This window comes from Epinephelus lanceolatus, chromosome 20 (genome assembly GCF_041903045.1).
Source record: "Epinephelus lanceolatus isolate andai-2023 chromosome 20, ASM4190304v1, whole genome shotgun sequence".
NCBI lineage: Eukaryota > Metazoa > Chordata > Actinopteri > Perciformes > Serranidae > Epinephelus > Epinephelus lanceolatus.
In genome coordinates, this window is record NC_135753.1 from 28,258,029 (window position 1) to 28,834,744 (window position 576,716).

Genomic DNA, 576,716 nt, shown 5'->3' on the forward strand with positions numbered 1-576,716 from the left:
TGCTTTCATAATTTGGGGAGCATAAAAGTTAAATTAACATTTACCGTCTTTATCCAATATCATGCAAATCAACAATATTTTGTTTTAATAAAATAAATGAGAATGATCAATGTAGCCCTGTTGGACACAGACAATAAATAATTGAATTTACAGGTGAGAGATGTATCCTGTCATTATACACGATCTCTGACAGCAGTGAGACGAGGGGACGTCTCTTTGACGATGTTAGCCGAGTTGTGCCGAAGTGAGCCGCCGCCGGTGGAGCTGCTCGTCTCTATAAACAGGCTTCTCCCAATGCAGCTTTTCACCCGCTCTTTGTCCGCCACCGGCTGTGTGACGACGCGTTTCCCTTTAAGATGATGTCGGACACAATTATGCCTTATTTAATTATTTTGTGTAATGTCGGCAGGCACAAACACGGACTGAACAGTAACGTTAACAGCCAGCGACGGTAGGAGAGGAGTGTAGCATCATCTCATCTCAAAGTGGCGGAGGGCTAGCTGTGCTCAGGACTAACACGAGTCCGGTGTCCTTGCCTGTGTCAAAGGCAGGACTGGTGTTTATCAGAGGCTGCAACACTTCTCCGGGACAGACATGTCTTTTTCTGGAGCAGACAAAGGAGACAGGCATCGAGGCGCAGAGGAGACACGGTGAATGCGGTGAAAGTACTCTGTACTCTGTCCCCCCTCTCACCCCGTCATGTTTTGGATGTTTGGGAGAGACACCAGACTATAGGACTCAGACTTACATTTAACTACATATTAAAAAGGTAAGTAACAGTGTGCATGTGGTTTTGAAGCCATGCAGATGTTGTGATAGCAGCTGTGTGTAGCCAGTGTGCTGGGGCAGGTGTGAGTCCTGTCAGTCCTGTAGGACCCGCCTGGCCCAGCTGCTGCTGCTGCTTCACCCCAACACTGTCATTTTATTCTCCTCACACTGCTCCCTCTTTCATTGTGTCAGTACTTCCACAGAGGCCACTCAGCTCCCGTGTGTAACATTCCCTCCACGTCCTTTCCCCTCTCGTGTAAACGCTCTTATGTAACCCTGTGGGATTCCTTTTTTTTTGTGCAAGACTTCCTGGCCCTGTGTAAGGAAAACACGGCAACACAGGCTGCTAGAGGAGCACCATGTGCACCGACACAGAGAGGAGGCTGCTGAGGAAAGCACAGGCTGTTCACATTCCAGCCCTCAACTGGGAACACACAGAGAGCAGTCTGTAATACAGAGAGGGAAGGGCTCCCTCTTCTCCAAAAACACCCATCATTTCAGGCTCTAATGTTTGGATTTCAACCCACAACCTTTTTTAAACTTTTACTGTTATTTATAACATTTTTCCACCTCCCCATGTGCCCACAAGGCTACTGACCGCTACACATTTGGCAACAAAATATAACCTTTATTTAACCAGAAAAATCTATTTTTGAAGATTGTCCTGGCTGACACAGGCAGCAACATACCGTAAAACTTAATTTAATAGCCCGGGCATTCATTTGCTTAAATCATTGAAATCAACAGGCCTATATTTGGGACAGGCCTTTAATTCCTTTCACACAAAACTTTCGCTCAGCAAAGATCAGGAAATACAATCAAATTGTTTATTTAAACCAGTATGAATATCACTTGTTGCAAAATTAGGCATCAGATAACATATTGATTAGGTTAGCATGGTACGATGGTGCAGTGGTTAGCATTGTTGCCTCACAGCAAGAGGGTTCCTGGTTTGAATCCAGGGTGGGGGAGGCCTCCTGTGCAGAGTTTGCATATTGGCCCTAAGTCAGCGTGGGTTTCCTCTGGGTACTCCGGCTTCCTCCCACAGTCCAAAGACATGCAGGTCAGGTTAGCTGGTGACTCTAAATTGCCCATAGGTGTGAATGGTTGTCTGTCTTCATGTGTCAGTGATAGTCTGGTGACCTGTCCAGGGTGTACCCCGCCTCTCCCCCAGTGTCAGCTGGGTTAGGCTTCAGCCCCCCCGCGACCCCTAACAGGATAAGTGGTCACGGAAAATGAATGAATGACTGAATAAGTCATTTTATCTACCTCTGACGGACAACGCATCAGATAAAGAGAGAGTTATGGCACTTGAGGATTACAGCACCTGGCACAACACCACTTTATCTTGGTAAAACAATACTCACAACTTGGATTAATTCTTATTCAAAACACAGACCAAAGGAATATGAATAACTTACAGAGTAATCAAGGAATGGACACGTAATCTGAGGTAGCCAACCACGCTGATTTATTTATTTTTTATCATTTTATTATTTCAGAACTTCTATCAAAAAAATGAACTCCTTGGCAACCAGACCAGGCATCCAATTGAGACAAGCGATTATTTGTCAAAATGTGTAGCCACACCAGGCTAGTAATAGGGACTAGGCTTTTAATTGAAGTTTTAAGGTACGTTACAGACAGACAGCATAGAACAAAAATACAAAATTAAAAATATAGCTCTGAAACAAGCAATATAAAACACAAAATAAGATTACTACAAAGAAAAGCTAAAAAAGTGTGGTAATATGTTCTAGAAGTGAACCATAAAAATCCTACAACAGTGCTTTGAAACGGTCAAAAGGAACCAGTGACTGAGACTTTAAGTTCTTCTGCAGAAGATTCCACATATAAGGAGCTGCATACATTAATGCTCGCTTGCCAAACTCTGTATGCACCTTCGGTACAAATATTAAAAACATATTCTGTGAACGGAGAGTGTAGCCATTTTCAACTTTTTGTTTATTGTACACACATAAATGTGCTGTGTAAACAAGAGAATACCAATGATAAAGTGAATGAAATCCTCCTTTGACTTGAGTTACTGAGACTCTTTGTCTCAGTGTTGGGGGTCTTTACATGACAAAGCCTCTAATAAAGCATTGTGTTTCGTTCTATAACCAACAGCTTGTGTTTTATAAACAGTGTTATAAACGATCAGTGGGTCTGAATTAGGGCTACAACTAAAAAGAATCTTTATGGATTGCTTGGTCTGTGAAATGATCAGGATATGGTGAAAAATGTCGGTGGTGATGTCATCAAATTTGTCCAGACAACTGTCCAAAACCCAAAGATTCCTTTAACTTCACATAAGGCAAAGAAAAGCAGCACATCCTCACATTTGAAAGGCTATAATCAGGGAATATGAAGGCTATCAAATATTTTAATTAATACTTTAAGCTTTCGTTCTGTTGTCTGAATTAGGTCACTCTTTCTTGTGGATCCATACATGAGTGTAGAGGTATGAGCTTGTATGCCGAGTATGTAAATACTCTCTGGACAGATATTTGCTCAGTATTTAAAATAGTGTAGTCTCACTGTGAAATGTCCCACTGTGTCCCCGCCTACTGTGGAGCTGCTGGACAAAGTGCACCTTTACTGTGAACTTTCACATCAGTGTCAACATGTGGTCCAGCAGGCACCACATAGATGATATGTGTGGTGAACTCACGTGTCTAGTGCTCACAATACCACGACCCTGATACTGAAGCAGCTAAATGGAATTCAGCCTTTGTTAATTTGATTATTTACACCCACTTTTCCTCCAGTGACATGTCAAACTGTTTTCTGTTGTCTTCTTAAAGGTTTAGGCCGCTCACTGTCAGTCCTGTATTGGGTGTTTAAACTGTGGAATAATGCTCTGTACGTCTTCTCTTCCACAGAGCTCTCCCACATCTCTTCCCTTCTTCCCACCATCACGACAGCCTCCTCCCACCTCCACCTCCACCTTTAACCTCCCAATGATGACATCACCAGACTCCCCTCCTCTGGTCTCCCCTTCCCCGTGCCCTGCACCCCCGCCATCCCTTCCCTCCTCCCCGGTTCCCTCCTCCCCAGCCCCGTCTTCCTCCTCCCTCCCCGCCCCGCCGTCGCTGCCTCCCACGGGAGAGGTGATGGTGCTGGCTCTGGGCAGGAAGAAACAGAGGGTGCTGATCGCTCTCTCCATCCTGCCCAACCTCTTCCTGGCCTTCCTACTCTCTTCCGACCCCCTCATCACCCTCTCCCCGCCCCACCACTGCCACCTGCCGGGGCCCTTACCATCGCCCGAGGTGCTGAACGCCTCCCTGCCGTGGGAGAAGGGGGAGAGGGCCGGGGACAACGGGGACTTGTCCCAGTGTAAGCAGTACGCCAACGGCAGCCAGTCAGCAGTGGTGGACTGTGAGGCCGGCTGGGACTACAACGTAACAGAGGGGTTGAGGAACAACATCGTTACTGAGGTAAAGCTCCGGTCCAGGATCCTCCTGAGCTCTCTAATTATGGTCCCTACCTACTTCATTGTTTTGGCTTTCTATGAGAGTGCTACTTTTTTTGTTTATGTATGGATTTAGGGCCTTAAAATGCTGAAACATTTGTTTCTTTTTTCATCCTGTATTCATCCACAGGAGGGTCTTGCTGAGCACGCAGCCTCGCTTTCTGCAATGCCATGCTAAACTATAATACAGCTGCACATATTTATACCTGTGAGGCGGATAAAGAGTGTGTTGGACAGGAGTTGTTGTGAAAACACTTCCTTGTTGGTGCAATCAAGAAATCTCCCAACGTCAGAGATCCTGATACCGTTTTCCTACACAAACCTGTTTGATGTAGATAATGAGCGTGTGTAGTACGTACGTAGAAGGTTGTCACATGAGACTGATGATGAGGTTAATCTCAAGACAGTCTGATGCAGTTGTTCCATACACACCTCTGCTAAACCACAGAGTTACACATGATCCGATAAAACAACAAACAAAGTTCTGTTAAGTGTAAGTTTAGTGTTTTACTCATCCTCACCCACTCACTCTCTATGTCCTCAGGTGTAACAATACATTGATCTAGATAGATAAATCAATTCAATGATCCAATATCATTGACATCAGCATCTTTAACATACACCTGTATTTTGAAATTTCCATGGCACGTCTGTGTCACCATTTCCATCAGAACACCTTTCTAAACGCTCAAACAGTGCTAGCGGCTGAGCAGCAGGCAGATAATGGTAGGCAGTCATGAGAAAGACAATAAGAATATTTACTGATATCGTCTCGAATTGATTGCAGGACCCTGAACTGAATCAAGATTTTATCCTGGCAGGCTCCGTGATATCAGCAAATATCATACCATTGTTCAAAGACTAGCCACTACACTTGCTTCAGGTTTTGACAAGAAGAACATGATATTTTTGATTCTGCTGCATCAGTTTTGCTCCTCTTTTTAAACTGTCCACTGTGACTCTTGCACTACTCCTGTAAGTTGTTCATTAGACTTCCATTCAACCATGACAGGAGGTGAGGCCAGGCTAGATAATGCACGGTGACTCATTCAGAAATATGTGATCTACTAACGTCAGAGTTCAGAGTTTCCTTACATACATCACTCCCTGCTCACAACCAGATTACCACAGACATAAATATCTTTATTTTACAAGACATATTTTTGATATGATTGGCAGCAATTTGTTGTTAATGGGATAAAACATGCACAAACATGAAAATGGTTCCCTCAAATCCTTGCTAATGGGCACCACAGGACAGCAAAGCAGGAATTTGAAATCTTAAATAATCTGTCTCTCTGCTCAGGATTTAAACCTGCTTGCCACAGCTTTGCATCTGTAACCTTTAAACCGTAACACACTTCTTGCCTTGATCACTGTATTTAAACAACAGACAGGCAGGTTGATGATAAGCTACAGTGGAGGAGGGAATATTTTGTCAGTATGATATTAGCTCGCCTTTAAATCACATTATGTCTCCCAAAAACACCAGTAATATTGACAGGTTTGAAAAATAGCCCTGTATCAACAGTTTCAGGTGCTTTCTTTTCCTCTTATGCTCATAACTGCACAATCAATGCTCTTAGAGGATTACACCAAAAGAGAGAAGAACAATCTGTTCAGGTTGCAAGTGGAGCTTGTGTCTGTCAATGAAATTATAGATTTTAGGTCTGTATGAAAGACCTGCTCCTGGCTCTTCCATGCTGCTCATATTTATGAAAGCAACCAGCATCAGTGTTATACATGTTTTAACAGGTGGCCAAAGCAGCAGGTAAATGCTGTGTTGATGCGTTAATGTGTCACTATGTACACTGCTTGTTTGACATGCATGATCAGTGGGGAGGAACATGCATGTCCTCTCAGAGCTGGATATCATCTAGAAAACACTGAGCTGCTCCTGTTAATGTTTTTAACAGAGCCCAGCCAGCTGCTCTCAGCTTTCCACTCAGGCTGGTCACTCTGTGGCGTGTGTGTCTGTTTTCATTTCTGGTGCCTGCTGACTGTGGGAACCACACCCAGCCCTCCAGTCCGTGGCATTAGGGCCGTTCGCTGGTAATCCACCCACACCACTGCAGCGAGCTGAGGATACATAAACGCTGCCAAGGGAAGCATTTAGCAGGAGCATGTGTGCAAATGCATTCTTATAGACATGCACTAAGTAGCATGCTTCAAGTCTCCTCCACCTCCGGCGCTCGTTTTACACACAAAGACGGACGTATTTTGTCCCTTTAGGTCAGGTTTAGCTCAGAGAGTATTTTTTGCTGTCATGATGATCTGTTCCTGCAGGCAGCCTCGCTTTGCTGAGCTGGCAGTCGGGTGAGCAGGAAGCAGGAGGGCCTCTGATCAGCTTCCCCTCTGCCACCAATCAATAAATACTGTGTCACTTCACCAGAGGCAAACTCCACTTAACATCTCTATGCTTGTGGTGGGCTATCTGCGGCCTAATGCACAGACACTTCCTGTTGTTACCAGGGTTGGGCTATATGGTGATAATATGTCATCAGAGTTCATACATTTGTCAACCTCCAGTCATGTTGTTGTAGTATTGATAAAGTAGTAGCTATACTTTTAAAATATCTGAGTGTGTTATTAGGCCAGTGGTTTTCCTGCAGCCCTATCAGATGAACTCAAGTACCTCTTCATCGTTCAGAAAATTACATCACGTTACTCTAATGCAGCCTTTAAAACCAAGAAAAGGCAACACTTGTGCCATGTTATGATATCCAAATTCTAAGATGATTTCATTTTCAAATTAATCTGTTGATTATTTTTCTTTATGATGTCAGGAAATGGTGAAAAATGTAATTTAGAGTTCCCCAAAAACCATGATGACATCCTCAAATATTTTGTGTTTTCCACATTGTTTTCATGCAATTAAACTGTCAATATTAAAGTTAGTTTGCATTTTTATTAGTAGTGGCAGCAGCTTTATGTCTTGTCCTGGGTCTGACTGACAGTAAAACTGAGAAAACCTGAAAAAGCAAAGTCTCAGTTGAGTTCATCACACAACAGCAGTGAGGCTTTGTTCAGTCAGACATGTAAAAGGAGGGAATGTTTGCAACAGGAACATACCTGATTGTTGTCTGAGAGTCATTCCTAAAACCAGTCAGGGGAGTTTAGGAACTCGTTTGTTTGCATTTTACCCTCCTTGTGTTGTCCAAAGCATTCCACCCGTATGAGCACTGTGGGTTGCTATGCTGCCCTTTACTCGACTGGTGTGCGCTGTTGTGGCTCTGTGCCTCAGCAACAGGACAGCTGATATTATGTGACAGGCTTTTATGTTTCTGCGCACCGGCTCCAATTATGTAAGGCTCTTTTTATCACCGGCCCTCTGCTCTCCCTCTCTAGATCATTAAAATCATTTTTGCTTTCAGCGGCCAGCAGACAGCGACGTTAGCAGAGCTCAGCTGTTAATGCAAATCAGTGGGTCGGCTTAATGTGATTAAAACTCAGATCTGAGAGCAGATATCTGTTGTTTTTTAACAGATGTGCTGACTTTCCATGTGGATGCACTGTTATGTACCTTCACACAGTAAATACATGCGACCACGATGTTCACTACTAATAAAAGTAATGCATTGTTATCACCACATACATGGTAGTATTATGAGGTTACATCCTCCTGTGTTTGCACTGTGAGTCTAAATGATCCTGCAGTCGTTGTACTGCACCTGTTTTGTAATCCAGGTGTTCACATTAATAAAAGCACGACTGTTATTACATCCACCGAGGACCAGAAACTGATTCTCTGGCACCATCTCTGTGAAGTAACTGAATAATAATAATAATTTGTTCTGTGAATAAATAAAACCGGGCTGCCTCTTGAATCCAAGCAAGTAATTAATTAATTAAGTAAGCACTTTAATTTGCCAAAGGCATCTTTCTTCATGAGTAAGTCAAACTTGCAATCAATGTGAATGTTCAGTGATGTTATAAATTTTTCTCAGGGCTTTAAGAGATGCAGACGGGAAGGCAACACATTTCAAACTCTCTCTTTGAAGCTCTCTTTGTAAGCAAAGAGCCTTTTGTCTTGTTGTCATCTTCAAAACTAGATACATCTGAAGTCCTGGCAGCCAGGTGTTAGTGAGGTGTGAGCTTTCCACTTTCTTTTGTGTACACTAATTTCATTAATGAGTTTATTTACAGTGAACCAGTTTGTCACATGGTCTGCTCTTCAGTCAGGGTAAAAATAATGTGATTTTTCGAAACACTTTTCATTTAGAGTTTAGAAAACTGTAATATATGTGCCACTTGTGACATATCTTATTACTGATAGTGATAGTCATACTGATCCCAGTTAAAGACTGGGAACTATATAGTACTGAGTTATAGAGACCATATTTCTGTGTCCAGGATTTTTGGGGCGGGGCTAAAAACCTGCTAATGACGCAGTTGAGCAACCCAAAGCATGTGCCCTCTCCCTTCACTATTTAAAGTCTAAATCCATTTAGTTTTTCAGTTGTTTGAAAAACTCAATAAAAATTACCTGCAGATGGAAAAGAATGAGGTTTATTTTTGGGCAGGTCGGTGTCCTCTGGCTCCAAATGTGATTCTGCTTCTGGTGGCTCAAACATGTCTGGCTTTACAAATCCAATAAAGCTGTTAGATGGAGCATCCATTGTAGTGCTACAATTAAAAGTGGGTGCAGCTTTCTCACATGTGGGCGTAGCTTCAGCACATTCAGCAGACATGTTCCCAGTGTCTCACTGACCTATCCTGTAGTTTTTCTCTTTATGTTTTCCTTACCTTTAATTGACAAATCGATGAATTAAAAAGATAATGGCCAGAAGAATTCATAATGTTTTTAAGATGCAGCCCTAATATGTAATTTGGGTAGACACTGGGGTCCAAAAGTTATTGTTTAAGTTTAGGTTGGTTAACATTTTATTATTGAAACACTATCCCAGTGTGTCCACATCTGAATCTGTTTGGTAAGGTGTTCCCTCTGTGCCTTGTATCTGCCAGCCTGTCTATCACTTCCTAACCCTCTCCCGTTGCTTCATATATGTGGCAATGTCTGCCTGATGATTTCCTGTTCTCTAACATTTACGTTATTATACTAACCTGAACAGATAACAACTAACTGGTCTGCCCCCCTCCCCCTTTCTCTTGTGTCTGTGCTGTCCAGTGGGATCTGGTGTGTGGTCAGTACTGGTTGGTCCCAGTGGAGGAGGTGTGTTTCATCCTGGGAGTCCTGACTGGCTGTCTCGGCCTGGGCTATGCTGCTGACAGGTAAAGCATGTACGCATGTGTTTCTTGCAGGCTGAAATGGCTGAGACAGTCATCTGCAGAACAGATGAAACACGCAACCCAAGAAATTCTGTTAAATGGTTACTCTGCCAATATGGAAAGCTTGTTTGAGGTTTTCCTGTCATGGCATGCCACAAATAACTTATGTGTCATGCAGGACACAGACACACGCGTTAGCATCTGCCAGTACAAGTAGTCTACCCAACAGCAGACATCTGTGCTGTTAAATCACTGTGTTCCTCAATCTTCAGTCTTTAATCCTTACATTGCAGTTTCACTACCTCCCACCCTCCCATGCCACACACAGAGACGTAAACACTTAAACACAAAAAATGCAAAGTTGAGTCAGAAAGGAGGAAATATATAACACCAAGCAGCCTAAATGTCATTTCATAGTGCTCTCTATCACAGTAAGACATACAGATCTGCAAGATAAACCAGAGAATGTGTCACAATCTACAGTTTTCCACACATCAACAATGCATGACATCAACGTTAGAGAGTGTAAGCCTTTTTTGTGTGTGCATTTATTCTACTAGATCTCAGGACCTCATGATAAGCAGACTGCATTAGGCACAACCCAAGCATCTCCAGTAATTGGCATAATGGATCCAGCCTGCGTGTGCTCTGTTGTCGGATTGGAAATCACACAGGGGGAGCAGTAGTTTTGGGGGGAATTGTGAGGGAGATGATGCCAGTTTAATCAGCTAACAGCCTTCATTAATTTGCTGACCAATTGAGCATAGCATCTGTTTGTTAAGACTAGTGAATTAGTGCTGCCTCCTGGGAATGTGCAAAAAGAAAAGGGAACAGTGCTAATCTGCAGGTTGGAAACAAAAGTGCTTCATCCGCACACAGCTGAATATTGGCTAATCATCACATGTAGTGATCAGTGATGCTTCAGTCTTGAGCTGCTTCCAGGGTGCATTTATATGTTCTATTTATATTTCTTTCTTTGTGATTAAAACATTTAATTTTTAAGGTTTTGATAATACATTTCAGTTATATAGTTGAACAGTGTCTACATGTCCTTCTTAAAAATGTAAATCAGTGAAATCAGGCCTTAAAATTGTGTCAACTTCGAAGTGATGGGCTCTTATGTTTCATTTAATTTAATTAGTAATTTTGAATTATTTGTAAATTGCATGAAACCAGTGATGTAGGAGCAACATTAGTAGTTCACAGTGCTGTAAAAGTGCAGAGGTCCCACTGTGGTTCTACGTTGTATCTTATCTCTTTAAATTCACAGTGGACCGTTGTCCTATTTTCTGTTCTCGACTCTCATGCTGTTAATATTTAAACATGTGAAGTAGTGGTTTTTTTTTTTGCTCTTGCATTATCAGCACTTACTTTATCATTTATTGCTGTTATACATTGTGGTTTTCTGTTTTTATCTTGATTTGGATTTACATTTAATTTGATGTTTATGTATGATAAAAATGACTAAAGAGAGTTTTGGAATAGTAGCTCAACGATATCCCCAATTTATTTCTCAGTATATTGTAGTAGTTTTATTAAAAGCTGAAAGTGCAAGTGACGTTTTTGGGGGGTGTAATAACACAGGTGTGATGATGTGCCAGTCAGGGGGTTTACAGTACATGTCTCTGTTTCTCTGCAGGCTGGGCAGGTTCAAGACTTTGCTGACCTCTCTGACCCTGTCCGTGGTGTTTGGGGTGCTGGTGTGTGTCTCTCCGTACCCCTCCATCTTCATTGTCATGCGCTTCTGTTTGGCGGCAGCTAGTGCGGGAGTCTACCTCACTCTGTACATCACTCGTGAGTATTTTTATTTTTTATTTTTTTGAAGGATGCGCAAAATCATGACCCAGTTACTCAAGATAATCCACAGACCTTGTTGCCAGCAGTTTCATGTAGGAACTATTTTCTCTCTACCAAACTACACCTGCCAACCATATCACTGCACAGAAGGAGGTGTGCATCTCCTGCTAGCTCACCTAGCACCACTGAGCTAGCTAAGGTCACAGCTCACCCGAAGAGGATTCCATTAATGTTTACATCTCATGAGCCTTTCATCCATGGGTAGATGAACGCTTCCTTCTGGGCAGTGATATGGTTGGCAGATGTAGTTCGGTTGACAGAAAATAGTTCCTACATGATGAAGTAACTGGGTCATGATTTCTGGAAGGAGACATTGCTGTTGGGTTTTTCAAATGTAGTTTTTGGCGCATTGAGCACCATGAGTCAAGTGCCATCTGGTTCCATAATGCTAGAAGGAAGGCAGATGTATCTATGGCCAATGTCCCCAACACTCGGCAACTCGCACCAAAACAGTCTAGACTGATAAAACGCAACACTGGTAAGAGGGAAAACATGAATTTTCAATTTTGGGGTGAACTGTCCCTTAAAGAGTGTAGTTAGGCGCAGCAATACTTTGAACTTCATGCTAACGTCAGCATGCTTCACAATAAAAAGCATTATGTTCACGATGTTCACCCTCTTAATTTAGCGTGTTAGCATGCTGCTAAGTAGCACTAAAAACAAAGTACAGCTAAGGCTGATGAAACCAGATTTGTCAGGATTGATGTTGTGTTTGACTGTCAGGTCTGGAGCTGTGTGAACCGTCTCTGAGGCTGGTGGTGACCATGCTAGCTGGGCTGATGACTGTAGCTGGAGAACTCCTGCTGCTGGCCGTCGCCCTGGGCTGCCAGTCCTGGAGGGGCCTGCTGGGAGCCGGCGCTGCCCCGCTGACACTCTTCCTCAGTTACGGGTATGAGTGTGTGTGTATTTGGTTGCACAGCCACAGTGTGTTTATTTATTCGTATGGTTTTTATTTTTTTAATTTTCAGCTTGATTTCCATGTAAGGACTTCATCATTGGCATTTTCTTTTTGTTTAGATATTCTTCCTGTACGGTCACGAGTATGAACATGTGTTTATTTTTCTGCAGAACTGCAGGGACACGAGAGTGAAGGAACCTGATAGTCTTTTGATAAAGTGTCTTGATGCCAACTGACTTGCTGAAAGCTTTGTTGGATCATATTGATTCCAATCCCCTCGTCACACTGAGCCTTTTAGTTCATGTCAGGATGCATTAGGACCACTTTGTTTAAGGTCCCCAGTCCCTGTAAGACCTCTGTTTCAAGATAAGCTTTCATTGCAGTTTCAAAGCCAAATTAACAGAGATTAAAGTATAATTACCAGCAATGAGTTGCAGGTTTGGAAGAAAAGCTGGATTAAGAAATAAAGAAATGTGCTACCTTGTGACCCACATGGGTTATTTTCCATGCTGAAGGATCAAATATGGGCTTCGTAGTTTTGGTGCTGGGTAAAGGTCAGCAAAGATCAAAGAGTGAGCCGGACTTATGTTTTGTCTGTTCTGCAGCATTCCCGGGGTGTTTCCAGAGTCTCCTCGCTGGCTCCTTCTGTCAGAGAGATCCGCAGACATGAACTCCTTCACCGAGAGAAGAAACTCCAACAGAGACGTGAGGGATGACGAGAGCTTCACAGGTGTGTGCCTACGCGCATGTGTGTGCATAGTGTAGATACTTATTGTCTCCCTCAAGATGAGAGCAGCTCAGGTTTTTCTGCATCACTGCTGCTGGGTTCAGTTCCTGAAGTCTGCATTATTTATGGGTTACTCATAGCAATGCATTTCAAAACAGGAGTACGTATCACTCACCTCTACCAAGAGCAGGTAATAATGCTCAATTATAATTCATGATTTATTAAAGACACACTGAATTATAATAAAGCATAACGACCTGCAGCTACAAAATCATCTGAGCTGGATAAATTGACACTCAACATGTTTCCCAGGTAGAGAGGAGTTTATAAATATCAGGCCTTAAGTCATTAAATGGTCTTCAATTTGAATTTGTGACGTCTTAATTGCCACAAACGTTTTATCTAATTTAATGAATCCATCTGTTAATTCCTTTTTGTCAAAATGAGTCGAGGTATTTCGCATTAAATTGCAAAATGTAGATTAACCTAACTCACTCTAATAACCATATTCCCACATAAAACCTACCTATGCTTGTGACCACAGATAAACTTACCTGCAATGCTTGAGTAAGAATTTGTCCAAAAGTCAGCCTTAAATTTGATTTAAAATCTTGATAAGGTCTTAAAAGTCATTAAATTTAAGTGTCTAATACCTGTAGACACCCTGTGTAGTGATGTCATTGTCACTCTAATAGGGATGCTAATTTAGAATTTTTTTTGGGAGCAATAGCTGACCCTCGTTAACTGATCATTAACAGTTAACTGACAAGTTGAGGGGCCTGGGCTGAACATTACTTTTGTTTGTAACTTTTAAAATGAGTAGAATATTATTTCTCTGTAGAGCTGCGCATAGTGTATTGCTTCACCCCTCTATGCCCTGCTCTGTCTCTCTCCATCTTGACACTACTGCTGTGGGAGTGTAAGCTCTCCACCAGGGATGTTAAGAGTCCTGCACACACTCAGTGACGTTGCTAACTGTTGGCATCATACAGCTTATGTTACCTAATGGGTGTAACAACAGAGTTGAGCCGTATTGTTGTCAGTGCGAAATTGTTGGGGCCCCTTAACAGCTCAGTGTTGAATGTTAGCTGCTGCTGCTTTGTTAGCTCGTGCTAACCCAGCAGACTTTGGACTAACTGCTCTGACATGCTGTAGTCGTCTCCCAAGACAGTAGCAACATCATAGCACTGCCCAGGTGGCTGCGTACGACTCCAGCCATTCTATTTAATAATTATTTTTAACTCTTTAATGGATAGTGTTAATATGTTGAAATTCTTATTCTCAGTTAACAGTTATTTATTAAAATCTCTGTTCTCTACACTTTAAGTTAAGGTTGTTTGCATCGTCTCATTCGTCTCAAATTTGTATATAAACTGTTCTCAGAAGGAAATTTACATGTATTTCGGCATTCATCAATATGTTACTAGCTCTGATATACACTCTGTCATGTTCACAATACACAGATGCCTTTTTAAATCGACTTAATACATGCGTTTCCTACATTTCTTGCATCCCATTCTCACTTAATTGAATCAGGAGAGAGAACTCTACAAATGCATCTTCTGTTTGAGAGGTGAGACTGTGAGACCCACGTTCCTGACCAAACACTGTCAGTGATGGCTGTCAGAATGTACAGTCATTTAACATTTAATATAACACGTACATCACTTAACCTTCTGAGTTTGCTGTTGACTGGTCCAGTTGAGGCATGTCGCTGTCTCCCCTGACAGAAGTCTCTCTGATGATAGAAGCAATGCGCTCATCTGCAGCAGAGAGCTGAGACTGGGAAGGGCCTCCTGTAGCTGTTGTGGTTTTTGTGTGTACCTAAGTGTTTTTATTTTGCATCACGTTTCATATCGAACCATTTTTGTTGACTTCTTTGAATGGTCCTTACAACAGAAGACACAGCATCCGTTACCTCCTTCCAGGCCTTTTATTTACCTGTCCCTGTCACACTACTACTAACTGAAAAAAGTAAAATGTTTTTCTCGACCCCACTTCACCTAAAATAACTTTTGTTTGCTCCATGTTTGCAGGTCAACAGGATGCACCTATCCATAGTAATTATCACCTTCATATATGGTGGTCACTGGTAATTTATTAATTGCTCATGAACTGCTAATAAATGCTAAATTGGAAGGTGAACCAAAAATGTTATCGTAAAATCTATTTTTATTAATCCTGGTAAGGCTACAGTATTATGAGTGCCTGTTAAACGTCTTCTGTTCGACCAATAGGACCTGCAACATCATCGATTTAACTGGAGTCCTCCTGTACATGTCCCTTTTCAGATAAAAAAAAAAATAGTTAGTAAGCTATTGATTAAAGGAGCAACCAGGTCATCACTCTCTGTGCTGTGGAGCTGTGAATTAAAGAGCCTGTTTTGTCCTCTTTGCCTTCTGCAGAGCTGGATTCAGAGCCGGCCCCCTCTTCACGCCCCCACCTGTCCTTCCCCGAGCTCTTCCACAGCAGGAACATCTGGAAGAACATGTGTGTGCTCGGCTTCACCTCGTAAGTCATCCCACACTCTTGGCATTAATTTAGCAACGCTGCAGTTTTGAGTCAGCCCTTTCATTTGCACTTTATTTACAGGAACCGGTCGCTGCTGCAGTCTCATATTTCATCCTCAGAGTGCTCTGACTGATTCTTACTCGTTGTTCTACGCTGAACTACTTCGCTATTTAAAACCGTACTCTTTGTTATTCTGTCCCCCCTCCTTCAGATTCATCTCGCATGGCATTAGTCACTGTTACAGCTCTTTCCGAGGTGATGTCAGAGGCACGGCCCCCAGCTTCTACTGGACGTACCTGCTGTCAGTGTGCGCGGGGGGCGGTGCCTGGCTGTTACTGTGGGCGACCGTGGACAGGTGCGGTCGCCGTGGCATCCTGCTCCTCTCCATGACGATGACGGGGCTGGCCTCTTTGATCCTCCTGGGACTCATGGAGTGTAAGCAGGCTTTACTTGCGGGATATGTTTTTTTCCCTCCGAGTAAATCTAGAGTCAAATCAAGAAAGCTATTAATAGACTTTGCCAACAAGGTGGAAACAGTCTCCCTTCATCTCCCCAGAGGTCACCCCCTGTTGTTGTACAGAACCATTATGTGAGGCTTGTATGAGGATTAAAGGCCTTGCTTCCTCAAATCCCAACTGGAATGGAAGTAAAAGTTAGTTGATGTGATTTGAAGCTCAGTTTTGGTCATATTAGATCATCTATACACCTATGACCTCATTTTTGGCTTGTGCATCATGCAATATGAAACAGATTAAAAGCAGCGGTGTTGATGACAAACCATGTTTCAGGGGTCTTTGTCTCTCCACAGCATGGTGTAGAAACACACAGTTGCCTCAGTCTCAGTCTCCCCCTTGTGGCTGAAATTAAGTATGACACTAGGTTTATGTAGGACACTGCAGTGGCAGCAAAGTCAAAGCTGTGTCAGGTGCTGTGCTTTAATCATGCATCAAAGGCTGAGGGGGCAGTATCACTGGGGGGGGATGGTGTTCCTGCTGACCTCTTAAAGGCACTGCTCTCTGTGTTAACTGTTCATGACACAAGTCTGGAAGTTTCAGAGAAAGGATTATTCAGAAATCTACATTGGAAATCAGTTTATATCAACAGGGCATCATGATATATCATCAGAAAATGTGTTTCTGATGCTTGTCCTTCCTTCCTCTGTCTCTTTAGATCTCAGTGAGACGGCCATCACAGTTTTCTCAGTGCTGGGTCTCTTCTCCTCCCAGGCCACCGCCTCTCTCTGCATCCTCTTCACTGCAGAGATCATGCCCACCATCATCAGGTAACACTAACACAGCAGCACTGATTTAAAAAGTTAAAGAGGTCTTTATTTATTTATCTTTGTGCTAATATATTAAACTGTAAGATGTGTCAATATTTGATGAAATGAATCAGGACATGAAAAATGCAGTGAATCAGGAGGGAAGAGAGAGGACATTTCCATCAATATCTATTAGTAATGAAGAGACGTTTCCTGACATCTGAAAAAAATCCTGAATAACTGGGATCACTCTTAAAATTACATGACAGCTCAGCTTATATTCTTTTGGAGATGAAGGAATAAAAAGCCTCATGTTGATGGAATTTCAAGTTATTTACAGTTCTATGTAACACCTAATGTTTCTCAAACAAATGTTATTAATTTATACTTAAAGGAATTGTTCAACACTTTTGGAAATACACATGAGATCAAGATCATGATCGATGCCACTCATGTCTGCACAATAAATATGCGGACAGTTTGCGTAGCTTAGCATAAAGTCTGTTAACAGAGAAACAGCTAGTCTGGCTTTGATTAAAGGTAAAGAAAGCTTTACACTTGAGATATAACATGTTGAAGGTGTACTGTGGAGGAATGGTTGGTTAGTTTTGTAAACACAGCATTTAAACTTGGCCCCTCCTCTCCACACAGCTTGTATGTACACTGCAGTCTACTGTACTATTGCAGGAATGTTACATTTGTTGTATTGGAAAAGGTGACAATCGAGCAAGCTAACTAAGCTAACCATTGACACCTATTTATCTAACAGAAAACAGGCCATCTGTGTGTGTCTGCTAGTAAAATTGAATCCCGGATTCACTCTTGTTTTGGGCACGTTTTTGTAGTTTCGTTTTAAGTGTGTGCTGCTACCACCTGGTTGCTACCTTTTTAGAAGGTCCCAACATCATCTGCATGTTGTTATTGCCTGGTGGCTACATGCCAAGCAAAAAATAAGAAAGTAGAGGCAGAGGGAGGGGTTTCTGCAGATAAATGCACTGCCACACACTTCTAGTGGGTTATGAGTGATGACTGAGAGGGATTACTGTTGTATGAGTCTCTACATTATTTTTAAGGGAAAATCCTGAGACACAACGCCTTTAATTAGTCAGCTTTGGAGGTGAAGGTAGGCTGTAGGGGGTGGGGGGATCAATACAGCATAGTATCGCAATATATTTTGTGTGGCACTATCGTATTGATACAAGGATTGTGTCAATTTTTTACCACATAAATTGTTAATATAACAAATAGAAATTAAACTTTTGATAGCCTAGTAGAATAATAAAATCAATGGCTTTTTCAGTCCACTTGGTACAATTTGCTGTATAAAAAATGATTCAATTGAGATCAAGATTATTTATTTATTTATTGTCCTACAGAGTGAGACATTTGTCTTGGGCCCTACACCCATACTGCAGCCTTAGAAATACAACATATGACATAGTACATAGACAAATTGACATTAAGCGAGATACACAGACTGAACAGTTTTTGGACACAATTTGCAGTTGCCAATGGTGATAAATTGCAGTGTATCGCAGGATATGTTATAGCAATGCTCAACGTATCATAACACATTTAAAACTGCAATAATATTGTATTAAGACAAAAGCATCGTGATAATAGCGTGTTGTTTGCTTGTTTTTTTTTTTGTTTTGTTTTGTTTTTTAACATTTGGACAAAGCAAGACTAGCTGTTAATACCATTTCCAGTCTTTGTGGAGGACTAAGCTGACAGAGGAAAAAGTGCTAACAATAGCAACAGTGCTGACAGTCTAATGGTGATAGCCTGACGGGAGCCACATTGTGGGTGCTATACTTCCACATCATGGGTCACTACGGTGTTATCAGTGGTGATCACATATGAACAAGGTGCCAATTAATGGGAGTATTGTTTTTGAGAGAGGGGGATTTAAATCGGAAAAGCTGAGTCCCATATATGTGTGAAATCTGAAGTTGTGTTTGTGTGAAATCTGAGGGATTTTTTTGTGTCTTCAGGGGCAGTGGTGTGGGCGCAGTGTTGGCCCTGGGCTGCGTGGGCCGCCTCAGCTCCCCACTCATGGATCTGAGGAACCACTACGGTTACTTCCTCCACCATGTGGTCTACTCCTCTCTGGCCCTGCTGGCTGTGCTGTCCATCCTGCTGCTGCCAGAGAGCAAGAGAAAGCCGCTGCCCCAGACTTTGGCCGACGGGGAGCAGTACAGACGCCCCCCACTGGGCAGGAGGAGGAGGGACAATGTGCCGCTGCTCGCCACGCCCAACCCAGAGACCTAAAAGAGCACTGAAAGCGTTGGATGGACTGTGCTCAAATCACCCTCTTTGCAGCCAGAACATTTACACCCATCATGTTCATGCAGAGGAGGAGAAAGACAGAACAATATAGAGACAAGGGCTGCACGGATAATTGTGGATGGACGATGAAGGGCGGTGATAAATGTGATCGGACACTCTAAGCTTCCTAACATATCATCCTCTAGTCATTCCAAACGCAGGCGGTTTGGTCGAGCTATCATGTTTCTCCACCATCCTCCATTTCCTGCCATTCAGTTGTGTGTAGATCTGACACACAGTGTTCACAGACACGTCTTCATCTCCATTTCCTCCTGACCAGAAGGCAGGTGATCCCCGCCATGTGACACACCAGCATACACTGCTGCACGCCGTCCTCCCGTGCGTCTGTCGTAGAGATGTTAGCTGCTTACTACTGACACTCCAGACCAGACATGGCTCAGAGAGTAGTTGCAAAGTTATTCCTAGCATTTGTCTTAACCTGCATAGAACGTTTTTTGTCGTGTTTGCTGTGTGCGACGACACTAGAAGTGCTCGGAGGTGTGCAAAATCAAAGCAAACTCAGCTTTGTATACTTTTCTGTGACACCTGTGGTAAAACTCTCCCATGTGGCACTCCAAACAGGGACGGACCACAGCTCTTGAACACATATTGTAAGACTCTATGGAGTGTGGGTGCCTTGTAAATAATCTAGACTTAGTTTCTTTAACTTTTTGGGGGCATCTGAGTTTTGCTAAAGCAGACCCTGTGGCTGGAAATTGTACGGTTTAGTTACGCTATGCAGTGGAGAAGCAGATGCAGAGCACTTTTGAAACATTCTTTTGTAAAGACGATGGAGGTTAATTTGACCAAGATCTTAAAAAGTAAGGGACAGTTTTATCTACCATTAATGATAATGGGATCAGAAGCTAAAAAGGAAACAAACAAAAATGTGTTCACGTTCAAACTGTTTAAATCCAGTTACTGACTCTGGCCTGGAGCCAGCAATATTTATGTCTTATTTATGTTGTTATTAAGCATAATCAGAGAATTACTCAGAGGCCTAGCATTTTTTAAGTATGAAGCTAAATATTGTTAAATTGGAGATGACTCTGACTCTTGAATAACTGTCACAACATTCCTATCTGCATGTTTGGAAGCACTGAAGGGCTTGTTTTTTCTGTATTTCCTCAGAAGCTTATAGTTACTTAATACCTCTCTAGAAGACCAGTCTCAGCTGTACGAGAATAGATGGGTACGAACAAACTACAGTAGAATTTTAAATGGTGACTTGCCTAACCAGGCACATATTTTTTTGTCAGCAGTTAAATGTGGAGGTTTTGAAAGAGGTCATTTGTTATTTTGCCTGAATGTTATTATTGATGCTGGAGAAAAGGGCCCGGTGATTATGCTCCATGAGGTTTGTATGGGAGCTGAAGAGGGCCCCAGAGCTCCAAATTAACCCCCAACTTCCTCAACCACGCACCAAGGATATTATTTCTATCCATGGCTTTTTTATTTTGAGTGTGTCATGTTGCATACGGTTAAATCTTGATGGAGAATTACCAAAGCATGTCAGTTTCAGTGCTTAAAAAAACCCAGTGTTTGTTTACATGCTCGGTAATTCTTTTTCTCATGTATTTGTGGGTGCGTGATATTAAGAGGAAGTGGGAGGTGTTTCATTTGGACTCTGACGTTGAGGATTCACTAAAGAAATTATGACACTCAGTTTTGTCAACAGCTACTTCCTCTTCTTTCCTTTCCTCGTTCTTTCCTCAGTATGTTGCACTCAACAAGTCCTAACACTTGTACACTGACAATTATTATCACTATGGTTAACTTGGCTCGAGTAGTATTATGTCTGACAACACTGATGATCTGTTCAATGATGAGTGTGATGCAGTTAACTCTATACCCTGATTTAATGTAAAATAAAACTGGTTAAATTACCAAGACATGAGCAGGTTTTTTTTTAAGTTGTCATGGTATGAATTATTGTGAGGTGCTGACGTGGACTTTGACATGCATGTTTCAGCATAATGAAACATAATTTCAGCTTCATTAGTTGTAATTTATGTGTTTTTTTGTGTATGTGTTTTTTAGGTTTTAAGATGGATTTACTTTTAGATGTGTAGTAAAACTTAACCTCAGAAACAGCAGGTAAGTTTATCTACATGAGACCTGTATTTAATATTAAAGGTTCAGTGTGTCGGCTTTAGGGGGTTATATTGGCAAAAAGGAAATATAATATAACAAGTATGTTTTCTTTAGTGTTTATTCACCTGAAAATAAGAATCATTATCTTAGAATAAGCTTCAAGGAGGTTGCTATGTTGCTACGCCATGTTTCTACAGTAGCCCAGAATAGACAAACCAAATACTGGCTCTAGATAGGGCCGTTCGCATTTTCGTGTCAGCCACCGTAGTAAGAAGCCCCTCCTCGATGAGAACATTGGCAAAGCGCAGACTGCTTTATTTATTTATTTATTTATTCCCCTCCAAGAATTGCCACGTTTACCTGGCGGAGGGGTTTGCGTGTCCCCGGGTCCTGGGAGCTGTGTTGTATGTATGCAACGCCGAATGGACCAAAACTTCTAATTCGACGTCCGTCTTAAGATGTCAAATTTGTACCTCTTAAGGTGACAGAAAATGCCATGTTAAAACGGCAAATTTTAATGTCTTAAGATGTTTGGTCAGTTCCTATTGGTTTGCAACGTACCCACCCCCTTTTGACGTAAGGCTTCCATGCTCCACCTCCTTTTGATGTAGCGGCTGCATTGGGCTGTAGTATGCCTTCATTGTGGTCATGTGGTCTCTTGGTAGAGGGTATGTTTTGCATACGTACCTGTAACGTGTCTTATGATTAGTATTTGGGACAGTCCATTTCTATGAGGGTGTTGTACCGGTAATTTTGAACTCCTCAGCCCTGGTGGCTGAGGAGAGCAAGGGATGGCGTCCAGAAACTTTGTCAACAACTGTGGTCGTTAGGGCTGTCAAAATTGCTCAAAAATGACGTTCGAATATTCCTTCTAAAATAACTCATAGGTTCAAACCATTCGATTTTTTTTTCGCATTATGTCCACAAGAGGGCAAACTAATACAAGGAAACATACTTGTATATGTATTAATACAAGGAAACATAACTACCTGTAGGTATTTTTATTTCAACATAAACGTCTTTGAAAACATTTACATACCTACACATTAAAACACATAAAACAATTATCTATAACGTTACGTTATAAACGACCGCGGACATCTCGCTCGCCCCCCCTCTCTGACCCATGGCCACACCGCCCATGTTAACCGATTGTGTCATCCACACCGGCTGCGCCGCGCCGCGCAGCTCCGTTTCGGCGTCTGGTCTATTTTCTGCGCGAGCCGCGAGCGAATGTGTCAAGCCGGAGACAACAGCTGGGAGCAGAACCTCTTGTTGACCAGCAGCACTTCCACGGGCGGTGTGGCCCTGGCGTTTATGCAGTGCGTTCAGTGCAGTGGTCCAGGCCAACGCACACTCGTAAAGAGGACAGCTGCGGTGGTGTTTTTTTTCTGTCATCTTAAGAGTTACAAATTTCACATCTTCAGATGGATGTCGAATTAGACGTTTTGGTCCATTTGGTGTTCCATATGTATGGGGCTAATAGCCCCTGGTAGCGTCTCCCAAGATAAAGTGTTCCCAGCTGAGGGGCCAGACTAAGAGCAGTTCAAGAAGACCACGATGAAACGGCACATTTGGGGAAAGAGTACCTCGCCCAGCATAGGGGACAATGGGGCCCCCCTGTGGAGCCATACCTGAATGAATGACATGGAGCCGCCACATTGTGGGCCCAGCACCTGCAGGGACTGGCATCAGCATTCACACTACCTGAACGTCTGGATCCTATTTATTGGCTAGTGTCATGTCTGCCACATGCCAAACGGTGTTAGAGAAACACTGATTTGTAACCTGAAACTACTTTATTCAGTGTTTTTACTGGTCTAAATCACTGAGTCACTTTGTTTAGGAGATGAGGGGACCTCTGCGGATAATTCAGCTCCCGCTAAATAAACACTGATAAAATAATAACTGGGAGAAGATTCAACTGGTTGCAATCCTCAACACTAGATGCCACTAAATTCTCCTAAATCTTACACACTATGCCTTTAAATACACTATATGGAGAGGTTAATACTCATGGGAGTATCCCAGCACATAGTGTTCTTTAAACAGTGCACAGCATCCCTCACTGAGCAGAATCAACAGTGTCTATGTATCTACAGCCAAACACTAAACAATACAGTTAAAAAAATAGTTAACAGACACAAGAAGTATCACTGTTTCAGATGATACTTTGAATGTAATGAACACTGACTCTGTAGCCTGACTGGATCTCAGTGTCAACCAGTGTCAGAGCTCTCTAATCGGTTTTGGAAATCCTGCTGGTGCTGTGTGAACATCTGATCTGCCAGCTGGTCTGGAGCTGAAGCTGACCATCAATCTGTGATGGAACAAGATAAAAGACAATTAAGAGCAAATGCATATAACTGAGAAAAATTGTATTTACAGTGTATTTGTTATGATCTGTCCAGTCAAACCCATAAAAATCAGGATCAACCATGTACTATAAATACAAACTCAGTGTTAAACCTTATGCTACATAGTGCTAAGTGTGCTGACCCCTCCTGTGTCTCTACTCATCCTGGCCTGCTTGTGCTTTCTCCTCCCCTTGCAGGTAGTCGGCTGGCAGTGCGCATCATTAGGAAGCTGGCTCACCTGGGCCGACAAGCTTACAAGCCTACAAAGCTGGGTTGATCACTTTGCCTCCCTCGCTTGCAGCTCTCCCAGCTCCCACATGGCTCTTTGGTTTGACTGATTTGTTTTGTCTTTTCTTTCAGCATGCAGGATCTCCCTACACCATTTTCCACTCATGCTGGCAATCGCACACACCACTGATGTTACTGATGGTTCACATCTCACTAACTTGTTCTGTAAAATAACATTATTGAATAAATTGTTTCATCTTTGACCTCCGCCCTTTTGTGTGTTCTCCCTCCTTTTGTCTGAACCTGAGCCAGTTCATGACATAAGGTACAGCACAGCAGTATTTTTTTTATAAGCATTTCCATCTCAAAAGACTCCTCGCGGCTACAAGAGCTCCATCTGGTGGAGTTTTATAATACACACCTCTGAATGTTTGAAGACATGAGGACTAACAAGGTTTCAACCAGTCTTACACAGGACATTTTGAGCATCAAACACTTCATTTCCTGCTCTCTGGTGAATTTTAATACATCATATTTAGTTTTTCCTGCATCAGTTAAGTGTAGAGATGTCTTTACTTTCATCAAAATAAAAGCCCTCTGCTACTGTCATGTTTTTATTGATGGGGACAAATGCACATGTTCTAAATATTAAGGGAGACACAGACATGTCCATGTTAAGGAGTGAAACCTGAAGCAGAACTATCAGTGTACCGTGGGAATGCCAGTGAGAAGATTTCATCATCATAATGAAGATTCAAACAAGTTATTCCCAGTGATCATTGTCGGCAGGGTTTGAACCTGCGCGGGGAGACCCCAATGAATTTCAAGTCCATCGCCTTAACCACTCGGCCACGACAACTCACACATTGCTCTTTCAATGAGAACCCTCCTCGTAGATCTATTTAATAATTGTTTTTAAACTGGAATCATTTTGATGTAATTTTTATTTCTGGGTGTAATATTCCAATGAATCTACTGTTTTTAAAGATGGCGTCTGTGCCATCTCTATACTTTTATTTACATGACATTTAAAATCAAATGCTGGAAAGGTCCAGAATAACGACTCAAAATCTCAGCCAAAAAAACAACCACTGACATTTCTTCCACTGGACATAAAATGTACATGGAAGGTTCTCATTGGATGAAAGATGTGTGAGTTGTCGTGGCCGAGTGGTTAAGGCGATGGACTTGAAATCCATTGGGGTCTCCCCACGCAGGTTCAAACCCTGCCAACAACGATCAATGACTTTGTCTCTTTAAATCATGACATCTTCACACTGGCAGAACACTGACAGTGAGTGCTGTTTCGAGCCACATGGTTCTTCCTCAGACTTCTGATCCACAACAAAGAGTTGCCATCTTAAATACCCATAGTGCTGCCTGAGCCAGTCATGTGACATGCTACACCTGTAGCTCATAGTCATAATAAAGATGTATCTTTGACAGACGCCATCTTTTACATGTTATTGTCAGAGAGGCAGACAGTCAGCCTGAAGTATATTCAAACAGTATTTCATTCATATGTCGCTTGTACCGAGTTTTTAAATCTCACAGAAAAACCTAAAAATTTAGTTTACAAAATGTAAATAATAATTTAATGTCATGTTGTGTCATAAAGTCTTCACATTATTCTTGTTGAATAGTTTTAGATAAGGCTTTCCACAATGGGTCCTGTCTCTATTTTCTTCTGTCTGCCAAGTTTTCACCTGAAGTTACAAAGTGTGATTGATACTCAGCACATGTAGAGAACACTGCCCCCCCCTCCAAATCTAAGCTTGTCACAGACATGTCCATGTTCAGAAGTGGCAGTTAGGGACCTATGAACATATTGTGGGACTGTCAGTGTGAACATATCGTGCTTCAAAGACACAAAGTCATTGATCGTTGTCGGCAGGGTTTGAACCTGCGCGGGGAGACCCCAATGGATTTCAAGTCCATCGCCTTAACCACTCGGCCACGACAACTGGCACATTGTTCTTTCAGTGAGGACCTTCCTTGTACATTTTATGTCTGTTGGAAGAAATGTTAATGATTAATTTCCTGCCTTAAATTTTGATTTATTAATTATTCAATAATTCTGGACTTTTCCAGTGTTTGTGGGTATGGATATTTAAATGGTGAAGGGTATTTAAGATGGCCACTTTCTGTCACGTATCAGAAGTCTGAGGAAGAGCCACATGGCTCGAAATGTTCCTCTGCGTTAAAATCCCTCTAAACAGGAGCTACTTGTTGTGTGGACTTATTTGTTTTTCACTTTGACAGACTCCATCTTTCACATGTTATTGTCAGAGAGGCAGACAGTCAGTCTGAAGTATATTCAAAAAGTAGTATTAAGTAGTAAAAAGTTTTTCATTCATATGTAACTTGTACCGAGTTTTACCGAGAAACTTGAAGGTGATCTATCAGTGTACTGCCAGTGTAAACTTCTTGTGCTTCAAAGACACAAAGTTTTCAATCATTGTCGGCAGGGTTTAAACCTGTGCGGGAGGACCCCAATGGATTTCAAGTCCATCGCCTTAACCACTCGGCCACGACAACTCACACTTCTCTCTTTCAATAATTCTGGACCTTTCCAGCATTTTATTTTAAATGTCATGTCAATAAAAGTATAGAGATGGGATAGACACCATCTTTAAAAACAGTACAAATAACACACATCCCAACATCTAATGGAGTGGACCAAAGAAGGAGAACACTGATTATACACTGAGTTTTGTGAGTGGGACATGTCTCCTACAATCCCTCCCAAATCTAACCCTATGCTTGACACAGACATGTCCATATTAAGGAGTGAAAGTTGAAACTGAACTAACAGTGTTCTGCCAATGGGAAGATGTTATAATTTCAAGACACAAACCTACTGATCGTTGTCGGCAGGGTTTGAACCTGCGTGGGGAGACCCCAATGGATTTCAAGTCCATCGCCTTAACCACTCGGCCACGACAACTGGCACATTGTTCTTTCAATAATTCTGGACCTTTCCAGCATTTTATTTTAAATGTCATGTAACTAAAATTATAGAGATGTCACAGACACCATCTTAAAAAACAGTACAAAAGAGAAACATATCCCAACATCTAATGGAGTGGACCAAAGAAACATCTGGCAAAGTAAAAAACAGGTCTGCACATCAAGTAGCTCCTGTTTAGAAAGATTTTAAAGCAGAGTGAATCTAAACCTATGCTTAACACAGACACGTCCATATTAAGGAGTGAAACTATGAACATATTCTGGGACTGCCAGTGTGAACATATCATGTGCCATGCTTCAAAGTCACAAACTTATTGTTCGTTGTCGGCAGGGTTTGAACCTGCGCGGGGAGACCCCAATGGATTTCAAGTCCATCGCCTTAACCACTCGGCCACGACAACTCACACATTGCTCTTTCAATGAGAACCCTCCTCGTAGATCTATTTAATAATTGTTTTTAAACTGGAATCATTTTGATGTAATTTGTTTTTTATTTCTGGGTGTAATATTCCAATGAATCTACTGTTTTTAAAGATGGCGTCTGTGCCATCTCTATACTTTTATTTACATGACATTTAAAATCAAATGCTGGAAAGGTCCAGAATAACGACTCAAAATCTCAGCCAAAAAAACAACCACTGACATTTCTTCCACTGGACATAAAATGTACATGGAAAGTTCTCATTGGATGAAAAATGTGTGAGTTGTCGTGGCCGAGTGGTTAAGGCGATGGACTTGAAATCCATTGGGGTCTCCCCGCGCAGGTTCAAACCCTGCCGACAACGATCAATGACTTTGTCTCTTTAAATCATGACATCTTCACACTGGCAGAACACTGACAGTGAGTGCCGTTTCGAGCCACACGGTTCTTCCTCAGACTTCTGATCCACAACAAAGAGCCACCATCTTATATACCCATAGTGCTGCCTGAGCCAGTCATGTGACATGCTACACCTGTAGCTCATAGTCATAATAAAGATGTATCTTTGACAGACGCCATCTTTTACATGTTATTGTCAGAGAGGCAGACAGTCAGCCTGAAGTATATTCAAACAGTATTTCATTCATATGTCGCTTGTACCGAGTTTTTAAATCTCACAGAAAAACCTAAAAATTTAGTTTACAAAATGTAAATAATAATTTAATGTCATGTTGTGTCATAAAGTCTTCACATTATTCTTGTTGAATAGTTTTAGATAAGGCTTTCCACAATGGATCCTGTCTCTATTTTCTTCTGTCTGCCAAGTTTTCACCTGAAGTTACAAAGTGTGATTGATACTCAGCACATGTAGAGAACACTGCCCCCCCCTCCAAATCTAAGCTTGTCACAGACATGTCCATGTTCAGAAGTGGCAGTTAGGGACCTATGAACATATTGTGGGACTGCCAGTGTGAACATATCGTGCTTCAAAGACACAAAGTCATTGATCGTTGTCGGCAGGGTTTGAACCTGCGCGGGGAGACCCCAATGGATTTCAAGTCCATCGCCTTAACCACTCGGCCACGACAACTGGCACATTGTTCTTTCAGTGAGGACCTTCCTTGTACATTTTATGTCTGGTGGAAAAAATGTTAGTGATTGATTTCCTGCCTTAAATTTTGATTTATTAATTATTCAATAATCCTGGACTTTTCCAGTGTTTGTGGGTATGGATATTTAAATGGTAAAGGGTATTTAAGATGGCCACTTTCTGTCACGTATCAGAAGTCTGAGGAAGAGCCACATGGCTCGAAATGTTCCTCTGCATTAAAATCCCTGTAACAGGAGCTACTTGGTGTGTGGACTTATTTGTTTTTTACTTAGACAGACTCCATCTTTCACATGTTATTGTCAGAGAGGCAGACAGTCAGTCTGAAGTATATTCAAAAAGTAGTATTAAGTAGTAAAAAGTTTTTCATTTATATGTAACTTGTACCGAATTTTACCGAGAAACTTGAAGGTGATCTATCAGTGTACTGCCAGTGTAAACTTCTTGTGCTTCAAAGACACAAAGTTTTTGATCATTGTCGGCAGGGTTTAAACCTGTGCGGGAGGACCCTAATGGATTTCAAGTCCATCGCCTTAACCACTCGGCCACGACAACTGCTGGAAGAAATGTTAATGATTGTTTTCCTGCCTTAAATTTTGATTTGTTAATTATTCAGTAATTCTGGACTTTTCCAGTGTTTGTGGGTATGGATATTTAAATGGCGAAGGGTATTTAAGATGGCCACTTTCTGTCACATATCAGAAGTCTGAGGAAGAGCCACATGGCTTGAAATGTCCCTCTGCGTTAAAATCCCTCTAAACAGGAGCCTACTTGTTGTGTGGACTTAATTGTTTTTTACTTAGACAGATACCATCTTTCACATGTTATTGTCAGAGAGGCAGACAGTCTGAAGTATATTCAATTAGTATTTCATTCATATGTCACTTGTACCCCCCTCCAAATCTAAACCTATGCTTAACACAGACACGTCCATATTAAGGAGTGAAACTATGAACATATTCTGGGACTGCCAGTGTGAACATATCATGTGCTATACTTCAAAGTCACAAACTTATTGTTCGTTGTCGGCAGGGTTTGAACCTGCGCGGGGAGACCCCAATGGATTTCAAGTCCATCGCCTTAACCACTCGGCCACGACAACTCACACATTGTTCTTTCAATGAGAACCCTCCTCGTAGCTTTATTTAATAATTGTTTTTAAACTGGAATCATTTTGATGTAATTTGTTTTTTATTTCTGGGTGTAATATTCCAATGAATCTACTGTTTTTAAAGATGGCGTCTGTGCCATCTCTATACTTTTATTTACATGACATTTAAAATCAAATGCTGGAAAGGTCCAGAATAACGACTCAAAATCTCAGCCAAAAAAACAACCATTGACATTTCTTCCACTGGACATAAAATGTACATGGAAGGTTCTCATTGGATGAAAGATGTGTGAGTTGTCGTGGCCGAGTGGTTAAGGCGATGGACTTGAAATCCATTGGGGTCTCCCCACGCAGGTTCAAACCCTGCCGACAACGATCAATGACTTTGTCTCTTTAAATCATGACATCTTCACACTGGCAGAACACTGACAGTGAGTGCTGTTTCGAGCCACACGGTTCTTCCTCAGACTTCTGATCCACAACAAAGAGCCACCATCTTATATACCCATAGTGCTGCCTGAGCCAGTCATGTGACATGCTACACCTGTAGCTCATAGTCATAATAAAGATGTATCTTTGACAGATGCCATCTTTTACATGTTATTGTCAGAGAGGCAGACAGTCAGCCTGAAGTATATTCAAACAGTATTTCATTCATATGTCGCTTGTACCGAGTTTTTAAATCTCACAGAAAAACCTAAAAATTTAGTTTACAAAATGTAAATAATAATTTAATGTCATGTTGTGTCATAAAGTCTTCACATTATTCTTGTTGAATAGTTTTAGATAAGGCTTTCCACAATGGATCCTGTCTCTATTTTCTTCTGTCTGCCAAGTTTTCACCTGAAGTTACAAAGTGTGATTGATACTCAGCACATGTAGAGAACACTGCCCCCCCCTCCAAATCTAAGCTTGTCACAGACATGTCCATGTTCAGAAGTGGCAGTTAGGGACCTATGAACATATTGTGGGACTGCCAGTGTGAACATATCGTGCTTCAAAGACACAAAGTCATTGATCGTTGTCGGCAGGGTTTGAACCTGCGCGGGGAGACCCCAATGGATTTCAAGTCCATCGCCTTAACCACTCGGCCACGACAACTGGCACATTGTTCTTTCAGTGAGGACCTTCCTTGTACATTTTATGTCTGGTGGAAAAAATGTTAGTGATTGATTTCCTGCCTTAAATTTTGATTTATTAATTATTCAATAATTCTGGACTTTTCCAGTGTTTGTGGGTATGGATATTTAAATGGTAAAGGGTATTTAAGATGGCCACTTTCTGTCACGTATCAGAAGTCTGAGGAAGAGCCACATGGCTCGAAATGTTCCTCTGCATTAAAATCCCTGTAACAGGAGCTACTTGGTGTGTGGACTTATTTGTTTTTTACTTAGACAGACTCCATCTTTCACATGTTATTGTCAGAGAGGCAGACAGTCAGTCTGAAGTATATTCAAAAAGTAGTATTAAGTAGTAAAAAGTTTTTCATTTATATGTAACTTGTACCGAATTTTACCGAGAAACTTGAAGGTGATCTATCAGTGTACTGCCAGTGTAAACTTCTTGTGCTTCAAAGACACAAAGTTTTTGATCATTGTCGGCAGGGTTTAAACCTGTGCGGGAGGACCCTAATGGATTTCAAGTCCATCGCCTTAACCACTCGGCCACGACAACTGCTGGAAGAAATGTTAATGATTGTTTTCCTGCCTTAAATTTTGATTTGTTAATTATTCAGTAATTCTGGACTTTTCCAGTGTTTGTGGGTATGGATATTTAAATGGCGAAGGGTATTTAAGATGGCCACTTTCTGTCACATATCAGAAGTCTGAGGAAGAGCCACATGGCTTGAAATGTCCCTCTGCGTTAAAATCCCTCTAAACAGGAGCTACTTGTTGTGTGGACTTAATTGTTTTTTACTTAGACAGATACCATCTTTCACATGTTATTGTCAGAGAGGCAGACAGTCTGAAGTATATTCAATTAGTATTTCATTCATATGTCACTTGTACCCCCCTCCAAATCTAAACCTATGCTTAACACAGACACGTCCATATTAAGGAGTGAAACTATGAACATATTCTGGGACTGCCAGTGTGAACATATCATGTGCTATGCTTCAAAGTCACAAACTTATTGTTCGTTGTCGGCAGGGTTTGAACCTGCGCGGGGAGACCCCAATGGATTTCAAGTCCATCGCCTTAACCACTCGGCCACGACAACTCACACATTGTTCTTTCAATGAGAACCCTCCTCGTAGCTTTATTTAATAATTGTTTTTAAACTGGAATCATTTTGATGTAATTTGTTTTTTATTTCTGGGTGTAATATTCCAATGAATCTACTGTTTTTAAAGATGGCGTCTGTGCCATCTCTATACTTTTATTTACATGACATTTAAAATCAAATGCTGGAAAGGTCCAGAATAACGACTCAAAATCTCAGCCAAAAAAACAACCATTGACATTTCTTCCACTGGACATAAAATGTACATGGAAGGTTCTCATTGGATGAAAGATGTGTGAGTTGTCGTGGCCGAGTGGTTAAGGCGATGGACTTGAAATCCATTGGGGTCTCCCCGCGCAGGTTCAAACCCTGCCGACAACGATCAGTGACTTTGTCTCTTTAAATCATGACATCTTCACACTGGCAGAACACTGTTTCGAGTGGCCGAGTGCTGTTTCGAGCCACACAGTTCTTCCTCAGGCTTCTGATCCACGACAAAGAGCCGCCATCTTAAATACCCATAGTGCTGCCTGAGCCAGTCATGTGACATGCTACACCTGTAGCTCATAGTCATAATAAAGATGTATCTTTGACAGACGCCATCTTTTACATGTTATTGTCAGAGAGGCAGACAGTCAGCCTGAAGTATATTCAAACGGTATTTCATTCATATGTCGCTTGTACCGAGTTTTTAAATCTCACAGAAAAACCTAAAAATTTAGTTTACAAAATGTAAATAATAATTTAATGTCATGTTGTGTCATAAAGTCTTCACATTATTCTTGCTGAATAGTTTTAGATAAGGCTTTCCACAATGGGTCCTGTCTCTATTTTCTTCTGTCTGCCAAGTTTTTACCTGAAGTTACAAAGTGTGATTGATACTCAGCACATGTAGAGAACACTAGGCTTGGGACTGCTGCTTGACAAGCTTGGGAATCTAAGCTTGTCACAGACATGTCCATGTTCAGAAGTGGCAGTTAGGGACCTATGAACATATTGTGGGACTGTCAGTGTGAACATATCGTGCTTCAAAGATACAAAGTCATTGATCGTTGTCGGCAGGGTTTGAACCTGCGCGGGGAGACCCCAATGGATTTCAAGTCCATCGCCTTAACCACTCGGCCACGACAACTGGCACATTGTTCTTTCAGTGAGGACCTTCCTTGTACATTTTATGTCTGTTGGAAGAAATGTTAATGATTAATTTCCTGCCTTAAATTTTGATTTATTAATTATTCAATAATTCTGGACTTTTCCAGTGTTTGTGGGTATGGATATTTAAATGGTGAAGGGTATTTAAGATGGCCACTTTCTGTCACGTATCAGAAGTCTGAGGAAGAGCCACATGGCTCGAAATGTTCCTCTGCGTTAAAATCCCTCTAAACAGGAGCTACTTGTTGTGTGGACTTATTTGTTTTTCACTTTGACAGACTCCATCTTTCACATGTTATTGTCAGAGAGGCAGACAGTCAGTCTGAAGTATATTCAAACAGTATTTCATTCATATGTCACTTGTACCGAGTTTTTAAATCTCACAGAAAAACCTAAAAATTTAGTTTACAAAATGTAAATAATAATTTAATGTCATGTTGTGTCATAAAGTCTTCACATTATTCTTGCTGGATAGTTTTAGATAAGGCTTTCCACATTGGGTCCTGTCTCTATTTTCTTCTGTCTGCCAAGTTTTCACCTGAAGTTACAAAGTGTGATTGATACTCAGCACATGTAGAGAACACTGCCCCCCCCTCCAAATCTAAGCTTGTCACAGACATGTCCATGTTCAGAAGTGGCAGTTAGGGACCTATGAACATATTGTGTGACTGCCAGTGTGAACATATCGTGCTTCAAAGACACAAAGTCATTGATCGTTGTCGGCAGGGTTTGAACCTGCGTGGGGAGACCCCAATGGATTTCAAGTCCATCGCCTTAACCACTCGGCCACGACAACTGGCACATATTACTCTTTAAATGAGAGTCTACCTTGTAGATGTATTTAATTTTCTACAATTGTTTTAAAACTGAAAAAAATGGTTTTATTTGATTTATTTATAGGTGTAATATTACGATAAATTTTATGTCTGCTGGAAGAAATGTTCATGATTGTTTTCCTGCCTTAAATTTTGATTTGTTAATTATTCAATAATTCTGGACTTTTCCAGTGTTTGTGTGGGTATGGATATTTAAAAGGCAAAGTCATTGATCGTTGTCGGCAGGGTTTGAACCTGCGTGGGGAGACCCCAATGGATTTCAAATCCATCGCCTTAACCACTCGGCCACGACAACTCACACACCATTCATTCAATAATTTTGCACCTTTCCAGCATTTTATTTCAAATGTCATGTAAATAAAAATATAGAGATGGGATAGACACAATCTTTAAAAACAGTACAAAAGACAAACACATCCCAACATCTAATGGATTAGACCAAAGAAACGTCTGTCAAACTAAAAAACAAATAAGTCTGCACACCAAGTAGCTCCTGTTTAGGATCTTAAATATATTAGTTTTCACCTGAAGTTACAATGTGTGTTTGTATTGATACTCAGCACATGTGGAGAACACTGATTATACACTGAGTTTTGTGAGGGGGACATGTCTCCTACAACTCCAACTCCCCAAATCTAAACCAATGCTTGACACAGACATGTCCATATTAAGTGGTGAAGTTAAAGCTGAACTAGAAGATGTCATGATTTAAAGACACAATCCTACTGATCGTTGTCGGCAGGGTTTGAACCTGCGCGGGGAGACCCCAATGGATTTCAAGTCCATCGCCTTAACCACTCGGCCACGACAACTGGCACATCTGTCTTTCAGTGAGAGTCTTCCTCGTAGAAGTATTTAATTTTTCTAAAATTCTTTCAAAACTGAAACAATGTTGATGATATTTGATTTATTTTCAGGTGTAATATTCCAATAAATGGTACATCTGAGGCTGAGGAGCTGCGCTTCCACACTTCTTTTGCCATTTGTGCCTCCAGGTGTGTTTTTGGTGAGTTCCTCTACATGCTTGGCACAGGGGAGAAGTTTCTGTGCAATCTGCAGTGTCACCACTAGAGATTGCTAAATCCTATACACTGGACCTTTAAGTGACATTCTCAGGGCACCATGCAGAGGCGGAGCGCCCTAGGCAGCTACTTTACATGTTAAGATTCCAGACATCTCCAGATTCCAGAAGTGGCCATTGGTGTCAGCTAGCCCAGTCTGTCTTTGTCTGTGGATATAGACACAGGAAAGAAGTTGTGACGAGCGTAAGACAGCTAAGAATGAGAATCTAAACACAGGTATGTTGTTGGTATGTTCCACCCCGAGGTTAGAGCAGTGCTCTAAATATGAGGTGGAGAGTTGAGGAAGTTGGAGTGCAGGGACAAGATGGTGCATAGGTCATCATACTTTCCACATTATCACCTACAGAGAGAATGCGCAGTTTCCCTGAAGCACTTGAAAACACTCTTGACCTTTATTTGCTTAAGTTATAAATTCAAGACCAACAGCGCTGGGCTTAGCACCTTGATATTTACATCACGACAGCTTGAAATATCTTGTGCGATTGAATGAATGCACTCTTACTTTTACCTACAACATGCGCAAGTGTGGCAAAAAAATGAATAAATAATTGCTGCTATGCTACTAGGGTGACTCTGGGATGTCAGACTGAAATATCTCTAACTATTGGATGGATTACCATATAAGATTTTGTACAGAGAGTCATGAGTTGCAAACAATGAGTCTTATTGATGTTGTTGATGTCATGATCCTGGGTTTTGGTTTCATATTCTGTTATCTTGTGGACTTTGTCTCTGAGTTTTCTGTTTGTGTTCCTTGTTTCATGAGCTCATGTTCAATCTGCTTCCTGTTTTATTTTGTAGGTTCTCTCATCATGTGTCATGTCTAGTTTTACTTCCTGTCTTTGTGTGTTTTCCCGCCTGTTTTCTGTCACACCTGTCTCGTTAAGTCTTGCCTGTTCTGTATTAGTCTTGTTTGCTCCACCCTTGTTGTCAGCCAATCCCTGTTTCACTCCTCTTGCCCTTGTCTTCCTACTCCAGGGGCCTGTATCACGAAGCAGGATTAATGTCTTAGCGAGGTAACTTCAGGGTTAACCCTGGGTTTTCGGTCTCACGAAGCCGGTTCAGTTCTTACCGGGGTAGATCACCATGGTAACTTACTCTGAACGGCTATCCTGCTCCGGAGCAGGGTAAGTTCAGGGTTGAATCTGATCTTATAAAAAGCACCACCCACTGGCCAATCAGCTGTTCGGAAAAAAATGACTCCGCTGACAGAAATGACGGGAAGTTTAATTCATTTGATTGATTTTGATTTGAAAGTTTATTTTGAACATTAAAAAAGAAAAGAAAGCAACAACAACAGACAATGAAAAGACTGTTCAAAAAGGAGTGGAAAGAAGTCGAAATGTCATAAGAAAGAAACTGATCATTTGCGGACACTTAATAGCACCATTAATTAGTGCCAACATTTTTGTTTTGTTGGAGGAAATGATCCCTGTTAAAGATAATGGGCCTAACTGACAGCTTTGCTGCTGGAAATGTGGAAAGTAGCCTATCATGTCTACACTTCATGGTGTTTGAGGGATTTTCCTTTTTGTTTTTTAAAGAGGGAGACTAGGTATATTTTTGCACAGCTGTTAATTTCTAACACAGCTCAATATCAGGATGATTTTATTCAGACTATCAATTTGATGTTGATATGATTTAATTGTGGCGTCAGCTTTAAGCTTTATTGTAGCATATATAACGTTATGACAAAGAAGACCAATTTATCAGACGCAGTGATGTTAGACGATAATTGTAATACACGCACTTCATCTGCGCAGCATTGATTTCATGGGATTCAAGGGTGTGATCAGTGTCAGATGTACAGGTACAGGTACTGTAGCTACTTGAACCAGTGATGAGTAATTTAACCTACACATCATTTTATTTGCTACCTTGTTTTGTCTTGATTTTTCCCTCTCTCCTCCTCTATTTCTTCTTTCCTTACCTGTTTTTTTTTTCTTCTCTATTATGTGATTTCATTGATGTTTTGACGGGGGAATTTCTTTGATAAGCTTTTAGTGGCTTCTAACCTCTCCAGCACTTTTATTTTTTTAATCTTGTAAATTTTATACTGTCTGTTTTTAACAATATGTGCAAATAAACTAATCTAAACTAAAACTAAACATTATTCATCCCGTTATGCGTTGCCACGCATGTTTCCTCCTCCTGCAGCTGCCACGGTGTTGGCCTTTTCTGTAATTTTACTTTTCTCCTCCTCATATTTTAGTAGAATTAATCTCTGATCCTCACGAGAAATACTTTTTTCCCCCTCACATACGGCGCTCTGTGAGGACAATCTGTGAGGACGCTCAGTGACGCTGCGCTTCTCTCATGATTGTGATTGGTCCGCTGCATGCACGTTCACGGCTCTTGATAAAGCAACCCTGGGTTGAGTTACCGAGTTGATATCCAGCGTTGTGATACCGATTATCCTGATTGCCATTGTTAGGGTTAGTCAACCCAGGACAGGTCTGGGTACCCCAGGAAAGGTTGATCTCGCTTCGTGATACAGGCCCCAGCTGTGTCTTGTCCTTGTGATTAGTCTTCTGTGTATTTATACCTGTGTGTTTCCCTTTGTCAGTCTGTCTGTATACCTTCTGCGTCTGTCTGTGTTCATCATTCCTGCCATAATCATGTATCCATCCCTGGTCTTTGTGTCTTTTCCTGTTTGGTTTTAGTTTGGATTTTTGATCTGCCTGCCTTTATTTGGAAGTCCTTCATCAGCTACATTAAAGCTCACCTTTTGTTGAAAACAAACTGCCTGTTAAATCTGCATTTGGGTGCTCTCCTGAACTGAAACCATAACAGTTGATCATCTGATTTTCCTTTAGAGCCACCATGAGGTTGACATTAGTTTTGTGTGAACCATCCCCACAGCTGTTGAATCGATCACCATGAAATGTGAACTGTTCATCTGCTGTCTCAATCAGATCAAAATGCCAATTAGCAAAGCTTAGCATATTAATTAGCAAAACTAAGAGGATGAACACTGCATACATAAACCTGCTTGACACCTGGGACCGGTTGGCCAAAACACCTTAAAATTTCTCCTTAAGTATGACACCCTAGGCTTAATTTCTCCTCTGCTGAGGGACTTACACAGTTGCACAGAATCCCTTAAGAGGTTTCCTTAGTTAAGGAAAAACTTTGACTCAATTACTGCATTGAAAGAGATTTTACACCAGTACTAGTTTCCATGGAGATTGATTGTTTGCTTTCATCTCATAAAGTTGGCTTATAGTAAGATAGTGGAGGAAATGGCAGAAGAAAAGAAGACGAGAAAACCATACTGGTTACCCTAAACCCAGTCATGGTGCAGTTAAGACGGAGTCAGAGGTACCTTAAGTTTTTTTAATTTCTATTTACCTTGCTTTGGTTGTGAAGGTCTTTTGTGCAACGCTCTAAAAATAAGACCAAGACAAGAAAAAAAACAAATACTTAAGTGAACATTTTCTGGAAACCTAGGGTGTTTTATGCAACTTATTTAATTTGAGGGAAACCTTAACTAAAATTTTAACTTAAGGTGTTTCGTTCAACCAGCCCCTGACAATTCCAGCTTACCTGTTCTGATTTTATATCCGTGCAACCCCCATCCCTATCAACTGCACTGCTTTCTCCAGCCCACCTTTAGACAAACCCGCGGGGGTCAGAGAGGAGCAGTTAAGGGTCCAGCCTGGAGCTCCCAGCTATCCAACATCACCGTCTCTCTCTTCTCTGCCACCCAGTTTCAACGCATCAACATGTACCACTCTATAGACTGTCTGATTAACCAGTCACAAAAGGTGTGGTCCTATTTGCTGAAAGGTTGCTAACATGTGGTAGACATATCAGGCATCCAACATAAAGAATGGCAAGAGGATGTCAGAGGCCAACTCTTCATACGACAGCTGAGAATGGGATTGGGGCGTATTTAGACTGCTCAGGGTTAGGGCCTGAGGTGTGGGGCCTCAAGTGTTGACAGAGTCTTGTTATGCAATGCAGAGGTCTTGGAGGAGTACATGTCATCTCCAGTTATGTTTGAGACATATTTTCACCTTGTAGACAGCTTTACACTCTGCATGGTGCAGACGAGCTGTGTGACGGAAGTCACTTAGGAATTTAAACAACTTCCTCAGTTTCCAAATAATTCCAAATATTAAAAGAAGTTGATTTTTTACGATGTGCTAAACATCCCCTTTCTTCTTTATTGCTGGACAATAAATGCGCAGTGTTTATGTTAAGGGGAGTCTCTGAGTTCAAGAACAAAACAGCAGCAATAACTCAAGACACCTGACCTCAGAGCTGTTGACAGTTTGTTTCCCCTCTGAGGCCAAATGAAGAAGACTGAAAATGCTTCTGTCGATTAGTGCAAAGATCTTGGAGGAGCTCAACACTTTGCAAGGATCCTCCTCCCACATTATCACCTAATAGACAGTACACTTTCCTTGTGTAACTTGAACTCGTATGACACTTGTCGGGATCAATTTGACCTTAGCTCTAAATTCTGTCTTCTGTCTTGCCTCCAGTATTTTAATCATATATCAGAAAATCCACCTTTTTCAGGAATTTGACAGCAAAGACATCCACAATGGTAAAGCCACTCCTGAGAGGGCCAAACAACAACGCTTTCACTTGAGCTCAGTAGAAGAAATCCCCAAACAATTTCACAGGTTTATCTTTGTCTTCAAGGGTAAATGGAAGGAAACGATGCCAGGCCAGCAAGAAGGAGTGTGGAGTTACAGTATGAAGTAGCAGCAGGTGCCAGTATATAGGGTGATGACCTTGCCTTGCTGAACAACAGCTGCAACCATGATGATGTTCATACTCATCTTTCATTGTTGTTTCTCCTCTCAATGGCACAGACAAAAGAAACAAAAAAACACAAGAAAAATATAAGAAATTTCTCAAAATGCCATTTCAGTGATTAAAGCAGGGGTATGCAATTAAAATTCAAAGAGGCCCAGATACTAAAACTTCCTCCAAATGAAGTTGTGAACATCATAATGTCTAATTGCATCCTATGAAATAAAACCATGTAGACCTATTGAACTTGTATGGTCACTTGTATGGAAAATAAATACTGGTAGCTATCTTTAACATAAATAAAATCAATACTAGCACAACGCCTAAATTTTAATAAAAGTAAAAAAGACAGAATATACTACATAAAATGCCTCCTTAAGAGAAAATGCAAAGAGAGCTTTGAGCATCCCCTTATTCATTTATTTATTTATCTATTATCTTCACCAGGGATTGTGTGTTTGGTTCTGCACATGCTTGCCTGTCTACAGCTAATCTTGCATATTACTGGACCAATCAGCCTAATATTTTTGTGCACATTTATGATTGCATGCTCAAGGACCTCTCGTGGTTGCAGTGATACACAGTTTAAAATCCTGTGAAATCCTGACTCCTCACTTTTGGGGCGGTAAGTTTTCCGGAAGTCGGCTCGGCTAAAAACGACAAGCCTTAAATTGTCTGTTGCAACTCAAAAAATGTTTGTAAAACTGCCATCGTACATAGCTGATTTCCCGACCCAGAAACTCTCATGTTGTTCAGGCCAGGTATGTTCAGACTACAGGAACAAAAACATGAGCTGTCAGAGCTGAGTGGCTCTCCTCTCAGGTCTGTCTGGTTCTTAATGCTGGTTACCATAATAGCTAAGTTAACATTAGCGTTTAGCAAATGCCTGGAAGCGTATATCCAATCAAGTGCAGAGAAGGCACGAGTCTTCCTGCAAGGCATACACTGATCCATCCAACAGGAGTGGTGACAATTCACGCAAAACAATTAATACCAACCTCAAGGTAGGCCTAAAGGAAAAGTCAGAGGATCAGCCAAGATGCATGGTCTGCAAATCATGACTCTCTGTATAAAATTTCACAGCAATCCATCCAACAGATGTTGTGTTACATCAGTCTGAGATACAGCCACACTAGTAGCATGGCTATATTTTTTTTTTCAGTTGAGCCTCTAACAAAACTCAGTCTTAATACTGTTCATATTGGAGAAGGGTGACTCACAGCTGTAAGTTGATCCAAACATAGTCAAGATGTGTAGTGCTACTTGGTTAGACCACGGAACATAGACACTGTTTCTGTTGCCAGAAAGTATCAGAATCAGCTGCTTAATGCTCCATGTTGTCCTCTTCTCGTGTCTCTCTTACCTTCAAACACAGTAGACAATCGATTTGACTGGCACAATTAAGTGTCGCCATTGCCCTATTAGGTAGTTTAGCTAGCACAGGTCCACACCATGGTCCGCCATTTGGTGATAACTGATTTAGAGGGTCCATTTTACAAATCATTGGTTCATGGTGCAAGCACACAGGAAGGAGGAAACAGGGTGGGAATAAAGGGGACATTTTCAGCAGCTGACCACCAAACACCTCTTTTCTCTTGGTTGAAGAATTTTCTAATAGACCTCCAAAGCTTCTCACCAAGAGAAAACCATGGAAGACACAGTGCTGTTTTATAATAGCAGTTTCATATTTGGTATTGTCCGGGGTGTGCGAGTGTGAGACAGAGCAAGTAAGTGTGAGGGTGTGAGTCTGAGTTTGATATAATGTGTCACTGTGCCTTTGTAATCTGTCTCAGTGTGCCAGAGACATTTGTAGTGGCTTTGTGGATGTCATGTGTCTGAGCTGAAGGACAAAACCAAGGAAACAATGTGCCATAAACACCTTGTGGTCCCCTTTGGTTTGTTTTGAAGACAATGAGTTGGAGACCTTCAGACTGACTTTGGACTCACCTGAACCTCTAACCACTAACCTACATCTAAAACTCACCAATTAACATGTTATATGTTGTTTGTTTAAGACATACAAGCTGTGTTGCCCTGTTTCCAGTCTTCATGATAAGCTAAATTAATTGGTTGCTTCCTGTATTGGTTCATATGTAGCATATAAACATAAACATGATAGATCTACACCTCGCTCTCAGGAAGAAAGCAGATAAGCCGATATCCCAAAATGTGTGACTAGTCTTTCAAACATGCTTCTTTTAGTATAAACAATAAAAGAAAAAAAAACTACTACTGTTAACCACCTGCTGTATATGTCTAAATCTAAACTTCAACAATAGAGCAGAGCCCCTTCTGCATATAAGAAAGCTCATGAAGCTCCATCAAGTGTTGACAGCAGAAGGACACAGGACAGCTGGGAATGACAGCCTTAGCACCACCCTTAATGTGCTGAGGAATGGTACGCTGGGCGCAAACAACCAACTGTCAAGACTGCGTGAAGGTCTGAAGTGGAAAGTGTGAAGTTGTTAAAGTCAGAAGGGCTCGTGTGCATCTTGAGAAGGTCTTCAGGTGGCCCACTCAGTAAATATGTGATTTAAGCATCTGCTGTGCTAACATGTGAGTTATTACAGGCATTGGCCCGTTGTCATAATTGATGTGTACGTAAGAGAGGCGATAAGTGCTCTGAATGGCCCATATGTATCTTTTTACAGTATGGAGGCTATAACCTTTGAACAGGCAGCTGCCATACTTGATCTTTTATTATAGATGGAGGTGGTCAGCTGATGTCCACTGGGAGGCAAACAAGGACCAGGAGATGGAATCCAACTCAGAAATTCACAAGTTTATCTTTGTCCTCCAGGACAAGAGGCAGACAATACCACAGTCTATAGACAGTGCACATTTCAGTAGTGACAGACCAACAGGTGCAGTGGTCTTTGTTTAAAAAACTAATACAATAAAAATATGATTTTTAATGAATTTAAAATGCTTAATGAAACTCATGTAATTAATATTATCACAAAAAAAAACCTATTTTCCCTTGTGTTAGCAGACAAGAATAGATCCACAAACATTGTTCAATAAATAAAATATAATGAAAATAACATCATACACTTTTATTTATCAGCTTAAATATAATATACTTTTATAATTTACTTGCTTTTCAGTCACTTGAAGGACAAAACAAAAATAGATGCTGGTCTCCTAGTCACCTTAGGAATTTCAGTTCACCGGCCAATGGTTATTGTGGGTTATTGTTGTCCACACCTTTATCTCCAAATACAGATCTCCCTTTTTTTTGATAAGCGTCCTTTGTTTTCCTTCTCTTTCCTAATAGGGTGGTTGGGTGTCGAGGCTCTGCCTCCTGGATGAATATAAAGAGGGGTTCGGAGGACAGGAGTAAGGACGGGAACACAGCACCTGCAGGTAAGTATACACACATTTTACATATGACTTAACCATCACATCACAAATTGAATACAAAATCTTACATTTTTGTTATTTACAATTATTTTTTGTTGTTTTGTTTTTTTCCTAGAGACACAACACACTCAATCTATCAAGGGGAGAGGAAGACAAAACAGGTAAAAAGCTCTATGCTGTTTGCTTTTCAAAACAAAATCCATATAGAAAATGAATAGACTCGGAATAACATTACTTTGCTGGTAGTTTGCAACCCTCTCTGGATCAGTGGTGCCCCCACAGGGGTGGCCAGATGGGGCCACTGACAATCTGTGGGTGGCACACCAAAACCAAAGCCATAACTGAATTTCAGGATTTTGATTATGTTGTTGAAGCATATAGGGTAGTTGAAAATTATCAGTATGAGAGTTAAGGCATCGCATACTGATATAAATAAGCTTCTTATTTTACAGTTTATGTTACTAATTATCTGATGTGCACAGACTAATACCAGTGCAGCTAACATTATGAGTTCTACAACAAGCCTCTTTTAATGTGTTGTGTATTTATACATGTTCTGTGATTCATTGCTCTTCAAATAGGCTAAGACAAATGTACAGCTTTAATTTGAAGTGAGTACATTGATTCTAAGGAACAAAACATTTACTGGGAACAAGCCTTCTCAAGTTTAGGGGAGACTTGTGGGTACCCATTGAGCTAGTTTTCATTCAGAAATCTTGAGGTGAGAGTTCAAGAGACCCCATGCCAGTTGTTCCCTTGCCAAAGACCCCACCCACTACCTCTGCTTAAAACATGAGAGCGCCACAGCCTCTTAAACACAGGTTCTCATAGTTCATAGGTAACTGCAAATGCAATAGTGCCCTGCAGATGATGACTTTTACTTTGTTGGATTTGGCATCCATAGGTAAAAAGCTAGGGAGGCTCAAGATTAGCCAATGCTATCAAGATTCGGCAAAATTCCAAAGAAAAGGTGTCAGGCAGTAGATGTTTTACACACATTTTAGTTGTTGAAATGTTACACCATATTTTTTCATTCAGTGTATAGGCTTCACATTTTTACAGTTGGAGAATGCAATAATTTATTTAGACCTGCAACACTGTTAAAATAAAATTAAAATGTTCTTGGTTCACAGCTTTCAGGATGTCAGGTGACGCCCTCATGGCAGAGTTTGGGTCTGCCGCTTCCTTCCTGAGAAAGTCAGAGAAGGAGCGTCTGGAGGCCCAAACTCGACCCTTCGACATAAAGAGGCAATGTTTTGTGCCCGACCCTGAGGTGGAGTATGTTAAAGCCACAGTCACCACCAGAGATGGCGGCAAAGTCACTGTTGAAACTGAGTTTGGAAAAGTAAATATGTCAGATATTTACAGTGATTAATGAAAGCTGTTGTGACACTGAACATATATCCCTGATTACAGTTTAAACTTAGATATTCCTTGTGGTAAATCTTTTCAGACTGTAACCCATAAGGAGGAAGACATCCACCCTCAGAACCCGCCAAAGTTTGATAAAATTGAGGACATGGCGATGTTCACCTTCCTCCATGAACCTGCCGTGTTGTTTAACCTCAAAGAGCGTTACGCAGCATGGATGATCTACGTGAGTAATGAACACAAATACACAGATCGTTCCACTGTATGAAATCTTCAGTCCAATAAAGACAGACTTGTGTCTTTGTCTGCAGACCTACTCAGGGCTGTTCTGTGTGACTGTCAACCCCTACAAGTGGCTGCCAGTGTACGATCAGGCGGTGGTCAACGCCTACAGAGGAAAGAAGAGGAGTGAAGCTCCTCCTCACATCTACTCCATCTCTGACAACGCCTACCAGTACATGCTGGCAGGTATGTTCAGCTCTTTGTATGTATGTCATCTCTTATCTGATCTCTGACACTATCCATACATTTAAAGATAACTGACCAGTCTTAACTCTTACAGACAGAGAAAACCAGTCCATCCTTATCACGTAAGTGTTTCATAAAAGTCACATCTGATTCCAATTTGAAGAGTTGAGTTTATATTTTGTTTTTTAACATGTTCAGTTCACATGTTGGTTTTCATTGGCAGTGGAGAATCTGGTGCAGGAAAGACTGTGAACACCAAGAGAGTCATCCAATACTTTGCCAGCATTGCAGCTGTTTCTGGCAAGAAGGATGCTGCTCAGGAGAAAAAGGTTGGTTTAATAGTACATATTAGGATAAGCATAATAAATGACATTTTCTGGCCCTAATTTTCCATCTATTACATTTACAGGGCACCCTGGAGGATCAAATCATCCAGGCCAACCCTGCTCTGGAGGCCTTCGGAAATGCCAAGACCATCAGAAATGACAACTCCTCCAGATTTGTGAGTTTTTTTAATTACTTGTTTTATTAAAGATGCACTTCCTGACTTTGATGTTGTGCCCAAAAGCGCCTCAAACCCAAATTTCCTCCTAGGCCACTCTTAATGCTTCAATATCAACACAGCTGACAGTTGAATTTCAGCATACAACGTGATTTTGCCATGTAGGATACGCTACCTATTTAGCAAGCTAACTCACTAAGCCTGCAGTAGCTTACAGGGTTTTTGTTCAGGGTTACTGAGGATTTTGTTTAATTGTACTAAATTCAATTTTGAGAGCTAGCTTACCTTTGAAGAAGCACAAAGGAATTTTGAAAGAAGCACAGGAGCAGCACACTGATGATGTCAGAGCGCTGTGATTGGTTGACTGCAGTGTTGGTCGTGGAGTGCAGTGATGGATGTTGATCCAGGGGCATATCCTACTTGACAAAATCATGTCATGTGAGTTTCAGCAGGGAGTTTAGAGGAAGTAAGAGGATTTTGGTAGCCTGGTTCCAGACCATAGACCCCGCCCACTCAACTGAGTAGGCTTGCATCTCTGGTCTGGCATACTGCAATGAATTTGCAATTTATCTCGTCCAAACGATGGAAGGACCAATGAACGCCGGGGATGGGGGCGGGTCTAGCGATTAGCCAATCAGCGCCACGCTGATGTCAAGCTGTGCGCCGGTGGGTAACTGGTGAGGATAGCAACAATGGTGACCGCTACAGATCCTACAGACCACATTAACGATGCTATCAAGGTATTTTGCCACTACTCACGTTAATGGAGGACAAAATTAAGGAAGCTGCTAAACTGGATTTAACGGCGATGCAGCTGGGCGTGCACGACGACGGAGACATTTTAAACGGGCAATGCTCGCTTGTTTTCGGCACCCCTAATGCATGGATACTAATGACGTCAGATTCTGGGTGAGTCGTTGATCTCTACTGATTGGTTAGGGAAAAATCAAATTCCCTTCCCCTTGTAAATCGCCTTCAATGGAGGCGATGTCAGACTGAAGGGTTTGGGAGCTTCAGTCTGACACTCAGGCTAGGATTTTGGGGCACTTTAACAAAATCTGGGACTTTATCTTTAAGTAACATTTTTAATGGTTTAGTTTAATTGTCATTTTCTTCTTTTCTCCCAGGGTAAATTTATTCGAATCCACTTTGGTGTCAGTGGAAAGTTGGCTTCTGCTGACATTGAGACATGTAAGCAGATTGTGACATAAACATCTCCACTGTGCAGTACACCACCCTGGGAGAATGTGGACTGTAACACATCATCTCATTGTAATTTTTGTCAGATCTGCTGGAGAAATCCCGCGTCACTTATCAGCTCAAGGCTGAAAGAGACTACCACATCTTCTACCAGATCCTGTCCCAGCAGAAACCTGAGCTGTTGGGTGAGTGCTAGTGAAACATAGAATATATCTGACCCTAAAGAAACCCCACATGAATACTGACTGAATTTTTTTTTTTCTTTGACAGAAATGCTGCTAATCACCAACAACCCATATGACTACTCCTACATCTCCCAAGGAGAGACAACCGTAGCCTCCATTAATGATGCAGAGGAGCTGATGGCTACTGATGTAAGTGAAACACAGTACTCGTTAAAATCTCCACACATTAAGTTTCACGCTAACTCAGCTGTCTTCTTTGTTGTTTAAGGAAGCATTTGATGTCCTGGGCTTCACCCAAGAGGAGAAGAATGGCATCTACAAGCTGACTGGTGCCATTATGCATTATGGGAACATGAAGTTCAAACAGAAGCAGAGGGAAGAGCAAGCAGAGCCTGACGGCACAGAGGGTAAAAAACAGTTTATTCTCTTGAAACAAAAGCACCAATTCATGTATTTTTGACACAAGACAATGTAATAAATGCTTCACAAAACTGATTTCAGATACAGACAAAGTTGCGTATCTGATGGGCTTGAACTCTGCTGACCTCATCAAGGGCCTGTGTCACCCCAGAGTGAAAGTAGGCAATGAGTGGGTCACCAAAGGTCAAAATGTGCAGCAAGTAAGTTAAAATTGCCGCCCCTATACCGAAATCCATCAGGAGTTTAAAGAATAATAAACAATAAAGTGAGCTTAAATTCTAATGTCATTGATTTTATGCAAATATCCAGGTGAACTACTCTATCGGTGCACTGGCCAAGTCAGTGTATGAGAAAATGTTCTTGTGGATGGTGGTGAGAATCAACCAGTCTCTGGATACCAAGCAACCTCGCCAGTACTTCATCGGTGTGCTAGATATTGCTGGATTTGAGATCTTTGATGTGAGTGTAAAAGGTTTAATGGACATGTGTGACCACGAAATATACTGTCTCTTACTCCTCTTTTCGATTGCTCCTCCTAGTTCAACACTTTTGAGCAACTGTGCATCAACTATACGAATGAGAAGCTACAGCAGTTCTTCAACCACCACATGTTTGTGCTGGAACAAGAAGAGTACAAGAAAGAGGGCATTGTGTGGGAGTTCATTGACTTTGGTATGGACTTGGCGGCCTGCATTGAACTCATTGAAAAGGTTGGTGCAGATTTAAATTTGAATTCAGGATTCATGTAACAAACAAAAGCTATTCTTTATGAGAGATTTGCATTTAATTAGTTCTAATCGATTCCTTCCTTCAGCCCATGGGCATCATGTCCATCCTCGAAGAGGAGTGCATGTTCCCCAAAGCCAGTGACGCAACATTTAAAGCCAAACTGTATGACAACCATCTGGGTAAAAGTCCCAACTTCCAAAAGCCCAGGGTTGTTAAGGGGAAAGCAGAAGCTCATTTCTCCCTGGTTCACTACGCTGGTACTGTTGATTATAATATCAGTAACTGGCTGGTGAAGAACAAGGACCCACTGAATGAGACTGTGGTTGGACTATATCAGAAGTCCAACCTGAAGTTACTGGCTGTCCTTTTTGCTGGGTATGCTGGTGCAGATTCAGGTAAGAGATCTTTGACCACACTGGTTATTCATCTTTGAAATGTCCAGAATATCAATGGGGAAGAAAATAACAATGACACTTTTATATCTACAACATTCATACGGCCCAAGATGCTGGAGGCAAGGGAAAGGGAGGAAAGAAGAAAGGGTCTTCCTTCCAGACTGTGTCTGCACTGCACAGGGTAAAATATGAATGAGATTTGGTATATGTCCTAAGCTTGGCATATGAAACCTGTTGATTTACATTGTCTTCATTTACAGGAGAACTTGAACAAACTGATGACCAATCTCAGGTCAACTCACCCACACTTTGTACGCTGCATCATCCCCAATGAGACCAAGACTCCTGGGGCAATGGAGAATCCTCTTGTCATGCACCAGCTACGCTGTAACGGTGTGCTGGAAGGCATCAGGATCTGCAGGAAGGGATTCCCCAACAGGGTCCAGTATGGAGACTTCAAGCAGAGGCAAGACAAGCAATGTTTATTTACTCTTGTTTATTTACTCTAGTCTTGCAATGCACTTGGACACACCAGAAGTAATGTAACCTGGGGTTAGCACGGGATGTTTGGGTCTTTCAACATCAAACACTCGTCATCCACCAATCAGGCTGGGATTGATCAGGCCCCAACTTGTTTCCCAGAAGTGTGTGAGATCCATCAGTCTTGATCGAAGCCATCCTGATGCCTTTTCTGTGGCATCAGTGATGTTCCTGATGGCTCTCTTCCTGTGCATCCTGTGTGCCAGAGCTGAGGATGTGTGCCCATCAAGTCTGGCTGCAAAGGCTTCACTGGCCAGTCCCTATGCAGGCTCTTGAAGCTCTTTGGCCAAGGACCGAAGCCTGTCCAATCCTTTGTCCAGTCCTTAGAGGATAGTCAATTACAGCAGAGGAACCTGCCTCGCTGCTTTAGACAGTTGGAACCATGTCTGTCCTGAATGCTGTTATTGGTATCTGGGAACTTCAACACCAACTTTGCCTGCATCAAATTTCGGCTTCCAGTGCATTGGCAAGAAGCCCATGATGATGATCCTGAGTGCTGCCGCATGTTCTCCCCTTACCTTACAGAACTAGTATCATTCCTTGTATGGTAGAGTGATAATCCCTGTGCAACTGTCATCTGCTGTTCCCCTCAGCACCTAGTAAACCAATTAGATCAGGAACTTGATATGGAGTGGCTAAGCTTGTGATATGTTCTTTATTTGCCATTTTAATTTGTTGTGCAAATTCATTCAATACTTATAACAATGTTATGGCTGAATCATTTCAGGTATCGCATCCTGAACCCTAATGCTATCCCTGAGGGACAGTTCATTGACAATAAGAAAGCAGCAGAAAAACTTTTGGGCTCTTTGGACATTGACCATGAACAGTATAAACTGGGACACACAAAGGTTGGTTCTGTTTACAAAGAGTATGGTTCAATGTTGGAGTAAATAATTGTGCCGGAGAGAGGTTACAAAATAACTGTCTATATCAGGTGTTCTTCAAAGCTGGTCTGCTGGGTGTTCTTGAGGAGATGAGAGACGATCGTCTTGCTCTCATCATCACTGGAATTCAAGCGAGGTCTAGAGGACTGCTCGCCAGAGTTGAGTTCCAGAAAATTGTTGAGCGCAGGTTGGTGCTTTACTTTTAACATTTACTGGCAAGGTACAAGGTACAGAAAAAAAAGCTTACTGATGTTGTCTACAGGGATGCCTTACTGGTGATCCAGTGGAATGTGCGTGCCTTCATGGGGGTCAAGAATTGGCCCTGGATGAAGATGTACTTCAAGATCAAACCTTTGCTGAAATCAGCTGAGACTGAGAAGGAGATGGCAAACATGAAGGAGGAGTTTCTGAAGCTTAAAGAGGCTTATGCTAAATCTGAGGCCCGCAGGAAAGAACTGGAGGAAAAAATGGTCAGCATTCTCCAAGAGAAGAATGATCTGCAACTCAACATTCAAACTGTAAGATCAGACATTCAGTTTACATAAAAAACTTACAGCAAAGTACCTCCAAAAATGTAATGAATAACATCATCTGTTAAATCCACTGTCTGCAGGAACAAGACAATCTTGCAGATGCTGAGGAGCGCTGTGAGGGTCTGATCAAGAGTAAGATCCAGCTCGAGGCCAAATCCAAAGAGCTATCAGAGAGACTAGAAGATGAAGAGGAGTTGAACGCAGAGCTGACTGCCAAGAAAAGAAAGCTGGAGGACGAGTGTTCAGAACTCAAGAAGGACATCGATGATCTGGAGCTGAGTCTGGCTAAAGTGGAAAAGGAAAAGCACGCCACTGAGAACAAGGTAACAAAATATTTTAACTAGTTTTGAAAGAATATATTTTGACCAGGTAACTAGTACTAACCTGATGAAAATTTAGGTTAAAAACCTGTCTGAAGAGATGGCAGCTTTGGATGAAATCATTGCTAAGCTGACTAAAGAGAAGAAAGCTCTTCAGGAGTCCCATCAGCAAACACTGGACGACCTGCAGAGTGAGGAGGACAAAGTCAACTCCCTGACAAAGGCCAAAATTAAGCTGGAACAGCAAGTCGATGACGTAAGTACAAATTTGCAACTAAATTTCTAAAAGTTCTGGAGACACAATTTATGGATTAAATGTTTGGACTGTGTTGTCTGTTAGCTTGAAGGATCACTGGAGCAAGAGAAGAAAGTGAGGATGGATCTGGAAAGAGCCAAGAGAAAACTGGAAGGGGACTTAAAGTTAACCCAAGAAAATCTGATGGATCTGGAGAATGACAAGCAGCAGCTGGAAGAAAAACTCAAAAAGTAAAACCAACCTTTACAACCACAAACATGAGACACATTGTGTGACAACAGCTGATTACTAACATGAACAACTGTGTCATTAAATATAGGAAAGATTTTGAAATCAGCCAGCATCTAAGTAAGATTGAGGATGAACAGGCCATGTCTGCTCAACTCCAGAAGAAACTGAAGGAGCTACAGGTAATTGCACAAACAGGTTTTCTTTTGTTATCATCTCTTTATTATTTTCATTTTGTGAATACCTTCTCAAAGTTTTTAATCATCTGATGAATTTCATCAAGGCTCGCATTGAAGAGCTGGAGGAAGAACTGGAAGCGGAGCGAGCTGCTCGAGCCAAAGTGGAGAAACAGAGGGCTGACTTGGCCAGAGAGCTGGAGGAGATCAGCGAGAGGCTGGAGGAGGCCGGAGGAGCCACTGCTGCCCAGATCGAGATGAACAAGAAGAGGGAGGCTGAGTTTCAGAGAATGCGCAGAGACCTTGAAGAGGCCACTCTACAGCATGAAGCCACTGCTGCTGCACTCAGAAAGAAGAATGCAGACAGCGTGGCTGACCTGGGAGAACAGCTTGACAACCTGCAAAGAGTCAAGCAGAAGCTGGAGAAAGAAAAGAGCGAGCTCAGGCTGGAGCTGGATGATGTGGTGTCCAACATGGAGCAGATTACCAAAGCTAAAGTAAGACAAACATATCAAGTCTTCATTGAATGCATTCTAAGTTAATAGTTTGAAATTCTGTGAGATATGCTGTATTTGGAGAGCAAGATAGTATTGTGCTCAAGGACTGTCTCTATCATTTAAATTCTATGACTTGCATATTAATATAAAAATAATTTGTCTTAGACCAACCTGGAGAAAATGTGTCGCTCTCTGGAGGATCAAATGCATGAATACAAGACGAAGTCGGAAGAAGGCCAACGTACCATCAATGACTTCACAATGCAAAAAGCAAAGCTCCAAACTGAAAATGGTAATCACATTAACACACATGCACATTTAAGAGGAGTTTTTACTGTCACTGATGCATACTTTTTAGCAACACTACCCAGAAGATGAGTCCATGCAGATCAAGGTGTTACAGAAACATTGGAGCTGATATGCTGGCTCTTTCTTTTACAGGTGAGCTTTCCAGGCAGCTGGAAGAAAAGGACTCACTGGTCTCTCAGCTGACCAGAGGGAAGCAGTCTTACACTCAGCAGCTTGAAGACCTTAAGAGACAGCTGGAGGAGGAAGTAAAGGTATTTCCTTAAGAACCATCTGCTTTTTAACAACAGAACCCAATGTCTGCTGGCAGAATGATTCAACCTCATTTTTTTTTATCAAAGGCAAAGAATGCACTTGCCCATGCAGTGCAGTCTGCTCGCCATGACTGTGATTTGCTGAGGGAGCAGTATGAGGAGGAACAGGAGGCCAAAGCTGAGCTCCAGCGCAGCATGTCCAAGGCAAACTCTGAGGTGGCTCAGTGGAGAACCAAGTACGAAACTGATGCTATTCAAAGAACAGAGGAGCTGGAAGAAGCAAAGTAAGGATTCAGTAAATCAGTGTTATATAGACTCATTGGAGATAGCTCCTTAATATTACCATGATGTTCTTAATATATATGTAAGGTAGTGATTTGATGCTTTTATTTCTGCTGTTAGGAAAAAGCTTGCTCAACGGTTACAGGATGCAGAAGAAGCTGTTGAAGCTGCCAATGCTAAATGTTCCTCCCTGGAGAAAACCAAACATAGGCTTCAGGGTGAGATTGAAGATCTCATGGTGGATGTGGAAAGATCTAATGCTGCTGCTGCAGCTCTGGACAAGAAACAAAGAAACTTTGACAAGGTAATGACACATGACACTCTTCCAGATAGGTATACTTTGGTACAAAATAAGCTCTGAATGTATGCATTGAGTTTGTGTATAATTTATTAACATCTTGCAATTTAATTAATAATTTGATTAGGTCCTGGCTGAGTGGAAGCAGAAGTATGAGGAGTCTCAGACTGAGCTGGAAGGAACCCAGAAAGAGGCTCGGTCTCTGAGCACTGAGCTCTTCAAACTGAAGAACTCTTATGAAGAGTCTCTGGAGCGTCTGGAGACCATGAAAAGAGAAAACAAGAATCTCCAAGGTCTGGGAAAATTTATACTTGTTTACTGACCCTGGTGTGACATGTACAATTCACACATTATAATGTATATAATGTTCTTTTGATGACAGAGGAAATTTCTGACCTGACTGAGCAACTTGGTGAGGGAGGAAAGAGCATCCACGAGCTGGAGAAGAACCGTAAACAGCTGGAGCAGGAGAAGGCTGAGATACAATCTGCTCTGGAGGAAGCTGAAGTGATCAAATGCTAAATGTTGTCTGATTTGTTGGAATTACCTTTCTGGTGCTTTGTAAGGCATACTGTGATTTGTTGTTTTCTGACAGGGTTCCCTTGAGCACGAGGAGAGTAAGATCCTCCGAGCACAGCTTGAGTTCAACCAGCTGAAGGCTGACATCGAGCGGAAGCTGGCTGAGAAGGACGAGGAGATAGAGCAGGCCAAGCGTAACCATCAGAGAGTGGTGGACACTCTGCAGAGCTCGCTGGAGGCTGAGACTCGCAGCAGAAACGAGGCTCTCAGGGTGAAAAAGAAGATGGAAGGCGATCTCAATGAGATGGAGATCCAGCTGAGCATGGCAAACAGGCAGGCGGCAGAGGCTCAGAAGCAGCTCAAGGGAATCCATGCTCACATGAAGGTACCATAGAGGCTTCTCACTGATGAAAGTTCATTCACAATCACTGAAATAAACGATGTAAAGATTTCAAAAAAACTTTCTGAATAGGATGCACAGCTCCAGCTTGATGATGCTCTCCGTGCCAACGATGATCTGAAGGAGAACATTGCCATTGTGGAGAGACGTAACAACCTGCTGCAGGCTGAACTCGATGAGCTGAGGTCTGTGGTGGAGCAGACTGAGAGAGGTCGTAAACTGGCTGAGCAGGAGCTGCTGGATGTCAGTGAGAGAGTTCAGCTGCTGCACTCTCAGGTATGTCAAATCATTATGTCATGGTATTTCAGTATGTGCATGCTGCATACTGATATCACTGAAAGTATGTGGCATAATACTATGATTCTATGCAGAACACCAGCCTGCTGAACCATAAAAAGAAGCTTGAGAGCGACACAGCTCAGCTTCAGAATGAGGTAGAGGAGGCAGTGCAGGAGTGCAGGAATGCTGAGGAGAAGGCGAAGAAGGCCATTACCGATGCCGCCATGATGGCAGAGGAGCTAAAGAAGGAGCAGGACACCAGCGCTCACCTGGAGCGTATGAAGAAAAACATGGAACAAACCATCAAAGACCTGCAGCACCGTCTGGATGAAGCTGAGCAGATAGCCATGAAAGGTGGCAAGAAGCAGATCCAGAAGCTGGAGGCTAGGGTGAGTGTTTCTAACTTCCACTGTTTCCTCATTGTGAGTGTGCAATACCGGACTCCCTGGCTTTAACAGAGTTCTAAAAGCTGCATCTGTAATTTTTTCATCTTTTCAAGGTGAGAGAGTTGGAAAATGAGGTGGACATAGAGCAAAAGAGAAGCAGCGACTCAGTGAAAGGTATCCGCAAGTACGAGAGGCGCATCAAGGAGCTCACCTACCAGGTCTGCTACAGACACAATGACTCTGTGATAAACATTCAGCAAAACGTTAAAGGTTATGCATTAACAAGCAGTACGTCCTGTGTACTTATTTCACAGACGGAGGAGGACAAAAAGAATCTGAACCGTCTGCAGGACCTGGTGGATAAGCTGCAGCTGAAAGTCAAATCATACAAGAGAACTGCAGAGGAGGCTGTAAGCAAAAATACCACACCTTCATCTACTGACACTTAGTCAATTTTCCTCTTTATGAGTCAGCTCAACTTTCCACTCTTTATAGGAGGAACAGTCCAATACAAATCTGGGCAAGCTGCGCAAGTTACAGCATGAGCTCGAGGAAGCAGAGGAGAGGGCCGACATCGCAGAGTCTCAGGTCAACAAGCTGAGAGCAAAGAGCCGTGACACTGGTGCTAAGGTCAGCAATCACTGACTGCAATGCAACTCTTACATTGTAATTACATTTTGGAAAATGATTACTGAACATTTTTTCTTTGTACAGAAAGCACTTGATGAGTGAAGAGGGAAGCCTTTATGGGATCTTCAAGGATGCTGTTTAACTGTAGTATGTTAGTTTCTTTGTTCTCCATGCAACATGAATGGAATAAAGAAAATGTGAATGCACCACTTTGTTCAGTTCATGTTCACTTTGTTCACAAGAACTGTATCACTACTGTTATGCCTCACCCTTGTGTGGCCCTCTAGGGTGAGCAAAACTCCACCACTGACCCAAAATAACCACAAAGACACCTTTCAAACAAATCTATGACATTTATTGACAAAAAACAAGCAAACAAGACGATAATAATCCCAGACTGAGAGGCAGCAGGACCAGCAGTCCCCACACCAGAGGCCTCCCTCCTTTGCTGCTGGCACAGGAGCTTTTAACGGCCTCTTCCCCGTGCCAGGTGTGGTGCACCTCATTAGGCAATGCAGCACACCTGGGCAGATCTACAATAGAGGGAAAGGGGACAGCAGCTCAGAACACAAACAGCTGTAACATGACACTACAAAGAAAAAAAGGAAAAGTAGAGGCATGCACTGAGAAGTTGTATCTGTATTAAAAGCTCATGTCGCATTTCCCTAGAATATTATCCAAACCACATGAGGGTTGCTGTTCATGTTTCGACATGAGAAGAGCGGAAGAGTTAAAACCTTTGCACTTTGTTTCTCCGAGACAACACCCTGCACTGCTGGGCTGGAGGCTTGAGCACAGCTGAGAATGGGCACCAACAAAGCAGGCTTAAAATCAAAACAGCTGCAAATGGTTGAGACCACTGATGAGACTTAACACAGCATTTACATGCCCCTCGAATGATCCCATTTCCCATGTTGGGAGGGCATTCTTCCCACTGTGCTTCAAATCACAATGTGGAGACAAAATGGATGCAATTTAGAGGATGTGTTGTATTTTATTGCTCAGAGCATTTAAACAACACATTGATAACAGCTTGAAGCTTTGTATTATAGAGTGATTTTGCGCAAGTACATCCCCTAAAACTACAACAATATTGTTTTACCTGAGTAGTGCTATAAATTGCTTTTTTAACTAGTCTAGGTCAATCTACATCCACATGGACAGCAAGTAACCGCTACAGCCTAACACCACATCACAAATTACATGAGTAAAACATTAACATGCAATTTTATTACCATCAATCAAACATTTACTTTTGTCCTCTAGTTTCCTGCTTATGCGACGTCAACTTAGCAACTCATGTACTTAACTTTTCACAGACTTGTGTTCCAACTTATGGGGGGAATTGTCCCAGTTGGGAACTTATTTTTCCAATTATTCCAACACCACATGAATACAGGGTCAATACTGAAGACTAGATAAAGCTTGGAGTCAGAAGAATCAAACTGACTAGAAAAAGTTGCGTATGATGGGTGTTATCATCTTGTCTGAGCATGCCTGCAAAAATAGGTGCTTACAGTATTTCTTTCATCTTTATTTAACAAGGAAATCCCTTAAGATTAAAATCAATTTTTGAGGGAGCCCCGGCCAAGATATGACACATTACAAGGTTACAAAAAAATGATAAAACAGAGCATGTCAGAAACAGACAAGAGACAACAGATACATTATACAAGAGCCAGCGTTGGTATAATGACCCAAACAGTGTGGAGTTAGTCCTCAGTTATTATGTTATTTTTCTTGGTGCAAATATACACTTTATTATTGTACAAAAAAAGTCAATATGTAAGTGACTGATAGTGACTGACCTGGGGCAGTGTAGTCAAATGTATTATAAAGCAGTTGAGGTGAACTACACTTGGCCACCACTAGATGGTCAAAGAGCTCCACTCTCAAGAATTAATTTCTCTATCTCTATCTAGCTATATTCAGTGTGGTGGTTACTGAGCATGAGTGGGTTAAAAACATGATTCAGAGGTACAAAATCACATCTAAAATTGATTTTGTGGTGTGTAACACTGTTAGTATTTGAAGGATTTGGTTCAAGAATGTGACCAAGTACTACAGTGTAGTTATATAGTTGTATAAGGCTGGAGGGAAGTTAACTATAACTAGTAATGTAATACACACTCACCTGCCACTTTATTAGGTACATCTTGCTAATACCAGGTCTCCTGTTCCACCACATCCCAAAGGTGCTCTATTGGATTGAGATCTGGTGACTGTGGAGGCCATTGGAGTACAGTGAACTCATTGTCATGTTCCAGAAACCAGTTTGAGATGATGTGATCTTTGTGACATGGTGCGTTATCCTGCTGGAAGTAGCCATCAGAAGATGGGTACACTGTGGTCATAAAGGGATGGACACGGTCAGCATCAATACTCAGCTAGGCTGTGGTGTTTAAACCATGCTCAGTTGGTACTAAGGGGCCCAAAGTGTGCCAAGAAAATCTCCCCCACACCATTACGCCACCACCAGCAGCCTGAACTGTTGATACAAGGCAGGATGTTGTTGTTTACACCAAAATTCTGACCCTACCATCTGAATGTGGCAGCAGAAATCCAGACTCATCAGACCAGGCAACATTTTTCCAATCTTCTATTGTCCAGTTTTGGTGAGCCTGTGTGAACTGTAACCTCAGTTACCTGTTGTTAGCTGACAGGAGTGGCACCTGGTGTGGTCTTCTGCTGCTGTAGCCCATCTGCTTCAAGGTTGGACGTGTTGTTGGTTCAGAGATGGTCTTCTGCAGACCTTGGTTGTGACCAGTGGTTATTTGACTTCCTGTTGCCTTTCTATTATCTTGAACCAGTCTGGCCATTCTCCTCTGACCTCTTGCATCAACGGACCATCCTCTGTAAACCCTAGAGATGGTTGTGTGTGAAAATCCCAGTAGATTAGCACTTTCTGAAATACTCAGACCAGCCCGTCTGGCACCAACAACCATGCCACATTCAACGTCACTTAAATCACCTGTCTTCCCCATTCTGATGCTCAGTTTGAACTTCAGCAGGTCATCTTCACATGCCTGAATGCATTGAGTTGCTGCCACGTGATTAGCTGATTAGCTATTTGCATTAACAGGCAGCTGAACAGCTGTACCTAATAAAGTGGCCGGTGAGCGTATATTGAAATTACAAAATACACAAAAAATCTGATTAAAAAACAAAGAAGTACCTTGAACAAGTGGATCTGCTATTTGCCCTGCACAGCCCGAGCATACACGTACAGGACGCATGCACGCACAGGACAATCACCTCCCCGCGCTGTTTGATGCCACCATGACCATGCTGCAACTCTCCGTGAGAAAAATGCTGTCGATTGTTATGTGAAAGCTGATACTGCTGTCGTGTGCATTTCGTAGATTATACTGCAGAGCCAGCAGCGTAACAGGTTTATGTAATGAGATGAACAGAGTGAAGGGGCCTCAAATCTAACTTTTTCATTATTAGGTAAAATACAAATAATTGCATCGTTTAATGGAATTTACACAAGAAAAACATGTCTGTGGGCTTTTCATACATTCAGTATACAAGCCATGTACAACCAGCTATATTCCCAAAGACCAAATGGAGAGCCCTTAAATGTTGCTGCTTGCCGTCCCTCTGTCTTTTATCAGCTTAGTGACACCAACAAGTCTTTACTCTGAGAATCCAGGGCTTTGGATGAGTCTGAGTTTCAGCATAACTAGTGCTGCAGTTTTTCTATGATGACATAGGGAAAAACAGACTCAAAATGACTTCTCTGAAGGCTATGACACATGTTGTGAAGCAGCCATGCCTTACCCAGCTGATGTCATGGCTAATAATATGAAGCAGATTGTATTGTATCAGTGTGAACGTCTCCCTGGTAAAAAAACATACAGAGAAGAGAAAGACAAGAACACAAAGTACACCGCCTGCATATGCACATGCACATGCAGTAACAATTTTACAACTGGTCTAATGGTTGTTTTATCTAACTATCACCACAACAGTTCATGGGTTGCCACAGCTAAGAACAAAAAAGGGAACACCCACTTGAATAATGTGAAACTTTTGAGGCCCCACCTATAGCAGACACTATTTAAAGTAGACAGCATCCAGCAGAGCATTGTGATTAATATGGTCATTGAACACCTCCCTGCAGACTGGAATGAGGCCTCAGGCACCAGATCATCTGTTTGTCATGCCAATACTGAGCATGCCTTTTCACTTATGATGACATGTAAATACTGCCATGGGAAACCATACTGGTTAAGGCTGGATGATTGACATCAAGTAGCAGCAAGAGTGTACCCAGCCAGAACATTAAAACATAAATTCCAGAACATGAGTTACTGTTGGAAATGCATTTATTTATAAAATAGATATATTAAACTTTAGATTACCACTGTGCAAATAAGAGCAAGCACTGTATAAAGCACTTTATAATGTTTGACATCAATTGTTAAGTATAACATACAGTATGATTCAGTGTCATCTCATTTTTCAACAAAACTGTTTAACATCTTTAAAGCAACATTAAGAAAATAAATCTGCTTTATGCTTATAACATTTACCACAATTCATTTCAACCTTCAAACATAGAAGAAAACCGATGATGAGAGCACATTTATCAACATTACCTCAGCACTTAATGTTAAGTAGCAGGATGAAATGCAAACCTTTAGATTAGCCTTATGCCATAATTCTAACTTTAACAGTAGTTTGATCATTAAAACAACTACACAGATGTACATCCCGCACTGATGCCATGCAACTGTCCAACTATAAATGTTAAACAATGCAGATTGTAGATCTGCAGTCATATACTGTACATAAATACATTATAATCTTTAAACCTCAGCTGATATATTTAAGTTACTCATTTAATGTCTTTTTGACATGACAGCGACCAAGCAAATCATGCAGGCAAAAAACTGACTGTATCGACCTAATGTCTCCTTTGTGACAATGAAAGAGCAGAGAACAAAAAAAAAAAAAAGGAGACAAGCAAAGGTAACTTTACATAATAGATTTAAGCCCATCTTTCTTCTCTGATAATGAAGTCGACAATCACAGAGACTTGACAGAAGGAAAGATTTAAAGCGACTGCTTTCACAGTTCTGTCTCTTTATCTTCGTTCTCATTTGTTTCTAAGTAATATTCATCATCTGTCGTCGTGTCTGAGCCGCTGTCTGAAGACTCGTCAAAGGTGCTAAGGCTGGATACATAACCTCTGGAGGGCAGATGCCCTCTGGAGGATTGGCTGTCCACTTGCTGTGGTGCACCTGATGAGCTGGGAAAGTTAGGTGAGGAAGGGCTGGGAGGTTTGGACATGCGTCTAGACACTGGTGATAGGGGAGGTGTTGGAGGGGGCGTCGGAGGACCCTCTGTATCCCATGCAAAGTGACAAATGTTCATGTTAGGGCTCCAAAGGCGGGCTGGTTTTGAGGTTGTGGTAGTTACAGTTGGAGAAGTGGAGACTTCTGAGCTCCAGTTTGCCAAGCGCCTGGTCAGTGATCGAGGAAGAGATCTTGATCTCATTTTACCAGGGTCACTGGGAAAATATAACATTTTACTGTCCTTACTGGGCTGGCAATCATATTCCGTGGTCCAATCAGGATTGACAGACCACTGATCCAAGTCCTCGTCAGTGCCTCCACAAATCAAGGCAGATTCAGAGAGGTCACCCACACTCATGAACCTGGATCCAGTGGAGATGCGACCAGGCCCTGAGGGTCGACTGGATAGTACCGAACTCACAGAAAACGACCTCCCAGGCTCAATGCCATACTTTAAGTCTGCATAGGAGGACGCCAAACTTTCATTGTCCTGTCCTGGACCTGCACTTGGAGGGCCAGTGGATGCCCGGCTTCTTCTTGAACCACCCAGGCTGATTCCCTCTACCGGCTCACACGGTAAGGGGGACTCTCTGCGACGCTGTAGCTTTGGGCTGTAGAAGACACTGTCATCTGTAGCATCCGGCGAGGTAAATGGTGAGACAGGGGACAGAGAGGAGAAGGGGGAGAAGGGGCTCCTGGGGCTGGATGTGGACTTCCTAAACTGATTAGGATAAGCAGCTGAGGGGTTATGGCTCCTACTAGGGCTGGGATCTTTACAAGAGAGGAAGTGGTTTGTTGGTTTATAATCTGTCTCATCTTTGTAAAATTCAAAATTCTGCATTGTTGGGCTGTGGATTGTCAAATGAGGCTGGTTTTGACTTTCCATGTGTTTCGCACAAACATTTTGTTCTTCTTGGTCAGTTTCTAGAGTTGATTCGTCTGACCAAATGGGAAGCTTTTCTCCTGCTATTGTGCCCCCTGTAGCTGGGAGTGGTATGAGAGTGTATCTGTTTTGTGTCCACCTATTCGTATCCTCTGTTCTCTTTTCATCGTCCTTCAGCACCATTCCTTTGTCCTGCTCTTGCTTCTCCAGCTTTTTTGTACTCTCAACAGTGATATCACTGACATCGCTTGATCCACTAACAGAAGGTGTTTGGGAGGCTCGCTTCCATTTCCATGGAAACGATACATCATCCTCAGACCGTCTGGTGCTGAATGTTTGTTTCAGTCTGTTAAGAACTTGGTCCATTTTGTTATTAGTCTTGCTGGCCCTGTCTGACTCTGACCTTGACAAACTGGAGCTTGGTGTGCTGACGCTTTTCTTAAGTGCAAACCGGCTTCTCTTTGGGCTTTGTTCACTATTGCTCTCCACTGAAAAAAATCTGCTTTTACCCAGTACACTCTCCTTCAATCTTCTCTTAGAGTTTTCACCAGGGGGCTGACTCCCTGTTGAGCTGCTACCACTGGAGCTCTGATCTGAATGACTACATGGTTCTCTTGTAGCTTCCTTACACTGCCCTCTGTGTGACTTGTGTTGACTTAACTTGGTCTCCACAGAAACGGGTGTGTTTGCAGTATGTTGCAAAGGTTTAGGTGTGGTGTTCTTCGGGGCCGCTGTAGCTGTATCTACTTTAGATTTAATACTGTAAACCAGTGTCTCAGTTACACATGTTGAGGAGGGGCTTTGTGCCTTGTGAAGTCTGTTGTCAACAAGTAATATTTGACCATTCTGGCAATCTTGGATGCCGTTCTTGCTCTGATTATTGTTGACCTGATCAGCTTCTGAAACCCCACACTTTGTACTTCCTTGGGTGGAAGTTTTGTTTTGGAAAGGCAAAGACAGGGGCTGGGGTAGGCTGACAGGTAACAGAGGGGGTTTGGATGTGGGCATGGGCATGGCCATGGCGGCAACTGGGTCAGTACGCATGGACAGATGTGGGGTGTACTGGGACTGTTGGAAGAGCGGTGATCTGGGTAATATTGTCTTGGTTTCTCCCTGTGTTGACCTGGTAGACATTAGAGTGGAGTAAGGTGGGGAGCTATATCGAAGCTTATAACCACTTGAAAAGTCAGGAGGGAGGGAGAGAGGGGCAGAAGAACGGCACTGAACTGTGCCAGACTCAACTGATAGTGTCCTCTCCTGTCTGGGTGTGCTTAAGTCCCGTCTTCCCTGGTCAAACGTCATAGGGTCACTATGTCTTTGCTTAGACCTCTCCTGCTCTCTGGACACTAAATCAGCAGAGTCGGATGATAAGGATCGATACTTCCCCCCTTTCCCCACCTGTATGCTGGAGCTGTTGGGGCTAGCGGAGCAAAGAGGAGATGTGTCTGTGGTTTGACTGCTTGATCTCAGAACGGAAATGATGGATGGAACTTTGACACTTTGCGGCGACCTGGAGAGAGACAGAGGGCTCGCTGAGACTTGAGATGGCTCTGGCTTCTCCACTGTGGGCTCAGAATCCTTCAAATCCACTGAGTCCTCCCATGTTACTCGTCTCACTCTCTTTCCCTCTACATGGGGGCGCCGTTTCTTTGGGTCGCTTTCTGGGCTGCTTGAGAAAGTCCTTCCCTCTTTAGGACTCGAAGTGTCTGAGTAGTTGGGGCTGGTGATGATAGGGGTGGCAGGAGGGGTTAAGAGAGAAGTAGTGGTGATAGTGGTGGGAAAAGATGCAACAGCAGAAGTGACAGGAGGAGTAAGGAGAGATGGGCTGGGGGCAGTTGTGCCTGTAGGATGGCTGCCAGTGGTAAAAGCAGAGCTGGTGGAAGGAGTGGATATGGGACTGTTGTTTGTTCGAGAGGAGGCATTAACTGTGGAAATCAGGCTGGACGCAGTTTTAGAGTGCACAGGCCTGAGAACTGAGGCATAGCTTCTTTCAAAGCCAAGAGGTGTGGCACTGGCTGTCTTGAATTTGGTTGTTTGGGAAGAAGAGCCAGTGTATGATGACGCATGAATACTGGTCTGTGAAGCAACTGGATGAGACTGGAAGGAGGAACTTGTTTTAGTGTTTGGGGTTAGGGGGAGAGCAGAGGTAGTTTTGGAGGAAAGAGCTTGACTACTCAGAGTGTTGGTGGTAGCAAGAGAAAGAGGTGGTTTGGTAAACTTTTGAGAGTCCTTGTTGTGTGAAGATGCGGGGGTGCTGTTAGTTTTGGATGTACAGTGATTATTGTTGTATCTGCTGCTGCTCTCAGTGGGTGTATTTGAGCTCTTGGGATTTAGCAAAGTAGGTGGTAATTCAGTTACATTTGCTGTAAATGAACTATTATTTACATCATCCCTGCTTAGATCTTTCGGGTGACTCAGTGTTGCTTGCTCTGTAGCTCTGCTAATTTTAGAACTAGACAAAACACCGGGCAAACTGTGTGGCTTTTGTGGTTCTCTGTTGTTTAAATTAGAGCCATATTGCTCTCTGACAACCCGTTCTGATTTGTGGTCAGTTCCTCCCTGTATCTTCATAATGAGGTTCATGTTACCTTTGCAAACTGACTCTGTTGTGTTATTGTTGTCTCTGTTATTGGGGATTTGACTACTAAATCTGCTGTTGTCAGTCGGAGAGGCCAGATCCCTATTATTATTGCTGGGTGGAACTAAGGGTGTGTTTGCTTTTTCTTTGATGTCTTTTGTATCACTGAGGGCTAGAGGGGAACTATCTTCCAGGTTAGACTGTTTCCACCATGAAGTGGATGTGAGGGTGGTCCTTCTAGGGAGGGCAGATCGGTCATATGGGGAGTGTCTGGGTGAAGAGGCATTGCTCTCAAAGAATACTGAACTCCTGCAGTTCTCTTGTCCCTCTGATGGTCCTTTACTTAGAAATGCCTGTTTGGAACTTGAAAGACTGGACTGGGTCCGATTCATTGTTTGACGCTGTTGGGAAAAGGGTGTGTCTTCCATGTCTTTGGGTGATGTTGAAAAGAAACGGGTTTCAAATGTGTTCCTTTCTCTTTGGTTGGGCGATGATGGGGAAAGGATAGGCCCACTTTGAGTTGTCCTATAAAAAATGGACGATGGAGAGAGAAGGGGCTTTGACCTCTCTATTCCATTGTTATTGAGAAAGGTTTGAGAAAGGTGTGTTGTGAATAATTTTCCATCTTGATCACTTGGCAAACTGCTCAGAAGCGAAGGATTTGTCTCAGAGAGGCTGGAGCCTGCATTGGAGTTCCTGCCATTTGAATGGACTCTTCTTAAGGACAGAAGCAGACTGCTGGTTGTTGGTTTTGAACTTAAATGTGAGATTCCTCCCTGATGACCTGTTTGTGGATTCATCCTTTGTTCATTTGGGTCAAGGGGGAGGGGTGACGTAGGAGACTGAGTTGTGGGTACATAACTGAAAGTATCTGTATCCATTTTTCTATTGTCCACCCTTCCAGAGTTTACATCCAAAGAAATCGTCTGAATCATTTTCCTCTTAGATTCATAGTTCAAGCTTGCAGGGCCACTCTTTGTTGACCAGCCCACTGTATTCCTCCTGGTACCCAGGAATGGCACCCTTAAGGGTGCTTGCGATCCATCTGTTACTGACCTGCCCACAGTCTCCTGAAAGGGTTCACGTGCACGGTTTGCTGCAGTGTTTGTCACATCTTGTAAACTGCCCTGGGCTTCCGAATCGCCTGTTCCCTCAGGTCTTTTGGTCCGTCGTAGTCGGGTACTCCAGTGTGGGGCAAGAACTGTTACCACAGTGGAAGACAACATGGTTCTAGTCGGGCTGGATATTTCCACAAGATCAATATGCTTTCTATGGTCTCTTATATCTTCTAACTCAACTGATCTGGTGTCAGTCCTTGGTTGGGGTCCACATGGAAGCATGTGCAAGCCATTACACTCATGTGGTCCAAACTTCCCATTTGAGAAACTTGGAGTTACACTCAAGTCTGTGGTGGACCCCAGTTCATTGCAAACATCTGTAATAACCTTTTCTTTCTCCTTGGCTGGAAACTGTGTTGTTTCAGACAGTGGAGAGTCACTGGCTGCTTTTATAGAGGTATCTGGTGACGTTTGTCCATCAACCTGTTAAGAGAAGAAGAATTACTGTACTGCAAGTGACCAGACATTGTATACCAATTTCATTTGCCAAATATCTGGAATCTGCTTTATAAATCAATGTTTTAAAATTAATTTTGATACCAAATCATATGACCACACATATCCTACACTAGATTTTTGTATTTTGTTTCTGCTCAGCTACGTCTGCTGTATCATTAAAAGCCCATCGCTTTTCACAAATCAACTTCACATCATATCAATGCAAATTACTTGCATGCTGAAGTTAAAATGCTTTCTGGTATTTACAGTGAATATGCAACAGTGCCTGCTATCTGAATTGAAAATTGCATGCTGGCAGAGGCGAGAGCTTTGCTACAGCTTCAGTTCCCATGGTGTAGCTATTTAAGAGATTCCGGCCTTGACAAACAGGTTATTTTGTAACACGTGAGATTCCCAAGGACACACACACACACACACACACACACACACACACACACACACACACACACGCATGCCCTGTCTCTTGTAATGCTTAAAATAATAATCAATCTGATGTTTTCAAGAGTACGCAATGTCACTTATTGTGTTGTGATGTTTCAAATATAATTACTTCATAAGGATTTCAAAGAATTTCAGTGGCTTTTAGGTCACTTTTAGCCCTAGATCCAGTAAGTACTGATTACTTGGTGATGTTTTGGATTTACCGGAATAGAAAGGTCCTGCAGTCTGACATTATTTTTGGATGGTATTCTACATTGTTATGATTCCAGCAGGAGCCCTAAAACATTATATAAATGTGCCTGTGTCCAATTCTTACCTGACTGCTGCTCTTCTCAGCCTCAGCCCTCTGTGTTTCAGTTGAACTGGCAGAACAGCAGAGTGAGAGAAGACATGAAAACCATTAGGGCATACTAGTTAGGATTACATCTGTCACTAAACTGTAGATTAGACATAATGGACAGAATGCAAAAAATGTTACGGTTAATCTACATATGAACACTGAGCGGCTGTTGGATTTCCTTATGATTTGCAAAAGCCAAGAGGTAATCAATCTATCACATGATTACATATTTGTTGCACATTGAAGGGTTACACAAATATGTTTTATTATCATTGCTGGATGTGTTACACACATCAAATATTAAAGCAGTAAGGGATATATAGGACAAAGCAGTTAATCATCTAATGACATGTATGTTTTGCTTTGCACTGTTGTACGAGTTTACAGAAAACATAATTTCAGTGATATTTAATCAGAGGTTAAAGTAGGCACTAAATGATTCAATATTGGTAAGACTTGAACTTCTGGGATCAATGACTTGTAAGCAAAACATAGAACACAAACGGCACCTCTTTCTAACCCTAGTAAGGTAAACAATGACCTAACTTTCATCATAACAAGCTGTCCTCTGAGCTGGACAAGAAACACTGCTCTGGTTGTGCAGCTGGCTGTGAGAGGAGTGCATAGTGACCGTCTACAGAATCCGACACGGAAAAGATATATTGTAAAAAATTTCAACGACCTCACACTTAGGAAGAAGAGTGTCGCCAAAATCACCTCACATATTTACGGTCTCCTGTTGGTTATAAAACAATACTGAAAAAAAAGGCTTTAGCCTAATTTGTGGGAATTTTCATTGGAGAAAAACTCAATAAATTCACTCTTACACAGCATAGTGCCACCAAATATTCAATAACCTCAGTCTAAAGGTGTGTTCACACCGGACCTGTTTTTTTTTTTTCACTGTTGCTCGGTTCGCCCCTTTGATATCGCTTCATCACTCAGTTGCAATCGCTCTTCAATGTGGCAGAAATCAACAGACTCGCTTTGATGACGTCATTGAAGTGATCAGGGAATTTCAGGGAGGGGAGGGGGGGTGCTTGACTGTCATGACATGTCAGCTTCATTAAAAGTATAACTGCAAATTAAAAGCAACAATAGATGTAAAAACACACATAGACAATACATCTGTGATCTGTTCCCTAATTTAATTTTAACAATTTTTTCAATCTTCTCCAATTTCTCGTTTTATTTTATGGAAGTGATCAATGTAAGTGCACTTGTCCTAGAGCCGCCACAACGGTTTTTATAATGCAAATAACTCTGTTTAGATAAAACCTACAAGCTTCTCTTCCTATGACTTTTACTAAAAATGTGTCTTGTATGTTTTCTGAAGCCTTTAAGTTACAAAAATGAAACACACTACACTGAGCATTTATACCTCCGACCGCGGCAGAGCGCTGCTGAAAGTTATACATTTTGATACATACAGGTAGGCTATATACATATTGCAAAACTCTGTAAAAGTACACCAAAGCATACATTTTCGTTTCCAAATATTTATTTGAAACAAAACCATTCATACGGTCAATAGAAAAACATTTTGTTAATAATAAAAAACGAATCTCAACAGTGACCACGCCAGCCAGCGGGACTGCGGCTGAACCACTTCCAATGTTTATCCACCATGGACAGCGCCAATGCATCTATCGCTGTAGCGCAGAGGCTCTGATGCCTGAGTCAGAGCATGTGAGCGGAGTTGGAGCTGCCTGGAGCAAGGAGCGGGTGGATTTTGTATGTATGTGCCAAAATAGGTAAAAAAAAAAATATCATAATTTCTTCATCTTTTGTGTAATAAAATATTTGGAAAGGAAAATGTATGCTTTGGTGTACTTTTACAGAGTTTTGCAATAGCCTACCTGTATGTATCAAAATGTATAACTTTCAGCAGCGCTCTGCCGTGGTCGGAGGTATAAATGCTCAGTGTAGTGTGTTTCATTTTTGTAACTTAAAGGCTTCAAAAAACATACAAGACACATTTTTAGTAAAAGTCATAGGAAGAGAAGCTTGTAGGTTTTATCTAAACAGAGTTATTTGTATTATAAAAACCATCATGGCGGCTCTAGGACAAGTGCACTTACATTGATCACTTCCATAAAATAAAACGAGAAATTGGAGAAGATTGAAAAAAATTGTTAAAATTAAATTAGGGGACTGATCACAGATGTATTGTCTCTGTGTATTTTTACATCTATTGTTGCTTTTAATTTGCAGCTATACTTTTAATGAAGCTGACATGTCATGACAGTCAAGCACCCCCCTGGGATTCTGGCAGCCAATCAGCGTTGAGCTGCAAGCGACAGGACCCAGCGAAATACCGCTCCAGATGAGATTTCTCATCTCAAGCGACGAGCGAAAAATCGCTCTGTCGCTGTCGCTCGGAGCCCGAGCGATTTTTCTCCCGGGCGAATATACGCTCAATCACCCGTTTGCATTGACTTTGTATGTAAACTCGTCGCTAGCGAAAAAAAAACCAGGTCCGGTGTGAACACACCTTTAGAAAACTTTTTTTTATGTGCCCAATTTTCTGAATATTTTAAACTGTTCAGCTGTAAATTTAGTTGTAATTCACTTCTAATTTGAAACAAAACAAATTATGATTTTGAAAGTTTTGTCAGCATTCACAAATCATCCTGTGGCACTGACACCATTTAAATAAATCATTTGCTGTATATGATGCCAAGTGTCACTAATGTCTTCCTATACCATGCAGGTGTTAAAAGATTTAATGTGTGTGTTCAGGCATGCATAAAGCTGAGGGCGGGAGGAGAACAATATAAAGCGATGAAAGGTGGCGTAAGAATCTGCTTTCATTCCTCCCCTATGTGATGGACACTTGTTTGCACACTTGTTAGAGACTCATAAAATAAACACGAGGAAAGAATGCCTGCGTTAAATCTTGGCCTTTGATATGGTGCATTGTGCAATGTTTGATATTGTGTGGTCTCAATTTGTTAGGTTTGGTTTTACAGGGCAAGATTTCATTAGCAATAGCACCAACCAGCCAAGAACATTATGAACCTAATATTCAGGGTGTGAAGATAAACGGTTTCATAATTTTATTGCTGATATAATTAAAAGCAAAAGCTGATGAAATGTCTCAGAAAAAAAGAATCAATGGTGTGAGTATAATGTCTGCTTTTAAAATATCACATGTCAACTGGATACACCCTGTCGTCCTGTTCTCTATTGTAATGTTTTTGTGTGAAACACCTGAGGGATTAGATGTCTCACATTTGTCATAGGAATGCTGATCGACAGGACGGGCAGCATTCCTCTCCTCTGTCCCTCTCTTTCTCTCTCTGTTTCCCACTGTGTACCAAAGTCACACCCCATAAGCATTCATCAAAGCATTTACAAGACATTTCAATGTTGGACATGATAGCAAACGGATCACACACGGGCGTAGTGTGCACACTCAGTGCAACATGTCTATACAAGGTCATGTTGGATGGTATGAAAAGACTGCAGGCGACGAGCAGACGCTTAAGGTGGCGCGCTTCTCTTTTGAACCAATAAAGCCAGTTGGATCAATGACCGCCATTGGTAAGGCTGCTGTAATCTCTGGCACACACTGCGTCACACATAGGTGTGCAAATATGCTCAGGGGAAAATGTACAGCACATGCACATACAAACCTTCCACACTAATGCCAAAAGCAATTATGTCATAACAACTTACATCTCAAGAAAAAATGTCTAATCTACCTTGGGTTTAACCTAAAATGAACTCCACTCCTGACTTAAGGAAGTACTGTCACGCCAAACAATCAGCCCACAGGTAGCTGATATGGGATAAGGTAAACAAGGACGGTTAAGTCAGGCTTCCTAATTGGCCAGTAAGAGTGTCTTATCAATCTGATACAGGATATCAGGGCATGTAGTGTGAAGATACAATGCAAACAACTACTTACATACCGTCTCACGGACAGACACATGTAAACACAATCATGTCCGCCCTGCTCTTAGGGGTCACATAACTAGGTGCACTTCCTTGTTTATTCAAGGAGCTGACCGTTGCAGATAGCGTGTCACAATCTTAGGTATGCAGACAGGGTTCAGTGGTTCAGTTACTGTTTGACTAAATGTTAGAGAGGACTTGTGATTTCAGTGACTCTGAGCACAACTATTAACGCCAGACGTGCCTATTCCAGACCAACGCCCTATTGTTGGGAAAGTTCAGGGAAGGGCGAGATGACAAGCAGCTAATTAACACACATCATGTACATTACAAATGGGTACACACTTTTATTTGTCTTGGGTAAATCTAGTCCTTTCCTTGCTTACCTGTGCAGACAGGGGTCTGAACTCTTCTTGAGGCTTCGCTCTGGATTTCTGGAGAGTCTTAAGAGGAGGGAGGAGGTGAATCTGGGTCCAGTGTACTTCTGGGTCTGGACCTTTGATTCACCACAGTGAGCAGCAGCTTCCTTTGTTAGTCTCTCCGCTCTTAATATTAGTGCTGTAAGGTCAGAATGGGGGGGTTATGTTCTCACTGCAGTAAATTCAAAGGCTGAATAGATGAAGGTTACAGACCTCCTCGTTACCTTTGTGCGTTTCTTCCCGTCTGATGGCCAATGGGTGACACTGCTGTCCAGTTGGGGTGTCATCATCTTGATGTTTCTCCCGCTTGAACCTTTCACTGAATGTTTCATCCTGTTGGTCTCTAAAAACACCAGAGATATTAAAGGAATTAATTTATATTTATTGTAACGATCTATTAATCAATTAAGACTCCTGCAAAAATGCAAAGAGATTTGCTAGTTCCAGACCTTACACCGTCGGCCACAGTGCAGCACTACAATGGAGCAGCTGGGGCAGTAAGTGCCTGACTGAAGGGGTGAGATCTAGCTGGATTCATGGTCAACACAAGGAGTTCATTTTGTATTTTCAGCAGCTTCGTGCATATGCTCCATTGACACATAATCACCCTTAAATGCACAGAGCAATCAAACCCAAACCTTATGGTTACGATTTCTTGCCCAGCATCAAATTTGTGGCCTTCCAGTCCCAATTGGTTCTGCAACTATTATTTTTATTATGCTGAATAATCTTAGACTTTCATCATTTTGCCTATAAAATACATAGAAAACAACAAAACAGCAGCCGCACACTCAAAAAATACACAGTTTATAAAATACATACAATAGTGAAAAACAGATTGCTAGAGCCCAGGGTGGCAGAACATTTAAATTAGTGCTAAAGGTTCATCGCAGGGAAACTTTAAAAGCTCTGCTTCCTTCATCTTATCAGTTCCACAGTGCTGGACAGATAAGCGCTGGTTATATAACAATCCCTCTCTGCTCACTCCACACTTTCTCTTACAACCAGAGCTAGCACGCCCACTCACACAGTCACTAAATCATGCACGTCATGCACATTTACTGCTGCAACCCAACGCTGAACCCACACTACTGTGCCAACCACTAAGCACGATGATGACACCAGAACAAAGATGATGTGGTTATCTAAATATGAATATATGTGTCACTGCAACCTTTGTTCGCTTAAAAATAAAATGTAATCACAGCACTAGTCTGTCACAGGGCAATCCAGGATCCATATCTCTCTGTTTAATCTGATTCAGCAGTAAGGGCACCAGGTCTTTATATAACCCGAGGTGCTTCGACTGATCATTAAATTGAGCCTTTTGATTTTACTTTCTTAATCTTAATAGCAAGGACCATCTCTACAGTACCTCTCCCTATCCACCTTGCCTTCAGGGGTGACTCATTGGCCTCATTAGAGCTTAATCTGTGCTCGGCTATTATAAAAACCTGACATGACATGAGAGAGAAGTGGGGAGAGATATCAAGAAAGAGGGAGGGAGATCTTCAATGCCAAGGTCAACACGCCTTCTTAGTGGATGGGACTGTGAGTGTTTAATCCTACCTCTCCCCGAGGCAACAGAAGAAATCATATCCTATCACACCAACATATGTGGGTGACTATGTTTGGATAGTTGAAGCAGGAAGTGCGTGTGATGATGGAGCTTTAGGAGCTGTTGTTTAGATAGCATTCCCAACTGTCCAAACTGAAAACGCATAGTTTACGCTACAATGATCGCAAACAGGCTTTTATTTCAAAAGCTTTCATCAGTACAACTCAAACTCTGAGGTCATGTGTTCACCTCTTGTTTTGTCCACCTGAGTATCTGATGTCTGTGATAAATGGGATGGCTTTAATGGGACTGTTTGACAATACGGCTGCGACTAAATGATTATTTTCAATGTTGCTGAATCTGTGGATTAATCTGCTAATCATTTTTGAGGTAAATGGCTCAGTCTAGTCAGGAAATAGTGAAAAATGAGCATCACAATTCTCTACAGCCCAAGTTGACGTCTTTAATTTGCTTGTTTATCACAACCAACAGTATAAAACCGAAAGATTTTCCATTAGTTACAGTAGAAAACTGAGAAAAGCAGCCATTTTTCTTTTTTCTCAAAATACGAATAAAAATAAAATCATTTAAACGATAAATCCTTCATCAAAATTGATGATGATAATGATGGCATTTAAATGCAGACAAAGCAGGTGGTGGATCTGTAGTTGCAGCTGTTAACACATACAAGACACACTGACCCAAAACAAGCAATGTTTATGTTCATTATTCCCTGACACTGAATAAACCAAAAGATAAATCCAACAATCAGGAAAATAATAAGCAGACTAACTGAAAATATGGACAATTTCTCCACAATTACAGCTAAAAAACTGTAATAAAAATCACAAAAGAAATCAAATCTGCTCATTCTCTGAATAGTTTTAGAAAACACTTGACAAAATGGTTGCTAAATTAGTCTAGTGAAACATCCTTTCTAGGACTGTTTTGGACTGGTTTCTAAATTTGAATGTTTTTGTAATTCATTTTTATGACTGCATAATATTGATGTTTTTATGTTTTTTATTAGGTGTTTTAGTGCAAAATGGGATGTTAGTAGCATATATGTTTCATCCCCTTTTCCAGCCTTCTTCCTAAAATCCACTTCAGGACCACAATGGAAATAAGCCATGTGACTTTATTGCAATATGCTCAAAGTTTTAGTAACTGTATACATATTTGTGTACTGTTTTTTAATCTATCAAATAAAATCAGATCAATCAACGCTTGTTATAAATGACTAAGGTTGGTTGGAAACTGATGCATGTTCTCTGTAGTTGCAATTTCATTTGAGTGATTTTCCTCCACAACATAAATATGAGAATATATTTAAACATTTTTCGGTCTGCATCTAGGGACTGCCCATAACTCGAAATCCCAAAGAGATTTCATTAAGCCTACCGTCACAGAAGACGAAGCAAACAGCAAACATTTTTACATTAGAGAACCAGTGAATTCTGCCATTACTGCTTGAATGATCATTCAGCTGCTCATCAAGCTCTCCAGGTAACTGCTCCTCCTATTAACTGCCTGCAGTACAAGTATTGCCAGTTGGGAATCACCGCATGAGCTGATGGTTAGAAAAACAATCAACAACAACAACTCTGATAATCCATTAATGATTTTTAGTCATTCTGTGTTTCCTGCTACGGATATGAGAGAATTCTCTGTTGTTTCATAACTTTAAATCGACTCGATTTTTTTAAAAATGCCAGCTTGGGATGTGGGAAAGTTTGTTGGCCATTTTTCCAACATTTTTTTAACATCATGATTATTTGGGAAAGAAAAGTAGGTAAATAAACATTGGTTGCAGTCCCACTGCCCTACTTTAAAGGGCTACTTTTTCCAAACGCTACTATTAGTGACCTTTAATCCTGTGTTGACAAATATACTCAAACTGCATCCTCCAGTCAGGCTGCAGCCATGTAACGTGCATGTCACATGGACTGTTTGACCTGTGTCAGTTTGTTTTGATGGTTTGGTAGGATGACTAATTGCTATCTTTGTGAGGCTCTCCGGGCTGCACCATTATACCCGCTGTGTCTCAAACAAGTATGTTGGTGTATTCTTCACTGGAGGTCAACCTTGCTGTGGGTGTGTGCCCATATCTGCCAGCTAACACTTACATAACCACATGGATCCAGCCTCAACCAAAGTGTGGGTGTGCACTCAACACTGAGAATCACATGTAATGTTCCAACTACCGCAAATGATTTACACCCTAAACTTCTTTTTAAGACTCAACCAAAGACATCTCAATGATTAGCAATGACTACGTGAGTGGCAACAAAGGGCCAGGACAAAATGAGACTTGTTCTGTTTGCTGCCACACCTGCGGTGGCTGTCAGACATCCAGGAGAGCTGTTTATCTTTGAGCCTATAGATGGGGTATCATGGTGTAAGGATGGGTATTAGCAGGAGGATGTGCAGAGAGTCAACAGAGGCAGGGTTCTGGACATGCACAGACAGCAGCACTGTGTATCCATGGTAGTAACTCCATTAAACTGCAGGCCTGAATGTGCATGTGTGAGCTCGCCTGCTAAGCTACGGAAACTGACCTAAAATAGCTCATATCAACCAGAATATGCTGGTTTACAGTGTAAGGATTAGTGTTAGGTTAGTGTGTGACATGCACTAATACAAGTGCAGGATCAGATATGCATGTTAGATAGTCATAATGAATACATGCATGATACAAAATAGCTACAGCACTCAGTCCAGAATCTGCTTGGATATTTCTTATATTGAACCTCTGGAAGTTAACTTGTTTCCAGATGCGTCACGTTGCAGGAATTAAAAAAAAAAGACCATCTCACACCAAACCTTGTTCAAAAATCTCTCAACTTGCGTAAATCAAGACCAAAGAAACTCAAGTTTACAACAAATCCTAAGCAGCCACTTTTCTACGGGATACCTATATTAACTCAAAACAACATATAAAACATATTTTAGTCAAAATTCGACTTTCTCCACGCGTCATTCCCGCCTTCTCCTGCTGTCAAATTCAGTATGGTGGGCAGTGTCGAGCGGTGACTCACGTGTATAACGTTAAATTAATGGAAAAGCTTAAAGCCGAATTGACTATAATAAAGTCACGAATCGTATCACGTTTTGGTTTGACTGTAAGAGACGTATATATTCCCAGACACGCGTTTAAACATTAAATATACAAATTTATAAACGCAGTTCGGCGTGGGTTTCTCCCCCTTCAAGAGAAAAGCTCGCACGGCAGCTGAAAAGTCTCCAGCGAGCAATCGGAGATACAAAAAGTGCGCAGCAACATTTTAAGGGTTTATAACAAGCATAATAAATTCAGTATTATAACTAACTCGTTGTTAAAATGTCCTTTAAAGAGGTTTTCACCTACCTTGCGGTTGTAGTCCGTGTAGCTCGTGCAGTCCTGCACAGAGGCGTAGCTGTCTCTCCTCCTACAACGATGAGCTCCAACTCTCCTGCGTCACTTGTTGACATCCTATTTTAACCGGTTCAGTAAGCCTTCATTATTCATGCTGACAAGACAGTGCATCTTAAAAATGTCAGGGGGAATTCGCGGCTGCTGACCTGAGAACAGGCAGTTACCATGAATGTCACCGTGGAGGTGAAAGTTCAACACCTCCTGTCTGACAGGTGAGCGTGAGCGTGACAAGCGCGACAATACAGTAACCACAGGCTGCGTCCCTTTTCACAAATGTTCCCCCCTCGGTCATTTCCTTCTCAGGACACTTCAGCTGCTACAACCTTAGTGTGATTCTGCATTGGCCAGAACAAATGTGTTGTGGTGATCATCTCTCTCTCTCTCCTTTTTTAAAGACAAACTCTCAAAGCTTGTAATCTGCTTAAAATAGCTATTTCCCTCCATATTATAAACAGACATGTATGTACCTGTGTTTGCTGATTTGTTTGTGCAAAACATTCTCTAATAGGTCTGACAAGAAAAACACAACATGTCTGAGGTCATGATGTCATGGCCAGTAGCCTAACGAGGCCCCCCAGCATCCTCTTATATTTATTTTATTTATCTATTTATTTATTTTGAGTTTAAGGGGCACGGTGGTGCAGTGGTTAGCGTTGTCGTCTCACAGCAACACTGTTCTTGGTTTGAACCCGGGGTGGGGGAGCCCTTCTGTGTGGAGTTTGCATGTACTCTCCGTGTCAGCGTGGGTTTTCTCCAGGTACTCCAGCTTCCTCCCACAGTCCAAAGACATGCAGGTTAATTGGTGACTTTAATGCCCGTAGGTGTGAATGTGAGTGTGAATGGTTGTTTGTCTCTATGTGTCAGCTCTGTGATAGTCTGGTGACGTGTCCAGGGTGTACCCCGTCTCTCGCCCAGTGTCAGCTGGGATAGGCTCCAGCACACCCGCTACCCCTAAGAGGATAAGTGGTTATGAAAGAATGAATACTTGTTTTGGTGACGTTGCTTCATTGTGCTGCTTCATTGTGTTGCTTCATTGTGCTGACAGTTATGTTGTCACAATTCATGAGTGAATTACATGGAAAGTCAATGTAAAGACGCGATTACATGAGAATTCCCACTGGGCTGTGTGATGGATGCGATGCATGGCATGAATGAAGCAAATAGAGTAATTTTGCGTCATATGCTTATTCACTCTGAACTTCAGCGACCAATTCGCACCATGATAGCCAATCAGCATTGAGTTCCTCCGGGGACATATGACACTGAGGATGTACCAGCAGATGTTCATTCAGCGATTTAGCAATTTCATGTTTATATGATGTGAGATATTCTCACGTATGAAGCAAGTCAACCAAAAAATTCTAGCGCTCAAACTCGTGTGAGTAATGCAACGTAAAAACTTGCATCACCTTTGGTTTGAACACAGTGTTACACCTAGTGTATGACAATTACAGGTAGCTAGCAGACTGTCCTAACTCAAGGTGTCCAGTGATGTCCAAAATTTGACAATGTGAGCGGCCATCAGGGTCCCTTTTCCAAAAATTCTGATATATGCCTAGCTTGCTTCTCCAGATCCCAGCCAACATTTGTATTTGAGGCCCATGTGGGTTGTATATAGATGGAAAAATGGGCCCTATAGTGGATTGTCATCAGGTTCACCACTGACCCTATGCCAATTGCCCACATGGGTGGGTTTCCAGATAAGGTGCCCATTTTGGGCCCATACCCACTTCGTACCCAGGTAGCCCTACCACAACCGATGTGGGGCCCACTTGATTAAACCAAACCATGTGGGCAAGTGGCATGGAGCCATTATGGAACCCATGGACAATCCCATATAGGACCCATTTTTTTAACCCATCTACCACCCACATGGGCCCCACATACAGATGTTGGCTGGGATGGTGCACCCCTGGTCATGACCTCCCTAATACTCATCAGCTACACTTGGCATCACACACTCATCCTAATCTCAAAACAAATAAAATCAAATATGGCCTCAGGTGCTCTCAGATACTTTCAAACAACTGATTCCAGCAATCCCTTGGACCTCAACCCTTATAATCAGTGGTGCACAAAATGTTTTTCATTGTTTTTGTCCTGTATGCCATCCAAAGAGGGAGTACACCTATATAGGAATATGTTTTCAGCTAACCTGATTATTTACAAGTGTTGAGAGAGGTTTCCCTGTATTTGTTACTGCTTTTATTTGATTGTTGACAAGTGGTGCGTAGTTCCAGGGAGCTCTGTTTGTGCTCCTTTGAGTTGAGATTACGTGACTATAGTTTTATCTTTGCTTTACAAAACATGCTGGAGGATGTTTTATGTCCGTCAGACATCCACACCCTCCATCGCCTGCCAGAAACTCGACAGCTTTGGCTCAGTGTTTGCAGGAAGAACAGTGCCCTCTTCCTGTTCTGACAGACTGTTACTTTCTAGGAACACTTTCCCTCTTCAACTTTTCTGCAAGGACGCTTTGTTGGTGCTAAAAAAATCAAGGTGAAAATACCACATAATCACATAGGTTTTGAGGTCATATAGGTTTTGGACATTAAGTTACTTAACAGGGCTGTGGAGGGGAAACAGAGCTGAGGGAGGAACATTTTGGAGTGGGACCCAGCCTTAAAACAATTTCCTGTGTTGGTACAATGCTGTTGTGTACTATCCAGTAAAAAAGAGTCTCAGTGGCACTGGATGGAAATGTAAGCTGTGTAATAGTTTACAGTACAAATCAACAAGGCCACAGTGCAAAGGAACAATAAATAAAACTGAGAAATCATAATCTAAATAATCCAAAATCCACTTAGTAAACAATATGAAGTTTGGTAGTTGTGACATGTGACATCAGATTCAGAGACTTTTCCACACAGACTATAGAAGAGGTTCACATTTTTTCCAAGTCCATCCAACCCTGTCATGAGTCTTCACCAGTTTTAATCAAATCCAGTGGATATCTTCCAAAGTTTCTGTTTTGTACAAAACTCCCTCTTTGTGTTTCCCTGAACAGTGTGTCCTTGTTGAGCTGTAGAGGAGGGATAGGAACACAAAGAGGGAATTCTGTAGTGAAAAGACCGTCACTGTGGAAGATATCCACTTGATTTGTCCATCTCACACTCCTAAAGCTCTGATAAACTTTGAAATATATATTTTTGTGTAGAATAAGGACCATGGGCTGTGTTCCCCAGCAGTCTCTTCCATTTGAAGCATGTTAGGAGGGGAAATCTTTTTTTTTTTTGGTAGCAACTTTTTTTTATTGTTTTAACATGGGTAACAATCAACAAACACAATAATACACAACGATCACCGCAACCTCCACCTCTGGCAGCAAGCCAGTCCATATTAATTTGGCCTGAGTAGATTAACTAAAGAAGAAAATATCAAGAGAGAAATAAAGTAAAATGAAATAAAATAAAATTAAATTAAATACAATTAAATAAGATAAAATAAAATTGAATAAAATAAAATAAAATAAAATAAAATAAAATAAAATTAAAATGATCAAATTGCCACAATTTATTGTTGTTGTTGTGACTTTCTAAATTGTAACGATTTGCACAGCACATACGTTGGTCAACTTGGATTGTGAAATGCTATATAAATAAACTCAATTTGATTTTAAGACAGTCTTGAAAAACAATGAACCTATCCCTTGACAAATGGACTCACCTGGAATCAAAATACACCTACCCCATGAGGCTATTAATAACCAACATCCTAAATTATTAATTATTAATTACTCTGACTTTCTTATACAGGTCTGAGCCTCTTTCTTTTTAAGCTTCATGCTGCTGCAACTCTTTTAAAATGCTGTATCTTACTTGATTTTACAATTGTATGGTTTTCTGACTTTTTATAATTTATTTCATCTTATGATTTTTAAAAAAATGATTTTATGATTTATGGTTTTGCTTTTCAGTTAATCCTTGTTTAACTGAATTAGCTTGTCTGTTTTATGTTTTATGTCTAGTTTATGTGATGCACTCAGTGATCATAATGCCCTTATATGTGCTGCATTTCTTGTATGAAAGGTGCTATATAATTAAGTTTATTAAACTGTTTGTGTCAAATACAGATATTTTTACATTACTATCAGACTGGTACCAACAAAAGAGAGGACTTAGTAGCAGGACTCAAAAACACAAGGAATTTAATGAAGGTTGGTGAACAGAAAAACAGCCCAAAAAGTTCACAAGGAACAAATGGCTCCAAACTACAGAGACGAACTGGCACAGACAAAGGGCAGCAGGTGGACGAAATACACAAGGGAGGAGGGGTAGTGAGGGACAGGTGAGACCAATTGGGGCGGGCAGGTAATCACACAGGAGGGAAACACACATGCAGGAAGTGAGGTGCCTGAAGCCAATGACCAGAGGGTAAGTGTCAAACTAAAACAGCAAACACTAACAACACTGAAAACAAGGAAACATGACCTTGGCGCTGACTTCAGGGTGTTGCAATCGTTACAAGTTTTCTTTTTTTCATTGGCAAAACATTGGCTTGATAACTTGATCAACCATAATTAAGGTGGATAACGAGACGTCTGCAGCTTCAGATGAAACCCAGAGTTTTTATTCAAATTTGGTTCAGATCATCTGAGCTGTGGCAGTGATGTTGGGCCTCCTGAAGGCTTTAATCAGTTTCTGTGCTGACTCCAGGCAGACTGGGCCTGACTGTTGTCTGGTGCAGTTCAAAAGGAAACCAGAGGAGGTCAGTGTTGCTTCACAGAAAAAACCGCGACCAGCAGCGGTTCAGTGGTGCAGCCTGATGGATTAATTTTGATCCAGATGATCATGGATCATAAACATAATAATCATCATCATCATGTATTATGTTTGATTGCGTTATAATTTACGATGAAATGGTTGGAAGCAAGCAGTGACATGATAACGTCATTAATTTTAGTTGTGCATGTGTTCATAATAGAAACAATAAAATAAGACAGAAAATAATGTTATTTATTTAAACTTTATTTGTATGCTGGTGGATTCCTGTTGGGTCTACTGCATGCACCAGGCGCAGTTTCCCATCTCACATTTAAAGGTCTCCAGTGAGAGGGATTCAGTGTGCGCAGTTACTCAGTGAACATAATCCAGTGTCAGTGCTGTGGAGGAACCCTGTCATCCTCCTCCCCCTCTCCGCCTCCCCCCTCCTCCCACAGAGGATGCAGGGCAGTGTGAGTGGTCCTGAGCTCTGACTCCTGACTGCACAGACAAGTGGCCGCGATCATCAGGAGGACAGTCTGAGATCACTCTCGGCTCTGGGATCACATTTCTTTTGTTTTGCTCTGTTTTTCCCTGGCTCCCCCCCAACACCCCGCAAATCCTCCACTAATTCCCCTCGATTGACGACAAGCATGACGGAGCTCGGACTTGCACATTTGGGATGATTTTCATAATGGTTCGCTTCAAATGTACATTTCCACGGAGCTGCAGCTGAGGTTTCATTCAAAGTCCGACTGGATTCTCACAGCGTGATGGATACAAATGAGTTTGCAGTACTGAAACTTTTTGTTGTTGGGATTTTGGGTGAGTATGATTCATTTTTCCCATTTTTTAAATGTGCATCTCACATGTGAACTCCTGACACCTGCATATCAGCGTGTTGTTACTGGTAGAAATGTCATAGCATCACACAAACCCCTGCTGTGTGAGCAGTTTTTATAGTTTCCCACAGATATCTAATACAGCAGTTAATCATTTAATGCAATAAGTGCTCCAGTGTGTGACTGTGCATTGCCACACTTCTATCATCCTGTCACATTATGTGTCGCTCAGCACTGCCTGAGTGTCAGGCTGCAAAGTGCACATAATAATAATTGCTATGAAGTATCAGCAACATCAATCACAGCACATGCAGTGAATGGGGAATATAGAGAACTGCACCCCGACATCATGCCCCAGTGGACAGACCTGACCTATATCGTGGCCAATGGGAATTTCTGGATCTGGCTCATTAGCTGGTGGTACAAGGATGAAATCATGTATGAAATTCTGTTTCATGTGTGTGACTGAAGAAACGTAGTTGAACTGTTGGCATGATATGGATGTTTGTATCAATGCTGTGGTAGTGTCATGCTTCGTGTCACGCTAGAGAGATACTGGGCATTGATTGAGATGAGTCAAAGCATGAATGTAGATAATCTGCTGCTGTTATTCTGAGCACTGTTACATTCTGTACTGGCAGAGTAGAGGCAGCGCTATGACTCAGTGGGGAAGAGGAACTCAGATATTGAGCTGATTTGCAGAACAGTGACTCTCTCCAGGAGCTGGTTAAGTAGGCTGAGCGCTCTTAGTGAGCAGTTGTCAAGCTGATATTTGATGTTGGCGCCACCTGGTCTGACACTGATTGAAATTACCTGCGTTCCTCTCATGTGGACACATGGGCCAGGCGATACAGGATTTCAATTTCAAGGTCTGTGGTTCAAAAGGACTTCAAACTCACGTGGTTATCTGGAGAAGTGCTGCTGTTTGCCTATGGCGCCTCTGGAGCGGCTAATCTAAAGGTGGATAAATAATGAAAGCATCTGTGCAACAAGCTTAAGGAAGTCTTTTTGCCTTTCTAAAGAGTCATATGTATAGAAGACAGGAGGATTTGGTCCATGTCCTGCCCAGACCTTCAGCCTGGACTCCCCTGGATATCTGCCATGTAACAGCTGTGGCCCTACAGCACTGCACGGCCAAGCAAAAAACTAGCTTAGATTGTCCTTTTGTGAGCATGTGTTATGCTCCGGCTCTCAAAATGCCAGTGTAATGGGAAACAGGGGAAGATCGAACTGACTCATCTATGTTTTAAGAGTCCAAAAATGACACATTACACTGCAGCTGCTGCTATCAAAGCAACGAGAGGTTATATTCCCATGATGTAGAGACATGCAGCGGTGGTTTCCTGGGATAGCTCTTGTCTAGACTAAAAGAGTTTCCCATCAAAATCCCCATTGGAAGAAGAGAGGTGGACACCAGACGCGTTCAAAGAGAGCGAGATCATACAGATTTGTCACTTTCAATTTGGCACCTGTGACTTTGAAATATGTCAGATTGCTGTTGCCTCCTGATCACACAACTGTCTGTCTTGTAATGAAGTGTCTTGAAGTTGTGGTTTGCACGTTACAGGAGTGCTCGATGACGGGGTCACACATTATGAGACATTTCACCATAGGGAGTCCCTGACAACTCTGTCTGATCTTTAGACTATGTTTATGCCCACCATACACTACAAGACTTTAAAAAAATCTTTTGAAAGATGAAAGTGTGACAGCCTCTCACGTCTAAAGGCAATGTGTTTGTAGTCACACACTATCAGATTTTGCAAAGACTGAGGATCTTGTCAGTGTTCCTGTCAATGCAGCATCAATATAATCTGTAAATACAAACTTTACATTTTGGTTTTTGTTGCCTCAACTTGCTTTGCTGTTAAGATGGAGGAGACCATGGGAATCAGAGGCGAACCATTTCAAAAATTAAGATTTTTCATTAAAATAAAGCAACACATTCTCACTACGACCTCGTCACGTATTGATGTTTGGTCATGGACTTTCCACGTCCAGATATGACGTGCAAGGTACCCCGGGTGTGTTGGTTGTTGATGTTCTGGGACGCCGTGTCAAGTTCTGCCTGTTACCATTGTCTTTTTTCAAAATACACTTCCATTTTCACAGGAGATTTAACATTTACATCCAGTCTCTTTCAAAATAAATGCACTACGTCGGTACAACAACTCAGATTAACCTTTTTTTTCCTCCAACAACTAACGCACATGGTTTGGTTTAAGAAAAAATAACAGGGTTTGGCTTTATAACCTTATGGGACACAAACACTGCTATCCCGGGTGAAAGTGTTTGTTGGACCCATCTGTCACCTCTTCCATTCACCCTTCACCATTAAACTATAACAGCAACCGGCTGCGTATCATGCCGATGTTAAAGGGTGGCTTTTTTCGTCAAGGTCTGACGCCGCAAGTCACTGCCCAAGTGCCTGATTTTGACAACTTCAGAGTGAGACTGCGTTGATTGGAGTCCTGGCTGGTGAATCAGATACATTCCAGATAAACATGGACTCTTGCTTACTCCACAACTCCACCAGTTTCTCCTCCTTTTCCACAGTACTAAAGAACAAGACTTGTTCACGCTCTTGTACCTCCATGGAGTTCCCTCCATGTTTACTGTCTACCCGATTTGCTGCTTCCTGTTTGGTGCTGGAGAGAGCAGAGCTATTGGTTATTGACAATGTTCACATCATTGAACCTCAGTATTACAACAATAATAAATATATGATTTGGTTTGAACGTTAAGACAAGATAAAGACTGAGTTTTATGACCGTCTTTCACCAAACTGTGAAGTTAAAAGTTAAGAGTTTTATTCCAACAATGGCAAGTTGTCTGTGAAATCGCTTGAAAGTTGTTTCGTGTAAGGGGGGCATAAGTCAACAAAACACACACGAGTAGTGATACGGGAAAAGATGCAAGTCTGCGTTCAAGACAGGAGTTCTTACAAAAAGGGATCTGTACAAGACACTAACAAATTCTCCCCCCATGGTATTTCCCATGCCTCATATCCAGCTTTCCCACTAAGCTGTCGCTGCTGTCATTGCTGGTCAAAACAAATTTCACACCAGAAGATTTTGACTGGCAGACAGGTCCAGATATTTAATCGTCTAGATATCTCTCAGGCATCTGCAACACATTGGCGCATTTCTCAGATTGCGTGTTTGAAAATTCACTCATAGTAATTACTGTCAACAGGAGTGAGCCCTGATTTGCCTGTGATCTGAGGCTTTGCTCTGTTATCTCCCAAAACTTTCAGAGAGTGGAAATGTTTAGTGTAAACTCATCTTAGGGCCAGTGTGGATGATGTAGCAGGAACTAGAGTATAAGGTCCCCATCTGCACAGCAGAAAAAAAGAGCAATCCCCACTGACTGTGAAGCATCTGCTTACCCCAATAAACAGCGATTCATACAGTCTCACAGCGAGGGGAAATGCCTTGGGGTTCTTCGGTTCCACTGCCATCTGAAAAATAACATTCTTGTGAATTGTTTTAGTAAAATGCTATTCATAGACCTGTAAGATGATTATATGTGTTGAGCTCAGTTCAGTGCACGTGCCTGATGCACATATGCTGAGCTGCTCCTTCACACCTGGAGGTTGTTATACACGGTGGTGTTTATCACCTGCACATTCCGGGGATGAAACGCTTTCAAGTTCAGTAATCAAGGCAAATAGTTTGTTAAATGAAAAAATGTGGGATGATTACTTCAGTCAGACGTCAGGAAAAGGGCAGATTGTGTCTTTACACAAATTCTGGCTTTGTTAAAGTGCAACTTGGATTAATGATGTGGTCGGTAGAGAAGGTTACATTGTCATATTTGCACTTGTTTAATCCAAAGCCTGATATATCTTATTCATCTGTGCCATCGAGCTCCATTGTTGTTCTAACTATTAAAGACAGATCAGTGAGCTGTCGTTTATTTTAGACTCAATGCAACAAACACCATCCTGCAGCCAGAAATAAATCTGCCTCTGAAAATAGTCCACAACAAATGCAGAATTTACTCCTATTTGAGTAACACTTATCAACATAGCATGATTCATGTTAACAATCTATCTATTCTACTGCATGTCTGTCCGTCCTAGAAGAGGGATCCCTCATCTGTTTCTTCGCCTGAGGTCTCGCCAGTTTTACTCTGCTGAAGTTTTTTCTTATCTGAATAAAAGGTCTAAGGACAGAACGTGCCATATGCTGCACAGTTTGTAAAGCCCCTTAAGGCATTTTGGGCTATACACATTAAATTGACTTGCCATTTTATCACTGTCCCTTTAAAACTATTTTCTTGCAAGACATGCATTGTTGGGTTTGTTCTTTTTATAGGATCCACTGACTACATCAGAAATAAAAAATATTGCAAGCCTTATTTTTATTACACAGCTCAGTTCCAGCAACTCCCAGATGTGTGAAAAGCATCAGAAGTTGCATTGAGGAGCGATGTCCAGTCAGAATATAGAAAACCTGCCATCACATCAGGTTATAATTTTAGATTAAAACTACCTTGTACGGTCGCTGGTGTTCACAACTCTTACCAACACACAAAGAAACAGCTAAATACTATAAAAATGGTTTTGAATTTGTGCAGACAGTAGATTGCACTTGTTTTCCTGCCATATGAAGCTTGTTAAGATTTCAAATGTCCACATCCCTGTACCCAAAAGAAAACCACTGCAAACATTGTTTAGTGCAACAAAGCCTCTTACACAGGTAAAATGTGCACCTAATTCACACAGATTTTTACATCTGAGTTTCCTCCATGAAGCTCAACTACAGTGGGAGCATGTTAAGAGCACGGTTAATCATTCAGTTTCCTGTTAAAGATTCATGCAGCTGAGGGGTCTTGAACTTTGTCTCTTTGCTCATCCTGCTCATATCGGAGTGTAATGCTGAGGTCTTGCTGACTCCGAGTCACAGAGTGTGCGTCTGACTAAACACCATATGGTCAGCAGATTGCAGAGGCATTTTTAGTACTTCATAAATGCATCGTTGCTTATCTGCTATGACAATTCCATCTGACCACTACTTGTTTAAAAGTTTCAGTAAAAAAGGTACTAGAAACTGCAGTGATTAAATCTCGTCTGATCTGATGGAAGCACACCGCACATATGTTGTAATGTTGTTACGTTACATGCATACTTTGTACTCGTGTTGATGATTGATCATTCATTGAAGTCATTTTTTAAGCAAATTGCCAAATATTCACAGGTGTCCACTTCTACAATATGAGTATGGGCTGTGTGTGTTCTGTGACAGATAATAATATCTCTGGGGTTTTGGCTGTTGGTCAGACAAAACAAATATTTAAATAAACCCTCCGATCAATCATTTAATTCAATAAGAAACTCCACTTAATGTACAAGAAAAAAGGCTATGCAGTCAAAGCCACTGCATATATTATTTATATGTAAAGCAGCTGGCCTCTCACTCTAACGACTCCATACGTGCTCAAAACTGCTGCAGATAACACACATTTATTTGTATGACAGCTCTGAGGAAGCATGAAGAGGACAAACCAAGCGCTCATTATCTGAACTCATTTGCGGAAGACGTCATACACTGGTACAGGCTCCTCAAAGGAGCAGCGAGAGGACAGAGTTGGAGGATGGTAGTTAGTTGTCTCCTTATATCAGAGTGTATCTCTGACAGAGAGTTGGTTTTCATGCCAAAGGCCAGCCAGATTTTCTATCACAGAATAGAATAGGTGGTAATGAGCACTATTAGGCTAAGCACTGAATTAAATGCGGAACTGATGACTGAAAATAATGATAGATGATAGAGTGAAATTAGCTAACTGTGACAGGAGAGGGCCACACTTAATGATCTGAAGTCATTAATTTACATTTTTTTTGTTGTGTGGCCAAAAAGTAATTTTCCAGTGAAATAAGTTAAAGTGACGACAGCAGATATAATGTGATGAAGCTGTCAGACAAATTGACCGAGGATAATACTCCACATCTCAGTTTACCAGCTTGTTAGTCAGTAATTCACTGCGCCCTGTGTGAATCAATTGTTAGTCGATACGTTACAGCATGCTGAGATTAACCTTTAATTAACACTCGAGCAGCCTTTTACGTTCAGAAACAGATCCAGACTCATGTTGAGGTGTTAAGGGTGCTTTTGTAACTGAGGAGGGCTCTTTGTTAACGTTTCCTCACCACAGAAATAGTCCGCAACAGCTGTAAGGAGTTGTAAAAATATTACAGGGATTAATCATAAAGCTCACTGGCAGGCTTGGTGGTGCAACAGTGGAGCGTTCAGTTTCTTGGAACAGAGCCTGAAGGACCAGTCAGTGTTTAGTGCTAGGCAGCGGCTCATTACTTAGGGACTGTACACAAATTAATAGGGGAGAAGGGGATGTAAAAAAGTTAGAAGATTTTTTTTTTTTTTTGAGTGATGTTGCTCATCAGTATCAGTTTGAGCTGAAGACTAGAAATTTAAAGATTTGAATAAATCTGGAGGTGTGGAGTCAGACTTCTACAGCCTGCTCTTCATCTCTGCTCGAGGCTACATCAGCTGCTACTAACATCAAACACCTGAATCTGTGACTGAGCTTTTGGCAGCAGCGTTGGATCATTGGTAATGTAGGTGCCAGATGTTGACACGGAAGAGGAAAGTGTGGATTAAAAAACATGAGACAGGTCCTGTACATGCTAGCTTGGCACACGTTGTGAATTCTTGCTAACCCTATATTCAGGAATGAGCTGGTTTTGTTCATGTTTAGGGCCACGTCATGTTGTAGTCTTCTTAAAATGCATAGTGCCCCCTCTGAGGTTGGGTAAAGGAAAAGGTTTGGTTCAGGAAAAGGTTTGTTTCAGGAAAAAGGTTTGGTTCAGATTTTGGGAAACATCTACAACTGGGAAACAGTCTCTGACACAACACCTGCATGCCGGGTGTCGTCAATCCCCAGGGTGCTGTAAAACACAGTGCAGGAACATTGTTAACTGTCATGAGAGGAGGGATGCAGTGATAAGAGCTTTACTTAATGTCTCAGAAAATAACACAGTTTCACAGTATCACGGTTTATGGCATTACATCCATCTATCCATCCATATTCATCCGCTTATCTGAAGCTGGGTTGCGGCAAAGCACCCATGTCCCTCTCTCCAGCAACACTTTCCAGCTCCTCCTGGGGTCCCCCAAGGCGTTCCCAGGCCAGATGAGATATGTTATCTCTCTCTTATGTTATCTCTCCAGAGTGTTCTGGGTCTGCCCCGGGGCCTCCTACCAGTGGGACGTGCCCGGAACACCCCCAATGGAAAATCAGGAGATGCATCATAATCAGATGCCCGAATCTCCTCAACTGACCCCTTTTGACGCAAAGGAGCAGTGGCTCCCAAAGTCCCTTCGGATGTCCGAGCTCCTCACCCTATCTCTGAGGCTGAGCCCAGCCACCCCACGGAGGAAACTCATTTCAGCCGCTCATTCTTTCGGTGACTACCCAGAGCTCATGACCATAGGTGAGGGTTGGCACGTAGATGGACCAGTAAATCGAAAGCTTTGCCTTCCTGCTCAGCTCCTTCACCATGCAGCGCCTGCATCACTGCAGACTCACCAAACCCCCGATCCATCTCATGCTCCATTCTACCCTCACTCACGAACAAGACCTCGAGATAATTGAACTCCTTCACTTGAGGCAGTAACTCTCCCAACCCAGAGGCGGCAATCCACTGTTTTCTGGTATTACACAATTATTATCAGCAGTTACAGTGACCTTTAAAAGAATGAAAACAGAAGGTATTGGGGGGTTGAACAAACATTTTATTATAATTAGAATTTGAAAGCTTTCATACCACGGACAAGCACTGTCAATTCTCATGCCAAGGTATACCTTACCACTTATATACCACTGCAACCCTACATGAGAGTTTCAAATGGATACGTTCAATTTACTGAGCACAATGAACGTGCTCTTTTAAGACTGGGTTTATATATCCTGCAGCTTCATTGTGACGATGGCACATCTGGAGAGCTAACACTGGGGAACTATTAAGCTAACATTAAAGCTCATGTTAAATCCAGAGGATGTGATGTGTGTGTGTGTGTGTGTGTGTGTGTGTGTGTGTGTGGAGGAGTTTTTTAAAGGTCTCTTTGACGAAGCTGTGTGTAATGTAACTACTCTTGCTGTCTGCAGTCAGACTGTGTATTTATTCAGGCATAGACATTACTTGGTTATTTCAAGGTGTCCGACCAGTCAGGTTTATATTTTGTTAGTTTTTAATTAATATAGTGGAGAGCAGAGGGAGCACAGACACTTGAACAAAAGGGCTCCTCCAGTGATGCTGCAGTTCTCTCTGGTATTGGACCCGAACAAAGGTGTCAGGGAAGGTTTTAGATTCATTAATGCCCTTATTACACTCCCGTCTGTCCTCACAGTCTCTGACCCAGAGTAGCAATTTGAATTTATGACTCTGTCACAGTGTCTCTGTTTCTGCATACCAAACTTTGTCTCCGTCTGTCTGTCTGTCCCCTCCTTCTGCTGCCTTTTGTCTCTCAGACAGGCGGATTAACAGCTTGTTGGCACTGTGACTGCCTTCAAGGCTGAGGTCTTTGGCACTGCTGGTCAAACAACTGACCAGAAATAAGACCTTTTCTTTGTTTAATTCCTTTTTACGCTTTCTGTTTTTTCAAGGACAATGGTTATAGGGTAATTAGATGTGAACGAATTTTACTATATGAAGAACTCAGTGGTCTCAACTTGCATGTGTCAGTCTATCTGTCACAGCTCTGATGAGATTTTGTCCAGAGTCGGAGTGATAATGCATTCTTCCTCTGTGCTCTGGCTTTTATCACACAGATTGTGCGAAGGGACAGTAATTAATGTGTGGGGGACGGCATCAGTCACAGGGGTAAAGTGTTTACTGCTGTCGTGTTTCAATGAGTTTGGACATTTTAAGGAAGAAAGCATCAATTTCACGTGTTATTTTGGCTAAAGGAGGCAGAGACGTAATCAGATGTTCTGCATTTGTCACTGAGCATGGTCCGAATTTAAACAGCTTATTTATCTGAGGGGGGAAAAAAAGTGACCCATTTCAGTTGAATCTCCAAATGTGCAGCTTTGTCATGCAACCAGCCATGCAACTGTGACCCCTCAGACACATTTGGTGTCTCTCTAAAAGCCGACATAAAGTGGATAATTAATGCCTGCCACAATGTTTGTGGCAGGCAACAAATGTTTGCTTTTTGTTGGAGGCAAGCGTTCCAGTGGAGCTAATTTTTGTGGTTTTCAAAGAGGGGGTGAAACAGAGTGGCTTTTGGCCATTTTTGGCTTTTATATTTCTGAATTATACACTTGTTTGGGGTTGAAGAGAAGTTCATGGGGGATACTGATGAAAGCCTGAGTTGTGTTGCCTCCCTAATGCTATTTTTCCAGTTAATTACATTTGCTGGAACGATTGGGAATTAATGTACGCTTATTCTGCCAATTCACAGTGTTATAATCGCCGCGGTGCTCCTTATCTGTCACCGACAGCCTGCACTGTGCATTTGTGTGAGCACACAACTGTTCACGCTCATGTGAATACATGCTTTCACAAAAATAAATGCTAAAAAATACTTTTAATGAAACCATTTTGTTTAGATGCTCCACCACATACAAAATGTTCACGAGATGCTCGGCGCAACAGCTCCAGCACTCCCACAAACAAGAAGTGATAGCTTGTAGACAGATGGATTCTCTCCACAGGGGCCTATTCCACTGAAGCTTGGCTGTAATTTTCCTCTCCACATGGTAAATGGGCTGCATTTATATAGAGCCGTTATCCCAAAAGCCCTTCACGTAGCCTTATATTCACCCACGAAATGCTGTCGTACCACCAACCCTGCGATCACAAGCTGACCTGCTCCACTATCCACGCCCTGCATGCATACAGAGTGTAACTGGTTAAAAAAATTGTATTTCTCTCAGGAAAGTCCCCCATCATGGATTCTCTCTTCTCCGCCACTGGCATTTTATTTCTGTCTGTCTCCGTCATGGTCATCCAGTACTCCACCTCCTCTCCTCCCCCTCTTCCTGCTTTTGTTTGCCAAGTACCCAGAGTTCCCCTCTGTCTTGCACATCTGTGTCATTCTCTAGTCTCCTCTTCCTCTCCCTCCTCCTTGACCCCTAGATCCCCCGACATGGAAGACTCCACTCTGACAGAAACAACCTGGATGCTTTTACTCAGGCCTGACAGAGGAGAATCATCCTCTTGGGTTTATCTTGTACAAGTACTGCAAGTGAAGAAGTGATACTCTTCTTCACTGTAGTTTAATTTCATCCTTGAAAAGCCAGTTTTTGGGTTTTGGAGGAAATCAGTGGCAACGTGCACTAAACCTTAAGAATGAAATATGTTACCTCAAATGCATATTCACCCTGCTGATTTACCTTTAATACTTTTTCTCCCAGTGTCTCTCTTGTTCAGTCTCCCATACCGTTTCTGAATTAATTAATTCATTCATTTTTGTTTGCCTTACCTGGCCTCAGCTGCTAGCTGAATGATAATCACCCATCAGTCAATCACTTTGGCCTTTTCACACTGTGAATCCCACAGGCTCTCTGTAAATTTGGATTTATTATCCCAGAGGAATATTTTTCAGAGGGATGTTTTCACAGCCAGCACACGGAAACAAACAGATACACACATAGAGACACATAGATATAGACAGTATATACGAAATCTCCTTGAATGTATTCATCATCACAACTCACAACTGTGTCAACAAGGCAGATTGTTCAGGGCTTCTATTGCAGAAGAGACAAAACTCGTGCTGATGTGAGCTCTTCTCCATTTAAGAGTCTGTATCTCCAGATGGAGGAAATGTGAAGTGTTGACTGAGAGGGTGATCAGTGTTATTTGTTTCTGTCAGTGCCAGGCGTGTTACGAGCGATGTGTGAGGACTGAACCTGATCACGTAGTTTCCTCTCTCAGTTTTCTCATGTGTAGGAAGTGATTACTTTTTGTCTGAGAGTGAAATAACTTCCAAACTAAGCCGAGGACATTTTACAAAAAAACCCCAAAAAAAACAAAATCAGGTTGTGTGTCTGGCAGGTCCATCTCTCCTGTGGCCGTGGGCATTTTCAAAAATGTGGCAAACATCTGAAGCGTTTCTTCAATGCTGAGGCTTCAGAGCAGCCGCAGCAGCAGTGGACAGCTGGGTGCCATGGCTGACTGAAGAAAGAATTAAGATTTAAATGTCCTCTTTTAGCAGCAGTCCTATCAGACATCAACAGCTCTCACATCCAGCTTTGATGTTCCTAATCTGTAAACTTGAAGTGTTTGACAAATTATTCAACACATGTTTGCCAGCTCATAACTAGCAAAGCAGAGCTAACAGACAGCTTGCTTTTTCTTACTGTAGTGCTTAAAAACATTTTTGCCAACCGTCCAACCACCCACTAGAAAGTTTTAAATTAATAATTAATCAGTAGATGAAGATTTGAATCCTCACTGCTACAAAGTTGACCCAGAAACTGCAGGAGTAGTAAAAGGGATAAAGAGAGTCAGAGACATACAGGATATAGAGGAAACGATGACTCTGTCATCTACTGAGTTTCTGAGCTGATCCGGTTTGCACCGCTAACCTTTCAGTCACCTGTTGGCTAAAAATAAAACCACTTGGGCTCCATGCCAACTTTGGATAATATAGAGAAAATCCAGAAAAGCCTCAGTGTAGCAGTTTTGCTTATAGAGTAGAGCAGGGGTCTTCGACGTTTTTCAGGCCAAGGGTCCTTAAGCTAAAAGAGAGACCGAGCAGGGACCCCTTGTCTATAAAATTGAGTTGCATATTAAACTGGGCCTACAATAGCATGTTTAATTAAAACTTAACTAAATGTAACTATTCAATTCAAATAAACACAAGAAGTTTGTGCTCTAATAATAATAATAAAAAAAAAAAAAGGGATCAGCGCTCAGTGAATAATCCTCCTAAGCCCTACGATAAGCTATTATGGCAAGGCTTAACTATACAGACCCGTGAGCAGTGATAACTAGCATGTCTTTGGGGTCATCGGGTGGGAACCTCCTTTCACCGGTGTTTCGCCTAGTTAGTCCCACGACACCTCCAGGAGGCTAGACAGTGATCTCTGGCGTCCCAGAGACACTCCCCTAATGCCAGGTCTCACTGCTCCCCACACTAACCGAACAACCTCCTTTACCTTACCTATACTACCACAGAGGAGGTAGACCCAGGGAAGGAAGCCTTGTTAGGCTATCACACTCCCCCGCCGGGTTAGGCTGTACAGTCTACCTCCCCAGGACGAGCCCTCACAACAATGACACCTCCAGGAGGCTGGACAGTGATCTCAGCCCAAACAGCACTGCCAACTTCAACCAAGCCCAGGCTCCGTTTATGCGAGCTCCAGGCAGAAGCAATGCTGATACTACCTTTACTAGCACATTCACCATACTCTATTTCACACGCTACATAGCATAACTACAATGTAAGCTAAAGTTAAAGGAGATAAATGAACTCACAGGATCAGCAAACACACTCACTTTGCAGCATGGTCTCAAACAAAATGGATTCAAATAGGCCACTCCCACACTTAAATAACCTTCCTCTTCCTGGATTTCCTTCTTACTTACACATGGCTTTCTCAGCCCAAACAGCACTGCCATCTTCAACCAAACCCAGGCTCCATACATGCGAGCTCCAGGCAGAAGCAATGCTGATACTAGCTTTCCTGTCACATTCACCATACTCTATTTCACACACTACATAGCATAACTACAATATAAGCTAAAGTTAAAGGAGCTAACTGGACTTACAGGATCAGCAAGCACACTCACCTTGCCGCATGGCCTCAAACAAAATGGATTCCAATAGGCCACTCCCACACTTAAATACTTCCTCTTCCTGGATTTCTCCTGACAGGAAGTGGATCTCTCCACCTGATCTCAAGGAGTTATGTGCCCTGCTTAGTAGTTCCCCCTGCTGGCCCCCAGCTGACATTATTTCTTCTGTAATAGATAAACTGGCTGCATTTAATTGCTTCATCTGACATTTCCCTCACTGTCTTCCTCAAATTCTGTCCCCGCACTCCGAGTTCCCCCAGGAGTGAGACAGTTGATCTTGCTATGAATCCCCTACACCCCACTTCCACTGGACAAATCCTAGTCTTCCATCCTCGCTGCTCAGCTTCTGCTCCTAAGTCTGCATATCTAAGTTTTTTTCTTTCATAGGCTTCTTCCACTGAGTCTTCCCAAGGAACTGTCAGCTCAATGAAATAAACTATCTGTTGACTCACTGACCACAACACTAAGTCAGGCCTCTGCCTGGTACAGACTATTTCCTGAGGAACAACAAGCTTTCCCCCTAAATCTACTTGCATTTCCCAATCACAAGCACCTTCTAGGCGGCCACACCCTTGCCTCCTCACTAACTTATCCCTTCTGTATTTCTCTCCCTCACGGACAAACTGAATTACTAAGCCCCTATCCTTAACACCTTCTGAATTCACCTGTCTTCGTTTCCCTTCGATGCCTGCAGCTAAACATTTCAACACCTGATTATGTCGCCATGTATATCGGCCTTGTGACAAGCCAACTTTACAGCCTGACAAAATATGCTTTAAAGTTGCGGTACGTGAACACAATGGGCATGATGGGTCCTCATTTACCCACAGTTTTAGGTTCTGGGGGGTTGGTAACACATCGTATGTAGCCCCTACCAGGAATCTAATACGATTCTCCTCCATACTCCACAGGTCCCTCCAACTAAGCTTCCTCTTCTCTACACTTTCCCAATTCAACCACTGTCCCTGTTTAGCCTGGGCCACTACCTTTGCACCCCTTACTATCTCTTCCTGTCTGCGTATCTGTTCTACAACCAGCTTTCTTTTATCTTTGAGGCCTGCTGTATTCCATACCGGTTTACCTGAGCCATGCCCCAGGCCTCCCCGGCCAAACTGAACATTACCTACAATCTCTGCATGTCTAAGAGCTGCCTCTGCCTCCTGAACTGCCGATCTTGGGTTCCACTTCCTCCCCTTGGTTGGATTTGGAACCACACTCCTAACTACCACGTCCTTACTCCCAGATAACAAGAGCTCTGTCCTGACCTTGGTACATTTAAATTCCTCTGTTAAACTAGATACTGGCAGCTGAAGTATCCCTTTTCCATACAATGCAACACTACTTAGGCACCTAGGAGCGCCCAACCACTTCCTAATGTAGGAGCTAACCGACCTTTCCATTCTCTCCACAACAGATATTGGAATTTCATAAACTGACAATGGCCACATTAACCTAGGATATAGCCCAAATTGCAAACACCACAACTTCAACTTTCCTGGAAGTTCTGATTTATCTATTCTATCCAATCCTTCAGCCACATCTTTTCTAAATTTCACCACCTGTTCCTTATCATTCAACTCTACATTGTAGCACCTACCTAAGCTCTTTACTGACTTTTCCCTAATTGTTGGGATGTCCTCATCATCTATGACAAACTTCCTATCACTTAACTTCCCTCTACATATCGAGATGCTTCTAGATTTACTAGGCTTGATTTTCATGCTGGCCCACTTGAGGTTCTTATTTACCTTCTCTAGTAGCCTCTTTGTACATGGCATTGTTGTGGTCACCAGTGTCATGTCATCCATGTAAGCCCTAACTGGTGGAAGATGCAACCCATTCTGCCGTCTCTCCCCACCTACCACCCACTTAGAAGCCCTAATGATTACTTCCATTGCCATAGTAAATGCTAATGGAGAAATTGTACACCCTGCCATGATGCCTATTTCTAGCCTCTGCCAACCTGTTGTGAAACCTGCTGTACTTAGACACAACCTAATATCCTGAAAATATGCTTTCACTAAGTTAACAACTACCTGTGGCACTCTGAAGTAGTCAAATGCACTCCAAATGAGGCTGTGCGGTACTGAACCAAACGCATTTGCAAGATCTAAAAATATTACATGTAGGTCCCTTTTGTTAATCTTCGCTGCCTGAATCTGGTGCCAGATCATGCTAGTATGCTCTAAACACCCTGAAAAACCTGGTATTCCTGCCTTCTGCACCATGGTATCTATTAAGCTATTCCTTTCTAAGTAGCTAGCTAGTCTCTGCGCTACTACACTAAAGAAAATCTTCCCCTCCACATTCAAGAGAGAAATCATCCGGAACTGGCTAAGGTCCACAGACTCCTTCTCCTTAGGAATGAGGACACCCCCTGCCCTACGCCATGCTCTTGGTATAATTTGTTTTTCCCAAACTATTCTTAGCTGTTTCCACAAAAATTTAAGGGTATCAGGCGCACTTTTATAAACCCGGTAGGGGACTCCATTAGGCCCTGGGGCCGAAGAAGCCTTTGCACGCCTGACCACCTCCTGAACTTCCTTCCACCTAGGTGGCCTGACATCCATCTCATGCTCTATCCCTCCTAATGGAGGGATATCAGGTGGGAAACCTACTATCCTATTCTTCTCCAAATCTGAATACGTGTTTCTCAAATATTCTTCAACCTCTAACCTTTCTGCTTTAAGCTGCCCTCCCTTTTCCTGGCTGAACAATCCTTTAACAAACTTAAAAGGGTCCCTGAAAAAACCTGTCCTAGCATATTCCTTCTTCCTCCTCTTTTTCCTGAGATGCTCCGCCCTTCTAAGAACTGCTAGCCTGCTCCTCAACTCCTCTTGCAACACCTTAATTCCCTCCCTTTCTTCTTCTGTAGCCTTTTTCCACTGCTTTCTTAACTGTCTCCTTTCCTTGACTAACTTCTCTATTTCTCTCTGCCGCCTAGACTTACCTGACTGTACCCTCTCACTCCTCTTTCTCTCATGCACCCCAAACCTCTCTACACCATATGAATACATTATATCTCCCATCTTTTCTAACCTTTGTATTGCATTTCCTCTAAGCCTACTCAAGATTACTGACAAGTCTCTATTAACTATCTCCCATTCTTTACTGTCATTTGCTCTAGGCCATCTAACTCTAACCTTTTGCTCCATAGTTCTTTCTCTGGCTAGCATACTGGCCTCAGTGTCACCTGCATCCTCTCTTACTACCCCCTCCTCCTCAGTGGCAGCGTTACTGATATCCTGCGAACTGTGGTTTTCTACCTGCCGCTGGACTTCATCCGACTGACTCGACTGACTTCTTAGGAAGTACTGATCAATGCGGCTACTCTGCCCTTTCTTTGCCACACACTTCTTCTTTCCCTGATGAGTTCTGAGGCCTTTCACTGATGTTACTTTCTGCCAGCCGCAAGGACAGACCTGAAGCATCTTGTTCTCAACTATGCTACTTTTGCCCTCTACAGATGCGCTCACCTTGCCCTGAGTGCTGCTAATTCTAGCACTGGTGGATAGGTCCGTGCCCCTATCCTTCACTGAGTCACCGGTCCAAGTCATAGTCGTGTCCTTTCCAATGTCTGTTACCGTGTAATCCACCTGTGAGTCATCTTCCACCCCTGCTCTCGCTGACTCTTGGGGTATTTTCCCTATGTTGGCTGTAGCTAATTTTGGTTGTAATAAGGCTGCTAGGCCTCACCACTGCTACCATGGGTTGCTAACCCATGCCAGCACCGCTGGGGTCTTTTCCCTCCTGTCAGCTGTCTTTCCAAGCGGTCACATGGTCTTTCCCTTGTTGTCAGCTGCCCTATTCACAGCAGTCACTAGCTGGGCTAGTTCTGAATTCAAATAAACACAAGAAGTTTGTGCTCTAATAATAATAATAAAAAAAAAAAAAGGGATCAGCGCTCAGTGAATAATCCTCCTAAGCCCTACGATAAGCTATTATGGCAAGGCTTAACTATACAGACCCGTGAGCAGTGATAACTAGCATGTCTTTGGGGTCATCGGGTGGGAACCTCCTTTCACCGGTGTTTCGCCTAGTTAGTCCCACGACACCTCCAGGAGGCTAGACAGTGATCTCTGGCGTCCCAGAGACACTCCCCTAATGCCAGGTCTCACTGCTCCCCACACTAACCGAACAACCTCCTTTACCTTACCTATACTACCACAGAGGAGGTAGACCCAGGGAAGGAAGCCTTGTTAGGCTATCACACTCCCCCGCCGGGTTAGGCTGTACAGTCTACCTCCCCAGGACGAGCCCTCACAACAATGACACCTCCAGGAGGCTGGACAGTGATCTCAGCCCAAACAGCACTGCCAACTTCAACCAAGCCCAGGCTCCGTTTATGCGAGCTCCAGGCAGAAGCAATGCTGATACTACCTTTACTAGCACATTCACCATACTCTATTTCACACGCTACATAGCATAACTACAATGTAAGCTAAAGTTAAAGGAGATAAATGAACTCACAGGATCAGCAAACACACTCACTTTGCAGCATGGTCTCAAACAAAATGGATTCAAATAGGCCACTCCCACACTTAAATAACCTTCCTCTTCCTGGATTTCCTTCTTACTTACACATGGCTTTCTCAGCCCAAACAGCACTGCCATCTTCAACCAAACCCAGGCTCCATACATGCGAGCTCCAGGCAGAAGCAATGCTGATACTAGCTTTCCTGTCACATTCACCATACTCTATTTCACACACTACATAGCATAACTACAATATAAGCTAAAGTTAAAGGAGCTAACTGGACTTACAGGATCAGCAAGCACACTCACCTTGCCGCATGGCCTCAAACAAAATGGATTCCAATAGGCCACTCCCACACTTAAATACTTCCTCTTCCTGGATTTCTCCTGACAGGAAGTGGATCTCTCCACCTGATCTCAAGGAGTTATGTGCCCTGCTTAGTAGTTCCCCCTGCTGGCCCCCAGCTGACATTATTTCTTCTGTAATAGATAAACTGGCTGCATTTAATTGCTTCATCTGACATTTCCCTCACTGTCTTCCTCAAATTCTGTCCCCGCACTCCGAGTTCCCCCAGGAGTGAGACAGTTGATCTTGCTATGAATCCCCTACACCCCACTTCCACTGGACAAATCCTAGTCTTCCATCCTCGCTGCTCAGCTTCTGCTCCTAAGTCTGCATATCTAAGCTTTTTTCTTTCATAGGCTTCTTCCACTGAGTCTTCCCAAGGAACTGTCAGCTCAATGAAATAAACTATCTGTTGACTCACTGACCACAACACTAAGTCAGGCCTCTGCCTGGTACAGACTATTTCCTGAGGAACAACAAGCTTTCCCCCTAAATCTACTTGCATTTCCCAATCACAAGCACCTTCTAGGCGGCCACACCCTTGCCTCCTCACTAACTTATCCCTTCTGTATTTCTCTCCCTCACGGACAAACTGAATTACTAAGCCCCTATCCTTAACACCTTCTGAATTCACCTGTCTTCGTTTCCCTTCGATGCCTGCAGCTAAACATTTCAACACCTGATTATGTCGCCATGTATATCGGCCTTGTGACAAGCCAACTTTACAGCCTGACAAAATATGCTTTAAAGTTGCGGTACGTGAACACAATGGGCATGATGGGTCCTCATTTACCCACAGTTTTAGGTTCTGGGGGGTTGGTAACACATCGTATGTAGCCCCTACCAGGAATCTAATACGATTCTCCTCCATACTCCACAGGTCCCTCCAACTAAGCTTCCTCTTCTCTACACTTTCCCAATTCAACCACTGTCCCTGTTTAGCCTGGGCCACTACCTTTGCACCCCTTACTATCTCTTCCTGTCTGCGTATCTGTTCTACAACCAGCTTTCTTTTATCTTTGAGGCCTGCTGTATTCCATACCGGTTTACCTGAGCCATGCCCCAGGCCTCCCCGGCCAAACTGAACATTACCTACAATCTCTGCATGTCTAAGAGCTGCCTCTGCCTCCTGAACTGCCGATCTTGGGTTCCACTTCCTCCCCTTGGTTGGATTTGGAACCACACTCCTAACTACCACGTCCTTACTCCCAGATAACAAGAGCTCTGTCCTGACCTTGGTACATTTAAATTCCTCTGTTAAACTAGATACTGGCAGCTGAAGTATCCCTTTTCCATACAATGCAACACTACTTAGGCACCTAGGAGCGCCCAACCACTTCCTAATGTAGGAGCTAACCGACCTTTCCATTCTCTCCACAACAGATATTGGAATTTCATAAACTGACAATGGCCACATTAACCTAGGATATAGCCCAAATTGCAAACACCACAACTTCAACTTTCCTGGAAGTTCTGATTTATCTATTCTATCCAATCCTTCAGCCACATCTTTTCTAAATTTCACCACCTGTTCCTTATCATTCAACTCTACATTGTAGCACCTACCTAAGCTCTTTACTGACTTTTCCCTAATTGTTGGGATGTCCTCATCATCTATGACAAACTTCCTATCACTTAACTTCCCTCTACATATCGAGATGCTTCTAGATTTACTAGGCTTGATTTTCATGCTGGCCCACTTGAGGTTCTTATTTACCTTCTCTAGTAGCCTCTTTGTACATGGCATTGTTGTGGTCACCAGTGTCATGTCATCCATGTAAGCCCTAACTGGTGGAAGATGCAACCCATTCTGCCGTCTCTCCCCACCTACCACCCACTTAGAAGCCCTAATGATTACTTCCATTGCCATAGTAAATGCTAATGGAGAAATTGTACACCCTGCCATGATGCCTATTTCTAGCCTCTGCCAACCTGTTGTGAAACCTGCTGTACTTAGACACAACCTAATATCCTGAAAATATGCTTTCACTAAGTTAACAACTACCTGTGGCACTCTGAAGTAGTCAAATGCACTCCAAATGAGGCTGTGCGGTACTGAACCAAACGCATTTGCAAGATCTAAAAATATTACATGTAGGTCCCTTTTGTTAATCTTCGCTGCCTGAATCTGGTGCCAGATCATGCTAGTATGCTCTAAACACCCTGAAAAACCTGGTATTCCTGCCTTCTGCACCATGGTATCTATTAAGCTATTCCTTTCTAAGTAGCTAGCTAGTCTCTGCGCTACTACACTAAAGAAAATCTTCCCCTCCACATTCAAGAGAGAAATCATCCGGAACTGGCTAAGGTCCACAGACTCCTTCTCCTTAGGAATGAGGACACCCCCTGCCCTACGCCATGCTCTTGGTATAATTTGTTTTTCCCAAACTATTCTTAGCTGTTTCCACAAAAATTTAAGGGTATCAGGCGCACTTTTATAAACCCGGTAGGGGACTCCATTAGGCCCTGGGGCCGAAGAAGCCTTTGCACGCCTGACCACCTCCTGAACTTCCTTCCACCTAGGTGGCCTGACATCCATCTCATGCTCTATCCCTCCTAATGGAGGGATATCAGGTGGGAAACCTACTATCCTATTCTTCTCCAAATCTGAATACGTGTTTCTCAAATATTCTTCAACCTCTAACCTTTCTGCTTTAAGCTGCCCTCCCTTTTCCTGGCTGAACAATCCTTTAACAAACTTAAAAGGGTCCCTGAAAAAACCTGTCCTAGCATATTCCTTCTTCCTCCTCTTTTTCCTGAGATGCTCCGCCCTTCTAAGAACTGCTAGCCTGCTCCTCAACTCCTCTTGCAACACCTTAATTCCCTCCCTTTCTTCTTCTGTAGCCTTTTTCCACTGCTTTCTTAACTGTCTCCTTTCCTTGACTAACTTCTCTATTTCTCTCTGCCGCCTAGACTTACCTGACTGTACCCTCTCACTCCTCTTTCTCTCATGCACCCCAAACCTCTCTACACCATATGAATACATTATATCTCCCATCTTTTCTAACCTTTGTATTGCATTTCCTCTAAGCCTACTCAAGATTACTGACAAGTCTCTATTAACTATCTCCCATTCTTTACTGTCATTTGCTCTAGGCCATCTAACTCTAACCTTTTGCTCCATAGTTCTTTCTCTGGCTAGCATACTGGCCTCAGTGTCACCTGCATCCTCTCTTACTACCCCCTCCTCCTCAGTGGCAGCGTTACTGATATCCTGCGAACTGTGGTTTTCTACCTGCCGCTGGACTTCATCCGACTGACTCGACTGACTTCTTAGGAAGTACTGATCAATGCGGCTACTCTGCCCTTTCTTTGCCACACACTTCTTCTTTCCCTGATGAGTTCTGAGGCCTTTCACTGATGTTACTTTCTGCCAGCCGCAAGGACAGACCTGAAGCATCTTGTTCTCAACTATGCTACTTTTGCCCTCTACAGATGCGCTCACCTTGCCCTGAGTGCTGCTAATTCTAGCACTGGTGGATAGGTCCGTGCCCCTATCCTTCACTGAGTCACCGGTCCAAGTCATAGTCGTGTCCTTTCCAATGTCTGTTACCGTGTAATCCACCTGTGAGTCATCTTCCACCCCTGCTCTCGCTGACTCTTGGGGTATTTTCCCTATGTTGGCTGTAGCTAATTTTGGTTGTAATAAGGCTGCTAGGCCTCACCACTGCTACCATGGGTTGCTAACCCATGCCAGCACCGCTGGGGTCTTTTCCCTCCTGTCAGCTGTCTTTCCAAGCGGTCACATGGTCTTTCCCTTGTTGTCAGCTGCCCTATTCACAGCAGTCACTAGCTGGGCTAGTTCTGAATTCAAATAAACACAAGAAGTTTGTGCTCTAATAATAATAATAAAAAAAAAAAAAGGGATCAGCGCTCAGTGAATAATCCTCCTAAGCCCTACGATAAGCTATTATGGCAAGGCTTAACTATACAGACCCGTGAGCAGTGATAACTAGCATGTCTTTGGGGTCATCGGGTGGGAACCTCCTTTCACCGGTGTTTCGCCTAGTTAGTCCCACGACACCTCCAGGAGGCTAGACAGTGATCTCTGGCGTCCCAGAGACACTCCCCTAATGCCAGGTCTCACTGCTCCCCACACTAACCGAACAACCTCCTTTACCTTACCTATACTACCACAGAGGAGGTAGACCCAGGGAAGGAAGCCTTGTTAGGCTATCACACTCCCCCGCCGGGTTAGGCTGTACAGTCTACCTCCCCAGGACGAGCCCTCACAACAATGACACCTCCAGGAGGCTGGACAGTGATCTCAGCCCAAACAGCACTGCCAACTTCAACCAAGCCCAGGCTCCGTTTATGCGAGCTCCAGGCAGAAGCAATGCTGATACTACCTTTACTAGCACATTCACCATACTCTATTTCACACGCTACATAGCATAACTACAATGTAAGCTAAAGTTAAAGGAGATAAATGAACTCACAGGATCAGCAAACACACTCACTTTGCAGCATGGTCTCAAACAAAATGGATTCAAATAGGCCACTCCCACACTTAAATAACCTTCCTCTTCCTGGATTTCCTTCTTACTTACACATGGCTTTCTCAGCCCAAACAGCACTGCCATCTTCAACCAAACCCAGGCTCCATACATGCGAGCTCCAGGCAGAAGCAATGCTGATACTAGCTTTCCTGTCACATTCACCATACTCTATTTCACACACTACATAGCATAACTACAATATAAGCTAAAGTTAAAGGAGCTAACTGGACTTACAGGATCAGCAAGCACACTCACCTTGCCGCATGGCCTCAAACAAAATGGATTCCAATAGGCCACTCCCACACTTAAATACTTCCTCTTCCTGAAATTACCAAACAGCAATTTGAGGACCCTCTATGGGTTGCAGACCCCCTGTTGAAGACCCAGAGAGTATAAGAATTCAATAAATCATATGACTCATTGTGAGAACTTGCTGCAGTACTTAATATTTTTATATTAACACTTGATCACATGACTAGCTTGTAGTAACAAAGAATTATTACACAACTTTGCTGTTAACATCAGCTCTAAGGGGCATTTTTAGCATTTTTAGGTAATTGTTTTGATTTTTCGGCCTGCAACTTTTCTGTTTTCGTTCACTCTCACTGCTCTGATCAGTGTTATTTACAGCAGTAAAAATAAACCAGATTTCACCAAACAGCAGACAGACAGCATAAATGACTTGCTGGTGAACATAGTGGAGCATTAAGCAGCTAAAAGACAGAAGATATTTTGCTCAGGAGGTGGTGGAGACCAAAAACAAAGCTAAAAGTAGAGTGAATATTCAACCTAAATTTGCCAGCTGGGCAGAAACATGACTCCAAATGAACGCAGATGTTGTTAACCATATCAACTTTATAACATGAGATATTATGCCAGTGTTGAAATGAATGAAATAACCAGATCAAGTTTCTTGTCACATGATTGTCCTAAAAATCTAATTCTGATGTTGATGAGCGCCCTACACCCCAAAAAGAAAAAAAATTAAAGCAGCGTTTCAAATCAAACTCAGACAAAAGTCTTACTTATTCAAAATATTCCACAATCCTCACTGTCTACTGTTTCATATGAAACTATGTGGAAAATGGTGAAAACTATATCTGACATCAGCGAGTTCGAAGAGACTAACTGGACTCTATATAAAGGAGGGTCCTTTGTGAGCACAGCTACAGAACAACAGTTTTAAAAAGAATCTCACTCTCATAAGTCTTTAATAGGCTGTGCCACTGAAGAGTTTTTGTCACCCACAATAGCCTAAACGCTGCCTCCGAGGCTTTATAACCCTGAGAAGAAATGTATTGTGGGGGATAACAATGAGACATAGCAGTTTTGGGATAATAGTTAAAAAAAAATACAAGCTACAGTGAGCAACTCCTGTCAGCAGTTTCAGCCCAAAGCTTTTGGTACTTTTTATGAGTTCAGTATAAACGAGTTTGTGCAGAGACCATAAATACAATATGTCCACTCTGATAACTTATTATTAGCTGACACACTGACCAATTTCTCAGACAGAACTAAACTTTGTGCTCAAGTCAGTGAAAGATTTAGTGTTATTTGCTGTTGTACAGAGGACTACTGTTCATCACATGCTCAGACACTGAAATGTCACAAGCCACTCAACAGTATGTTTTTTCTTTCCTAACCTCGGAACAACAGAGTTCTGCTTTCATACGTTAACAACATCTGTAGTGATGCTCTGTAACCTAAGGTGACCCGTACAGGTCAGTGCTTCTGTCACAACAACATCCTCTTCTTGTTGTTTTGTCAGGTGGGGACAACACGATGGCCTTTTATAGATGTGTCTTCCAGAGGTCAGTCATCCTCCTGTCAGAGCTCAGCAGATAAGGAGTGACTGACAGTCTGTCGCTGTCTGTCTGTCAGAGGCTTATTAATACTGGCGGGTCAAAACACTGAGAAGTGTGTGAAATGAATGCTTCTGCCTTCAGCTTGTTCAATTCCTGTCCATCTTTAGTTTGAAGCTGCTACATGTCTGATTTCAACATTTAGAGCATTAAGAGACAGGTGCCAAAACATTCAGCACATTCTCACTCCGACCTTGTCATATATCAGCGTTTGGTAGTGGACTTTCCACGTCGAGATATGACGTGCAAGGTACCCTGGGAGCATTGGTTGTTGACGCCTGGGATGCTGTGTCAGCTTCAGCCTGTCTTTAAAGATAGACTTCCGTTTTCACAGCAAATGTACAGTTTGCATACAGTCTCTTTCAAAATAAATGCACTGTTAGTACCATACTGCAAATGGGCATTATGTGGTCACATTTAACCAACATGCACGTGGTTGGGTTTAGGACAAAAGAACAGGGTTTGGCTTTACATTAATGCGGGAAGCGAGCACTGACCCATCCACCACCCCTCCCACCTGCCCTACTTGGACTTGTGCCACCTTTACTTTTGTTGTTGTCCCGCCGCCTTTCCCCCTGACGCCGCTGGTCACTGTTAAACAACAATGGTGACTGGCCATGTATCATGTTGATGTGAAAGGAGGGCTTTTTTTGTTGGTGTTTGATGCCGCTAGTCACTGACCAAGCGCCAATTTTTGATGACTTCAGAATGAGACCGGTTGGATGTAGGGGTGTATTCAGTTTAAGAGGAATAATGTGTTTTTTGAACATTAAAATATGTAAACATGTTCTATTAGAAACCCAAAATACAAGTCTGAACCTTAGAAATGAGCATGATATGGGACCTTTAATTAAATATCCACATGTCTGATACATTAGCATAAGAATAAGATAAGAGTAGGGAGGACTGGCAGTCTTTGGGGTAAGATACTGCTTCAGACCACAAAACTGATGGAAAATCCCTGCCTACATATTGGCATCCTTTTTAGCCAAAGAGAAAATAAACTACCTCAAGGAGCAGGAGGGGAGATAAGCAGCAACATCCTCTTTGAAGAATGTGGAAACACTCGTGCGAAAACGTATGTGTGTGTGGTTGGCTACCAGTCATCCGATTTTGTTTGTTCATTATGCTTAATTTGATTAAAGTATGATATGAAGGTTTCACAACTGATTTAACAGCGGCAGTGATGGGTACACGTGTTACTTGAAGCATTTTTCAGATGTAAAATTGTGTTATATCTGCTTGCTCCCTGTGGGCCCACATCACACTCTTCAGCACCTGACATTCACTTTACTCTGCCTCAGCTTGCCGTAGTTAAAAGGCTTTCTATTCATCTGTAGGTGAGTGAAAATATTACTTCAATCTGCTTCACTGACCTCAGTTATAGTTGGAGGAGCCCTGTGGGGAAAGAATAACGAAAGAGAAAGGATTAACATTATCCTTGTAAAAACAGACTTTATTTTTTATTTTTGATCATCTTTCTGAAGTATTAAACAGATACTGAATATTTTTGCTGTGTGACACAGAAGGCATTGTGTTAAGTCCCTGCAGCTGCTTGAAGTTGTTTTATCAAAGTCAGATTTTTGTCTATTTTGGTTATGGTTTCTGCCAGTCAGTGTCTCACAAACCTAATTTTTGACCTTTGTTTTAAACTGTGTTTTAAATGTGTCCATTCTGTTCCTTTGTTTTGCTTCTGGCTTTCTTAGATGTCATCTGAAGTGCAAACAAAACAAACATTTCCCTCGGAGGTTTGTGTTCTCATTGATCTTTGGTTCAGTTCTTGTAGTGCAGATGGTGATCATGGGGGGCGGTGTGGCTTGAAAAGCCAAGAACTCAATGATCTTCAAAGCAGAGCGGGAGGTCAGGGTTGTATTCATGAATGCTGAGTGGTGTTTGCAGATGAAGAGCCTAAAATTAATTCAGAGATGCAGAGTTTGTGATTTATTCAATTCATAAGTCCACAGTTTGCTCAGAAACACCAAAGTGGTCCTCACCGCTGGTGTGAACTGATTTGCCTGCATCTCAGTATGTCCAGTTTGCTGGGTCTTAGGTCCTGTTCTGGCAGCATGGGGTGTCTTTTGTGATGGTTTTATGCTCTATGCACCTGGTGTTTTTGCAAGTACGCCCTGAACGCTCGAGTTGAAAACACCTTCACTTCAGAGTGGAAAAGCACCTGTTGTCATTTAGCGTCAGATAAATTGAGAAGCGAGCCTTTTGTTGTAGGGTTAACAAGGAAATAGTGGAGCACATTACAAGGTTTGTGTTAAGCTAAGTTTAGCTCACTTTTAACGCCACCCTGGGAAAGCTGCAAGACGTATCTGAACAAAATGTAGTCCCAACTAGGGCCAACAATTGACAGCAGATTGTTAAAGTGTCCTTGTATGATTCAAAAATAAGCCTTAAACCAACCATTATCCAGGGAAGCTCCTGGACCAGCTGGTGATACTCAATGTGATTTCTCCTCTACCTGAAGGTCTCATGTATCAACACAGATTCCTTGTGTACGGTCTCTAGGTGCCCTCTGCCAGTCTACAGATCTGTGAGTTTACTTCACAACAAAATTGTTGTTTAGCTAAGGACAGAGGATGCAGTGGTTGTCTAGCAACAGTAAAAAAAAAAAAAAAAAAAGAGAGAGAGATGCAGCAAAAATCCAAAAATCAGAGGTGGGTTTTAACAGTGCAGTGCAGTAAAATTTACGTCACCTTTTGCAACCTGTAAACCATTTTCTATTGACTGGGACCTTATTCTTTTTTCCTCCTTATAGTGAAGGGTGTGCCCCAGGGCTCTATACGAGGACCATAACAGTTATCCATATTACAAATCCTTGTGATTACTTATCATATCATTGTACATTTTTTATGCTGATGATACTGTTATCTATTTTTATTTATCATCAGCTGTACAAACTGGTGATGCTGTCTGCCTTTGACATTCATTTTCCAGTCTTGTTAAACCAAACTTCAGTTGGTTTAAATATTTATGAATCTAAAGTCTATTTTTCAATGGTAAGTTAACAGCTAACCTTTCCAAACTCTCAGCTGCCTAAGGAGATGAAACTGATTATTAAATCACCATCAAATTTAAATCACGTATTGAAAATCTTGTGTCCAGGCTTAAGTAAAAATCATGTTTTTTCTTTACATCAATCAATTATTGATGGACAGTCAATGTAGTCTGATATTCAGGGAGCCGATGTATATTTTTCTCCACAGATCCTCCACTCCTCCACACCTTCTAAATGCATTTTTTTTTATCTGCCTGTAGAAACCTCAGCTGATTTTCAGTGAATTTGGTCAGTCTATCTGTGTAGAAAGACAGAGTAGAAGACAGATGGTGCAGCGGAAAGAGACAAAAGGACACCTGATTTTTTCCCCCTATTTAATTTCTCTGATTTTTCAGAGATCAGATCAGATTTTAAACACAGGACACATTATTGGTTGGACATAGATACAAAGTCAGATAAGATCTTCATATTCCTGGTTGGGATGGATTTTTCAATCTTGAGTGTGGTTAAACGAACAAAATATTTTTGTCAAGAAATCAGGAGTTTAGTTTGCAGAGAAAGTTCAGCAGAATGCCAAAACTTTCCCTCTTAAATCTGACTGTTATTATGATCCCTCCTCCTCTGCACTGTTACCTTCTCTTCCTCATGATCGTGACAAGGCAGACTTGATTTAAAGTAGAGGTTGTTAAATACGCCTTGCCACTTGTGTCTGTGCTTTAAATCTGTTTAGACAGTACTGGCAATTCATCTACTTTCCTTCATCTCCTATTTCCTCTCATCTATATTTATCCTGACAACCTAACAGGCCAGTGGATGACAGCATGACAGGGTGCCAACTGAGCCTTTACCCTACTGGCACGCTGTCAACCAGCGTGTAACACCTTCAAACACCTTGATTTAGTTTTCACCTAGTTTGAAATAGCTCTGCTTGGCCTGCATAATTCACAAGTTTAATGCTGTTTCACTGTAGCCTCAAGGCTGCTTTCCAGTTGACTCAACAGTTCTAACTGAGGGCAAAAGACTGGCTGGTTGAAAGCTCACCATTATCAACAAGTATTTAACGATTATTGCTTAAAGGTGCAAGCATCCTGCTCAAGTGCAAGTTGTTTTTGTGGATTTGATATGGAGGCTTGAAGGAAGCTACTGATTGCAGCCTGCTAGCGTCTTGCTAATTTTATACCCCCACATGCAGGGAATCTAATGAACATCCTGAAGTATGGGTAATTCCTTCCTTTATACAGTACACTGGAACAAAATAAGATTCAATTATCCCCGTTTTAATGCCAGTTTTATTACAACTGTGTCTTTTTAAGAGTCAGTTAGAGCTCTATTGCTTGAGTTTTAGTGTATTTTCAAATTAAAGCCTTCCCTTGACAAGCCAAGAGACGTGCATGATTTTATTCCAAGAAGAGCTCTTTAAATAAGTGATTAATATGTAAATTATCCTATGATGTTTAAAAAACTTTGATGCTGACATGCAAGCAGTTTCCCTTTGCATAATCATAATAGATGTCGTTATAGCCTATCATGAAGAGCTGGCCTTGATCCGTGACCAGTCCATCCACTCTGGTCAGGAAAGGCTTCATTAGCATAACTGTAAGCGCTGCGGGCCTCAGTGAAGAGGAACCTGATAAATGGTATGAAAATAGGTGAGAGCGGCTGGATGAATGAATACATAAACCATCCATCTACATGTGACTGATGAGAGATTTAATGATTCAGTTGTCTGTAGTATCCCTAGATTAAACTGCAGCTCTTAATGAGAGGCAGTGAATTAATTAATGTCAAACTGATTACTTTTTAAATGTTTCATTTACATTTGCTGAGAGGTGAAATTGCCATACGAAGAACACAGACATTGATCATCGTTATCTTTCACAGCTCAGCTCATGCAATTCTGAAATGGCTTTCACAGAGTTGCTGCAAATGGACACTTGCGGTTACATTAAATTGAAAAGACATTGCCTCAATCTACAACTCACAGCCCATAGATGTGTGTGATACAGATAAATTGCACTGCTGTTACTCATCCTCTCTGCAGAGGTGTGTAGAGATGCTGCTGGGAGGCTGGCAATTTGTTGGTGATAGGTCCCACTGTTCTGTTACGCTTAAGGCAAAAGAGCTCTGTGCTTTCCTAGACTATAATCAGATACCAAGCAGATATACATGCTGTACTTAAACTTTAAAACTGCACCAATCAGTATTTGTCTATGAACAATGAGTGAGTTACTATCTGCATTGTGAAAGGAGTCACTTGTACTAATGAACCCAGAGAGAATCATAACCTGACGCTGCAGTTCCCCTCAGCTCTACAGAGCATCTGTTAGCTAATTGTTTTAGTATAAATGTTGCAGTGCATTTTCCTGATAGCAGCCAGGACTGTCTGACTTTCCATCTTCAGTTTGACTTTGCATCCAAGGGGGGTTATATTTCCCCTGACTAATCACTAAGAGACCCATGTAACTACTTGAAACTACTGTCATTTTAATTCACTGATTCAAAGCCATGCCAACATACTATTTTTGATGGTCTTATACAACCTCACAGTCTCACTCCGAAGTTGTTGAAATCTGGTGCTTGGGCAGTGAATGCCAGTTCCTGTTATAGTTTAGGACAAGAACTAAAGTTAAGGCGGTGAAAGTCCTGAGTAGGGCGGATGGGAGGGTGGTGGATGGGTCCAGTAACCACCGACTTTCACCAGGGAGGCCGGTGTTCACTTCCTGTATGACATTACCACATGCATTTGTTTTGGAAGAAAGAAATTGTCAATTCGTGTTCTACGATGTAATGCATTTATTCTGAAAGAGACTGTATGTAAACTGTGTATTTTCAGTGAAAACGGAATTGTTTTATGCAAAAAGAGAATGCATGTAACAGGCAGAACTTGACACGGTGTACCAGAACGTTAACAACCAACGCACCCAGGGTACCTTGCATGTTGTATCTGGATGTGGAAAGTCCATGACCAAACGTTGATCGTAGTGAGAATGCATTGCCTGATCAGAGTGGAGCAGAGTGAAGTAAAAATTAACTACAATGCTGGGCGATATGGAGATCACATGTTGATGTAGAACAGACTCAACAACATTGTCTGTCACCACTTGACAATAGCTTGACAACAAAATTAGTCCCGCCTGTGGTGGGTCTTTGGCTGGGCTGCATTTGTATCGGAAGCTGGGAATACACGCACATAATTATCGTCTTCGGACTTGCAATAGATTGCAGCATAAGGCACAAAACTTTTTGGTTCACTCCCACTAACTTCATCAGCTTCAAAACTGACACCAAACTATAAACAAAGCTAGCAAGTAGTTGCTAAAGTGGAGCACTTACTGTAAATGCAGAAGAGTCAGATATTTTTCTTAGGATGTGGTGGAGACCAAAACAGAGCCAAAATGAGACTGAATGCGGGACTTAAATACATTGATATTTTCTGACATACACCTATTTGCTTTCTTGCTGTAAGTTAAACGTGATGATTGATGCAGCTCTCATATCTGCCCGTTAGATACGAAGCTACAGCCAGCAGCAGGTCAGTTTAGCTTAGTACAAAAATTGGAAACGGGGAAAAGCTGGATCTCTCCAAAAGTGACAAAATCCATAGCACTTCTAAAGTTCACAAATGAATACATTATATTTTGTTTGTTTAATATATAACCAAAGGAAGTAAGTTAGTAAAACAACATGTTATATGCTGGACTATTTCTTGGCTCTGGACTCTTGTTGTTGCCAAATAACCAGTGCAGACTCAATGGTAGTTGGATTTCAGTAGCTGCAGAGAGAGATGGGTTAGCTGTTTCACCCTCTTTCCTATATGTACGCTAAGTTAGGATAATCAGATGCTGGCTATAGCTTCATATGTAACTGAACAATATGAGAGAGGAATCAATATTTTCGTCCAACTAATGGAAAGAATGAGAATATTAGCCTACTCCCCTAAATGTCTTTTGTTTTTTAGATATATCAGGTGACCATATGAATACTAATGTGGCTCTGTCTCTGTTTAGCGTGTATATGGGCAATTGGTGATAATGTCAGTGTTGTGTTTAATTTAAATTTTTTTCATTTTATCTTCTATCTAAATCAAGAGTACTATTGATTTGGCAAACTGTCACACACCAGGATGAGCGATGCACCAAGCTGCTATAATTATTACTCTGGCATGAATCACTCCATAACTCAAACAAATCTCCCACATACACACTCACATGCTGCTGAGGTCAGGTCTGTCCGTGTTCCCTCAGCACATGGAGCTGATAGAGTGGATTTAGTGTCAACTCCCGCTGCTGTGCTGAGCTCACGCTGAAGGGAGTCCTGCTGTGAGATTGGAGTTACAGGCTATTTTCATCAGTTCCTCCATCCTGCTTGTGTGTAATTAATTATATCAATATCCTCTTTGGCAGGTGTGCGTGTCAACAGCATATGAGACTTATATTCTAACAAGAACAAACACAGCATGAAGGTGTGCAAAGATCTGACACACTCAGTTGAAATTGTCCACACTGTATGCTGCCATCAATTACATGCTTTTCATATTTGTTATATAACAGCATTGCAGACAAAATTGAGACAGGATTTCCATGGTCATGTACTTCCTGGAAAAGCTATGAAATGTTTGCAGCTAGTTCGTGGCAGGAATGTCCAATGACCACGTAAAATGCAGTTTGTTTATCTGCAAATACCTGGAAAGTGTGTGTGTGTGTGTGTGTGTGTAATAATGTATGGCTTTCAAACTCAGGAAGGAACTCGAATTATTCCCTAGCCATGCTGGTAAATGTAACACACTTGTGTAGCGCCTTTCTAGTCTTCTGACCACTCAAAGTGCTTTTACACTACATGTCATTCACCCATTCCCACACTGGTGGCCAAGGCTACCATACATGGTGCTCCTGCTACTCAGTAACCACTCACATGCACTCACACACCAATGGAACAGCCATCAGGAGCAATTTGGGCTTCAGTATCTTGCCCAAATGCGAGCTGTAGGAGCCTGGGATTGAGCCACCGATCTTCCAATTGGTGGACAACCCGCTCTTCCTCTGAGCCACAGCCGCCCCTCAGCTGGATACGCTTTGCTCCAAAATTACTGATGTCGGTAAACAATAAGGAAGTGACTCTCGTCAGCCATGCTAAAGGGGAAAAGCACCAAGACAACCAAAAGGCTGCTCAACAGACTGGTAACATCAGCACATATTTCACACCTGACGCTGCCAGGCCAGCGAACGTTGCCACTTTCTGGCTACTGTATGTGCAGACACAAAGGCATTTCATTCCATATTTGATGCTACATTTTTGCTACCATGCCTTTTTAGCACACTAGCATAAGAGCCGCTTTAGTGCACCAGTGATCACTATGTAGACCAAACGTTACCTGCTTAAATAAAGTCATGGAAATGGGGTAAAACATTATGGAGAAGTTTTGACGATTCATTGGTGTCGTGAGGTTGAACTTGTAACAAACACAGACACCAAAACCATGAAAAAAAGAAGTATTTTAATTTGTGAATTTCACAAGTGTTTGGTTATCTGGACATGTCCTTTATAATACAAACATAAATCAATCATGGTCCGTGTACTTCGCAGCCATTCGTTTTTCGTTTCGAAATAACAAATTGAAACACGGAAAACCAACCATTACCTGTTTTTGTTTTGAAATGACCAAACAAAAAAGGAAAACGATCCATCTCCCATTTTTTTATTTGATAATAAAGAAAAGAAAACCGGAAAATGAATCGTTATCCGTTATCCGATTTAATTTGGGAATTTAAAAAAACCCTGTGGGAAACGCCTTTCTCTATTTTTTTGTTTGTTTCTTCTCTGTGACCTGTAAGCTGCATTCATTTGGTCTATGAAATGTACATACAGAGCATGTACATTTCCTATAACTACTAGAATATTGCTTTATCTGACATGTTATGCTAATAAATAACTTTTCTAACTAATAGGTCACTCTACATGGACAGCAACTAACTGCATACCACATTACGCATTACATGTCCGCAAAAAATTATATGCAATGTGTGAATTAATAAAAAGTTTTATTACCATGGACCAAACGTTCATTTTCGTGCGCCAGTTTTCTGTGAAAGTAAGCAACTCCTGTTCCAAAATGATCTCTGAGTTGTTTTTCTGACATGAGCGGGCGTTCATGTGTATTTTCCCAGTCGGAAAGTAATTTTTCCGATTATTCCGACAGCACATGAATGCAACTTACTTGTCACAGAGAAGAAACGAACAAAAAGTAGAGAAAGGAGTTTCCCACAGGTTTTTTTTTTAATTCCCAAATTAAATTGGATAACGGATAATGATTCGTTTTCCGGTTTTCTTTTCATTATTATCAAATAAAAAATGAGAGACGGATTGTTTTTTTCCTTTTTCGTTTGGTCATTTCAAAACAAAAATGGGTAATGGTTGGTTTTCCGTGTTCCAATTTGTTATTTCGAAACGAAAAACGAATGGCTGCGAAGTACACGGACCCAATCGTACTGACATTTTATATTTGAATTATTAAAATCTATGATCATTTTCATCCTTAATCTACAACTACGCTGATTATCTTAATCTGTACTGAGATTTTGAATATACTTTATCATCACTGTGATTATTATTATTATTAGTAGTAGTAATAGTAGTACTAGTAGTAGTAGTGGTGGTGGTAGTGATTTCAATAGAGATGCTGATTTGGAAAAAAATTCACCTTATATAAAAAGTTAGCTGAAAAATTGGAAACTAGGTGACCTTTTGATGATTATTTTCATTTACAGGTTTATGTGTTAGGAGGTATGGACGGCCCGATGGGTTTCTTTCCTTGCTGCCATTGCACTTCCTGCCGAAACAACAGGAAAGCGAATACTTTTGTCAGTCAAATAACAAAAAAACCAAAACAATACAAGACTAAGAAACATATTACTTGTCATTCCACTAACATTATTTATCTTCTTTTATGTCCTTGTGGTCTGCAATATGTAGGTAAAACCAGCCAGCAACTCAGAACCAGAATCAACAAACAGAAGTTCTATTCATAGAGTGGATTTTTAATTTATTATTATTGTTTTTTCTGTGTATAGTTGTGTTTTTTTTTACATTTATTTATGTTCTGCTATCATACATTGATGTTTGAGGATGATTTGTACAATACTCACAGGATAGGTGATTGTGATTTGGTAGTCAGGCCTCTGCTCTTCAGAGTTGATCTCATCTAATTAGTGGCACCAGCTGGTTGATTCATCACACCTGGTAGGAGTCTATCTGTTCTGTGAGGCACTCATGTCAGTAGCTCTGACGAGAGTCAAGAACTGAAATGTTTGCTGCTGTTTTTATTCACTTTTTATTATTTTTTTGCACTTTGAACGCCCTTCTTTTTGTGCAGGGATGTTTTAAATAAATTGACATTTTGTGCATTGATGTCAGCCTGTGAACCTTTTTGTGGCTGTCCAGCCCAGTAATATTGGTGTGCAGGTATCTCCTCTGCTGATGCACACAAGATAAACTTTTTGTTGCCCTAAGTAGGCACAATTTCACAGCAGCCCTAAGACTTTAAAATTTAAATGTTAAGCATGTTCAGTTCTTAAATAAACCAGTAGCATGTTTGCAAGTGTTGCATCCATATGTGCAAACATGTAAAAGGTCTAGACATAATCTCTTTTGTAATGTTGCTGCAGAGCTTTTGCTGTCGTAGGTGGTTTGTTATCAAAGAGTACGTATGGGATATTTGATTTAGCTGATTCCTGCCGCACAGGAGCTTATGTACTCAAGATGTATTTATGTTGGCTGTTATATATGAGATGTTATTTTTGGACTCACCAGCATGGGGCTTATTGTTGGGAGAAATGAAATGCAAGAGGAGACCTGTGGGAACCAGAGGGCTGAAAGCCAAGTTTTGAAGTCAGAGAGGGAGAGCTTTTCAGAGAGCGCAGTTTTAGAGTGCTTTGTAATTTTCTGTAATATTTAATCTGATGTATTGATTATGAGACACAAAGAGCGTACTTTCTTGTGATCTTGAGAAACGATTTTCTGTCTGTGTGTGCCTTGAAGAAAAGGCAAGAAGTGGATTAAATGTCTTGTGATAACAATACAGAAGAAGATGAGCGCATGGATTTTACTTTGTGACCTCTGACAAGCTCAGGGATTCGTAGACAGCGCCCTTTGCTGTCTCTCAATCCCGTCTAATTGAAGCTGAGGGTGACTCGCCTGTCACCTCCAGTGAAGTCCCTGTCATTTTTAAAGTCTTTAATAGAAAAGCTTTTACTGGCTTTTCCTTTTCTTGTTGAAACCCGGTGCTGATGGGAATTCTGGGATTGTATATTCTTGCTCTTATTATGCTTTTGCTCAATCTTCACATGCAGGAAGCTCAGTTCAGTTTTCTGAAGCTTTTCCAAGGATTTTGGAAAGCGCAAGTCACTAAGTGAAGTTAAAGTAGGCTAGGAGAGGCGAGCTGAGGGAAAGTGAGGACACCAAGATGTAAAACACAGCACTGTACAATGAACAGCAGAGACAATATTTAACAAAAGATTTTCCCATCAAAGTATTAAGACAACCCAAATTTTTTTCAGGCCATTATTCTAGGCCTCTGGCATACTGCAGACTCTGGATATTTGAAAAGTAAAATGATTCTTTTGGAGTTTTTTTTCCCCAATTAGAATGATTTTTCTTGCTTTCTTTGAATCTCTTTTGACCTGAATTTTAAACAGCAGGGTGCGTAATTGTTCCCAAAAGGAAGACAAAATATTTCTAAATCAGGTCATCACAGTGCAGCTCATCTTCAACCTGAGAGGTTGGGCTTTGCCATGAAGCAACACATTTGCGCCGCACTCTGAAAGTGTCTTAAGAAAAACACAATGAAAGAATGGATACAGTTGTACCACCAGCACCACACATTTGTACAAGATCTCATTGATGTGGGGTTTTCAATGCCGATATAAGTAGCCTACCATTGAAGTGGAAAAACATTAGCCAATATTGTTTGCTAATTTTGAAGCAGAACAGTTTGATGTTTTGTGAAATGTGTGTGATGACACCACTCTCAGGTCTGTACAATAATTCAGAAGTAACAACTCGCAGCTGGTTAATGCTGGACCGTCATGGTGACGAGAGAGCTGAGCCAGAAGGCAACTTTTCGATTTACTAGTCTATCTGTGTCCCAGCTGTCACCTATGGTCATGAGCTCTGGGTAGTGACCAAAATAAGATCTTGGATACAAGCAGCTGAAATGAGTTTCCTCCGTGGGGTGTCTGGGCTCAGCCTTAGAGATAGAGTGAGGAGCTCAGACATCACGTCGAAAGGAGTCAGTTGAGGTGGTTTGGGGATCTGATCAGGATGCCTCCTGGGGGCCTCCTGTTAGAGGTGTTCCAGGCACATCCCACTGGTAGGAGGCCCTGGGGCAGACCCAGAACATGCTGAAGGGATTACATATCTTGTCTGGCCTGGGAACGCCTCAGGATCCCCCAGGAGGAGCTGGAAAGCATCACTGGAGAGAGGGACGTCTGGGGTGCTTTGCTTGACCTGCTGCCCCCGCGACCCAGCCCCAGATGTCCCAGTGGATGAAATGGATAGATGGATATATGACATAGTTCAGATTACATGTATATGCGCTGAGCTCCTCATCAGGAGGATGAGAAGATGGTGGACGGTGTGACACTTAGGCGAGATGCCAAGCAGCAGACCACTGACCAACAAAAGTGGATGCTTTGTGACGAGAGTTTGGGACATGTACAGCTGTGTTTGTAGCAAACAAAAGCAGGTGTTTTTTAAAGGGTTAATGTGTGATCAGGTTTAGACACAAAAACCACTTGGTTAGGAAAATATGTTTTGGCTTAAAATAACCACTTTGTCACATACTCGTGATTTGAAGAAACATGCCGACATGTATTCTGGAAAATGGGCCGTATATTTCACAAAACAAAGGATCTGCAAATCTAACATTTTTCAGTCTTGTCAGGGTGAAACAACATAAAAACCAAATCAAAGTACAGACAAAACAAAACCAGGCCCGAATTGTCTCAAATACTTGTTCTTTCTATAATATATGAGACAAACACACGAGGTGAAATAATCTCATCCCATCACAAACACCACCTCAAAACATCCTCACATGCTCAAACAGGGAGGCCTCTATATTTAGAATGCTAACTTCGTCTTTATCCTGCTGGGCGTCTTTCAAACAGATTCTCTGCTTTGTAAGTGTGGCACTTCAAAGGGAGATACACCTTCCTGTGCAGCAGCACTTTTAGCTTTGGTCATCCGTAACACTGCTGCGGTAGAAATGAGCTGCTGTGAGTAAGAGTTTGGTTACGACAACAGAGAGGGGAGAAAAGGGGGAAATAAAATTTGTATGATGGATGCACTTTTGTATGGAGGAGTATGATTGGGATATCTCTCATTAGATGTAATTATTTTACTTAAGCTCTCTGTCTGTTTCTCTTTCCTGCCTTTACCTCTGCTGCGTTCACTGAAAATAAGCCAAGAAAATGAGAAACTGAAAACCCAGTGCATATTACTCATAATGGATTTTTGTTAAGTTTCATTCACTCACAACAACGTGCACACAAATGAATCATATACAAATGATTTAGATGATCATAGTTGTCATCTGTCTGCTCCAAACAATGACAGCAACAGTCAGTAGTGTGTGAACATGCTCTTCTTGGTTGCTGACTGCCTGTAGTCCAAATATATCATCACCTTTCATGTGCAAGTACGAGCTCTACCCAAAAGATGCTCTCTTGTACTGCAGTACATTTCACTATGAACATGTGAGAAACTGAGGCACAGTTAAAGCACAGCATAAAGTAAAATCCCCTTATCTCCTCCCAGAATCAGCCGAGGACGCACCTTCAAATGTTAAGACGTTAAGACTAAGAGTCTACAGCTATGCTCGTACAGCTGAGGCCGATCGGATTAGTTTTACTGCGAGCGTGGCTGAAAATCCAACAAATCAATAACAGGGTCGAGAAACCTGCTCGTTTCCAAGCCATGTGTGTTTTCCAGCTGCATGCCATGCTAAAAGGCATTGGTTACCTTGTTACCCTGCTACTCAGCTAACAGCTCACTGTCGCTGTTATCTCATGTGTAATTACTCTGCATTGTTATCTCAGCTAGGTATAAGCCTGGAGGGGATGATGCCTTTGGTTGTGTGTGTGCGTGTGTGTGAGTATCTGTCTGTCCGCAGCTAATCTCACATACAGTAGTACTGGACCAATCAGGACCACCTTTTTAATGTTTACACCCTTACTGCCTGATGATTCCTCGCTCCTCCTAATCAGCCTGTTGGGGCCACAAGTCATGACAGCCATAGAGAAGTTTGGTCTCATTTTGAACCGTAGCATCTGCAGATTAATTGCATACCCAATATGTTCTGATCTACTGAAGTCAGGCACGATACGAAATGAATAACTCAACTGTTCTTATTATCTTTGCTGACATCTTGACTGCAAGAGAGCCAGGAGGGACAATTCCACCCAGTGCAGCTGTGCCGCATTCCAGTTGCTATGGCTGTGACCTTTTTTTTTTTTTAATTTAAACTTGCAAACTTCGTCTTCTTCTTGATTAGCTCATCTTTCCTCGATATTTGTGCTTCTATTCTGTGTAAGTAGGGTATCATAGATTAAATTATGTTTTAGTTATTAAAAATACATTCATCCACATAATTACACCATATGGATATTTTCCAGGTCCAGATTTCTCTGTAGTCATCAGCTCATACAGCATCATACTTGTGTTAATTTTGGGTTAAATTTGAAAATCCCAACTTTCAGCATGAAAATCCATTATTTGACCCTGTAATGCATTTTATCCCATTTATGATAAATGGATGGTATAGCAACAATAACAAATGGCTAAATGACAGGTGGACATTTTTGTCCACTTGAAGGGTCATGGATAGGGTAAAAATGCATTACAGCTTCAAATAATGGATTTTCATGCTTAAAGTTGGGATTTTCAAATTTAAGTTTAAAATCCACTGGGAATTAAGTGCAAAAAAAGGGCTTGTTAGTTACATGACATAATAACAAACAATAGCAGTTGGTACTACCTTTACCTTTTACCAGAACGTGATAGCTGCTGCTGTTTCACAATAAAATGTGAAACAAGAGCAATGGGAAGTTTGAGTTAGCAGTAACTTAAGACAACAGATTTAGACCCTTTGAACCCTACAAATGTTGTAGAAAGTTGATCGATATCAGTCGATCATCTTAGCGAATGGTAAACTGAGAGGACCAAAGCTCACAGAGAAAAGCAGAAATGTCATTTATGTGTCCGAAAATGTAAAATAAGAAAAAATTGTTTTCTAATTGGATTTATTTAACATATACATGTCGTCTAGCCACAAGTTCACTTTAAATGACTTCTTATTTTGTTTCATTGCAGTCAATGCCTGGATGATGAGAGGATTATCAGGTAAGCATGTCCATCCATCCATCCATCCATCCATCCATCCATCCATAATTCTCTGAGGACAACTGACTCATTGCTGCAGGAAAAAAAGAATAGAGCAAGAAAAATAAGACTGTGAGAGTGAGGAATACTGAAACTGACATTTCCACTCTTCCAGGAGCGTATTGGGTGAAAATTAAATTCATGATGAACAGAATGAAAAAGTTTCAGCTTTATGACAGAACATAATGAGAAAAAGAAAAATGTCAAAAAATAAATAAATGCAGTGTACAGCTCATACATAATACAAGAATACAAGTCAAACAACCACGAACATCGATCTTTGTCTTGTTGTCGTGACTATTTATCAGAGGTAACACAGGGAGCGGGGTATGTGACCTATAAACACTCTTCTTCTTTGTGTCCCGTCAGCCACCGACAGTTTCAACATAGAGCCCACTCCCCCCCAGCCGAAGAAAGCCTGCAATGAGTCTCGTCTGCATTGGGAGGTAGAGGTCTGTGGAGAGGACTTCAAGCGGGACATGGGTCACATAGATCAACAGTACTGGTGTAACCTCACACACTTCATCAGGTACGGCTATATGTATATGTATGCATAGATGCAGTCTTACCTAAGTAATTAAATAATGAAGCATGATTTCTCTGTCAACCCAAGCTGCAAACTGAGGAGCTGTGTAAATGGTAATGATCCAGGAAGTGGATCATCATTAACATAAATGGAAGTGGTTGGCACAAATTGGAAAGGCTCTCATGGCAATGTTTAGATGCTCCCTTACTTCTCGTCTTCTGTAGAGTTGCGTAAATTGCAGGCTTCACTATTATATCATGAGGTGAATGTTACACCTTTGCAACCTGTCAACCTTTATAGTGCACTGCACAACAAATCTGGTGAAAAGTTGTGCAGCTAACCCTTCTGAGTACTGATGTTAAAACTATTAACAGTTCAGTGTTTTTGTTTACATTTCAGAGCTGTTGCATCATGGAAAATCATGCTGCTCTGGCTGTGAGCACTTCCTGTGTAGATAGCAACCACATGGTGTACAGTTGGTACTGATAAGAAAAAGTACGAATTTGATGCATGGGGGAATTTTGAGACAATGGGCCCCTGGACACAGATAGGCAAAGAGCCCCACCACCTCTCCTGCACAGGAGTAAGACACACAGACTTTATGGTGATTTTGTGTCTCTTTGAGATCATTTTGAGTCTCCTCCTCGTCAGTACGTGTTAATGTGAGTGACATTTTGCAGGTGAAGGCCAGAGGGCCCCTGACAGCCTGTGATTGTTCAGCCCGTTCAGTATTCCATCCATGATCTGATGATTAAGCTCTGAAGTTTGCCTTCCTTTTGATTTCTAAGAAGATGTGTGGACATTTATCCTCAGAGAGCCAACCTCCACTGTAAAGGCTGAGGGCTGCCTCCGACTAATAATTTTCCTTGGCCACCCATAGTCGTCATTTAGGGCCATTAGTCGACTAGTCGCCCGCATATTTACAATATTAATTTAGTTATTAAATGATATATTTTGATGGTTTGAGTTGAAGGTGTGAGAAAGAATAGTATCAGTAATATTGTTAACACTGTGCTACATTACAGAGAAACACAAAACCGTACTAATGAACCTTCATTAATATAGGCCTATATTTTATCTACAAGTGCACGTCACACACTGAGCGAGCCGCCTGTTAATGACGCTGTGGGCTAATGGGCATGTAGCTACTTCCATGTTTCAGATGATACGTCATGTTTGTAGTCGACCAATGAAGATGAGTTTACATATCACCTTGGGTTCGTCCTTCACCTTCTCAAAATGATCCCACACTTTGGATTTCCTGCCCGACATGTTATTAACTAGCCTGTGGAATAACCGCAGGTACCAGCCCTGGAAAGTAGAGGCCATACACATGCCACATCTTTAAAGGGGTAGTGCACCCAAAAATGAAAATTCAGCCATAATCTACTCACCCTTGTTTTTACAAACAACTTTATATGTCGGGGCTTCAGGACACTTGGATCACTACGGAGGAGCAGTATGGAGATATTTTGTGGTTTCAATTATGTGTTCTTGGACGTTTTAATCTGGGGCGCCTTCAGCCATTAGGTGTGCAGTTGTGCTGCTACCCACTCCCCCCTCGGATCTCCGTAAGTGTTGTGAGGACTTTACCAGAGCGTCCCTCGGCATGAGGGTGAGTAGTTAATGGCTGAATTTTCATTTTTGAGTGCACTATCACTTTAACCACCTGGAAAACACGAGGGTTGGACGTCTGTAGCCCTGCACTAACATGATCAACTTTTCCGTATTTATTAGACTGAATATTTACAGAAGAAGGAAAGATATCTGTCAGCTGCGATTGGTTTGTAACCTGACTCCTATCTGACTGCTGAGCGTGGACACTTCCTGTGTCTGTCCCTTCTAATTAAATTCCCACATGGTCCAATCATTTAGGATTAAATTTTTTTGACAAGGCACAGCTCCTAAGAGTTTCACTAATGACTTTTCTGGTTGACTAACGTTCTGTTGACTATTAGGGGGCAGCCCTACCTCCTGGTCCGTACGTGTTAATGTGAGTGACATTTTGCAGGTGAAGGCCAGAGGGCCCCTGACAGCCTGCATCTGGTCGGCCCGTTCAGTATTCCATCCATGATCTGATGATAAGGCAAGCTCTGAAGTTTGCCGTCTTCCTGACTTCTAAGAAGATGTACGGACATTTGTCCTCAGAGAGCCATCCTCCACTGTAAAGGCTGAGTTAGCAGTGTGTGTATGATGCCTGTGTCTTATGACTTTAAGAGGATGTGGTGACGCTTGTGTCATTTGATTACAAATCAGCGGGACGCAGGTGATGGTGGGTGTTTTTATCTGAAAAATGTTTTCATATTTGTCTTGTGTACCAATACATTTGTCTGCATTGCATGTAGCGGAGGAATTGGTTTAGACACACCTACACAGACAGAATCAGCTCAGTGATAACTGTATTCTGAGGCATTTCTCACTGCCTGATTTTGTTATATTCCCAAAATGGATTATCAGCAGCAACATCCACTCCTTTTCCTGCTTTATGTTCTCAAGGAGATTTAAGCCCAACGGCGTAGAAATAACTGTACCTGTTTGCTTGTTCTTAAAAAATGTGCCGTAGTTCTTTGAATTGAAATGGTTTCCTAATTAATTAGACTCCAAAACTGGCCTGCAACAGAAAAGGCATACTTTCCTCTGAAGAGAGAGCCCATTAATTTCCCCTCTTGGCCAAACATGAAGAGCTGATGTTGAGAATCTCCTCTACACACAGGATGTGACAAAGTGCTGAGTAAAATTAAACTGTCTCCTAGCTTTTTACGAGCTACTAGAGAACTAATTGGTCATTTTGTTTGACAACGAGTAGAAAGTCTGGAAAGATAAAAGACATTTGGACACTTAAAAGTTACCCATATGTTTAAACTCATATCTTCTCACTCTTCTTCTCTCAAGTAGTGTTGTCTTCCTGTCTCGAGTGATCTATATTTGTACTTCAAGATAAGGGGTCGTCAGTCCCACATGGTGGCACTTCCAAAAAAACACTTGTATTGGAAGAAAGACTGTAATCTCATCCTCATGCAGCTGGTTGGATGTTCGTGGGTGGGAGAACAGCTGGAGGCTTGCTTCCCAAAACCAGCGCTGTTTTTTAAGAAGCATCTGAGCCCTGACCACCCATCTGTATCTATCTTTATCCAGCCATTCACCTCATTCCTTCCACTCACCTTTGACCTCTCACATTCAACTTTTTCCCTGTAACTGCAGGGCCAGAAAGGGAGGGATGGCGCCATGAGACTCAAGGTTTCTTGCGCAATTACATACACATGGGAGCTTAAAATCGACGTCAAAATAATCGTCAATAATCAGTCACAGATTTGCTGGAAAAATTTAAAAGATTCTGGGAAGAGCTGTCAGCATTGTCCATCAGTCATGCGCTCTCTCTGTTTTTATTTTTAACCATCATTTCTTTCCAGGAAAATCCTCCAGAGCTTCACACTCTTTCCAGCAACACAGTTGTTTTTTTATATGAATACAGCTTCACACACTCAAACAAAAATTTATTTCAGTGATTATGAATTAAAGGAAAAGCGAAATGTGGGATGAAGTTGAGCTCTAAGAACAAATCAACCACATCAAGAGTAACTGTGTCAACCTAACATGAAGCACATGAAGCCAGGTGGTTGACTTTAGCCATTATGGTCAGGTTTAACATCTGGGAGGCCATTTAGCAGCTAACACTGAGTGCATTTACACGGACAGTTTAATTCCCGTTTCATTCGGAATGAAAGTTCATTCCTATTTAAAGTGATCTTGTAAACACCTAATTCGGAATGAAAATGGCCAATGTGATTGAAAATTCAATCCGACGTAAGGGGCTGGAATATTCCGTTTCTAATTCTGAATGAAAGATTTTCTCGCACTTGTATACACTCATTCCTCTTTAAGTTCATTCCGGTCTTTCTGCGCATGCTCGTTTCCTTGCCCTTCTGGCGTGATGACGTATATAGCGCGCATAGCAACAGGCTGAGATAGAGCAGTCGGACTCGTTGCACTCACCGGTTTCCGTTTGCCACAGCACGGTCCTCTATCTCCCTTCTTCGACCTTCTACCTCCCTTCTCCTCCTCATCAGACAAAGCATTAGCAGAACAAGGTTGTTGTCGTACTGCTGCTTCAAGAATATAAGCAAAACAAGCCCGAAAAAGGCACTAAGAATGGCGGCGTCAAGCATCTTGTTATCCGGAGCGAGGACTACAGTGTTTTCTTCTGGAAAACGTAAACACATAACATCCGCCCCGCCCCCTATCCAATCAGAAACCTTCCCTGTCCCAAACCTTGCGCAGACCCAAATAAAGGCGACTAAAAGGTGATTAAACTGATCTCCCGTGTAAACCCTCATTCAGAATGAATATTTCCCATGTAAACTACCTGGAAAGACTTTAATTCTGAATGATTTTATTCAGATTTATTTCATTCTTAATGAGAAGCCATCATGTAACCGCACCCATTGGCATTTAGACAATGATTGACCGCCATTTACTGGTCTGGCTGTAAGCAGTGGGACCAAGTCTTTGTTTTGGCAAACCACAGTTCAAGTCTTGAAACTGAACACGTAAACACAAAGTGTAACAGCAATTCAATGTATGTCATGAATACTTTGGAAGCTTGGGTTGTGTTATTTTAATTTGCACTTTTATGAATAGCAAATAACAGAACTGTAGTGCAGTGGTAGGAGAAATTAGATGTCAGCAGTTGCCAAGGCAATCCAAAGTTACCAAAGTTAAAGCTGCTCTAGTCAATATTCCTAAATTAGCAATGGATCACAGGCCTACTTGTATGTAAAAGGGGTCGCTCATAGTGACAAACCCACAACTTTGCAGTTTCCCTTTGCTTCATGGTGCGTTTTAGTGTCCTTCAGCTCATTGTTTTGGCTGTCTTGCCTGCACATTTACTGTTTTGGTTCACCCTCACTGATCTCAGAGCGTCATTTCCACATGCAGCAGGCATATGCAAAAAAGCTCTAAATTCCACTGTACATGAAACCTCCCAGCTCCAAACAGCAGACAAATTTAGCAACTAAGTGGTGAACATATTTGGGGTACTGCCCATTGTGCCGAATATCCAAAATTCCACAGCTCTGTTAGTCCGAAAAATGGCCCATAAGACGGAAAGTCCATTTCTCTAACAGCCCATTATCCTAACCACAAAATCCCCATTGCTCCGAAGTCCTGTTTCTCCAAAAACACACACTTAGCAGGTAGAAAACACAATCGCTAGAAAAAAATGTTTGCATTGTACGACTCTGTAAACCACGGCTTTGTTATATTTGTCAACAACACTTTGGTGAATGTGTGGTTAGGTTTAGGCACACAAAACACTTGATTGTGGTTAGGGAAAGATCATGTTTTGGCTTAAAACATCCAAATTTGGTAAAAAACAAGGACAGGTCTGTAAAAAACAACCAGGGTTAGTGGCTCAATCGACACTGGAAAACTGACACTACCCGCGCGGGGCTTGTATTTTCAGAGAAATGGGGCTTTGGAGCAATGGCTGTCTATTTTTGTGCTGTAGGACAAATGTGCTTTTGGTCCAATGGGACATTTTCAGACAAATGGGGCTTTGGAATATGGGCTGCATGGCACCCATTGTGGAACATTCTGCAACTAAAGAGCCAGCTATTTCCACCAGGAGTTGGCGGAGACCAAAAACAAAGCTTAAAAAAGAGTGAATATTAATTTTACATTTGTCAGGTAGATACAGATGCTACTCTAAATGAACGTTTCTGTTTCTCCTTATCTGCTACATGTGTAAATAGGAAACTGTGTTAGCTTACAAAGTAAGAGTTGTCAGTGTTGTGTTCAAAGCTTGTTTCCACACACCCCAAGAGGCCAAAAAAATCAGTTTAATGCAAGTTTACAAAGAAATTCCTCTCTTTTAATCTCAGCTCTCTCTTCTCTCTTACACTGTAGAGGCAGCTAACATACACCATAAATCATTTAAAAGTACTACAAAACAAGAGCTACTGGGTACATCTTAACTGGCCTGAATTTCTGGTCATGATATGGAGCTGGTCCAACTGGGATTTTTCCACTGTGGGCTCATAGAGGAGCATCAAGTATTTGACGTAATAGAGCTCAACTCCACATGGTGTCTCATGGAGTCAATGTACAAGCACGTCTGGTCTGAAGTCATTAAATTCATGACAGAATTCGCGACACATCCTCATGGGACCTGTTAAATTTCCCAATGAAAATTCATGAAGGAAGAGTCATTGAGACTTGCCAAAATAAGGTTCAAGTTGACGACCTGGAGTGACTCTTTAAAGACAGATACACTGAAGATGAGTGAAACAGCTTCAGACAGTTAAAGACATTTTGCTTCTGTGTTTTTGAACAGGGGTACTATTGCTGCTCAGTACTGTCTGACTTTACTTTGAAAAATATAGGTGGTCGTCTTTCTCTCCTCCCTGCTGGTTTCAAAATAAACCCCTTAACACAGAAGTGTCCATCACACCTATGAACAAGTTAAGTGTTTTTGGATCTTTTTAAAGTGCTGTTTTGGTCTACCTGAAGTGCAGGATGGGTGGCTCTGTTCTTCACATTTTCTCCATTCTCTGCTGTATAGTGTTAATGCTTACCCACTCCAAACTGAAGGATATGGAGACTGATTTCAAAGAGGCAGACCCACCTTTAATCAAAATCTGATCCGTTAGAGATGTCTGACTAATCAAATGTGATTGACAGATAAAAGAACATATAAACAAAGGCTGTTTCAAAGCCATAATGTAACGGGAAACACAGCTGCCTTTCCAGGAAATCTGCCTGCACGAGTCCACGTTTGTATGACAGGAATGATTCATTGGGGTGTGTTAGTGTATGATACCTCATTTACATGACTGGAGGATACAGTGACTTTCTCAGCAGCAGTTTTCTTTCCAGCCTGGAAGAAGGTGATAAGAAGGCAACAGGGAAATGGAGAGAAAGAGGGAAAGAGCAAAAGCGTAAAAGGAACCAGAGAGTGGTGAGGAGGATCGGGCTTGCAAGAGCGAGGGGCCCTCGTGTTTAAACAAGCAGCGACCCCTGCAAAGCTTCCTCTCTTTGACAAATGAGTGGTGCCTCTCAGCAGTCATAGCCGCTAGCCAAACACTTAGCCAACATGACTGTTATTGTTTGAAATGAGTCGATAGGAGCTTGTCGGACCACACAATAAAGGGCATAAACGGACTGCTAAGAGGCTGTGTGTGTGTGTGTCTGTACATGCATTTATGTACTTCAATCATTTACCTTTAATAACATATTGATTTTCTGCCCAGAGCAGTTTGCAGCCTTAATGTCGGTCACACAGGAACAGTGCAACAGTCGTGTCCATCTATCTGGACCTCTTGATATTACGGACCAGATGCTGCTCTAAAGTCATGCGAGCTTTTTTCCTGCTGCCTCTAATGACAACTAATTGACCATTTAGATGAGTAAGCCTCATTATAAGTGGGTTATGTGGCCCTCACGACTGGCAGGAGACTGTTACCAGCATTAGCCAACCGGCAGTGGAGGGAGAGGACAGTCAACGATTGAATCCATCACAAAATGATGGACTGCTTTGCGCAGAGATAGAAGTAATAAACATAATACTTGTTTCTCTTTCACACAAATTTAACAACTGGACAGTTTCTGTTTCAATCTGATTAGCAATCAGTCTCAGAGGACAAACAAACTACTGAAAAACACCACAGTGAATCAATAGAAACAGCGTTGCATCTATTAACTACTGTGTGTCTGTTTGTGTGTATGAACGCATCCACAGGCAAACAGTTTATAACAATATTAAAGGAATTCTTGTACCAGTTCTCATCCAGCTTTGTATCATATCAATGCGGGCAGTATGTGTAAATAATCTGTGGTAAACTTCCCTCCCTGCTCATCTCTCACAAGCCCTCAGGAACAGTGCCAGGCTTTGAAGCCAATTTTACAGAGTGGTCTAATGGGGAATTACGATATGGGTCCATCACATGATGCCATGGGGCCCAAAAGACTTTTCCCCATAGCCTTACATTGTGAAAGAGACGTCTGTAAATCAGTGGATACATTTTTGTGAGTGTTACAACCTCTGTGAAATGATCAGGATTTGATCCTTTCAGTTCGATAACATTTAGAGAGTCTAGAAAAGCTGCTCCTTTAAATCACTGAATCCCCATTCAAGTTAGCAGAGGGCTAAACTGGGCTAAACCGTGGATACAAGCGGCCGGAATGAGTTTCCTCAGAAGGGTGGCTGGGCGGGAGGGAGCTCGGAGTAGAGCCACTGCTCCTTTGCGTCAAGAGGGGTCAGTTGAGGTGGTTCGGGCATTTGATCAGGATGCCTCCTGGGCGCCTCCGTTTAGAGGCACGTCCCACTGGTAGGAGGCCCCGGGGAAGACCCAGAACACACTGGAGGGATTACATATCTCATTTGGTCTGGGAACGCCTCGGGGTCCCTCAGGAGGAGCTGGAAAGCGTCGCTGGGGAGAGGGACGTCTGGAATACTTTGCTCGGCCTGCTGCCCCCATGACCCAGCTTTGGATAAGCAGATGAAAAAGTCTGTAGTGCACTACTGGGCAACCTTCACAGAAATGGAGGGTCAAGTTTTTTGATGACGGATTTTTGCTGGCTCTGTGGCTGTTGCTTTAACTACAGATTGTACTTCCACATTTTCGTATGCTCGTGCATATGAAAGTACGCATGGACAGTGTTGATCAAATGTAAACCAAGATTCTGTTACTGTGTTGCCTCTTTAAAAAGTCTTCAGAAACATATTTTCGCGCTTGTCTGCAATAAGAGAATGTATTTCCTGTATTGTTAAAATGGTGGCTGAAAAAACTGAGATCAAACAGCAGTGCTGATTAAACATTAACCAAAATTCAGTAATTGCATTTCCTATTTCTCGCCTAAAATGTTTCCAGAAACAAATTTTAGAAGATCGCTTGTCACCAGCTGGCTGCCTTATTGTTTCCTGTAAAAAACTGAGCAAATTTGTATCATGTCAAAAACCTGCAGGTGTGTTATTCTGCCTGGTGCAGTGCCTTCTGGTAGTTACAGCCTTTTGAGCAAAAGTGAATACCACAGCCCTCTTTCTCTGTTCTCTTTGGTTGTGTAGCATCAATTTCCAAAGCATGTGCATCTCTTTACTGCTTAGGCAGCCCATTTCAATGAAAAGACCATCTTCCCAGCTGTGAAACACTTCTTTAAGAGCTATGGATGTGCAGAGTTTATTGCCATCAAACAGATGTGGTGGGTTATCTTGCCTTCCAGAGCTACAAACCCCTGAGTAGTTTTATTAGTGCAGGTTTCACTGGGAGTGTTAATGTCTCATAGGAGAGTTATGGAATGACATTTCGAGGGAAACATGACTTTTTGGCATTAAAATGCTCAAATGAGATACTAAACATTGGCACAAAAAAATAAGCTCTCAGTAGCTTTAGTGCAGAGGCCTTGATGTTTGTGTATGCGCACTATGCTCGAATATACTATATCTTTGCTAAAATATCCACTGCATTTGCTGTAAAAATGTGTTGGTGGCCATGTTCACATTTAATGTAATACCGTCTGTAACTAAACAGTGAACTTTGGCAGGTTATTTTTTTACAATCTTTATTGTGTGCGTGGATGACACACTGCTGTGTGTTACATCTGGGAGATATGTACGAAAGTCTGTTATTCCCTACAGTCCTGCATGCTGCATTTTGATGTCTTCTCCCTGAAAGCTCTGGTATATACACGCTTTATCTCTCTCTGTCCTTTTATTTTCTTCAGCCCACAAACATTCCCTCAGCTGCCACTTTATCACGTCTTCGGCAGTTTCATAAATCACACTTTTAGAAAAGAGTTAATCCATTCATGTACACTGAAAAATCTTTATTCAACTTACGATTAGTGTGATAGAACACACCATTAACTTCCAGCCATAAGACATTTTCCCTGCGTCTTGCAACATTAATCTAGATAGCACCAAACCTTTTTTTCTGTTTCCACATGAACATATGAGCTCCCGCTGGTTCAATAATATACCGTTGCTGTTTTCAGATTTGACAGGAAGCTTTTCTCAGCAAAACACTTTTCTTATCACTGTGCATGTGGGGCCTCTTTGCCCTGTATGCATCGCACTATATATCTATACACAGTATACACGCAATATGTATATCCCCTACAGACAGCAGGCCTTATTTGATTTGCAGCACTTGAGCAAAGGTCTTCCAAAACAATGGCTACAGCTTGACGTCAGTGCCTGACTTATATGTGCTGTAAAGAGGTCGGCGGCCTGAAACAGTCAACATATGCAATATATTAGATGTCATAACAGTCGAGTGGTGAATAAATGTAGCATTTTACATCATGTTCTTGATGCTGTGTTGTCCGGGTCAGAGACTGATTTACAACAGTAATGTTTATGTCTGTGCATTTTTTTTAGCATTAACCCCAGACAGTGATTTGTGTGCTATTTGCCCTTTGTTTTGCCTCACAGGCTAAATGCAGGCTTCCCTAACCATCTGAATGGTGGAGCTTGTTGGGGCTGTGCAGAGCCTGGCACTGCAGTTTGGTTTTTACCTTTGTTTTACTGGTCTTGCAAAGTCCCCCCATTTTTCGATTTGGCTTAGGGCAGGGACATTCAACCTTAACTGGTGTATTTATTTTAAATACCCCCAGAAATTGTCAAAATGATACACTGGGGGGTGGGTCACCCACTAATCGGTGGTTTGATCCGTGGCTCCCCCAGTCTGCATGTCGAAGTATCCTTGCACAAGATACTGAACCACAAATTGCTCCTGATGGCTGTTCCATCGGTGTGTGAGAGCATGTGAAAAGTTACTGTGTAGCAGGTGGCACCTTGTATGGTAGCTTCGGCCACTAGTGTGTGAATGTGTGTGAATGTGATGTAGTGGTCGGAAGACTAGAAAGGCGTTATACAAGTGCAGTCCTTCAGCAACAAATAATACATTTTATCATAGTCAGAAACTGTGAAAACAGATCGGATATTTAAAAGTTCTGACGGTCCTTGGACACATCATGTGTGACGAATGCTTCCATCAACAAAATAGTGATATTTCATCAAAATCACTTTATACTATGTCTTATTTAAAATGTCACCAAAAGTAAACCTATGCACTAACCCCATCCTGTAAAAACATTGACTTCTGCGCTTCTGCATCCATAAAATAGTGATGCACCTTCAGAATTTAATTTTGACCTTTGACTTTAAATCATGAAATGGTATTTTTTTAATATCTAATCATGGCTGCCGTGCCAAGTTATTGGCACTCAGGCCGCTGCTGCGACTATTGTTTATGTTATGGTTAATTTAGCAAAACGGTCATTATGTGCACATTTTGCTAATGCCATCTGTGTGCATGCTGTGATGTGTGTATGACAGTGGCGGCTGCGGGTCTTTCAAACAGGGGAAGCTTGTAGCGAGGCAGTAACTTATAAAAGGAACATTAATTGAAGCTGTTTTTCAACCACACTCATGCCATAGAACCACAGCAAAACACACCTCAAAGATTTTCAGATGGGTTTAAACACCTGAACTGTACTGTACAAACTGTGAAAATGAGCTATATCGCTTATGGAAATAAGGAACTCCGGACAGCACTCTGTCAGAATACTCAACTCGCAAACTGAGCTCCAAATGTGACGATGCCGATTTCAATTTCCAAAGCGCTGTGGTGTGAATATACAAAAATATGGTTATTTATGTAGGAGGGAGGATCATGCATTTTTCCCCAGGCATTCAGGGAGGCTCAGGGAAAAATATTTGTAGCTCCGGGGAGAGTCAAGATAAAAAGTTACCCCCCTCAGCAACCCCCCCTAAACTGATAAATAAAGTACAGTTCCTTCCTAGAATAATTCTTATATGGTGAAACATGTCAGAAAGTCAGATTCTGGTCCTAACCCAGCTTTGTAGAGCAGAGCAGTGGTATAATTTTACCATCTGTGCCTTTACAGAATATCACAGTCTAAAGCTTTGAGTCCAAATAATGTAAAGACGTTTCATCTCCAGTGTATGAGCCAGTGTGGGCGTACATGGAGACAATATCACTGTTGCTCAATTCACTGTTCTGCTGGCGAGAATACCAATGGCTCCTGGATGTCATGGGAAACAAATCTGGACCTGGAGGATTGAGAAATCAGAATGGAGAAAGAGGGATTAGGGCTGGCTGAATGGATTCATCAAAGCAGAGCTCTAAGCCTGGAAAGCTCCGTGAAGGCTCTGAATGGCCCTGAACGTCTGTTGAAATAGAGGAGAGTCGTGGACCAAAACAGTGAAAAACAGTAGCCTATACCCCCCCAGTGACAATGATGGATTACTGACTGAACTTCCAATGCTTAGATTAAAACTAGCTAAACCACAGTAGGGTTTTATATGATTGTGTGCCCTTCAGAGAACTAATAAAATAATAAGGGAGATGATTTCAAGTCCTAATAGATGGGTAACTGACCACCTCCAATATGATATACATGTAATTTCATCTCTTGAACTGTGCCTATTTATGTTAAGTATTCTAAAAGTAGAAAGCCACTAAGATGTAAAGTCATAAATTCACACATGTGACCTTCAGGAATACCTCTGCTAAACCAGAAGCTAGTGGTGATTATCTTCTAATCCTTCCCCTCTCTTCCATCCATTTTTCTCCACAGTGAGTACCACCTCTTCACCCTCTGCACGGAGACAAAGTCCCACATGGTCAACTGCTACTGGCCCAATCCACTGGTGGAGGGCTACATTATCCGCATACACAAGCTATTTTTCTCCAACTGCACCATGGAGCAGGTGGTATGGGTGGACCCGCCGGACGACACGCTAACCATCCTCATCCTCATCCCTGTTTTCCTCACGTTGGCCATGATCGCACTGGTGGTCTGGTGTAGCAAGAGGAGTGATATCCTGGCTTAGGAGGAGAGGAGGATGGAAGAGGATGGAGAAAACCGGGAGAAGGACGGAGTTCAAGGTCCCCACCTCTTCACTAGAACAATACTGTACAAGGGAGTGCACAGAGGTTTTGGGAAATTGTCTCAGTTGGTCAATTTACCCCATAAGTGGTGCTGCAAACCACCTGAACTTCCTGTGGAAATGAGGGGGAAAGCACCTGGTAATATGAAATAGTATTTTCTTTAATAGTTTGATATATTATTTGTGATTTTTCACAGTTCTGACATTGCTCAACAGATGTCTTAATGCGGAACAGAATTTATAATTTTTGGGAAGTACGCTTATTGTCTTTCTTGCACTGTAAATTAGTAACTGCAGCCAGTTGCTTGTTAGCTTAGCTTAGCATAAAGACTAGAAACATGGTGAACATAATCCCTCTGTAAAATCATGACTTGCTCTTACATTTATTATTTTTTTTATTTTACAGGTAATACAAAGATAAAAAGTGTTTATTAGTGAGCTTCAGATTTTTGTTACATTGGATGAAGCCTTGTGAGCACTTTCCCCTTGTTTCCAGCCTTAAGCTAAGCTAAGCAGCACCTGACTGTAGCGTCATATTTACCACCAGAGTGGTTTCAATCTTCTCATTTAACTGTTGACAAGAGAGCGAATAAGCATATTTCCTTAAATGTGAAACTATTCCTTCAACACACAGAGGAGTCATTTGGCGTCGACATCGCTTGTTGGGTAAACTGACCAGTGGGACAATCGACCAAATCTTGCCGCATTCTTTAAAGCTCATGGAACCGGACCTTTGACGTCGGAGATTCATGTCAGAGCACTGAACCGTTGCTGAAGACCAAAGTATCCACCAAGCATCAGAGGCAGTAACAGAAGTCTAAACCGGTGGGAAATGAGACTCCCAGAGGACACCATTTGTTAAATATTTTAACATGATACTGTATGATGGCTTGGATGAAAAAGAAGCCAAATCTGGACCCAATACTGATTCAATTGACTCAATTGTTTTTATCTTACTGTTGAGTTACTGAATGGACTGTCACCACTGGAAAGGATACACTGGCATGCTACCCAAAGATGAGGCAACACTATGATTCATATATTTTGGGACTTAAATTTCTTGTGTGACTACCTGAGCATCAAAGGACTGTTTAATAGCAGTGTAACTTATCAAATACTGTTGAATGAAATACTGTTAATACTCACAAAGAGAGGTCCTCAATGGAGGCAAAGAACTATGAACTGACATTGAGACCTCGTACTGTACAGTTATGCTCTGTGTCCGTGCTGTCTACTGTATCCGCATTGCCCCTCAAGTCTTACTCAGACCAGTGAGAAACACACACTGATGCTTTGAAGTGAACTCCTCTGGGGAAAGGCTTGATTTAACGTACGCACTTCATTGGTTCTTTGAACCACAGTCCTCAACAGCTACGAGGCAAACTAAACCAAGCACTGCTTCTTTAATTTTCTTCCAAAGCATAAGGCATCGATCTCTGTTTGTCAGCCCTCACCTGCACACTTTTGTCTATGGAAACTGATTAAATCTCTCTTCAAAGTATCTGGGTGGCCTCCTTCTTTAGATGAACAAAGCAAGTACAAAGACAACAAACATTTTCTAACTCAGTTATTGTGACGCAATGCGTCGGAGCTTACATCTGTGAATTGATGTTTATGAGTGTTTCTGCATAGCCAGAGGCATCTTCTCCGTCTTTTTTATGATCCAGCTAAAAAAGTTTATTTCTTAGACTGAAAAAAAAGCCTTGCCTAACACTTATTCCCTCAGATGCCAGTAAAAAACAGACAGTATGTCAGAGAGCTTGAAACCTCTTGAAATGATTTATTCAGGTGTTCTCTGTATCATTTTAAAATCACACAGTGCTGAAGAAGTAAATGGGAACACCACCTAAATTAAACGTTCCAATATGTTTGTTTGCCACGGCCTTGGAAAGTTCAATCAATATTTGTGAATATGAGCTTCTCTCTCTCAAAGCCAGAGACAAGAGAACTGAGTCATCAAGTATAGACAATGGATAGTAGCCTGATTTTGTGGACACACAGAAGAGTTTCTGTTCATTTTTATACCCAGATGAGTTTTAGGGTGCTTTCACACCTGCCTGGTTTGATTAGGTTCAGTCGAACTCAGGTCCGTTTGCCCCCTAAGTGCGGTTCGTTTGGGCAGGTGTGAACACAGCAATCACACATGGGTGCACACCAAAACAACTGGACCAGGACCTTCTTGAAGAGGTCGTCTCACTCCCGTTACAAATGAACTCTGGTGCGGTTCGACCAACTGCAGTCACATGACACATTGTTTGGGTTAAACATGAGCATGTTACAGTCCTGGAGGATTATTAATGTGCACCTCCTCCTGTACTGCCTTAATATGCACATTCAGCACATCCAATGCATCAAAACATTGTTTTCTAGTTGGAGCCGCGCCTCGTTTTCAAACTGTATGGTTTGACCAAAATGAACAATGACAGCAATATAGTCCACGATGAGCAGCGCTAAAATCAACCTGCGTAGTTGTCCCTCCATTGTGACATTAGAAAGTGTCACATTTATCTTGCAAGTGTACTCTTCTTCAACGTTTGCTTTACTTCCTGGATTTTTCCCACATGGAAATTCTGACCAATCAAGAGCAGCTTTCTCACATAAGGCATTTGATCTGGTCCTCTTGTAAATGCTGCCGTGAGAACACGAACCAACTCTAGGCAATTATGCAATTTGTGACAATATTAGTCCCTGATTCAGACCAAAGCAACACAACTCTAGGTCTGAAAGCACCCTTATTCTATTGTAGTGATCTCAGTATATGAAATAGAAAAGCCCAGTTCAAATGAATGATTCACGATGAGACAAAACCGTTGCAGATGTTGCAGAGAAAAGTTGCAGCGATGTGAACTGGCTGTCTGAGCTCAACTCAGCTCTGCTGGTCAAATGGCTGGCGGCTATCTGAAGTCAAAATGACTGCAGACGGCGTGTTCGCTTGTTGCAGCAGTTGCTCTGTCCCCGCTGAGCCCTCTGTTTCCATCCTTATGTGTTGATGTCAGACGGTGTCAAACTGCCTTCCTTTAGTTTTCAACAAAAGACTCCTTTTAGACTTGACTCTCCGGGGAGTTTTATAGTAGCACTGTTTTTGTGTAACCTACTATTAGAAGAGTTTCAGCTCAGCACAGGGGTCACAGGGTGCATCAAGCATGATTCAAAACCCTCTCAAAGCCATCTAATACAAACACTCACATGCTCCACATTCAGTGAGTATCATGATTCATCACAAGGTCTACAGGTGTTTCCTCCATGAAACAAACCCGCCTTGACTTGTCCGCTGCTCCACCCCCCTGTGCAGTCCCTGCATACAAATCAAACCCGCCTGGTTATCTAATTCTTGTTTTTTTTAGTTCATGTCATGTGTCATCTGAGCGTAAACGTGTGTTTGTGTCGGACTCGGACATCCATCGCTGTCAGAAGGAAGTACAATCATTACCAGCTTGCATCAGCATCAGCAGTTTATTTTATCATTTGAATATCTTCCTGCTGAATTATTTACTGTAGATGCCAATTAAGATCACAATTACACTCTAATCCAAGATAGAAGTATGCTCGCTGCCCCAGTTTAGTTTTTGATCTGGAGAAAAGACTGTATGACAGAAAATCTGGCACGAATATTCAAAACTGCTGACACATCCAATCTCTGATCTATCCAGTCTACACTGTGCCGTAGGAGCGTGAAATTAAGCTTTTTCTGAACTTTATAAAGTCTTAAATCAGGCTGTTCAATCACAAATTCAACTGGGCCAGATTTTGACTTGGAAATGTGGATGAGCAAGACATTTTCAGCAGCCTATTCAAAGCCCTTTTTTTTTTTTTTTTTTTAGCTTTTTGTAATGACAAATTTTAAACAAATACAACTGAATGTAATAAAAAAAATAGCAATATTTATCGTTTCACTCTTGAAATAAGTTTAAAAAAGGTCACTTATCTGACCCAGGTGCATCACATAATGCAGAAACAAAAATGAGCTGTCAGCACCTCAACACACAGAACCATAACATGTGGCAATAACAGTAACCAATAACCAGTATTACTTTTCCCAGCAACGAGTAGTGAAACTACTTGCAAATAAAATTTCAGTGATAATATTACAGTTACCCCAAAACTTAACAACTCTTTACAAGGCTACTTTTTCCCACATCACTTCTTACTTGGAATGACTTTCTTTTCATATTTGTTGCACTGCTCAGGCACGTCACAAAGCAGCAAGCTAGTTCTGAAGATGGGTACGCTTACCTTAGCAGCTGGAATCTTCCAATTACTTTGATTCTGTTGAGTGGAAAGATGACAAGGACACTGTTGCTGCAGGTAGTCGAACCAAAACTTTTTCCACTGCAAAAAACACGTCCTCAAACCTCCGGTCTGAAACGCCTTGGCTACTACAACCAACAGCACAACAACGTGAAGCTCCAGGAAATACACTGCACCAAAGGTGAGCCCTCCTCTGCCGCAGAGGTCGGCTGTAGCTCTACACTGGCTAAACAACCTAAACTGGATTTAACTCATGGGCAGCTGTAAGAGGTAATGAAGACTGAGAGTGGATATGTGGTGGATGAAATGTTGCTCCATGAGTGACTCAAGCCTTTGGAAAATTCTGGTCACAAGCAACTAAAGACCCCCAGGTAAAAACTGTTTGCACACTATCTATCCTTAGCTACACTTACTGGCCATTACACTGACATTCACACAGAGGCACACATCTGAGTTTTATTGACAGGGAGTAATAGGTGATGTTATTAGTATTGAAAAGAGGAACAAGTAATGAGTAATATATTACACTTTTAGAGTAATGAGCTCAACACAACTATTTACACTCTTTCCCTCTCCAACCCCCATTACACACACACACACACACACACACACACAAACACACACACACCTCACTTCATGACGTTTTCCACCAAGGTCAAGGGAAAGTGTTCAGGAAAAGCCACAGGACGTAGCTTTTTTTTTATCATTTAATATTAGGCTGTTGGCCAGATATTTTGAAAGCTACTAAGCATGGCTGGAACTCGTCACACTGGAAAACACTGACTTTTAAAAGATATGATTGGTGGTCTCACTATACCAGTCCCTACCTCATGCCCAGATCGGTGCTGTGCGTGTGTAACTTAACACAATGGAGTTATCACATTTGCGAGTTTCCAACTTGTTCATAGAGAATAGAGTCAAAATTTAAACTTCAAGTACAACAGAAAAAGACTCCCCTTTTATTCAGAAGTCTGCTGCCCGTCTGCTCAACCATTCCTACTCCAGCAATCACATCACCCCTGTCCTCCAGAACCCCCACTGGCTCTCCTATCCTCACTCACAAAGCCCTCCATAACTGGGCCCCCTCCTACCTCACTGACCTGCTTTACCGCCACACTCCTTCCCACAGTCTCCGCTCATTTGATGCCAGCCTCTTGACTCCACCACTCAGGTCCAAGCGCTGGACCTGGAGCGACAGTGCATTCTCCCCTCCTGGAACTCTCTCCCCCAACACATTTGAGACTGCACCGACCTCTTCCAGTTCAAATCACTCATCAAAACTCATCTTTTCAAAACGGATTTTAATATGTGAATGATGTGTGTATTTTATTGTTTGTGTTCTATTTTCTGATTGTTTTTAACTCATGTAAAATGTCGATGATGTTCGATCATACAGAAAGTCTCTGAGAATCAAACAAAACATGGATATCGTGCGTCAAATAATTCTGCTAGTGTGGTTATTTGTTAAAGGACATTAGTTTTAATTCTCACATTGCCAACTTTGTAATATAACAGTCTTGTGTTGACTGCCATCAAAGCCTGAACAAGAGGCCTAATAGTGACAAGTGAACACCATATGTAGGCATGTAGGGCCTTTACAGCGTCGATAATGCTGTTTGGTGTCTGTAACCTTTGTAAAATCCATCACTTTAAACTTGTTTCATACTCTGACTGATTCTGTTTCTGTCACTCTAAATGCTGTCTCTTGCTTTTCACCTTTCATAGATGCGGTGGAAAACAGAATATACGACTTCTCTCACTCTCCAGAGAAAAGGTGCTTTTGGAAAATGCATTGACTTTGTTCAGTCACGGCTCCTCAGAAGACTGAGGCCCTGGGAGAGTTTATGTGGGCAGGCGTGTGTGCGTGCGTTCAGACTGAGACATTATTCTTTTACTAAGACAACAGTATTATCTCAACCAAGACAGTTGAATCCATGACTGATTTGCTGTGTGTCTGTATAAACCCCCGAAACAATACAAAGAAAACCCAGCCGTGCAGTTTCAAATCTTATCATTGCATCATGTAAATAAACCCGGAGTCAAACAATGCAGTCATCACTGACAGTGGGTGATGGTCAATGATGTTGACATTGCTGTCGAGTCTGGACCGTGAGGTAAAGAGCCGGAAGGGCAAACTCAATGACCACAAAACAATCACAGTATCATTACAGACTCTGGCTAAACAAACAAACGGCAAGATATCAGGCAATATTTATTCCATCTGTGACTGTCTGGGAAGTGAAACAAGATTTTTTTGTTCCTTCTGTGAGGCTAAACAACAGGGTTTAGACATACAAACAGAGGAGACAATAGTTCACTCTGCGGTGAGGGGACACATCGTAGTGTAGTTGCCCTCAAGGATGGCCGCCTCCATGGCCAGCATCTTGGAGGCAGGAAGGATATTAAAGCTTTTTCCCAGAGTTGACAGAAGAATACAGGGAAGTGGGTTGACCCAGCGGTTTCGACCAAAAGCAGCGCAGGAAGTGCGAGAGTGCCATGCCTCCATGCAGGGCTGCACTGTTGTGATCGGTGAACTGCTGGCAAGGCACAGAGCACTGTGGCTCAACTGCGGCTTTTCATGGTTGATATTAATTTCTTGAATTTTAATATAGATGTTTTCTGCCAGCATTGTAATACTGAAGCTATTCAATTCCTGCTTTAATGTTTTTTCAAACACACACATGTTTAAATGGCAGGAAAATTGAACTAGGTGCCACAAAGGGCCAACAGTCTGCGGGGATTCATTCTGATGACTTCCTCCCCTCCACCTGAAAGAGATCAGTGATATCAGTTGGTGGAGCCTTTGGTCGGAATTAAAAACTGACAGACTGTCGACCTTCAATGGTTTCCCATTCCTGTTACATGAAATCTGATTCAAGTGCTGCATGTAGCATTTAACGTGAAATATCAGCTCTATGTATCACAAAATGATTGTCAGTTTTACCCTCGAATGCACACTGACACACTTCAGCGCACAGATATGCTAACATTTCATGTTTTGCACCTGCATGTCTCATTTTAAATGCATCTGTATACCTGTTTGATGCGTCTCCATAGTGTTGATGTAGAGCAGTGTGACTCCTGGGCCTTAGCCTCTAACAAAAAAATAATGGCCCCCGATGAAAGCATAAGTTGTCATCAACATCTGCCGTCAGATGCAATGCTAAAATAAACTATTTGTTCTTAAATTAACTGAAACACAGAGTTTGTGTCCTGACTACTGTCTGTGTAGGCAACAAAAATACCTTGGTTAATGTGAGGGAGAGGTCGTGCTTTTCATTAAATATGAATTGTAAAAAAAGGTAATAATAAAAAAAACAATGGTGTTACAACGTGGTGATGGTGGTGGACATCTGACGATTAAAGCCACCCTGCCAGCCAGTCTGCATAAGGGCGGAGGCCACTGAGGTTGTGCATACCTATAAATACTTGGGTGTGCTCCTGGACAGCAAGCTGGACTGGTCTGCGGATGCTCTGTACAAGAAGGGGCAGAGCCGCCTCCTCTTCCTCAGGAGGCTCCGATCTTTTGATGTCTGCAGGGATTTGCTGTTCATGTTTTATCAGACTGTGGTGGCGAGTGCCCTTTATGCGGCAGTCTGTTGGGGAAGCAGCACGACAAACAAAAGCAGCAGACGTCTGGACAGGCTGATTAAAAAGGTCAACTCGGTGCTGGGCAGCAGACTGGACTCACTGGGAACTGTGGTGGAGGGGCGCACATCATGGAATAAGCTGCAAGCCATAGTGGATAATGTCAACCAACCTTTCCACAGCATGCTGGCTGGACAGAGGAGCAGCTGCAGTGAGCGACGCAAACTTTGTGCTACTTCCCAGCTACGTTCATTAGCAACATTTCCTTGTTATTTTAATAGTAGACATAATTTGCTTGGCATTTTGTTTCCCTCAAATATGCATTTGCTATTTCGAGGTCGTGGTTTATAAATGTAATTTCTAGAAGCAAGGGCTGCACCGACGTGACTTATGAGGTTAATCAAGTGTTTAATAAGAGCTGTATAATTTACAGCTTCTTGAACTGCTCTGTTAGCCATAGCTTCTGAAGTGCACGTCTTTTGCAAATAAATGTTACCTGACAAAATCCAATCTGAGTGCAGCTTAAACGGGACATTTGAAAAACTTCTCCCCTGCTGTGACAAGTCAAAATGTCTGGTGTGAAAAGGATCAGTGTTAAATAACATAAAGAATTTGAGAATAGAGTCGACTCTAGAGAATCAATATAGATATTCTTTTTATTCATAAACTGTATTTTTTTAAATCAGTGTTTCTTCTGGCATGATGGAGGTTAATAACAGATCACACCTGGACCCTGTCACTTATAATTTGTCATAAATATATTAAAGTGAAACATAAAACACAATGTTCTGTCTCAGTAAGATGTAATGTATGGAGAAAACATGCACTCTTAGATATGTTTAAATGGCCGCTGCTGTTTTTTCCCTGTAGCTCTGTGCTGTTGTCTTGATCCCAGTGTGCACACACAGGCATGATTCAGATGGTTCTATTTTAAATGTACTGAACACACTGTGACTGATTACTACAGGGGTCAAGTGGTATGTTTTCATTTTAGAATTAATGGTAAAAGTCTTGTGTTTGTGTGTGTAGGGGCCCAAGAGTTGGGAAAGGAACTCTTTTACACACACACAAAACACACATACATACGAGGTCCTCTACTTTGTGTGGACATTGTTTTGACATGTATTAATTCGATGGGGCTTAAAGGTGCAGTATGTAGGATTTAGGGGGCTATATTGGCAGAAATGGAAAAAGATCTAATAATGTTTCTACAGTAGCCCAGAATGGACAAACCAAACACAGGCTCTAGATCGGGTCATTCAAGTTTTTGCTGAAGCTACCGTATTAAAAAAAAGACGCATTATTTAATGTGGAACTGCTTTATTCAGTGTTTCATTGGTTTAAATCACCCACTCCATTTTTTTTGGAGAGGAAGGGACCTCTGCGGATAATTTGGCTCCTGGTAAACACAGAGTACAGAGAAAAGGTGAGCACACATTAGCAGGAGCGAGGCTAGCAGTCTGTCTCCAACATGCCAAATAGCTTTGTAGCAACACTGACTTGCAACGTGAAACTGATTTAGTAAATGTTTTACCAGTTTGAATCACCTGGTCCATTTGTTATGGAGAAGAGGAGAACTCTGCAAGGTCAGGGGGAAACGCGGCAGGACATGAACAAAAGTTAAGGAGGTGAAAGTCCAAGTGGGGCGGGTGGCAGGGTTGGTGGATGGGTCTGACAAACATCGACTTTCACCTGGGAGAGAGGTGCACACGTCCTGTAAGATTGTAAAGTCAAACCCTCTTCTTTTTCCTTAAGCCGACCACATACTTTTGTTGCCTAAACCCAACCCGTTAGTTATTGAAGGAAAAATACCGTCAATTCAGGGTTTTGTACTGATGTAGTGCGTTTATTTTGAAAGAGACTGTATGTAAATGTTAAACTTCCTGTGAAAACAGAGGTACATTTTGAAAGAAGACGATGCATGGCAGAACTTGACACGGTGTCCCAGAAGATCAACAACCAACACACCCAGGGTACCTTGCATGTCGTATCTGGATATGGAAAGTCTTGACCAAATGTCGATTTTCTTTCATTCCATCTGCTTTCCTCTGTATCACTTCATATCTGTTAATATGTGCCTTAATTTCTTTCATTTGTCTGGCTGATTGTTGAAGTTGTGTGTGCTTTCATTTTATGTCTGTACTCTATTGCTATGTGCAGGATCCCAGGAAGATGAGAGGCACAACCATGTGCTTCTAATGGGTATCCTTGAATGAACAATAAACAATGCCCAACTCCACCCACAGCCTCAACCATTGACTTAAAATCACGACGCCAATCCAAACTGTCCTTACAAGAACTGTGGGCCCTCAAAAGTCAGTTCTCACAAGTTGCTAAGCCAGACCACACAAACACACACTTTCCCACAGTAAAACTCTCTGAAGCACATGACCCAAACAGGACATCCTCTCAATCTTTCACCCTCTTTAGTTCCCACTCTGCCCCTCCACCCCCATAAACCACTCTTTCCCAGTTTTAAGCTTTTTCTTCTATTACAGTGAATGTTGAATGAGCCCACTCATGCTTTCATAACATCACCTCAGCAGCAATTATCCTGCACGGATTAGCTAATACAGAAGTTCCCCCTCCTTGTGACGTCCTTCCCACTGCCCTTCATGTTCTTTGGGGCTGCGGTGGCTGGCGATTGGTAGAACAGATTTTGCTAGCAGAGAACAAAGTAACTGATTGATGCAATACACCACCATGAAAAATATTACAGAAATAACCCTGTTTTCTTGAGAAGTCTTGAATCTCCTCGAGCTTCGTGAAAATGAGTTTTGAGGGAAATGTCAGCGTGCCGTATCTCCGTCAACCTGCGGTTTACCTCACTGACTGTCTCCTAGGGAAATGACACATAGGCTTTTACGCAACTGCTGCTTGAGTAATGTTCACTGGAAACATTTTCTTTTTTCAATCCAGGAAGTGTGACATTTTTTATGCTGTATAGGAGAGGACAGACATGAACAGGTGGTCAGGGCGAGTGTACGAAGCAGCCAGGATTTGCGTCCTGTGCTCCAGTGTTTTAGGCTGTTACATCCTCCTCCCTCCATCATTATTTCACCATCCCCAGCGCTTGTTCCTTATCGCCTGATGTTGACATTTTCTCTGTCTCTCTCTAATCCTCTTTCCTGCTTTCACCTTTCTCATATTTTTCTCGTCCTCCTCCCCTCTCCTTTTCCCCAGTGACCCCTTTGCTCTCCTCTGTCTGACTCCCCATGTTTCTGGCAAGATCACCACACAGCTGGACTCTGTCACACACACTCACACACACACACATTCTTGAACTTTTGTCATTGTGAGGACCCTCATCAATATATGCATTCCCTGGCCCCTAACCCTAAATGCCTAACCCTAACCCTAACACAAACCTAATTCTAACCTGAACCCTAAAACCAAGTCTTAACCCTCAAACAAGCCTTTGAAAAAGTGAGGACCTGACAAAATGTCCTCACTTTGCAAAAATGTCCTCACTATGTTGCTAAAATACATTTTGTGGTCCTCACTATGTAGCATATACACACACACACACACACACACACACACACACACTTACGCACATTTGGCTGAAACAGAATAACCCAATCCAAAGGGTATTACTAAATTAATTTGTGGCATGTCATAAGCACAGACAAGTTTGCAACAGCATGTTTGTGAGTGTCCACTGGCTGCAGACACTTTTGGAAGTCATTCAAACTGTTGACACATCTTGCATCATTTTTCCAATAACAGCATTTCAGTAACATTGTCTCGGGACTCCTGGCTCTGCTGAAGGTTTTATTTATTTTTGCAACATCTTTCCTTTGAGGCTGTAACATTTTTCTACTGTGCAGAAACTGTGTTTGACAGGTTTTAATGTCAGTTGTTCTGTTGTTGCAAGGTTATTTTTCTATTATTCTCACTGAAAAAATGCTGATGGAGGAATTTGTTTGACACTGTAATACATACCGTCCTTCTCTACTCTGCAATAGCTTATAAAAAGTTTTCTTTTTGAGTGCAGAAGTTTCTTCTTTTTTTAACAATCCAATATCACTGTTGGCTAAACCCACATGTAGTCTTAGAAGCTAAATTCCTGAATCTAAATCTGTAAAACTCCACAAGATGAGATGAGATAAAAGATGAAATTTTAATGATTCCCGTTTGAAAACTGGGTCATTGCTGCAGAGAGAATGGGGTGCGTATACTGTAGAGAGAGTACATTGAAGATGAAGATTCGGGCTAATGCTGACTTCCTGTCAGTTTGACAGAAATCTTATTAAGTTCTCTTTCTGACAGATTTACAGGCTGCCAGATGTTTGCATTTTTCACAAGCATGAAGAAGTGTGCATCTTGCCACTTCTTTGCCATGTTGATGTAACACAGTAATCATTCTGCTGGCAGTATATCTCCTCAGTGGGAGCTTTTATAGATCCTGCTGGGTATGTCTTTAGTAGAGCAAATCCCCCAGTGCATGTGAATGATAGGAAATTAGAGCAAATGTGCACTGGGGTCTCATCACATGACTGTGAATTTACATAGCAGATGCCCCAATATGCATTGTTACCATTCATTATTAAATTTACTGCCTTCTGTCTTTATGCAGGGAGACCAGCTTTCAGAGACGACAATAGGGATTTGTCACTTGGCAGTAAACTTTTTCCAGTATTAGACTTATTCCGTTACATTATTTTATATGTTACAGATGAAACACATACAACACTAGTTTAATGAAAATACAATTAATTGCTCTCCTGCCAAGAGTTATATGAGATGATCAGTACCACTCTCATGTCTGTGCACTAAATGTGAAACCACACCCAGCAGCTGATTATCTTAACTTAGCATAAAGACTGGGATTGAGGAAAAACCTGGCCTAGCTCTTTCTGAAGGTAACATAATCCACCTACCTGCATCTCTAAAGGTCACTCATTAACATGTCTGGTTTGTTTAATCCCTGCAAAAACTCACAGTGATGACAATATTCCAGGAAGTCACTTTGCCAACAAGTAGCTCAGCAGATAACCACAATGTGCTAGCCTGCCAACCAGACAGATTGACAAGCTCTTAATTTCTCTGGCAAAAACATTCGGTCCGTTTCAGCCGAGCTGGCCCGCTTCAGACTAATTGCAACTGTTTATCTAATATGGGGCATGATTAATGCGATGACTGATAACTTGCAGAGCTTTCACACTTGACGCTAAACACGTGATGACGTCATTATGGCTTGAGCACCCTCACACTGGTCAAAAGGAGGATTAGGGCCATGTTAAAGGAAAAACATAGTAGATTTCAAGAATAAAGTTGGAAATCTATGAGAATAAAGTCGAAATATTACAAGATTAAACTCATAATTTTGAGAGAAAAAAGTCACAGATTAAGAACAGAGAGTTGGGTAACATGGTATAAAAAGCGACAGTGTGTGCAAACAGTGTTGGGGGTGATAGTAATATACGTTTAGCAATACTGACGTATCATATTGCATTACCAACAGGATTTCAGGTGATATTATCACATTTACAAAGTCACTTAACACGTTACCACCCAGAAACTGTTTAGTGATATCATTTTCATCCATCCATCCTGATCCACACTGCTCCACTTCTGCCACTGCGCCACCAGAAAAACAAATCCTCTGAGGGTTGTTGTGTCATATACAGAGAACATTATAGAGGGGTGCCGGTGGTGATCGCGCTTCATGGGTCATGCTGCACTGTCCTTTTATTGTGTTCAGTGTGTTTATATTAATGCACCCACAATGTATCCCATTCAGCTTTGCATCCTAAGGCTGCATGAAAGCAGCCGGGACAAAGAGCTGGCCCCCGGGCGTTTTTTGTTCCTCGTCCCAGTGATCAACACATCTGGGTTATGCCATCTGGCCCTAATCCTCTTTCATATGTATGGGACATTACAGCAAGCATAAATTTAAGCTCAAAGAGCAGCACCGTTGAGGCATTTTCCAAAAAAATGGCAGCTGATGTGGAACTCTCTATTAAAGTACTACTTTAATTCACATTCACAGCCATGTTGATACTACACTGTCACAGCTCATCTCTGCACACTGTAGTCTGTTTACTCTCTCTGTCACTACTACATCACGACTGCTACATCACATTTTGTTGCTCTGATTGGTTGAGCATCTATCTAGTTGCATCCAGAGGCATTTTGATCTACGGTTGTTGATACAGTATTGCCAAAATGTTGACTACTTCCTTAAATCTTCCAGGAATTATGCTCTTTGTTCTTAGTTATAAAGCCAAAACAATATCACTGAAAGCACTATCTGCAGAAGTTCATGGATGACATAAAATTTGTCAGTAGGAAGTGTTTTATGTTTTTTATGGAGAGGCATAAGTGCATCTCTGAGGTATCTGTAACCTCAGAAGTCAGTTTCACTTTTCCGGTGACGTGTTTGTGCCTTGTTGTATTCTGGGTGTTGCATCCTGCTGCTGTGAGTACAAAAGTGGATTCAAAGAAACCTTTTTCTAAAAGCAGAGTTCCCTCCAGATCTGTCTTCCTGTTTACACCCATTCTCACACTTAAAAATGTTCACCTACACACACATGCACAAATACACACATATATATTAATCATCAGTTTGAAACCTGTACTTGACGACTTGCATTCATACAATATGCATATCGCTAACAGCCGCATGCTAATACAAACACACCTGGGTAGATTTATTACTCTGTATTTATGCAACTATTTCACGCTGCAAACTATTATTATGGTCACCCTCATGTTTTTGTCTACTGTGTGACCTCCCACAATGCACCAGTAAGCCAGCTGAACTGTCTCTAAACAGGATTTCCCATGACATCATCAGCCCTTGCATCCCATGTTGTATGAAGCCTCTTTTTTTTACATCCAGGCAAAGAATGAAACTTGCTGTGGCATGCAGGGCTGGTTTGATTTATCGGTGTGCCACTAAAAGGGTCATTCATTCACTTCACACACTTACCTTTCCGCAGACACACAGGCTCGTCTGGCTCCGGGACAGACTGGATCAGAAGCGGGAGACAGAAATAGTCTCAGAGGGAGGACAAGGATTTAGATGAGTCACGCTGGACCCAAAAAAAAATAATCCCACCACACCACAAAAGGAAGTTGCTTGAAGCTGTAACGAGTTTTTTTTTTCTTTTCTTTTTGAGGAGGAAAGTCAGCTTTGAGAAGGTGGCTTCGCTCTTTGTTATGCAACGTCACGGTGAAGGATTGGGTTGAAATGGTAACAATAAAAACAGAGACAGGCTGAGACTAAAAACCCTTGAGATTCCTTTTTAACATTTCTGTCGATGCTTTCATTTCCTTTTACAACACAAAGACAGTTTCATCAGATTGTCTTGGCAGGAGAGGAAAGAAAAAAGGCATCGCAAGACAGAAAGAAAAAATATCTTTCCAAAGGGGTTCTGTTGTGTACTACTTTTACTTGCTGTCAGTTTCCTACATAAAATAAAATGTTATACATCATCTTTTTTGCATTTGTTCTGTCATTGTTAAGCTGGGTATAGAGTGTGCAGTTAGAGTCTGCTTTAGAAATCTTATTTATTTAGTATAAGTAATTGTTTGCAATGTTAAGCCAATGCTCACGATTTCCATGCTCACACTGTCGGGTCTGATCCCTAACCCATGACCCGAGTGCTCACACTGTACGTGTAAAATCGACAATGCAGCAGTCCGTCAGCAGACCATCCTGACTGTTGACAATTGCAGACAGAAAGAAGTTTGTGGGGCGTCAGTAGCGTAGTGGATAGTGCTGGTGCCCCATGTATAGAGGTGATGCCTCGCTGCAGCAGTTGCGAGTTCGACTCAGGCTTGCAACCCTTTGCTGCATGTCGTCCCCCCACTGTCTCTTGCTCCCCCATTTTCTCACACTGTCCTGTCCATTAAAAAAAAGGCAAAACGCCCCCCAAAAAAATCTTTACAAAAAAAAAAAAAGTTTGTTTGCTAGCGAAGGTACGAGTCACAATAATGCAGAAACAGAGGTTCCAAAAAGAGCCTTAAAGTGTCTTCTCTCTGCAGCCAGCTCTGCCTGTGTCTGCCAGTCTCTGATCACTGAGTCTGTACATAGTTAGTGTCTTTCTCAGTTTTTAATCTGTCACAGTGGACTGATAGTTTGCTATTGTGTACTGTCTGTTTAGGGTCAAATAGCATTGAAGTTTGTGTTGAGTTTTTGTGGTAGACGTCCAATAGTTGATGTAGTTTTCTTTGCATTTAGCAATAATTTGGTTGGGCTGGATTGTGTGAGGGTTGTTCTGAGGCCTTGTGCTGTTAGAGGGTGTGAGCCTCAGGACCAGCTGGCTGAAAGGACTCCTCTCTGTGTTTTCCTCTTGGCAAAGGAGAGCCTTGTAATGGTAGGGGTTGGGGTCACTTGTTTTTAGGTGTTTATAGAATTTGATTGCTCTTTTTTGTATCTTAATTAGAAGGGGGAATTGTCCAAGTTCAGCTCAGTATCCATTGTTAGGGGTGTTTTCTCTCTCTCTCTCTCTCTCTCTCTCTCTCTCTCTCTCTCTCTCTCTCTCTCTCTTCCTCTCACATACACATGCACACACAAAACACACTGACAAACGTTTGCAAGTTAGCAGCACAAACAAATTACTTGCTACACTACACTGTACAATTGCCTGAGTGAGAGAAAAGGCACTGACCATGAGGAATGTCTTATAGCCAGTCAGGAGCAGTTGATCGGGTCCATGATCAGTTCTAGCTCCCCCCTGTACACTGCACAGTTAACGAAGCCTGAATTCGACTCTTAAATATCTTGTGCGGCTGAAAAGTAGAGTCAGAAACAGGCTCAAATTATACAGTGTATGTCCAGCTTTACAGTGTGTTTTCCTGTTTCATTTCAAAAAAGACACTAGCAGTGCTATGAGGTTGTATTTAGGCACAGCGATGCTTTGAGCCAAATGTCAGCAGGCTAACATGCTCACAATGACAGTGTTAACATGCTACTGCTAACACCATATGACTTTAGCATTTTAGCATGCTAACTTTGCTAATTTATCACAGAACATAAAGTAGAGCTGAGGCTGACGGTCAGCAGGGAAACACAAAAAGTCAGTAGGCCCGATCCTCTGGCAACCATAAATTTTGGTAGGGGAGGGTGAGATTAATGTATAACCATAGAGTGTTGCACAGAGATGCATTTTATTGTGAACAACATACACGCCTGCTACCAACTGTTTTTAGGAATTATTTAAGATAAATGCGTCCGATGTTGTGCATTACTACTTTTGCCTCTCTCTGTTGGGAATCAACCACAAAACAAGTAAGAGGCTACTAGATACTTAGGGCATATAAAGGTCAATACGCTTCAGTTAGTCCTCCAAGATAATGACCATGTTACTATCAAATCAGTTTATCATGTTTAATGTCCCAACTGAGAGAAACAGCTCCAATGAAACTCATCTTTGTCTATAAACACCATTTTTGGTTATGAATAACATTACGTTGGAATAAGATGTTTAAACTGCCACAAATCCTTACCTATCATGTGCAGTCAAATCACTGAATCGAGCTGATATGGCTGCGTACTCAATAGTGGGGTGTACCTCCAATGGAATTCTTGGCAAGCGCCTGACTTTTGTGTTACAAAAGCAAACAACCTGGTCTCACTCCGAAGTCGCCGAAATCCAGCGCTTGGTGAGTGATTTTTGGCATCAGACACCAACTAAAAAAGCCATCCTCTCACGTCGGCATGATACGCAGCCGGTCGCCATTATTGTTCAACAGTTCAACAACGTCCGGGGGAAACAAGACGGTACAAGAACGAAAATTAAGGCAGCAAAAGGCAAACGTCAATTTGCGATGTTCTACCAGCGTAGAGCGTTTATTTTGAGTGAGACGGTATGCAAACGATAGATTTCTTTCTTTCACACAGAAGTGTGTTTTGAAAGAAGACAATGCATGTAACAGGCAGAACTTGACACAGTGTCCCAGAACAGCAACAACCAACGCATCCAGGGTACCTTGCACGTCATATCTGGACATGGAAAGTCCATAACCAAACGACAACGAGGTCAGAGTGAGAATGTGGTGGTTGAAACTGTGTCCCTGATACTTTTGTCCTGCCTCTCCCCTATAAAAATTCATGGCCACTCCATCCAATAGTTTTTGAGATATTTCAGTCTGGACCAAAGTGTTGAATAGAGCCAATCTGCCAGCATGACAATTAGTAGAGAAAATGTCTTTCTTTTTGTTGTCCTTGGATTTTCTTTTGATAAAATTTCCATTCGCTATAGTGTAGGAGTTGTCTCTGCAGTAATGGTGAAACTGTTCATGCGTCTGAAATCATCAAGGACTTGTATTCATTCCAACAAACTGCTGCTGGAAATGTAAAATACATCTGTCTTTTTTAATGGCATGATCCTTCCCTGAAAAGACTCAACCTGACATCGTGCCCTTTAGAACATCTATAAAAGCTTTTATGAAGCGGTGTCAAATTGATTCCTCCTTTTATTAATTGATTTATATACAAAGGCTGTGTTTGACTACTTTCAGACTGAAACCTCAAGGAATAAATGCTCAGAGTTGTGTAAGTGAGAGAGGAAGTGTTTGCATTTAAAAACTGTTTGCTTTAAAAACTTTAAAGTTATTCTGTTTGAGATTCACACGAACCATAACGTGAATCAGTCAGTGAATTAAGGTAAACACCATCATTGTATCTCAGTGGAGTTAAAGGGAAATTTCAGTTTATTTCAACCTGTCTATGATCTTAAATTTGTTTCAAGTGACTAGTGACATAAAAATAATAGTTAGCATGTTAGCTGTTAGCCTAGATACAGCCGGGGCGCATAGTAGCGTCAGACCTGTTAAAACGTAAGTGAACGGGCATACTTCAAGTGCAAAGTTAGTCCACTAAACAAGCTTTTTTCCACAAAGACCGTCTCATATCGTTAGGATAAATGTCAGAGAACATATAGAAAACGACATGTAAACGTGTTGTCTTACCTTACCGGTGTGCTGCCATGTTTGTTTACCATTTAGCTCTGCTTTCCAAAGCGCGGCTGAAATATCGCGAGAACAAGCAGCGATCTCATACAGTGCCTGAAATCTCGCGAGCTCTAGATAAAGCCCAGCTGGATACTACTCCAGGTGGAGGTGTCTCGTCCTCGGTCACATCCAGACCTTGAAAATAAGGCTGCAACCGGTCCCATTCCTTGCAACAGAGGCATTCCTCTTCTGTGGGCACTGGGGCACAGCATTCACAGGTACACCACCAATCTCCAGAGCTACGCAGCCTTGCAGCAGCCGTTCCTCCTCTCTTGTCCTCTACCTGCTGCGCCTCTCTCTCCTCCTCCGTTCTTTAATTTCACGAAGCTCTTCGTCAGTGTGTTCTGGCTCAAATAAATAAGGGCGGCCATCAAACTCTGCAAAATCAAATTCCTCCTCCACAAAGTCGAAGTCTGGCAAAAAGTCAGCCATTATTCTATAAATCTTTAATAAAAAAAATGAATGAACTTTTCAGGCTACTGTCCAGTTCTCCCTTCCAGCTGTTGCTGCTTGTTCTCGCGAGGTTTCAGGCGCGGTATGAGTTCGCAGCTTGTTCTCGCGATATTTCGGCTGCGCTTTGGAAAGCAGAGCTAAATGGTAAACAAACATGGCAGCACATCGGTAAGGTAAGACAACACGTTTACATGTCATTTTCTATATGTTCTCTGACATTTATCCTAACGATATGAGGTGGTCTTTGTGGAAAAAAAGCTTGTTTAGTGGACTAACTTTGCACCTGGAGGTTGCCTGTTCACTTACGTTTTAACAGGTCTGAGCTACTATGCGCCTCGGCTGTATCTAGGCTAATGGCTAACATGCTAACTATTATTTTTATGTCACTAGTCACTTGAAACAAATTTAGAACGATAGGAGACACGTTGGAATAAACCGAAATTTCCCTTTAAAGCAAGGATGCATAGAAGCTGCACATCCAGCCGCCACTTCAGGTGCTGCCTGTGTCATCACCCTACAATAAAAGTCTCATTAAACAGCTGTTACCAAGCAACTAGAGCTGTTATAAAGTGAGCTGGTCAATATATAAGATGTTTGATGCCACTTAGTGTGTATCTATAAGTGCCCTTAAAGCTCCCCAAACACAGTCGCTGAGTTTATTTCGCAAGCAATTGCCCAGTATAGGCTGGTAGAAGTGGCTGCAGCTTCAGGATCTATGGTTTAATGAAGACTCAACATTTTACATCGATTCAAAACAATGTGTTTTGGAGAGTTAAGTAGCATAAATGTAAACTTGAATTCATCCTCCTAATTTGAAGGGAGGTTTTCATCTGCAGCACAGTGGCAAACTGCCCCTGGGTTAGCTTGTTAATATTTAAATCAAAACAAAAACAGTGTTCATGAACTTGAATAAAGCAGAATAACTCCTACTAATATAAGGCTGTGGGATTTGACTGCTCTCAAGCATAATGTGGTGCATTCATTTTACTTTCTGATGTTTATGTTGCCTCTTGAGCTACAGAGCAGTGTTCACATTTTAAAGGCTCAATGCAAGTGTGTGTTTGTGTGTGTGTGCATGTGTTAATGTCCTCATGAGTTATAGTCAACATGTCAGCGGCAGCCTGTGGGTTTTTCATTTAGTATCCTTATAAAGGCCGTGAGGGTTGCTCTGACAGTCAGTCTGCATACAACATGCTCAGAGTAGGTTGTGCTGACCCAACAAGCGCGCACACATAAACAAAATGAGCTTATACGATGACAACAACGTGGTGTGAATCACATGAGAGCAGGTGGGCCATCAGCTGGAGGTATGTGCTTGCGTCCTGCAGACCTTCCTCACCCCTCAGGGAATCTGCCTCTAGAGCTGCCAAGTCTTCGTATCGAGCCGTCAACACCAGTGAGAGGAGAACCAGTCGAGTGTCACAGAGGATGGAGCAGTTGAAGGAGAATCTGCCCCTCGAGGATTTCTCAACCTCAGTGCATTCCTGCAGTGTCTGTATACGTGTTTCACTATGACCAGCTCGTTTTTGCACAGAAAAACACTGGGATGTTGTTTATATGTTACTGCATATGTAAAACTACAGCTGAATTTCATTGGATTTTTTCTTTTTACAGTCGGCGAAGGAGCTTAAATATGTCAGTTCTGTATTTGCATGCACAAGCCAAATGCTTCTGGGGTTGCAGGAATGACTAATTGGGCATTCATGTGTTTGTGTTGTCATGTTTTAGTCAAACAGGATTTACTCTCAAGTGTGTTTGGAGAAGAACTGTGGAAGAACAAACTGTGTGGAGGACGTGTCAACACAATGGGTTATGGAAATAAATTTAAATTTCTCTCTTTCTTTGACAAATGGGAATAGGAGTGATGTTATAGTGCGAGTGGGATTATGTGTTTCTAAATATTTTTGTAAAGATCAGACTATAAATGTAACTTCAACTTGAAATGCACTGCGACTATTTAACACATAAGAACAGATGAGAAAAACACAACTCAATCTTGAATGATTCCACTTTAAAGTCCAATTAAAATATGCTCCATTAAAAATTTCTGTATTATCATTTGAAAAAGTACAATGTTTTGAGCACTTGTACATGATGAAAAGCTAATTTGGCCTCAAAATGTTTTCATATTTCAACTTAATAAAACAGAATTTTTAAGGGGGGATTTAATTTCTTAATATTCCCTTGTGTTTTTCTCATTAAAAATTACCGATAACACATTAAGAAAGAAAAAAATATTCAGTTTAGCAGCCACTGAGTGTTCTAAGTTACCACGGCAACCAGCCAGGATCCCACTGGAGCTTGGTTTGAGTGATGTGCAGGACACATGTCAGTGTGCTGTGTGGTTTTGAATATAAAGACACTGCAGGAACAGAGGAAGAGGATTTAGACCAGATACTGTGAGAGTCTGTCCCGAGGCTTCGATTTCCATGAACCCACAGGAGAGGAGGTGCCATCGTCAAGGAGTGAAGAGACATTTGTGTGTGTGTTCATGTGTGTGGCACTCAGGTACCAGACAGTAGACATATAGGCTCACACTGTACATGCAAAGTAGTCCTGACAATAACATCTCTGGGACTCTATCCTGCAAAGTGACTTGTCATTTTAAAGCTGGGGTAGGCGATTTAATTTTGGCGTCACTGGGCAAAAATCTCATAACAAACATGGAGCATTTCAAGAGGTCTGAGAGAAAACTAAACTTCAGAGAGACGTTCCTACTGGTTCTACAAATGCAGATGCGTGTGCACGTCCTTTGGGTAAAAGCCTGGTTTAATGGTGGAGAATCCTGCAAATACAGTTGATATTCCAGCACATGCAACAACTGTCTTCACTGCAAAGACACCAAAGAATGCAAGGCAAGCTTATAGAAAAGAGTCTAAAAAAGAGTCTGACAATAGATGCAAGAAAACGCGTGTCAGTATTGGCAAATTGCTTCAGAGATGGAGACAAAATGTTGCCCTCTGCTAACCAGAGCCAAAGGCACGTGACTGCAGCTTTAGGTTTAACTTTATGTAGCTAACATTAGCTACAGCCTTGAATCACAGTGTGTCCTCTGCCTCTCTCCCCACTGCTACGAGCCACCACACCAGGAGAAGAGCAGGCTGCAGCTCCAGTGATGGATTCTTAGTCAGTGGATGCTCTGCCTCCTCCCTGGAACTGCAAACTTTCTGTTGCTGCCATTACACAGGTAAGACCATCCTGCTATGACACAGTGCACTGTGGGGTTTTGGCCGGCCAAATTTGAGCCACTACAACCGTCGGCAAAAGTTCTGTCTTCGAGCTGCTGCTCACTCTTCTAACGGCGAAGCAGTCCACAGCGGTGGGGAGCGAGGCGGAGACACTGTGGGATGCCTAGCTGGCTAATATCTCATAAAAAGAGAGAGACAGCAGGGAAAGGAGTGAATGTGCTGCAGGTAACTGACAATGAAATATGATTTAATACACCAGTGTACGGGAAACACTGGGTTACTGTATGAAGCGCTTGCATATGGCCATGGTCCTCTTGTAGGAGGGGCTTAGGTGGGCGTGGGGGGTGAGTGCTGCTGCAGGAGGAGGGAGTATTTTCAAATTCTTCTGCTGTTTTTGTTTTTTGCGTTTTCAGATTTCTGCTTCCTCCAGCTTTAAATCACAGCCGGTTGCTACACAAAGTAAACACTGATAGTGAGGAGCAAATGATCTATGAAGACAAATGGATGATTCCAGTATAAATAATGTTATAGATCATTATGGATGATGGTTGCTGGCAGTAAGCCATGTTCCCATTTCTTTCACAATCCACAGCTCAGACTCCCTCCCTCATGTTCTCTGTCTGGATGCCTCAAGAGAAGCTAACAGTGTCTCTGTTGTCTGCCAAAGAAAAAGACAATCCAGGACAGTGAAAGGGACTCTAATGGTTCTTTATCTTTTTAGGAGATGTACAAAGATTTGTGTTATGGATTTTACCACTGAGCATGACCTGAAAGCAAAATGGCTTTAAAATGTTCGTAACTATTTTCCCCTCTGACAGGCCAGCAATTTGAATTTTTGAACGAACACAGAGTGTAACAAGAGGACAAACAAGGGTTTAAAGGATGGAACCTCTAAATGTGCCACTTGTGACATTCATAATCACCACTGCCAATTTAATTGTTACACTTTGATATTATCACCATGTACCAACCTCTATGATTTGTTTCTCACAAAGACAGGATTGCATTTTCACTGCATCTAAACCTTTCTCCTCCTCAATATGAGCTAACAGGACAGGTTGATGGTTCATGTTGTACACTGAAATCTAAAAATAAAAGCTTCTGATAAATCTTACAAAAACTATAATAATACACACTTGAAGATAAAACCTATAATTTGAAAAACATATCCTGACAAATTACAGTATTTTTTGGTTGTCCTTCAGTCATATTCAGAAAAATACAAGAAGGGAAAATGCCAAATTCAATAAATCAATAATAACAAATCTTTTTTTCTTATTCTTGTATCTCAGGTCTTGCGTAATGACATGCGACGTGTCTTTTGTGGCTGTGACGCTGCAATTTACTTTTGGAATATGAAAACTTCAGAGTCATAATGCAACACAGTTTTCTTGTTCAATAATGAGTCCTGTTTTAGCTGCAGTGTCTGGGAGGTGGTTGAAACGTTGTCGTCTACTGCAAACCAAATCTACTTACGGATGCAACAAAAGTAATCTGAACCTGAAGCCTGAGACAGATTCTAGTGCCTTTTAACATTCTCAGACATAACTTCTGAGCTTCAGAACTCTCATGGCAGCTCTTTCTGATGTCTTCGAGGCTCCTTAAAGGTCCAGTGTGTAGGATTTAGGGGGATAGATTAGCAGAAATGGAATATAAACTGCTTTATTAATAGTTTTTACCAGTTTTAATCACCTGGGGTCTCATTTATAAACATTGCATGAACAAAATGAGGCCTAAAGGAAGTGTACGCCATGTCCCACGCAAAAGTTGTGATCTATAAATACAGACTTGATGGGAGAAACTTTGACCCATGCTTACGAACATTTTGGAACCAGGAAACTGGCAACGCAGATGGCGAGGTGGAAGCCTGATTGTCAGAATTGTTAAATATTTTTTGGCACACACCATTTTCTGCTTTTGTCCGTATGTACATTTTTTGTATGGATCCTACGCATTGTTTTATATATGAGACCCCTGGTCCATTAGTTTTGGAGAGAAAGAGACCTCTGCAGATAATTTGGCTCTTGGTAAAAACCTTTTGAACAATGAACCCTGAAGGAATCCTAACGGAGAGTTCACGCTTGGCACATGGGAGAAGATTCAGCTGCCAAGACGATTACACTAAATCCTACACACTGCTCCCTTAAATCTCATTAAGTTCCCTGCCATGCAGCAGTTTTTAGTCTCTTTTAAAATTCAAATATGAAGCTGTGCATAAACAATGAGCTGTGGCATGCAGTGTGAGAATCTTCACATGAATCGTCACAAGGCTGCACACTCACACAACTCTTATTATAACAGTGTACTCAAATGCTCCTCACACAGATTATTTGATGCTGCAAAGCTGCACTGTGCTGAAATATTTATTTCTGGACCATAACTGTTGCTCACAGCACTGGCTGAATGCGACAGCAGCCTTGAAGTGATTTCAACAATGACAGTAAGATATTGTATTTCTTGCCCTCGCTTTGACTTTCACATCATAAAACGTTTTCATGGACACCGTTTAGCATGAAATCCTCTTTATCTTGTTGTTGGGAACAGGAAATAAGAGTGGAAAATTACAGCTGAGGGCCAACGATATACTGTAGAGGGATAAACAAATCCTCTGTTTGCCAGCATGTTGATTGGCTTTCTCCATCCATGTGAGTAATGATGTCTGAAGGCATGACGCAGATTCTCTGGTCTGAGGGTCAGAGCAGCCACCGACCTCGTGTTGGTGACACAGTCATGTTTATCTTGTAGCCTTGTTTCAATGTTCATTTATCATTTTAAAACTCAACATGCTCAGAGTGAATGGTAAACACTCGGGGTTCACACTGATGGAGGCGCCTTTTCACCACCACTTCAGTGTGGTTTCAAAGAAATGTGATCCAATGACATTCTTACACTTTGTCCTGAATACTATTTAAGACACAAAAATGTTTGATTTAAAAGCTTGGTATTTGATTTGAAACAGCAGTGCTTCTCAGGATGTGAGGTATTTTAATATAAAAATTCGTTCTAAGAGTTACACCTGTAGCTGCTGCGGATCTTGTCATCCTCAAGATGTGTTTCTCTTCTAAATAAAACATGTCTAAAACATATTGTAAGAACAGCTGGTTCATTTGATTTGTATACTTTATTATCCCCCTACACAAAGCATTTTTTGCATGTCACGTCACTTCTAGCAATATCCAAAGAGCTCAGTGGATGATTTAGGAAGGATTTGGATTCAGGATTAGCTCATTCCCATTTAACTGGAACAAAAAAGTTTTATCTCAATAACGAATATCATAAAATATTCAAATCTGTCTGTACAGTGATTAACATTTAGAGAAAAATGATTTTAACAACACATTTGAAACAAATTTTATGATGCATGATGATTTATTTAGACGCTGAGATATTACAGAATTCTGAGAAGACCACTCCTCTTTTTTTTGTCAAGGAGGACGCCTGGTGAAAATTTAACGAGGGAGACTGACCTCCCTCATTAATTTATTCATGTGCTTCTTGATTTAGGTTCTCTACTTGTCCTTTCCTGCTTCACTCCTTGTGAAACTCAAAGGACTCAAAGGACCCTACTAATAATGCATATTTTATTGTGTGACTGATTTTCTCATCTTTTCTCTTTACACTGTCATAAGGCCTGGTCATGTCTGAAAATAGTACAGCAGAATTAAGTAAAGGATAATGCCCAACAAGGTGTTCATTATTAGGGATAATTTATCCGACAGGGAGGTGTGAACCGTCCAACATGTAGCGCAGAAGGGCATTATCCCACTTATATATTGGTCACCTGCTAAAGAAATATTCATGCCTTTTGGTATCAAAATTCAAAGTTTTTCACAAGCCGGTTACCATCCCATAAGGTTTTTATGCAAAAGAAATGTAAAGTAAATCGGACGAACTTTAGATACAATTTGGCATATTGTGATATTCTGTCAAGTTTATATTCATGTGTTTGTGTCCACTTCCTGTTTTATTTTGAAAAGTGTTCTCATTGTGTTTAGTGTTTTTTTTTACTTCCTGAGTCTTCCCGCCTTTGTTGATTACCTCATGCATCACCTGTGTCTTGTTCCACTCACCTGTGTGTAGTTAGTAATCAGCCCTGTATTTAAAGCCCAGTGTTTCCCCCGTTCAGTTGCCAGATTGTCATTGTCACCCTGGTGTGTTCATGCTCTTCAGCCTTTTCCTCATGTTTGATTCCTTGGTTTTTGACTCTGCTTGGATTTACAGAGTCTAAACAGATTTTTCTGCCTTCGCTGACTGCCTTTATGTGTTTGACCCCTGACCTCCTTAGTAAAGATTTGGATTTGATAAACTGTTCTTGGTGTTTTGTGTTTTTCTCTGCAACAAAGTCCCAGTTTTTTTTCTACTGACGCCTCAAGTCACTGCCTAGGCGCCGGATTTCAACGACTTTGAAGTGAGACCGAGCTCTTTTAAAGGGCACAATGCAGCCAATTAGAATGGAGTATTCACCCAGACCGTGGTATAATGATGGTTCATACACCAAGAGAGGAGGTTCAGCTTTCTCTCTTAAGAAATCTCTGGCTTTCCGTTCCCTCAAAGGACAGCTCAGTCATAAAGGATTGCTATTAGTGCTAAAAATTCACAGGTCAAAGTTCACCCCACCCACTAATCCCCAGAGTTCTATTGGGATTATTTGATCTTAAAACGTAGCTCAGTAACTGCTGTGTGAAGGCCTTCATACTCTGGTGTACATGTGGCCCAAGTTAACTGTACACAGTAAAATCTGCATACCCAAATTAACACTGTAAGAGTTGATCTTAACACTTTTAAAGTGTCTATATGGGTCCACACCTCAGAGTCTTAATTTAACACTTTTTTGAGTGTTGGTACCTTTACACTAAGTTAGTGTAATTTTGACTCTTTTCTGGAGTTAAAATTTAACACTTCTTAACACCAACCAGATTTAGTTTTTCTCAACATAACACTTAAAAGGTGTAAATATAGTTCTTATATATTCCTAAAAATTACTTGGAAAATAAAGTTTGCTAAAATAAAAGGTGGTCATATTTGGCATTTTAAAAAACTTTATTTTCAAACTTGCACCACAAATAATATAACATGCAACAGTAAGGCACAACTCTCATTGCTTATCAAATGGTCTAAAATACGTCAGCTGGTCAATGAAAATCACAGTATGTTCATCACTTTGCTTCTCTATACAGTAAGCATGAAAGTGTTCATCAAAGTACAGTGTGAACCAACGAAGACAGCGGAAGGAAGGAAGAAGGAGGAGGAAACAGCAGAGTGTTAGTAGTTCATCGATAGAGAGTAGTGAAAAGTTTTTTTAGTTATAAAGTTTGCGAATGGACCACACTTACCACACAACAGGAGAGAATGAACCCGAACCGTCATCTGCGAGGAAAAGAAGACGCAACTTCACTCCTTGTGATGCACTTTCTGCGGTGCTTTTCCTCCTGATGATATATCTCCCCAACGATGGTAGCAGTAGCACCGAATCCCATTCTGTGCATTCAGCCTCTCTTCTCACCCGCTCAGCATCAAACACATGGAGTTCCTCATCTGTATGCTCCAGCTCAAACAGGTATGGCTCTGGGTCTGTGTCCACTACAAGAAACTCTTCAAAATCGTGTTCAAAGTCGTCCATTGCAGCTGCTATAGTCCGGAGATATTGCTAGGCTAAATAAACAGCTGAGCTCTGTTTACCGGCTACGCTGTCAGTCAGTGTGCGGGCTGGAGATTGGTGGAGCAGAGAGGGGAGGGGGGTCCCCACTCGGAATGGTAAACGAGTATGTGTGTATGAAGTGTGTCTGTTACGCCAGAAGAGTCAGAGTTTGGGACGGAGTCTTTTACACCCTGGAGTGTTACTGGAGTTTTTGGAGTGCTCAAATAAACTGGCCTTTTTCCCGAACGCTCCTCTGGTCTCCTGCTCGTGAGAGATTCATTACAATATCGTAACATGGTTTAGATTTCTAAATAAATATTCACCTCGTCACTAGATAGACCTACTCCTGAAAAACAAGGCTTTTTGTTGCTACGAGGCCACCGTCATTTACCCGACAGGAGGGGTGAGCGAGTGTCACTGTTTTCAACCCATTTTACACACTGGCCCTTTAAATAAAAAATAATAATTTATTAACTGGTGAATGATGAAAAAAATCATGACAACATATCCTTACCTGTTACTGGGTACTGGCGATATCCAACCTTGAAGTTTCGCACCCCTGACTTGATCAGCTCATCAAATGTGTCTTCATCAACCTCAGTATCTGATGTATTAGTCAAGCTGAGCACACCTTCAGTCACAAGTTGAGCCTGCAGACTAAATTTGTCTGTTACTGGGAAAAATAATAATAATGGAGAAATTAACATTACTTACTCACGGTTCGGACGAAGATTTAAAACAGACTTTAAGGGCTGGCTAGCATCAGTCAACCTGTAGCGTTAGCGCCACTTTAGCACGCTAACGTTAGCTAGCAACTCCTAACCATTAGAGCATTGTCTCATAACATTATATATCTATGGTTACAAAGTGTAGGGGAGGGGCGACGTCAACACTTTAAGTGTAAAATTCAGGATCAGAGTTGGGAGTGAGAGTGAGAAGTTCAGAGTTAATATTTAAACATTTACACTTACAGGTTTGATTTAGTGACACTTCCTTTTTACACTCGGTTTTGACAACAACTATTTATCGACTGAGAGTTAATTATAATGGATTTGACTCTATCCAGAGTATAATTAACTCTACTAGTGTATGCCTAGCTTAACACCAAGAATTCAACTCTTCTCAATTTGCTGTGTATGGGTGCATGGCTAGCTAATTAGCACACTACCTCTGTGAGAAACATGTATCACTTGTTGTTTCATGTATAGCATGATTGTACTTCAACAGAGGTAAGAAGGTATCAGAGAAATTACAGAAAACACTGAACAGCACTGATTGCTTCGTAGGGGTGATTGTAGCTGCATCTTACCGGATGTCGTATTCAGTGTTTATCTCTCCTACTACCTTTCTTATCAGCACTTCCTGAACAGTAGGTCAACCTCACGCTCTCTAAGGTCAGTCAGACTGTGCTGAGGCAAAGTCAAAGGTACCCAACAGGAAACAAACATATCTTGTCCCCCTTCTTAACTTTAATAAGTGAGGTGTGAATTCTCCTGTGACCTCAACCTGATGCTTGAGCCAGCATACAACTACTAACAAGGGATGACTGGCTCAGGTGGTGAAGTGGGTCGTCCTTTAATCACAAGGTTGGCAGTTTGGTCCCCAAGTTGCTCCTGATGGGAAAGCCAACGCCATGCATCACAGCTCCACCACCACTACTGTATAAAGGTGTGTGTGTGTGTGAATGGGTGAACAAGATTTATTTATTTAGCCTTGACCAGGTTTGTCCCACTGAGATCAAAGATCTCTCTTATAAGGGAGACCTGGCCAAGAATAGCAGCAACACAGAGTTTCAACAACAACAAAAAATTCACATAAAAGCACATGGATTTGATATATATAAATGCAGTCCACTTAAATTTAACTTGAAATATACAGCCTCACTGAAAGAATGAAGAGCACTATTAATCACACTGTGTGTGGGTGTCATTATCCCAATGATCTACAGCTATGTCCTAAATTGGATCCTAGCATAGATCCTTATTTAACTGCACATCCTCTCTACTACCCCCTCTCTCTTTACAGTATTGCAGTTCTTGGGAAGGATGTTTAGTGTTATCTTATGTTTGGGCTAAAGGTCCTGTGGAGATTTGTTGTGTGTATACACATGGATAATGCAGTTTGGTTTGACCGCTGGCCTGCATCCTGCCTGTCGCTGACTAAACCAGAGGAACACAATAGATCCCCAAGGACCATTCTCTGGGGTCCCATACCGTCTGTCTGGTCCTTCACTGACATGGATTTCTCATGCTGCTGAGTACTTTGTAGATTGTCCCAATTTAATGCTGTTGTTTCAATACGTTCTCACTCCCAACTTGTTGTTTTGAACGATTGTGTATCTTGGTTGTTACATGGATAGTGTCTTTTCAACATAAACTTTAAGGTTCACAGGAAACATAGGATTTGTCACCAAAACTACTTTAGGTTTAGGCAACAAAACTACTCAGTAAGGTTTGGGATTAAAATAATTACATTTGTGTGAATTAACAACTATGCCCACTAATGTATGTGACAAACATCGTGCGACTTATCTGCCATGTTACACATGTGATGTTTACGTAATGTAGCAAAAAAAAAACCTCAACTTTTCACACAAGACATGAGCGGTTACTCTTCTTGTTGAAAGTCCTGTGTTTGTTTGACCCATCCACCACTTCCTCTCAACCTACTTGGACTTTCTCACCAGTTATATATAACATTGCCATGGATGGGTTTATTGGAGTTAGCTGAATGTCCAGTACATCTCATACAAACACTATAGGTTGCCTTGGGCGTCGGAATCATCCATTAAATGGGTGCAGATTATGAATCAAAGTGACTCTCTGATGACACGTTCATCTTAAATCAATCAAGTCCCATTATAGCAAGAACACTTCTCATAACAATGTATCAGTTAGCTTTTATTTCCATGACAGCTGTCGCCTACTTTGTGTTTATTGCTAATTAGATAAGGTTAGCATGCTAACAAGCTAGTCTAAGATGGTGAACATAGTAAAATTTATACCTGCTAAACATTGCGGCCATGTGAGCATGCTGATGTTCATACTTAGCTAACATGGGCACAAGCAGGACAAGTTTAAGGGTAAAATCTTTGTGGTGGGAAGAGCTTTCATTTTTCATTTCAGCTGTCATTTCTGCTTAATCACTACCTGACCTCCAGCAACTACAGCAAATAGATATACCCAACCACTTACACCCATCATTTCCTCCACACACACACTCTGACTTGTTAATCTTTAAACCAGGACTTTCATGTCTCCTCTTTGACTTCTTGAGGAGCTGAATTATGTGGTCTGACCACAAATCCCCAAACTATCTGAGTCCTGTTTTAGATGTGGTAACAAAACCACAATATCTCCGAATGTAGAGCATGTTCACCCTGAGCTGTTCCGTGTTTCTGTGTTTCATTTATTTAACATGCCTCGTGTAGGCTGTAGTGAGCTCTGCATGAAAACACACACACAACGGCTCAGTCTTATCGTTATCAGCCTGTAGTGTTTTAGCCTGAGTTTTAAATTTTTCTTACACTTTTGCCTTCTTCTTCTCACCAATTCAATCTTTTACGTCTAATCCTGTGATTGCCAAATTCTTTCTATTTGCCCCCCATGCGTCTAACAGCCAGTGATCAATGAGACTTTTAACTCTGTTGGAGTAAGGTTTGAATGAAAGCTCAGTGGTGTGTGGTTGTGATTAATGGGACCTGTGTGTGCAGTTCTGCACTTGTATAAACCTCAGAGATGGTTACTAGGGGGAAGATTGGTTTTATGGGAACTTTACAGGGCAATAAGCCACAGTGAACATGAACATTTATTTGGGACTGAGTGGTTGAACAGCGTCCTTATCCTCCTGGCATGGGATTGTATTGCCCCCTGAGTAGGAGGTGTAAGTCCCTACTTGTGTCTGTTATTGTGATGGTTTTATGGATCTTGGCAAACAGTAGGTGAGTTTTCTCACAAGTTCTGACAGACAGAGAGTGGTTTTAAGGCTTAGAGAGATGTGGAAGTTGGAGCTGCTTGTGTTCACACTCATGCCTTTTTTCCACTTCCATATGTGTACAGAGATGAAGCTACCGGAAATCCATTTGTTTCTATGGGAATCTATGTGATATCCGTGTGCCTGCAAAACTCCACCCCTCCATAATATTTGTATGTTCAATAAAAAAATTGAACTTTTTCGGTGGATTTCGGAGAGACCGTATGACCAACTACATTATCAGCGAGTTACTGTTGAAGTGTTGCACAACTGTTTGTCAATGTACATTATCACAGGCATGTATGTGTCTATCAGATCTACTTACCACAAAGCATCCCAACTCAACATCACCTAAAGCTGCATTTGGTCAAAAAAACAAACCAACTATGCTTTTAATCAGTGTTTGAGCCCCAATTTAACATCACATTTTGCCAGCCCAATGCTTCCCCGTGTGCACCACAATGCACATAAAGTTAGCATAGCATCAGCCAACTGAGACACATAACACAGTACCACAGCTAGAAACAAAAACATATGATTGGTTGATGGTTCACCACGTCATTGCAGAGCTGAAAAAAGGTGAGGCCAGCTCAGCTTTTATTTGAAGTGCGTCGCAGCAGCAAGAGTCTGGCATCAGTTTGTAGCTTCATGTCACCGGATCCCTGGGAAAATGACTTGTAGCCTGTTGCTGTGTCCCTCATAGTGTGAACATAGCACAAGACTTTATTTTCATCAGTGCATGGTGGTGATATTGGTGCAAGAGTGATATGAATGGTGAGAGGTGGAAGATGGGTTGCTGAAGGTAATGACATGAAATTTAAAGGGTGAATTTAAAGGGTACCTTACCTTAACAAAGTCGTTATTTTGACCTAAGCCATGACCTTTATCATGCCGTACCCAATTTTGTTTTTGTGCCTAAACCATAACCATATCATCTTTAACATAATAAAACAGTTTTATTTTTGAAACAGGGATGTTGTCCTGGCGATAGTAGCGTCACATCAGAAAAAGCTTACAGCCTGTGTGTCGCTCTGGAGAGCATGCAACAACATATTTCGTCTGTTGCAGGTAGACTTAATACTCCAAACACATTTCATGTAGTAAAACCACAGACTGTATAAAAATAATGGACCTAGCCACTGTGACGTCACCCAGTGGTTTATGGACTCCCATTTTAAAGTCTCGAGTTTGACATTTTTGCTGTTGTCATCAGCCGGAAGTGACAATATGGACTAAAGGGTGGAGCAGACCAATAAGGCTAGCTAAGGTGACGCCTCGCAGACAGCCTGTCACTCAAACTGACCACAGCCTTAATCTGCTTTAGAGATGAAAACTGTTTTTGTACCAGGATGTGTTTATTTCTGCTGTAAAAATGGACATTTTAACATGGGTGTCTACAGGTATTGTCTCACTTCTGGAGCCAGCCTCAAGTGGCCATGAGAGGAACTGCAGTTTCTGGCACTTCTGCGTTGGCTTTATTTTTCAGCTGCTTGGCCAAAACTGATATTTTTTAATGGATGCATAAATCTCTGTAACACAACCACAGTGCTTTAACGATGCTGCAAACATACACATTTCAGTGACATTATACTGTATAGTGCAATATGAAGAGCAGGACATTCAGTTTTTAATAATAACCTTTACCTCAGAAAAAAAAGAGAGTAAATATCAAAGGACTGTTTTTTTCTGTTGTCAGTGAGACGTATTATTGACTTACAATCCCCATGTCTTCTCATTATATTTAAATATATAATACACTAAGCAAAATCTAGAAGATCAATACCTACATGGGATGCAGTCTTGTGTCTGTCTGTTTTAACAGTCATACACTGTATATGTACTTGTGTCTCTTTATGGTTCCCAAAGCTTTTAAAGAAGCTGTCTTGGAAACTGTGCCAGAGACAAGGCACTTACGTGGGGGGAGACAGAGGACTGAAGATACCCATGAGACTCAAACAACCATGCGGCTTATGCAGAGAAGAGATCAAATGTATGCAATAGGATATTCATTTCAGTAGGCGGTGAAAATAAAAACAGAACAAATTTGTGTTTGTGTGCAGGATTGGACTGACACATGTAATTCTGCACAGTATGCTTCACAGTCAAATACACACACAGCAAAGCCCAAAATCCTGGATAGTCTCTCTGTTTTTATGTAAGGCCAAGCACCACTTAACCTGATTCCATTTTCAGTCCAGAACTGCCCCGGGCCTTCTTTATTGTTTGCTGGAGCGTGTGTGTATGCTCCATGTGTGCACTGTACATGACAGCTTCATCTCACCATTCATTCTTTATATCAGCTTATCCCGCGCAGGGTCACGGTAAACTTGAATCAATCCCAGCATGCAGTGGCTGAAAGGGATTTACAGCCTGGACAGGTCAACAATTTATCACAGGGGTCACTTGATGTGTATGTGTGTGTGTGTGTGTGTGTGTGTGTGTGTGTGTGTGTGTGTGTGTGTGTGTGTGTGAGATGTCTGGCAGCAACACTCCTACAGTACAGTACCTTTCTGAGGGTTCCTACAGTATGACTGAAACACAGCTGGTGAAGGCTGTGACATGACAGCAGAGGTCAAAGTACAACGGAGTCCCTCCCAATACTGCAGCTGTGATTGGCTGTTAGTGTCAGTAACAATCAAAGTGAGTTTAATCCATGTGTGGTTGGTTGATGTGAATTATGAGCTGCTGTGAGGTAAATGTCGTCTGCTCATGAGATGGAGACTAACTAGGGGAAAGGTTAGGGTTCAGGGTAGTGGAAGTGGCTCCGGCCATATTTGGCACAGATAGCTGTTGTTCTTTGGTTCGACAAAATATTGTTGTCAAGTGTTCTTGATGTTTCAAGTAAGCATTAGTGATGGGAGGAGACCACTCGATAACCCCAGAAATACACTCTGGCTGTCAGCTGTGTGGCATTTAGATAAGACGGCTGGGGAGCCATGTTTTCTCTCTAATGCTGCTATAGATCTATGACAGCACATGACCTCTGCTGGCGCCAGAGCGCTGCTCATCATTCTGTTGACATTATTGGGATTCTGTAAGAATGCTCATCCTGGATTACAATGACTGTTAGTGTGTTAGTACATACTGTAAAACTGTGCAACAGATTCTTCATTTTTCATAGCATGGCTTGTTTGCATTATTTAGTATTTGGTCCAGAATGTGCACAGTAAGTCTTCGATCATTTTCTCTCCCAGAACAGATTCTTAAACATTCAGAAAACATATATTTGAGCTTTATATGAAGGTATCACAGTCTATTAAGTCTACATTAGCCTATCAGCATGATTATAGGTCTAAATGAGCATTCATTAATATGTTTTACTGCTACTCTGCAGTGGGCTATTTGATTATTCAGTACTTCAGCTTTGCAGCATTGGTGTTAAACACAAACACACCTGTCCACACCCTGTTAAATACTTTATCTTCCTCCAAGGCTTTTCCTTTTTGGATTTGGAATCCATAGCTAGCCTAGCTAGGGAGATTCAAGACTAACTACTGCTACTGCAGTTTGGCAAAATTTAAAAGAAAAGGTGTGAGACCACAGATGTATAATGCACGTTTTAGTTGATGAAATGTTAAAGCATTTTTTAAATTTGGTGTATATACACAGTTTTACAGTTGGAGAATGTAAGAACTTCTCAGGGTGCTAACATCTATCCATCCATCCATTTCATCTGCTTATCCGGGGCCGGGTCACGGGGGCAGCAGGCCAAGCAAAGCACCCCAAGACATCCCTCTCCCCGGCAACATGCTAAATGAAAAATAAAATGTTAAAAAGCAACCAATATTCATTTACTTTTTTTTTTTTTTTTTTTAAAAAAGCCACAGGGAGCCACTGGGGAGGGGTGAAAGAGCAGCATGTGTCTCTGGTGTGTAGGATTTGGCGACATCTAGTGGTGAGGTTGCAGAACTGAAACTTTTCCCATGTGCCAGTCATGTAGGAGAACTATGGTGACTGACGTGAACACGCAAATTGGCAAATGTGCGAATATGAAAATGGCCCTATCTTGAGTCAGTGTTTGGTTTGTCCATTCTGGGCTACTGTAGAACAACATGGTGGACCTGTTGGGAGAGGACTCACTCTCTGTGTAGATATAAACGGCTCATGCTAACCTAACAAAAACATGATTCCTATTTTCAGGTGATTATAAACTAATAAAAACTTAATCATGAATATTCTACATACTGAACCTTTAATTGAGTCAACCTTGGTTTGAGTACAGCTGAGACTTTTTCGTTTTTGTTACTTCATAAATATTTATATTAGTTTTAATATTACTGTGTTACCATGACATAAAGTCAACAATGCAAGAAAACTTACATAAAGAAAGAACAGCAGTCCTCCATCCAGGCTTTCTTGTTGACTGATGGCATGAGTTTTACCTTCAGCTCGCTGTTCTCACTTTGACTTCCATTTGCTGACATGTCAAACACTAACAGTCTTGAGTGTGTGTTTTAATGGAAAACAAACACACACACACCAACACACAAAACGTCCACAAGGTGAGCTAATTTACTCAAGCTTTTAATGCTCCTGCAGTGAGCTGCTGTTTACTCACCGAACTGCTGTCAGCAAACTGCAGCTACTGGATGCTATGTGTGAGAAATAATAACCAGACAGCACAGATTCCCATATGTTTGCCCAATATCAATAAACAACCATGCTGTGTGTGTGTGAGTCAGCCCAGGTTGATTAAACTGGGCCAGACAACTGGAGAGCTAATTATACGACCCTCCTTCTATTAACTCTCAGAAAGTTCTCTGTGTGTTGTTCTCTCACACATAAAAGCGAAACAATAACTGAACAATAACAGTTGTATTCTAATAAGGAGCTTACTCACTTTGCTTTATTGTTCTTTGTTCTGCGGTACATTTGAATCTGTCCCTCAGGCTGGATATTAATTATTTGTGCTATGGTCTAGCCTGCAGAACTCTTATTTAGGAAAACAAAAGAATTTCTCTCACAGGATTTTTCTTGATTGCACCTTATGATATCAATAATGTGTCTGTGACTTTTAATGGTAGGGTATAGCCTCTAGTTCCTAATGTTGGGATGTGAGCCAGATGCATTGTTGAAAGGACCTGGAGTCCCACTGGGTTTGATTCATTGTCAGGACTTTCCTCACACTCCGAAGGAAATAACTGGGTGGGATTGATAGCCACTGAAATGAGATGATAAGGCTTTTCAGACGCTGTGCTGAATGAAGGAAAACAAAAGCAAAATTTTAATCTTTTAACTCAAAAGCAAAACAGACCACAGCTATGTCTGAGAAATGGGGCTGAATATCTGCTTTGGTCTTCACATTATAGATCTTACACTGTGTAGAGTACAATGAGTGATACAGTACAAATACTCTGCTTCCTTGTCCTGAGAGACTAACAGGAGGATCTGACCTTTAACGGGCTCAGCAGCTTCATAAATCTAGGACAAAGACTTTGAACATGTTTAACATTTGAACCTTTAAAAAGAACTCTCTTCCTCTGGATTATATTGTCTATTATAGACAGACGGACGAACAGACAGAGCAGCAGATGTATTCCTGCTCCAAACATCACAGCAGGGTCTCCAGCCCACATGGAGAAAACAAAACAGATTCCAGTGTGTGTTTGTATGAATGTACTCTGTGTGAATGTGAGTACAGGTTTCACCCTGACCTACTAAACGTATCTCTTTCAGTCATTTCCGGAGCTGTTTATTGATTTAAATATCAGACACTAATGTCTGTCAGAGCCCGGTTAATGAACATAAACTGGATTCTGAAGAAGTATTTATTTGTAGATTGAGGAAACATAAAGCCCACACACTCACAGTAAAGTGAATGCACGTAGATGCCCATTTAGCTTTCTCTACAGTATTTCTTTAATTATATTTACAAGTGAGTTTGCATGCGAAATTGTTAGAGCTATATCTACATGGAAACCTAGATGATTAGATAACTGCCTCCTGACTGTGAGAGTTTGTCTTTGACTCCTCTGCCTCCCCTTCCCAGCTCTGAAGCTTACCACTGACTAAGTTGCAGCTGAACCAACTTTGATTTATGGCTGCCTGGGTGCTTCTATTTTTATCCCTTTGCCTGTATTGAAAGGGAAAGCGACAAGCATCATTCACTGTATCCTCCATGTTAAACAGTTCATTATTTATCACCACATTTTGATGCAGCTTTGCAAATGGTGTAGTGTGTAGAGTGCCTCAGGAACGCGTCCTAAAACACATAAATTAGTTAGCATATTTTTAATGGACTCTGCTGGAGCTTCCTGCTCCTCTTAACCCCACCTTCCTGCTGCTTCTGCCAGCTTTTCCCGCCAGTACATCGTCCACACCCACTGGCACTCCCCTTGTGTTGACTGTCAGCCTATCAGTGACCTACCTGCCCAGTCTGCCACACACCTGTTGCTCGTCTGCTCATTTACCTTTCAGTACATATACCAGTCAGTTTGCCGTTGTTGTTTTTAGAATTTGACCCATGCCTGCTGGTTTGAACCTTTGTCTGATGCCTCTGTACCTCTGCCTGTTTTTGTTTTTGACTCCCAGAGTGGTCTGTGCTTTGCCCTGCCTGAAAACTAAAGTAAAGCCTCAGTTTTTGTCTCACTCCATTCCCTTTGCCCTGTTGATTCTGTGGGACCTCTCTGGCTTATGAAATTTTTGCACGACCGGTTTCCCCGTCACAAAGTCAGTGCTTTTTTTAAAAAAAAAAAAAAAAAATGCTTTTTTGTTCTACAACATAAAATACATCACTGAATACCTCATTTGTGAATTTTGAAGGTTTTATGTGTCTTTAAAAAGCAGTTAAGTGGTTAAATGAGACCACAGGAAGTCACAACATCAAGCCGCACCAAACACAGTTTTACAGCTGTCCGTAGGGGTGATGCTGAAGTCACGTACTTATTGTCTAACGTTAGCTTTTTACTTCTGCTGATTGCATTTAGGCTTCAAAAATCATAAAAATGGTGTTGATTTGTAAAGTTTATCATGCTGAACAAAATGTGTAAATATTAGGGCCGTAACGGTACGTGTATTTGTGTCGAACCATTCAGTACGTGACTTTCGGTTCGGCATGACCCTGTACCGAATTATTGGGTGCAGGATATTATTTTATTTTGTTTTATTTTAATTCAGTTTTTGTGAGCCAAACCATTTAAAATATCTAGTTCCCCGACGGACATAATTGAGTGACGGACCAAGTCCGACCGTAAATCTCTGCCTACACTTTGTGCAGCGCATTCTCGCATTTGGACAACATGGCAAGTGAGCCTGACGAACTTGAAGACCCACCCGCAAACCTTAAGTCCTCCGTTTGGGAACACTTTGGTTTCAGGGTAAAATACGAAGATGGAAATAAACAAGTGGAACAAAAAAAGACAAAAGACAAGAGACAAAAGCAGTGTGCCGACACTGCAGAACAGCGGTCGGGTATGTACTTGGAAACATGTCTAACATGCTAACGCATCTAAAGCGACACCACCCGAGTTTGAACATTACCGGCACGACTAGAAAAAGCAATCTGGTGCAAACTACGATATCGTCGTCGTTCAAAAATAAAGAGCGTTTCCCTGACCATCGCGCTAAACAAATAATCAACGCCATTGGAGTTGAGTAAAATTGTTTAAGCTGCACTTTAGATATAAGCATGTTTTGTTTACTTCACTTTAACAAAGTGGGAAAGCTAAGTAAGTTCCTAGTATAACTGAATCTGAGCAGGCTTTGAAGCTGACCAGCTGCACTATACTTTTTATTTTATTTGAGTAAGATTGTTTAAGCACAAGTTTATATTTATATTTTTAAACCAAAAATTGTGTTAAAAACAGCAGGATTTTATTTTTCACTTTTATATTTCTATTTTTCAAAAATGTGTAAAATAAAAAGCAAGATTTTATTTTTTAAATTTTATATATTTCTATTTTCATTCAAACAATGTGAAAAAGCAGGATTTTATATATATTTGTTTCATTCAAAAATTGTGTAAAAACAGTTAACTGCTGTGGTGGTACGTTTTAATAAGGTTACCAATAAAGTACAAGGTATTTAATAGTTGTCTATTTTTTTCATTACTGTACCGAAAAAAAAATGAACCGTGACTTGTGTACCGAGGTACATACCGAACTGTCATTTTTGTGTACCGTTACACCCCTAGAAAATATCAAACTTTTGTTTGCCACAGAGCTTATTTTAATCCAAAATCCAATGAAAAAATCCCTTTGGATTCTATCAAAGGTAACTCTATATTTTACACAGTGACAGAAACAGACATATTGAATAGAAGAATGTGCAATACACTAGCAAATACAAATATCCTGTGCATGTGTAATCATGGTGAAATACGGTCATGGTGACAGCAACTTAAACTACCATAGTTCAAGATGTTTGTCTGTCTATGAAAAGATTTTGTCAACGTGATAGCGTCGCCAAAGTGCAAGATGCAAACGCCAAACCTCACAGTTTTGTAGTTGAGATCGAAATGAAGGTCAACTTTGAGGAACAGTGTGGTCTGAGCAAGGGGGCTGGAAGAAGGGGAGTAGGAAGGAAGGGGTCATTGCCCCTGGTTGATGCTAGAATGGATGGTGTGAAGGCACAAGTCCCACTCTGCTGTTCTGTGAATGGCTAGAGCATGAAACACTGATCGTCCAGTCATAGCAAAATCCCCCCCAAAATAAAGACAAAATCCAGAGTTTCACACCCACTGGAGCAAAGCCGACAGAGGGCTCTTGGCCATGGGCATGGATCGCCCGCTGACCTCCTGCTCTCATTCTGGTGGAGGCTGCTTAGGGGCTGAAGAGGCAGTTTTAGCGAGTGAGAGAAGGGCCAGGGCTGGTTTGATTTAAATCAAAACATATTTTAGAAATTCTTTGTTTTGTTTGTAAAAAACTGGAGTGTTAGGGCTGGAGAGGCAGCCATAGCAACTGAGGACAGCCAGGGCCCATGGAGCATGTTGGAGGCTCCACATCCAGGAGTGCATGAATACTGGAGGACAGCCAGTAGCGAGATCTCGGCCATGGGCACGGACCTCTGGCTTGACTCTCAGCCACCTGGCTCTATCCCACAGCCCCTAGCCAAGCCCCACTGACCCAGGCTGTGCTCTGCTCCTCTGCCAGAGAACCAGAGGTCACCGGGTCAGTGTGGACCCTCTGTCAGCTTACCTCTAGAGCCCGCATACCCCAGGATGTAGAGCAGGAAACTAAACGCATATTTCTGAGGTGCAATGATGGCAGGAGAAGCTTCATGGCTGTGTCACAGTCCCACTCCCCTCCCTTCATCCTGGCATCAACAATTGTCTCTCCAGTGAGAGTGAGTGATCCAGTTTTCTTTGTTACTTCTCTCATTTTGCTTTCCGGATTGTACACCAATATTCAATGATAAATTATTAAGAGGGGTCTCCATGCTAGCAAGCATGCTAACTGGCAGTTAGCCAAGCTGGCTCATTTGCTTTGTCGCCAGTGTGACTATAAGTTCACACAGTTAATTCAACATAGACATAGCCTGTGTGTTTCATGGACGTGTTTGGCTTGTCTTGTTTCTGAAATGTTTACATGCACAAAAACAAAACTTAAAAGACTTGTTCATAACGAAAATATCCCTGTATCTGTAAATTTATTTGCAACTCATACTAAATCATGTCAGTAATGACAGCTGACTGGTTGATATTGTATGTGGCCTTTAATTCAAGACCGTAGAACTGATACTAGTTCATTCTTCTCATCTAACTCTATTGTTATTTAATGCATGGCATATTACCTGACTCTATGCTGTCTGTCTTGTTAGTGCCGATAGTTAAAGACAAAACAGGTAAGATATCTAGCATAGAAAATTACAGACCAATTGCCCTGGCTAGCATACTGTCCAAAGTATTAGAACGGATTCTTTTAGATAGGCTTCAAGCATACTTAATAACTACTGATAACCAATTTGGTTTTAAAAATAAACACAGCACAGATTTGTGTATATACGCTCTGAAGGAGGTTGTTAGTAAGTATAGTAGACATAACACTCCAGTGTTAATGTGTTTTCTGGATGCATCTAAAGCATTCGACGTGTCAATCATTGTAAATTGTTTTTAAAATTGCAAGAGCGGGGTTGAACCACATCTGCATCATTCCCGGTGACCAATGGCGTTCGACAGGGCAAATTACTTTCACCTGTTCTTTTTAATTTATATATGGACGATCTTTCTAAAGAGTTAAAAGCATGTAAGACTGGATGTATGGTAGGAGAGAGTCTCATCAACCATCTGATGTATGCTGATGATATAGTTGTCCTGTCTCCTTGTAGTGCTGGTTTACAACAACTGCTCAGAGTGTGCTCGGGATATGGTGTGCAGTTCGACATTAAGTTTAACTCTAAAAAGAGTGTTGTGATGATTTTTAAAACTAAAAAATACCAGAAGTTGAACTTTCCGTTGTTCCTTCTGTCTGATCAAGTACTAAATATGTGCACTGATGATGTTAAAATAGCCCTCTTCAGATCTTACTGCACACCACTCTATACAGCACGCTTGTGGTGTAGTTACAGTAAAGCAAAAATGAAAAAAGCTTCAGGTGGCATATAACAATGCTTTTAGAATACTGCTTAAGCTTCCAAATAGAGCTTAGATCGGGCCCAAAAAATTCAGCCCAACCCGGCCCAAGCCCGTGCACGTTGTGTCCGGGACTGGCCCAGCCCGTCCAATTAACTGTAATTATGGGCCCGAGCCCGATTTAAACCCGACATTTTTCAATAAGTTGGCTGTTATAATTAACGCTAAGGACACACCAAGCGTGTTAGTGCCGCGGAAGTCCTGCGAGTGTACTAGCAGGCGCTTGACTGTCCACACAGGCAGCGCATTTCTCTTGCGCTCTCCGCACCCGTTAAACATCGACTCCACTCGTCTGTTCCCGTCAGTACTCGTTTTTTCACTTCAACAGGTCATTTTAAACATGGGTAAGTCCATATTTTCATCGTTTTTTTATAACGTAATAAGTTAATGACAATTTGTCATTGCATGTCCATGTATTGAGCGTGTTGGGTAAACACTGAATGAATAGGGCATATTTTTTGGAGGCACGGAAAGCCGCTGTCCCTCCCACTTATCTCTACCACCCCCCACCCCCGGGGTTCCAGCTCGACCCGGCTTGGGCCCACGGGCTGGGTTGGGCCGGGCTCGGGCAGAGAATCTAAGCTCTACTTCCAAGATGTACAAGTGCGAGCCAAATGTTTGTGAGCAGTAATGTCCCCACTTTTTATGCATTGTTGAGGAATTTTATGTTTAAATTTATCTGTCGACTATCTGACTCAGATAACAAAGTTATCCAGGTCCTGGTTGAGCCTGCATGGAGTGACACTAGATATTCTTCCTGTTTCTGGAAGCACTGGAGTAAATGTTTGTATTGTTTGTATGTGTTTTAGCTATTGTAGCTTATGAATTTCTGTACTGTTTTTATTGTCGTGATTGTTTCTCTGTCTGTCTTTTTATTTGTGTCTATATGGACCATACTGGTCTGAAATAAAGTAAAGTATAAAGTGTTGTGTGAAATCCCAGCCAGTGCCACTGCGCGTGTTGAACAGTGTTTGTGGACATCTCCCTTGTAGCAAGTTAGCGCTTGAAAAGTGCGAGTTTATTCAAGCTGCAACACTATTAACTGCACTGACCGCGGCGTAACCCCGAGAAGACAAAAGGAGCAAGGATCAGTACTCATGACCTACAGAACAACACGCGTAATTATAGCATCCCACACAAGAACAGCCTTTGTTCCAGGCTACGCCGAGCCACCGTGGGATGTGAATGGCACAGACAGATGGTTTCATCAGGCTGGTTTGTTGTTGTGTACCTCATAGTGTGCTGATAATAAATCCTTTTGACCCCTCAGGCGAGTGGCCATCAATAAATGAGTATCTGAAAAGTCATTGTTGATGCCATTATCCAAAGGGTCAAATACAGGCTATGTGGACTCTTAGGAAATATTACATAATGTTATCACACTTCAGTAGTAGGAGGTCCTGAATGGCTGATCAACATTCATGAGTAGTTATCTTCCTGTTTGACTTTGGCTTTTCAGTGTCACTGAGAATATAATCACACTCAGCTTTACTTTTAATTAAAGTTGCTAATTCTAAAATGGGAAATGACTCTAACTTGATTGATGAAGCACAACACTGGACAGATAATAGATCATAGATTACTAGGCCTGTAGGGTAGAGTTAGCTGGAAACTCTAAAGTTGTATTACATCCATCAGACTAACAGGAAGGTTCTCTCAAATCAAGTCTCACTACAATATTAAATCATATTATCAGAGGAAGACATGAGATTCTACATTAACTCGTTACTCCATCCATCAGTTCTCTATATATTCTGTTTGATAACACAGGGAGCTGCAGTCTACATTAACTCATTAGTATCCCATCTTAATTAACTCATTATAATTGCATGTCATATAATGAGCAACAGGGATAGCTGGATTTGCATGAGCGAGTAGAGGTAGTCGCTGCCACATCTAACAGGTGTACCATCTGAGTCTTGTCTGAGAATGTTGCCCTTCTCATACATCCTTGTGAAGTCTGACTGAATTGCAAAATTGTGTCCAATTATCTTAAATGACTCTGTGGAAGGAAACTTAACAAGCAAGCTTGACAGTGAAGCTGATTTGCGAGCAACACGAGACCATTCATTAAGGTTCACCATTAGCTTGTGACATTTACAATCCATTTAGTGTCAGCGCCCTCTGTGCTGCTTTGGTGTTGACTAATGGCTCGTTTGAAAAGCAAAGATGCATAAAAGGTCAACACTATGTTGACATGTAAACCATGAAGGATAACACTGTCACTGAAGCTCTGGTCTAAACCGAAGCACAATTGTACCAGTGGTTTATCCGACATTGATATACATCAGAGGAATTGAAATGATACGATAGCATTAATGTACTCCTTTGCTTTGAACTGATTAGCGATGTTGCTGCGCCCACAGATCTCAGAAATTAATGTTGTTTTTAAATTCCTTCCAGATTGAATATGAATGTTGGCTGACAAGACAGAGGCAAAGTTACATGTCCTGGCATGTCCAGGACTGCTGCTGACACTCTCTTTAAGCTTCGCTTGCTGCGCACAATCAAGGAGCACAATATGTGTGAAGCATTGACCCGCTAAACCCATGAACAAACTCTGGTGTGGTTCGTTTGTAAATGAACCGAGACCACCTCTTCAAGAAGGTCTAGGTCCAGTTGTTTTGGTGTGCACCCGAGTGCGATTGCTGTGTTCACACCTGCCCAAACAAACCCCACGTAGGGGGTAAACAAACTTGAGTTTGATTGAACTAAACCAAACAGGGCAGACGTAAGAACACTAACTGCAGTGACATGACACATTGTTTGGGTTAAACATGAGCATGTTACAGTCCTGGAGGATTATTAATGTGCACCTCCTCCTGTACTGCCTTAATATGCACATTCAGCACATCCAATGCATCAAAACATTGTTTTCTAGTTCATTTTAGTTTTCAAACTAAAATGAACAATGACAGCAATATAGTCCACGATGAGCAGCACTAAAATCAACCTGCGTAGTTGTCCCTCCATTGTGACATTAGAAAGTGTCACATTTATCTTGCAAGTGTACTCTTCTTCAACGTTTGGTTTACTTCCTGGATTTTTCCCACATGGATATTCTGATTACTTTCTCGCACAAGGCATTTGATCTGGTCCGCTTGTAAATGCTGCTGTGAGAACACGAACCAACTCTAAGCAATTAAACAACTTTGTGTCAAAATCAGTCCCTGATTCGGACCAAAGCAAGACAACTCTAGGTCTGAAAGCACCCTAAAAAGAAGTGATAAATAAGATTGAAGATTGAAGTAGAAATGCTTGCTCTCTTTTTCAGAAAGCTGGTACACTCTCCACCTGAAAGTTTATGGAACCTGACGTCTTCAGAAGTCAGAACAGTTAATGTATTTCTCAGTGCTTTGTTTTTGTTCTACAACAGTGTGAAGGTCACTTTTATTTTGTCCACCATTGCTTTAGAAAAAGTGAAATGGGATGGCAAAAGAAGAAGAGAAAATACAGAATTATGCAATGCTGTTTGATCTTGAGAAACGTGGTTGGAGCTTTCAGATTGACTGAGTCACACTGATCATTTATTATACCGAGTCTAATGCACTCTCTTCCAGTGAGTCATGCTAATGAACAAAAGTCAAAACACAGAATGCTGACAGTGATGTATGAGTGGTGGGCTCTAAGTCATAGTTGCTGCTGCAGTGAAACAACCTCAGGTCTGTTAATGTTTCTGCGTCATGCTCCTAATGAAGTAAAATTACTCGCAATTATCCTGTGAGATCACAAAGACCGACAGACACTGACTCACATACAGACACTGCAAAGTCTTGCATGTCATTACACTGAAGGGAGTGAAACCTCAAAGGTTAAACTCTGTGCTCATTTACATTCCTCGAGATCACTGAACTCTATCAGACCTAACGTACTGTGTGTTACTACTCTAGATTAACAGACTCCTGGTCAAGGGACTTGTGAGTTATGATTAGAAGTGTGTGTCAAACCTCCTGCTCAGATTATTGAAAGCATTCCTGTTTAATGAGACACGACTTGATGTAGGAAGTTTAGAGTGAAAGGTGGATGAGTTGATTTAAAAGCAGATCAGATTTAAATTTACTGCATCATTAGTAGCTGGTATGCGCCATCGCCTGCAGAGCCACCAACACCCCATGGGGCAGAATTTAAATACTATACATGTTATGAAAAGTTGGTATGAAAAGTAAGATTTTTTGGGACTGAAGTTATTGGAGGACAATAAAATGGTACCACTTTCTATAAAGGATTTTTGAGCAAAATGTGATTATTAATACACCATTCACCAATGCTTTGTACCTTAGTTATTTGTAAGACCAATCAGAAAGTGTCACCAGTGTTGGGAAAGTCACTTTTAAAACGTATTCCACTACAGATTACTGAATACATGCCCGTCATAATAGTGTGCACTGGGGCCCGTCATAACTTCCTTACACCACTGTGCACTTCTGTTACTACACGTAAACAACCACATCTAAATATCAGCTGTACGCTCGACTGGAGATGGACCCACTGAGACCTGAGTGCCACCCCCTAGCACACATTGGACGTGTCACGCTGCAGCTCATTATCAGACGACCACACAAAGATCTGTACTTCCTCCACCTCTACATTAGCTCCTAAGTCCCTAATTAAACTTGACTTCTCAACTTAAGAGCCAATCTCCAGAGCTATGACTCACCAGGCAATATCTTTTTGGCCATTCTCATTATAATGGCGGGATTGTGGGTCGTTTAACTTGGAATATTTCTTGACCCCAACAACGAGTCTCTCCTCATCCATTCTTCATCACACATGAGACAGCAACAGCTGCAGAGTTCGCTTTACATCAATGGGGAGGAGAGGAGTCGAGGAGTGTGCCATAGAAAAAGGTCTGCTATGGGAGCTGGTATGTACAGGCAGAGAGTGAGGGAAAAATGCATTTCATTTCGGGGGTGGGGGGCTGGAAATAGGACAGTGGTATGAAGTGCCATGGGGTGGTGCATCCAGAAGCGCCGACGAGCATCCGGTCGCTACAGCACACAGCAAACCTACTGGACGATATGGCCAAACGCAAGTATGACTCTAAATGTATTAAACTGTGTGGACCTTGAGCTAATGATTAAGGTTAAGGTTCTGGCTTTTCAGCTCTGTCAGTAATTTATACTTTCTCTGAGGTTTAAAGTGCGTTATCACCCAGAAATTATATAACCTGACATCTCTTTGATAAAGGAATGTGATAAAGCTGTGTGTTTGAACCCGTAACTTTCAGCTCTGCAGTTCCTGTGTTTGGAGAACTTTTTGTGCGAGCACCAGCATTTCAAAAACAAAACAGGATGGATTTACAGGGTCCCATTAAATGCAGACGGGATGTTCGTTTCTGCTGATATGCCCCCCCAAATCCTGATTTAAGTTGATAACATGAGTGTATTTTTTAAAAATCCTCTGTAGAGCAGCTTTAAATCACTGCCATTTTATATAAACGCAGCCGGTTCTTCTGTTTATGTTAAATCATTCTGCAGTGGGCTTCATGAGGAGTGAGGAGACTAAAGAAAGATCTTTTGCCTCAGTCTTAAAGGCAGATGGTTATTCCAAACATTCATTATACACTATGTTCTTTAGGCAGATATTTGAAACTGACATCTAGGCTTTAGGGGAATTGTCTAGACCAAATTAGCAATACATGCTAATTAATTTCCCCTTCCTTTCCTATCTGTCCTCCTTCAGTCACTCCCTCCCTCCTCTAACTCTCCTCTCTTCACTTCATTGCCGTCGTCCTGCCTGTCTTCCCTACTTGTGGCCTTCTTGAATAATCTTCTCCGTGGGCGGTTGAACCTACCCCTGACCTTGCTTGCTCTCTGACAAAAGAGCATTGGCCTGTATGATGAAAACACACGTACACAAACACAGAAACATGCCTACACACACACATTTGCACAATATACACACTGACAGTTTTACAGTTTGTTAGCCTGCTCCATCTCCTGGGAAACAGGAAGTTGACTGGAAGCTACGGGCTGAGGTTCCCATGGAGACTTCAGTTGCATGTATGGATAACTGTATGCTACATTTGTAGGTCTGTGTCAGACACAGAGAGTAAGATGTATTAATACAGTACTTACTTGGTACTGATGCAACAAATGTGTAAAAGAAAAAGCCAGGATGTTATGGAATAAAGGAGTTGAAGACTATGAAATAAATTACACTGTATTTTTACTGATAACGATATGGCACTGCAGTATTGCTACTAAGTAAAGAAACAGAGCTGAAGGGCTGACAGCAACGTGCACAGTACATCAGCACTGAAACTGTACTGAATCACACCATATGGACATCTATGACAGTCTAGCATGGTAGCATACCCTGAATGCAACACTCAAAGCAAGATGCCATGTTGGGTTTTAGTTCTCCTTATTTTGGTGATGCATATAATGAAAGTCACTATATCATATTTTATATTAAAGGAGCTATATGTAAGAAATCTAAAGCAAATAGTTGTAAAATCATCCTAATATGTCACAGAGACTAAGGAATAATGTTCATATAACATACTGATCTCACCGACAACAATAGTACAGCCAGAATATTCGCATTTAAAAAACATTTTTTCAGTCTGCAAATCATGTTTATGTTTTGAATTTGTGTTTTGGCCTGTTGCGCCACCCACCACCGTCTACCAGTCACGCAGTCAGTAGAGTCTCAGCATCAGTTACAGTTACGACTGAGCTACAGCAGCACGGCAAGCAGCATTAGCAGTGTCCCAGTACATAGCATTAGCAGCCAGCTCCTCCTCAGCTGTATCCCGGCAGCAGCGTTAGCAACAGAGAAGCCGGACTTGCTCGAACGGTCCGCTGGAAAACCGAAGATCAAGGACGCTGCGACGCGGCCCTGCCACGGCAGCCGCCCGTGGGCAAACAAATAAGTCTCCAGCTTGCTGCTGTAGGGGAGGGGGGGCAGACATGACTCGCGGGAGTATTTTGAATTTGAGTGCAGTAACCGTTTTGGCCACATTCTTACATACAGCGCCTTTAAAATTAGTGACTGTTCCCCGCTACTGACCCTGTATATATATCTAACGTACCCTACCAATGTGTTCTCATACAATAGTTCATATTATATCTAACAAATTAGCGCCCCACAAATGATATGAAGTACTTCATGTAAAATTATGTAGCGTAGGTTTGGGGAAAAAAACATGGTGACAATGTACCTTGACATGACTCAAAGTTTACTTGGTTTCACACCTGTCCGAACACCAGTCTCCTGGAGGAAAGTCTAACACGTTCTCATCCCAAACCGTCACGTATTGCCGCTTTGTCAGTGGCCTTCCACATCTACATATTAGATGTGCTAGATATCCTTCGGCGTCTGCTGTTGATGTTCCATGATGCGTTACCAACAATGGGGCGTCAGAAAAAGCATGTGATTAGGTTTAGAAAAAAACATATTGGTTTGGCATTCAGGAGGCGGGCTCCTGGGTGAAAGTCCAAGGTTTGTTGGACCCATCCACCACTCTAGAGGGACTTTCCAGCTTCTGATATTACATTGTTACTGGCAGAGTTTCAACCTGACGCCGTTGAGCACCTATCAAACCACGGTGACAGGTATGGTCCCAGACTGCCAGCGTATCATAACAACACCACAGGTTAGGTCCAGCCATGTTACATACTGACGCTCCCCGACCCTGTATCATAACCAGTGACATATCATAACAATGCAGACGGTTACGTTCGTCCGCCCGGCCGCCTTTCATACCGCCATGAAAAGTGCTGTCCGGTTGATTGGCAGCATATCATGACAACACGTAAGGTTACGTCTGGCCAGATTACATATTGATATCACCCAGCCTGATGCTGACATCATTGACAAAGCAGCAGTGTTCGATGACTTCAGAATAAGAATGAGCTGGAAAGTCCTGTGCTGGAAAGTGATGTGTTTTGAAACCCATCCACCATCCCAACCTGCCTTGTTACCCAGACTACTTCCTTCCTAATGACCTGATGATGTGGTGTACAAATGTGGTGCATTTCTTTTCGTAGAACAGCCTGACCAGACCATAAAGAAAGTACTTACAGAGTCTTTATTTCTAGGTCCATCCTACATGCACTTTTTTTACCCCTTGAATAGCTGTACTTTTTACTTCTTAGCACCCTGGACATATTTTACATATGGTTCCCCCTATGTACAAAACATTTGCGCTATAATCTAAATTGTTGCAGAAAATCCTACACTGTCTTTATATTGAGAAAAGTCATGTAAGTGGAAACAGTAACTCATAAAGATTGAAAACATCTGCATATTTGTTGGATCTGATGTGAAAACTTTTTTGCTAATTTAATTACCTCCCTCCGGATAAGCTCACAGCTCTCTGCTCTCTGTGGGGAAAAACAAAATAAATGACAGCAATTTACTGCTTGCTGCATCTCGTCGCAGGAATAGGCGTCAAGTCAGCGAGCGCGTCTGTGTTTGTCTACTGAAAAAGTTTTTTGTGACAAGTGATGTGATGCTACGCTGCTCCCTGACAGTCTGAGACGTCCCCTGATTACCTCAACACACTGCAGATGGTGTGTAATGGATGTTTTAGTAGATGTATAGATTGTCGGCTGTAACATTTGTCATCATTGTATCTGCTCTTATGAAAGACATCAATCTCAACAGTGTAAATCTGTGCTTTGTTTACTGCGAGACACAGAGAAGAATAATGGACGCCCAGAGGAAACAGAAAAGCCTTTGAGTTATGAATGCAAATTTGCACATTTACGCAGGCACTCATATTGCTGTACTCCATCATAACAGTCAGTGTGGCAGGCTGAGTTTGTTGAGACTGTATGTCTTTTTGGGCTTTTGATGCCTGGTTGGATTTGGTTGATACCAGGTTTACAGAGTGTTCAGAAAACACACACTGAGATAGAGAAAGAAATCGGAAGAATTTAGATAGCAGCGAGGTGTTGTGCTGATAAAAGCCTTTTTGAAAGTCTGTGTCTGACTCATCACCTTATCTCTCCGATCATCTGAACGCCTCGCCTCGCATGTCAGCTCCGTCTGCGTGGGTCTCCGTTATTCATTCTGCAATTACACACATCCACGAGCTCAACGACATTAGACAGGTTGTGCTCCAAGTGTTTTTTATGAGCAGCTGAACACCTGCGACCTCAGCCCACACAAACTGTGTATGTGTGTGTGTGGTGTGTGTATTTGTGTCTTTGTATCAAATGCCATTATTGCCCAGTGAGCCCACGGAGCAGGTCAGTGAGTCACCTGTCAAATGGCCTTTTCTAGTCTTGTAAAGGTTTTTTTAAAATGTGAAATCATCTCTGATCTGACTCGGTGCTTCTGAAATACCCTTTGAAAGGTTAAAAACAAGACAAACAGACTAACCTTGTATTTTCTAGCTTTGAGGCAGTTTTCACCTCGCTGTAATCTGTGCAGTTTCCCCTCCTCATTCTTCTTCTTTATTATTATTAATAGTGTTTCTTTCAGGCCTCATGTGGCTGTTTCTCATTTCCTCCCCACATGTTACCATCCAACTGTTAATGAATTTCAATTTAGATAGGTAGGTAGATAGATAACTTAAAAGCAATTGATAAGATGTGACTGTATTTAATGATTATATTAGTACATCACAAATGAATTAAAAACAAAATGGAATGGAACACTAAATAATAATCCATGCATGAGCTAAAGCAGTGCAACAGCCTCAGTGAGTGGAATAAGAACACAAGGAAAAAAGGCATTGCTAATGGATTCTCTCTGTAAAAATAACATTATTTTTTGAGAACACTATTAATACATTAAGCACCATTCCAGTCTGACTGTATGCACAACTTTAAGCTTCATTCTTAAATGAAATCTACAGTTCAATCACTCGATTGAAGGACTGAAGCTTTACAAATTTACCTCGGAGGATGTAGGACGAATTGATCTTTTGATTGTGTTGATTAACAGCTTAAATTAACTATGCACTAACTTGCAGGTAGCTTTGAAGTTCTCAGAGAACTTACTTCATTTAGTCCGTGTTGTGTGTTTCCTATTAGTCCTGCTGCAGTTTAATGAGGCCGCGCAGTCAGATTAGACCAGTGACAGGAGCGTTGTCATCTTCAGTATCAACATGAGATGAATTCAGTGGAAAGAAAAACTAAAGGAGAGTAAACATGACTCCAAATCAATGCTAGCGTTGCTCTGTGTCTGCGGGATGTGCAATGAGGCAATTGTTGCTTTCAAAGTAGCAACTTTATAAAGTAATACATGTCAAGATTGTGTTAACAGCCTGCCAAATATAACTTCAATATTACATATTCAAAGCACTTTTCCATTTCATGTATTTGCATTCATTATCCAGCCATTGAAGTTGTTCATATTTCCTACTGGTCTTATAGAGGTGATAAATTACTAACAACCACTTAAAAAGTTTCCTCTTCCTTCATACAGAGGATATGGCTCACACCATTAAAAACGTACAATTAAACAATACATATGACACAATAGTGCAAATACACAGGTAGGAGCAATAAAAGAGAAAACACTAGTGTTCCCTGATACAGTCATTCTGTGTTCATTGCCTGTGTGGCATAGGGAATAAAAGACTTCTTATATATGTTCTGACAGGTTCTTATAAACGTCCAGATGGGAGCGGCTCACACTCAGACTGTAATGATTGTAAGGCATCAGCAAGTATTTGTTTGGCCTTCCTGCCTACAGCATGTAGCTGGCGCTGGTTGCCATGACAACACCGGAAGTCATAAATGGTGCACCCAAAAATGAAAATTCAGCCATTATCTACTCACCCATATGCCGATGGAGGCTCAGGTGACGTTTTTGAGTTCTCACAACACTTGCGGAGATCCAAGGGGAGAGTGGGTAGCAACACAACTGCACCTAATGGAGGCTTACAGCGCCCCAGATTCAAACGTCCAAAAACACATAATTGAAACCACAGAATATCTCCATACTGCTCGTCCGTAGTGATCCAAGTGTCCTGAAGCCCCGACATAAAAAGTTGTTGTGTCATTTGAACTCTGTTTTTAGCCTCACTGTAGCCTGTAGCTCTAACTGCCTCTCTGTGCACCGCGTTCACGTGTGTGCGCTTGTGCGAGACCGTGAGACATGGGCACAGCATTCATGTGTGTTCATGTGCTTTCTAACTTTGGGAATAACCTTCTGCATCTGCTGTTGACGTTCCAGGATGCCACCAATGCCGGGACATCAGCAAACGTTCATGGGTAGGTTAAAAAAAGACATCTTGGTTTGGCATTTGGTTCCTGGGTGAAAGTCCGGGCTTTGTTGGACCCATCCACCACTCCTCCCACCTGCCAAACAGGGACTTTCCAGCGCCTTATATATTATATAATCCCTATATCCATATATCCTTATATCGTCCACAAGCCTTCTGCTTGTGGACGATATAGGGATATATGTGCGATATATGTGCACTAATACACTGATAGATAGCCTGACTGTACACACATGACTCTGCTATGCTTGACTTCATACTGTCTGCTCCTGTTGCCGCACCCTCACTGTCACATCACTGACACATGCGGGCTCTTTCTCTTTTTCTATATCTAGGGGCCCCACTAATGAGGTGCTCAGGACAGCAGTGCTGCACTGTGTAATGCTGTCATGTAATGATCAAGGGGGTTTTTAGCTGACATCGCATAATGTCATGAGTGGCCGTCAGGAGGGCCCCTTTTTCCTGTTTTCTTGTGGGGGCTCCAAACATTACACTGAGGACGGCTATTTACTGAAACGCGTCCGTTTACCTGCTGCTGTGCAGTTTATTAAATTAAAAGTGTTACACTTATAAGTGAGTGCTGTCAGATTTTGTACTTTTCTGTGGCTCCAAATATTTGCCTGGATTAGCCTGATGATGCTGCATCCCCTCTATCATCACAGTCATGGCAACAAATTTTTTTATAAAGACCGGTGACAAACAGCCTAGTTAAGATTCATGTCTTGTGTTTGTGTCACGTGGGTTTGGACGCTGCACTGCCCTTTTAGGAAAATAGCAGCAGCCCTGAGTCTGTTCATTCCACTTCCAAAGTGAACATGAGTAAAGATTATGATCAATTCTTTTGCCCCGTAGTCACTGAAGTAAATATCAGACCCAGTTTTCTTAAGCCACAAATCTTCCAAACATTCTGATGCTAACAAGACATTTCTCAAAATGAAAATTAAACTTTGTACGAGACACGTCTCTGTCTTAGCAACCAACTCTTGCCAGATCTGGCAACACAGAATCTCTTCTATCTGTGGTGCTGAACCGTCGGTCCAGTTTCACTGCAGTGCTGCTGACGTCATTTTCCAATTCAATAAATAGAAATTAAAATAGAGTTATAAATGAAACAATAAAGCAAAGGATAAAAACCAAAATAAAGCTTGTGTTTCTTTGTTTAATAATACTATTATTGTTATTTTGTTGATATCAGATTTTAGATTAGCAGATAAAAACGAGCGGCAAAATAAGGAGCAAAAATTAAATTTTCACTGTTTATTGTTATATTGTTTTGAATTAAGCAATATTACAAGAGAGGCTGTACTTTAACATCATTTGTTGCACAACATAGAAGCGCCTCGGTGTGTACGCATCACTGAAGTTGAAGTTTTGTCACTCTCACTCCTCTCTGTTCATATTTTGAGTGTAATTTATTCACCAAAATAGAGACAAAACACACAGTAAACAACCCACATATAATTAACAACACCACTGTAACCAGTGTGGGAAGAGTTTCAGTTGCTTATGGAACTTGTGTTGGATAATAAAAGGAAAAATAAACCTGAGTATGGGGCTCATGAGCGTATAAAGTTTCCCCTTCGTTTTTCATCATGGAGTAAGTGAGGTGTGCTTTTATAGTACTGGGCCCCAGGTATTCCCAATAACTAACAACCTGACCACACCTGCATCACAGAGCACAGAGACAAAAAAGTCCAGCAGCTAACAGAGGAGGGTCGTCACAGTGACTCCAGTGCATAGAACATTACAAAGGTCCCTACTGGACTAGATCAACTGGAGAATGGGAGGAACCATTTCTGCTTAAATGTACAATGCTCTGTCGCTGATACGTGTCTGGAAAAGCACAAACACAGAGAAAGCTACAGTCCTGACCTGCTTTAAGAGCTTCTTTACACATAGCGTGTTGTCCTGTCACAGTTCCCATGTGCTGGCACAGATGGACGAGGTCAGAATCCGCTGACCTGTGTAGAACTATAAATGGTTTCCTTGCAGTGGTCGCCCTTTCTTATTCATCTCCGGTCAGATGTGTGTTGATGGGAAGGTACAGTAATGAGTCTTAGTTTATGCTGGCAGTGACCGCGACCCTTGTCTCCCGCTGATAAGGCATTGTGTGTATGTGTGTGTGTGCATGTGGAGGGAGGTAAAATAATGAGTCAAAGTTTACCTTTACTTATGAAACCTGCTGGGTTCAGATAACCCTGCAGAGTGCATGACTGAACACACACACACACGTCAGGAAGTGACACGCATGGCTGAATGTGTTGATGAACGTGAACACAAAGAGCAGGGATCAAGTGTGTGAGCTACAATTCATTTAAGGCACATTTATGTATTTATACATTCCTACTGTTAACTTGCTTCACTTAACAGCCTGTGTGCATTTTTCCTCATCACTCTTCAGTTAATTTAATCTTAATAAAACATGTGAAACATATTTTAGTTAAAGCAGGAATGTATTTTGACTTTAATGCAGATAGCATCACGTAAAGCATCAGAGAACATTAAAAACGTGTCTGCATAGTAACAAATCCTGAAAATACTTCCCGTTTCTCATACAAATGTGTTTTCTAATAAATGCTACATTCAGCTCAGACTCCAGAGAATTCGGCCAAGTACAAGTTTTGTTAAATCTCACCATTCAGTGCCAACACAGGAAGTAGTTTGTCTTATGTGGCGAGGCAAAAAGTAGAGGTTTAGAGGTTGAGAGGATGGATGAACAACTGAGACAGCAGAGAAAACCATGTCTATTTTTTTTTTTTTTTAATAAGTAGCAATATTTTAGGGTGTAGTCGACTTTTAAGAAAAAAACATCTAATATTACAAGACAGAGTCATGATTTTATGATGAAAAATAATAAAATTGTGAGAATAAAGTTCATGTAATGGCAAAAAATTGTGTTATTATAACAAAGAAGTCATAATCTTGTATTTTGAGTAAAAATATACTCCTGAATATACCGTATATTTTGGGAATAAGGTCACAATATTTTTAAGAATGTGAAAATATGAGAACAAAATCATACTTTTAAGAATCAAATCAAATCAAATCTAACTTTATTTGTATAGCACCTTTTATAAATTAAAAATGCAGCACAAAGTGCTTCACAGAATAAAAACAAATAAAAATACTACATACAATGTAGTATTTTTGTACAAATCATACAATGATGTATGAATACAACTTTACAGCAATGACTTGTAAAATTTTGAGAATTAGGTCAAAATACTGAGTGTGAAATTCATAATAATTTGGCAAAAAGTGGCCTAATTTCTTTGCAATAATAATAGTTAAGAGCAACCATATTAACATGAGGCATGTGAATGATTTGAAGTTACAGATTTAACCAAAGGCACCACTTTATTTTTAGAATATTGAGACAATTTAGGTCATGAGTAGGACTGTGTATTCACACCAAACCATCACAATACGGGGTCACGGTTCAGTGCACGCAATTGCGTGTGAAAAACATGGTATGTAGACTGATGCATATTATGTGAAAACAAAGTTCACAAGCATGACTTTGACACACATTCGATGGCATCACCCTGATGTGCCAATCTCTGGGATGATAACTGTTTGGGTGCTTTGAGTGTAAATGGCAAATGGACTGCGCCTTTCTATTCTTCCAACCACTCAAAGCGCTTTTTACACTACAAATCAAATTCAGCCATTCACACACTGATGGATGAGGATACCATACATGGTGCCACCATTCACAGGCTCTCACACACCGATTGAACAGCCATCAGGAGAAATTTGGGGTTCAGAAGGACACTTTGACACACGGACTAGAGGAGCTAGGAATCGAACCACCAATCTTCCAATCTACGTCTGAGCCACAGCTGCCCCAAATGTTTAAATATAGCCAGGGTGGACCCAGTTCACAAGTTTTATTCTTCATTATTGTATGTATTTAGGATTTTCAGTTTCATAATATAAGAGATGGTTTTCAGTTTATAGCCTGTTGTGACCTTTTGCCTTTTGGGAAAGTGCTTTGTCAGTGTGTATGAAAAGTTCCTTGTTATTAAAATGAACATTGTTGACATTGTCTAAAATTGCCAAGGGTAAAATGTTTCCTCATTCCCCAGCAAGAGGATTTCACTTGAAGTACTGTCAAAATAATTAAAAAGAAATGTGTCCTAATGTGTATCACTACACCCCCTTTTCTTTCTGTGCACTACATTCATGAGACAGCTAATGTATGATGGATAGAAATGCATCAATTTTGCATTTCTTTCCTATTCAGAAGCTTTTCGATCATCCATCACATTTTGACAGAACTTGGTGAATCGATTTCACAAAGCTGTGCCATTTTCAGAGCTGTGTCATCCACACGGAAAAGCTTGCGATGCAAAGGTCCTGGTTTGTGTCTTGGATGTAGTGCTTGATTTGATAAGAGAGGATGGATGGTAGAGAATTGAGCATGCACTGAAACCCCTTCTTTGCTGACTCGGTGTAAGATGCTCCGGGCTTAACATAGAAAATGACCTGGCATGACTACAGAAGGAATGAAGAAGAAGGTGAGGATGGATAGTGGAGGATGCATGGAGGAGAGAATCATCGAATTAACAAGAGTCTTGAGCCGTGCAAGGATAAATTGGCGGAGGAAAAATGAAAGCAAGTGGGAGAGAAGTGTGAGCGCCAGGAAGCAGTGGCGTGATTACATAAAGTCTTTCATCCAACCTGTGAGTCTCCCCAAGTTTTTCCAATAACCATTCATTCTCCTGGACACCTCCTAACATTTTTCTCAACACAGCTTGAATTATTCAGTCATTATCCCGCAGCAGAGAGCTTATGAATATCACTCTAACAGATGATCCAAGATGTAGCCTAGCCAAAGGTGTAGACCAGATGGATTATGGGATCCTACAGTGGCTTTGGTTTGGGGAAAAAGACAATATCCTAATTTTTAGATCAGAAAAAAAGTAAATTCTGAGATGCCATGCTGCTGGTGAGCTGCCAAATTGAACAACTTTTTAAATAATGCTGTTAAATTGACTTAACATGAATTAAAATAAGCTGATATATCAGTGTCCTTCACAGCCTTTTCATCTTGGTATAAGTTTGTTCTCTTTAACTGGATTGTAACCGTGTTCTGCTTTGATTTAAAAGTCATATCACAAATCCCTTTACCAACACACTCTTAGTGAAGATGAAAATAATCTCTTAGTGGGACAGATTCAGTAGATTTTCTCCATTATCCACGGAGTAAAGTGACGTGTGGAGTTATGACGTGCCAACAATGCTGCCAGCCGTGCAGGGCCCCTCTGTCATCCTTGATTCCTCTTCACTCTGACTCTGTCCTTTTCTTACCATCTATAAATCTTCCAAACCCTCTCTCTGTCTGAAGCTGAGTTACCATCCAAGTATGCCTCACAAATTATTAGTAATGAAAACTGACAAGCTGCAAAGAAACACTGTGAGACTTAACAGCTCCTTCTCAAAATCTCTGAAAGTTTTGGCATATTTTCCTGCAATAAAGATACAGTCCGTCTCGGGGACATACAGATTTACATTTGTGACTGAACAGCTTTTAAAGAGAAACACTGGCCATTCACTGAGCCCTGGCCTTTGAGAAGCTAATTCTGTTCTCGCATTGGCATGTACAGTTTACATTTTTGATAGAAACAATTGATTAGTCGGCCAAAATGGGATCATTTCTTTGTTCTGGGGGGTATTCCTAGGGTTCTATGTTCCCCAGCTCTATATAACGTAATGGAAACCTTGAAAAGATGTTCCTCAGCTCTGTATTTGCTTAACTGGACATGGGTTAGTTTAAGGGACTAAAAGCATAACTGTGGTAGTGATGACACTGTACTGACACAGGTCTCTGTCTACATATAGTCGCTCTTTTTGTTAGCAGAAGAGTTCCAAAAATTAATTGCAGCCTGAGGGACCATACACATGCCGTGTTTTTTGCACCTTCAAATTCATTGTTTTCAATGTAAACAGGAGGCAGGCATGCTGAAACGTCAGAGCGAGGCCACCATGATGTGCATGTGTTCCCGCATTTTTTTCATGGCTGCACCCTGAGATAAACTGAGTTCAACTTTTGGAACGCAGCACTGCATGTTATGTGACGAGGACCAACCAATCACAGCCACAGATATATCATCCTGAGACCCTGTGTTCTCATATGAGGACATTACATTTTGGGTTTACCTGAGCTTATACTTCATTCTACTTCACTTAGACCTGTTGTCCTCGTTCATGGACACTTTTTTGTGCCATCTAGTGGTAGTAAGAGCACAATACACTAATCCATGTAAAAACAAGATGGCTGCCATCTCTGCCAAGTCAGTCTGCAGCTGATCCCGACACAAAAGTGGACAAGGTCCAAAACCTGATCACATGCTATGGTTGAAACTTGTTTATTTATGATTAATAATGTTTGCAGTTTGATATGGCAACAAAGCTGACCAATTTTAGCAGCAGTAACAAGCTGAGACACTGTTAATTAGGAAGTACACATGGGACTTTTTATCTTTTATCTTATCAGATCCTACTGATCCCAAATAGCTGTGAGAAATTAAAAATGCATACCAAACAAAAGTTCAGGTCTCAGGAGGATATCTTTCCCTTCATGTGATAAATACGGAGATGTTGCTCATGTTAGTGCAGGGCTAACCAGAGCTTTACATCTGTCCCACAGACAATAGCCCTACAAACAAACAGCACCTGGAAGACGATCAGCTCTGCACTCAGGATTTCAGGTAAATAGGCTTTAATATGGTGCTTGTTAAGGTTGCTTAGCAACCGCAGATGCAACCAGCCGCCGCACTCTTTAAAACTGGCACAAAAAAGCACAAGAGTAGCACCCAGCGCCCGACCTCTGTTTTCCAAGCAGTTAACAATGCGGCATGTGTACGGCCCCTAGTGAATTCAGAATCCATTATAAGAATGAATAAATCGAGAAAAGACTACCTAACCAAAAGGGGAGGGGGGTTAACTTAGGGTTAGAAAACAGGTTTAGGTCCAGGTTTCATTCCCATTTTCAAACAATTTAAGGTTAGAAAAGAAGTCAACGGTAAGATTAAGGTGAGATATCCAAAACAAGTAACTATTCATGTAGTCTGAGTGGGCGGAAGTTCGCTGCATAGATCAGCCTCTCATTGGGCAGAACGAGCCACCCGCTGAAGTCCCGCCCTACCACCTCCGGTTGTGTAGCAGTTTTCAACCGTTTTCAACACGTCCTTTACTAACTTTTGCGGTGTTTGATCTTGCGGGGATGTAGCCATTTTTCTGCCATGGTTCGCGTCCTGTAGGCAATATTTTTGTGGGCGTGTTACACCAAAACCTGTTTCCCCCCGGCAATATTTTTGCAAGCGCACCGTTGCTGTGGCACCGCCCAGAACGACTGTGATTGGTTGAAAGAAGTGCAAGCAGCCGGAGCTTTTTTTTCTCTGAACTCTGTTTGAAATGTAAATTTCTCTTTGTTTTAATGCATTTATATCAGCTTAGGTAGTTTCTGAAGTATTTGCTGTATAGATAAGTTTCATTAGTGGAAAGTTTTTCTCTTCATGCTTAAGTTTACACTGTGTTTGTTAAAGCTGTGGAGCTAAATTGCCTTTTGTTGGATTATTTATTTATAGAGTTAATTAATTGCATATTCAATGTAACAGAGGTCTCCTATACTGACTGTAAGCCCTCCCAAGTTGATTATCTTGTTGATAATGCTGCGGGCTCACTGCGAACAACACTCAACTCTGTAGCACCTCTTAAAAAGAGGTGCTTCTCACTTACAAAGCTCTAAATGGTCAGGCTCCGTCATATTTTAGAGGGCTCACAGTGCCCTATTATCCCACCAGAACACTGCGCTCTGAGAATGCAGGGTTACTTGATGTTTCTGAAGTCTCCAAAGTACAATGGGAGCCAGAGCCTTCAGCTATCACGCTACTCTTCTGTGGAACCATTGTCCAGTTTCAGTCCAGGAGAGAGACATGCTTTAGGATCATGTAACACACATTTTTTTTTAGATCACTTTATTTAACGTCCATGTAAACAGTTCAGTTGGAATCTCTTATCAGAATTATTTTGGTTAGACCGAAGAAAGATTGTCGATGTGATAACCTCTTTGAAAATATCACAGGAGAGAGGTACTGGGAGCAAAATGTTAATGTGAAGCAGACTCACCACAGCTGATCTTGGCTTTGCCTCGGGGCTTTTAAAGGCCAGTTATTACAGCCTCAACTGAGCTTGATGAAAGCAAATATACTGTTGTGCCTCAGCTCGCTGCTTTGGGAGCTTTCCCTCGCATCTTTCAGTACACACAGGGTTTGCCAGGATAATATATTTGAAACAAACTGCATCTTGGGCTTTATGGAAACGGCCCAAGGAAGCTAATTGTAAAGGCAGGATTGCATAGAAAGCAGTTTAGACTCTATGACACGATAGGAAACACACATAAAATCTAATTTTCCTATAAAAAGCTTTGATTCAGAGCACTTATAGACCCTGTGCACTGTGTGAGACGAATTACAGCAATTACAGTGTTTCATACAACAGGTCTCATTTCATTACATGTGAGTAATTGTTTAGAAAGCAGTGTCGTTGCACACACATTGTGATGTGGCTGTAAATGAAAACACTTCAGCTCATCAGTCGGGGACTTAAACAACAAGAGAGGAGAAATGTATTCTATTATTATTACTAATATTATTAAGGCCCAAACAGCCAGATTTAATAGAATGGGAAGATGCTTGAGTGAGACTGATTTAGATTAAATGTGATACTCTCATGCCTCGACACGTGGATACCAGTGGGAACAGAGATTACAGAGAGAACCAAAAAATCTCATAAAAGGTAGTTTAAGGTTAAACCAATGTGCACTGCTGAAAAAATTGAAGGGAACACGTAATGGTCACAGAATAACACCAAGTCAGTTAAACTTCAGGGATATCAGTCTGTCCATTTAGGAAGCTCAAGTGATTGTGAATCAGTTTCAGCTGCTTTGGTGCAAATCAAAGTGACAGCAGGTGCAATGGAGAGGCAAAAGCAAGACAAGCCCCAAAAAGGGAATGGTTTTACATGTGGTGTCCACAGACAGCTGCTCTCTCCTTATCCTTCCTGACTGATTCTTCTCTAGTGTTGTGTTCTGCTAGTGTCCTTGTTTCTACTGGTAGCATGAGGCCGCCCAGTCAGGTTGCACAGGCAGTCCAGCTCCTCCAGGATGGCACATCCGTACATGCAGTCACAAAAAGGGTTGGTATGTCTCCCAGCACAGTTTCAGCGTAGATGAGATACCAGGAGACCGGCTGTTACATGAGGGGAGCTGGACAGGGCCGTAGAAGGGCATCAACCCAGCAGCAGGACCGGTATCTGCTCCTTAGTGTGAGGAGGAGCAGGAGGAGCACTGCCAGAGCCCTGCAACATGACCTCCAGCAGGCTACTGGTGTGCATGTTTCTGACCACACTGTCAGAAACAGACTCCATGAGGGTGGCTCCATGTCCTCTAGTGGGACCTGTGCTCACAGCCCAGCACCGTGCAGCTCGATTGGCATTCACTAGAGAACACCAGAATCGGCAGATCCACCCTTGGTGCCCCGTTCTCTTCACAGATGAGAACAGATTCACACTGAGCACATGTGGCAGGTGTGAAAGAGTCTGAAGGTTATGCTGCCTGTGACATCATCCAGCATGACCAGTTTGGCGGTGGGTCAGTGATGGTCTGGGGAGGAATATCCTTGGAGGGTCGCACAGACCTCCATGTCATAGCCAACAGTACCCTGACTGCTGTTAGGCACCGGGATGAAATCCTCAGAGCGATTGTCAGACCTTATGCTGGTGCAGCGGGCCCTGGGTTCCTCCTGGTGCAGTGGGCCCTGGGTTCCTCCTGGTGCAGCGGGCCCCGGGTTCCTCCTGGTGCAGGACAATGCCCGGCCTCATGTGGCCAGAGTGTATAGACAGTTCCTGGATGATGAAGGCATTGATGCCATTGACTGGCCCTCTCATTCCCCTGACCTAAATCTAATTGAGCACCTATGGGACGTTATGTATCGGTGCCTCTGACACTGCCAAGTACCACCACAGACTGTCCAGGAGCTCGCCCTAATCCAGGTCTGGGAGGAGATCCCCCAGGATGCCATCTGCCGAGTCATCAGAAGCATGCCCAGATGTTGTCAGAAGGCAGAGGGCATTCACATTATAAGTTGCTGTGATAGAATTAAAGCAAGTTGGATCAGCCTGTGGTTTCAGTCTTTAACTTTGATTTTCATTGTGATTTTGAATCCAGCCCTCAGTGGGTTGATGATTTTGGTTTCCACTGATCATTGTAACATCATTTTGTTCTCAACAAATTACACAATGTACACCAGTAAAGATTTGCAACTTGAATAATTCACTCATCAAGATCTGATGTGTGATTTAAGTGCTCCCTTCATTTATTATTTTATTTTGTACATGCCATTACAATGAACTGTGTGATATTCTCTCACTCATGTACTGTATGTAAATGAGGCGGACAAAAGCTGAACATTACAAAGCTTTCAAAGTCGGACTCTGCAGTGCTGTTGTATAATGAATGACCATGTTGTATAATGCATATGGGTTGCATAAGATGGTCGAGGTGTGTCTAACAGCGTAAATTTGGAAATGGCTTAGGAAATATGTGGTGTGGGAGGATTTTAATCAGCAGTCTGTGAAACCTGTGATGCATCACCCTGCCTTAAGGAGCAGTCCAACTACTTTAATTAATTTTGTTAGTGTGACTATCAAAGGAGTTTTAAACCTCCCATGGGGACTTGCGTCTGCTGTTTCCACCTCACAACAATAACACTCTGGGAATAAAGAGATTAAAACCTGTGGAGAAAAAAAAGGAAGGAAATGTCCAGTTTTCATCAAACTATAAAAGCTTAATTTCACCAGGAACATTAAAAGAGTAAATTGTAAAATTAGAATTAAATTGACATTATGAGATAAAAGCTTGAAAAAAATGACTTACTTGGACTGAATTATTACTAGTCAATATCATGAGTAATAAAGTCTAAATTTTCCATCCATTTCCATCCAAGCAAAGCACCCCTCCTCAGCAACGGTTTCCAGCTCCTCCAGGGGGACCCTGAGGTGTTCCAAGGTCAGATGTGATATGTAATCCCTCCAGCGTGTTCTGGATCTGCCCCCAGGGCCTCCTACCAGTGACCAGCCATAAAACTTAAACTGAAGCCGAGCTCCAACTAAATGCTGAGTCCCTTTTACTATCTAAGAGTGGCTACACATTTTGACAAATAAACGCAGGTTTCAATAGACACTGTATCTAGTTGTTTGGTTGTTTGAATGTATAAAACCTCTTAAAGCCCACCCAGTCATCTGCTACCCACTTGAGCTGATATTAGTTAGCTGCCCAGTACAATTTATTTAACCCATATTGAATGGGTTTACACGGACAGTTTAATTCCCTTTTCATTCGGAATCAAGTTCATTCCTATTAAAAGTGATCTTGTAAACACCTAATTCGGAATGAAAATGGCCAATGCGATTGAAAATTCAATCTGATGTAAGGGGCTGGAATATTCCGTTTCTAATTCCGAATGAAAGATTTTCTCGCACTTGTATACACTCATTCCTCTTTAAATTCATTCTGGTTTTTCTGCGCATGCTCGTTTCCTTGCCCTTCTGGTGTGATGATGTATATAGCGCGCACAGCAATGGGCTGAGATAGAGCAGTTGGACTCGTTGCACTCACCGGTTTCCATTCGCCAAAGCGCAGTCTTCTATCTCCCTTCTTTGACCTTCTACCTCCCTTCTCCTCATCAACAGACGAAGCATTAGCAGAACAAGGCTGTTGTCGTACTGCTGCTTCAAGAATATAAGCAAAACAAAGAATGGTGTCATCAAGCATCTTGTTATCCGGAGCAAGAACTACAGTGTTTTCTTCCGGTAAACATAAAGGCTTTAATTCTGAATGATTTCATTCAGATTTATTTCATTCTGAATGAGAAGCCATCATGTAACTGCACCCAATGAACCAGGTAAGACCTGTTGAGATCAACAATCTCTATAACAAGGGAGAGCTATCCAAGACAGCAAATACAAATATAAATGGTTAAACCTTTGTCAGTGTGGACACTCTACACATCGTTAGGTCGGTTAGATTCTACACAATTCAGTCATTCAGTTTTTTTGTGGAAATCATTCAGATGTAGGGGCCTGGTAAACGAGAGATGAAAAAGTGCTGATACCTACTTTTAAAGCGGCCGTGAATTCTGAACATGTGTGCATTCTTCGATGGGTTAGCATGGCATGTGCCTTAATCCTCAGGTACTGCAAAATGAGTGTCGTAACTCAAACTCAACATGAAGAAGAAGACATATACACACAGACCCAAAATACACACATGAACGAATGGGACCTATACATGCATTAAATGGAGAGATGTCAGAGTGAGGGGGTTCCCCATGAACAGGCAAGTTGTTGGGGGTTTGGTGCCTGTTCATGGGGAACCTTGGGGGCACCTTGGTGGTCCTCTCCAGCTACTAGTCCACACTCCATTTTTAGTCTGGATGGGGACTTGAATGTGTGACACTTCAGTTCCCAAATCAAGTGTCCACGGACTGAGCTACTGCCGCCCCTGTATCATAATTTACAAGCTCTAATTATGAACTCGTAAATCAAACTTATTACTAAGTCAAGATGATGAGTGTATGAAAAATGATGAGACTATTTCCACTGAGAGTCCCTCTTTTCGTGATTTTGCAGGTGTGTCTGTTACAAATGCCTGTATTCCAGAAGTCAGCTGCATCACTCAGGAGGGGGCGAAGCTTGACATCCATCACCTCCACACTGATGAGGTGGATAACAAGCTGGCCACAGGTGCAGGCGGGTGCAGCCAGTAGTGACAGCATGAGATCAGACAAAGCTGCATGCCTCACAGCATCCTGTTTACTGCTGCTGATACAGTCACATCATCGTGTTCGACCGGACGTGATAACGAGCATATGAGGAGAGGTATGGGGCTGTGAGAGTGTTGATTTAGAGCGACGAAAAAGGTCAAAGGTTCATGAGCAGCACGTGTTCCACAACATGTCTCACTGTCAGGGTGCTGTCCTCATGCTAACGTCTCAATTATCATATTCATCACATGTTAATGGTGCTGTAATAGAAATGGGTCAGTGCAGCAGCAAGCAGAAGCAGATGTGTTGTATGCATGATATTTAACACAAAAAACACGATGCTGCATGATAATCAAATTAAAAATGATGCTAAATTTGACACGAATAAAGTTGTGTGTGCTGTTAAGATAGAGAGCCACTGTTAATAGTGCTAATTAAAATGTACACTGTCTGAATTTATTTTATTATGCAGCCTATATTATTGCATTTATTTCTCCTGCGTCTGTGCCTCATGGCTCATAAACCCCAAATGTCATGCTGCAGGAAATTCTCTTTCTTTGTGTGATTCAGACACGACACATTTCAGCCTCTAGAGAACAGTCGCCCGTGGGAGTGCAACATCCACTGGAGCTGGACATAATTATGAGCGACGCCTGGCAATCGAAACCTTGACAAAATCATTCCTCAGCTTTTCAAACCACGCAGCGGCCGGCCTCGCGCTGCCTCCACTTAGAGACACAAAGCAAATATCATGAGATTGATGCATGCAAGCTGCCCAGAGGCATTAACAGTAATGCATATTATAATGAGAGACGTTTTTTATTTCACCCCCCGTGCTGTGTGAAGCTGCAGCACCATTTGTCTTCAGGAAAGCTTCTGTATACACACTGTTCTCTCTAAACACACAGGCCATCAGTGTAACAGTTCATTTCAAGTTATCTCAAATAGCCTTCACTGCTGTCCAACTTCATTTGGGTTATTTTCCACTAATAGATCCTGAGGCTTTTGCAGACCAAGTCTGTGTTTTTTAAAGCTGCCATCTGATAAAAAATGTAATGCATAAAACTTTGCACACTGAGTCAGCCTGCGTCTTGCATTTGGTGCTGCAGCTGAACTGAATTCAAGAAGGATTGCCTCTATATATTTCCACTCTTGTTCTGGCTGGCCTCCTGTCCTGTCCTGCCATGTTCCTCTCTCTTGTTGTGGATGGAGCTAATGGGCCTGTCACCTTTGGCCGCACTGAGTCAAGCCATGCTGTGCCGATTTGCGTTTCCATTATCTATGCCAACAGAGAAGGACCTTCTCCACAGTAGGTCCAAAAGCCGGGCCGCCCGCCCTCAAGCAGGTAGCAGTGACATCTCGCCGACCACAGCCAACACCTGATGACCCCGCTTCTCCTCCTAAAAGAAGCCGTGTGTGTTGCTCACCTCTGCTCGCTTCTGTCTGCAGGAGACCAGGACGAAAGGTGTTTTTAAAACTATGTGTGTGTTCAGCTCTCAGTACATCTGTAGTTTCTACCCGAATCTCTGTGGTTTAGAGTTTAGTTTCTCTCCTGCGTGCTGTTTTTACTTTAGATATCTGCTTTATTTCACTGTTTCATGTTCAATATCTGTCGTGTTAGAAGTTATGTGAAGTTGCTGCCCAAAAACTTCCTTATTTTTCTGCTTCACAATAAAGGTTTTTACATAACAAAATAACGGGGGACTTTTATTGTGAAGAATCTACAGGAAATGAAACGTGTTTATCACTGAATTAGCACAACTTTGTTGGCAGCTTTTCTTCAAAGTGGAGTCTAATAATACGGCAGCGAGGAAGAGTACAAGCAGGAACAACCACAGTGAGATGTTGATGAAGAGCTGCAGACAACAGGCTCTTACTGCACTTCAGCAAACAGCTCACCTCTAACAGGTAAACTTCTTTTACCTGCCCTGCAGTGGAAAAACACAAGCAGCAAAAATAACAGACCTATAGCCGTGGATCAGTCCGCTGCTTTTAAACGTCACTCAAGAGAAGCCGACATCAGTTAAAGACACACCTTCTAGAAGTTGTAATGCCCTTGTTGGTGTAAACATGATTGACACAATGTGAGTTATTTATTTTTAAACCTGCAACAAATTTGGACCAAAATTACAGACTTAATGTGCAAAGGCCTTCAGTCTCAGAGGATATATATGCATTATAAACAGAAGTAATTGGTTTTAAAGAGACTCTTGATGGATCCATTGAAACTGCTGGAAAAAGAAGATGAGGAGACAATGTTGCTCACAGGAGGGAGGGAGGAAATACACAGAACAGAGAGGAGACCTGAAAGCGCAGGAGGAAATGTGAGGTAGGCTGGAAGAAGCAGCACGGGAGATCAGAGGACTGATGTGCCACAAAGCCATGAAAGACAGCAAGGACAGGGAAGGACTGAGCGAGAAAGAAGAAGAGTGGGTGGAAAGGTAATTATAGGAATGAAGGTGACTGTGGAGGAAGGGAGAGAAGTAGAGTGGGTGGGAGGAGGAGGAGGATGCACTCCACACGACTGCTGTGCATCTTCTAAAGTGAACTCGAAGAAATACAAAGAGTTCAAAGACATAGAGAGGTTAGCGTTGTAGGTTTGTCGTCCACTTATGAAATCAAGACATTGTGCAACTTACTTTTTGCAATTTAATAGACTCTCAAGATTGATCTTGGTCTTGCTCCCTATTTTTGAAGGTTTCATTATCATCTCAGACTCAACCACATTTTACTCAGGCATGTCTTGATCTCAGACAAAGAGGACTCAGGATTTTATTTCAAGACTAGTCAAGACCACAACTGTAATGTTATCACTGAAGTGCCTGTGCAAAAAAGGAGCGTTGGATACAATTGGTTAAGCTGATTTCAGCTCCTTCGTGTTTCTATTTCTTTGCTCGTAGGAAACCTAAACTTGCCCTCTGCAATGCCCTCTGATTATTTATCAAGACATTTCTCATGGTACACTCAAACAGACAGACACATGTACAGTATGGCAATAAAAGAGGTGAATCAAGAGGAATCTTCAATTGTTCTGGTCTTGATCTTGGCTCAGTCTCGCCCTGCCTTGGTCTTGGTCTTGACTTGGTATAACTCCTCAAAATCTTGATCATGTCTCGGTATCGATACACTCTGATCTTGATAATGACTTGGTCTCGCTTTATGTGGTCTTGACTACAACATTGCCTTGTTGAGATTTTCTTGAAGAGTCTCTGTCATGGACCAAGCAGCCAAAGCACAAAAACAGGTTTACAGTTCAAAAAAGGTGGGATTATTTTCCCCAAAAAAATAAATTTTACAGAGCAAATGACTGAAGATAACTAAAGAATTTGAATTATAGGGGCCTTAAAAGAGGCTAACAAAACACAACTCTACTGAAAAATAGAATAACAAAACTAGACCTTAACCGATGGAAAAAATGGGACGACATATATACAAGCTGATCAGACCAAATTAAACACAAAGGGAAGAACACAATAACTAAGACTAACACAAAGAAACCCCCTATTCTTCCCCCCCATGATGTCACAGCTCTTAGTTTGGTCCATGGGATGGCCTTCTGCATTTATACCATGCTCCGCCCTCAACCCTATCTCTTGCCCAGCTCCAACCAGGAAGTGACTTCAGGTAAGTCACAGACAGACATAAATTAATCAATAGCTTACAAAAGCAAATAGCAAAATGACAAAACATTTTTTTTTTAAATTTATTTTAAGTGACCAAAATTATGGGTAACTGAACATGTGGTGATGTTGCAGTGACTATAGGAATCATTCAATCTTTCGTGTGGCTGAAGGCACGGCCATCACAGTCTCCAATATGAAAAAAATCCCCAACTGATTTAAGAACTGCATCTGAAGTAGAACTGAATTTCCTGGCAAACATCCTCAGTTAGTTAAACGGTGAGCATTCTCGGAACCCATCAGCTGTATTCGGCATCTGACTTCCAGCAGATAGCGATACAGCCTCTGGGGGCAGACCCCTGATTTTTTGGCATTCCGGTTTGACTTGGGCGGAGGAGGCGAATTTCCGTTTCCGACTTCCGTTTATATATAAGTAAATATGCTGAACCACTGCAATGGATTCAGAGTTTGCAGTGACGCCAGTTATGTTCCGCCTCGTTAGTTCACCGCACGGACCGTTTAACCTGGCAACAACTGCAGCCGGCTCAAATGTGATTGGTCAATATCACGCAGACTACAAACAGCCTACAACCGGAAACCAGGGCTCTTCCGCTCTTCTTCCCGAGCCAAGATCTCCGAGGTTTGCCTACAGACTCTACATTCATACACACTGAATGTAGAGTCTGTATATAGAGACTAAATGGTGAGAAAACTGGTCCAGGAAATGCTCCGCTTGATTTAAGTGTGTGTCAGTCAGAGCTTCAGCAGGTTTAGATCAATTTAAGTCTGCATTATCAACATTTTCAGAGTATAACACATCATAGAAATATCTCTTCTATCTGTCTGTCAAACTTTATCCCCAACACCACATTACACAACGCTGTGCATGAATAACATTTGCTATTATCTTTATCTCCAGCTTCACCTGAGGGCCTTAATATTCCATGGTCTACCCTCGCAAGAATATATTACGACACTCATTTTCATGTAATGCTTTTTCATCCAATATTGAGCACCACACAGTATTTTCACTTTCAGGGTTTTTTGCATTTAAATTCAATTGCAGAGGACAGGATGAGGGATAAAACTGAAGATGGACATTTTTACCACAGCAGCTCCCAGCATGCATCATCCCGGTTTCCCTCTTATTGAAGAGCTGGATCAGCAGTTTGGGGGGGAAATGTATGTAAATTAAAATGTTCAGCTGCCTGTTTAGAGCCAATTTTTCATTCTACAATAGGAAAAATCCAAATGCATGGTAATGCTGACATGCAGATACACTGTGAAGCTCAGAACAAGAATGCATGAAATCATGTTATACTGTCCAAAAGCAGCCATGTGTTATTAATAAAACTTCCTCACTGTGAATAAACCCTGCATATATTTACACCAGGGAGCATTGTTGCGTTATCTTTTTTCTGAAATGTTGAAATGCATAATAAAATGTAATTTCATTCATTTAAAATAGTAACTGACTACATCAGCAGTTTGGAGACAATCCCCAGTTGTACAGCGCACGGGATGAGTGTGTAACATGGCTGAGTGCACACGGTGTCAACCTGCACATGTTGTGACACATAATAAACAGCTGCTGCCGGGCTCAGCAGTGCATGGGTGACAGTGTAAATTAAAACGCCTCACTCTTAGAGTCCAACAACTACAGGGCATGATGATGGCAGAGCAGCCTCCTGAGAGTCAAGCTGAAGAGGATTACTCTGTGCTGAGTTATGACTTTCTTACTGTACATATAGACATCTTGTGTAATATCAGCTGTTTGCATCTATAAGGAGCAGGAAAGTCCTGTCAGTGCTTGTTTTTCATCCCATCCCTCCAGTTGTAGTTATCCTCCATTGACTCCATTGTGGCATTGACTTGTCCTCGTGGTTATGAGTAATGACAGCCATTTCCCTGCTGTCTGGACTGCAGTCATGCAAAAGTGCTCCCCTGTCGTTTCCAATTTTCAAAGATTGAGATTTTTGAAAAACAAATAAAGCATGTTATTTGTTGTCACTCCAATCCAGATCCAGTATGTTCACTCAGAACAAGATGTCACAGCGGGTTCACACTGGAGACAGAGGTGCCGCGAAGCACACCAGTTTGCCCATGGATGGAAAAAGAGACCTAGATACAGTGCTGGATGCAGGGCCTCATTCATTTCTCTGAATGTTGCTCCGTTCCACATGAAGCCAAACAAATCTGACCTCCCAGGTGGAAAATTACCCGTATCTTTCACATCATTGGGCACATTTCTCCAGCCAAGTGGCTAACTTCCACACTGCATTCTCCATGCAGCCCTGCTCACTTCCTCACAGTGCTCATGTTAATCAATTGTATGCCCTGCGGCCTGGAACTCTGTGGCCAGCTCCTGATCTGCAGCGATACTTTCAGCATCTGTGAGGAAAAAATGAACTTCAGGCACTCATGCGTGGAGCAGGAACAAATGCACTTGAATTAAGGTCTTCATCAGGGTGCGAGAGGGTGGACAGAAGTCACGGAAACATTTTATAAACTTGGTAGTGGGTGTCACCCGATCCTGAATCGTAAGTGAATACAGGTGGGTGACAGCAATGGATAACGACAACTTACACATACAGTACAGGCCAAAAGTTTGGACACACCTTCTCATTCAATGCGTTTTCTTTATTTTCATGACTATTTACATTGTAGATTCTCACTGAAGGCATCAAAACTATGAATGAACACGTGGAGTTATGTACTTAACAAAAAAAGGTGAAATAACTGAAAACATGTTTTATATTCTAGTTTCTTCAAAATAGCCACCCTTTGCTCTGATTACTGCTTTGCACACTCTTGGCATTCTCTCCATGAGCTTCAAGAGGTAGTCACCTGAAATGGTTTTCCAACAGTCTTGAAGGAGTTCCCAGAGGTGTTTAGCACTTGTTGGCCCCTTTGCCTTCACTCTGCGGTCCAGCTCACCCCAAACCATCTCGATTGGGTTCATGTCCGGTGACTGTGGAGGCCAGGTCATCTGCCGCAGCACTCCATCACTCTCCTTCTTGGTCAAATAGCCCTTACGCAGCCTGGAGGTGTGTTTGGGGTCATTGTCCTGTTGAAAAATAAATGATCGTCCAACTAAACGCAAACCGGATGGGATGGCATGTCGCTGCAGGATGCTGTGGTAGCCATGCTGGTTCAGTGTGCCTTCAATTTTGAATAAATCCCCAACAGTGTCACCAGCAAAACACCCCCACACCATCACACCTCCTCCTCCATGCTTCACAGTGGGAACCAGGCATGTGGAATCCATCCGTTCACCTTTTCTGCGTCTCACAAAGACACGGCGGTTGGAACCAAAGATCTCAAATTTGGACTCATCAGACCAAAGCACAGATTTCCACTGGTCTAATGTCCATTCCTTGTGTTTCTTGGCCCAAACAAATCTCTTCTGCTTGTTGCCTCTCCTTAGCAGTGGTTTCCTAGCAGCTATTTGACCATGAAGGCCTGATTCGCGCAGTCTCCTCTTAACAGTTGTTCTAGAGATGGGTCTGCTGCTAGAACTCTGTGTGGCATTCATCTGGTCTCTGATCTGAGCTGCTGTTAACTTGCGATTTCTGAGGCTGGTGACTCGGATGAACTTATCCTCAGAAGCAGAGGTGACTCTTGGTCTTCCTTTCCTGGGTCGGTCCTCATGTGTGCCAGTTTCGTTGTAGCGCTTGATGGTTTTTGCGACTCCACTTGGGGACACATTTAAAGTTTTTGCAATTTTCCGGACTGACTGACCTTCATTTCTTAAAGTAATGATGGCCACTCGTTTTTCTTTAGTTAGCTGATTGGTTCTTGCCATAATATGAATTTTAACAGTTGTCCAATAGGGCTGCCGGCTGTGTATTAACCTGACTTCTGCACAACACAACTGATGGTCCCAACCCCATTGATAAAGCAAGAAATTCCACTAATTAACCCTGATAAGGCACACCTGTGAAGTGGAAACCATTTCAGGTGACTACCTCTTGAAGCTCATGGAGAGAATGCCAAGAGTGTGCAAAGCAGTAATCAGAGCAAAGGGTGGCTATTTTGAAGAAACTAGAATATAAAACATGTTTTCAGTTATTTCACCTTTTTTTGTTAAGTACATAACTCCACATGTGTTCATTCATAGTTTTGATGCCTTCAGTGAGAATCTACAATGTAAATAGTCATGAAAATAAAGAAAACGCATTGAATGAGAAGGTGTGTCCAAACTTTTGGCCTGTACTGTACATCCCATACTTATTTATTCAACACATTTGTCAGTTGTGTCTAAACAAAAGTGAGACACACAAGCAGACAGACAGAGCTCAACCTGTGATTAGAAAACTGGACAAGCAGAATGTTTACAGCTTGTTTACTGGTGCAGAGAAATGCACCTCTTAAGTGAACGGCCAGGCTGCTGACATGTCACAGCACTTCGACTTCAAGTGTGAACATGGCATCAAACGGGAGCATCAATACACCTTCACTTATAACCGGGCCTTTGTGACTACAAGCGATATTTTGCCAACAGCAACTAAATGATTCTTGAAGCTCTATAAGCTTACAAATGTTTCATTCTAGTTTCAGCGCTTCTGTTTTGCTCCTCCAGGAAGGTGTCAACTCCAATGTCTCTGGATTTAATTGCACTGGTGATTATTGATCAGCTCTGTGGATAAGTCAATTTCTGCTTCCGCCGTGATAAATAGTCAGTAATTTAAATGATTAGTGAAGCTGACACACTGCGGAGATTGTACACAGTTTGCTAAATGAGTTTTGGGCACAAACAGTCAGATTATAGCCCAAATACACACACACACACACACACACACACACACACACACATGGACAATGATCTGTTACCAACAGTTCCAATATTTGATTTTGAGCTAAATGTGCTGAGGATTCATCTGATTATAACACCTTTTAAATTATTCTGATGGCATACGTTTTACATTTTGGAGACTTTAGACAGCACTGATGGAAATTGGTGCAGTCTGTGTGTTTTCAGCCCATTATCTCAGTTTCCCTGATTACATTGGCTTCTTTGGGTAAATTTATATGCACCTCACAGACATGAACAACAAACAGAGGAAGTAATTAGAACAACATATCTTCAAAAGACTTTGATGCTGTCTTTCGTTCTTATTTGGCAATAATTCTCAGCTCAAAAATACAGACAGAGATCCTGCATGAGGATCAGTAAAGTATCTACAGTGCTCGACATAGTATATATTTTTTCTCTTGGGTGTTTCCAAGCCTTGCCACACACTGGAGACAAGAATGGAGAGAAGAGCTGTGAAGTGAAGTTAAAGACACCCTGGTCAAGTGGATAGATAATGCCCAGTCACGTAATACCCCCCGTGATCACTTTACATTCATGTAATGAATAAGCAAATGTCATTTAGATGATAATCTGCAGGAGAAATACATAAATGAATGGTTATAATAATCATCCTCTTATAGTGATCAATTTGACCCCGACAGATGTGATCAACATAAGAGGGTTTGCCCCACATTTTGCCCTCTAGCCGACAGAAATACATTTATTCTGCTTCACAGTCTGATATCTCTGTCAGTGATGTCTACATCTGCACTGGTGGTTCATGGCAAACCTGTAACCTGTGTTCAAATGTCATACCTCACACAGGTCATGTCATGAAGTCAACAACCCAAACAATGATTTACAAGTAGAGTCACTGACCCACTATTTGACAGCACTTGGTTCTGAGAGAGAAGAATATTCATTGACGTGCACGTAAGTGTGAGAAATGTGAAAAGTCTTTGGAGATTAGACCCCATCGTGATGTCATATATTCCAGGAGGGTGGTGAAGACGCACTAGATAAGGGATCCCCCCCTGTGGAGTCTAGACACTGGTGGTGATGATGAGATGAGATGAAGAGGGAGCGGAGGATCTGGATGTGAAGAGGAGTGGGCTTTTGATGAGCTCATCCTGGGCTCTGGATAAGGTGACTGGAGGTGAATGGGGGTGAATGGGGGTGCGACGATTCTGCCTAAAATGACAGCTGACAGGAGCAGAGAGGAGATTTCTGTGATTCTGAGATTCTGATGTGTCCTGTGATGTTGTCTAATTATTGCATATATATGGTGAAAGTTGTTTATGATGTTCATTTAGAGCTGATGCCTTAACGTTTGCTATCTATCTATAAGTAATTGTTTAATACTTTTGTATTTTAACATTGTTGAATATGGTGAAAAAAAAAACGTGTTATACTTAAACGTGGTATAATACGTAGTGGCTGTTATCATTTGTATGGATGACGTGTGATTGGCCTTACCTCCTGACAATGATTTGGTTTAAAGGTACTGATTTACAGCCTAAAAGTTTCTTTATGCTTCTGCGTACACTCAACACAACATGCACGCAGTTGCGGTGTGCCTATCATAGTTCTGCGTCCTGTTGTTCTATGTCGCCATGCAATTCTCCGCCAAAGCACTTGGGGGCGCTGTGTTCTTTCATATACCTACCTAGACTCTGTGACGTCTATGGTCATTGCTCGTTTATTGTTTGTTTACCTTCCGGCTTTGCTCTCGTCACAGTGAAGATGGCGACCAAGAGAGAAAGACGGTTGCTGGAGCTTGAAATGATCAACGTTGAACAACAAATGCTCTAATTACAAATGTTACGACGACGACGAAGAGAGAGACGACTGCGTCAATGGTCTGTACGCTCTTTGAATGGCTCATGGCAGACTACGGGTGAATATGTGACACTGCAGCAGGAAGTGAAACCTTCCAAACAATTTTTTGGAGGTGCACGTTGCGTCTCTGCGTTGATCGCAGAGGGACGCAACGCCTCCGCAAAGCCCTCTGCGTCATAGGTACACAGAAGTATAAACCTTGCTAAATGCTGTGGCATGATTATCTAACCACTGTCAGCTGTGTGACCGTGTATGTGAATGTGATTTGCTCAACTAATGATCACCTAATTATCATCAGGCATGTAACAAAGGTGTGGCCCATATAACAGGTCAGTGTACCTGTGTCTCTGTGTGATCTTGAAGTCTAGTCTATTGCCAGTGATTAGCACCTCATCATAATTTTTGGCGTGCCTTACTTTAATATTTTAGATATGAGCAGAGAGGAGAACTGATTTAAAGTTTGGCAGCAGTGACATAAATGGCTGAAGGAGACTGTGGCAAAGTTTGATTGGCTAACCGGAAGAGGGAACAGTCAGAGTCAGCTGAATGGTGGAAGTGGTGGGAGAGTGATAGAGATAGAGTTGTGAATGGATATCGCATGAAGAAAGTCTTCCTGATTGAACTTACGCTGAGCTTTATTAACACTCCGGTCCCCCTTATAAAAAATCACACCTGTCCCCTGTTGAAAAACAACCATAAAAATATTAAATATTAATATTTTTTTCCTACTTTTTTTTTGCTTAAATCTTTTAACCAACTCATCAGATTATACATATCAAATATTCATTCATTTTGAGGATTTTTAACCCTTTATATGCCATTTTATTTACATGAAGTTACTGTTACTTTTATGAAAAAAACATGAATTATGAATTACTTTCTATATAATAAATGTTGAATGGAATTTTTTTTCTTATTATCACAGTCTGTGATATGTGAATGATTAATAACAGCACCAATTTTGATGCATTATTATTTTTTTGTGCAGTTTCAATTTTTCAATAAACACTGACACCTTTCTCCTTCGGGACGTTTTTCGTCCTTGTTGAAAAACAACCATAAAAATATTAAATATTAATATTTTTTTTCTATTTTTTTTTTTGCCTAAATCTTTTAACCAACTCCTACTCGGATTATACATACCAAATATTCATTGTGTGTGTGTGTGTGTGTGTGTGTGTGTATGAGAGAGAGAGAGAGAGAGAAAGAGAGAGAGAGAGAGAGAGAGAGAGAGAGAGAGAGAGAAAACAGTAATGTAACCTTGCAGCAACCTGCAGCTCATAATTTGCAATTTTTAGCTACACAATTACACACATGCATATGCACACACACACACACACACACACACACACACACACACACACACGCACAGACACACAATATTTTTTTAGTATCTATACAGCCACAGCCCCCAGACATCCATATAAACACTAACCTAGCATTTATTTTAATTGTTTTTTGCAACAATGGCTCCCAAACCTTAATGATGAAAAAATAGGAGAAAAATACAGGCAGTTTTACTGCTTATTATTTAGTGTGTGTTTGCTCTGCTGGGGAAGCAGGAGAAAATGTATGATTCAGCTGGATTTTAGTAAAAACTTCCATTTTGATCCCCTAACTCTGGAATGCATGACTAATATCATCAAATTCATGTTTCTAAGTTGCCATGAGGATGTGATGAACAAATACGGAATCTATGGTTTTACATGTAGCTATATTTTTGACATTGTGTATTTTGAGTCCATGTACACACACACACACACACACACACACACACACACACACACACACACAAACTAATATTGCAATATTTTTAAACAGACCACACTGTCACATGCTTGGGGCCTATAGTGCTTCAAGTGGCCAAACCAGGAATCGCATTGAAAAGACAGCAGGGCCCCAAAAATGGAAATTGGCCCCATCTGTTTTTTTTTGTTTGTTTTTTTGTTTTTTTTTTACCATTCTTGGGTCTCTCTAACCAACCTGACTCAGGAAAATAATCTCATGCTAGAACTCAAAGGGAAATTGTTGAGGTCCTTTATAATCTTAAGTCTGCTCTGGTCAAGTGTGACAGGACCTGGGTCCCTCTCCCTGCTCTGGCTCAGTGGCAAAAACCATTGGCAGCCATTTTGATTGCACACCTGCTGTATGTGCAGAGATGCATTTCCTTTGTGCAATTAAAGAAGAATAAAGGATTCAGAGAGCAGCTGGTGAATCTTGAGGCTGCACCTGATCAGCTTCATCCAACTCTGCTCATCAGTGAATGTGTTCCAACCACCATCAAAGCAGCAGACAATGTAACTTTGAAGTCAACACAGGGGAGAAAGGCAGGCAAGCTGTGTTTGATTTCTAGGAAGTCGGTGAGAGCTGCTTGAGATGTACGGCATCGATCGTCTCATCTGACTCCACCAAAACAGCAAGTAAATGAATTTCCCCAAATGTTAAGAAATACATTGACCCGAGGGCAATAAACCATAGATACTTAGATCGATTATGTGATCTCTGTCAAGTTAATTACTTTGAAACAATATCCACATTAGCCTGTATTGACCTGACAGCCCTGTAATTAGATCTGTGATGGTAACTTAAGCCATGATTGTGACCATTATGTAACATAGTACCACATCACATGTAGTATACCTTGGCACTGACTTTCCTGAGGGGTATCTGCACCATCTTTGGGGGTCAGATTTAAAATGTTCCAGGAAATGAAGCTTATCAAAGGGTCAGTCGTCCTTGTGATAATTCTACATGATTCAAGACACCGTGTAGAGACAAGAATACACTGCGCTGCTAATAATATAGCACGGTTGCTTGGAGGATTTCAGCTCCACTTCCACCTGGTCTAACGTGTAATTTGTGGCTGAATAATTACATCAGATCCACGGTCCTTTGCATTGCACCTGGCGCTATAAGAGTCCTCATCATCTCAGTTCTGTCTGCACTGTGATTAGATGTCAGTATTATGCAAATTTGTCTACAAATGTGGTGCATCTGGGTCAAGGGTAGCAAAGCCAAGGAAAGACTTGGTAGCTACAGCTTTTATTTGTAGCTTTTGCAAGGCAGGAACATGACCTTTCAATGCGTTTGGTAGTTTTTGTTCTTGTGGTCATACTGATGTGTTTTTACCTTATTCAGATAGGATATCCAAATTCAGATCGCATCTGAGTGAATGATAATAATAATAATAACACATTTTCAAAACGCCCAAGGTCAGTTTACAGAGCATAAAATAACATTCAGAACAAGAGACACATATTGTTGCTGGGATAAAAACAGTAACACTGTTTATAGGGGAGGCGGGGGGGGGGGGGGGGGGGGGGGGGTATTCATCCATAACTCTGTCTGTAAAGTTTTTAAACAATGGCAGATAAATCCAGAACTGGCACTGGATAATGACAATTTGCTAATTTGCATTTTTATGGTGGTGTTTTCAGTGTATGTTGTTATTTATTTATTTATCTGTTTGTGTTTCTCATTGCCACGTTGGGTATGATGTTGATTTGTCTATGTACTATGTTGTACGTTATATTTCTACAGCTGCAGTATGGATGTAGGGCCCAAGACAAATTTCCCACACTTGGAACAATAAAGTTAATCTTGATTTTGATTTTGATCACTGTTAAAGTGCATTAGCCAGTTTGAACAGGTGGGTTTTGAGATGGGATTTGAAGGATATTATGTTGTCAGACTGTCGAATGTGTGGAGGTAGGGTGCTCCAGAGCCTGGGGGCAGTGCAGCTAAAAGCCCTGGCACCCATGGTGCTGAGGTGTGAGGTGGGAATGAGCGCAGGGAGCGGGAGGGGGTGTACTCCTGGAGGAGGTCAGAGAGATAGGTTGTGGAGGGCTTTGAAGGTGAGCAGAAGATCTGTGTGATCAATCTGGTGCTGAACAGGGAGCCAGTGCAGTTGGATGAGAATGGGGGTTAATGTGGTTGGATAATTGGTGCAGGTAATGATCCAAGCAGCAGTCAATGATTTGAGGCTGTTAAGGAATTTGGTGGGGAGATCAGAGAGAACTGCGTTTCAGTAGTCAATACAGGATGGTACAAATGTATGGACCAAGGCCTCAGTGCTGGACTGGGACAGTGATGGGCGGAGTCTGGAGATGTTATGGAGATGGAAGGAAGCAGTCCAAGTGATTTTGTGTTTTAATGTGTGGTTCGAATGGAAGAGTGCTGTCAAGAATGACTCTTGACTTGGCTGGAGGAAGGTACAGATAAGTTTTCAGTGATGATGTGTGGGACCTGGGTGCTTTGGATTTTGGACAGGGTGCTTTTTGAACCAATGAGCAGGGCCTCAGTTTTGCTTCTGTTGAGCTTCAGGAAGTTCCTGCTCATTCAACTCCCGATGTCCTCAAGGCAGGTGGTGAGGGAGGTGGGAGGAAGGGCAGTGAAGGGTTTAGTAGAGATGCATCCTGAGAGAGAGTGAGTGATGAAATAACGTCATTGGTCATTAGTTGTTGTTAAAATTAATAGGTGCAGCAGTGATTCAGCTGGCAATGTCTCTGCCTCTGCAATCAATCATCTGATCCACAGAAAGGGTTTTGCAGGTTGCTACTTGCTGTAGCTCTGGTTGAGGGTGAGAGACTGTCTGCAAATAGTTTGTTGGGCACAGGGAAACAGAGATCTGTGTGGGTACATGAGACTCTAAAAAAGAGGGTGGATCATGGGGAGTACCACCAGTTGGTCCAGGAGCTTTGCCTCCATGATGGATGTTTCCAGGAATATTTTAGGATGACTCAGGGGCAGTTTGACAACCTGCTGTCTATCGTCAGGCCGTATAGCTCTGGGTATCCAGCAACCACTACAGTTTCTCCTCCATTTTTTACCAACTGTAAACTTGTTGTTGTGACCACCACAGAAGGCCTGCCTCTCAAACCATTAAATTGGACAAATGGAAAAAAAGATGATGAAAAAAGAGATAACATGGAGTGCTTTCTGTGTGATCAGGGCCTTACTCAGTTCACACATGGTTGCTGTTGCTGTGCAATGCGTTTGTTACTCTACCTTCAAAGTAATTTTTGATGGCACTGTTTTTTCTACATAAATCTATATTTTCTTGTATTCGTGTTTCAAATGTGGTTAAAGCAGTTATCAGTTACTGGACTCAAATGTAACCTAACCATGTCACATGATACGCTACCTCAGTAAACCTTATGAGCAAATACTTCTGGAACCACGACAGAAAATCGCAGATGAGCATTTAAAATCCAGGATTTCACATTATAGATATTACAACTGACTATCTGTGTAACATCTGGCCACAGTTCAACTCACTGACAATACACATTCTAGCCATTAAATAGGATTACACCTAATCTTGTTACGTAACAGTCCATACAGTATGTATTGTCATTAAATATCTGTCTCCAGAGAGCTAATACCCCTTTTCCATCAACATTCCCAGCTAAAGCCAAAAACAGCAGGTTTTCCTTGACCTGACGTGCAAACTGTGAGTGGGTCTTGCACATACAACACCTTCTCACTCTCCAGCATCAGTTTTGGAGGTTCAGGGATGGCTGATCAATTTGTACTTGTTACATGCATCGTGTCATTTCAAAATACAATCGTTCACAGTATGTACTGTGGAAAATCCTCCCGCTGTTTCAGTTTGCAGTGATGCAGGTGGAGTGCCTACCGTAGTAAAATAAGGGGATCAGGGAACGCAGATTGATGCTTCAATCGAGCCCTTCTTTATTGAGCAGGCCTGGAGAGAGTGTTCTGGCATGCTGACAGCAGCACAGAAGAATCTCTGACGGGAGTGTTTGCTATTTTTATACTTTAGCAGAGTCCCTTCAACAAACAAGTCCTCCCTCACATCAACTTCCTCTTTCACTTCCTCATGTATTTTAAGGTCAAGGGCTGGTCCTGTCTGAAACACCACATACACACTAACAGGTGACCTATATATAATCCCTAAAATACGGAAATGAACACATAGGATGACGTCTCGATTATCATGTCTCACAAATGTCTTCTTTTGCTGACTGCTAGGAGACGGTCACCATGAGGACACTACATACACACTGAATCAAATGATAATTTAACCCTATGGGCCCTAGGGGTTTTGGGGTATTTTTACTGCCTTTACTTTTAAGCTCATATCACAGTCATTATAAAGGCTACATACACATGCTATATCTTGTTTTTTTTCAGGACAATCTGGGCTAACCAGATTTGCCATCATTTCATGTCCTTCTATGTGCCTGTATTTTATATTAATTTTTATATCAATGAAAAAAAAAACAAATCCGTGTTACTAAATTCTTACATTTTTACATGTATCTCAGCATAGCAAGTTGGAAGTTGACATATTCTACCATATATGAAGAGGGGAGACTCTCTGGAATCTGGCAATATAAGAATCATGATGGTGGGACATTCTGTCACTTCACAGTTGTCCAAAACATGTGGTTTGTGCCAGGCGGAAAATGATTGACAGTATTTTTTCATTATTGCAAGAAATTCCATTGACTCATTCACAAATCAAAAATGTGTTTTATCTGAAAGAAACATGCAATATTTACATCTAAGATAATAGAAAAATAGTCAACCAAGTGCAATAATGTCCTCCAAGATAATATTTGCCACTTTGTTTGCAGTGAACAAAGTTTGTTGTTGTTTTTCAGTTTCAGTTATATACTGGGGGGACATTTTGGGCATTGGGGGGGACACATGTCCCTCTCAATGTATATGGTGACTACGGCCCAGTCATGCATGCATAATTAGGCCTCAGTTGTCTGGGTGCGCAAAGGTGAAGTGGCTGGTCTTGTCATACAAAGTTTAATGGAGTGTCAACTGGACAATATGGAGATATTTGCATCTTGAAAGCCGGACTACAAATGTGGATAGACAGGGAGAAACACATGCAAGCCTAAGACGTGGTAAGATACGATATTCCTCACTATATGAAGTGACTGATAACAAGATCTGTATAATGGACTGTAAAGAAATTCGTCAGGTTTTTATTTTGTAGACAATTAATCTGGATTTATAGCATGATGGGATGACAGCACAGTGTGTGTGGTATCATTGGAAAGCTCTGCTCCTGCGCTTAATGTGACATGCGTGGCATTTCTGTGCGAGCCTGCATTCGCGAGTAATCCATCCACGAGTAATGTGTGTGCAGAGCTGTATGAAAGCTCTGTTATACATAGTTTTAGTGTAACTTTATCATTTTTTTTCGCTGTGAAAACATTGGACTACCGACAAGTTCTTGGTCTTGTCGGAAAGCTACAATTCCGCTGTTTCACGTGATATGGCTTCTCGCTGTGACGCACGGTCGTGGAGAAAAACTATAGAGAAGAACAGGTGTGAATTTGGACGCACTATGCATAGTTCGGGCCCATAGGGTTAAAATGTGACAGCCGTCATATCTGATAAGTTTTAATCTTACAGTCCTTGTTTTCTTAAATATAATTCCATCATCTGCAAAAAATCATAATGCACAGGCCCCTTGCACTCTAAATCTGATGCAGTTTTGTTTTTTTTCTATGCGTGGCAAAAATTCACAATATGAGATAAAATGGAAAGATGCATTTCCTCTCGTCCTGCTTCTCTCCACTGGAATTATTTATCTGTCACCACTCTCTCTCTCTCTGTGTCTGGCATTTGGCTGCATGGAGGGGCAGAGCTGTCCTCCGTCTGTGTCTACACACTGTCCCTCTCTCTCTCTGTCTGTGTGCGGTCCAGATCCTCCTCCCTGTCATCATCATCCACCTGAAGATTACTGTCAGACCTATAAAATGTGAACCGTCTGAGTTATGGAATGATGCTGTGCGCCCTGTTCCTCTGTCTTATCGCAGCTGAGTCCCTCTGCCACGTTTTCTTCACTGATTCTTGGTCATATGTCTCAAAAGGCTCTTACTGATGTGAAAACCACAGAAAATTGAACCTGTTCCAAACACTTTAATGACAGACTAAAGTTTTGCAGTCAGTGTGCAAGCGTGATTGACACAATGTGAGGTTGTGTTTATTCTTAGATGTGCAACAAAATGGACTACTGACTGACTACAGCTACTGACCAAGTGTTGATATTTGACGAGTTGGGAGTGAAACAGGTTTGCCACGTAATTGTTTTCTACTTGTTTTTGTCATTATTAGTTGGTCCATGCTTGTTTTGGGGATAAAAAGAAATATCTGTAATAGCAGACAAAATGCTCACAGGTAATCAATGTGTTCCACCACAGTGCTGCTACTGATAACTTACATTGTGCATAGTGCATCGTCTTGTGTTGATAACACATCCTTGATTACAAGGGTTCTACTCAACACAGGTGGAAACTGGCCTGTCTGATGTAGCACCAAGGTACCAGGAAGCCTAAATGGAACCACTTGAAAAACGAGAGCTTATTTGGTGGAAGAGTGGTGTCATTCAGCTCCACAGCAAATATCAAGGCTAATAACAGCAGCTCAGACTGCCTCTCAGACTGAGGTCTCAAGGAGCCACTTTAGATTGGCATCACGACAAACATTAATCTCACTGCTCTCTAGTGCTACATCTCCAAAACGTTTTCCAAGGTCAGTGTATAAGATGAATAACCACAGACCGAAGCCTACACACCAATGCGCTATATCTTTTGTATTTCATCCCTAAGCACCAGGCAGAGAGAGGGTTTGCTGAGAAAAGGTCAGGAGGAGAGGTGGTAGATTGGTTTTAAGTACTTCTTGAGAGTTGAAAACCTCGAAGAACTTTACTTCCTTGACTTCTTATACAACTGCTATTTAGTGAGGTCATGTAGTTTGCAGAATAAGAAGTTATAAACATTACATGCACTTAAAGGAAAGTGAGCACGTTTTGCTCAGGAGTCAAAAATATATTAATTCAGTCCACTTTTCTATTAGAAAATGAAAAACATATCCAAGAGAGGAATATGAAACAAGCACAATACAATGAGAGGGTCAAATCCAAAATGAGAACGTGAGAGATTAATAAGTAATCAAGAAGAAGAAGAGAAGTTAGTATTGCCTTCACTCTCTGATGAAAGGTTTGATGTATACCAAGCTTAGATGTATCTGCTGTGGTTTTCTGTAAAGACACAGAACTATAGAGTGAAAAAGAAGCAGACCTCCTCTCATTTATTCTGTATTTCATCTCCACCTACACTCAACACGTTGGCTGATATAAGAGCAGTTAGATTTTCTATCACAGGGTAAACAGACACAAATATCTATCAGGAACTAATTAGCATTTAAAACCTAATTTGAGTGTCCTTCTTCTTCTACTCCCAACAGGATTACAGTGCCTGCTTTGATACAGCTCAGAGCAGTGAAGCAATGAACCACTTTGAACTGTTTTGTATTTCTGTTGTTTCATCATTACTACTGGCATTTTAGCAGTGCTGGCAACATGGCTCTAGGTGTGGCATTATCAGGGTCTGAACTACTCTCAGATGGATTGTAATTAAATTTGGTGAAGATATTCATGGTTATGAGAGGCTGAATCTTTGGAGATACCCTGAATTTTCCTGGATGGTCACCATGAGGTTGATATTTGTGAGGGAAATGTCTGACAGATGTCATGTTGTCAGGTTAATAGTAATGAAGCCCTACAACGAAAGTTCAGTGCTTAGGTCTGTTATTTATTTCTCATACCATCTGCCATTCACTTCTCATATGCATGCTCATGCATAAGTTCTTGCTGTCATTGTTGGGGCCTGTCAGTTGAGACATAAGCTGATCTGTCAGCTGATCACAGATGACCAATAGCCCTTTTTAGATAGGAATTGTGCAAATTTGCAGGAAAGCCCAATCAGTCTTCTTTCAGTCTTCTTTCTTTCTTGGCAGTATAAAAACAAAATCGGGGAGTGCAGCAAAATGCCGCCTACCTAATTTTGTTTATACAGAATGCGCCTTTTTCGAGGCAATGGGGGGCGTGAGCAAGTAACAAAACGTGTAGCTCAGCGTGTGACATAAACAGTGACATGGGAGGGAAGCCGCGGCTCGTCAGTCCTTCAGCGATTCTCTCGTAAGTCGGCCCGTTCTTCATTAGGCCCGTTTCCACTGAAGAAGTTCCTGGTACTATTTGGGGGGCAGGAACTACTACAGGAACGTCCTCTGGCTCGGCCCTCTCAACCGCTGTGTCTCCACTGACAGAGCGGAGTAGGAGGAAGGTTCCTGTAAAGTTACGGGCTGCCTCTGGATGTGACGTAATCGTTGCGCGACCATTTACCGGGGCGACGTAGGGACACCGTTAGCTGTTAGCCCTTAGCGGTGTCTGTAATAACTCACTAAATGGCCCGTGGAAAAAAAAAAATTCCAGCGGATGTCTTAGTTACAACATGATTGAGCTAACTGGAGTAGTTTCATGTCGTATCTGACAATGGGAGGCTTTTAACAGATGACGTCCTGATGTTAGCCTGCTGTTAGCTGTCCCTGTCAGCGGCAGCCACTGATGCTTTCTAGACATCGTGATTTCCCAAAACTGAATAAATACCACACATAGCAGCACAAAACTGCTTTGCTAGCTCAATCATGTTGTAACTAAGATATCCGCTGGAAAGAATTTTTTTTCACGGGCCATTTAGTGAGTTTTTTTTACATGGCGGCGGAAGCTATATGAACGAGCTAACCCTTGTCTGCTGAGTTTTAAAAATGCCGGCTATTTTGTTGCTTTCTGTTGACGTCACATCCCTCCTTGAGTATATCCAATCAGCACCAAGTAATCCCCAAGCCCCAGCCAGGAGTCTTTCGGGGCTGTTCTGAGTACCTACCCCAAGGCAGGGGCTTGTTTAGCCCCCGTAAAAGTTCCGGAACTCTGTCCTTCGGGGGTGGTTCCTGCGGTGGAGACACGCACCAACGGCCCTGGCCCCGTAAAATTATCCTGAAGTTCCTGCGGTGGAAACGGGCCTACTGTCTCTGTCATCTGACGGTTAATGGCCTTTTCGTTTGCGAGGACAAGGAGGGCGCGCAATTCCTTGTCTCCCCAGTTGCTCATCTTTACAGTGTCTGTCAGGTTTGTGTTTCCCTCTTGCTACTAGCTGCTCGCTAATTCCTGCTATCAGCTGTTTCCTGTTTATCCACCACCAGTGGCTCGCACGTGCGGCATCATCAACAGCTCCTCCCACAAGTCTTCAACAGCCCCTCCCGTTGCGGAAGGCCGCCTTTGGCCTTTTTAAACTAAAAGGGTTCCATCAATATGACTACCCTACGAGGCGGAAAACCTCAACTCGCCAATTCAGCTCTGTGTGTCTAATCGCTCGCAGCTTGCTGGCAAAGCGGCCCAACATTCGCGGAAAATCTGGCAGTGTAAAAGGGGCTAATAACACAGCACACACCTTCTCTGTTAGCCTATCATCTTACTGCTTCTTGTTTTAAGTATGGTTCTCTGTCTGCCTGTAGTTCTTTCATGCTTCCATCTTCTTAGTCTTCATAGATTCATCAGCCTCATCAGCCATCAGTCTTTGAGTCATCAGCCACCACCACCATCACCAGTGTCTGGACTTCATGGGTGATTCATCTTGCTGCTGCTCAGCTGCCCCTCAATTACAAATCCCTTTGACTTTCTGTCAGATCTTGGTTGGTTGGTTCTGACCAACCTACAGTGTGTTGGTTTTCCCCCTGTGTACACCTAGTATCAGATCCTCTGCCCATCTGACATCGCCTCCTGTCTGCTTTCTCACAGTACCGCTTAACATTATTGAACTGTTTGCTGTTTGTGTGCATCCAGCGGACACCAGAGACTCTTCGGTATGGCTCACCGAAGCTTCTAGACTAAACCTGCGCCCTGGGAAGCCTCAAGCCTGGAGCTGATCTTGCTCACTGTTTCACTTGCCTGTTTGTTGTGTGTGTTACAAGAGGTTTCATTGAAGACTACTACAAAGTGTCCTTCTGTCTTTGGTGCTGCAAACACTTGTGACGTTATTGACCTTGATAGGATGTGACTGTATTTAATAATTATAAGTACATCACAAACTAATACAAAAAAATGGAATGAAAATTTAATAATAATCCATGCATGAGCTAAAGTAGTGCAACAGTTCCAGTAAGTGGAATAAAAATGCAAGAAAGAAGGCATTGCTAATGGATTCTCTCTGTAAAAACAAAATCACTTTTAGAGAACACTATCAATGTGTTAAGCACCGTCCCAGCCTGACTGTATGCACAACTTTAAGCTTCATTCTTAAATGAAATCTACAATTCAATCACTCGATTTAAGGACTGGAGCTTTACAAATTTACCTTGGAGGATGTAGGACGAATTGATCTTTTGATTCTGTTGATAAACAGCTTAAATTAAATATATTTGTGTATTCAAATATGAAAAAGGCACAAATCACTTGCAGGTAGCTTTGGGCTCTGAGAGAACTTATTTAATTTAGTCTGTGTTGTTTGTTTCTTATTAGTCCTGCTGCAGTATAATGAGTCAGAATGGATTGAAAAGCATTTATATAGCAGAGGATTCACTGATGCAGCACCAGTGACAGGAGCACTGTCATCTTCAGTTTTAACATGAGAGGGATTTAGTGGAAAGAAAAACCAAAGGAGAGTAAATACTGGACATTTATCAGTCATCTGGAACATGACTCCAAATCAATGCTAACGTTGCTCTGTGTCTGCTGGATGTGCTATGAGGCAATTGTTTGCTTTCAATTTTTGCTTTTATAAAGTAATAGCATGTCAAAATTGTGTGAGCAGCTTGTTGTTCTGCCCTCAAGTGTTGCAGCTGTAAATGGAATTGAACTATAAGAGGAATAAGCGATTGCTGTTGCCTGGATGTAAACTATCAACAGTGCTCATGGGAATAAAAATCTTTAAAGCCCCTTAAAGCCCCTTAAACCATGCTATATATTTGACATTTATCCCCATAACATTAAATATTCAAAGCACTTTTCCATTTCATGTATTTGCATTCATTATCCAGCCATTGAAGTTGTTCATACTTCCTACTGGTCTTATAGAGGTGATAAATTACTTACTACCACTTAAAAAGTTTCCTCTTCCTTCATACAAAGGATATGGCTCAGTCTGTGAACTTTGCAAAGACTTAAGTTGGACTACAGACTGTATAACCATTAACATGCTGGCAACACCTGGAGCTGTACACAGACGTGTGTTCCTGTTTCCTTTAATAATCGCCTCCTGCAGCTCAGACCTGTCTTCCTGCCATCATCTACAGTGGAGCACACCTCCCTGTGCTGGCTGCAGGAACTCTTTGGGAAGTTCTGGGCAGACTGGAAAGCCATTAACTGGGATGTCCTGCACGTGTCTGCGCTGAGTCAGCCATCCTGTGGAAACTCCTACTGTATCTGTGTCAAGAGTGATGGCTGAAAGAGACGAGCTGTATGTTGATGTTGTCTCTTGTTGTAGCAATTTTCCACTGAAGTCCAGCGTCAGATTCTTCCACTGTTGTGCCCTGGAACCTCCATGTTAAAACATGGTAACACTTGAAAAAAACATGATGGAGTACTCTATTGGTTTCCCTTCTAAGTGAGAAAATGTGATGAAGTGCTCTCTAGGGTTCTCCTTCATTGAGCCAAGTTCAGACCAAAGACTCACAAAGAGGTGAACTGAGACAAGCAACTACTTGCAGTGCAACGTTGCAGTGCGCCTTTGTAAAAATCTGCTGGTACCAACAGAGGGCGGACGGAGCACCTGCCCCAGCAAGGAAACAAGCTGTCTGCTGTCATTTTGACTTGACCAGTGGACTTCACTATGCACCAATTGACTGTTGAAAGGTGACCAAACCCGGCTGCCTGCAGTTTGACCAACTGAGTTGCAGCCATCAGCCAACTTGAGCTCAGACAGGCCAGTTCACACCACTGCAACTTTTCTCTGCAACGTTCTAAAATGGATTTGTCTTGTCGCAAATCTTAGGTTTGAACTGTGCTTTAGAGAAAACACAATGAAGCGATCATTAGGATGCTTAGGAAGCGTGGTAAGGTGCAGTTGGTGCCACCATGTTAAAAAATAACAAAACTTGGGGCGTTGGTGGCTTAGTGCTAGAGCAGGCGCCCCATGTACAAGGCTGTTGCCGCAGCAGCCCGGGTTCGACTCCAGCCTGTGGCCCTTTGCTGCATGCCACTCCCTCTCTCTCTCTCTCTCTCTCCCTTTCACATTTGTCTGTCCTGTCAAATAAAGGCTAAAAAATGCCCCAAAAAATATCTTAAAAAAAACAAAATAAATAAAAAAATAACAAAACTTGAGAAACGTAATGATATGCTCTTTAGGGGGCCATTCCATGTGAGGAAATGTGATGAAAGGCTCTCTTGGGTTCTCTTCCATTAGATAAAACAAAAAAAAAAGTAGTGTACCTCAGGGGCCCTGAAATGGAGAAAACGTGATGGAGTGCCCTTTGGGGTGCCCTTCAGCTAGAGAACATGTGATGAAGTGCTCTCTAGGGTTCTCTTCCATTAGAGAAAACACAATGACGCGATCTTAGGGTGCCCATAAATGGGGAAAACCTGATGGAGTGCCCTCCAGCATGCCCTTCCATTAGAGAAAATGTAGTGATGCCCTTACATGGAGAAACTCGGTGTGCTGCCTTTGGTGTGTTGGTGCCCCCATGTTAAAACCATTGTAAAACTTGAGAAATGTGATGAAGTACTCTTTAGGGTGCCCTTCCACTGGTGAAAATGTGATGAAGTACTCCTTAGGGCTCTCCTGCATTAGAGAAAATGCAATGAAGCTATCTTTAAATGAAGAAAACATGATGGAGTGCCCTCTGGGATGCCCTTCCACTAGAGAAAACATGATAAAGTGCTCTTTAGGATGTGCCCCAATGTTAAAACATGATAAAACTTTAAAGAACATGATAAAATACTCGTAAAGGTGCCCTTTTACTTGAGAAAATGTGATGAAATACCCTCTGGGTGTCCCTCCAGTGAAGGGGGGGGTCTGTAAACGCTAGAAAACTCTCTTGTGCCCCTCAGACAGTATGAGTACACCACTAGATTCTTCACTTTTTAAAATGATGATCTTTACCCTTAGCATATATTTTCCTGTTCTCTAATTCTATACTCTATCTTCATGGGACTGATTAGCAAAACTCATAAGATATCACCAACGTGTTACACAAGATCCTATTTAATCTCTAGCCATGCAATTCAACTGTAATTAAGGGTAAGCAAGTGTCTTTTGTTTGCTGATTGCATTTGATAAAGAAAATCATTTCTGTTTGTGCTGAACACCCTGAGACGCCTGCTAATGTTGCTATTTGCACTGATTCTGCAATTAGCACAGTGGGAAAAGGCGATACAATCAGTGTCTCTATTCAAACCTTGACAATGGCCACAGAGGGGAAGAATACATTGTTTTTAGACCGAGTTAAGGCCATGTTAAAATAGCACAAAATGTGCGACCCAGGAATAACAACACTGCCTAAACCTGCTTTTTTAGGCTTTATCAAACCTCTTATAAACAGCTTTGAACAAGAGTGTTAATCTCAAACAATGGGGGAAGCCGTGACTCAGGCGGCTAAAAATAATAAGAAAAAAATATCTGGACACAATCTGGACATGTGTGTGTGTGTGTGTGTGTGTGTGTGTGTGTGTGTGTGTGTGTGTCAGTAGGCCTACATGTAAATTCATTTTCTTGAGGGGAAAGGTCAGTGGAGAAAAGCTGCAAAAGGAGGAAGCACCTGTTCTCTCTCCATCCACACACACACACACACACACACACACACACACACACACACAAAACGTGCACCATGTTATTTTAAGCAAGATTAAGAGTTTATAGTCCTGCTCGTGGATCTGTAAGGCTGTACATTGAGCTTTAAGCAATATTAACGTTAGCATGCTAACATGCTAAACAGGTGATGTTTACTGTGTTCCAGAGGCGGGACTAAGTCATAGTTTTGTGTCATAAACATGACAATAATGCACTCTTTAATAAACGCAAGCTAATGCTGTTTAAATTTGCATTTATTTGTTAAAAAGTTCCGTTGCTGTTAAGCTAACGTTAGCTAAGCATTAACTCGCTAACTATTTTAGTCTCGACTTACCATTCTATGTGCAACTTCAGCTGTCAAACAAATAGGAAAGTTGTTGCTTCTTCATCTGTAATTTTCAACCTGCATGTATATTGCAATTAATTATTTTGTTTACCATCACATAATTTGTGTAGTTCCTTAAGTGAATTATCTTTGGGGTCTTTTTTCCAACTGGCACTCAGTTACGTAACCTTAGTTCTTTATGATTGTCTCCTGCAACTTTGCGGACAGGTTCAAACAAATGGATCATCTGGGAAATTAAGTGTCGACTTGCTGGGAACAAATAGCCTCATGTTGATGTTAGTTGATTCAGGAAATGAAGGAAAATTATTTGATTTGCGGCACACTTTATAAATAACATACTTTATAATCTTAGGACTTAAGTGAGTATTTTCAAGTCAAAAGGCTAAAATAATTCAGTCAGACTTGAGTTCAAATCATGTGGTTCGAGTCCACACCTCTGCGATGTTCACCATGTTATTGTCCTACTAATGGACCCTAATGTTGCGTTCACACCAAATGCAATGCGAAATTTCGCGTTGCGTTACTCGCGCAAGTTTGGACGCTAGAATATTTTGTGTTGACTCTACTTCATATGTGTGAGTAACTCGTGTCATACATGTGTGACATTGCTGAAGTGATGAATGAATTTACACCGGTATGTCCTCAGTGTAATATCCCCGGACAATCTCAATTTTCATTGGCTCAGGTTCAGATTTTTCAACTCTTATGATGTAAATCGCACTACTCGCTTCATTTGCGCCACTTAATTTGTGTAGCCTATTTCACGTTGTGTCCATCCATTGCGCTGCCCGGCAGGAATTCTTCTCTAATCACGTCTATTGACTTTACATGTAATTCACTCGCTTGAATTGTTTTAATAATATAACATTTGTAGGAACATTCATCAGGCTGAGATACTCCAACTACAAAACAGTGATAGCCTGAAAGCGGCTTGGAAAACAGTAGTTAATTATCATCTGCTCTGATGTTATTAACTGTTACTTCCTGGCCTTTAGGGGTTGTTTTCTGACTTTTTACTCTTACCTGTGACAGAGCATCTTTTGTTCATATGTAGAGCCCAGAGTCATTAATGTGTTCTTCATTAAAGATGAATTTGCACACGTCTGAACATACTCACCGCAGCATGCCGTCAGGGAGGAAAAGCAAACACTCACCAGGGGAGCAGTCATATCGAGCCATTGCTGGATCTCACTCTGTTTTGTGAGTGTTCACCGCTTCACTGCAAATGGAAATAATTGGATTTATAAGCAAACCACAAAATGCTGCTTATGATTAATTTGCAAACACAAGCAAAGCTTTTCCATTCTAGCTGTTGCTGCCACGAGCACAGTTATGTTTAGGAGACTTTTACTTTTGTGGGAAAATGTGTTAATAAGTGATACAGGCAGTTTTGACAGAGTTGTGTCTTTCCTCCACATGATCCACGTTAGGCACAAAGCCTGAGTGCTCCAGAGCAAGTAAGTAAATCCCTTCCAGCCTTGGAAGTGTTGTTCCACAGATGATAATGTTATACTTGAGAGGGACAAAGCAAAGACGAATTTCCTTTCAGGGAGCATTAAAGAAGAACTGTTATTAGTCATCCTCAAGCTCAGATTGGTTTCCGTTGTACTGGCCCCAAAGAAAACAATTTCCACTCATCTTGAAAAATGCACAACTTTTCCCTGCGGTGAAATAAGGGTCCAGACTCAATACATAAGTAATCGACCTGCCACTTCCATTGAAAAGCGTCTGCCTTCAGTCTCAACATGCAATTCTCAGCCGACTGCTTGTGTGCTTGGGGCCAGTGTGATGGAAAGGATGGAGGCTGCCTAGGTTTGGTGCAAACCATTCTGAACACTGGTGCACACCAAACACACCAAGTTAATAAGCTCTTGTCATCAAAAAGACACAGGCATTGTAAAAATGATCATTGTAAAAATGCCTTCAAGTTCCTGCTCGCTCACAACCAATGAAACCAATTTCCACTCTGAATAAACTATTAAATAAATCAAAATAAATGCATTCACCTCAACATAAAGCTGATACTTTGACTGTAAATTCAATCCGCTTAAATATTCAAGACATCACACCTGGCTGGCCACGTTCATTTATCAGCCAAAAAACCCATCAGTGAGTTGTTCTAAAAAACATAATGACTTGTCGGTAGCTGTTAAAGGAAGTGGTAATGAAGACCCTTGGAGGCCGCTTTGTTTACTGCCGGATATTTGTTTACATTCAATTATGTTCTGGTGGAAAAGAGGAAGGCTTTGCCTAATGAAGCCTTGATTCCTGTCGGGCTTCTGCTTAAATGAATTATAATAACGAGACAAACAGGCAGCCGTCTCAGACAGGCTTCTTGTGGTTCAGTGATGATGTCTGTGTGTGTGCACGAGTGTGAGCATTTGACTCTGTGTTTGTGCAATCACCCTCTTGTCGGGATTCATATGGACAAAAAACTTCTTGTTCTAATTGCATACACCTCCACCTGTGACGCACATGCACAAACACACATACACAAGCACCTTCCAGAATGATTACAAGCTTCTTGAAATAGTTTTGCCAGCTATGATTACATCGATGTATACATTTAATTTACATTTAAAAGAGACATCACTTAAAGTCAGATTAGCTACTGTTCTTATAGCTTCTGGCTCTCAGTGGAGGATGTTATGCTGCAGATAGCATCTTTAAACGAAAGAGCTGAGACATGACTCCTCTCTGTCCATATTGTGTGCTTAACTGTGCTGGGCAGTGCTGTTATATCTACTGAACACTGGAACCAAGATGAAACCGTTATTTCTCTGCATTCAACAACTATAGCGTCTATAAATAAAGGTCTGATAGACACCTGCTAACCTTTGTTAGGCTGGAATTTAGACACTGTCTTCAGCTATAGGGACAGTTATCATACAAACACACTGGCTGTTTGGGATGTTATGCCCAGTTCAGACCAAAGATTTGCAATGAGAGGAGTTGAAACAGGCAACTACTCGCAATGTGCCATTCTGCAACGTTCTAAAAACCTGCCAGTTCACACCAATGCAACTAGATGAGATGGTGTATCATCTCTATGCAACAACTCTCTGTACTTCTGTTCTGATTTCCAGCTTTTCAGGCTTATTTTGTGGCTGAATATTATTTGTAGCTTCTTAAAATATGAATGAGGATAGTGATAGTGAGATGGGGGGGGCATAAGCACGTACAGCAATGACCCTCTGTCTGACAGCGCTGTCTGCGGTCATTGCGACTCGACCAGCGGACTTTACTACAAGCCGATTAGCTGTAGGGTAGAAACAGGTGACGTGCTTTACGTTCTAAAACCAGCCAATGGCGATTTGACCAGCTGAGTGGCAGGCGACGCCATCAACCAGCTTGAGTTGAGCTCAGACCAGCCAGTTTACACTGCTGCAACTTTTCTCTGCAACGTTCTAAAACAGTTTTGTCTCGTCGCGAATCTTTGGTCTGAATTGAGCTGATTTGAGCTGCTCAATTGAGCTGCTCCTCAGCTCCATCAGGGCTCGATAGGCTCCCTGAATGTTGTTGTCGCCTGAAGGTTATCTGCGCTCCAAATGTGCTCGCAGCTCGCTGTTACTCCAAAATTAGGTTAGAGGTATGCGAAGCTTTGCAAAAATAGAGCCAGGGTGCGCATTTTTACAAGCAAGTGACATATTGCAGCAGGTCAGGGCATCTGATGTTCGCTGGTTTGCATTGGGTCCGGTAAGGAAGAGGTTTGATAGTGTGTTCACACCAAATGTGAAGCACGCATTTCAGAGGCCAGATTGCAAACAAAATCAATGCTGTGACGACCCTTTTTAAAATACTCCAGATGGCCCTTTTGCTGGCTCTTGTTTGTTGTGTCGCAGGAGCTGAGAGGACGGTCTGTGGCTGATTGAGCCACCCCTGGGCCCAGTGTGTGTTTCAGCATAAACACTTCGCTCCATTGTTAATCTCTCTCTCTTGGCCTGAAGACAGCTCTGGGTTCTTTGTTATCCAGACACACACTGCCATGCGCCCACACATGCACTTCATCACTGATTGCTGATGATGCATATTGTATTGTTTGATTTAACTTGTGCTTTTGTGAATAGATTATCATTGCTGTCAGTCAGCTCGTTTGTCTCTGGCTTTGTGTGACACTGTGTTAATACAAGCCTATCAGCTTTTAGATCTAATTAAGATTCTCCTGACATTACAGGGAATCAGAGAGGAGGATAAACCTACTGACAAACCTGTGGGCACCTGCAGCCATGACTCAACCCCAGTACTGTAATGCGTCAATAATACGGAGACAGATCAAGGGCTTTGAGATTAGTGAAGCCATAGGACTACATGGTAGGTCCTGAAAATATGTATTTGTTACTTGTGTACGTTATTTTGTTGAGTTGCTTCTTTGCAAAATACTCATAGTCATTTAAGTTAAGCTTTTATTGTAGAAGGTAAATAGCGTCCCTGTTTACCATGTTCACATCACTTGATTCCTTTTGGTTGTACTTTACTGCCAAACAAGTTAGCTGTTAGCTGCTTTCCATAGTTAGTTAGCAAAGCTGTTAGCAGAATAGTTGAGCACACCATAAAACAGCCAGGAAAAAATGTTGTTGTTTTTTTCAATTAGATTAAGCAGGCATTGTCATGATTTGATAATGAGTAAAAAATGCTCTAGTTTAGGCCAATATAACTTCACATGTCAAGGTCATCATTTGATCTGTCATTGATAATTCTGAGCTGGTTGGCTTTAACCACCCTGCTGCTGGCTTTCAGCATTTTTACTATGTAGCCCACAAGTATCAGACGATGATGATGACCATTCCCAAGGAGCTTATCTCTTTGTACAGCAGCACATTCTCCCTTTCAACAAATGGCCAGCTGAGATGAAAACCAGAATGATTGGGTCACCAGGCGGTTTGAAGCGAGACAAAGAGAGGGGAAACAGGCAGACAGACAGCTGGATAACAGGCAAAGAAGACAGATAACAGCGAGGCAGAGAGCAAACAGACAGATGGAGGAAGTGTAGATACAGTAGGTAAAGACTGACAGGCTCTTAGAGGAGCTGTTGGCTTCGTATCCTTTATAAACAAAAAGGTAAATAATAAAAGAAAAGGCACATCAGTGTTCATTCAGTTATTCTCTTTAACCTGAAGTGAGACGCGAAAATAAAACAAGCAGAGCGAGGAAAGAAGAGAAACAGCGTCATTAATGGAAGCTGCGTGTCACCTCAAACCACAGACGGCACACTGTGCTGTCACTCTCAGATGACGAGGAAGTTGGGAGAATAAAGACACGCAAGGGAAAGAGAGAAATGAGCCGACTGTGCTGGAGAATCAGAAATATCAGAGAGGCTGCAGAAAAAACAAAGATGAAAGAAAACACAATATAAAAAGAGCGAACAATAAAGCCAGTGAGGAAGAAAGAGAATGAAAGGACATCTTACTGCAACCTTACTGCATATCCTCCACCTCCGCCCCTCCTACGTCTATTATTAGTTTTATTGGAAGAAGCTCAGTGTATCGTCCCACTTATTGATTTAAGTGTTTAAGTGCCAAGGTGCTCTGATGAAGTAGAGTGCACTGCTTTATTGTTTGTGTCTGTACAACTGTACATCTTAAAGGTCAGTACAGGAGCACCTCATCTGTTTCCTGTCATTGTGATGTACAGTCTGCCAACATAAACATAAATCATAAAGTTTGAGGGACAAGTCTCCAACCAGTTCTGACATGAACCGAGCTGATTTATTGCAGGTTGTCAATGATGAAGTGTATTCAACATGCAGTACTGAAGCAATTTTTATAACACCTACAACATTTGTTGCAGCCAAATGTTGACAGGTCTTTGAATGAATAAAAATCTACTCCAGACCTCCTGCTGTCTGCCATTGTGAGCACATATACTTATTTGAAGATTGAAGTTCAGTAAATGAGCTCAAAAAGAATGAATAAATGTTTAACAATCATTCCATAACATGTAAAAGTGTGAAGAATTATGGCCTTGGGCTGAAAACGGGCACTATTCAGACTGAAACCTCCCAATTTATGAACACCAAACAAGGTAATTGGCACTTTGTGTAGACGCTCTGCATGCTGTCTTTGTTTTCTTTTGTAAAACTGTCTTTTTTGTAAAGAATGTGGTTGAAGTCAAGATCAAAAGGAGAAATAGTTTTGAGCTTGGAAAAAGCATGTTGCATTGTAAATTCGTCTTATAGAAAAATATACTTGACCTTCTGCTTTGCTGCAAAACCACCGTTCACATTATTTGATACATAAAACAAATAATAGCTGTGTGTTTGTCCCTTAAAAACAGCTGTTCCTGGCAGATTTGAAGTACATCTGCCATATAAAATGAGGCAGCAGACAGTTATGGAAATGATGAGTACTGGGACAAGAATGTAAATGGAGTTCTTTAATGCTGCTATAATGTTTTTTTTTTAATAAATTTACAGTGGATCACAAAGAGGACAAACTCTCAGAGAATTAGCACCTGAATCTGCAGCTCTACGTAGCCAGTGGCGCCCCTGAAAGTGGGGCCAAGGGGGGCCATGGCTCCACTAGTACATTTGCTGCCCCCACCCACTGCCCCCCCCTGACAAAAATAATCGGAGGCCGGCATTATTGTCTTTAAGAGGCTGTGGCACGCTAACACATTCTCACTCTGACCTCGTCACATATTGATGTTTGGTCATGGACTTTCCACATCCACATACAGCGTGCAAGGTACCCTGGATGCGTTGGTTGTCGTTCTGGGACACCGTGTCAAGTTCTGCCTTTTACATGCATTGTCTTCTTTCAAGATACACTTCTGTTTTCACAGGAAATTTACTGTTTACATACACGGCTCCCCCAGGTAAAAGTCAGTGTTTGTTGGACCCACCAACACTAATTGGACTTTTGCCGCCTTAACTTTCATTCTTGTCCCACCGTGTTTCCACCTGACACCACCAGCCCCCATTAAACTATAACAGTGACCAGCTGCATATCATGCCGACGTTAAAGGACAGCTTTTTCGTCACTGCCCAAGCGCCAGATTTCAACAACTTCGGAGCTCGCCTGAAGGTAGTGGTCTCCTGTGAAGCTTGACAACCAAAGGTATCCATTGTCATCCATCATGTGGACATAACTTGACAATTTTGACAAGGAAACAACTGGCATGGCCTTTTTCAAAGAGATCCCTTGAACTCTCACCTCAAGACATCTGAATGAATATGGGTTCTATGGGTACCCATGAGTCTCCTCTAAACGTCTCCTGTAAACTCCTCTAAGGCTTGTTCTTGGTGAATGTTTTGTTCCTTACAATCAGTGTACTCCTACAAATTAAAGCTGTAGATTTGTCTTTTTAAAGAAAAAGACAGCCAGCCTCTTTGAAGAACAATGAATTGACTAACACGTGTACAGATACATATTAGAACTTGAACATTAAATGTACCTATATTAGACTCTGCACATCAGATAAATAGCAATATTAACTGTAAAATAAGAAACCAAAGTATATTAGTGTGCAATGCACTGGCCCCATCTGGCCACCCGTTTGAAAACTTTCTGGGGGCACCACTGTTTATCACATCTTTCAGCCTAACACTGTTTTGGTTCACTTTCACCGCTCCTATTAGCGTCGTTTTCAGCCACAGCAGGCAGCTGTTTTCAGTTAAAAAGCTCTGAAGATCCATTGTGCAGCACCAAAAGGCAGACAAGGAGAGTTAATGGGTAGCTGCCGGTAGAACATTTAGCAGCTAAAGAGACAGATATTTCTCTCAGGCTCTGGGGAAAAGCAAAACAGAGCTAAAAGGAGAATTAATGCTGGACTTCCATTTGTCAGGTGGACACAAAAAATGCTATTGTTGGACGATCTATTTCTTTAGAAGTGTTGCCATTTTAAGTTGTATTTTTTCTTTGAAATATTGATTGAGGGTTTCATATGTTAGTCAGTATCACTCAATAATACACCTTAAGTATTTTTACGCATATGTGTGAGAGGCTGAGAAAAAAGCATCTGGAAGACATAATAAACGAACAAGAGTAAAAGGTCATTTGGCAGTTTAAGCCATGCTGCTAGATGTGAAAGGAGCGGGTGATGAAGTGATGGATGTTGTCATGGTGATGCTGGCTGTGATCTGTGATTGGGAGCTTTGGCCTGGAGTCAGACCAGTTTGATAATCACGTACAAACAGGGCAAGATGATTGGAAAACAAAATGCCTGTGTTATTATGTGCAGTACAGTATGACTATACACACTGTGTACAGCTGCACACACACAGATTCAGGTGATGGCCCCTGTGCATACATGAACGTGTCATACCTACACACAGGTAAACCCATGGAGCCCTGTTCGTTGTTACCACTGTTTTCTGCATTATTTATGTTAACTGCATTATTGAATATCGTCTTGCCTTCTGGTTTAAAGTCCCTCACAGCTTTTATTCTAATTTAGGATTCATTCTTTAGGTTTGCTTATACAAGTGTTTTGAGCCGGATTCATCAAACTCTCTTAAGCCTCCTACAGACTGTGAGATTTGAACAATCATATAAGTTTAGTGCAGCTACACTGTGCAACATGGATCTAATATACTTGGGTACTACATCAAGTTTGATGTATGGAGACAGCGCCTACTGAATCACAGGCTACGACATACGCTGCAATAACTTCCCACACTGAGCAAACAAGGATGCTGCACGGGTTATTACTTCTCCAGCTGTGAAGAACAAGCTAGAAGGTCACATTATTAAGTAACCTAAGTTTTGTGGGCACTACATACTGCGGTGTGTTTGCTAGCTGCTTGGTTGCTCACTTGGCAACAGCAGCTCTGCCTCTATTTCCTGTCATGCTTCGTCCTTCTTTGCACAGTCATAGAAAGGGCTGGAGGACACATCGTACAGGCAAGACTTCTGTTGCCACAACTCCACAAGGTGTTCCTCTGTGCTGGGATCTCGCACATTTCTGAAAAGTGTGTTTTGCCTCCATAGCGAGCTGCTATCAGTCTGTTTGTTTGGGTTTAGTGTCAGTGCACCATTTCATGCTACATTTCTGCTGACAGAGGTGGTAACAGCAGTCACTCAATGAGGTGGTCATCCTTAATTTCTGACGCTGGAAAAATTTTATCCCGGGCTGTCTTTGATTGCAAGATCGTGACAATGGCCATCCTAATACCTCTCTTACTTTGCGACATGGGACTGTTTTAGAGCCATGGCCAAATATATCGCCAGGTTTCTTTCACATTGGACATCTTTTATCTGGGACAGCCCAAAATCTTACAGTGTATACCAGGCTTTAGGCCCCTGACACACCAAGCCAGTGGTCAGCTGTTGGTCAATGTTGGTCCATCAGTGAGCTTCTGTCACTCTAGTTTTTGTGTCCAGTACTGTTTACACTTGGCGAACGTTGCCAATTTAGCAGGTAGAATCAGCGTTGGACACAACACTGCTGGTTGATGCTCAGTGCTCAGTGCACAAGAAGAGAAACAGAAGTGAGGAACATAAACAAACAGCTAAAGTCTAGAGGGTGTGAGACTGAAACAAACTTATTATAGCAGGTAAGATTATTTTTTTAGGCACTGAGCTCTTTAACAGGAACGGTTGCTAATTGTTTCTAAGTTAATGTTCACTGGCGCACAGAAATATCCATTGTTCTTTCAACATCATGTTGTGTTGTTAATGTGTTAGCCGGCTAGCTAGAGTCTTGAATCCATCCTTTGGTCTTCTAGTTTTGCTTTTTTAATGATGAATACAAATTACCACCGCCTGCTGGCATGGAAACTTAATTCCTCTAATGTTGGTGCAGAAGGTACATAATACTTGGCCATTGGCTGTAGTCTTGGCGGTGCGTTCAAGTGCAACTTTTTGACTGATACATAGGCAAAGTGAGGTGACGCAACAGTCAGCCTTTGTCGCTACTAGTTTTTTGACGTCGCTTTCGTGTGTCTGGGCCTTCCAACTGGGCAGAAACTGTAATTTCCTGCCAGATCAGTTGTCATTAAATGTGCAGTTTGAGGGCCTGTTTAACAGACTATTGATTTCTGGGTAAGGCATTGTGATTCCAGGTTATCAATGAGGATAAAGGCAGATACAGAACGTACATAAAATGCTCAAATTCTCTTGAATCACTTGTACAAGCTACATGAAAACAAATCTGTTTGCACAAATGGCATTTGCATGAAGCCCAGTGGAGGTAATTAAGCATTTAATGTGAAAAGCAAGAATTGAAAAAGGATTTTTGAATCTGTGTTCATCTGTAGCACTGAACAGGGGAGAAGCTGCTTCTACTCGCGAGTATGTAATTCACAGTTGACTCTGGGCAGCGCTCAGGACACTTTAATAATAAATGTTCCTGCAAGCATCCATGATCTTGTTTGGACTTGTAATTGGATTTGGAGGCAGTGAGCTTAAGGTATCACATGTCTATATATGTGTGTAGGTCAAAAGTATCGATGTGTAAGCCCTATAAAATGTCATGTTTCGATGCCAACATAGCTGTTGAATCTCTCTCACAGGTTTGGGCTGATGAATCAACACCATAACTACTCACAAGCTGCACTGTAGCTCCATCAGCACGCTGCGTAGAGCACTGAGTCATAGACCTCCACTGTGTACACACAGTGCTTGTACCCATGAGGAGCTGCAATGAGTGTGCAGGAAAGGGTTCAGTGTGATGGCCATGACTTTGATTTTGGATGGCACTTGTAAAACTTGAGACACTCAGTTTAACCTCAAGGCCACCTGGCTGCTGTGTCTCAGCATTCTTTGCATATTTTCCATCTATTTATTGTCTGCAAAGGTGCATTAAGGGAAAGGATCATTAGTCCTGCAGCGACTGAAGAAGTCTTTATTCACTCTATGACGACTCAGTTTATTGAATTTAAGGATTATATTTCAGAATATTTATTGATCCGTCCTGGGAGTCCAGCAGTTCATAATCCTTCATGTCTGATGTAACCCCACAGATCTATAAGATGAGCTCAAACACATTCATCATGTTCCAGATGTGTTCAATTGAAAGGATTTTAAGATGAAGGTTATTAGATGTACACTTTTCATTTTTTAGGTAGTTTTTCCTCAAGCTGACTTTATGCGGTAACCTTTTGCAGGAGCTGAATGTTTCGACCATTCATCTATTTTAGGCCCTGTTTACACACCCATCCATTCATCCATCCATCCATCCATCCATCCATCCATCCATCCATTTTCATCCACTTGTCCAAGGCCATGTCGTAGGGGCAGCAGGCCAAGCAAAGCACCCGAGACGTCCCACTCCCCAGTAACGCTATCCAGCTCCTCCTGGAGGACCCCAAGGTGTTCCCAGTTCAGCTTAGATATGTAATCCCTCCAGCATGTTCTGGGTCTGTCCTGGGGCCTCCTACCAATGGGATGTGCCTGGAACACTTCTAACAGGACACGTCCAGGAGGCATCCTGATCAGATGCCCAAACCACTTCAACTTTGACGCGAAGGAGCAGCGGCTCTACTCCGAACTCCCTCCGGATGTCCGAGCTCCTCACCCTTTCTCTAAGGCTGAGCCCAGACACCCTTCGGAAGAAACTCATTTTGGTCGCCTGTATCCGCAATCTCATTCTTTCGGTCACTTCCCAGAGCTCATGACCATAGGTGAGGGTTGGGACGCAGATGGACCAGTACATCGAAAGCTTCGCCTTCTGGCTCAGACTGAGTATTTTTACTGTGTATTTATGTTATAGATGTTCAGCATTTATGTTTTCTGGACTAAGTGTTGTATCATGTGCCCTGTGTTTTATTTGTGCTAAATGTATGGATCCTACTGCTGCACAAACAATTACCCCACTACAAATAATATTATTCACTGATTTATATTTGTGGGTCTTTTTCTCCTAACTACATATGTAGACATATCGACAGTATGTATTTACCAAGTCATATTTTCTGTGGTTTCAAATTAGCAGATCTACTCCACAGTCTTTCGCTCAATCCCTGGTAACTGCAGAAATACCTTTTGAGGCAGGTGTCACCTTGGTTTAAAAATACTGGTCTATTCTATGTAGAAATAACGATAGTAATTTTTCTTTTTACAAGCTCTCTTTGCACCAACATCCATAATTGCAGGGATGCTGCTGTATTAATCACATCTGAATAGAAGGCCCAATTTAAAACCATTATTGTGATCTCCGACACACAGTATTATCATCTTTCTGCTTTTGCTTTTTAGTTTCATTGTCATCATAGGTCATAAATAACAGAGAGATGTAATGTGTCAATCTACCACTAAACCAACTACACATAACAAATTCAACTGTGCCGGATATGTCAGTAATGATAAGTTAAGTATGCATGATCATATCCAAAAATGATCTGGTTTATTGCACAGGCTGATGTTATGACCTGGTACTGGATAGTAGGTGCTGACATGTTGAGTTGTTGCATCATGGGTTTTATCATTCAAAAACACAAATGTAAACCAGTATTTTGTAATCTATATATTTCAAAATATTCTTGTATACTGTTGTTTTCCCAGGTGTCTTTAACCTTTATAACATGTGCATTAGTCTTACACTGCCCCCTACTGTTAAAGGCACAAACAGTCCCCTCTCCTTTTTGTGAATGGAACAATTTGCCCTGCAGCAGGAACAAACTGCCCTGAGGAATGCTCTAGGGGGGGTCGGATTGTTGAAGCCAAGATTCTGACGTAAATGCTGTAATATCTGTGAAAGACTTCAGCTCTCCTTTGGCTGTTTGAATTCCATAAAGTGATTGATGTTGTGTTTGTGCTTGTGTCATTTTGACGAGTGTCTGCGAAGACAAAGGGTCTCCATTTTAGAGAGAGAGAGACCATCTCTCCTGAGATCTGACGTAAAAGCCATTTACATGAGTGCAGAAATACCCCTAACAATCACACATCAAAGGAAGTAAATAACTTACAGTGTGAGGCTGATGAGGAGTAAGAAATCATTCAGTGGCACACAGGCTGTCTAAATTTGGCACACCTAGTTAACATGCAGGGTTGATATGAAAATAGGGACACCCATGGCAACGGTATGAATATGAATTTTGTCCTTGTGTCACAAGAACATAGAACGTTTTTCTTCCTTTCTTCTCGTCGGTGGGTGTACAGGGACAGGTCAAGGAAAAATGATACACAACACAATGACATCTTTAAATTAATCGGAACCTATTATTTTATATTCCACACACAGATCATTTTCATTAGGGGCTGGGTGTTAGGTTAAAAGGTTATGCTGATACCCATAGAGCAGTGGTTCCCAATTGGTGGGTTGCGGTCTAAAATTGGGTCACAGATCCATTCTGAATGGATCACAATGGACTCACAGATGTGTCAAGTTTGTAAAAAGCAAATTTCATTTCTAAGTACAGTGACTATCTGGAACAGAGCTTTTATTTTAAAGTGCCGTTTCTGTCTAACAGACAGGTACTTGACAGAGACAGGCTGCAAACTAGCTTGATGACGCAAGTAGGACGCTTAATAAATTAAACTGTGTGGACCTTGAACTAATGATGAAGGAGAAATCTGGATGCCATGGCTGGAACAGTTGGGAACCACTGCTTTAGAGTACTTCATTTAATATATCCTTTGTACTTCATTCAGGACCCGTCATGTAAATGGAAGCATTCAGTTGTGTACAATACTACCAGACGCCATAGGCGTGTATTATTACCATATCTTTGAACATTTTGGTAGCATCTCAGCACGCTGACCTGCCAACGTTGCCAAATACACTGAGCTCGACTTCACCACACCACAGACTGTATGTAGCTGCTGCAGGAGTGTGTCAATCACACGTAACATTAAATCAAAGAACATTTGCTGTGATTAGCTGTGAGCAAAACTATACAAATGTTTTTCTAGATCTGGGTACCAAGAGGATCGAATGCAGGTATCATTTGACTGGAGAGGTTTCGATAGTTCTTGGTACTGGTTATTTTGGTTGATGAAATAGGCATAGATTTGCCTGGGGGGGTGTGTCCCCCTCAATATAAAGAACATGTGCATCTGTCCCACCCAATAAAAAACAAAGTGAAAGAAGCAGAGGACTTTTGTTTTGACTAAATTAAAGCCATTTACACCATAAAATTCACCACAATGCAGCACATTTGTCTTCCTTTCTCAGGGTCAAGGCAGCAAAATGATACACAAGATAATCGCACCCTTAAATTAATCAGAACCTATATTTTTTATTCCACACATACAAAGATAATTTTTATTAGGGCTGGGTGTTGTTCACAAAATTAAAGTACCACTACCAATACTACCAGTGAATGGTTGTCTGTCTCTACAGTATGTGTCAGCCCTGTGATAGTCCGGTGACCTGTCCAGGGTGTACCCCGCCTTTTGCCCAATGTCAGCTGGGATAGGCTCCAGCCCCCCCGCGACCCCCAAGGGGATAAGCAGTTAGTAAATGAATGGATGGACTACCAGTACTAGTAGCCTTAAAGTAATAACAATACCTATAGACTGTAACTTTATTTGATACAACCTTTCTACTTTATTCTGCAACCATCAAGTAAATGGAAGCATTCAGTCGAGTAAAATGCTGCTGCCACCACAGGTGTGTAACATTAACTTTTTGGTAGCATCCAGCATGCTGAACTACCAACACTATCAAATACATTGCGCATCACACAGATGTGTGATGTATGGGTTGTAGCTGCTGTGGTTGTGGGTCAATCACACGTTGCATCAAATCAAAGAACTCTTGCGGTTGTTGGCTGCAAGCAAAACCATGCAAATTTTTTTCTAGTTTTGGGTACCAAGAAGATTGAGTGCGGGTGTCATTTGACTGGCGAGGTATTGATACCCCTTGGTACTGGATTGTTTTGGTTGATACAGTAGGCATAGATTTTCCCCCTCAAAATTAAGAATAGATAGATAGATAGATAGATAGATAGATAGATAGATAGATAGATAGATAGATAGATAGATAGATAGATAGATAGAAAGAAAGAAAGATAGATAGATACTTTATTCTCCCTGAAGGGAAATTTGTCTTGGACTCCATGAGCTTGTCTCAGCTCATGGAGTCCAAGACAAATTTCCCTTCAGGGAGAATAAGGGGAAATTTGTCTTGGACTCCATGAGCTTGTCTCATGTGCATCTGTCCCACCCAATAAAAACAAAGTGAGAGTGACAGAGGACTTTTGTTTTGACAAAATTAAAGACATTTACACCATAAAATTCAACACAATGTAGTGAATTAAGTGTTTGACACTTTTCTGGTTGAGGACCCCCAAATCCACCATTTCATATGTGTCTCCTCAAATGCTGAAACAACACCTACGCCCTTTGATACCTCAGGAACTGACGACTGACACCTAGCCCATTTTTTGCTACAGACTACTCACTGGAGAATGCTGAGGCGCTGAAGTGGATTAGATATTATATTGGATTCTCATCACCTGTCCCTCCATCTGCTCAGATATAATCTAAGGTGAAGTTTAAAATAACCTCTTATTCTTTTCATCAGGCCCCCATGACTCACCCCCCCTCTGTGCTCTCAGTTGTCAATAATGTGGTTTACTGTTGATTTTGGCAGCAAACTCCAAACTAATTAAAACACGAAGCCATCAACAAATTAGCAGAGCTGTAATTTCTCTAATCACACAGGACAAAACTGTCAGCTGTATCAACAGCAAACCTAATACGCAAAACCAATTCAATTTCACACTCATTACACTTTTATAGAACTGATTTGTATCACACACTCGGATATGAATTGTATTGTGGGTAACTGGGTCCAATAACAGCTCTTCTCTCCTCTCTATACAGCACAAATTATGAGTTGAACGTTTATCCAGGTGGTCAGTTCAAGGGTCTACAACATATTCAGATATCTGAATTCAGTTAAAAGTATTTCAAGAGTATGGACCAATGAAATATTTTCCGCTATGGGAAGTCTGGGAACCGAGCTGATACAAATGTGTGTCCTTGTTAGGAGTCAAGATGACAGAGCGTTCCCCCCAGAGACAAGAAAAAACAAACAGACTGAAAGAAGAGAAAGACTTCTGCTTTGAAGAAACATGGATTGAGTTTTGTTACATGCCTGCAGGCTTTGGTGAGGAAATGCATTCTGTGGATATTTGCATAACGGGCATCTGTCTAGTTAGCTATTCACATCAGCAAGCGTTTTGGTTCAGAATTATGAGCACAATTTGTTTGGAGAGCAAACAGAACGATCGCCTGCGTTATCTGTGAGCCACAAAAATGTTCATTTGAATATCCAGAAGCTCATAAATACACAGAGAGTTCCTCATTGTGGATTCACTTTACTGGCAATTTCAGTGTGGAGTGTGAGACCGTCACAGCTGAAGGGGCAGAAATTGAGACTTCTATTTTTGTATGTGACTGAATTCAGCTTTAACTGGGTTGATTCAGTTGGGTTTGGCACACATGCTTGGTTGGTGACAAGTTAGTGTCTGGCCTTAATAACATTTAATCCGCTGAAAACATGAAGCAGCAGACTTTATGTTGCCAGGAAACACATCTGGCATGTGTTGGCCTTTGAAAGGCTGGTGAGAAATGATATTGTGTGTTTAATTATTTCCTTCACTGTCGGACCTTTTGTTGCAAATGATTGCAATGCCACTGCCATTACAACTCATTGTGAAAATGGAAAAAATAAGCAAAAGTGTGATTGTGGTTTGTGTGAACAGGATTTTATGTGTGCGTGCATATCAATATGTGTCCTTTAGGGCGTTTCTTTTCTCTCTATAAGACTCTCTCTTTCTCTATAAGAGTCTCTTAGACACATGAAATCACTTCAGTCACATCAACAGGTCTCATTTCCAGCATTTGCTTACAACAAGAGTTATCTCACACACACACACACACACACACACACAGCCTGGTGACACTGCATGACACTGTCTGACAGACTAACTGGGAGAGTGGATTGGGGCCAGAGGGCCTGGCTACTTATTACAGATTTTACAAAGATCCTTACAGATGTGATGTGTGTGTCGCACGCATGCATAAGCTCAACAGCATGTGCAATGTGTGAGTGGTAGTAAAGCCAAAAAAAAAGCTGCTTGCTAAAGAGCTCCATCTAATGTCCAACACATGGAAGTGTCTTTTTATTCACCTTGACCTGCACTACAGATAAATCAGGTCTGTGTTCCTCTCAGAAGCTAAGTGAGCTGTTTTTAATTAAATTATTGCTCAGTACAATTGATTTAGTTGTCTGGCAACAGAGTTTAGTTTTTTCCATTAATAATAAACTTCATTTTCAGCTTTTAAGATACAGTAAGAGTGGAAACATATAGAAACAGAAAAATACAAATACAAATGGAGCATTTAGAAAACAAAAAAACAATACCAAACAGAAAAGGACAACAAAAGTTAAACAAATGTAACATAAATTGAAGTGGATGTCACAGAAGGTTCACTTGAGAATTTTAAAGATTTTCCAAACATTTATCATTTTGGCAGGTTTTTTGTTTTATGAGGAAGAAATTGTTGAGTGGGTCCATCCCCTTCATAAAATAAAATTAGATTAATCAATAAAAAAGAAGTATTATCTTTGTGACAGTCATCATAGGACCCAAATATAACAACAGAGTTTAGTGTGTAAAGTCTGAATCTGCTACCTGATCTTAGATGACTTTGTCTTCAAAATAAAAGCATATGTGTTTGGATCAGACATCATATGAGACAATGAGAAGTCATTAGAAAAAAAAACATTTATATAAATATCACAAAGGTGTTATACTCCGTTGTTTCCACTTATGAGCAGGTATTTGACGAAATTGACCACCATTTTCAACACCTACTTTTGTTTTGAAAGCACTTCCGGAAAAAGGTACGCTGATTGACACGCTAGGTTGCTAGGTAACCTGTTAATGAAATAGTCAACTGTCCTTAGCAGGCAGCGTCTAATTACAGCGGAAGTCATGAGGTGATTTCATTGTTTGCTTGTTGTTTGACTAACTTATTTGCGTGTGTGTGAAACATAGTAAAGTTTTTGATTAGGGCAAGATGTTAAATCCAGTGTGTAGTCTGTTTAATTTAGTTTTCAACTGTTTTATCACGACTAAGCTAGCTAACATTAATTTAATTAGAGTTAGCTTAGCTGTTAGCCTGCTCCAGTCATGGTGCCACTTAGAGTTTTATTCCTTGAAAAACGAGCATAGCATATTTCTGAAGGACTTCAGTGACGGATGAACAATTTGACATTATTTATTGGAGTATATATCACAGCAAATAGTTATGAATTATCAGTCTTTGACTTCTCTTGTGACCCTAATGGCATTTCATGTGATCCCATGGCGGGTCCACACCCTATCAAGCCCTGGTGTCACATTGTGACAGTGTGAAATAGCCTTTAAATCCTGCAATAAGAGGGGCTTTCACAAATCTTTAAAGGTGGATTCAGGTGCTGTATTTATGTACAAATAGTAAAAGTTTAATAATACTCAATTTCAATAAAGGTTCTGCTTGATAAAGCAGAAAAAACACATTAGTTGCATCAGCAAGATGTAGACCTCCTTACTACATAGCATTAAACTACACCATCTACTTACTTTTTTTCTCAGCACCTACTAGATATTTGTATAGAGCATGCACAATAAAAATTCTCACATAGGCTGTTGAAGGGTCAATCCTGAATTTTACGTGCATATATTAAACAAATCAAACCTTTCAATCACAGCCTGTATTAGCTGAGATGATGATATTTGTATGAGTGTGCAGTTCATAAATGAATTCGTCAAATCCTTGTGTCATAAACAAAAGTCCTGCAGAGTGCTCCTGTAAAGCCCCATGCAGGTAAGTACCCTTCTAGTGTATGCTACTGAACTGGTGCAGTAAGGGACATTCAAACATACCTCACTCTGGAGTGTGTGCCCAAGAGACCCTGGAATATTTACTGTAGGGATGTAACTCTGAAACTGTTGTCAGACATGATTCTGTGCCATTGTGTCACCTTTAAATTGAGCTGGACACAAAGGGGTTTTTTTTTCGGTGGCTCACACTGTATGTGTTATCTTTAAAGGAACAGTTCACCCATAAATCAAAAATACATATTTTAACTCTTACATGTAATGCTATTTATTAATCTGGATTGTTTTGGTGTGAGTTGCAGAGTGTTGGAGATGTCTGCCCTCATTCTAATATTGTGGTCTGGTAGTCTGGTGATAGTCTGGCGACCTGTCCAGGGTGTGTCCTGGGATAGGCTCCAGCCCCCTCGTGACCCTTGAGAGGATAAGTGGTTATGGAAATGAATGTAGTGGAATAAAAAGTGTGACAATGAAGTGGAGAAGAAGTTAAAGTCTAGATTGTATTTGAATACAGTGCTGGAGTAAATGTAGTTGCCCTCGACTGTCTGCCTTCTCTTTTCCTCATCATTTCTTCTGTTCTCGTTTTTAAATATGCATCCAGCTTACAGGAGGAGGGTCCCCAGGAGCCCCACCAGGAGACACTGCAGCAGATATCAGCCAGAATAATTCAGAAGGCCTGGAGAAGATATGTGGTGGGCACACACACTCTTGAAAATGCACAAATTAAAGTCAACAGGCATAAACTAAAACTTTTCTTTTCCTCCCCAAACTGTAGTACAGGGAGGTCTTCAAGTATTTCAAAGAGCTTATCAGCCGTTGCAACCAGGGGGATCCACACACAATCCTCAAAACTGTCAATCCTCGAGAGGTAACAGAAACAATGATCTATAAAATGAAAACAACAAATTAAACAGTAACAGTAAGATCTGATCCTCCTGTGGCAGGCAGAGTTACTGGATGCTGCTGCTGGCGTGTTCATCCGATTTCGACTCGGAGGGGTGAGAGCTAAATATACATAAGCTGTGGTGGCTCACTCAGCAGCTGTGTGAATATGACAATTCAGACATACCTGCTGACATCAAGTACCTTTGCCTACAGATTACCTTTCCTCCCAACATCTATTATAAGATCTTCACCTATCGACCCGTCATGGACGTATGTGCCAGCAGCCCAAAGGACTACACCCAGCCTGGCCTTAAGAGGCCTGTGGCCCGGCAGGCCAACAACAGCTGGCCTCTTGTGCAGGAGGACCGATCAGGATGGTACCAGCGCATGGAGAACAACAGCTGGAGGCTCTTCTGTTGCAAGGTGAATAACTTGTCAAGGAAAATGTTCTGTTCTGCCTGTTATATGTACAAATACAGGTGCAGAACTGCCAAAGTATGATGTAATTTAGCCTTTTATGACACAATAACATGCTCACATTTAATGAAGAACAAAGTCAGATATAATATCAACTGTTAGCCACTTAAATCAGATGTTATAAAGTCTGTTTACGTGCTCCTTCTTCTCTCTGATAGGGGCTTCCCATGGGTGAGCCCATTGAGATCAGTGCCAACACGAAAATGGATTTTCACTATTCCAGGTTGCAGCGGCAGCAGGATGTAGACAAGTGGCGGAAGAAGAGGAAAATTGAATGGCTGAAGCAGATGTAAGTTTTTAATATTTGTTTGTCCTTTGCCGTGCAACAGCCACTGCGGCCTTGAGTGGCGATTACAGATTAACGGTAAATGTCAGTCTCAGACCAGAGGATCCACTGTCTGCTAGCTAGCTGTCACTGTACCCAGGACGAAATGCAGAAGTGCACATTCAACCAGAATTGGCTATTTGTTTTGGCAGTATGGCTGAAACTGTCCAAGGGGATGCGTAGGAGGCTCTGTGTATGTTATGCTAAAAGTTTTTCAGAGTCAGCACAATGGGAATCCAGGCAGTGGAATCCCAAGTGCAGAGTGAGAAACACAAGTCGCCAAGGAGACTCGCCAACAAATGCGATGTGTTTATTTCACTGTTCTGTTCTACCCTCACCTCTGCCATGAGTCAAAAATGTCACGTTTTATGTTACAGTTAATATTTGGGCCACTTTTTCCCTCGACCTTTGATTTTTTGTTAGTTTGGTTTTCTTTGTTTCTTTTTGGTTATCATAAAATCGGTCATAAATTTCATTTTGAATGGCATTTAAAAAGTCTTAAAACATCTTAAATCTAAACTACTTCAAGCTGTAGAAACCCTGTTGTGTCTGTTGTGTATTATGATTATATTCCATTTACAGAGCTGAAAGATCCCAAAGATAACTTCCTGTTAACCTTTGATAACCCTAGGTCGCTTAACAGAACACTGCTACAGTATTTTGATGATAAATTAAAAGCTGTGACTCTTTAATCCACGTAGCCAGAAATGACATATTTCCTTTTTTATGTATGACACTAAACTAAAAATGGCGTATTTTGTATGAAGATATCAAGTAATGAACAATGATTGATAAAGACAAATTCAGGTGTACAAAGTACTGCACAAAGTAAACAAGGGCATATGCAATGTTCTACTCTATCTTTATCTAGATCAGAAAATGGATTCACAAAACATTTCTATCATGCAGCAAAGTGAGTATTATTTTATCTGGATGGGCAGACTTTAAGGATTCTAGAAATACCTTGGAAACAGTGACAAGTGTTACAAAGGACCTGATGGGTTTATGTGTGCTAGTGGAGCGGCTGTAGGGAGGACAATGTTGGCTAACACACTGTTGGATGGATTATAAAATTTTGGTCTTTAGAGGATGAATCCTGCCAACTTTAGTGATTCTCTGACTTTTCCTCTGGCGCCACCATGTGGTTGAAAATTATGGTGAGTGAACTGAACAATTAGTTTCCCTTTGGACTGTTTTTTTTAATACTCTGCACGATTCCCCATCATCAGATCTTCTGTCCCTTACACACAGGTATAACCAGGGTCGTGTGCAGACTCATCCTGTGCATGGACACATGGCGACACTGGTGGGGAATTCAGCCCAGGAAGTGATGGACATCACTGAAAATATGGGAGAGGATGAGATACTAGAATGGGAGCTGGATGAGCTGCTGGCTTGGACCAACACTCTCAGCTTTGAGGAGTAAGATCCTCTGCTCACTGTCAGCCAGGAATAATGATTGTAAACTTAATTTATGTTGCACCCTTTAAAACACAGTGCAGACTAAGAGCCAAACACTCAGCACACAGTAAAAACAGGGTGAATTAAAGTAAAGCACAGGTAAAACCACCAAAAAGCTGTTTAAGACATGGGTTTTAAGAAGTGATTTAAAAGATGAGACAAAGTTTGCAACCTTGATCTCCTCAGGCAGGTCATTCCAAAGTCCAGGAGTACTGACCGCAAAGGCTTTATCATCTTTCTGAATTAATCTGGACCTGGAAATGTCAAGGAGCGACGCATCTTAGAATCTCACGGAGCTTTGTGAATACAGCCCCAGATAATTATCTTGAAGCAGGGCCTCTCAGGGCTTTGTAAGTAAACAATAACACCTTAAAATCTATCCTAAAAGCTACAGGTAGCCGGTGTAAGGAAGCTCAGACCAATAAAATGTGGTCATGTTTCTGAGCCCAAGGCAAAATCCTGGCAGCAGAATTTTGGATGAGCTGAAGACAGTAAAACCTTGGGACACTGTGATGCTTCCTGTTGAATAGACGGGTACATATTTTGATATATTGCTGTTTTGCCTGTGCAGGTATATGCGTGAGTGGAGAGGTTTGGCCTGCAGCTGCTCCTCTGAGCCAAGCAAAGGTGAAAACAATCTTTTTTCATTCACAGGAATGACTTGTTACCTATTTAATGCCTCACAGGGTATGCTGTACTGCCATGTGCTGTTTCAGTTTGAGGCTATAGCTCCCCTGTTCTAATCCAAACCCTACTGACACTAAGATGCTCTCATTTATTCGGTCTTCTCTCCCTTTGACCTTTGTCTTCTCTCTCTTTTCTTGTCCTCTTCTTCTTCTGACAGATGTTCCTTCATGTCCCCCCAGGTTAGATCCACATGGGGTTGCTGCTGTGGCTTATGAGGACAGTCAAGTAAAACAGAATCAAAGTATCTGTGCTATACACAGTTAGCATTCTCTAAAGTCACACTTTATCTCCACAACAGTAGGGAACACTAGTGTATCTGTAAGACGGGACACAAACCTGTAATCATTGTTTCCTGTTCCTGTCCAAAGAACTACAGAATTATTATCTATGCAATCAAGTTATCATCGATGCAGTAATCATTTAAAAACAATAAAGTATAATCAATGTGATTATCTCATGGTGATGTGTGTTATTGCAGCAGTTAAGTAGATTTTGTTCATGTAACTATTTTTTATGACTCATTAAAATGAGTGTTTGAACTTCTGTGACCTGAAATCAACAGATGTATTATTGAATCTCAGTGACATCACACCGGGTCAAACTGATTATAAGCGGAGACATCTGGCTGCTCCCACAGAGCGGAGTTAATGTGTCTCACAGTTCCTCTGGTTATCACAAGACCCATGAGTGTCATTTGAATGTTTTGCCTGGCTCTTATATACATAAATACAAATTCAGGTAAAGGTATCAGCAGGTGTCCTGGACTCTTCATACCAACTGTGTATGCAAAATGAGTCCTCAAAAAGCCTGTGTCCTTACCTGCCTTACGTACTGTAGATGTGATCTTGTGCCTCGTGGTTCAGTCACTGCAGCTTACTGTGAGGACAGTGTACAGTTTATCCCCATGGAGAGATACTCTCAAATGAGGTGCAGACTTCCCTGTGTGTCACTGATAATGAGGAAATACAGTGAGTGCTAGATGGAGCAGTGAGTGACAACAACTCCGCCCACATTTAAGGGTACTTTTTGTGGTGGAAACACTAGAGTCTAGGTCTTTGGTTCTAAAGGTACCATGCCGAAAGTGTTTGGTAGTATTTGAATGAGAATGAGTCGTTATTTCTACAGATGGAGTCCACGGTATCTGCCATATTGTTTCTCCAGTAGTCCAGTGCAGACAAACCAAACCCGGCTCTACAAAGGGCCACCTGCATTTTTGCGTCAGCCGCTGTAGTTCTACACACTTGGCACACAAGAGAGGTTTCACTTCTGTAACCTCACCGGTAGATGCGACTGAATCCTACACACTGGACCTTTAAACAAACTTAATAGACATTCAAAAAAGCAGCACAACATCATAATGTTGATTTAGAATGCTAAAAACATTACGAATGAAGCCTCAAACTGTTTGGTACAGCTGTTGTTTATGTATTGGTGTATTTGTTTTTTAATTCTCTGATAATCTACCTCTTCATTGCATTTGTTTTCATGTGTCAGTGTATCTCTATAGAGGTGTCCCAAGCATGGCCCACTGGTAGGGCAGACCCAGAACATGCTGGAGGGATTACATATCTCATCTGGCCTGGGAACGCCTTGGGGTCCCCCAGGAGGAGCTGTCACTGGGGAGAGGGATGTCTGGGGTGCTTTGCTTGGCCTGCTGCCCCTGCGACCCAGCCGTGGATAAGCGGATGAAAACAGATGGATGGATGTATCTCTATACATCCTTGAGGGATAATCATAGGCTAATTGTTTTTTTAGAAGCCTATAGTTATGAAAGAGAAGGGAAAATGTAATTGACTGAAATAATACGACACAAACTGAACTCAAAGATGTTTGTGGCTCGAGTTTGGGCTAAAAAAAGGTTATAAATTACACAGTACATACAGTGCTACAATACAGTTATTTTAATCATTTCAGTTATGAGCCGTGAGAATTACGGTTGGGGTTAACCTGAGCATCAAAGCAGATCAAACGGATCGTGACCTCAAACGACTGACCTCACCCAGAGAATTGGCTTCTGGTGAAATTTGACTCTTGCATTGCTGTTACCCAAATCTGTCACGCAAATGTGTGGTAATTTTACTGTATTTAAACTGCCATTGACTTCACTCCTTTCACACCTGCACAGGTAAGGTAAAGCTGGGTTACAACACTTGATTAATTCATCTGGCTATAGCTTATCTAAATTAACTGTAAATGTATAAATGTTTAAAGAGCCTGATACAGCCTGATAAATAGCATCTCTCAAAGTATTGTCTCCACTAACTAATCTCCTGCCTCCATCATCCTTCCAGAAACAGCAGCTGAAACCCGGCAGCACTGAACCAAAGCAGCTGAAATGGCAAACCTGAAGACTGGAGATGCAGCCGACTGGATCAAATCTCTGATTCAAGAGTCCCACAAGGCCAAAGAGTTCTCCTACTGTCCTTACAGCCAGCTCCGAGTGGGATCAGCCCTGCTCACAGAGGATGGAAGAATCTTCTCAGGTAAAACATGATCTACACTTGTTTTGAAATAGTATGAGTGAGAGAAGCTGGTAATCTGGTTGTTGAAGTAAGTAAAAACTGAAGGTGATATTCTTGATTTTTCTGACAGGTTGCAATGTTGAGAACGCGTGCTTCTACCTGGGTCTGTGTGCAGAGAGGACGGCCATAAACAAGGCTGTCTCTGAAGGATACAAGAAATTCAAGGCCATCGCTGTGTCTAGGTGCCGTATTTATGTTTTTGTTTTGGCCATTTTTACAGCTTTTAAATGGACATGTTGACACTGGGAAAATATATTTAACTAGAATGGCTTCAATAAAATGAAATGTCAAATTTATTGCAAAGTGAGGAGCCAGACTTTCATTAAGAAGTCTCTTTCTACAGTGACCTGGAGGACCGGGTGATCCCTCCTTGTGGCGCCTGCCGACAGGTCATAAGAGAGGTAAAGCAGCTCTGGCCCTTATGTGAGAACAATACTTGCTTGTGATGTTGCCTTCATCTTCCAAACCCCGTCTCTCCCCTCTCAGTTTGGTGATATACCTGTCTTCATGACCAAGGTGGACGGATCCTACACCACGATGTCACTGGAGGAGCTGCTTCCTCTGTCATGGGGCGCTGAGTACCTGAAGAAGTAGGAGATGAACTCTCCGAAACATTAAAGCATTTACTAGATGTCATCAAGTATGAAGTGATGAGCACCATTTGATTTTTGTGACACCTAGTTTTGAATCTTAGAAGTGTATAACCAGTCAGTCATTTGATTTGAAATAAAGACTTATATCTTTAAAGGCTCGTGTCCGGAGATTTTGTCTTGTGACAGAGAGTCTAGCTGCATATCTGACATCATCTTGGATTACTTTACATAATATATTACTTAGTGTATTTCCACCTCTGTAACATTTGAACGTTTCTTTCTATATAATAAGATAATAACAACTACTACAAGCTGAAATATGTTGGATGCCTGCTGTAAATATGTGAAGGAATCATAAGGTAACAAGCTGTGGTAAAATGATTGCTCATGATAATACAAGTAAAACATGGAGATAGTTTAAACCCAGAATAAACTATACTTTTTATCAGTATCACAATTTACAGTTATTTTCTACATTATTTAAACAGCTAACACAACATTAACTGTCACACACAGTCTATTTCCTGTAAGACAATATACAGATAATATTCGCATTTGCAGGATTTAGTATTTACAGGTTTATACTGTAACTACAAAACTATAACAAAGTGCACGAAAAGAGGGGGCACCCGGATTTGAACCGGGGACCTCTTGATCTGCAGTCAAATGCTCTACCACTGAGCTATACCCCCATGTTCAAGACATTAATTTCACAGACATTTTAAAGATAACTACGAGTACAGTGTACGCTATTTATTTGTTAATATATAATGTAACTAAGATATATTGTAGAGTCATTAATAAATAAACATACTCCGCGTACAGTTTTTCATAATACAACGGTTTTTCAAAATGTTAAGTTGGACAACGGTTTTGTACCGGATGTGTCGTCATGAAAACCCGACTCAACCGGATATTCAATTGAAGGGAAAAGAAAGTGGAAGAAACTGCATCATAATGGTGAGGCTACACTCTTATCTCACATCATTTATCATATCTTAACGCTATTGATTATCGTGTAGTTGTTTTCTAGGTAAACTCATACATATATTTCACCCACTCACATCTTTGCCTTCTGTGTTTTTACCCTCTGAAATCCAGCAGTTGTGAATTTGATTAGTCACCGAAGCTAATGCTAACAGCGGCTAGCTACCAGGCTCCTAACCTAGCTAAAGATGAATGTAGCTTTCAGTCTTTGTAGCTGACGGTTGTTAACTCAGTATTAACAATAGTAGAGGGTAAATGTGAATTGTTTTTGTTACAGAATACTCGAGGACTCCGCTCTCAGCTGAAAGACAGCGTGCCTGTGGCAGGATTATGTCCGCAGGGAGCTTATGGTGTGCAGGACACTCTGCGGAGCGGGTGAGACACAAACATAATGAATCAGCTTTAACCTAACTCTGTATTTATAAACCTCCTCCCACCATGACAGACTATTAAATCTAGTAAAAAATTCTGGTTGTAGTTGTATTTTGACACTACATTGATGCGGACACCTGTCAAAACATGATTTAACATCATCTATTAACATTTACATTTCATTTATGTTTCAGTGTTTATTCTTTTGCTTTGAATAAAAAATAGTTTGGACACACATGAACACAAACTGTCTTACTAATTTGGGCAGGTAGTCCAGTAGCTCGCTGAAATTTCTGTTTGTCAGTGTGGTCTGGTGGCTTTGACCAGAGCATACATGGGGAACTAAGTTTCTCATACAACCCCACTTTCAAAGATCCAAACTATTCCTTTAAGTTGCCTGATTATCCATTTCATTCACAGCAGTAATCCAGTGTGTTGTTGAGCCAGACTGATGAATCACTCAGGCTGATATTAGTTTATCACTGATATGAACGAATATGTGTAGTGTTAAGTAAGAAGAAAATTCCATACATGTTTGAAATCATTTTGAAACACCACACAACAGTTTGTCAACCAAAGAGAGCTGAGCTTATTTTTCAGCTGTGAAATATCCTCTTCACATGACTTGATATTAATACCTGTGTCTGTAGTTACTGGTCTCAAAGATTCATTTTGTTCAGGCTATGCTGGATATTTGATTGTAGGGCGACCTCTGCATAAAAGCTACGGAAGTTTACTGTTTTTCATCATAACTTTTAATTGTCCCAACCTCTTTAAAACCAAAATTATGGGCACATAATACTGATGTTCATCTGCTTGTTGTATTTCTTCTTCTGCTTTGCAGCTTCACCAGCGTAAAGAATGAGCTCATTCCAAGCCACCCGCTGGAGCTGTCAGAGAAAAATGTGAGTAATATGAAATGTACTGGAAAAATGAGCATGAGTCATTTCAAACATGGTGCACTGTGGACTTTTTGAGAATGGTCATTTTGACTTGTTATAAAAGGAAAAGCACAGCTGCTCAGTTACATGTAGGTGTCCCAGTGAGAAAGGCAAACCTGACCTGAAACACACAATGAAACAGAATTACCTGTAGTATTATGTTAACTTAGCTCCTAACTACACAACAGATCGCCCTGTTTTATTAGTCAGAAGCTGATCAGTAGCCTGGCCCATCTTACCTCAGATTAATCAGAGCAAACGAAGGAACAAGTGAGAGTTTAATGTCATATATGATGCTTGTTGTTGTCAGTGAGGGTCTGAACATTTTTGTGTGTTTCTGTGTTGTGCAGTTCACGCTGAACCAGGACAAGATGAACTTCTCTACTCTCAGAAACATCCAGGGTCTTCATGCTCCACTCAAACTACAGATGGAGTACAGAGCAGCCAGACAGGTAACACAGAAACTGCATGTCCCAGTAAATCATCCCCAGTTCTGTTGCCCTCCTCCTTTCTCTCCCCTCTCCATAACTCCACGTCTCTCCCTCCGTCTTCCAGATCCAGCGTCTGCCCTTCTTACCGAGTTCAAACCTGGCTCTGGATACACTGCGAGGCAGCGACGACTCCATCGGCTTCGAGGACATCCTCTGCGGTGAGTGACCTCGTCCCTTTATCACAGAATCATTCACTCCACCGTCTGACTGTGATGTCTAACCACCACGCTGTGTTTGTGTCCTGTCACCTTGCAGATCCAGCTCAGAGTGAGATGATGGGCGAGCCACACCTGATGGTGGAATACAAACTGGGTCTATTGTGAAACAACATGGACACACACATATAATACACAGGTGCACACATAGATTTAGGTTTATTATTTGTCTGCATACATTCATCATTCATTGGCTCAACAACCAAATTCACCATCTGAGGTGTCTGGTTTGTGAAGAACTGAGTCGACCATCCTCGGGCAAAGGAAGGGTGGGGCGTGTGTGCGTGGGGTTATCTTGTACACAGTGAAATAAATCTGGAGTGTGACCGGGTCATTCAGACGAGCATTCAGTGCTGCTTTTATATGATTCCAACCCATCTGGTATTTCTAATAAAATTCATAACCTTCCTCATAATGTGGGTGCATGTGTTTTATGATTTATCTTCCTGTGTCGTCACCTTTTTCTGTAACAGCTATCAAAATAATGTAAAATACTTGTGTGGCATCATAGCATAACCTTTGATCAGGTTACAGAATGTCATCTAGAATCTTGATGCAACAAATTTTGGGCCACCTGAAGATGAATCCTGTGTTATTTAGTAGCTTCTCTTTCTACTATTTGATTCTACACTAATACTGTAACACTGTAGCTGCTGCAGGTCTGTGAAAGCTGCGGTGTGAAGGTGTTTACACTACTGTAATATGGAGCCACTTAGAAGCTGAACATAATTAGTTTTTCTGTCCATAATTATTTTGGTTTCTGATCATCTACAGCTCATAATCTACATGAATCCATTACTAGTACATTACATTACGTCCATGGGATAGGTTGTTAAACTAAAAGATAACTGCTGATTGGTCCTTTTTAAATTGCCACATACTGATAGTTTCCAGTAGGAGCTGATCCAACATGTCATTTTTTAGAAACTGATGAAAGGCACAGAAAAAAGAATTAGCTTTGTTTTTTTGTTACTTTTGATGGGACAGTTATACCTCCTATAAAGTATGGTAAATAGGCTACTGCTGATTGTGTGAAGTGTATTATGTTTTACTGCTCATTGTCACATTTGATCATGTGAGAGGATTCATGTTTTTCTTCCTCCTCTGGCCTAAGTAGACAGGAAATAGTCAACTGAATAAGTCTGCATAGTGACTGATATGGCCAGATAGCAAGGTGTGAGGGTCTCAGTGGTAGACTTCTTCATAGATTCTTCACCTTAGATAGTATTAAAATTACATACAGGACAAGAGACATGAATTGGGCAAACAAAAGGGGTGGTGGGGTTAGATGCTGTCAGACTGTGAGATGTACGGGAGCAGGGAGTTAAGAGTCTGGGTTCAGTGCAGCTGAAAGCCCTGGCACCCATGGTGCTGAGGCGTGAGGTGGGGATGGTCAGGTCATCAACATGTCCATGAAGGACACTTGTGGTTCTCCAGGTGAGATGCATCTGTCAGGAGTAAAGTAGTTACAATGGGCCCTTGTGCACATATCATCTTGTTACGTGATCAGAGACTTGACATTGGATAACATCAGCATACGTATTACCCAGCAATCATCAGTGCATATATGTATGTAACAAAAAATACCAACGAAATTAAAAAAAATATTGATTTAATTAAACAATTTAATAGTTGATTTACAGTTATAGAATACGCATATTATTATGTTATAGGTGCTACTGACTGACAGAGATGGGTTTGCCTTTTTCAAGGTTATATATGCAGAGGTGGGTAGAGCAGCCAAATATTGTACTCAAGTAAGAGTACTGATACTTTAGAACAATATTACTCAAGTAAAAGTAAAAAGTAGTCATCCAAATAATTACTTGAGTAAGAGTAAAAGAGTATTTGGTGAAAAACTACTCAAGTACTGAGTAACTGTTGAGTAATGTCTGATTTATTTGTAAAATACGAACATGAACGTAATCAATCAAAAAAAATAATCTGCAAATTCATGTATTTTAAATGATACCCCTTTAACTAAAACAAAAATAAATTAAATCTTTACAAACATAGCCAAATATTGTACTCAAGTAAGAGTATTGTTGCTTTAAAACAATATAACTCAAGTAAAAGTAAAAAGTATTTTGCATTAAAACTACTCTGAAAAGTACATTTTATCCAAAAAGTTACTCAAGTAAATGTAACTAGGTAAATGTAACTAGTTACTACCCACCTCTATAGTTAATTGTACTATTTTTAATTTAATGAGAGTTGTTCTTTAAACACAGACATATTTTTTAAACACAGACATATTTTCAAGGTGACATGAGGGCCCATTCTCCACCCAACACATTGTTGGAGGGCCAACTCTCTCCATGGGCCCCTCCACCCCACAGGCCCCAGTACAACTGCACTCCCATATTTCTCCACTGTCTATATTTAGGCCCCTGTCTGAAGCATTTAACAACTAACACAAATGCACCAAGAGTGCAAAATATTTCTTGTGTTTTAAAAATTTCAGCTTCAGTTTAGCCGGTGTAAAAACATAGATACTAGATAGATAGATAGATAGATAGATAGATAGATAGATAGATAGGGAAATTTAAATCATTAGGTTTACCTAAGTACTCAGGGATCTTTCATCTCAAGGGGGAAATTAAATGACCTATGACGTCATCATGGGTTGATTAATGATTGAGATGGGCATCAGTGCATCTGAGTATACTGCTGTAAACACATCTACCTTGTCACAGATCCACTGCACCACCCGGCCAGCATGCCAAGTGTCCCAAATCAAACACACCCACGTGTAGCAAGAGGTGCATGCTGGGTGCAGCTGAAGTATCAATTGAGGACGACTGATCACCGGGGCCTGTTGCAGCTCCAAAGTTTGTGAATTTGAGGCGTGAAGTGACACAGAACAACTGGTGCTGAACTGACTGGTTATACTGGGACAGAGAGGCCGAGTGGACTGGTTATATTTTGCACTGAGCAGAGAAAGTGAACCTGGAGCAGATTGTGGAGGGGACGTCGAGGTGCATTGGACTCAGAGAGACTTCAGCCAGGTGAGAACAACAACACAGTCTGACTCTGGTGATGTTCATTCTGCTGTAAAGCTGCAGGACATTTAAATGATGTGACCTTTGTTGGTATTAATTGTTAGTTTTGTCTTCTTCTCTGGTTAATTGTAGTGAGGCTGTAGTGTCAAAGAGTTAACCAGTGCATTTTACTGCCCTGCTTTTACTTAAATCTGACTCAAATTTCACCCAAGTAATTTTATTCTTTTGTTTTTGTTGATTTAAAAAAAAAGAGTCCGTGTTTGTTTTGACTATATAAAAAACCCAATAAAGCTCACACAGTCAAAAGGCTAGTCAAGGCCGGCAGTGAGGGAGAGGAGAGAAGAAACGTAGAGGTTCTGTAACTCACTGTAGCAATCAATTGAAATCTCACTGCCTTCGGACCAACCGATGAGGAGTAGTGGGACTTCCGGTATTTATAGCACTGCCACAGTAATTGTGTCTAAGTCAGGGTGGTGTACTTTTTCTAATGTTTGTCTATACACATGTATGGATTGTACAGGCATTGCTGAACAATATTAGTGGCAATGCACTAATCGATTGATGTTAATAACACAGATTTTGCCAAATAAAGAGAAAACATCCTGGGTTGCGCAGCATGCTGGGAAAATACGTCATGCGGAAGTAGTTTAGTTTAAACAAAGCTTATTTACTAATGAGCAGTAAATGTTATATTTTAAATAAACTTTCAGCGAATACGATGTGATCTAAACTATGGTATGATTAAAACAACACGATATATTTGGCCTCTGTGTGACGATAAAAAGATAATTCCGCTGCGAGCGCAGCTGACTGGATCTCAAAGACGATTTAAGTGTCGAGAGAGAAATCGGTCTGCTTACAGTTTACAAGGATTGTACAACAACAGAGTCAAAATAACAGTCGTTACGCTACAACTAAACATAATAGTCAATAGTAGTAATAGTAAGCTGATGGTGTCTTCGTCCAGTATGCTGGAGGTTCGCTAGTTTAATTTTATACGGCACAAAGCAGTGGGCAGCTACACGGCGCATGCGCAAGGTAACGACTCTAAAACCGGAACTTGTTTTGCCCGATTCTTTAAAGTAAACAATAAGTTGCAAGAGAAACATGTACCACTGTTATGAGACAAACAAAACAAGAACTTTAAAGGATATTTATGTTAAGTTGTATGAATTTCTGCACTGCTGGCTGATACAGAGGCTGTCTTGTCCACCGTTACCGAGTTTACTCTCACACTCTCTTCCTCTTTGAGCGAGGCGTATTTAAAGGGACAGTTCACCATTAAATCAAAAATATACATTTTCTCTCTCAGCTGTAGAGCTATTAATCGATCTAGATTGTTTTGGTGTGAGTGACTGAATGGCGGCCATAGAGATGTCTGCCCTGTCTTGAATATAATAGTGTTGGAGCCACAGTAACATTCTTTGTATTTGTTTTGATTCATCTTTAAATAAAAGTGACTATATGTACATAGATGCAGTTTTGTTGTTTGTACACGGGGTGGCACACTAGAACAGGAAAACACAGGCAATATAGGTAACCGTGTTGAGTGTGGCAGCATGAGTGTTGAAACTGAAATTGATGAATGGAAACTTACCTTTAACTTACACTTAACTGTTGAACAGACATTTACCTGTGATGCACTCTGAAACTGTTAAGTGGAAACCTACCTGAGATGAACTATGGATATACAGTGTTTTACCTGTGTGAAGGTGAGCATGTGTTAAAATAAATGGGTCACCACACTCTAATAAACCTGATGAATTGGACGTTGGTTTATTGTTGGTGCCCAGAACACGTGTCCAAACAAGTTCTCCTTGTTCGTCTCTCAGAGGCCTTTATCTTAACATTTTTTATTGAAAGACTCCACACATAGAATTAGATGGCACTCGGCTTGTGGTGCTCCAAGTGCCAAAGCATAAATTTGAAAATGAATAAGAGGCCTGCACACATATAGGCATATGGTAAGCTTGTATATAATATAAGATAAGATAAGATAAAGCCTTGATGGTTCTGCACTTTTCTCAACAATTCACACCGAGATGACGAAACCTAAAAACTCAGACACCAGCGATGTCCGCCCTCCCCCTACCTGCAGTCCTATCCATCCATGTTGTTTATTCAAACCCATTTACTGCCTCCTTTATAACTTGGCGTATTGCTTCAGTGGTTTTAATGACGAACCAGTAACAGATCCATTTCAGACCCAAACTGTTTGCTGATGCAAGTCTGATGCAGCATGTCTATAAGGAAGCTTCAAACCTGGTGATAGGATTTGTTTTTGGGGGACTATATGTGAAACTTTCCCACTGATTAAAAATTCATATAACACACTTCCCCTGGGAAATGCTGAATCAGTATTTTCCGAAATAAACAGCTCACACTTTAAAGCTACTTTGATCATGTCAGCAGACAGCCTGGAGAAGATGCACCACAGCCAGCAAAGATTAGGATGTGATTTGTGTGCAGTGTAAGGAGTTCCTGAAACAGTATTTCTTTATAGGCTTCATATTTGTTGTGTGATAATGTGATGATTAAAAGTAAAGCAGCTGACCTTATTGTGGTAAAATGTTGTTGTTGCTTTTTAATACGGACTCAAGAATCAACAGTTTTGTGAAGTCCAACCCTCTTACTTTGTTTCATGCAGGCCATTAATACTAAACATAACTTACGCCAGTTTCGTTGATAGGCCCATGACACCTCCAGAGGGCTCACTGGCGACACTTGGCGTCCCAGGTGTGCTCTCCTCCGCTTTTACCCCTCATGTTGGACATCTTGCAGACCAGTTGGGGTCTGTCCTCTTCCTCCAAAGCCAATTGCTGCTTTGCTCAGCAGCCTCTGATAGTGACTTCCTGGCTTGTCTTAAGGCCTGTCCTCAAACCCCCATACTCTTCAGGGAGCCCCTGGGTACGCCAGCCATGTTGTTCTGCATCAGCTGCTGGGTCTGTGTACTTCAGGCTTTTGATTTCATAAGCCTCCCCAACTGCAGCCACCCATGGTACAGTTAGTTCCACGAAGTACAAGGGCTTCTCTGAGGTTGACCACAAGATCAGGTCTGGCCTGAGATTAGTTGTTTCAGTCTCTGGTTGAAAGTCTCTGATCCAGGTCAACCTGCATTTTCTAGTCTCAGACAGTATCCAGGAGGGATGTTTCCACTCTTGCACTTCCACTCTCTTATGAAGGGGATGGTGTTTCGGAGTCCAGGCAAAGGGGGGTTGGGGCATTGGTGATAGTTCCCCTTCCTTCCTTCCAGGACGATTGCCAGTTGATGAAGGATCTGATTGTGCCTCCATGTGCCACGGCCTTGAGATAGACTGGTTTTGCAGCTGGTAAGGATGTGCCTTAACGTTGCCAAATTGGTATCTTCCCAACATTGATGTGCAAACTCTTAACATGTTGTGATATTGATGAGTTGAGTCATATTTAAAAGAGGAAAGAAAGGGTTGTGATGTTAGTAATCTGAGCAGAGCATTGAAGCTGCACTAGATTTAGTTTCTTAACATCCATAAAGTATAAAAGAATTCTCATAATCAAAGCAGCAGAGGCTCAGATACCCTGACTTTTAGTCTTTGACATGACCCCAAAAACATTGCATCCTACACTTCCCACAATGCAACACAGTAGCATCTTTCATTAAAACCTTCCTTGCCTTGTCTTGTCTTTCAAACTCCATCATCTGAAAATGGCATTGTAGGCTTTCTCTTAAAATATCGTAGTATCCAAGTATCTAAGGTTGAGCCGAATACTTGGATGAAACAAGTATCCAGATAATGTACTTCATACAAGCACGAAAATCATACAAGTAAATTGTGTCATTATCTGTACTCCTACTCTTTTATTAAGAAAGTGATCTGAAGCTCAATTCTGAGGCTGTTCTGTAAATACTTTTCTCATAGGTTAAATATTGCAACTTCTGAACAATCCATATACATTTACAACCTCTGATTAGGCCCAGCCTAGTTTTGATTTAAACTCCACCCACTTCTGGCATAAACCCCGCCCATTCGGAGTACAGATACAGATAATTCAGTGAGTTGAACAAATATAGACACAGATACAGATAATGGTCGCTCATCCCTAGTATCCAAGACAAAGCCAAGAAAACCTTTCTGACATTCATTCATTCATTCATTCATTCAAACCTTTATTTAAGATTCAAGACACTCCAAGGGTGGTAGAGTGTCAAAGTCTTCCAAGTCTTTTGCAGATTATTCCACATATAAGGAGCACTGTAAGGGAATGACATTCATCCTAGTTCTGCTCTGATCAAGGGAGTGTGAAGCAGTAACCTCTTCTGTGAACGAGTGCCAAGATTTTTTGAGGTCGGAGTTAAAAGGGATGAAATATAGGGTGGAAGCATCTGCATCAAAGCTTTATAAATGAACAAATGCCAGTGCTGTTCTGGCCGCACAGCCAAATCATTATGACATCATCAGGGTTGTTATGCAGAGCCACAGAAGACATTATAAAACTGTATTTACAAGCTGAGCAAACTGATCCTCATGTGTAAAACTGTTGGATTATCCCTTTAATACAACAAGACTATTATATAAACTACAGACATCAGCGGATGTTACCACACCTCATCTTTGACTTTCAAGAGTTCAGAACACAAACAAAACATGTCTCTTTATTTTGTTCAGATTAAAATAAAAATAAGCCTATAAATGGTTCTCATTAATGTCCTGATTTCACGTCCACTATTTGCCCACAAGATGGCAGTATTAATCCACACGGCGCTGCTCACTTTGGCCCACACAGTTCATTGCTAACCCACTTTCTGATCCAGCACACAATTTAAACAGGTCCAGTGTTTGTAAAGGCTCAGCTATGGACATTTAGTTTTGGTGCCTGAGGGGACTCAGCTGAGAGCCTGGTGTCACTTTTCATACATGGCTGGACTGAGCCCGAGGCTGTTTAAGACTCATGATGCCGTCTTTGACAACAAATAACACTCCCTGTGGGTCAGCTCAGGGCAGCCGCTAGCTATGACACATACTGTAATACACTAGAGCCGTTTGCACCCACACATCAAGTAATATCGCACGTACTGTAATGGAGCAGATCCAGATCATACGGCATTACTGAAAGTACACAGCATGCAGAACACAGTGCACAGGCCCAGTGATGTATACCAAAGGAAAAATATATGTGCAAGATAGAATTTAAAAATAGAAGTCCAGGTCCTTAAGCTTAGAAGTGATTAACATCAGGATGTTTTAACAAACCGTCACTGGCGTACGTTAATGAACACAGTTTACAGACTTCGACAGAGTAATTAGAACTAGTTGTGAGCTTGTGGGCGAGGTTTGAAAAGAAAGAAGTCAACTGAGGTGATTCCTCCGAGTGAGTCATATGTAATGGGTTCTTACTAAACATGTGAAGACATTAAAGTAATAGATGTGTATTTGATTAATTATGATGCAGAGACAAGTGTTTATGCAAAGATCTGTACCTCCGAGTTATTTTTCTCGACACCTACAGGATCTCTATATCGTACATGCCAAAGGTTTGTGGATTATCTTCAGTAACCAGGTCATGATTTCTTAAGAGACATTGCTGTTGAGTTTTTTAAACTTGTTTTTTTGGCACTTTTAGCACCACAAGCTGATGCCATCTAGTCCAATTATATTCAAGAGAAGGCAGACATCCCTACAGCTGATATCTCCCAACACATGGCAACTTGCACCAAAACAATCTAGACTGATAAATATCACTACAGGTAAGAGGAAAAATTTAAATGAATATGAACTGTCCCTTTAAGTAGTTGTGCTGTGGTTGCAGCATCCAAGAGTGGTGTTTTAAACACACATGACTGGAGGAATAGCCATGTTGATAGATTGTTTGGTTCCCTACATCGGTCCACACTGAAGTAAATGGTTTTGTTGCCATGGCATTGGGCCCAGGCATTCATTGTCGCTGTAGGATGAATCTTTTTGACTTGAGGTTGACATTTTTGCTTTTTAGTTAAATGTTTGACAGTTGTCAGATGGATTACCATTAGCACTGCCACATTAAAAGGTACATTATCACAACCTTCTTCACCATTGCCACGTTTTGTTGTCAGAAACTTTTGACTCTGCCCTCTAGTGGCAGCCCTCTGTGGCGGTTGTGGCTCAGAGGTAGAACCGGTCTGTGGTTCAATCCCTGGCTTCTCCAGTCCGCATGTCGTAGTATCTTTCGGCAAGATACTGAACCTCAAATTGCTCCCGATGGCTGTTCCATCGGTGTGTGAGTGTAAGTAAATGGCACCATTTATGTCCTAATACCCCCCCTTGTCTACCACCCCTTAGCCCTTGGCCCTCAAAATGAAGCAACGAGGGACGGCAGTTTAGACATAGTTATGATGATGTAGGGAGATGTGTTTATTGGGAGGGATTTCGATTGAAACACAGTTTGTTCAGAGGGTAAAAATAAACCTTGATTTCCCACACACTGCCACTCTGATTTAGCTATTGTTCCAGGGCACTGTACACTGAGCTGCAGTGCTATTTTTAAATCCCAGTTAGTAAACCAACTCACTCTCAGCTTGACTTTCATTTTGTATCTCAGCTTCGGTGCCCTTCTTCTCAGGACACTCGTCAAACAATGCCTTTTAACCCAAAGCAAAGCTCCTCCATCTCTTTCCAGCTTCAACTGACACATAACATGTGGTTTAATTTCCACTCCAGACTCAGGTCCTTGCCATCATGAGTGAGTGCGCATGCTAGCAGACACCGTGAGGATGTCACGCATTAGGCGGGACACCGACTTGTCTCGCTGAAGTGCTCCTTCTCCTCTAGCTGTGTGGTAATTGCTCCACAAATCACAATGACTGCCGGAGGAAGTGGAGAGACAGCGGGCCTCACCGCCACTCACCATTTGGGAGGGAGTGGGTTGCCATGGCCACAGATGCACTTAAACTTGCTGGGAATGAGATTAGTCTTAATTAATGTTAATGATCAGCCGACACGCATGCATTTCACTCGATACAGCCACGCCAAAGCACACACATTCTTTTTCTTCTTAGCAGTATATCAATACTCTCCCTTAGTATTTAAGATTTAGATTTAAAAGCAGAAAAAGAAGCTTTTTCATTTCTATGTGTGACTAATAATCAACCATTATCCTTGTTTTTTAAATTTACAACGACATGCACGTTCAGTCCTGTGCAGCAAACAACAATCAAATGTTTTTTTCCAACTGTCTTGTTTCACAAAGGCTTGAACCCACACTCTGTACGCTACCGTCTTTAAATAGCTGTTGATTGGAGCTGTTGCACCAGAATGGCTGCGTTCCTGCGGAGCCTCAGTGGGTGGTAGATGCTATTCTCCACGCTGGCTCTCTCAGCCTCTTTATTGACGGCCTGCGCCTCAGCAGCACCCACTGACAGGAAAACTGGAGGCTTTTTTCCTCCTCTTGTGGGCAATATGATCATATAAAAAGCTGCTTGAGCTGACTATTTCCAACATCTGAAATCGAAGTGTCAATAAGCAGAAAAACAAAGGTCACAGTGCAAATGCTTTGTGATGGGAATGTTGTTTCAAGGCATACAGGACGTGTGCAGTCAGAATGGGCAACTTCCTGTCTTCCTTTCATGGAATTTTGACTGATGGTGCGCAGCCTAACATCAATTTGTTGTGGGTGGTAAACTCTCCCTCCTTCTCTCTCTTCATCTCTCCCTCTTAGTGGGTGGTGGACGTCTCTCCATCAATCCCAGTGCAGTAACACAATTTGAACCTGCATCCCACACCTTGTAAAGGACAGTCTCCCCCCTCTCGCTCTATCATCAAATGCCAGACACCCTCTCAGCCTTGCTTTGGCTTCCACGCTGCTTCCGTCTGCCGCTTTGGCCACTTCTCGCAGATGGATAAAATGTCACGCTATTTGTCTCTCACCTGCCCCTTCTTTTCTTTTCCTATTTTCTCCCTTACCTTGTCAAAAGCCATTTCACGTCAGACGGGTCCTGTCTTGTGCAGACTGCAGAAATGGTCCAAAGTGAGTAGAGACCATGGACAACACATCTCCACTTACCCCCACTGTACAGAGGTGTAGCTAAAATATCCCAGACACAGCTGCTGCTGTCGAGCCGGAGTCTGCACAGTAGCAATCTCCGCAGAATCAAGTTTCCACCTATACACCTGTCGAACCAATTGCAAGCAGCGCCACCCAGCCAGCATTTGTATGTGGGTTCCATGTGGGTAGTAAATGGGCTGAAAAATGGGCCCCCAATGGAACTGTCTCGTACCCTCTTGGTACCCAGGTAGCACTAGCATAACCCATGTGGGGCCAACTTGGGTAAACCCACTCATGTGGGCAATTGTTCTTGGGCCAATATGAAACCAGTGGACAATCCCATAGGGGGGGCATTTTCAGCCCATTTACTACCCACATGGGACCTACATATAAATGTTGGCTGGGCACTGAGTGCTAGCCCATCGATTGGCTCACACCGTTGTCAGTCATGGTGAAAAATCCCAGTTTTATCGCATTCAATAACTAATCAAAACCAAACTTATCTGAAAAATGAAAAAACTACCCTGAATGACAGAAACCATCTTTGGGGAAAATTCATTTGATGTATACACTGAGTTTTTAGTTTGGCTCATGTTCCATTCTCTAACATGGAGAGGGCAGGCTTTTTGTCCCATACAGCAGCCAGCCACCAGGGGGCGATCAAGATGTTTTGGCTTCACTTCTGGGGAGCGGTCATGTCTTCCATCTTTAGATACCATCTATGGTACAGACCAACTCAAACCCTATAGAAAAACAGGTCGAGTTACGTTACTGACTACAGTGCTGACCGACAAAGTGACTACATATTTGTGACTTCCATATTTATACATACCACCCAAACTGGTCTGCAATCCATTTTGTTAGCTGGTCGGTCACAGGTAGACTTACTCAGTTTATGTCTGAACGCCTGGGTGAGTGTGGCTTGACAAGTCAGACTGCTAGCACTTGCATCAGCGGCTGTGCTAGCTCAGACCTCGGGGTTCACTGCTAAATGTTTTACGCTGAGGTGATATTTTAACTTGAAGTTCCCCGATGGTACGAAAATTCCTACTGCAGAAATTGCAGAGAACGGTGCTCCTATCAACGGTTCCTTGTGGGTGTTTTTTAAATGTAAATGCTCCATTCATGGAGTCAAGTAGCGTCGTCTTGTCTGCCTCCATCATGTGACAAAGCCACTGTGGCCTTCAATGACCAACCAACATCAAATTCTAGCAAATGTCCATGGCGACAGTTTTTCTTTAAAAATGAAGGTTATCTTATTTTGTATATTCCTGTTCTGACTCTAAGGGCCAAGAAGACATTTTAATTCTGGGTAAATCAATTGTTTCTCTCTGGTGTCCACTGCTTTTCTCCATTCACCATTACGCGCACGCAACTGCTGTGACGAAACTGTGACATCCACTTAAAATTGGTCTGTAATTATTAGTATCAGAAAGAGCAAAACAGATTTTTATGAGCTACGGACAAAATGTGAAATAAAGCTAATATTGGCATCTAAGACCAGACTCAAACACTGCAGTGCGTCTTATGTCTTTTTATAATTGGTTTGACTATTTCTTAATTATGACAGTTTCTCTGTCACATTATACGGCATGCAAACCAGTAGAGTTGTAAAGGCGTGTTCATTCATCATGACAGATATTGCTCTGCTTCACTTGCTGACACTAGAAAAGGAGACACGTGAATGTGTGCCACACGCAAAAGTGTCCTTTTAATAAAATATATACACAGAAATTCATTTGGGGCAGCAGTAGTGCCGTGACCACTGTGCTGCCTGACTCCAAGCCTTCATATAAAACACAGTTAGGAGATGAATAACCCAACATGAATCTCTGCGACACTGGAGGATGTTCCTATTCTCATTGAATGTTGTCTTTTTAATGAGATGGAGAAGAGAACTGCTTTGCCTAATGTTATGTGCTGATCCATCTTTATCAAGCACGACATCGAGAGCCACACCGGCATCCTCCACGACTGAACCGCTGCCAATAAAACCAATCAGAGCGTGGAGAGACCCCCCTCCGGCGGCCGCGAGATGGTGGGAGGCGGAGAGAAGACAGGAGGGAGAAAGAGAGAGATGGAGAGAGAGAGAAGAATCGCATAGAGAGACATAGAGGGGAGGTGGAGGAGTGAAATGAGGGAGCGGAGGAGGAATAAAAAGTCTTTAAGTCACACTCCATGATGCCTCTCAAGGACACAAGGAGAATTCCTCCGAGGCACAGCACTTGTTTGGAGAAACTTCTTACTTTGTTCTCTTTACTACCCACCTCACATAAATGCAGCTCAGCAAATCACAATCAGCCTCCATAAGTCGAACACTGAGGGGAGGGGAAAAAGTGCTGTTGCATACGTTAGAAACACCACTCTTTGATATATTGCGTTCTGTTGGGAGTGTGTTCAATTTTGAGGAAGTGTAATGGTTCACTCGGGGGCCTTTGTACTTTCTAATGTCTTTACATTTTGTAATTCAAGGCAACTCTATTTTGATCTGTATGGATTTTCAAAGGCAGATAAAGTCTTTGAACTCACCATTTTAATACCAAAGCCTTTTTTCACTTTTATACATTTATTTAACATTAAAAATTGACCACTGTAATAAAGAACAGCACACTCTGCAATAAACCAACATGATTTAATCCCTACCTGTCATGTTTCGACTCTTGAGCAGAGGAGCCTTTTGCTTTGTGTCTTGATTCTAAAGGGGTTGGCGGTAAGCAGGGGTCGCATTAACCAGATATTCTCGGTCATTGACCGTTTTTTTACAACAATGACCGGAAAATCTGAAAGCCGTCGGTCATTTGACCAGTTGCAATTACCACCCCTGCCCACTTGGCGGTGGAGTGCACAGTCAGTGGTTTAAGTGGCTGCCGTTTTCACACTGCAGAGAAAAAGTCATTCATCTGCTTCATGTAGCGTTGTTAACATAACGGCCTGGACACACCAGATGCGTTAGTGCCGCAGAAGTCCTGCGAGTATACTCGCAGGCGCTTGACTGTCCACACAGGCAGCGCATTTCTCCTGCGCTCTCAGCACCGGTTAAACATTGACTCCACTCGTCTGTTCCCGTCAGTACTTGTTTTTTCACTTCAACAGGTCATTTTAAACATGGGTAAGGCCATATTTTAATCGTTTTTTATAACGTAATAAGTTAATGACAATTTGTCATTGCATGTCCATGTATTGAGCGTGTTGGGTAAACACTGAATGAATAGGGCATATTGTTCTATAGCGCCTCCCGGAGCTCTGTAAGACCTATCTGCCAAGATACTCCTCTTGTAAAGAGTTGGATTGTGGGCTTTTGAGGCGTGCCAACTATTTTACTTGCCATTGTCACAATCCTAGAAAGTATATTCTTGGATGTACAGTTAAGGGACCGTACCAGACAGGAAGATGACATGTTAAAACACTCTCAACCATAGTTTGGTACACAGTCTAAAATCTGCTTACTAACACCAAGGCCACTGAGTTTTCTAAGAAAATAAAGTCACTGTGAGCATCTCTCGAAAATAACCTCAGTATTTCCAGAGAAGCTGACATGGGAGTTCAGAGTCGTACCAAGGTATTTAAAATTTTCCACAGTTTCAACACATGTTCTGCTTTCTCTGCTTTTTTTATTTGATCTGTTCTTTCCACATTCACCTGTTGGTTTTGGCCCCTCTTTGGCTCTTTCTTCAGATCTTGTTTCATGCAAATGATCAATTCTTTAGTGTTGGCCATATTAATTTCCAACTTGCTGATGTGACACCATGTGGGAAGGGCCTTAGTATGGACTAAGTAGGCAGCTTCACCCGATGAGTTTGCTGTAAAAGACCAACTAAGGCCATGTCATCAGCATATTTAAACAATCTAAAATTTGTCATTGGATGGGTTTAATTTGGAGCTGCTTAAAAGCCTGGTGCGTCACATACAGACGCTAAAGGGTGCCACTTAGTGTCCCTGGTGTCACTATACAGGCTGTTCTCATGCACTGTTTGCATGTTTTCCTATGAAAAGTAATACACCAAAACTGTTTCATATCCCATGTAATAATGAGCCGGTAATTCGAGCATACTCCACAAATGTTGGAAGGGTACAATCACGTGACCAGTGTGCTGACGGGAATAAAGAAGGAAGTGGTCCTGAGCGATTAGGAGGCAGGTTGGGGTGGTGGAAGGGTCACAAAACACAGGACTTTCCCCAGGAGACTAGTGTTCGGAACCATGTGAACTCTGAGTGAACTTTAAATCATTTAAGGTACGTCCTCATCATATTTTTCTTCCTAAACCTAGCCTCCATAACTTTATGATAAGGTGCTGTTGTTGTATAACGATAGGTTGCACTAACATGACTCTGGGGACACCCACCAAGCAGCGTATTTTGACACCCTGGGAGTGAGTCCTGGCTGAATAAACAAACTGCAGCTTATCCATTATACAGCATAGATCAGAGGTTTTCAAAGTCTGACTCTGTGAACTGTATTTCTGAAGTTGTGGATTCCTGTGAGAGTTGACTAGAACCAACATTTTTTAGATCGCAGCAGGAGATGTGTACCTGGCCCCCCTCCCTGGGCTCCCCTCTGCTATCTGTCCTCCTGACAGAGTCTGAAGGACACAAAGCAGTCCCCAGACTTCACGGGGAAGTCTGTTTGCGAGGAAGCACTTTTATCACAGTCAGAGTACACGGTCCCACAACCTCCCTGTGGATCTCCATGATAACTTTTCACCTGATATGAATTGTGCATCCGCAGAACTTTTGGAATTCTTTGACAGGGCATCCCATCACACATGTACAAGAATAACACGTGCATGAAAACATTTATGGAAATAAACTTATCATATAAGAGACAATCATTCAAACCTTAGAGCTATATACAAACAGTATTTTATTTGTGTCCTCTTTTTTGGCTCTCTTACTCCTTGAGTATCCTAAAACATCACTGGAGTAATGTATTCAAATAAACACAAGAAGTTTGTGCTCTAATAAAAAAAAAAAAAAAGGGATCAGCACTCAGTGAATAATCCTCCTAAGCCCTACGATAAGCTATTATGGCAAGGCTTAACTATACAGACCCGTGAGCAGTGATAACTAACATGTCTTTGGGGTCATTGGGTGGGAACCTCCTTTCACCGGTGTTTTGTCTAGTTAGTCCCACGACACCTCCAGGAGGCTAGACAGTGATCTCTGGCGTCCCAGAGACACTCCCCTAATGCCAGGTCTCACTGCTCCCCACACCAACCGAACAACCTCCTTTACCTTACCTATACTACCACAGAGGAGGTAGACCCAGGGAAGGAAGCCTTGTTAGGCTATCACACTCCCCCGCCGGGTTAGGCTGTACAGTCTACCTCCCCAGGACGAGCCCTCACAACAATGACACCTCCAGGAGGCTGGACAGTGATCTCAGCCCAAACAGCACTGCCAACTTCAACCAAGCCCAGGCTCCGTTTATGCGAGCTCCAGGCAGAAGCAATGCTGATACTACCTTTACTAGCACATTCACCATACTCTATTTCACACGCTACATAGCATAACTACAATGTAAGCTAAAGTTAAAGGAGATAAATGAACTCACAGGATCAGCAAACACACTCACTTTGCAGCATGGTCTCAAACAAAATGGATTCAAATAGGCCACTCCCACACTTAAATAACCTTCCTCTTCCTGGATTTCCTTCTTACTTACACATGGCTTTCTCAGCCCAAACAGCACTGCCATCTTCAACCAAACCCAGGCTCCATACATGCGAGCTCCAGGCAGAAGCAATGCTGATACTAGCTTTCCTGTCACATTCACCATACTCTATTTCACACACTACATAGCATAACTACAATATAAGCTAAAGTTAAAGGAGCTAACTGGACTTACAGGATCAGCAAGCACACTCACCTTGCCGCATGGCCTCAAACAAAATGGATTCCAATAGGCCACTCCCACACTTAAATACTTCCTCTTCCTGGATTTCTCCTGACAGGAAGTGGATCTCTCCACCTGATCTCAAGGAGTTATGTGCCCTGCTTAGTAGTTCCCCCTGCTGGCCCCCAGCTGACATTATTTCTTCTGTAATAGATAAACTGGCTGCATTTAATTGCTTCATCTGACATTTCCCTCACTGTCTTCCTCAAATTCTGTCCCCGCACTCCGAGTTCCCCCAGGAGTGAGACAGTTGATCTTGCTATGAATCCCCTACACCCCACTTCCACTGGACAAATCCTAGTCTTCCATCCTCGCTGCTCAGCTTCTGCTCCTAAGTCTGCATATCTAAGCTTTTTTCTTTCATAGGCTTCTTCCACTGAGTCTTCCAAAGGAACTGTCAGCTCAATGAAATAAACTATCCGTTGACTCACTGACCACAACACTAAGTCAGGCCTCTGCCTGGTACAGACTATTTCCTGAGGAACAACAAGCTTTCCCCCTAAATCTACTTGCATTTCCCAATCACAAGCACCTTCTAGGCGGCCACACCCTTGCCTCCTCACTAACTTATCCCTTCTGTATTTCTCTCCCTCACGGACAAACTGAATTACTAAGCCCCTATCCTTAACACCTTCTGAATTCACCTGTCTTCGTTTCCCTTCGATACCTGCAGCTAAACATTTCAACACCTGATTATGTCGCCATGTATATCGGCCTTGTGACAAGCTAACTTTACAGCCTGACAAAATATGCTTTAAAGTTGCGGTACGTGAACACAATGGGCATGATGGGTCCTCATTTACCCACAGTTTTAGGTTCTGGGGGGTTGGTAACACATCGTATGTAGCCCCTATCAGGAATCTAATACGATTCTCCTCCATACTCCACAGGTCCCTCCAACTAAGCTTCCTCTTCTCTACACTTTTCCAATTCAACCACTGTCCCTGTTTAGCCTGGGCCACTACCTTTGCACCCCTTACTATCTCTTCCTGTCTGCGTATCTGTTCTACAACCAGCTTTCTTTTATCTTTGAGGCCTGCTGTATTCCATACCGGTTTACCTGAGCCAAGCCCCAGGCCTCCCCGGCCAAACTGAACATTACCTACAATCTCTGCATGCCTAAGAGCTGCCTCTGCCTCCTGAACTGCCGATCTTGGGTTCCACTTCTTCCCCTTAGTTGGATTCGGAACCACACTCCTAACTACCACGTCCTTACTCCCAGATAACAAGAGCTCTGTCCTGACCTTGGTACATTTAAATTCCTCTGTTAAACTAGATACTGGCAGCTGAAGTATCCCTTTTCCATACAATGCAACACTACTTAGGCACCTAGGAGCGCCCAACCACTTCCTAATGTAGGAGCTAACCGACCTTTCCATTCTCTCCACAACAGATATTGGAATTTCATAAACTGACAGTGGCCACATTAACCTAGGATATAGCCCAAATTGCAAACACCACAACTTCAACTTTCCTGGAAGTTCTGATTTATCTATTCTATCCAATCCTTCAGCCACATCTTTTCTAAATTTCACCACCTGTTCCTTATCATTCAACTCTACATTGTACCACCTACCTAAGCTCTTTACTGACTTTTCCCTAATTGTTGGGATGTCCTCATCATCTATGACAAACTTCCTATCACTTAACTTCCCTCTACATATCGAGATGCTTCTAGATTTACTAGGCTTGATTTTCATGCTGGCCCACTTGAGGTTCTTATTTACCTTCTCTAGTAGCCTCTTTGTACATGGCATTGTTGTGGTCACCAGTGTCATGTCATCCATGTAAGCCCTAACTGGTGGAAGATGCAACCCATTCTGCCGTCTCTCCCCACCTACCACCCACTTAGAAGCCCTGATGATTACTTCCATTGCCATAGTAAATGCTAATGGAGAAATTGTACACCCTGCCATGATGCCTATTTCTAGCCTCTGCCAACCCGTTGTGAAACCTGCTGTACTTAGACACAACCTAATATCCTGAAAATATGCTTTCACTAAGTTAACAACTACCTGTGGCACTCTGAAGTAGTCAAACGCACTCCAAATGAGGCTGTGCGGTACTGAACCAAACGCATTTGCAAGATCTAAAAATATTACATGTAGGTCCCTTTTGTTAATCTTCGCTGCCTGAATCTGGTGCCAGATCATGCTAGTATGCTCTAAACACCCTGAAAAACCTGGTATTCCTGCCTTCTGCACCATGGTATCTATTAAGCTATTCCTTTCTAAGTAGCTAGCTAGTCTCTGCGCTACTACACTAAAGAAAATCTTCCCCTCCACATTCAAGAGAGAAATCATCCGGAACTGGCTAAGGTCCACAGACTCCTTCTCCTTAGGAATGAGGACACCCCCTGCCCTACGCCATGCTCTTGGTATAATTTGTTTTTCCCAAACTATTCTTAGCTGTTTCCACAAAAATTTAAGGGTATCAGGCGCACTTTTATAAACCCGGTAGGGGACTCCATTAGGCCCTGGGGCTGAAGAAGCCTTTGCACGCCTGACCACCTCCTGAACTTCCTTCCACCTAGGTGGCCTAACATCCATCTCATGCTCTATCCCTCCTAATGGAGGGATATCAGGTGGGAAACCTACTATCCTATTCTTCTCCAAATCTGAATACGTGTTTCTCAAATATTCTTCAACCTCTAACCTTTCTGCTTTAAGCTGCCCTCCCTTTTCCTGGCTGAACAATCCTTTAACAAACTTAAAAGGGTCCCTGAAAAAACCTGTCCTAGCATATTCCTTCTTCCTCCTCTTTTTCCTGAGATGCTCCGCCCTTCTAAGAACTGCTAGCCTGCTTCTCAACTCCTCTTGCAACACCTTAATTCCCTCCCTTTCTTCTTCTGTAGCCTTTTTCCACTGCTTTCTTAACTGTCTCCTTTCCTTGACTAACTTCTCTATTTCTCTCTGCCGCCTAGACTTACCTGACTGTACCCTCTCACTCCTCTTTCTCTCATGCACCCCAAACCTCTCTACACCATATGAATACATTATATCTCCCATCTTTTCTAACCTTTGTATTGCATTTCCTCTAAGCCTACTCAAGATTACTGACAAGTCTCTATTAACTATCTCCCATTCTTTACTGTCATTTGCTCTAGGCCATCTAACTCTAACCTTTTGCTCCATAGTTCTTTCTCTGGCTAGCATACTGGCCTCAGTGTCACCTGCATCCTCTCTTACTACCCCCTCCTCCTCAGTGGCAGCGTTACTGATATCCTGCGAACTGTGGTTTTCTACCTGCCGCTGGACTTCATCCGACTGACTCGACTGACTTCTTAGGAAGTACTGATCAATGCGGCTACTCTGCCCTTTCTTTGCCACACACTTCTTCTTTCCCTGATGAGTTCTGAGGCCTTTCACTGATGTTACTTTCTGCCAGCCGCAAGGACAAACCTGAAGCATCTTGTTCTCAACTATGCTACTTTTGCCCTCTACAGATGCGCTCACCTTGCCCTGAGTGCTGCTAATTCTAGCACTGGTGGATAGGTCCGTGCCCCTATCCTTCACTGAGTCACCGGTCCAAGTCATAGTCGTGTCCTTTCCAATGTCTGTTACCGTGTAATCCACCTGTGAGTCATCTTCCACCCCTGCTCTCGCTGACTCTTGGGGTATTTTCCCTATGTTGGCTGTAGCTAATTTTGGTTGTAATAAGGCTGCTAGGCCTCACCACTGCTACCATGGGTTGCTAACCCATGCCAGCAAATTTTACTGTGCTTAAATTTTGACTTGCTTCGTCTATGCAAAACTGCAGAATGTCCACTCAATGACGTGCGCATGGCCACATCAGTGCTTGATTTCATGGGACTTAAAGGTACAGGTCTCGTCTAGTGGTTGAAGTAGTGTTATTGAGCTCAAATATTGAAGTTATTGTGTCATTATAGAGGATTATTATGCAAAACCAGAGTTACACTGCATAAACCAGTTTTCTTTTGTACATTAAGAAGGGAAAGCCGTGTGCTTTATTGTAGAAAACTGCAAAAGGCACAACAAACAAACAAACAAAATTAATTGCTAACTTAAGTTAATTTAACAATGTAAATAACATTTTCCCCCTGCAGAGCATCATTAGCCCACTCCATGTCATTGTCTCTGCATGTGTTGGGAGCAAACACAGATTTTTCTCTGTCAAAGAACTATTAAACAAGGTATAAGCAGGCTAAATATGGTTTCCACAGACTCATTGCTGCTTGCTAGACAGAGTCTGTTGCCAAAGCTGCTGCACTGAATAAAGCTGCTAGTAAGATGGTTTCCCTTTCAGAATTGTCTAATGTTTTACCATTCATTGCCTAGTAGCATTTCTTGAGATGCTGACCTCAACCTGTTTGATATAGTAAGACAACAAAAACACCTGTCAGCACATTAAAACGTGTTTTTTAAGCCAATTTTGGTAAGTTATATTAAATTAAAAAAACAAAAAAATGTCTGTAACTGTATTTGCTTAAAATGTATTAAAGGAGAACTATTATGCTTTTCCTCTTTTTTGACCTATAAATGTTGTTACAATGTTGCATACTCGTGTTAAACAATGCCAACGCGTCAAATAATGAGGTTCGTGCATTTGGAAGTGAGCCCTGCAAGCTGTTTTGGATGGCTCTGCACGCTGTGTTTTATAGTCTTTTTTTAAACAGTGTAGTCCATGTGACGTTAATGCATGCCGGACTTATTTATATGGGCATGCCCAGGCATGCCAGCAGCGCTCGGCAGCCCTTCGGAAGTCCTCGGGAGTGTGACCAATCACAGCGGAGTGGGCTCGGCAGGAGGCGAGGGCCGGGGGGGTGGAGTAAATTGCACAGACCGTTTTCGCAGGATGCAGGAAATACAAGGAAGCAGTGCAGTCCTCTTTAAAGAGTGATTAGGGCCATGTTAAGGAAAAGAAAATCTTAGATTTCGAGAATTAAGTTGTAAATCTACGAGAATAAGGTTGATCCATCCATCCATCCATCCATCTCGTAATTTAAGGCGAAAAAAAGTCACAGATTAAGACTGGAAAGTCCTAAAGAAACCAAAAGCCTTGGACAATGTAATAGTATCACCTGAAGTCTTGTTGGTGATGTGTCATATTACTTAAGTACAGCTACAATGTATATTGTGTGTATGTGTATTCTCGTAGATTTACGACTTTATTCTTATAATATTCTGAGTTTATTCTAATAATATTACGACTTTATTCTCATAGATTTACAACTCGTACTCGTACTCGTACTCGTCGTCCTCCGCTTATCCGAGTCCGGGTCGCGGGGGCAGCAGCCTCAGCAAAGATGCCCGAACCACCTCAACTGGCTCCTCTCGATGTGGAGGAGCAGCGGCTCTACTCCGAGTCTCTCCCGGATATCCGAGCTCCTCACCCTATCTCTAAGGCTGAGCCCAGCCACCTTGCGGAGGAAACTCATTTCGGCCGCTTGTACTCACAATCTCGTTCTTTCGGTCACTACCCAGAGCTCGTGACCGTAGGTGAGGGTTGGAACGTAGATTGACCGATAAATCGAGAGCTTCGCTTTCTGGCTAAGCTCCCTTTTCACCACAACGGACCGGTTCAGCGGCTGCATCACTGCTGACGCCGCCCCAAACCGCCTGTCAATCTCCCGCTCCATCCTACCCTCACTCGTGAACAAGATCCCGAGATACTTAAACTACTCCACCTGAGGCAGGACCCCCCCCCCCCCCCCCCCCCGAGCTGGAGTGGGCAATCCACCCTTTTCCGGCTGAGGACCATGGCCTCAGACTTGGAGGTGCTGATTCTAGATTTACAACTTTACTCATGAAATCTAATTTTTTCTTTTCTTTAACATGTCCCTTTTCCTCCTTCATAAAACTGTCATGACATCCATACAATAGTACATGAGTTGTTCCTCCTGGATGAAAATTAACAATCAGAGCCGGTGAGTCTCTAACTCAGCTGTCAATCATGTCAGTCACTGCTTGTGAAATCCTGTCAAACTCCCAAATTAGGAGGTGCTGTTTAGTTGTAAACTGTGAAAGTTTGCTGCGGCCAGTGGGCGGTGCTTAGTTTTGGCTCAGCTGTTTTCAACATGGTGGCGGAGTCACAGACTTTCTCATTTTACAGCTAAATGATGAACAGTGCAGTAACAGAATCTTTATTCATATTTGATCAGTATTGCCTAGTTCAACAGTTTGACTACAGTTCAGTTCAGTTCAGTTCAGTATACTGTGTGGTAGGGATGCATGATAATATCTGCACATTATCGGTATCAGCTGATATGGGTTTTAAAATGAGCTATTGGAATCCGTCCACATGCTTTTTCTTATTTTGCACAATGAATGAATATTTCATACATTGAAAGTAATGTATGTCATGTCTCCATCTGCTGGTGTGTCATCATGATGAGAGCGTGCATGCATAATATGATGTTAATTCCACCACAGAAGAGACTTGATGATCACTGAAATTAGGCAATGAAAAATGTGTATATATCTACATCAGTTATCGGTCAAATGAGTTGTTACATATCAGCATATTGGCAAAATAAACAATATCATGCATCCCACTGTGTGCATATAGTGACAGTTTCAGCAAATATGATAAAAAGTTATTTTTATAAAAGATACCAACAGCTTTAAGGACACTTGCACTCTGCTTTCTAAAATCAAACACTTCCTCACTGTCACTCACACATAATGGTTAAAATGACTCTGCAGTAGTTTTTCCTTTTGCTAAAGCTCCTCACAGCTGCTGCGTCATCAGACCATTCCTGCACGTGGCTCACTTTACTGTTATGGATGAAGCCATTAAATTATACAGAATAAAAAGAGGAGACTGTGCTGCTCTAAATGTGGTCAGAGTTTAACGAGCCCTGTCTATAAGACTGCCCGACATCTGTGTTGTCATGTCAGGGTTAAATTGTAACTCCATCATGTTCTGTTCCATCACATTGAATCAGTCTTTTCTTCCAGCATCTGTTCCCAGTCTCTCAGCCTCGCTCTGTGTTTAGAGCAGGGTATCAACCCACTCTACATACTGATCAGTTTGTACTGCACGCTGTGAACTCAAGTGCTGATTCATCAGTATATGATTACCAGAAGATCTCAGCATAACATGAGTCACCTTTAACTACAATGATTCCTGCTCACATACCAGTAAGATTACCTAACTCTCCTCGCTCAGCTGTTAGTACATCATATTATAATTGCCCCGGAGGAATAAATCTCAAATGTGTTCCTTATCAGTTCACATATAAATATGCAAATAAAAATCAAGAGGACACAGAATTATTCCTGTTAATATCTTTCTATGAACATTTGTAATGTAAATGTAATCAGTAGATTTTTTTTTGCTGTGGAAACTAGAAAAGAAACTCTTTAACAACCCTGCTCTCACCTGAGGCATGGCTGCAGAATTAAAAACAATGTATAGACTCACGACTCAAGTTATCCCTCTAAAGCATCACTTATGATCCATCAGTAGTGTGTGGTGGTGTATATAACCACAGAGACTCTTATTTTCCTCTTATTTTGTCACATTTAGGACATCACTGGGCCCAGGAGGTGAGGTCAGGACTTTATAATGACTGTATCAGGGAACACTACTGTTTAATAAGATGTGCTCTCTTTTGTTGTTTATATTATGTTTTGCTCCTACCTGCCTCTTTACACTGTTGTATTGTATAAATTGTACGTTTTTAATGGTGTATAGTGTTAATGTGTCTGTATGTACCTTTGATGTGTTTGAGAGAAGACAAGGAAAAATATCCACTGAGATGGACTATACACCTATCTACTTACCAACCTACCAACCCATCTGCCCACCCACCGATCGACCTACTGACTGACCTACCTAACTACCTACTGACCGACTGGCCGACTGACCGATCCACCCACCCACTTACCTATCGACCTACCTACCCACCCACCTACCGACCAATCTACACACCCAGCTATCTACCTACTGACCAACCCACCCACTAATCGACCCACCCACCTAACTATCGACCCGCTGACCTACAACCCACCCATCCATCTACCGACCAATCCACTCATCCATCCACCCACTTTCCTATCGACCTACTGACTGACCCAGCCACCTACTGACCGATCCACCCACCCACCTTACTATCTACCTACTGACTGACCCACCCACCTACCTAACTACCTACCTGCCTACCTACCGACCAATCCACCCACTCAGCTATCTACCTAACTACCTTCAGATCAACCTACCCACCTTCCTATCGACCTACTGACTCACCTACCTACCTACCGACCCCAGCCACCCACCGATCAACCTACCCACCATCCTATCGACCTACTGACTCACCTACCTACCTACCTACCTACCTACCGACCCCACCCACCCACCCACCTATTGCCCAATCCACCCACCTATTGCCCAATCCACCCACCTATCTATCTACCTACCTACCGACCAATCTACCCACCTACCTACCTTCCTACCGACCCACCCACCTACCTACGGAACAACTGACCGATCCACGCATCCACTTACCTACTGACCAAACCCCCCACCCACCTACCTACTGGCCATCCACCCACCCACCTACCTGTCGACCTACTGACTGACCCACCTACCTACCTACCAAACAACTGACCAATCCACCCACTCACTTACCTACCAACCCACTGACTGACCCACCAACCTACCTACTGACTTACAGACCCACCCACCCACCTACCTACTGGCCATCCACCCACCCACCTACCTGTCGACCTACTGACTGACCCACCCACCTACCTACAAAACAACTGATCAATCCACCCACTCACTTACCTACCGACCCACTGACTGACCCGCCCACCTACCTACCTACTTATTTACCAACCTACCTACTGACTTATAGACCCACCCACCTACCTACCGACCGATCGACCGACCGATCCACCCTCCTACCTGCCTACTGTTTGCAAACAGCAGTCGACAATTCCTGCATAGTATACCTTTAATATAAGTTTATAGTTTAAAGTTTTAATGTATGTAAATCAACCAGCTCAGCTATAACACAACTGTCTTCAGTAGTCAGAGCACTCTGGACCATGGTGGGTCTGTGTGTGTGTAACTGGTCCTATCAGGGGGATGTTGGCAGCTCTGGTGAACAGCTCAGCTCGGAGTGTATGGAGCCTTCACTGATTACAGACTGATTAACACTGATATTAGCGTCAGCTCCTTTATTAAAAAGTACCTTTTAATATGCATGCCGAGAGAGAGAGTGCTTAAATGAGCAGCACTTTCCTTAATTTCATTGATTGCCTTTAATATGTGTGATAAGTCAAAGACGAGGAGAGAGTAGGTGGAGGTTAATGCGTGCGATCTGGTCTCACTCCCAGGGCGTCAAAAAATGCTGCTTGGGCAGTGAAGCTACGTCAGGTATGAACGCAAAATGCACCCTGTCGTCTGTATGAGATGCACCAGGTTTTCATCCAACTCCAATATAAACCCATCCGCATCATTATGGCAGTTATTAGGGGCAGCAGTAGCTCAGTCCATAAGGACTTGGGTTGGGAACAGGAAGGTCACCAGTTCAAGTCTCCATCCGGATCAAATGTGGAGCGTGGACTGGTAGTTGGAGAGGTGCCAGTTCACCTCCTGGGCACCACCAAGGTGTCCCTGAGCAAAGAACCAAACCCTCAACCGCTCAGGGTACCCATCCATGGACAACCCCCTCACTCTGACATCTCTCCATTCAATGCATGTATAGGTCCTGTTTGTGCATGTGTGTGTGTGTATTTCAGGCCTGTGTGTATATGACAACAGAGTGAACAAAAATGAATTTCCCCTCAGGGATTAATAAAGTATACCTTCTTTTTCCTCTTCTTTATAAGATGTTCAGAGTAACAGATGTAGTATAAAGAGCGGAAAAGTCTGTTTAGGGTTGGTGGGATGTGGCTGGGTCCAACAAGCACAGGACCCATCACGACCCCTTAGCGGCTTGCGGACATTTCCTCTTCACCCTGTATTGTTTCTTATCTGTAAAATGAAAGTAAATAAAAGCTTAATTTCCACTAAGGGAAATGGCTTTCAGCTTGTGCGTCAGCTCTATGCAGAGCCTATGCCACAGCCTAAGCACGTGGCCTATGGCGTTCTTAGCATTTACTTGTGTGGTGGTGTGTCTGTGTCACTCTGCAGGTAGGCTACACCTCAAATGCATTAGTCGGTGGCGGGGTTTCTGTGAAGTGCTGTAAAGTTTAGTTGATTCAAAACACACATTAAACACACAGTAAACAGCTTAATAGAGACAATTGTGCTGGACACATTTTCCCCACAAATACAACATGTTATGTATAAATTAGCCTAGCAGCTAGCAGACTTTTCCTCTACTCATATGAAGCCAGGGACAACAGCAACATTTAACAAAGGTAGCGTTACAAAATTCGGCTCCATTACAACTCACAAGGTTCACTGACAAATCAGCTGTCTTATACTAAACACGTTTTCCAAACAAATACAACATGCTAACGTTATTAGCACAAGCCTATGGCATTTTACACTGTATAAATTAGCCTAGTGACAAGGGGAGATTTCCTCTGCTCATATGAAGCCAGGATAAATCACACACAAGACATAAATGCTATTTTTGTGGAGGCTTTATTGTCTTCACAATTTATTGTTTCTTATCTGTGAAATTAAAGTAAAGTAAGACTCACGACTAGACTAAGATAAGACTCAATTGAATTTCATTAAAATGTCTTTCAGACAGTTTCAACCATGTTTAAAAAGGTCCTTTTATGCTAATTTTCAGGGTCATATTTGTAATAATGGAGCCTAGTGGACTAGACTTAGATGCTTTAATGTTCACCTAATTTTTGTTATGCTGCCCACTTCTGCAGCAAGGTTAACAGTTAACTCGATAACAGTTGACAGTGTCTTAGCAGTATCCTTAATAACAGGGACTCCACCTAAGAGAGAGGTTATAATAAACATGTTTCCTTTAGTTTCCAGAGATGTTGTAGCAACTGGTGAGATCTGAGTGGCTGTTACCAAAATCTCGTCCAGTATCCAGGCTGAATTATTGTTCACAATCTGACAGCCAATTGCCGGGAAAAGTTCAGTTGAGGCAAACTATTCGGTTGACAGGCCTGACATCGACTGCCGTTCCCCCTAGTCCCTCGGCTCTGTAGGAAATTAATGAACTTCCTGTGAATTTGTTGATCGTGTTTCTCACAGTGCAAATGCACAGCTAGGGTTTAATGATTTGTCACTCCTGTTTGAATCAATGCTGCTTCTGCATCCTTGCTCCATACTTCAGATGTGTTGTGTTGCCCTGTGTGTCTCCAGCATGTAGTGAGCTCTCTTTACTTGTGCTCTGTTTGTTTTTCTTCTCTCCTCTCAGGTATAGTGTCTGTGTTTGTCCCCCTTTGGGTAGCTGTGGGTGTTGAGCCGTTATTCTTATCACATTCTTGCTCTGAAGTGTCCCCAAAACTTGCCATCTCTCCAGGCCCTGCAACATCCTCACCTGATTTTACACCGGCCCACACTGTGAGGGACCTCGGTCAGTTCTTTTAATTCTGGCTCTTTCTGTCAGTCCGTCACTCCTTCCCTTCCTAATTACTGTTTGACAGTGGTGTTTAAAAGTCAACACAATGCTGTTACAAATGTTTTTGACAAACCATGTAACAATAAACATTTGACAAGGCCTTTATTATTTCGTTACGTTAACAATGCTCCTTTCACACAGCTGATTTGCTTGTCAACATGAGCCATTTTTATTAGCGTCACTCATCCCTGTGTGCGACACCTTTTAATAACGCGCTGCATTTGACACTCTCAGCATCTATTAAGGGAACAACCTGCCGTTTCTGATGACGCGACATGTGAAAATAAACTCCAGCATGCAGGCTGAGGAGTCGAGGTGTGCGTCGGGGGAGGGAGGGCGAAATCGACCCCCTACTGTACACTTTAGTGATTCACGTCTGCTGTCGCCCTGACCTTTTATGCAAATGTGTAATTAACTCATCAAAGACGTCAATAACAACATTTTGAGTCAGTGTATCAGTACATCTAATCTGGCTGAGCTGGAGAAGAAAAAAAAACTCTAAATGAAAAGGGGAAAGGAATGAGCCAGCACGCTGGAAATGCCAGCATGTTCCTGAAACTGCGGAGGCGAAAAGTTTAACTACAGGGCTGATTTGATTATTGCGATTCCTTGAGCACAAGTCTTAGTCAGGAATCAATCATCCTCAGCACAGTCAGGCCGCCTCACACCGGCGGGGTATTGTGTTAGTAGATTTAAAACCACGGTTACAGCAGTAGATGATAATCCTGGTTTAGTTCATTATGATATCATTTACAATTCAAATCACTGCTGTGGTTCTAGTAGACAAAGTATTTGTAGCATTGGCCACAGCAGCAGAACCAGAGGTAGAAGTAGGAGCAGCTGCAGTATTTCTGGTAGTTTAAGTAGTAGTGGAACCTATAGTATGAGCAGGAGTAGTAGTAGTCAGGGCTGGTGCCTGCTTTAATGTTAAAAACACTTTATATTCTTCACACTGTCTGCCTGAATAACCCTGTAATCATCCTCCAGTTAAAATGGAAACTGTGGAATTACAACTTGCAGGTCAGGCAGGTGATTCCTTTTGGCCCAAAAAGACCTTTTCCCATAGTCAAGTGATTTATTTGTTAACAAGGCACCGGTATAGTAGTGACCATGAGAGCGTCTGTTTACTGATCACATAAATGTATTCAGTTAAAAGCCTTGAGGTTCAGCAGTATGGAGCCGTGGAGGTCACCTTGCCACGGGCAGCCATGAGATATGTAACAGCATCATAAAAGAAGCCCATGTCACTGTGATTAGTGTTTTCTGCTCATAGGTTCAGCTGCTGTGTCATGATGTTGAGTGTTGTGCACAGATATTTTTTTTTTATGGAGTATGGAGCACGCTAGCCCCTAACCGCCTCCATCACCACCACCACCATCACGGACTGCAGTCAGGTGGGTTCGCAGGTGTAAGGCACCCCTCGGCCCACAGTGAAGGAATCTAAACTAACACAACTGGCTCTTCAGAATAAAAGTCCTCTGCTACTTTTATGTATTTATTGGTGGGTGCAAATGCACATGTTATAAATACTGAGGGGATCATGTCCTCTGAAGCCACCAAATACCAACGCCTGTGCCACATGCTTTCAGTTCCACATTGTTTGCCATTTTAGAGAAATTGCTGCGATGGTGGTGTCAAAAGTCACTGAGTCCAAGTTGTTGGCAGCAGTTGAGGTTAACAGTGTCAGCACAGCAGTGTCACAGTAAACTTTATGTAGACACAAACTTTTTTTTACTCAGTTCGTCTGCACCTAAACCACAGGCCTTCTGTTCCAACATAGCTCTTCAATCAGCAGTAAAGCACACACACAGTGTCGCCCCCTTTCCACTGTGGTCACCTCTGTCCTGGGATCCCCCGGCGAAATGGAGTCTGTCCCCTGCCAAGCTTCAGCGCCGGGCCAAATCAACCATTTGTTTCTGTTTAACCTTTCACATAAATGTGACATACAGGAGCTGGAATTGATGCTGGCAGGTAATTTGTGTTTGTGGGATGCATTTCTACTGGTGTGTGTGTGGTGACTATTTCACTGTGTGGTGCTCTACTCCTCCATCCCTCTCTCCCTAATGCAATGAGGTCCCTGGCCCATCAGTCTGTGGCCAGAGAGACCGCAGTGCTGCATCAGGCCTCTCGTTATTTTCTTTTTGCTCACTATTCATGCTCGGCTTGCTAACAACGTGAGCTTGTGTGATCACGTTTGGAGCCATTGTTTGTCTGGACAAAAGAGCTCTCATAAAGTTCCATATTTTTCTCCTGACACCTGAAGTGGCACGCAGCATTGTTGATTTATACGTGCTATTAATTTGTGTGCCAAATACCCCTGGCAGGGGTGAAGACAGGTGTATGGATGGGAGACAAAACCCAAATGAACACCATGGCAGGCCTTTTTAACAAAATCACATCACACGTGAAAGAAAAATTATGAAATTCCTTCCCCATCCCTGAAATATCAATTTGTGTGGCGTTTTGATTTTTTTCTTTATGTTTTTCCCCCCCAGGATCCTGCTTTTAATCTGCCTGTGTTTCCTGCTTGATGCACCACAGTTCCACCGCCTGCAGATGCAAATTGTGCTCAGTCCCTTCTTGCCTTGGCACAGGCACTACTAGCAGATTGGCGGCAAACAAAATAAAACCTGTTGCTTTTTTCCCCCTCACCGCCTCTTAAGAGCTTTTCTTCTGCCTTATAAGGAGCTCGCTCGCTCGAACGTCTTGATGGTATGGCAAATTGTGAAGGCATCAGAAAAGGCAAAGCCAGCCAGGGCTGCTTCCATCTGTGGTCCTGGAGTGAATCACCGGGAAGTTGGATGACACTCTAACTAGCAAACGTCAAACATGGCTTCGAATAAAGACCACCGTAGCAGAAGATGGATGGTTTAGGGCTGGAGCTGGAGCTGAAAGAGAGAGACAGGATTTTAAATGGTTTGTGGGTGTGCATATGTATGTGTGCATAACTGTGTCTTTCACCATGTGGGCACAATTGTGTGGGCACACTAACAGGCATAATGAAAGTTTTTGGAAGATGTGCGGATGACAAGCTGACAGCCAGCACATTAAGCAAATCTGACAGGAATTCAATTACAAGACACATCACTTGTCTCCGTGTTGCAAACGGATGTCAGTCTTTCATCTGAGCAGCAGAAGCAAAGCCCTATTTTGGGCTGTTAGCTTTGCTTTTTACCATTTTTGTGTTTTTACTTGCTGAGGAAGTTTTTAAATGAGAAGGCGTGTGAGGAAAAGCTGCAGATTAGCCTCTTTGAGAAGTCTTCTCCTCACTTGGCGTGACACATTTAGACACCTGCGTTAATTTTACGTCTCCTGAGAGTCCAAACACAATGATTAGGGTCGAGAGGGTAAAAGAGAAACCCCTTCCCCCTGGTTTAAATGTCTTTGTTTTTATCCGCCAACTGCTGCTGCAACTCCAAACCTACTGTTGTTTGTGTTTGCAGACACGCTCCTTCTTAATATGACGTGCAAACTCACCACCACATCAGCTGATTGGAGGGTAAATCCGAGATCTCAGATATGCTTGACGTGTCTGAAATAAACAACAAAACATGCTCATCCTAATGCTAATCTGCAAACTAGATTTGGGTGTGTTTTCTCACTTCTTACTGTTACGTGTTTGTCAGAGTATCATTAATCAGGCTTGTGGCGCCGTCTTCTTCCCTTTAGTGATTTAATGCCGAATAAGGTCAAGTGGAATAGGAGGTTATGTCAGGGTAAAGGGTGTTAGAAGGCCAAATGTGTGTGTTTTTGCATCAGATGCTGAGGTGAATCCAGGTCAGACTCTTGATTGTGTTTGTCCTAATGACACAGATTGCAGATACGCCGGCATCCGCTCCGCAGGCTGTTCAGGGATCAGCCGCCAACCCCCCAAAGTGTTACTCTTAATCTCCCCCACAAGTCTTGATGAGATTTAAGTCCCCCACTCTTCAAAATACCACCAGCAGCAGCTCTGAATTGGGAGATGCTTAAAAAAAAAGAAAAGGGAGTGTCTCCATATAAATAGATTTCAAATCAGACGGGGATTAAAGTCCATGGAAACCTTCTCTTGACTCCAATCCATTGGCGGCAGAATGGTCGTATTCTTCATCTCTCTTGTTTGGAGAGTTCATTTCTGGTCGCAGCCATCCACTACAGCTCCTCTCTGCTGTTTGTTACTTAGGGAGGGTTTTCCAGGACACGTAAAGCTTAGATACAGTAGACTGACTACTCCTCCATCCATTTGTAACAGCTTTTTATCAGCATATTCACAACCCTTTCTGCATGTTTTATCAAGAACAAAACTCAGATGAGATAAGATGAGCTGTGTTGTTCCTTCAGAGGAAACCTTTTAGAGGGGAATTGGCTAAAACAAAGTCTCACTATGTTGGCTGGTGGTGATTAATTAACAGATGTTAACAGTTTATTACAAAATTGCTGCAACAGTAAGAATGTATGCATCTTTTATCTTTAAAGCATTTTCTATACAAAAGTAGGCATGTAGGTGTTTGAGTCTATGTGTTAGTGGTCGTTTTGTTTGCTCTGCAGAGCCATTGAAGTGTTTTAGACCTTCACACCATTAAATTCCTCCTTGCTACATAAGAGACAAAGGCTACTTCTTGCATTGGACGAATGTAAACTGAATGTAAAAACTTCTGAATCGTCCAACATGAATGTGATTCCAGGAGATACTGAAGGACATTTCATATCCTCACATGTTTACCAACACAAAACTGTCTCTCTCTCTCCCTGTTCCTCAGTGTTAATATGATAAATAGAGGTGTTAGTTTAATCAGCAGAAAGCCCACACACAACAGGACTACAATAACTCATTGACGCAATGTCCTCAAGTGACAGAAGGAACAGGAAGGCCATAAAACAACAAGCAAAGTCAGATCTTTCTACAATAACAGAGTTTTATTTATACATATATATATAATTTCTACATTTCTGTCAGTTCATAAACTTGCTTTATGCAGACCCTACGCACGTGGCCTATGCTGTTATGAGCATTTTTACTTCTGTGTCACTCTGCAGTTACACTTCCAAAACACTAGTCAGCTGCGGGGTTTCTGTGAAGTGCTGTAAAGTTTAGTTGATTGAAAACACACATTAAACACACATTAAACATGGCTTAATGGCGACAATTTCAAACACAAGTACACAAATCAGCTTCACTGATTGTGAAGCTGATTTGTCAAACAAATATAACATGCTAAAGTTATTAGCGCCAGACTATGGCATTTTACACTGTATAAATTAGCCTAGCAGCTAGCATACTTTTCCTCTACTCATATGAAACCAGGGACAACAGCAACATTTAACAAAGGTAATCTGACAAAATTTGGCTCCATTACAACTCACAAGGTTCACTGATGAAACAACTGTCTTAAACACGTTGTCAAACAAATATAACATGCTAAGATTATTAGCGCCAGACTATGGCATTTTACATTGTATAAATTAGCCTAGCGACAAGCAGAGATTTCCTCTGCTCATATGAAGCCAGGATAAATCACACACAAGTCTTACAATGCTATTTTTGTGGAGGCTTTACTGTCTTCACAATTTATTGTTTCTTATCTGTGAAATTTAAGTAAATAAAAGTTCATTTCCACCGCCACGACATGTAGTTACATTTCTGGGGAGGTGTAAGTCAGGCTTAGGCGTCGGGTATGGTTCTATGTTGACCGGTCGATACACTGAATAAAGCAGTTTCACATTAAAAATCAGTGTTTGGCTGGTCGGGGACAGGCTGTTAGCCTAGCACCTGCTAATGTGTGCTCACCTTTTCTCTCTGATAATTTATGATCCGGTTGTTAGGGTTTTTACCAGGAGCTGAATTATCTGCAGATGTCTCTTTTCCTCCAAAACAAACAATTTAAAGTGGTAAAAACACTGAATGAAGAAGGTTCATGTCAAAATAACTGATGTTTTTTCAATGCTCTTGTCGCAGAGGGGCTGCTAACTATGGTGGCCAATGCAACAACACAACTGGCCCTATCTAGAGTCAGTGTTTGGTTTCTTTTTTGGCCTATAAACACATGGTGGTGCAACATGGCGACCTCCCTGAAAGCTAACCTGCTCACTATGTAGATATAAATGGCTCTAAGGTAACAAAAACACAACATTTCTTATTTGCAGGTGATGAAACAGTACAGAAAACTGCTAATATATCCCCCTCAAACCTACACACTAGACCTTTAACACGTCTCTGTTATTGAAGTAGAGTTATGTTCAACATCAGTGGCTCTCTGGGGTTGTATTACATCATCCAATAGGCAAACCTGATTGGTTATCTGTTTCCAGTAACCCTACACACAGTTGCCGAGATGTGACCATTAGTGGATGTGTCTTGAGGGAAGACGGTGTAGTAGAGAGTGGACACCATGTCAACAACTGATGGTAAAAGGAATAAAGGTGAATTCAATTATAACAGCACTTGAGGGTAGCAGCCGACTGCTGCCCGTATCAATACTGCACATTTCTCTGAGTCTAATGAGAGGTTTCATTTACAGAGAACCGTTCGATTAAATTCACCTCACGCCAGCAGAGCTCACGTCAGTGGAGAGAGGACAGGAGAAGCTTTATTTAGTTAAGACATGACTGGTCAAAGCTCATAAAAAATTCAAAATTCAACTGCGAGCAATTCTTTTCCCCGAATATGAAGCTGACATTTAGAATTCATAAATGATTGGATAACGATCACATGTTCTTAAAATGAGATGTGTTTACTGAGGCTTAAACTGCCTCTTGAGCTGCGACCTCACTGACCTGCACTCCAACTCTCCCAGGATTCACAGGATGAAGTATTTCCAGCTGATGCAAGCTGAAAAGCTGGGGCTCTACACTGTTTCACAAACTGTTGTAGTGTTATACTGTTTACTGTGCCCTGACTAATGTTGAATGTCAGTTATGCTGTGCGGGTTTTTCCTTAAAACAATGTATAGACTCATACAAAACTAACCAGGGCATCTTTTCATTATCTGGCTTGACTAACTCTAACACTGGCCATCTGGATAACCGGTGCCACAAAGCTGGGGTTGTTAATTACCAGCAACATCATCAGAACCATGAGTGAAGGAGGCTGCTTCATATGATAGTGACTGCGAGACAGTAAAATGTCACTGACGAGGGACGTAAACGATACTCCGTAATCTTAGGGCGCATTCATTCACATTTTCCCCCCTTAAAGGGTTTTTTTGGGAAGTTTTTCCTTATCCGCTGTGAGGGTCCCAAGGACAGAGGGATGTTGTATGCTGTAAAGCCCTGTGAGGCAAATTGTGATTTGTGATATTGGGCTTTATAAATAAAATTGATTGATTGATTGATTCACATCAGGATAGTCCGAGGGACTTGGTTCGATTGGGCAGGGAATGTCGAAAAACTTCACACCTTTATTTGGTCCGGCTCACTTTCACACTGCACTTTTTAGAGCGGATCAAACTACCTGGACAAGGTCACGCAGTTACAACAGCTGCTCCTTTGGGGGCGGTATTGCCCAAAACAACCACTGACCAGGAAGAAAAAAAGCATGAGGAACAAGAAAACCCGGTTTATCAATTGGCCAGGACTGAAAACGGAAATCCAATTCAGCCAGCTTGGTCACCACAAAAACAATGGAGCAACACCAAGTTTATGCAGTCTTGGGGTAAGCACCTGCACCTCCTCGCTACTCCACGTCTGCCCACGAGACATTTTCCAACTTTTTCTTTTTTTTACCTCTGCTTCTCCAGGTTCGTGCTGTTGGCTTTGTTTTTTTTCTACCCAAAATGCACTGCGATCTACGTCACTTCCTCTCTTTGGTTCACTGGATAGTCTGTTTGCATCTCCCACTGTAAGCGAACTGCACCATTGTTCGCTCATTTGGTCCACACCAGAGTTCGAATAAGCGTTCACACCGCTCCAAACGAACGGAACAATCCGTAGAGGTGGACCAGGTTTCGTTTAAAGTGGACCAAATAGCGCCAGTGTGAATGCGTCTTCAGAAAGGAAAATGTAGAACCATTAAAAATACTACCCAAAAGTTCACTGTCAACAGAGACTTAAATTACGTGTAGGTATCACTAGACTATATTTGACATTAGTATATGGTATCTTTTGCTATGTAGATGGATACCAATGAATATGCCATATAAAACACTGCATCGTAATGCCAGACTGTTTCTGCTACCAAAGTAAAGAGTGAAAAACTAGCCTTCCTAATGACCGATGATGACTATCTGACCCAAATGTTGCCTTTCTAATAACGGGGGCCAATTAAGTATGTGTGAATTATTTTCCTAATTAAATATATCTTTTCTCCCCAGTTCTCACGACACAGGTGTCTCATGTTATTTTCAGGTGCAGTGATGGAATCAGAGTGTAAAATAGCAACACTATCACTGCAGACTAAAATAAGTTAAAATACTGCGGTGCTAACTACTAACAGCCACCGCTGTAACTAACAAATTCAAAAAAATCCATTTAGCACTTCCACCATGCATATTCAGACACACACGGTTCATTATTTACTGCCGAATTACAGCTCGTACCAATTGCTGATGCTGCTCCGCTCTGGGTGTTTTAAGGGGTTAGCTAAACATCCTGGCGCCGACTATTTGCTGGAGTTTACCAGCCTGTCGCTCATGCAGCATTTAAAGATAATTATGTCACGGCCGTTCCAACATTTTCTTCACATCTCGTCTCATCAACGAAAATTAAATGTAGATTTCGTTTTAGTTGTTATTATCAAGATCTGTTTTTAGCTTGTCCTCATCTTGTTTTCGACATAGGAAAAAAGGTTGATTATCATTAGGATGAGCATGTTTAGTTGTTTATTTCCGACACGCCAAGAGATCTCGGATTTAACCTCCAATCGGCTGATGTGATGGTGAGTTCGCACGTCATATTAAGAAGGAGCGTGTTGAAATACACCAGCAGTAGGTTTGCCATGGTTTTCATCAACAAAATTAACACTTGTTACAGCCCCTCAGTTTGTTTATGTTAAAGTTAGTTACAGAAATAACGAATAATCAATAGTAAATTGTTTGAACAAAATCCTTGTAAATTCTTGAAACCACATCTGAGTAACGCCATGTTGTAGAACTGGACTTTTTATTTACGCATAGATGTCATTGTGGTTTTGAATGATATTTTCCTCTGGAACAGAAGTTTCACTCGAGCTCTGTATGTCTTTCATACTGAACACATCAGTGCTCCATACAACAGATTCTGGCTGTCAATCACTTAGCCACGTTGCTGCGCGGGGAAAAACTAATCAGTCGGACCTGTCCGGCTGCTGTGAGCTGATAACAAATGGAAACAATAACCATAAACACATCACACAAATAAAAGATCTCCTTCCCAAACACTTTGCACTCCCCTTCATCATTTTAAAAGTGCTGGGGCCCAGTCAGGCATAAACAGATCCTAAGGAGAAACAAAGACTATAAAAACCAAAGAGATGTGCTGCTGCAGATAAACATAACAGGCAGACCGTGGGGAAGCAAAGCAGCTTTGAGTGCCCTGGGGGATTTATTTAAGAAAAAAAAAAAAAAAAAAAAGAGAGAGGAAGAAGGAAAAGGGTTTTCCCATACAGAGTGAAGTGGTGGTTTTTGTGAGCTGTTGGACGTCCACTTAACTGAAGTAAACAGCATCATAAAATAAACATATCCACAAAACAAACAACGCCATAAAACAAATGAGCAATGCAGATAACTAACCTAATTGCTGTGGGGTATATCATAAAAGCAGGCAGTTGTGCTTTAAACTTCTAATTCTGCTCGACAGGAAGGTGAATGACTCTGTCTGTTAGTCTCCTCTATTCATTATTAAAATTTTGTTATTTTAATTTGGCCCCGGAGTTGTTTACGCACAAACCAACACACATTATCCTCTGCAGATAAGCATGGATTATTGCCAGCTAATCTAATCAATATTAATTACAGCAGAATTAACGATTCAGAATGCTGCTTATCATCTTTCATTCCCAGCGTGTAGCTTTATATCTCTTTTCAAGCCGTACAATCATTTCATCATCAGAGTGAATCATCATGCCGGAGCTGTAAGCCATTTTTATAGAGGGCCAGACGAGTTCTTAAATTGAAGATCCTGCAGTGCAAAATTGACTTCTCTTCCCTTCTCTCTTCTGCTGAATGCCATCTTGTAGCTAAATGTCCAGTTGAGCTGACCTTTTTCTGCCAATGACTCATGGGCCTCTCTCTGAGCTCCTGTTGTGGTGAGTCAGCAGACAATCACCACTGATCGCTCCAAATATCACATCCTGTCAACTGAGACAACAACAGAAGCTTCACTTAGGTTCAGAGGAAGGAAGGGAGGACGGTTGTTTTTCTTTGCTGCACGCTCGCAGACTGTATATTGTGTTGTGGCATGAATTAAGAAACAAGCCGTTCTATCTTCTACTGCACATAAATGCCCTTTTGGCAATTTTCTATCATCAATTCGTGATTCAGCATATTGGCAATTCAAGAAAGCTCTGTGAACACTTGGCTGCTGCAGTCTTACATGAATAAACAGAGGAACAACTATCATGTAGAGCGTGCAGTGATACTAGTTAAAATTCAGATGGAGGGACATATTTGTTATAGAAAAACAGTGAGGGTGATTCAACAATTCATGGAGGAAAATATATAAATACATTTGCTTTTATACTTCAATATGATACAATATGAGATGTGATTTATACTGATGCTTTGTTGCAAACAAGAGCATGATTTATGTAGGTGAACCAAATTATGGTAGTGTCGGCAACTGTCCTGATTCTAGGGCATCATTCATTCACAGTTTCAGCCAAGTTGGGCAACTGGATGCATCCTGATTTATTTCTTCCACTGTGCCAAGTTTGGGCCGATGCTGGGTCACGTTATTTTTATAAATAGCCCAGTGATGGTAGTGTTGGCAGCCAGAATCGGGCCAGTTAATTTGACCTGGTTCTGGATCATCTTTCATCCCGAGTCTCAGCCTAGTGTGCAAATCAGAAGTGGCCCAATTTATTTATTCCGGCGTGCCAAGTTTGGGCCGATGTTGGGCCACGTTTTTTTTTTTAAATAGCCAAGAGATGGTAGTGTCGGCAGCAAGGATCGGGTCAATTATTTGGACACGATTGTGGGTCACCATCCATCCTGAGTCTCAACCTAGTCAGGCAATGGGACGTGACCTTTAGCCCAATTTATTTCTTCACCATGCCAAGTTTGGACCAATGATGGGCCAGGTTATTTTTGATAATAGCCCAGAGATGGTTGTGTCAGTAGCCAGGATCGGATCAATTAGTTTAACACAGTTCTGGGTCACCATTCATCCCGAGTCGTAGCCTAGTTGGGCAACCAGACATGACCTGACTTATTTCTTCAGGTGTGCCAAGTTTGGGCCGATGTTGGGCCAGACTATTTTTGATAATAGCCCAGTGATGGTAGTGTTGGCATCTAGAACTGGGCCAATTAATTTGACGGGGTTCTGTGTCATCATTCATCCCAAATCTCAGCCTAGACTGCAAACCGGATACTACCCAATTTATTTCTTCTGGCATGCCAAGTTTGGGCGGATGCTTGGCCAGGTTATTTTTGATAATAGTCAAGAGATGGTAGTGTTGGCAGCCAGAATCACCCCAATCAATTTCACATGATTCTGGGTCACCATCTATCCCAAGTCTCAACATAGTCAGGCAACGGGACGTGACCTTTAGCCCGATTAATTTCTTCCACACTGCCAAGTTTGGGCCGATGCTAGGCTAGATTATTTTTGATAATAGTCAAGAGATGGTAGTGTTGGCAGCCAGAATCACCCCAATCAATTTCACATGATTCTGGGTCACCATCTATCCCAAGTCTCAACATAGTCAGGCAACAGGACGTGACCTTTAGCCCGATTAATTTCTTCCACACTGCCAAGTTTGGGCCGATGCTAGGCCAGGTTATTTTTGATAATAGTCAAGAGATGGTAGTGTCGGCAGCCAGAATGAGCCCAATCAATTTCACACTATTCTGGGTCACCATCCATCCCAAGTCTCAACCTAGTCAGGCAACGGGACGTGACCTTTAGCCCGATTAATTTCTTCCACACTGCCAAGTTTGGGCCGATGCTAGGCCAGGTTATTTTTGATAATAGTCAAGAGATGGTAGTGTCGGCAGCCAGAATGAGCCCAATCAATTTCACACTATTCTGGGTCACCATCCATCCCAAGTCTCAACCTAGTCAGGCAACGGGACGTGACCTTTAGCCCGATTAATTTCTTCCACACTGCCAAGTTTGGGCCGATACTGGGCTATGTTATTTTTTAAAATAGCCAAGCGATAGTAGTGTCGACAAAAGTCAGTCAAAGTTGTCGTATTGAAATTTAAGGTGTGCTGATGGATTCATCTCGTCAGCTCATGCATTGAGTAACGTTACAAGTTAGCATTCCACCTTAAAAGTTGCCAGCAGTCGGCCCAGTGAATTAAGTTTTTTTTTTTTTCTCAGACAACAGCTGCTACGAGAAGCAGCAAAACATCATTTCATTTTATAGCTATAGTCTACTAATGTATGTAAAACTCTCCACGGTATGAACAGTGGTTATAAACTAGAAAATCAGCCATCCACTACTGACCAATCAACGGACTGCAGTGTTCATAGCTCCATCTTTTAGTACCACATCTGTGTGCTAGGTACCCCAACAGCGGGGGGTACCAAATATGGGAATGGTACGGAACAGTTCTATTGGTACCATCCACAACTTTTCACAGTGGAAACAGAAAAAACGCATCCCGAACTGAACCGTACTGCTCGGTGGAAACGGGGCTATATAGTCCCAAAAATGAATAAACAAAGGTCAGAATGTCATTTAGGTTTCAAATTCTCTGAAAGCAGATATTCTCGATGTAGCAGCATGAAAGTTTTCTTTAAATGTATTTGAGAACAGTCAGTGGAACTGTACCAGAGATACATTAAAAGATGGGGGCATTTACAGTCAGGTGTATTTGTATGCACATGCTGTCTACATGTGAGTTTGTGTATGCAGTGTGTGTACTGTGTGCGCTGATGTGTGAGGTCAGTTTGATTGCATGTGCTGCAGCTTTAATGCATTTTATTAAGGTAAATGAAAGGCAGCAGGGGCCCTGGTGTCACCATGGTTAACATAGTGTCTGGGTATCGGGCCAGAAGTCGACATGCTGAAAGGTCAAACTCATTGTGGTGCTGCTTTAATATGTGTTAGAAAGACGACCTTCACCTCTCCACTTTCCTCCATCTCTCACCGACAAGTAGACACGTGGCTGCGACAAGCGGAGCGAGTGTTTTTCAGAGTAATTCCTGTAGAGTAAAGAATTAAGTTGTTGAGTTCCTAAACAACTATCTGGGGAACTACAGGCTTGCGTACAACCCAGTGTTTTTATTGATTGCCTGATGGAGATATTTCAAGGTCCTCGCTGGCTTCTTTGAACATATATCTGCCAGAGTCTTCGTATTGTGTTTCTCTCCGTCTTGGCGCAATTTTGTCAGTATTTACACTTTTCAGGTGGTGTTTGTCACAGCTCTTCCTGGAACATAGACGCTCTCCCCCTACAGTTTCTGTTTTCATGTGTTCTGCTTTTCTTTACTTGCCACTGATTTCACACCTGTCTACATGCAGCTCATACTGACGTCAGCGTAGTATTTTTTTCCCCCTGAGAAGTCCTTCAGGGACATGAAATGCCACATGTGAGATAATGACTGTTACATGTATCCCTCAGGTGTCATTCTTCTGTTCTTTAGCTCTGACGTTCTCTTTTCATTGCTGTCATTTTTCTGTATTGATCACTTTTTCTTTCTTTCTTGGCATGTCTTTACAGGTATTATATAGGTGCTAATTTCAGTTCTTTTTGAGCCACATTTGATTTATTATCACCACAGAGAGATATGACAAAGCAGAAATCACCAGAAATGTATCGGAAATTCAAATAAAAAATGAAATTAAATCCCATCACAAAAGAATTCGGGACATCTGTTGATCTAATACATAATTTATCACAATAATAATATCTCGCCAGTTATCAGTTGTTGCTCCAATGTGCTCCAAGAAAGAAAAAATTAACATGGCAACAACAAGAAGGCTTTTAGAAGGCATGACTCATTTGACATTTAGAGATTCTCATCACCCAGTGCAGCACATGTATTTGACAGTAACTGCTCTCCTGGCTGTAATATCATGTTACTGTGAGGAGGTGCTGTATGGATTCATGCTACACTCAGAGAGCTGTTGGAGTGATATCATCCAAAGACTTTCTGTGGGATGATTACGCCTCTGATGTGCCTGTTTGGCCCTGGAGTTAATTACCTGATACTGGATCTGAAAATTATTGTAACCTGAGAACACATAGGTGTATCACAGCAGCATGACATCACAGACCATGTAGTCACTGTGAGAAAGTTAGGAGTCCAGAGTTTTAACCCTTTATAACCCCAGAAAGTAAACTATAAATGATGGGGGCGCCATAGGGTTCGCTGAGTAGAGGTCTTCATGCGTCCGAAAGCATAATTTGATCCGATCCAAAATGCAGTGAACCCAGCTGGGTTAATTTTTTTTAGTCTGAGGGTGCTTTCACACCTGTCCTGTTTGGTTCGGTTCAATTGAACTCAAGTTCATTTGCCCCCTAAGTGCAGTTCGTTTGGCCAGGTGTGAACACAGCAATCACACTTGGGTGTGCACCAAAACAACTGGACCGAGACCTTCTTGAAGACGTGGTCTCAGTCTGGTTACAAACAAACTCTGGTGCAGTTCATTTGTGGTGAGAAGGTGTTCCGACCTGGATCTGAACCAACTGCAGTCACATGACACATTGTTTGGGTTAAACATGAGCATGTTACAGTCCTGGAGGATTATTAATGTGCACCTCCTCCTGTACTGCCTTAATATGCACATTCAGCACATCCAATGCATCAAAACATTGTTTTCTAGTTGGAGCCGCGCCTCGTTTTCAAACTGTATGGTTTGACTAAAATGAACAATGACAGCAATATAGTCCACGATGAGCAGCGCTAAAATCAACCTGCGTAGTTGTCCCTCCATTGTGACATTAGAAAGTGTCACATTTATCTTGCAAGTGTACTCTTCTTCAACGTTTGGTTTACTTCCTGGATTTTTCCCACATGGAAATTCTGACCAATCAAGAGCAGCTTTCTCGCACAAGGTATTTGATCTGGTCCGCTTGTAAATGCTGCTGTGAGAACACGAACCAACTCTAGGCAATTATACAACTTTGGAACAAAATGTGTCCCTGATTCAGACCAAAGCAAGACAACTCTAGGTCTGAAAGCAGCCTGAGACTTTGTCCTTAAGGAACTAAGCACATTTTAAAATGCCTTCTCCTTGTGAAAACAATGTGTGACCATATTAGCCTTTCCATTGCTTTTGTAGGGAGTTTTATCCACCTGGTATCACCTGAACGTCATGAAAACGGCTAATATCATCTTCTTCAACCTCTACAAACAACAAACTGCACATCAGAGCCAACATCTGGTAAGGAGTGAGACAGACCAACATTTTCTTGTCCCAAGTCGTCACATATTGCCACTTTGTCAGTGGCCTTTCATGTGTACATATTACACACCAGGTATCCTTCTGCGTCTGCTGTGGACGTTCCAGGACACCGCTACCAATGCCAGGACAAGCATATAGTTAGATTTAGAAAAAAACATCATGGTTTGGCTCTACATTCACACCGGAAGCGTACACCAGGCTCCTGGGTGAAAGTCCAGGGTTTTTTGGACCCATACACCACTCCTCCCGCCCACCCTATAGGGACTTTCCAGCTCCTAATATAGCTAATAGCTACTAGTACTGCGGTCTTTTCAGTGCCAGAGACAGTGCACATGATGGTCAAACGAATGGAGAAAAATCTGTCGAGCCCCCTCTTGATGTTAGTACATTTATACTAGTACATAAACACTTGAAGTTTAAACACAAAGAAACCCTCCACTTTTATTGCTGTAGTTAAATCTCTTAGAGTTAAATCCATGTCTTGACTTTGGCTTTTTTCCACCATGTGTTTCCCACTCGAATGAATCGCTCTTTCCTTGACCTTGGTGGAATTTAATCAACTCTTTAAGAATGGGAAGAGAAAAGAAACAGAATGTCTTCCCTCAAGGAAATAAATAATCAACTCAGTAAATGATGGACTATTATATTGTTAATTTGTAGAGCGAAAAAGAAAAGAGTGAAAATGAAAATGATGTCTCAGTCATACTTATAAAGATAACTGGCATAATAAAACTTAATATGTGAAGACATCAGCTTTACATTAAACCACATGGGAGTCTTCACCACTCGGACGCCTTTAGGATGTTGGACAGTATTGACTTTCACATGGCGGGTTCTTTCCACAGCCATACATATTTAATATAGGAGCATATGGTTGTCATCGGAGGAGGTCAGTGCTAGAGGCAAAGCTGTGGCTGCGTCCTGTTGGCTATACATCCATCCTCCCCTCCTTGGATGGGACGAAGGGGGGAGGGAGGTAAAGTACTGTAGGAAATGAGAAAAGAGGAGACATACTTGAGATGCATGTAGGACAGACTGCTGAGGAAGCTATGAATACAGTTCAGACAAAATAAAATTTCAAGCTACTGTATTGTATCTTAAAGGGACATTTTTACATATGTATAAAGCTCAGTTTAGTAGTCATGAGGAGAACTAGGTTCTGACAGGGGCTCTGAGAAGTTTGAGTCTCTTTTGAGTTCCCTTGCATTGTGGGAGTGCGATACAAAATTGTTGGTTTCAAAACATCAGTGTTTCCATGAAGAAAATGTGGGTATATGGCGATGCTGCTTTGATTTTATAAAAACTGAATCGTGTCCTCTTCAGAAACATGACAGCCAAAGACTGTGGTCAAATTGTCAAAAAATTACAATAGTGGCAAGCAGCAACCTCTGGGGCTGAAAAATGAGGCTAACACAGAAGTGCAAAAAACTGCAGTTCCTTGAACAGCCACTTGAGGCTGAGTCAATCCCCATAAACACCCATGTTAAAACAGCAGTAATAAACATGTTTACAACCTGGTACAAAAGCAGTTTTGGCCTCTATAGCTAATGTTCCCGTTCATGACTGTAGCAGTTTGTATTTTTATATAACTCACCCGTTTACATTTTATTAAGGCTTAAAGTTACAAGTAATTAAGGGCATGGCCACTTCGAGTGACAGGCTGGCTGCAGATAGTGTCTATAGGCTCTCAGTCAGATCCACCCCTCACTCCTCCACAGTACAACTCTCTCGGCCAATTATGGTCACTTGTGGCTCCAACAAAAGGAAACCAAAGGTGGCGACAGAGAAAATGTCAGGCCTCACATGCCCCATTTTCATTCATTTTTCCAGATTCCAGAACTTATTTTTGGGCACTGTACAGCATGTATGAGCTCTTTAGCCCCGTTTCCACCGAGTCCAGTCCAGTTCAATTCAGTTTAGTATGCTATTTTCTGTCTCCACTGTGAAAAGTTGTGGATGGTACCAATGGAAACATTTCCATTTTTGGTCCCCCCTCTGTTGGGGTACCTAGCACACAGATCTGGTACTAAAAGGTGGAGCTGTGAACACTGCAGTCTGATTGGTCAGTAGAGGATGGTCACTCTGCTCAGGGCTGAATTGTGGCTGGTTTTGAGGCTCATGTAACCACTGTTCATACTGTGGAGAGTTTTATTATTAAACTAGAACTATAAAATGAAAGGATGTTTTGCTGCCTCTTACAGCAGCTGGAGTCTGAGGAAAGAAAAAACTTGGATCGCTGAGCCGACTGCCAGCAACTTTTAAGGTGGAATGTTAACTTGTAATGTTAATCAATGCACAAGTTGACAACGTGAATCCATCAGCACACCTTAAATTTCACTGTGACAACTTTGACCATTACTTTACTTTTTATACAACATACACTTTTCGTAATGAGTGGATCTTCAAGCGTTAGAAAAATATATTCATTTTGACTATATGAATAGATGGACAAAAAAAAAAATCATTGTGGAGCATAGTTCCTGTGGGCTCCGGCAACACTAAACCCCAGTGAGCAGTGAGTGACAACAATCCCGCCCACATTTAAGGGTACTGTTTCTGGTGGAAACACTAGGGTCTAGGTACCATGTCTGAAGGGTTACTTTGGTTCCAAAGGTACCATACTGAAAGTGGTTGGTGGAAACAAGGCCAAAATGGCTGATGTTGCGGTTGCTACATCCATTATTTCTATAAAGTCTATGGTCCTGTGTCTTTTCCTAAACACTTTTTCTTGATCACGATGGAAAACTTTATGAGGTCAAGTAAAAGTGCGAAGGAAATTTGATTGCACTCACACTAGGCTACATAATTATGCAACAGCAGGTGTTATTTACGTAGATCATTTGAAATGTTGCTGCCACAAGGGATTATGGGAAGGTATTTCCTCCTTGCCTTTCGTAAAGGATGGTCCTGTGCACCCTACTCCAAAGGAGATAAGAAAGGAAGCACTGAGGCACCTTTCCTTAGCATTTAGAGAATTCAACCAGCTCTTACCATCACTGCCAATTTTGGGTCTTTTCACTCAGCGAGGAACCTTCCTAAGCACAAGAAGACTATTCCACCTCAGCCCTGGCCTTTTATTTAAAAGCTTAAAACTCATGTTTTTTTCTTCTGACAAGCAGTCTCCTGCAGTCAGGCTAATAATGACCATCACCTTTAGAAAAGTGGCAGCAATAGTCGCTCGCTGAAATAACAGAAGTTCACATTCAGTTGCAAAAGCTGACATGAAATAACGTTGTCATTGAGCAGCAAGTCCGAGGGAGGAGGTGAGGGTGAATATGTTTGGATGTATAACCCATGTAGCTTCAACACATGATTGAAAAAGAACAATACAGTCTTTGGAATACCTTATCCTGCGTTATGTATCTGTTAATAAGACAACCAACTATTTAAAGCCATATAAGACCCTGAAATGCTTCAAAAAGCTGCACAAACTGGCTTAAATTTCATTAAATATTTTCTCTTTCAAGCTGTTTTTAAGCAAAAACACAACCAAAATGATTGACTTTGATGGATTTAATGTACTTAAGGTTTAATTGAATGCACATGCTCTCACACACACACACACACACACACACACACACACACAGTATATATAGCGATGCATTCTTCTGCCTTCTCATGGCCAGTTGTTGCAGCATGGCAGAGGTTGACGTGGCTGATCTTCCTAATGCACCCTCCTCTGCAGAGGTCATAAATTAGTCTGAAATACGGAGCGGGCCGCCGCTGCCAACCTCATCTGCAAAGTGAGTGAAGTGAAGCAGGAAGAGACAGCTCGAGATGCAGCGTCAGGCTGTTCTCAATACAGAAGTCTGGCATGTCTGCAGCGCCGGCCCTGCGTTTCAGACTCAGAAATGAGATATAACATTCTGTCACGTCAGAGTCCTCGTTTTGCTGCGGCGCTAAGGCTGCATCCAGCTCCGACTGTAGATAATATTGACTGATTGGCCTCATTTTATAAACCCAGCATTAATTAGAATTTCTATGAGTAATAAAATGTATTGGATTTCCATTATTATGGAGGGAGCAAGATAAGGAGCTCTTTTTGTCTGAGCGGATTTTCTTGGCTTTGCGCTGCTTAAAGTGACTCTTTCAAAGTGGAGAGCGAAAAAGAGATACGACATGAAGCAGACACTGCTTTTTCTAATTTTCGATTGTAATTTCATTTCTCTAACCTTTTGGACCATTATGGAAATTGAAAATCAGGCATTCTAGAGAAAATACTAATTTCATTTCGCCCCAAAAAGCAACCTTTTATCTACATCTTTCCATTGTGCTCATAAATGGTGTCTTTGTTTGGTTTGATTGGAAGGTAATTGTGTGCTGATTGATATAAACTCAACAATAGTTGCTTTTATTGCACTCCTACACCAAAATGTCTGCTCAAATCATTTTTTCGCCATCAACTATGATAATTAAGAGGCAACTAAGCCTAATTGATTCTACATCTGCCCACTGCCAGCAAACATCACTGTTTTAAAACCAATTTAAATAAGCTGTTGTGGGTCACGCTCTTCCATTTAAATGATTTGTGAATATTTAAGAGCCTCCACATAAAAATGAGGATCTGTCTGTCTGTGTATCAGCACTTCAGTGAGTTTAAGGAGGAGTATCAACTCAGCATCCGGCAGTCTAGACCATGTGTTTATCCAGATTTGTTTCAGATTATAAGCCACTCTGAGAAAGAAAAGAGACAACTTTGGCTGCTGTGACATTTTTTTCCTAGAGTTGTACAAACAGAATTGATTAGCTTCCCTTTCATGTGCCTGAATAACAATTCATTTTGATGCTGCATATAAATCAAACATGTGTCTGGTTGGTTGGCTGCAGTGCTGCTGCAAAGGCTTTAAGGGAACCACCTCCTCTCATACGCAGACTTATACCAATAAACAGTGAAATTGTCAGGCAATAAAACGTGTTCACCTCATTTGACTGCAGCTAATATTTTTGTCACAAAAGCTGAAAATACATTTGTCTGAGAACTATTGTTCTGAAACTTAGCTTATACAATTTTAATGCTGCATCTGAATATCTAAATAGCTGTCAGTTTTCCTTATTAAACACTTTACAAAGTGATTTTACAGTGGAAAATCCCAAAAGGCAGAAATCCCAAAAGGCAAAAAAACAAAGGCAAAAAAAAACAAGCCCTTGGCAGAATTTGAAAATACACCCTGCAGCTCTCCCTTGTCTGTCCTAAGCCCCTCCCACCAGACACCACAGGTATAACATGCTTGGCTTCATACAAGAGTTAGCTAGGTAATGTTAGCCACCCCACGGTCCCTGCACCCTGGTCCCCACTACTGCGGACTGCTTCCCCGAGAGGAAAGCAGGCAGCAGTCCTGGGACAGACCTTCCGTTGGCAGCTGTAGGGGCTCCGAATCAATCCAGTGCAAAGGCCCCAGCACCAGGTGTCACAGTGGGCACAGGTCTAACCTGTGTGACGGCAGCAACAGAAAGTTTGTTGATCTGGTGGGGAGTCAGGACAGTTTGGTCCCCCTGAGCTGGGGTTTCCTGTGGCTGGATTTATACTGATGTAGCTGTGGACTGAAGGTCCATCTCCAGAGCTGCTGCCCACTCTCCTCCTGGCGAGGTGGTCTGCAGTGGTGGGGAGTGAGACAGAGGACAATTCGTAGGCCCTTTTACACTGCCTGTTGAAGGCGGGAATATCGTGCTGTTATGCCACCTTGTGGTACTGTGTATAAGGTACAATCGTGGACTGGGGGGCAGAGTGGTTTCGCCGTTAAGCCGCCATGGGAAGTAGTAACAGCGCCTTAACAGTGTCTGTAGAAACAGGACAGCTGGCAAGACGGGTGTGGCGTTTTGATGACATGTTATGCATGCAACCCACTGTGGGAGACTTAAAAAGTAGCTGTTAGCGGTTAGCAGGTAACTCTAAGGAGAAGAACAGCAGCCGTAAATGTCCTCAATTCAGAAAAACAACGAGGATGAGATAAGCTGCTCTATAACAGAGATGGTAAATGCTTGTTTTTGCCATGTTCGTTTTTTTCTTCGACAATTAACACGTGGTTGGGTTTAGGAAAAAAGAACAGGGTTTGGCTTTATAACCTTTGGGGTACGCGAACACCGCTCTCCTGGGTGAAAGTTGATGTATGTTGGACCCATCCACCACCCCTCCTGCTCACCCTACTCGGACTTACGCAGCCTTAAGTTTCATTCTTGTCTCGCTGCGTTTCCCCCTGACGCCACCAGCCACTGTTAAACTATAACAGCGGTATCCAAGTACAATATCAATGTTAAAGGACGGCTTTTTTCGTCTGTGTCTGACACTGGAAGTCACTGCCCAAGTGCCAGATTCCGACAAGTGAGACTGGGTTGTGTAGGCAGGAAGTTAATTATGGGATTTTTGGCCAGTGATGCCAAAATATAACTGCCAACAGTAAGTTTCTAAATGCAGCACTTTTACTTGTAGTTAAGTATTTTCGCAGTGTAGCATTAGTACTTTGACTTAAGTAAAAGATTTGAATACTTCTTCCATCACTGTGGGGATGTTTGCTGGATGTGTAGGTACACACACACACACACACACACAGCAGAGTTCTTCTTCCTGTCTCACTCAAGCAGCAGCAGCGACCATTTAACATTTACAGTGTTTAATCAGTCGAAGATGAAGGAAGTCAGTTACAAGATTAGTTTAATCAGCCTCTTCCTGCTCCTCTTCCTGGCTCATTACAGTAAAGACATTAATAGGTTGATATATCAAGGTGCACATCAACAGGTGAGGCTGATCAACCTCAGAAATCCAGACATCAACTCTGTTCTGTCTTCTAATACTTCCCAGCAGAGGAGAACTTTTATTAAATTATTTCAAACTTTTAAAGGAGCAACTCCTGTTGAAATCCAAACTACATATTTCTCCTCTTACCTGTAGTGCTATTTATCAATCTAGACTGTTTTGTCAGAGTTGCAGAGTGTTAAGTTAGAGATGTCTGCCTTCCCCTGAATATAATGAAAGTAGATGGCACTCAGCTTGTGGTGCACAAAGTGCCAAAAAAATCATTTAAAAAAAAATCTCAACTGCAATGTCTCTTTTTTTCAGAAATCATGACCCGGTTACTCAAGATAATCCACAGGACTTGTTATTTGGCTGAATATTGTCAGATCTCTCGTTTGCGTCACGACGTGCTTTTGCCTTCTTTTTTTTTTGCCTTTGTGCTTCTTCAGAGATAAGCTAAGTTTCCAAAATAGAAGTTAGTACAACTGAACTAAATCTACTGCAGGGTTAGCGAGTTAGCTTGCTAAGTCTGCAGCAGTTGCAGCACGGCTAGGTGCGTTAGCCTCACCCTCTGCACTTTGCCGGTGGTTTCTGAGGTGGAGGACGTTTCCGGAGGTGTGTCAGAGTCTCATGCTGGAAAAGTGGAAAAGTTCCATTATACTTGAGAGAAGGCAGACACCTCTACAGCCGATATCTCCAACACACAGCAACTCACACCAAAACAATCTAGATTAATAAATAGCACTACACGTAAGAGGAAAAATACATATTTTTGATTTTGGGCTGAACTGTCCCTTTAAGAATGAGAGGCTCCAACCACAAAATCTTATGAATGAACAGAAAAAAGATAATGAGTTGTGTAACCTGCCTCTGGGAGAACATTTGTGGAGCTATAATCAGACTTTATAATGACATTACACTTTTAGAATACCAAACGTAATATTTTTACAGCAACAAGCAAACAGGTTGGGCACACCAGCCATCTTAATCAGACGCATCACATCCTCTCATTAATTAACAGTGTCCTGTGAGATCTCCCCTTTTTGAAAAGCTTGTTTCAGCAGTCTTTCCCATCATGCATCTGAACGCTCCCTGCTCACTGTCTGCTGCAGACACACTTAAGATAATGAATAGCTGGAGGAGGCTGGCGTTCTTTACTGCAGCCCAGTAAAAGGCCACCCTGTCTGGATCCACCAGACAAAAAAAAAAAAAAAAAAAAAAAAAATCTTTCCAGCAGCAGCATCTGGTCGGACTGTGCAAATCAGCACGCTGAATCTCTTTGGGTTTCAAAGAGTTCAGATGGTTGTATTTAAGATGCACTCATGTAATCATTTAGGTTGCTATGGGAGATTTGAGAAGATCAAGACGTCTTTATTCCCGTTCTTTACCTCTTTTCCACAGTGACTGTCCATGACTCTCCACAGTAAGGTCAGCTGTATGTGCTCATGCCAATACCTAAAATAGGTAAAGGTCAAACTGAGACAGACTGGGGGTTTTGGAGGACCTTTAGAAGGGGGTGATGAAACCATCGGCTTTTAATTGTCATCATAATCATCTGCCAAGACGCTGTTGGCAGCATCTTTGAAACCTATTTCAGCGTTTACTAATGAATTTGTCTCAAATGAGCCAAATTGTGAATATTGGCACTTTTAATTACCCTTTTTTTAACCACAGGGGAAAAAAGGAGTTGCTACACGCTGCTGGATAAATATGTGTGAAACATGTTTCTTGAGATCTTTCATGTCAAATTTCATTTTAAGTTCCTACAAACTCAAGTTACATAGTGATGAAGGAAAACAACACTTTCATTAAACTATGACAGCCTCATTTACTAAACCCCCAAGTTTAATTTATTTAATCATAATTATCATAAAAAGTACAATTAAGTGTAATTAATCATGTCATACAATCACATGAACTTATGATTTTTTTCCTCAATATGTTTATCATTTTATGTCATTGACAAAACATCAAAGAAATGCAACAATACAGTTGAAACTAAAGTAACACATCTTCAAACACTCTTGCACAGATATCAGATACAGTACCATCCATCCATTTTTGCCAGGCCAAGCAAAGCACCTTAGAAGTCCCCAGCAAAGCTTTCCAGCTCCTCCTGGGGGACCCCGAGGCCTTCCCAGGCCAGATGAGATATGCAATCCTTCCAGCATGTTCTGGGTCTGCCCCGGGGCCTCCTGCCAGTGGGATGTGCCCGTAACACCTCCAATGGGAGGCGCCCAGGAGGATCCTGATCAGATGCCCGAACCACCTCAACTGACCCCTTTCAACGTGAAGGAGCAGCGACTCTACTCCGAGTTCCCCTCTGGATGTCTGAGCTCCTCACCCTATCTCTAAGGCTGAGCCCAGCCACCCCTCAAAGGAAACTCATTTCGGTCGCCTGTATCCACAATCTCATTCTTTCGGTCACTACCCAGAGCTCATGACCATAGGTGAGGGTTGGGACATAGATGGACCAGTAAATTGAAAGCTTTGCCTTCCGCTCAGCTCCCTCTTCACCACAATGGTTGATGCATCACTGATGTCGCACTGAACTGTGGTACAATACCAATAAATCTAATTATGTCCTTACCTCTTTTACAATTTCCTCCTTTTATAATATTCATATACGGTTCCCAGAGCTGAAAAAGTCTTTCTGCTTACCCTTAGAAATGTAAGTTAGTCTTTCCAGACCTGTACACTCTCATAGCTCCTTTATCTACGTTCTCAATGATGGGGCGTCCATACTCTTCCAACATAATGCAATAGCTCTCCTGGCATGGAGAACTCCAGAGTCCAGAAGTTTAGTCTGTTTCGATATTTGAATGAAGCCCCCTTCAATGTATTCCACGCACACACAGTTTGGCATTTAAAGGGACCTTGGTGTTAGACTTCTCTGACAAATATTTTATAGCATCTTTCCAGAAGTTCTGAATTTTTGGACATTCTCATAGACAGTGAAATTAACTACCTTTCTTATTCAAGCACTTGGTACAATTATCAGGACTATTAGCAGACAGATGATGAAGTCTGACAGGAGGTATGTACATTCGCATTAACCTTTTATATTGAAGTCATTTAAACCCTGTATTTATTTTAAGCCTCATTCCAATCCGTCACATCAATGTCTTCATGAAAGCATCAATTATTATATAAACAGTTTAACCAGGCAGGTTTTACGTCAGCACAAGTTATGTATAAAAAGTTCTATCTAAATAAAGTCGCCCCTAAATAAAGACTGGCACAGCATCGACTCCATATTGCATGACTCCTATGGGTGACTGGTGGTGAATCATTCCTTTGCTTCTAGAAAGTATACTGACTTACAGCCTTTAATCAGTTATAAATCACATTAGACCTGCATAGCAAACTACATCCAGCTTACCAATGTTGCAGATGATTTTAGGATAAGAGACAGGACAATCAGAATTATATTATTAAAGGTTCAGGCAAGAGAGTGAAGTTAAGAAATAGTTATCCAACGTTATTCATTATGCATCCTCTTTACTTATTGTCAGACAAGGACATTTAAACTTAAGTGGGATTTATACTTCTGCATCGAATCCATGCTTAACCTACGGCAGAGGCTCTGCTTCAACGTAGCCTGACGTGCACCTCCCCAGAAATGTAATTACATGCCTCCTGTATTTTTGCAAACTGAAACCATTTCCCTCAGTGAAAATGAAGCTTTTGTTTACTTTAATTTCACAGTTTAAAAACAATAAATTGTGAAGACAATAAAGCCTTCACAAAAATAGCATCTTAAGTCTTGTGTGTGATTTATCCTGGCTGAGCAGAGGAAATCTCTGCTTGTTGCTAGGCTAATTTATACAATGTAAAATGTTGTATTTGTTTGGAAAACTGTTTAGTATAAGACAGTTGTTTTGTCAGTGAACCTTGTGAGCTGTAATGGTATGGTAATTTTGTAACGTTACCTTTGTTAAATGTTGCTGTTGTCCCTGGCTTCATATGAGTGGAGGAAAAGTCAGCTAGCTGCTAGGCTAATTTATACAATGTAAAATGCCATAGGCTTGTGCTAAAAACATTAGCATGTTGTATTTGTGGGGAAAATGTGTCCAGATAAAGACAAGTGTTTGTCTGTGAATGCTGCGAGTTATAGTGAATCTGATTTGTGTACTTGTGTTTGAAATTGTCTCTATTAAGCCATGTTTAATGTGTGTTTAATGTGTTTTGAATCAACTAAACTTTACAGCAGTTCACAGAGACCTCCACCGCTGACTAGTGGTTTGGAGGTGTAACTGCAGAGTGACAAAGACACACCACCGCACAAGTATAAATGCTCACAAAGGTGCAGGCCATGTGCATAGACTGTGTAGAGCTGAGGCAAAATCAGTGTGTGTTGTAATCCAAGCTTCTCCATGTTCTGTTGTGGAAAGCAGGTCTAGTCGTACATGCATGTTAGTGCATGTGTGTATCCCACTGACTAGCTGCTGCTTTGCACTGCACTTACACAGCAGTTACTGCTAATATCAGTATCATCATGGAAGCATGGCATCCAACCAGCTGCCATTGTTAAGCAGTGTTTATGAAGCAAGGACTGTTAGTTGCTAGCTGCTGGCTCAGCCAACCTCCATCTTGAGAGCCATGTGGAGACAACTCATACAGTCTGATTTCGCATACAACCCCTTTAGTAACCCTACACAGATGGCATCTATGTTTTCAATTGTTCACATTTCTATACACAGCTTTGTTAGATGAGCCCCTCAGACTGTTGACGCCATCACAACGACTCCCCCAGACTGCCTTTTAAGCAAGACGGTATAAACTGTCTCCAAGAACACCAGAAATGGGTCATGGGATATTTAGGGACAAGATGGTGCTTTGGGAGTGAAGAGGGGACGATTCTGAGGGCCTGGAAAGGCTGTTTGTTTCATCACCATTTGTTATTGAAGCGAGGGGGATTATGGTGCTGGAGCGTAACTGGTTTTAGCATTATGGAGTGTGGATGTTTCGCAAGCTGAATTAGGCCAAAAGGGCAAAGCATTGTAAAATGCAAAAGAGTCTTTTAAGGTCCCCAATTTACTGTAAGCTATTTACATAATGAGCTCCCTGGATAGTTGGTGCTCACAGGCTCTTTCAGGGTATCTCAGGCTACACTGCATACGCTGTGCGCATGGTTAAATGTGTCCTGCGCTGGTATGAACATACTGTACAAATGTGTATACAGTACAGATCTACAGTCTGGTGTGTTTGGTGTGTTTATTTGTGTTTATTTGTCATCTACTTTGAAATGTAGATGCAGTCAGTCAGTGTCACCACCTCTGATCTGATGAAGGTGCCATCATAAAGCCACAAAGGTTTTGGTTTTCAAAGAGTACACAATGCTTTTCAATTTGAAACAGGGCGGAGGAGTGAAAAATACATCAAGCATCACTGAGATGAAAAAACAGTAAAGCTCATTAGCTCTGGTCTAGTTGGAGAACAATCACCACATATGTGCATCATCCTAAACCATCAGTAGTGCTCCTGTCAAAAACTGAACCAAATGGACTCATCTTTGTCTCTGCACATTATTGGCACAAGATAGCAGAACACTACAAACATGACCTCTCCCGAGTGGAGCTTTAATAAGGGAGATGATTGCAATAATTCACACATATGCTGAGAATTAGGCTTACAGCGGGGGCGTTCCAAAATAAATCACGACACAGATCACAAGCTTCTTAGGAGAGAACATGTGTCCAACACTCATTTAAACAGTTTTTCTTATGAAATGAAATCAAAACCTTAATTAAATGAGGTTACTGTGAGAACAGAGTGATATTTTTATTTAAGTAAAGCATATACATTACACTTACACAAATAGCAAAATAAATTATAGTTGCATACAAATATTAGAAGAAGGGCTACGATAAAGTGTCTGCAGTGGGTTTACATTTTTGAGAGGGAAATACAACAAAAAAGGTTAAGCCCAGTTCAGACCAACGATTTGCAACGAGACGAAACGTATTGTGGCCCATTTATTATGAACACAGTCAATCTGATGCTGGTTTTGCGCCATTTCATCACTACTACAAATGCAGCTGTAGCCAGTATCTCACTATCACTATCCTCATTCATATTTAAAGAAGCTACAAATTATATTCAGCCACAAAATAAGCCTGAAAAGACAGAAGTACAGAGAGTTGTTGCATAGTGATGATACACCATCTCATCTAGTTGCATTGATGTGAACCGACGTTGCAGAACGGCGCATTGCAAGTAGTTGGCTACTGAGCTATATCCACAGAAATAGTGAGTTAGAACGGACATTCCTGTTAGGACAGACCCTCATGTGGTCAGAGTGGCGGCCATTTTTATGTGTACCGTTGCCATTGCAATCGCTGTAGCGGGCTAACTTCTTACAAACTTCTGTAAAACAAACCGCGAACTCACTGAGGTGAGGTTTTGCCATAACGACTAAATGAGCAGTGGAGTAGGACATTTTCAAATACGCAATCCGTCATTTGTAAAATATAACCGTGTGTTGAAACATGACGTACACCAAATTATCTGCAGAGGTCTCTTCATCTCCAAAACAAACGGACCAGGTGATTAAAACTGGTAAAAAAAAAAAAAAAAAAGAAATGTTACATGTTTCTTCTATGTTGTTGCTACTTGCAAATGATGTCCAGTGCCTGCTACGTGAGCTCACATTCTGTCTCTGCTAACAAACTAATTTCAGATTCAGACATTCAGGGTTTTTCTTCAGTGAGCAGAGAGTCTCCATCTCCCCAAAACAAACAGACCCAATGAGTTACACAGTAAAAACACTGACCAAAGCAGTTTCACGTTACAGTGTTTCTCCGATGCCGTTTGGGGTGTCGTGAGTCATTAGCTTCGCACTTTCTAATGTGTGCTCACGATTTTTTTCTCACTTAAGATCCAGATGTTAAGGAGGTTTTTATCAGAAGCCAAATTATCCACAGATGTCTCTTCATCTCAAAAAACAAATGGACCCAGTGATTAAAACTAGTAAAAACTCTGAGTAAAGCAGTTTCAGGTATTTTTCGCGAAAATGCAAATGGTCCTATCTGAAGCCAGTGTTTGGTTTGTCCATTCTAGGCCACTGTAGAAACATGGCAGTGCAACATGGCAATCTTCATTAACAAGGACCCGCTCCCTGCTATGTCAATAGAAACAACTCTTTCTAAGTTAAAATCTAATCTAAAATCATCAAGTAACTATGAGTTAGCTTTTGAGACGACCATAAACTTTCTGAGCATTTCAGTGAAAGAGAGAAACTTAGATTGGTGTACAGCTGTATTTTTTTGTTTGGTAAAGGAAGTAGGTGTAAGAATAGGCCAAAACTGAGAACTGAAGCTGGTGAGTGTGGCACACTTAACGGCCAAACTGTTACAACTAACAGCAATCGCCATTTTCTTTTGCACCAGTCAGACGACGATAGCAAACAGTTGAATGTCCTTTCTGTTCATTCTGTTTCTTTGGTTTTATCTTGCCTGTGCTTTTGCAACGAAAGCTGTAAAGTAAGAGACACTGGCACATGTCCTTGGTATCTGTCTTCAAAAACCATGTCAACAAAAAACGTTAAAAGTGAAAAGCAAACAAAGCTCAAATATTATACACATATATACATAAGTTGAAGATTTTCACCCACTCACTAAGTTCCTCCGGGTGTCTTTAGCAGCCTCGTGTACAGCCAGTATCACAGATGTGTCCCCACTGACTTATTTCAGTCCCTGCATACAGGTCAGGCAATGACACACTGTAGTGCAGAGGGGCTGTGGAGTCTTCCATCTTCGCTCTGCTGTACATGAACATCACATCACACGCACACTCACACACACACAGACCGTAGGCATGCATGAACCCGCGAGCGGCATGTACTGACACAAAAACGCACATATGCAGCCTCGCGCTTACATACACAAACACATATACGGGGTCATTTCTTGCTCTGGCGCTCTTCCACTCGCTGAAACACACACACACATGCTGAGCGAGGAGGCCAGATGGAATCACAGCGTGGGCTGTTGGCCTTTCACACTCTGGAGACTTGATTTCTCACTGTTTCTTCTCCTTCACCGGCACTTTTTCCTCTCCTTCCTCATCCCACTTACCCCGGTTCTTCTGCACTGTCTCATCTTTGACAACACGTCCTCGCCTCGATTTCACCTTTTCTTTTCTTTCCATCTGACCTTTTTTATTTGTTCTCCGATTGCCTTTCCATTTTGCAAACAATACATGACAAAGGTTGATTGTGTTGAGCAGATTGTTCAATTCACAATGAGGCAAGCTGTTTCTGAAGACACTATTTGACTCCAGAGGTATAGTGGAAGGTCAAGAGTTATCACATGGTGATACTGGAGGAATAAAAGAAACCACATCACCCAGTTGTCCCGAGCTATAACCAGAAGCGCACTTTAGTCTGGCTGCAGTCTTCCTTAATCAAATCAGGCAAGAGAAAAGAGGGAGAAATGCTTAGTCCTACAGGCCTTTGGGTTGTCTGTGCCGTAAATATTGATTACAGGTTAAAGGCAATTAGAATAATGGAGCAAAAACCTTGCAGCCTCTGCCAAACCCTCTTGGCTTTGGTATGCAGTTTAAAGAATAAAGATAGTGGGGAACGCTTGTGAGCCGGCCGAGTTCTGATTTAAAGAGCTCGACTGTCTTACCGAAATAAGCCCTTAATACGTCTTACAGAGGATAATGCACATTATACACCACCGATCAACATCCTGAGCAAGGGAAATCGCTTGCCAGTGCCCAAGAGCTGAACTTAAAAGGTAAACTCAAAATTAGACAAGGAAGTGTTTAAGGAGATCATCTGCCAGAAAACACTGAAGATTTTATTAGCGAAAACAAGCAAAGGTGTTTAAAGTCTCAAAAGTCTCTATTCAGAAGAACAGGAAGCCAGATAGAGGCAGACATACTGTATCCTGTAGACGACTTGTTCACAGGCCTTAATGCCTAATGTTACCCCACAGCCCTATCACATGATCTTAACACCACCCATCTTGTTCATTTGAGTAGGTTTTGAATCGGCAGCCCTGTCTCCTAGCAACTACATGTGTACGTTACTAAACTGCTTCTTAATTACGTTCTTGCGGCAACGAAACACTACATTCATGTACTGTGTAGGCGATGCAAGCAGGTGGTTGGGGAGGATGATGGCTGTACAAATTTCAAGACCTTGACACTAGATGTTCTGGCTCACGTCCAGACTTCTGTCTCAGAACAGAAGCACTTTGGATTGTTCCGTTACTTACCGTAAAACTTCAGTTAGTAGCCTGGGCCATTATTTGCTTAAATCAATGAACTCAACAGACTTATGTTTGGGGCAGGCCTTTACACAAAACTGTTGCTCATCAAAGATGGGAAACACGATCAAATTGTTTATTTGAATCAATTATGGTCTTCTCTGGTGCTCATAGTTCCAGTAAATTAATTTAACTATTGACTTGTAGAGAATTTTACTGAGCTAACGATGTGTAGTATCTCAACACTGACCAAAGTTTAAACATAGATATGTATATATTCGTATGTGCTAACTAACGTTACCTTAGGGGGTTAGCCAACAATCCAGTCTTATATACTTAAATAACTTTTATAAAAATGAAGTGCATGGCAACCAGACCAGGCATCTATTTGAGACAGGCCTTTATGTGTCAAAATGTTTAGCTACACTCTGCTAGTAAAAGGGACTGGGTGTTTAATTGGGACTAGGACTGACTAGAAAGTAATAAAAAAAAATGATGCTGTTGTCAATACGATTGGTCACTGTGTTACTAGATTGCATATTTTGGTGTAAAGTAACTGAAATGCATCATCAGTGAACATTTTGCTGATTTCTGAAGTAGGTTGTGAACATTTTATTGAACCTAAAATATGTTTTCAGAGACCATTTTGCTGATACGTTCAGTATCAACATTTCTGAGACTTTCCAGGTACATTATTTATCAACATTTCCTCTTACGTTAATAATTAGGAAACATATTTACTGTTTCACATTAGTTGTATATAAATGTAATTTCTAGGAGACAGGGCTGAAGTTGTTTTTTATTTGATACATTAGACTGTTTAAAAGAAGATAATGTGAAATATTTTCTTCATACTATTAAACCGTGTCCGGTTTTACGCCAGGCTCGGGTCCTTTCAAAGACTCCTTGCAAAGCACTCCTCCGGGTTTTTTCGGACCTAATTGTATTGCGGAGTTTTGCACAGCGGCGACCAGATCTTTGCTCTCAAACCACAAAAAAATGTGATGGCAGCACAACAGCCTCCTTCAGTACATTATTCTATGCTTTCTTTTGATTTTCACATTGGCTAGTCATCCTGTTTAATTTGTCTTCTGATTAAATTGGAACTGCTGAAACAAGTTGTAGGAAGCCTCTACAAGTAATTGGTTGCTGGCAGACACTCTGTGCTGCAATAAAATGGTTAATCAGCAGTGCCATGCACTGTAGAGCCGATGCGCTGCTGGTTCTGCCGGCCTGAATAGAATATAATGTCTATAGCCTTACTGTTGTGTACAGCCTTATAGACTGAGCTGAGTAGTGATGCGCGGGTCGACCCATAACCCGCGGGACCTGCAAATGGATCTGCGGGTCGGGCAGCAGTGATCATCTGTTAAATCGGTCTGTAAATGATATTTTGACATTATTGGCTATTACTGTCATGGCATCCGAAGGTACTGATGCATTGAGCAGGTGACAGTCCGCGGCTGTTTTCAAAACACACTTGTGTCACGCACTCCAAAAGAAACTTGTTGAAACTTTAAACAATAATTTATTGTACAAATCGGGGGAAACAAACGTTGACAAAAACGGTTCCATAATTCATATTAAATTCAAAAGATAACAAAAAAAACAGCTACAAGTTAGAGGGAATAGTGATAAAGTGGTAAAACTTGGCATTGATCCACAGCCTCAGACGGATGCGCTCAAGCGTGCCGTGCGCACAAGCTCCGTTGGTAGGCAATACTATATTTTCACATTTTTAACAATGCAATTTAAAAGTTTTGATTTTTATTGATAACCCACATTTACCAACAACAAAATGATTACATTTAGCACCAAAAAAATATGTAAAAAAAAAAAAAAAAGTAAATAAAAAAAACGAATATCGAATACCAAATTTTCATAACGAATACCTACCCATAGAAATGAATATATTCGAATATCCGAATATTTGGGTACAGCCCTACTATTTACTCCATTTATTACCTACAACTAAATTAAACACCTAGTCCCTTTTACTAGCCCGTTGTAGCTACACATTTTGACAAATAAAGGCTTGTCTCAATTAGATGCCTGGTCTGGTTGCTAAGCAGTTTTTTGGATGTATAAAATCAGATTGTTGACTACCCGGTTGAGCGAACATTGATTTCATTTTACTGAAACCATGAGCACCAGAGAGGACTCTAAGTCAGTCAGATTTACCTGACTCCCATCTTCTGAAGCTGTCATAAAGACAGAAGATGTGTCCATTCCTCGATAACCCGGTAAGTTATTTATATTCCTTTGGTCTGTCAGGGTCCTTAGATCAAAAGAATCAAAAGTGTTTTTCATAAAAATGAATCCAAGTTTTATTTTTACAATATTATTTTAACAGGATAAAGTGGTGTTATGTCATTATGCTGGATGCCGTTATCCTCGGCCCCCCTTCATACTGTTTAAATAAACAATTGGATTGTATTTCTTGATCTTTGCTGAGCGTCCATATTGTGTGAAAGGAATTAAAGGCCTGTCCCAAATACAGGCCTGTTGAGTTCAGTTATTTACGCAAATAATAGCCCGGGCTATTAATTGAAGTTTTACAGGTATTTCTTTTACTTTAATCTAGCCTAACTTTTCAAATATTTGTGTTACTTTTATCTCGCTATTAACCCATACCTATCTATTACTTTAGTTAATTTAGACTTTTCTATTTGCCTAATTAGGTTTTACACACCCTGATAACTACCTGGGGTACAGGTACCTGGGGGGTAATCGCCAGACAGTTCAGTACTCAGGTGTTTTTAGTGAGTGACACTGATGACAGGAAGTAAAGATGCCTGCTTTCAAAAAGAAGACAGTAAAACTTAACATATGATGGTGGGAGATGTCTTCAGTGGGACAGTGACCGTGTACCTGATGGCATATCATGACATAATCTGTATGAGGCCTCTTGATGCCAGGCTGCAGATGGCACACACACCAGGATCCTGATTCAAAGCAAAGCATGGGGAGTAGTCCAGATCTGTCTTAAAGCATGCCATACAGCTCTGGGCAAAGTCAGTATCACACACACACACACACACACACACACTCCCTCTCTCTCTCGACACAGGCTCTATGTCAAAATGTCATATAAATATTTAAAGTCTGATCAGGGGACAGTCGAGCAGCCAGAGATTCCTGGAGGGTCCAAACTCCCATTTCTACCTCTAAATGCAATCCATTTTCTGGTCAGACTCTGTGTGTTCCCACAGGTCGGAGTGCGATCAACTCCAACACACACACACTGACTTTCTTTATCAATACAACCATTCAATCAGCAGCTCAGTGGGAGCGCTCTGTGGAATATGCTTCAACCCCACACTGGACTGAAAAAAGTCTGCACTAGATAAAGCTGAGCTCTATACTGAAAACATTTATTTTTCCTTTAAATTGAAAACTCCTTCCAGAACTGCACCTATTATCCTTACAGCTGGCTCAGAAATGTTCATCGACCAGAGCTAAATCACAGACTCTTGATTTTCTAGGTCGCAGCAACCTTAGGGGGCAAATAACGGCACTGCCAGTGAGAATCACTTTACTGTGAGTTACTGTAATGTTTTTTTTTCCAGCTGAGACCAAATAAAGTGAACTATATGATGATGATTTAGTCTCTGTGTCCATAAAGATCCTGCAGCCCAGCTTAGCTCTGGTTTTACAAATAAATCAGCCCTGCTTGTCCATTCAGTCCCACTGACTGCAGGAATGTAAACTGGGTGACGGTTTCACCTTAAATAAACATGGGGACCTCTGTGGCCCCTCCACTTTCCCCCATAACCACCATCTTGGACTGTGAGGAGGTTTTTAAGGATGGTTGGACACATGGCTACTCTCAAACTGACAAGGGAGTGTTCATGCATGCTTTTTCGTATGTGCAAGTGCAGGCAGGTGGGGGCGTGCATGTTTGCTAACATGGGTAAATATACATGTGCAAACATGTGTCCTTCATGTGATTGATATACCTGTGTATGTGTGTGCATGAGAGGGGGGTGGTGTGCTTCTTTTATGAAGGCTAATGCTTGGTGGCTCTCTCAGTGGTCTCATTAGTGGTGCGTCATCATTTAATGAAACTCGTTTAACAGGACAGGTTGGCATTTTGGTAAATTTGCTCATTTGTTGTCTTGAGTTGAATTAGAAGATTAAGGGGACGCACACATGCCACGTCATTAGCCACCTGGAAAACACGAGGTTGGACACTATGCTTTTTTTGTGCCAGCTTTCAAGAAGGCAGCAGGTTGCATCTGAGGTTTCTAAGCAACCTTAACAAGCATCATATAGGCTTTGTACCTGAAATCCTGAGTGTAGAGCTGATCTTCATCCAGGAGCTGTTTAAAAGTGTGTCGACCTATCGTCCATTGGACAGATGTAAAGCTCTGGGTAGCCCTGCATTAACATGATCAACTTCTCCATGTTTATCACAGACTCATTTTTACGGAAGAGGGGAAAAATATTTGCTGGCTGTGATTGGGTGTTCCCCGCCACATGCCATGCGATGTGTGCTGCTGCATTCCAAAAGTTGAACTGTGTATCTCAGGGCGTAGCCTTAGTACCTTGAAAAATAGGCGTTCGGGAGCACCTGCACACCACGACAAAGTTGCTCTGGCGTTTTAGCGCATCTGCATTAAAAAACTAGAAAAGCACTCGGAGAGCACAGACCTCCGCCAAGCAGTTCGGATTTCCCGCCATTTTATTATTTTATCCACTTCACTTCAACCGATCACCAACAAAATTTTATCATCTGTTCCTTGTCCCATTATCAACCTTTCCTGAAAATTCATCAAAATCCGTTCAGAACTTTTTGAGTTATTTTGCAGACAAACAAACAGACAAACAGACCAATGCCAGTGAAAACATAACCTCCTTGGCGGAGCTAACAATGAATTTGAGGGCACAAAAAGCACAGCATGTGTACGGCCCCGATATCATTCTTACATTTGTCTGATAAATATGGAGCTTAAGCTAGCAGGCGATTAGCTTAGCTAGCATTAAGACTGAAAACAGGGGTCCATGTCATTGGTCCGACATCCCATTAGTCCGACGGTCCGCGGTGCTGAACGGCTCCCGGCAGGCGTGTTTCTGCCTTGATGGTGCGCCGCGACCAGCTCTGGGTCAGCTGGGAAAGGCTTGAGGCGGAGCAGGCTCACGGCTTATGTGTTTGTCACTGTCTTTTTCATTTTAATCCACACCATGATCTTTTCCTGACCCTAACCAAGTGGTTTTTGTGCCTAAACCTAACCAGACCTTAACCACAGGGCATCATGATGATTTCGGAACGGACTTCGGAGCAATGGGTTTAATATGGTCGGAACAATGGGCAGTTCCCGAAAACATAACCTCCTTGGATTTTGAGGGCACTAAAAGCGCAGCATGTATACAGCCCCGATACCATTCTTACATTTGTCTGATAAATATGTAGCTTAAGCTAGCAGGTGATTAGCTTAGCATTAAGACTGAAAATGGGGAAACAGCTAGCTTGATTCTGTCTGAAGTTTTAAAAACAATCCGCCTGTCAGCTCCTCTAAAACTTATTTAGCGTGTCATTTCTTCTTTGGTAAATCCTTAAAAAATACTGAAATGAAAAAACACGTCTAAGCTCAGCTAATCACCTGTTCACTCTTAATATTTACTGTACAGACATGACACACATATACATGCAGGACACGCATGTTCCTGCACATGACCCTTCTCTGAGCCAAGTGGAAGCTCACACTCCTACAGTAACTGGTCTAACAGTATTTCACCAGAAATCAATGAAACAAAATGTAGGTATGAAATATTCAGGTTCAGTCCCTGCCAGCACTGATTTACAGCAGCCTGATGACTGATAAAGGAAGCTGATCAGTCCCATGAAAACCAGACCACACTGAATGCTGATTCATAGATATTCACAGCACCATGTGAAACATAGCAAGACATCGATTATTATTGATTATTATTATCGATTATTTTTTTCCCAAGTTAAATAAGGAAGTTCTTTTCAACTCCTGGTGCTTTGTCAGGGACAAAACTTGTTTGTCACAATAATCTGAATTTTGGAAACTACATCTTAATCACAGCAGTCCTTTTCAGGTGCATCTGTTCCCCTCAGGACGTAGCTTAAATGTGTGTGCAGACAATTGATGGTCTGTTGGGTCTAAGACCCAATCACAGATCTAGCAATAAGGTCTTGTGTTTCCATTAACATACTGATAATGTACATTTATGGATCATAAAGTGATGTTTTCACAGTGACAGTTTGACAGTGGCTGTCAATGAGCTTACAGTGTTGGGCAAGTTACTCTCAAAATGTAATTTATGACATATTTAGTTATCATCATCTGAAAGTAATAAGTTACTTTACAATATTACACTCTGTATATAGTAGTGAGTTATTTATTGCACTACTTTTGCGTTACTTTGACCAAAATGACCTCAGAAGAACTAATAGGTGACTAGTTAGCATCATTGCTTAAAGGAAGCGGGCGATGCTCCATGGAAGATCGGCATGCTTCGTGGCGCTTCCATGTCCAGTGTGAATCTGGTGTCACACACTGACTGATCAGATCAGATCAGATCAGATCAGAGGCAGCATTGTTAAACAAGCTTCATTCACGCAGTTCAAAGCCCCAGCAGGGGTGGGATCATTTGACTCTGCATAATCTAAATGAAAACAGCACAAATGGATCATCTTATAACTGACAGGAGATCATCCCAGATCGCTGAACTGATCCCTAAACCTCTGAGTTCATTCACTTTGATCCGTGATCCTCCTCTATCCTCTCTATCTCACTCCAAAAGCCCCAGAGGAGTTTGTGGAAAAGAAACACATCAGGCAGATCAAGCAAGGACCCTTCAATAGTGAGACCATAAACAGGCTGAGAGGAGAGGCTGTGTGTGTGTGTGTGTGTGTAAGGTGAGATTTTGGAAGTGAGATGAAATGCTAGAAACACTAGTAGAGGAGAAAATGCAAAGCAGACAACATGTATGTTCCATATTTTTGCATGTCCGCATATTAATGTGGTCTGTGTGCTTTCATGTAGCCAAGTTTACTCTTGTATCCACTTTGTGTGTGTGTGTGAGTGTGTGTAAAAAAGTGTCTGCGCTGTAAATGTGCACAGCGTGTGTTTGTGTTTGCACAGGACAAAGGTTGTTGGATATAGGATATGACCAGAGTGTGTGGAGAAAGAGAGCTGGCAAACCCACTTGGCTGAAATTGCTTCCAGCTTTAAAAGAAGAGGAAATACCATTCTTGGAGAGCGATCCTTTGCGTCTGTGTTAAACATCATTGGCATTGTTCATGTCTGCAGAGTTTAAGCTGAAACACCTGCTCAAAGAGGCCCCGTCAAGCTGAAAAGCCTGTTTGACTGTGTTCATTATTGAAGTGCGTCTTTCATACAGAAAGATTTGGACTGGAGAGAGCTGTCATATAATGGCCTCGGTTAACCTGCTGGGGCCATTAGCATTTAGTCCGGCTCAGGAAGGCAGAAATGTTCCGCAGACTAAAGCACACCGGCGGTTTAAGGAGAAAATCGCGAGGATCTGCTGAACATGTGCGGCAGACAGAGTCTTGAACATTTAACTGCTTTTTCAAGGCTGCTCCAACAACTTCTGTTCTGTCTTTACAACTCCATGTAGCAAGGTGGGCATGCAACAGGCTTACATAATCCACAACTGCTGAGCCAGTTCTTTACAACTACTGCACAAAACAGGCTCTAAAATCCAACCTGGACTGGTTAAGAGGATCTGATAGACTGCGTTAACATGCCTGGTTTTAATTAATGTGCTTGTTGAAATGGACATGGAAAGAAATCAGTGCAGGCAGACACAGAAAAACTCAATCATGAATACATTTCTTCACAACTTATGAGGCACATGTTTATGATACAAAAACAAATCTGCAGGGCGGTAGCTACGGTAGGTACATTAGGGTCATGTCTTCAGTATGTTGGTGGTTGTGGAGGTGTTGGCAACCTGTTACCATGTGCATGATTCAGTTTTGGCAGAAATTGGATTGTGATGTTTAGTGACTACGCCAGTGACAACTTTCAGGTAGAACCTTAGGCTTTAGTATATAATATGGCTTTATAACCATGTTGTGTGCGTGTGAGTGTTGCTCTGTGGGCACTGTATGGCCCATTAAGTCAAGCACACTAGAGACTACCTCCAGTTTAGCACTGAGCTAACCTGAATGGGGATAAAATCATTTAATCTCACTGCTCTTCTAATGAAGGGAATCATTTTGCAGGCATTGTGACGCGTATAGAAAGGTACCCACTGATTTACAGACGTCTCATTCATAATGTTAATGTATGAGACAAACTGTTTTCGGGAGCAATGGCATCACATGACAGGCTAGGAAGTTGTTATTCTCCAATTTGGCCACTACGAGAAATGGCTTCAAAGCTCAGCGCATTTCCTGGGAGCCTGGTCCTGGGCTACTGTAAAACAACATGGTAGACTAAGTGTTAATTTCGCTGACGAAATCTGTGATGAAAATTTTTCATCAACGCCCTTTTTTCCCATGGGGAAAACGAGACAATGATGAGTTAAAAATATATCTTGCTAATAAATACAAGGATGAAATCTATGTTTCATTTTCGTTGACGAGACGAGACTTAGTCGACTATCAGACATTGAAAGCCGAGAACAGCCATGCCTGTAATTATCTTCAAATGCTGCATGAGGCTGGTAAACTCCAGTTCTGGAGTTCGTTAGTTGCAGAAGTGGCTGTTAGCAGTTAGCTCCACTTGTTAGCCGCTAAATGGCAGCGGAGCAAGCAGCCACCAGCCGCTAGACTTAAAAGCTGATCCCTGTGGGACTCCACTCAGTCCGGACTGTCTCAGGAAGGTTTGTGGGTTGATGGTGTTTGACAGGCAGGTAGGAGGCTCAGTTATCTGTGAGTGTGACTGTGCTGTAAGTAAAGAGTCTGATTAAAGTTTAGTTTTAATCACCAACTCTGTCAGACACGAGTTTATATATATACAGTACAGGCCAAAAGTTTGGACACACCTTCTCATTCAATGCGTTTTCTTTATTTTCATGACTATTTACATTGTAGATTCTCACTGAAGGCATCAAAACTATGAATGAACACATGTGGAGTTATGTACTTAACAAAAAAAGGTGAAATAACTGAAAACATGTTTTATATTCTAGTTTCTTCAAAATAGCCACTCTTTGCTCTGATTACTGCTTTGCACACTCTTGGCATTCTCTCCATGAGCTTCAAGAGATAGTCACCTGAAATGGTTTCCACTTCACAGGTGTGCCTTATCAGGGTTAATTAGTGGAATTTCTTGCTTTATCAATGGGGTTGGGACCATCAGTTGTGTTGTGCAGAAGTCAGGTTAATACACAGCCGACAGCCCTATTGGATAACTGTTAAAATTCATATTATGGCAAGAACCAATCAGCTAACTAAAGAAAAACGAGTGGCCATCATTACTTTAAGAAATGAAGGTCAGTCAGTCCGGAAAATTGCAAAAACTTTAAATGTGTCCCCAAGTGGAGTCGCAAAAACCATCAAGCACTACAACGAAACTGGCACACATGAGGACCGACCCAGGAAAGGAAGACCAAGAGTCACCTCTGCTTCTGAGGATAAGTTCATCCCAGTCACCAGCCTCAGAAATGGCAAGTTAACAGCAGCTCAGATCAGAGACCAGATGAATGCCACACAGAGTTCTAGCAGCAGACCCATCTCTAGAACAACTGTTAAGAGGAGACTGCGCGAATCAGGCCTTCATGGTCAAATAGCTGCTAGGAAACCACTGCTAAGGAGAGGCAACAAGCAGAAGAGATTTGTTTGGGCCAAGAAACACAAGGAATGGACATTAGACCAGTGGAAATCTGTGCTTTGGTCTGATGAGTCCAAATTTGAGATCTTTGGTTCCAACCGCCGTGTCTTTGTGAGACGCAGAAAAGGTGAACGGATGGATTCCACATGCCTGGTTCCCACTGTGAAGCATGGAGGAGGAGGTGTGATGGTGTGGGGGTGTTTTGCTGGTGACACCGTTGGGGATTTATTCAAAATTGAAGGCACACTGAACCAGCATGGCTACCACAGCATCCTGCAGCGACATGCCATCCCATCCAGTTTGCGTTTAGTTGGACGATCATTTATTTTTCAACAGGACAATGACCCCAAACACACCTCCAGGCTGTGTAAGGGCTATTTGACCAAGAAGGAGAGTGATGGAGTGCTGCGGCAGATGACCTGGCCTCCACAGTCACCGGACCTGAACCCAATCGAGATGGTTTGGGGTGAGCTGGACCGCAGAGTGAAGGCAAAGGGGCCAACAAGTGCTAAACACCTCTGGGAACTCCTTCAAGACTGTTGGAAAACCATTTCAGGTGACTACCTCTTGAAGCTCATGGAGAGAATGCCAAGAGTGTGCAAAGCAGTAATCAGAGCAAAGGGTGGTTATTTTGAAGAAACTAGAATATAAAACATGTTTTCAGTTATTTCACCTTTTTTTGTTAAGTACATAACTCCACATGTGTTCATTCATAGTTTTGATGCCTTCAGTGAGAATCTACAATGTAAATAGTCATGAAAATAAAGAAAACGCATTGAATGAGAAGGTGTGTCCAAACTTTTGGCCTGTACTGTATATATATATGTATATATATATAAAACGTAACGTTATGAAGGATAAAAATGACGAAAATGTGACCACAACTAATCAGCATTTTCATCTTAAGACTACGACTAAATCTAAAATACCTGTCAAACTTAACATTGGTAGATATAAGCGACTCAATCTGAGGTAACGAAAACATCACTTAGTATTTTCAGATGATTAAACAGTTATGAAAACAGTTCTGAGTATTATATACCTTTTTCGCCAATAGATGGCCCTAAATCCTACACATCTGTCCCTTTATAGACTTAAACTTTTAGGGGAACCCATTGTGCTATAAAGGTTGTGTCTCACTAGGAAAGTGGAAGGTAGTTGGCCTTGTTTGCTGACATTAGGGCTGATTTCCACTAGGCGTTACTTTTGGTTTGTTATTTCAACACCTGCTGAGTCACCAGCAGCACCCACACACTGAGTGATGCGTTTGTCCTGCATTATAGAAAGGAACGGGTCAAGCCTGCTGTAGCTGTCTCTCTTTAATGGGTCCAGAGGTGATGATGGCAAATGACCACAACAAAACTCAACACAAAGTAACGTAAGGAATGCTAAAATCCCAGATAAGCGTCAAGTAACAACAGCGGCCCCCAGGCTGGTTAACCGCACCGAAGGAATATTACAAACAATTTTTAATACCCTCCAATACAGGTATTACACCAAACAATAATAAACAAATCAAAACAGTCACCAATAATGCTGCATGAAGGACTTGTGACCATATTTTGAAAACCCCTGGCTATAGCTGTGCATATATGGAATTTAAACCCCGAACATATTGTGTTCATTATTCAGCAAAGCGGACACTGATTGAAAGGATCCGTGGAAGCCCAGTGTGCAGAATGTGCTGTGAATGGCTGATCCAAAGTACAAATGCATTTTTGTGGTAAAACATATAGAAAGCAGCTGAAAGGCAAATCCCATTAAACAGCTCCATATATACTCCAAGAAGAAAAAAAGTCCGAGACGTTTCCTGAAAAGGGGCTTGTTGCTGATAAAATCAAACACACATGTTGTGCATACTGTGCCAGTGATCAAGTATAGACGTATGACTGACAAATTTAAACCATTTGGGGAAAAAATCTTGTGTGTTTCTGTCTTTTGATGATGATCAATGGACAGGTTGTGATGCCTTATGATAATCACTCAGTAGACGACATAGTTCACCCACCCACCTCGTCTTATGAATGTTTCTTTGGCTCCTCGTCTCTTTCTTCCTCTCCGGGGAGTGCACAGTGCACACGGTATCTCGTCATCGGCCATTTGGGCCCAGACTGCCGCGCCAGATGGATAAAACAAGAACCTTTAAGACTGTGAAGGGAAAAAGAACATTTTTTAACTGGTGAGATAAGAGGCAGGATGTTTTGACACATCAAACCGCTCTTTACCAAATGGCTTTTCATACAGCCAGCCTCATCGATCATAAAAGATTCATCTTTCCACAATATTAGTCAAAGATGTACCTCAAGGGGCAAGGTCAGTTTGTGACTCTCTGCAAGGGAAGGAGGTTAATTATAATGTGCTGAGTTATTTATTGAATAATATGATGAGTTAATCACAATGAGAGTGTGCACTGACCTTAAAAGCAGAATTTAAGCTGCGAAGATAATAGCATTGTCTCAGGAGTCAGTGGAGCTTGTGAGGGAGACAAATAAGGTAAATAATGAGACATTTTCATGTTTATCTTTGAGCTTCTTACACCTCGTTTCCACTTAGGAACGTGACTGGTGTCTGTAGAGCCATAAATATATGGATGATGCCTCTAGTGTCCAATGCAAGGAAGTGCATTTCTTTACGGATGGATACAAACCTGATAGAAACTACTAAGTTTTATCAAATGAAACTAGAGTAAAACTAACAATGATCAAATGACTGAAATGTTACTAGAACTAAATCGAAAACAGGTGCCAAAGCTGGTTTAACACAATCACACAACCTCGGTCCACCTGGCTAACACACAGTTCCAGTTCTATCCCAGGTTGCTTCTATTAAGAGCTATCACCATGTTGCCTCAAACGCAGCTCCCTTCTGTGACTTTTAAATAGATCTATAGTGTAATATCCTCAGCTGTCCTCCTGTTCACCCCAAGGGGCCTCAGAGTAGATGGCATTCTTCAGTTTCTCATTGAGCCAATCACTCATATGACGAATAAGCAGTTCAGAGGTAGTGATACCCTTGAGGGGCACAATTAACCCAGTGAGTCTGCAGTTATAAGCAAGGATACGTATATGGGAGCACTAACCCTTTGGCTGGCCTAATGAGACCGTTGCTTGGTGAAGTCATCATTGATCACCGGAGACTGTCATGATGATTGAAGTGCTGAGATTCATTTTGTGTTTCCGATGAGTTAGGTAGATGCTATGCGGTGCTTTCAAATGCAGCTTTCAGCCAAGTTAATGTGAAACGGAGGCAGACAGGAGAGAAAAGGTAAGAGCATTGGAGAGTGAGACGAGATGGCGATGACAGGTCAATGGAAACCTCATCAGGGGTATGTCAGATATAAGTCAAAGGCAGGACACGGCTGTTGACAGGACCGAGTGCCATACACTGCTGTCCAACCCTCCCATTCAGATTTACAGCTCCCTTGTCCTTGACACACCAGCCTTGAGATACAGAGGATTGTTGGGAGAAGAGTTCGTACTGAAACGTCGATGCAGCTACACGGACAAGACCTCTCCTCAACGAAAGAAATTGTGAGGCCTCAACTTCCAAGGCACGGTTAACTGCACATATTGAGCTAAATTGTAAACTGTCTCAGTTGACCTCCCTCTGAGAGACGGTGTAGCATTTCCTGCCCGGTGAGTGCCATGAAGTTGAATCAAATTCTACTCAATTACTTTCTCCTATAAGTGCATCATGACCCAGGTGAAAATATACAGTACTGCAGGGCTCTCAGGAGTGGAGGGAGATGGGACTTATTCTGACTATCTCCAGCAGAATGTCAGGGGTTGATAACACCCATAACCCCCCAGTGTGTCCAATTTTTCAAGGTTTCACGGGGTTCGGACATAAAAACACTCCCTTGAGGCAATCATACCAGCTTGATTTTTATGCCACAGTATTCTCCGACTCCATAAAATCATGTCCTCTCATAACTGGCATTGCTACACAAGCAGCAGTGTATTAGGTTTTTATTGATCATGATTAGGTGTTTTTCTTTTCCTCCAGCCACTTCCATGGCTCCCGCCTGCAGCATGCGACACAAACAATAGGGGGTTAATGTCTTTTTTTAGTAGTGCCTTCATAACTCCTCTCTGCGTATTAAGATTAGGTTTATTATTATTGCTCTCGTAGGTGCACTGTCATCGTAAAAGTTTCCCCAATTCAATCATGCACAAGCAGCAGTGATGGCCACAATGCAGGGTTTCAGCAAGTTCTGAGCGCACCTCAACCGCTTCGCCTGAAGGAGAGATAAAAAATAATTGAAGAGCAACCTGTTGTTTTATGATCCTTTTCATATTTGACAGAAAAGAAACTTTGGAAGGCTTTCAGCTTGTACTAATAAAATATTTTCCACCACATGCTACATAACAAATACTGCTGGCTGCTGGCGAGCAGTTTTCTGGTTCGGTGGATCTAATGTCTAACTTGAGATTCTGTTGGAAGAGCTCTTCTGACATCTTAAAAAAGTATAAAGCTAATTTACAACCATGCTCTTGAAAATGCACTTTTAGAAGTTCTGTAATGTTGTCTTAAAGATAAAAATGACATTTTAATATATCTGTCTGGTAAATACGAAGCTACAGCTTGCAGACATTTAGCTTAGTCTAGAACAAACACTGGTAACATGGCAAACAGCTAACCTGGCTTCGGTTTTCGTACATATTAAACAATGATTCCCCCTAAAATGACAGCTGACAGGAGCAGAGAGGAAAACAGATTTAAAGTTTGGCAGCAGCAACACGAATGGCAGATCGTGGCAAGCGGAGAGGGAAAGACTTGTGAATGGATATAGCATAAAGAAAGTCTTCCTCATTGAACTTACGCTGAGCTTCATTTACCTGTTTGAATACAGGTAGTCTCGCTCACCAGACCTTTCTCAAGAAAATAAAGGTCTGGCTGGGCTGACTCTCACTTTAAGATTGGAGAAAAAAAACGGCCTGGCTGCTTGTATTTCTTTCAACCAATCACAATCGTTCTTGTCGGTGCCACAGCAACGGTGCGCTTGCAAAAATATTGCCGGGGGGAAACAGGTTTTGGTGTAACACGCCCACAAAAATATCGCCTACAGGACGTGAACCATGGCAGAAAAATGGCTACATCCCCGCAAGATCAAACACCGCAAAAGTTAGTAAAGGACATGTTGAAAACGATTGAAAACTGCTACACAACCGGAGGTGGTAGGGCGGGACTTGAGCAGGTGGCTCGTTCTGCCCAATGAGAGGCTGATCTACGCAGCGAACTTCCACCCACTCAGACTAGAATACAGGTAATAAAAAAGGTCCTCACTTTCCCTCAACGTGGTCTTTACTTCAGTTTTTTCCTACATTTCCTTGAGATTTTTTGGACAACTTGTGAACCTTACTTACTTGTGTATTTATGTAGCACAGTGGTAATGAAGCTTGACTCTGATTGTCAGACTCTTGCCCCTTCATAGATGGATTTTTCTTTGTATTGCTGTTGAGGGTTGAGCCTACGTCCCATGGCAGCTGTAGACTGATTTCAACCGTCTTTTCGGGTGATATAGCAATTAATTGTCTGGGTGTTTTGGCCACTATCTCTAGGTTATCCACACAGTCTCCTAAACGACCGGTTAGATCACTCATGTGGATCATTGGATGAAGGACATTGTCAGCAGTTCCTACATTATCTTCCCCCAGTAGACTGTTTATTACAGGCACTAAACCAGGGAATAATTCAGGCCAAGACTTTTATAAAATGTTAATGAGAACCTGTTTAAACCAGGTGCTTTGCCAGAGGGCATGAACAGAATGGCCTCCCAAATTTCCTCTTTGGTAAAATGAACATTTGGAAGAGCGGGTGTTCATATTCTGACACAGCGGGCTGGGAGCTCCTCTCCAACTATGTCATAAATCCTCCTGAGCTCTTACTTCACTTGGAGGTGAAGAGGGATTTATAAAAATCATGAAATGTGCTATTAATGATCAGGGGAGCACTGCCTAAGTAATAGTTCTCTGACTTTTTATTCTGCTCCTTTACAGGCATTTCGTTCTACATTTTATTGCTGGTAACTGGTAACATTTAAGGAAGTAAGAAAGCCCTGTTCGCAACCAGCACACCCACTGTGTGAGAGCCAGACATAGATGCTACTACATAGTCGCTACTATACTGCTTCATTGGATTTAATGTTATAGTTTTATGTTTCTTACGTTTATATTCCAGCACTTCAGCCAGACTCGTTATCCAGGATAGCCTTACATTTGCAAAACACATCTTTTCTCTTTCCTCTTTCTCTTTCAAAGTGAAACGTGCTGTTTGAAGAAAGAATAAACCTCATCTCTGATCTGCGTTTCTACTTCTGTAGGCTAAGCAGTTCAAATAAAATAGCCAAATTGACTGATCTTAAACTTTTCCTTGTATTTCTAACACTAGCATGAACAACCCTTTCCTGCGACACTAAAACAGTTCTGTTCCTTTATGTCACACGGATTATCTGCTGGTGAGGGTGCTAACTTTTTGGCTGGGGCAGCTTTGGGGACTGCCAATTGATTCAACGGCTCATTATTCCAAACCCCCAAATAGTCTGATAAATGACCCTTTGGACTTACAGCCCATTTGTCTGACAAAGGATTGAGTACTCTCACTTACTTAAATCTTGGGGCAGTAGTAGACCCTTTTACTGTTAGTAATGAGTTTGATGTTTTTGGTGGGCGGGGCTTAGCTGGAGGTAAAACACTTCTCCAGAGACATAAATTAATTGGCCAAGATCCTTGTTAAGAGATGAAAATAGCCAATGGTTCCACATCCCAAACCATATTTTTATGAGTTTAGGAGGAAATAACTTTCTCCTTAGATGTGATTTTGATCTGAAAAAGATCCCCATCAAATTATCTGCCTTCCATCAACAGGTTTTACTATACTGGAAAATGATTTTCAAGCATAATTTTAGTCCCCATAACACTCCATTATGGAATTGCAGGTATGTCTTACTTAGAAATAAATCCATTTTTTACCAAAATTGGTTAGAGAAAGGAATATGGTCTGTAATGCATCTGTTAGATAACACTGGACATATTATACCCTTTGCAGAATTTTGCTCCAAATTTAATCTTAATGACAGAAGGCAATACAATAATATAATCAAAGCAATTCCTCAATCTATAATTATAACATCTAATAACTTACTTCAAAGTAATATTAACCCAAATCTTCCTTCACTTTTGGTGAATGGTCATAATCTCAATAGCTTAAAGGTGCCTAACGTCACAATCTGGCAAACCTTTATTAAAGAATTATATCCATTCTCAACAAACAGAAACTCAATTCTACAGTTATTCTCTAAAAAGGAAGCTGAGAATTTAAGGGCCAAATTCTTTAAGTATCCAATTGCACCAAAAATGAAGGAAGTTCACTTTAAAATTCTTAATGGAATATACCCTTCAGCTGAATTTTTATGATGTCGTTTTGGTTTTGAGCATAACAATTGCTCATTCTGTGATGATGAAATTGAAACCACAGAACATTTATTTTATGACTGCAAGTTTATTCATGTCTTTTGGGAAGATTTACATGACTGGTTATTCCCCAAATTTGTCAATTTCTCTAATTTAACAAAAGAGAATATTTTATATGGCATACCTGTAAAAGATCCAACACATGATCTGGGAATTAATACAATCATCATCCTTGCAAAAATTTTTATACATAAGAACAAATTCATGAAAACAAAACCCCAAATCTATGTTTTTCATAAGGAGTTGTGTCATTATTTCTCATCTTTAAAATGCATGGAGAAAAAGACGGCTGTGAAGCTTCGTGATTTAGTAGAGGAGATTAACCTCACAGAGTTCCCCTAGCTCTCTCCCCTTTATTTCCTATTTCTTTACTTAATAATTTTTGTTGTTGTTGCTGTTGCTGTTGTTGTTTTAATTTGCTTATGTATTTATTTTCTTCACTCAGTAATTGGGTAAACTTTTACTGCGACATTTTGACTATTTGTACTGTTAAAACCCATATTGAGGCTTGTCTGTAGCCTATTTGGTTGTATAACACTGTTCTATGCCAAATTGTATTGTAAATTTGTCAATTAAAAAAAAAAAAAAACTTCTCCAGAGACATTAGTTAGTGCTAGCTAGCAAGTTCTGTTGGCTTGCTTTATACAATGAAGGAAGATAATGCAATGTGATGCAATTGGAAATGCTTACTCCGAGTACTCACTCCACACTCTGGCACAAACTGGACCGTTCGTAAATTCAGTGCGCTGTCTGAATGTACCGTTCAGTTATCCAGAGCACCGCACTGTTGGAGTCACAGAGCGTACTCTCGGCACTCTTTCTGGGGAGACGGAGCAGCAGAACGCTGAGTGGAGTGAATGTGTGATTAAACTGTTAAATATATAATGTAAGCATGCACCGAATATTCGGTAACCGAATATATTCGGCCGAATATTGCAAAAAAACACACATTCGGTATTCGGTGGAATATGTTAAAAGCAAGGCCGAATAATAGCGGCGTTTTGATAACGCAATCAAACAGCATGCCGTGATAGGCGGAATAAAATGACGGTAGTGTGGCGATCCATGCGTCACGGCACTCACATTTGCGACTAAAAATGGTTTTGAGCAGCAAATAGGCTTAAATCATTCAGCACGCTGTGTGAGCAGCCTACAGATTTCAACCAGCAGCAGAAACGAAAGGCGAATCCCACTGATTGTGGGTTGAACGGGGGTCACAGACACAGACAGTAACGTTAATGTATTCCTGTCAAATACAGCGGCCATCAGCTTACCAGGCGACGGAGAAGTCGGCTCCAATAATATCCTCTTCAAGGTGTCATGACTGCCCAGAAGTACCTGAACAGCCGAGCCAGCCGAGCACAGGTATGTGATGTGTCAGAGGAGAAACGAGCCTTTCACATTTCTCTCTTTCTGGCAGTAACGGCCCACAAACCTCAGCGCACTTCAGGGACTGTTCTTTACTTATGAGGGGACTGTTCTTTACTTGTGAAGGGACTGTCAGGGGAGGAGGGTGGCTGGTTGATTTTTATTTTATTTATTTATTTTATTTTGATTCCCCCTATGTTAATCACTGATTGATGCTGTTTTTGAAGTATGAATAAGTCAATAAGTAATTTATTCCATTGAAATATCATTGATGTATTATAGAAAAGTGATTTATCTTTTTATAAATGAGAAAAGGCACATCTGCCGCATTTTCGCTGTGGTATCGTGATACTACTCAGAACCATGATATTTTCATTGGTATCGCACAGTGGGTCCCAATTTTGGTACCGTGACAACACTAATCTGGAGGGAGTTCATCTGCAAAAACTAATGAAAAACTAAACAATGATATTCGGTATTCGGTATTCGGCCAAGCGTTTAATAATATTCGGCTTCGGCTTCGGCCACAAATTTTCATTTCGGTGCATCCCTAATATAATGCTCTGTTTCTTTGACCAACAGGGCTCTCATTTTAGTGTAGAGCATCAGACTGAATCAGGTCACTCACTCTCCGGTCAGTATTACTTGAATAAGTAAACAATGACCAACGGGACCAGACTGGCCGACCCGTATGCTCTCACTCAGTGGATGGATGATGTCACAGGAAGCCAATCTTACAATGGAGGACGACACTTGAACAGTTTCCTCCAGTTTGCTTTGCCATCAAAGCTAACGTTAGCTAATGAGCTAAAAAGTTAGCGTTCCAGAGAAATCCAACATTCCTCTTAATCCCTCCCCAGTTTCTGATGAGGTGGACATGATAACCCTTCATACACATAACGTTATTCATCCCTACAACAGGAAATACTTTTCCCCTAACCTGATATGAAGTGTGCACTGCACATGTGAGCATTTTTGATGATCGCCTCCGTCCAGTCCTTTGGTCTTATCACATTTAGCCATAGTTGTCTTTGTTTTTGTTGACGGGCAGTAGCGGCTGGTTTTGAGCTATGACTCCTTCTATTCTGGCTCCCAATAACACAACAACACAACATTTTAAGACTCCTATGTAGCCGACAGCCCTGTGGTGGAGAGTTGTGTTTTGCCTTCAGCTAACTATCCGATATCATTGTGACAGCGGCTGTAAAAGGGTCTATTCATTAGTTATCATACAAACAATGTTTATTAGATATCATATCCAACTGTAAAATGAAGACGTGTTGTACCAAAATGTTTTATGTATTTCTCATAGTGCATTCATATTGTGCATGTAGTGAGTTTCTTTCTCAAACCAGTGTTCTTTATTAAAGAAATACACATGGCAGGAGAAATACCAAGGAAGTCCCGAGGTAACTTTTTCTATCCACCCAGAGTTGAGAGAGCTCTTTTCCTCCACAGCCAGATGTTTGGCCTTGGTTTAATCTTGCATGTTGTTGAGCGAGAAGAAAACTCTGCAGTGCACAGTGCAGCACCAGTTTTCTCTGAGAACCTGGGAAGTGTAGCCTGAACAGAATGTGAGGGAGGATATGTTTTGAAAATGACCTGTAATCCAATCCAAGCTCCACACTTCCTCCCTGATGGGACTCCCTCGCCAGCTTCTGTTGTTTTCATTTTTGACAACATGCTGAAGCACATTTCATCTCCGCAGAGAGCGACCTCCTTTACAGGATCATCCAGTGCATGTTACGCTGGTGTTGCTGAGCCAGGTGCCCTCGTTCAAAGCAGAGCATGCATTTCAGCATGGCTGTCTCCTGTGGTGAGCAAACCAGAGGCTTTTACAATAACAAGCTTTACCAACTGAGCTGCACAGGAACAGAGTGCTCATGGCTGGATACTCTGGTACTGTGCTGCATCACTGTGATCACACTTTCATACCAAAACATAAATGAGTGGAAATACAGAACTTTAATTTAATAAGGTCATGAATGAGCAATGGCAATATAGTCTTGGAGCTCTAAATATTCTCCAATATATTGACTTTGTATTCTGGTAAAGTTTGATGTGAATTGCAAATATTACAGTCATGCATTCACACTTTCAACAATTGACCTAGAAGTGTGTTTGAACAAGCAGTGAAACATTTAGTCATCAAATCTAATTCAGACAGTTGAATCATTGAGTGTAAATACATGCATCCTAACTGTAACATTTACTCCTCCGAGAAGTGAGTAATGTAACTGAGAAACTTAAGACACAGCTGGGATGTGATCCAGTTCCTCAGCGACTCCCAGCAGAATGAGCGGTTACGAATGAATGAATATTCCTGACACCAAAATGGGTTCGGTACCCATTAATAGTCATGGTAAATTAGGCAAATGTTGCATATCCTAACTAACTTTCATTGGCGATTAAACTGTTGTGCCTGAAAAGCATCATTTATGAAATATATTTCAACATCCTCATACAGTACTTCTCATCTCTCTCCCTCTGTCTCTTTTATTTGTATTTTTAGATGAAGCAGGGGTGTCAAACATACGGGCCAGGGTCCAGAACCAGCCCAGCAAACAGTCCAATCCAGCCCACTGAATGACTCTGGACACCTAATATTGATGCACTTGTGAAGGCTCAGAGTTGCCAGGTTTCAGGAGCAAGTTAAACAGCGAGTACTTCATTTAAAATGCAGCTGAAGTGGCTTTTCCACCCTGACCAGAATACAGCTCTCAGAAAAAAACACTGAATTCCTTTTGTGGTCATATTTAAAGATAATTACCATTGTGCAAAAATATTGTCAACCAGCAGCCTCAGTACAAAATGACCTGTATCAGACTTCTATCTTAAAACAATATTGGTGGAACCTTATTTATAAAGCGCTGCCAAAATATTTGATCCATAAATGATTTGTAAGGCAGGGGGTAACTTACCCTGCTGCTGCCAGTAGCTTCCACTTCAGTTTGGTGGGGTGATGCCAGCATTGATACACAGGAGTGGAATAATGGATTGGTAATAATGCAATGAAAAAATGCAAGTGTAATGACAATGAGTAGTAAACTGAATGAGAAAATGAGTAAAAAAGCAAAAATGAGACATATTGTTGAAATTTCAGTTATTTCCATAAGACATTTCAGGCTGTGTTTTGTAAATGAACATATTTAGAATGCACTTCTTTCACTAAAGTGGTAATTATATTTCTGCGTCAAACGGCCTACGCCATAGCCTGACATGCACCTCCCCTGATATGTAACACGTCCTAGCGATGCAGACCTCCTGTCTGTTTATTTTAGCTTTTATTTACTTCAATTTCAGAGATAACAGTCAATTGTAAAGACAATAAAGCCTCCACAAAAATAGCATTTTAAGTCTTGTGTGTGATTTATCCTGGCTTCGTATGAGCAGAGGAAATCTCTGCTAGTTGCTAGGCTAATTTATACAATGTAAAATGCCACAGGCTTGTGCTAATAATGTTAGCATGTTGTATTTGTCTGGAAAACATGTTTAGTATAACGCAGCTGTTTTGTCAGTGAACCTTGTGAGTTGTAACGGAGCTGAATTTTGTAACGTTATCTTTGTTAAATGTTGCTGTTGTCCCTGGTTTTATATGAGAAGAGGAAAAATTTGCTAGCTGCTAGGCTAATTTATACAATGTAAAATGCCATAGGCTTGTGCTAAAAACATTAGCATGTTGTATTGGTGGGGAAAATGTGTCCAGATAAGACAAGTGTTTGTCTGTGAATGCTGCGAGTTATAGTGAAGCTGATTTGTGTTCTTGTGTTTGAAATTGTCTCTAGTAAGCCATGTTTAATGTGTGTTTAATGTGTGTTTTGACTCAATTTAACTTTATAACTCTTCACAGAAACCCTGCTGCCAACTAGTGTTTTGGAGGTGTAACTGCAGAGTGACACAGACACACCACCAAAAGTATAAATGCTCACAACAGCGTAGGCCACGTGTGTAGGTTAAAGCGTAGGCTCTGTATAGAGTTGACGCACAAGTTTAAATCCTGCTTAAGAAAAGGGAACAATTTAAAGGTGTTGGTATTGATACACATACAATAATTTACTGGTCCAGCCCACTTGAGATCACATTGGGTTTATCTTGATCCGCGTCCACACTCTTTGTGTCCAGGGTGGCGGGCATACAGCCCATAACAGCCCTAAGATGGAGTCAATGTTACTACAGTTCATTTATCTGCCTACATTATTGTGATACAAAGCTGATTGAAAATGAAAGTGTCCCTTTAAAGCAATCGACCACGGTTCGGTGCTCCGAGTTCTGCTTACTCTACTGGACACCGATTACAGCAGAAGGTGTTCATTGATATTTTTTTCCTCCCCTTGCCCTGCAGCAAATTTTTCTGCAAAAAGTAGGGTGCACAGCTAAAGCTTCCTTCGCCTGCAATGGCTCCATCTGGGCACCAAATGACGAGTGGGTGGAGAGAGAGGAGAGAGAAAGACAGAGAGAGGGAAAGAGAGAGAAAGAGAGAAGGAAAAAGAAGTATGCAAAGTGACCGGAGTCCCTCCCCAATGTCAGCTCTGTAACAGAGACAGATTGCGGTGGGAGGGACATGTCCCATTTCTGTGTGTGAGTAACACTGAAAGCAGATGACAGCATGATCTCAATCAAAGAGGCTGTCAGGGATGGAGAGATGGACGGAGAGAGACAGAGACACAGAGACAAAGAGTTTGATGTAACACTGCAGACACACTAAACAAAGAGCTGTTTTTGTTTAAATGGGGCAAACCAAATCTGAAACTACTTACTGGGATTTAGATTATTTGACAGCTGCTTTGCAAATTAACTATTCTGGTCTGTCAAATAAAACCTTAAAGGTGCAGTCAGCGATTCTGGCTCTGTAAATGGTAACAAACAGTGGGACAGACAGAGCCACAGCCACCGGACTGTTGGAAAATATTCACTGAATTTAACAGAAAGTGTATAAGATTAGAATCGTAGACTGTCCCTTTAATCCATTTATTTATGTTTCAACCCATCAGGAGACAAAGGAAGTTTCTCAAAGTCAGGGAAGGGTCCTTAAATGCTGAATTTCAAGGACGTCGTTAAATCCCGCCTAAGGACTGTTCCAATGTCAAGGACCGTTCAGATTCTACCGAGGACTGAGTCCAAGGATGCACATGTGTATCCTCAACAGGTAACCACAAAGTACCCACAATTCTTTGTGCACATTTTGCTGGATTTATTTAGATTAATATCTCTAGGAGTTTTTATCATACAAGCGTACAAAAATAGTGACTGAAACCTCATAATTTATGCTTCCCAATGCCAAATAATGAGATTTCAAAATAAGCATGATTAAGATAAAACATGAAAGTTAAGTTAATCATTTACAGCAGTGATAGAGCACTAAGTGCCACAAAGTTTCATTTACCGTTTCTTCACGCGTTTTAACCTTCACTTGGTGAAAAAAAAAAAAAAAAAAAAGCGTTGCAGAGCATTGTTCCTGTGGGCTCCGGCAGCACTAAACCCCTGAGCTTGCCTGAGAAGGACTAAATGCACCAACCTGCTATTTTTAAATTCCCTTTTGGGAGAGACTCTCACTGCAGCCTGTTTTATTTTGTTCTGAAAATGTCGGCGTGCAGCCTCGTTCTGTAGCCGATTAAACAACATGCAGACTGATAAAGGAGGAAATACAGTGAGTGCTGGACGGAGCAGTGAGTGACAACAACCCTGTTCACATTTAAGCGTACTGTTTGTGGTGGAAACACTAGGGTCTAGGTACCATGTCTGAAGGGTTACTTTTGGTTACAAAGGTACCATACCAAAAGTGTTAGGTGGAAACGGGGCTATTGTCCAACCCATTGTCTCTGTTCTGACTGCGTAATGTGAGCGTGGCGGCAGGACGCACTAGCAGTGGTTCAAGGGTTGCTTCTGGGGTTCAGGGAGACCTGGCATGTCCTCCTCTGCAATGGCCATTAACCCAGCTGTTTTCCAGAGACCATGAGCCTCCTGTTTCTCCTCGCTTAGGCATCCATGCCCTGGGGGTGTGTGGGACAGGGAGGACATCCAGCTGTAGCCTGGCCTCCCTCCATCCTCTTGATACACTGCTGGAGTACCAGGGTCATGGTTTCAAATCGTCACTATTTTCGAGGGCTGAAGTTAGTAAACCCTGTGTTACCTCAGTGCTCAATGTATGGAGTGCTAAATATGAATATATTAGCAAGCAGCCCCAATTCAAAACCTCAACAGCTGTCTCCAGGTCAAGTCTCAGACTGTGTTTGCATGTTCTGAGCCTCTCTCACCTCCCAGTAACCCACCACACTGGCACCCATGTGCCAGCGGAGCGATTACTCTGTTCCCACTTGGAACATCCACCCTGCAGCTGGCCACAGCGCTCAGTACCCATCCAGACACATCATAAGCGACCCAATCAGATAATCCAATTCCACCTGGCTGTCCAAATGACCGGCTCAGCTGTCTGGATGGTTATTAGCCATTGATTACAGCACTCACAGATTGCCTATCATAGCTTTAGATAAAGCTCCGAGCACCCATGTGCTGAACGCCCATACTGGGTCAAATGGATAATAATGCAGATAGTAATGTGCAGCACTGATAGTAAGATAGCAGCTGCAGCTGTTGGGCTCAGCGGCAGGCCACCGACGGAGGACATTCACTGAATTCATTACACAATGCAACGAGAGCAATTGAGCACTATTACTGTCAAATATCATTGTTTGCTTTCATAATGGGGATTAATGATGATGAGAAGCTCAGCCGGCCTTCTAAGTCTATCAAGTGAGCACACAGAGAACCACACACCAGCACAACAAATTGATAGAGGCTGCATATTGATGACAATCAGAATATATTGTCATCTCTCATCTGTCGCATGTTTTCTGGAAAAAATAAAGACACAAATAACGTAACAGTGCAAACTTTGAGCCGCCATCTGCATGTAAACACCTACTTGTTGATCAGCTGGACTAATGCCTCCAGCTTCAAAATATTCTATACATAGGTAATGTTATATTTGCAGATATCTGCAGCTGTCTGTTCCAAATGAATGTATGTTCTTATCATTTGTTTGAACCTGTGCTGCTGCCATGCTGCACACAAACAACAGCGCTCCCCTGGGCTGCTTTTGTTCATTATGGCATTATGTTGCGCCGTGAGCTGTTCATCAAGGCCAGCTCATCATCCTCCGGGAGAAGAGATCGCTGACCCGCGCAGCACACTGGAGACGACCCAAACGCAGGATAGAAATCTGCTCTCCCACCTGGGGTCAACAGTCCTCACTTGATCCACAAACCTGCCTGCAGTTACATAATGACAAATCCACAGTGTGAAATTTACTGTGTGCGTGTGCGTGTGTAAACACATGGTTCAGTCTGACACCATCAGCTGCTGCCATGGCGCTCACCTCTTCCATTTACCCAACATTGGGAATCTACCAACATCCCACATATGTAAGATAGATGTAACAGTCTCAAACTGCCAATAGTAAATATTCAACATCTACAGTTTGTATTTCCTGGTTTATATTTCTCTTACCCACAGTACTCTCCATTTAAACATGAATAGAGAGTCTGTTTGCTCACTAATTTTGTTGTTAAAAAATGTGTGAAGCTGCCTTCTCTTCTGCCAAAGTATCTTTAAACTCTGCTGAGACATGTATATGAATAGAGTGAAAGACCTTCACACCTGAACTGATCTGTCTATTAAAGGCAGGGCTTTCATCAGTACAGGCTTTAGTGAGAGAGAAACAGTCCTCGCAGCGCCTGAGATGGAAAAAACAGCTTGATGTGCATGACGATCCATTTGGGTTATGTACTCAGATTGAGCAGACATAATGATCATGTCATGAACTCTCACCTGGTTCAAGTGATTTATGTTTCTACTGTGATCATTTTTAAAAATATCAATGCAGGCTGTGATCACGTGATCAGATGTTATGAATTATGTTTTATGCGGATTTATACTTCTGCATCGACTTGACGCCGTACCCTACGCTGTAGCCTGATGTGCACCTTCCCAGAAATGTAACTACATATCGCGACGATGCAATTTAATTTCACAGATAAGAAACAATAAATTGTGAAGACAATAAAGCCTCCACAAAAATAGCATTTTAAATCTTATGTGTGATTTATCCCCTCGTCGCTAGGCTAATTTATACAATGTAAAATGCCATAGGCTTGTGCTAATACCGTTAGCATGTTGTATTTGTCTGGAAAACATGTTTAGTATAAGACAGTTGTTTTATTTTTGAACCTTGTGAGTTGTAACGAAGCTGAATTTTGTAACATTACCTTTGTTAAATGTTGCTGTTGTCCCTGGTTTCATATGAGTAGAGGAAAAGTCTGCTAGCTGCTAGGCTAATTTATACAATGTAAAATGCCATAGGCTTGTGCTAAAAACATTAGCATGTTGTATTTGTGGGGAAAATGTGTCCAGATAAAGACAAGTGTTTGTCTGTGAATGCTACGAGTTATAGTGAAGCTGATTTGTGTAGTTGTGTTTGAAACTGTCGTCATTAAGCCATGTTTAATGTGTGTTTAGTGTGTGTTTTGGGAGTGTTTTGAATCAAGAAAGAAATTAGTAAAAAGAGAAAATTAAAAACAAGAGAATTGGTGAAAAAAACAAAGAAAGTTGAAAACAAACAAAGAATGAAATGACCTTGAAAAAGCGCTTAAAAATTATAATAATTCTATAACATAATTTTAAAATGTAATAATAATAATAATATATGATAATAATAATAATAATAATAATAATAATAATAATAATAATAATAATAAATGATAATTATAAATATATTTTTCCCTAGCTTTTTCCTTTCCTCCCCCCTTTTTTTTGGAATTTGTGGGACATTTCTTACCAAGTTACACTCTGATCTTTTTCCCATGTTGTTGATAGAAACTGCACCAATTTGCTCAGAATTCAGGTTTCAATACTTGGGAAAGGCATCTGAAAGCAGCACAAGAAAAGTAATGTTGCTGCAGGTTTCAAAGGGTTAAACAAATGCAGGACTTTGACCCTGGAGGCTGCTGTTTGTGTCCCGTGTGAAACCATTAGTCAGTGTTGAATTATTTTAAGTTATGTACATAACATCACTATGTCATGTTGTCATGTCACATTACGTCATGTTGCACATTGTGTTATCAACCATGATTGTTGATCAATGGATGTGTGTGTTGAATGTGATCAAACTGCCACTGTAGAGACATTTTTTTTAAATTATTTCATCTTAAAAGTTTCCCATGATGTTCCCATACTGTTGACTACATCTGTGCTAAAGTCTGCTCTACTTCTGCAGAACATAGTGAGTCAGATTGCGTGGTACTTTATGTTCTAGAGGAAGATCACACTAACTGGATGTGACTTATACTAAAAGGCCAACATACAGTAAATATCAGAGGATGTGACCTATTACATCCTCTCACACTCATGCAACACACATATAAACATGGTGTACATCATTCTCACCCCACTTGGCAGTTTGGTTTATGAGTCAGGGTCAAGAGCAGCAGGTAAACTTCCTGTGATGCCGTCACATGTGTGCACAGGGGGGGCTGCCAGGAAATGACACATTGTCTAGGAGGCGATGCTGCCAGGTTGCTCTCTGAAAACACTTTGTCCATTTGTCTGTGCATCTATCTGTGAGGTTCCCATATGTTATACAGTCCCTGTTTCTTAGGGCATGAGGCTTGATGTTATTTTATGCACGACCACATGATCTCAGGTGCCTTCTGATTGTGTATGCAGGCAGGGCGATGGTGCAAGCCTTAAATTTATACATTTTCTTTTCATAGTTGGGGATGTGGCATACTTGTGGAACAAAGACAGCATGGTGGACTGAGAATATAGCTTCAACATTTTTCTGTCAGGTTAAATATTCATGCTTTAATGAGCAACGATCAAACTTTTAAAAAAGACTAATTCTACAGCTATGCTAGCAGCTCGGGCTGTGCTTTGACACAGCAGTGCTTCGAGCTAAATGCTAACGTCAGCATGCCAACATGCTCACAATGACAATGCTAACATGCTGACTTCTAGTGAGCATAAATGCCATGTTTGCCAGCTCAGTTGACCACATTATATAACATTTGCTAATTAGCACTTAGCGCAAAGTACGACTGAGGCTGACACATGTCATAATTCTGCAGGTATTTGGTCATAAACCAAAAGCACTGGACACATTTACATTTGGTCTTTATAGCTGTGCTTGAGAGTATTTGGAGGATCACCAGAGGTTCATCATCCAACATGGATTCTGTAAAACATTTTATGGCAATCTATATTTCAGACCGGACCAAAGTGGCCGCTCAGTTCATGCCGCTAAAAACAACTTATTATTAATTTAAAAACTTGTCTCAGTCATCAGGACTGTGTGTAGTTGAGCTGTAACAGATTGTCTGACATCACTCTGCTCCTTTGGCAGTCTTATGTCAGTTAAATATCTGAGCTGCAGGTGCTCTGTGAAAAAGAAATATTTCCAGGATTGCATTATGTTGGTGTTAACAAGCGCAGCGAGCCCCCAACTCCTTTCCTTTTACTGCTCCCAGTAGTGCTTCCACTGCTCCGCTTTCATCCATCTGAAGGTTGGCAGTGATTTCAGGAGTATGTTCTTGTGTCTGTGTCACAGTGAGACACAACACCAAACCCTCTGTACTCCGTCTGACTCATCACCAGTGTGACCAATTCACCCAGCTCATTAGCAAGGCACATTTCCCTTAATGATCGCAGTCTGAGAGTCTGTCTCTCCGAATCAGCTGCACATCTGTAGCATTTCCTCATAAAGTGTTTCTTAACTGTTGGAGCAATTTTGCCTTTGAAAGCCCAGGGCCTTTTGCTTACAATTAACATTTTTAAAGGCCTCTCATGTCATAACACCTTTGTTTTAATGTGATCATTCATCTGGGAAGCATCTGCAGGATAATGGTTTTCCCATGGCATATTCTCAGCTCACGATTATTCTTGGCCCCCGGCTAATTTAGCCCATTATAGTTTTCACATTTACATGCTAGACATGTAGCTAACACTTGTTTCTTGAGCTGCTTACAGTGAGAACTGGAGTTGACTTCCAGTTCAAGACCACCAGTGCAACCAGCAGTAAATGCATTGTTTAATTATTGTGTAATTGTAAAGAAAATGCTGGATGCTTCTTATTAGTCGTAAACTTTTCTGCCACACTGAGCTTAAGTAAAGCCTCCTGAGTCCCAAACTGTTGTTTGGTATGTATGCGTCCAAGCTAGGTATGTCCATTTTGTCTGTAGGAACAGTCTGTCACACCTGTGTAATGTGCTGCAATAGTAAAGTCCCAATGTCCTCAAACATAAATCATAAATCATAAATACAAAACAAGCTTCAACCATAATATGTGATCAGGTTTTAGACCTTGTCCACTTTTGTGTCAAGATTGGCTGCAGACTTGACTTGGCAGAGATGGCTGCCATCTTGTTTTTACGTGTACTAGTGTATTGTGCTTTTGCTACCACTAGATGGCACTAAAAAGCATCCACGAATGAGGACAACAGGTCTAAGTTACGCAAAATGGAGTGTAAGGTGTAGCAAACCCTAAATGTGATGTCCTCGTATGAGAATGAAGGGTCTCAGGAGGATAGTTACCAGCACAATAAAAAGTAGGCATTAGAGCTAAAGCTGCTATAGGCCTACTCAATATTATTAAATTAACAACAGGTAAGATGACTATGTGTAATGTGAAAGGTGACACTATACGAGTTCCTACCCAAAAGGAGTTGCTGACCCCTGAGCTCTGTGAGTGTTTTAGCATCTTTCAGCCCATTGCTTTGGTTTTACATTCCATAACTTGAATAAAGTGTTTTGGATAATTCTCACTGCTTTTGTTAGCGGCAAAAGTAAAAGTACTGATTGGCAAAGCTTTTGATTTACTGGTCCATCTACGTCCCAACCCTCACCTACAGTCATGAGCTCTGGATAGTGACTAAAAGAATGAGGTCCTGGATACAAGCGGCTGAAATAAGTTTCCTCCGTGAGGTGGCTGGGCTCAGCCTTAGAGATAGGGTAAGGAGCTCAGACATCCGGAGGGAGCTCGGAGTAGAGCCGCTGCTCCTTTGTGATGGAAGGGGTCAGTTGAGGTGGTTCGGAGCATCTGATCAGGATGCCTCCTGGGCGCCTCCCATTAGAGGTGTTTCAGGCACATCCCACTGGTAGGAGGCCCCGGGGTAGACCCAGAACACACTGGAGGGATGATAGAATTCGTCTGGCCTGGGAATGCTGTGGGGTCCCCCAGGAGGAGCTGGAAAGCATTGCTAGGGAGAGCGACGTCTCGAATACTTTGCTCAGCCTGCTACCCCTGCAAACCGGCAGGATGGATGGATGGAATGTGTCCTGTCAGTGTTTTACTATCACAAATGATGTTTTAGAATAATATTACTGCTGCATTCATGTGTATGTTGCTCTCAGGTGAGGGAGGGGCTTTATATAAATGTAGCAGTTGCCAGACTGTTAGCAGTAGTGATGGGCAAAACAGTTCTTTAGATGTTACTGAATCACTAAAATCAGTTCATTAAAAAGATTTGTTCAAAAGATTCGCTCACCGAATCGTTCAGTGCTTGGTGGGAGGAGCACTGCATAGTCCGACTCACTGAACTGATACACAGCTTAACTGCTGCTGCGTCTGCCCTGCACCGGTGAGCCTCATTACTGGCCAGCCTAACGTTTTAAGTTTGTTTATCTGGAAACTAATTCTGTTAAAACAATGGGGAGGTGTGTGATTATGTTCATGTGGCTTGACTCCTGGCTACATTAGCCGTTAGCTTGGAGAAAACGGTCCCTATGAAAGTGTATCGTTGAGAGGAAATGATTTGAATCACTCAGGGATAGGGGTTACGTTGTTCATCGAGTGATTCGTTCACTGAGTGATTCGTTCACCGAGTGATTCGTCACGTGGTAGGCAGTCCCTCCCTGCACCCTGTCTTACTCGTGAGTGATTCATCGTTCGCACGGACCGAATCGGCAGTTCCACTCCCTGCCTGCAGGCTGGCTGCTGAGCTCAACTGAACTGAGAAATTAACGAATCAGTTCCGGAAGTGATTCAGTTCGGTACTTTCACTCAACAGATTCGTTCGCGAACGGCACAACACTAATTATCAGCAGGCATCCAAGACACACAGCACAGAAAAAAATATATATAATGAGATGAAGTGCCAATGAGAGTTAATGTGGGGTTGTCTTTTACTTTTACTTTTGCTGGCAAGCATGTAACTGACCTGTCCTTCATAGTATACCTTTAAGCACGTTTTTAGTACTTAAGTGATATCATTACAAGTAAAGAAGGATGAAGGCTTTATTTTATGAGACCCCCCATCACAGTAAGTCATTTTGAAATAGCATGAGTGTGAAATTTAATTCTGATTTAATGTCACTTTAAATTATATTCAGTTTTGTTTGGAGGATTTTAACATTTGTCCGGTGCAGCTTATCAAGAGTGGGGCATCTGGAGTTGGTCGATGACCTGATGTAAACTGTCAGTGTAAGTGGGTATTGTTGTTCAAAGCGACTGTAGTTCCTGTACATTTTCCTCTCCCTCCCTTGAGCTAAGCTGATAAAAACTTTCTGTCTGCTAAGTCTTGCACTGCTTCACACTACATGAACTTGGCCAGTCTGGGCCAACAATTCAGACACATTTTAAAAATCATATGGGGTCGCGACTGCAGCCTGGAGCGTGCTCTGCAGTCAGGACGTTCTGGGTATTCACTCTTCAAACCATTCAGACTACAGGCTAATCTGTGCCGACAGCTGGGCTACTGCAGTCACACTCGGAATAAGAATAAAACTCATCTGGCGTAACATAGCATTAATTCATATGCTAACTGTGACAGGTCTAGGCTAACCCACTTCTGCAGGCTACAGTCTGCTTTAAAATGTGCATGTGTGAAATGGTGCTTTGCCCAGAGCCAAGAGCCAATTTAGTGCATGGAGAGGACCGGTGTGAGAGACGCTTCAGGGAGCTATAATCAATCATAATTTCTCAAAGTAGGGTGGTAAGTGCATTGCTCATCTTTCTGCTTTGGCGTTCCCCTCACTGCTGAACTTGCACCATTCAGCTTTTATTCAGCAGTATGTTGAGGAGGACGACAGGCGGTTAATGGCAACCACGATGCTGGAGGTGGTTGATCCATCACTGAGAGTATTCCCACCTAACACCAGCTGTATTAACGCATATCGGCCAGTGTCTTATGTCATATTACTCACGCGAAGATTGTGTGTTTGCTCAGAGCCTCGGGTCACAGCCAACTCCTTATCTCTTCATCACACACTCACAAACACACAGACATTTGGAGAGGATAGTGCAGATATCATTAGACCCTGACTGGTAAATTATAGATCAGTTGGCAAACACAGCACTCTCCCTCACTGTGTAAGAGCATTTTGTGCTTCTTCACCACAACATTTCACAAAAAATTACACTAACCATGAATAATGTATTGGTGGCAGTAATTCATACTCTTATTTCTGTCTCGATACAAAACACATGTACTGGTGCTGCTTCTGATATTACTGGATTATTTGGAGTTGTAGAAACAGTAATCATCACTGCCAGGGTGGGAAAAATTATTAAAACCCACGAATGTTACATTTGTACATTTCATATGTAGTAGATATGTTTAGTGGTTTATGTGTTGTTAGATTTAGGCACAAAGACCACTTAGTTTGGGTTGGGGAAAAAAATCATTATTGCGCTTAAAAGACCCAGTTTGGTCGCTACAAACACTGCAAGACATGTCTCTAAGTGTTGTTAGAAAACACCCACTTTGTTGCCACAAACAACGCTGGACATGTCATACACCTGCTTTCATAGCTAAAATAACCACTGGAGAATTCCCAAGCTGTCCTTTAAAGGGATAGTTTGGGTTTTTGGACATGAAGTTGTGTGAAATGCTGACCATCTGTAGCTCTGATGTGATGGTGTCACTACTGTCAACGAGCCTCCTGCTCTGAGAAATCAAAAAAAAAAAACACTCGCTTTTGCCACTACAAAACTTGCTGGACATGTTATATACTTTCATTAAGAAATACCCGCTTTTGTCACTACATAAACCACTGGACATGTCCCAGACTGTCACTGTTAAAAAAACACTCACTTTTGTTACAAACACAACTGGACCTGTCATATTCTGTTATTAAAAAACACCCACTTTTGTTGGTACAAACACTGCTGGACATGTCACAAACTATGGTCAAAAACACCTGCTTTTGTCAAACACTGCAGCACATGTCCCAAACTGAGGTTAAAAACACCCCGTTTTGTTGCTACAAACACTGCAGCACACGTCCCAAACTGAGGTTAAAAACACCCCGTTTTGTCGCTACAAACACTGCAGCACACGTCCCAAACTGAGGTTAAAAACACCCCGTTTTGTCGCTACAAACACTGCAGCACATGTCCAAAACTGAGGTTAAAAACACCTGCTTTTGTTGGTCTTCAACAGTGGTCTGCAGCTGACTCGTCTTAGTGTCATATACACTACCCCCCCCCCCCCCCCCCCCAGCTGAAAACCTCAGCTAATATACGTATACATATGTAATGTCATCATATATGTATGAAACATACATCATATGTATGAAACATACAGATGTAACATTTGTGGTTTGCATAAATGTACAATACCAATGTTTTATTCTGGGCTGGACTTTAGCACTGAAGGTTAATTTGAAATGATGTGGGAAAATGCACTGATTACTATTTCTTGGCTGTAAAAACAAATATTTCCGAACTAAAATACACTCACTGTAAAAGATAGACTCCAGGACTCCACAACACAAACTGCTTTTGTTTTTTTTTTACATCTTGTCATAAAGGGCAGGAGATGGGAAGTGCCATTGCCTTCTTTAGTGTTGCACTTCCCCTCCAAGTTTCTCCCACTGAAGTTATTAACAGCTCTGTTATGGCATCAGTCTGCCTTATTCCCAAAAGCACGAGTTTGAAAAAGAAACTGTCGGCCACACTGAGCCAGAGAGAGTGAGAGTGAGTTAGAGGGAGACAGTTTGCCAACAGCGCCAATCGACCTACTTCCGATTTTGCGGTGCGGATCAGTTTCAGGTTTTTGGCCAATGGGTGGCTGCATGGTACGAATGTTTACCCCGTACAGGAAGGGTGGAAACATTTTTGGTGCAGAGCAGACTGGGTTTCAGAGCCGCTGTAACCACGACCAATCACTGGGGAAAATCTCCCCAAAGCCATTTCTGCATGTGTGTGTACGGAATTAGTTTCCATTGCCCTGACTTTGAAGCTTACAGTTTCTAGTCTTATCAGATCTACAGGGAGGTACTGCATAACTATTTTTGGCATTGCAGCGGCCGTCTGGTAGGTAGAGTCAGTATAATGCTGTATGATGACTGATACTGTCAACAGTTTTGGTATAAAGTACATTCACTGACCGTGCTACTTCCCTTACTCTCTACTAAAGTATTTTAAATCCACATTATCATCAAGCTTCCAGGTTCAAACATCTGAATAATTATTACACCTTTACTTTATGATTCAGCTCAGTATCCCATAAGGACTTTGGTTCATATTTTGCTGATTTACGTCACTGCCAATGCTCAGTGCCAGTACAGGAAGTAGTGTGTCCTGTATATAGCAACATGAATTTTGTGGCCCGTCACAACCAACAATTCAAGTTGGCCTTTTTTCTTCTTCAACCATAACCATTCTTATTCTTTCATTTGCCAAATTACAGTATTTTTCAACCTGTGTTTTATTGTAATTGTGGCTGTTGTGACTATCGGCCATGTTGGTGGAGATTCAGGAGACACTGGAAAACAAATCAGAGTAGACATTTGTCCCCTTGTTGGCTTCCTGCCTCTGCCTTCATTCTTTTTTATTTTTCCTCCATTTGATTCAGCTCCTCGACTGTTCACTCGGGTTGGAATAATTATGGTGGGCCACCAAAGTGATATGACTCACAATCACCCTTATAATAGTCCACTATTACCACCACCACCACCGTTATTAGCCATTGCACTTAGTTTCCTCGAATTTTATTAGAAGACAAAATGCTTCCTGTGTAGCAAGCAGCCACTCTGGAGGTAGGGCCCTATTCAGTTAGCTACAGCAGCCGTCCAGGAGGCTCCTTTCTGTGTTTCCTTGCAGTCCAACTCAGAGAGAAGAATTTGAAAGTGTTTATTCAGACTGGACGTTTGCTTGGAGAGACTCAGGAGGCTCAAGTTGCTCTGCCCTGAGGGCAAAGTTAGCATGACCACCTGCAGTGCTGCTACTGGGCGCCCACATATGATTCTATTCTGCTTTAAAAAAGAAACTCCTCCTGTCTGTGCAGATTCAGAGACAGGCTCTGTTAAACCAGACCTACAGTTGCATCTGTACATGTATTCATCCAAAGTAAAAGCGTTGAAGAAAGCAACAAGTCATCCTACTGTGCTGAAGACAGTGCCGGACCGTGGCATAGGCAGTCTAGGCGAATGCTCAGGGCGCAGTTGTCCATAATGGATGCCATAAATGGGAGAAGAAACAAGGCACAAGTCACAAAGAGACTGTTATAATGAAGGCTTGACTTATTTTTTCTGTGATTTCTTAATTTCTGGATCCCAAGTGTCCTCAGAGGGAAAATTGGGAGCATGGAGGAAGGATTTAAATAAGGAAATAACGGAGGAGGTTTGGAACATGGTTTGTGGAGATCCACAGAATATTCTATAAATACTCGTCTAATACTATTGCAACATAATTGGCTCATACATACATAATTGGCTACTACCCATACATAGTTATGTAACACCAGTAGAATTAGACTGTTTTGGCCACAGCATACCAGACAGTTGTACTAAGTGTGATGAATGTATTGTATTTGGGAAAGTAATGTGTAAGAAAGTAAAATGTGTGATGTAGCGAATCACCACACTTGAGGTCTCTCTCCAACCTTTAATTTATATTTTAAACTTGAACCCTTCAAACTTTAATCTACAAGAAAAAGCATAGACACTCACAGATGTGTGTCTTGCAAGCCAGGCTGCTTATCGCACATTATTAAAAGAAAACAAACACAAGTATTAAAGAATGGATTAACAAAATGGTGTGATGTAGTCAAGAAGACAATTTAAAAACTGATTTAATAGTCTAGCAGGAGAAATAAGGTCCTGCGTACATGCATGGCATTTTTTGTAACCTGGTTCTTTAGGACCCTAATGGTGTATAATTAAGATTTTTTCTTGCTGTCACCTCATGGTCAGAGATGGGCAAAAATACACCAAAATGTATTTTGATACAAAATACCCCTCAAATAAATGTATCAAAATAAAATACAAAATACTGGCGCCAGAAAATGTATTTTCAAATACAGAAAATACTTTTTTTACCTTTTTATACCTTTTCTTTTTAGCAGCGACCCGCAGCACTGTAGGTCACTCTGTCGGTCGGTTGGTCGGTAGGTCCACAAAGCTTTTCGTGAATAACTCAAAAAAGTCCTTGACCAAAAATGCTCAAAATTTGCATACTGCAACTAGAAACCATGAGTAGCTATACCAGAAACAATGCCCACGATTCATCCATAGGTGGCGCTATACTAACCGATTCAAATCTTTTTGTGAATAACTCAAAGTCCTTGAGCAAAAATGCTCAGAATTAGAGACCACAAGTAACTATGCCAGAAAGAACAACCATGATTCATCCATTAATGGCGTGATAGTAGCAAATCTGGTCGCAGCTGTTGCAACTTTATTGATCCCACGTGAGGCAATTAATTTGTAGCATCCCAAGCATCAACCACAACAACATACAATTTCCTATGTTATGCACAGTCCAGTAAAACAGACCACTAGGTCACTGAAGGGCACATTGAATGGCCCAAGTTTAAAAAAACATATAGATAAAAAAAATGTTTTAAAAAATAAGTAAAAAATATTGTTACGTCCAATGTTATGAGAATGTGTAGCCTATTATTTTTGTTTTCTGATTCGTGGAGAAAGTATTTTGAGTATTTTAAACACAAAATTACTCTACTCAAAAGTATTTTGTTACAAATTACATTTGCTTTTTATCGGCCTTATCAAATACAAATTACAAAATACTCAAATGTAATTGACTTGCGTATTTTAAATACAAGTAATAGAAATACTGCCCATCCCTGCTCATGGTCCATGGGATTTGTTTGGCGGCCATCTTGAATTGATGTCCATGCTAATGGCAAAAATGACGATTTTCAGAACTCCTGAACCAGACAACATACAAAGACAAATGAACCGACTTTTTCATATAATTTGGAAACCAGAAATCAAATGGAAAGCTCATTGACATGAAGTATCCACTCGCCATTTGTCACTGCTCTGCAAAGGTTTACGAGGCTTCTCACACTTTATATATAAGTAAGATTGAGAAACTTCAAAGCTTATTTAACATAAGCCACACTTAAGGTTCAACAGCATTATTTACATTTCATCAGGTACCTGGTCTGATTTTAGGTCTTCCTCACCATCCTGAAACTGAATTATCTTGGTGCCACAGACCTCATGCATTTAATAACCTTGAGACTGATGTAAGATAATAAATCTAGTTACATTTGGCTATTGTAGGAAAGAACTGCAAAATAAGTTATGTTGTTATGAGCCTAAAATGTGTCATTTGCCTGTTTTTTACCAATAAAGAGTGGATGTAGATTGTGAATGACCTTTCCATTTGATTTCTGGTGTCAAAGTTCATTTGTCTTTGTATTTTGTCCAGTTCATAAGTGATGAAAGAGCGTTTTTTGCCATTAGCATGGACATCAAGATGGCCACAAAACAAACCCCATGAGCCATGAGTTGACCTTGGCTACATGAAAAATTCTTAACTAGACACCATTGGGGTCCTAAAAAAGCAGGTTACAAAAAAATGCTGTGGGGTGCACAGGACCCTATTTCTCTTGCTAGACTACAATGTGTTTGAGGAAATCTGAGAGCCTTTTATCACATTCCTCAGATAGTGTTAGAGTTACCCCAACATAAGGCAACACGTTTATAATGCAATAAAAATGATACACAAGTACAATACATTAATATCACATTTGAGACAAGAGCTGCTACTACTAGAAAACTACACTTGATCACACTAGGCTAACTCTTCCCAGCCTCCAGTGATGCACATCACACACTCTACTCCATGCTTTGTTTTTCACAGAACTCCTCCAAACCTCCTCCTGCTGCCTTCCTCTCCCTCCCTGTTTATCTTTCTCTCTCTCGCTACGCAGATTCCTCTTGTTGAGGTTTTTGCTTTCATCAGCAAACAAACCAGCAGGACTCGAAAGCCAAAAAATCCACTGTCTTTCCCACACATCTTTAACTAATCTGCTGCCAAATCAGCTGACAAGCCTTCGTATCTGCACAGCCTCATCTCATTCATACATCTTCCTTCTAATCTCTTTAAACCAAGTCAAACTACATCATCTTCAGTCCATACGCGTGTGTGAAGCACGCCTCACATTTGTTACCCACATTATTCTCTCCTCGTACAGGGATCCTATTGCTTCTGCAAAGTGAATCTGGTTTCTTGCTGGTGTGAAACTGACTCCACGACTAAGCTTATTATGTAAATATCCAATCTGTTCTCAGTGATGGCAACGTGTGGGCTGTAATCAGGTTATTTTTGCTCCGAGTCGACCCATTTCTGCTGTTCGTATGTACGTCTCTGTGTGTCCCAAAGTTTAAAAAGAAGAAGTCAGTGCCCAGCTCGGATGAAGCCGCATGTCAAGGACTCTGGCCTCGTGGCTGGGTTAATAGAGATCAGCTTTCTGCCTTATGTTAAAACTTCCTAGAAGGAGGCACAATCACGTCACAGTGATGGGCTGCGATCAGAGCCAGAGACCCAGATGTGTTGATTTCCTGTGTCATTTAGCCCTCAGTGCTCCGCCAAGCCATGATTCAAAATGGCAACTAGTGCCTTTTTTTCATCACAGCACATGCAGTGCCACATTCTGGTTGGTTCAGTGACATCATACTTGTTTGTCACTTGTTTGTAAGAATGCACCTGCAATAGGGCTGCAACTCAACATTATTTTCATCATCAATTAATCTGCTGATTATTTTCTTGAATCATTAATTAGTGGTTTGGTCTATAACATTTCAGAAAAGTATTTAAAAAAATCTACTGTCATAAGAAACCAGAAATGATAATGTATGTAGACTCTTAAAAGTCCCTAAAGACCCAAATAGTGAAGGGTTTTTTTAATCTTGTGCACACACAATAAATAAGTTCTTCCCATGAGCTCATCTGGTAGAGTGTGTGTCCCATTCAGGCTGAGTCTTCCTCAGCAGCCTGGGTTCAATTCTGACCTGCAGCCCTTTGCTGCGTGTCATCCCCCCCTCTATATTAATTTCCTGTCTGTCTCAGCTGTCCTATCAAGAGAGGCAAAAACTGCCCAAAAAATACCTTAAAATAAAAGATGAATAACTTGTTTCAATTATCCTGTTCCCACAAGATAAATAACTTGTTTCAAATGTCTTGTTCCCACAACATGATTAACTTGTCCCCACAAGATAAATAACTTGTTTCAATTATCTTGTTCCCACAACATGATTAACTTGTCCCCACAAGATAAATAACTTGTTTCAATTATCTTGTTCCCACAACATGATTAATTTGTCCCCACAAGATAAATAACTTGTTTCAATTATCTTGTTCCCACAACATGATTAATTTGTCCCCACAAGATAAATAACTTGTTTCAATTATCTTGTTCCCACAGGATAATTATCTTGTTCCCACAAGATAAATAGCGTGTTGCAATTATCCTGTGGGAACAAGATAAATAACTTGTTTCAAATGTCTTGTTCCCACAAGTTAATTAACTTGTTCCCACAAGATAAATAACTTCTTTCATTGTCTTGTTCCCACAAGTTAATTAACTTGTTCCCACAAGATAAATAACTTGTTTCAAATGTCTTGTTCCCACAAGTTAATTAACTTGTTCCCACAAGATAAATAACTTCTTTCATTGTCTTGTTCCCACAAGTTAATTAACTTGTTCCCACAAGATAAATAACTTGTTTCAAATGTCTTGTTCCCACAAGTTAATTAACTTGCCCCCACAAGATAAATAACTTGTTTCATTGTCTTGTTCCCACAAGTTAATTAACTTGTTCCCACAAGATAAATAACTTGTTTCAATGATCTTGTTCCCACAACATGATTAACTTGTTCCCACAAGATACATAACTTGTTTCAATTGTCTTGTTCCCACAAGTTAATTAACTTGTTCCCACAAGATAAATAGCTTGTTTAAATTATCCTGTTCACACAAAATGATTAACTTGTTCCCACAAGATAAATAGCTTGTTTCAATATCTTGTTCCCACAACATGATTAACTTGTTCCCACAAGATAAATAACTTGTTTCAATTATCTTGTTCCCAGAAGATGATTAACTTGTTCCTACAAGATAATTAACTTATTCCCATGGGATAGATAACTTATTCCAATTATCTTGTTCTCAACAGCTAATAACTTGTTCCCACAAGATTAATAACTTGTTCCCACAAGATAATAACTTTTTCCAATTTTCTTGTTCCGACAAGTTAATTATCTTGTCCCCAGAAGGTAATTAACTTGCTCCAATTATATTGCTCCCACAAGATAACATGTTCCCACAAAATAAATAACTAGTTCCAATTATCTTGTGCCCACAAGTGAAAAAAATCACCTTTAGGGTAGAATTAAAAAATGTAGTCGTTTTTCTCTTTTACTCAAACGGACTAAATGATTATCAAATTAGTTGTAAATAATTTAATAGCTGACAATAAATCTCATAATATTACAGCTCAAGTGGGCACTGTAGTGGGACTTTTTTTAAGTCACAGGCAGCCTTGCAGCAAATCTTTCTTTGAAATGTGAAAGGATTTGATGCAAGTTTGGGAAAAATGAGTCAAAACTTTCCATCTTTTATTGAAGTTAGTGTATATTGGCAGACTTAAAATCCAAACTAAATTAAATCCAATAAAAAGGGGAATATTAAAAAACTAATGAAACATGTGAGATAAACCAGTGGAGCAGAAACTATGGCTTGACCTGACCCAAAGGATCAAGATCAGGTTTTAATTGTATTCCTACAAAACATGAGACGAAAGAAGAAAACTTCATAAAAATGTTTTTAGATGTAATGCCTGAGTACTTTTTAGAGTTTACATTAAAAATAGTGGCATGAAATAAACAAAAAGTCATGCCGACAACCGCAAACTATTCGTGGTTAGGAAGAATTTCCATGTGAAAGAAAGCAACACTGTCAGGGTGAAAAGCACCCCGAAATGATTCTGGGTTCAGACCCAAGTAAAATGGTCCAACTGTGAAAAAGGCTCTTGTTGGAAGAGAGCAGTTATTTCTTGCTGGAGTGTTTTTTCCTTTCACTTGGCTTCAGCTGGCCATACGATAACACAGCAATCAATCCGAGACCTTGTTGAGAGGGCGGCTTCTCACTGTGCTTCCAAACTGGCCCCGCAGCTTCATCTGGAGAGAGAACGTGATCTGATCGTGATCCCACCCAACCTCAGGAAGCACATTTGGAGTTAAACATGCTGTGAAGTCTGGGCTGAAGACAAGTTTTACTCCATAATAAATTAGGGAAACATCTGCTCCCTGTCGCCTTTTGTTGATAAATTGAGGCACATTTGAAGTCTTATTGCATGAGCAAAGCAGAAGTACAAAGGAATTTGTCATTCCCAGAACAAATGTACTATTAATAGGTTTTACAACACCTTGAATAATACAACCACTCGGAAGGGACTCAGTGCTTCGTCGCAGATCGCTTGCATCTCTTCATCTTCCCCTCATACTCTTTTTTTAATTCCTCTGCTCGCAGAGAAAGGGAGACAGACGGGAGGCTTTGGATTCATGCTGCCAGGAGATCCAGGAGGTCTGACTGGGAGCAGATGCAGCAGTTATGAGACAGAGACATGTTTGGAAAGGGAGGCTTTGAGGATCCTGGCAAAGCTCTGTGCTGGTGGGAGGGCCAGTTGGAAAGGGCCAGAACCTTTCAGAAAGGGTATTCAGGATTATCGAGTGAGAGAGGAAATCATTAAGTAGAGGAGGCGGAAGGGAGACGGTGAGAGCGAGAGAATTAGGGAAGGAGAGAGGAAGTCAGGATGAGAAAATGATTTAAGCAGCCAACAAACTTCTAAATGAGCACGAGGGGAACAAAGAGAGGAAGTCAGACTTTCACACTGCAAAGATTATTGTGAACTTTTATCACAGCAAAGTGCAGTGAAATTAATTGAATCCAAGGGACAAAGAGACGGGACACAACTTCTGTGTCACCACCACTTCCTTCCAGCTGTGTTTGTGCAGTTTATCCGGCAACGAGCATTCGGCCAAATGTGACGCAGATTACACATCGTCTTCATTAATGTTAAAGACGCACACAAATGCTGTTAGACACAGAGCAAATGTTTCAGCAGATGATAATAAAGACAAAAAGCTCTGTCTCATCTTGAAAGTAATTGCTTGCTCTGTAGCTAATAGACCAGTTTTCTGCGACATCATCATAAGATGCGTGCGGGGGGTGGAAAACAAACAAGAACAACTGAGACTTTATAGAGAGATCAGTTGTTTTTGAGCTACAAACTGCATCTCTCTGTCAAACAGCTGAGTATATAATTCACCATTAGCACTGAGCAATCAGAGCCCTGGATTTTAATAAGGTGATACTGATGAGGCAGAAACATGTTTTAAGGTAAGACAGCTGATACTGTTACTACGTGTTCATGGCTGTAAAGTGTTTGTCGGGCTGTGGCGACTAGTTTGATGTATTCAGAGGTCTGTGTGACTTGTTAGCTGATAGAAAATGCATCCTGTTGTTACGTTTACACTTCTTCCAGAATTGGAATCTCTGAACAATCAAGAGCAGCTTTCTCACACAAGGCATTTGATCTGGTCCGATTGTAAATGCTGCCGTGAGAACATGATGTGGGAAAAATCCAGGAAGTAAAGCAAACGTTGAGGAAGAGTACGCTTGCAAGATAAATGTGACACTTTCTAATGTCACAATGGAGGGACAACTACACAGGTTGATTTTAGCGCTGCTCATCGTGGACTATATTGCTGTCATTGTTCATTTTAGTCAAACCATACAGTTTGAAAACGAGGCGCGGCTCCAACTAGAAGACAATGTTTTGATGCATTGGATGTGCTGAATGTGCATATTAAGGCAGTACAGGAGGAGGTGCACATTAATAATCCTCCAGGACTGTAACATGCTCATGTTTAACCCAAACAATGTGTCATGTGACTGCAGTTGGTTCACATCCAGGTCGGAACACCTTCTCACCACAAACAAACCACACCAGAGTTCATTTGTAACCGGACCGAGACCACCTCTTCAAGAAGGTCTCGGTGTGATTGTTTTGATGTGCACCTGAGTGTGATTGCTGTGTTCACACCTGCCCAAACGAACTGCACTTGAAGTACGTTCACACCAACAGCGACCAGAGCTTCCAAAACGGTGGAAGTCATTCATTTTAAATGAGAGCCCGGCGACTTGGGCAACCTGGTCGTTAGTTGGGCGTCTTGGGCGACCAAAGAGACAGGAGTGGGTCCAGAGGGGAGTTAAAACTCGTTTAACTTTATGGTAATGAGCTCTGATGCGGTTCGGCGGCAACCAATCGGAATACTGACGTGCTTCGATGAAGCGGGTCCCAGAGAACGAACCATGTAACTTTGGTTCCTACAGCTCACTTGTTCCGACAATGGTTATCAAGAAGCTGATTACTTGTGTTCGCGCTCACTCAGTCCTTTGAAATGTGTCGCTGTTCGGTTACAGAGACCAAAACACAAAGAATGAGGCTTGGGACCGCGTCACTGACGTAGTTGGTTGGTCTGGTGAGTTTTAAAGTGCATAATGTTAGTAATAGAGGAGAGAATTGCAGGCTAATGTTGCGACGTAGCATGCTTACTTTCTGTTGGCCAGCTATGAGCTTTTTGATTGGACAACAGCAAGCAGCAACTACGCTGCTTTCAAGCCAGTAGTCCACTTTGCGGCTTCTTTAAATTGACAAGCATGATAGAACGTTAAGTGATTCACGTGATGAGTGACTAGAGCGACCAAAGCTGCCACAAATATTTTTGACAGTCGTGCTTCTTCGGCGTCCTCGACAGACTTTGCCTCTTTAGAAGCTTCTGGTTTGAACGTACAGTTAGGGGGCAAATGAACCTGAGTTTGATTAAACTGAACCAAGCAGGGCAGGTGTCGAAGCACCCTGAGTGTGGAAATGCCATGGTGAGTGCACCAGTTAATTTAACGTCTACACGGAAAAAACTTACAGGTTTCCAGCAACCTGTCCACCTTCACAAACACTATTTTGAGCCACAGGAGGACATAAGCATGATCTCAACAGTGAGAAGAAATTAGAACCTGTCAGCTTAAGTTGAATCATTGATCCACTGGGGATTCCCAGGGTGGTTTTAGTGTCTGTATCCTCATCACTTATGAGGCAAATCATCCGTGTCCGTGTCTTCCGTACATCTCTACAATTCCAAACGATGGCTCAGCTGTGCAAAAGGTAAATTAACAATTCATGAGTCTGCAATCCGCCTTGTTACACACAGTGTGAACTAATGGCTGTGTGAGTCAGCAGACCTCAGAGCACAACACATCCTTTATCCCTTATCCAACCCGTGATAAGCTGTCACATGTCCCAATGTGTCAGACAGTGTTTCTCACTCAGTGTATCGAGATGTACATTTGATTCACATCAGTAAACTGTGTCGTGACTAGTCCTGTTATGAGTTACAGTTAGCATGGCAACGTTTGCTTCTAACCACTGTGATTTAAGAGTGTGTCCCAAAGAAACTCGAAGGTCGCGGGTCACACGGCGGTCAAACAGATCATTGAGATAAACAGTTGTGTTCCAGACTGTAATGTTGCTGATCGTCTTCCAAACTTTAAATGGAGTTTCCAATTTGTTTGATCGGTGAGAATCCCTCAGAGGAGGTTGATGTGTGTGTGTGTGTGTGTGTGTGTGTGTGTGTGTGTGTGTATGTGTGTGTGTGTGTGTGTGTGTGTCTGTGTGTGCGTGTGTGCAAATTGAAACCTCATCAATGGGCTAATGGTGCGGCTCACCTAACTTTTCTGTGGCACACACACACTGACACACACTGACTTGTTCCTCATCCCCTGGTGTTAGTCTAAGTGGAAAATCATTGATCTGGCTCATTAGATCTGACCCTTCTCTATTATCCGAGGAGATTAGAGAAAGGCTTTTTCATTACATTCAGTTTTGTTTGTGTATTACGAGACAGCCACGAGTCAATGTATATATATTCTTTCCAGGCAGCTGCACTTACATAACATATTTGTATTGATATAAAATCATACGCTCCATGAATGTAAAGATGAGATCAGACCTTGATGAAAGGATTGCCTGTAAAAGAAGGACCTTGAAACGTTGAGCACACCATTCACTGCACGCTGACTGCAATGACAGTCAATGGCATCATCATCATCCTCTACTGGAAACAGCGCTGAGACACAGGAGAGACTTCTGGGTACCATGAAAGACTCACTTACACTGAGGGTTGTGGTTATTTGACATCAGCACTGAGCCTATCGTCGCCCTCTAGTGGTCTTGGGGGATTCATAAAATATATACAGTAAATAAAACCCACACACACAAACACACACACAGACATACAGTGATACAACAGGCAGTTGTATGTTGTGAGACGACCAATGAAAAGTAAACACAAAAGACCTTTTTCTTTTATATTCTCATATGATTAACAGTGTTTTTAATCAATTTACTGACACATTTATATCAGGAAAAAGGAATTTCGGCTATATTAAAGCAAGGCTTCAACCACATATGTCCTGGTTGTAACATTGCTATAACATAGAAACCAATTATGACTTTTCTTGCCGCAGTTTCCCAATATTAAAATCATAAACATGCCCAAAATAAGCCAGGTTCAGCACTTTGCTAAAAGCTGTACCTGCACCCTTTTGTTACAAGGTGTGTTTGGAGAGTTAAATCATCTACATTCTATTATTAAAGGGCCAAGTTTTTGTTTGTGAGGGTCCAAGGATAGAGGGATGTTGCATGCTGTAAAACCCTCTGAGGCTAACTGTGATTTGTATATTGGACTTTATAGATCACACTGATATTGAAATTGGGCTACAATGAACTTTGCTCATCTGTACAGCGGTTTGGGTTGCCTTTGGGTATGAAATGTGCTATGTAAATAAATGTGCCTTGCCTATATACGTTGGCTGTATTCTGGTAATTTGATATTGGTGTCCTGGGGTACTCAAGGAATGCACCTTCATCCATGCCATGTGAACCTGTCCTCCAGTTCTACCTTTCTGGAGAGAGATAATCAAGCTGCTACAGTCATCCTTCACTACTGGAAAAGTCATGTTAGACCTGAATATAGAGAGTGGGTGAAGTTAATGACAGTGAATGCATCATTTGAGTTAATGATAGCCAATCTGCATAACAGAGGGGAATTATGTTTGCTTGTCTGGAACCAGAGGACTAAACATGTCATAGGAGCAAGACACTTGAGCGAAATGAGCTACAATTAATGGAAATTTCTTTTGCGTTTGCTTTGTCATAGGGACCTTTTTTTGTTTGTTTGTTTGTTTGTTTCCAGGCTCGATGTGTACAAAAGGTCACCCGATGATATTTAAGGATCAGTGCTGAGAGATGTGTTTTGGTTTAGTCTGTGCTGTTTGTGTTTATGTATTTGTGTTGAAATCAACACACAAAATGACAAAATAATAATAGTGGTGTCATGAAAGAAGCCATATTTGGAAAGTGGATTTAGTGTTAGTGAAGATGAGGGCTGCAGTGTTGTTGCAGTGTTGCGGTGTTTATAAACGCAAACTCAAGACCTACCTTTTTAGCCTGGATTGATTTTTATTTTTTTTTATTTTGTTTTTTAATTTCGTATTTATGATTATTGTGTATTTATTTATTTTTTAAATATTTTTTTAGCTGGCATATTCTTCTATTTCGTGACTTATTTATTTATTTTAACTTATTTATTTACTTATTTATTGACAGATCTAAAATTGAGTTTTTATCCTGCCTCTGGTGTTTCCCCACTTACTGTATGATAGCATTACCTCAGTTTTTAATTTTAGTCCTTACCGTTACAGTCTCTGAATTTACGTGTGTGTGTGTGTGTGTGTGTGTGTGTGTGTGTGTGTGTGTGTGTGTTGTTTTTGTTTTTATTGTGTGAAGCACTTTGTGTTGCGTTCTTATTGTATGAAAACTGCTATATAAGAAAAGTTTGATTGATTTATTTACATGAAGAGGTCAGCCATGATTGACAGGAGACACTACCTGAGCTTGTGAAACACACACACACACACACACACACACACACACCCCGTCAGGACTGAGCACTGTTAGTTTTTATAGCAGAATTTGGCTGAGCAGTGGGGATGGGGGCGCTCGTGCCAGCACGCGCATGCGCACTCGGTGGGAAACGCGATTGAAAACGGGCAGCTATGCCGCGCGGTGCAGAAAACGGGCTGGACGCGTCCGCTTGGAACAACGGCCGGTGTACCGGAGGACTGACCCGGGGACTGCGGGACCGGGAGGCTGCTGACAGGCGCTAACAGCGACACTTTCCCCGGGGATAACCTCCAACTGAAACGGCGGCAAAGGCAGCGGCGCGAGCGGTCGACGATACGGCTCCTTCTCCCCCTTGTTTCCCCTCTCTCCTCTCTCCTCTCTCCGCTCCTCTGCTTTCGGCACCGCAACAGAGACACCGAGACATCAGCAATGTTGCTGCTAAACGTGTAGGATTTACCTCCCCGGTGTCCGCTCCTTTGTACCGACTGTAAATAAAAGTAACCAGTGACTAACGGCGACAGCAGCGGGTTCACTATGGTTCTACTGGTCCGCAATAGGAGATGTCTTAATAGCTGCTGTGTGGGGACGTTATGCCTTCAGTTGGTGCTGTGGATTTTATGTGCCGTGAACGGAGAGGAGCAGCCGTTCAGCGTGGAGGTAAGAAACAGTGTATGTGTTGACATGACAGCATCTCAATAAAGGAACAAAGAAGAAGCTTTTATCGCCATTATATCATCTTATATTTAAAGACTAATGCATGTGAGGAGCAGTGTTGAGTTTAATGTTGAGGCAGTGTTGATGTTTCAGTAACAACAGGGTCTTTGTGAGGAGCCCAGCTGGGTTGTTCTTCATCCTGTCCCTTTATACACTTCTTTTTGTGCTGTTTAAGTTGTATCACAGCTTTATTTATTGCCCTATTTGGGCTCGTTCATGTTCTCAAAGTGGAGGCAGTGTCACTAAGCAAAAGTAATGTCCTTATAATATAATTTGATTGACAAAAGCCACAGGACTCAACTCTAACATTGTTATCCTCCCATATAAACTTTACATACTCGTGTCATTTAAACTCACTGGGGCTCCCTGCTCAGATCGTTGTCTTCTTAAGGGTCCGTGACTTCATTTTAACACAGCACACAAGACCCTCCACTTTAAAGCGTTCAGATAGAGCCATCGTAACAAAAGCAGCACATGCTCTGAGGCTTAATCCAGCTGAAACAGATCTTATGGGTTCACAGGCAGCAGTGTTGGCAGCCAGAGGAGATTCTGACTGGAAAAAGAAAGGTTTCTCTTCAACTGGAGCTCTTATTCTGATCTGATATCCCGACTTAATGGATTGTTAAAAGCCTCCAGGCTACAAGTGTTACGCCAATAAACTTTAACACTCAATCAGCTTTTAAAAAGAATCAGTGTTTATTCTTTTTTCTGTCTTTCTTTCATGAGCCTGCAGAACTAACACAAGCTTCCCTCCAGGGTTTTTATACCAAGGGCCTGTCTGTCTTTTTGTCTGTTTGGCGAATCACCTCTGTTTAGCCAAAGTTGAATGCATACGGCTATCATAAAGTATAACCCCCTCACTGTGTCTCACACTTGGCTGCACACACACACAGAGACACCACACAGGAACATCCTGGCATGTCCACTGACAGCCATTCAAGTCGTACATCCACATATCCACATGATTTGCAGGCTTGGCGTGCCACACTGTTCCCTTTGGAGGAACGGGGAGCAGATTTAGTCCAGATGCTACAGGTTATTCAGTTAAAACGTCCGAGCTCACATGACAGACGGAGGAGAGAAGTTAGAGAGAGGTACAAAGGTTTGTTCTTTTGTACCCAGTCAACCAATGACCCTTGAAATATCCAACACAACCTCCACTCTTAGTCAATCATGTCAAAACCCATGCCATGCAATAGCACTTAGCCTTTTTCTTGCTTTCAAGACATAATCAACAACATAAACACGAGCGATCGGCGATGACGGCTGGTATTGTTATCGTCGCCATATTTCATAATGTATTTCAAGTTCCTAACTTGGCTCCACATTCTGCTCTCCCACGTCCTCTGCCTCGACTCGCATGTTATTATCCTCCCCCGGCCCTTGCGTCTTGCCCTTTCTTTTCCAAGCCTTCCTTTGTCATCATGTGAATGTGCTGTAGTCAAGGCACTCCGAAACTTTCCCATTTTTGTGTCTGCCATTTGTACTCGAAATGAAAAGGCTCTGGCTTTTTTGTGCGCTTAGCCCTGTGGCTAAAAACAGGAAACACTAAACCTTTGTTTTTAGCAGAAACATTGTGCATATATAAGAATGAAAGTGTTATATAGAAGTTCTTGAATGTGTCAGGAGAGTACAGTGAATAAATGTGGTTACAGTAGTTTCATATCTGTGTTTTCAGCTTCCGAGAATGACAGTATGTGTTAGTATAACAGGCTAGTATAAAGTAGGCTTTTCACTGTAATACAAGCCATTTATAGCCCTTAATTTAACTGTCATCATCGTCTTGAGTATCCCAGAGGTGAGAGAATTAAGCATCAGCATCAATTTGCCCAAAGGTTTCTCATTGAGAGTGTACTGTGGAGTTCTCAGGTGTAAATGTGGCTGCAGCGAAGATCATAATGCACACTGAGTGGGCTAAGTAAGAGTAATTAAATCGGTGCAACAGAGTTCATATTGGATATATTATTTGACCGTAGTCTTGCTGTAAGTGCTTTGTAAACTGTGTTGCCAGGTCTGGCCTCAAAAGCCCAATCCAGCAGGATGACTGATGATGTCCCTCCGTGTGTCTGTGATGTTTTAAACACTACTGAACTGGTTTTTATTGGAGCCATCCACTCGACTTGTTATGACTGCGTGTGTGCACGCTTTCACCGCAGGTTCCAGAGGGTGATAATGAAGAGAGAGTATTTCCTCTCAATAACAGGTGCGGTTTGAGGTGGGAGGTCACCTAAAGCCGTCCCCTGTAATTGCCGGTCAGACTGCGGTCTCTTGGAAAACTTTTTGGACGGCAGCTTTAGTGCTGACTTCCTGGATTAGACTTCATGGCTGAGTTTACTGTATTGCCAATTTTCTCCTTTCTTAGAGTTTTCCTTGGATTACATTTTACAGAAAGTACAGCCTGTCAGCGGGCGATAAAACACTAATGAATACTAACTCGTAACACCTCACTTCAGTCTAACACTACAGATCTGCCAGTCTGTGCTAGAATAATTCTGAAAGCTCCTCGGCTTTTGTTTATCCGATGTCTTTTCCTCAAGAAGCAATTTTCTCTGCAAATTAGACAATGTCACGAACAATGGCAAAGCCACGAGTTAATTTCATTTATCTCCTTGTGAGTTTTATTTTCTCTTTCAATCCGTATTGATTTTATGTGAAAAAGTAATGCTATGCTTCCTCTGCAAGGCTACATGCAGGACTGTAGGTGGGCTGCGCAGGCAGTCGAGCTATCTCGGGGTTATTTTTATCATTAGCTTTTACATAACGCGGATTAATTAAAAGGGAGATAATGGATTTTAATCTCTTTTTCCTGTCTGTTTGACACTGTCTCATAGTTAGGATGAGATTTCACTTAATATTGCATAAGAGTCGTCTCCGCTCAGCGCCACAAACACACAGCCACCCTGAACTGTGTTTAACCATCCTCACATTTTATCTAAAATGGTGTGTCTGAACTCTTTCTGGTGCTTTAAGGCTTTCAGTTCAATAATCAACATCATATTCAGCAGGTTTAAAGGCCAAGTGCACTCTTTGCATTGGATAGCAGCTATCTTAAAGCTTTGAATTCACCCTGTGACCAACATATTCATTTTAAGAATTTGCAAACATCGCAGAGAAACTGGAATATATTCATCTTAAATGCTTTTGTTCCCATCTCTGTCAGAAAATAGTCTGGTTACATAAACTCCTCATTGTATCACTCACAGCTATTTCTGTGCTCTGTGGTCTACCTTCTTTTCATTCTGCGGGGATTTGTGATATTTTGACTCATGGATGGTTTTTCTCACCACAGTAGCTTTCTCTAGGAACACAACAACAACAACAACAACAACAACAACAGCAACAGCGTGGAAGTGTCAAAGCCTCATGAGCATCGCGTTGCCTTGGTTTAACTCAGTATTTCACAGAGAGGCATCAGGTGCAGCACTTCGCTCTGAGTCACATTAAGTGTTTGAATCATGCCACTACGCTCACCAGAGACAAAGCGAAGTTGCTTAGTCAGAGATAATCTGCTGTACAACAAAGAGAGTGCAAAGTTGCTCCGGTGTACTCCCATCTGTTAACACATCCTGTCTCAGATGGATGAATGAATTAATAAAAGCTGGTTTGGCTAGACTCTGCCGACTGACTGTCAGCTGTGATCATTAACTCCACCAAAGATGTTATCTGTTCCCTCTGTTTGTCTCTCTGTCACAGAGAAAGAAATCTCTCAGAAATCTAAGATCAGATTTCCATGAAATGTGGCGGACAGACCTCGTGTCAGAAACAAATTGATTAGATCTGGGTTGTGATCCAACATTTGTCAGTTATTGTTTTTTAGCCATAACTATGAAATGGATACAGACAGAGTTCTGATTATAAAATATAGACCATGCCAAAATCTAGGGATGCACTGATGATAATTACTGATAACCCTAACCCTAACCATTACTGATAATTACCTGCTTCTCATGGCCGATAACCAATACGATCACCGATAATTTCAGTTGCTTTTTCAAGTTTTGTTTTCCTGGCGAGGTCAGCAGAGGTGTCAGTCAGCGGCATTTGGCAGGAAGTTCATCAAAACAAAGATGGAAGCACAGGAGAAAGAAATCAGAAATGCGCTGTTGAATTTAAAATCAAACGTTTGGACTTATTTTGGATTTTTGAACACGACAGGAAAGATGGACTTGGATATGACACGTGATTTGCAAGCAGTGTCATATGAGAATACTCCAGAAATACTATAACCATGAGGGCTCACCTCACGCACCATCTTTCGGAGATAGCGTGAGCTGCTGTTGGCCAAGCTAACGCTAAACCCGCTCAGCTGAAAAATCAACCAACACTTAGCTCGATATAACTACCATCCAACTCTGAGAGAGCTTAGAAAATAACACAGTCCATCACCTACTTCATGTGCAAACTTCTGCGTCTATATAGCCTTGTCAAAAATGAAGGCTTTGTCACACGCTAAAAACACTAGAACCCAGGTGTGTGACTCCACCCCGACACTTTTTAACAACACTGCCGTACCCAAATTCTTAATCTGGCCTTGCAGAGGGCGTTAAATCTGCCCACAGTTGAGTTTGTCAGGTGTATGCAGCATTTCTGACAGGTTTTATGACGATGTTCGTCACGCTGTCTGCTTTGTGTCACATTTAGCTGCAATAAAAATGATTAAAGTCGATGAACAGGCTGAAAACTTTTATGAGGTAAAACTGATGTTGACAACATTTTCCTGCAGGGGAAATAGTTTGCAGTTGGAAAAAATGTAATAAATTGCGATATATTGTTATCACAATACTCAGCATATCGCAATAATATCATATCGTGACCTAAGTATCGTGATGATATCATACCATATTGACCAACCAACCAAACATAATTAGTTTATAAACGTTTGTTTTACATGTGTGAGGAGTTTGGTCTGGTGTAATGTATAACACAAATATTATCTCCTATATCATGATATACTCTATATCAACATAGTAAACTTTTCTTATTAATATTATGTTAATGATTTCAGCCATATTGCCCAGTCCTACTGCCAAACTCTGAGCCACATGCCCTCACATCAGTACAGTAGCTGTTTTCAGCACTATGCTCACTCCAAGCCCAGTCCAGCCCGATGCAAACTACTTAGTGCAGTTGTCACTATGTGGAGAACGGTAGAGCTTCATTCCTGTCACAACTCATGTTACCAGTCGGCAGGCTCAGCCTCTGAGTGGCATCTGAATAATGGGAAGCAACTGGTGTGAATGTAAATGTGTGTGTGTCAACAGTTGTGGTTGTTCTCTCACTTCCACGGATTTTTGTTTTCACTCCTCGCTGTGTGTGCATGTGTTCATTTTTATCTGTGTGTGTGTGTGTGTGTGTGTGTGTGTGTGTGTGTGTGTGTGTGTGTGTGTGGCCTGTTTCCACCAAGCAGTCTGGTACAGTTTACTTCATTTTGGTAGCTTTTTTTGTGTTTACAATGTGAAAAGTTGTGGATGGTACCAGTGGACCTGTTCCTTACCGTCCCCATTTTTGTGTGTGTGCTTTCAGACCTAGAGTTGTCTCCTTTGGTCTGATTTTGTCACAAAGTTGTATAATTGCCTAGAGTTGGTTTGTATTCTCACGGCAGCATTTACATTTGTTTGTGTGAGAAAGCTGCTCTTGATTGGTCAGAATTTCAACGTGGGAAAAATCCAGGAAGTAAACAAAACATTGAAGAACAGTACACACCGAGACCACCTCTTCAAGAAGGTCTCAGTCCGGTTGTTTTGGTGCGCACCTGAGTGTGATTGCTGTGTTCACACCTGCCCAAACGAACCGCACTTAGGGGGCGAACTTGAATTCGATTGAACCAAACCAAACAGGGCAGGTGTGAAAGCACCCTAATAAACCACTCTGCTCTACACAATTGTCTAAAATAGCCTCAAATTAAAAATGCGTCACTTCCGACATTTAGTGCTTTTGTGTGTCATCAGGCAGTGATAGTCTTTAGGCTTTTATTTGCATTAAATAGTCAGTTTCTCCTTTGTTTTCGTAACAGTTTTCATCCTCATCTTTAACAAAATACATACTGAAATCGTAGCTGTTTCTGCGCAGCCATATTTCCCTCCTACATACAGTACACTCTGTATGTATGGGCTTACCTTCTGTGTCTGGGTGCACGCAGGGACGCTTATGAGTGTATTTATACTTGTGTGCTTCGCCCTCGTTTCACTGAGCAATCACACAGATTGCAAGTACACAAACACACAGCAGCATTCTTGACGTCATTTGGCTTTGGTAAGAGAGCAGATTTCGGAGCCACTGGGGTGTCTGTGTCAGTCTGTTCACCCAGTCCTAGAGAATACACAACACCTGCACTGACCTAAATGATTCATAATCGCACACACACAGACGCAGACACACACACACACTCGCCTGATTTTCCTCAGCAGCCACTTGTTATTGTTGTGTGTTGTTCCCAGTCTTTCTCCCTGTGTTGCAACACTCAGTCTTTCTCTCTCTGAGATGTATCTTTGGTCACAGCTTACTGAGCTGTTAAATCTTTAATGTGACTGACAACTGCAACATTAGAAGATGCCAATGGGGCATCACATGTAAGGCTGTCAATTAAGCTGTTGATAGAAACGCTTGGGGAAATGTGTGTGTGTGTGTGTGTGTGTGTGTGTGTGTGTGTGTGTGTGTGTGTGTGTGTGTGGGTAATTTTTTTTTTACACTGCACAATTTTGTGAGTCATGGCAACTGTTGCAATCTGTTTCTGTGTGCAGTGATGTAATCTTATACCAGCATGTTTGAATATGTGATTGCAGCGGTAATCAATCAGCTGTGTGGACGTTTGGTCGTTTAGGATTGAGATCTCTCCGCAGAGTGAGTTTATAAGATATCAGCTGGTGTCAGATGTCATAATTCAGGGATGTCTTTTTCTCATTTCCAACATCTTAAGTCATCAAAATGCTTTGGAAAACCCCCAAAAGATTATCCACTAGAAAAGACACTGTTCTGATCAGTATGTATGATCAGACTGTGACATTTTAGGGTGACATTTTTGTGACATTTTGTCCTAATGGGGCCATGGAGATGGTGAACACAATGTGCATTAAGTATTTTTCGAGTGTGTGTATGTGTGTGTAAGTGCCCGGGGCTAAATATGAAGCAATGCCCTGTTCAACCTCTGCAGTAATCACATTGCATCGGGGTCATGAGGTGCAGATGATAGTTTCGCTATCATTAAAAGTCATGCGGAGTCTTTTGCAAATGTAAATTTCACAGTACGAATACAAGTGCAGCAGTGAAATTATGTGTGTATGTGTGTGGGTTTGTGGTTACTGGTGTGGGCAGGAAGGCTGTGGTTGCCTTGACGACCCTGGCACACTTGCCAGTGGTTCTGCGTGTAACCGATGAATAATTCAGGGTGGTCAGAGGCGGCAGGCTTTCCCAGGAGGCCGGGATCGTGTTCCCACGAGTCACCTGTTCCCAGAGCTCCGGTCACTCCCAGCTGCTCTGACCTGACTCTGTGACTGAACAGATAGATCCACCTTTATACCATCAGCCAATCAGACAGATCAATGCCTAGCTGCACGGCACACTCACATGAGTTTGTAATATAATATCTCTACTATAGAGAGAGGTGATGTCATTTTGAGAAAAAGTAATATAAACATTTTGGGGGAGTGATATTTGTGATGCATGTGATAGTTGAGGCATGATTCCTCCTCATTGTTTGTTTTTATCCACTGTAATCCCCGAACATGGATCTGTTTCTCACACAAAAAACATACAGGAACATTTTTATAAACCCCAATGAATATCAGGGCTGGAATGACTCCAAAATGTGATTTGAGCTTTCTTAACTTTTTAATAATTGGCAGACCTGATATTTGTGGCATAAGGACTTGGGGCAAGGTCTTCCACTGCTGATTTTCTGTCCTAGCAGGGAGCTAATTGTATTCACTCAGCATCCCTGAGTGTAAATCATTCACTGATGAGATGAGTAGACTGAAAACCAGGAGGGCTCTGAGGCAAGTGCTGACAGGAGCTTGGCCATAGCGGAGGAACTTATTGACATTTTGCAGCCTACAGGCAGTTCTAAGGCAGGGTTTCTGTCCTGCCAGCACTTTAGCTGTCACACAAAGTGACACACCTATGTCACCTTAAGTTTGTGAAATTGCATCGAGTGGTGTATGGCTCATAATTTGAGCTCCATGTCTGCTAAATTAATGTGAAACGTTATCCTAGAGTGTGGAGGTACCATTCTCTGTTTTGACAGATGGATCTTCTGAATATGAAAGGTGTGTATATATAGAGACAAGATATAAAATAGCATGCACTTATTGGTTGTCTGATTATACTAGGGCTAGGGTCGACCAATAGTCGTCATTTAGGGCCATTAGTCAACTAGTTGCCAGCATGTTTATGATATTAATTTAATGATTAAATGATATATTTTGGTGGTTTGAGTTGAAGGTGTGAGAAAGAATAGTATCAGTAACATTGTTAACACTGTGCTACATTACAGAGAAATACAAAACCGTACTAATGAGCCTTCATTAATATAGGCCTTTATTTTATCTACAAGTGCACATCACACACTGAGCGAGCTGCTTGTTAATGACGCTGTGGGCTAATGGGCATGTAGCTACTTCCATGTTTCAGATGATACGTCATGTTTGTAGTCGACCAATGAAGATGAGTTTACATATCACCTTGGGTTTGTCCTTCACCTTCTCAAAATGATCCCACACTTTGGATTTGTTTGCAGTACGTTACCTCTGTGTTTGACTGACTTTTAGATAAAAGAGGCTGAAACAGTTAAACTATAAACTAGATTTATGATGGGGTTTCTAATGTCACTGATGCATACTGCACATATGTACAAACTCTTATAAACATGCAGGAACAGTGTGTGTACTCAAGGTGAGTCCTACTGTTATATATACGAGGTACAGTTTATGTTCTCTGTCTCATTCTGCCTATAAACCTTCTCTGAGTGGCACAGACTTGTAAACACACTCTACTCTCTGAGCAGTTCATTGAAGGTCTGTGACAAACCTGCTCTGATCACAAGCATAATTCTGAGATTTTATAGAACAGTTTGAGCCTAATTACCTCCAATATTGCAGTGTGTATCATAGGACTGTGGAAAAACCTGGGAAATAACGTGTGATTCATGGTACTGTCACAAAAACTGACGTATGGACTTTAATTTAAGTGAATTAAAGGACTTGCAGGCATGCCAGTTCCCAAAGTCCAATTAATGGTGGCTTTTTGCAAATAAGGATTTGAGTTAGAGACCAAAGAAAAGCCTGGTACTAACAAATTAAAGCAGTGGTCATTTTATAAACCTTAATACTTGATCCCTCTCTTGACATTACTTTTTTTATACTGTATATGACTATTCATTAAATTTTTCACCATTTTTAAAGGGGACCTATTATGCTTGCTTTCAAGTTTACACCATAGACTTTATGAAATAGTTGACATAGCTTCTGTGTGGACACTAGGGGTGGGCAATATGACCCTAAAATAATGTCACGATATTTAAGGGTATTTGTCGAGCCATGAGCGTCACATAGGTTTACATTACCAAAGGTTTATGACAAAATCACTTGATAACACCGACTCTTGTGTGCGCATGGCGAGAGAGGAGAGGGAGACACGCTGTGCTGCTGCCAGAGGAGCCGCTGAATGAGTTTCCTCTGAGCTGTAACTCACTAACAGTGTCTGAAAAGTGCCCAGGCCTAACAGCGCCACAGTTTATCCTATGCTACTGAAGCTGCTCCTCTTTTTGGAATCACTGCAGAGTCTGTAATAAATTTGTTTTCAGCCATGCTTGTTGTTGCCGTGGGTAACAGTATGATGTCAATATGTAAACAATTCGAAATATTGCAAGTATCGCAATATGAATTTTTCATAGAATATGAAAAATTACATTGGTATTATGGTAAACAAGATGATATGGCAAACCCCTAGTGGACACCCGTTTTTGGCCAGGGATGGAGCTGTGCAAGTTGTGACTCATAGACTATGGTGACGCCTTACAGACAACCTGTCACTCAGTTTCCCCCTGCCCTTAAATATGCACAACTTTGGGCCTTAATAAAATGTAAACGGTGTGAGTTATAAACCCCTCCCCCCAATTTGTGTGTAATTACCAGACTGTAAACATGTTTATTTTTGCTGTAAAGTCAGGCATTTTAACATAGAGGTCTATGGGGATTTATTGTTTTGGAGACAGCCTTAAGTGGATATTCGATGAGCTGCAGTTATTGTGATTCGAAATTAACAACATTAGCAATGTTTCCCTGACGTTAGCATGTCCTCATGTAGTAGTACAGGCTACGTAATGTAAACACTTGTAGTTGCTTGACTGAAGTAGAAACCATATAAAGAAATCCATCACGAGCTGACATTAGTTTTTCTCTAAAATAGAGAAAAATGTTGAGTGTTCAGAACGGTGTGAAGCCTGAGCTTTGTCCTCACTGAGAATACTTTTGAATGCGTTTACCTCATTATTTGAAACGTTGGCCACGTTGGATAGAACCTTCCCAAACTGTACCATTATATACATAACAGAAATTAAGGAAAAGCATAATGGCTCCCCTTTAAAGTCACGTTAATGTCAAAGGTCAAACTGAAGCTGAGCTGCCACGTCCACAACCCACCATAAACAATTAATGACCATGTGATCTCTGGCACGAGTCACATGCTGTGCCTGTAACCTGAGGGGGCCAAGCTCCCGTCCCGTCAGCTGATCAGTCACAAACGTCAACATCAGCAGCCACCGCACGCCGTCAGCACGTTGCCATGCCAACCGGGCTTCCTGAGGCACGTCTCATCCATAATAGATTGATTCCATCGTCTCGCAGGTTGGCCTTATGATTGCACCCATCGGCTAATTGGCCCGCCTTCTGCTCGTCAGGTAGCAGGCCAAGCCAGGTGGTTGAAAGGTGGTCCGAGGACATGAATGCTCCGCGTTCAGCTCAGTTCAGTGCTTGTGTGAGGCATGTGGATGAGGACAAGGCCTCTGAGTCACTCTCTTTCCTGATGCGTGGCGTCTGCGTGTTGGTAGCATAGGGAGTTTACCTGGAATGACTTTGCTAAGTCTGGTTGTGTGTTTAGACTCTCTGTTTGAGACTATTCTGTACCCCAATGGTCTTATATAGCTGGATAATAGCCTCCGAGAACCAGCTTAGTGCATTTTCATAGATATGGCTGTATAAATGCACTGAAGTGTTCTTTCAGGATAGCTACGAGGGCCAAGATTTTAAACCACAAGCTGTTTTTTTCTCAGTGTGACAAAGGTGAAAATGAAATGCACTGTGTGAAGGAGTGTGTAGAGGAGTGAGGTGAGGTCGGGCTCCTCTCCCATCAGAAGCATGAGAGAAATCTACATCAAAGAGGAGTGAAATCAAGTGTGGAGAACCCAAAAATAGGCACTGAAGCATTTAAGTCACTTTAGCCTTCATCTGGGCATGCTGGTGGACTCCTTATCTTTCTACTTCAAGAGTGCCTTGATTTCTGGAGAAGTTTAACCTCATTATAGCACGCCACTCTTTCTGGAAGGCTCGCTATTTTTCTAACAGCATAATTATTCGATTACACATGAGAGACTTATTTTTGTTTCATGACGTTTTCACACTTGGCTGGTTTGATTCAGTTGCCTCATGATGTGGGTGAGAGTCGGGGTGAATGGATCAAACAAACACACCAAAAATGATTTCTGGTTTGTTAAACCTCAAACATTTTTATCTGATATCAAGATAGCTACATGTATTTGCACTCGTAAACTACATGCCATCCACTTTCTAGCTGCCCTTTCTTTGTTCTCTTTGAGAGATTCAAATCTTCTCTTATCTAACTCTTGGCAAGAATAAACATATTTCCCAAAATGTAGAGCTATTTCTTTAAAACTCCTTCTTGACAGAGGTGGGACCAAGTCATTGTTCTGCAAGTAACAGTAACAGTAATTCTCAAGTCTTTGCACTCAAGTCCCAAATCAAGATGGAAAAGTCCCAAGTCCTAAACTTTGAGTCATGAGTCCTAAACATGTCCTAAAATGCTCTTTACCAAACGTAATGTAATGGAAGTTCCGTCTCTGTTTGTAGTTTTCGACATCATTTCTTTCTAGGGATAGACCGATATGGATTTTTTTTAGGGCCGATGCCGATACCGATTTTTTTTCCATCACCCTTAGCCGATGACCGATTATGGACTGCCGATTTTCTTGAGCCGATATTTGGGGCCGATACTGCTTTTGCGCCCTCAATTTACATAAAAAAAAAATGACACAATGATAACAAATATTACAAGTCTCAAGTTTAAAATAAGAAACATTTATTGAACAGTAAAAAATACTAAAACAAGATGGAAAGTTGAGGTAGAACAGGTAGAATATTATTATTATTATTATTATTATTATTATTATTGTTATACGTTCAAATTAAAAAAAGAGTTCAGTGCTCTTAAATCTTCCAGTAATGTCTTTAGAAAATAAACAAATATTTAAGCTGAAGCATAAATAAAACAACAACTACTGTACACAGTAGGATTCAACAGCTTTGTTCAACTTAACCACATACTTTCAAATGAAAAAAAGTGCCAGGGAAAAATAAATCCGCGAACCCACGCGCGTATCGGCCGATGCCGATACAAGTAAAAAACTCAAATATCGGCCCGATATATCGGCCGGCCAGTGTGCAGTGTTTATAATTCTTAGGTTTGGTTTAAGACAGTTTGTCGATTTCAGATGGGCAAGAACTTTGGCAGCACTAGATAGAGTCTGGTTACCACTCTAAATCATTATTATTACAGCCAACAAGCGCTCTAAACTGCAGCTCTATTGAACCGTACTGAGTGTTCTTACAAGCTCCCTCGTTATCCATTTGGATGAGGAGGAATTTCTGTCTTATTGAATAAGGAGGACTGTTGAGCTGGAGCTTCCTGCTCTCAGGAATCCTTACATCAGTAGAACACTGGGAACCATGCATAATGAAGAGAGACGGTGAATCAATGATGAAGAGAAGAGGGAGGGTAAATACAGAAAACAGACAGAGATAAGGACAGATAGGAGAGTAGAACGTAGGACAAACGCGAAGAGCTTGGTAATGATTCAGCAGCATTTTAAGGATCTCTTCTTTTTCTAGGATTATAAGAAGTTGGGTCACCATCCTGGAAATAGTGAAACACTTAGCAGTCAGTTAATTGTTGTATTGTAGGCAGCGGTAAATATCTGCTGTGTTGTTCTTTTAGCTGTGTCCCTAAATGTTCGGCAAGACCCAAAAACAAATTAATTCAATGTCGCTCTATTTTTTGCCTCTTCCCAAAGAACTCATGAAATACTAATAAAGTTTGAGTCAAGACATAATCTATAAGCTTCAGCACGATGATGGAATCAAAGATCAAAGACGTGGATTCAATCTTTGAAAGTGTATGCAGTATTAATAGATTTGAGCCTTGAGCTTACGCTCGTCTTTGAAACTTGAGGGTGTTTAGTTTGATTCTGAAAGTGCAACTGTGGCAACATTTGTGTCAGTTTGACCATGAAAGTTTAAGTCTTTCTATGTGACTGATTAACTGAGGAAAGACAAGTTTGTAAGGAAATGCAAAAGGAAAGTTAAAAGCTTCGTGCTTTGAAGAGAACCAAGCAGCGTTGCAGAGAGGTAGAATATTTGACTAAACAAGAGTAGTTGCTTAAAGTTAGGTCTACAGCAGCTGTCTGAACTGAAACTGCAACTTATCCAAAGTGACAGAGACTTTGTCAAGTCTTTTTTTGCGATTAAACTTTTAATTGCTTTTTCAAATGTCTCAGGACTATCCTGCTTCCCATGACAAGGGCTAGCTTCACCCAAGAACACACTTGTGAAGTTAGCCTCCATTGGTAAAATGCCCAATATGCATAATCCTGGACTGTCAGTGAAGTCTGTTTCCAGTATATTTGACATTTGACAATAGCTGAACAGGAGTCATGTACAATTTCACATTTACAAAGCATGTCGACCATTGTGCCCCCTTCTTTGCTGCATCTCCAACAGCTATCATACTCCCTAAGCCTTAACCTTGACATTTCCAATGCAGTCCATTTCGTATATCTTACGAAAATGCACATACAAGTGTTTGTGTGATATCTAAAGAATTAGCACCCTACGAAGGGCATCGTCACATCACGCACTTAATGTAAAGTTATGTAGGTTCGATTTCGGCAGGTACAGTTAGAAAGGCTAGGTTTAAGCAAGTAAAGTTATGTAGGTTAGGTTTGGAAAGAAGAAATGTGGTTGGGCGTCGTCATGTTATGTGCTTTATGAAAAGTCACGTAGATTAGATTTAAGCAAGTTATGAAGGTTAGGTTTAGGAAAAGAAACATGGTGACAACATCCCTTAAAACAATTCAAAGTTCACTTGGTTTCACGGGACGTGAACACTGGCTTTCTGGGGAAAAGTCACAATCTGCTTCTTTATGTGGATTTTTACTTTTCAGAGTGCTGCAGGGCTGACGTTTTCTTGTTGGCTGATGTCGAAGTTAGCATTGCCCTTGTTCAAAAGCCAATGGGATACAATGGGACACATGTTTATGATACTTAGATGTTTGGTTCAGCAAAATAATCTTCACAAATAAACACAACTTTTATAGTTTTTAAAGTGTAAATGTAATCTCCAAAGGTAAAAAGCTAATATTAGGCTATAAACGAACTACACCACAGTCCCATGACTTCAATGTCGCCACCACAACAAGGCCCTGAAGCCATGTTCAGCATGATGACGTTCTATAGTCTCATTTAACCACTTGTTAGCAGCCGCCTTTTTAAGACACCTAAAGGCTTTGAAAGTCACAAGTGAGGTATTAAGTGAGGTATTAAGTCTTTTGACCTTTTGTTACGACAGACCTTATTTCAGGCATCTAACAAAAACCCATTCAAAAAAACCATTTGACTTCAAGACAAGGTAACTGGGAGTGCTAAAATGCTGACTCATTTCCTGATTAGGGACTCATTCCTGCACCACTATACTACTTCCACCTTTGCGCGCATCAGCGCATTGGTCACGCGATCATAGCTTTCGAGATACACAAATTACTCGAGATTACTAAGGTTAAATATGAATTCTGGTGCGTTACTTTTTGGAGGTATACCTACGAATGGTGCATGAGCACAGCCTGAATGATGTTGTAGTGATGTCTTCTGGGTTATCTCTGCTTGGAGGCAACAAATGAATAATAGAAAGCCAGCGTTGCAAACTGGCGGTGAGAGGCGTAACAGAAATATGCCATTGGTTGCGAAATGTGGTATATGGCATTTTTGGAGCCTGATATATACCAGAGACTAAAAGTTAGACTAAAGAAGTACCCTAACTTTATTGTAGTGCAGCACTAAAACATTGAAACACTCCTTTCAGCGTGTAATCATGTAACGTCAAAGTTTGTGAAACACTCGTTTGTAATTCTGTATCAGTCTGTGTTTTTCTGCTGCGTTCATTTATAGTGCTGTCTCGCAGTTTCCCTGTATAAAAAGAACCAGTGTGACAGCTACACCCTCCATATCCTGCCTGTCTCTCCATCTCATTCTCTGAACAACCCCCCCAACCCCCAACCTCACTCACATCCTCCATGCAGACACACACACACACACACACACACACACACACACACACACACACAGAGTCCAATATCCTGTCAATGTGTGAGTGACAGACATATCTAACAGCAGCCTCAGCTTTCTCTTTCCCCGTCGCCGCTTTCTAATACATCTCTGTATCTGATAATGGCTGCATTGTCTGAGAGCCCAAACACATCACACCGCCTCACTTAATACATACTGCCAACACCTCCTGGAAAAAAAACAACTCACCGTCTTGTTTTCATCGCAGCTTCTCATTTGAATAATAGCTGTGTAGCTCACACTGCACATGCATTTCATACGCGCTTCTTTATGTTCTGAGCAGGGTTTCAATATATCTAAGAAGTGTATATGTACACACATTTATGTTGACATAAAAAGGTTAATGTAAATGCAAATTCCTTTGAAATGAATAGACGGTTTCTGTACTGAAAATGTGGTCCTATAGTGTTTTCAAAGCAGGTGCAATGTACCAGTTGTGCAGTATTCTGAGACTGCAGGAGCAAAACAGCCTCGCAGTGTTTGGACTTTGTTAAGCTAAATATGCAGTGCCACGTCTAAACTGTGTGCTTTTTTTTTTCCCCCCGTCTTTCACCCCAGAAGCAGCGGGGAATTCACGGGGGCAGTGGTTACAGGACAGAACCAGTCGTGGTTACAATAAAGAACTGTCCAGTGTCAGAGAGGAGATGTGAGGGAGGGACGGAGATGATTATAGGACAAGAGAAGGGAGAGTAGACATTAGGAGGAAAAGGGACTAGAGGGTGACATGACAGAGAGAAGATGCATGCAAAGAGCAGGAAAGAACAAGTCAGGCTCTTACAGATGCTTAAACATGCTTGTAATTGAGTGTGAATATGTAATGCACATGTTGCTGGAGGTATAATCAGATTTACACTTATAAAATTGAAGATTTGGAGGGATAAACAAGAGTTCTGAAAGTTTCAACTTGATTTTGAAAGTTAAAAATAAGATCTGAAGGATTAAAAGTAAGATCTAAATGTCTGCAATAAGTGTGCCACGCTCGTAATGTTTGCTGTGTTACAGAGATTTAATTTAAGTTTGTGTGCATGCCTTTCCGGGCTCCAGCTCACTCCTTCAGAGATTAAAACATACCCTTTGAGCCTTGCCTGCTGGTGTCTGTGATACTATTTTAACAGGGGAAAGATCTGAAACTCAGGGAGAAAAAGCCGCTCAAAACAAACCAGACTTGGCAGAGCGTAGCGGAGGGTCGATCAATTATTTGTGCTTTTCAAACCTGAATCATGGTTTAAGCTTTCAAAAACTTACTTTTAGTTTTGTATTATTTTTTTTTACCTCAAACCAAATTTCTCCACCAATATATGAGTGCGTTTTGGAGAGAGATTTGTTGATCAGCATGTATGTGCATCGTGTGTGGCTGTCGTATTGTCTGACCCACCGAATACTGTTGTGTTTTTCATGGCTGTTGACGGGCTTTAGCGTGTGTTAGATCTCTTGTGAGAGTGTTTCATGAAAGTGTATAGTGTCTCCATCTAAGCTTGTGCATGTATGTGTGCACGTGTGTGTCAGATTATGGAGCTGCGGTTTCAGTACCTGAGCAGCAGAATGGAAATCTCACCCATGCACCTCTCTCCCCCAGAGGTGTACTCAGAGTGTAAGAGAACATGACATACATCATAATGTTAGCACCCACTCACTGAGGGCGACGGGGGAAAGAGAGGCAGTGGGAAATCCATGAAACAGACCTGAGCAGAGAAAGACGGACAATTAAAGAAAGAAGAGCGGAGGAAAAATGACATAAGGAGATGTAAATAAATGTGACCCATGACACATGCATAACATTTTAAACATCTGCCACACCGACAGGAGCTGGACATGATGTCATTCCCTCAGAGGGTTAATCTGTGCATGTGCCTACCTACAGTCCTCAGGGGCTGGGCTGTGAGGAGGCAGAGCATCAGGGATTTCTCAGCGTGCCAATCACAGCACAGATAAACTACAAAGATGCAGCCTGGCTCAGATACTGTACAATCCTGTCTGTTTATCCCTTTTAATGGGAGCATGAAAGACTTTTGATTTATGTGTTACTGCATCTTTGGCTCTTTCTGTTATATCTGCTGTAGTGATGTAAGATTCAGCAGGGCTCAACAATAAGGATCACCCCAGGCAAGTGAAATGCCAAGCCGGGCTAGTAAATCTAACAGCTCACATCAGGCAAGTTGTAAGAAAGGATTACACACATTGTTTTTTCCGAATCTGATGATGGCAGCAGCGAAGGAGTGAGCTGTCTCGTTCCCTTCTTGTCTCTGGTGACAGTTGCAGACGGACAGTACCATCAGAAACGAGCAAGAAAATGGCAGCAGATACAGACACAGTTTACAAATTAAAGCACACGTGAGCATTTCAGTTATTCTGGAAACCACTTGGACCCCCGACTAAGAATTTTCATAGTCGACCAATAGTCATCATTTAGGGCCATTGGTCGACTAGTCGTCCGCATGTTTATGATATTAATTTAATTATGAAATGATATATTTTGGTGGTTTGAGTTGAAGGTGTGAGAAAGAATAGTATCAGTAACATTGTTAACACTGTGCTACATTACAGAGAAATACAAAACCGTACTAATGAACCTTCATTAATATAGGCCTATATTTTATCTACAAGTGCACGTCACACACTGAGCGAGCCGCCTGTTAATGACGCTGTGGGCTAATGGGCATGTAGCTACTTCCATGTTTCAGATAATACGTCATGTTTGTAGTCGACCAATGAAGATGAGTTTACATATCACCTTGGGTTCGTCCTTCACCTTCTCAAAATGATCCCACACTTTGGATTTCCTGCCTGACATGTTATTAACTAGCCTGTGGAATAACCGCAGGTACCAGCCCTGGAAATTAGGGGTTGTACACATGCCGCATCTTTAACCACCTGGAAAACGCAAGGTCGGGCACTGGACGCTACTCTTTTTTTGTGCCAGCTTTCATGAGCGTTGCTGCAGGTTGCGTCTGCACAAGAAATAATCTGACACACAAAATATTTCTTAACAGCTCAGTGAATATATGAATTAGAGAAAGACAGATTTCTTTTATTGCTGAATGAGCCGGGGTCTCACCCGACACCCAGACAGATATGAGAGTGGTATCAAACTGCTCATCTAACTCTTGGCAAAAAAATCTTCAGTAATCCCCACACTATATTGTTATTTAATATTCTGTTACATTTAAAATGAGGATCTGCTTTGCGCAATCAGCACTCAACCATTTGCCATCGCATATACACACACAGTGTTCAGAGCATCCCTTTAGTTTATGTAGACACCGGCAGAAAAGAAATGTTACTCATTAACTTTCCCCATTTACATGATAGCCGAGGCCTCAAGCTCGATTTAACTTGTAGGCAATCACAAAAATCACAAAGATATCCATCACGTACTGCTGTAACAGGCGTCTCTTTTTTGTCCCAGTGTGCAGCACTTTCTGAATATCTACAAACAGCCCATCCAGTGAGTTTCTAAAGAGCTCATTGTTGCTGCTCAGAGCCTGACATGAGGCTCACTCACTGTAACAGAAGCTGTAGAGTCACATTTGTTCCATTGTTGAATAATGGTTTGCCTTTTTATTGCATTCTCCTCACCCACTCTCACACCATGCATTCCTCCCTGTTTAGTGAATTTCATTCTCAGTGTGTATGCTTTCCTGGGCAGCAGGCCTCCAAAATGACTGAAGCAGCTCGACAACATTGTGTACAAGAAAAAGGGAGCTCAGGTTTCACAGCACAGTGTTGCAGAATAAAGAATAAAAAAGTTTGAGGCAGAAACACAGCCTGACGGTTCATTGCGTCTTTGAGATTCCAGGCCAGTGTTTTAGTGTTGTTTCTCTACACTTCACACAGTACAATTTATTTTATTTTTTTTTACTGGTTGAATTTTCTTTTTATTAGTTGGTTGGCTCTGTGTTGCTATATGCAGCAGTTGGCGAATCTGTTTAGCATTTTTATGATGAAGACTGAGAGAATACAGAGAGGCTGAGACTATCCAAATCCCTAAAGCCTCTTGTGTGGGGAAGCCCGGCCGATCCCCCATCTTCTCCCTGGTCCAAAGATCTGAGCTGTGATTCCCTCTGGCAGGATTTTATAGGCACACTGAAAGCTCTATTACACCAAAGCCTTTCCCCGACAAGCCAAATGACATGATAACAGATGACATTCTGCACTATAAACTTGTACAGAGATTTCTCTTTCCGCTCGTGCCCTTTTCCTAACCAGAAAAGGTGCCTTTGAATCTGTTGTGTGCTGCTCTTTTTCTTTCTCTCCTATCTGTAGCTCTCATGTTAAGTTGTATCTTGATGACATTTAAATGATGCAAATAAAACGAGGAATATTTTATTATGCATTACATTCATTCAGAGAAAGTCAGCTGATTACATTCAGAGTGTTTCTCATTAACAAATACGTTACTATGAATTCACAGCTGGTAACTCCTTTACTGTAATGGCTCACCCCTCCCTCTCTGTGTGTTTCTGTCCACAGGCATGGCTCCAGAGGTATGGCTACCTCCCCCCTGCAGACCCCAGAATGTCAGTGTTGCGTTCTGCTCGAGTCATGCAGTCCGCTATCGCTGCCATGCAGCGTCGCTACGGCCTCAATGTTACAGGGTCTCTGGATAGCAACACTATAGCGTGAGTCACACTCCTTTAAATACATTTTAACATTATGGGACTTTGAGCTCTTACGTCTGTACATGATGAGTTTCTTTCAAAGACAAGGAAACATGGGTGGGAGTTATTAAAATTTGAACAGAAGGGAAGACATAGTTATTCTGTGACTCTGTCTTAATGCACATGTAGCCTATTTTTGCACAAAGAAGAAGCATTGTTTAATTTAGTAGTGTAAATGTTCATGTCTGGTATTAGCTTCTTGTGTGCATGTTAATAAATGACTGATTGCTGATAAAATGTGTGATTAGAGCTGCACAAAACATTATTTTATGATAAAGGTGATGTCAATTGACCCTTCACTAAGTCCCACCCCAAGACACTGGCCAGTTATAACGTAGCATCGGGCCGGCTCAGAACAGGGTCTGATAACATTGACTCTAATGCAGAAAATCTTCATTTTCAGGCTGGTTTTGTGGATTTGGAGCTAAATGTTGTGCCTGGGGCACGTCGTGTATTAATGATACTCGTTACCTGGAGAGGTTGGAAAAAGATATATGTTTCTTCCCTGTTCCAAAACCAAAATCAGACCCTGAAAAGTGTAGGGTTAGCTAGCTAGCTACTGAAGATATAGCCTACTGAATGTATACACATGCTGCTTTTGATTTGTAATGATTATAATAGTGAAACAAAGACCGACCCTGCTGTACAGGAACCAGTGAAGGGAAGCAGGGAAACTTTGCTGATATTCAACCAGCTCTGTGTCATCACACTGGCAGTGGAGGTCCGGGTGCTGGCAGCAGCACAGGGGTGAAGCCAAACACGGTTCATCTGCACACACTGTGATGCCACACAGCTGGTTCAATATCAGCAAAGTTTCCCTTTATATTCATTGTCTTGTGTGGTGATCAGCAGTGATGTGGTGGTTCACTTTTACACTGTGATCTGTAGCCAATAGTTCGGCTTTAGCTTCTAACTATCTTTGTCTTTTTAACCTGTTGTTGCTGCTGAGTCAGTTTGACATCCTGGATATATCCTTCAAACACAGACTGTAGACCCCTCTGTCTGCTTCTCTCTGGAATCACTCTTTCATTTCTCCAAAAATATGATAATATTTCTTCATGGAGTGCAGTTAGTTACAGTGTGGGCTCCATGCTTACTCTGACTACTTGTTGGACCATCACAAAGGGGCGGGGCTTAGCGAAATTTGTGCACATTGCGACAGTCTACGAGACAGTGTTAGCGCAGTTTTTGTCTGCTGCACACCTGCTGTTAACTCTTTGGCTAATTAGGAAGAACCCTTGCTGTTTGGCAGGGTCCAACGATAGAGACTGCACAATGGCTCAGGGTCGTAAAAAGCAGCCTGATTGGGCCAGTGCTCAAATAAGTGAAAGAGCAAGTGACAGTCTGCTCTACTCTTTTAGACTTCGCTCTGTCTTCATATGTCTTAGCGTGGGTCAAGCGCGCTACACGAAGACAGACACACGAAGACTTGTTTACTTCATAGATGAAATGGCGGTCAATCCTAAAACAACACACAAAAAAACAACATGCTAGGTTAAGAAGGATGACTTGTGTTACATTACTTGTGTAACGGAGCTGCGTCGGGGAGTGTGGTATCATAATATTCAGTTATCCCATATTTTCCTCATGTCAAACAGCCTGAGGTCAGATGAATTATTGAAACACCAGCACAGCCTAAAGGGAGACATACTTCTCAGATATTATTCCTAATATGTTGGTGTTGATTTTCATGTTCTAATAAACACTACAAGCTGAAATTTAGATTTCACTCAGGCATAAATAGATATTTTACAACAGCCAGGAGGTAAAACATGCAGTAACCTCAAATCTAGGCTACTGTCACTGACTGTTTTTGAATGTTAGGACTTATTTGGTGTAGACATCTTTGAAATAGGGGACAAGTGGTGGATGAGTCTCTCATTTATCCCATTTTGCATTCTGAAGGCACCCAGAGTCGTTTTGCCAGACACTGAGTAACCCTAACATGGATTAAGTGGGGCGTTTTAATTTGATCAAAGGGGCCTTTTACAGAGAGTACACCTCTGTTGTCAGATCAAAGGCTGCAAAATGCCAAAGTATTAATACTCAGCGGAAGACGGGAGAGCGGGGACAGCGTTCAGTTGCTCCTCGTACGATGAGTCAAACCTGAACGCTGCACAAAAGGATGGTGACGGTTTACAGGAAGAACTCACTTATCCGTAACTACAGTGACAAGAGGAGTGTTTCTGATGTTGCCTTTTGTGCATACAGGGGAGGGTAAACCCCCCTGAGGCTTACATAAGAGGTATTATCAAATCATGCTTTGCAGTGGGATCAAAGTGATATTAGTTATGTGAGAATATTAGGAATAAATCGTATCTAATATATATGTTTGTGTTTTAAAACCCCAGTTTTAACCCCTGGGCCCGAACCAGTATCCTTTTACCTGCGTATCACTAAAACCAGTGTTCACTGACATTTGTCCCCACCAACACTGAAATGCCATCCGTGCTACAAATAGCAGTGAGCTCAAATTGGCCACTGAACTGTAACGTGGCAATGTGGTGGCCAGCGGTGTGAATGCAGACTAACAGCTGTCCAACCTCTGGGCTGAAACCGAGAGAAATGTGATAAGCTAACAGCATGCCTGTGTCTCTCTCTTCCTCCTCTGCTGCTCTCTGTGGAAGCAGCGATAACACGATAAGGTGAGGCGTCTTTTGTGTGTAATTCATAAGAGAATGTGTACTTTGGTACACAAATTGCATGTGCTGTGTTTAGATTCTGAAATAGCTTCATGTGTTCATGCATTATCATGTATGTGTTTCCTGTGTGTGTCATCCATCTCCTGCAGAATCTCTGTGCTGTTAGAAGTGCTTCTTCATACAAATGCACAGAGAGCTTGATATGAATCATTGCAGACTCATCAGTAACGTCTACTTCTGTTGCTAAATGTAAAGAGCTACATTGAATTGAACATCTGAATTGGTTGTTTTTTTTAATTGTTCATCACTTCATAAGAAACATGCACCCACAGCAGTATGACCGATGTATCCTCAGTGCTGATCGGTGGCCTCCTCTCGTCTGTCCTGTAGGTGGATGAAGAAGCCCAGATGTGGAGTTCCTGACCAGATAGGAGGTGCATCCAGATTCAGTGTCAGGAAACGGCGGTACGCCCTCACAGGACAGAAGTGGCAACACAAACATATCACATACAGGTGGGTGGTTTTGAATTTGTTAAGATTATGTTGGCCAGGTTTGTTATCTTGGTAGAAGGGCTAGTGATGCGCCGATGTGGATTAACTGTAACATCACAATGGTAAGCAGTTATTAATAAGTTTAACAACAGAGTTGAGCCTTTTAGTGTGTTGGATGTTAGCCGCTGCTGCTAATTAGCTCAGACTAACACTCTGGAGGCGGTCCTTCAGCACTGTGTCTAACCTGTTCAATGGTCATAGATCAGACCCTCAGCACAATCCTGTTGTCTTCCTCTAGAGCTGTGAAAGACGTCCATACCGTGACATGTTTTACCCTCCTAACAGCAACTGCAGTTGTTGTTCTTCTCTGTGTTTAGTGGCGGCTCGCAAGCAAAGTTTAAAAGTACATGTGTTGCCACCCACTGTGTCGGGTGTGCAGATGCTGCCCTTGCTAAATCAATTAAAGCAGTCTGGCTTCGTATTATTGGCACAATTTATCGGCTATGATTTTAATTATCGGAATAATGCATAATTATAAAAATGTCCCATTATCGGCCCAATATATATCATGCATCCCCATTAAGGGCAGTGTCATTACAGCATTTTCTAATGATCCAGTTTCCCTCCAATACCCACAACCACCCCGACATGCACAGAAAATCCCAGCCACACACACTGACTCCACATCAGTGATGCTTTTGTCCAGTTGTGAAGATGTTCGGTCAACAAGATTAACCCAGTACCTGCCTACAGCCACAGAGACATAACCTACATCTGCACGCACAAAGGCATGTGCACACAAACAGCGCTTTACGACGTAACCGGTGTCATTGACCTTTTCATGAAGATACACTTCCATTTGAGAGAGACATAAAAAGAAACACGCTGCTATCATTTTTCCCACACAGTTCTTGCTCTTTTTTTTTAATCCTCCGCTACAGCCTTTTTTTTTAAAAAAAAAACAGTCTTCATCTTCCCCTGATGTGGCAGCGTATATGAAACTGTCAGATTTCGGTGGGACTTTTGCCTGTACAGGTCCCTATCTTTCATCTTGTGGATCAAAGGAGCAATTACTGAACACAGAATTTATATAATGGATAAAAAGCTAAAAACCAAAGTTCAGCGTTGCTGTAAGCTGAACTACAACCATTAAACACAGCACAGAGCATGTTCTCCAAAGCTCGGCCAGCTTTACCTTCCGAACATGTCGCACAAATGGGAAAAAAATGTCAGTGCAAGAGTCATACATGCACCAGAGATCTCATCTCCAATTTTATAATTCACAAGCACATTTTCTGGCTTTCAGCTACATGAGTAATAATGTATATGGTGTGTTATATAATATTTCCCCTTTGATTTAGTGAGGTCAGTAGCCCAGTTTGTGTAATATTTTATACGTACTTTCCCATCCCTTGCCCCCAGCCCTGTGTTTCATGGGATAATCCTCAAGAAGTGGGCTTGTTTTTATTTTTGCTCTGCCCTGTGGATAAATGTATAAGCAGTATTACATGCTGAACACAATCTAGTGGATCAGCGACGTACAGCTGAAGTAGAACTGTATATCACTGATGGCAACACTGTCCAGTTTCCTGCCTATTCATTTTTCCTTTTAAAAAAAATTACACTGGAGCCAGTTTCACAAGTGCTTGGTTCATCTGCGACGGCACGGATTTGGAAAGAGAAAATGAGCAGGCTTGATGAAGAGTGGAGGAGTGGATAGGTGGAATTGAGGAGTGGAGGGAGGGTGTTGGAGGAGAGGCAGCTGCAGAGAGAAAGCGATGAGTTGAGAGGAGAGGAGGAAACCCCAGTGGAAAGCAGAGGGTGCTCTCTGACAGATTAGGGTTATGTAATAGGATGGGAGCATTCAAAATGTGTGTGCTTGTGTGTATGCATATATATGTGTGTGTGTTGTACGTGGATGTGTGCCTGGCCCCCAGTCTTTAGTCAGATGTGCCTGCAGCTGCTCCTTTTAACTCAAATTGGTGCAGTGGAGGTAGTTAGACGTTTTATATCAGATAAAGACATCCATAACTGGGAATCCTGAACTGCTCTATCTGTTTGATTTCCACTTTGAATCATCTTCACTTTGAAATATTAGTATCAAAGTGTTCAAAATACAAGGTTATACATAGGTTGTTGCAGTAACGAAGTAAAGCTGCTGTGTTGTCTTCACAACAAACTGAGCAGTCAGGCGATCACCTTTAGTTGCTCTACATTTGCTTACACTGTTGCACACATAGTTAGCACTTGTTAAGCTAACTTGCTGTAAAAGTATTACTTGATTTGTTGCGGTGTCCAATAGACATCCCAACAAATAAGGCAAAATTAAGTAAGTTGATTATTAGTCATCAGTCTGTTTTTTCCACCATTTTAGCTCAATTTTAGTGACCCTTGTGCTCATCGTACTCCTGTTGTTGCCCTATTAGGCACTGTTTTTTGCTTCTCCTCCTTGAAAACACTTCTATCTTGTATATTTGAATATTTCTGCCAGGTATTTAATACCATATTGTTCTAAAACTGGGCTCAGACAGAGACCCTGACCTGGGGAACCCACTGGATGTCTGGTTGTTACTGGTTGTGAATGTTAAAATTGTGGTTACTGTGCTTAGTGTTACTGTAATATGGGATACTGTAATATGGGATAAAAAAAAGTTTAATTGAATTGAATTTGTGGGACTTTATCTCTTTAACATGTACACTGCACTTTTTTTTTTTCAACTTTTAGACTTTGTGCTGTGAACCTTTTGTCATTCCTTGGAAATTTTGCATATTTCCGCACAAACTACCACATCAACAACTGCACTGCACTTTCATTTTAATTCAGATCTATTTGGACTGCTGTGGGAGGAAGTCAGAGAAAACCCACACTGACACGGGGAGAACATGCAAACTCCACACAGAGTTTCTGTTGCAACAATGTATCGTATCACATTACATTGTAGAGTATCGTATCGTATAGTATCACATCGTATTGCATCGTATAGTATCACATCGTATCGCATCATATCGTATCGCATCATATCGTATCACATCGTATCACATTACATCGCATCGTATCGCATCGTATCACATCATATCGTATCACATCGTATCGTATCACATCGTATCGCATTACATCACATCGCATCACATCGCATCGTATCACATCGTGTCGTATCACATCATATCGTATCACATTACATCGTATCGTATTGTATCGTATCTTAACCACTGCATCACCATGCTGCCTTACATCACCACCGTGCCACCATTTTACGTATAGCTATAATATTACATATTATAATATTTAAAATTTTTCTTCTTTTCTAGATTTGTATTTCTTATTAAATTTGATTAGATTTGTGTCCTTTAGGTTGATGTTAGGATAAGGTAGAGTAAGAGAAAATACAATATTTCCATGTTTCCATTTCATTGAATCTGTCAGTTTTCTCCTGGTGGCTTTAGGTAGACCTGTAAAACTGCAGTGTTGTGGGTTTGAGTCCAGCTTGAGGTCTTCGTCTTCCTCATTCTGTAAACTGTAAGCTGAAACATCCAAAAATAATTGTATAAAAAAAAAGAAAAACAACTCTGGCATTTGGAAAGTATAACAAATGCATTGCCGCCCCAGGTGTGTGCTAGTTTCCATGTAGCCACATACAGTACTTGCTGTGGGGAGGCACTAATTAGCTTTGGCATCCCCACAGTTCTCTCTGCATGCAGGTACTATTATAGCACATGAGTTGCATCCGGCATCATTATCACCTCACAACATGGAGTTTAATATTTTATATGTCCTCAGAGCAGGTTGGGATTCTTTCATTTGTGGTTTTATAGCTTCTCCCTGCGTGTGTTTCTCTCTTGCCCTAAAATAGGGTACACATACAGTGAGGTGGGTAATAGAATCAAATGAAACCATCTATGTATTCCTCAAGAGGCTACACTTGCTGCTAAGGCCTTTCATTGTAACCCCAGTATGAGCAAGACAAGGACGCGTATTCACGGAGAACCCTTGAGGTGCTACAACATTTTCTTTTTCATTTTAATCTCAGAGAAAACATTTGTGCCTCTGCACTCTCTCTGCGTCAGCTGATATTGATTTGATAGCAGGATTGTCTTGTACGTTACAAATCTCTCTCTGCTCTGCATAAACACTTCAGAAGACAAAAGGGCCATTTTGTATTGCCTCCGTAAGTGGCCCCAATCAGACAGAGGCTGTTTGCTTACTCAATAGCCAACCATCACACTAACACCACTTCAATTTGATGTTCAAGATTGTTTCTGTAATTCAAGCATGCCGGCAAATCTCGAGATGCAAGTGTTTATTGTTCACACTTGTTTTAGGACAGTCGAGGACACACAGATTGATATCATTCACCAGAAATATCATGGCAAGCAATAAGAGATCAGAGCAGGACTGTTGCTGCTTTTAGCGTGTTGTGTTGATGGATTAGACTAAATTGAGAAAGACCAAAACTAAAGACGTTTCCTAGATATTTTTGTTACATTTGTTAGTACACAGTATCATCTCAGTAAGTTTTTACTTTTATTTCAGTTAACTAAAATGTTTTTCTGACCTAGATTTTGTTCTTAGTTTAACTACTGTATAATAACATTGGTTCACTCTCACTGTTCTCATTAGTGTTGTTTCAGACAAAGCAAGCAGATTTGTTTTACATTACCTGGTTGTACCAAACGGCAGATAGACGAAGTCTGAGACTAGTAGGAGAACATAGTTTAGTTTAACGTTCAGCGGTTTAGGAACCAGATATGTCCCTCAAGAACTGGTGGAGACCAAAACCAGAGCTTAAAGAAGAGTGGACCTTCACCAGATGGACACACATACGACTCCAAATGCTGATGTTGCTCTGTGTCCTCACAATGTTTAACTCAGGGTGCTTTCAGACCTAGAGTTGTCTTGGTCCGAATCAGGGACTAATTTTGTTCCAAAGTTGTATAATTGCCTAGAGTTGGTTCGTGTTCTCACGGCAGCATTTACAAGCGGACCAGATCAAATGTCTTGTGTGAGAAAGCTGCTCTTGATTGGTCAGAATTTCCATGTGGGAAAAATCCAGGAAGTAAAGCAAACGTTGAAGAAGAGTACACTTGCAAGATAAATGTGACACTTTGTAATGTCACAATGGAGGGACAACTACACAGGTTGATTTTAGCGCTGCTCATCATGGACTATATTGCTGTCATTGTTCATTTTAGTCAAACCATACAGTTTGAAAACGAGGCGCGGCTCCAACTAGAAAACAATGTTTTGATGCATTGGATGTGCTGAATGTGCATATTAAGGCAGTACAGGAGGAGGTGCACATTAATAATCCTCCAGGACTGTAACATGCTCATGTTTAACCCAAACAATGTGTCATGTGACTGCAGTTGGTTCAGATCCAGGTCCGCACACGTTCTCACCACAAATGAACCGCACCAGAGTTCATTTGTAATCGGACAGAGACGATCTCTTCAAGAAGGTCTCGGTCTGGTTGTTTTGGTGCACACCTGAGTGTGATTGCTGTGTTCACACCTGCCCAAATGAATCACACTTAGGGGACAAATGAACTTGAGTTTGATTGATCTGAACCAAACAGGGCAGGTGTGAGAGCAAAAAAATATTGTTGGTTCAACTTTAGGCCGATTGATATTTGAGTCACTATAAATCATGTCAGAACATCAAGTGATGATCATCAGCTGACCCAAAGAAAGACCAGTTTAATTATTCCCTTTTATCTTTGCAGACGTATCTGCAGTGCTGCTATTGACTATTAAATCTGCTCACTCAATCATCTCTGACACCAAAAGCTTTGCTTCCTCTTTCAACAAATTAATTTCTGATGGTTTGTTTTTGTAGACTTGTCTTTCAGTATAATTACGTAAATCCCATTTCCTCATGATACCTGAGTGTGTGTCTGTCAAAACAGAAAATCATTAGCTGAAAGTTAAAGTTTTGCCAAATCTTGTGAGAGTGTAATTAAAGCATCTTTGCTAAAGTGGTCGTCGGCTGACAGCAAGTCCTTCTTGAAAGAGCAGAGAGAGAAATGGCAGCAGATTGTGGTTTGCTTTAAACAATTAGACCATTTTAAATGAACATTGCCGGTTATTCAGTGGCACTCTATTTATATTTCATACCCGGCCTTTATGCTTCCCTTTTCACTGAGTTTGATTCAATAATTAATCTGAGCTTACATGCAATATTAATACGCAGTATATAAATGTGCCTTGCAGCAGTCTACCCACCATGCAGAAGAAGATGAGCAATAGTCAAAGACAAAAGATGTTCTGATAATATTTATTCCTGTTATGGGAAATGACAGCCTGACAGCCAAACAGAGACGCTGTGAAGAACTAAATTTAAGACGGGAACAAAGGAAAGGAGGTGTCAGGGAAAGCACCAAGGAAACCGGCTGGATGGGAGGAGAAAAAGGGAATTCTTGAAACTACTTAAAACACCTGAGCAAGAAGACTTGTGAAAGAGAACAGAAAAAGAAATTGGCACAGTGCTGCTACGCTGCACACTTAATTCACACTCTGCACTTATCAACAGCACATCAACCAACCAACTTTACGCCCAACACAGACAATGTGCTAAAGGCATAAGAAGACACAGAGTATCGAGTGTTTACAAGGGTCTAAGATGGTCGATGTAAACTATACCTATCCGTCTATCCCGAGAGAGAAACCAAATTTTAATAGAGCGTGACACTGAGATATTTTCGGAGCGAATAAAGTGAAGTGAGGTTTTCTTGATTGCCCAAACCAGACTGGGGCTCTCAGCAGGCAGTGGGCTGTTGATAATCCTTAATTAGAAAATAAATTCCAGTGGCAGGAAATTGTCCCGTCCTCTCCCCACACCTGCAGCAACTCAAAGCCGGCAGGGGAGGACTCAGCTGTTTCTCTCACAAATCGCTCCATTTAGCTCTCTGCTGGTGACCACGATGAGCGTGAAATGGCAGCACGCAGGGAAAACAGTGATGGTGACGAAGATTTTATTTTTTGGTGTGGTGTGATCATGTAGATTGACGTGCAGTAGTATTCTCTTTTTTCAGCCCTTGAGTTTTAACAAGTTAAACTAAACTGACTATTGTTTCTATCCTACCATATCTCATGCTTCAGAGGAGGTGCAGGCTATTTACTTTGCCTGATTAGATTCTAATCTTTCATTTTTCCTCTGAGTGGACATCCAGCAGAATAAGCCACTTTTCGGTGTGTTTGTTTTACCAAACGCTTGGAGAACCCAAGAGTCTTATCAGACCAATTTACAATAGATTTGCTCATCCTGACAGTTGAAGGAGAAATCCCGATTCGAGGCTTACTGGGGCATGATGATAAGAGAAAATTATCTGCTCGTGTGAAATGTTTACAAAGACTTCTAGTGTTTTCCCAGTCTAACTTTTCCTCCCCTGCATCTCGTGTTTCTGCAGCATAAAGAACGTGACACCCAAAGTGGGTGCAGAGGAGACCCACGATGCCATTCGGCGAGCGTTTGATGTCTGGCAAAACGTGACACCGCTGCGCTTTGAGGCTGTGCCCTACAGCGAGCTGGAGAGGACCAAGAAAGACGTGGACATCACCATCATCTTCGCTTCAGGTTTCCATGGCGACAGCTCGCCATTTGACGGCGAGGGTGGCTTCCTGGCCCACGCCTACTTTCCAGGGCCGGGAATAGGAGGTGACACGCACTTTGACTCAGATGAACCATGGACACTGGGCAACCCCAACCATGACGGTAAGCTTTTATAAGTGCTCTTAGGGAATTTTATGATGGCTTTACACGAGTTGATATCAGGCATATTTCTGAAACAATAGCTGCGACCTTTGTGCCAAATTTCAACCTCTGTGGCCGAGAAAGGGTGGGGAAATATTTGTGGACCAACAAAGCAAGCTATAGAAAAAAGCACTCTCTACTGGGGTCAGTGACGGGACCTGCAAGCTGTTTATGAGTTATATAAAGGGGCAGGGTTAAATTGTCGAGGCAAAGCCAAACATCACTGATGGAAAAAGAACGCTGCTTAGTCTAATGATGCCTTACATTTGTGTCCACTCCAACCTGTACGCGAGTTACGAAAGGTGTTGTGGCAAAAGCTGAAAAGTCTATTTAAAGTTTCTGTAAAGTTTGGTCATGTTACGTGAGTCCATGTAGAAGTTCTGCGCCTTTTTGTCATAGACTACTCCCATTACCACGCATGAACACAAACACACACCTTCGCCCACTTGACCTCCATGCCAAATTTCAGCCTCCTAGTTCAGAAACTTTGGCAATCAAATGATGTATTGGTGAAGATTCTCAGGCATCTAGGTCATGGTAACCTTATGTGCTATATCGTAGGTAACTGGATTTGCTTGAGATTCTTGAAGACGTTTCACCTCTCATCCAAGAGGCTGAACTGAAGAAGCCTCTTGGATGAGAGGTGAAACGTTTTCAAGGAGCACAGTCAAGTCCAGTTTCCTCCGATATAGCACTCAAGATCCACCAAATTTGTGTGAACCAACCAACAGAGCAACCTGTAGAGCTGCTGGTTGCATCTACAAAGTTCTGTCAGCAAACTTTGCGTCTAAGCTCTGACCTCGTTACTCCCCAAAGAAGCACAGAGCTCAGCAGCAGCAGGGAGTTGGGAATGATGAGCTTTATTCACCCCTAGGTGCAGCAGCAACAAGTGAAAACATAGCTTTCAAGTGAGCGTTGTGGAAGCAGGATTGGCAGGAAACGGATGAGTCGAGCCCTGGCTGCTTATGTACACCCCTGTCTACTCTCACTGACAGATTTTGATGCTCTGCTAGCAGGTCTCATGTTGAATTGTGATGTCTGCTGTATATTGGTTTTGCTGCTCAGTGTGTTGCAGAATTCCAGTCTGATCTGGTGTGATTGAAACCTGATCAGTTTGGCTTGCACTTTGAAAACATCCAAGCCTGCTCGCAGATATTTCCCCTGGTGAAATATAGCAATCATAGCATCTCTCACTCCTCTGCGACCTCGAGCTGGTGCCCTAGCGAGTGCTTGCCCTTAGAGCTTTACAGCTTGTCAGGCTGTATGTAAGCCTTTAGCTGGGTCCCTAAGTCATTCTGCAGTGTGAGTTGCATGTTGAGCAGCTGTGTTGCTGTTTAGCATTGTGGTGAAGTCCAACAGATCTCTGCTGGTGTGTGTGTGGCAGCCAGCAGCCTGTCGACTAAGCTCCCAGGCTGACCTCTGACCCGTGTGCAGCCTTCAGTGTGGCGATGACAGGGGTTTGTAAGAGAGTAGATGGAGAAACAGATGGAGGAAATAATTGAATGAATACTGTAGAAGAGACAGAATACAAGTAAAGATAAATAGGGCGAAGAAAGTCCAAGCAAGTTTTGAAGGTTAATTGGATTCTTGGTTAAAGAACCCCTCTGCTAAAAATGTGTTTCTCTTATGTTTATGCCCTCTGAAATGTCTGACCTTGACTTTACTGACTTGTAGATGTGCCTCTCGCCCTTTTTCACAGTTTTTGTTTTACACTGTGGTTCAAAACATGTCTTTCAAGAACCGCTTGTCCAAACAACTTCACTCTCGACACTGGGCTTCTTTGGGTCCTGAGCTGCACGCCCAGGCCCAGATAGGCCTATAGATAATGTTTAGATATGAAAAATATTACGTTATGTTGCTATTCTAACTCATTGTGCCCTGAAATTATGTAGAATTTGGAAAAACATGCAACTTAATAGGGCTGCCCCCCAATAGTTGACCAAACATTAGTCTACAGAAAGGTCATCTGTCGGCAAGATTTCATTGGACACTTAGTTACAGGAAAAACAAAAACAAATGTGAAACTCTATTAGGAGCTGCGCCTTGTCAAAATAAATCAAAACCTATATGACTGGACCATGTGGGAATTTAATTTGAAAGGACAGACACAGGAAGTGGCCATGCTCAGCAGTCAGACAGGAGTCAGGTTACAAACCAATCACAGCCGACAGATATCTTTCCCTTCTTCTGTAAATATTCAGTCAGATAAATATGGAAAAGTTGATCATGTTAGTGCAGGGCTACCCAGAGCTTTACATCTGTCCCATGGACGATAGGTCTACACACTTATAAACAGCGCCTGGAAGAAGATCAGCTCTGCACTGATTCGGTGCTTGTCGTGTAGTAGTGCCCAGCGCCCAACCTCGCGTTTTCAAGGCGGTTATGGACACGGTATGTGTACGCCGCTGCTCAGAGTGCTGTTTGCTTGTTTATTCAAAGTTTATTAATATAGAACGTGTCTCGTGTCCAAATTGCACCAAATTCGACAATGCACATCATTGGGTCCCCAGTAATACGCCTGCCAAATGTGAAGTAGGTTGGATGAACAGTTCCTGGAATATGCGAAGGACACACATACATATATAGAGAGATTTGGTGTTTTGTAGTTAGAGACCATGTAGGAAAAACATGTTGGACAAAATATTAGTGTAACACACTTTAAAAGATGTCTGGAGGGGGACGTTAATATTCCTGACCCAACGCTTGTCGCAGCAGGCAACATGTTTCAGATTTCAGCCTTCTTCTTTGAATTCCTCATTAAATCTGAGGGACAAGCCTGCCCCATGGTCCACCAAGACAACTCAAGGGGAGTCATGACTGTCTCTGACTCATGAGTCAAAACAGTGACAGCGATGACTGAGCGAGGGACGAGGAGACGCTCTGAAGAAATAAGGACACAAATGAGAGGAAAAAAGAGGAGTTACCAGCAGGAAGGCAGCAGAGATAACAGAGAAAGAGAGGATAAGAGAGAATGGCAGAGTATCTTTAGACAAATATTGGAGGTTCAAGAGCTCATGAGAGACAGACGGAGCGGGAAAGACTGAGAAGTAAAGAAAACATTTGAAGAGGAAAGGGGAGAGAGGAGAGCAGAGGAGATGAGTGGGAGCTGTTGAGCACTAGGCGTCGGAAATAGAAGTGAGCAACTTGCTGTCGAAGACTGAATTTTAAGTAGGAGCGCATGGGCTTTTGTAGGCTTAGATAATATGATGTGAATGGCTATATTTAAGGCTTCTGAGAATGCGTAGTTTGATCGAACTTAAAAGAATCACTCCCGCAGGTTGAATTACACAATGGAAGTGATAACAGTCACCTCAAGTGAACTGTTTCATCGCCCACATGATCTGCCCATAGACACTCATTAAACACAGTTAAACACACATATTTGCACATGTGCAGGTGAATACCCATTCTGAGCACGTGCACACACACACACACACACACACACACACACACACATCCCTGCTGTCGCGCCTCGGAGGAAGGAGAAGCAGCTGTCATTGAAGGCTATGATTCACCCCCTTCACCACTCACATACAGACACACTCTCTTTCTCTCTACCCCTCAGTGCAATATTAATACAGCCCTGCTGCGGCCCACACTTCTGTGAAAGCATCCCATAATGCATGCGGTTCTATTACGCACTCTCCAGCTGGCTTTCTTGCCAAATATGAACATGCACTGGCTGAATCCTAACTGCCTGCCGTGGCGGGGGGTGCTCTTATTCCTGCATTTTGACTGGTGTTACGCTGAGATGAATCTCTGAAGGCACATGCAGCTTGAAGCTGCCCATGGACAGAATTTTTTATACTTGAGATATATCTTGAAAATTCACAATTCTTATACCAAAAATACAAGTATCAGGTACTGCTGGTATTGTTTTTTGGTCTTAGCACTTAAGAACCTGTAGGATAACAGTACTGTAGTATTACTAATGTCAGCACGACTAATAAACACAGTCACGTGGCAGTGTGTGCAACCAGTGTAGCATTTATCAGCGCGGTACGCCATGACACAATCTCTTGTGTTTTCCTGATATGATATCGATACTCTGGCTGCAGTGTTTGTTAGTCATGCTTTCTTTTCTCTTAGAAAAACACATTTAAACTCTGAAATGCTGTTGTAGCCCTTTGGCATTGAGAAGAGGTGGGTGTTCGTGTGCATTTTGGTACACATTGTTTAATCTTAGCTGTCTGTAAAACTGGAAGCTTGTCATAATGCAATAAAACATTGATTTTTGCTTTGGAGAAACTACTTTCATTTTTTAGACCTATACCTATATTAATGCACGATTATGATTAAAATCTAACGATATATTGAACCAATACTACATTTTTTATGTAAACACATAACATATAACAAACACAGAAAGTAAAAACACTGAAATATATACTCATATTTAGGAAGCTGGAATCAGAGAATCTTTGACTTTGTACTAAAGAATTACTCAAACTGATTATTCAATTATCAAATTAGTTGATGATTAATATAATGGTTGACAACTAATCAATTTGTTGTTGCCATACATCAGTCTAAACACCAAGAACACCTGTAACAGTGAGACGGTTGGAAAGCGTAGTGTGCATTCAGAACAAAAACAGTCCTGCTGTTTAACCAATGCAAGGAGCTGCTTTGCTCTGCTGCTTCAGGTACTGATGAGACAAGAAATACAATTTAGAAAGTCCAGTTTGAGTAACAGATCCAAAACGCTCCTTACAACTCTGGAATTCCATCATTTTATCTTTAATGGTTATCAAAGCAGTTCTCTAACATGTGATTCTAACTGCCTTACTGTTGAGGCCAAAACAAACCGCTGGCAAACGCAGCGTGTCAAAAAGACACTCCTAATATTGTCAATGTATAACCCCACACTGGCAGCGGCAAGATGCACATCACAACAGCACTTATGCCACTATCCTATTTCCAGGTTTTCCGGCCCCTGGGATTAAATGCATTTTTTCTCCACTGGCTCTCTGCTTGCACATAGCAGCTCCCGTAGCAGCTCCTTTTCTCTGCTCCTAGGGCAGCTCCACTTCACTCCCCACCCTAATGATAATAATAATGCTGCAGATTTATATAGAGCTTTTCAGGACACCCAAAGATGTTTTACAGTGCTGAAAAATATCAATGATAATAAAAGAAAAAAGAAAAAGAAAAAATGGAAACTAGGGAAATGCCAGTTTGAACAGATGGGTTTTTAACAGTGATTTGAATGTCTTTAGGGAGTCTGCATTTCTGGTGTTGAGTGGGAGGGAGTTCCAGAGGGTTGGGGCAGCGACGTCGAAGGCTCGGTCCCCCAAGTTTCGGTGCTTGGTTCTAGTGATAGGGGTCAGGAGGTTGGAGTCAATAGAGCGAAGTCCGGGTGGGGGAATGGCGGTGGAGGAGGTCAGTGAGATAAGATGCCACAACCATTCATGCATGCAGACAACTCTGTTGCTGTCTCCTGTGAGGGAGAATGGTTGATGTCGATAAATATCCTGAGCTAAACAACCCACAATCCCGTCATTATAAAAACAACAGCCAAAAAGATATTACCTGACGAGTCATAGCTCTGGAGATCAACTCTTCAGGTCAAGTCAAATTTAATTAGGGGCTGTCCACATGATTTTAAGCTAATGCAAAGGTGGAGGAAGGACGAGCTGCAGCATGATGCATCTGGTGTGTGCTAGTGGCAGCACTTGACGCAGATCACAGCTTTAGGCCCAGTTCAGACCAGAGATTTGCGATGAGTTGAAACAGGCAAGTGCATTGTTCTGCAATGTTCTGAAAACCTATTCACACCAATTCAACTAGATGAGATGGTGTATCATCTCTATGCAACAACTGTCTGTACTTCTGCTCTGATTTACAGCTTTTCAGGCTTATTTTGTGGCTGAATATAATTTGTAGCTTCTTAAAATATGAATGAGGATAGTGATAGTGAGATACTGGCTACGGCTGCATTTGTAGTAGTGATGAAACGGTGAAAAACAGAAACAAAACTAGCATCAGATGGACTGTATTCATAATAGATATGCCATAATGTTGAAACAGGCGACATGCTTTACGCTCCAAAACCAGAGGCTGGCGATTTGACCAGCTGAGTCACAGGTGACACTATCAGCTGGCTTGAGTCATGCTCAGACCGGCCAGTTCACACAGCAGCAATTTTTCTCTGCAACCTTTTAGAACAATTTCGTCTCTCAAATCACTGGTCTGAACTGGGGTTTAAATGTCTTGCGAAGACAAAAGCCTAAATCAATCTCCAATTACATTGCTTTACTATAATCATGCATGTAGTAGATGCTCATTTCAATCTAGATATTGTCTCCAACTCTCTGCCAGCAGAGGTGGATAATTCCATATATTTCCAATGCAACTAGTTTCAAGGATTTGTAATCCATCCATCATCCATCTCCTCTCCTGTATCCATGCTTTGTGGGGAACAGCTGGGAATGATGTAAGTTTTAGCCCAGATCCGCACATGCTGTCTGCGTGTCTGGCTTTGCTTTCTTCTCTTTCATCTCCCGTTTTTTGAGTCTCCTCTCCCTCTTTTTTATTGTGTTTTAAAAGTTGCAACTACACACACACTGACACACACTGGAGATGAGCTCCTGTCCAGTAAGCTGCCCGTGTCTGTCATACCTAATCCCCCTGCGTTGTTGTCGAGAGGGATCGGTCGTCCCGGCGACCGCTGCCAGCATCGCACCGTAGATGTTACTGTTGTTGTTTTGGATGATGATGTCACTGATGCACACTGGAGGATGAATCCCCATCTGCATGGTGATAAACACTCTCTCTCACACTCACACACGCATCTGCACCGTTTTGTCTGCACCTTTGCTCACGCTGCAACTCAGCCATCTGAGATTAGAGGATTACTCAAAAGTTGCATTCAGTGGGATTTTTAGCACACACAGCAGAATGAGGTTCTTATTAGGATTAGCTAATGGCATTTTAACAGAGATGTGGAGACACACTACACACTGGCTGCTTTCTATATGTGTGTGTGATGTGATGCTTTTATCGCAGAGAAGAGGAGGTGGTGTGATGTCAGCAAAATCAGACACACTGAAAGAGGCAGATCACCGCGCCAGCATCAAGAGAGTGGGACTGATCTGAGGATTTATTTTGCAAAACATTGATTCCTGCTGGAAATAAGTGAAACAGTTTCTCAGTGTGTTGCATATTTTAATAACAGTCGTTTGTTTACACCAAAGAGCTGAATTCATTTGCTGCCTCTCGGCTGTTATGAAATATCCACCTCTTGTGACTTCCTGCTACATCACCGTCATCGAGATATTGATTTGACTGTAGACACGTTGTCATTTTATCAAAGTAATCAGAATCCTAATCAACCTAAGCACCCGCATTCATCCTCGGTCTGTCTTTATCTTCAGTTTGATCTTTTAATTTGATCTGATTTCTCTTTAAATATGAACCAAAAAATCAAAATGAATCAGCGACAATCAGCATAGTATTGATATTAGAGTGTTGCATGCACGTAAAGCTGAAAATATTAGTTGACTGATAGATTAGACAATTGACGGAAAATACTTTCTTTTGTATTTTGTATTTTTACACAATAATTATGAATGTTGTTTTTTCATTTAAGTCATTTTCCAAGCAAAACTCTTAGAGTGACTGGTTTCAGCTTCTCAAATGTGTGGACATGTTGTGTTGTGACACGTGTTGTTGGCGTTAAATATCACAATAAGGCCCCGATCACACAGAAAGCGTGAGGCGCACCACACTGTCTTTTTTTTTTTTTTTTTTTTTTTAATTGAATGCCACTAGTGAAAAAACGCTTGGTGCGACTTTTTATTGTTGCCAGGCAACCACGGACTCACCGCCTTATTCTGATCTTCCTGTGTAGTCAGTCAGATTGTAATCAGTATCTAGCTCCTAAAATGTTGAGGCAGAGGGCACTTGCTGTAGCTCTGGTTGAGGGTGAGAGGCTGTCAGTAAATAGTTTGTTGGGCACAGGGAAACAGAGATCTGTGTGGGTACATGAGACTCTAAAAAAGAGGGAGGATCACTGGAAGTACCACCAGTTGGTCCAGGAGCTTCGCGTCCATGATGGATGTTTCCAGGCATATTTTAGGATGACTCAGGGGCAGTTTGAAAACGTGCTGTCTATCGTCGGGCCGTATAGCTCTGGGTATCCAGCAACTGCTACCACCAGTTTTTCCTCCATTGTTGCTGTGACCACCACAGAAGGCCCGCCTCTCAAGTCATCCAATTGGACAATGGGAAAAAAGATGACGAAAGAAAGATGATGAAAAAGAGATGACGTCGGGCGTTTTTTCAGCTTTGAGTTTAAGTTTAACTCGAGGAGTTCAAACATTCAAAAACACCAGGCACTTAGAGAAGAGAAACACGAGGCACGTCACAACACAAACACCACGGGCAAAAAGCTTCATTCTCAAAACAATTATATGAAATAAAATATGAACAAACCTTGTGCTCTTATCAGCCAGCCTAAACCTTGAGTCTCATTGTGAAGATGTATTTGCTGTACACAACATTTGTTTGGTTTCTCTCCTACAACTGGCAGCAGACGCTTCATAACAGCACCTGCTTTTACAATCTAACTAACAATAAGAGCAAATTATATGGCTATAATTAAGCATGGCGAAGGTCGTTTACACCATCACTACTTTTGCAACAGCAGCAGTGTTATCTATGCATCATGACTGCAAAAGATCTGTAAACTCCAGCAAAGTAAATGTGAATATTCCTCCTCTGTCAGGCGCAGGGTTTTGTTGTCTGGTTTTTGAGCGGGAAAATCTGTTAAAGTCAGACATATTTAAATCTCTCTGGTCATAATGTGCAATGAAAGCAATTCCCTCTAACACTGTATCCTAACTGGATGCCACACAACTGAGCGACAAAATTAGTTTGCAATGTTTTCTATTGGACCGTTCTGACTGGACGCCAGCAACACAGTGCTGCCTTTTTATTCTGAACTTCTGTCAGACACCTTGTTCCTATTTATTCCTGTTGTTCACTTTGAAAGCGCCGCAGTGGACAAGGTGCGGCTGATTTATGAAGCTGAAATGAGGAGTGAGTTGAGGAAAGCCTAAATACGGTGGCAGCTGGCTGAACAAAGTTTGCCAGGAAGCTGAGAGTTTCTGGCAAACGACCATCAGTAATAACAACCTACTTACTGTTGGTTATATTTTATATCATTTTCAGTAAATATTACAATTTAAAATGTGCTTACTGTTTAAAAAGTGCAAACACAGGAAGATAGCAGCCACGTCTCCAGTCTGATCTGGAGTGCACGGCTGATAAGTGTGTGGTCTGTTTACATGACTTAATAAACCTAAAAATTAAATAATATTTGACCAGAATATTGAAATCTTTCAGGACACATGGACCAGCACCAATTTTTCACTTACAGTAGCACTGGTCCACCCTGCGTTATTGCCTCTGTTTCACACTAAACAAGTGCTGAGGTCGACAGTAGACTCCATGATCACACCACACATGCCAAACCCCGGCGGCACAACCTTTATATTTGCAGCATATCATGCCTGAGAAGAGTTCAGAGCCCCAGCGAGTGAAGAGTGTTTGACACAGAGGTTTGGAGAAATCCTTTTCTATGAAGACTGATGGATTCACCCTCCCTTCTTTCTGTCGTACGCTACAAAGTGTGTTGTCAGCCTTTGGTGCTGCTTTAACAACGGAGCTTGCAGTTGAGGGAAAGGATTTGTTTAAGCAACATTTAAATGAACAAACATCCCCAACAGTGGATTAGAGAGGCACGTTTGGCTTGAGGAAATTGTTTGTGGGTTTTATTCCATCGTAATCAAAACTCTGTTCATATCAGATTGGTTGTGTTAATGAAGTGGAACGCATCTTGGATTGACAGAAGAAGTAAATTGGATATCCACAACTTGGCAGTTGGCAAATGTGGAGTTATGCTTGACATGTGAAGAGATACTGTACACAAGGAGGATCAACATTCGTTGTTGATTTTAAGAAATTGAGCAACATCTCGGATCATTTGGCAACTGTCTGATTTGTGTATCCATGCTGGAGGTGGATAACAACAGAGCTGTTGGCACCTTCGCCTGATCAGTTCATGTCTGTCTTTCCTCTTGGAGCTGTCAAAGAAGGATAAAGTCAAATATTAAGAAGATACAGACTGACGTGATCTGTCCTTGGATCTTGTTTTGTTTGTACATCCCACACTCTCAGTCTGTATCTTTTCATCTTACACTGCAGAATTCACACGTTATTGTGTTAAGGATTGCACAACGAGGGCTGCTAACATATTTCAGCCAGGATGATGCACAGTGTGAGACGAGGGGCGGGTGATAAGCCAATATTCGCATTGAGAGTGCAACATCCCAGAGGGAAGTGGTTCTGGAGCGCCTGCCTCTACCCTACATTCCTACACTGCTTGGCTTTGGAGGCTGATGGATGAATAGCTGTGAGGGCTCAGGAGATGGAGGGATAGATGGAGAATGAACTGAAGACGATGATGGAGGGCAGGGGTTGGATCAGAATATTATGTCTGGAGAGTAAAAAGATGAAATATGATCATGGAAAGGTAAAATTGGGATGCAGAGCGCTGGAGGGCAGAAAGGAAAGGATTGTGGAGGGATTTAGCGAACGCAGGATAAGGAGGGGAAAAAATCTGGATCAGGAGATAGTGATGATTAGTTTGTCTTTTCATCAGAACCCAATGTGGCACGAGCACTTTTTGAAAGGAGAGCGCATTTGTAGGAGGCTTCTTCATTTGACAGTTTTCCATTTCTGCAAAAAAATAAAAAGAGAGAGAGAGAAAGAGGCGAACAAGCAGACGCTCATCCGTGCGTTATCACAAGGTCATCTTTGTGGGCTGAGGCCGCTGTGTTTTTCTTTGTGAAAAATCAAAGCGATGCGCGCAGGAATAGATAAGACAGATTCCATTTTGACTTTCAGTCACAGTGAGGCTGATTGGATTTTACACACAGAAAAAAAAACATCTTGGCACCAGACAAAAAAAAAAAAAAGTTTCATCGCTGCCACTGCATACCATGACTGTACACAAACACCCAGCCTCACCCGAGGGTGACTTATAAGGCCTGGTATGCCTTCAAGGACCGCCAGCCTCCAGTAGTATCAGTGAAAACTATGTAACATAACACAGCATGTGAGCTGAACCTACACACAGGAAATGAGAGATTCCAAGGCTTTATTGTTTTCTTCACCCTCACCCCCAAAACGAAGCCAAAGAGGTTAGAAAAACACACGGTCACAAGCAGGAAAAATACACCAAGATTTTATGTTTCCAGGTATCGGGATTAGATAACAGGGCACTCAATAACAGAGTGATGATTGGCCGTGGGAGGGGATGTCGGGACGGGCTCGACATTGATCAGCTGATTGATTGATGGTCGCAGGAGAAAGCTCAGCTCCCTGGCATTGATCGGCAGAACCGTTTATCATTGACGTCCGATCCTGTAACTTGATTGTACATTCAAAGCGGCCATCGTTTTGGGTGTTTTTACCAGCAGACAATGAAAGAAGATCAATCTTGTGCTTCTTAGCAGTGGATGGTGCAGCATTGTTACATGGAGCGGTCTCTGTGGAGCCGGGGGGCTTGTAACCAAGGAGAGAACAGAAGAATGGTAAAGAAGAGAGGAGAAAATCAGAGGTGTTAGAGCAGGTAGAGTACACAAGAGGAAAAAGAGGAGAGGGTGAGGAGCAGAGGAGCATATGGTGTCCTTGCAGGTTTATTTTTAGGATGCTTCTCCTACTGGGTGATGAGGAGGAAGCAGTGGACTCTTTTTCCACCCTGTTCCTTTTTCTTTTGCTCCTCCCGTGTCACTCTCGCACTCTCCATTAAGTTTACTGGGCTTAGTTGGCATGCCGCTTGATGTGTTTCCAAAGCTCTGTTAAAGCTGCTGAAATAATAATGACTACAAAAGAAACTGGCAAAAACGAGTATGTGGGTGACTGTTTATCTAGAGAGAAGTCAAAGGATGAAATGGAGAAACCATCTTTGTTTGCTTGATTTACTTGATGATATTTCCTGCTCGCCGTCCGCAGGCAGTAACATATTTTACAGCCAGCCCTACCCCAGAGTGAAGAGTAATTCCTCCTTGTTGTCCAGACATTGAAATTATAGTGTATGTTTTTCCAAATGTTGGAAAGAATGTCCCTTGATGTTTTAGTTTGTCTGGAGAGTGAGGTCTGACTGTCTACTGTCGCACTACACTCATTCAGTCTGTGCATAGTCACAGTCTTTTTAGGGTTTCTTATCAGGTCTTGTGGTCAGTTAGTCTGCCCCCGCATGTTGCTCCATTACTGCAACTGATTTGGTCTAATATTCTGAGTGACAGTCTCATTAGTGTCTCGTTTGTAATGTCAGCTAGGGACTCCTTTCTGTGTGTACTTCTTTGTGGGACATGGCCTGATAAAGTTGAGAGGTGAAGTCCCTGTTTTTGATGTGGCTCCAAATTAGGGCTTGGCCACTGATCAACTTTTATTCCCAGTTACAATTTTGGCTTCCAAACATTATGAAAACAACATAATCGAGACGAAACGTTTATTGTGCTGTATTGTGTTTTGCGAAGATGCTATCGTTTTGTCTTGTTGTGTTCTTTTGCTCATTCCTAAAAGCTCATACTCACTCTCAGCCAGGCTCTGGCATGTTCAGTTCACCTTCAGCCTTTATACTTTTATACATTTTACACAGCATTTATACTTGTGCAGTGGTGTGTCTGCGTCACTCTGCAGTTACACCTCCAAAACACTAGTTGGCGTTGGGGTTTGTGCTATAAAGTTTAGTTGATTCGAAACACACATTAAACATACATTAAACATGGTTTAATAGAGACAATTTCAAACACAAGTACACAAATCAGCTTCATTATAACTCACAGCATTCACAGACAAACACTTGTCTTTATCTGGACACATTTTCCCCACAAATACAACATGCTAACATTATTAGCACAAGCGTATAGCATTTTACAATGTCTATATTAGCTTAGCAGCTAGCCGACTTTTCCTCTACTCATATGAAGCCAGGGACAACAGCAACATCTAACAAAGGTAACGTTACAAAATTCGGCTCCATTACAACTCACAAGGTTCACTGACAAAACAACTGTCTTACACTTAACATATTTTCGAAACAAATTTAAGATGCTAATGTTATTAGCACAAGCCTGTGCCATTTCACATTGCATAAATTAGCCGAGCGACTAGTGGAGATTTCCTCTGCTCATATGAAGCCAGGATAAATCACACACAAGACTAAAAAATACTATTTTTGTGGAGGCTTTATTGTCTTATCTGTGAAATAAAAGTAAAAGCTTACAAAAATAGACAGAAGGTCTGCATCATCACGATGTGCAGTTACATTTCTGGGGAGGTGCACGTCAGGCTACGCTGTACATAAGGCGTAGATTCGATGTAGAGATATAAATCCCACTGAAGAAGATCCGACCCATTTAGAGATAAAGAACTGTGTCGTCGGCATAAAGGAGGATTTGCCTTCTTTGTCGTAAAGTAGTCAAGGTAATTGTCATTGTTTTTAAACCCTCAAAAACTCATTGATTGAAATATTGCTAGAAATAAAAGACTGATAACTAATCGTTCTGTTTTTTGTCTCCCACTCTTGCTCATCAGAAGGATAACCTAGAAAAGTTAAGTGATTGCTCATTCTTTCAAGGTTGTTCGGCTTCTCAGAAAACCTTCCTTCATCTTACAGTGTGTTTTATAAAGATCTTCAATCTTCCCGATGTCCTTCTGTCTCTATCTATGTCCCTCTATCTCCCCGACTCTGCCGCCGGCTCGCTCTATCTCTCCGAGAAAATAATGGGGAGAATCAGATGCTTTTTCTTACCACAGGCGCGGATCTTTATCTTTTACTGGAAGCATGTGTATGTGTGAGTCCTGAGGACGTCCAGCGTGGCTACATTTGGGCAGGCGGTAGGAACAGTATTGATGGTTGGGTTACTGTAAGTAGAAGAGTTTGTGGGAGGACACAGGCGGTAAAACAGCACAGAAAGCTACACACACACACACATTTCAAGGGTGCTGGAAGAACTCACTACCTTGTAGGCAGTTTATCTCAAGGATGCAGTGTTGTCAGTTGACATTACGTGATGTAACACTGTGATATGATACGATGCAATATAATACATCAGTATAGGGCATGACATGATCCAGTCCAGGAATATGATGAATTCACTTAATGTAATATAATATAAACCACAACAGACAGATATATGGTTTACAATATACAGCACAGTGCATAGCTCTGAGATGATAATACATAAAGCTCCATATGTTCAAGGAGCAGCAGGGTTTTTTTTTCCCCCCTGGCTCTGCTTCTCAGGAGTTGTACAGGCTGTCTTGACTCCTAACCTGTGATTGGTGGATGTTTTTGGAGCTGTTCATAGGCTGACAGGACAGGTGCAGACACTGCTCAGGGATGGAAAAAATACTGCCACCTTCTCTGCTTCTTTTTCCAGTAAAAATATGAATACTGTTCCCAGGAAAAGACACCAGAATTTAACGTCCATCAAAGATAAGGCAGGCGGCGCAGGTCAAGTGGTCTTTAGATCATCTACTAATGAAACTAAATGTGATTTTAAATAAGGATAGTGCTTTAATAATACAGAAAATCTCTTTTGTTAGAGACTCATTTAAGCATGGTAAACAAGATTCTTCTTGATGTACTGTTTGTTTGCCTCTACCTACATCTGTGTACATGTGCTGGTGCATTTAACTGCCCCCATTGGTGTATTTATCCCTTTTTCCAGGCACCTCTGTCATGGTTGACCAAAAAATCAACTGCTGCGACGTTTTTTGTGACAGTCAAATATGGGGAAATCATAAATCAGGGCTTTTGTCGGAGGCAGTGCAGAACCTCAGCGGCCAATCATTATCATGTTTTCTTGGCATGCCCCAAAATACAACCATATTGGCAAGAGATTGCAGCTGAGATTCATAAGATAATTGGGATGGATTTAGTCTAGTCTGTCACGGTATACTCAGGAAAAATACCTGAAACATTCCCAAAGATACTTTTGGCAAGTAGCAGGAAAGCTATAACTCACAAATGGTTGCAAGTTGATCCTCCACCACTGGCCCAATGGCTGGGGATTATAAATGAAATATACTGTATTGAAAGACTTACTTTATTTTAAGACTTGAGATGGAAAAATGTACAAAACATTGGGAGAAATGGATTGTGTACAGATGCCGTTGAAAAGATGTGACACTATATGCCTGAATATAAATCAAAAATATACTGGGATTTGACCTCGTAATATATTCATTTAATTTATAAGAGTTATATGATACAATATCAATTGAGCTGACTTGAGCTGTAAAGAAATGTGTAGTGTTTTCAGAGGCAGAAACATTTTGAGCAGAAATCCACTGCCTTTCTCAGCAAACCTAACTCCCATTGAGATTGAAAATGTCCTACAAGAGAGACCTGGCCGAGGTAGCAGCCGATCAAAACACATTAAAATGCAATAAATACAACATATTAATACAAAAGTCCACAATAAAACAACAACTATTCAAACATCGTGACCTCTCAAGAAAAACAAGCACATGTCTATGTCACCACATTCTTTATGATGCCTTTAAATTCATCAGTGTATATTAGTGTTTCTGAATTTAGATCTTTTTGAAAATTGTTCCATAAATTATTTCTGTTATTTGAGTCTGTGTTTGTCCTTTTTTGCTTCTCCAAGTATCACTACAGTAACAGCATGTATAGAGGTGCATCAAAATCTAAGCAGCGACGGTCTTGACTGAAGTGTTTAACAGTGTTGCAGTTGCAATATGTGGCTCTGTTTTTTCTGTCTGTGCGTTGACAGTGTGTTGACAGTGTCCTCTTTATCGTTACCAGATATGAAGCTGTTTAACATCATGTTAAAAGATAGACATGTGGCGTGAAAACTGTCAGTTGCGCAAGTCTCGCAGACAATTTGTGAGAGTTGGCAGCCCGACACAACATATTTTCTGCACCCAGTTATGTGCACCGGTGCATGTAGAGCTGAGAATTATGTGCACAGCTCAGATTTTATGTGCACCATCGTGCATATACACATGGAGTTTCAAAACCAGGTGAGATTGATAGAAGAATGTGTAAGTGCAGGAAATGGCATTCACACAGTTTAGAGCCCTTTAATTCATTTTGTTCAGCCCTTTTTTGAATTGATTAGAGGCATCAGTACTAAAAAAAAGCCAAGCACCCTGTGTCTGTGTCAGAAAATCTGATGGATTGCTTTACAGAAAGTAAATAAGAAATTACGTTGTGATACAAATTGGGAGCTAAAGTTTTTAGACTTGCCGCGCTGGCAGTTGGTGGCAGGAGGAGGCCTGTTGGTTCTCTATATAGTAAATGACTATAGACTGCTGCTTTATGGTGCAAATCTGGAGCTTGAGATTTCAGACTTCGCAGCACTGGCAGGTTTGACTTGAGTTAAAGATCCATAAGAGGAAAACATATTCCACTGTGTAAGCTCTTTACTTAAGCTAAAGCTGCCAATAACAGGGAGGAGGGAGTATCAGAAATCTTTTTTTATGGCAGAAGACCACCGAGTTTATGGGAAATATAAGATTTGGGTAATATTAGCTGTGACAATAGCACAGATGTGAGATAAATGCTACTATGTGTCCTGATCATACGCTAGTGTTTGAATCTGCTGCAGCACCTTTAATACCCTCCTTATTGTGTGAGAAATATCTTTGGTGGTTACACACCAAGTTAGTTTAATTTCCAACTATGAATGCCACTTTTGAGAGTGATAAGAAATTCAAATAATTGCTTTCACACTTTTACAAAGAAAATGAAATAAAGAGAAAGAAAGCTGAGATATCACCATGCGTTCCTGCCCACCAGGCTGCCACTAGAAATAGACGGCCGCCTACTGACAGCAGCATCAACTTCCACGTGGGCGGTCATACTCTCTTCCGCCCCCACACATGAATACACACACGCACACACTTACACTCTCAGAAGCACACACAAATGGTGCACCTGGGGAGGCTTGGCCTCCCACTAGTCAGTCAGATGCTTTCATAACCTCATACCCATAATACTTAGCAACCAGAAAGTGTAAACAGATCGGCCTTGTTATCAGTCTTCAAGGAATGCACTTTGCATCTTTAGTGATGATTCTGTGCTGAAAGGATGAACAGGCCGTGTTATTACCAGTGTTATACATAATGTAGGGAACATTTGTAGACTCTTTAAGGATGCTGCGGCACACTGGTGACCCGCTGAGCCATTTGTTACTGTTTAAATCATTATAGGAAAATGTGTTTGCTACAAACCCAGAGAGTCACTCGTAACCTCTGTACATTCAGACCTCAGGCTAAAAACTCTGTGACACATCCACAAAGGCAGCATTTGTCTGTAAATATCAGATTTGTAGTCAGCATCCTGGAAGAAAGTCTCACCCAACAATGCTTCTTCTGATCCAGTCGTAAAAGCGAGGAGGGGTTTTGGCAACTGTTTTAAAGCAATGAACATTTTCTTTTTCTCCACTCATAAATAGAAAATAACCTGAAATGGTTGCATTTTCCGAAGAAAACTTGTGTGGTCTCTGCTGAAATTTTGCAGTTGAAGCATTTGAAAGCGCGAAAGTCGACATTTTTGTCGAGGTGACAGTTGAAATAAACACTGAAAGAAGTGGAAATGTCAGCTAAAGTGACCTGAAGTTGAAGTGTCAGTTGAGGTGAAAGTGCTGAAAGGAGTTGAAGATTCTGATTGAGGATTAAATTTCAAGCACTGCGAGGAGTTGAAATGTCAGTCAAAGTGTCGGCGATGAGTTCAGCTGGAAGTGTCAGTGAAGTTATGAAGGAAATTGGTGCCAGTTAAAACTGAAAGATAACGGCCTCGACTCGCATGAGAGCAGTTGGAGTAAATTGTGTATGAACAGTGAAAATTTTTGGAGTGTTTTTTGATGTTGTTGATGTTCAAAGAGACCTGCAACCAGAAATGGTTTGAAGTGTCAGTGGAAGTGCAGCCATTGAAAAGAGAAACACCAGTTGAAAGGAAAGCAATGAATGCAGTTAAAATTGAGCCGATGAAGTGTAACCACTGAAAGCAGTTGAGTTGTCAATTGAAGAGTATGAGATGAAAGGAGTGGTAGAGTAAAAGATGAAAGCAGGTGAAATGCCAGTTGACGTGTCTGTGGTGAAAGTAGGTAAAATTTCAGCTGACGTGGAGCTGAACAGTTGAAACCAATTGAAACTTCTTTCAGTGCTTCCATTTTAACTGCTTGTTTTCCTTTTTCAGTATTCATTATTCGACTGCCACTTCAACTTTATAGTGAGCATTGAGAAGAGAAATGTCAGATGGCAGCTGTGGAAAAGCAGTAGACATTTTCCCTTTTCACCAAGAAGATGGAACAAAGAAGTAACAAGCCAGGCATTTGTTAAAGTTGAGGATTTATTGGTTGGTGAATCATCACTTGTTTTGCTAAACTTAGCGGAGAGTTTTTATGACCTAAGGAGGGTCCAGGGTGGTGCTTTACAAAGTATGTTACTCAGACCACATTAAAAGAGGAGCATTATTGACATTGACATTTATCAGATCTCTATTAGATTCTTCTGGCCTTTCGGGTTTTGTAGGTTTATTGAAAATTCTGTTAGCATTGCCTCTCTGTCTCGTTCACCGCTACAAGCTCAGTTTAGAAAGTTTCCTCCAGCATTTTTGTGGTGAAGAAACATTACTATTCACTGTTTGCTGTGTCCATGGACACAGCTGCAGAAGTGTGCGCCAACCATTGCATGCGCATGCATTATTAATGATTAATGATCACAATGAAAATGTACACACATCCCCATCTCGCTTGCAGGTGCTGCACAGAGATAAACATGACAAGAATAAAGGATGTCCTTTCCTTGGCAACATTTTTCCCTCCTTTCTGCAGGTTTATTTACCTGGAGTCCACAGGAACGGCCAATATTTGGATCCCTGGCAGTGTTCCACGCACAGAATTTCACTCTGTAGCAGCCTCTGTAAATAAATAATTACTCCAGTGTACATATGTTGCTCCCATCAGCCGGGGTTTTGTTCTCTGACAAGCTTGTGAGAATTAAGTGTAATAGATTCAGCAGCACAAGTGTTGCTCAACCAATATCAACAGCCTAGAGCGAGGGGAACAGAGGCAGAGAGGGGGCAGGCAAACAGTGGAGTGGTAGAAGAAGAGGGGAGGAAGGAGAGCAAGTGGAACAACAGACTGTTCTCTATAACATAGTGTTGCTCACTGGATGTGTCGGCAGCATGGTGGTCCTTTAGGACCTCTGGCAGACAGTAACTTTAAACTGTATTTTCAGATTTAGAAAACGTACCAAAAATTACAAGTATGTGGATATTACTATAGACATTCATAAGGACAGCAGCAGATCATGAATTCACTCATGCCGATTATGACCTAATAATGCTTTACCATGCAGGCGACGCGCCATATTTTTACCTACATAATGCGACATTTTCAGGCTGCAACTATCTGTTATTTATATTACTAGCCCTTTTTAAATAGGAATTGTGCAAATTTGCGGGGAAAGCCCAATCAGTCTTTTTTCAGCATTGGCAGTATAAAAACTAAATCAGGGAGTGCAGCAAAATGCCGCCTACCTACTTTTGTTTATACAGAATGCGCCTTTTTCAGGGCAATGGGGGCGTGAGCAAGTAACAAAACGTGTAGCTCGGCGTGTGACATAAACAGTGACGTGGGAGGGAAGCCACGGCTGGTCAGTCCTTCGGCGATTCTCTCATAAGTCGGCTCGTTCTTCACCACTCCCGTCATCTGACGGTTAATAGCCTCTTTGCGAGGGCAAGGAGGGCGTGCAATTCCTTGTCTCCTCAGTTGCTCATCCTTACAGTGTCTGTCAGGTTTGTGTTTCCCTCTTGCTACTAGCTGCTCGCTAATTCCTGCTATCAGCTGTTACCTGTTTATCCACCGCCAGTGGCTCGCACGTGCAGCGTCATCAACAGCTCCTCCCACAAGTCATCAACAGCCCCTCCCACAAGTCATCAACAGCCCCTCCTGTTGCGGAAGGCCGCGTCGGTCTGTTTAAACTAAAAAGGTTCGGTTCCACCAATATGTCTACCCTATGAGGCGGAAAACTGGGCACCTCAGATCAACTCGCCAATCTGGCTCTGTGTGTCTAAACGCTCACAGCTTGCCGGCAAAACGGCCCAACCAATTTTTAGAAAATAGTGAAACATGCCTTGTGTAATTTCTCAAAGCCCAAGGTGATGTCTTTAAATGGTATGTCGTATCATTAAAACAGTCCAAAATGAAAATGTCAAAGTTACTCAGTTTATTATCACGTATGACAAAGAAAACATCAAATTCTGACTTTTAAGAAGCTTGAAATGTTTAAAACATCACTAGAGCAGTTATTTGATTATCAAAACACTTATTTCATTGCTATCCCAGTTGACACTGGGCGAGAGGCGGGGTACACCCTGGACAGGTTGCCAGACTATCAGACAACCATTCACAACTACGGCCAATTTAGAGTCACCAATTAACCTGCATGTCTTGGGACTGTGGGAGGAAAAGTCCGCACAGAAGGGCTCCCCCACCCTGGGTTCAAACCAGGAGCCCCCTTGCTCTTAGATGCCATTATCAAAACAGTTGCCAATTAATTTTCAGTCAATTAATTAGCACATTGCACATATTTCTCATGTTCGACAACATCCCTATTTGTTCATAGTCTCAATGAGTGAAAGGAAAACGTAAAAACTCTTCTCAGAAAGAAAAGGAACGCACTTATTTCTTAAAATGTCAAACTGTTAAATTCATACAGCAGCTTATTTAAATTTTTAGGTATTATTCTATATCACAGTTATATGACATTTGATTTACTTGATTACTTTGTGCTCTCTATACTCAACTGAAGATGTGACATTTGTTTAATACATCTATACAGTCTGTGGGTTTCTAAATGAAGTATATATGAATATAATCATAATTTAACCACATAACACCAGATATTATCGGGGACCCACTCAAATGAGCACCTACTGCTCCCAAGGACTCGTTACATTGAAAATCTATCAACATCAATAAATCAAATGTTGTTTTCTGGCTTAATTTGTCACAGAAACTGGATTTACTTGACTGCTCATCAATGCTGACTGAATGTTGGTGCCACATGTAATCCTGGCTGCAAACACAGTATCTACCAACAACATTTTAATCTCAAATTGCGACTGCAGTAAACCAGAGGAAGGAAAGGAAAGGTATTTTAGCTCCAACTTGATTCCTGGAACTTCACATGTGGAAACCTCGGTGTTCATATTTGTATTACTGAAAGCTGATGTGGGTAAATGCACCTCATGGCACACTGTGTGTTTCTGTTTTGTCCTGTGAGGGTATGTTGGAAGCGGAGAGAGTGTAAAAGTGAAGCGAGCAGAATGCAGCCATTGTACTTTGGCTGCATTCTTCACAATGGTCACTCTGTCAAGTCAGGCACACAGCTCCAGTCTGACAGCCAGCAGAGCTCAGTGTGCCCAGGGCCCTCTGAGCCAGGCACTGAACCACTGGACTGAGATTCTCTGGCAGCTTGTCAGTACGGCACGGCACTCCTGGATGGCCGGTGCTCTCACTGCTGCCTTTGTGGACTCTGTTCTTTTCCTTCTCACTTCACATATCTGCGGCTTCCTTCAGAGTGAAGGTTGTTCTGATTTCTGATGATGTAGCGGCTCAGACAAACAACAGTGTCAGTATTGTGAACTTCACCTCGGCTAGTGGTTAACAGCTGATTTCCTTCTTTTTCCTGCTCTCCACTGTTGAGCTCTCAGCCAGTGTCAGGGACGGTACAATGCCTAAGAGCAGGGTCACCAGCTTACTATGTATTTTATCTTCTCGAAAACCAGTGCCATTTCTTGTATAAAAGCTGGTGAAGAGCTGTCTTAGATCAGGTGTGACTCATTCTCTTCAGTGTCAGCGAGGTTCTGCATCAACAGCACTTTGACACAAATTAATTTTATTGACTAAAATAAGATTGTTTCCTCTCTGCATCACACACATTCATCAACTCCATGCGTGGTTATATTGAAGCTAGTGTGATATTCTTCCCTTCATCAGTTATTCCCAGCCAGGGGTACTTGGACCCCTGTGGGTACTCTTGCAGTGCCAGGGGGTACATGAAAGGATTGTGTAGCAGCTCAAAAAATATGGAGAAGTAGATTAAATAGCTAAAAGTAATGGATAAATATTTTAAAAACCCAGCTTCTGACACTCCAAGTGGTAGTAGAACAAATGTAAACTTGACCAAACCAACCTAATGTTGAGCCTCCACACTTGCTGTGCCTTGTTATTGCTATGCAACCACCCCATCATGTCCTTACACTAACCTTCCCATGTGATCAGTCTACCCTGTATTTATATTTTATGTCACAGTAATTAGTTTCTAGTTCCTAAAATGTTGAGGCAGAGGGTGCTTGCTGTAGCTCTGGTTGAGGGTGAGAGGCTGTCAGCAAATAGTTTGTTGGGCACAGGGAAACAGAGATCTGTGTGAGTACATGAGACCCTTAAAAAAAAGGGTGGATCATGGGGAGCACCACCAGTTGGTCCAGGAGCTTCTCCTCAGTGATGGCTGTTTGTACAGGCATTTTTAGAATGACTGATTTTAGGATGACAAGGCAGTTCGACAACCTGCTGTCTATTGTCGGGCCGTGTAGCTCTGAGTATGCAGCAATCACTCCCACCAGTTTCTCCTCCATTGTTTACAACTGTAAACTTGCTGTCGCGACCACCACAGAAGACCCGCCTCTCAAATCATCCGATTGGACAATGGGAAAACACATGACAAACAAAGGAGATGATGCGGGGCGTTTTTCCGCTCTAGGATGAAGTTTCTTCAACTTGAGGAGTTCGGAGTCTCTCTCTGTATGATCGGGACCTTAGTGCGCCTCGCCTCGTCTTGCATTTATGAGGTAGACCTTGTCAGGGATGCATCAGGACACAGCAGCTTTTACTCTACAAAACATATATGGTCAGATGCGTCCCAGACCACCTCTGCAAGTGGTTTGAGTGATTGGATCTCAGTTTGTCATGGTGGTCGTTTACAAGTGTGCTGTCTACTTTGTGGAAATACCAGGTATGAGCAGGGCCATTGACGATTGAACTGTATGAAGAAATAATTACAAACATACACTTTTATATAAGTAACAGTGTAAAACCATCCAGTTTAAAAACAGTTCAAACCTGGAACATGATGGGTGGTGCTGAAGAAGGTGCTCTTACATCCATCTCACAGGGCTGTGAGGGAATAAGCCAACAAAAAAGGTTAACCTTTTACCTGCTGCCCAAAAAGGTTTTAATTGCATTTTCAGGAATGTTAAAATTGCATTTAACCCCTTTTTGCATTTACTTTACCGCACAGCGCAAGTTTTTCCAAGACCTTTCCTGAAAGTGCAGTGTCAGCCACCCAGGGAGTTGTGGGAGCTGAACAATGGGAAACATTCGAGGTCCTTTGGGACAAAGAGAGTGCTTATGCTTGCGTAGACTTGGACAGCACAACAACAGCAATGAGATAACAGCAGTAACACTCACAGCTGTGTTTTCTACAGAAAGGGTGGAGGAGTTAGAAATGGCCAGCCTCTACTGGGCATCCTCGTGTGTTCAATTGGAGGTTGTTATAGCTTTATTTGTGGGCTTTTGCTGGTTCAAGATGTTGATATGGTGTTAACGTTGCAGGGGTTGTTGTGTTTTTCGAAAGCTTTCCTGACTGGAGAGGAAAAATTGGTCCCTTGATAGCGCTGGTAATTTGTCTACACTGGACAAAAAAAGAGTGATAATGAACATCCGGAAGCTGGGGGAACACTTACATAAGGGTTCAAAGATTAGAGAAGCTAACAAGAGGACAGCCTCGGTGACCCAGTGCTTGTAGCTGACGTCAGATGTCATGTATTGAGTGAACCACAGGCGCTTAGTTAAACAGTAAGGAAGCAGAGAGGGTTACAGTCCCCTGGAGGCCTGCACTGACAACCTGAGCTATTATTGCAATTGAACAGCAGTGTCCAGGGCCCCATATCTGATTTGTGGGCCGGTACGTGTTTGTCTCTGTGTGTTTATGTCTGAAACCCAGTATTCCCATGTCACATGTGCCTCCAGCCAGCAGATCGGCTGTAGCAGCAGTGGCATGTGCAGGGAGCCGGTAAATTATAGCGAAAGAGCAGGTAGAGGTTTCTGGTTTCTAATCACAACCCCTGTTTACTTTACTGCAACCCTGTGGGGAAAGACAGAGAGAGGTACTTCTGATTATAAATCTCCAGTGACTCTCCTCCTCCACCTCTTCCACTAAATCTTTCCTTCTTTATTTTTCTGTTTTTTCTTCTTCTTCGCCCTGGCTACACTATCTCATTAGCAGCAACCTTGACCTTCCCCGAGGAGAGAGTTGGCAAGACTGCTGCTGCCACTATGATCATTGCCCACTTAACATGGAAACAAAAAAACTTTAAAATAATTTAGAAGTACTGGAATTTTGTTTTCTTGGATCAAGTGTAGCTTTTATGCTTTAAATAGTTGTTTGGAATGCGTTGTTTTTTATGCTAAATTCTTGCTCTAACCAGCGGATGGCACAGATGAGAGTGATGAATCACAGTATGGTAAAAATGTCCTACATCTCTTCTTCTCTCACAAACAAAAATACCGTCACCCTCAGTGGGTTATCGCACAAACCCTGCACAGCTTTGTAACGTATTTCATCTCCTGGCATTGTTTTCTTAGTCTGTATCCTGCTGTTAAGGCCCTCTCTTTCTATTTTCTACTTTATGTTTTGGAGCTGAGATACAGCCACTGACAGGAGGGTGATGTTACAAATGCCACGGTCAAAGGTTACAGTTGTATAATTCATCATCTCCATCTTTTGTGGTTGTGGGAACATTAGAACATCTCACAAGATAACAAATAGTCCCAAACCTTATCGTTTTCCTTGCCTCAGTTTTTCCCCCTCTCTTTATCGTCCTGTTTTCGCCCAACTTTTCCTCGTGCAGCTATCACTCCAAACACCCTTTCTCCTCAGTTTACCTCACCTTTTTTATCTCCGTAATTATCTACTCTTTCGAGTCTTTGTCTCCCACTCATCTCTTCCTCCCTCCCTCCCGTAACTTTTTCTCTCGCCTTCATCTCGCCTCTTTTCTCCTCTTGTACACTCTCCCCTCACATTACCTCTTTGTCTCTTTCATCCTTCGCTGTCTGCCTCATACCGTCTCCCGTCTCTCTCCACTCTCTACCATCCCCTGCGTAGGCTCTGTATATACCGTCCAGCTGATAATTAGCCAGCCAGTGCAAACCTCCTCGGCTTTGTTTGTGGCCCCAGGGCCAACAGGACGTCCCTGTCTACCACAGCGTGACTTACATAAGCAGCTGAAACAACAACAACAATAACACTGACCTCAAATGGCCCCAGGAGAAAGAAAGACTGAATCAAGATTGAGGGATAGAACAAGGCAGAGATGGAAAAAGACAGTCTTTCCCTTTACTCATACAGCTGATGTGACCAGAGCATCTGTAGTATCAGAGCTGGTACAGCTCTCATGTGCTTGTACTGCATTAACCTGTGCATGAAGAACTCTAATAGCATAATAGCATGTGCTTAAGCGTCGTACTTTGTTACCGTTTCATGCTGTTATTGTATAAAATTTGCTTATATTTCCATATTTAATTTGTTATCCTGATGTTTTAATGATACTGGAACGAATTATGGATCCAGTCATGCAGGGCTCCTTGGCGCTTGCGACAGCTGTAGGCATTGTGTTTTCAGGTTTTCTGTCCTTCCAATTTCTGTAAACTTGATATCTGGAGAATGCCTTGAGCGAATTTCCTCAAACTTTGCACAAACATCAACGATGAACTGATTAGATTTTGAGTCAAAGTTAAAGCTGAGCTTGAAAAACATGTTTTTGGCCATAACTTAAGGATTCGCATGCTAATAAAAGTGTCCAATAATATAAAATCAAAGGATGAAATTTTGCGACGCACCTCGCATTTCTGAGCTCTATGTGCCTGCTGTTTTTGCTGGAGTGCTCTGAACTCCTTGAGTTGAATTTGTAGGAAAAGCGCCCCATGTCATCTCTGCTTTTTTACCATTGTCCAATTGGATGCTTTTAGAGGCGGGCCTTCTGTAGTGGTTAAGACAACGATTTCATAGTTGATAAACAATGGAGGAGAAACTGGTGGTAGTGGTTGCTGGATACCCAGAGCTGTACGGTCCGACGATGGACAGCAGTTTGTCGAACTGCCTCTGAGTCATCCTAAAATATGCCTGGAAATGGGCACGATCAAGGTGAAGCTCCTAGACCAACTGGTGGTACTCCCCATGATCCACCCTCTTTTTTAGGGTCTCATGTACCCACACTGATCACCGTCTCCCTGTTCCCAATAAACTATTTACTGACAGCCTCTCACCCTCAACCAGAGCTACAGCAATATGCATGTAGCTACTTCCATGTTTCAGATGATACGTCATGTTTGTAGTCGACCAGTGAAGATGAGTTTACATATCACCTTGGGTTCGTCTTTCACCTTCTCAAAATGATCCCACACTTTGGATTTCCTGCCCAACATGTTATTAACTAGCCTGTGGAATAACCGCAGGTACCAGCCCTGGAAATTAACCTGACTCCTGTCTGACCGCTGAGCGTGGACACTTCTGTGTCTGTCCTTTCAAATTGAATTCCCACATGGTCCACTCATATAGGTTTTGATTTATTTAGATAAGGCGCAGCTCCTAATAGAGTTTCACATTTGTTTGTTTGTTTTGTTTTGTCTGCGACTAAATGACCAAAGAAATCCTGCCAACTAATGACCTTTCTGGTCGATCTAATGTTTGGTCAACTATTCGGGGCAGCCCTTGTAATCACACACGTTCTTCAGGAAATGCTTCAGTAGTTGAATGTGTTGACAGTCCTTCGCACCAACAATACATCTACCATAAGAAAAAACCCACCAGTCGGCACAGACCCTGGTCACATTTGTCTGCAATAATTGCACCAACGTCTGTACTACAATTAATTAGACAATTATATTATGATGTTTACAACTGCTTCACCGAGCACTGTTACTGCGATGCTCACACTGCCATCAGAGGAAGGCCTGATGAAGGATCCTCAGTTGCAGGGGAGTGACCCTGTTTCCTCCACAAGTGATTCCTAATTCACTGAGCCCTTTCTCTCTCTTCTCTTTATCGCCTCTCTCTTCTGTGCCTCTCTTTATTTGCTATAAACTTTATCTCCAGACACTTGTTCAATATTATAAGCTTGCATAAATTTTGCCTCAGTTTCTGTACTTTTACTAGATATGTACTCTCATTGAAAAATAAAATTGGCTCAAGAGTGAGGAGTCAAGCTTTTTCAGCAAAACTCTGGATATAAATGTAGTCTGTGTGTCCTTTTAAACCCATGCAATGGAAGCCTTTACATCAACCTTAAAAAGACTCACTGACATTTATACAGTCAAATATCCACCACAAGGTTCCAATTAGACCATTCCTCTGTAGTGGTCTGGTGCGTAAATTCTTAAGCATTATACTGTACCTGCTAAGAAGTGATCTGAATCACCGTCTGTATCTGCTGATGCGTTATTCATGTGACAGATTTGCAGCAGATAAGTGCCTCACTTTACTAGGAATTGCAATGAATAAGTGATGCTCTTTTTCATTCCTGTCGAGTCTCTCGGTGTGATAAGAAAGAGAGAAAGAGGTAAAACTGAAAAGAGACTGCAGCGGGGAGAGCATCGGAGGGACAACCTTGAAACAGAGAATTGTACATGCGAAACATCTGACCTGTCCAACTCCAGACTCTTATTAAAAAAGTCTTTAAATTTATAATTTTAACACCAAGATATCACTCTTTGCCAAAACATTTAATTCATGAAAGGGCGGATGAGGGCCTCCTTTGAAGTGCATTTATTTTGAGACATTAGATGTCTCCTTGGAATCAGATAAATAGCTTCCCACAGACAACCAGTGTGCTATTATAAATAATACATAAGACACAGCAGCCTAACCCTAATTGTACACCCATGAGTTTCTCAACAATGATGATGCGTTTCTTCATGGGTTGGATTGGACATGTTGGCAACACATCAGAGAGGAAGAGTGGTTTTTGCTGTTGTTTTGGTTACCAGTGACGTAGGTTGAAGAACTTGAATGGGACTCGGAGGGGTGGATTTAAATCCCAAATATCCAAACCTAATACAGTTGGGATTGGGTTGGGGCTTGGCTGCCGGCCACAGAGGGCTTCTGAGTCAAAAGGTCAACCCAGTGTAGTCCTCGGCTTACCACAGCTCGAGGCTAATTACAGAGCACAGGGTTTCTGTGCTCTGCGAGGGGGAGTGTGTATATGAATGTGTACATGTGTACGAGCCTGTGTAATACGTCCCATCAGTGGCTGTGGCTCGCTACATAATCCACTCATGAGGTGCATAAATATTGGATTATCCAGCTCATACACACACATTCACATATGTTTGGATCCATTTTATAGCAAGGACCATACATGGGCTGTTTTATTGTCTAACCATGAACTAACCCGAAACTTTTTCCCTCAAGGACTGTTTATTTAAATCAGCCAGTGCAAAACTTGGCTTTATTTTGAAGGAACCGCACTGGCACTGCCAACCAGAACAGGTGCAACTTGTGAGAGATATAAAATGCTGCAAACACATTTACTGTTGAGCACAGCGATGACAGACAGCTCTCTCTTTTTCTTCCCACCCCTCCTTCTCTCTTTCTGTTTCTAGGTAACGATTTGTTCCTGGTGGCGGTCCACGAGCTTGGCCACGCGCTGGGCCTCGAACACTCCAACGACCCCACGGCCATCATGGCTCCTTTCTACCAGTACATGGACACTGACAACTTCAAACTGCCCATGGACGACCTGCTGGGCATCCAGAAGATATATGGTAAGGCCTCCTGGCTTCATTTAGATGTGAGTCTGATTCATGGTAGTTCTGATGAGCGTTGCTCAACAGATATAAAACAGTCACAGTAGTTCTCAATTTATGCTTCAGCCAAAGATTTCAAAGTCTCAGGTTTTTATTTTTTTATTTTCCAAGTGTATTTCTTTTGCATTAAGTGAAGCGTAATCTGCACAGACAGCTGCATATGTGTGTTTTAACTTGTGACGGTTTGAGATAGAAGTTTCATTTTATTTTATTTGTTTTGTTTTTGTTTTAATTTGTTTAGTTTAGGTTCGTGTTGTCTTTCTAGGGTACCAGCCAAGTCTCTATCCTGGCATGTAACAGTAAAGGTTTAGTTAGTTGTTTTTATTTTCTGTTTGTTTTAAACCCAAAACCTCAGAAAGGATGTACTTCACCAAGGAACATTCATCCTATATTGAGTGACAGCACAAAAATAACAACAGCCTCCTGGCTTCATCTAGGTATGAGCCTGAGTTTTTAAATCTAAGGTTTTTTTCGTGCTCCAAGTTCATTTGCGTTTCATGAAGCATAATCTGCACAGACAGCTGAAAGCCACTCAGATATCCAGCCGTATGTGTGTGTTTTAACTTATTAACCATACCTACATTGATCGACCTGCTCCCAGTCTATCAGGAGGGGCAGATTCCCCTCACTCGCTAAGAATGGCTGGGAAATACAATAAATGAGTCAATATGTACAAATACTGTCGATTTCCTCCGGTGGCACTGACATGAAAAACATTTAGGCTCAGTGAATGTCTGCTGTCAGTCAACCTGGTGAAGGCAGTTTGGCTGGCTGCTGTCGTCTTAGCTCCAAAGGAGCCGTTGCTGACAGATGGCTGCTCCAGAGACAGAGATGCTGAATGATGGTCAGAGTTAAAATTGCTGTCTCCATGGTGACAATAGTAATCCTACCAATCACATTGCTCAACAACATATGTGACTTAAAATTCTCCAGGTGTGCGACATGAAAGAAAAGTTTAGAGCAACAAAAAAAAATTTTGTCAAAAAGAAAGCGACACCCATCACTGCTATAAGTCAGGATTTACAGAGCAGGTATCAGTCCAGTTAAGGTCTGGCCAAAATTATACTTAACACCAAAAATAAAAACTTAGATTCAGCCTGGGCCCAAGCCTGAAGTAAGGCACAGATACTCATTACTGGTATTACTAGGAATGAGCAATATATATTGATAGTATGTCAATACTGTGATATCAGACTAGATATTGTCTTAGATTTTGAATATAGTCATATCGTAAATGTTTTCCTCTCCTCTTTTTAAAAACTCCATTACAGTAAAGCAGTGTTTTTTAGTGAACATACCACGCTGCTCTAGCTGTTCTCTTATTTGCCTTTACCCACTCAGTCATTATATTCACATTTCTGATTATCAAAAATCTCATTGTATAACTATTTTGTGAAAGCACCAATAGTCACCCCCACCACATCGCCGTGATCAAAAGGTATTTGGTCAGGAATATGATTTTTCCCATGTCTCCCAGCCCTATTTTCTGTGCTATTTGAACCCAGTCATAGCATACGATCACTGTGATGAACCAGTTAAAGCAGAGATCTGAGACTGAGACCTAGATTTAAGTTCACAGGAGGTGAGCGTGTCACCATCGCAGCACCTACACATTCCTCATTGACACACATTTGCAGCTGTCAGATGACTGCTGTGCTTTGTCTGCTCATAAAGCTGATGTAGCTCTGAGGAGGGTGTATCAGAAGTGTAAAATCCAATTTGACAGTAAGGGATTTATGTAAGCATCAGTGTAGTCGTCATTTTTACACTCTCAGAGTTGAATTAATGGTACATCAGGGTGGATGTTGCTGGGACCGTAATCTAGACATGTGCTCTTTTGTTTGATTTTTTTTCTTGTGGAGGAACCCATCGTTTTTAGACCCATGAATTTTTACGTTCACATTGTCGTCTCAACCTCAGTTTGACATGCAAGTTCAAAAACAACTTGGTGGGGAGTGACAGCATTGTCCCGTACAGCTGTCGAGGCTGTAAACCAGTCACACTCTGCTGAGATGACTCTGGTCTGTCACATGAATGGCTGCACACACACACACACACACACACACACACACACACACACAAAAGAACCTGCCATCTGCTTACATGGTCAGGGCACGTCCCTCTGGGAGTGACAGACCTGGGCAAGCGATCAAATCTCTCCTCATCCCTCTCGCGTTTAACTCCTCTCTGCTGCCGCCCCTCCCTCCTCGTCTCTGTTGTACCAGGAGTTGAAGGGCAGGACAAGTGATGGCAGCTCCGCTCTCAGTCTCATTTCTTTTCCAGTAGCAGTTGGCCTCCTTTTCTTCCTCGTGGCAGCGGCAGTGATGTGTGGAGGCTAAACAGAGACAATGGTGCGAGCTGCACAGTTTACATGTACATGAATTAGAAGGTGCGACATCAAGGCTGAATGAAGAAAAGGTGTGAAATGAGTTTCTGTAAAAAGAGACATAGTGAGATGTAAAGAGAATTCTAGGTGGGAAAAAGAAGCCAGAGAGTAAGAGATTTACATACAAAGGAGGTGTAGGAGTGTGAATGGGAAGGAGATGTAGAATTTAAGACTGTGATTTGCAGTCAGTGGGAGCCAGGCAGGATCACACAGTGAATTGTGGGAAGAAAAGGTCTGGCAGGGGTACGATGAGCTTGATTTGGAGGATCGATTCACTCTTGAACATCTAGCTGTACCCTTTTCCATTTTCTTGCCTCAGTGCTGAGGTCATGGTAGATAATTAGTGCATTTGTTCTCATGTAGGAAATTCTTTTCAGTAGGTATGTACACTACACAGAATTTTACAGAATTTACACAAAAGAGACTAAATTTAATTATTTAGTGCTTATATGACTTTACTCTGGCCTTTCTGCATATGGCGAGTCTACACCTGTGTCTAGAAGTAAGGGGGGTGAAATACTGGAGTGGATGATCTGGGTCATGTGTAACTTTGAGTGACACAATGGGAGGAGTTAGGCATGGGATTACCTTTGAGTTTGCTGGTTAAATGAGTTACCTTTAGCAAGCAATCTCCAGGTATTCCTACGCCCAACCTATCCAGTTGTGTCACCTCATCCCTGATGAGTAGAAGAAGAAAAGTCTGCTGGTTGCATTCATTCCTCAAATTCTCTTTTTACAAACCCATAATAATCTCTTATTAATAATTAACAGCCTGAACTTCACATGATATTTACTGGCTTTAAAACTAATGAAATTTTTTTGCAGCCTTCAAGTAATTATAAGTGATAAAGTTAGATCATTCGTAAAGTCATAAAAGTAGACTTACTGGCTGTATTTTGTTCTTCCTGTTTACACAAGCAGCAAAGAAAAGAAAGGGTTCAGAGCACTCCAAATATCATTAACCCCCATTATAACCTTACTTTAAACACATCTTCTGTCCAGATTGTATCTAGATATGAGTTAACCTGATCTCATAGAGTGTGCCAGTAAACCCGGAACTCCGTTAGTGCTTTTAGCACTTCCGGTTCTCTCGTCTAAAAGTCAATACGTTTTTTGAATGGGATTTTGGTAAAATGCCTCAAATAAGGTCTGTGGGTAACAAAAGCTTAAGCGAGTGTCAGGTTTTGTTCTACGACATAAAACACGTCAGTAAATGCCCTACTTGTGAATTTTGAAGCTTTTACGTGTCGTAAAAAACGCGGTTGCTAACAAGTTGCTCAATACGACTACAAACTCTGTCGGGGACATTAAACGTCATCACCCCCGAACAGGCGAGAGTGCTGGCAGTCCGCCATTACAGCTTCTTATTTAGCTTAAACAGTCCGATTTCCCCATTATACAATGTTTTTAAAATAAAGCGGCCGAAATCAGTTGAAAGCTTAGTGGCGGTGACGTCAAGAGTCATGCGACCGTGGAGTAGTAATGTAGTCCGTTAAGGCCTAACGTTAGCTTTTTACTTCTGGCGATCGCATTTAAGCTTCAAATGCGGTATGAAAGGTGTTCATATGTGAAGATTATCTCGCTGAACAAAACCTGTAAGTATCATAAACTTATTTTACAGAGCTTATTTTCTGACATAATCCAAAACGCAATGCAAAAATCACATTCACTTTCTCTTCCGGGAACCAGCATGATGCTAAACTTCCGGGTTTTGACGTCAGCCCTGGCACACTCTATTTACACCTGTTATTAATGTGTGTCTTGGAGAGAATCGCCAGATGATTCTGGCACACTCTATTTACACCTGTTATTAATGTGTGTCTTGGAGAGAATCGCCAGATGATTTAAGGACACTCTTCAGGCTCCTTTGTTCTCAGTTCAGACTTCTGGTCACCATCCGTGTTCCTCTGAGGCGCAGGAGTATGCAGAGTTTCACCGTAGCCAATCACCACACCAGCTGAGCTCACTGATTAGATTCCTGCTCTTTGGTTTAAAGTGTACTAATCAGTGAAATGAGCTGCTGCAGTGATTGGCTGACACACGGGTGACCTCTGATCTAACATGCACAGTACGACCACCTGAAGATGTTCAGATCATTGGGAATATAATGAAGTGGCTCGTTGGATAAAATTAGACTGAATGACCCCAAATCTGCCAGATGTCATGTTTAATTTCCCCTGTAACGGCTTTAATATAATGCTGTTGTGTGTGTACGCATTTTCATGTTTGTCTACATGTCCATCTGACAGTGAGTCGTCCCAGTGCTTACATAACAGCAGAGTGCTTTGGCTCCACTAATCTGGGATGTATTTCAGGGGATTTAATTCAGTCAGTGAATGGGATCTCTCGTGCAGACCCGCTGATCAGTTGTGCGGACTGGCGGGTGTCTAGCGGAGTAGCGTTCCCTCTTAATCTCATGATCAGCTAGTGCATCAACAAGTCTGATGGTCTGTCTTTGTTTAATTGCTCGCTATAGATTGGCTCCTTCAGTTAAATGATCGGTTGCTCATTCAGTTCTGTTTAATCCTCTTTTCATTCACTGACTTTTAAATCATTTGTGGAGTCATTTAATCATTCATAACTCCTGAATGTTTACAGTAGCTTTCAAGGTCATTATTTATACATGCCACCATTACTCATTGATACTTTCTATGGGCGAGGGGTGGGGGAGGCGCCGACTGTCACATTTGCATCTTTCATATTGCAGTCATCTATTCCTGCATCTGTTGGCCCCAATCAACACATGGCAACTCATATCCTGGTTTTCACAGTCGCACTGTGTGTTATTCATGCGTCGTCATGTGCTCAATTATTCATACACACAACCCACTCGCTTGGCCTCCCTCTCCGTCTCTCCTCGCCCTGTTTTTCCTCTGTATGTCTCTCGCCTGCTTTCTCCCATGTAAATCATGAATGCGAAATGATGCCGAGGCATGTCCAGGCCTCCATTTGGGACGACTTTTTATTTTTATCCCTACAGTATATACATTTTTACTCCGCAGGCTTTTTATTTCTGTTTTATTCATCTTGACATATCATATTATGCTTCGGTGAGCTGAATCCCTAAACTTGGCAGTATTAAACTCTACCCACTGATGTTCATTTGACCTCATCTTGTTTTTCTATCTTCTCCTTTATCTCCCCTGTTCTCCTTTTTTTGTTGTTGTTTTTTGTTTTTTTTGTCTTCAGCTCCTTGTTGCCAGATTTCCTCCTCAGTGTCTTACCTTGTCCTTTGCCATTTTGTCTGTAGTTACAGGTGAAAAATGTGACTTGGCTCAAACATTCGGCTCTCCTGTGAGCTCAGGTGGCTGGTCCGATATAAATGGCACAGCAATAATGAAAGTGGTTCACACTAAATTTGCATGCACGTTTACATCCTTAAATATCAAATAAATCTGTCACATACAAACCAGTTTTCCTGCTCGCTACATCCCACCATATTCAGTGTTCATGCGACTAGCTATTAGCAATCTTAAGCTAGTTTTTTGATACACTTTCGCTTCATTCAAAAGCACATGAGCTATGCACAGTGCTGTCAGTCCTCATAACTTGGTGCAGGTGATGGCACCGCACACAAGAGGGCTGAATTGCTTCTTCTTTTTATTTAGTTTTCACTTTGAAATGCTACAAACAGCATGTTTCGCCCTGGCTTCATCAGGTTTGTTGAAGCCTTGAAACCTGATGAAGTAATGGGCAAAACACGTTGGTTGCAGCATTTCAAAGTGAAGACTAAATTAAAAGAAGACCTAATTCAAACCTCTTGTGTGCAATGTATCTGCTTGTTTGCTGTCATATTTTGCTTCATCTTGAGAAGAGCAGTTTGCAGGAAAGATCCATACCAGGCCTGGATGCAACAGCCTGCTAGCTTATCTTAGCTTAGCTTAGCATAAAGACTGGAAACAGGGGAAACAGCCTGGCTCTGTCCCAGGCAACATAATCCTCCAACCAGTTTCCGAAGTTCAGGACTTAACGTGTTGCATCTTGTTTGTTTAATCTGTACAGTCATAACTATTTTTTTGCCCAAGAGCAGTGACTTCCTGGAGTTTTATTGTCACTCAAGTAGTAGGCAATCAGTCACCACTGGTTGCCTGGCAGTATCATGTGTTAGTGACCTTAAAGATGCTGGTACATGGATCTGTACCATTGGACAAAGCCAGGTTAGCTGTTGCCCTCCGTTTCTAGCTTCTGTGCTAAGCTAAGCTAACCAACTGCTGGCTGTAGCTTCATACAGTACGTAGCGTACAGTCATGAAAGTGGTATCCATCTTCTTTATTCCTTGATTTGTTTACAGTTGCTGAAGGAGAGTTTAAGAGTATGAAGGACATGATGCATATTTAAAATCTTTTGCATGTGTTGACCTGCATTAAATGCCATGTGTTCACAGTATATTGTTGTTCAGTAGAGGATGACAAAGTGTGGTCTTTGCCTCCAGAACTCTGCTTAAAAAAAGGTGGACTTTGGAATTTCTGGTTGCAAATATGTGTGACAGATACATGTGTCACAACAAGTGAGATATTTCCTCTGACTTCCTCCAGGGCCTCCTGATAAGCTTCCCCAGCCCACCAAGCCTTTGCCAACGGCGCCCCCTCCCCGCTCCCATCCTCCATCAGACCCCCGTAAGCCAGACAGGCAGACACGACCTCCGAGGCTGCCCCCGGGAGACAGGCCGTCCCACCCCAACGCTAAACCCAACATCTGCGACGGAGGCTTCAACACCCTCGCCATACTGCGGAGAGAGATGTTCGTCTTCAAGGTAAGCGGAGAGTCTGTGGTATCAAAACAAACCCGGGGCGTTTTCACATTTGGTTTGTTTTGAAGAGTCATTTTGAACCCTGGAGATGTTTCACCCCAAACATGGATCTTTTAGCAGCGTGAGAGCACAGCAATCAGTCTTTACTGGCCAAACAAACTTGTGAGATCTAGTTTCATATCATATTTCCGAACCACCAATACATGCCTGAAGAGAGTCCTTTCCTTCATGTCATTTCTGGCTGTAACGTGTAACATAATCGGCTGATAAATGTAACAAGAAAACGACTCATCCCTTGATCCAGACCAGTGGAAATGGCCTGTAGGTTTGAAAACACCCTGTGGAGAGCTTGCTAGAGAGCTTTGAGGATTACCTAAATATTACAGAGGGTGGGAGCTTTCCTGCTAATCTGCTACATGTTCAGTGTGTATAGTGTGTATAATGTGTAAATGGCTCATGTGGATGTAAATTATTCGGTTGAGTTTTTCTCTACATGTTAGTAGAGATATTGGTTGGAATTGGACAGAGAGAAAAGTTTAACACTGGTTATAGCTTGTAGAAATATGGTGGACTCTCCTCAATTATCTTGAAATTAGTGCCTGTGTGTTTCAGTGTATAATTAAAGGAGCTATTATGTCTAAAACGAGCTCTGTACAGATTACTTTGGGGCAAGCTGAGCACAAGTTTGGACAAAGTAGATATTTAACTAAGAAGAAACACCATGCCACGCTCTCTGTAGCACAGTTTTCCCTTCTCCAACAAACTGAGCCTGGTTTTCATTCCCTTGCATGAGAAAAAGGTACTCATGTCCCTTAATGCATCTTTATCCTTGGTCTAAGCTTGTGAGCACAAGACCTTGGCAACATGCGGTAAGGAAAATAGAAAAACCTTGGGGCAACACAAAGATGTCCTGTGTTCTCCGTAGAAAGGAGAAAGAGTGCCTCTGATGCTTTATGTGAGTGTGACTGTATTTTTCTGGGGTTATAAATAGATAGTATTCAATGGTTAAATAAGAGGCTTGCGGTACCAGGGGAAAAACCCTCTCTGTCCTCTCTGCCCCCTCTCTGACTGTGTGCTTTAAACTCCGAAAAATAAATCCCGCGTGGAACCAAAGCCGCTACCTGTGAAGGTATTTAACCAAAATTAGACTCAGAGCTCACACTGTCTCTGTTTTGTTTTGTTTTATGGTGGAGGTAATATCTGGTTGTTACAATAGTCTAAATACACCCTCATCTCTTTCACATGGTGTGTGCAGCAGTTTCTGTTACCCTTCTTCTGTCTGGTCTGATGGAGTGATGAGGATCATGGGATTTCTGCAGAGCTCAGAGAAACTGTGGAGGCATTTGACTTCCTTCAGTCTAGACAGTGAAGGGTCAAGTAGAGCTGCAGCCATCAATTCTTTTAGTAATCCAGTATTCTACTGATTACTCCCTCAATAGACCCTTTTGATGTTTTTTTGTGGGCGGGGCTTAGCTGGAGGCAAAACAATTCTCCACAGACATTAGCTAGTGCTAGCTAGCAAGTTCTGTTGGCTTGTGTTAGACAATGGAGGAAGATGATACGAGGGGTGCGTTCAGAAATATTCATTCTGAGTGCCAGAGCGCACAAACTGGACCGTTCGTAAAATTGGAGCGCTGTCTGAATGTATCGTTCAGTTATCCAGAGCACCGCACTTTCAGAGTGGCAGAGCGCACTATGGACACTCTGTCTGTAGAGCTGGAGCAGCAGAACACCGAGTGAAGTGAATGGGTGATTAACTTAACCGTTTGTTAATTCACAAAGATATAAAACACTCTGTTTCTTCGACCAACAGGGCTCTCATTTTAGTGTAGAGTGTCAGACTGAATTTACGAACGCACCATGTCAGGTCCCCAACTCTCTGGGACTGCGAGTGTTACTTGAATAAGTAAACACAGACCAACGGGACCAGACTGGCCGACCCGTATGCTCTCACTCAGTGGATGGATGATGTCACAGGAAGCTTTGTGGTTGGTTACTATGCCAATCTTACAAAGGAGGATGACACTTGAACGGTTTCCTCCAGTTTGTTTTGCTATCGAAGCTAACGTTAGCTAATGTGCTAAAAAAGTTAGCATTACAGAGAAATCCAGTATTCCTATTAATACCTCCCCAGTTTTGCCTCCAGTTAACAAACTGACGTCATCTACGCTTTTTCTTTATTAAAGAGCAGTGGTAAATATACAAAAAATAATATTGCACAGGTCTCTGCCATTCAGAGATACGGACGCCAGCTGGAGAAAGATCCTTCACTTAGCAGCTGTAGCAACTTGAATAAAGCCAGCACTGTGAGACCTTCATCTTAAGCAGCAATCATACTGATTCTTATGTTAAATGCTAATGTTAATGTTCCCTTGTGTGCGTCAGCTGTGAGGACCGAATGCTTTCTGTTGAGATGCTGAAGCATTGACTTGGTGCTATTGTAGCAGGCTAGTTAGGTTAACAATAGACTCACTATACAGAGTTTTGATTTTGTTTCAGCTTGAATTTACACCAAGCTTTGAACACCGTCTGTCATTTTCTCTGGGCTGTCTTCTCTTGGCACCTCACCGTTTTCTCTCTCTCCTCCTTTCTTTTGCAATGTTGCCATCATCAAATCACGTCACCTGTGTACAGCGTCAACAAACCCCAGAGTTTATATGAAGCTGTATGGGTTACACAAAGCTTTACAGAATTTGCAGCAAAGAGTTTTAGGAGCAATAGTTTCAGCCCTGGGTACAAGGCCAGTTACGCTCTAACTACACTTTGTGTATCTGTGGGTTTTAAATTGAATTTGGGTGCGGTGGTGCACTAACAAATTGTCTTGCCACTACTCTTTAAAAAACAATTTCTGTTGTTGGAACATGCAGGTCCCACTACTTTATATTGTCATAACTAATCCAACATCACATTGATGTTGTTTACTGCTAACCTGTTATCAAATTATTTTTCCAAGGCTTCTCACACAAAGCATCAGCTGATGGTCAATAAATGTCTCTTCTCATTTTTTTGGAAATCCATGCAGTTTCCCTAAATCTGATTATTGTCTTGGTGATAGGCTCCTTGGAAACATGCATCAGACATCGGCAGTCTCTTTGTTTTTGCCATGTCAGATCAGGAAAAATGAGCCTTCTGCTGTTGGACCTTTTCTAGTCTGATGGATCTTCTTGTATTAAAAGAAAACCCTGAAATGATGTTGCTGTTCATGCTGCTTTCATGTATATGTAATGGGGTAATAACAACAACAAACGAACGTTGCAGTTTTATTGTGTCTTTTAACCATTAGGCGACCCAGATTCACTTGCAGTTGATATTTTCAATATATATAAGTTTCCTGAGTTGCTTCGATGTGATGTTTTGTGGCCAGCAAGCAGCTTTTTAGTAACTGAGTGTTAATGCGACAACAAACATTTTGGTTTACTTGATTTCTCTACATAATCTCTATTGTTTCTTTATATTGATCTTATATTTTTCTCGCACAATTAAAAAACTTCATAAAAGTTTTACAAACCGTATTTGTGAACAGTAGCTTAGTTTATAGTAAACACTCCTACAGTCCTTGTGTGCCAAATGAGTTTCTAAGCTCACTGTGGAGGCCGATCCACAGGGGCCACCCATGTAAACTGCTGCTCAGCATAAACAACATGGCTCCCCTCTTTGTTTAAGCCCTCCACTTTCAAATTAATAATCTAAATGAACATAATTAACCCACGAGCAAAGGGCCAACAAGGTATAGCAATGTGTAACTGTGCAGTGTAGAGTGTTGTGTTCAAGTGTTATTCAAAGAAAAGTCAGATTTTAGGACTTTGCATGATGGGAAACAGAAATAAAAATTAATACAGTGTATGAAGTAGGAGTGGGCATCACCACCGATGTGAAGAGACTCCTGGCTCCATCATTTTGAAGGCTTTGATGAATGTTTCTCTCTGTTGGCCTTTAGCAGGAGCAACTGCTTACATTTTTCCAAAGGTGTAGAGGAGCGGAGGGGAAAGACTGACGGAGAAGGGTGATTTGTTACAGAGCACATGTAAGTGCTGTTGTAAATCCACAGTGTTCACATCATTAGGACCACCAGTAATATTATGACTCACAAATGATTTGCTTCGCCCTTTTGCATAATCCACGCCTCAGCCAGTGAATCAAATGTGTTTAGTAAAGTGAAATCAATAAGAGATGACTGGTTGGACTTGGATCGTCTCTGTAAGTGTGTTTCACAGGAGGAGCAGGTGGTCCTAATATTTCTTGATTCTCAGTGAGGGTTGTGCCAGTTTCCTCCAAGAGGACTGAGGTATCGTGTTAATGCCTTCTTTCCTCCTGGTAGACGAAGCTGCCCAACTGTAAAACAGTTGATCTGGAATCCTAATTGCAGATGTTTGTATTGCTTTAGAGTTAGATATATTCCCTTTAGAGCATGCCAAGGTCGACGTATTACACTGAGGACTAGGTAAAATGATGGCTGACGGAGTAGGAATGATTTACAGCCTGTTCTTACGTCTTGTTTCAGCTATTTCTTTACTTCTGTCTCTTATCACTGTCATTCATGAGGGTGACTTCTTCCTTTTTTCTGATGATACAATTGATTGTCCACTTGGTTACTTCATGGTGTGGGTCCATTTGGTCTGCACAGCTTGGCCAAACTCCCCGTCCCCACTTGATTGTTTTGGAAGCGCAGAGTCAAGTCGATGCCAAGTCATTATAGCGGAGATCTCAGCAGTCTCACAGCCCCTGAAGTCCACAGGTGGTCCAGCTGTGTAAAGTAGGGGAGTTTAGAGAGAAGACTTTACGAGAGTTTATCTGGTGAAATACACTCAGAGCACTGAGGTTTACGATGAAGGAAAATCTGGATTTATGCTGTTGAAATGGATTTCTCTTTGACTGAAAGTGAGTCTTTACTCTCACTTAGAAAAATGAATACCTGTTTGAGGCTTTTGCAGCAGAAGAGCGAGGGGTGGGGGGAAGATCCATACAGCAAAGTAGTGCGATATTGTGGCATTATCGTATCGTCACACAGTGCTGAGAATCTATTTTTTTAATATACAAATACAAATTACCTACATTAGCAGCTACCTTCAGCTCTTTCTTCATGAGTACAGCTACGGCACTCAGCCCTCCTCACCTGTCGTGCTTATGGTCATCCTGTTACACCTGGCACTCTGGTCAACCAGCCCTTGGCTACTGGCTATCAACTCCCAGCTCAACGTCATTGAAATACTGCGCTTCAAAACTACCCAAGCTCTACAATAACCCCACTCCTCTCCACCATCAAAACTCTTGGACTGCTGCGGCGGCCCAGATACATCCACAGATGCTCCCTTTGCAAGTTTGTTCATTACCAGACCGGTCATTCCATCCTGTCACTCTGGTCAGCTGAGCGTTCTGTCCTTTGGGGACATAATTAGAGTTGAAAAAAGGTCATAAATCGAAGTATATTGCAATACCATTGTATCACGACTTGAGTATCGTGATATTATCGCATCATGGATCCTCAGGTTATACTCACCCAAACAAGAACCAAATATTTCGGGCCATATTGTCCGTGTTTTAGCACAGTTCAGAGCAGAAGCTGTTTGTCTCCAGAGGGGGAAATAAGGCAAAGGAAAGAGTGAGTTACAGTTGGATGTTAACACAACACCTCTGAGGAATACTTATGTCAAAACTCAGTGATCATTCCTGCTTGCTTGTGTTCTGCCTTTGAAAGTATATTGAAGTCTACAGATTTGTAACTTGCCTCTATATTCATTTACATGTAAATAGAACTTTTTTTCAATCTGCTTTTGCAATAAACAGGATGCAAATAAGGTTCAACATTTTTTTCTGTGTGAGACTTTCAGAGTCTTTTCTTGCTTAGTAAGTTTTGTCACGTTACTGATGTGCACTAGGACGGGTCCCTGCATCCACAGGCCCTTTTTTAAAAATGTTTTTTGACTACCCGAAATGTTGAAACCAGGCGTCTCACTTCCCCCCACAGAGACAGAGGTTATTGTTTTCAAAATATTTAAATGTTCCACTTCCAGAATCACAAAGTAGAGCAGCTCATCAAGAACTGCTGAGAAAAACTGTTCCATATGCAATTTTATGCAGCCGTGAAGGCAAATGTTTCCCATATTACAGCAGGACTGAGGAGTTTGTTATTATCAGTGTCAGGTAATGAGTAGAGGAGGAAAGTACAAATTCAGTGTTGCACTTCTCTGAAGTTGCCGACACATGAAAGACAGATTTATATCTTGACTTTTTGTCCTTGGTATCAGCCAAGCTTAGAATACACTTGGTCCTACGCTTCCATGATGCAGTCTGTGCTTTAATACACCTGCCAGGTTTCTAAATGCCCACTTCTTTCAAACCCCACGCCTCCAATTTCTAAGGTTTTTAAATGGAATACACGTTCTTTACGAGTATATGAAAACCTTTTACCACAACTGCAAGTTTAAAGCCCATGCCGATATGACCCTGACGACATCATCAAGGGTATTATTTCAAGCCGTTAATGTAAGAGCCACGGAGGACTTCACACAGCTGTTTCTTTTACAGCTGGGGTAACGCTCCTAATAGGACTGGGCAATATGAAGATATTTTATCATTACCGAGATACGAGACTACATATCGTCTTTTGTCTTATGACGTTTTCCTGGTGGGGAAACAACAATAGTCATTCTGACATTGTTGTTCCATCAGTCAGGGTATTTGGTCAGAAATGTTGTCTTGTTCGATTCTGTCTTCCAGTCCTAGCATCAATGAGATGCTTTTGAGGGAACTCTAGGAACTTCGGGACATGTCGCCCAGCCCTAGCCCCTTATGACGTGTGAAGCAACCTCGTCTAAAGTCAGTGGAGACATCCTTTAACTTGAGTGATAATTGCAGTCACCAATAAAGCTTCCAAATTTTGGATTAAAATGGTACTTTCAGGCTACTTTGATTATATGAAGAAAAAGAATGACGAGTTCAGACATGCGTTCACAACTGAAGGATCTTTGTTACAGATGAACTGTAGATGTAAGAAGTATCGTTCCCAACAGCCCAGAGAGGTGCCTGATTTATCCGAGGGACGTTAATCTACAAAGGCAGGTTAGGAGTCATGCTTGTTAAGGTGGTAGTTTTACGGTCGATCATTTGTCTCTCCAGCGGGGCGACAGAAGGTCGTTTAAGGTTCACGCAGTCATCTGTGTGGCCGTGTGGATCCAGTGTCACCAGTAAATGCCTCACTGCAATTACACAGCTACCACTTTTATGACTGCAGGGACTTCGGGTTCAACTTTATGTGAACTCTCAAGCCGTATGATACAGAGTCGCTCATTCATGTATATGCATGTGTACAGAGACGGCGCTTTTCTCTGGCATTTTCTCCCACCGTACCAAAAGTGTACTAGACTGTGACCTCATCACTTGTACTGTCAGACAGCGACCAGACAGCAAGTTACCAAGAGTCCGTTCATTTCCCATCAGGCTTGGAGAGTAGTAAAATATGGATATAAAGTGTCAGACATCTTCCAGCAGACGTTTAGAAGTCTGGATTTGAGTTCATGGCTCGCTGCCATCTTGTCAGGTTGGAGAGCCAGAAAATCCAAACTGGGCTTTAGGGTTTTAGGCCAAATATTCCCTCAGAACAGTTTAAGCTTTTACATTTTCTTAATGGACAGATCATTTTAAAAAATCAACAGGACGTACATTACAAGACGTCTTTTTTTTTTTTGTTTTGTTAAGAGAAGTTGAGGTTTTTCCATTGACTTCCATATACTTTACAGCCATTTAAAGGCCCACAGTTCACAACCACATTTATGTGAAAGCCTAAAAGAATACATATTTTCAAAAACAATGATTTAGGAATGGTTTTAAAGTCACTTTATTGACTTTACTTCTGCTCACTGCCTGATTATGATGCATGGTTTGCTTGCTCAGAAAGTTGGGACCATTGCATGGATGCAATCAGAGCCTCCTGTGCTACAGTCAGGTATAATGGAGAAAAAAACACTTCCCTCATCAGTCCAGCTCTCATCCTGAGACAGCCTATAATAAAGGAAACTGCCACCCTCTTCCTCCTTCTCCTCCTCTCCACTAGTCTTAAGTGTAATCACAAGGGTCTTGCCAGTCACTGAGAGACCTTCCTTCCTTGATGTCGACGGATTTAGAGCAGGGGATTCTGGGATGCCGGAGGGTACCTCACGGTGCAGGATTGGCCACTTGGCCGCTGATGTTGGAGACAAGCTTTGATTCCGACATCCATTAATGAGAACACAGTGGCCAAGTGGGCAGTGAGCTGTCCGCTCTTCTCAGTATCTCTCTCTTTTCTGTAACTGGGAGGAAAGAGACGGAGCACTTTTCTCTTAGAAGATGGGAAAGACTTTAATGCCACCAATTCGATTTTTTTTTACCTGTTTAAGACTTAAAAGAAGCTAAGAAATAGTGAATTACAGCATCATCAATGTAGATATACACTTACTGGCCACTTTATTAGGTACATCTTGCTAGTACCAGGTTGGACCCCTTTTGCCTTCAGAACTTCTTGGTGTCATAGATCCAACAAGGTGCTGGAAACATTCCTCAGAGATTTTGGTCCATATTGACATGATGACATCACACAGTTGCTGCAGATTTGTCAGCTGCACATCCATGATGTGAATCTCCTGTTCCACCACATCCCAAAGGTGCTCTATTGGATTGAGATCTGGTGACTGTGGAGGCCATTGGAGTACAGTGAACTCATTGTCATGTTCAAGAAACCAGTTTGAGATGATGTGAGCTTTGTGACATGGAACGTTATTCGTTATTCGAGCGTTATGGGTACACTGTGGTCATAAAGGGATGGACACGGTCAGCATCAATACTCAGGTAGGCTGTGATGTTTAAACCATGCTCAGTTGGTACTAAGGGGCCCAAAGTGTGCCAAGAAAATATCCCCCACACCATTACACCACCACCAGCCTGAACCGTTGATACAAGGCAGGATGGATACATGCCTCCAAATTCTGGCCCTACCATCTGAATGTGGCAGCAGAAATCCAGACTCATCAGACCAGGCAACGTTTTTCCAATTTTCTATTGTCCAGTTTTGGTGAGTCTGTGTGAACTGTAGCCTCAGTTTCCTGCTGTTAGCTGACAGGAGTGGCACCTGGTGTGGTCTTCTGCTGCTGTAGCCCATCTGCTTCAAGGTTGGACGTGTTGTTGGTTCAGAGATGGTCTTCTGCAGACCTTGGTTGTGACCAGTGGTTATTTGACTTCCTGTTGCCTTTCTATCATCTTGAACCAGTCTGGCCATTCTCCTCTGACCTCAGACATCAACAAGACATTTTGGCTCACTGGATATTTTCTCTTTTTGGGACCATCCTCTGTAAACCCTAGAAATGGTTGTGTGTGAAAATCCCAGTAAATACTCAGACCAGCGCGTCTGGCACCAACAACCATGCCACGTTCAGAGTCACTTAAATCACCTTTCTTCATCATTCTGATGCTCAGTTTGAACTTCAGCAGGTCGTCTTGACCATGTCTACATGACTAAATGCATTGAGTTGCAGCCACATGATTGGCTGATTAGCTATTTGCGTTAACACGCAGTTCAACAGATGGTATAAGATTCTTAAACACCCCACATAGAAATAGAAACACAAAGAGAAAGAATTTTGTAAGGTGCACTAGATATAAAGCAGACGACAGTTAGCTTAGCATAAAGATTTAACTGTCTGCATATTGCTCTCTGCTTTATTGACATTTATTGAATTAGAATATTTTTCCACATGTATAATCTTTGGAGCTGCCATATAAGAATGAACAGTAATGGAGAAACACAGCTGCAGGTTGAAAAGTTGAACCGGCGCTTCTTACTGTCACAACTGCGTTTCAAGGTCATACTTCATTATTTACAAGTTATGTTCTGCAGTTCTGTTAATGTGGTTTGGAGAAGTTTTGTTCCAGTCTATGCTTTGAGATGAGAAAACACACACAACAACAACAACAACAAGTTCTCTTCTGCTGATAGATACTGTGTTCTCAGCTTCAACCCTAATTCTCAACCCCCCTGAATTATTTACACCTGCACTCTGCTCTCAGTCAAGCCAAGAAAGTGTGTGCGTCACATTAACCAAGTGAGAGATCAGCAACACTGTCATCCTAACACCACTGTCTGTCATATTCTCACCTCCTCACACACACACACAAACACACACAAGGCAGCGGCAGATGCACACCCGCGGTTGACCTGGAATGTGTGCTGTGATGAGGTTTTTAATAGTTTGTTTTGTTTCTTTTTTCCCTGCCTTTTGTTGTTATTGTTGTTGTTTACTTCATTAAGATTTTATCCCTATGAAAGGGATCGTCTTTTCAAGTGGGGTTGTGTGAGACACAAAGTCAGTACTTTACCTACAGTAGATGTCAGTCGGCACGCCCCCAGTTTGGAACGGCAGGCAGGAGCACTGCCAGGGAAGCTGAGTGATGTATTGCTGTTGACAGGGGCAGCAGCAAATGTTTTTTAGACACCTAAACAAAATCAGTAACACTTTAAGTGTATGCTATATTAAGACTTTTTTCACAGCTTTACCTAGCAGCAGACAGCCCTTTCCAATAGGGAAGCTGTTAACGGCTTCAATTCCACTTTTATGTCCTTGTCAAAAAGACCAGACTCAATTGACAAAGAAAACAAAAAAACCCAGAGTCACTTGATAAAAGTGTCTGATAAAAGTTAAAACATTTTGGTATGATTCGTGTGACACACTCACTAAAATTATGGACACACCACTTCTATTAGCTCCAGGACTTTTTCTCCTAGAAAATGTCACAAATTTGAAACTAAATCAAAGCTCCAGGAAATTTATTGGTACAGCTCTTGCTGTTTCCAGGAAGTGATTTGCATTAACGTGGAAGTCAGATTCCCCTCTCTCTATATCAAAGTGGACATCAGAAATAATGATTTGCCTCTAGAGACGATCAACTATGTCCTGAAAAACACATATGATACCTTTTTAAAAATTTGGCAGGACTTTGGACTCACTGTAATCTGATGTTCATGCCAAATTGAAAAACTTGAAATAAAATATTTAAAAAACTGTCATAAAGTCTTTATCATGAAGGAATTATGAAACAATGATCTCCACAAACTTGTAAAAGGCCCCAACTCCCCCTACCTACATAGAAGCAAGACACTTAGACATAAGAGACACAAAACAAGTCTGTTGCAGTTGTTTAGTCCGGCTTTGTTGTCTGTTATTGTGTCTTTTCGGTCATTTTTGTCACTTTGTAGTTGTGTTTCACCTCTTTGTAGTCATTCTGAGTCTCTTTCAGTCATTTGATTGACTTTCCAACATGAGATGTCAACAGTCACTTCAAACAAAGGCTCTGACGCAGGGGACCCCTCGGGCCCAATCACTCATCCTTTCATAGCCTTCATGTTTGCATAATAGTTTTTCCCAGTTATGTTTCACAGTATTCCTCTAGCAGAGCACCCACGAAGTGATGTTCTCATCGCTTGATCTGTGTCCAAATACCTGCTCACTGAAGTATTAATTAACGGCAGAGCAGTTCCCATCATTTATCTGAAGCTAAAAGGGAACTCAGTCGGCCACAGACCTCATGCAGCACAGTGATGTTAACTTTGAGCTCACAGATCTCGCAGGGTAGTTGCTACAATTTGTGTTATGCTTTACAAACTTTCCTGGAGACTGACAGAAACTCATCAGTAGGTAGAGTTTGTTAATGCAGTCAAGCAGTCCAAAATGTATGTAAAGTGTATGGTAATTCAACCTTATTGCTTTGCATGCATTGCCATGAGACCATATGCGTGACAAACCCTACACCGCTCTTTCTCTCAGAACACAAAACACGAACATTAAGAGATAAAACATTTCTTACTTCTGCTACGACCAAGCTTGTGATTATTCGAGACATTCCTGTAATTGCAAAGTGTCTGCTGAAATTTTCAACAAGTGAAGTCTGCTCGCCCGAGCTTTATTTTCAGAGTGGGAGTGGGACGGCAGGGTGGGAGAAAGAACATTTTCTCTTTTATGAAGTCAAAAGGATTCAAATGGGTTGGATTTCACAGTTTGATCTGTTTTCAATTACCGGGCCTGGCTGTGTACAGAAGAAAATGCTGAACAATTGAAATCTATGGAGGCAGTAGGTATAGAGCAAGAGAGGGAGAGGAAGAGATGAGGAATTGGAATGAGAGACAAGAGGAAATGAAAAGAAAGAGGTGGAAGAGTCCAGGGAGAGAGGAGAGTCCCAGAGAAAAAATTGGATTAGACAGAGAGAGAGAAAGAGAGCAGCGCAGAGAGTGTTTGATAAATGGGCTGTTTATTTAGCTTTCACTGTGAATGAAGCAGGGTGTGATGATGTGTTGTCTCCGCGTTCCTCGCTATGAGGTCAGGCTTTTTGGGCCTGAGCGCCCGGCCCGTTCGGGAGACGCAATTGGCCATTCATCGCCAAAGGGTGGGACATCTCGCGGAGTCCTAATGGCTTTCACAGCTGGGTCTCCCCCCAGCTCCCTCTGTCATCAAGTTTCATCCAACATCAAAAAGACACACCTTCCACTTGGCCGCGCTCACGTTCTCTCCCCTCCGCCCCACTCCCACCCCGAAGGAAATCAGACACTCTTGGCTTCTCATAAAGCTCCTGGCTATCACTTTGCCCCCGTTACTTGATGGGTTTCCCAGTATGTTCTTCAAGTTCTGCGTGCATAGCGACGGTCTCCTGGGCTTTCCAGGCAACCTGAGAAAGTATGTGTGGATCTTAAAGCCATCAGGGCTATCGCAGCGGCAGCTTGAGTTGATCATCGCCAGCAGGCTTTGTTGTAGGGGCGGGAAAGCGAGGAAGCTGGCCTCAGCTCACCGCTATCAGATGTTCTAATTTACCGCCAACTGCGTTACAATATGCAGAATTCATTATCATTTTTTTCCCGGTTCAGGGCAGTTTGTTGTTTGGTGTCAAGAAACTTTTAAGTGACCTTCATCATGCTGCTCTCTGTTTCCTAACGGCATCCTTTGTTCTCTTTCAGGACCATTGGTTTTGGCGAGTGAGAGATAACTCGGTGATGCCAGGGTACCCCATGCTCATCAGTGTCTTCTGGAGGGGCCTGCCGCCCAAAATAGACGCCGTCTACGAGAACAGTGAGGGCAAGTTTGTCTTCTTCAAAGGTAAGCTCCCGTGCTTCACCGTCATCACTGTTGTCACGGCGCCACTGTGTGAAGCTCTTTTCTGTCAGAGGCACATTGAAAAACTTTGATTCATCTTCATCCAGCAGTTTGGGAGCCTGGTCCAAATACTGTGTCTGTATTATTCATCTGCAGGAATTTCCTAGATGTGTCCTGTGTATAAACTGTATGCACATGTCTTTTTAACATTCAGCATAAACAGAGGCTGTACGTTATCATGCCCACTCAAGGAAGTGCCTTGATCTTATCTGTGTGTGAGTTTAATGTAAATCTGTGGAAGATTAAAGTAATGTTTTGCTCACTTGGTTGGAAAATCAGCCATAATCCACCAGTTTTGAGTTTTAAGAAGTGCTGCTTATAGTGATATGTTTAAGTTTTAATCTTCACTGTAGCTAAAAATCAAAATCAATGTCATGGCATGTGCTGAGGAACTTCAGTACCTACTGTCTGTTACAGTAAGTCAGATTTATTTTTACCTCTCTGAAGAGATTTGTCCACATATTCAAGCCCCAAACACAGAGATTCAAAGTTAATTATGTCTAAAGCCTCTTAAAAGAAACAGCAAACAAGCATAGCCATCCTGCAGACCCCTATTTGCATACACTCTAGGGAGACAGACAGAGATGGAGAGGGTGGTGATGAAAGGAGACGTAGGTAAGCAGTGAAAGTCTGCTGAGATAAAAACTACAAATCTTCACTCCAGCCGTTTCTATTTTCAACACCAAACAATTCCTGGAAATGCAGACTGCTTGGTCCCGTGTGCGCCACAAGTTCTGCAAGTCTGATTTCAGCACTTCATCCTCCGCCCCGCTCTCTTTCTGGGCTGGGTAGCAACAGGATTGCACACAGATTTAGAGAATTTATACTAACAGAATGCTATTTTTCATTTGAACACGCACAGCTGATTTCCCAGAAGGCCTTATTCTGTCTGTCCCCATTTGGAATAAAACATTAGGAAGAAAGTCGGTCAGAAAACAAAATGCAGCACTCTAGGCCTTCTTCTAACCAGCCGTTCTGAATATCCGCTCACAGCGCCTTGTCTGATGAATGCTCCTGATGAAAATAAATGCAAGATGGAAGCTTTAGAGTCTAGTTTGCACTGAGGTCATGGTTGAGACACTGATTAGCTCAGTGCTGTTAAGGCAACACAGAGCAGGTCAGTAAGCAGACACCACTGGTACACATTAGAAATAGATCCAACATGTGTTCTTCATTCCTACAGTGCAGCGTTGTGCCAATTCTGAGTCCATGTTTGCCCGTTCCTGTTCTTCTAAGACACAGGATCTGCGAGTCAAGAATGTGTGCTCAGCTCATGGTGTGAAAACAGTGGAATCAAGCTTGTTGTCAGCTTCACTAATCACACCGAATGTCTCGATGTTGACGACAGCATGCAGACAGATTTTAAAGCATTACGCTAAAAAGCTGTGCGTGTAGAAGTAAAACTATTTGATTGGCCTAAATCAGGAGGTAAGAGGCTGCATTATGAATCTAAATTGAATTAATCAAATAAAATGTTGGCAGTGGCGCGGTTACGCAAATGCATCAAGACCTATATGTCAATATGCATTTTCCTACCAGGAGGCAGGATCCAATCAGAGCTTGATTGGTGCTTTTTGTGTCAGCGGACAGACAGAACTGCTTGCTTCATTTACCTCATGCAGACATGTCTGAGAGTTTGTTATGTGGATTAAAGCTAGACCAATAAATCGGCCGGGCCAATATGTTTGCTGATAATAGCTTATTGCATATATTAGTATTGGCAAGTGCATTATGAGATAGAAGCAGAGCCTTCAGTACGAATAATGTTCAAGGTGAATTTGAAAACATTGTCACTGTTACATAACTTGTCCTCCAGGAGCAGTGACAGTCATCGATCAAGGTTTTCATTTCAGACATGACTCATATTGCGTTTACAGATAGGCAGACTTACCACTTGAAATACTTTATTAATAAGAAGTAATTTTAGAAAAATAAGTCACTGATTTCACACAAAGGTAAACAAACAAAAGTAGGCTGCACATTTCGATCAGAGGACTGTGAATAACCAGCCGAAATCGACTGAAGGTGGCTAAAATTTGCAGGTGTAGCTACTGAAACAATTGTCAGCTAATGACACTAAAACTCCATGAGTTGGTTGAAAACAGACGCTGCAGCTGACTTTATTAGAGACCCCTGCAAAAGAACCAGGTATAAACATTAGTGCTGGGTTTGGATGATGAGTGTTGTTCAGTAAGAACACCCAGGAAGCTGTTATCCTAGTGCTTCAACAGGGTGCATAATTATCTGAGTGCCATAGCACTCAGATAATTATGCACACTTACAGGATAAGTTAGCATATCACACCAAGCATATAACTCAAAATACACCCAAAGTAAGCTGAGAAGACAAACATACCATAAACACAACAAAGATAAATGAGGTTGTATTCGTTTCCATTAATAACCAAAACATTTAAACAGTATATTTACGTATAATGTCCATTTAGCTAGCTAGCGTGCTAACTGCTAGCATGCTAATCGGTACAGGCGATAGCCACTAGTATGCTAATGGATAACGTTAGCATGCTAGGCACACACTAACAGCAACTAAATCAAATATATTTATGTACTTATGTATACGAATTTATGAACTCTGACATAATGGAGTAGTAAGCTAACGATATGCTCACTGCATTTGGAAAGAAAACTAGGTTGCCAGTGTCACTAGTATGCTAGTTAGCTGGGAATGCTAAGATTTACAGCTTCCATGGCAGAATGGAAAACAAAATTTTAATAGATTCCTTACACTTTTGCTCTCAAGTTTGTGGTTTTGGAAAAGCTTAAATTAAAAAACACTCTCTAAACTATTTATAAGGCTTTTATGTCCTAATGAGATAGTACAGAGATCGATTTGATTGCATGTGGAGAAAGTTCAAAGTTTGACAGCCAAAAATGTAAATTGCACACTTTTTTTATACATTCCTTGCATTTGGTGGTTTTTGGTCCATCTGTTTAGTGTCAAGCAGGATATTTTCCCCCTTTGAGAGAAACTATTCACAAATTAAGAACAAAGATGTAGGTCATACACACAAAATGGTGGAAAAATTAAGCATCGGTCTGACAACAGTTTGCCTCCAGGGGCAATGGCCAATATTTCGGGGGGTTCCGATGTAGTCAGCGGATAACCAGATAAGCGGCATCTGGGCCAAGACATGCTTTACCATGCACCAGTTATTGTTAACAGCCCAGCAAGCAACTTGAGCTGCAAAAAACGTCGAGAGATGACGTCTATGAGCAGATTGTTTTAACAAGTAGTCAGCTGATTAAGTTAGTAGAAAGCTAAATCATCAATGTACAATGACAGATACGATACGATACGATATGATATGATATGATATGATATGATATACTTTATTGTCCCAGTGTGGAAATTTGTCTTGGACCCAGGAGCTGCAAAAGTATTGTTGCCTCACAATAACAGTCCAGAAGAGTATTGCACATCAGCCACTCATGTATTGCACATAACACCAGCACACAACAGAGCACCATAAGCAATTCATCCCCTGAGCATCAAGCGATATTATTTAAAATCTTAATGGATGTGTTGTGAGATTGTGTTTCGGCCAATGATTTTTGCCTCTTTTGCTCTCCACACGCACTGTTTACCTGCATTCATCCAAAGCCCGCTCAGATGTGATTGGTGGTCAATACTACTCTGACTAAAAACCAATTAAAGTCTTTTAATACCAAAATCCTGCTTACATATTCTGCAGTCATATCATCTATTCATGTCAAATCTGTTTACAGAAATCAGCACATTGGGAACTCTGGTGTCCGTGCGTATATTTCTGCATCATAATTTCAGTAAACACATGCACATGTGTGATTCATTTGGCTGAACAGCATGTGTTTGTGTGTGGCCTGTGTAAGTAGGAGGAGTCTCTTTTTGGAACAAGTCTTCATCCTATATAACACTCTTCATACAGTGTTGAGGGCAAGCAGGGGATTAGTCGTTACACTGAAGCAGATGCCGGAGCTGCCGCTACATCAAAGCAGCCCTCATAGCTCTGAAGATGAAGCCAGACTTTTATGTGGAGGGCGATTGCGAGTCGACTCCAATTTTTAAAAAAGAAAGGAGAATCCCATTAAATGTAGGATAGAGAGGGAAGGGATGGGCTTTTTATGGTTTGGGGTTTTTTCGTGAATCAAGTTGAACTCATTCTTTTCGGGGATGGGAGACTCTATTAATCTCAGGGTGTGTGTGTGTGTGTGTGTGTCAGGGCCAGAGGAAGTGTGACCCAGAATGAGTGGGGCACTGTAAGAGAAAGAGGTGAAATGACAGGAATTTCCTTTCCAAAAAGAGGCCACTACAGGTCTCTCCTTCCCACATTCAGCCGACGCTGTCTCCTACTGTTCCTCCTTTCCATCCATAAATCTCCCTCCTTCACCTCAGCCATCTAGTGTAAACACTTCTCGAGGGCTAAATGTCAGATGCGTAGCCTTTATGAAGCAAGAAAATGAGTGCTGAGTGAAAATGTCCGCTCTATTTCACACCCATTTCCTGTATTTGTTAAAGAAAAGCGTGCAGGTGATCTTAAAGCTGACCTCACAAAAGTTCCTCGTAGTCTGTCAGGTTTGTCTGCCATTCAAACAGAAAACCTGACTCATTAAAAAAGTTGGTTACACAAGTAGGTAGAAGATGATTATTTATCCTCGGCTGATGTGAGTCCATCATTCATTCATTCATCCATCCATTTTCGTCCGCTTATCTGGGGCCGGGTCATGGGGGCAGCAGGCCAAGCAAAGCACCCCAGAAGTCCCTCTCTCCACCAACACTTTCCAGCTCCTCATGGCGGACCCCAAGGTGTTCCCAGGCCAGATGAGATACAGTATATAATCCCTCCAGCATGTTTTGCGTCTGCCCCGGGGCCTCCTACCAGTGGGACGTGCCCGAAGCACCTCTAACAGTAGGCGCTCAGGAGGCATCCTGATTAGATGCCCGAACCACCTCAACTGACCCCTATCAATGTCAGGGAACAGTGGCTCTACTCCAAGCTCCCTTTGAATGTCTGAGTTCCTTACCCTATCTCTAAGGCTGAGCCCAGCCACCCTACAGAGGAAACCCATTTCAGCTGTTTGAGTCCGCGACCTCATTCTTTCGGTCACTACCCAGAGCTCATGACCATAGGTGAGGGTTGGGACGTAGATGGACCAGTCAATCGAAAGCTTTGCCTTCTGGCTCAGCTCCCTCTTCACCACGACGGACTGGTGCAGCACCTGCATTACTGTAGAAGCTGCACCAAACCGACGCTTCATCTCACGCTCCATCCTACCCTTACTCATGAACAAGACCCCGAGATACTTGAACACCTTCACTTGAGGGGTGGGCTGATCCCTGGTGTTGCAGACTGGCTCTGGGGACGTGAATCCATCAGCACACCTTAAATTTACTGTGGCAACTTTGACCATTCCATTAGTTTTTATGACATACACTTTAAGTAATGAGTGGCTCGTCAAGTGTTTACATCAACCAGAACAGCATATATCCCAATCCTCACTCTTAAGCATTGCAGAGCATTGTTCCTGTGGGCTACGGCAGCACTAAACCCCTGAGCTTGCCTGAGAAGGACTAAATGCACAAACCCGATCAAGAGACTCTCAATGCAGCCTGTTTTATTTTGTTCTGAAAATGTCGGCGTGCAGCCTCATTCTGTGGACGATAAACGAGGTACAGACTTCCATCTATGTCACCAGTTATGAGGAAATACAGTGAGTGCTGGACGGAGCAGTGAGTGACAACAACCCCGCCCACATTTAAGAGCACTGTTTGTGGTGGAAATGCTAAACAGACCTAGGGTCTAGGATGTAGGGTCTTTGTTTCCAAAGGTATCATACCAAAAGTGTTTGGTGGAAACGGGGCTGAACACCGTCCTTTTGTTGAAGTCAAGATGGAAACTAAGCAGAGAACATAACTTCTCTACCTCAAGGGTTTTGATCCGAAAGAGAGACACATTTATTTTTTTGTCAGTCCTGAAGTTATTGAAAGACTGTGTAGAAAAGTATTTTACAGATATTTTCATATTCATAGTCTTAGTGATGAATATTGTTTCCCTTGCATGGAATATTGAGTGTTGACAGCCTGAGGCCTCATTCCAGTACTTAATCAAATGAAATTGTCTGAAAGCAGAGTGATATAATAAATAAAAAATAAAATATATGTGACGTGAGTCTGCAAAGAAAGATAATTTTTGATATACTCAGGTTTTCCCCTCCCTAGCTTTGTCATTTCTACCACTTTCTTTTTTCCTCTCTCTTGCAACACTACTCTTCCACTCACCTCCCACCCACCCACTTCCTCCTGGCACACCCTACACCTCCACTAGTGACGAAGGAAAGCACTTCCTGGGGTCACACTGTGTCAGATACATGCTGTTTAACCTAATTACTCCACAGGAATGATGGTTTAAAGAGAAGGAGAAGAGGGACAAACTCACAAAATGTCCCCTGAAATAGGACATATTTCATGTTTTATTTTTCAACATTATTATTATAGTCCTTCGGAAAGCAACCTAAAGTTCAGGTATTTGTTTGGCTCCTTGGGGCTTGTAAACTTTTAAAAAAAAATGTTTTAATGTGACTTTTTGGTCGCCAATTTTCCCACAAGGGTCTTAGCTGTTTCTTTTTATCTCAGCTGAGCAGTAACCGGCTCAGTTTGCCAGCGCTGAAAAGTTCCCAGAGTACCTCTAAGCAAGGGCAAGGAGAACTTGTCACCATGTCTGTGTCCTATTTTAAATTAGGGAAACATCAACATCAAATGCAGTAATACAAGGCAACAGGTTATTGCCCGCTATTTGTTACAAGGCTTGTATCTGTCCTTGTAAATCTGCCCTTCTCGTGCAGTGCTCCTGGAGGGTAATCCCAGCTGTTACTTGTCCTTCTACTTCTAATTTATTTTTCCCTCTCTTTTTCTTGATGTGCAGGGAAGCAGTTTTGGGTGTTTAAGGACACGGTGCTGCAGCCTGGATACCCCAAGGACATTGCCCAGTTCGGCCACGGCATGCCGGCCCAGAGCATTGAGACCGCTGTGTGGTGGGAGGACGTGGCCAAGACCTACTTCTTTAAAGGGGACAGGTGGGTGCGAATGGACAGAACACAGAAAGAAACCCTCAAAAAACATTAAGAACTCAGAAATTTTAAGCTGTAATCGAGCGGTGGGATGAGGCCATTCGTCCTAAAGATATTCCCTCATTTGGTGTTTTGATGATGGCAGAGGAGAGTGCTGTCTAACATGTCTAGTGACTCAAAGGTTGTTGTATTTGATTGACAGTTTAGTATTGCTCCTCCATAAAGTTCAGGGACTTGCAAGAGACAGAGGGTCAGATATTCTGACGTGATAATATGATACAAGGTAAGAGATAGAGTTACATCTGTTGTCAGTTCAACCTTTTTCATTCCTGACGTACAGTTCTTGTTTTGTCTTCCTCTGGCTCATCGTTTGTTCCTGTTTAGGTACTGGCGTTACAATGAGGAAATGAGAACCATGGACCCCGGCTATCCCAAGCCCGTCACAGTGTGGAGAGGTGTGCCTGATTCGCCACAGGGGGCCTTCGTCGACAAAGCCAATGGTACGACTTGTCCTGTCCGATACTCTGAATTGGCAATAACAGCGCGCTTCATGTGCCAGGCGGCATTGATTTCAGCTGGTCACTGGCACACGCAGCGTGGGAGGTAAACCAGGGTAGCATTGATTGAAATTTGCCCCAGTTATTATACTGAGTTTTAGTGCGTGGCACGCTTCCATACATGCGATATCAGGGGAAACAAACTGACTGAGTCTGAGTGTTTGTGCACAGCAAATGAAATCTGAAAAGAGGTCAGTTTTGAATTGTTTCACAAGCAGAATGTTCCATAATCAGTCCGTCCTGCTCAGTGTGCCATAAGACCCAGTTGGAGCAGGATTGTGGAAAGCAGAAAGGACAAGACCACCGCTGGGCGCCCATTCCGGTTTAAGCCAGTTGGCCCTCGCCAAGGGTGGGGAGGCGGGATCTGTAATCTGTAATGTAAGAGCTCACTCATAGGCCCGTCAGATAGTGTGAGGACGGGAAAAGCTTTTCCCATTGGATGCATCATGCCAGGTGGGTTTGGGCCTGGACTTGGCATTGCCTGGGCTGGAAAAAGCAGGGCAGGTGGTGCTGAACGCTCAGGCCATCTGTCCCGTGGATCTGCTGCCAGATCTGTAGCCGGGCGTGTCTGCCGGTGAGGCCAGGTGGAGCGGGCATCAATCGAGGCATGAAGGGTGGATTGATATCCAAGGGGATGATGGGTGCATCGCATGTAATTCTGCTGGTATATGTGTCGGCCTGCGATTATTTGGCGGGGAAGCTGTTTGCAGACAGTGTGTCAAGTGGCACGCTCATAACATTGACCCAGATAACCAGGCATAATTGAGTCTGCTGCTGCTGCCGATGATAGTGTGTGTGAGGCAACACGTTTCAGTGTAGGGGCCCCAGGGCGATGTTGACCTGGCTCTAACCCACAATAGCTCAGGCTGCCTCACCTCTCATCCTCCCTCTCCTCTCTCACACTCCTCACTGTGTGTTAGTGCTCGGGAAGCCCATGTATCTGTTGCTTCATCTGGATCTCTCGGTCTCTAAATAACTTCTTTTTCACTTCATTTGTGTTAAATGTAGGAGAAAAGTGTGGCAGAAGCTGCTGCCAGATTGGAAAGAAAAAAAATATCCCATGAGCGGTTACATTTCTTCAGCTAATCACAATACTTAGCTGAACTTGAAATGAGAGTTTGGAGGGTGTTGTGTGTAGTTTGGCTCGTGTTTCATTGCCTGCTACACAACCACATGTAGCTCAGACTGTAACTGGTCTGGTTGAGAGGGCCAAGCTGTGACTCGGCATAAAAAGGACGACCTGTGTGTGTTTCTTGTAAAAGTTCTGCATATGACATTAAGAGCATTAATATTAGGACTGCCCCGACTAAGAATTTTCCTAGAGTCATCATTTAGGGCCATTAGTCGAATAGTCGTGCGCATGTTTACGTTATTAATTTAATTATTAACCTTCATTAATATAGGCCTATATTTTATCTACAAGTGCACGTCACACACTGAGCGAGCCGCCTGTTAATGAGGCTGTGGGCTAATGGGCATGTAGCTACTTCCATGTTTCAGATGATACGTCATGTTTGTAGTCGACCAATGAAGATGAGTTTACATATCACCTTGGGTTTGTCCTTCACCTTCTCAAAATGATCCCACACTTTGGATTTCCTGCCCGACATGTTATTAACTAGCCTGTGGAATAACCGCAGGTACCAGCCCTGGAAATTAACATGAGCGCGGCCACTTCCTGTAGAGTCATGGCGTTCTAAGCAGAGAGTAGAGTCACGCTAGCTTTGTGTGTGTTGTAATCTGAGCTTCTATGTGGTTTGTTGTGGTAAACTGGTCCGTCAGTGTGTGCATGTTAGTTGCACTGTGAACATAGGGCGGTTTTTGCTCACCCTCCAGTTCCACCTTGGTTAACACTGTTAGCTCTGTCAGCACTGTTGCCATTGTTAAGCACTGTTTATGACGTTAGCACCAGTAGCTGCTAGCTCTGTTATTTGGCATAGAGCCCCTTTAATGGAATTAAATTATAGGAATAATTTGATTGGTACCACTTTTGTCTTAACGCTAAGTATAAAATCAGTCTTTGAGGCCATTAGCGTAGCTTAGCATAATGACTTGGAGTAGGGTGAACCAGTTAGCCTCACTTTACAGTTGGAAAAAAAGCCCACTGGCCTAAAGGTCACTAATAACCACCTTTTGTCACATTTGTTAAATCTGGACAAAAACAGAATCGTAAAAACAGCAAATGGTTGTTTTAGGAATTACACAGAGTAGCTACTTGTCCACAGGAAATGCTCCCTTGTCTTGTTTAGGAGCATTGAAATAGTTATCGCTCATATATCACCATACGAGACACCATGTTCATTTGTCAGCTTTCTATCGACAGAGCTCGGCTAACTGTTTCCCTCTGCTTCCAGTCTTTATGCTAAGCTAATTATCTGGCTAAGCTACACGCTGCCTGGCTCAGTCTGCTCTCGGCAACATAGCATGTGGGAAGTTTTCCCAAAATGATCTCTGTGATCTCCTTCTGCTCATAAATTAGTTGTAAGATGTCTGCTGTAAACACACGCAGTCTGCTGGACTTTAAAGAACACCAAATATTAAAGTTTATTACAGAGATATGGATTTTAATTGCGTTTGCTGCTATCAGATGACCTTGGTCTTTGCCAGAAATGAAGCACTTGATGTTTTTTCTTGTTTTCTGCAGATATAGAAACATATTGGATAAAAATTACAGATGAACTTGGTCGTAATAACAGCGACATCCTATAAACAATCTTTTTGTCTCACAAACTCATAGATGAAGACAAAGTGACTCCACAGATTCAACTAGTTTCTGAGCTCTCCCTTCAAAGATGAATCTTTTAAAGCTTCGTCCTGTGCCTCGTCACTTCCTCACCAGAAACATCTTCACCTAACAAGTTGCATAAGCATCTTTGGCTTTTACAATAGCCATGTCACCATCTGGCTGGAAACTCAGAGCCTTTCCTCTCGTATTCTCCCAGAGACGAGCGCGCATGAATAATAAATCCCGAGAAGCAAAGTGTAAAGGGGGCCAGCGAGGAAGACGAGAGCTCAGGAATTCGGCCTGGCTGTCATGCTCAGTTTTACACAGAATATATTTAACCAAAAACAAGCGTCTCAGGGACAGTGACATGCAGGAGGGGCCATGTTCAGTGTCAACTCAAGAAGACACTACAGGTTCACGACATATTGTTACCATGACTCAGGAAAAATGCCATATTAAGACACTTTATTATTCTTATTGTGATGTTACAGTTTATTTATTGTCAAAATGTGAACAGGTGTAAAGAAAATCAGTTTTTGCTTCTGTCACTATTTTTATTGCTTTCGACACAAACACACAGGGGACTGTTGTTTTTTTAGGGCAGGGCATCAAAAGATGAGCACTGACTTATGAATGGCTGTGACATCGGGACAATTGCCCCCACATCCCTCTTAAAACAAAAACCTGCCCCTCTTGTGATTTGAGGAGCTCCCCAGCAGCTCGGCTTTCAGTGACATTTGTTGTGCTGTTGTGTGATATTAGCTGTGGGGGTTTGGCTCCTGGTTGGGTGTGTTTCCTCTTTTATGACCAGATATAATTAGTCCTGAGGGACAGTCAGAGACGTCTCAGCTGAACAATAGAGCTGAAACGGAAACAATGGCTCAGCAGCAGAGCAGCACATACGATTGTCTGAGGTTTGCTCGTTTTAACGCACTGGCAGTTATTGTCACTTCGATTTCAGCTTGAGCATTATTGGTTTGTTTTTGCTGGTGATAGAGAAGGCAAAGTTTGTTTGATATTTTAATTAATGAAAGAAAATGCTCCCATTGAATTGAAAGTGAGCTGAACTTTGCTCTGCCTGGCAGACATGTTGTATGAACAACCCAGTGAAAGTGATTTTAGTTTGTCCCAAGGTGTTTTTTGGTCTTTTTTTTAAATTTCTATTCATTTTTTTTTAAACCTGGTATCCCTGCAAAATTTCAGATAAGATAAGGCTATACTTATATTAGCAGTATTTGTAGAATAAGATTCCAGTTGTGGCTGCGTACATGGTCCAGATATTTTCAGTGACTTCAGAGTGTTGTGACGTCCAAAAGTAAAGAATGATTGGGAAAAAAATAGATATAAGCATATTAAAAATTCACAATTTGTTTCTATCTTATCTAATCCAGTCTTCATAATTCATAAGTATATTGGGTGCAATAATTCAACTGACGCAATATTTTTCAGTAAATACCTTTATCATCCACAAAACTGTTCATATTTCTTATGTTTACTTTTATTCTACTGATGTATATATATTGTAGTTAAATTTCACACTTACAGCCTCAGCACAGTGACAATATATATTTTATTTTTAAATTTTTTTGTTTTAAAAACTAGTGTTTAACACTGCAGCATAATGCACATTCTATTTATTTTTTTAATTTTGATGTACATTTTTATTTTTATTTTTTTTTTTATTATATTTTGTTTTATTTTATTTTATTGCTTTACATTTACATACTTTTATTTCATACTCTTATTCTTAGAATTCTCTATGCTCTCCCCTTGGGGATCAGTTAAATATTTCTGATTCTGATAATATAATAAATGTCCTGCTTCTTTCCATATTTGTTAATTTAGCTTTTCAAAAACAAAATGTTCACTGCTGTTATAAAACTGTTTGCTCTCCCAATTGCTGCACACAAAGGGAGGCACAAGCCTTTATTAACGTGGCGGTCCAGCAGCATCATAACTGACATTTATTCATGAAAGAAAGCTGATTTAATAAAGACTTTTATTCATTTATATTTCCACATTTCACTGGGAAATATTGTTTAATTTACTACATTTATTTGACAGCTCTGGGAACTAGTTAATTGACACAAAGGTTTTACAGGCAAAACACAAAATCATGTTATAAAATAGAACAGACGGTCGTAGATTAAACTAGAGTGAGAGTAGAACAGACATTCACATTCAAATCAACATGGCAGGACGTTCAGAGCAGCAGACATTTTTTATATGTAACATGATGTGCTGTAGCTGCCTCTGAAGAACGAGTGAGAGCCGCTGCTCAGCCAGCAGCTGAGAGAATATCAGAATATTTTTACACCTGTGAATTAGGAATATATTTCGACCAAACCAGAGGTGGTGATTGTTGGAACAGCGGACTAACAAATTTAACGACTAACAAGATGAATTAAGACTGATTTGGTGAGTTTAATTTTGTGTCTGTTGAGTTTGAATGAAGTGTGTTTTATGATGAGTTAACGAGGAAGTTAAGCTAACGTTAGTCTGAGTTCAGTGACAGAGAGAAACTTGGGTTGGTGTACAGTTTTATTTTGTTGTTTGAATCACCTTTCTTCCCCATTCTGACGCTCGGTTTGAACTTCAGCAGGTCGTCTTGAGCGTGTCTACACGCCCAAATGTATTGAGCTGCTGCCACGCGATTGGCTCGTTAGCTATTTGAATTAATGAGCACTTGAAAAGGTGTACCTAATAAGGTGGTCGGTGACTGTATTTCCCAGTAAGACACTTGAAACTGGCGACATTTCCATTACGGTGATTGACTTTATACCAGAGATGGCAGTAAAATTTTGCTTGACTTTCTGGTTTTAAATCAACTCACTGTTTTTTGTGTCTTCTGTGTTTTCTTCCCTCAGGTTTCACCTACTTCTACAAGGGTAAGGAGTACTGGAAGTTCAACAACCAGTTCCTTCGAGTGGAGCCAGGCTACCCACGTTCCATCCTCAAGGACTTCATGGGCTGCGAGCTGACGCCCATCGACCCCGCCCGGCCGCCAACAGACGACGGCAACTCGGAAGTGGTGATCGAGCTGGACAACGAGGTGAACACAGTGAAAGCCATCGCCATCGTCATCCCCTGCGTGCTCGCACTGTGCCTGCTGGTGCTGGTCTACACTGTGGTACAGTTCAAGAGGAAGGGCACGCCACGCCACATACTGTACTGCAAACGCTCCATGCAGGAATGGGTGTGAAACATCGGGGAAGAGATGAGACAGTGAGGCGAAGGCGGCAGGAGAGACAGGTGCAAACAGGATGACAGCCTCACACTTTCACAGAGGAGGACAGTGGACATCTTACGTGAGAACACACAGCCACGCCTCCGTCTGTTGGGTGATCTGATACCTTCATTCAGACCCGCAGGAACAACCTGTCGGCGGCCCCTCACACTTAAGGTGACCCCAGGAACTTAAAGTTGACTCAGCTAACCCTCAGCCTTTTTAACAAACAGGGGAGCAGAGGGACGGATTGTGGGGGATCTTTGCCTGATACATTCAGTCCCAGTAAAAAACAAAGAGGGTCGGTATCACTTTGTATCTCAGAAACTTGACTTCCTGTCCCATTCCTCTTTTATTTCTTCGCCCAACTGCTCTTAATCAGAAGGAGGACTTTCAGGGGGACACACACTCTTCCCACAGGGCACTGCATCGTCATCCGTCATATCAGGTTGTTGATGAAACAACACTTTTATATTTTCTGATCTTGGTGCCCCCCCCCCCGCTTCATACTGCGCTCAAAAGATAAGCAGAAAAACTTATAATTACCAATTTTCAACCCCTTTTCTGTATTTTTTTATTTCCATTTTTTTAATTTTAATTCTTTCAAAAAAGGAGGTCCTCACTGTTCCCTTTAACACGCTCCTGAGGAAGAGACCAAACTAAACCAAATAAAATCAATTTCTCTCCAAAGAGGATCACATTATTTTTAATTTTTATTTTATTTCTCTCACCTCAGTTCATCCTTCCTTCCCTTCTCTGGATCCGTGCAGCGATTAAGAGTTGGGGAGCTCTGACTGTTGTGGCAGTCTGTTTGAGACACAGGGGCCAAATTATTCTGCAATATTTTAACTCGCCTTAATTATAGATCATACGACTTGTGCTTGGTTTTGCCATTCTTGGAGTTTCTTGTTTTTTTAATTTGTATACCGCTTTTCTTTTTGTTTATGTGTTTGTTTGTTTGTAAAAGAAGCTACCCGGGAGCTTCTTGTGATTGGTATTTTATGGTTTTTATTATGTTACCCAGAATTCTCAGCACTGGCTTGCTGAGCCGTTCTGGACAGAATATACAGTAGGGTCAGCCTGTATTGAGAGTAATGTATTGTATCGTAAAATGATGTCGAAAGGTTCTGGAGTAAAGCCACTATTTTTGTGTGTTAAGATATTTGTTACCGTTGCTTTTATCATTTCCATACAGCAGACATCAGGCGCATGAGCCTGAGAGCTTGTTATTGGATTTGCTGTTGTTATTTTTTGTCCTTGGCCCATATTCCCTTAAGTTTAACGAAGCGTGCATCCAAAATGGTCGCTCTGTATGGTTATTTGTGAATGGACAGACCATTTCTTAAAAAGAATCCTGTTGACTGCCTTGTTTGAGAGAGCTCACAGTTCCCAGAATGCTCTTGTCTCCTGACTGAGGACCCACAAAGTGAGACACCAAGTCAAGATCAGTGCCTGTGTCAACGTGCATGCAAGCATTTACTGTACATCCAACCGGTTCTGCTCAACGTGGCTTTGGAACCCCTCAAACGCTGAGGAGGAAGTTTTCTCTTGAAAATACTGTTTGCATTTATTTTTGTACATTTTCAGTGTACCCAGCCCCCCTCCCCTCCCTTTACCTCCAGGTACAGTTAAATCTAAGAACAAACTGTAAAAGATGCAAGTGGTACATTTGGGAAATCTTTGGGAGATCTGACGGGTAATTGGCGAATCAAATTGGCTTCAGCAAACGATCCAACAGTTAGCAAATGTCGTGTCGTCGCTGTAACGGCAAGCAGTCTTTGAATGTGTGTCTGTTTTCATGATCACATACTGGTTTTTCTTTCTTTCCTGTTTTCTGGTCAAAACAAATTGGACATCTCACAATAACTTCTTTGTGTAAGACTTTGGGACAACAAGGAAACGTGTCCTGACAGAATGAATAAATTGATCAATATATGATTAAGAGCTGCCTTCCAACTCTCTGCTCATCTTTTAACTTGTCTAGAGTGAGTGTGTGTGTGTGTGTGTGTGTGTGTGTGTGTGTGTGTGTGTGTGTGTGTGTGTTCAGTGCAGGTCCGTGCTTTCTGTACATGTGTTCCCCACAGCTGATTTGGCTGAGTGTTTGCTTGTGTTTCTGTCACTCTCAGAGGTTGTGCATCACACAGCAGTCTGGTGCTTGTTTGAAACTTTGAAAGAAAAGGGACCAGTTGATCTAATGATGAAGAAATCAAGAAAGATTTCCATTTATTGAACATTTATGACGCCATAAATTGAACTAGCAGCTCTAACATGCTCGCAGTGACAATGCTGACATACTGTATGTTATGTTTACCATGTTCACCATCTTAGTTTAGCATGTTAGCATGCTAACCTTTGCTAATCCGCCCTAAACACAAAGTACAGCTGAGACTGATAGGAAGTATTGAAGAAGTTGAAATTTTACCTGATGTTTCCTTTAAAACCACCACATTAGCTTTAACCACATAAGTCTCCTTCTTATCTAATTTACAAACACACATCATGTCCTGTGTCTCAGGTTGTCGAATGAGCCACTTAACATTCACCGGGAAAAAGCGCAGTGCTAATGCTTGTTTGCAGGCTACATAGCTAGCTAGTGCAGCACATTAAATAGCATGGAAACGTACCCGCAAATGTTAGTTTGGTCTGGTTAGATGCTGGTGTGGTCCTCAAGGGGGATTTATACTTGTGTGGCAGACCCTACGCCATTGTGATCATTTATACTATACTTTAAACACACATTAAACACACATTAAACGTGGCTTAATAGCGACAATTTCAAACACAAGTACACAAATCAGCTTCACTATAACTCGCTGCATTCACAGACAAACACTTGTCTTTATCTGGACACATTTTCCCCACAAATACAACATGCTAACGTTATTAGCACAAGCCTATGGCATTTTACATTGTATAAATTAGCCTAGCAGCTAGCAGACTTTTCCTCTTCCAATATAAAGCCAGGGACAACAGCAACATTTAACAAAGATAACGTTATAAAATTCGGCTCCATTACAACTCACAAGGTTCACTGACAAAACAACTGTCTTATACTAAACACGTTTTCCAAACAAATACAACATGCTAACGTTATTAGCACAAGCCTATGGCATTTTACATTGTATAAATTAGCCTAGCAACTAGCGGAGATTTCCTCTGCTCATATGAAGCCAGGATAAATCCCACACAAGACTTAAAATGCTATTTTTGTGGAGGCTTTACTGTCTTCACAGTTTATTGTTTCTTATCTGTGGAATACAAGTAAATAAAAGCTTTGTTTCCACTGAGGGAAATGGTTTCAGCTTACAGAAACAGACAGGAAGTCTGCGTCACCATGACGTGTAGTTACATTTCTGGGGAGGTGCATGTCAGGATACAGCGTAGGGTCTGCGTGGATGCATTCGATGGAGAAGTACAAATTTTGGGTTACTCTTTAACATCGCAGTCTGCACGTGACTTGTAGCTACAGCACAGCTTCATTTACTCTGTGTCTGGACTTTCGAAGCTCAGCCTGCCAGCTGCCGTCAATCAAACACAGACACAGAAAGACCTTTTTCCTTCTTTCAATAATAAAAACTTAATAACACATTTAAAAAAGGAACGGCTAAATGTATTCAGTTGGACTTTAAGCAACTTGAAACTCTGGAGCCAGTGTAGTGCAAACAGTGCAGCCAGAGGGCCGACCTACAGTGCATAAGGATATTGCCTCAAACTTCTGTGAACTCTGAACTCCAGAGATAAACTCAGCCAGCAGCAAGAGAGAAAAATACAGAAGTAGCATTTGATTCAGAGAACACTGTATGTGTTGATCTGAGAGCTCAGTAGTTTCATTGTGTGCTGCTGTATTTTTGGGTGGCATGATAAAAATCTGTGCTTTAGATGTACGATCCCAGCGCTGGCATTTATTGCGGATTGAATGTGAAACAGGAGCCGTCCACGGCCCGGTAGTGTTTATTCTAGCTTCAGCAGGACACATTTGACTTACAGTTGCTTACAACAAAGAAAGTGAGGTCAAGTCAGTTTACTGAGTGTGGTCACTGAGTCTGTGTGTGTGTGTGTTTGTGTGTAATGAAATTACACTCTTAGGGATAACACTTCATCGGTTCTCATCACAGGACTGTTCAGTGGTGAAATTGCCTCTCTGCTTTTAGACAAAGGCATTATATGCTCAGCTATGTTTAGATCGCTGCTTTTTCCTGAGGCTCTTACTCATTGTCTGCTCTCGCCACGTCCCTGTAAATACAGATTTTAAGTGTGTCCATGTGCCTATTTGTGCTCTACCAGTAAAACAAGCAGTTTAATGTGAAAGTCAGCATTCTTCCCTTTACTTCTATTTGTGTGTGTGTGCTCTGAGCAGAGTACAGTGTGGGTGTTAAAGAAGTAATAAGTTGGCTTTGTCAGGCTCGGTGTATCTGTCTCAGTCTCCGTCTGCCTCACAATAAGTGAATCTCCCTTTGCATCTCGGTGCTGTGCACGCTCACTGGACTGTGCGTGTGTGTTTTTGCAAGCATGTCAAGCTCACAACTGGAGCCTGCACAAATCCTGTGGGCCCAGCAGCCTCTTTTGCAACTGCCAGGCTAAAATATCGGTGCTAAACTGACCTACACTGACCAGGGCTGTTTTTTGACGGTGCTATTTTTGTCAGCCCTCCTCCTCCTCCTCCTCCTCCTCCTCCTCCTCCTCCTCCTCATCTTCCTCTTCCTCCTGCTCCGGCTGTCATTGGCTCAAAACTTGAGTGATTACAACGGCAACCAAAGTAATACATTTTCATTTAACCCGGGTCCTTACAGTGCACTGCTTAATGGCCCCTTGTAGGTAAAGGACCATATATCCTCGTGCTGGTTATTAGTGTGGCACAGTGGAGCAGCTGAAGGGAGCTGGTTGAAGGTCAGCAGGGGTCAAGCTGTTGCCTTGGCCTGGATGAAAAAGGTTAAAACACATAAAGGAAGCGCATGCAGAGATTAATGGTTGTTTACTTGTACTGTCTTCTGCAGCAGGGAGGCCGGAGGAACATCTTTATATAAAGAAACCATTGTTTAAGTCTCCTCTTCACTTTGTTATTATGTGTGTGTTGCATCATTATGTTTATTTGATGGCATTTAATGAGTGTACTGTATGTGTGTGACATCTCAGGACCTCCTTTTCAAAACTGACTGTTTGCTTAACCCCTCCCCCGCCTGTCCAGTCAAAGCAACTGTAACCAAATCATGTTTATCTGCACTAATATAGGCTACAAACATTAGCATGTCCTTCCAGCTAGCTTACAGTGGTAACTGAGCAGTGCAAGGCCAGTGCATCATTACGTAAATTTAAAAAATCCCCGTCTATGACCAGCACATCCACTGTGTAGTGTTTCCTCTGTGCGGCAGCCTGCTCAGGATACTAATGCTAGGTTAATGTTGTTAGCCCTGTCCTGCCTTTAATTGGACTGAATTTAATTTCTGGATTGGATTTAAGCATCTCCATCAAGCTTGTTTTCCAAAATAGCATTATGCTCACGTTTCACATCATTTGGTCGTCAACCCTTAAGCGTCTTGAAAGTAAAACATGTTTGAAAATACGAACAATAAAGCTTAAATCTAACCTCTGACCTGTCCAAGTATGTTAGCGAAGCACCTAAAGAGGGTTATGTTTGAATAAAAGCAGTCTGATCTTTCATTTTTCCTTACAATACTCATAATACTAGGGTTAATTACACGTTTCTTTATTTTAACATCTTTAACACAGCTCAACCGGAAATATAAAAACAGCTATCCAGGCCCTGAGGAACACCACCCAGCCTCGCTTCCATTTTTTCCCAGTGGCCACTTGTGGTATTGCGGCAAAAAAAAAATCCCCTGTGCCCCACCACGATTAAAAAAAAGATATCTGTAAAGGGGTCGTATACACGTCATGTCTTTCATCGCCTGGAAAATGCGAGGTCAGACGCTTTCAAGAGTGCAGCAGCAGGTTGCGTCTGAGGTTGCTAAGCAGCCTTAACAAGCATCGTATCATCGCTTATTTACCTGAAATCCTGAGAGCAGAGCTGATCTTCTTCCAGGCACTGTTTGTGTAGGCCTATAGTCCGTGAGACAGATATCAGTGTGGCACAGTGAAGCAGCTGAAAGGAGCTTGTTGAAGGCCCTTGGCCCGCATGAAAAAGGTTAAAACCCATAACAGACGCCATCTTGGGTCAAGTATCTAGATCATAAAGACCGTTTCACTTGAATTGCATTGCAGATGTACAGCTCTGGCAGCCCTACACTATTCCTCCATATTCACCACTGATATTTACAGAAGAAGGGAAAGATATCTGTCAGCTGTGATTGGTTGTTCCTTGTCACATGACATGCATTAGGCACTCGGGAGCACTTGAGCACTGCAGTGGCGTCGAACTTTACGAACTTTTTTGACATATATGCTAGGCGAGTAATTCTCATCGGACTGAATAGTCGCCATCTTGGGGTCTGCTATCCAGATCATGAAGACCGTTTCACTTGGATTATATTGCTAGGCAACAGCTTGGGTCCATGTTTACATTATTTCAGCTGATGTCATTCACAAACACTGCAAAACAATCCAACAGGAAATACAAAACACCCCATTTAGAATATTTAAGTTGTCAGTTTTGAAATGGTCTTTACATCCATGGAGCTACCATTAGCTTAAGTAGCTAGCTAGCTGATCAGATATGCTAGCGACAGTTGCCAGAAATGAGAAACCTGTTTTTGTTTACCTAAAAATAAAGTGTGCTTTTTACAAACTTTACACGTTTACAAGTCACTCGTGGTCCATTCAGAAAGGACCTGCGACCCACCAGTTGGGAACCACTGGCTTAAACTTATAAACAATCCTGTGCGGGAACAGAAAGCTTGACAGGCACAGCAGCTGCAGGGGATTGGCTTAGCAAGCGGTCAATTGACCTGTCCAGTCATGTCATCATGCTCGAGGAGGCGCTCTGATGTCACCCATTTCAAACTAATGTCAATTTATTTTACACCATTTCCCACTGAATGTCTCTCTGCATCATTCTTCTGTTGTAGTGTGTCCTTGGAAGCTCCGCTCTGTCGATCAATAAATACATTTGAAAAGATGTTGCCATGCATCCTTGTCTTGTTCATGCCCGTATTCATGCATTCGTGGTTGTGACCCGCCGCCATTCCCCGCACAGTGACACTCAAGCTCACTTGGTCGTGACATGACGGTTTGACACAGAAAAAGTTACCAATTATTTAAAAAAAAAAAAAAAACGCCTTTTTTTTTTTTACACATTTAAACTTATCTATTTGAATATGAAAGACCCATACCTGGGATCTAAAATTTATTTTTTTGTCAACTTTACTTTCCAATTTTTTTTTTCACAGCTTGATCATACGTCAGCCTTTCATGTCATTCCTCCCACACCCATTCAGAGATCTTCTATCATTCCTTCAAAGAGATGAACCGAGCTGCGCCATGATTTTTTATTCCTTTTTTTTTGTGGAGAAATAGAATGGTTACTGTCACTGTGTGGAGTGTTACAGATGAAAGCCATCTTCCAATCTCCCTCAGGTCCATTCAGATGCAGAGAGCCTTTCTCCTCGTACCACAGAATAGACCATCTTCATATTTCTGCAGCAATAAACCACCTCTGTAAGGACAGGAGAATTTCGATGGAGGATGAAACACTAAAGTTTCTAACACAGCACCATGTAGAATGATATTGAATGTACAAATCAATGACACCTCTCTGCTGCAATACACCGGGCTCTGCATCTACAAAGAAATACCCATTTCTGTGCCTGCTGGCTTTGAACGAGCTGCTCGGACCAGACGGGCTCGTAATCTGTTTCCAATTTCTATCATTCCCATCATTGGTTCCAAATGGTTTTTCGGCCGTGCACCTTCTCCCTGAAATCTGCTTGGAATAACACCTACATGCATATGAAAACATACCCAGGGCATATTGTACATTCCAGACACTCAAATGAGACACATTATGCTTTTGTGGAAAGTATTTCTGCTCTGTTGTAACAGTATTAGATTCTTTTTTTTTCTAATTGCTGACATTTTGTTTAGGTTTCCCACCATGTTTTGACTGAGAGCTTTCTGGTTTCTGATTCTCCAGCTGTCTCCAGTGCTGCTGTTATGTGGGCTGTGTTCACATCATTAACTTCGGTGGTATGGGGCCGATGGATGGAGACACAAAGGGAAAGAGGTTTAATACAGAACAGACCTAAATGAAGTAAAGAAATAGTTCTTTCCTGTACTTTTGCTTGATCCCTGTAGCGTCCATTTGCTATCCCTCCTGGTAAACATTTGGTTTAATGGTACTGAGGGCACAATATGGCACAAACTACAATCAGGCTGATGAGATTGGAGCTGCGGGCATTATCTGACTATGTAGATTAAGGTAATATAGACTCAGGCTGAGAGTCAACGGCCATCTGCTCCATTAAATACTGATACTGATTTCACCTATAAAAGCTCCACCACCACAAGAACTCCTTTTTTACCCCAAACTTCTGCAAGCATATGCTTACTGCCAGGCAGAGGTGTGGACTCGAGTCACATGACTTTGGTTTGAGTCAAAATTTAGTCACGAATTTGATGACTTTAGATTTGACTTTGACTTAAACCCTTAATGCTTTGGGACTGTTCTTTGACTAGAGCTTGTTGGCTTGAAAAGTCACGATACCATTCCTCAAACCCGACGATGAAAAAGTATTTTAAATCTTTAGTTGGCTTTGATTAGTTTTTTTAAAAAGTGTGTCACAAATCAATTCAACGACATGGCCAAACAAAACTGAATATATTAAACTGTGAGGACCTTGAACTAATGACTAAGGAGAAATCAGCAGCATTAGACTTGATGACGCCCGTATTTTGACTTGTTTGGGACTCCAAGCTCAACGTTTAGGACTTGAGACCTTTCAGTCTTGACTTGTAATTTGACTCAGAATTTGCTTGTCTTGACTTGGGACTATATTTGGATTTGAGTGCCAAGACTTGAGATTTGCTTGTGACTCGCAAATTAGTGACTTGGTACCATCTCTGCTACCAACATGAGTACAATTAATGATCAAGGAACAGTAATGATTCTTCAGGCAGGAACACTTTGGTAAAGAAAATTTTATTTACATTTACAGAATTATATGTGGCAGTATGGCTCTGTGCTGGGGCCTCTCTGCTTTTCTTAGGCCTATGCAGAAAGCCTGCGGCGGAAAGAGCACACCTCTCTGCCCTTCCATGCGCCTACATGGAAAGCCAAAGGCAGAGAGAGCAGCAGCAAAGACCCCCCTGGGAACAGAACAGAGCAGCATCAATGACAAACAGAAATGACATTGACAAGTCAGACACAGCATGAAAAGGAGGAGCTGGGGGGGGAGGTGGGTTGCAAAGTAGCTTACAGAGGAAGCAGCAACAGTAGGCAGGCCAGAGCAGTTTAAATAGTGCACCCTGAATGAGATTCACCAATTGGTTGCATAGAAAGGAATCATGTGATCTATCAGCTGACTCCCTTCATCAATCAGCTGCTCCATCAGTTGATTGGCTGTTTGAGATCATCAAGTAACGCTATGTTCAATACTTCAGTATGGATGGATGACATACCAGATTCACCTTTAAATTTTGATTTAGACAAAGGAAAACATTTAGTACTATGCTCTCCATGAAGGCAAAATCCAGTAGTTTAATAGTTAACGGAGTCACAGAGCTCAGCTGACTCATGTTGTCAGCCTCACACATCTATTGTACAGGCCCCTCTGGGCTTATTTTTTCTCTCTTCTCCTGTACGGGTCACAAGTTCATATTTTGTAGGGGTCGTCCTGAGAAAAGCAGCCCCAGGGAGTTCCTTGTTTTCACTCGTATTTCAAACAGTAGTCTCAGGTGGCATTTGCAGCCATGAAACCTAAATTCCCAGAGAAGGGCATCACACATACGACCCTGAAACTGAGCTCAAGGTTAAGGTCAACAGGAGACGCTTTACTTATTGTTGCTGTTGGATGAAAATGTCCAAAATGTCAACTTTGCAAGTGCTCAGAAAAACCAGCCTTGACCTTATGTTGACCTTATTTTAACCACATTTTATTTTGGGTTCTGAAAGGGCTTCACAAGCCCAAATACTTCAAGCAGGGGGAGTTCAGATATGTTACAAAAGCTGTCCCAATACAGCTGAATTTACACTGGAGTGAACGTGACAACAGCAACACATCTTCTTCAGGTTTTTGTTGCCCACTCCTCTTCGGTGGTTGTGTGAAGTTGCTGGATATTGGCAGGAATTGGACCACACACTGTCATACATGCCGACCCAGAGCATCCCAAACATGCCGGAATTGCAGGAATTTGTACAGATCCTTGTATCATTGGGCCGTGCATTGTCATGCTGCTACATGAGGTCATGGCAACAGATGATTGGCATGACAGTATCTCTCAGGATCTCATCATGGTATCCTGTAAATACCGCTCGCCCACACCACACCATACACACTCTCTGCCTGGTACAGTGTAAACCGGGATTCATCTGTGATGAGAACACTTTAAGTGCCAGACGGCATCGGAGGTGAGCAGTTGCCCACTCTTGACAGTTATGTCAAAGAGTTGCTGTCAGGTCAGGACCCTGGTGAGGATGACGAGCATGCAGATGAGCCTCCCTGAGACGGCTTCTGACAGTTTGTGCTGAAATGCTTTGATAATTCAAACCAATGTTGCATCAGGTGTTTGGGTGGCTGGTGTCAGGTGATTTTGCGTTGAAGACACTGGATGAAGTTGCAGAAATTACGTTTGAGATAGCTTTTGGTTGTGAAATTAACATTCAGTTCATGGACAAAAGCTTTGGTGAACATTCCTGCAGTCAGTATGACAAAGACACACTTCCTCAAAACTGTTGTGTAGTAAAACTGCACATTTGAAAGCGGCCTCTTACAGTGACCAGCCCAAGGCACACCTGTGAAGTAATGATGCTGTTTAATCAGGATCTTGATGTGCCACACCATTGGTTGCCATGTCTTGAATTAGGAGAATTGCTTACACAAATTTTAAGAAATCTGTGACCAAAACTTGAGAGAAAGAAGTCATTGTTTGCAAAGAAAAAAAGATCTTTAACGTGAACTTGTGAAAAATGGGAGCAAAAAACAAAAGTGTTGCGTTCAAGTTTTCTGTGTCTACTTCATTTGTGGGGTTACAGGTTAAGAAGCCAAATTCGTGGGGCAAATGTTAGCTAGCTACAGCTGCTAAAATCAGCTAGCTTTGAAATGACAAATTTGCTAAAAATTTTAAATGAAAAATTTCTTAAAATTTGTGACCAAAATCTGAGAGAAAGAAGTCTTTGTGTGCAAAGAAAAAAAGATCTTTCATTTGTGGGGCAAATGTTAGCTAGCTACAGCTGCTAAAATAAGCTGGCTTTAAAACTACAAATTTTCACCAATTTGTGACCGAAATTTGAGAGAAAGAAGTCTTTGTGTGCAAAGACAAAGATTTTTAAGTTGAACCTGTGAAAAATGGCAACAAAAACAAAAGTGTTGCATTCAAATTTTTGTTCAGTGTACTTTCTTAGTGGGTTTACAGGTTAAGAGGAAGCAAATGGGGTGTACTTTAGCTAGCTAGCTACATCTGCTGAAATCAGCTAGTTTTAAAAAACACAAATTTCAACAAATTTGCAACCAGACTTTGAAAGAAATAAGTCTTTAAGTGCACAGAAAAAGATCTTAAATGTAAACCTGCGGAAAATGGGAGTAAAAACAAAGGATTTGCAAGGTTTTGTTCAGTGTACTTTATTTGTGGGTTTACAGGTTAAGAAGAAGCCAAATTTGTCAGGCAAAGCTAGCTACAGCTGCTAAAATCAGCTAGCTTCAAAGTCACCAGTCGCTAAATGAGACTTCTGTCTGAAATCATGGACCCATTGTTTAAATATATTTAAACTGTATCCATTCAATAATTCTTATTTTCATCCATATTTGTATTTTAAGGTCAAAACCAATTTGCTTGAAGTAAATTACCTGCAATTTAGTTTGTGTTTTTTCTACAATTTTACATTTTTACTCTTGTAAAGCTGGAAAAGTCAGTGAAACATTTCAGAGGCCTAAACTCTCCATCCTCTAATGAAATATTGTTATGAGATAGGTATGCATTTCAAGTCAACACATTGTCAGGGGTGGACACTGTGGAGAAGGTCACGACTGTGTAAGCCGTAGCGCTGCTTTCAGCGGCTGCTGCAGATAGCATCTCTGCATGCCAGGCTGCAGTCCCAGAAGGCTTGTCGTCCGTGGCTTTACCCTCCACCGTCCTCTGTCTCTCTGCGGGACTCTCATTAGTGAAGCAAACACATTATCCACGCTGACTTCCACATAGACAGGAGGAAGGAGGAGATGGAGAGCAGGAAGTAATGATCCGCAGTGTCCAGGTAAAATTAGCTCCATTAATCACGCCATTGATTGGTCAGCTGCAGAATGCAGGGCCCCTTCTCTGTCTCTTTCACAAGAAGCAGTTATGAGCTCTGGAGTCTGGCTCTGTGGTTAACTATAAATAATATGTTTTGATTGTGGAGGAATAGTCTTTGTTAAAACGTCTTTGTTTACCTGCAGCCTCTTTTCTCGTGCTGTTTGTGTTTTTCAGTCCTCAGAGGAACAGTCAATACCTGTCTCCTTGTAGATTAAGAAGAATCGGGCTTGAAAACTTCCTCCATCCCGTCCCCATTCAAAGAAGTGTGGCTCAACAGCGATTTGCCAGGAAACTTTTAAATCTCACTTTCTGCATCACCACCTTTGGCCTCTTGCCTTCCTCCTCCCGATAGATTTTCTGCCGGCTTCTTGACCCAGACATTATGAACTGTTTTCATTTTTTAGTGGCCAGATTTCAGAGCAGGAGAGAGAGAGCTTTCTCTTTGACTGATATCCACCTCTCAGAAAGATGTATGAGATTTCAAAATGGAGAGGTGAGAGAGGCCATTACTATGCATCAACCGCCAAATACCTGCAAATGTAAATGAAACATTATTGTTGTTTTTCAAACCTCGGACAGACTGCTACCTCTTCACTGCACAAATACAATAACAGAAATGTAGGTCTGCTCATTTTATCATTGCAGTGTTTTTTTGCTTTATGATATATTTTCTTCAAACAGCGAGTGCAGTGCAATTATAAGCCCCTTTTACAGTGTCTAATCAAGGCGAGGATGTTGCGTCGTTATTCTGCCTCGTCATTTTAAAACAAAAAAGGTACAATCGCAGAATGGGGGACAGAGTTGTCTGTTCGCTTTTAAGCTGACAGTGGAGGTAGTAACAGTGCTGAACTGACGTCTGTGTATAAGAGACAGTAGCAGTTAGCAGCTATCTCAAGAAGAAGAAGAACAGCAGAAGGAAGCTCCTTACAGAGAGTAAGATCAGCTGCCATATAACAGGGACAATAAATCGTGGTAAATCGTGTTGTGGTATACATCACACCACCATCATGCCTCTTTTGCTTCTGGAACACTGGCATGCTTTCTACAATCACACACTTGGGGCGGCATTTTGCTGATGTTTGGTTCTAAGTTTAAAAGCAAAGATGGTGTGATGAAGAAACTTCGTAGCGTCCTTATGACGAGATCTCTGGGTAAAAAGGGCTGTAGACCAGTGGTTCTCAACTGGTTGGTCGTGGTCCAGAAGTGGGTCACGGGTCCATTCTGAATAGACCACAGAGTTTTTAGTTTGAAATGCCATTTCCTGCTGTAGAGAGAGTGACCAACTGCGATGACGACATGACAAAACACAAGTATACAGTGAACTAATGACTAAGGAGAAATCTGGACTCTGGGTCTGGACCAGTTGGGAACCATTGATACTGACTGTATAAAAAAGGGGGACATGGCCACTGTGATGTTGTCCATTGGTTTGTGGACTACTATTTTGAAGCCTTGAGTTTGGCATTTTGGCCGTAGCCATCTTGGTTTTTCGGTGCAAGAACTGATCATATTTGGACAAGATGGTGGAGCTGTTTGGAGGAGTGAAGGGGGGACCTGACTGAGAACCTGAGGACACTATGCATGCTAGCTAGCTAGCTTGGCTAGCAAGGTGCAGCCATAATTCATGTTAACTGTGATATCAATTGGAATGTTCATTTCGGTTGGTGAAAAAAAGGCTTAAAACAAAACATATGAACTTCTGACTCCTCCTGACGTCGTTGAAATCCAGCACTTTGGCAGTGATTTGCAGCGATTAAAAGCCGTCCCTTAACGTCGACATGATGTGCAGCCGGTCGCTGTTATAGTTTAGCAGTGCTAGGTGGTGTCAGGGGGAAACATGGCGGGACAAGAACAAAAATTAAGGTGGCGGAAGTCTGAGTAGCGTGGGTGGGAGTGATGGTGGATGGGTCCAACAAACACCAACTTTTACCCAGGGAAGCGGTGTTCGCATCCTGTAATATTACAAAGCTAAACCCTGTTCTTTTTTCCTAAACCTAACCGCGTGATTTTGTTGCGTACACTGAACCACATGCGTCAGTTGTTGTTGTAGCAACAGATTGCGCTTATTTTGAAAAAGACTGTATGTAAATGGTAAATTGTGGAAACAGAAGTGTATCTTGAAAGAAGACAATGCAACAAGCAGAACTTCAACAACCAACGCAGCCAGGGTCCCTTTCACGTTGTATCTGGACGTGGAAAGTCTATGACCAAACGTAGACATGTGACGAGGTCAGAGTGAGAATGTGTTGTTAAAACAGTTGTACCTGAACCTGTGTGACTCCTCACTGCCAACTCTGTGGGTGTGAAACAAGTCATATCGTCACTGAGAATTCACTTTCGCTGATTAAGAATACCTACATTCAGGAATTAAGGACATAAAATGGCTTTTTATTTTTCACATTTTACTTTCAAATTATGAAGTTTCTGTCTGGACTTTAGCATGTTTTCATGGCTCATTCACAGGGGACAGTCCAGCACCTGGAGGGCCTGTATTAAAATTCTGCCTGCCCGGCTGACATGCTGTCACTGAACACGGAGCCATGAAACAAGAGCCCCTGCTGTTCATTATCTTCTCACCTACAACTGAAAAATTAACAGCAAAAAATGAATTTTCCACATTCTATGCTTTGCCTGTTGGGTCTTTGAAACAACATTTGTGAAAATCAGACAGATAAACTTTACATTTGGTGGAAACAAAGGACGGAATAACATGTGGCAAGTCTTTACGCTGAATGTTAAACGCCGGCAAACCCCCCACCTCCTAAATGATGTTTAACAAGATGATTTTTTGGGTCAGTGTGAAACTATTACATGTAATGTAGGTCAGAAATCTCACAGGTTAGATGGAGCATTAATCTGCAACTCAGCACACACACACTAGACCCTACATTCCCCATAATGCAACCCATTTGTGTCTTTCCTCAGACCTGCCCTGCTAAATGCCCACGTCTTTCAAAAACTATGCCCCAGTTTGTAACACTGGCTTCCCGTTATAAATTTCAATGCTTGAGCCCAAGCTGAGATGTGACTTTGCAAAGCTCCCTCCAGAGCCACAGACGACATCACACAACTGCTTTCACTAATTAGCCCGTGTCGTAATGAGTAAACTGAACGAGGCGGAGTCCCCCTTTAAAAGCTGCACTCAGAGTCAGCATTCTGACCTTTACAGAAGTACGTACACAAGCGTGAGAACATCAGAAGAGCAAAAATATCACTTTATTTTTTCCTGCGCTGATTTCACAGCTTCCTGTGACAGTGATAACATTTTATCAGCAGGAGACATGGGATACAATCTCTTCATGTTGAGCACTACCATTTCTGAGGACCTCAGCAACAAATCTGCTAAATCAACACACCCCAGACATTTTTCCTTTTTTTTTTGCTCTTTGGTGATTATTTTCAGCGAGTGGAAACTCAGGCTCAGGAAGTGTTACGCATTTCAAACAGTCCGGAGAGGCCGACTGCGTGGCTACCCGCTGGCACTCCATATATTTGCTTTCCCTTTGCTTTGTCTCAAGCCTCGATTTGAAGATAAAACGAAGGGCCTGCTCTGGATTTATTCTGGTGCTACAGCCGTGATGGACCCTCGTTGGTTTCCAGAGACGATTTTCTTTTCTTTGCTCAGCAGAATTTCACTCAAATCTCAGGCAATTAAGATAAAATCTGTGGGACTTTATTAGCCTCAGTCAAACACATCCACGTCTCTAATATTAAACATAACCTCTCATGAGTCGACTCTAACATGGACGAGGTCTCTAAGGAACATGTGAAGGCAGGGGAGCGGGGGTTAAAGTGCGATGACAGCAGGCTGTGTGAGACAAATGACTGTGGGAAAACAGGGAACTCCATGAGGCAGTCAACTTGATGTAAATGGCTGTGTGCAGAGGAAATGTGGGCTGTGGCCTTGTAACGCAAAGTGCATATTATGTACGCTGCTCTGTCTGATCACAAAGGAAGTGACTCAGGGCGATGAGGGGTATAGCTGCATGCTGTCCTACTTACAGGATGTATGGTCAGTGGCCTGAACAGCCTGAAATATGTTTCTGTGTGTGTGGGACATGTGTGTAAGTGTTTCTGTGTTGCGTCTGTGCTTCAGTATGACTCATGGGTGTCCTGGTGTGGTTGTGTGTGTGTGAGTTTGTGTGTGTGTCTTCAGTCGCTGGGTCACCCACACAGATTACTAATGGCCTGTAGGCTGTATCTGTGAGCTATATGGTCCATAGAGTCTCCATCAGGTCAGTTTACACACAGCAGGTCGTATGGACCAACAGACACATGGTTACACCCAGCATGGGACTGGGAAAACAAGATGTGTGACAGATTTTTGTTACTGGACGCCATTTTCAGTATTCATAGCAGACAAAGAAGGTTTAACAGGCACGGTTAGAGTTCGCATGTTCTCCCTGTGTCAGTGTGGGTTTCCTCCAGGTACTCCAGCTTCCTCCCACAGTCCAAAGACATGCAGGTTAATTGGTGACTCTAAATTGTCCGCAGGTGTGAATGTGAGTGTTAATGGTTGTCTGTCTCTATGTGTCAGCCCTGTGATAGTCTGGTGACCTGTCCAGGGTGAACCCCGTCTCTCGCCCAGTGTCAGCTGGGATAGGCTCCAGCTCCCACATGACCCCCAACAGGAAATGAATGAATGAAGCTTGGCATAAGTTCTATCAAAAAGACTTTCTTTGTGTTCATCCATTCACAGTTCTCTCTCCTTCCCACTCCCACTGCTTCCTCTAATCAGCTGTCATTTTAGGCAGAATCGTCGCGCCCTCCTCCACCCTGGTCACCTCCAGCCGTCGTATCCAGAGTCCAGGACGAGCTCAACAAAGGCTCATTCCTCTACTCATCCAGATCATCAGCACTTCTCCATCTTCCTCTCATCTCTTCTTCACCATCTCTACCACCACCAGCGTTCTTTTTACTATAAATCGAGTCCCTCCTGATTGAAATGCTCAGTGCACCATTTAACAACTCAGCCATGAAAATCTTCGCAGGTAGAAAAACAAAAACACGTCCCAGGAATTCAATATTACTAGTAAAATCAAATACACATACACAGTGATGGAGGGTCGACTGCTACTCAGTCAGACCATTACAATCCACTACCCCTGACATACTCCAGTACAGGGCTCCAGATTCTGACTAATATTTGGATCTTATTCTTAGCCATTGTTTAATGTCAGCATGATACGTGGTGAATGGGTTCAACAAACACTGACTTTCACCCAGGAGAGTGGTGTTCATTTCCTATAGGATTATAAATTAAGGATTTTAAATTTTCTGTAAATATCTTTAATTGTTTTTTTTTTAATCTCTTTTATTGATAAGTAGTCTTAACTTTTTAAAAAAAATATTTGTAGATTAATTTATTCCACTGAACTCTTTGGCATATTTTTTATTATTTATTTTCTATATTACTCATCTATTTATGTGTCTACATGTTACTGTATGTTATAGTATGTGTGCAAGGCAAGCTGTTCCAACACATTACCTCTGGTGAGGCTGTCAGAATCTGAATCTGAAAGTTGGGGCGATTTTTATTAAATTAATAAATTAATTTTAATTATTTAGTCTACTTTATACCCATGGATAGCTCGTGAATCCCCCTGTGGATTAGGTCAAATCTTATTTAGACCTATAATAATACATGTTTTGTATGAGTAACTGGTGTCTGTAGAGTAACTTATGTTATCAAATAAAAGTAGTGCAGTAAAACATACTTTTAATCACTGATAAGCCTGTACACTGGCACATTTAACAGCTGAAATGCATAAATAAAATAATTAATTAATTAATACACAAATAAAAATATCACTGCAGTAATTTAAAACAGGCTCCAGATAAAACAAGCCTGAGCTCCCCTCACACATGACATCCTGGCTCTGTGGAGACATAAATCAAACGCACCCTCTGCTGCAGCGCGGTGCGTTTGAACATGTTCGTAGCTGCTGCACCGCCCACCTGCAAACTGCTGTCACTGTCTGTGGCTCGTGTGAGACAAGACATCATACAGCAGGTTATATCAGTGTTAAACTGCATGTTAACACTGATACTGTGTCTTGAGGAGGGTTATGAGGACAGTCCTGCTGCTGCTGCTGTCCTCCATTTTATTCATTAAGCTGCTTACCTCATGGTGCACACCTGAGGAGTTACCTGTGCTGCACCTCAGCAAGGTAAGGACATGCTGCTTGTGCAGACTTATTATTTTAAAGCTGCTTGTGTGTTCAATGAGGCTGTTGATGAGCTGTGTGTTGTGACGTGGCTGCAGCTCGCTGCTAGCTCCTGCGTGTTATGCTCTCATGTTACCTGCTTCCAGCCTGGCTGTGTGCAGTTTGCATTGATATTAGCATGATACTGAAACAGTCTTGCTGAGGCTTTTAGTTGACATGTCCATTTCAATATGATGCTTTCATGTTTGATTAGTACACTGTTGTTGTGTTGTTTTGTGGGGCTTCTTGTTGTTCAGTGGAAACTAAACTAAACTAACTAAACTACAGAGGAAATGAAAGACAGTGTAAATGAACTTAAAGCTCAAGTAAAATCAGGAAGGGCTCTCTGATAAAAGTGTTTTAAGAAGGGACTTAAAAGAGATCACTGACTTGGCCGACCTGACTTCCTCGGGCAGATTGTTCCAGAGACTCGGGGCCCTGACGGCAAACGCTCTGGCCCCTTCAGTTTTCAGCCAGACCTCTGGAACATGTCTCAGTGTCTTTAGAAGTTAAAATGGATTGTATTTTTGAAATATTTCTATAACATGATTGCACGAGCTTTGTGCTCAAAACTTAAATTGCTGTCAAACCAGACTTTAAGATTTCTTGCGACAGGTTTGATGTTATCCACTTAGGGACCAGACAAAGGCAGAAAATGTTGAGTAACGTGACTCAATCTCTGTCTTGTCAGCTGAAAAAAAATAAAATAAAATAAAATAAAATAGCTACAGGAATATAATCATGTTGTCTTGCATATATTGTCTCCCTGCAATATTGGCTTAATTGGTAAGTCAACAGACGTTGGCTTTTGTCCCATTTAAGATGAACGTATTTGTCACAGTGACATTTTCTCAGGGGTCATCACCATGTTCCCTTGATGTAACACATAAGACAGACTTAAATATATATATTTGAAATTGTCTCTTGATATAATCTGGTATTTTAAGAGGTTGGTGAGGGCTATATTTATGGTTCAAACTACAAAAGCACGAAGGAAGATGGATGTTTCGAGTAGGCTACTATTTGGAATGTTAAAAATCTGTTCAGCTGTGGACAAATCTGTGACTGAAGTAAAGAGAGCTGTCTTGACTGCAGATTTGAGGGCATATCTTAAAGGAGAGTAACATCAGTAGGCTAAAAACTGTAGACGAGATGGGCGATGTTGTGATTTCAACAGTGCTTAGAACAAAAACACCCTTTGAAGGTCTTACTGTGTCATGTCAGAGGACATTGAGCTATAAACATAATGTTGATACACTTCCTTTCACCTCATTCATCTATCTTGATTCCCTCATGTCATGTTCTAAGATGACCAGCTAGTGAGGATGCTGTTTTTTGTTTTTTTTTAAGGAAATTATTGGTAGTTCTATTAACTATATCACTATTTGTCATTCCACTTTTGGATACCTTGCTTCATAATTCTTTTGAAATCTAAAGAAAGACATGTGAAACCAGTAGTTGAACAGTAAAATTAAATGTCTGGTTTTGCTGAGTTTGCATTGCAGAGTTAATTGTGACAGCTATTTTAGTTTTAGTCTTAGTCTTGAGATGGAATGGCTGATTAATTTTAGTCTCATTTTAGTCATTTTTATCCTTCATAGTTTCAGTCTAGAATTGATGAAAATTCATGACATTTTGGTCAATTTTTAATCATTATCTTTTCTGTATATTTTTTTAATCTTTAAACTAATCCAGTCAGGCTAATTCAGGTGTCAAGAATTAGAACTAAGGTGACAGGGTGTATAGAAAGTTCATTTAGACAATTTTTATTCTACAACTACAAATAATTTCTGCACACCTACAAACCTGCATTTCTCCAGCTCATTGGCTGATGCTGAGTGGTTTTGCTGGCTAGTGAAACATCCTGGTGCAGACTATTTACTGGAGTTTACCAGCCTGTTGCTCATGCGGCATTTGGAGATAATTGCAAGCGCGACTGTTCTCGGCTTTCAGTGTCTGATAATCCACCAATAACGTTTTCGTCACGTCTCGTCTACGAAAATAAACATAGATTTCGTCTTAGTTTTTACTATAAAGATCGATTTTTAGCTCATCATTGTCTCGCCTTCGTCAGGGGAAAAAAAGGTTGTTGACGAAAAAATTCTTGTCGTAGTTTGAAATTAACACTGCAAAAACAGGCAGAGTTGAGTTGAGACAGCAAGTCTGACATTTAGGTACAGGAACAGCAGTCGTTGGCAATACTGTTTTTACATTGTGAATAGTTGAACATATTTCGAAGTCCTTGACCCTCCTCTTCCTCACCCTGGACTTGTTCTGTCACCTCGTCATCATCCATCCCTGACAGCTGATGGAGGACGTCTTAATATCAATATCTATGCCATCTTGTAAATCATTATATTTTGCCACCCTCATGTATAGTGAGGGCTGGAAATTGATTGTGTATATCGGTGACCCCAAACATGGATCCTGGAGTAGTATCCTACAGGAAGCGTCCCGTCACAGTGCAGTGTGTATGTTGCTCTGTGTACCTGATCCGATGTGCAGGCATTCTGTGTATGACAAACCACCTGATGAAATTTTGATGTGGATGGAATATGTGTGGAACATGAGTGGAATAACTGAGGATCTCCGCTCTGATGTCTCTCGTTAACTCCACTTGTTAAGGCTCATTAGGACGGACTCAGCGTGACGTTATCAGCCGTATAATACTGGCTTAAAAAATGAACCCCTCTGCACTATCAAACTCTCAACTTGTGCTCCACTTGGCACGACTTTATGAATCGATTTAGGACTTCATAATGGAATTTTCATTATTAATGATTCAGCGGCAGGCATGATAAAACTGTGGCAGCGCGCCACAGACGGCCCTTTGTGTGGGGAAACCTTAAAGTAGCACAAAGCAGTGGCTTCACTGTAAGCTGGCAGCGACTCAGTGCTGTCACCTGTACAGTGAGGACACACAGAGAGATGTCTATTTACAGTAGGAAGCAGGGCTGTGGAAATGTGCTGCTCAGCAGACGCTGTGTATTTATAGTAAGCGCCTGTGTTCGCGGTGAGTAGCCGTCGCTCTCTGACAGAGTTACTTAGCAAACCCCTGTGGGCTCAGACTATCTATCCCTTTTACAGGGAAGTCATTATAGAAGTGGATTATACACGACAGCAGAATCTCATTTCCAAACCTCTCAGGAACGCACGCTGAAACGTTTGGATTAAAATTCTCAGGCAAAGCTTTTTCCAAATATGAAACATAAATTTGCACTCAATCTGAAATGCTCCGCACGGTTACATTTTTAACTCCGAGACGTGTATTTATCAATAAGTAAGATGTATTTCTCAGTGGACACACTCAGCTATATTAATTCACCTCGGACTGTAAACTAAAGCCGCAGCAGACCTCACTCCTTGTCTGATAACTGAAGGCATCTCAGATTCGGATCTGTTTTAATCTCTCCTCTAATCCCACCGCACACTGACACTTTGACCTCCCAAATTTATGAGATGATTATCCAACCGTCTCATTTCCTCATTTCTCGTCTGTGCAGGAATTAAAGCTTCAGCGATGTCAAGCAAGTGGATTACAAACTGTGTATTCAAACACAGCTCTAGATGTGGTAAGATGATATTTAAGTTAGTCAGATAATGTCAAAGCAACAGTTTCTTCAGTCGGTAAACTAAGAGTTGTCCTTAATTTACACTGAAATAAAAATGATTGTTGTTAAATGAAACTCAACCCAAACTCTTCAGCTTGACCTCATTATTTTTAATTGACACAGTGCACTGTGAGAGGATTTTGAGGAGGGGCAGAGTCTTGACATCACAAGAACAAATACTGGAGCAATAAACTTGACAACAGATAACACTTCAGTACCACAGCACGGCTAACAGCCAACCAGGATTCATCTGATGTCTGTAGGGCTGCCCCAGACTAAGAATTTTCCTAGTCTACCAACAGTCGTCATTTAGGGCCATTAGTCGACTAGTCGCCCGCATGTTGACGATATTAATTTAATCTGATTAACGTCACACACTGAGCGAGCCGCCTGTTAATGATGCTGTGGGCTAATGGGCATGTAGCTACTTCCATGTTTCAGATGATACGTCATGTTTGTAGTCGACCAGTGAAGATGAGTTTACATATCACCTTGGGTTCGTCCTTCACCTTCTCAAAATGATCCCACACTTTGGATTTCCTGCCCGACATGTTATTAACTAGCCTGTGGAATAACTGCAGGTGCCAGCCCTGGAAATTAACGTGAGCGTGGCCACTTCCTGTGTCTGTCCTTTCAAATTAAATTCCCACATGCTCCAGTCATATAGGTTTTGATTTATTTAGATAAGGCACAGCTCCTAATAGAGATTCACATTTGTTTGTTTTGTTTGTTTTTTGCGACTAAGCGACCAATGAAATCTTGCTGACTAATGACCTCTCTGGTCGACTAATGTTTGGTCGACCAGTAGGGGGCAGCCCTTATAATAATGGAGCATCTTTATTTGCCTTAAGGCTTTTGCACAACAGGGGGTATGATGAATAAATGACATGGAAATGTAAAATACTCAACTGTATCAAAGGTTTTCAAACCACAAGTGATGCAAATTTGCAGTCAGGGGCAAAGCACCAAATTCTGGTGCTATGTCTCTTCTGCACAAGGTGATTGTTGATGTCTTTATTCACGATGCAAAAGCTCAGTTTGAAATAGCTTCTAATGATCACAATCTGTTTGAAAGTACCTTCTTATGACTAGAACAACAGTTCGAACAGATATATTGACGTGCGAAATAATCTCCTGCCTCACTATTTCCTGTCATACTGTTGCAATATCGTTGAGCGTCGTAATGAAGAACAATAGCTTTTATCAGAATCAGGTCATTGCTTCACTTGAGTGCTCTCAGTGGTCACAAAAAGTCCCTGTCTTTCTGTCTCTTATTGCCTTCATGAAAATGACTTCAATAAAAGAGGCTAATTAAAAATTGTACTAATTCTAATACACTGACTATGGATCTTATCTTTGACGATCTGTGCATTGCGTCAAAAGCAATTAAGGAAACTGGATGGGCTAAGTTGGCTTTTGTTCCCCAGCCAGTTTAATTAGTCTGATGAATAGTGTAAGAACCGGGATCTAAATGCTGCTCAGCACAGAACTCATCGGACAAAGTGTGTTTGTGCAGTTTGAGAAAAACGCTTTGTCTTTGTCCTTTATTTGAAACACTGCAGACGGCTCTGTGGTGAAACTGCTGAGGTACGGTGGTGGAATACTTACTGTGAACGCAGCCCTGACAGGCCTCGGGAGATTGTGTCATTGGTCAGGTACTTAAGATATAGACAACTAAATCTACTTGTCTTGTGGCCATTATATTGTAATATTTTAGTCTTAGAGTGTGTGTCGTCTGTGTGCCTCTTGTCCCTGAACAGCATGTTCAGTCCTTCAGTCCCATTTCATGGTCTGAATAATTCAGACTCACTGATCCTGAGGTTGTGGTCACTGCGGCCCTGAAGTGGACTCACAACGACTATTCATGCTGTTGTATCGGAGCTTTTATAACTACTGTTCTGGTACAATGGGCCTGAGCCCGAATGCATCCATGTGAGTGTGTGCGTGTGTGTGTGTGTGTGTGTGTGTTTCAGTGAGAGACAGCAAGAGAAATACATCTCATTTACTCGTATCTCTAGAAATATCGATTCAGCCCTGACCATCGGAGTAGTTTCCATATTATAGGAGTCGTTCCATAATGGGTCCAGTTCTGAGGAATCCTCCTGTTGGCTTCATGTTCCAGTGATTCCCCTCAGTCACATCTGACCTCTGACCTCGAATTCACAGGAACAAACTGTAATGTAATCATGGAGTTTCCCATCAGGGATGCAGCGTTTTACAGTAATGAGGCACTTTGTTGAGAATGTGCTGCTTCATGTTTGACTGTGTGTGTTGGACAAGTGGTGTAGTGGTGAAGTATGTTTTTGTTTGGGTTCGTCCTTCACCTTCTCAAAATGATCCCACACTTTGGATTTCCTGCCCGACATGTTATTAACTAGCCTGTGGAATAACCGCAGGTACCAGCCCTGGAAATTAACCTGACTCCTGTCTGACTGCTGAGTGTGGACACTTCCTGTGTCTGTCCTTTCAAATTAAATTCCCACATGGTCCAGTCATATAGGTTTGGATTTATTTTGACGAGGTGCAGCTCCTAATACAGTTTCATATTTTTTTTTATTTTTGTTTGTTTGTGTTTTCTACGACTAAGTGACCAGTGAAATCTTGCCGACTAATGACCTTTCTGGTCGACTAACGTTTGGTTTACTCTCAGGGGGCAGCCCTAGTTTCTTTACTTTGTTAAACCCTTACCTCCACAACTTTGTTTTCCTAAATCTAACCTACAGAACTTTACATTAAGTACTCAGCCTGATGATGCCGTTCATGGGCTGCTAATTCATTAGACATGATATGAACTGCTGTATGAGGACATGATGTTATAGCAGGGCATTAGCCATTACCTTGATTGACTCTCTATTGTTTGAATGTTCAGGCTTGTTTTCTGAAGCATCAACAGCTGATACATATAACAGCCTATAATGACTATTTCAGTCCCTCTGCGGGTGTCCTCACAGCACCCCTGTGAAGTGATGCAGCGGGCTCCAGCTATGAAAGCGTTAGCATACATCTCTGCTGTGATAACTGACCTGAAATCTTAAACTGTCTGCTCAAAGAGACAAATGGTGAGTTATGAGTAATGTCATACATTTATTGCTGCTCATTATTTAGTGAGGCAGATATCCAGAACAAAATCGTACAATAGCAGGAGTCGTTTATTAGCAGGAGAAGTGTTGGTGCTCCTCAGATATCCCTCTGGTGCTGTTAGGCAGGAGTGGAGGAGCACATATAGACACACACTGTCCTGAGCCGACCATGTAGGACAATCATAAATGAGTCAGAAATTATCTTCAGATTTAGTCGCATCACAGCCTCCTGCATGATAAATGGTGCATGGTGATATCAGCCGGCTACTGAGACAAATGAAATACATGTCCTTTATGTGTGTGTGTGTTTGTAAAGTTCACTGCTAATCATCACAAACATACATATGCAGAAGTGGCTGCAGCGCGAGGGAAGATAGATGATCTGCACTTTCTCCTCTTATGAAAACATAAACACACACACACATGCACACACATACAATGATGGATAGATTGCATTCTCTGGCCAACCCACCCCATTAGAGTTGCATGCTATCCTCCTTCTCCTCAGCTCGGCCCACCAAGCCTCACCCAGGGGGTCAACAACAATCTAAATTTCAATTAAAGTGGAAAATGCCGCTGATAGAGACCGAATGAATGTTGATGCCTCTTCGTCTGAGGGTTCAGGTTTCAGCGGCTGCTTGGGAAAAAAGCATTTGGGGCAATTATTTCATTATCTGAAATCCGCTCACAGCGGGCCGGGGTCACAGCCCCAGCTGAGATTAGGCGGAACCACAATTATTATTACAATTAGAAAGCAGACAGCAGCAGCAGAAGTGTTTTGCCCCGGGAAAAAGTGAATGTCAACTTAAGACTGTTATTAGAAAGCTGAAGGTGAAGAGAAGATTGAGGATGCGGAGAGTGACGGGGCAGGTTTTTGGAGATGTTTTTTTAATTGTTTGTTTTCCATGTTGTTCACAGGCTGCAGCATGCAATTTGGGCTTCACTGCAAAGCTTGAAGTCTGAGGGAGGATTTAATGAGTTGAGGAAAAAAGAGGGAAACGTGAAGCCTCTTTCTGCAACCGCTTAACATTTAAAGCTAAATTGTATATAAACTAAACTGTGTGTGGAGCATTGATCTGAGAATAAACTGACTGAGAGTCAAAGCTTTGACACAGTGATAAAGATTAACCAGTAACGGCTCACTGGGTTGAACTGGTGAACTCTGACCTACTGAACCAGCTTTGCCTTTCTAAAAGAAATCACACTGTCGAGCTTGGATTCACTGACTATTTGGAAATGAATAAGAAGAGGTGGTTTGGATGCCAAGAGCCAGAGGTGCACCCTGTACCTAAGTAAATGAAATTTGCACTTGTATTACAAATTGAGTCCAGCTGCATTCTGCTTACATCATGCCTCTCCAATTACTGTTAACAAAATAAGGGCTTACTCAGATCAGTGTGAGATCAAAGAGGGAGAATGTGATGTGAGGCTATGGAGGGAGAGAGGAGGTGCTGAAAGGGAGAATTGACGACCAGTCTTGGTTATGGTTTAAAATAACTTCTCTGGATACTTTCTGTTGACTGAGCGCCGTCACATTCTGTTAGTGTTGCTACAGGGGACGTTAGGAGGACTGATACCTGTGTTCCTCCAGGACTGTAGGTTGTGCAGGTACCAGGCTTGGCGGTATATATTTTTATACCTCCATACCTCTCTGACATTTTTAAGGATGGGTTGGAATACGTATAGCCCATAGAATACTGAAGCAATGACACTTGTTGACACATCAGTGGGGTGAAAGGAGATGATGTGTTAAATAAAATCATGCGGCTGAGAAGCTGCTTTTGTAGTTGGAAGTAATTGCAAAATAAAGTTATACACTCACTGGCCACTTTATTAGGTACACCTTGCCAGTACCGGGTTGGACCCTCTTGGTGTCATAGATCCAACAAGGTGCCGGAAACACTCCTCAGACATTTTGGTCCATATTGACATGATGACATCACACAGTTGCTGCAGATTTGTCGGCTGCACATCCATGATGAGAATCTCCTGTTCCACCACATCCCAAAGGTGCTCTATTGGACTGAAATCTGGTGACTGTGGAGGCCATTGGAGTACAGTGACCTCATTGTCATGTTCAAGAAACCAGTTTGAGATGATTTGAGCTTTGTGACATGGTGCATTATCCTGCTGGAAGTAGCCATCAGAAGATGGGTGGATCCATGCTTTCATGTTGTCGTAGCAGAAATCCAGACTCATCAGACCAGGCAACGTTTTTCCAATCTTCTATTGTCCAGTTTTGGTGAGCCTGTGTGAACTGTAGCCTCAGTTTCCTGTTGTTAGCTGACAGGAGTGGCACCTGGTGTGGTCTTCTGCTGCTGTAGCCCATCTGCTTCAAGGTTGGACGTGTTGTTGGTTCAGAGATGGTCTTCTGCAGACCTTGGTTGTAACCAGTGGTTATTTGACTTCCTGTTGCCTTTCTGTCATCTTGAACCAGTCTGGCCATTCTCCTCTGACCTCTGGCATCAACAAGACATTTTCACCCAGAGAACTGCCGCTGCTGGTGAGTGTATGTTTTTCTTTTTTAACCAGTCCTGTTACATTATCCCCACCACTCGCAGTCGCTTTCTCTCTCAGCTCAGCTGCCTGTTCCCTTAGTAGAGACTGCCCTCTGGTGGAGCGTGCTGGGCATTACTATACATCGCCTCAATACAGCATCTCCGTATCAGTTTAGTAGAAAGAGGACCATCTGTATTTTTGATGGTTTTTAAAACCGTACCTTTGAGATATCTAAATACCCCGATATTAGGCTTATGCCAATTCCCGGTTTAACCAGTTCGGTCTGGTTTAAGAGCTCCACCCGGTTTAATTCACGTCAACTGGATAAACCGGGTGGGGAGTGGGAGTGAGCTTTTCACATCAGCGGTGTGTCAAGGGACTATATTCAACTTATCTTGCATTGTAACATGCATTATGACAACTTGATAAGGTTTATCTAAATGTGTGTTTTTAAATGAAGTGGAGGAGCCTACAAGTGTTTTATTTAGTTTGTCTCAGAGGCTCGCGGACTGCGGACTCTGCAGCGCCGCTCAGCTGTCTGCTACTGCTGCGAGAGAAGTGTCCTTCTGCTTCTTCTTCTTCTTGTGTAACTTTGTGTGTATTGGCGGTTAATACAGCATTATTGCCACCTAGTGGATTGGAAGTGCATTACACCTATAATGGGCTTGTATTGGGAAAAATAGCTCAAATGCGACCCCCAGTGATAAAATTAGGTATATAATTCGATATATCAGTTCGGTTAGATATTTGGCTTTAAATCAAACTGGTTGGAAAATTTTCAAACCGGCACAAGCCTACCTGATATATTGTAGCTCGAGTTTAGTAGGTACTGAGGTTGCAGTTCTTCTGGACCTGACGGGGCAGCATATGCACCAGCAGCGTTCTGATCTGCGGTTTGAAAAATGTTCAACTTTGATGGCAGTAGCTCAGTCCATAGGGACTTGGCTTGGGAACCGGAGGGTTGCTGGTTCATGTCCCCATACAGAACCAGTATGGAGCGTGGACTGGTAGTTGGAGAGGTAACAGGTCACCTCCTGGGCACTGCTGAGGTGCCCTTGAGAAGGCACTTAATCCCAACTGCTCGGAGTGCCTGTCCAAGGCAGCCCCCTCACTCTGACATCTCTCCACTTAATGCATGTCTAGGTCCTGTTTGTGCATGTGTGTGTAATATATCTTGGCAATGGAGGAGAGATATGTTAATATACTGTAGAGTAGATATTAATCTGTTTCCTCTCCCACAAAATCTCACTAATCCAGAGACTAGAACTTTGCTTTCGAGGCGGATCATCTTGGATTAAAAACAAAATTTGAATTAAAGTTAAATGTTTTCAGTGAAGGAGTGTTTGTAAAGTACATGGGATTTTAGTTCGGTTACAGAAAATGAATGAATGGATATATTTAAATGTGTCCTTGATTTCAGACAGAAACAGATGAAAGCTTTGTTGTCATTGTTTAATCTGTGTCTTTTACTGCTGCTCTTTTTACTTTGGATTTGGAAAGGAGAGCAAACAGTCAATTGTTTGTACAATCGACATCCAAAATGTAAACAGCATTGAGATATGTAAACTAACTAAGATTCAAGTCAATACACTAGTAAACACAGTGCTCCTACGGGTCCATGAGAATGTCTCTATGAAGAAAGTAAGAACACTGTGTTTGACACGTGACCAGTCGCTAACATGTGTTTGTTAATGCTATATTATTTTTCAGGCGGCAGCAGCAGGAGCAAATTACAATGCAATTACATTGTCTTTGGTTTGTAATATTGAAACCGAACAGGTGAACAACAGGTGAAAAACGATCTGTTAGTATGTATGGTGAGATGTAAATCCCCACTGAGCAACTGAAGGGCTTTACAGTATGTTCACACACACACACACACACACACACACACGCACGCATGTTGACACTGTTTCATAAATGTGAATTAGTTCTACTTAGCAGCGCAGCTACGATGCTATTAGGGCGGACTAGCATCAACCAGAGGGTTTTTAGTGAGAGGATAATAATCAGAGATCTGAAGAGGTCGTCCTCTCCACTAATTGACTCCAGCTAAGAAGTGGGCCCCAGTCGACAGTTTCCCGGAAGGTTCCTATCGATAGTTGATATTAATGTCGCAGTGAGGTTGCAGAGATGGCATTCAGAGACGTTGGCGTAACTAGTTTTTGATTTGTTTCACGGCAGGGAGGGAAATGGAATTAGGTCTCCAGCTCTGGTGTGTGTGTGTGTGTCTGTGTGTGTGTGTGTGTGTGTGTGTTTGCAGCACCAAGACCACGTAATGATTATCATAGTCATAACATTAATGTCTAGGCGTGATCATGTTTGGAGCAGCGGTGTTGGCAAGAGTTAATGGGGACAAAATGACTGTGGGTCTGTTTGTTGGGAGAATGCTCTGTCAGAGGAAGAGGAAGCTGAAGATACAACACACAGCTTCAATGCAACTTTTACACTGGCAGCCGTGTAACCCTCCATTAATTCATCTTCCTCCAAACAGCAGGCGCAGTGTCCCCCAGTGGCGTGAGATTATTGAGATGAAGTTCATGAGATGTTATTGATTATATTGTCCCAGCAAACCAAGAATGTACTGTTGTATTGTTCTAGTTTGGTTACTTCATTGTTGTTTGCTGGTTTTTACCAAACACAGAATAATTATTACACTTAGTTTCTATTAATAAAAGGCTATGGTTCTTCATGTCATTTTTTTAACCCTAAATATTGAAGTAAATTTAACCAAATGTCACATTGTTTGTGAGATTTGAGTGTCATCCAGACAATATTGTCCCACGAAGTCTGAAGAAGTATTTAAATCTAACCACAAAACCACCAAATGATCACATTTACACACTGAAATCCAGATTTATTTGGTCAGTTATTCTCAATGCACAAGTTTTGTCATACTGCGAGTCATTCCTCGCTCCCTCCTCTCTTCCTCTCCATCTTAATTAGCAGTCAAAGGCGTCAGCAGTAATCTCACATTATGGAGAAGTCATGCAGCGCCGCTACGCTGCCGGAAATCAGCGCTGACATAATCAAGCTCAATGGAGGTGGATGCAGCAGGTCGGCGGGCGATCAGCTCCTGATTAGGAGGCTTTTTATCGAGTCGACCCTCAGCGGAAGAACTCATTATCAGACTTCAGTAATTTTCAAAAATAAGTCTCTTTGTTGATAGAAGGGCTCTTGAGCAAATTGCAGCATCAGAAGTGATCAGTGTTAAATGCGTCTGGGAAACACTTGTGGCACAAGTGTGTGTACGGGGTAACACACTCATTTACAAACAAAACTCACAAAATCAAGAAGGAAGTGGATTGTTTACCAGGGTTATTGTAGGGTTGGGTGTTTCATCTGGTTTCAGTGTGGTAGGGGTGTAAGAAAATATCACTATCATTGTTTTGTGATACTGTTTTGATTTTTTTTTAATCAATAGTTTACATGCAGATTTAGAGATTCTGTGTTGTGTGTAAACCCCCGACTGCTGGATCCTTAGTGTTGTACACTTCAGCCATTTGACTCCCTTGCTCCAATGTTACAATATATCGCTAGCATAAACTCAAATAACACAAGCCTGTTAAACAGGTAGAGTCATAAAGGGCGCACTGTTAGCACTAGGGGTGGAGGTAACAGTCAGTACAGCATGATATCGTGATACTTTGCGTGGCGATGTATCAATACACGGACGCCAAGTATCGATCCTTTATTATATACATTAGTAATTTTTGCAAGTACACATTTTAATATAACTTTTGGTACTAGAAAAATAAAATCAGTTGTCCACTAGATGGTGCTGATGTTTTCTTCCCTGAGGTCTTAGTCAGCAGCATTTGGCAGAGGCACCAGAGAAAGAAATCAGAAATGTGCTATCGGCATTTAAATCAAACGTCTGGACTTATTTTGGATTTTTTTTTATCACAGAAGGAAAGATGGGCATGCGAGTTGCAAACAGTGTCATATGAGCATACTGTGGGAATACTACAAACATGAGGGCTCACCTCACACGCCACCATCGAGAGATGGCGTTAGCTGCTGACAGCCAAGCCAATGCTAAACCCACTCCGCCGAAAAATCAACCAACACTGGACACACTTAGCTCGACAAAACCATCCATCTCCGAGAGAGCAAAGAAAATAACACAGTATCGTATTATGGCTTCCTCTGGCAATTCCCACCCCTAGCTAGCACTGACAGTTTAGATTAGATTTAAAGAGGCAACAGATAGGATTTTTTTTTTTTTTTTTAGCTTGGCGCCACCTAGCATCAGTAGTGTTGCGTCACACTGTCGCAACAACCAAATTGACCATGGGGATCAGAGATAATCAATAATATATGACTCTCAGACTCTCTAAATTAAATAATATGTAGGCTGTAAAGCCACCAGTATACCTCTATGTATATGTAGAATGAGAAGGTGTGTGGACACTATACTGAATAAATGAGTAAAGAGACCGAGCAACAATTATCAGATTTACCTGAAGAAAAAACAAATAGTAATGCAAATAATTATAGCAGAATGCACAGTACCAGTACAAACAACTCACAGTGAATGATACCAATATGTACAGTATCAGTACAAACAACAGTAGACACAGTGGAATTATACCAATATGCACATGTAAACGGCCGGTTGGAGCTCAAATTGAATGGGAAACAAAGTCCAGTGTTCACTTAGCTGGGCGTAACTTAGCTGGGCGATGTCCATCAATAGCTGCCTCTGTGAGAAGAGAACAGAAGGAAGGGAGGTGAGGTATCACTGTCTGAGGGCTGCTGTAGAATGGCAACGAGGATGTCAGACGACCAACACTCGCTACCCGGTCCCTGGTTGCGGCGATTTGCGATGCTGGCCAGCTAGGAATGAACTAGCAGCCAGTACAGTACAGTCCTCTCTCGGCTAGCTAACATTTAGCCATGTTACTGATCCATTAGAAAGAAAGCTAGCTGGACACCGGTGTTGAAGCCTCTTTGGTCACGGAGCTCCCTCCATTTCTTGAACGTCTGACTGAGGTTTACTCTTGTTTTTCCTCTTCTTTTATCACTCTTCTTTTTGCTCTTCTTTGCCTCCTCAGACAGAGGAGCTCCTTTTCTTTCGCTAGGCCATTTTTCGCTTGTCTCCTGCCATTGTGCTCGTGACTCAACTACCTCATGCCCAACTCCTCATAAGAACCAGCTCCAGTCCCTGATTGGCTGACCGACCAGTTTGGCAATACATGACGCGTTTCCTGCCGTAAAGCAGATTTTTTTCTGCGAAATTTCAGCACCGGTGGCAGAAGCTTATGGCAAAGATTGCAAAGCCATTGAGTAACCTATGTAAACGCTGATAGTCTGATTTCACTGTGGCCACTACCCTGTGCAACCCACATTATTTTCATAATGATACATTTAGGAAAAGATGCTGTCTGTTGCCTCTTTAAAAAGATCGCAATATATCACCTTGCTTACAGTATCACAGTGTGTCTAATTGTTATGCCTGTATTGTGATCACATACCATATTGCCAGATTCAAAAACTGTTGTGACAGTAAAGCTGTACTGGTTGTGGTTACACTGATAGTTTGTTGTTGAGGAACGTGACTATAGTTCTAAAATACCCATGGATGTTCTTTTCTTTTACCTTTGTGTGTAATTAGGAGATGTGTGAACAGCTCAGGTGCTGCAAGAAGAAACCGTACACCATATTTGTGTTGGCATATGAGGTGGACAGCACATAAAATACAGACATGGGCACAAGACGCCCAATGTAGGCCTCATTTTAGTTTAACTGGTTTGGTTTTAAAGGGTTCAGCAGGGTTCAATAGTCTGTAGTTAAAGAATACAGAGGGCTATAGTGCCATCTCTCACTTTTAACATAGTCATCTGTCATCTGAGTCGCACAAATGTCACCACTGACATGCTGATTTGTCACTGCTGTCGAACACAGACAGGTCCGATAGTGGTGAGTTGGTTACAGATGAACTAGTCTGTATTATTAAAGCAGTTTTAGGGTGTAAACATTAGTTTGTTATCTGCTCTGTTATTATGTTGCATATGATTACAGCGCTTAAAGATACTGGATTTCATTTACAGCATCCTCAGATATTTCCTTTTTTTGTAATGTTTGGGGGAAAAGTGTATTGTGCTGCTCTAATTAAAGAGCTCACTGCTGGACACTCAGAGAGGACTGAAGCTGCTGTGCTGCCTTCACTGTGCAGCTGTGTGGACACATGGCAACAAGCAGGAGGTGACTAAAGTTACTGTATCCGGAGTGATGGTGTAATAAAAATTAAAATGAGAAACAGGTTTTCAAACAGTTTTTAAACCGCATACAGAAAGAATTGAGTTTAATCAAAGCAAGTCAGGGTCTTTGTAAAGTCTTCTATGGCAGTAACGGGCCATCGGGGCCTTTTTATAATGTCAGCCCACAAATGGTTTGGCAGTGTTCTGGCCAAGAGTCTGGCACAGGGGCATTTTATACACTAGTATTACTTTGCTGGCGTGCCACCAGTCAGTGCTGCAACCCATGTACAGCTGCTCCAAAATAAAACTATGGCACTTCCTGTTGATGCCGTGGAGTGGTGCAGGAATGAGTTCTAAAACGCAGAAATGAGTTTGCACTTTTTCACTTCTGGTTCTCAAAGTAAGTGGGTTTTTGGTTAGGAGCTCTGGCTAGACAAGCCTGAGAGATTTTTATGTGTGTACAAAGGGTTGCCAGATCTGGTGGAATTTGTTTACACACCCTCTTGACGCTTTCCCGGAGTATTATTTTTAAGTTGCCAGCCACCGCCAGTGTTTTTGGTCATATGTTTCAAGACCCACAGAATAATTTGTTCTATGAATACGTAAACAGTATGTACATGAAACTAAAGAAGAACCTTCTGTTTTTCTATTCTATCTTATTCCATTTCTTTTTGATTAACACTTAAAGTTCAAAATCAATTTCACATTTAAATGTTTTTTTTCTCATTTCCTTCTTCAGTTTGTATTGTGTAAATAAAAATAACAATAATAATGATAATGATGAAAAAATAATATTCTCTTTGAGGTGTAGCGGTATACATTGCCACGTCGTGCCAAATTGGATTCAACGCAAACTTAACATTTCCGTTGGCACCAGCATTTTCGTACATTTCTGTAAACATCATCTTCGTCCAGTTTCCAGCGGATCTTCTTTTTCGTTTGTTTTTGGACATGGCAGTGCTGTTGTGCTTCAGAAAATGTGTAACAGCGCCCCCTATTGTATAACAGTGAAAACACAGATTGCTGGAATATCTCATCAGTGGCGGGGAAAGGGTTAATTGTGTCAATCTACGTGCGAGTAGGGTTACAAATAACATCGTATTAGTTTGGGAGCTGGTTAACACAAGATCAGAACCCTTAATACCAAAGAGTGAGGTCAGTGGATCAGGATCCACAGGTCTAACCAGGACGGCTGACAGCGACTGACAAATATTTCGCCAGTATGTTGTGACTCTTGTACCATGGGGAGGCGTTTACAATCAAAGCACACATACGAAAGTGCATTATAAATAACAGAGGTTCCTCCTTTGATCAGTGGGTCTGACAGAAATATAGATTCAATTGGTGAACTGATGGGTAAATTAGGGAAGGATGCAGTGTTTTGCTTGACAAAGTTAGGCTGGCAATTTTTGTGCAGAACTCGTAAAAAATGTGTTTATTTGTGAAGCTTATGTTACTCAACATAACGTGAACTTATTTACTTCTAAATCCAATGTAAACTGTGGTAGACTTTTAATAAGGGAACCAGGATGACGATAACTTCTGGGAAGGCCTTCAAAAAAAGTATCACTGCACCACTCTATTAAGCACTCGCCGTATTTTGCTGATTGGTCCAACTTTACAGTTATTATGAGGTGTTACATTAGGCACAGAAATGTGTTGGCTGACTGATGCTCTTTTTACTGACCTGGGGTCAGCGTCTGATCATCTGTGAAGTAAAACATTATCTGGCTAACCAGCACGCGTGAACCGAACCATGTGACACATCAATGATCTCCATCTAAATAAATCACCTTTTTGCTGATTAACTTTTGAGATGGCAGCGTGCCCGGCTCCCCATAGAGCCTTACTGCTAATTATTTAAAAGTCATAGCTATATGGATCTGAAGTGCTAATGAGATGGCACCCCCTGCCTCGGCCCCCCTCCATTTATCAGCAGCGCCAGGCTTTAGTGGAGGTTTTAAAAGTGTGCCATCGGCTGACACGTGCCGCGGACTCAGCTGCCATCCAGGCTCCGGTCATTGATTCAATGTGACTGTGAAATGGATGCAGTTTTTTTTCTCAGTGTCTCATAATAAATTCAGAAGGGTAATGATAGGTGTCTGAGCTGGCCGTAGTCAGAGAACATGACTGTTTATCTCTAATGGCCAGCAGTTTGCCCATTTGAGTGCACGCACAGCACCAATATTACCCTTCTTTTACCCATCTGTCTCCACTATCACTCTCCTCAACATCACTCCATCCTTACATCTGTATCTTCTCCTCTCAGCAATCCTTCCTCCACTTTCTCCTCTCCTTTCCCTCCTTCCTCCTCCTTCCCTCTCTTTCTCCAAATCATGCCATCAGTGCTTATTGAGGCCATTGCCCAGGCTCATCACACAAAGTGCCGCTGGCTGCAGCTGAATGCATCTCTATGGGCTAGCAGTGAGAGCCAGGGGATAGGCCGGAGGATACATCTGCCATGACAGTAATGCACTGACTCAGCGCTCAGTGCTCAACTCTGTGGCCTGGACTGGCCCCTCAGGGGTCTGGACACACATACAAACATGGACGCACACACAGGAAATCAAGTCGGCATGCACACGAGCGTGTGCGTGCATAAACAAGTGCACAATGGAAGTTTGTTTGCATAGATGTCTGGACATTCCTGAATGTTGAGGAATATACACATGCACACAAATATATACAGAGAGAGTCAGCTGTGCAGTGGGACACCCTGGGTCCCTCCACTGTCTCCTCTTATGTTCACATAGAAATCCAGACGACAACCCATTTTCCAGCGAGCATCTGGAATACAAAAACACCATCGACCCTCTGGCCACCCGTTCTCTGCCAAGATAAAATTTGCTTCCTTCCAACAGCGTCTTGTGTTCGCCTCCCTCTCCCTGAGCTTTATCTCCCTTCCATCATCGTAAATTGCCTCCTTTGTGAAATATACAGTGTGAGACAGAGGGATCCTTAGAAACAAACACACACACTTGGGGGATTTTGTGGGGATACTGGGAGTGCTGCAGCTGTCGTCCTAACAATGATAAATGGCAAAGAGACAGGTTGAGATGCTTTTGTCTTTGTTTGCGTCGGCATCAATTGTCCCCCTGAGCAGAACGGTGATAATGCCTTTAATGGCTCAATCTCCATCAACTCCATGAGCAGAACATGCAGAGGAATGTGTGCCGAGATGTGCACGCTCACAATTCCGCGATTCCCACGTCCCCCCTTCCTTCCTCCACTCCCTCAACTGGCCTTGGTTCATCTGTGCTGCTCCCTCTCTTCTCTTTCTTCTTGTCCACTTTTTGTTCCACACCATCATTTGATGCCAAGACTGTCTTAATGAATGTCTCTCCCCTCGTACGTCCTACTTTCCAAAAGCAACGTGGAAGGAACGATGTCATAGATCAACAAATGTTGGGACAGTGGGCTGAGAGAGAGAGCACTGCAAAAAATACTCATGGCACTTTTTACATGCAAGAACTGAAGACTTTTATATCAGCTCTGCTAGAACACAGCGCTAATCTACTCCAAAAAATCATAGGAAACAGCTTGCAGTATCTTTTTTTAGATTGTTAGCGGTCATAAATCACTGAGTAATAAAGAGTCAATGACAGGTTGCAACATTGCATCAGAGCCCTTAAATCAGGCTATAAACTTTTACGTTTTCTAAGAAGGTCCAGTTTGATTTAACTGCATTCATTTCGAAGAAAAGAAACCAGATGTGGTCTAATCCGTTCATTACAGCATGAGTCTGATCTCTGTCAGTGAAAACTGCCACTGCTTAAAAGCTACATGCAGAATTATTGCCTTCATTGTTACGTTGCAAAATGTTCAGACTTATTTATTTTTCCAAAATACTTTTTTAAAAGCACCCAAGACGAGATAGTGTATGAAAATCTTAACACCTGATAAATGCACTGAAAATCATCCACAGTGAAAATGAACAACACAAAGAAACTGAAGTGAAATTTTGCCAGTGAGTTAGAAGTTTGAAACCAACAGTAATGAAATGATTCAATTTGTGTCCAAATGCCAGGACCTTGAAACAAACCCCTCTCACCAAGATAAAGGAAGTGATGGTTTGGACCGCTCTTCAGATCAGCTTTAGCCTTGGAAATGGGTACAATTATGTGAAAATGATCTAAATTCTTTTTTCAGCAGTCTTATTCCTAAAATGCACTTGCTTTTAAGACAGAATTGTCAACTTGTTATACTCCGTTTCCATCTTCTAACCAATTTCTGTGCGAGGGATTCAATTTTCACAAGACTCTCACTAGAGACCCACTTATCCGCCTCAATCTAAAATCATTTTAAGTCCACACTGATGCGTAGCCATGCCAACATACCTGCTTTACCATCATTTCAAGAGTGCAGTGGAGCGAAGTAAAACAAACTATGGTATCAGGTGATATTGAGATGATATGTTGATCTAAAACAGCCTTGATAGCAACGTCTGTCTGGTCTACAGTGTTTGCCGTTGTTGATATTACTCCCCATCAGTCCCCAATGCACCACTTGTCAACAACTTGACAACAACTTTTTTCCTTTTAATATTTTTGTTGTATGCATTTCAATAAAGGCTGTGTATTCTCAAGAAACTGCTGTTTCATGTCATGATGCCAGAAGAATCAGTCAACTTCACGTCCAGTCCAACTCCAGTCCTGTAGCGGGCGGATTCCAAGATCTGGCCCCAGGTCAGAAGTACACTTTCTGTGTGACCCATTGCATGTTCTGTTGCTTTCAGTAACTACTGTCTTGTTGCTCTGCGCCAACACCAGTGTTTCACACACAATCATTTATTTGGCAGCCCGTCACGGTAAAAGTTTTTGCTGCAACATATCCACCTTATTCCTAGCCCCCATGATACCTTGCGTGAATTATATGTGCAGCCTCCGGCGTTGAACCGAAACCGGTGATTTCCACTGGTAACATTTTTTTTTTTTTTTACAGTACTCTATTCTTTATATTGTTATTGTTATTTATTTATATTGTTAACTTTAACATGGCCCGAGTTAGCTCAAGGTAAACATCTGGGCCCATATTCACAAAGATTCTCAGAGTCCTCTCAGAGAGCTCCTAACTTAGCCTAAAAATTCCTAGCAAGGAATCTTAGCTCAAGAGTGATTCAGGAAGTTTCTGCGAGCAACTCTGAGCAAGGAGGGGACAGAAACTTTTATCTTAGTGAGGAGGTGTGGTTGACCCTGTTGCTAGGTATGACGCAGTCTTCTAAAAGCTGTGATTGGTTGTTACAAAAAGGAAAAAAGAAAAAACAAAACAAAAACAAATGAATAGTAATGAATTAATGTAATGAATAGTAATGAATGGACAGTGAAATCAACCGATCATAGAGCTTAGACTGTATTAAGAAATGTGTAATCGAGAAAATAATTTTATGTCATGATGATGAATCTCAGCAAAATTAAATTAATTGTTACACAGCTTCAAACGTTTGAACGTACCTCATTCACATGCTGATTATTATATTGATTTGCTTATTGTTATGTTTACTCGCCATGCTGGTAATTTTACTACTTAATCTATTTGATATTAATGGTGGAGGCAGACTCAGCTGTCAGCAATTACTGTGATTGCTGGCCTCCTTGTAAAAAGCGGTTTGATTTGGCAGAATGACCAAAACAATGAATGAAATGGAGGAAAAAAGAACAAGAAAGCTGAACTGGACAGAAGAGCAGTGCCTGCTGTTGGCACAGCTCGTGGAGGAGAACAAAGGAGTTTTAAGAGGGAAATTCAGTCCCGGGATCACGGCACAAGGGAAGAGGCAGACTTGGGAGCGCATTGCCCGACAAATCAATGCGTCGTTCCCTCTCCTTTTACGCACAAGCTATGAGTATGAGAAGCACTGGTACGTGCTGCAATCCAAAGCGAGAGCAGAGATTGCAGCTCATCCCTGATGAGGTCAACCACAAACATTATCCCTGCACGAGCGTCTTAGCATCTGTTGTTCAATATACGGAGAATATCTCTCCTTCCTCTCTGTCTTTCCGCCACCTTCTCTGTTTAAGACACTCTTAGGCTTAGGAGACCTTAGGAGCTCTCTTAAGGCCTAAGATGCTTTGTGAATAACTTTTATCTTACCAAGGGAAAATTCTAAGAAAAATCTCAGAATTCAAGGAATTCTAAGATTTTTCTCAGAATGACATCACAAGAGCTACTTTTAGTCTTAGGATTCTTTGTGAATACAGGCCCTGATCCTTCTAAAGATGATTTCTGATTTCTGATGACTTAGCCGCCAAGAGTAGCCACTGGGACTAACCACAGACAGTCTATGGGACTAACTAGCTTACTGCTACTTCTGCTGTCTCACTGGAAGTTGCGCCCATAATCATCTCTACAGTAATGTCCTCAGGAATAAGGTGCATAGATTTTCTGTTTTTGGAGCTGGACTGTTCATTAGGAGCATTGTTGTGTTATTCATTGCACTCTTGAGTCTACTCTGGGTGCAGACGGAGCAGCAGAGCTCCAGACGCAGTGAAAGTGAAACTTATCCGTTCATTGGGCTTGGTCTAAAGTTTGCCTTCACTTGCCTCTGCAGCAGCTGCTCCTTTCATTCATCTATCTCGTCTGATCAGCTCTGATCGGACTGACTAATCAATCAACCGCCCTGCAACACAATGGTCCACAAAATACTGTGGAAGAAAAAGAGAACTCACAAAGCGTTCCACCTGTGCTGCGTCCACAGAGCCACCATGAATGCACTGACCAACTTTTATTCTACAGAGCAGTTTGGGATCAGGCTGCATTTGTTGCACTGAAGGAATTAATTTGAACAAATTAGTTCAACTACTCAGATGGAGATAAAACTGAGGTGGATACTTTTTGCAGTGCAACACAGAGGGAGAACAAGAGCGGAGGGGGAGGAAGTGGTCCCAGCTGACCTCTCACTTGAAGCCAAAGAGACAGTAAAAAGTCATCTGTGTTTGTGTGCTTGGCAGCGGGCAGACCTTGTGTACACACCGCTATGGAGGCCTAATAATATTTTCCAAAGGAGATGAATCTGTTTTTCTTTTTGCGGCTGCTCAGATGGACCTCAAACCCTTTTTTTTTTTTTTGCTGAACTAATGGAACAGATGGGATATGTGTGTTGTTAACGCTGGCTCTGAAACAGCAGGTTTGCTCCGTGTTCCTAGACTTGCTTACAGCAAAGTGGTATCAGCTAGTTGGCCTCACAGGACCGATGGTGGGGGAGAGGTGTGTGGACAACTGAACACAGGGCTCAGATACCTTTTGATTGTGTAGAGCGTATCGTCTGGATCATAAACAAAAGTTATTAGAAGTCTTAATTGGAGGTTCAGCCATTGTTGGTGAGCTCAGCTTACTGCTGCTTTGCTTACTGCTGTTTAAAAGATTCTTCAGTGTTTTTCTATTAAGTTTCAATTTGTCTCGTACTGTGCTCCAAAGGATTTCCTTGTAATGACTGTACAGACATCAGAATTTATTTAAGACACCGACTGCGGGGTGAATCTACAACATCACAGGGCTGCAGCCCCTTTCTGTGGTTTAATCTGATAAAGCAGCAGGATTCTTACTTCTTGCCCTCTGCAGTTAATGTTGAAAAGATGTCAGGGAGCTAATGCAATACATCTTCCTGATACTGTTACACATTATCGTCACTGTATAGGATGTGTAACTTTTTAAAATAATTTCAATATTGATCTAAATGTAATCAGAGGCATCTTTACAATTAGATCATTTGGCACTTACACGACATAAATAGAATTTCAGCCCCTTAAGGGAGCCATTGTATTGGATTTTGCCGAATTATTACTATTATGAGCCCATAATTCGTTTAGAAACTTCATCAGTTGCCACAGAGTGTGACCTCACCAGAGAGCTCTGAGTGATTCCAGCGAGTCAATATTGTCTGACAAGAAAAAGTTACTGCTGAGAGTGAGGCGGGCAAATTTACTGCATAAACACCAGCGCCCTGTCATTACAGCACCATGAACAGGATGAGATTGTTTCGCCCTCAGGCATTCGGCCCCATAATGCATCGGCTGCAGAGGCCTGGTTACCTTTACCCAGCCCTGTAATGAGTCAGTGGGTGCTGGCTGGTGGGGAACAAGGGAACTGGGAGAAACGTGATTGAAAGTCAATGGAATAGAATGAGTCCCATTGATTTCTGTCAGAGAAGCACAGTGGGAGAGTAGACACAGGCTGCCAAATGACCCCATTTAACTATAATGTGTAGAGCCCAGTTATTGAATCACCCCTCCATATTCATGTCAGTATGCCAAACTGTCCTGCAGATCTCATCGTTTGTGTCTGACACCAAGGTCCTCGACCAGTCCCGTTTTTATTTTTACCCCTTCCCCTTGTTTTCGAGTCTCATTTTGCCCCTTGGAACAAAGTTACAAGCCAGTGGTTGAAATCTTCCCCTGTTCAATGGAATAACTCTTCAAGGCCCTGATAAGTCATCACTAATAGTAGATAGCATTTACACAAATGGACGCAACCATGTTGAAAATTGGTATTATCACAATGACATTTACCATTTATCTGATGGACATACAAAAGCACGGGCACTCGCAGTTCGTCCACTACTTAAGTTTCACATTATCAATCGATCAAACAAGTCATCAAATAAAAAACAACACTGCTTTATCACCAGCTAACTAGCGGTGCTCTGCGGGCTAACAGTAGCAGCTGGTGCTCCTACCCTGCCAGCCTGCAGTGATAGAATGGGAGCGGTAACTAGTGCACCAACTTTGCAGCTGCATTTAAGATACATTTTGGCCGTTGTACACCACTAAAGGAGGAAATGTGACATGTACATGTGTCAAAATGTAGGACTGTCATGCACAAATCAGCAGTAACACTGTAACGTTAGCTAGTGAGCTAAGACATTAGCATACAACTAGCCTTTTTTGGTTGTTAGAAAGAAAAGGATAATATTTGAGGACATTATTTGGCGGCTCAGAGGTAGAGCGGGTCGTCCACCAATTGGGAGATGACCGGTTCAATCCCCGGCTCCTCCAGCTTGCATGTCAAAGTATCCTTGGGCAAGATACTGAACCCCAAATTGCTCCCGATGGCTGTTCCACTGGTGTGTGAGAGCGCATGAATGGTTACTGAGTAGCAGGTGGCACCTTGTATGGTAGCCTCGGCCATGAGTGTGTGAATGTGTGTGTGAATGGGTGAATGTGACGTAGTGTAAAAGTGCTTTGAGTGGTCGGAAGACTAGAAAGGTGCTATACAAGTGCAGATCCATTTAACATTTTAACACTGAACTGCAAACCAAGTAATTAATTAGGTGGTTATTGATGTTTTTAATTCTTAATGAAAAAATACATATGTTTATGTTTATTTTATTTAGAAAGGGACAGTGCACGTTGATTAACATGATCACTGAAGTCACCTAAATGTGCCAGATTTATAGCCTGGAAATCCAGACCCAAATCTAGAAAGATTTAGGGTCTGGCCATGAGTAATGAAAATGGCCCAACTCGAGGGGCGGCACCAAGCATGCATTTGAAAATATCACTGCTTGCAATTGGATAACACTACAACCAATCAGAACAATAGATGGGGTGACGTATATGCTTAGCTACCAGCAGAGCTAACTGGTAGATTAGACTCTTGCCGTATCCAGTCGGCAAAACAGCAAAAACGTCCTTCTTGCAAAGGAAAGATTCGAGTGCCGTCTTCTGTTCCTCTTTTAGAGAAAAAGCCAGGTCTAACTCGTTCACTGTAGCGGCCAAAGCCGTTTCAAACAACTGGTGTTCATCCGTAGCCATCTTGCAATGTTTACTGACTGATTACGGACTTCGTCGTCGCAGCGCTGTCGTCATCTGTTTAGCTGGCCTCTGGCCCGCCTACATCAGATACACCGATGTGATTGGTGCAGCTAGGTTTCATGGGCATAGGTAATGAGCATCATTACTGATTGCCAGAGTGACTCGCTGAGCAAATTCAAATTGTGCTCTAGTGAGAACTCTGGATTTCCAGGGTACCAGATTTAGCCATACAGGCTAATTTTCATCTACAGTCCCTGGCAAGTTATAAGAAATACGAAAAAGACATTAAAATAACATGCAACAGGTCAGAAGCGCATAATCACAGATAAAAGAGGATTGATGGCATGTCCATAGAAGGGCACAGAAGCACAGGGCAAGCATATAACCATAGACAAAAGCACATAGCACGGCACATGAGCAAAAACAACAAGACATAAGCACCATTAATAAAACAATGACCTTAACATATAACCAGAAACATTAAGAATGTACTATACAAAAGAACAACATAAAACACAACATAGACCAAAGCACATAGCCACAAACAAACACACAAAAGCGCAAAGTAAAGCACACAAGCACAGTTAGCAAGACAGATATGTGGGTTTCTTCTGTTGCTTGTCATCTTACCAATGATTTCTCATGACACTCGGTTTGGAGTCGGCTCTGCAAAGCCTCCATTTGAAGGGCCATGTAGCCCTTACACTTAGCTCTACCCCTCTATCCCAACAAGTAGCAGTACACCCTACCTCTAGGCTTGAACGTGCAAAAAGGAGGCGTAAGGGCGAAGGGTTAGGAGAGACTTGTATTGGGCTTTGGTCTCATGGTAAAGAAGGAAAAAGTAGTATACAAGCTGATCCCCTGGAGTGCAGCGGGGGCTCATTACTCTCAACCGGAGTCATTGCTGTTGGATTGTAGAAAAAAAATATAGCAACATTATGATTACATTTTGCTCAATAACAAATTACTGCTTTGATTTCTGTCTTGGTTCAGTAGATTCAGTAGTTTAATTTAAACTGTGTGTTGCTGTAATCACCCCCTCTAAGCAGAGCACTGAAGTTAAGTTTACCCAGAAACTATAATTTTCTTCGTCCCAATTTGTTTTCATCAGGATCAGTAGTCTACACTTTTGGTTTAGCCATGCATGCTCTCAGCTTGCCCAACTACCGTTAAGCTACTATTAATGGCCACTTTCACATAAAGTGGAACTGGCGTTGGTTTTATAGCTCCAAAGTAAAGACAAGAACCAAAGCTATCAACAAGCATGCGAGTTACAGATCGTCAGCAGATTTTGATTCAAGTATTGCTGAGTTGTGATTGGTTTGGCGTCGCTTTCATCCTGCTGAGTCCTGCCTACTTCAAACCAGTGGCAATGACATGACAAAAACTAACTAAACTAACTTTTGGCAAACTATGGCAAAAGTTCAGGACACGTTGTGTTCATGTCGGACCTGATCACTAGTCAGAAGCCAATTGAGAGAGAAAATATGCTTTCAGGGCCTTTTAACACATTTAATTTCTTCACATGAAAACATTACACGCCTCATTTCAGGAGGGTGAAGATTGAAATCAGCAAAGGAAAAGAGAAACGAAGTTCCATCTCAAAGTTCCCAGGCTGAAAATGAAACTTCTCTCAACAGGATTATTGTAAAAGCATAAAAACAGGTGGCTGTGTGTGTTCTCATGCAGAGATCTGGTAGTTGTTTGTCAGACCCTCTCAGGCTGTCTGGCCTGCCCATGGGTCATGGTTGGCTGTCTTCAATGACACATCTGTCTCTCTCGGAGAGCCTGGCCCTGCAGTCCAAAGAGCCAGCTCTGGTTACCTGAGGGGCCTCCCCCGTACTCTGAGCCCATATCAAAGCAGGGAAGGAGGCCACATTTCAGACGTCCAGAGGGAAGAGAGAGGGGAGCTGCTGAGAGACTGCTTTGCTTCTCTTTACTTTGGATACATTTCAGTAGTTAAAGGAAGTGCTCTTTCCACGAAGCCATCTCTGTACCTTCTGTCACTCCTAAGAAATAAAGCAAAGGAAAGAAGACAGGACGAAGTGTGAAGGGCTGACCTCATTCTGCTGAGTGGCAGACCATGAGGGAACGACCTTCATCAAGATTGTAATGGCCTGAAATGACCAGGTGCTGACAGTCCTCTGTCATTAATAAGCCATAAGGAGGTGACATGAGGACAAATTAAAAGGAGACACAGGAAGAGAGGGAGGGTGATGCAGGGTGAGCTTATGGGACATATTTTCATGTTGTGCAGTTTCTTCTGTGAGAACAAAGGTAGTTTTGTTCGATGCCTTTGGATTATTTCTTTGCTGGCACCCATTTGGTAACTCCGTGGCTCGTAATGACCTCAGTTGTGTTTTACTGAATGGATTGCACAGTGCTACTTTGGTGTGCAGAAATGTCAACTAAAGTGGGAATTATACTTGAATTGACGCCATACCTGCAGCGTAGGCTCTGCGTCAACGTAGAGCCTTATATATATTAACAGGTGTTAATTACTCTTAAAAAATTGTTGTTAGGCTTGTCAAATTCTGTCAGCTGGTCGATTGGTTGGTTGATGTGCTTTTGTCCAACCAAATTCTTTGTGGTCAGACAGTTGTCGGTGTTACTTCAGGAAGGCTGTGCGTCCACCAAAGCGTTTCTTTTCCCAGTTGTATGTGACGGTTGGTCTTTATGGTATTTGTCACGCCCTTTCCCCACTGTGATTGGATGGCTGGTGACAGTGACTAGCTAAGTGTTTTACCCAAAGTTAAAACTGATAAATTAAAGTTATTAGTATGGATTTGTTTTACCAAGTCTCCACAAAGACAGTTCAAAGCTGGATTACAAAGCTTCTGAGAAAGACAGGATCCCAGCGGAGCCCTTGTTGGAGTGGCAGGGTGGGTAACGTTAGCCTCTGGGTGAAAAACTGTAAGTCTCTCTCACGCATGCAGCGTTACAGAGATATGTTATGTTAGAAACATTACGTTGTATAGGACATTTTCAACCCCAACATTAACTTCTTTTGTGTCTAGTATGTCAGATTTTTCTCATCAGTCCTGTTCAAAGGTTAGCAGTGAGACGGACATGCAGCTCAGGGGAAAGGGTTACAGTGCACAGTTTATTTTCATATTATATTACACTGAAGATTGCATTTATTTTTCACTGGAGGCACTCACCTTGCCTGAACAGTCTTATCAAAAAGGTTTTTCATATTTACAATATCTGAATATTCTTAAGAATTAAAAGTTTGTTGCTCTCTGAAAGGGTGAAAGCATTATTATGCTGTTATATAAGAATTATATCAGTGGCATTAAAATGTCTCAGCATGACAATAATATTGTTTATCGTAATTATTTTTTATTCCAACAAAAATAGCTATCGTTACAGACCTACAGGCAGGTGCACTCTTAGAATTTCAGCTGTTGCCTCTCAGTCTTATGATGTTATTAGATGGTAGAATAGCAACATGTAAGAATCTCTAAAAAGTCCTTTGTTGTCTTTCGTCTTTCATGTTTGCTGTAGGAACTCACGTTGCTCAAAGGCGCCTCGTCAGATGTTTTTCTTGAAGGGAAAGTATCATTCACTTCCTCTCCAGCATAATCTTAAAACGTTTCAGGGATTTGAAAAACACAGCTTTTTGACTGCAGGTCTACTTTTCTAAGTTTGAAGCTACCACCAGCTGAATGTGGAGCCAGCTGTGAGCTTAGACTTTGAGGATGAAGACATCCCAAGGGCAAAACAAACTCCTTCCCTGCAGCAACAACACACCTCAGCAGATGGATCATTTACTGTGAAAGCAAAACACTTTTCCCCGTTCCTCATTTTGCTTCGCCTCTATCGCTCATATCTCCTACATTGCTTCCCTCATCCGCACGCTTTTTCTCATTTTCTCTGATTTAGTCTTCATCAGGCCTTTCTCTCTGGCTCTTTTCCTCCCTTTTCCATCCTTCCTTCTCCCTGCTGCTCCATCTGCCCAGGATCGTCACAGGAGGGTCATCAGAAGATGCTCATATATCCAGATGCCTTCCATTACAAAAATGCGTTTCAGAAGAATTGGCTTTCAAGGCAACCATGCAAGACAGGGCTGAGACGAACGTTGTCGAGCAATTTGTAACATCGCCGCCAGAACACCAGCTGGCGCCCATTTAATTGCCCATTCGGTCCCGAGGTGCACCTCTATCCCCAAAGCTGTCAGGGCTCTTGACATGATGGAAAGGTAGGTAGCAAACACAGAAAGCCTAGAAGGATCCCATTCAGTATGCTTTTGAGTGAATCGGCACATATTCAGACACCATAAGCTCTGTTCAAATAATAGTAACAGGAGGTTAAATAATCTCAAAGACTTGGCAGTTGTTGATAAAAGTCTTGAATGGGGTTGTTTCAACATGCGTGCATCGGAAAACAACAGAATTCTCTAGTCTCGTTCTTATGCACGCCCAAATTTTATAGTTTAAGTAAGGAAACTGCATGAAGACAAGGTCGCACTACCAAGGAGCTAACGACTGACCCCAGCCGCGTCGTTAAAATGACGACTGATGTCCTACACACGTGAGGCCTTAGATATATTTCCTTCTTCCTGTCTCCCCTGCTGAAACAGGACCACTTCTCTCAGGATGGAGGCATCCTGCAAACAGCGGTGTAATGTCGTGGAACAAACTCCTTCTAGGCTCAGAGTAGCAGCCCATTTTGTCTGCTCAATCTACCAGTCAAAGGCTGACAACGAGATTTATGACTGAAATAAAGGCAGCCATCGGCTCCGGGTAAACAACGGAAGTCAGAGGAAGAGGGATATACCTTTTCTTTCATTGTTTTTAAAGGGACAAAACACAGAGCACAAAAGCACCTGGCGAGGATTGGAAATATTCTTCCATCGATGCGTCCAATAAGCCTCCCGAAATATCAGAGCCGCCTTTGAGGAGGTGTTGAGTGATGCAGCAAAAGGCAGGAAAGAACAGTTGGCAGTAAAATATGGAGTGTACGAGGGGACTGTTTAATAGCGTGCCATACAGACTGATAGGACGGCGAATAAAAAAGAACATTCATTTCCCCACCAGGAACCATCCCAGGGACTTATATTTCTCACCAGATGTGGAAAGTTGGTTCGCTACAAAACCAAAGTATCATCCAGTTAGGGTGAATATATACACACACTCAGACACAGTGGGCCTTCATGGAGGCCAGGATGATCTCAGACAGAATGGAAAGAGGAAGAGGAGGGAGGGTCAGGGCTCTGAAACCCTCACGGTGGATCTGGGACAGGTGGCTCATGTTTTTACACTAAATCTCCTTCAACAGCACACCTTCTTCCTCCTCGCCACCTCAGCCCAATCTACACCGGGATTTACTTTGTAATAAACTAAAACAGTGAGCTGTATCTTGTTTCAATTCCCCAATCCCCTACAATCATTATTCACCTAATTACCGTCATCCAATTCACCAGTTCCTGTGCTCTTCCTAGCATGTAACTAAACATCACACTACTGTACAGAGTTAGTCTTCACTGATAGCACAGCGCACATCGAGGGGAATGCTTGAATACCTGCATTATATAACTGAGCTCTGTGTTCGGTGGTTCTCGTGAGGCGTTTTAAAATCTAATCATGTTCTAATGATTGAGCCGAAATGTTTGCTGAACATTCATTCCCCCGAACTGTATTATTTTGTATTATTGTTCAGCTGCCTGGGAAATGGCTCAGAGCAATGTTGAATTGATTGTTGCAGGGAATCAATGTTAGATTACAGGATAAACTCAATGGGTGTAGCCTAAATACAGTGGTAGGAGCAGCAGTGAGGAGTGGAGCTCACAGATGAAGCACAGTGACAGGTTTTCCAGAGGCCACATGTGGAGAGTTTCAACCCTCACAGAGCTTGAGATGTGGACACAGCATTTAATTACACATTACAAAATTTCAAATCGCAACCTTTGGTAAAATATTATTTGATTTATGACAGTGAAATGAAAAGGCTAAGGAAAAGCAAAAAATGTTGCACCCAGAAATTAGACTAGTTCAGCCAGGAACACTTACGTCAATGAAAACTTTATTTCCATTGCAGTATTATATTTGGCGGTATGGCTCTGTACTGGGGCCTCTCTGCCTTTCCTTGGGCCTAAGCAGAAAGCCTCTTCCACACGCTTACGTAGAAAACCTTAAGGCAGTGAGAGCACACTTCTCCGCCCTTCCATGTGCAAATGAGGAAAGCCTGAGGCAGAGGGAGCACACCTCTCTGCCCTTCCATGCGCCCACATTGAAAGGCAGGGAGAGCAGCAGCAAAGCAGCTTGCAGAGGAAGCAGCAACAGTAGGCAGGCCAGAGCAGTTTCCATGTAGGCGCATGGAAGGGCAGGGAGGTTTGCTCACTCCGTCTCAGGCTTTTCTCATTGCACGTCGAAGAGGCTTTCTGCGTAGGCCAATTTCACATAGTGGCCAAAGCGTGTAATTACAACTTTTGGGTCTGTCACTTACTGACTAAATTTGTGACTTAATTGTTTAATATTTTATTTATTTATTTATTTAATCTTTATTTAACAAAAAAAAACCTTTGAGTTTAAGAATCTCTTTTGCAAGATTGTCATGGCCAAGAAAGGCAACAATATAAGTTACAGACAGACAACATAGGACAAAAAAACAGACAAACAAATATAAAAAAACACATTTGTGAAAGAGACGTCTGTAAATCAGCTCATTTCTTTATAGCTACATCAGCTAATAGCTGGATGAAGAGTTTAACGGGGCTAAAGGGAACCCTAGTGCGCTTGCTCTGTGCACCAGGGGTCTCATTTATAAATATTGCGTTCGCACAAAATGAGGCCCGAAAGAGGCATACACCACTTTCCACGCAAAAGGTGTGATCTATAAAAATAGACTTGATGGGAGAAACTTTGACCCATGCTTACGAACAATTTGGAGACAGGAAGTTGGCGATGCCGATGGTGGAAGCCTGATCGTAGAAATTGTCGAATTTCTATATATAGTAATAGTATAGATCCTGTGAATTGTTTCATAAATGAGACCCCATATGATGTAGAAAACCTGGGTAAATTGTTTACACAGAAGTGAAACATTTTTTTGGCTTTATGTGCCACTGAGCAACTTTCATGGGAATGAACATGACCCAACCTTCAACGCTGTATCCAGTTCTCTTTACATCTATGGTAGAAACTAAAAGTCAGGGTATCTTAGTCCCTGATGCTTTGATTTTAATCATTATATTTTAATCTCTGTTGATCATCTTTATGGCATAGCAAAACTAAATCACTTAGCAAAAGCTTCAGATTTGGAGAACAAAGAGCAGTTGTGTTGGATCATTACTTTGTATGGACAGAGTAAGTTGAGATACTGGAATCTGTGTCAGGAGAGAAAGACTTGGATCGGCTCATCCCTAATCTAATTGCATTACTGGTGTATTGAAAGAGCACAGCTGGTCCATGTGGGTTTGAAGGTATGAGGTACACAATCAAGAGACAGTAAGACAGAAACAAAGCAGGCACTCATTATGTCGTATTTCCATGTTTGTTTAACTAAACCTGGCCGGCTCGAAAATCAAATATGACATTTTTCTCGTTTCTTAGCAGCGGCTGAGATGGCTTCGCCCATGGGAGCGCAGAAATGGGTCAGGGATATTATTTGGAAGCCTGGCCTATTATTTGATGAAGTGCTTAAAGTTTCCCCGAGGTCTAAGTCAAGATTCTCTAATATGATTTCCCTACTGGCTAATTACATCATGAATAATTTGTAGCCAGTCCACCACTCTGGCTATCACATCTGGAGCACAAATTGATAGAGAGACGAGTGAGTGTGTGTCTGTACGTGTTTGGGTTAAAACACAAGAGTGGGAGGAATAAAGGATTAAAGAGAGGAGAGGAAAAGATCAGTCTGGGCGACGGAGGAGTGCATGGAGATGACAAGGTAACTGATGTAACGTCAGAGCGGCAGGCTAAAAGGGGCCATAAAAATGGGCCGTTCCCCAGACTGCCAACGATAATAAGACAAGATAATGCATAGCTTTCTAATAAAATCTTTATGAGAGTGAATCTATGCTGGAGCTCTCTGTGTGCAGATCATTCAGTCTGGAATTAAAATGTAAATTGTCTGCATGAGCTGTTTAGTTTTACTCTGTTACTGAAACTGGGTCTCAGATTTGAGGCGTTTAAATAAAACATTTTTATGTTTTTTCTGTGTTTGCACATTAGCTACAGGTCACCGGCTGCTTACAGTGGTTTTAAACTCTAATATGATGGATATAATATTCAACTCTGTTCAGTTGTACGCTGGTGCAGCCACCATTCAATGCTTCATTCACAAAAAAGATTACCAGAACTGTGAAAAATGAGCCTTGATGATAATGCCGCAGCTCTACAACAAATGTGTTTGTTTGTTTTTGCCAATGAATGATTCACTTGACTCATCAGTCAGAGAGAAGCAGCTGTGAGAAGTGGGGGGGAGGAGGGACGCGGTGAGCTCGGGAGGCGAGCCAAGCTGTGTGAGGCGGCTCCACCTCCGTCCCTTTGGGTGTTTTTGACGCCGTCTCTGACACAGTGTAATTTGTTTCGTTTCTGTTGTTTCATTTTGTCATCCATCTAATCGAGTCGCTGCGCCCGTGTGTTTTCTTCCCCGCGCCGACATGTAATTGGTTTGCGAGGTGGCTTTTTGTTTGTGACAGTTGTGCAGCATATGGCGAAGATTAATGGAAACTGTCCTAAAGATCTCTTTAAAAACTGTTGCAGCGTGGTGGCATTAAATGGGTGCCTGGTTCAAAGAGTTGAATAAGACAGAATGAAACTGTGGTTTTCTATTTGTTCTTTCACTACCAGTTAATAAATGTGCTCTTCTGTGTCTGCTGCTGAATGATGCCTCGCTATGTCTGAAATAAGGGATTGATAACAACATACAGTGTTTTTTACGTCACGTGCTGAGGGATGCTCTGACAGTGGATTGCTATCAGGGCTGATACTGGCCTCACAAAGCAAAACAGGGATCTGCCAGATGAGACCAATCACATCAAACAGTTTCTTTAACACTGTGGTACAATTCAGCTTCTCTGCTATCAGCTACGTCTGTTACTGAACAACAGGCTGCTCAGTCAATACCTTACATGAAAATGATTCCAATCAGTTTCACTCATGGAGCTACAGAGATTGAACAGGCGTCACTGGCATCAGACTGTTATGTGATATCAGCAGATACCCTCAGTAAAGGCATCAGAATCATTACCTTTGGTTGCAGTTTTCAGGTTGAATGACATGTTTCCTTGAAGCAGTGTGCAACAGGCTTTGAGATATGTTTTCTCTCAAACAGCAGTGATGTGTCACCCACAGTATTATAAAGGCAGTGCACTTGCGTATCGTAACGGGGTTTTAAACACACCACTTTTTTGTTTGAATAAATGTTTTGCTAGGTTTGTTGGTGCTGAACCCGCCCCGGATTTTATTCAGGCATAAACAGTGAGACCGTGGTGTTTCATTTGTGTCATTTACATACTTGCCAACTCTCCCGATTCACGCGGGAGACTCCCGATTTTTAACCCTGTCTCCCGCGATGCTCCAGGTCAGTAATTTCTCCCGCTAATCTCCCGATTTTACAGTGAAGGAAACAAGTAATATTGTGGGGGATATTTGTCGCAGTATCTGGCAACCCTGGCCTGCCTGCGCGTATGAGGCAAGCCGGTGACGTGACTCAGTCACTCGCTGGAGGCAGTGATACGCCAAGTAGCGTTGTCAGTTCAGCGACCAGACAGGGATGGATAGAGAAAGAGAGACACCTGACGCCAGGGCCACACTGCCCGCAGAAGTGCTGCGAAGTGCTGCGCACCGAAATTCTTGCGCGAGCTGAAGCACTTCGGTTCGCATCAGATGCGCATTTCACCACGCTGGTCGAGAAGCGGATCTGCTCTCAGCTGTTGTCTCCGTCTCCCGGCTTGACACATTCGCTCGCGGCTTGCGCAGAAAATAGACCAGACGCCGAAACGACGGAGCCACGGAGCTGCGCGGCGCGGCGCAGCCGGTGTGGATGACACAATCGGTTAACACGTGCGCCAAAAGGAAACTGGCTTCGCTTCTCGGCACTTCGAGGCTATTCGCAGCGCTTCCGTGGGTGGTGTGGCCTTGGCGTGACACTCCTTCGAGGGTGGCACAGTCAGTGGCACACACTTTTTAATTTAATGTGCAATAAATACTGCATACTAAATGCATTGCAGTGTAACCGCCTTATTATTTAGCCTTCTGGTACTCATTTCAACAATTAAAACTGCTAATTTTAACATTGTCCTCAATGGTAAACAGAATCATTTATTGAATATCAAAGAAACAACATTTTCAGAACAAGTTTCCTTCATCAGGTTTAAAATACAAGAAATGACGACAATTATACACACACCCTGCAAAGGAACCTTGTTCCTTGGGCCGATACACCGATGAAAAAAATCTATTTTTCACAACCCAATGTTGGCAAGTATGCATTTAGGCTGATAAGATAAGGTATATGAATATTAAAAAGTGTAAGGTCATCTCAGCTGTCGTCATGTTATATATTCAGTGCATTTTAACAGAGACGAGAGGCCTGTATGATGAAGCAGGATCTGGAGTTAGCGAGGTAACTTCAAGGTTAACTCTGGGTTTTCAGTACTACCAAGCTGGTTCTCTTTTTACCGAAATAAATCACCGTGGTAATTTAGGCTGAGCAGCTAACCTGCTCTGAAGCAGGCTAACTTCAGAGTATTGGATCACAGCCTGTCAACATCCTCTGAAGTATGCATGAACAGAGTTCTCAGGACCTTTATAGGTCAGTAGAATCACTTCATTGTTTCCACTGGTTTTAAAACACAGCCTCTAACAAACACAGAGAATGTTTACAACACTAAACACAGGATTATAGCAGGAATTTAAGTTTATTTTAGTCCACAGTGATCGCTGTCAGTGCTGCTAGTTTACACTCTGATTCCACCACTGCAGCTCAAAGTAACATGAGACACCTATGTGATGAGAACTAGGATAAAACAGCTAATGTTTTATTAGAAAAATAATCCACACACTGTTAATTAGCTCCCGTTATTATAAGTCATTAACAACTTTTCCAACTTCAACAGTCTAGCATCACTTTAAAGTGTTTTATGTGACATATTCACTATTTCATCATCTTCCAACTCAATCGCAAAAAATACTCACTATACTAATGTCTCATATAGCCTTTTGATACTGACAGGTAATTTAAGTTTCGACTGATGGTGATTTTTTTGGATTGTATTCACAATATTTCTACATTTCTGTATCATTTACATCCCACACCACTGACATTTGATATCATACTAGTCCATACCCATTGCTAGCTTTGTCACCTTCTACCTATGCCAATCCTCAATGCCTATGTGCAGTTTCACATAGATTGACCATGTCAGTGAGTAGAAAAACGTGGGACAGACAGAATGACACACTGACAGTTTCCGTGATTATGTACAGCATACCATACCATGACTTAGTCATACCAAAAATTTGGAAAAAAAAAACAAAAAACATTGGGCCACAGGGGGAGCCACAGTGATCGGTCGCATTTTAGCCATTTTTAAGCATTTTTCTGTTGTTATAGCACCACCCAGTTGCCAATTAGAGTTAAATTTCTCCAGTCACCTTGAGGCGTCCTGTTCTACATATCTACCAAGTTTAGTAAAAATCGATATTGTGGTTAGGCCTAGATAAGAAATTAGCTCTCTAGCGCCCCCATTTTGTTTGATGGGGTCAATAATGGAGGGGTCCCCTCAGATTATGTGTGGTCATATGCCTACAAAGTTGCGTGGTGATCGGTGAAACCCTTGAGATGTTATACACCTTTATGTGATGAGCCATGCCTTCCGCAATATTCATTGCCTTATAGAAGCTCAGTTTTAGTAAGTTTTCCAACTTTTGCCAAGAGGGAACTTTAGATATTGGTCCCTAGATTATGTTCACCCAGTTTCATGCACATCGGTCAAACTTCCTAGGAAGAGATCGATTTTAAGTGTTTTTCAAAAATTCAAAATGGTGGAAAATCTATATAACCAGAAGTTAAGGGTTCTTGAGGCAAATTTGTTCCTCATGAGGAGAGGCATCTCTGTACAACGTTTCATGTCTCTACGACATATGGGGCATGAGATATGCCCATTCAAAGTTTGCAATTTCAATCAGTTGCTATAGCGCCCCCCTTTGGCCAATTGATGTAATATTGCTTCATTCGCATCCTCCCATGACCCTCTACCACTGTGCCAAATTTCACATGGATTGACCAAGTCAGTGAGGAGAAAAACATGGAACAGAGACACCCACAGACAGAGTTTTCGTCATTATCGTATGATGAAGTAGCCTCTTTAATTCATGGTTCTGATGATGTTGCTCGTAATTAACACCCCCGCCTCTTTCACGTGAACGCACTCCTGGCAGGAGAGGAAAACCCCAGTTGACTGAACTGGTTGATAACCAGCTTTGTAGTACTGATTATCTAGACAGCCAATGTTGGGGTTAGTCAAACCAGATAACAAGAAGATACCCTGGGTAAGTTGAGCTGGATTCGTAGTACAGGCTTCTGGTTCACATCACGTGTCTCGTCTCTGCTTAGGCAACAAAAGCACTTTGGTTAAGGTCAGGGAACGATCGTTGTTCTGGTTAAATGTGAACAATCGCATTGTGTCACTTCAAACCTTTTTTCAAATTGACCCAAGCCTACAATTATTCCCTAAACTTAACTAAGTCCTATGAGTGCCTAAACATAACCACAACTAGAGACCATGTTGCGAAGGGATCACTCCAGCTGTGACACAGCAAACGGCAGCTTCAAAGGAATGTGGGCCAGGGGTGTAAAGTGGTAAGGCCAGTAGCCCCTTCCCTTCTTCCTACCCTGCTACTCCCAGCACCCTTGCTCAGATGCACCCATTTTCGAACTTGGCCTTCGTTGTGTTGTCAGCTACACACCTGTAAAGTTTTATGACTGCATCTTGCATCGTTGTGATGCTACTGCGGTGACAATAATCTGTCCACAGACAAACAGGCAGACCTGTCAGAGTACGCAAAACTGCTTCTGTGGTGGATTATAAAGCTTCTGAAATGACTTTGGAGCTCAAGTTGGAACGGCGTGGCAGCTAACGTCTTGCTCATGCAGTGGTCCCATTGATATTTACCGTTACTATGGTCATATGTCATGTATGACATTTTCGACCCTGGAGTTAGCTTCTAAAGTGTCCAGTATGTCCGATTTTTCTCATCAGTACTGTTCAACACAGTTTATTTTCAGATAACTCTACATTAGATATCACATTTATTTTTCACTTGCCTGATCGGACACCTGCTTGAGGCACTCTGCTCTGCCCAAACACAGTTTACTTGCCCCTTGTCAAGCGTTAAAGTCGAGTCCTGAGTAATCAGTAATTGATCTTGAAGTGTCTCTACAGGATGAAATATAAGATTCCTTATCTTGGGATTTTTAGGGTCTGTGTTTAAGTCACACAGGTTGAGTGATGAGAAAATTAAGAAGGTGTATTAACGCAACCCCCTTCTTTCCCGTAAGTGCGTGCCTTAGAGCACCTCGTGTCTTTATCTGTCCCTCAGATTGGTGCTTTAGTGACAGATAGATGAGCTGAGCAGAGGGCAGCAGGGCCAGATAAGACGACACACCGAGGACTGAGAGACTCAAAGTTTGAGCGTGAGGCGCTGAGAAGGAGACGGCGATCTGGCAGAAGAAAGTGACAGAGCCTCAGGAGGACGGGCAGACCATTGAGAAAATGAGGAGGAATGTCATGCTCGTGAGCAGAGGCACAGAGGAGAGGGGAGCTGGAGGAGACGAGAGCTTCAGAGTGACAGGAGGGGGACTGAGAGGAGGAGAAGGGCAAAGACAAACCAGAGAATACAGAGAAAACAGGCCTTTGAAGGAGAAGAGATCATCATCAGTTTGTCTTTGCACTATTATACTTTTATCTACTTAGACGGCAGATTTCTGTGTAAATTTCTATGGGGAGAGTTGCAGTTGTTTTATCTTCCTCCCAACACAACATTTTTTAGCAATTTTGCTGTGGAGTAAACTTGTAGTGGTTTCAAGTTAAGGAGCCTGAGTGCACTTACCCTCCACAGAGCTGCAGCTCTACACTTAAATGCACTTTAAAGGATAATTGTGAGTGGCAGTCGGTCTTATTCATATTGTGATATGCATCATCTCTAGTGAGCCATCTATAGCTCACTAGAGATGAGGTTTTGTTACTGGATCTGTGTATGCTGGTGTAGGTCTTTCTTTTTGTGGTCTGGGTTATTGTAGGGTGGCCCTGAGGGTCAAAACACTACAGCATTTATGGTGTGCACACAGTGAGTCGGTGTCATCAAGTGATTTTGTCATAAACCTTTGGTAATGTAAACCTACTTGACGCTCACGGCGCGACAAAAAACTCCATATATGTGACTGTGTGATAGTTGTGGTTAAGCCTGTCGCGATGTGCGATAAGTCGGTTAATTGCACGGTAATTTAAAAGGGAGATGGTAACCCTTCCGGCCGCGATTAATTGCCATATTCATGCGTGTTTGTTCTCCTCGTCTCTCTCTGCCAAAGAGACTGGACGACAAGAGCGTTCACTGCCGTGCATCGTCTGGCAGCCAGGTGAGCTGGTTCATTAGCGTAATGAACGGAGGGAAAGCTCTTGTCATTGAGTGTCTTTGTCTCTGTGGGGGAGGCAGGGCTATGGGCTACACATATACACACAGTGCGATCTTCGTGAGAGGAAGACGAGGTGGAGGAAAAAAACGAGAGTTGTGCGTAAGGGAAAGACATGGAACTTGTTCCTAAACCAAATGCCACGGCCCCTTTGTGGGAGTGTTTTGGATTTAAACCAAATGACAGAGGGGAGGCTAGTAATGTGGACGAGCTGGTGTGCCGGGTTTGTTCTAAAACCATCTCAACAAAAAGAGCGAAAATGACCAACTTAACTGCACACCTGAGAGTGAGAGACTGAGAGTCTATTTTTTTGTATTTATTTATTTATTTCAATATTTTTACGTGTTATTTGGGATATTTAAATTTTCTTTTTTGCATTCCTAAATATTCTTGTTAAATAAATGTTTATTTCTCTTTAAAAGGGTGTACTTGCATCAATATGCCTTTATTATCATTATATAAGTTTAAAAAATGGTCTAAAAACAGCAAAATTACAACAATAATAAAAATGGCCTTAAAGGAATAGTGCACCCAAAAATGAAAATTCAGCCATTATCTACTCACCCATATGTCGACAGAGGCCCTGGTGAAGTTTTAGAGTCCTCACATCCCTTGCGGAGATCGGCGGGGCGAGCGGCTAGCACACCTAATGGCAGACAGCGCCCCAGACTAACGTCCAAGAACACAAAATTGAATCCACAAAGTATCTCCATACTGCTCATCCATAGTGATCCAAGTGTGCTGCAGCCCCTGCATGTGAGCGCGGAGCACAGAGAAGCAGTCAGAGCTACAGGCTACAGTGAGGCTAAAAACAGAGTTCATATGACGTTTTTCGAAACAACTTTTTATGTCGCGGCTGCAGCACACTTGGTTCACTATGGATGAGCATGTTGGAGATAATTTGTGGATTCAATTTTGTGTTCTTGGATGTTAGTCTGGGGCGCCGTCTGCCATTAGGTGTACTGCCCGTTCCCCCTGCTGATCTCCGCAAGGGATGTGAGGACTCTAAAACTTCACCAGGGCCTCTGTCGGCATATGGGTGAGTAGATAATGGCTGAATTTTCATTTTTGGGTGCACTATCCCTTTAAAAGCACAATATTATGCAATATTATTGCTTATCGCAATATTTTCTAATGCAATTAATCGCCCAGCAAAATTTGTTATTGTGACAGGCCTAGTTGTGGTATCATAACAGCCTGTCACAGGTTACAACGTGATGATTAGAGGAGAAATGGCAGAGCATAAAGGTCCAGGTGGAAAAACTGTAAAAACTATATCACTTTTGTTGGAATTCTGTGTTCTTAAATTAATTTTTTTTTTTTTTTTAAACTTTTAATTTGTCATATCGTCAAGAATATCGTTATTGCAAAAACACCCTGAAATATCGTCATATTATTTTAGGGCCGTATCGCCCACCCCAAGTTTGAATCTACGTCAGATTTGTGAAATGCTCTGCTGTTTAACAAATGTTATCATGTTCTGAAAATAAATAATGGGTTAAACCATATTTAATGTCTGCTATCTTTAACTTTCACTCAGGAGCAAAGATCAGCCTTGACAGAAATAATGACTTTGATTTTTTAATGACTGATGTGAAATTCTTTATGATAATAACATTTTTAGCCACGTTTCGCCGCCCTATACTGTTGTGTCTGCTGAAATGCTGTAGTTTTTTGTGAAGTGTCGTGGTGTCGAAATGTTGCAGTGCTTTCTAAAATGTTTTTGTGTTTTCTTAAGTGTTGGTGTTTTTTCAGGGCCATAGCATTATTGGATCCAAAGGGCATGTTCACATTAGGTAGCAGGGCACCAGAATAGCTTTTTATATTGGTTGCACTGGTGCATTTAACTTTTTCATTGCAACAGCTCGTAATTTGCTGCACCTGAAACTAGAGTGACAGATGCTCACCGAAGGCTCGACGCTGACCAACAGCTGACCGTCAGCTTGGTGTGTCAGGGCTCTTAGATTTATCCAAATTAATTGAATTCAGGCTATTATGCACTTTGCTGTATTTCATTACAGTCTGATGTCATGGGATACATACGGGGAGTCAGACAAGATTAGCTTTCAGCATAATACGCAGCAAGTATATCAGCACCCAACATCTGCAGTGTTGATGGCCAATTTGCACAGGGTAAGAAGTCAGTGTAATCAGTTTCAGCAATTAGTGATGAGTGTCTGTTTCATTAACGGCCCTCACAACAGAAATCACCTTATACCTTACCAAGAAAATTCTCACATACAGCGTTTGAACAGTGAAAGTAGTGAACGGCTATAATGACAAAGAAAGTGGGAGACATAAATCCGTTTGTCACAGAAACATGGGGGGAAAAGGGAAACTGATGGGGCAACTTTGGTTTGATTTATAGACTCGCTCCGGTAATGACAACATTACCACACCACCCACTGTATAACTAATCCTGTCTACACTGGGCTAAAGACAACAATATCCACCTAAGGCTACAAAGGACTCACACAGAGGGCCAATTTGGGTCTCGCCAGCAGGAGCAGGGACTTGCTCAATGCTGTGGGTTATTCAATATATTTAATGTTTCCAAAGCCGTTCTGGGAAAGGCAACGTGGAATTCATTCATTAATCATTTTTTATTTTTGCTTTAAAAAACCTTCATAATCAGCATTTATCAGGTTTTCTTTATAAAAGGTGCCATATATGTGTCATATTAGCTCTTAAATGACTTCTGCAAAAAAATTTAATACATCCAAATTTACAGTGAAACGGTTTAAGAGCAAATCTGTCAGTGGGAACCTTTTGATGAATGACTCACGAGACACCAGTGGCAGCAGAAACTGGCGGTGCTGTTGCATTCGGTACCTGGCTGCATAATCTCTAACATAAAGGCCTCCCCTGCTGCCTTAAAATATCATTAACTGCTCATCTCAACGGCATTGTGTTGGTGAACATCATGCCATGGATTAGCGCCATTGCCCAACAGGAAGCTGTCTTGCTGTCCCTTGAGGGAACGGTGAGCCATAGAGTTCAAAATGGATATTATAGCTTATTAGCTGTGTTGCTCCATTCACCTTTATTTAACCTCCACTGTTGTGGTAAAGACACGGTTTGCAAACGGTCTTGAGACGGGAGCCGATAGTACAAATATGCCTCTTTCAGTAAACTGTGTGAACTGACTGTGCAGTTTACAACTTAGCTAACATAATTAACAAACTCGCTAACTGACAACAAGCAAGCAGTTAGCAGGCTCGTTAGCTCCAGGAACTTTTCCCCCTCTTGAATAAAACGCTTTCATCCATCCATCCATTTACATCTGTTTATCCGGGGCCGGGTCATGGGGGCAGCAGGCCAAGCAAAGCACCCCAGACGTCCCTCTGCCCAGCAATGCTTTCCAGCTCCTCCTTGGCGACCCCAAGGCATTCCCAGGCCAGACGAGATATATAATCCCTCCAGTGTGTTCTGGGTCTGCACCAGGGCCTCCTACCAGTGGGACATGCCCAGAACACCTCCAACACTAGGCACCCAGCAGGCATCTGATGGCCAAGGCCGAGGAGCAGTGGCTCTACTCCAAGCTCCCTCCAGATGTCTGAGCTCCTTACCCTATCTCTAAGGCTGAGCCACAGAGGAAACTCATTTTTGCTGCTTGTATCTATGACCTCATTCTTTCGGTCACTACCCAGAGGTCATGACCATAGGTGAGGGTTGGGACGTAGATGGACCAGTAAAATCAAAAGCTTCGCCTTCTGCCTCAGCTGCATCATGAACAAGACCCCGAGATACTTGAACTCCCTTGCTTGAGGCAGTAACGCTCGAGCAATCCACAACTTTATCAAATGAAATTATTTACCAGCCTGCCTGTCTAAACCAAAGGCAGGCCACCTTTGTTACATGCTGCCTTGTATACACGTCAGGTGGTGATGCGGTTAGCGGGTGTAGTTTGGTAGAAAGAAATAGTTCCTACATGAAACTGCTCACAACAAAGTCTGTGGATTAATTTGAGTAACCAGGTCATGATTTCTGGAAAGAGACATTGCTGTTGAGTTTCTGAAAGGTATTTTTTGGTGCTTTGAGCACCACAAGCCGAGTGCCATCTAGTATCACAGGGGCGGCTGTGGCTCAGAGGTAGACCGGGTCATCCACCAATCGGATAGACTGGCAATTTGATCGCTGGCTCCTCCAGTCCACATGTTGAAGTATCTTTGAACACGATTCTGAACCCCAAATTGCTCCCGATGGCTAATCCATCGGTATGTGAATGGTTACTAAGTAGCAGGTGGTACCTTGTATGGTAGCCTTGGCCACGAGTGTGTGACTGTGTGTGAATGGGTGAATGCGACTCAATAGTGTAAAAGCACTTTGAGTGGTCGGAACACTAGAAAGGCTATACAAGTGCAGTCCATTTGTTATTTACCATTTAGTTCCATTGTTTTAAGTGAAGGCTGTCTATGGCCAAATTTTCCAGCTCTCTGTAACTCACACCCAAGTGGCCTCTGACCTCCAGGGCTGAAAAATGAAGCCAACACAAAAGTACCATAAACTGCAGTTCTTGAAATGGCCACTTGAGGCTGGCCACAGAAGCCAGTCAGTACGCACAGACGCTTATGTTGAAATGTCCAATGTCCTTAGAGTTATGCATAATTAGGGTGACCGGCTGCCTACCGATAGTGTCCTCGGCTTCTTAGTCAGCTCCACCCCTCGCTCCTCCATAGTGCCAGCCTCTCGCCCGAATATGACCTCTTCTGGCTCCAAAAAGCCAAGATTGTAGTGTCCGAAATGCCAAACTTGAGGCTTCAAACACGAGTCCACAAACCACTGGATGACGTCATGGCAGCTACATGTGTTATTTATATGGTGTATGGTTGTAATATGCGAAAATGAACTAAATGTGTTTTATTTCTCTTTTAAAAGCCCAATGGTGTATGCACACCACGTCCATCATTTTTACAGTCTATGCTTACACTAAACCAGTCTGTAACAGTTGACCACAAGTGACTTGCAAACGTGTCAAGTTTGTAAAAATCACTTTTTATTTTTAAGTACTGTGAATTTTTGGCTCGGAGCTTTTATTTTGAAGAGCTGTTTCATGCTGTAGAGTGAGTGACTAATAGATAGTTACTTGTATGAAATTGTGTGGACCTTCTGGACTTCATGGCTGGACCAGTTGGGAACCACTGGTCTATATAAATAAAAAAGCATGGGTAAGAGGAAAAGTAATTATCTTAGATTTGGGGGTGAACTGTACCTTTAATGCAGATACTCAAACAGGAGTTTGCAGCTTCAGTCTCAGCTGGAAAAGTAAACATGGGTGACACAGTGGTGCTCAATTGCCCCATTTAATCCTGACAGAACAATAATGTAATATCCCGTCGACAAAGCGTTGCCAGTTTGCTGTTTTACTTCACGGTCCCAAAACCAACAGTGTGGAAGGGAAAAACCAGCACTCAGACAGTGAACCAGGGCCAGCGACATGTTCCTCCTCTGTCCTCTTCTCGCAAACACAGATTCCCATCACCCTTGGAAAACCATCAGATAGCAGCCACAGTGGTTATTAACCTCTGCCACAAACCGAAGACCAGCGAGTTGGCAGGCGGTCTACAGAGTCGCTGTGTCTTTGATGAGGTTTTAAGGTCCCTGGTTTTCCGCACAGAGGAAAACACTGAGTCTTAGGACAGCTACATCATGGTGTAGCAGTCTGCAGTTAATCGTCTTTCAGAGTGTTTGTTTTCCAATTTGCATCTCCAATTATCCTGTGAATATTGCATTTTATGTACTATACTCCTTCCATGAGCAGTCATTAGTCAGGGCTAAAACAAACACTGCAGACAAAGGGAATTAATCTGAAAAACAATTTATTAATGTTATTGCTATTTTCTCATTTTTAATTGTTTACCAAGTTGCCACTGGAGACGTTGCTTTCTGTAGCATGTGGCACTTGATAATATAAGGATTTCTACTGTATTTTAGGGGTTGAGAGTCATATTCAAAATAAGTTCTGCGAGCGTCTTGCATTATTCATGGGCTCCTTTTGTTACATTTCATGGGTCTGACAGTAAATAAGCTGCTCTGACTCTCCTGTTTCAGTTTGATAATGTCAAAAAAACATGTCAAATGGCTATGTAGTAACAGTGTTTTGGGGTGAGCTGTTGACTTTAGTTTGAATCACTATGGATTACATTCAAAGTTCAAAATAAGGCCTTATTTTCCTTATACTTTTACTTCCACTGTGAAGTTTTACGGTGTTCTTTTTCACAGTCTTGATTGCCGTTTAAATGCCTTTTCTTCACCACACTCTTGTAATTAAATCGACAGCAAATTATTAACGTCCCACAACCTTGAGCCAGCCCTCAAACCCTAAATCCATTAACTTTTGCCTCCATTCTACCCAGAACCACGAAGGCAGTGAAGCATTTGACTTCTGTCTGGAGGAAGCCACTGCACCAAATGGCTGTATTTGTTGGTTTGAATAATCAAGGCGGATTGTGTTTGCAACCATATGGTTTTATTTTTCAGCTGAGCCAGAGGGCCTGAAGGCTGAACTAGTTTCTCTGTTGTTATTATCATTGTTATTTTCAACACTAAGTCTGCCCCTAGTTCTGAATTTAGAAGAAGGCCCTAACAAAGCCCAGAAGGTGCACTTGACCCTGTCGCCATCTGTTTGTGTCCAAGTTAGTTTTATATTCAGAGGTGTAAATCAGTCAAGTGCTTAGGCAGATTTAAGGGTTTAGAGGCTGTAACATCTGCATTAGATTTATGCAGCTTGAGAATCTCCAGAAAAACTAAGACTCAGCATTAAATGCTCTTGGGTTGTAGTCCACTGATAAAAGTGTCAAAGCCAGCTACGAGCTAATGCTGAACCCAAAACAACTGCACACTGCAAAACACTGTAAGCTGATTCAACTTAAAAACCTTCCCCTGAAATCCTAATTTCAAGTTATTATCTTTCATATCAGAAGTATTTAAATACTTATGGCTCATAGAATAATTAGGCACTACTTATCAACTTATATGAGACATATTAATATGACAGCAGCAATAGTTGATTGTTTCCACATGATGATGGTAAATATATCACAATACGTACAACTGAAGTCCTCTAGGGCTCGGTCCGTAAGTTCAGAGGGTGGACATTTGAATTCAGCCTCCAACCTGACTGCAGCTTGTTGTCACCGCCCCCTTCTGCAGCAGCCCTTCTGGTCCACTTTCCAGGCGAGGCAACATTCACCTAGTGATGAGTGTAAATGACGTGATCCTCGCAGTTAACTAATCTCTCACTCCCGGACTTTCCTCCTCTCACACACATTGGCCTACACTGGCGGACTCGCTCCCTCGTTTTACAACATGGAAAAAAAACAACTCCCACAAATTTATGGGCCGCACTGACTCCCAAAATGGTTGCAAAATGCTACCATAAGGTCGCAGTCTGGAGCCCTGAGATGCACATGCACATCCCTTCGGTGAAAGCCTGACTCAGTGTTGGAGAATACTGCAAAGAAAGTTGCTATTCCAACATTGGCAACAACTGCCTACACTGCAAAGCAACCCAAAAACAGGAAGATGGACTGACAATAAATGCACAAAAACAAACGTTAATATTGCTGGGGTGTTTTCAGAGCTAATAGTTTAGCCTTCTAAAGTTAAGTAGCTAAAGGCTCACTGCTGCGGCTTCAAGTTCCTGTTTATGTTGCTAGTATTAGCGAGAATCTCAAATCATGGTGTGTCCTCCACCTCACTCCCCACCTCCTTGGGTGGATAGCGGGCAGCAGCTCCACAGACAGACCACCAGTCAGCAGCCGCACCAACTGGAATCCAGCCATTGTAAACCCTAATGCCAGGTGACTGGACAGCCTCAACTCTCTGCTGGATCAGCAAACTTTCTGTTGCTGCCTTTACAAAGGTTAGACTTGGTGCTGCTGCTGGCCACTCGCCCACTGTGACATTTGGTGCTGGCCATATCTAAGCTGCTACAGTCCGTCTCCCGAGCTGCAGCCAAATCTCTTCTGGAGTAAGCAGTCCTCAGTGGCAGGACACGAGTCAGAGGGACTGTGGGATAGCAAGTAGCTAATTCTTGTCTCATTTGAGATCTGTTTTGTTTTTTTCCCTGCCTTTTTCGGATTTCTGGCTATTCCAAATTGAAGTTGATGATGAATGAAAAATTAATTCCACTAAATTGCTGTATGTTGTTTGTTTTACATTTAAATTTGCCGTACTAATCTACACTTGCCTTCAATTAAACATGACCTCATGTTAAGTCTAGATCAGTATTTATCCTATTGTGTTTTGCCTTAGTTGAAATTGCTATAACGACATGCTCAGCTTTGATTCACAGGTCTGTCCTGTAAATTATGAATCTCCCTTCCTTCACTTCTGAGACTAATAATAACACGGGGATGACAATAAATAACAATAGGCTGACATCTCATTCCGTTTTCCATCACCTGGCCCTTCAGTGGTACAGAAGTGAGATACACAAAGGCAAAATATCCACATCAATCTCATACACGCACGCAGATGCTGCTCAACACTCTCCACCTGCCTCACCATGTCTGCCAAATTAATCTGTGTGAGGAGATGAGTTTGGGATGAATTCATCTCTACTGGATGAGAGAGCAGCTCCCATATGTTGGGCCTGCTGGGAACCTGAGAGCCGTATCCTTATTTCCCCTGAGGCGGCAGTCGGTGTAACCCAGACAGAGGCATGGCGGCACTAAGTGGAGTAGAGATAGGGGAGCGTTATCTGTGGAGACTGCTGAGAGCACACGCACACACACACACACATAGCCGTGCGGAGGTTCATATCCTTAATGTGACCTGTTTCTCCTTATGTTACCTGGTGTTATGATAGCTCCTTATCTTCTGTCTGTGAGATGTTGGAGCATCTGAGGTGAACTTCACTTGTTGAGGATGTTGCCTTGAATTTTAATCGACAAAGAAGCACAACAAAGCGGCACACAGTGTTTCAGACAAGCAGTTCTATAGAAATGTGAAAGTGGATTACATCTTGTCAACAAAAATATAACGTTTATGATTTTCTATCATGAAGTGAAGCAGAGGACGTGAAGAAAATAACAGGAATAACCCAACTGAGCAACAACAACCTCAAATGCATTTCAACATCACAAGCTTCACAAAGGTGTTTCACTGTATTGCTCTATTTGGTGCAGGCAGTCATGCATTGTATCCACACCAGTGTAAATGGTTAATCCCATGAAAAGAACTTTGAGTTTGATTATGATTATGGCTGTTTTTTTGCCAGAGAATTGTTGGCAGGACGCTAGGGATTGCTTCATCCTAGCTTTTTTTATTCTAAATGACGCACAGTGCATGGGTTTTGTTTCTAGAGGATTTAACTCATCGCTAACAGCAACCATTCAGTGTTGTCTGTAACTGAACACCACATGATGTTGTATGTTTTAACAACCCTTTGAAACCTGAGCAAATCAGCCTGGTTTCTTTAAAAAACATGGGAAGAAGGTCAATGAGCAACCAAAGAAGAAATGACCTAAAAATTAGCAAGCACGGTTTTTGTTACAATGTAATGTTCTGCTGGGAAAACTTTGGCCCTGGCATTCATGTAGATGCAGGGCTTGATGCTCACTTTTTTCCTAAGGAGTACATGTGCTCCTAAGTTGAAGTAAGTAAAGTAAGTAAATAAAGTAAGGAGTGCACAAAGAACTTTAGGGGCACAATGTAAATTGATCAAATAATGTGTTTTCCGTAATAAACGTGATGCAAATAGACATTTACAAGCAAAATTATTTAATGAATTTGTATACAAAATGTACAGAAAGGTATTATTGCAGTATTGCAATTTAATTTTGTCTTTAATGTTATTATCTTGTATATATTATCTTTACAATATGATTATCTTATATAATGTTATTACTATCCTAAAACATTCTCCAGGTCCTCTGAAACTCTGCAGGACTTATTTCCACCCTGCCCAGCAGTGGTACCGAGGTCTGCTGCTTTTCCCGGTCCCTCGTCTCTGCCACACTTTGACTTATTCCCACCCAGCCGACAGCCTGGCCGTGGAGAACGGTCCCTAACTGCGGGGAGAACGGAGCAGGCTTACCCGGAGGTCCGCCGCTTAACCCGGTCCGTCTCCTCCGCCACACTTTGACTTATTTCCACCCTGCCAACAGTGGGACTTATATTCATTGTGCCGACAGTGGCTTGGAAAACCGCCCATAACTGTGTCACACGAGGAAGAGGGAAGGCGGCTGGAGTTCCTCCAACATTTGCGGTTAGATTATCATATTTTTTTATTGACAAAAATATAGGCTGCTTCGGCTGATTTTTTTTATGCGCACATGTGCCCCTAAATATTTTTTACAGTTCACACACACCTATTTTTAGTCACAAATGCGAGTGAAACGCTCGCACTGTCAAGCGCTCCACCCACCCAAACACTGTTGCAGACCAATTCGCCAGTGACACTCTCCGATGGCGATGGCCCCTCAACCGGACAATGCCCCGTGCCACACCCCAATAACTGTCCAGGAATGACCCAAGGAACATGACAAATAGCTCAAGGTGTTGACCTGGCCTCCAAATTCCCCAGATCCCAATCTGATCGAGCATCTGTGGGACATGCTGTTACCCCACCTCGTAACCCACAGGACTCAGAGGATCCTCTGCCAACGCCCTGGTGCTAGACTCCACAGGGACACCCTCAGAGGTCGTCTGTCCATGTCTGGACAAGTCATAGCCAAGTCTGAACCAAGAAGGCCCCACCATGGTTTGCAGGTGTCTCTGCTGTACCAGCATTTGGAGGTCAGGTTGACATCTTGAGCTCTTTGTCACGTTCCTCAGGCCATTCCTGAACAGCTTGTGTGGTGTGGCATGAGGCATTGTCCTGCTGTGAAGGAGGCCACTGCCATTGTGGAGTACTGTTGCTGGGGGGGGGGGTACTCGGTCTGCAGCGGTGTTTGGGTGGGTGGAATGTGTCAAGTGGTATCCACGTGAATGCCAGGACCAAGGAATTCTCAGCAAAACATTGCTATGTGACAAAATGCTCAATGTTATTCACCTCACCTGGTTTTAATGTTTTGGCTGATCGTGTAGTTTTTCCTTAACTTTTTTAAAATAATGTTTTAAATCTATTAATTTTTCGCAATGTGTGAAACATTTCTTACCAAGTTCATTGCCTTTACCCCCATGTTTCTGAAGGAAATTGCACCACTTTGTTCAGGGTTCAAAGGTTTGACTACTTGCGAAAGACGTCTGAAAGCAGCACAAGAAAAGTGACGTCGCTCCAGGATTCAAAGGGTTAATTGAGAGTCAAATGAGGCTGGTCCCCAAATATAAAAATGTTGATTATAGTGTGAGTTGTAGACATAAGTGAAAACCTGAGTTGTCAAAATTGAAGGGAAATGCATTCGTCATCCACCGCCTCAACTACGTACGTACTTTGTGTTTGGCAACTTAAACTTTTCAAACATAAAACATGTTGTATCTCAAAACACGGTGTTCATTTCATGAACTTTCAAAACAATTTGACTCAAATGTTTAAATCTGTTGCATTAAATCTTTTTGCGACCTGACCACTGATGTAATTTGTTATGTTAAGAATCCGAGGAACATTATGAATGGATTCGTCGCGATAATGAAACAGATGTACTGAGTTTTAGCCATCGCAACGTATAGCCCCTACACACATAAGAAACAGAGCAGCCACACTCATATATTATACTCAACCTCACCATGTCTGGATATCCTCAGCTTCTTTTGTTATGCTACAGCTGTAAAACAGCGCTGCACCATGTGGAAGATATCACACATCCAAAGCCAGATTTGAGTTTCTCAGAATTATCTCCAAGCATAATTTGCTCTTGCTCTTTACCGTCATGCAAGACGTATTACATCCAGCGCTGTCTTTGATCAAACGGTCTTCTACAAATTATTTCACTCTGATTTATTTAAATCTTCTGGATCATTGTACAGTTTTAAAGCATGAAACAAAGTTCAGCGTTGACCCCGATCTCAAGGACACGCATGTCCATATATGACTTTTACTTGAGACATTCATAACTCATGCTTGTCAAACAGTGATGGGGAAAAACATTACATTAAGATATAAATCTGAGCACAGACTAAACACAAGCTAATGATTTATCTTGTAACTATTATGACCCGGCTGCAAGCTCTGGAAAAAAGCTAATTCCTATATGAATAACTGGGAAGTTGTGTCATATGGGTACAAAAATCAACAATGGGAACTTACTCTGCTTAGCGTAACTCCACATGAAAATCAGATATAAATAAGGTTTCTGATAGTCATCTAATAGGCAGGAAATTGGATGTATGCTTTTTGTGCCAAACAAAGCAAAAGCCAAAAAACAAATGGGTCAAAATGGCCTATTTGTTTTGTCCTCTCTGTTACAGTCATTCAAGCTCTGTTTGGGTGCCCGCAGTCTGTAGGACAGAAAATGAAAACACAAGCGCAGAGATGCAGATATGGACAGACATTCGCTATAGACGCTCACACACCAACACAGACGCTGGAGTATGATGAATGATGTTTGGGCTTGGGAGGTTGCACTTCATTAGGGAGGAGGACAAACTTTGTGCCAAGCTCAGTGCTCTGTTTATCCTTTCTGGTCTCCGACGAGCCAGTGGAGACAGTGGGAAACAATGCTCAGTGTCAATAGAGGGGGGCAAACACACCCATGACCATGCCAGACGCTCTCTTTACTCTCGCTCTACTGTATTGTATGTCGTCCACATGGGTCCCTGAAAGTTAGCCGGTCAGCACTGCGATGATGGATTACCTATAAGGAGTAGAAGTCAAGCTGGGTCTCATGTTTCCTCCTATGTCCTATGTTTATTATTGGACACTGTGTGGAGTCATCTGTCAGCAGACCTGCCTCAGGCCGTGTTACAGATACAGTGAGCCTGCACCGGCAGTGTTTGACTAATCAGCCACAACGGGACTTATGTTGATATTTAACGCATAATGTATATCTAGTGGACTGTGTGTGGAGCTAATATCGCTGCTGCTCACACAGTTCTGTGCCACAAAGTTGGCGTGTGACCAACATCATTGTAAGAACTAGCTTACATCATCATTGTTGCAGCAGAGGTCTCCGATTGTTTGCAGCACATTTGGCCTCTCTTAAGCTGTGGAAGCTTTTGTGGACGTGTCATCAGTTACTGAGTACTGTCGGAGTCCACATTCAACCAAGTACGCTGCAAATTCCCCCAAAGAATGTTGCTGCTCCTCTCATTTTATGGAGGAAGCTTTTGGAGTTGACTTTTGTAAACTTGGGATAGAAAAGTATCTCAGCATACCTTACCAACACATTCTCACTCCGACCTCGTCACATATCGACGTTTGGTCATGGACCTTCCACGTCCAGATACGACGTGCAAGGTACCCTGGGTGTGTTGGTCGTTGACGTTTTGAGACACCATGTCAAGTTCTGCCTGTTACATGCATTGTCTTCTTTCAAAATACACTTCAGTTGTCACAGGAAGTTTACGTTTACATACAGTCTCTTTCAAAATAAACACACTACGTCAGTACAACACCACAAATTGAGTTTTTTTTCCTCCAGCAATTTTGGTTTGAGGCAACAAAGACACTTCGTTGGGTTTAGGCAACAAAAACACTTGGTTGGGTTTAAGCAACAACAACACCTTTTTAGGTTTAGGAAAAAAGAACAGGGTTTAGCTTTATAATCTCACGGGAGGCGATCACCGCTCTTCTGGGTAAAAGTCGGTGTTGGTTGGACCCATCCTTTAATTATTTACCAGTTGCACTGATGCCTCTATAACACAAAATATAACAACAGAAGGTAAAGTTCCAATTCTAAGATGAACATATTTTTATCAGACAGTTATAATTGTACATGAAGGAGAACTTGGCGACTTCAGAATAAACAAATTTGTGTGCCAAATCAGCCGAAGCAGTATGAGGGGATATGAAAGCATTATTTTACATTTGTGGATTGATTTTGGATGGACATATATATTAGCAGAAGACAAAAGATCCGTCTTTTCAAGAACTGCAACAGACCTTTGTTTCCCTGGTCTCTGCTTGGTTACCAACAAGGTACTTTGGCAGCACATTATACCTCTGCTCCCCCTGTAGCAGCCACAAACACAAATCGGGTGTTGAGTGAAACTGATTTTCTGAGGCAATGTTGCCGTGGAGCACAGTATCATTCAGAGAATAACAATGGCATGCAAAGTGGAGCAGTTTGTTCCCCTGACAGTGAATTGAAAAGTGAAACATTTGGCCTGTTGTTTGGTTTTCTTCACACGGTGGAATAAAATGTAACAGGAAAATATAGCCAACATAGTCCCTCTTGTTACTTTGTTGTCAGCTGGTGTAATATGTTAATATGGATGTCTGTTTGTGCTGTAGGTGCTCATACCTACAGTGTGTGTGCTCTGTTTTGTGTACTTTTCATTTTTAATGATGACTGAAGACATACTGGCCTTGAAGGCAGAGCAGCGATCATGCTCCAGCAGCTTGTGCGGATGTGAGGTCATAGGAAATGTGTGTTATATTTAAGGACCTGTCAGCTGGTTTCCTGGTGACACCTCCTGCGGCAATAGTGTCACCGCACCTAATGAGTCCTCTGGCCTCCTGGGACGCTTTCACAGGGTTTAGTCCAAATAGCGGAAATGACTTGGCTCTGACCCTCCTCCCCTGTACCTCGCCAGGGCAAACAGGAGGCTGCACAGACTCAGCAAACCTTTCAAAAGCTGAGGAGAGAAAATGTGAGTTCTCTCATGTTGGAATAATGGTTTCTGAAACAGTTTTGTGACTTTGTGAATGTCATGAAACAGTCTAGCAGTTTCTCGCCAACACCTGTCAGCTGATTTAACAAGCCTTCTTGAACTTGTTCCCTGCAATGTACCAGTTTTTGGACAGCACCCTAGAAACTGTCCTTCCAGACAGCACCTCCTTTTATTAAGGAAAGGCTTGAATTCTCTGCGACTCCATATTAAGGCTTAGTTTGTGCTTAGTTTTGGTCATTTGGTTAGACAATTCACCGCTTATGTCCAGGCAGATATATCTTAACAATTATTTTATTACCATGAAATTTTGTACAGACAGTCATGGTCCCTAAGGGATGGTATCTGATATAAATCTAAATCTAATCTATTCCCTGACTTTTTTTTCTGGCATTCATCAGGTCAAAAGTCTAGTTAGCCCAGATTTTGACCATATATCTGCCAAACAAATTATATTCCTATCAGCCGCAACTGTAATATGTCTACAGTGCTAATTAGCAATGTTAACATGCTTGAGTGGGACTTATTCCTCTGCGTGGAAACAACACCTATGCTGTAGCCTGACAAAATAGCATTTGAAGTTTTGTGTGTGATTTTATCCTGGCGTCACATGAGGAGAAGAAAGTCTGCTAGCCACTAGGCTAATTTTTGCAATGTAAAATGTCATAGGCCTATGCTAATATTGTTAGCATGTTGTATACCGGGAAAACAAGTCTAGTATAAGACAATTGGTTTCAGGGCTGTACCCAACTCAGAATTGTGCTAGTTGAATCAGATTTGACTGTTCAATAGGAATATTTGACTATTTCTTCCTTCCCCCTTTCAGCGGGACGATCAGCATGATAGCGACCCCTCAGCTGACTGAGAGTCTCCTGACAGATGATTCAAATCTCTGACTTTCAGGAGGCAGCCATATTTGTTTTGTTGTTGAACCTTCTGAGTTATTATGGAGCCGAATTTGTAGCGTTACCTTTGAATTTTCAAATGTTTCCGTTGTTCCTGGCTTCATATACAGTCAGGTCCATAATTATTTGGACAGTGATACAGTTGTCGTCATTTTGGCTCTGTACACCACCACAATGGGTTTTAAATGAAACAGTGAATACCTGCTTAAAGTGCAGACTCTCAGCTTTCATTTAAGGCTTTTTTCAAAAATGTAGTATGAACCATGTAGGAATGACAAGCATTTCTTCACACAGTCCCCCGACTTTAAGGGCTCATAAGTATTTGGACAAACTAACATAATCATCAATTAAACAGTCAGTTTTAATAGTTGGTTGCAAATCCTTTACAGTCAATGACTGCCTGAAGTGTTGGACACATAGGCATCATCAGATGCTGGGTTTCTTCCCTGGTGATGCTCTGCCAGCCCTTTACTGTAGCTGTCTGCACTTCCTGCTTGTGTTTTGGGTGTTTTGCCCTCAGTTTTGGCTTCAGCAAGAGAAACGCATGCTCAATTGGATTCAGGTCAGATGATATGACTTGGCCATTGCAGAACATTCCACTTCTTTGCCTTAAAAATGTCTTTGGTTGCTTTTGCAGTATGCTTCAGGTCAATGTCCATCTGCACTGTGAAGCATCGTCCAATGAGTTTTGAAGCATTTGGTTGAATCTGAGCAGATAATGGTGCCCCAAACACTTCAGCTTTCATCCTGCTGCTCTTGTCAGCAGTCACATCATCAATAAATACAAGAGAACCAGTTCCACTGGCAGCCATACATGGCCATGACATAACAGTACCTCCACCATGCTTCACTGATGAGGTGGTGTGCGTTGGATCATGAGCAGTTCCTTCCCTTCTTCCTTCTCTTGTCTTCCCATCATTCTGGTAGTTGATCTTTGTTTTATCTGTCCATAGTATGCTGTTCCACAACTGTACAGGCTTTTTAGATGGTTGTTGACAAACTCTAATCTGGCCTTCCATTTTTAAGGCTAACCAATGGTTTGCATCTTGTGATAAACCCTCTGTATTTATTCTAGTGAAGTCTTGTCTTGCTTACAAGAGCAGCAGGATGAAAGCTGAAGTGTTTGGGGCACCATTATCTGCTCAGATTCAACCAAATGCTTCAAAACTCATTGGACGATGCTTCACAGTGCAGTTGGACAATGACCTGAAGCATATTGCAAAAGCAACCAAAGTCATTTTTAAGGCAGAGAAGTGGAATGTTCTGCAACGGCCAAGTCATATCATCTGACCTGAATCCAATTGAGCATGTGTTTCTCTTGCTGAAGCCAAAACTGAGGGCAAAACACCCAAAACACAAGCAGGAAGTGCAGACGGCTGCAGTAAAGGGCTGGCAGAGCATCACCAGGGAAGAAGCCCAGCATCTGATGATGTCTATGTGTCCAACACTTCAGGCAGTCATTGACTGTAAAGGATTTGCAACCAAGTATTAAAACTGACTGTTTAATTGATGATTATGTTAGTTTGTCCAAATACTTATGAGCCCTTAAAGTCGGGGGACTGTGTGAAGAAATGGTTGTAATTCCTACACGGATCATACTACATTTTTGAAAAAAACCTTAAATGAAAGCTGAGAGTCTGCACTTTAAGCAGGTATTCATTGTTTCATTTAAAACCCATTGTGGTGGTGTACAGAGCCAAAATGACGACAACTGTATCATTGTCCAAATAATTATGGACCTGACTGTACGTAGAGGAAAACTCAGCTAGCCGAGGTTAATTTATGCAATGTAAAATGTCATAGGCTCATGCTTGTAACATTAGCGTGTTGTATTTGTGGGGAAAATGTGTCTAGTAAAAGGCATGTCTTTTGTCTGTGAACCATGCCAGTTATAATGGTGCCAGATTTTATACTTGTGTTTAATGTTGTCCCTTTTAAGTCATGCTTAATGTGTGTTAGGTTTGTTTTGAATCAATCTAACTTTACAGCCCTTTACAGAAATTCCACACACTGGCACAGAAACCTCACCGCCAACTAGTGTTTTGGAGGTGTAATTGCGGAGTGACACAGACACACCACCGCACAAGTATAAATGCTCACAATAGCTTAAGCCACATGTGTAGGCTACGGTTCACATGACTATAAATCAGCCTTAACCGGCTTAATTAAGATGGTAAACTTGGTAACTATGACCTGCTAGACATCAGTATGTTAGCATGCTGACCTTAACATTTAGTTTAAAGCACTGCTTTGGGTAACTACTACAACCTTACAAAGCTGCTAAAGCGTGGCTGCAACTCTTACAGTGTTTTCAGTTGTCTACTCAGGCTGCATAATGGCTCACATTTTACGTTTTATGTAATCACATCTTGAAGCACATTTTTCTTCTGTTGTATGTGTGTGATACAGAGAGTGTATATTAAGGCTCTGAGTGCAGCCAAGATGTTGCTGTCCCACACTCAATACTGTGCCTGAACGCATCATTTTTAGCCTGAGCACTGAAGCTGCTGCTCTGCTAACGCACTGCTCACACTACACCACCAGCGTAGCTTTTCTTTGCTGCTGTCACATAAAGCTGAACTGGTTCCTAAAGGTCAGTGTGGAGCAGGAAAATGTTCAAACATTATTTTGTGGTGCTAACAGTGAGCAGGGTGAATTCAATGATCCATGTAACACTGAATTTTCACCTTGCAATCAGTTTGTTGCAACAGCCACTGGAATGTTGCGACATAGTGATGCATTTGCATACTTGTGGCTCACCTGTTTCTTTTTTCTGAGTCTTGTCTTTTCTCTGACCTCTTTCAGCACCATGCTGTTTTCTCTGGCTTGATGTTTTTTTCCTCTGCAGTTTTTCCATAAACTGGGATGGTCGATGCTGGATCCAGCAAGTCTGGCACAGCAATAATTTTCTGTACAATGTCTCCTAAATGACATGTCCTACCCTTCCTACTGTTTAGTTGAACAATAACCAAGACTCCCAGTGTTGACTGAACGCTCTATAATTGTGCTGTATTCAAACATGAGTCACTGTCTGGATGAGTAAGTCATTTACAAACATAAAGGAGGAAATGTACCTCGTGAAATATACTTTGATTGATGGTTACATTGGTTGGTTACGCTGCTTATGAAACACAAACAGACGTGGAAATAAGCTGTTTTTGCAACAGAGTCTGACTGTTTGAGCTGTTGTACTGATGTTTTTTTTGCAGCAGTTTCATCAGGACACATTCTTTCACAGTTATCAGGGAAATAAAGAGATTCTTATTGAGATTAATTGCTTTTATTTGACGAGTCACTGAAACAGCAGCGACAGCAGCGACGTCTATCTCCAAATGCATATTGCAGCTTGCTGCTAGTGTCAGCCTTTCATCTACCATCTTTGCTGATATGGAATATTTTCCCACCTCAGAAGATAAACTTAAACATAAAACTAACGACTGGAGCAGTAATTACCTGATGCAATCTGAATCTGGGGCTATTTTCGTGGTATTCCATATGGTGAATACAGACCAAGGCTGTATGGCGTATAGAGGCGGGGGCTCAGATAGGATCAAACAACACAGGTCATTTGGGGCGATGGTCTCAGCTTTTAGAATCACTTTACCCAGACCGAGGGGTCGTTTCAGTTCAGGATGACCAGAACTGTTGTTTTTTTTTTTTTTTTTTTTTTTACTGGAAATATGAGAAGGACCGGATTCTTAAAGAGGGTCAGTCAAGGTCTCTAAACAGAGTCAGTGTTATTCAAGGTCTCTGTTATTCTGCGCTAGCGCTTGAAATATAGAGATGTCCTTTTGTGACATTCTGATCTGACTGTTTGAAAAGGAAAGCAAATAATACCAAATGTCATTTCATTTTCTCCTTTGTGTTGTCTGTCACATTGAAAAAGTGGCGTCTGCAGAGAGAGTGACATTAATGATTAACCTGTCAAACCAAAGAAAACCACGGCAGCAAAAGGCAGGACACATTCCAGTCAATATTTGTTGGGACGGGCTGGTATCAGGACAACAAAACAACCTGAGATCGCTCTAACTTCACCCTGGTGATGCATCCAGTTATGTACATGTACAAAAAGCTGAGTGCAGGAATCAGTTTCTCTGATGCGGCAGTTCAGAGCAGTGATGGATGGTTTCAGTCTGGATAATGTAGGGTGAGTGTTGTTGTCAGAAGTGGGATCTGCGAGAATGAAGTCATCCTGTAAACAGCATATTGGGGTTTGGCAGGGAAAGTTCCAGTGTTCATTTGAATATTGCAACATCTGGCTTCCTCCTGAGTCAAAGGCAGCACGTGTGCGTCCTACAAAAGAGGGGTGAAGCTTCGGTCCATGGCTTCAATACCAGATTTCACTTTTCCTATGATAATATTCACATAAAGCTCTTCACTCAGAAAGTTTGATACAGCAAAAGATATATTCAGACACAGTTTATGTAACTCTAAATATCCATGTGTGACTGTATCCAGCATCTCCAAAAGTTGGTTTTCGGTGATCAAGCAGCTGATTTTCAGCCTAATTAATGACAATGTAAAGCTTTAACACCAATATTTCTGCCTGCAAAGAATCATGTCTTCTTTCCACTCATGTAAGACCAGTATTCTTAGAAATGTCACCCTTCAATTTACATCCAGTTTCAAAGTTCAGTGCCATTGCAGGAGGAAGTGTGCCCTTTATGTAGCAAGGCAGAACAAGATGGTCGGAGTAGTGGGTGCAATTAAAGTTACGTAAGTTATTTATCCGTGGTAACAACAATATTCCTCTGACCGTAATCAAGTGTTTTAGTTCCTTAATCTTCACCATAATTTGCTATAACCACAAATATTCTCTCATCTCCCATCTCTACCTTAGTAGCTGTGCCCACTAGCCTGGGGCATACCTTCATACTTTCCTGACATCTCACCAGGTTATATGGTATATAAGCTAGTGAGATGTCTGCTCTTAGCTTGGAGATTTGTTTGAGTGACAGTGAGAGGTCACTTTCACAAGCTGACACGCCAAGAAAGGAAATATTCTTACACCTGTTTTCCTTATTAAACCAAAAATTTCAACCATGCATCATCTGAATTTAAGTTTCTCTCTTTAACCAAACTAAGACTAGCTTAATTGCTTTGTTATCTCATAGGAATACACCTCATTCAGACTCACCAAAACCTTCTTGGTTAGTCTTTACACTGCAATCACCAAACTCTCTACCTGGCTCTGCTGCTGTTTTCCCGCTGTCTCTCTCTGCTGCTGGCTGGCTTCTTTAACATTATCCCCCTGCTGTCTTTCTTTAGACTGACCTCTAGTGGCAAATGCTGTGCACTACATCACCTCGATACAGCATCTCTGTATCAGTTTAATAAAAAAAGTAATGTCCATATTTGTGGAAACCAAGATTTTTTGAGAAAAGTCTGGGATTTGGCAGGATCATTTAGCACTCATGATCTTGTCTGGCAAAAGAGTTGGTTTGGCATGAGTGAAAAATGAGGCTGACTCACAGTTTGAGCTTTTTTTTAGACACAGTTTCTTCCATGGCTGTCATTAAGATGCACGAATGTTAACGTAGTATTTTACATTTTGTATCTCACTGAAGTGCTCACTGCGCTGCACTGTGATATAGATGAAACTGAACCTTACTGGTTTGAACATATTGTCCACATCCCTCCATCACCAGATTCATAGATTCAGAGATATTCTTTTCTTATTCCTGCTTTGCATTCAGAGTAGAACCGTACAAATGAGCTCTCTGTTTTTGTCAACATTTGTGAGGGCAGTCATCTTGTTTAACACTTTCCCCACCAGAGTATTATTTTTTAGTTGCCAGCCACCGCCAGCATTGTTTAAGACTTCAAGACCATTTTCAAGAATAAAATGAATTTCATATTTACAATTTTTTTTTCTCGTTTCCTTACGTCTGTTTGAATTGTATAAATGAAAAATAATTAGCATTATTCTACTAAAAATAATATTCTCTTTGAGGTATAGTGGAACACGTTGCCACGTTCAGTGATCACCATCAAACTCGTTTGCTTCTTCGTCCAAATCGAATTCAGAATGTAGATCAAAACAGGAATTATCAGAGTCTGAGACCATCAACATCTCCACAGCTTTTGTGCAACCGTAAACTATTCTGTAAGCGCCAACATTTTCGTGCAGTTTACAAGCTGCTACATTTCCATAAACATCTTCTTCTGGTTTCCAGTGGATCTTTTTCTGCGTTTGTTTTTGGCCATGGCAGTGCTGTCCAATTAACAAGATGTGTAACAGCGCCCCCTATCTTATAACAGATAAAACACGGGTTCTCTGAATATCTCATCAATGGGGAGGAAAGAGTTGAACAAAACTTTACCGGACCTTAAAGTTGATCAGGGGTTCTTCGTTGGTATTCAGTGTTAGCATGGATGTGTACATTTTTACTGCTTAGAAAGGGTGAAGCAGGGAAGAAGTTCATTAAAGTGTGTGGTGTGAGTTAACACAACATAGAAGATTGAGAAATTGCAAAAGATCTGACCAGCTTACTAGACCGGGCATGTTGCAATTATTACAAGTATTCTATTGAAATGTATTCACACCGAGAGACAATTTTCTGCTTTAACATTTAAAGAGACGGGGAAGTGAATATATGAGATGTTAAGATGAGACAAATTAACATCTTTAATAATATCTTCCCACGAGTTTACCCAACACACAGTTTGCAAAAACGAAATAATAAGAAAGAATACATCACAAGACGACGACTCATTATCCACAACAGGAGAATGGATATAAATTAATGCAGGGCTTTTACTTCATCTATCTCATGGGCATGTAGTTTGGATCAAAATTATAGGAAACAGATAACCAATCATAGAGTGAATTAGAGACAGGCAGACACCCAGCCTGATTTGGCTGTGGAAACAAATCAAGGGATCGATGTGCATTATGTTTATGAACACAAACCGCTGCACTCTGGCGGGCCAGTCAGGAGGCTTTGGATTGAAATCAGAGAATGCATGCTGCGCGCTCATTATCCGCCTTATGAAACGCATGCTCACGCACAAATAAAGAGGCACCTGCACACACATACACACACAAATCAGTAGACTGACAAATACATAGCCAGTGTGGGCGCACTCAAACACACAATTCAATAAAGACAGAATTGGAGCAGGAGCCTTTTTATTGGGTTCATTGGATTCTTCCTCAGGCACGAGTTTCTAAAAATAAATAGTCAATAAATAATCAAATTCAGTGAGTCATTAGGGTTTGTTTTTAAATGAATGTTCTACCTTCATGGTTGCTAATGACTGTTTTTTTTTTTTTGGGAGAACCACACTTTGGTTCATTAGAGCCTATGATAAATAAGCAAATGTCTATATAAAGCACAACAAATTTCATATTTTACAGTTGTAATAAGGCACTAAAGCATGATACTGTGGTGCACCATCAACTGAGAAGCAAACAGAGAGGAAATGAGCACAGCATATATTAGAAATTTAAGCCATGTCACATGATAAGGAGTATTTTTGGAGTTAGACTTCATTTTTTGCGAGATTGGTGAAAAATGGCATTATTGGAAGGAAGCTGATAATCACTTCACTCTGCTTTTGCCTTTATCTGCTCCCTTCCAATTAGTCCACACCCTTTTCCACATCCCTGCATGTAACTTATTCCATTGACAGGGAACACACACACACACACACACACACACACACACACACACAGAAAAAAACCCCAAGCAACCTAAGTTTAGGTTGTGGATGACGCAAGTGCTGATATCCCAAAATTACAGCCCAGATTACTGAGCAGCAGAGACTAGCTGTAATTTATAGGGGAGATTCGCCCAAAATCCTATATTAGGTCTCTTTTATTAGAGTTTCCAGACAACTGTTCTGGGATTTACCAAAAATAGATACATTCCCAGTGTTTGGGTCACGTTAGGTAGAACCACATTAGTTCAGCTCTTGCTCTGGATATGAAGCATGAAGCCACTCAACATGCAACTGGTTCTTGTTAAAGAGCATGTGCAGACGCATTATTGAAGTATGTTAGAAGTAGCCACTAGATTATCATAAAGTTGATCAAGTATAACTGTCATCAAGTAAGATTTCCCAGATTTTCTGGCCCAATAGACGTCACTCCATGCTGCTTTTTGGGTGTTTACAGAGGTAATTCTCTATGGGAGGAAGTGTTTTAGTTTTATGACTACATGTGACAGATAAATTGATTGATTGATAGTTGAGTGGACAATACAGATTTCTGACTAAAAGACACAATGAATGATCAAAGGAGCAGGTAGGATGTCAGGGCAAACTGATGAAGGATGCTGAGGAGTAATGCCACCTGCACAGTGATAAAAACCTTTTGGTTAAAGGTTTCAAATGCAAACAGGCCCAGCGTTGGAGTTTTTCTAGTGTCTTTTGAATTTACACCCATTAAGATCTTTGACCAGTGGATCCCAACTGGTGGATCGTGGTTTAAAAGTGGGTCTTGGGCTCATTCTGAATGGACCACAAGTGACTCGCAAACATGTCAAGTTAGTAACAAACACACTTGATGTTTAAGTAGAGTGAGTGAGCAAACTACCTTGACGACATGGCCAAACGCAAGTATGACGCTGAATATGTTAAAGTGTGTGGACCCTGAACTAATGACTAAGCAGAAATCTGGACCCTGAGGCTGGACCAGTTGGGAACCACTGGTTTAGACACTTGTACTTTCACCTGTAGTGCTACTTCTACTGCTCACTCACTTAGCACCACTGAGCTAGCTAACATTAAAGAGGAGGATGCCATTAATGTTTACATCTCATGCTATCATGAGCATGAGCCTCTCGTCCATGAGTAGATGCACACTTCCTTCTGCGTACTGATATGGTTGACGGGTGTGGTTTGGTACAAAGATGATACATGAAACTACTCACAGCAAGGTCTGTGGATTATCTTGAGACACAACTGTTCAGATTTCCTCCAAGCCAAGTGGCATCTAGTTCCATTATATCCGAGAGAAGGCAGACATTTCTATGGCTGATGTCTCTATCTACAAGCAACACTTAGCCGCGGACAGGGCTAATGCATGGAGATCTGTCCAACACGCTATGTCTCAACAATGTCAGAGCTGGCTCAATTCTCTGACAAACAAACACAAGATGGAATGTAACTGCAAGTGATATTTATTTAACAAACGTAGTCAACAGAAACTAAGGCTAACAAAATACAACAATCTATATCTGTAATGTGGAATGTCAGCAGTGACTGCGGGTGCATGGCTGTGTGTGTGTGTGTTGGATGCAAACTAAAATGAAAAGGGACAACAGGTAGGGGTGGGGGAAATTTCCGATTCTTAGATGCATCGCGATTCGGACGTGGACGAATCTGAATCGATTCACAAACATCCAAATTTCGATTATTTAAATCTGTTAATTATAGTAATACACAAGGTTCTAAATAATGCGGAACTAAGAAGCGCGGTACGTGTCATCTCCGGGACACTCTGGGATGCGCACCTGGAGCAGACACGCCGACACGCGCACAGAAGAAAACAAACATGGCTGACCGCTACCCACCTCGCCGTGAGAGCTGAACAGCTCCTTCTAATTTAAAAGCAGATGTGTGGAAATACTTTGGCTTCTACAACGTTGACGGCGGAAGCGAACTCGACAAGAGCCACGTTATATGTAAGCTGTGTCGTGCTAAAATAAAATACTTTGGCAACACAACAAACATGAGAAGCCATGTAACTCGATTCCACCTGACGGAGGAGTCAGGGAGACGGCAGGCTGTTGTTGCTGCGGCAACTAGTGGCGCTACCGACCAGAGAACAATCGAGGAAGCAATTAGAAAGCTGCCACCCTCATCGGAAAAGGCGACGCAAATTACGAAGGCTATCGCGGCATTTATTGCCAAGGATTTGTGTCCTTATTATGGAAAATCAGGGATTTCGAGCACTGCTGCATACACTGGAGCCCAGATACACCATCCCATCCCGACGCTATTTCACCGACACTCTACAACCAAACCAAAACAGAAGTCATGGCCTCACTGTTGAAGGCAGGTAGGAACGCAGTTACATGTGATGCGTGGACGTCTGTCGCCACCGAATCATTTGTTACTCTAACTGCGCATTTTATCTTGTGATTTAAGATACCTGTTGTTACCTTTGGTTCCGTACAACGAAGTTGTAACTTTCCAGTTTGCAAGCATTTCCATTTATATGTTTAATAAAATATAATGGAAATGAATTCAACTCTTTCTTATTACAAATGCACTGTTTTTAAAAATTGCAAGTGTTGAATGCTTATTCAGTGAGACAAAAAGAAGTGTGTGTTGTGAAAAAGTGCATCAATATACATAAATTAAAGATGCATCAGTAATCGTTTTATAATCGAATCGTAGCCCCTGAATTGTAATCATAATCGAATCGTGAGGTGCCCAAAGATTCCCACCCCTAACAACAGGTGAGCTGCAGGGTCAAGCCGGGAATGGGAAGCCAAGAGAGAGACCGGGCGGATTCCACAGGTGTTCATAGCCGCAGCCCCGCCCACTAAGGCACACACCAGAGGCCCATGATCAATCGCACTCTGAAACAGAAAGGAGAGAGGGCGAGCAAGACACCACATACGCACACATACAGATCCAAACAACCCCACCCCACTTGGGGTTGTCACAACAAAGAGCACGAGTCCCAAACTGCATATCTTTTCGTTTATTACAAACAAACAAACAGGTTTACCTTACATTAAAGCAGAGAGAGCACAACTCTCTGCCCTTCCATGCACAAACGAGGAAAGCCTGAGGCAGAGACAGCACACATCTCAACATGAAAAGGAAGAGCTGGGGTGGAAGCAGGTTGCAAAGCAGCTTGCAGAGGAAGCAGCAACAGTAGGCAGGCCAGAACAGTTTAAATAGGGCGCCCTGAATGAGATTTGCCAGTTGGTTGCATAGAAAGGAATCCTGTGATCTATCACTAATTGCTCCATCAGTTGATTGGGCTGTTTGAGATCAGCTGATGTAGCTGGGATGTGAGCTGAGCTTGGCATTGTATCCTGCCTGAACTAACGCTATGCTCAGTTTTTGCTTTTGGGATGAGCTGAGCCTTTAATGTATTCTTCAAATGGTAAACCACAGCCACCCCTTTAGGGCGTATTTGGCTCAGGTGAGCGGTCATCTGGTCATCGGGAGGTTGGTGGTTCGATCCCTGGCCCTTGTAGTCTACATGTCGAACTGTTCTTGGACTTGACCCCAGATTGCTCAGCGGTAGCAGTCGGCCCCTTGTATGGTAGCCTTAGTCATCAGTGAATGTGCGTGTGAATGAAGCTTGTGTTGTAAAGCGCTGTCCATTTATATTAATGCCATATCCATTTTACTCTGCTCTATAAATCTTTGTGGCTTTGAGCATCAAACTAAGCACTACAGTTGATGCTACAAGCCAAATTAGTCAATGCATGGATCAGCCCATTCAAGCTGGTGCTAACCACCCTGCTTTTTGTCTGTCATTCCGCCTGTAGCAGCTGCAGTCCAAACACTTAGCACTCCTTCACCCCTCAGAGGATCATTGTTTTTGTATCCAACGATCACTGTGGAATTTTGACGACAGTAAACACTACAGGTTAATTTAGCCAATTTCCAGTGAACCCTGACAGGAGGGCCACAGACACCAGGCAGCAATGAAGTCCAACAGCTGGGCTCAGCCTCCTTTGGCAGGCCCACTGGCCAAAGTTTCTGATGGCCAAAAGAGAAAATTAACCCATCTGTACTCGCCAAGAGTAATTCAGCATATAGAGATGTGAATCAGCAGGAACAGCGACTGAGTTCCTGACCTGAAAGAGGAACAGATGCTTTATTGCACTGTTTGATTACATTTTGGGTCCTGAAAACAAAGTTATTAGAAACTCAGTTTTACAGACTGCTGGGCAGGTCCTCGCCCATCATTCAAACTTTGTTTCTGTAGTGCAACTGCGTACATCTGCTCGCCTGCCCATTGTCTGTCTTGGCTTCACGTCTATCATCCTGTCCTACCTGTTTGCCTATCTGTCCGTCTGTCTGTTAGTCTGACATGATTACACACAAGCTGTGCAAGCATGACGACGTGCGATTGTTGGACTCCAGAGGGATTGCACTGGACTGGTTAGCATCCATAATGAATTTTCTCCTCTAAGTCAGGATTTGAGACATGGCAATGATAGAGCACAGTGCACGCTGTTGTAATCGTCTTGGGAAACTGGCACAATCCCAACACACGTCTAACATGACAACCACAAACAGAGAGAGGGGGAGAGTGGAAAGTGAGAAGGCGAGACTCATGAAGTGAGAGAGAGAGAGTGGTTTGGTGGAAAACAAAGAGAAACCGCTGGAGCTGCTGGCAGGGGAATTAGTAAGCTCTGCTGAGTATCAAAGCGAGTCAGCTATTTAGTCTGCATCCTGATCCACACACTCACACACACATTCACAAAGCAGGTAGGTGCACTACAAAGGCAGAATCACTCAAACACACTAAAATCCTTTGGGATTTTCCCTGTCACATCAAATATAATGTCAGACAAAGTGTATTTAAATGAGTCTCTGACAGTTGATGCTAATAATATTATGCTTATTTCTGTCATTTCTGACAGCTGGAGGTTGTTTGGTACGTTGGCACACTCCCAATACTTTCTTGACTTTTTGACTGAGTTCTTGACTCAAGCACTCCCATTTTATCTTCCTCTGATATAAGGCACCGAAATACATGAAACACATCAAATAGTTCTGCAGTATGGAACTGTAGAGGGAGCACCAGTCTGTCCTTGCACACACTTCCCATAGAGGCCCAGTGGGCTCGTTATGAATTGAGGTCGTTGGGTAGTTTTGGTAAATCATAAAGTGATTTACAGCAGAATAGTTGCTTTGTCTGTCAGTGTAAAGCTGAAAATATTAACTTTCATGTTTTCAGTAGAAATGCTAGCACAGTGGCTCTACTGTTGGTTGTCGGTCCACCAGTTTGGTCCAGACTGAAACATCCCAAAAACTACTGGATGAATAGCCATAGAATTTCGTACAGACATTTATGGTTGCAAGCTTCTGACAGCGAGGATGACATCTCTCATTTGAAGTGATATGTCCTTGGATCTATTGGATGGATTGTTAAGAAATTTGGTACAGGAATTCATGCTCCCCCTCAGGATGAAGTGTAATACATTTGGTGTTGCTCTGAAATTCATTGATCACAGTCATCAGGTCCAAATTTGAATTTGTCCAACAGTTTGGTTTATGACCAAATACCTGTAAAACTATTGATATTCCCATCAGCCTCAGCTGTACTTTGTGTGTAGTGCTAATTAGCAAATGTTAGCATGCTAACAGGCAAAACTAATATGGTAAACATAAGCCCTGTTTCCACCAACCATAACTGGTACTGTACTGTAGAGATGTCTGTCTTCCTACGGTTACTTTTGGTTCCAAAGGTACCATACCAAGAGTGTTTGGTGGAAACGAGGCTTTAATAAACATTAGACCTGTTAAACATTGATATGTTAGCATGGTGATGCTTAGCATTTATAGAGCTGCTAGTGTGGTTGTTGACTCTTTGTTTTGCTTTTTACTAACTTTAAAATGAAAGATTATCACAAGATGAAACAAAAAGTAGAGGAGAAGAAATCAGTAGTGATTGACATTTGTTTCTGAATTTAATGATTGAATGATCATATTGTTAAATATATTTTCACTCTTTCTCTACCTTCATTACTGACCCTGAACTGCCCACACTAAACCTATCCGTTGAAATCCCTCTTCAAAGACTTTAGCTCTGTCATTTTTTATAACGGCCATTCAAATTTGTAAGGAAGCCAATCCAAGTGGGCCTTTCCTGTCGACCCTGCTTGAACTTGAGCACTTGAGCACCATCTTGCTAATGATCAGTCAGAGATGATAAAGGCTGTGTTGGGTGTAACTCTCCAGTCATTTATTTTTTCTCTTTTCTGTCTCACTCCGAGTAAAACACTTTGTCCCAGATTCTTACTGTGACTCATACTGATCAAGAGATAAAGCAAAATAACCTGCAGCACTGGAAATATGTAAACAGCCATGAATTTGAAAGAGGGAAGCTCTATTGTTTAAACTGAATCAGTTCTTCCTACACCTCTCCAACAGTGACGGAGGGCTGGTGTTGAAGGACACTGACCTGTGCGAGGAAGTTAAACGCTCTGCTCTTCCCAACCATCACAAACTGGGCTCTTCAGTCCTTGTACAGCCAGCTAACCTGAAACAAACATCTCAAATTTATCAGTTACTGTGATTTTCCACAGATGTTGAACTGTGGACTTACTGAAATCATATCTACTTACAGAGACAATCAGTCTTTCCATGTCTTTAGAGAAAATCAAGTCAAGGAAACACAGTTGAAACACAGTGCTAATAAAACCAAATGTTAGCATGCTAACACACTAATCTAAGATGATAATATTCCAAACATAGGCAACAGAGACAGAGCGCAACACGTCATAATCTGAAAGCAACGCCCCCAAAGGGACACTAAGCCCGCTTTCCCCTCACACTTTCCCCTCCGTTTCCAGCCTGTTGAGTTTTCCCTAAGTCCAAATGCTGAAAAGTTGCTGTGTGGTGGGCTGCACGGCCAATAAAAACCCAGAGCTTAGCTATTATCAGCTGCCGAGCAGAAAAACGTAACCTTGTAGAAGACAAAAGTGGATACAGGCAATAAAACGTGAGGCTTCAACAGGGAAGAAATTGTGGGATCCTGACACTCGGTATGCCCATGTTGCAGCAAACACTTTGTCAAACCCTCCAAATGTATTTTTTAGAGTAACGGTTAACTGTATTTATGTATGTTAAGCTAAAGCATTGACAGTATGAATGCAACTTCTGTTATAATTGTGCCCAGCGCTCCGCAATTCAACCAGTCCATTCCAGTGGTCCGCTCTAGCACTTCAATCAATCTACCAGCATGTAGAGGCATGTTTCAAAACAACAACATGTGCCGGTAGTAGGAGCAGGCTGACGGCTGAGCATGCCGAAATGCTCATCTTCTTAAAAAAAGAATCTCCCCATCATGTTTTTTCCAAGACGAGCAAGGTAAGGAGAAGGGACACTGAGGTAGAGTGGTCACTGGCAATATTAAGCTTATCAATATACCGTTGCCTCTCTGGTAGGCACAGCGTGCTAAAATAATCCTTTGCCATCTTATTATTAGCTAATTATTAGTTAGCTATAGCTAATAATTTTAGCTAGCAAGCCAGCAATTCAGTTGTGGAGACTTGAAGGCGCGGCTGCGGAGGCAGAATGACAGCGAACGAGCGAAGAAGCGGAGGGGAAAGCAGGCATCGTTTCCCCTTTGGGGGCGTGGCTTTCAGATTATGACGCGTTGCGCTCTGTCTCTATGTTAGCATAGCCATTTTAAGCATGTTTGCATGCTAATGTTAGCATTTAGCTGAAACCTTCACTGTGTCTAAGTACGACTAGAGCTGTTAGCATGGCTGTAGACTCTTAGTCTTGTAATGAATTGGCAAATATTTGATGCTAAAAACAAGAATCATCCAAAGTCTGTCACTGACACATAGGGGTCAGATCGTTTTTGTTAGCAGCACTATAGTTTTAAGTAAATATTTATACTGAGACAATAGGAAGTGGTGTATTTGTTGGAGACTAATTTCAGCCATCAATTAATACAAATTAATCCAATGCTGTAAGAACCAAATTGTGACTTCAGTCGGTCTGCCCCCTAATAGTCGACCAAGAGTAACACCCTGTGCCCGACCTTGCGTTTTCCAGGCGCTCGAAGACACAGCATGTGTACGGCCCCTAATTTCCAGGGCTGGTACCTGCGGTTATTCCACAGGCTAGTTAATAACATGTCGGGCAGGAAATCCAAAGTGTGGGATCATTTTGAGAAGGTGAAGGACGAACCCAAGGTGATACGTAAACTCATCTTCATTGGTCAACTACAAACATGACGTATCATCTGAAACATGGAAGTAGCTACATGCCCATTAGCCCACAGCGTCATTAACAGGCGGCTCGCTCAGTGTGTGATGTGCACTTGTAGATAAAATATAGGCCTATATTAATGAAGGTTCATTAGTACGGTTTTGTATTTCTCTGTAATGTAGCACAGTGTTAACAATGTTACTGATACTATTCTTTCTCACACCTTCAACTCAAACCATTGTGTTGCCCCGCCCAAAATATATCGTTTAATAGTTAGATTAATATCATAAACATGCAGGCGACTAGTCGACTAATGGCCCTAAGTGACAACTATTGGTGGACTAGGAAAATTCTTAGTCAAGGGCAGCCCTAAATCTCTGTGTACCGCTACGCCCCTATTGACAATCAATCCACTGTTGGTGTTGGTCTGTGCACGGGATCTGTTGATAACAATCTTTTCTGTACCTCTTGTAAACAGATGGCAGATACATACCTGCTCAATAGGGAATTCAGTTGGCATCTACATTACCCTTCCCTAATCAACGCTGCCATGGTTCTGCAGAAACAATGCCTGACACAGCTCCCACCAACGGTTTCAGCAAGCACCACTCTTTATTTTCAGCAGGAATCAGCACAATTGGCACTGACATCCACTGATTACCAATTGTTCACGAGAGGCATATTCAGCTTTAATTAATCCGGCCAACAAATACATTGCAGAAATTCTAGTTCACAACACAAGTAATTTGTTGCCAGAGGTGCATTCATCCTCTGTGACCCGAGAGAAGCTGATGTGATATACGGCGAATTGTAGCTTTACTTTCTTTGTTAAAAGGAAAATAAAACTCCTACAAAAATCTGGGCAGGCGACAGATCACATGCTGTTATTGCTCTTTGTCATCACTGCATTATAGTAGATAATTAGGAATAAATAACTCGTTACATGTTAAACATTTAGAGTGTTTTATTATTTAAGTTACTGTGTGTGTTCAGCTGTAAAACCACTTGGTACACTGAACAATCAAACATGACATTCACCAGTATTCAGCTTTGCTGCTAGTAACTTTTATATGTGCTGTTTTGCAGCTGTAGCACTGGTTCTCATGTTGATGATGACAAATCCCAGCGATGCACACAATGCCTGTAACTCCCCTATGGGCCAACCGAAGTGTGTCAAGGCAGACATCCTGCTCCCACTGAGCCCTAAACCTACAAACATGTCTCCTATGACATCTCATTTAATCCAGTCAGCAGTGTTGTCCTTTATGATGTCGCTAAACACCTGCGTGTCACTCAGGATCCGCAACTGTCAACAGTCAGAAAAAAACATTTGCAGACTTTGTAGAACACAGGAAACTGTAGGAGCTCTACATTGTTTATCCTGTTTGGGGAAAATCCTTCAAAGCTTTTATCCAATGTAATCATGATTTGTCAAGTGCAGCTGGGCCAGCGTGGTTTTCGTGACTCAGATCTGAGCAAATCAGCAGACCCCTGTAATCTGCAGCAGGAGCCGACATGAAAACTGAAAACGAGTTGAACTCAAATGATGGTGTTAAGATGGAGATAACAGGACAAAGTGGGTATTAATACGTACAAATGGTCACCTGAAATATACAAAAAAATGCTGCGCCCTCAGTGTTGTCTTGGCAGTTTAAGCCCCTTTCTCATAGCTGTTTCAAGGTGGGAATGTTGTGCCAATATTCTGTATATAAAAGGTAAGAACATGGAATGGAGGGAAAGAATCGCTGTCATGAAGCTTGCCGATTCCCCATCTTCTTCTGGCTTATGCCCTTAGACCTTCAGCTCCTTTGAGGCAAGCCAGTACAGTGTTTTATCATCCAGGTCAATTGGATCATGATTGCCATTTGATTGCCTGTGTTTGGGGCTCCTGGTTATTATATGTTCCACAGTTTGAAGTGGATCCCTACATTCGCAGTGGGCACTGTCCATGAGACCCCATTTTTGCATTGCTGCCCCGAAGCGATTGAGGGTTGTCCATTGCTTTTGGGGCATCTGTATTAAGGGTACAGCCAGCACATGGGGACTACACACACACACATACACACACACACTGGACCCACACTCAGGCTTGTCACGATACCAGAATTTCAGTAGTCGATACCAATACCAGTGAATTTCCACGATTCTCGATACTCATTCTATGCCACGATAAAAATAAAAAAACAGAACTCATGTATTTCTAAATTCACTACTTCATTAAAACTGTTTTAAACTTTAACTTTAACTCTAAGGCCTCATTTACACCACAAGCGATCCACAAGCGATGCGGCAGCACACGTGTATTCACACCAAAACCAAACAGACGCGTCGCCCAGTGGCCGCTACTGTTCCATCAAAATACAAACCACACCCGAACAGTTGGTGGCGGTAGTGCACCGTGTTTGCAAATCTCCAATAAACCCCAAAGAAGAAGAAGTGCGTTTGGACCCAAAGCCCAGGGTGGACAAGTTTGCACGCCAGTGATTATTCCAATGCTTGGAGAATTAATATTTAGCACTACAAAGAGGTAAGTACTGTACATGAAACATGTGCCTGTCAGGTCTCTCTTGGTTAACGGGGAGATGTCTATGGTGGCTGAGAGAGGTCACAACACACGCAAACTCGTGTTTTTTGTTGAATATTGTGACCATTCGCTCACGACTCGCGCAAAAAATCAGCATCTTCTATTTTCAAGCTTGCTCGCGAAAGCAGTGTGACTTGAGCAGCGTGTAGAACGGATACGGTGTGAATGCTCTAACCTGTTAACATGCTCGCTGAAATGAAAACGTGATTAAACAGCGACCGTTTGCGACCACATCGCTTGTGGCTTAAAAGAGACCCTCTCCACACATGACTCCTACTACCTGACTTTTCGACAAGGTGATGTGTTGTGGCTCCAGCAGCACTTGTAGAAGCGTTTGTTTCCAGCAAAGACGATGGAGAACAGGCGTTCTTCTTCGGCGCTCTTCCTCTGCACTGACTGACGCGCGTATACTGCCCCCGTGAGATCCGACAGGAATCGACACAGCCTGCTGAGGGCACAGTTGTATCTGGTACTTACGGTACTGAAAACAAAAAAACAGGTACCGACGTATTTTTTGCGTGTTGGCATCGACTTGGTACCAAAGTATCGGCTGTCATGACAACCCTACCCACACTGCTTTTGTTATAAGCCTACTTTATGGTAAGGTGCTTGACACTTTTGATGAGTGTCACTCAACATGTATTTTCAGAAAGAAAAAAGTGTAGCTCTGCTCTTTCCTTTTATGTTGCGTGCCTAGAAATTTTTGATATATTGAGGACACAACATATTTTGTGGCACAATGTGATTGGGTACTCCATTGCATCACACTAATATAAGGTGTCAAGTAAGATGTTTAACTGAAGGGTTTGGTCTGTAATGTTAACGTTAGATAACTTCTCATGTCCTTGTTTAATTAGTCATGGCAAGCCTCTCTCATTGGTCCCAGTATGAGCAACATTGGGCCAGATCTGATCAACCAGATCATCAGAACTGTTGGCAGACATCCAAAAATACAGAAAGTGCATCTCCTCGTCCATGTCCAGCATTTGTTGGACCATGACATTTTCACCCTGTAGCTGCCTTATTTGGTCCAACTGCTAACTATAGTCTTTTCTTTCGTCATCCCCGTAGCGTCAGCCACCAGACCTAGGCAGTCGGACAGGTGAGGACCTCCGGGGAAGCCGTATATCTCTTTCCAATATCTCCAGGTAATTTGTGTCATTAATACACGTGCCCCTGGAACAATAGCTTTGCTGGAACTCCACAAAACCAGCCTGAAAATGAGGCAAATCTGAAACAATTGCAGGAGAGTCTATTGAGCACAGCCATGTTGTTGTTGGAGCGAGCTGTTTACTGTCCGTCAAATATCCCTTCTCTGATTTCAGGCTCTGAGGTGTTGAAGTAAAAATATAAACTTTATAAACCACCCTCTTATGTCATCAGTACATTTGCTCCTCGCAGTGTTACATTACATTTAGTCTGCACAGACACATCAGCTAAACACCCCCAAAAATGTAAATGTAAAGGAGAAGTCGACAGGCAGCGAGGCTCAATTATACAGAGCATCACTGACACAGACGCAGTCTCAACATTTCAATCCAGGCTGAACAGTCACTTGTTTAGCGTTGGCTGCTCATCCTAATCCTCTGTTTGTTCTCTTCTTTTCACATTTGCATCCATTTGAATCACTCAGACTTTTATTTCCCGTGACATGCCTCAACACCTCGGTAAGAAATGGAGGAAGCTGTTAGAGCTGTGTGACAGTCTTCTGGGGCAACTGTGTGATTTAGTTACAGGCGGTTTGTTGATGCATTTTAAGGCACCACTTTGTGTAATGCAATTCCCATGACCTACATTTATTAGCATGTGTGTAAAACATGCAAACGTTAAGTGGTTACAGATGAAGCTATATGGAGAACGGTGCTGTACAGCCAAAGGATGCTCGCTGCTGTTAACAGGTCGTATTTCATGCTTAATTTTAGATTTACGGCTTCCTGTCCTCTGAGAAGTGCTTCTCACCAGTGCTCATATCCAACTTCAAAGGCCAGCAGCGTGAATCTATGATGTGACAGTAATTTGGGATGGGACCCATCGCGCTCACGCAGCTTTAACTTGTGATTCAAGCTCACACAAGCATGTTTTTACATTACAATGCCACTAACCACAGTTTTAACATTGCCACAACTCTTTTTAAGGGTTTGCATGATCTCACACACATTTTTGCACCTGTCTCTGTAATGGAGTTTGGAACTGGTGTCTCCTCAGTTGAAGCCTTTTTCCATTGCTGCCACCCATCTGCTCTGTCCTGGTTCTGTGTTTCCAGTCCACATCCTGTATGAGCTAATGAGCCAGACTTCATCATCTGTTCCAATCTGCTTCAGCTGTGCGCTAGAAGAAAAAAATTAATCTATGCCACTGTAGACCCACAAGGAACAGCACAGCTTCCTGGAATGATGTGGCAAATAACAAAGTTTTGAGTGTGTTGTGGATCAGAGGGAGGATATTTGGTAGGGACAGACCTCTCTTTGGTGTTTGTGACAAAGCTGATCTGTCAGCTTATATCTGAGAATACTGTTGTGTCGTGGTGTAATGCATCACTCCTGAACTTCCAGATATATGGTCAGTGACAGATGAAAAGAGCAAAAGTACTTTTTCACCAAACAAAACTGAAATTGAATCCAAATAGTTTCTGCACTGGTGTGTGTTGTGTCTTTGCTAACTCAGAGAGTGTGCTGTCTGCAGATAGTAACTTAACAAAAGAGTGGCTGGGAGTTTAGATCAGTTGATACATCTGTTTCTATTGACCACAGAGTACTATCAATACACTCCCTCTAAATCCCAGCACAAAAAAGCATCTCAGTGCAAATACAGACAAATGGCTCCACGCTGATAACAACATAAAAGCAGAAGGGAAAGAAAAGAGAGGAGAGAGAAGGTCAAGAAAGAGAGATTATTTCTCAGCGCTGTTGTGGTGGTTCAGAGTTGCATTGATTTACAGTAAAGCTGCAGCTAGTGTGACGAGACAGTGCATCAGTGCTGATAGATGGTGTCTTAACTTCATCTCTATGTGGCCCGGGGTGTCACAAAAAGTATCAGCCTGTAGAGTTGGGTTGATTTTCAGTTTTGCCGTCTGGTCCGGTGTACGGGGTTAAACTGGCTGGTCGATTTTATGCAAATCAGCTGACCCAGCATTTGACATTATGACACATTCTGGCAAGTTAAAAAGTAGCATCACAGAGCTAAATCCAACTTGTGTTGTGTTAGTAGTAAGCAATGTTTCCATGGACAAACAAAGCCGCTAGTGTCTGACAGGTCACGTTCAATTTACTGCCAAGCCGAGGATGGAACATGAAGAAGATCAAATTTCAGTAAAAAGTTTCGCACTTGAAAAGTTGACGAGATGAGACATGGCAGAGTTCAGGCCTTTGCACACTGAGTCTGTTTCTTTTGTCTGACATTGTTGCGCGTCTAAAATTAAATACAACCTCACGTTGCGTCATCACGTTCGCAAACTTAGCACCTCGTTTCCTCTTACGTATGTGACTGGTGTCCGTAGACCTGTAAATATATGGATGATGTCTCAAGTGAAGTGTCTAACGCAAGGAAGTGCATTTCTTTACAGATGGATATAAAGCCTGATAGAAACTAGCTATAGCCATGGGGGAAGGCTAATTTCGTTTTTTGCTATCTACTAGTTAGGGGTGTAACGATACATCGATCCACATCAATACATTGATTCATTGATTAATGATCCGATTATATCGATGCAAAATGAAAACATCCATCCATATCGTCATCTTAAAGATACACATTTATTTTGAAATTCACATAGCACGTCTGTGTCACCATTTCTGGGCAAGTGCGCCTCCGCTCAAACAACAAACAGAACTCAGAAATAAAATGGTCAAATCATATTCTAGTTGTTTTTGTGAGTTGATGTAAATGATTGTGTTAGATGGGCATATGATATCGCGTCATATCGATCGCAGGCTCCTGAATCAAATCGAATCAAAATCATATCATGACAGACTTTGTGTTATCGGCAAACATCGTATCGTCATCCAAACAAATCAATATAATATCGTATCGTGATGAAGCTGGTGATTTACACCCCTACTAATAGTTTGGAGTATGCACTTGGAACATTACCGGACAAAAACAGGACCTGCCAGGTTTGCAGCATATTTTGTGAAATATTTAATTAAAAAGACATATGAACGGCATAACAGGTCATAATAACAATCTGACTGTATATAATGTATAACCATATTTTAGCAGAATAACACTACTCAGATTCACAGTGTGTTAAAACTAGATAAAGTTGACAAGCGTGAAAGGGGGAGAGAGAGAGAGGGAGTGACATGCAGCAAAGGGCCACAGGCTGGAGTCGAACCTGGGCTGCTGCGGCAACAGCCTTGTACATGGGGCGCCTGCTCTACCACTAAGCCACCGATGCCCCGATAAAGTTCTTTTTTAATCAAACAAACTCACTTGACGATCAACACAGGCAAGTGAATTGAAGGAAATAGCCTGTTAGCCAGTTAGCAGCCTGTTAGCTAATCTAGCACACTGTTATACGGTCTCTCTGAAATCCACCGCAGAAGTTCAACTTTTTTAAGGTTCTCAAGGCAAATTTCGGATACACTTCAGATTTCACGGAGATTCCCAGCCAGAAGGTAATTCAAGTGGAGAGAAGCAAGGGAGGGAATGTCTTTTTGTTTTGTCTGTATCACATCAAATAGAACATTAAAACACATCAGGGTCAGTGGGCAAGTTTTCCTGGATGGTGTATTTAAAAAATGACAACATTTTGGACCTGAAGCCGAAATGTATGAATTTATAATGTTCCACTCGCATGTGCTCAGTCAAGGGCGACACCTAGTGGTAAAATTTGGTAAATCGGTCCAGTCCAGTGTTTAGCTTAATATCAAACCGGTTTGAAAATGTATACACTGGCCTAACCCTGTCAGTCTGGCCTGCAGGCTTAATGGGCGTCTGTGTGTAAAGGGTGTCAGCAAGCTGGAATGCAAAGCCATGAGATGAACTGAGGCAACCTTCACAGCGAAGGCAGAGACCCGGCAGATTCAGATGACGCCTCATCCCACCCAACACCTGTGTTTGTGTGCATGTGTGCGTGTGTGTGTGTGTGTGTGTGTGTGTGTCCTTACAGGGCTAAATAAGCCCAGTGATCCTGTGTCTCCTCAGTGTGATATCAGCAGGTCTCCCTGACAGACTACTGAAATATTTGCATGAGAATATCGTACTCGTCCTCCAGTCATTTTTTATTTACTTGTTCTAGGTATGCACTACAAAAAAGGGCCAAGTGGATCTTTCTGAAATTACCCTTCCTCCTTTCGTCATTCCTTCGTCCTTCATCTTATGTCTGGAAAATTGAGTGAGGTCCTCCATCATTGAGGACGTTCCACTCTCTTAACTGTGTCTCAGAGATGATAAGGAACGAAGAGAATGATGGCTTCTAGAGGTCTTTAGAGCAAGGAGACACTCAACTTTGTCCTTTCTTTCTTTTATTTTTCTTCTGATATATCCAAGTGCATCACGGCTCATTTGGAATAAAAGAGGGAACAAAGTGTTTGTCCTCCACAGTAGCACAGTCCTGGCTATTATTAGTTCCATCTAAAAGCTGATTGTAATGTCTAGTTCGCTCTGATACAATTTCAACAGGTTACCAGGACTAAGAAAAAAGACGCATAGAAAAACAACACTCAGGAAGTGAAGTACTTTGTTGTGTGCCAGTTATTGTGGAGAAAATAACGGCTAACTTGGAGCTGAGTGTTTAAATTACATGCTCAACACTAAACACACCTGTAAGCTTCGGGCTTAAAAGCATAAGAGCCTGCCGATTTGAATCCATATGCGAGAGCGTGGCTCTAATGTACCTGCCTTTCACAAACCTTTATATAGATTTTTAGAGCTTTTATTTCCCTCTTGACTGTTCTGTTTGTTTAGTTGTAATTCTACAAATGTAAAATCTGTACACCTCACATCATTAAGCCCGTTTATTCATGTTTATTTGAGGTGACATGAAGCCGGGGGATTTGTGTTGCACCGAACATGTTTTTGTGTTTAATGTGGATCGTCACGTCTTCAACTTGATAAGGTCAGCGATGGCGACAATACTGATCCAACAGATTGGTACATTTCTGCATAATTATACAAGCAACACGATGAAACAAATCTAAATGAGTGTTATTGAATTCAAATAAACACAAGAAGTTTGTGCTCTAGAAAATGATGAGCACTCAGTGAATAATCTCCTAAGCCCTACGATAAGCTATTATGACAAGGCTTAACTATACAGACCAGTGAGCAGTGATAACTAACATGTCTTTGGGGTCATCGGGTGGGAACCTCCTTTCACCAGTGTTTCGTCTAGTTGGTCCCACGACACCTCCAGGAGGCTAGACAGTGATCTCTGGCGTCCTAGAGACACTCCCCTAATGCCAGGTCTTACTGCTCCCCACACCAACCCAATAACCTCTTTTACCTTACTTACACATGGCTTTCTCAGCCCAAACAGCACCGCCACCTTCAACAAACCCAAATTTCAACACATTCTGGACAACACATTCTGGACAACACATTCTCACTCTGACCTTGTCACATCATGACGTTTGGTCTTGGACTTTCCACGTCCACATACGATGTGCAAGGTACCCTGGGTGTGTTGGTTGTTGATGTTCTGGGACGCCGGGTCAAGTTCTGCCTGTTAGATATATTGTCTTCTTTCAAAATACACTTCTGTTTTCACAGGAAATTTACCATATACATACACTATTTCGGGACAACTCTGCAAATTGGTGCCTTTTTTCCTTCAACAACAAAAGCATGTGGTTGGGTTTAGGAAAAAAGAACAGGGTTTGGCTTTTTAATCTTACAGGATGTGAACACCTGGGGTCAAGTTGGTGTTTGTTGGACCCATCCACCGCCCTTCTCATCCGCCCTACTCTGACTTTCACCACCTTAATTTTCGTTCTCTTCCTGCCGCTGAGCGTTATTAAACTATAACGGTGACTGGTCGCATATCATGTTGACATTAAAAGACAGCTTTTTCCGTCAATGTCTGACGCTGCAAGTCACTGCTCAAGTGCCGAATTTCAACGACTTCAGAGTGAGACTGGGTTGTTCTGGATTTACAGAAAAAAAATCAGGTCTTCTTCTGTGTATCTTCTTTTGGAGGAGATAAAAGAAATGAGGGTCATTTAGTGTCCTGTAGCCTACATGTTGTACTTTATGCTAGAGACACAGAAAACACGATCTGTCAAATATTTTGGCAGAATTTTGAGAATTGGATCGTTTTAAGCCCCTGGCAATATTGTATATTGTATATTGTATATACTCCCTAGGCTGGAAGCCATTTTTAGGGTTCAGTGTTCTCAAACTTGTAACTAGTACAGCCATGAAATTTGGTAGAGACACAGACAAATGGTAGCCTAGGAACCAGAGGCATCTGCAAGCTCACGTATTGATTGTTTTGGCATCTGGTTCCCCTCAAATTCAGACAGATTTCCAGCTGACCCAGCTCACGTCAGACCAGTTACAACTGTTGACATAATATGGGGTGTGTGTGTGACCTGTAACTCAGCTGGTAGCATTACTGTAATGATACTACTAGTCTTAGTGATGCTGCTTATTGATCCGGCACTTTTAACCCTTTAGGGGTTTTTTAAGAGAAAAAAAAAATAAACAAAATAAGAACAGAAAACAGCCAAAGACATGCAGGTTAATTGGTGACTCTAAATTGTCCGTAGGTGTGAATGTGAGTGTGAATGGTTGTCTGTCTCTATGTGTCAACCCTGTGATAGTCTGGTGACCTGTCCAGGGTGTACCCTGCCTCTCACCCAATGTCAGCTGGGATAGGCTCCAGCACACCCGCGACCCCTAACAGGATAAGTGCTGACTGAAAATGAATTAATTAATTGTACAGAATTTATGTTTTTTGTGTGGTATTTACATTAAATTCATAAAAAATGTAAAATGTAAACAAAAAAAACCCTATCTGAATTGACAGGGAATGACCTGTGAGTGAGTGAGCTGGAAGAACTCATCACTGTTAAAGAAACCCTGCTACATCCTGCATCATCAGAGTGCTCACTCTTCAAAGTTACTCATCTAATACTCACTTTCTCCATTTAATTGGATTGAAACATCCACACAGTTTCTGCGTGACACCAGCAGAGACGGCATGGTGGGGTAGCAGCGGGGCTGTTTATTAATCAGCTGCAAATTGAAGGCTTAAGTGTGATGTATGCTCTGGGACCCAGAAACTGGCGTCTGTGATTGACACCAGGCTAATGGGGTGAAGCTAACACCAATGCTTTTACTGGTTTGCGGAGGCAGCTGAGGTGATTACTGTCTGAACATGTGTACAAGTTTAAAACGTGTCCGTCGCCATGTGTTGGCATGGTGAATAGATTTTAGTGTATTTTATATCTCACCACCCAAAAAAACAAAGCCCACTGTAGTTGGGCTCATTGATTGTCTAGTTACCAAGCAGAGAGGGCTAATAAGGGGCAAATCATCTTCTCTAATAGCCCAGTAATAGGCAGCTATTACCCTGTTTGAGCCCGTCATTGACAGTAATGAGGCCAGTGGAGCTATAATCAGTCCATAATGTAGTGTGGAGCTCTGGCACATGAGGCAACAGTGGAAAAGATGGAGGGAGAAGAGAAGAAAAAGACAGCTGAGAAATCTCAGACGGGGCCAGATGCCAACAATGCAAGCTTTAGGAGGAAATTAATTCATTCCCAGAGGATGTATCAAGTAACATCAGAGTACACACACTGCTGCTCAACCACTGATAGCTCAGTGGGAATGATACCCCGACGTTACCGCAGCCACACAATACGTAGCGGATTGTAAGCTTTACCACCTGCATTCCCTGAAGGCGTGAGAGTGATGCTGCGATGCTGAGCCGTCCCACTCAATTCAAAGACACTGCAACAGGACAGCGAGCTCGAGCCAGGACTGAGTCTTCTTCGCAGGATTAAGGCAGGAGGCATGGCAAATCGATCAGGTCTTTCAGTACACAGTGCTGTGAATGGATCGCCACGTTCTACATGTAATCCATCAGGCTGGGTGGATTAAAACGCCCGCATGTACAGTTAATTTGATCCTCAGCTCTCCGTGTAGACAACCAACAAAACAGGCCTGCGTGTAGGTGTGTGTGTGTGTGTGTGTGTATATGTGTGTGTGTGGTAAATGAAAATAAAACAAAAGGGCCCAGTGGACTATTATGACTGTCTGGACATGAGACACAATATTCCGACAGTGTGTCCAGTGAATATTCCACAGTATCTTGTTCCAGGTCAGTCTGCTCCAGTTTGGAAGCGTGGGAAAGCAAAGCTGCTGTCTGAACCAGGGCAGCCAAAGGGCCTGTGAGGTTTGTTTGCATATGTGTGTCAGTGTGTGTGTGTGTGTGTGTGTGCGTGTGCGTGTGCAGCTGCAGCTGCAGCATCACAGTCCAGCAGATCCAGTGATGTCATCCAAAGTCATAAAGCTGTGTGTAGCAGGCTACTGTGTGTGTGTGTGTGTGCGTGTGTGTGTGTGAGTGTGTGTGTGCTCATTATGGAGAGCTCTGTAGATGAGATCACCGTCAGTCTTTGTACCTGCTGACTGAAGCCTCTCTTGAAGAAAAGCTTTTTGATACTCGTGCACAAGCTCTCATACAACATCAATACTTGATTACGAGCAGACAATCCTCTGCTGTGGGAAAGCTGAAAACATGACACCTGCTTAATGAATAAAGGCTGGTAAAAGACAGTGAACACGTCCCAGCTGATTCAGGGGTGCTGTGTTTTCAGCGAGGTTCGAACATGTCGTCACGTTGAGGTGACATTTGGTGTTTCTCAAAGTCAGGAATCCTTCCTCGAAGCTCAGCATTAAGGTTACAGCAGTGTACCGGGGTGTCTCTGGGAGGTGAGACATGACACACATACACACGCACCACCACACATAAATACACACATCTTTTCCTCCTCCTTCTTGAATCAAGAGCCTGGATCGTTGCATACAAATGAGAGAAATTGATTAAGACAGAGATGGCTTCATTTGGTGTGTGACTGACTGTGAGAATGTAAATGTGTGTGTAGGTCTGGGCTGAAACCATCATGCTGCCATCTTGCTGTCAGTCACCTGTCGAGCGTAGCTGCTGATAAGACACAATCAGTCCGCCTTCCTTCTGCTGGCCGGGTTAGCTGTGATCTCACTCTCCATCTGTATCTGCCTTTATTTCATCCTCTCCCTCTGCCTCTGTCGTTGTTACCTCTTTTATATCTGTGCACACTCTTTTCCTCTTTGCCTCTTTCACCTTTAGTTTTACCCCGTCGCTCTCACGTCTTCTCCACAAAACAGAAGCAGTGGAGTTTAGAACAAAATGGCTGCCACAGTTTGTGTATTCATGCTGAACCGCCATGGTGCAGGAAATGCAGCCACCTGCAGAATACACCGTATGTAGATTGATGCACGTAATCTGGAACCACAGTTCACAAGCTCAAGTTCCACCCAGAAACTTTTAGCCCTATGCTGTTAGCAACATATGTTGACATTGGGGTTGGAGGGGCTGAACTTTTCTTTCCTTTTTTTAACCATTTAAAATGGATACCGTCACATTTCACTGTAGAGCTGCATGCAATGTTTTGATTCACTCAGTCTTCTCCGCACTCTTCCTCTCTCTCTGGTTATCATGAGAGCTCAGTTCCACGCTGGGGATGTTGGTAAGAGTCCGCCTACATGCACGCAGTGACAGAGCTAACTGTTACCATCACATGGCTAACGTTGCCCAACGTTATCAACGGGTTCAAAGCTTTAATGACAGAGACGAGCCGCTTTTTTGTCAGTAGGAGTTTGTTGGGATTGTTTAATGGCTCGTTGGATTTCAGCTGCAGCTGCTGTGTTAGCTCGAGCTAGCCAGGCGAACGTTTGCCGGGAGGAGAGCCACCCTGCGGTCCTTCAGCACCGTGTCAAATGGGCGCGGATCAGCTGTTGCTGCTGTTTATAATAATAGGCCCCAAATGCAAGACAGTGCCTGACAAGGCCCAGTGAAACAAAAGCACAGAAACAGCACAGCTCCAACAAGTATAGGATTTGAAAAATCAAATTTGCTTCTGCCTCTGGCATCTTTCCCATTTCAACTTTGGCACAAACGTTTACTTGGACTCAACAATGTATCGATGAGATTTTGGTTGTCAAAAGTCAAAGATTAAGCTCACTGTAACAAAACATGTTCAATAATTGATACGCTAATTAAAACATTTCACACAATTGACCTTTCACTAAGCCCCGCCCCTTTGTGATGGTCCGATAAGCTGCCCGAGTAAGCATGGAGCCCACACTGTAACTAACTGCACTCCCTGAAGAAATGTTATCATATATTTGGAGAAATGAAAGAGTGATTCCAGAGAGAAGCAGACAGAGGGGTCTACAGTCTGTGTTTGAAGGATATATCCAGGATGTCAAACTGACTCAGCAGCAACAACAGGTTCAAAAGACAAAGATAGTTAGACGCTAAAGCCGAACTATAGGCTACAGATCACAGTGTAAAAGTGAACCACCACATCACTGCTGATCGCCACACAAGACAATGAATATAAAGGGAAACTTTGCTGATATTGAACCAGCTGTGTGGCATCGCAGTGTGTGCAGATGAAAGGGCAGGGATCTCAGGGGGAAGTCAAACAACGTTTATCTGCGCACGCTGTGATGACACAGAGCTGGTTGAATATGAGCAAAGTTTCCCTGCTTCCCTTCACTGGTTCCTGTACAGCAGGGTCGGTCTTTGTTTCACTGTTATAACCATTAAAAAGCAAAAGCAGCATGTGTATACATTCAGTAGGCTATATCTTCAGTAGCTAGCTAGCTAACCCTACACTTTTCAGGGTCTGATTTTGGTTTTGGAACAGGGAAGAAACGTATATCTTTTTCCAACCTCTCCAGGTAACGAGTATCATTAATACACGACGTGCCCCAGGCACAACATTTAGCTCCAAATCCACAAAACCAGCCTGAAAATGAAGGAAATCTGAATCAATGGAGCACAGCTGTGTTGTTGTCGGACCCTGGTCAGAGCCGGCCTGATGCTACGCTATGATTGGCCAGTCTGCGTCCGGGGCCAGGACTTAGTGAAGGGTCAGTTGTCTAATAAGATATAATGATGAAGTGATGATCAAAGGTCAGCTTTATTGAATACAACCGCAAGGCGGTAACTGTTGAATTCCATTCACACCCAAGTACATTCCCAGCTGCAATGTAAGTTGCAATTGTACATTGCTTTGGACATCAGTAACTGCAGATAGATACAGTTGTCAGAACCAGCAAGAGATTTGGAAGCACTTACAGACTGGGACAGGGTGGGACAATATGAGCAATTTATTTTTCATGATCGCCATGTTGGCTTTACAAGGAGAGACCAATATTTTCCTCACACTAGGCCCAGCCAGTACACAGAAAACTAAAGAATAAACATGTGACCTCTTTTAATCTCTGTAAACAGATACTTTTTCTGATGGTGTAATTCTCTCAAGACTAAAAGATATTATTCAAGTGAAGAGGATGTTTTGATTGGTCCGACATTCAGCGGATGATTAATACATCCCCTTGTGTTTTAATATTTCATTACCGGGTCCTTTGGGTCCAAGTCTTCTGCAGAGTCCAAATTTTAAGGCCGCACCTAACTACTTAGAAACACATAAAGTCCACAGTTTGGCAAATACAAGCAACAGAGAGAGGCAGAGACGAGCAGAGAGTGAGTCATAATGCAGCTACTCTCTGGCTGAATGTCGATTTTATCGCATGACCATCATTGAATGCATCAAACAATCATTTCGAGTTTGATTTCAGCACATTCCCATTCAGCTTTTGTTATTCTTCTCCGGGCAATTAATAAGCCAGTCTTCACCAAGATAAAAGCCAGACATCAAACTATGGCAGAGGCTTATCTCTTGGAGAAAAACAATTATGAGCCTTTGTCTAAGGACAAATACACACAAGAGGAAAAAAAACATTTTTCATTTTTACTGTCATGAATTCAATAAAACTGTTGTCTTGTCCAAAACCACATAATGTATCCAGTATTGACATTTACTCCTGACACATTCAGTCATTATTCTTTGTCTCTCAGCTGTTGGCACTTAAAGACCAGGCAGGGGGATTTATTTATTTTTTCTCATCAGAATGATTCATGCGTCAGACTTCCTTCCCAATCATTAATCGACGACAGTGTACAAGTGATTATCAGGTCTGACAAAGGGAAGGCAATTTTGTGAATGTGAGAAAGAGAGAATGGCTCGTATCAAAGCAGAGACGATCCTGAGATGACAAATGAAAATCCACTGAGCACTGTCGCCTCTGCTTTGACAGTCTTTGATAATGACAAATTGATTCATAAATCGAACCTGGTTTTCAACAATGTCTTCAACGGTCAATCTAATGCAAGTATTTTCATTGGCAGCAGAGCTCCAGCACGTCTCAGCGAGTCATGTTATTTTCACCACAGGTGGATTCTATTCATCATGAAGGCAGAGGGGTAATGATTTTTTGTTCTGGGGGAAAAAAGTCATCATGTCATGCTTTAAAATTTGGGCTGTGTGCATTTAACCATAGTGTGTTGATGGATAGATAGAGGTGGTCAGGCACTGCACATCTATTGCAGTTCAAAGCTTTAAGTTCAGATTGACCCCGAAGTGACCATTGGGTAAACCCTTCCCCAAAACAGCAATTGTCCAATCATAACTTAATAATCATATGAAGGCATATAATAGCAGGCCTTCAAAGCTTTAGTTTTTCCCCACATGTTGAAGTAGTAAGCATGGGGCTTTGTACAGTTATCCATTCAAGCATCGGCCAGATGGTGATAAGAGAAATATATTTTACAGCCCTGGAGTAGTAACCTTACCTAGTGTTACTTCCAACGCCAAGGAGAATTTTTCTCATTGTTTAGAAGCCAGGGCTTGATGATAAATAGACTTGCATTTGTATAGCGCCTTTATAGTCTTCCAACCACTCAAAGCACTTTTACACTACAATTTAAATTCACCCATTCACACATGCATTCATACACTGGTGGCCGAGGCTACAATAAAAGTTGCCAACATCCATACACACTCACACACCGATGGGGTTCAGGGTCTGTTAAACTGATACGAGGATGCTGTATTGAGGGGATGTAATGGACAAAACTCACCACCAGAGGTCAGTCTGTACTGGTGGAACAGGCAGCTGAGCCAAGAAAGATGGCGACTGTGGTGGGGATAACATTACAGGAGTAGTAAAGAAAAACGCATCTGCCCATTTGGTACTGCCACATATAACTTTATCTTGAGATGACTTCTTCCAACCACAAAACAGTTTATTAGCCACATGATTTACCAGAGGCCTAGGACTTTTTTCTATGACTGCACTCTTCTGGACAGAGACCTCAGATGTTGTACCTGGAATCTGCTGGAGCCAATCTTCCAGTTTGGGGGTAACAGCCCCGAGTGACCTGCAGTCTTTACTCCCCACATCTTTCTAGCTCCTCTTTCAGCCCTTGGTATTTTTTGTGCTTCTTGCGTTCCTTCCTCTTGCCACTCGGGATTGCTACATCTATCACTTCTTCTGTTGTTTGTCGATCAATATGATGTCCGGTTGGTTAGCCATCACCAGTTCGTCAGTCTGGATCTGGAAGCCTCACTGGATCTTAGCTCGGTCATTCTCCACCACCTTAGGAGGTGTCTTCCATTGTGATCTTGGGTACTCTAGCTCAGACTAAGTGCAGATGTTCCTGTACACTATGCCAGCCTCTAGGTTATGGCGTTCCATGTACGCTGTTCCTGCATCTTACACCCTACTATTATGTGCTGAACTGTCTTAAGGAGCATCTTTGCACATGCTGCACCTGGGGTCCTGTCTGGTGTGGTAGACCCCTGCTTCTATTGATCTTGTACCACAGTAAGTGCCTGTTCCTGTATTGCCATGATTAGTGCTTCCGTGCTGTCAGCCTTTTCCAGCCACTAGTAGGATCTCTTGATGTCGGCCACTTCTTAAATCTGTCGGTGGTACATGCCACGATGGTTCATCCTCCTCTTCTGCATTCTCAGGTTTCTGCTGCCTGAGGTATTCACTTAGCAGCTCATCTTTGGGGGCCATCCTCCTGATGTATTCCTGGATCTTGGTTGTTTCATCCTGGACAGTGGCTCTGATGCTCATCAGTCCTCTGCCCCCCTTGTTCCACTTCATGTACAGTCTCAGGGTGCTGGACCTGGGATGAAACCCTCCATGCATTATGAGAAGCTTCCTTGTCTTGATATTAGTGGCCTCTATCTCCTCCTTTGGCCAGTTTATTATACCAGTGGGGTATCTGATGACTGGCAGGGCGTACATGTTGCTGGCTCGTGCCTTGTTCTTTCTGTTCAGCTGACTTTTCAGGACCTGCCTTACTCTGTGTAGGTATTTGACTGAGTTTCTTTGGGTCTCCTCACAATTCCCATTTGCCTGTGGGACCCCAAGGTATTTGTAACTGTCCTGAACATCTGCAATGCTGCCCTCTGGTAGTTCAGCTACCTTGGTTCTTGGTCCAGTGTCATTGCTGTAGATCTTTGTGAGGTGGATCAGTGAGTTGATGTCTTGCTCATGTAGAGGAGGCGACTGATGGTTGCTATAAAGAAATACTGCCATATACGGTATACCCCGATTAAATGTCAGACGTCAGTCTTCCAATTAGTTGGCCATCTACCCAACCTCCAGAGCAGAGTTTAATGTTAACAGCTCTGTCCTGCAATTTATTTGATTTTGGGAAGTTTACACTTGCTCATGTTGGTTAGTCTTCATCCCTAAAGCCACACTATTTAAGAATATGAACAAAAAAGCATACATTTAATCTCAGTCTTGCTTGTCTCAGTGTGTAAGCTAAGAATTCAAACAAGTTGTTAAAATAAAAGAATGCATCTGACCTTGCATTTTTCATCACCATAGGAGAAATTTGCTCTACACTGCAATACAACAGTTGTAATTTCAGCCAGCAACACCGCTGAAGTCACTGATTAAGAGCCTTCTTTTGTCCTCTGTCTGAAATCAAGGACCCTATTATTTAAAAAAGTCATTAAGAATTTCACCTGCGGCTCCATATTTGTAACACTGCTCTCAATATACATTCCTCAAAATCAAAGCACACATTTTAGGGCATTAAATCTCTACGAAAAGCTGTCTGAACCTGACACAAATCTGCGTTTTCTTTCTATAATTCTCTTTTGTCTGTCACAGCCTTTTCTCTACCACATGAAAAACTGTTCAGTATTGTGCCTGTAAAGCAGCTCTCTTTTGACTCGGCACTAAAAGCAGCAGTCAGTCATGGCTGCCGTACTCAACAGGCAACAGTTGTAAACCAGTTTAAAGTGCAATGAAAAGAACGAAAACAGCGTTTGATACTCAGAACTGTGAAACCTAAAACAAAATGCTCGAGCCCGCAGAGGCAGCCAGAAGCAGTGTTGGATCAATGTTGCATTATTGCAGTTATTAGTCAGCACTTGGTGAAACTGGGTCTTGTTTGACCTTTTGTACCCTACACAGTGGTTTGTTCAAAGGTTCTTAAAACATTTTAGTTTAATCAGATTTCTATTTCAAGTGGCACACTTACGTCATATTGGCAGATGATAATAGAGTAAAAGGGCAATGAGTATTTAGAGCGCTATTTGGCACCAGAGAATTACAATAAGATGCAATAACGTAGGTGTTGGGGGAGATGGAGAAAGTAAAAACCCAATAGTCTTTTTTTGTCCTATTCGGCTGCTCTACGGTTATATGAGCAGCTCAATCTGACCAATGGATCATGTGGCTCTCATTAATTATAGGCTAAATGTGTTGCTGATTTAGCTCAGTGGTTTCCAAAGACCCATAGCCCATAATTTAATCAGCAAATATAATCATAGCTTATAGAACAATGACTCCCCACTGGAGAAATGACCTTCCCAGCTCAATCGTTACCTCACAGGCAGCCGGTCCCTTTGTGAACTGAAAACACATCTCTTTAAGAAAAGCTTCATATCCCCTTTGCCCATTACTCACTCATAAACCCCAAATCACATCCATGCCTCCATCTCGTGCCTCATCTCATTTGAAATATTGAACATTTCTGCCTGTCTAGTCAGCCAATTCCCCTCTATTACACTTTAAAATGTTCTTTAACATATGTAATACATGTATTTCACCTATTGGTTTCTCACCCCCATTGCTAAAAAATACTACGTAAAAATGGGTAAGGGTAAAGAACAGAAGTTGTGTTTTCAGAGGTACCTTCAAGTTCCAATCAAGGATCTAATCTTACAAACAGATTCCAAAATATGCAATGTCTGATTATTCATCTATTTCCCACCTTACCTGGGTCTTGGTTGTGGTTACAGCAGACTAAGCAAGGTAGCCCACATGTTCTTCTCCCAAGCCACAACTGCCCATGTCTCTGGGCACCTACGGAAAAGAAAAGAACTTGGCTTCAGAACTGGTGCTGTGTTTCGGTGATAGCAATGATATTGAGTTAGTTTTATTTCACCCCTGGCACTAACTCCAGCTCCTTCTCATTCAGAGAGGAATATGGTATCTCTGGTATCTGTAGTCCTGGAGAGGTTACTTCAGCACAAAGATTTAGATTCATTGAGCTGCTTTGAACCACTCAAAGTGTGGCTCTTCAGCCAATGGGTCAGTTTACCTTGTAGGTAAGCATGCCCCGTTAGTTGGTGTTACACATTCAAGGCATACACAGATTACGCACCAGTTGCATTACTTGTCATTTCATGTTTAAAATAGAAATAAAATCCATTTAGTTCATTTTGGCATATCACAGCCATAGACTGTGTAAATAATGGACGCACAGTAGCTACCATGACGTCACTCACTGGTTTGTGAACTGCCATTTTAAAACCTCGACTTAGGCATTTCAGCTGTCGTCATCATGTTTTTTTGGAGCCAGAAGTGACCATATTTGGGTAAGAGTGTGGAAATAGCCCGTTCTCATTCCGTAAGTTGTCAAATACCACTGCTTTGTGATTTCAGGGTCAGACACCTGACGCCAAAAGCCACCTTTTGCAGTAGTATAAAAGCAGCTGGATGATGTCAGTAGCCTATGTAACATGGCAGGATGTAGCCTTTTGTGTTGTTATGATAGGCTGCTGGTCAGCTGGATGGCACCTGTTGCTGTGGTATGGTACGTGATAAGGGGGCCATCAGTAGGTAACACAGCCAGACGATGGCATCGGTTCCGGCAGATATGATACGCTGCTGGACGGCATCAGGTTGAAACGCTGCTGGTAATGACGTAATATAAGGAGCTGGAAAGTTCCTTTAGGGTGGGTGGGAGGGGTAATGGATGGGTCCAACAAAGCAACACACCCAGGACTTTCACCTGGAAACCTGGTGTTCATTTCCTGAATGCCCCACCAAGATATTTTTCTCTGAATCTAACCATGTGCTTTTGTTGGCATCCCGGCTTGGTAGCACGTCCTGGGACATCATCAACAGTAGATGCAGAATGCAAGAGGTGTAGAGTAAGGAGTGAAGAGTGGATCTGATCAAGAAGCTGAGGACACTATTGGCAGACAGCCTGTCACTCAAGCTGCCCAGCCTGTAAATATGCATAACTTTGGGCTTAAATGCAAAAAGGCGAGGTATAAAAATTTCACTCCCCCTGCAGTTGGTTGAAATTAGAGACCAAAACTCACACCTGTCAACAGGGTCGACCACACTTCTTCGCTCAGGTGAAGGTTTCTATCCCCTCCTAGCTTAGAGTTGCTCTGAGAACTTTCCTAAATCATTCCTAGGCCAGGATCCTTACTAAAAGTTTTTATGCTAAGTTAGGAGCTGTGTGAGAGTATTCTCAGAATGTTTGTGAATATGGACCCTGGGCTTTTCTCTGTGTTACGCCATGTTAAACAGAATCTGTTTGGGCTTTTTGCTATTAGTCGAACAAAACAAATGTAACAACAAATTTAAAGACATTTCCTTTGGGTTTGCAATTTTTTGATATCTGAAATTTGTAGACTAAACAAATTATTAACTAATCTAGAAATATTAGCCTAATAAACGCCTTCTCATCTCAGCCCTTCTCTAAATTCGGTTGCAGCGAGACTAAAGATAAACAGAGAGAGGATATCAGGAAAGAGGAACGATTGCTTTTCATGCTTTCATTTGTTGGTTGTTGCTGCTTCAGTAGAGACGAGTTGTTTCAGAGGCTAAATGGCTGACAGCTTTTCGCAAGTGGTGGAATTCCCTGTGGTGCTTCTCATCTCCTGTCATTCCTCTCCCTCTTACCTCCCTCCCTATTCCTTAGCTCCTTTCTCCTCTGCCCCCCTTTCCTACTCCCTTCCTCTGTTTTTTTTTCCCTCTTCTGTGTTTTCTTCCCATTTTCTGCCCACGTCTTCTTCTGTCTTGCTTTACCACATGGAAGGGGGTTTCCAAATATGCTTAATGTGGCCGACTCTACATGGAGAACAAGCCCTTCAGCCGAGGAGCAGAGATGTGGGGGAGCAGAGGGAGTGAATTATAGATGGATGGATGGAGACTGAATAATTAAAAGAAACAGAGGCAGATGGGACTGCTTTGGGGCAGTCAGACCGCTCTCCTGATATTCATGTTCAATCAGCTTATAGAGAATCCAATGCAGGGTGATATGATGGTATGCATGAGTGTGTGTTTACTTACATGCATATGCATTAGTGTGTGCACTCAAACATGCACGTCTAATGACTGTCCAGGCGTGAGCAGGCAGATAGACTCTCCCTGTTTGTTTTGCCTCCTGCCTCCCTACAGCTAAATCTAATAGACACACAGACAGAAGCGCCTGCTTGCTTGATGTATTCAAATGGCTTTTGTGAATAGAATGAATAATAGATGGTGATTGTATGTGTTTCTTGTGTCTTCGGTGTGATAGAGAGCGGTGGTGGGGAATGGGGCTGTCTAAAGCAATAACATCAAAGAGTTCTTTGACTGTACAGCAGTTGTAAAAACAAACAGCAGAAGAGTTGTAACCGGCTGTCAGCCCACCTTCCTGTCTGTCTGTCTGTCTGTCTGTCTGTCTGACTGACTTATCTGTCTGTGTGTCTAACTGTGTATTCTTATATCTTGAGTCGCTATGGAAATTTTGAGCAGACTGGTTATTTAGTGGCTGTGGTAGTCTTTGAAGTGACATCCAAAATATGAAAGACTAGAAATCAGGTGTTTTATAGAAGCTCATAAGAATTCCATTTCTAAAGGAGGATGTAGATTTGGATACAGCTGAAGGCACGCAGACACACATAGTGATGTAGTGACTACTTGTGTAGTGGTAGTTGATGAGATGGGTTGGTTACCAAGAAGGAAGTGGGTATAATCTTTTATACCCTCACTGGCCACTTTATTAGGTACACCTTTTGCCTTCAGAACTGCCTTAATTCTTGGTGTCATAGATCCAACAAGGTGCTGGAAACATTCCTCAGAGATTTCGGTCCATATTGACATGATGGCATCACACATGAATGAATCTCCCGTTCCACCACATCCCAAAGGTGCTCTATTGGACTGAGATCTGGTGACTGTGGAGGCCATTGGAGTACAGTGAACTCATTGTCATGTTCAAGAAACCAGTTTGAGATGATGTGAGCTTTGTGACATGGAACGTTATTCGTTATTCGAGCGTTATGGGTACACTGTGGTCATAAAGGGATGGACACGGTCAGCAACAATACTCAGGTAGGCTGTGGTGTTTAAACCGTGCTCAGGTGGTACTAAGAAAATCTCCCCCACACCATTACACCACCAGCAGCAGCCTGAACAGCTGATACAAGGCAGGATGGATCCATGACGCCAAATTCTGACCCTACCATCTGAATGTGGCAGCAGAAATCCAGACTCATCAGACCAGGCAACATTTTTCCAATCTTCTATTGTCCAGTTTTGGTGAGCCTGTGTGAACTGTAGCCTCAGTTTCCTGTTGTTAGCTGACAGGAGTGGCACCTGGTGTGGTCTTCTGCTGCTGTAGCCCATCTGCTTCAAGGTTGGATGTGTTGTTGGTTCAGAGATGGTCTTCTGCAGACCTTGGTTGTAACCAGTGGTTATTTGACTTCCTGTTGCCTTTCTATCATCTTGAACCAGTCTAGCCATTCTCCTCTGATCTCTGGCATCAACAGACCATCCTCTGTAAACCCTAAAGATGGTTGTGTGTGAAAATCCCAGTAAATACTCAGATGAGCCCGTCTGGCACCAACAACCATGCCACGTTCAAAGTCCCTTAAATCACCTTTGTTCCCCATTCTGATGCTCAGTTTGAACTTCAGCAGGTCGTCTTGACCATGTCTACATGCCTACATGTATTGAGTTGCTGCCACGTGATTGGTCGATTACCTATTTATGTTAACAAGCAACAAATTTCACTGTTTGAAATTGTAGTGTGTCCAGGCCTTTAGTCAGCAACATTCTGGAGTGGAGTAATACGCAAAATTTCGGCAAAGAGCTTGTATAATAATGGACAGCTATTTTACAGAGACAGCAGACTAGCTCGATGACATGGCCAAACGCAAGTATGATGCTGAATATACTAAAATGTGTGGACCTTGAACTGATGACTAAGGAGAAATCTGGACCCGATGGCTGAACCATTTGGGAACCACTGCCTTAAAGTAAACTGTTTTGGCAGGTTGAACACAGGAAATGAATAGATTTTGTACTGTGTTTTGCACTAACAGGAAATGAGATGACATCAATCAGTGGACAATTTTGGAAAGCTGCTGCCGATGCAAATTTGGAAAGTTAGCACGTTAGAAAGTAAACAGTTTAACATTTAATGTTTTTGTTTTCCAAGTTATCCCTGGAGCTGTTTTACCTCTGCCCACAATTACTTTTAATTTTTTGCAGCTGTGAGCAGGTCCTGCAGTTTCTCTCTGGATTTCACTGTGGAACAATAACATCTATCGACAGTACATTCAGATTCAGTATTCATAAGAACATCTTTGAGTATTCATAGTGCAAACTTGTCACTTCTGCAGTGTGAAATAATGGATGGATAGATTTCTTACTCACTTAAAACCCTGTTAGGCAGCATGACTTAAATATGTGGTTCTGAAATTAGGGATGTGGACCAGCACAAAGAGTACCGGTACAAACCTAAGGCGTCACAAGATGATTAAGGATAGTAAAAGAGAAAAACACAGTTGGGGGAGGATTACTCTATAATTTATCTCTGGGATGATTGAAACAGCTCAAGGTGAAAAATAAGTCTTTGGTTGGATTGGTCATAAATGGTAGACACGTGCAACTGGTAATGAGCAAGCACGTGAGCCGAAAAGGTTGGGAATCAGTCGTTTTAATTCACAGAGAAACAGCATGATGAGAGCATGCACAGAATAAAACACAATAACTGAATGACAGCAACATCAGATCATCTGAAAACAGGATACAATAGCTTGCAATCAACAGGTAATTACAATACAGTGCTTAAAGGTCCAGTGTGTAGGACCTGGGGGATATAATGGCAGATATGCAACATAATATTCATTAAAATACCACTGTTTTCATTAGTGTTTAATCACCATTGTTTTAATTACATCAGAATGAGATGTTTATATCCACATATGGACAGTGTTGGGAAAGTTACTCTCAAGATATATTACTTATTACTTGGATGTAGAGAGGGTCAGGCAGAGGATCGAAGTCTGATCATTATTAGATATGGATAAATATTTGTGGGTCTGTGATATGAGCACAACAAACAGAAAGCCGTGTGAGTAAGTCGCTTTGACGAGTGCAAATTAATACACCAGAGCTGGAAGTACCTTCTGCCAGTTCCTAGTGCGCCGGTCAGCTACCAGAGTACAGATCCAGAGTACTACCTGCAGTTGTAGGGGATGTAAATAAAAACATATCCAACATACAGTAACATCACCCAGGTGTGCCGATCACTGGGATGAGGACTAAATGAACCAGAGGCCAGCTCCTTATCCCCGCTGCTTTCAGACAGCCTTAGGACGCAAAAACAGAACAGGATATGTTGTGCAACATTATATTAATGGAAACACAGTGAACATGACCCAGCTGTGCCGATCACCAGCACCCTTCTATGATCTGTAGTGACCATAGACTGTATAAATAATGTAGTGACGGGGCGTCGGTGGCTTAGTGGATAGAGCAGACGCCCCATGTACAAGGCTGTTGCTGCAGCGGCCCGGGTTCGATTCCAACCTGTGGCTCTTTGCTGCATGTCATCCCCTCTCTCTCTCCCGCTCTCTCTCTCTCTCCCCCTTCACTCTGAGCTTTCCTATCAATTAAAGGCAAAAATGCCCTAAAAATATCTTTAAAAAAATAATAATAATAATGTAGTGACATGACAACACACAACAACCTTCAGGGGACCTTTTTTTCTGGTGGCGCACTAGTGGAAGTGGAGCAGTGTGGATAAATGAAAATTGAAACAATAAACAGTTTATTTCAGGTGCTAACCTGATGCGTGACGCTGTAAATGTAATAATTAGGGCGGCCAAAATAACACGTTAATTTTGATTAATTAATCACAGAAAAACTAGAAAAGCACTTGGAGAGTGCAGACCAGAGCCCTGCGCGGGACTGTTTTCTTCATCCCGCTCCTGCCCGCTCCCGCTGAATTTCTGACCATTACCGCCTGCAACTGCAACATGTGTGTTACACTCCCGCCCGCACCCACAATGTGTATGTTCACTCCCGCCCACTCCCGCAAAACTCTGAGAATTTATGCCCACACAATAATAGAGATGCACTGATTTTGTGTTTTCTCCCGTCCCGCAGGAGAAAACACGTCATTTTATAGGCTATTAATAAAGAGATTCATGGGATTGTTTGTTTCGTTTCCCTGGCCTGCATGATTTTTGACACACTGGTCAGGAATAGTGCTCCTATTTCGTTGTTTTCATTTAGTTTTTAGTGAAATAAAAGCTGTTTCATATTCTATTCTCCTCCTCTGTATTTTATTTATTTTTTTACCTTTATATAATCACGCAGTGATTGAGGTTAAGGTCTCTTTTCTAAGAGAGACCTGAATGAGAAACATGAATGAGATAAAGCCTATGCTCAATAATACCAGCATCATCACGCCTCTTTATGTAATTAACAAATAGCAACGAGAGTAGGCTGTGAGTGGCTCAAATAACACTAATAAATAACATAAAATAAACAAAGTTAACGAATGAAACTAATGAATTTAACAAATGAATCACTTGGCCATAATATTGCTGTGGAGGAAAAGAATGTTGCTGACTGACTGTGGTCTCAATCCCGTGCGTCTCTCTTCCAAGATGCGCCCACAGATACTAAAGGCCCGCTCTGAAGGCGCACTAGATGCGGGGATACTGAAGATGAAACGCGGCAGCTTTGAGAGCGCTGGGAAGTAGAGGGCTCAGTGCGCCTTCAGACCTTGTTTGAGCTTCTTTTCCACAACATTTGTTAACTCCATCCTGTCGCTATAGGCGACATCCCGATCCCACAGTGTTTTTTTTAGCCGCCCGTTCCCGCCCGCAGCAAAGTTCAAACCGCCCGCTCCCGCAAGATTTGGGTTAATCCCAGTGCAGCCCTCTACCACAGACCTCCGCCAAGCAGCTCGGATTTCCTGCCATTTTATTATTTTATCCACTTCGCTTCAACCAATTTATTTAACACGTTATAACCTCCTTGGCGGAGGTAATAACGTGTTAAATAAACTAACGCTGATTAAACGCGTCTCGTGGTGCCCTTTGACCTGGTGCGTCACTGAAGGCCACAGTGGCTTTGTCACATGATGGAGGCAGACAAGACGACGCTGCTCAGCCAGTGAATGGAACATTTACATTTAAAAAACACCCAGCTTGAACTGTAGATAGGAGCACTGTTCTCTGCAGTTCCTGCAGTAAGGAATTTTCATACCATGGGAGAAGTTAAAGCCTGAAATATCACCTCAAAACAAAGCAGCGATACCGGAGGTCTGAGCTAGCACAGCCTCTGATGCTTTGAAGTCATTTGATTTGAAATTTTTTAAATACTTTTGCAGTAGAAGTTGATGTATGCGATTAACTTAGAATAAATGATCACAGAGAATTTAATTAATTAGATAAATTTTTTAATCGCTTGACAGCCCTAATACTACTGCTAAAACATAGTATACACTGCATATGGAGCGGGTCCTCTTGCACAGAATTCACCATGTTGTTTCTACAGTAGCCCAGAAGGGACAGATCAAACACTGACTTAATATATTCAAAACATCACCCGGACTACATTCTTCCACCTCCGCAACATCTCCAGACTCCGCCCATCACTGTCCCAGTCCAGCACCAAAATCCTGGTTCACTCATTTGTCACATCCCGCGTCGACTACTGCAACGCCCTCCTCACCGGGCTCCCCACCAAACTCATCAACAGACTGCAAATCATTCAGAACTCGGTTGTAAGGTGACCTTGGGTGACCTGAAAGGCGCCTCCAAATAAAATGTATTATTATTATTACATAGAACCATTCATGTTTTTGCATCAGCCACTGTAATTCTCATACTTGGCTTATGGGAGAAGTTTTAGCTGGTTGCAGTCTCAATCTAAATCCCACACACTAGACCTGTAAAGGTGCATTTCAAACCCAATACATATTTTTTGGTCAAATTCAGGAAATATGTCCTTTCTGTGTGTGCACAGGAGGAAAAAATCTGCGGTTCATACACGGGTGTAAATGGGAAACAAACAAAATGGCTCTGACCAAGCCACATAACATTATTCCAGCCAATCAGCAACAGGTGGTGTTGGTGCTTGTGCACAGGACAGAGGAATGACTATGGATGTGTCAGGAGAAATGCAGTGACAGTATATCTAGTTAATGACAGGAGGGGTGTATATGTTGGTTGTTGAGTTAAAATATCAACAATTGTTCTGCATAATCGCTGACTACACCTTAAATGCCACAAGTACAAAAAATGTCTTCAAGAATGTTCATTGCAGCCTGTGCAGCTTTTTAGGGAACATAACTAGAGCACATCTAACCACTGGACGAGGCAAATGTCAAGTACATAGAGGTGGTACAAAGAAAGAGACAAAGACACAAAGAGAAAAAGTGTGTTCACTGCTTCTGTAAAACTCCCACAGTGGAGACAATGATGGCGTGTACAGTAATCCAAACAGGAAATAGATGGCACACCCCACAGTCGCCCAGAAAACAGCCTCTTCTCCAGTACAGTGAAATGCTCTCAGGGATAAAAACAACACTTTGTGCTCAGCGGGAGGTTCCCTGAGGTCAGATGTCTGAATTAAAGTTGATCATATTGCACCCTGCAACTTGTGCTTTCAACTTTGCTGGGAAAAGTCACCAGGAACTCGCTGCTATTTTGTTTGTGGATGTGTATATATGTGTGTGTTTGTGTGTTTTGCTCCACCAGATAGAGCAGTGATGATGATAGGGTAATTAGGTTGCCGATGTGGCTGCCTGCTCGCAGAATAGGTCAGAGACATCAATCACAGAAACCTCCACAATGCAGGCCTGCTGGGAGACGAGACGCTGTGTGTTTATGTGCGAGTCTGAGAGAAATGGAGGGCGATGTTATTGTGTACGCTTTTTCATTTACTCATACGGGTGTGGGCTCACTTTATATGATTACAGAAACTTGTGTTTGTCCACTCTGAAGATGCATTTGCAACAAACAAAGAGCCACGTCACACATAGCAACATGTTTGCTTTTACTTCTCTCTTTACACTGCCCTGATCTCAGTTTAAACGTGAATACAGAAGGCCAAACCAAAACTTTACGTCACAACTTTTTGTTTTATAACTTAAATTTGAACAATCTGACACAAGCAGCTGTTGCACCAAAATATTTTGTGTTGAAACATAACTTTGCT

The 576,716-nt window shown here is 41.9% G+C and overlaps 7 protein-coding genes and 20 non-coding genes across 33 annotated transcripts; 10 read left to right on the forward strand and 17 right to left on the reverse strand.

Annotated features, from left to right (window-relative positions):
- The first annotated feature begins 233 nt into the window (after positions 1 to 233).
- slc22a17 (solute carrier family 22 member 17) lies at positions 234 to 19,916 on the forward strand. The gene is made up of 10 exons (XM_033639491.2): positions 234 to 769; positions 3,654 to 4,208; positions 9,372 to 9,475; positions 11,112 to 11,266; positions 12,053 to 12,218; positions 12,833 to 12,957; positions 15,360 to 15,465; positions 15,677 to 15,900; positions 16,636 to 16,747; positions 18,721 to 19,916. The coding sequence occupies exons 2-10, from the start codon at positions 3,732 to 3,734 to the stop codon at positions 18,995 to 18,997; spliced, it is 1,746 nt and encodes a 581-aa protein (XP_033495382.1). The 5' UTR covers positions 234 to 769; positions 3,654 to 3,731; the 3' UTR covers positions 18,998 to 19,916.
- A 4,594-nt stretch (positions 19,917 to 24,510) lies between these two features.
- Positions 24,511 to 24,592, reverse strand: trnas-uga (transfer RNA serine (anticodon UGA)). The gene has a single exon. It is a non-coding gene; the product is annotated as a tRNA-Ser (tRNA).
- Positions 24,593 to 24,889: 297 nt separating this feature from the next.
- On the forward strand, positions 24,890 to 24,971 carry trnas-uga (transfer RNA serine (anticodon UGA)). Its single transcript has one exon. It is a non-coding gene; the product is annotated as a tRNA-Ser (tRNA).
- A 644-nt stretch (positions 24,972 to 25,615) lies between these two features.
- trnas-uga (transfer RNA serine (anticodon UGA)) lies at positions 25,616 to 25,697 on the reverse strand. The gene has a single exon. It is a non-coding gene; the product is annotated as a tRNA-Ser (tRNA).
- A 492-nt stretch (positions 25,698 to 26,189) lies between these two features.
- Positions 26,190 to 26,271, reverse strand: trnas-uga (transfer RNA serine (anticodon UGA)). The gene has a single exon. It is a non-coding gene; the product is annotated as a tRNA-Ser (tRNA).
- Positions 26,272 to 26,598: 327 nt separating this feature from the next.
- On the reverse strand, positions 26,599 to 26,680 carry trnas-uga (transfer RNA serine (anticodon UGA)). The gene has a single exon. It is a non-coding gene; the product is annotated as a tRNA-Ser (tRNA).
- Positions 26,681 to 27,022: 342 nt separating this feature from the next.
- trnas-uga (transfer RNA serine (anticodon UGA)) lies at positions 27,023 to 27,104 on the reverse strand. The gene has a single exon. It is a non-coding gene; the product is annotated as a tRNA-Ser (tRNA).
- Positions 27,105 to 27,406: 302 nt separating this feature from the next.
- On the forward strand, positions 27,407 to 27,488 carry trnas-uga (transfer RNA serine (anticodon UGA)). Its single transcript has one exon. It is a non-coding gene; the product is annotated as a tRNA-Ser (tRNA).
- A 644-nt stretch (positions 27,489 to 28,132) lies between these two features.
- On the reverse strand, positions 28,133 to 28,214 carry trnas-uga (transfer RNA serine (anticodon UGA)). Its single transcript has one exon. It is a non-coding gene; the product is annotated as a tRNA-Ser (tRNA).
- A 491-nt stretch (positions 28,215 to 28,705) lies between these two features.
- On the reverse strand, positions 28,706 to 28,787 carry trnas-uga (transfer RNA serine (anticodon UGA)). Its single transcript has one exon. It is a non-coding gene; the product is annotated as a tRNA-Ser (tRNA).
- Positions 28,788 to 29,252: 465 nt separating this feature from the next.
- trnas-uga (transfer RNA serine (anticodon UGA)) lies at positions 29,253 to 29,334 on the reverse strand. The gene has a single exon. It is a non-coding gene; the product is annotated as a tRNA-Ser (tRNA).
- Positions 29,335 to 29,636: 302 nt separating this feature from the next.
- trnas-uga (transfer RNA serine (anticodon UGA)) lies at positions 29,637 to 29,718 on the forward strand. Its single transcript has one exon. It is a non-coding gene; the product is annotated as a tRNA-Ser (tRNA).
- Positions 29,719 to 30,362: 644 nt separating this feature from the next.
- trnas-uga (transfer RNA serine (anticodon UGA)) lies at positions 30,363 to 30,444 on the reverse strand. The gene has a single exon. It is a non-coding gene; the product is annotated as a tRNA-Ser (tRNA).
- A 491-nt stretch (positions 30,445 to 30,935) lies between these two features.
- Positions 30,936 to 31,017, reverse strand: trnas-uga (transfer RNA serine (anticodon UGA)). Its single transcript has one exon. It is a non-coding gene; the product is annotated as a tRNA-Ser (tRNA).
- Positions 31,018 to 31,481: 464 nt separating this feature from the next.
- Positions 31,482 to 31,563, reverse strand: trnas-uga (transfer RNA serine (anticodon UGA)). Its single transcript has one exon. It is a non-coding gene; the product is annotated as a tRNA-Ser (tRNA).
- Positions 31,564 to 31,865: 302 nt separating this feature from the next.
- On the forward strand, positions 31,866 to 31,947 carry trnas-uga (transfer RNA serine (anticodon UGA)). Its single transcript has one exon. It is a non-coding gene; the product is annotated as a tRNA-Ser (tRNA).
- Positions 31,948 to 32,616: 669 nt separating this feature from the next.
- Positions 32,617 to 32,698, reverse strand: trnas-uga (transfer RNA serine (anticodon UGA)). The gene has a single exon. It is a non-coding gene; the product is annotated as a tRNA-Ser (tRNA).
- Positions 32,699 to 33,432: 734 nt separating this feature from the next.
- trnas-uga (transfer RNA serine (anticodon UGA)) lies at positions 33,433 to 33,514 on the reverse strand. Its single transcript has one exon. It is a non-coding gene; the product is annotated as a tRNA-Ser (tRNA).
- Positions 33,515 to 33,767: 253 nt separating this feature from the next.
- Positions 33,768 to 33,849, reverse strand: trnas-uga (transfer RNA serine (anticodon UGA)). The gene has a single exon. It is a non-coding gene; the product is annotated as a tRNA-Ser (tRNA).
- Positions 33,850 to 34,284: 435 nt separating this feature from the next.
- On the reverse strand, positions 34,285 to 34,366 carry trnas-uga (transfer RNA serine (anticodon UGA)). The gene has a single exon. It is a non-coding gene; the product is annotated as a tRNA-Ser (tRNA).
- Positions 34,367 to 42,686: 8,320 nt separating this feature from the next.
- LOC117264745 (myosin-6-like) lies at positions 42,687 to 55,033 on the forward strand. 2 transcript variants are annotated; one of them, XM_078162689.1, is made up of 39 exons: positions 42,687 to 42,769; positions 42,882 to 42,927; positions 43,900 to 44,111; positions 44,220 to 44,363; positions 44,449 to 44,605; positions 44,700 to 44,727; positions 44,829 to 44,934; positions 45,015 to 45,107; positions 46,235 to 46,298; positions 46,394 to 46,492; positions 46,578 to 46,681; positions 46,761 to 46,899; positions 46,994 to 47,112; positions 47,222 to 47,371; positions 47,452 to 47,622; positions 47,727 to 48,036; positions 48,147 to 48,217; positions 48,297 to 48,502; positions 49,304 to 49,427; positions 49,514 to 49,650; positions 49,726 to 49,981; positions 50,077 to 50,319; positions 50,396 to 50,572; positions 50,657 to 50,802; positions 50,892 to 50,982; positions 51,084 to 51,473; positions 51,639 to 51,765; positions 51,915 to 52,033; positions 52,121 to 52,317; positions 52,436 to 52,619; positions 52,741 to 52,906; positions 52,996 to 53,120; positions 53,209 to 53,517; positions 53,605 to 53,808; positions 53,904 to 54,200; positions 54,311 to 54,415; positions 54,512 to 54,607; positions 54,693 to 54,827; positions 54,912 to 55,033. In XM_078162689.1, the coding sequence occupies exons 3-39, from the start codon at positions 43,908 to 43,910 to the stop codon at positions 54,927 to 54,929; spliced, it is 5,811 nt and encodes a 1,936-aa protein (XP_078018815.1). In that variant the 5' UTR covers positions 42,687 to 42,769; positions 42,882 to 42,927; positions 43,900 to 43,907; the 3' UTR covers positions 54,930 to 55,033. The 2 variants fall into 2 exon arrangements, with proteins under 2 accessions (XP_078018815.1, XP_033494847.1); XM_033638956.2 differs by having other exon boundaries at positions 54,311 to 54,607.
- A 4,109-nt stretch (positions 55,034 to 59,142) lies between these two features.
- LOC117264746 (uncharacterized) lies at positions 59,143 to 75,510 on the reverse strand. Its single transcript, XM_033638959.2, has 5 exons — positions 75,194 to 75,510; positions 70,493 to 70,611; positions 70,236 to 70,407; positions 65,926 to 65,971; positions 59,143 to 65,132 (listed from the first exon to the last, which is right to left on the reverse strand). The coding sequence occupies exons 1-5, from the start codon at positions 75,295 to 75,297 to the stop codon at positions 59,904 to 59,906; spliced, it is 5,670 nt and encodes a 1,889-aa protein (XP_033494850.2). The 5' UTR covers positions 75,298 to 75,510; the 3' UTR covers positions 59,143 to 59,903.
- A 4,833-nt stretch (positions 75,511 to 80,343) lies between these two features.
- c20h11orf65 (chromosome 20 C11orf65 homolog) lies at positions 80,344 to 251,133 on the forward strand. 5 transcript variants are annotated; one of them, XM_078162690.1, is made up of 11 exons: positions 80,344 to 80,766; positions 120,106 to 120,135; positions 120,544 to 120,703; positions 245,763 to 245,853; positions 245,937 to 246,029; positions 246,106 to 246,159; positions 246,260 to 246,469; positions 246,682 to 246,812; positions 248,100 to 248,270; positions 248,881 to 248,936; positions 249,154 to 251,133. In XM_078162690.1, the coding sequence occupies exons 1-11, from the start codon at positions 80,715 to 80,717 to the stop codon at positions 249,258 to 249,260; spliced, it is 1,155 nt and encodes a 384-aa protein (XP_078018816.1). In that variant the 5' UTR covers positions 80,344 to 80,714; the 3' UTR covers positions 249,261 to 251,133. The 5 variants fall into 5 exon arrangements, with proteins under 5 accessions (XP_078018816.1, XP_078018817.1, XP_078018818.1 ...); XM_078162691.1 differs by having other exon boundaries at positions 80,346 to 80,766; positions 249,176 to 251,133; XM_078162692.1 differs by lacking the exon at positions 248,100 to 248,270 and having other exon boundaries at positions 80,347 to 80,766.
- Positions 251,134 to 251,236: 103 nt separating this feature from the next.
- Positions 251,237 to 252,265, forward strand: LOC117265010 (cytidine deaminase-like). Its single transcript, XM_033639378.2, has 4 exons — positions 251,237 to 251,479; positions 251,589 to 251,700; positions 251,862 to 251,919; positions 252,005 to 252,265. Exons 1-4 carry the CDS (start codon positions 251,332 to 251,334, stop codon positions 252,110 to 252,112), a joined length of 426 nt encoding a protein of 141 aa, XP_033495269.1. The 5' UTR covers positions 251,237 to 251,331; the 3' UTR covers positions 252,113 to 252,265.
- Positions 252,266 to 252,731: 466 nt separating this feature from the next.
- On the reverse strand, positions 252,732 to 252,803 carry trnac-gca (transfer RNA cysteine (anticodon GCA)). Its single transcript has one exon. It is a non-coding gene; the product is annotated as a tRNA-Cys (tRNA).
- Positions 252,804 to 252,941: 138 nt separating this feature from the next.
- On the forward strand, positions 252,942 to 255,532 carry pomp (proteasome maturation protein). Its single transcript, XM_033638502.2, has 6 exons — positions 252,942 to 253,071; positions 253,376 to 253,473; positions 254,315 to 254,375; positions 254,762 to 254,863; positions 254,967 to 255,060; positions 255,158 to 255,532. Exons 1-6 carry the CDS (start codon positions 252,964 to 252,966, stop codon positions 255,223 to 255,225), a joined length of 531 nt encoding a protein of 176 aa, XP_033494393.2. The 5' UTR covers positions 252,942 to 252,963; the 3' UTR covers positions 255,226 to 255,532.
- A 107,426-nt stretch (positions 255,533 to 362,958) lies between these two features.
- On the forward strand, positions 362,959 to 459,431 carry mmp16a (matrix metallopeptidase 16a (membrane-inserted)). 2 transcript variants are annotated; one of them, XM_033639030.2, is made up of 11 exons: positions 362,959 to 363,477; positions 383,628 to 383,776; positions 386,446 to 386,460; positions 386,848 to 386,970; positions 394,353 to 394,657; positions 423,412 to 423,573; positions 430,537 to 430,754; positions 443,722 to 443,860; positions 450,837 to 450,987; positions 451,366 to 451,481; positions 457,131 to 459,431. In XM_033639030.2, the coding sequence occupies exons 1-11, from the start codon at positions 363,355 to 363,357 to the stop codon at positions 457,463 to 457,465; spliced, it is 1,836 nt and encodes a 611-aa protein (XP_033494921.1). In that variant the 5' UTR covers positions 362,959 to 363,354; the 3' UTR covers positions 457,466 to 459,431. The 2 variants fall into 2 exon arrangements, with proteins under 2 accessions (XP_033494921.1, XP_033494923.1); XM_033639032.2 differs by lacking the exon at positions 386,446 to 386,460.
- Positions 459,432 to 576,716: the final 117,285 nt, after the last annotated feature.

Excerpts from the sequence above, each read along its gene's own strand:
- mmp16a (XM_033639030.2), top strand. The coding sequence starts at position 363,355 with ATGGTTCTACTGGTCCGCAATAGGAGATGTCTTAATAGCTGCTGTGTG. Across the intron at positions 363,478-383,627 it reads AGCAGCCGTTCAGCGTGGAG|GCATGGCTCCAGAGGTATGG; the intron begins GTAAGAAACAGT and ends TTCTGTCCACAG. Across the intron at positions 394,658-423,411 it reads GGGCAACCCCAACCATGACG|GTAACGATTTGTTCCTGGTG; the intron begins GTAAGCTTTTAT and ends TTCTGTTTCTAG.
- LOC117265010 (XM_033639378.2), top strand. The coding sequence starts at position 251,332 with ATGGCAAACCTGAAGACTGGAGATGCAGCCGACTGGATCAAATCTCTG. Across the intron at positions 251,480-251,588 it reads GGATGGAAGAATCTTCTCAG|GTTGCAATGTTGAGAACGCG; the intron begins GTAAAACATGAT and ends TTTTTCTGACAG. Across the intron at positions 251,920-252,004 it reads GCCGACAGGTCATAAGAGAG|TTTGGTGATATACCTGTCTT; the intron begins GTAAAGCAGCTC and ends CTCCCCTCTCAG.
- pomp (XM_033638502.2), top strand. The coding sequence starts at position 252,964 with ATGTTAAGTTGGACAACGGTTTTGTACCGGATGTGTCGTCATGAAAAC. Across the intron at positions 253,072-253,375 it reads GAAGAAACTGCATCATAATG|AATACTCGAGGACTCCGCTC; the intron begins GTGAGGCTACAC and ends TTTTTGTTACAG. Across the intron at positions 255,061-255,157 it reads CTTCGAGGACATCCTCTGCG|ATCCAGCTCAGAGTGAGATG; the intron begins GTGAGTGACCTC and ends GTCACCTTGCAG.
- slc22a17 (XM_033639491.2), top strand. The coding sequence starts at position 3,732 with ATGATGACATCACCAGACTCCCCTCCTCTGGTCTCCCCTTCCCCGTGC. Across the intron at positions 9,476-11,111 it reads CTGGGCTATGCTGCTGACAG|GCTGGGCAGGTTCAAGACTT; the intron begins GTAAAGCATGTA and ends GTTTCTCTGCAG. Across the intron at positions 12,958-15,359 it reads GGATGACGAGAGCTTCACAG|AGCTGGATTCAGAGCCGGCC; the intron begins GTGTGTGCCTAC and ends TGCCTTCTGCAG.
- c20h11orf65 (XM_078162690.1), top strand. The coding sequence starts at position 80,715 with ATGGATACAAATGAGTTTGCAGTACTGAAACTTTTTGTTGTTGGGATT. Across the intron at positions 80,767-120,105 it reads TTTTGTTGTTGGGATTTTGG|TCAATGCCTGGATGATGAGA; the intron begins GTGAGTATGATT and ends GTTTCATTGCAG. Across the intron at positions 120,704-245,762 it reads AACCTCACACACTTCATCAG|CTTACAGGAGGAGGGTCCCC; the intron begins GTACGGCTATAT and ends ATATGCATCCAG.
- LOC117264746 (XM_033638959.2), bottom strand. The coding sequence starts at position 75,297 with ATGTCAACAAGTGACGCAGGAGAGTTGGAGCTCATCGTTGTAGGAGGA. Across the intron at positions 70,612-75,193 it reads ACACGGACTACAACCGCAAG|AGACCAACAGGATGAAACAT; the intron begins GTAGGTGAAAAC and ends TGGTGTTTTTAG. Across the intron at positions 65,972-70,235 it reads TCAGACCCCTGTCTGCACAG|TTCAACTGAAACACAGAGGG; the intron begins GTAAGCAAGGAA and ends CTGTTCTGCCAG.
- LOC117264745 (XM_033638956.2), top strand. The coding sequence starts at position 43,908 with ATGTCAGGTGACGCCCTCATGGCAGAGTTTGGGTCTGCCGCTTCCTTC. Across the intron at positions 44,935-45,014 it reads ATGCTGCTCAGGAGAAAAAG|GGCACCCTGGAGGATCAAAT; the intron begins GTTGGTTTAATA and ends TTACATTTACAG. Across the intron at positions 45,108-46,234 it reads ATGACAACTCCTCCAGATTT|GGTAAATTTATTCGAATCCA; the intron begins GTGAGTTTTTTT and ends CTTTTCTCCCAG.